At 44.1% G+C, this 576,716-nt stretch overlaps 8 protein-coding genes and 2 pseudogenes across 12 annotated transcripts; 3 read left to right on the top strand and 7 right to left on the bottom strand.

Annotated features, from left to right (window-relative positions):
* Window positions 1–16,396: 16,396 nt before the first annotated feature.
* LOC107530789 (polypeptide N-acetylgalactosaminyltransferase 11 pseudogene) lies at window positions 16,397–18,172 on the top strand (annotated as a pseudogene).
* A 132,210-nt stretch (window positions 18,173–150,382) lies between these two features.
* Window positions 150,383–172,952, bottom strand: BUD13 (BUD13 spliceosome associated protein). Its single transcript, XM_016204744.2, has 10 exons — window positions 172,775–172,952; window positions 171,009–171,102; window positions 166,827–166,911; window positions 161,792–162,457; window positions 159,944–160,344; window positions 157,761–157,866; window positions 157,267–157,405; window positions 156,306–156,490; window positions 156,014–156,095; window positions 150,383–150,785 (listed from the first exon to the last, which is right to left on the bottom strand). Exons 1-10 carry the CDS (start codon window positions 172,915–172,917, stop codon window positions 150,692–150,694), a joined length of 1,995 nt encoding a protein of 664 aa, XP_016060230.2. The 5' UTR covers window positions 172,918–172,952; the 3' UTR covers window positions 150,383–150,691.
* A 4,365-nt stretch (window positions 172,953–177,317) lies between these two features.
* Window positions 177,318–186,165, bottom strand: ZPR1 (ZPR1 zinc finger). 3 transcript variants are annotated; one of them, XM_087821523.1, is made up of 14 exons: window positions 185,997–186,165; window positions 185,697–185,858; window positions 185,193–185,283; window positions 184,810–184,880; window positions 184,095–184,184; window positions 183,825–183,947; window positions 183,448–183,495; window positions 183,196–183,262; window positions 182,730–182,800; window positions 181,785–181,874; window positions 181,201–181,311; window positions 180,480–180,566; window positions 178,832–178,897; window positions 177,318–177,925 (listed from the first exon to the last, which is right to left on the bottom strand). In XM_087821523.1, the coding sequence occupies exons 1-14, from the start codon at window positions 186,141–186,143 to the stop codon at window positions 177,791–177,793; spliced, it is 1,359 nt and encodes a 452-aa protein (XP_087677649.1). In that variant the 5' UTR covers window positions 186,144–186,165; the 3' UTR covers window positions 177,318–177,790. The 3 variants fall into 3 exon arrangements, with proteins under 3 accessions (XP_087677649.1, XP_087677651.1, XP_087677650.1); XM_087821525.1 differs by lacking the exon at window positions 181,785–181,874; XM_087821524.1 differs by lacking the exon at window positions 183,448–183,495.
* Window positions 186,166–188,301: 2,136 nt separating this feature from the next.
* APOA5 (apolipoprotein A5) lies at window positions 188,302–189,924 on the bottom strand. Its single transcript, XM_087822176.1, has 3 exons — window positions 189,885–189,924; window positions 189,664–189,775; window positions 188,302–189,253 (listed from the first exon to the last, which is right to left on the bottom strand). Exons 1-3 carry the CDS (start codon window positions 189,922–189,924, stop codon window positions 188,302–188,304), a joined length of 1,104 nt encoding a protein of 367 aa, XP_087678302.1.
* Window positions 189,925–221,796: 31,872 nt separating this feature from the next.
* On the bottom strand, window positions 221,797–224,064 carry APOA4 (apolipoprotein A4). Its single transcript, XM_087822140.1, has 3 exons — window positions 224,016–224,064; window positions 223,579–223,705; window positions 221,797–222,799 (listed from the first exon to the last, which is right to left on the bottom strand). The coding sequence occupies exons 1-3, from the start codon at window positions 224,062–224,064 to the stop codon at window positions 221,797–221,799; spliced, it is 1,179 nt and encodes a 392-aa protein (XP_087678266.1).
* Window positions 224,065–230,112: 6,048 nt separating this feature from the next.
* On the top strand, window positions 230,113–232,700 carry APOC3 (apolipoprotein C3). Its single transcript, XM_016204698.1, has 3 exons — window positions 230,113–230,170; window positions 230,333–230,429; window positions 232,598–232,700. Exons 1-3 carry the CDS (start codon window positions 230,116–230,118, stop codon window positions 232,698–232,700), a joined length of 255 nt encoding a protein of 84 aa, XP_016060184.1. The 5' UTR covers window positions 230,113–230,115.
* A 2,523-nt stretch (window positions 232,701–235,223) lies between these two features.
* On the bottom strand, window positions 235,224–237,175 carry APOA1 (apolipoprotein A1). The gene is made up of 4 exons (XM_087822139.1): window positions 237,006–237,175; window positions 236,762–236,814; window positions 236,417–236,570; window positions 235,224–235,821 (listed from the first exon to the last, which is right to left on the bottom strand). Exons 2-4 carry the CDS (start codon window positions 236,802–236,804, stop codon window positions 235,224–235,226), a joined length of 795 nt encoding a protein of 264 aa, XP_087678265.1. The 5' UTR covers window positions 236,805–236,814; window positions 237,006–237,175.
* Window positions 237,176–241,727: 4,552 nt separating this feature from the next.
* On the bottom strand, window positions 241,728–501,757 carry SIK3 (SIK family kinase 3). Of its 3 annotated transcripts, none has more exons than XM_087821520.1 (25): window positions 501,485–501,757; window positions 365,680–365,796; window positions 361,641–361,704; window positions 319,776–319,937; window positions 293,910–294,034; window positions 293,186–293,309; window positions 276,953–277,071; window positions 276,291–276,401; window positions 275,636–275,779; window positions 274,889–274,966; window positions 274,648–274,757; window positions 273,174–273,327; window positions 272,769–272,924; window positions 269,526–269,596; window positions 267,234–267,377; window positions 263,440–263,590; window positions 262,633–262,758; window positions 262,282–262,367; window positions 261,710–261,819; window positions 260,433–260,772; window positions 258,931–259,808; window positions 247,451–247,614; window positions 246,577–246,709; window positions 245,481–245,647; window positions 241,728–243,890 (listed from the first exon to the last, which is right to left on the bottom strand). In XM_087821520.1, the coding sequence occupies exons 1-24, from the start codon at window positions 501,755–501,757 to the stop codon at window positions 245,493–245,495; spliced, it is 4,095 nt and encodes a 1,364-aa protein (XP_087677646.1). In that variant the 3' UTR covers window positions 241,728–243,890; window positions 245,481–245,492. The 3 variants fall into 3 exon arrangements, with proteins under 3 accessions (XP_087677646.1, XP_087677647.1, XP_087677648.1); XM_087821521.1 differs by having other exon boundaries at window positions 258,931–259,628; XM_087821522.1 differs by lacking the exon at window positions 275,636–275,779 and having other exon boundaries at window positions 258,931–259,628.
* Window positions 483,997–484,094, bottom strand: LOC148091916 (U6 spliceosomal RNA; annotated as a pseudogene).
* A 48,068-nt stretch (window positions 501,758–549,825) lies between the features above and the next one.
* On the top strand, window positions 549,826–569,835 carry PAFAH1B2 (platelet activating factor acetylhydrolase 1b catalytic subunit 2). Its single transcript, XM_087821519.1, has 6 exons — window positions 549,826–549,910; window positions 555,308–555,395; window positions 561,582–561,671; window positions 562,500–562,616; window positions 563,961–564,083; window positions 567,941–569,835. Exons 2-6 carry the CDS (start codon window positions 555,315–555,317, stop codon window positions 568,217–568,219), a joined length of 690 nt encoding a protein of 229 aa, XP_087677645.1. The 5' UTR covers window positions 549,826–549,910; window positions 555,308–555,314; the 3' UTR covers window positions 568,220–569,835.
* The last annotated feature ends 6,881 nt before the right edge of the window (window positions 569,836–576,716 follow it).

The raw sequence follows: 576,716 nt of genomic DNA, 5'->3' as shown, positions 1-576,716 counted from the left end.
TTCACCCAGTCCTGGCCTCTCAGAAAGTATTCTCTCTTCCTGGAGTCTTTCCAGGACAATCCTTCTGGGACCTATGAGGGAGGAGCCGTGTAAATTCCTCAGTGGCCTGAGTCCTAAATCCCTCCTCCCAGTGGCCCAGGCTTGGGGAAATATCCCACCAGCCATTGGCTTGCCAGGGATCTGAATAGTCACCCACTTAATGTCTTCTCCTTGGGGCATTACAGGCTCTCAAGCTGAACCCAGGAGTCACCAGAAAGGACCAACCCCTGGTGTCCACAGAACCAGAGGGGCAGAGAGCAGAAGACCCTGTTGTTAGGCCTGCACCCTTACCTTCCTGCACCCACCATCATGAGCCTGCTGCAAATAGTTGCCCAGCATCTGTTGGCATCATGGCACCTCCATGCCAGGCCCTAGGGATGCCAGCTGTGAGTCTTATCTGAGGAGCTCTCTGTCTTGAAGGTGCACAAGCAAACACACCACAATGGTCAGAACTAAGCTGCCCACCAAAGCGGCCCCAAGAGAAGGGCCAGAGAGGAACTTGGCTCTGTCTGGGGGGGTGAAGGAGAATACAATCCTGTGTCCCACAGCATGGCACTGGGTGATCACCCATAAGTGCAGAGAGCTTACAGGTCACTTGGTCGCCATTTGAATGCTCTCCATGACAAGGAACTCTCTCCCTCGTGTGCCAATGTGTCCTGTGTCACGGTGTCTTTGCACTGAAGCAATACTTCCCCTCCTTTGTGACCTACATCAGCCCCCGCAGCAGCACAAGGAAATAAGTCACCACTCATTCCACAGAGCACTTACTGAGTGCCTGCTGTATACTAGTATGGTATACACATATGACAAGAAGCCAATCCCCAGAGGAGAGGAAGAACACTATCTATATAAACAAACACAGAGCAAGCTCATTTTTGAGAGAGGTGATGCTATAAGGGAAGGACATTTGGGCTGTCACAGAGAGTGCTTGTGGAAGAGTCATGGGAGCTATTTTGGCTGAAGCACTCACAAAAGGTCTATCTGAATTGGAGAAATTTGCACTTGAGATGACAGAAAGGCAGGAAAAGGGACTCCTGGGTTGGGTATCCACGGCTGAGTGTGTGGTGGTACCCCTCAGCAAGACAGGAAGACCATGGGCTGGTGGGGGATGAGCAGAGAGGTGGGCACTGCCACCCAGCCCTCAGATAAACCCCCTGAGGACCTGCTGAGAGCTGTGCAGCCTCACACACCCAGGCACGATGGTGCCGGCCTGCCTGCACACACACATGCACACACACTCACGCACAGCCACTCACTCCCGTCCCCAGTGCACACGCTCACACACAGACCCAGGTGTGGCTCTTGGTCTCCATCCACAGTAGTGAATGCACATGCAGGGCCACACAGGCAGGGCCCGCACCCCAGGCCTGCCATCCTCATGGACACAAATCATTTGCTTGCACAGGACATAGGCTGTTTTTCCAGGACCTCACACGCACCCCTTGGGCCTTGCTGTGCTCACTAGTTCATCTGCTTTTTTAACCTCAGCTAATGCAGATGTCCACCCCTGGTGACTAGTCTGGGTTTTTTTCCCAGCGGGAAAGGAATTCTGAAGCTTGAGTCATTTGAATCTGTGGCACTAAAAGGTCTCCTGACCAGAAGGAACAGGAAAATGTCACTGGCTGATGGAAATGCCACCTTCTAATGATTGCACCTCTTGCTGCGGCTGCCAGCAAAAAGACACTTAGCTCTTTCCGGGGGGCCAGGCTCTGATCAAACAGTTTTGTACTTCCTTCTGCCTCCCTGTCCCCAAGAATTGTGCATTTCAGGCCAATCTTGGGCCTCCTGGCAAAGGGCAGAAGTGGCCTGGGCGAGCACCCCCTGGATGGCCTTGACTGGGCCTCTCTCACTCCTCCACCTCCTGAGCCCTGGGTGGAGGCAAAGGCTCCTGCTCCATCCACTTTGAACCAGGGCTGGAGTGAGGGCCCCCCTCAGGGCTCCCATAGCACACCACCCATCCCCCCATAGGAGTCTCCTCTCTGTCTCCTTTCTCCTCTGCAGGCTCTAAGCTGCACTTAGGGGACACCGCTGTGTCCTCGGGTCTATCGGGAGCTAGCACAAGGTGGGCGGTGGGCGCTCTATAATGAGCAGAGGAAGAGTAATGGATGGAGGAAGGAGGAGACACAAGAGCTGTCTGAACACTCCTGCTTTTTCCCAGACTGCTCTGGTCTGAAGGGGCCCCCAGAGTGCACTCGTGTGTTGCACACGCACTCTCTCATCTTTAACCATCGCAGGTGGCTTTTCCTGTACTAAACCCCCAGGCTCACCTCTCCTCGCCTCTCCTCTCGCCTCTCCTCCCAGGGCCCCCCCTCCCCCGGAACTCTCAGTCCAGCCCCAGGCCTGTCACTTCCTACATCTTAGTCCAGGCCCTCCTCCTGGGTCCCTTCTTCACCCTGTGAAATCCTGCTTACCTCCAATCCTAGTTTAAGAGCACATCCCACGAAGACAGAATTCTAAAATGCCCCCCAAGACCCACCCCCCTGTCGTTCAATCAAACACTCATTTAGGTGTCACTGTCAGGAATTTTGAAGATGTGTTTAAAGTCTCAAATCAGTGACCTTAAGACAAGAGATGATTCAGGTGGACTGATGGAGCCTTTGAAAGCCGGGCTCTTTTACTGGCCACAGAGGGCAGCCTGGGAGACAGGAAGGATTTGACAGGCGCTGCTGGACCGAAGGTGGAGTGGCCCAGGGGAGAGGACCGGAGAGCAGCCTCTGAGAGCCAACAGTGACCACCAGCAAACCTTCAGCAAGGAAAGAGGGGCCTCAGTCCCACAGTCTGCATGAGCTTAGAGGTGGGCTTCTCTCCCAGAGCCTCCATGTGGGAACTCAGCCCGGCCAGCACCGTGAGCTCAGCCTCCTGGGTACTGCGAGCCAGGCCCGAATTCTCACCTCTGGAACAGGGAAACCACAAATAGTGTTGCATAGGATCTTGTGCATAATTTTATTTTTTAATTATAAATTATGGTAAGATACACATAAAAACTGCCATTGTAACTGTTTTTAAAACACAGTTCAGCAGTGGTAGTGCATTTATACTGTGGTGCTACCAGGCCCCAGACCACCTGCCATCTTGCCGACAGGAGCTCAGCACCCACTGGACAACAGCTCCAGTTTCCCCTCCCACAGTCTCTGGCAACCACTCTCTGCCTTCCTTCCCTGTAGTTCATCAGTATTGTTTTAAACTGCTCAGTTTGTGCAATTTGTGCAGAAGAGAAGAGCAATCTGCCTCCTTTGCAAAGCCTTTGCTGACACCCTCTGCTGAGGCTCATGACTTCCTCCTCCAGGCTCCCCACTGTCCCCTCCTGAACCCCAGGCCCCAGTTGGGGACAGCATTAGTGCCCATGTCCAAGTGGGTGAGCAGAACTTGAGAGTTCCTTGAGAGTGGGGACAGGAATGTATTCACTATTGGTTCCCCATGGTGCCTGTTATCATAATAACAAATAAATGGCAGTTACCACTTATCCATTTATTAAGCATCTATTGTGTTCCCTAATAAGTCCTTATATGAACCTCACTGGAAAAACACCAAGGTAGTGGTTTTCGTAATGAAAATACTAATAATAATTCACAGCATGCTGCGTACCATGCTAAGTATTTTATATGTATTTTCTCTCTTAAACCTCACTGCCTTATGAGGTCTAAATTATTATTAGCCCATTTTAGAGATGATGAGAGAGACTCCGAGGGATTAAAAATAATAGTAATAACTTGCCAAGATCACACAGCTGGTAAGTGGAAAACGTGCGCTAACCTCGAGGTTGAGCTCCATGGAATTGCATATAGTGGGACCAGACAGCACAACCGCATGGACTGGTCATGCAGAGTTCGATGGGAGCCACTCGGCACTGGGAGAGACACCACACTCGAGTGAGCCGGACTACGAGAGGATGCCAGAGGCCACTTCAGGGTGAAGCCAGGGTCAGCTGCTGAAACTGGGCCCAGCAGTTTCAAGCCAGGTGGGGACAGAGAGGGGGAAACTGAGCAAAGGGCCATCCAATCCCCAGCCCTCTTCTTCCATCAGAGCAGCTCCTCGTTTACTATGCCACATATCGGGGTTCCAAATAGGTTCCAAAACAGAGTCCACTGCTGAACACAGTCCGCAAACTGCTAAGGTGTTGCAAGCCTTTTATGTAATGATGGTACACTTACTATAAAGACTCAGAAAGATAGTTGTTCATCTAAGTTCATGCAACCTTTATGTGGTCAGACCGAGACTAGACCACAGGTCTCTCATGTCTCCTTCTGGGTCCTGGGAAGATCCAGGGTAGACAAGCGAGGCTCCTAAATCCCATGTGGCTTCCCTGCTGGGCTTGAAGCTGCTCTGCAGCCAAGACCAACAGGTCACACTGGTCTGGGAGCCAGCACACGGGTGCCAGTCTCAGTTCTCTCCCCGGCCATTTGTGTGACCTAAGGCCTGGGGCCTCAGCTTCCTCTCTGAAGTGAGGGTGCAGGCTGGGCATCTCCATACTATGCACCTCCACACTGTGTGGCTCTGTGGTCTGTGCCCGAGGACGGCCCCACCGCTGGGGCCTCAGCCGCCCTCCCAGCTGCCTCCAGGGGCACCCACCCCACCAAGGAATGATGAGAGGAGTTAAAATACAAATCAGCTTCAGACAGGAGAGCTGAGCAAAGGTGCAGGCACCCGGGCTGGTGGCGTAGGCACCAGGGGCAGTAATTTAATAAGCGCCCACTTGGAAATTATATCGCCCCAAATAATATAATAAACCCTAATTTACTCACATTTATCTCCCAGAGTTTTGGGGGAAGTGTAATCTCACCTGCTCTACAGTGATGGATTAGGGCAACGGGAACTCCGCTGGGAAATGAAAAAATACATCTTGTAGCTTTTGACGTGTTATTACGCAGTGTTATCTCGCGGCCTCATTGCAGGCCCATTACTCACGCTCACCCTCCTGCCTTTCTCCTCCCTCGGAGCCGGGCCAGAGGGGCGCCGCGCAGCCCTGCCCCAGGGTCTCTGGGCTGGGCGAGGGCGGGGGGGGGGGGGGGGGGGGGGGGGGGGGGGGGGGCGGTCCCTCGGGAGGGCCCGGGGACCAGAACGGGGCGGGGGCTCTGCGGGGCGGGGCCTCTGCGGGCGGGGCCTATGAGGGGCGGGGCCTCGCGGGGCGGGGCCTCTCCGGGCTGGGCGGGGCCTCCTCTCTGCCTCCTCGCCCAGCTGCAATCAGAGCTGCACCTGCGGCCCCAGGAGCCTGCCCGCCCCTGGTGTCTGCAAGGGCACTGGAGCCCTCTGGCCTCTCTCGCGCCACCAGGCTGGCCCCAACATGGTTACGTCTGAGCTTACTGAGGGATTTGGGATGGGAAACCTTCTCCAGCAGGAAAAGGGTACAGGATAACCTCTGGGAACCGGAGGGTAGCAAGTACACCAAGTTCTCCCAAGGAGGTGGAGCGCAAAGGACCAGGGCTGATTTCTGGGTCTTACTGTGGCTTCCTATATTCCCTCATTCTGTCCCTGTCCCTGTCCCTGTCCCTGTCCCTGTCCCTGTCCCTGTCCCTCTCCCTCTCCCTGTCCCTCTCCCTCTCCCTCTCCCTCTCCTTTTCTCCCTCTCCCTGTTTCTATCTCTCTAACTACCCTTCTCCCTCTCCCTCTCTTCCTCTCCCCCTCTCTTGCTCTCTCTCTCCCTCTCTCCCCCCTCTCCCTGAATCTATTTCCAGTGTGTCTCCATAGAGACTGGCTTTCTTTATATATGATTCAAATGGGCCACCCAGGTTCTGGTTCCCCATCACCTCCCAGGTGCAGCATTCAGCCCACCGTGTCCCAACTCTCCAATTCCAGAAGAGAGCCTCTGAGTGGCCAAGCCTGGGCCAGGAATCCACCCCTGGACCAGGCACCCATGGAGATGGAGTGAAGGGAGGGGTGGGCTGGAGGCCATGTGGCATTTTCATGGCAGGTAGGCCCAAGGCCTCAGTGGACAGTCCTCCAGGAAGGGGATGCACACCAAGTGGGGTCTCTGAGAGGTGGATGCTATTAAGTAACTTCTCTGTAAAGGGGAGATGGCAACAGAAGGAAATGAGGTCCTGAGAGCAAAGGTGTTCCATACACCGAGCTATGCAGTCAGCCCTCTCAGCCCCCAAGTTTGTGCTGGAAAGCCCTTCCATCCCCCACCCCTGAGAAGCAGATGGCCCTCTTGGTCCTCAGCAAGGCCAGGCAGCAAAGGGGACTGCCTGCATGGTTGTGCTGCTTTTCCAGCATCCAGAAGGCAGCAGTCGCAAACCTGCTCCCCTGGGAGAAGGGAGGAAAGGGAAGGCCCGCAGCACCCCGGGAGATGCCACGTATAATTGCTAATAGCAGGCGTGGCCAAGTCTTAGCAATAATTAAAGTTACCAACTGAGAACTTGTCCATTTGGGGGCCTGATGGTTTTTCAGCACATTAAACACTGAAGGTGTGATCACCGCGCATGCATGGGTGGCCACGCAGTGGCCCTGTGTCCTGCCTGCTATGGCAGGAGACTGCTGACAGAGCCCCAAGCGGAACCTGGGGGTCTCTTCCCCTACCCAGGGGTCTGGGCACAGCACCTCTTCAGGGTGTCTCTTGCAAGCCCTACACTGCCTGGGGTAGCTGGCATCAGCCGGGACGGGCTGTCTCCATGTCTTACTTGGCATCTCTAGGGGCTCAGGTCCCTTAGGTCTGACAGAAGTCAAGCTCCCAGGTCAGGAAAACCCCTTTGAAGTCCCCTTGCCACCTCTCCTCCACCAACACTACTCCAAGACACTACGCTGCTGCCCCTCACCACTGCCTGCTAGGTAGACCTCATCCCTCACGGAATGGGACAGGTTCTGGACATTCAGGGTAAACAGAGTCCTTTGTAGCTCTGCGCACTGAGTTAGGCCATCCATATTTCTCCTCCTATTCATACAATCTGTGGGATACATTTTGTTATTCCCATCTTGCTGCTGTGAAAATGTCACCTTAGATAAGGTGATGGATTTGCCCAAGATCACACAGCTATGAGAGGGGGTACCAATATCCAGACCAGAGTCTACCTTCTCCAGTGCCTGTGCTCTTTATAGAAACCCTCCCAATTGCATGGGCGAGATTCCCACCGGCCTGACTCTTCACGCACCCTGAGAAGCTGATCTGGGCCCTAGGAACAGGGCTGTCTGGGCCACCAGCTTCATCTGAGGTGCAGTAGAAGTGACTCTTGGCATGAAATTGAAAGACCTGGATTCCTCAAGTTGCAGTTATGCTCCTACTAACAGCATAACCTTGAGCAAATTGTTTAACCCTCCCAGGCCTCAGTTTTCTCATATGAGAAATGGAAAGAATATTTTTTACTTCACAGAATTTTTAGGAGGGATCAAAAGACCTAGAAAGCTGGAAGTCATCATCATCATCATCATCATCATCATCATCCTTGGCCTTCAAATACCATCCTGGGATGACAACCAACAATATGTGTGTGGATAAAAGTGCAAGCAGGTCCTTCATACATTTTTGTGCCTATTAGTGATATGTGAGTACATGTGCCTTCCTCTCTCCTGTTGTCTCCTTGCATGCATGTGTCTTTATATGACCACTCTCATTAACAGTTTTCTCAGTAATGGGGAAGTCACTGACCAATATTTCCATCCCACGCTGACTCCAGCACAAGTCCCAGCAGAAGCAAGATTATGATGTGAGCCCTCCCAACCTGCCCATGACCTCCTGTGCTGCCCCTAAGAAGCCACAAGGCCCCTTACTCTGGCACAGCCCCAGCCCATTCCAATTCCCCCTCCAACATGTACCTGACCTGGGCTGTACCTCCTCTCAGCTAATATATCTGCATTTTAGAGTCTTTAAAGCTTCTCTCACCCTCTCAAAGGTAATATGTTTTTTGGGAAGGTGGGGACAGAATGGCCTGGAGCCTCTCTGAAACACATTTATTAATCCCCTCTCCTTGACCTCCTATCTCCAAACACAATAGTCACAGGCCAGCTTGGTGGTCTGTGAGCTCAAGCTCATTGGTATCCCAAATTACATCATCTTAGAAATAATAGTGCTGCCCCATGGGTCCTTGGATTTGGGAAAGGCATTTTAGCGCCACAGCCCTGGATTCCATCACCTTATCTATTGGAGCTTGAGCAGCCCTTGGGCCCTGTCCAAGGTGCTGATGTCTTCTGTTGCCATAGTCCCCTTGTGTGTAACCAATGCTCCCTCCAGCAATGGGGCCATTAACACAGGAGCCTCAGAGTGGATCAAGATGGAAAAGGTACAGTCTACATTTCCTACATAAGCTTCAATATCTCCCTCTGTAAAATGGGGGTAAGAACAATGACTCACAATAGTCATTGTGAGAATCATATGTGTTAACAGGGCAGGCAATCCTTTCTTCTGGAATATAATTGACCTATCTCAATACTCTAGAAATCAATCTCTAAACTCTCTGCAGGAGCAATGCCACCTTCCCTGTGAAGTATTTCCTAGCACCTGTCCCACTATCAGGAAACTAATCAATAGCTTTCCCCCAGGATTCCCAGAGTGCAATGCACCTACCTGCCCTCCCTTCACTAACTCACCACTGCATTACATTATCCACTTGCTCATGTGCACATCCACCCTTCTCTAACGTCCTTGAGGGTGGGGGCTGAGCCTTAGCCCTTGGCATGTTCCTGCTGACAGGCGCACAGTGCGTGAACACATGGGTCCAGCCCCCAGAAAGCACTCTTTGTGTAGAATTGCCCACCCATTCCCACCCTCATCAGCCTGGTTCAGCAGGCCCTGACCCAGCCTATCCCAACCTGTCTGTGCTGGGCCCACTCACCCCCCACCCTCACCCTTGGAAGGCTTAGCCAAACCCTCGTGCTTGCTCTAAATTTCTCCAACACAGTTTCTTCTCTCATGAAGGGAAATCAGTAACCCCTTCGTGGAGCTCCTTTGGGATGGAATTTTTCAGTTTGTAAATAGCATACAGTAGGTGTGGCCCTACTCTTTCAGTCCCTGCATTTCCCTCCCTCCAGGTCTCTTAATGCCCACATTCTTCAGTCTCCTCCCAAACATTCTGTTTTCCCTGTGTCAGGTGAGGTTGGGTCCTCCTAGAAAAGCTTCTGGTCAGGCCTCTGCCACCATCCCCACCTCTCTCCACCCCCACCTGGACAGAGTCTTTAGAGAAGGGTACTGAGGGTTACACTGGCTTCCTTGCAGGGAGTGGCATGTCAAAAAACTGGCTTGGGGCAGTCTGAGCCTACTCATGCCTGGGAGAAAGAAGAGCTGCAATCGCCTGGCATCACTACCCCTTACCTTCTAAGCAAGCTCTCTTTTCAGCTGGGCAGTGCCCCTTCTGTCTTGCCTGCTCCCTGCTATTGCCATGGCTTCTCCCACCCAAGACAGCCCTGAACTGATCCAACCCCAGGCCCCGACAGCCTCAGCTCTTCCCCAGTGTCTGGCCTCATCCCTTGCTCTCCCCTTTCCTCCTTCTGTCCCTCCCTCTCATGCAAAATGCCAGCCTTGCTTCTAATGCAGAAATGGAATTATCTACAAGGATTTGAAAGGACAAATGTGCAGGGAGCCAAATGGCACCAGACTCTCCCGTTTCCCTTTGATAAAGTCCTTGCCAGATGCAGCGGTCTTTCAATTAGGTGGATTAAACTGTGACAGCTCTGGGAGAGGGAGGAGCTGCTTGGGGGACACAGTAAGCTCTGTCCCAATGAGCCCAGGGCTCCAAAGGGCCCCCGGAGGCAGAGAGCACCTTTTATTACACCCAGCACTTTACAGCTCAAAACACCCTTTTCATTCTCTACCTTTCATTTGCTCCTAGCAGGACATGCTGAAGTAGTTTCACTGTCCCCATTTGTCCACTGAGAAAACCGAGGCTGAGAGAGCAAGTGACCCGAAGTCATGACACAAAGCCTTGCCTTGGCCTTGGCATTCAGGGTGATCCCCATGCTCTCTGCCCTGTCCAGGCTCCCAGCTGCCTCATCACACAAGACACAGAAGTCCTTGGGCGCTGGGAGAACAGGGAGCTCAGCAGCTGACCCACCTCAGACATGGCTGACTGAGAGTTTGGGCAGGAAACTCCACGAGGCTGGAGAAATGAGATGCCTGTTCTGTAGAATTCGAAGCAGCAAGGCCCTCGGCTCCACGGAGCGGGTCTCCTTGGTTCTCTAAACTCCAGTGCCAGGGTGAGGTCATGGCTGGCTGAAGGACGCTGCATGAGCTACAAGGTGCAGCAGGTGATGCTGGCATGGAGGAGGGTTTTTCAACGGAATTTTTCCAGTGAGACTTCTGCAAGGAAAACGGTCCCTTGGAAGCAAATGGTTGGGACAAAAGAAATAGCGATGCTGGCTCTTGGTCCCTTCATCCCGTCCCACCCACTCCCCGCCTTCTGTGTTCTAGCCCTGGCTCCCTCTGAGAGCAAGGGCAGTCCGCCAGGTGTACCTGCATTTCCTGCAGGGCGCCCCAAGGATTAGGTCGGAGTGGTTCAGAAGTAGAACTCTTGCTATTACTCACCCTCACCCCCACTCCAACCACGAGGCCAGTGGCTGTGGCAGCGCCCCTCGACCTCTCCACTGTGCCCTCTCCTCCCGACTCAGCTCGAGGGGGGCTTAACCCTGTCTCCATAGCACCTCCTCCAACCTTTCATGTTGGCTTGTCCCTGAGGGACACGAAGTGAAAGTAAGCTCCTGGGCCCCTGATCCAGAGGAAGGAATTGCAGAATCAAACACTGGCCCAGGCCTAGGTCCTGGCAAAAACCTGACACCTAAAATCAGAATGCTCTGTGGCTCACGCTGGAAACGCACCTGACCAACCCCTCACACTACCAATGGGGAAACTGAGGCTCAGACAAGAGGGTAGCTTGCCCAGAGTCAAATGGTGAAACCATTAAAGATCTAGTAACAGCACCCAGGTCTCCTAGCATCCAGTCCTGGGCCTTTCCCAAGACTCCTTATGTTGGGTCAAGCTGTTGAGTCTGGGAGGGGTGACTTGGCCAGAGCCTAAGAGAGACTCTAGAAGTTAAGAAAGTTCCCCAAGGTGGGCACTGTTTGACTGAGATCTTTTAAGTGTTCTTTATTACATATAAAATACCTTCCAAAATTGCAAGGACACTGTGTGCTTAAATTTATCATTAATTATTAAGCATCTGTTGCATGCAGAGTGCTATAGTAGGTGTTGCGGGACACAGAATAGGAAAACTGCACTGTCCAGTCACCCCAAAGCTTGCTCTCCAGATGTACATTTATTCAGCCCACATTTATTCATTCACATCCCAGAGGGAGGCTGAGATGCTCAATATGAGGAAGGTCCCTGTTCTGGGGGTTTCCATTCTAGTGGGTAAGTGGAGCTCACTAAGCACGCAGACACGCTGGAAACCCTTCCAAGTGCTTTACCTGTAGTATCTTGTACAATCTGCACCAGAGGTCTAAGAATGCTCACTTTATGGATAAGCAAATTGGCCTTCAGGAAAGTTAAGAAACATAATCCAGTTCAGTTACCACATAGCCAAGCAGGGATGTGAACCCTGGCAGTTCAACGTCAAAGGCTGTGTACTTTTACTTGCCTTATTACTGCATTATGTTAATGGAAAGTTCCAAAGAACACATATTCTCCCAAACATGGCCATACAAACTGCCTGCCCTGAAGCCAGGGGTGCACACACGCCTCCATCCCTAGGGCCGTGATGACCAGAAAATCTGTAATTTATAAGCCTGTGGATTCAAATTTGGATTCAACTCTCTGTGGCCTGCTACACTCATCCTGGTAATGATTTCTTGTTTTAATTGAGACCTCACTTAGGTAGGACGCATTGCCTCAAGCACAAAAGGTTCCAAACACCCCAAATCCAAGGCCAACTTTGACCTAAGCCAACTCTTTGCCCCCTGGTTCCTCTGACTATAGCTGCAGAGGGACAGGGCACTGCAAGCAGTCCCTGGGGGAGAGGCCATCCCTCCTGAAAGACAAATGGCCCCCTGTTCTGTGGAGACGGCCCTGATGCTCAGAGGCCTTTGGGTTGGTGAGTGAGAGCAACGCCCTAATAGGTCAGTGCTGTCAGCAGAGAGGACAGGGTGGTGAGTAAGCAAGGGACCCAGGTGGGGAGAGGTGAACCCTGTCACTGAAAAGGAGGAGCCTGTCACAGCAGTTTAGCAGATCTAACGAGCAGCCCAGCTCCCCACATCAATGCTGACATCTCTGTTTGCCCAGGCAGCACTACCTGTCTGTCTGCCAGCCCAGGCCCTGCCTCTACCCATCACCTTCCTGCAGCCAGTGCCAAACAAGTGGCTGCGTGACAGTGACAGTGACAGGGAAAGGGGAGGAGAGCAAAAACCGGGATTGGGCCAGTCCCCACCTCACGAGGGGACTTCTGCACAGCAGTATGAGCCCTGGATTGGGCAGAGGTCAGAGACAGGGAGTGGGGGTCACCTTGATAAGCCAACATTTACCAAGGACCTACTATGTGTGGGTCTTGGGCCAGTCTCTTTTGGGAATTTGGGAATGAACAAGACTAATCCAGCCCTATAAGGGCCTTATTCAGTAAACAGGTAGCAATAATATCAGGTAGACCCTGACAGCTACAAGCAATTTACTGTGGGAGTGCAGGGGAGAGAACAGAGGCATTGGGAAGACTTCATAGAGGAAGCAACTTTTAGACAAACTTTGAACAATGGGTGGGGTTTTGACAGGCAGGAGAACCCCTGGAGCCACAGCAGAGAAGCAGAAAAGCGTGGGCTAGCTGGGGATTCAGGGAGTTTACCTGGCTAAACCTTAGGACACAGGAGGTTTAACTAACAAGGTGAGTTGAGACCCAGCGATGGGAGGTCTTGGATGCCAGAAGAAGCAATTCGTTCTGTTCTTAGGAGAATGGGGATAATGACATGCTCAGAACTGGGGGGATGGCCAGGAGACTACAGGAGGTGAGTTGGAGGAAGAGCCCATGGACTTCACTACTCCCTAGGAGGGTGCAGGAAGCAGGAAGAGGAGGCCAGGGCATCTTTTAGGGTTAGGTGTGGCCGATGCAACAGAAACCCAAGATAAAGTGTTTTGACCTAAAAGAAATCTGGAGGAAGCCAGTCCAGAGCGGGTGTGGCAGCTCCAGACATACCGTGGGCCCAGCTGCTTCTTTTTCTGTTCTAACATCCTAGCACATGGTTTCCATCCCCAAGGTCACTTCATTCATTGAAACAGCTGCTGAAGCTTCTTCCATCTGTGTATGTTTTAGGCAACAACAAGGAGTAAAGGGGAGAAGGCAAGAATCTCCCTCTGGGTCAGCTCCCTTAAGGACCCCTTGCACTTTCTCTTCTAACACTTTCTCCTACATCTCCTTGGCCAGAATTTAGGCACATGGCCAATTCTAGCTGCAAAAGAGGATGGGAAATGCAGTCTCTTGGATAGGCCCACTGTACCCTGAAAACATTTAAGAGCTGTCACTGGGAACAAAGGAGGGATGGGAGATAGCACTGGGCTGTGAGGGCAGGGGCCTGGGGGATTATGAACCCAGGAACAAAACTAGGGAAGTTCAAAGGAAGAGGAGATTTGTGGGCAAAGGAGCCTGGTTCTGATGCCAGGGAAAAGACATCTGCTGCTGGGGTCCCTGCTCCACTAGCAGCCAGAGGCTCCTCCTGGCCTCCCCACCTTCCTCTGGGGTCAAGCCTTAACATAACCCTCTGTTTCAGAGGGTGAGTGGAGATGAGAGGATGGGACCGAGGACTTGGGAGACCAGGAAACCATGTCCGGGCTGAGAGAGGAAGCGCACAGGCTCTGCCTCATCCCCTAAGAAGGGGCAGGGGGCGCAGGCTAATACCGTATGTCAGGAGCTGCCCGGCAGCAGGAAATGAAACTGTGGGGCCAGAGTCACAGATGGAGGCAAATACAGTGTACGGAATGGGAAGCTACTCCAGGAAGCTTTCCCTAGAGGGACCTGAGACACGGGGTGCTCCCCTGCCTGACAAGGAACTCACAGAGCAGGCTGAACAAGTTTTCTGTCCCTGGTAGGTCTTCCAGCTCAGCTTCTGATCTCCACCACACCCCACATGCCATCCCCATAGGGATAGCTAGAGACTCAAGGAGGGCAAGGCCTGGGGAGCTGTCTTTAGCCTCCTCTCCCCTCCTTCCTTCCAGGAAAGGATGCGGGGCCCACCGGTTGAAAAGCCCCTAGCGAGGGTGTGTTCCTCGTGTACCAGTGCGTGGAATGGACACCACCTATTCTTCAGTTCTCATTCCGATCAGCTGCTCCTTTTACCAAGTGTGCTCTGATCTTCACCTCACCTTTGTCTCACAGCATAAACCTTTCAGTTTCCCAAAATGTCTAACATAGGGATGGAAGAGAGATTCCACTCCAACAGCTAGTGCCGGTAAACTGTTAGTGGCCGTTGGAATGCTGTTCAGAATTCCCAGGATGCTTCTTGACTTGGTGGGAAAAAGTGCTCGAGTCGATTTTGATATCTGCATGGGGAAGGAAGCAGGGAAGGGCAGTGGAACAAATGCCAGCCTAGTGCCACCTGCCTTAGCACATAATAGGTATCTATCAGTGTTCATTAAATCAACGCCTGAGCTCCAGGGGTCATTGCAAGGAAGTGTCCCCTTTCTCTCTGTGACTACCTCGCCCATCTGGATCTGAAAGGACACAGTGTTCTGTCCCAAACCGCAGGCAGACGTCTAGTCAACGTGGTCTCTAGGAGGACTTTGTGGACAATGACCTGCGGGACTCTTGGAGGCAACTCACATTTGTCTCTGAGAGATTCTTTTCCTGCAGCCAACCCTCTGATCCTTTGGCCAGTTTGAGGAAGACGAGGCCAGAAAGAGTGGTTACAGGAAGGGGCTCTGCTCCCTAAAACTCTACGTGGAGTCAGGGCACTCTCAGGAGCCCAAATCTTGAGGGTTCCTGCGGAAGCCCCACCCAGGGCGGGCCAACTCCAACGCCGGGACCCAGCCTCCAAGCCTTTCCCCAAACCCGTCCCTAACAGACGCCCAGACAGGCGTCCAGTCTGAAGGGTGCTGCTCCCCAGCTTGATGGAGTTTCTGGGTGCCCCCAGTTAGCTCCCCAGCCCCAGCCCCAGCCCACAGCCCGCTAAGGAGGGCCCGTAGGACTGAGCAGGGCGCCACTCGCGGGGAGCCCAGGGCCTGGGTCGGCCCCGAGCCTGGCCCCATCCAGAGGCCTGTGTGTCCTTCATTTTCCAGGGTCCCAGCTGCCCCCATTTTTTAATGAAGTGCGGCCTGGGGGCGCTCTCACTGGAACCAAGGCTGGACCTGGGCTGCTGCACCAGGCAGGTGTCTCAGCCCCTGGCCCGGCCCCTGCCCCAACACCAGTCCTGCCCAGCCCCTGCCCAGCCCTAGCCCCTGCCCCAGCCCCCGCCCCAGCCCCAGCCCCTGCCCCTGCCCCTGCCCCTGCCCCTGCCCCTGCCCCAGCCCCAGCCCCAGCCCCTGCCCCTGCCCAGGCTCAGCCCCTGCCCCTGCCCCTGCCCCAGCCCCAGCCCCAGCCCCTGCCCCTGCCCCAGCCCCTGCCCCTGCCCCTGCCCCTGCCCCTGCCCCAGCCCCAGCCCCAGCCCCTGCCCAGGCCCAGCCCCTGCCCCTGCCCCTGCCCCAGCCCCAGCCCCAGCCCCAGCCGCTGCCCAGGCCCAGGCCCAGCCCCAGCCCCAGCCCCTGCCCAGGCCCAGCCCCTGCCCCTGCCCCTGCCCCTGCCCCTGCCCCAGCCCCAGCCCCAGCCCCAGCCCCTGCCCAGGCCCAGCCCCTGCCCCTGCCCCTGCCCCTGCCCCAGCCCCAGCCCCAGCCCCAGCCCCAGCCCCTGCCCAGCCCCTGCCCCTGCCCCTACCCAACCCCAGCCCCAGCCCCTGCCCCAGCCCCAGCCCCAGCCCCAGCCCCTGCCCCTGCCCCAGCCCCTGCCCCTGCCCCAGCCCCAGCCCCAGCCCCAGCCCCTGCCCCTGCCCCAGCCCCTGCCCCAGCCCCTGCCCCAGCCCCAGCCCCTGCCCCAGCCCCAGCCCCTGCCCCTGCCCCAGCCCCTGCCCCAGCCCCAGCCCCTGCCCCTGCCCCTGCCCCAGCCCCTGCCCCAGCCCCAGCCCCAGCCCCTGCCCCTGCCCCAGCCCCTGCCCCTGCCCCAGCCCCTGCCCCAGCCCCAGCCCCTGCCCCTGCCCCTGCCCCTGCCCCTGCCCCAGCCCCAGCCCCTGCCCAGCCCAGCCCAGCCCCAGCAGCAGGAGCCCTGCGCTGCAGGGTCAGGGTTCACCACAGGGTCTTCTGGGACCTTCACCATCGTGGAGAGGCCCCGTGGGGCCCCTGGAGGTCAAGGCCAGGCCAGCATGCCCCGGCAAGGCTGCGCCCCTGGAGTTTCTGACTCTCGCACCTGTTTGTGCCCAGCCTCCGGCCCCAGGTTAGGGCCCCAGCAGCTTCTGCTCCAGGACGTTGAAGCCGGCCTTCAGCTGAGCTGGGCCTGTGCTGGGAAGAGCCCCAGTTCCCTATTTCTTCTGTGGACGCCTTTTTACATCTGCCACCTGCCGGCTTTGCCTTTTGTCTTTTTCAACCTCAGTGAGTGGCCCAGCCACTTAAGAATATGCCCATCAAGGGCACTGGGCCCCACGCACATTCCCAAAACAATTCTACCCCCACCTCACCCGAGGTCTAAGTCCAGTATTAGAATTAAAGTTCAAAGCAAACACAGTTGATGATGTGGCAGATCACCGTGTTGAAGACGCAGAAGACAACGTGGACTTCGCTTCTGAACTGGGCCATGTGATGCCAGTGACCAGGAGTTGAAGACCGGGGTATCAGGAGCATGCCTTCAACATGCCATCAGCTGCGCCCGGGCCCCCACAGAGACGGGCCAGGTGCAAGGAACGCGGCATGTAGACAAGTCCTGCCCGCGGAGCGCCAGTCCCTGGTGTTGGTTTCTGCAGTGAGGCCTTGTCTGCTTCCCCGGGACTGTGCACAGCGCCTGGACCACACACCCGCCCAGCTTCTCCACCAGCCATCCTCGTGGATGCCGACAGTGACTCCCATGGTTTGAAAGGAGAGCTAGGTGAATTTGTACAAAAACCCTTCCCTGGAAAAATTAAAGTAATAAGAAATACAAAGCCTGAGGGGTTAATCAGAGGAAGAATGATTGGAGCAGCCCAGGCCACAGAGGTCCTGGCGCTCCTGGGCAGCCACTGAGAAGTGAGTTCATGATGTGGCTGCAGCCCTCGCTGGCCGTCACATGGGAGGACCCGCGAAGGGTCGTATGCCGGTGATCACAGCCCCTGTGGGGACATGCTGACCTACAGAGCCTCCCCTGTGGCGGGTGGGGGGTTCAACTGGGGGCTGCACTTCAAATGGGGTCTTGTTGCCCTTTCTGAGCTGGGAGGTCCGGAAGGAGCTACTGCACCATAAAAGTCACCCACAACGGCTGGAGGGCTGTTGCCACGAATAGAAACTGCTTTAAAGAACTAGGGCAGTGTGACAGTGCATGGACACCTGCGGAGGGGAAACAGACACTTCAGATTTGGATGTGCGGAGGTAAACTCCTCATTGTCCCTTGCTCTAGGGTGGGACACATTTTCTGAAAAAGGCGACCATATGGTTCCCTGAACGGGAGGACACCGTGACACCCAACTCCTTGAGGCTGGCACGTGTTTGGGTGGTGAACATAGGAGCAGTATTTTTCCTTAAGACCTGATCTGAGGAGGAGAAGCTATGGAAATATCAGTGAGCGGGATGAATCGAGGAAGAAGTTGGGTTGTAAATCATTTAAATGATATTTAGATAACATTTACCCAGAGATGCAGAGATATGGGCCCAATGCCAAACCCTGCAACCCAATTTTATCAACAGAGGGCCAAAACGCCACGAAGTCCTTCAACGTGGAAGGCTCTTTCACCTCCAGACCAGCAAGTACCTGATGGCCCAGAGCTGCCCAAGTCAGAAGGGAGGCCTAGTAGTGCTTAAGACAAGTGACTTCGGTGACCCAAGTCAGATCTGGATTCATAAAGAAGAGTATGAATGGGTGTTAAGTAGTCTCGTTTGCCTGGATGTCAGAAACTCAACCATCAGACGCACCACAGCTCATGAGGTGCTGCAGGTCAGGAGGACCCCAGCAGAGGACCTTTGGGAAGATGAATCGGCTGCACCAGGTGTCGGTGACAGTGCCTGAGAGCAGCTGATTCGCTGAGTCACACAGGCTTTGCTGCTATGGCGACCTGTGATAGCTCCTCCCCTGAGCAATGGCATTTGGAAGGTTAAGGTGGACGCCCTGGCTGGAATGCGTGTCCCTCTATGGGGATGCCTCAGAGGTTAGCAGGGCTGAGAGCAGATACACTGCCTATATCGAGCTCCGAGTGAGCATCGGGAGGTGAAGTATGTCACCAAGACATTAAGGTCATTTCTAGGCTGCTGTTAAGGAATTTCTTGCTTATGGTAGGAAACCAGAATGCCGTTTTTATATAAAGAGTCAGGTTTATACAAAAGCACAAAACCCAGGAAATCGATAGGTCTATTCAAATTGGTTAATGCTTCTTTTTAATCCCCCTAATAACGGAATGGTGTTTATCTGATCGGGAACGTGTCATGATTTCCTTTTTTAGAAGACTTCAGAGTAGACAGTTCATTTTAAACAAACTGATTGAGTCCACGGCTTTTAACTTCAGAAGGCATCATTTATAAGATCATATTTAAGAGGTAGTTAACTATTATAAATTATTTTGATGAATTATGGTACTATCTACATTTAAAATAAAGGATCCTTTTAATTATTTACCTAAAAAATGAACTGCCACTTGTCTAATTCAGTAAAATCAGCACTTTGGGAGAATTTTAGCAATGCTGGTCGAACAGGAGAAGGAAAGAGGCAACAGGAGCAGGTGACAGAGAAGACAAGGGGGAAAGCAGGGGTCCTGGGCAAGGAGGCTGCAATAGAGTTATTCCTGCAGGCTGGGGAACAGCGCCCGATCTGCATGGGCAAATGAATCACAGCACGCCCCTGGGCAGCTTAGCCCCCAAGCAAGGTACTAATAACCACATCAGACCAGGGTGCCTCAATCCCTACACTGCGCATGTCAGGCTGGGTTTGATCCGAGCCAGCCTGCTTTACACAATTATTTTTCTGGTCGTGAATGGCACAAGCAGCATGGGGATGGAGTTTTCCAGACTCGGCTGCCAGCCCTGGGGATTCATCTGATACCAGGCTATTACCTCCTGATTACTTGACTTGGCAGTCAGCCCACTCTGAGCTGCAAATCAACAGCAGGAAGGGTGAGTGGGGAAGCCAGGGCTTAAGATTGCACTTTTCAATCACATGTCAAGCCAAAGGTGTAATGAGGGCTCCATCTGGGGCTCTGGAGATGGGGAGGTGCTGTGGGAGGGGGAAGTTGGGAGTCTCTGCTCTACTCGGAAATCTCAGGGCTGGAGAGGTCCCCACAGGGGTCATGTAGTTTGAGACCCAAGAAGAAAACTGAGGGATAAAGACGTGAAGGGACTTGCCCAAGGTCTTAGTCCCTTCAGGATGTTATAACAAACTACTGTAGAGTGGGTGGCTTATAAACAACAGGAATTTGTTTATCTCAGCTCTAGAGCTGGGAAGTCCAAGATGCCACAGATTCAGGTCTGGTGAGGGCCCACTCCTGGTTCACAGATGGCTATACTTTTCTCTCTGTCCTCACACGGCAGAGGGGCAAGGGAGCTGTCTGGGGTCTCTTAAAAGGGCTCCACCCTCATGACCTAATCACCCCCAAAGGTCCCACCTCCAAATACTATCACATGGGGGATGATAATTTTACATATTGGGCACTTAGAATTTGGGGGTTGAGGAGACACAAACATTCAGCCTATAGCACTCACAGCGGCTGTCAGCAAATGGGCCATTGGGTAGGGCTGGGGCCTGGGACAGATGATTTATCCATGGAGGGTAAGGGCTTTACTATCCCTCAAGTTCAGAAGCCCTGCTACTCTCCACCTGTAGGCTCTGTCCCATCTAGTTTCTGGACTGATGCAGACCAGGGCGAGAAGGTATTGAGATCTAGAAGCAGTCTTAACCTCATAAGCCCACGTATCTAGGGAGCCAGAGTACTGGGCCAGCATGTGCCCACCAAGGCAATGGCTCCCCCCCTCTCAGTCTAGGCCAAGGAAATTCTGCTTCACTATTTGGTCAGTCAGTGTGTCTGTGTACAGTGAGAACACCTGTCATGTTGGAAGGTGCTGACAAACAGGCCAGATATACGCCCTGCCTGCGCTTCAAGAATCCTTAAGGCTATAGTTCAAGATGTTTCTCCTCTGAGTACTCAAATTCCCCAGGGGGACTCTGGCCACCTCCTACCTGAGAAATAGGATTCTCCTCCTGGGGCCCTGCAGCCCCCACCGCTAAGCTGGCAGCCCATCAGGCAGGGTCTTAAAGTACCCTATTCACGGCAGTTTCCTCTATATCCAAATAGTGCTTAGTAGGTGCTTAATAAATCTTTTTTTTCCCAACTAGAGTTAGCATTCGGTATTATTTTGTATTATTTCAGATGTACAGCATAGTGATTAGACAATCATATACTTTAAAAAGTGGTCTCTTGATATTTCCAGTGCCCACCTGATCCATACATAGTACGATATTATTGACGATCTTCCTTATGCTGTATTTTACATCCCTGTGAATATTTTGTGACTACCAATTTGTACTTTTTAATCTCTCACCTTTTTCACCGAGCTCTCAACCCTTCTCTCCTCTGGCAACCATCAGTGTGTTCTCTGTATCTATGAATCTGCTTTATTTATTCATTTATTTTGCTCTTTAGATTTTACATGTAAGTGAAATCATATGGCATTTGTCTTTCTCTATCTGACTTATTTCACTTAGCATAATACCCTCTAGGTCCACCCATGCTGTCGCAAATGGTAAGATTTCATTCTTTTTTATGACCAAGTAATATTCTATTGTGTCTATGTACCACTTATTCTTTATCCAGTTGTCTATCACTTGGGATGATTCCATCTCTTGGCTATTATAAATAATGCTGCAATGAACATAGGAATAAGTATATTCTTTCAAATTAGTGTTTTGGGTTTCTTTGGATACAGACTCAAAAGTGGAATTTCTAGGTCATAAAGCAGCTCCATTTTTAATTTTTTGATGAACTCCCATCCTGTTTTCCATAGTGGCTGCACCACTCTGCATTCCCACCAACAGTGAGGGTTCCTTTTTCCCCACTTCTTTGCCAGCACTTATTGTTTGTTGATTTATTGATGGCAGCCATTCTGACAGGTCTGAGGTGATATCTTATTGTGGTTTTAATTTCCATTTCTCCATGATTAGTGACATTGTATATGTCTGTTGACCATTTATATGTCCTTTTTATAGAAGCATCTATTCACATTCTTTTCCCATTTTTTAATTGGATTGTTTGATTTTTAGTGTTGAGTTTTGTGAGCTCTTTACAAATTTTTGATATTAACTCCTTATCAGATGTATCATTGGTGAATATCTTCTTCCATTCAGTAGGTTGTCTTTTTGTTTTATTGATGATTCCCTTCACTGTGCAAAAACTTTTTAGTTTGATGTAGGCCCGTTTGTTTATTTTTTCTTCTTTCCCTTGTCTGTGGAGATACATCAGAAAAAATATTGTCAGGAGAAATGTCAGAGATTTCACTGCCTATGTTTTATCCTATTAGTTTTATGGTATCAAGTCTTACATTTAAGTCTTTAATCTCTTTTCAGTTTATTCTTGTATATAGTGTAAGAAGGTGGTCTAGTTTTAATTTTGCATGTATCTGTCCAATTTTCCCAACACCATTTATTGAATAAACTGTCTTTACCCCATTGTATGTTCTTGCCTCCTTTGTCAAATATTAATTGACCACATAGGCATGGATTTATTTCTGGGTTCTCTATTCTGTTCCATTGATCTATGTGTCTGTTTTTATGCCAGTACCATGCTGTTTTAATTACTGCAGCTTGTAGCATAGTTTAATATCAGGGTGTGATACCTCCAACATTGTTCTTCTTTCCAAAGAGTACTGAGGCTATTCAGGGTCTTTTGTGGCTCCAAATAATTTTTTTTTTTTCTAGTTTTGTAAAAGACAACATTGTATTTTAATAGGAATTGTGTTTATTCTATAGATTACTTTTGGGGAGTATGGACATTTTAATGATGTTAATTCTTCCTACCCATGAGCATGGTATATGCTTCCATTTATTTTTATCTTCTTTAGTTTCTGTCTTCAATATCTTACAATTTTTTGAGTACAGGTCTTTTACCTCCTTGATTAACTTTATTCTTGGGTGTTTTATTGTTTTATGCAATTATAAGTGGGATTGTTTTCTTACTTATCCTTTCTGATAGTTTATTTTTGGTGTATAAAAATGCAACTGATTTCTGAATATTTATTTTATATCCTACTACTTTACTGAATCCATTTATCAGTTCTAGTAGATTTCTAGTGGAATGTTTAGGATTCTCTCTCTACAGTATCATGTCATCTGCAAATAATGGCAGTTTTACTTCTTCCTTTCCAATCTGGATGCCTCTTCTTTCTTCTCCTTGCCTGATGGCTGTGGCCAGGACTCCCAGTACTATGTTGAAGAAGAGTGGTCAAAGTGGGCATCCCTGTCTTGTTCCTGATCTTAAGGGAAAAGCTTTTACTTTTTCCACATTGAGGATGATGTTCCCTGTGGATTTGCCATATATGGCTTTTATTATGTTAAGGCCTGTTTCCTCTGTTCCAACTTTGCTGAGTTTTTATCATAAATGGATGTTGGATTTTGTCAAATGCTTTTTCTGCATCTATTGATATGATCAGATGATTTTTATCCTTCATTTTGTTTATGTGATGTGTCATGTTAATTGATTTGCAGATATTGAACCAAACTTGATTCTCAGGAATAAATCCCACTTAATCATGGTGTATGACCTTTTTAATGTATTGCTGAATTTGGTTTGCTAATATTTTGTTGAGGATTTTTGCATCTATGTTCATCAGGGATATTGGCCCGTAATTTTCTTTCTTGGTAGTATCTTTATCTGGTTCATGGAATCAGAATAATGGTCTTGCCAAATGAGCTTGGAATTTTCCTTCCTCTTGAAATTTTTTGAATAATTTGAGAAGGATGGGTGTTAGTTCTTCTTTGAATGTTTGGTAAAATTCACCTGTGAAGTCATCCCATCCAGGGCTTTTGTTTGTTGGGAGGGTTATTTTTTTTTTTATTACTGCTTCATTTTCACTTGTTGTAATTGGTCTGTTCAGATTTTCTGTTTCTTCTTGATTCAGTCTTGGAAGATTGTATGTTTCTAGTAAGTTATCTACTTCCAGATTGTCCAATCTGTTGGCATATAGTTGTTCATAATATTTTCTTATAATCCTTTGTATTTCTGTGGTGTCATTTGTTACTTCTCTTTCATTTCTGATTTTATTTATTTGGATCCTCTCTTCATTTTTCTTGATGAGTCTGGTTAAAGATTTATCAATCTTGTTTATTTTTTCAAAGTACCAGCTCTTGGTTTCATTGACCTATTGTATTGTTTTTTAGAATCTACTTTGTTTATTTCTGCTCTTTATTATTTCCTTCTTTCTACTCACTTTGGGCTTTGCTTGTTTCCTTTTTCTAGTTCCTTTAGGTGTAAGATTAGATTGTTTATTTGAGATTTTTCTTGCTTCTTGAGTAATGCTATGAATTTCCCTCTTAGGACTACTTTCTCTGTGCCCCATAGATTTTGGGTTGTTGTGCTTTCATTTTTATTTCTATCAAAGTGTCTTTTGATTTCTTCCTTGATCTCACTGTCAACTTATTCATTGTTTAGTGACATGTTAGTTAGCCTCCATGTGTTTCTGTGTTTTCCAGTTTTTTGTTGTAATTAATTTCTAGTTTCATACCATTGTGGTCAGAAAAGATGTTTGATATGATTTCAGGCATTTTAAATTTATTGAGGCTTATTTTGTGTCCTAACGTGGTCTAGCCTAGAAAATGTTCCCTGTGCATGTGGAAAAAGTGTGTGTCCTGATGCTTTGGGGTGAAATGCTTTGAAAATATCAATTAAATTCATTTTGTCTAGTGTGTCACTTAAGGCCACTGTTTTTTGTTGATTTTCTGTCTGGAAGATCTACCCATTGAAGTCAATGGGGTGATAAAATCCCCTATTCTGGCTGTATCCCTGTTTACCTTTCCCTTTATGTCTGTCAAGATTTGCTTTATAACTTTAGGTGCTCCTATGTTGGGTGCATAAGTGTTAATAAGGGTTATAACCTCGTGTTGGATTAATCCTTTTATTATTATGTAATGTCCTTCTTTGTCTCTTATTTTTGCTTTGCTTTAAAATCTACTTTGTCTGATTAGGTATTGCTACCCCAGCTTTTTGTTTGTTTCCATTTGTATGAAATACCTTTTCCATCCCTTTGCTTTCAGTCTGTGTGTTTCCTTCTTTCTGTGGTGGGTCTCTTGTAGTCAGCATATGCATGGGTTTTGTTTTCTTATCCATTCAGCTACCCTATGTCTTTTGATTGGAGCATTTAATCCATTTACATTTAAAGTGGTTATTGATACGTACATTTTGCCGTTTTATTCTTTGTAACTATGTTCCTCTTTTCTTTCTTTCTTCCTTTTTTTCTTTCATTCTTCTTCTTTAAAAAGACCCTTTAATATTTCTTATAATACTGGTTTGGTGGTAATGAACTCCTTTAGATCTTTTTGTCTGGGAAACTATTTTTTCTTCAACTTTAAGTGATAGCCTTGCTGGGTAGAGTAGCCTTGGTTGCAGTTCTTTGTTTTTTATCACTTTGAATACTTCATGCCAAACCCTTCTGGCCTGAAATGTTTCTGTTGAGAAATCAGCTGACAGTCTTATGGGAATGGAAAGGAAGGTCATGGTGTTGACTTTCCATTTGCAGAAAAGGAGTGAACTCTCAAGGACCAATGGCATCCTCTTCCCAACACAATCCTGGGGACATGACAGAGCTAAAAGGGAGAAATGTGGACAAGAATGTAAGGCAGAGGACATGAGAAACAGAAGGAGAGCCCCACACTGGCTTGGGAATGAGATCTCTGCTCACACTATCTTCACCATGGGGCAGTGTAAGCCAGGGTGGGCCATCAGCAGAGTTACATCCAGGTGGAGCTGAAGCCCAGGTAGGGTGAGGACCAGGGTGAGGACAGCAGATACAACAGATGAGAACTTGATGCCCCCCAACCATACACACACATGCACACACACATCATAAAGACTAGGATTAAAATCTAAGGGAGGTTCCCTAGCGGTCAGGGTCACCCCATAGGGAAGGGGATAGTGGTGGTTTATGGTCAATAGCTGAACACTGGCTGTACTACCAGGGTTAGGCACACTGAGGTGATTTATCCACCCTCAAACCCACACACTCTGAACTCACCTGCAGGGCCACAAGCTGGAGCCCGAGGTTTATCTGCTCCCCATCAGTATGTGTAACAGCCAAGGTGGCTGATGCCTTTGTGGAATATGGGTTCACAGAGGAAAATAATGAAATAGCTAAGGAGTACAACTCTACTTTTTAAAAGAGATAAGAAACTATAGTAGGCCCGACGAGGCGTGGCTCAGAGGTTGAGCATCAGCCTAGGATCCAAGGGATCGCAGTTCGATTCCCGGTCAGGGCACATACCTGAGTTTGGGGCTCAATCCCCAGTGGGGGACATGCAGGAGGCAGTCAATCAATGACGACTCTCCCATCATTGATGTTTCTATCTCTCCCTCTCTCTCCTTTCCTCTCTCTGAAATCAATAAAGATATATTTTTCAAAAAAGATAAAGAAACTATAGTAGGCAAAACAGAATTAAAAGGCTAGACAGAACAAGAATGTAAAGTAATTCTAATAATGATTCTCTAAGAAGGAAGGGAGGATATTGGTACGTGGAGTGGGACCACACATCTATAGGGAAAAGGCTATTGGGAATTTCAGTATGAAAAACATCATAGCTGAAATAAAGAACTCAATAGATGTGTTGAATAGCAGAATGGATTTAGCTTAAAAACAAATAGGCAAACTAAAATTAGATTGATGTTAAATGGTATCATATAGGGATAAAGAGTTCTAAAATATAAAAGAAAATTTAAGAGATATGATATACAGAAGTAAAAATATCAATACATGTTATCTAAAGAAAGCAAATGGACAGAGGGGAGGAAATGTTTCAAGGAATAATAATTGAGAGCTTGTCAAAACTAAAGAGGGTTGAAAGGCCTCGGATTGAAAAGGTTCATGTTATACCAAACAGAATGGATTAAGTTGGGGGGCAGGAAGCTCAACACATTATAGAGTAACAAGATCAAAAGCAAAGAGTAAAATGTTTAAGCCTTCCAAGGAGAGAAAGGCGGAAGAACTACATATGAACAGCAATGCAATTAGCATGAGACTTCTCAACAGTGATCCCGAGTACAAAAGCTCAACACCATAATACATTCAGTGTTTCAGGGAGAGAAAACCTTTAACACTAGTATTTTATGTTCAAGTAACCTATATCTAAATAAGTATTAGATCAAAATAAAGGGTAGTAACAAGCAGGTGAAACCTCAGTATATTCCTTGTGGAAAGCTCTTGAAGGAAGTACTCTGGCAAGGAGAAACATAAATTAAGGAGCATGCTGGGAAATGTATGGGTAAACAAGAAAAAAGAAAGAATAGAAAACAAGAGCGCATCCACACAATCTAGAACCAAGATTTTACACAAACCTAACATGGTGGCAGAAGGTGAGAATCATCATGAAAGTAAGAGGTACATGTTGAAGCCCATATTCAGGGAAAGGAAAAAAACAGTGATTTATTTCAAAACTGAAGTAAAAGTGGTCATTAGAGGTAAGGCAGTCACCAGAAAAAATTTTAATATACAACGAATTACCTTTTATCAGTCGCCTTTTGTGAGGTTAACCTACAGTAGTAAGCAACCTGAAGTGAGCGGCTTTCGACAACAAAGGTTTGCTTCTCAGCCGGGTGTTGGCTGCAGGTCAGCTACTGCAGCTGTTCTGTACATCTTCTCACCTCAGCCCGGGGAAGGAGTAGGTCTCTCAGCCTCAAGGGTGAGACAAAGGTGCAATAGAGGAACCACAAGATGGTACTTGAAGCTTCTGCTCCGAAATCATGGACAGGTCTTTTTTATTTATTTGTCAAGCAAATCTCAGGCCATGCCTTATATTAATGATGTCGGAAAGTATAATCAGCTCTCAGGGAAATGCTGTGAGTCACATCACAAAGGGCAGAATGTATAATCCTCGTGTGGGGAGTATTGTAACATCTCTGAAATCAGGAAAAGAAAACTTACTCTAATTAATGAAAGGCATAAAAGGGAGGGGGAGAAAATTATATATAAGACACCAATAATAAGCAGCCAGGGGAAAGTATTCTCCTTCCCTCATGACCTGAGGACCCACATCCTCCACTGAGCGACATCCTGGGTCCAGCCTGGGAAACTCCTGCCACCCCCTCTGGCAGCATGAGTCTGGCCCAAGTACACCCAGCAGACCAAAATAACCAGGAAAGGTTCTGAAAACCTTCCTGTCATTGGTATAACCATCCACAAATGTAGGCCAGGGTCTGTGTGCTGAATATACACAGGGCAACTACCTGCTAAATTTAAAGAGTTTAAAGAGAAGCCCGAGTCTCCTAACATAACATATAAAATGTCTAGGAAACAGTTTAAAAATCACCTGCCATAGAATCAAGAAAAATCACAATTCAAATAAGAAAAGGCAAGCAACTGTACCCACACTAAGATGGATCAAATGTTGAAACTATCTGACAGGATCATTTTTTAAAAAAAGAAGCTATTATAAAAAGGCTTCAATGATTAATTACAAATTTTGTTGAAACAAATGAAAAAATAGAAAATTTTAGTAAAGACTGAAGTGATTTAAAATAAAAACCAATTGGTGTAACAGAATAAAAAAATACAATAACAACTTTTGTTTTGCAAACCTCACTAGATGCACTCAATAGTATTGTGGAGATGATGGAGGGTAAAATCAGTCAGCTGTGGGCAGATAAACAGATTTCACTCAATCTGAGCAACAGAGAGGAATATGGTGTGAAAAAAATGAACAGAGCCTCGGGGATCTGCAAGGTAACAACAAAAGATTTAATATTCGCATCATCAGAGTCCCAAAATAAGAAGGGGAAGAGAGTGCAGCTGAAACAAAGCCAACACCCATTTATTATAAAAACTCTCAGCAAGTTAGAAACAGTAACAGTATTCAAAACAAATAATAGCGTAAAATTCTTCAAATATGCTCAAAGATACAACCCTATAGACTCAAGAAGCTGAGCATATCCCAAACAGAATAAACTCAAAGAAATTCATGCCAAGAAACTTCATAATTAAACTTCTGAAAATCAAAGACATATTTAAAATCTTGAAAGCAACTGGAGAGAAATGACACATTGCCCATAAGGGATCACCAATTCAAATAACGGCAGATTTTTCATGTGAAAGCATGGAGGCCAGAAGGATGTCACATTTTTCTAGTGCTGAAAGAAATGACCCATCAAATGCAAGGTCTGTATCCAGGGGAAAGTATCCTTCAGGAATGAGGGAAAATAAAGATATTCTCAGGCAAAGGAAAACAGAAAGAACTTGTTGCTGCCAGACTCCAGACCCACACTTAGAAACTGACTAAAGAAAAGTCTTCAAACAGAAAGAAAATTATAAAAGAAAGAATCTTGTAGCATCAGGAACGAAGATAGAACAATGGGTGTAAAAACAGAAATATTGGTACATACAAAAGATTGTTGTTTTCCTTATGAGTTCTATAAATCATATTTGATGATCAAAACAAAAATCATCACACCATCTGATATTTGAGCTCCTGAAATTTGGAGAATTCGTCCAAACATTTATCACCATTTTCACACAGTCTCTTCCAAACACAGAAGAGGCGGAGAAATTTCCAACTCATTTTGTGATGCCAGTATTACCCTGATAGCAAAACCAGACAAAGACAGGACAAGAAGGGAAAACTATGACCAGTATCTTTCATGAACTCAGGTGGAAAAATCCTCAACAAAATGGCAAACAGAATCCAACCATGTGTAGAAAGAATTTTACATCATGACAGCATGGAATTTATTCATGACAAGGCTGGTTCAACATCAAAAATTAATGTAGTCCATCATATCAATAACCTAAAGAAGAAAAAATCCTTTGCTCATATCAATTGATGCAGAAAAAGAACCTTCAGGCCCGGCTGGTTTGGCTCAGTGGTTAGAGAGTCAGCAAGTGGACCAAAGGGTCTCAGGTTCGATTTCAGTCAAGGGCATGTACCTCAGTTGCAGGCTCCATCCCAGGCCCCAACACCTCCTCCCTCCCCTCCACTCCAGGGTGAGAATTAACCAAAACAAAAAAGAAGAACCTTCAGCTAGCATCACACTTAATGGGTGACTGGATGCTTTTCTCCTAAGAGAAGGAATAAGGAATGATGTCCACTATCATTACTGTTATTCAACATAATACTCTATGCTCCAGCCACTGCAATTAGGAGAGATAAGAACCAAAAAGCACACAGATTTAAAAGAAATAAATAAAACTGCTGTCTTTATTTGCAGATGACAATTGTCTATGCAGAAAATCCCAAGGAATCTACAGAAAAAGACTCCTATAACTAATAAGTGAGTTCAGCAAGGTTGCAGAATAAAAAATAAAACACAGAAAAATCAACCTCATTTCTATACACTAACAATGAGCGTGCAGAAACAGAAACCACAAGCACAATATCATTTACAATCACTCCAAAGAAAATGAAATATGTAAGTATAAACTTAACAAAAGATGTACATTTTGCATATCCTGAAAATTACCAAATGCTGATGAAATAAATTAAATAAGACCTAATAACTGAAGAGACATACCTTGTTCATAGATTGGAAGACTCAGCATAATAAAGATGTTAATTCTCCCCAAACTGATCTATAGGTTTAATGCAATTCCTATCAAAATCCCAACATAGAACCAGTGTGTGTTTATGTGTGTTTGTGTGTGTGTGTTAGAGAGAGAGAGAGAAAGAGAGAGAGAGAGTAATTTGACTGTGGAGGCTGAGAAGTCCCAAGACCTTCAGTTAGAAAGCTGGAAATTCAATAGTATAGCTCCAGTCTGAGTCTGAGTCCAAAGACAGGAGAAGACTGGTGCCCCACCTCAAAGACACTTGGGCAAAGAGAGAGAGAAAATTCTCCCTTCCTCAGTCTTTCTGTTCTATTTAGGCCTTCAATGGATTGGATGTGACCAACCATCTGCTTTACTCAGTCTAGGGATTCAAATGTTAATCTCATCCAGAACACCCACAGACCCGTACAGACACACCCAGAACAATGTTTAATCAGATGGCAACACATAAAATAAATCATCACAGTAAGCAAGCTTAGTCTAAAATATATGCGGAAAAGCGTAGACCCTCGAATAGCTAAAACAATTCAAGTGGGAGAAATCAGTCTGCCTGATATTGGAGCTTACTACACAGCACTGCTATTGGCAGAAGGGTAAACACACAGATAAACGGAACATAATCGATAACCCAGAAACAGACCTACACAAAAATATCTTCAACTGATTTTTAGCAAAGGTACGAAAGCAATTCAGTGAGGGAAGAACAGCCTTCTCGCCAAATGGTGCTGGAGCAACTGGACATCCATCAGGGAAAATGAACCTTCAACTAACCCTCACACCTTATATAAAAATTAACTCAAAATGGGTCACAAATTTAAGTGTATACTGTAAAAACCATAAAACTTCTGGCAAAAATAAAAGTAGGAGAAAGTCTTCTGGTTCTAGAAAAGATATTCCATGGAAAAATAAACCACAGTTTTATTTTTAAGCCAGAGAGAATTCCAGGCCAAAAAGAAAACTACAAGGGACAAAGGAATGTTACAAACTGTAAAGAACAGTAGCTGAGGGAGACACAGGGATCACGGGATAATGAATGTAAGTGTGTTTAATTCCACAGCCTCAGAAACTGTACAGCAACAGCTGACAGTACAGCGGGGGAATGGAGATGCATCTGTGCTTCACTTACTAGACCCTCTCAGAAGCTTACATATCAGGAAGACAAAGTGAGCAAATAGATTTGAATAATACAATTGATAACCTTGAACTTTACACCCAAAGCATGAGGAGTGTATGTTATTTTTTAACTCACCTATAAGATTTAAAAAAACACACAAAAAACTACCATGAACTAGACTACAAAGGGTAATGTTCCAACCATTTCCAAATACTGTAAAAAAATAGGAACTGATAACAAAAAGGCAGGTTTTTATTAATCCCAAATGTATACAAACTGAAAAACCAAGCTACTTAATCACACTTGTATTAAAGAGGAAACCACAGGGAAAATTGCAAAATCCTTAGAACTAAATGACAATAAAAACACCACCTGTCAAAATTTGCAGCACATATCTAAAGTAAGACTTAAGGGAAATTAATGGCTTTAACTATATTTATCAGAAAACAACAAAGATAGAAAAAAAATGAGCTAAGTATTTGACTCAGGAATTTGAAAAAAAAGGTTACAGAGGAAACCCAAAGAAGAAATAATAAAAAAAATGGATAGGAATCAATAAAAATGCATTAAATTAAAATGTGACCCATTGCAACTCCTAATGGATTAATTGATTTAGCCATTGCTCACCAATGGCTACTATAACCAATAAAGGAGAGTCAACAAGACATTAGCATATGTTCCTCTTGAAGGGAGAGCATAACCCACTTATAAGGTAGTGATGTAAAGATGTATATTCATATCTATCAACATAGGTAGACAGGTAGATGTAAATAGATATGGATATAGATATATAGATTTAATCAACACTCTAGATCTAACTGCAAATTTGCAGAGAATTTTATGAAATTCCATCATCTCCAAATTCAATTAAAGGTCAATCAGAATTCTAGTAGACTTTTTTAGAAAGTTGACAGATTGATTCCAAAATTAATATACACAAAAATAAAGGTTCAAGGTCCACAGGTAGCTAAATCAATTTTTAAAAAAAACAAAGAATGGTGATTTGCTACATCAGATATTAGGACATACAACAGAGCTATATAACTCTATCAAGTTTGGTTCTGACTCAAGAACAGACATGTGAATCCAGTGGAACAGAAGGCAGAGAGCATAAACAGACGTGCGGATAGGAGCTGGATCCATTGTAAAGATGGAATCACAAGTTAGTGAGAGAAGGAAACTTATTCAGTTGACGGTTCGCCAAAAATAAATTACCACATACAAAGATGAATTCCAGGTAGAGGCTTAAAGACATAAAATTGAAAGGTAAAATAACAGACATAGTAGAATAAAAATGAATAAACTCCGCTTTTGATCCTGGGCAGAGATGAACTTTATAAACAAAACCCAAATAGCAAAAACCATAAGGCAAACAAAAATTTATTAATTTGACAATATCAAAGTTAAAAATTTCTATTAATTGAAAGGACGATGTATTAGTTTCCTAGGGTTTCTATAACAAAGTACCACAACCTGGGTGGCTTAAAACAACAGAAACTTATGGTCTCATAGTTCTAGAGACTGTAAGTCTGAAGTCAAGGCATCAGCAGGGCCTTGCTGCCTCTGAAACCCTTAGAGGAGGACCCTTCCTCGCCTCGTTAGCTTCTGGTGTTGGCCAACAGTCCTTGGTGTCCCTTGGCTTGCAGATGTATCGCTCCAATCTCTGCCTCTATCATTACAGGGCCACCTTCTCTCTGTGAGTCTGTCTTCACGTGATGTTTTCCTCTTATAAGGACACCAGTCATTGGATTAGGGTTTCACCCTAAAGATTTCATTTTAACTTGATTACATCTGCAAAGATCCTATTTCAAAATAAGGTCACATTCACAGGTACCAGGGGTTAGGACTTCATCATAGCTTCTTGGGGAACACTACTTAACCCACTACAGTTTTCCCTCTGGTCCCCCAAAATTCACATCCTTACCACGTGCAAAATACATTCACCTCATCCTAATATTCACAAAAATCTTAAATCATCCCAGCAACAATTCTGAGTCTAAAATCTTATCTAAATATCATCAATACAAAAAGCCCCAAATCTCATCAACTAAATCAGATAGGGTTAGACCCTGGCTATAATTCATTCTGGAGCAAAATTTCTCTCCATCTGTATATGTGTGAAACTAAAAAACAAGTTATCTGGGACAGGCCTAGAATAAACATTCCCATTCCAAAAGGGAAAAATTTTAAGGTATAAAAGAGTCACCATTCCCAGGCAAGTCCAAAATCCAGAAGGGCAAATCCTATGGACTTCGAGGCCTGAGGATGATCCTGTGCGGCTTGATGCTCTGTCCTGGGCCAACAGTGGTAGCCCCTGCTTCTCTGTGCTCTGCTTCTGCATCTGTGGGTCTGTCCTCCAAGTCATTCATTCTTTTCTTTAAGTCTAGCACCTGTTTACAGCTGAGTAGCTCTATCAACTAGTTTCGTGCCTGTAGATTCCTAAAAGCCTGACGGCCTTCCTTCATTATATCCAGGCCCTGTCCCTTTCAGTCCAAGCTGGCAGTGTTTCTGCTGGTAGAACATTCTCACAAACCTCGGGGGTCTCCAGAGTATGTCAAGGGGATCTACGCCATTAGACATGAAGGTTCTCCAGATACTTCCCGGATAACCCCATCTCCATGCCTGGCTTCTGCTGAGATGGTCCATCGTTTCCATTACATACCTAATCTCTCAGCAAAATGTTGTCTAGACGCACCCTTGGTGTTCTCTCTCAAGTGTATTTTCTCAACAGTGAATTTCCTAACTTAAGCAATCTGGAGAAGGCTAGAATCTCTCAAATGATCAAGTACTGGTTCCCTTGTGTTTAACAATTCCCTCCTCAGTTTCTCTCTTTCCTCTTGGGCCTTACTATAAACAGTAAAGAGAATCTGGCCACGCCTTCCACATGTCACTTGGGAATCTCAACTAAATATACAAGTCAAGTTCCACTTCCCTGTTCTCCAACAGGAGAACATTAATCAGCCCAGTTCTCTGTCGTTTTATAACAAGAATTACCTTTGCTCCAATTTCAACAGCCTGCTCCTCATTTCCCTCTAAGGCCTCACCAGAAATACATTAAGGTTCATATTTCCAGCAGTGTTCTGTTCATGGTGCTTACTGTATTCTCTAAAATGATTGTTTTCTCAACTCTGCTCCGTGATTCCATCTGAGCCTTCATTAGAATTGCCTTTAATGTTCGTATTTCTGTCAACAGTCTCTTCTGTACAATAGAGGGTTTTTTCTACAATAAACCTCAAAATTCTTCCAGCCTCTGCCCATACCCAATTCCAAGGCCACGTCCACACTTTTGGTATTTTTTACAGCAGCGCCCCACTAGCCAGTCAATTCTGTATTAGTTTCCTAGGGCTGTCATAACATAGTCCCACAACTGGGTGGCTTAAGACAACAGAAGTCTATCCTCTCACAGTCTGAAGTCTAAAGTCAAAGTGTCAGCAGGGCCATGCTACCTCTGAAGGCTCCAGGAAAGAACAGTTCCTGGCCTCCTCCAGCTTCTGAGGACCCCAGGCATCCCTTGGTTTATAGCAGCATAACTCTAATCTCTGCTTCTGTCTTCACATGGCTTTCTTTATGTGTCTCTCTCTGTCCTTGCTTTTTCTTTCTTTTTTTTCTTTAATTAATCTTTATTGTTGAAAGTATTACAGGTGTCTCATTTTTCCCCCCAATTGACCCCCTCCACCTCGCTCCCACCCCCTCCCCAAGCCTTCACCCTGTTACTGACTGTGTCCATGGGTTATGCTTAAATGCATATAACTTCTTTGGTTAATCTCTTCCCACCCTCCACCTTCCTTCCCTCTTTCTTCTGAAATATGATCGTCTGTTGCCTGTGTCAGTATCTCTGGATCTATTTAGTTCGTCAGATTCTTTTGTTCATTAGCTTCTTTTTTGTTTGTTTGTTTAAAATATTACAGATGTCCCTTTTTCTCCCCAATGACCTGTTCCACCCTGTCCCTTCCCTCTCCCCAGTCCCTCTCCCCACCATTGTCTGTGTCCTTGGGTTGTGCATATAAATTCTTTGGTTACTCTCTCCCCCTCCACCCACCCACCCTCTCCATCCCTCTGACATTCGTCAGTCTCATCTACGCTTCCATGTCATTGAATCTATTCTGTTCATCAGTTTATTAAATTCTTTAGATTCCACATATAAGCAAAATCATGTGATGTTTGTCTTTCGCTGCCTGGCTTATTTCGCTTAGCATAATATTCTCCAGGTCCATCCATACTGTCCCAAAGGGTACGAGATTCTTCTTCTTTATAGCTGCATAGTATTCCATGGTGTGAATGTCCCACAGCTTTTATCCACTCATCTACTGATGGGCACTTGGGCTGTTTCCAGATCTTAGCTATTGTAAACTGTGCTGTTATGAACATCGGGGTACATATATTCCTTCTGATTAGTGTTTCAGGATTCTTAGGATACATTCCTAGGAGTGGAATCACTGGGTCAAATGGCAGCTCCATTTCTAATTTTTTGAGGAACCTCCATACTGTTTTCCATAGTGGCTGCCCCAGTCTGCATTCCCACCAGCAGTGCACTAGGTTCCCCTTTCTCCACACCCTCGCCAGCACATGTCGTTTGTTGATTTGTTGATGGAGCCATTCTGACAGGTGTGATGTGATACCTCATTGTGGTTTTAATTTGCATCTCTCTGATGAATAGCGATGTCGAGCATTTTCTCATGTGTCTCTTGGCCATCCGTATGTCCTCTTTGGAGAAGTGTCTATTCAAGTCCTTTGCCCATTTCTTAATTGGGTTGTTTGTCTTCCTCTTGCTGAGTGCTATGAGTTCTTTGTACACTTTGGAAATTAGCCCCTTATCAGATTCATCCTTGGCAAATATGTTTTCCCAGACCGTGGGGTTCCTTTGTATTTTGAGGCTGTTTTCTTTTGCTGTGCAGAAGCTTTTTAGCTTGATGTAGTCCCATATGTTTATTTTTTCTTTTGTTTCTCTTGCCCTAGGAGATGTATCAGTGAAAAGTCCACTACGTGGGATGTCTGTGACTTTACTGCCTATGTTTTCTTCCAGGATTTTTATGGTTTTGTGACTTACATTTAAGTCTTTTACCCATTTTGAGTTTATTTTTGTGTATTGTGACATTAGCTTCTTCTTAAAGAAGACCCTTCAACATTTCTTGTAGTGCTGGTCTGGTGGTGATGAACTCCTTTAGCTTTTTCTTGTCTGAGAAGCTCTTTATCTGACCTTCAGTTCTAAATGATAGCTTTGCTGGGTAGAGTAATCTTGGTTGCAGTTCCATGTTTTTCATCACTTTGAATATTTCTTGCCACTCTCTTCTGCCCTGCAAGGTTTCTGTTGAGAAATCAGCTGACAGTCATATGGGTGCTCCCTTGGAGGTAACTAACTGCTTTTGTCTTGCTGCTTTTAAGATTCCCTCTTTGTCTTTAACCTTTGGCATTTTAAGTATGATGTGTCTTGCTGTGGGCCTCTTTGGGTTCCTCTTGTTTGGGACCCTCTGTGCTTCCTGGACTTGTAAGTCTATTTCTTTCCCCAAGTAGGGGAACTTTTCTATCGTTTTTTCAAATAGGTTTTCAATTTCTTGCTCTCTTTCTTCTCCTTCTGTCACCCCAATAATACAAATGTTGGGCCTCTTGAAGTTGTGCCAGAGGCTCCTTATACTATCTTCATATTTCTGGCTTCTTTTTTCTTTTTGCTCTTCTGATTGGGTGTTTTTTGTTTCCTCATGTTCCAAATTGTTGATTTGATTCTCAGTGTCCTCTACTCTACTGTTGATTCCCGTTAAATTATTCTTCATTTCAGTTCATGTAGCCTTCATTTCAAATTGGTACTTTATTATGTCATCAATTTTCTCAGTTATTTTCGTAAAACTCTTATTAATATGGTTGAGCATCCTTATAAACAAAATTCTGAACTTTGTATCTGTTAGCTTGCTTGGATCTATTTCATTTAGTTCCTCTTCGAGAGATTTCTTCCGTTCTTTCCTTTATGACATGTTTCTTTGCCTTCCCATTTTGGCTGCTCCAGGTGTTTGTTTCTATGTATTAGGTAGAGCTGCTGTGTCTCCTGGAATTTGTACAGTGGCTTTGTGTAGTAGGTGTCCTGTAGGGTCCAGTGGCTCAGCCTCCCCAGTCACCTGAGCTGGGCCTTCTAGGTGCTCCCCTGTGTGGGCTGTGTGCACTGTCCTGTTGTAGTTGAGCCTTGGTTGCTGTTGGCATCACTGGGAGGAATTGACCCCCAGAACAATCAGCTGTGAGGACCAGCTGCAATTACAGCCAAAGAGCTGCTGTGCTGGAGACACCCCTATGGAGCAGGATTTACTTCAGTGGAGCTTTGGTGTTCACCAAGTGTGCCCCTTAAGTGTGTCACTGGTGGATGTGGTAGGGTTGTAATCCACTGTGTTCAAAGCTGACCACCAGGTGCACTGTCTCTGGGGCCTCCCAGGAGGTGCAAAGTCAGCCTCTGCCAGTGCCTTGCCTAGGGCCACCCAGCATGAGCTACACAGCAAAATGTCATTGGCTGCTACTTGTTCTGGGCGTGGAGGAGCCCAGGAGAGGCCAAGCTACAAGCCAATGCAGGCTGCCGCTAGTGCCAGGCCTGGGGCTGCTTATCAAGCTGTATGGGGCCTGCTGCTGCTTGTTTGAGAGATTTTAGGAAAGTCCTAAGCATGAGGCTCGAGAGGCCACTTGCACAGAAAAGCCACTGGGAATGGCCTGGATGAGCTGCAGGTGGGGAGGGGCGGGGCCTCCAGGAATCACGGGGCGAGGCCAAAGGCGTGAGTCACGTGCTGGCGATTCAAACATGGCGCCTGCCTGCCGGCTGTGTGCGGGGAGGACTCGCCAAAGGAGCAATGGCCTCCGCCAGCCCTACTGCCTGGGAGGAAGCTGCCCCCCAGCTCTCGCCCCAACTTCACGCAGGTTAGTTCCTCCCCAAGTGTCCCAGGTCCTTTCAGGCTGCTGCCCGGCGCTGGGCTCAGAGGGAGCGTCTGAGTGAGTCCATGTGCAGGGGCCCTTTAGAGGAGCTGCTGGGGCTCCCGCAGCCTCCAGGACCCTCAGCCACAGTCCCCACTGGTTTCACAGCCCGAAGTTATGGGGACGTCTCTTCCCGGCCCTGGAGCCCTGGGCTGGGGGCCTGATGTGGGGCTAGTACCCCTCGCTCCTCTGGGAAACCTCCACCGCCGAGATTCCCTCCTGGGTTTACCCCGCAGCACCGGGGTTGGGCCGGGGGCCGAGTCTCTAGGATTCAACCCCGATCCGCCCGCATTTCCGCCCCTCCTACCACTCTCGATTCTTCTTCAGTCCCCTGGTTGTGGGGCTTCTGTTCAGCCAGATCTCAGGAAGCTCTGCATGATGGTGGTTCTGCATTTTAGTTGTAATTTTGATGTGGTTGCGGGAGGCGGCAGTGCAGCTGTTACCTACGCCGCCAGCTTGTTTCCTCGACTCTCCTTGCCTTTTCTCAGTAGGACACCAGTCGTTGCATTTATAGCCCATCTGAGATCTAGTAAGAGTTCATCCTGAGAGCCTTAACTAATTACATCAGCAAAGACTTTCCAAATAAGGTCACATTCTAAGTTCCAGGCAGACAAGAACTCTTGGAGGACACTACCCACCCTACTACAGATGCTATGGACAAAATTAACAAGTGATAACGAATAGAAAGTATTTCAAAGTCTAAAATCGTTAAAGAATATTATCTATGACATACAAAAAGCTGTGAATCAAAAAGACAAAAAATCAGATAGAAAACTAGGCAACGGATATGAATAGGCAATCCAGAGAGGCAGAAACCCAAATGAACAAAACCTTTACACAGAGCTATTCAGCCTCTTTAATAATATGAAAATCCAAATTAAAACGAGGAAATTCTACTTTATGCCTATCATATTGGCCTGAAAAATTGTTGGGTGAAAGTGTTGGCACGAACATGGAGATTTGGGAATCCTTCTACACGGATTTCCCATCTAATTCAGATAAAGAGCAAAGTAATTACTCCAACTCTGCATCTCCTGCTCCAACTGCTTCTCCAACCTCACCCCCACCCACCCCCTGCCTCCCACTCCGCTGTAGCCCGCCTGCTCCCTGCTGCTCCGCGCAGGCCACCGCACTTTCACCGCTGGGCTTTGGCACTTGTTTCTTTTGCTGAAGTACATTCACCAGATTCACCAGAATGTCTTCGCCCTCATTTCCTAGTGGTCTCTGCTCAAATGGCACATTTTGGGGGGCTTCCCTGACCACTGTGGTAACATACGACATAGCCCTCCCTCTCCCTTGCTTTATTTTCCTCTGTCACAGTTTCAACTCTGACGCACTTTATATTCTGCTCTGTTGTCTGTTTATTGTCTAACTCCTTCTGCTAAAATGCACCTTCTGTTTTGCTCGCTGCTGCACTGCCTGAGCCTAGAACAGTGTCTGGCGTATTATGGGTGTCCCTGAATGTGCTGAATGAACAATGCGCAGCTAGTGTTTATTGAGTGATTACTGTGCATTGAGTGCTTTCATTGCATTATCCCATCTGATTCTTACAACATCCACATGAGTTAGTTGTTATTACTTCCATTTTACTGACTTGGAGACTGAGGCTCACAGGGTTAGGCAGCCTATGGGAGATCACACAGCTATCAAATGATGGAGCTGGGCTTGAGCCCCACCTGTTTGATTCCAAAACCTAGGCTTTCAAGCACTGGGTGTACTTCTGTCAATCACCACAGGGTTCATAATTCTCACATGGCAGCCACAAATGTGCATGGCTCAGATCTCCTGCTGCAGGGAACACAGCTGCCATTCCTCTAGATCCCAAGTCATATTACTGCTGAGACCATGCTTCTCCCAGCCCCTCTCAGCAAATGGCCGAGCCAGCTGTACTAGTGCAGGCCTCTTCTGATGGCAACTAGGGTTGGAGGCTCTATCGGCCTGGCCGTCACCTTCTTAGACCTGCACCGGGTCTCAGATTCTTCCTGCCCTGTCCTCCTTCCTTCTGCCTCTCCTTTCACAGGGTCAATCTATACTGAGGTCTGAAGCCTGTCCCTGCCTGCTCCTGCTTCCTCCCTGTGTCTTTTGCAGGGTTTTCCCTGAAAAATCTCTTCCACCTATAGTCCCTGCTTGGCTTCTGCCTCTTGGGTGTCCTGATCTAACACACTCCTGATGACAGTCAAAAGTCAGCCAGCACACTGCCTACTACAGCTGGGCATGCACATACCCACCACCCAGTTTCACTCCTACATACATGCTCAACAGAAATGCATGCATACCGTCACCAGAATATGTGACACGCACAACAGTGTCCGTAGAAGCACTACTCATAACAGCTCAAATCTGGGAAACACCCAAATGCTTACCAACAGTCAAAGGGGTGAAGATAGCGCAATCTAGTCACATAATAGAATATTATACAGCAAAGAAAAAAAAAGAATCTACTATTACTCACAACATGAATCTCACAAACATAATATTAAGTGGAAGAAACTGTTGGGATGGTGAATGCACGATACAATATGCAGATGATGTATTATAGAACTGTACACCTGAAACCTACTAATTTTATTAACTAATGTCACCCTAATAAATTCAATAAAATAAAATAAAAATTTTAAGTGAAGGAAACCAGATGCAAAAGAGTATAGACTGTGAGATTCCATTTACCTAAAGTATAAAACCAAGCACAACTAATTAACGGTGTTAGAAGTCAGGACAGTGGTCACCCTCGGGAGTAAGGGTAGAGACAAGAAGGGATTTCTGGGTGCTGGTGATGTTTTGTTTCTTGATCTGGATAGCAGTTATAATGTGGCTTGGTCCAGTTTTTGAAAATTCACTACTTACATTTCTCTATGTATGTTATCCCGCAATAAAAAATATATACAATGGAAAATATTAAACAATGCCAACCATAAACCCAAAATCACAGCCAGCGGCTAAGCTGTAACTGTTCCCTGTTCCTGTCAGGGCTCCACCATCCCCATGGTCACTTTATGGCACAAAGATGGCCTTTTCTTTTCCCCTTGATGACCAGTCTGCCACCAAGCCCTGCTGGTTTTTCCTTTACAATGTCTTGCAGCTTTGATCAGTGTCTTGCATGCCTGCTGTCACTGCTCCATTTGACACCTGGACTCCGCAAAGGTTCACTTCTCACCAGTCTCCCAACCAGGGCAGGGACCAGGGTGAGGCCAGCGAGCACCTAGGAGCAAAATTTTAGAAGACATCATTCTCGGGATCCTGCAAGCACAGAGTGGACTGAGAGTGATGTTTCTTTAAATTCTGCACCCAGCCACCTATCTCGCCTCATGCTAGTCCTGCTCCATGATGCCGGATTAACCTTCTTGCTTTCGTCGAATCCCTCCCCTACCATTGACCCATCTGCCTGCTAAATTAAGAATGGGCCTGAGTAGGTCAAACCATCTTCCTTAGCCTCAGTTTCTTTATATGTACAGTGAGGAGCCTGGTCCCAGAGATGACTAAGAGATTTCCTCTCGGCCTCAGCACTGTCAGGTGTGACAGCTATCTTGACCATTGGGTTGAGAAAGATTCTGAGCGCAGTAGAGGTTCACTGGAGAAAGATGCTATGGTCAGTTACTGATACTTGCCATGGGTGAGGGAGAAGAGAACCTTGATACACATACCAGGCATTTGCCTGAAGTAACTAAAGCCAAACTCTTTATCTGGGCACTCCAGAGCCCCCGCGATCTGGTCTTACCTGACAATGACCCTATTTCTCAGGGTATCAAGTCTAAAATGCTCAGCCTGGTTTCGAAATCAAGGAAGCTGGAGTGAGTTGGGAGAGCCACATGTGATGAGTTGCAGCATGGTCACCTGCACAGTCAGTCACTTCACTCTCAGGTCCACTGGCAGAGCCCTCAGTGAGGTGGTCAGTCCTTGGGCTCTCCCTGGGCCCATCACTTGCAGAACCCAGTTCCAAAATATTGTCCTGAACTCCCTCCAGAGAGCTGCTTCATGTGCTGGCTAAGGGAGAAAGAACCCGAGCTATGATGCCCATTCGTTTGAGCTGTAGATGGCTGAACAGGATCGCATCTCACCTGCTGACTGACCTAGTCCTCTCAGCTCCTCTGGGTACCAGCTGGAGGCAGCTGGATTTTGCATCTCGGCCCAGAGGACAAAGCCCAGGTGGTGAGTCCAGAGAAATGCCAACTCAAGGCCTCTTGGAAGCTCCCAGGGCTTGCCCATAGGGCTTTCTGAATCCAAGGCTCACACACACACACACACACACACACACACACACACACACACAACACACATGCCCAGTAGGGCATGATTCATTGATTGGGGAAATTTCCCTAGTTCTAATACTTTTTCTTCTTTCCCAGCGTCTTTCCACCAAAATAGGAATGGCTAAGCTCCGCTGAGCTGGCACATCCAGGACTCTCTGGTCAGAGAGAGTCTCACCCAATTCCAGCCTTCCTCTCTTCCAGGCGGGCACCTACAGCTGCCAGAAAGCCGGTGTGTGAAACTGTAATACGACAAGATTTGTGCTCTGCCAGGCAAAGCACCGGGAAACAGAGCAGAAGTAGGTAATTCTCCTCAGTAGTTCACTTCTCAGGGAGGTGCTGAGGTCCTAAAGGAGAGGTCATAATGTCCTAGCAGAGCGGGGAAGAAGGAGAAGCCGTGCTGAGGGAGTAAGCAGGATGAGCTGACATATGGCTGAGCACCTACTGGAGCTCAAGACCCCAGGACTGGGCCTGTGTGCCCTCCGGCCATGACCTTATTGCTCACACTTGGAGGCAGTGTGGGGGCAGCGATCTTTGCTCTGCCTTCACCAACCAGGTGGCATTTCCAATTTGCTCCAGGAGCCCCTAAGGACATTCCTAACATCCCCTGTGCGGGGTGGACTCATTCAGGAAAATCATGGTGGTGAAACAGCAGGAAGTAGGATGTCCAGGACTGGAGGCCCTAGAAGAGAATGAGCCTGGCACTGCCCCATTCCTCTCCCGTGGAGATGCCGAGTCAGTGGTCTGTCCTGTCTATCTCCTACTGAGCTTGTCACTCCCCATCCACTCATGGGCCACGCCTGTCCTCTGCTCATTGGTTAGGCCCAGGGGAGGCATGCGTGATGAAGGAAACCCTGGGGAGCAAGGGCAGTCCCTTCCTGCAGCCATGGGACTGGCTCGCACCCTCACAGTGGAGGTGGGCCCCAGCCCCTCCCAATGAGCTAATCCATAACCTGACTCTCAGGAAGAAATTTCAATGAAGTCATTTGGAAGAAGAGTCTCGGTACTCTGCGGAGGCAATGAGTGAGCACAGAGGGCCAGAGGGCCAGACAGGGTGGGTGATGGTGGGTTAGAGGCAGGAGTGCCTTCCCTCTCACCACCCAACAATTCTGTCCACCCCACCCCCACTACACACCTACAGGCACCCTTCAAAGCCCTCTCCCCCATGGAGGCTTCCCTGAGTGCTCCAGACAGACATGCCTGAGGCACAACCAAAACCACGGACCACTCTGTCTAGATGGCTGTTCCAGGAAGCAGGACTGTCCAGGGCAATTAGCAAGGGCTCTGGAGGTGAAATCTGAGCTTTCTTTCTAATTCTGCCTCAACTAAACAGGTGCCCTTGGGCAAGGTACTCACCCTTAACAAGCAGTTTTCTCACCTGCCAACTGAGAGCCTATCTCCCAACATTGAGAGGATTGGATAGGATGTTTGTAAGGCCCCAGAACTTAGTAGATGCTTGATACATACATTTCTTTTGTAACATGCTTCATGTGCAAGCGCTCACCTCACCTGCTCCTGTTGACTGCAAGCTGCAGGAGAACACACACACACACATACACAGTGCTAGCACAATGCCTGGCACACGCACGGCTCAATAAATAACTTTTGGAAATAGCACCTTATAGAGCAAGAAAGAAAAGGCGCAAGGAAGCAGGTCCCTAAGAAGAGTGCTTTGTCCCTCACAAGCTGGGCAGGAGGTTGGGTCACATCCTTCTATCTAGTTGTAAAGCGCCTGTGTTCATTATTTTAACAGTGATTCGTGATCAAACGATTTGGTGTTAATGCGGATCTAATGTATAAATCCATATGGGTCTCAAACTCGTTTAGCATTAATTAAATGAGGCCATTAAAAGGCTGTGATTCCGATGGGTTTATTGCACTCAGCAATTAAAGGCAGGAACCACTTGGCCACTTTGCTTCCTCTCTCCTCTTGCCGTGTCCCTTTTACCTCTGGAGGGCAGGGCTAGAGCAGGCCTGCAGCTGCCCTGAAGCAGAGAACAGTGCACAGGGGGGCCCTGCTGGGGTGCAGAGAAATGATTGACAGGTGGGGAGTTCAGTGGAGGTTCAGCCTTGCCTTTGAGGAGCTGACATTTCATAAAGAAGAAATAAGGGCTTCATGGAATGAGGACTGGCCTGGGAGCCCAGAGAACAGGATTTTAGTCCTGCTCTTCTGCTGTTGATTGTGCAACCTCCTGCAAGACACCCACCCTCTGTGCTATTCACCTGTTACCTAAGGACTGGACAAGCCACTCCCTCTGCCTGGAGGGCAGCTCCTTCTGTTTTCCCTCGACTGCTTCATTGCTTCTTTCAGGTCTCAACTCATGTCAGCTCCTGCAAGAGGTCTCCTGACCACCGCTTGCCCCCACACTAATCACTCTGGAGAGTATTTTCTTTGCTTTGTTTTCTTCTTGGGACTTATCAGTATCTAAATTATCTCTGCATTTGTACTCATTTGTTTGTTTGTATATTGTCTCTGTCTCCTCCCACACAAGCTCCTTAAGACCAAAGACTTCATCTGTTGTATTCATCATTTTAACACCACTGCCAGGGCAGTACCTGTTCTGCATATGGCACACGGTAAGGACTCAAAAAATAATTTCTCTATTGAATAAATCATTAGGCGATAGCTAAAAATGCTCCAACATAGGCACTTGGCAGCCCTTGACATCTGTGCCCAGAAAGCAGACAAAACATGGGGTGCCGATAGAACTTGGCAAGCCAGGAAGACTGGTGGGAGGAAGAAGACTGAGATGAGTCCTAAGAGACAGAGCAAAGCCAGCCTAAAGGAGAGGAAAAGATACTTCCGGTCAAGATGGCAGCCGTAGGTAAACGCAGTACCCGCCTCCTCCCACAACCACATCAAAAATACAACTAAACTACAGAACAATCGTCGTTCAGAACCACCTGAAATCTAGCTGAATGGAAGTCCTACAACTAGGGAATTAAAGCAATCACATCAAGACTGGTAGGAGGGGCAGAGACTCAGAATGGGCTGGTCCCACACCCACGCGTGCAGAATAAAAATTGGGAGGGATATCTCAGCTACAGAGGCTCCCTCCTGAGGAGTGAAGGGTCCCAGCCCCACACCAGGACCCCCAGCCTAGGGTTCCAGTGACAAGAAGAGAAGTCCCCATAACTTCTGGCTGTAAAAAAGCAGTGGGGAGGCCCTGGCTGGGTGACGGTTGGAGCATCTTCCGTTCCACCAAAAGCTTGTGGGTTCAATTCCTGGAAAAGGCACGTTCCTAGGTTATGGTTTTGATCCTCTGTTGGGGTACATATAGGAGGCAACTGATCAACGTTTCTCTCTCACATTGATATTTCTCTCTCTCCTCCCCCCTCTAAAAAATCAATAAACAAATCCTAGGGTAAGGATAAAAATAATAATAAATAAATGTTTTTTTAAAAACCAGCAGGGATTGTGGCTGAGGCTTCTGGAGTCCCAAGCAGTTCCTCTTAAAGGGCCTGTGTGCAGACGGACTTGGACTCGCTCCCTCTGAGTTCCAGTGCTGAGGAAGCAGCCCGAAAGGCACCAGGGACATACAGGGAAGAACTGAATTGTTCGGCATCAGGGTGAGAGCTAGAGGGTCAGCTTTATGCCTGACAGAGGTGCTGACAGAGGCCATTGTTCCCTTTCTGAGGCACCCCCCCAACAGAGCCAGCAGGTGGCACCATATCTGAGTCTCCATTAATCTGGCTCACACTGTTCACCTGCCTTGGTGATTCCCTGAGACACTGCCCCACCCAAGCCTGCAGGCCCACCCGAGCCTTTTCCAGTGACTTTTCCATATCAACTGCCCATCTTGGCTCCTGCTGATGACTTTTCTAAAATCTCTCAAAGGTTCACAAATTGCAAACAAGCAGCATTTGGCCTTGATGTACCCCGTACCTCTCGCTAAGTGGTCCCAGGCCAGGCACTAGTGGTAACCTGCCTTGGTTCACAGCTTGACCTCTCCAGGGCACCTCCAAGCTCATCAGAAGCAGCAGCCATCTGCAGATTGTTCTCTAGCTGATGCCGGGTGGCCCCAGGCAGGGCACAGGGGGTGGCTGACCTTGCATGTCACAGAGGCCCCAGAGCCAGTGCACCTGGTACACAGCTTCAGACTACCACCTCCAGATTGCTACCTCCACAAGCAACACACTCCAGGAGTGGACTTGGTGAGCACCAAAGCCTCACTGCAGGAAGTCCTGCTCTGTAGGGTCAGCTCCTGCACTGCAGCTCCTCTGCTGTAATCCCAGCAGATCAACCCTGGTGGGGCAGGTCAATACCCCCCAGTGGCACCAACAGCAATCAAGGCTCAACTACAACAGAGGGGTGGACACAGCCCACACCACACCTGGAACACCCAGTTTAGGTGAATGAGGAGGCTGCACCACTGGGCCCTACAGGACACCTACTAAACAAGGCCATTCTACCAAGCCCAAGGGACATAGCAGCTCCATCTAATACATAGAAACAAGCTTAGGAAAGCAACCAAAATGTGGAGACAAAGAAACAGCTCCCAAATGAAAAAATGGAAGAAATCTCCAGAAAAACAAATGAAATGGACGCAAGCAAACCACCAGATACAGAGTCCAAAATAAAGGTTATAAGGATGCTCAAGGAACTTAGCAAGAACTTCAACAGCATAAAAAAGGACATAGAAACCATAAAAAGGAACCAGTTGTAAATGAAGTGAAATGAAGAATACATTACAGGGAATCAATAGTAGAGTAAATGAAGCCACAAATCAAATCAGTGATTTGAAATATAAGGAAGCATAAAGCACCAATCAGAACTGCAAAAAGAAAAAGGAATTTTAAAAAATGAAGATAGCTTAAGGGTCCTCTGGGACAACTTCAAGTGTATCAACATTCCCATCATGGGGGTGATGGAAGGAGAACAGAGAGAGCAAGGCATTGAAAACCTATTTGAAAAAATAACAACAGAAAGCTTCTCTAATCTTGTGAAGAAAATAGACAAGTCCCAGAAGCACAGAGTCCCAAACAAGATGAACCCAACGAGACCCACACCAAGGCACATTATAATTAAATGCAAAAGGTTAAAGACAAAGAGAATCTTAAAAGCAGCAGGAGAAAAGCAGTTAGTTACCTACAAGGGAGCTCCCATAAGACTGTCAGGTGATTTCTCAATGGGAACTGTGCAGGTCAGAAGGGATGGGCAAGAAATGTTCAAAGTGATGAAAAGCAACAACATACAACCAAGTTTACTCTACCCAGCAAGGCTATCATTTAGAATAAAAGGTCAGATAAAGAGCTTCCCAGACAAGAAAAAGCTAAAGGAGTTCATCACACCCAACCAGTACTACAGGAAATGTTGAAGGGTCTTGTTTAAGAAGAAGAAGAAAAAAGATTAAAAATATGAAAAATAAAATGGCAACAAATACATATCTATCAACAATTGAATCTAAAAAAACAAATAAATGAACAATAGGAACAGAAACAGACTCATAGATACAGAGAACATTTAGATGATTTCCAGATGGGGGGATTTAGGGGGCTGGGTGAGAAAGGTGAAGGGATTAAGTATAGATTGGTGGTTACAGAATAGTCACGGGGATGTAGAGTACAGCACAGGGAACAGAGTCAGTAATATTCTACTAACTGTCTGTGGTGTCAGATGGGTGCAAGATTTACCGGGATGATCACTTAGTGAGTTATGTAATGTCCAATCACTGGGGTGTACATCTGAAACCAATATAATATTGTATGTCAACTGTAATTGAAAAATAAAAAATGGCTAAATCCAAAAAAGAGGAAAGCAGAGGAAAAGGTGGGTGTTGCGTTGAGTGGAAGCCAGACAGGAGCCACCTTGGTGGAGAGCTCCAAGTCTCAGCAGCTGCTACCCCTTCGGGCTTCTGGCCAAGACCATTTGATAAAACTATATAAATAATTGCAATACATGAATCCCCTGTAGAGAGGAATAGTTTCCCTTCCAAGGTACGGACAGCACATTGCTTCACTTTACTGTCCTGCCATCCCCTTGACACAGACAGGGGAGAGGGAAATATCTTCTGCTGTTTAGACTTATAAAATTAATAACAATAATTCCTCTTTTGTAGAGTACTTTTTGGTTTCCATAGCACACTTTCCTATATTAGTGTTTATGCCCATTTTGCAGAGCAGGAGACTCAGAGAGGTGAAGTGACTTGCCCAACTGATGGAATAGGTAGCCTGAAAAATGCAAACCCAAAACTCAAAATATTTTCACCACCCAACGGTCTGTTTTCCAGATGAAGAAGCTGAGGCAGAGAGTACATGGCTAGATTTTGACAGCCACACACACACACACACATACTTGGGGGTCAAAGCCATTTGCAGGGCCAGGGTGAGGCATGGAAAGACAGGGGGAAGGGAATCTCCCTTCCGGACCTGCGCATGGAGATAGAGAGTACCCCAAGTGAAACAGCTCATTATTCTAGCTCATGGAGACAGGGTCAACGATTCATAGTACTGCAGAATCCTAGAGTTTCAAGCTGGAAAGAATATTGGAGATGTCTACTAACTCTTTATATTATATACTGTGGTTATTTTTATAGAAAATTTTTAAGAGTATATTCAGGTCTCAGTTCAGTGTTCTTTGATTTAGCATCATAATTTCTGGAGTAAAAACATGAAGCCATGTCCAAAGCAGACTCAACCAGTATCTGATCTAGGGTGTGGCACTGACTGCAGATGAGTGGAGTGGAGCAGGTGTATGTAGCAAGTCAAATAGCCATTGGCACTCTCAGCCTCAGCGCTGAGGACCCAACAGTGAGTGGTGGGGACTGTGGCAAGTTGGAGAATATAAACTCTGTCTGAGGGAGGGAATATTGCAGTCAGTTGTTGCTATGTGGGCGTGCAACCCAGTGTCAGAGAAGCCAGGAATGTGGATCCTATTGGGAAGTCTAAAACGTTTAATGGTGGCATTTAAATTTAAAGCATTGCATGGGGAAAAAATACTGATATATATACATATATATATATATATATACACACACACATACATATATGGATATATATATCAGCAAGTTTCTAGTCATTGTCTATCGGTGTGACACTTGCAGCTGAGTTAATGAATGTACCCTGTTCAAACCCTTCCTTGTGTAGACAAGCAACTCAAAGAGTTAAGCTATGTTCCTGAGATGGGAAGCGTTGAGGGGCAAAGCTCAGACCCAAGCCTTCAGATTTCCAATCCAATCTTTATACTATTGATGCCGGGATCAGGTCAGGGAGGGGAGTCTTGTACATGAGGACACATCACCACACGGTTTGCTGCCCTGAACGCACAATGCCATCCAGCCCATAGCAGAGAAGTCAGGGCCCACCCCCCGCCGGAGCTGGAAGACCTCACCCCCAGAAGAGGCTCAGGCAGCACCTCCTGACCTTGGAAGGGCCCCCCACCTCCCCAGTGCCCCATCCTCAGGCATTTAGAATGCAGCACCATGGCACAAGCCAGCTGTCACTTAGGCACTTACAGGCAGAACCACAGAAAAACCAAACCACTGTTATTACACTTAATAACCAGTTTCCACATCATCAACTCATTGGAGTCTGACAGGAGCTGTTAGGGTGTCAGCTCCCTCGGCCTAACAAGTCAGCACTGGGGGACACTAAGCAGGGCTGGGAGCTCGCCTCAGGAGTTATTTTGTCTGCCTCCTGCCCTGTTTGAAGGACACACTCCCAAGGACAGCCTAAGGCTCAGTCCTGCCCTGCACTCCCTCAGTGGGCCCTCACATACCCAGGAGCCCAGCGGCTGCACCAAGAGCACCAGGGTTTGGAACAGGGCCAGAGGACCAGGGAAGGGGGCTGTGGGCTGTGACGGGTGTCTGAACAGGAGCAAACAGCCCAGCTTGGCAGAGTGGGGCCAAGGGGTCTGAAGGGAAGCATCCAGGGCTGGACCACCTCAGTGGAAACCCTGGCTCTGCTCTGACCCGGAGTAGTCACTTCACCTTTCTGAGCCCGTTTCCCATTTGTGTAAGGTGGTACCTCAAAGGTCCCTTAGAAGGGTTAACCGAAATGTATGTGTGGTGCCCAGCCAGGTGTCCACACCCAATAAATGGCAAGTGTAGCTGGGCATTATTGTGGGGAAAGATACAGAGGCTGGGGTCTTGAGGGGGTGACAGGAACAAGCACAAGGACTGTGAGGAAATAAGACAACTGAGAAAGGCTTCTGACTTGGCCTAATATGCTGGGGAGGGGAGGTCCAATAGAGCTGTTATTAAAACAGCCAGCAATAATGAAACCTAACATTATGTTTATTGTCCCCCCTCTCGGATATGAGAAAACTCGGAGAGGTTAAGCCACTTACCCAAGGTAATACAGCATGCAAGTATTGTGCTAAAACTGGGCTTGGAAGCCAGGCAGTGAGACAGGAATTGAGATCTCAGCCCTCCTGGCCACTCCTCCCTCTCCCCTTCCCTCCCTGTCTTGGTACCTAGGAGGGGAGATTTGCTGTGATGGGGGAAGGGGATTCATGGGATGGGAAATGAGGGAGGTGGGGCTAGGCTGCAGCTATCCAGGGTCTTAAGGTCCCGGGTCCAGACTGTTCTGCACTGGAACAGCAAATGGCCCTGGCCTGAGGCCTCCAGAATGCAATGATCCTCCTGCTGTGCGGTCGAGGCCATGTGAGTCACACCTTCCTTGAGGCCCAGCCAAAGCTGTGGTCCCCACCCAGAGCCTTGAAGGACAAAGGACAAGCCCCCTCCCCAGGCCCCTTCCGCCTGCTGCCACAGTGCCAGCCTGAGGCAGTGCAGTGCTGCCATCTTTTGGCCACATGCAGCACCGCATCCCCACCGCCCAGCGGGGTGAACCCGCCAGAGCATTAGCCCTGGGGTGCCAGCAGCCCGCTCTCCTTCAGAGCCCCCATCTGGAGGAAGAGCCCTGGCACAGGTGCCTCAGCATGGGACACAGCCGAGACTCCAGCTCAGCCCTGGCATCCACAGAGAGGCCCTGTCCCCTTGGAGAGGGATGAGGGGCCGAGGACCCACGAGGCACAGGGCCCCTGAGCTTGCTGTTCTCCCTGCCGCAGTTGCCCAGGGAATGTCCGGGGCTACAGAGCAGAGACAAGGGAGGGGGTGAGTGAGAGAGTTCACCGCCTGCTTCTCAAAGTGCCAGGACCTGTCATCCCTGAAAGCGGGGATTGTGCTAATTAGTGTGTATGTTTTCATCAGCTTGTTTGCCTATTTATTTGTCCTTTCTTTCTTTCTTTCTTTCTTTCTTTCTTTCTTTCTTTCTTTCTTTCTTTCTTTCTTTCTTTCTTTCTTTCTTTCTTTCTTTCTTTCTTTCTTTCTTTCTTTCTTTCTTTCTTTCTTTCTTTCTTTCTTTCTTTCTTTCTTATGTTTAATTGGAATATTACATTTTTCTACAATGACCAAGCAAGCCTCGAGAAATAATGAAATGTATTTATAGATTTATCTGAAAGTAAATTTGCTTTTAAGTAAAAACACAGTAATTCTAGAACAAAAATGGACTTTTTCCTAACCCCTTCACACCTTAGTTAGTGGAGAGATGGAGGATTTTCCCCTCTGACAGTGGCCTGGGCCTTCCCTGAGCCCTTAACCAGGGTAGGATACCCTGTTAGTCACCCACGGCACCTGTTTTTCTGTTTGTTATCTGTGTCTCCCACGTAAGCTTCGTAGTGGCAGGAAACTCACTTATGTTGTTCCCTAAGTTGTTCATTCCCCAGTGTCCATTATAGTGCCTGGCATGTGGTAGATACTCCATAAATATGTGTTGAATAATGAATTAATGGAGCTAATCAGGAAAGGCTTCCAGGAGGAGGTAAGTTATACATCCATCTTTTAAAAGAGAGTGGAAATGGATCGACAGAGAAAATGGGAAGCACTCCAAGAGCTGGAGTTTGGCCTCGAGCTGGACACATTACGTGTGTCTTCCCAAATGCCTGGGGGAGCGGTAGATGCCATGGCTTGTCCTCCAGTAGGTGGAGGTGCCTGAGTTAGGGTCCAATCCTTTGCCCTGAAAGAGCCGCTCTCTGGGACCAGGAAGGACCACTAAGAACTGAAGCCTCAGGGCAGCCGAGCTGGGTCTGATGGGCTCCGGCTGGGCCTGGTTGGACCTGGCCATACCTGGCAGGGTCTGACTGGGCTGGACTGGGTGCGACCAGGGCTCGGTGGGTGGGCGTGGCCAAGCCTGGCTGAGCTGGCAGCCTCCTCCGTGCTCCCATATTTAGCACCTGGCACCTCTCATCTCAGCCTGACCTCCGGGGGTTCCAGTATACAGATGTATGGGGGGAAAGTCCAGAAATCATGAGGCCAAGGGGGCCCTAAGGCAGGTCCACATTTATGCACTGTCCCTTTATAACATCACTATTAGTTTAGGGACATAAAGGCGCATTTAGATTACAATGTTTTGGAAATTTTTCAGCAAGGGGAAGTGGACATTTCCCAAAGGAAAGTATTCTCTTGATTTTTCTGGAAAAGTCCCCCAAAAGGTTCTTGGGAAAGCTTAGTTTCTCCCAGGAGCCTAGAGGCCCTGTGCACATGCCCCCGACCACTGTTAGAAAGGAGACAGCTTACTGGGCACCTGCTGTGTGGCAGGCTCCTCACTGCTGCGGGGCCCAGCGTGATGCAGGTGGGCAGCCTGCGGTCCCGGCACAGCAGCCTGCAGCAAACCTCAGCCACCCAAGCCCACCCGCCCCAGTACCTCGAGGGGGGTCTCTCAGCCTTAGCCTCTGCTTGTGCCGGGCACATCCCAGCCACGAGAGGGGCGGGAGGGACCCTGGTCTGCTCCTGGGCCTGGCGTGTATTTGGCATGTGGGGTGTACCTGCTACTGTGGGTCCTGCGCTCCCCGCTCTTAAGCACCTCGTGACCTGCCCTGAAGAGCAGCCCTGCTTTTGGGCGCCTGACTTTAATTTCCTCCTGCAAAGCTTCTTGGCACCGAAAGCTAGAGACAGGCCCGGTGAGGGCCCCCCAGGGAACTGGGGCCGGGGCAGTTCTTCATTGTTTCAAAACAACAACTCAGGGAAGGAGAGAGTGAAGAAAAACCGATAGAGTGACCGGAGAGAGAGGGGCAGTGACAGAGAGGGGGGGGGGACAGTGACAAAGGTGGAGAAACAAAGAGGAAGGAAGGAGGAGGCCGGTGAGAAGCGGGGAAGGGACGCTGGAAGGCGGAGGGAAGGGGCGGGCGCAGGGGAAGCCCAGGCGGCGGGAAGGCCCCTTTCTCCCGCGGCCCCCAGCCCCGCTCCCACCCTCCCCGCAGCCGCAGCTGAGAAATGGGAGGCCCCAAGGGGAAGCGGAGACAGAGCCAGGCGAAGTCGCCGGTAACCTTGGAGACGAGAGCCAGGGAGATGGGGGCCCGGAGGGGGGCTTGGATGGAAGGGAGGGAGGCCCTGGGGCTGGAGACCAGCAACAGGTCTGCACGCCCTCCCCCGGGAACAAGGGAAGGGGCGGGGACAGAGGCCAAGGAGTGTGACTCCGATGAGTGGGGAAGGTGTTGGGGGGGGGGGGGGCGCAACAAAATATTCCAGGAACAGACCTAAGGTGGCCTGAGGAGTCTAGTAAAGAGAGAGATTTGACTGAGAATCAATTTAGAGAAGAAAGCTCGGGGAGTGTGGGAGCTGCGATAACAGGAAGGGGGTGAAACCAGAGGGGATTAGCCGGGAGGGGGCCGCCCAGATGGTCACATGGAGGGGCCTGAGCAGGGCACTGGTGCTATGCCGAGGGGCACACACAGAAAACAGTCACAGCAGACTGGCCCTTTCCCTGAGGCCCACTGAGGACCATCACTACAGCACCCCCAGCTGGGGCAGAGTCTCTGACTCAGTCCCTCGGGTCCCACACGCTTGCTGAGCTCCCACTATGTGCCAGGTGGGTGCTGGGCACTTTGGGGACCCAGAGATCATTAGACAAACATAAGCCCTCAAGCCACTCACAGGCCAACAGAGAAAAAGAGGTGTGTACACAAATAACGTGACAATGACAAGGGAGGGAACTCTGGGGTCAGTTACTGGCAGCTGGGGGCACATAGGAGGTGGCTGCCACCTTGAGGTTGTGCTTGAGCCCGGCCCTGAAGGCTGGGAAAGGGATGGGGTTGGCAGGTGGGGAGCCCCAGCAGGCCCAGCAGGAGGCTGGAAAGGGAAGTCCAACCTGAATTCTGGGGCTGCTGCTGACTGCTGTGTGTTTTGGGGCAAGTTGCCAAACTCCTCTGAACTTCTCTTTCCCCATCTTACAGAATTGTTTAATATGGATAATATCTGTGTAAGGCCTGACACATAGTAGGTGCTTAATAAATGGTAGCTATTATTATAAAGAATGAATAGAAAACATTGAGTTAGAATAAAAGGAAGTGCTGGAGATGGGCTGGAAAGGTGGGTGTAAGCCACAGCATCGAGAAATGAGACTGGGTTGATGAGAGGATGTGGCTGCAGGCCCACCCCGCACTCAGAGGAAGCTGTGAGCAGCGGGGGGTGGTATCTGGTAAAGCCTGGGTAGCTTATATTTACTGCAAAAAGGAGCAGTTGAGAGAGTGTCAACAATCTTGTTTAGACACTTCTACCTTTTAAAAATAAAGCCTAACTCCCTTCCACTTGTGTGTGGCCAGACTGTGACTCACTTCTAACAAAAAAAAAGTGTTGCCAAAGTGACAGTGTGGTTCCTGATACTAGGCCATAAAAGACACTCGAGCTTCCCCCTTTCTCCTTGGGTCACTGACTCTGAGGTAGACATGCTGTGAAGACACCCATGCGGTCCTGTGGAAAGGCCTCGTGGCAGAGCACTGAGGCCTCCTCCAGCACCAAGACTGGCTGGGGAGCTGCGTAAGTGGCCTCCTCCAGCCACGGTCAAGCTTTCAGATGATGCAGCCCCGGCTGACATCTTGACTCTAAGCTCATGAGAGATCTCAGACCAAAACCATACAGCTAAGCCACTTTTGAGTTCCTGACCCAAAGAAACAGATAATAGACCTTTATTATCATTTGAAGTCCTAAATTATGCAATAATTTGTTACACAGCAATTCGATAGCTAATACAGAGACTTGTGATTGGGTCTAGAGCCAGACACCCTCCCACAGTGGCCCCTGGAGACCTGTATTATGAACAGCCGAGCTCAGCCGGTGCCCACAGCAGGGAGGGTGAGGAGATGATGCAGAGGCATGAGGCAGGACACCAACAGGCCCAGCTGCACACAGAGTCCAGAATGGTACCCAGAGCCAGCTGGCTGTAGAGTGGATGGGCAGGGTCGAGGTTGTTAACATCCCCAGAAAAGAGAGCAGGATTGAGTAGCTCTCACCATCCCTGGCTCTGCCCACATTGACGGTGGGTGGCTTGCCCAGGCCAGAGGGCAGACCAGGCAGGGCAGAAGTGAGAAAACAGTGCCATTTACCCTGCCTGGCCTCAAACGTCGATCCACCACTAACTCCCTGGCTTATCCTGCACAAGTTTCCCATCTATAACGTGGTGATAACAAGTTCTGCTTCCAGGGTATTGTCCTCATGGTGTGACAAAGAGCCTCACTACATGAGAATCACGTGAGACCATGTCGAGTGCAAAGCTGAAGCTCCGCGGAGGTTGCCACACACACCCTTTGAAGCCAAGAGAGCAGGTCTGGCTAGGGATTTCCCATTTCTCTTTACCTTCTGACTCCCAACTTGCCTATCCTTTAGGGTCTGAATTAATTTGCAGGGAGAGCTTAAAAGGAAAGGTTAAAAAAAGAAAGAGAAAACACTGGTCATTCCTGTCCTATAACAATTTTCCTTAATTAGCTGAGGCCTTGTTTACAGAGCAAATCTTGGCCTTGACCTCATTTCGCTGTCATCACAACCCTGGCTACTCAGCTGCCTTTACTCTGCTAACCTCTTACGCCTCAGTCCCCGCATCTATGAAGTGGGGGTAATGAGAGCATTGAATCCACAGTTTTACTGTGACAGTGAAGTGAGATCACAGGGGACAGACAGGCAGGTGGACCCTCCTCAAATGTCCAGGATGACGGACTATGAGGACACTGTCACCAGGCAGGGCTTGCGAGGGCCATGCTCTTGTAGCACAGAATTGAAACGACTCAGGGATCCTGATTGATTTATAGCAGAAAATCCATTCTTCTGAAGCCTTCTCCTCAAATAACTAATTGTTGGGAGCCTCAGGAACGTCTGACCTGGGGTGAGGGTCTGTCCTCCCCTTTGCACACCTACCGCCTCACTCCATCCAGCATGTATTCCTCTCTGGACCCGCACGCGTATCTCCCGCCGCAGGGCCCACACACGGCAGGGTAAGCACGTGTCCGATGGGCGTGGGTGGGTGGCTGGGTGGATGGCTATCTGGATATGTAGGTGGGTGGCTATACGGATAGATGGATGTTTGGGGTGTCTTTCACTCCAAACTCCTTGCCAGACCTCCCTCTAGGCCAGGGGTGGGGAACGTTCGGCCCACGGGCTGTATACAGCCCTTGAAATCATTTGGTCTGGCCCCAGCGCAACAGCAGGTGGGACTCGAAATTCAATAAATCTAGGAGCCGTTTTCATAGCTCATTTTTAAGTTGATAATTTTGTAGGGCCTGTGAATGATGTTATAAATATCCAAATGGCCCTTGGTAAAAAAAAAAAAAAAGAAAAGAAAAAGGTTCTCCACCCCTGCTCTAGGCTTTCTTAGGGCTTAGTGAGGACAGAGAGAATTCCTCTCCTACAAAACAAAAGAGAAGAGAGAGAAGATCAACCATCCCACAGTTCATTCTTCATATTAATTACACACTTTTCTGATGAGCTCATCAACTTCAACTGAAGGCTGTCCTAGGGCCCTCTGTGCCCTAGGTTTGCTGAGGGAGGCTGTTGTCCCCAGTGGGGTGGGAGACAGGGTCCTAGCTGGGACTAAAAGCCTGTGCCCACCCTGGTCTGGGCCCCAGCAGCACGAGGAGGAGGCAGAGAGACAAGAATGAGACTCCCACCGTGTCCTCAAGCTCCCTGAAGTCTTAGGATTCTCTGAGGTGAGGACAGGGAGGGGGAGGGGAGCAGAGACTGCTCACTGGACACCCTGTCTGCCCCCCTCCCACCACTACCCCCCCCCCCCAGATTCCTAGAAGTCACCAGAAGAGGAACTGAGGCTGACTAGTGCCTGGGAGGCTGTTCTGGTGTCATGGATAGAGTCCTGGACTTCAGAGTCAGAGGCCTTGGACTGAAGACTCAACCCTGCACATACTGGCTGTGAGGCCCTGGGCGAGTCAGAGACCTTTGAGCCTCAGGTTGGACTGGATGATCTTATGAGATACCACCCATATTTCAAGATTCATGAATTCAGAAGATAGGCTTCAGGGTCATTCAGGAGCTCTTGATCTAGACCTCAGGATGGAACTGGAAGAGCTACACCCACCGGCTGGCCACCTAGAGGCCTGGGTCCCTCTCCAAGGTGGTGACTGGGGCCAGGAAGGATGTACTAGCAGAACCTGGAGTCTCACACCAGCAGGGAGGGAGATGGGGCGGGGGCAGCAAGGAGGCCGTGGCAGTGATAGGAGCCCCTAAGCATGCCACCCACCCAGTCTTTTCTGCAGAGGTGGCTGCCCTGTAGGGAACCCATACCCTCCTAGCCCCAAACCTTCTGGCGGAAGGAGAGCCGAACCACTATCTAGTGCCCGACAAGGAGCTCCTGGTCACTTCCTCCCCCTCTCAAGTTCTCAGCACCCAGGCAGGAGCTTCAGTCACATGGAGGACCAAGCTGCCAATCTGCCCCAGTCGCCACCTTTAATTCTGAGCCCCATTCTCCCTGCTGTGAGTGCCACCTGGCCAGCATGATAACCCTGGCAAGGACATGGAGCCAGGCCAGGTTCCCAGCGCGGACAGCAGTGCCTGGTGCTTCGGCTCCACCAGGCCAGGCTCCACTGATCAGGAATAAGTCTCTCTGAACCTCAGCCTTGACTACTCCAAACAAAGCCGGGGAGGAGGGCGGGGTGACACAAGGGCCAGCCCTCACCTCCACCAGCCCAGGAAGGAAGAGAGGAGCTGGCATCACCCAGGTACTGTCTGGGAAGAGTGGAGACAGTGTCTGTTAGAACACTTGGCCTTCCTCCGGGCTCCACCCTAGCCACATGGGAGAGTCTCTCGGTAGAAGAGAGACGGTGGTCCGAAGAGTGCCTGGCTCGGAGACTGGCCCCACCTGTCCCCAGCACACCCCTGCCTCTAACCTGCCACGCCATCTTCTGTGAAAGACCTGGCCCCTCTGTGTTTATGTTTCCTTTCCCGCAAAACAGGCATAATTTCTGCCTGGCATCCCCTGCTCAGGGCTTCTTGGGAAGTCCACATGTAAATGCCCTGTGTCCATCAGAAACTGTCAGAGCCGCAAAGACACTGAGGACCCCCGCCCCCACTCTTGCTGTTGTGGAAGAGACTCAGATCAGGTAAGCTAGTGGACTTCTCCAAAGTCAAACAGTGTGTTGCGGGGGAATGTGGATCCAAAACTCACCGCTGCACAAACAGAAACAGTATTTCTACAACAAATACTTGGCAGACTCCCTCTGAAAAATCCTCATACGCACTGACATGCAGGCCGCTTATGGGGCCTAAGGAGGTTCCATTCTGAAGCCCACTCATGGAATTGCTGCTGGGCAAGGATGCCAGCTCTGCCAGTCTGTGATGTTGGGCAATTCACACAACCTCTCTGTGCCTTGTTTCTTCAACAACCAAGGGACAATAATAGCACCTACCCCGCAGGCTGCTTTGAGAACCAATGAGCTCCCTGTGTGTGAGTGCTGGAGCAATGCCCGACACAGAATAACTGCTAAATGAGTGCTTGATGTTACTTGCCCCTGAAGATAGTCTCCGCTTCCTCATAGCCCCAGGTGCGAGGGCAGCTGTCCTCCTGAGAGTGCTTCAAATGCCAGGCAGCTTCTCAGCCGTCCCCCCGTCCCAGCCCTGCTTGGCTTGGGTCGGTCAACGGTGAGGTCAGGATCCCGCCACCACCGGGCAAAGCCCCTCTCAAGCTTTGACACCCCTGGCTGCCCTGCCCACCTGGGCAGCTGCTGCTGGCAGCTCCAGGAACCCCACCTCTTCCCTCCCCTGCCTGCCCTCCGCACTGCTCAGGAATCAATGCAATCCCCTAAAAGCTCATAACTTGGAGGTAATTATAAGAAGCATCAATTACCCAGCGCCGTGGATTTCATGAATTCAATTAATTTGCATGGCAATCGATACAGGGGCTTCACTCGGGTCCCCGGGGGAAGTAAGGACATTGTTCTGCAAGCTATTGATTTTACAACGTAAAACAAAACCTCTCTCCTCGAATTCATAGAGGCCCATTCAGCCATATTAACTTTCAGATCATTTATTTTTGTATGTCTTTCAACTCTGTTTGTTGCTATCACACAGATGCAGAGTATGACATCGTAGGGAAAATCGAATCAATACAGGCATGCCACACCAGGCTCTCCCGGCTGGCTCGAGGGACAGGTGCTGGGGCCGAGCTGCTGGTCTCCACATCCCTGTCCTCTCTGTCCCAGCCACCCCTCACCCCCCCTCCAAACACCCTCTCCCACCCAGCTGCTCCCCTGACCCTCGCTCCCACCCTGCATCACACTTACCTATTGGATTCGCAAGAGACTTGGAGTGGAGCTGGAGGGGTGTGGTTAGACAATAAGAAGGGCTTTTCTGGCAGAGGAGGGAGCTCCAGAAGAGCCAGAGAGAATAAAGGACTCGCCTTTTCCAAAGGATCTTCGGGACCAAAAAGATTCAAGCAGGGTGGTGGCCGAAGTAGGGGCCCTTCCCTCTGCCACTCGGAGGAGAGGCACCTATGCCCTGGGCTGAGTGAAGGGTGTTTCTTTTCCTCCCCCAGAAGCAATGAGGTTAAGGAGACAGCATTTCCCAAAACTCACCCCACCCTTCTCTCAGAGAGACCAGGTCGAATAGGAGGGGTGCTCAGCCTAACATAGGGCCCATCAGCCTTAGCCTCCCATTCTCCCCATTCGGCGCCCCCGCCCTGCTGTGCTGCAGACACACCCCGTCCAGATACAAGGCTAGGGGCCCCCAATCCAGCCATAGCCCCAGGAGAGCATGAGCTGGGGTGCGCCCACCCCACCGAGCCCCAGCTCAGCCCCCACCCTCAGCGCCAGTCTGAGAGGAGCAGCCCCGCTCCCGCCCCGGCAGGACATTAGACGCCTAAGCAGCCCAGCGCCTGCTTCCCTCAGATAACCAGTTCCTGACGAGCCCCCTAATTGTCCCCGGAATCTCAGCGCCAGTGTGTAGAGTAGGTCATTTAACCAACAGTACACACAACTAAATAAAAATCCATTTTCCAAAAGAAAATTCTATTCTTATCAGAGTTTTGCAAGAGGGTTGCAAGCGGCCTGTGTTAATTGAAGCTTTGATGTTGGTAGGAGGAGGCTGCTAATCAGCACCTCGAGGCCGCTCATTCACCCAGGGGCCCTCCAGGACCCGACTGGGGCAGTCGGGGGGCAGGGGACAGAAGGCTCAGGCCAGCCACCGGACACTGCAGAGTTCAGCCACCGCCCCAGGCACAAAGCCAGGCACCAAGACCTGAGAGAGGCAGGCGGCTGGGCCGGGAAGGCCACTGAGGCTGGTGGGAGCAAGGGCCCAGGGCCAGGCGAGCCTGGGCAGGAGCCGCCTGACGATCTCCCTGTGCGGCCTTGGGCAAGCCACCTGCGTCTCTGAGCTCAGTTCCTCCTCTGGATCACCAGAACCCTCTACCTTCTCTGAAAACCTATGTGACAGTGAGCAAATGAAAGTAAAATCCAGGAAAGGAAGTTTTAAAGACGTCTGTGAGCCAGGCTACCTGCCACGTTCCCATCTGCGTGGGACGCATACACTCTGCGCTCACTGCTGACTGCTTTGCGTTCATTCCTTCTCTCGTTTCATCTTCGAGGTGGGGAATCTTACACCATTGAAGTGTCTTGCTGAAAACCTCACAGTAGAAAGTGGCATAATTGGAGCTCAAACCTGCTATCTCTGACTCCAAAATCCAAGCAGATTTCTCTAATCTGAGCTGCTTCCCCTAAAATGAGGTGGGAGGCCCATCCAGTCCTTCTCTCGATCTCCCCCACCTCCCCTGCCCTAACCCTAGTAATGATTAACACACACACAGACACAGACACACACAGAGGCATCATTCCCTTTGCTCCTCCCAGCAACCTCCAAAGAAGGCACGAGGCACCTGGAGACAAGAAGACAGGTCTTGCAGAAGTGTGTGCTGGTTAATGAGGGAATATTCACAGAGTCAACTTCTGGACCACGACAAGCTCCCAGGGACTACGAGGTGCTGATGGTGGTGGTAACAATTTTCCTACTTAGAATCTGGCACACACAGTATCTTCCACACAAGAGCTGCTCAAAAGGAATAGTTATAGTAGTAGTAAAATCAGCGTCACTTTCTAGGTGCAGAAAGTGAGCTCAGAGGACATCCATTAGTTCCCCAGGCACACAGCCAGTGAGCAGCAGGGGTGGACCCCCAGGCTGCAGCCACAAACCCATGACCAGTCAATTGTATGCTGTCATCCAGTGCCCAATAAAGGCCCCTGCTGATTAGGGCTGGCATGGGAAGGAGGTAGGAGAAACCCAGACCCAGGGCTGCCTGGGTGCTATGGACTGAATGGTATCCCCCACTCCCAAATTTCATGTGTTGAAGCCCTACCCCCAATGTGATGGTATTTGGAAGTGGGGCCTTCAGGAGGTGACTAGATTCAGATGAGGTCAGTAGGGTGGGGCCTCCTTGATGAGATTAGTGCCCTTATGAGAAGAGACACAGAATCTGTGGGCACTTGATCTCCAACTTCCAGCCTCCAAAACTATGAGAAATAAATGTGTGTTGTCTAAGCCCCAGACTCAGCAATTGTTACGGCAACCTGAGCCCACTAAGATGTCAACAGCACAGCTGGAGCACTCGGGAGGACACCGGTCCTGGGCCCCGGTGAGGAGTCAGGGTAGGGATGGGACAGAAGTGACAACAGTCCTCACCTCAGGGCCTGGAGGAGCACAGGACACACACTCGAGACCTATAGCCATGCTCAGGCCCAGGCCAGGGAGGCAGTGGTCCGAGGGAGGAAAGGGGGTGGGAGAGAAGGGAGAGGCAGTCATGGGGCTACGAACTTGAAATGTCTTCACAAGAGGAGGGGGAGAGAGCGGTTGAACTCGCCAGGCCTGATTAGGCTGTAAGAGTTAACACTCATTTCAACTCCATTTACCTAGCACCTGCCAGCTCTGTGCTGGGGGCTGGGCTCAGCGATGAGAGGACATGTTGACAAGAGATGGCCACTCTAGCGGAGCGATGTGTCAGGGTGAGAGCTCTGACAGAAGTCTGCCTGAGCCCGGGGGAGGAGCGAGTTGCTTTGCAGCTGCCACTTCAAGGATGCTAGGGGTGTGCTGGTGGGGAATTGAGAGGAGAGGTTTTTCGGGAACTTCCACGCCCAGGACCTCATTTGATGACTACCTGTTGGGATAAACCAACAGTGAAAATACCAAGGCCCAAGAGCTCTGGCAGCAAATTCAGCACCACAGGACTTGCAGGAAGCTGGACTGGGACCCAAACCCAGGGCTCTGGACCCGGGGTGCAGTGCCCTCCCACCTCACTCAGGCAGTCCGGTGTGGGGTGAAGATGTAAAGTGGCTTCCTCAAAACCCGGGGCTACAACCAGGTGTCTTGGCTGAGCCTGTGCCGCTGGCCTTGCCCACAGGGCCCTGTGGCCCAACATCCCTGCAGGCAGTACCTGCGTCCAGCAGCGCCTGCAGTGTCAGGGATGCTTGCTTACCACACAACCCCAAAGGGATGGGAGGGGTGTGGGCTCACCACCGCAGGGTGAGCTGAGTGATTCCTACAAGGGAATGGCCTCTAGCGTCTGCCTTCTAGGAGCTGGCAGGGCCTGCAGAAGGACGCTGAGGTTCAGAGAACCAACTGCACTGAGTCAAGACCAACCTGAGTGGGATGCCTCAGAACCCACAATCCTCCTTACTTGCTTAACCAGTTCAGCTGATCCACTTTTCTCTGCAGCAGTGAGGCTTTTTGCTATGTCCTGGCATACCAACAGTTGAAAATTGGTGAGCATTTCAAAAAACCATTATAAAAGCAGGAGCAGGCTAATGACCTGAGTCTCCTGATTACAAGAACAGGGAAGTCTGGGTCACTCAGTGTCCTAAGTGGTCTCCTAACCTTCCTCTCTGACCCCTACATTCTGGACTCTGTTTTGAAGCCAGAGTGATCTCTCCAAGCATGTCACTCCCCAGCTTAAAACATGTCAGTGCTTCCTCACTGCCCCAGGGATAAAATCAGAAGGATTTGCAGACAGATAAGACCTTTCCGCATCACCTCCTGCAGGTCTTTCCAGGAGCCACCAGTCTTACATATTCAGTGCTCCTACAGACAGGTTCCCACGAGCCAAGCTCTATCCTGTGCATGCTGATCCTTAACCTGTAGCACCTCAGGACCTCGACGCACCATCTCATGTGGACTGCATCAATGGCCAACATCCTAAAGAGGTGGAGGATAGTACCACACTCAAGTAGAATATATTTCCATTTCCTTTGACCTTGGGTTTGGACACATGACTTGCTCTGGCCAATGGAATGTTAGTAGGAGTGACGTGACTAAAGGTTTAAAAAGTGCTTGTGTGATTGAGCCTGCCCGCTTGTGCTTTTTCCATCACCATTAGAAGATCACACCCAGACTAGCCCACAGGTCCCAGGAGTTGGATAAGAGACTCATGGAGCAGAGTTGCCCAAGGAGGCCCGGCCTAGATCAGCTGACCCTCAGCCAATTCACAGAAGTGAGAATTAAATAAATGGTAATTGTTATATGCCACTGGGATATTATACATGTCTGTTACACAGCATATTGCAGGAATAGCCGATTGATACATCATTTTAACCTGAATCATTTCTAGCTATTCATCACACTTCAGCTGAGATATGTGTCATTTCTTCTCAGAAGTCTGACCTGAACCCTCTCTGCTCCCACAGTTCAAGCTGATGTGCTCCCTTCCTGGGCTCCCACAGCACCCAGCACTTACCCTTCCTGCAACACTCAGTATGCATTGGGTTATAATTTCTATTTCACTTTTCTGTACCCCTCACAGGACTCTGAGCTCCTTGAGGTTAAGGATTGCATGGTATTCACAATTTTTGACAGATTCAGTGACTATTTGTTAGAAGAAAAAAACACAGCTGACCCTCTGCAACTAGTGAAAGCCAGAGGACGTCTCATTTTCCACCCCAGCCCACCACCACCGTAGAAAATGCCCGAAGTGGGAAGAAGGCCCCTGTGAGTTCTCTACCCCTCCCCCAGCCATCTGCGCACACACATGTGCACCCTTGAACTCCACACTTACCCAGGCTGGGCGCTCCCATCACCGCCTTGCTTGGTGACGAAGCACTTTTTGAACCAATTTGCTCCATCTTCCTGCAATATCCTCCAGCAAATCAAGCATCCCCTTCTTGGGATGTTTTCAATCTGTTTTATGTTGATTTTAATTAAAGAATCCGAAACTGAACAAACAGTTCCTAGCAGGTGGCCATACAAGTGTGAAATAAGCAAACTGTTTTATCTGCCACAAACTCTGCTAGTAAATTTCTTCAAATTAATCCCAACCTCTGAGAGTCTACTGATTTCAAGGAGAAAGCTAAGCAATCCAAGCCTCCAAATATTTGCTTTTGTTACAGCTCCTGGAGCCAACAACAGGTGGTGTCCACCTTTGTTTCACCCTCGCCCACCTGTTCCCCACACCCATCTCTGGCACTCCATTGGCCCAACCCATCAGCCCCGAAGTGCCCACACCATTGGGCTCCGCGGCCAGACCGCCAGTAGGCGATCAGATGCCCAGGGGAGCTCCCAGTCCTCTCTCTTCCAAGCACCACCTCCTCCCAGCCATCCACTCCCGCTGCCAATGCTCCCACCTGAGGTTGGCCCACCGCACCAAAGCTCACCCACTCACAGGGGAAAACAGACTTGGGACCCAGGACAAGGCTTGCTTTCCTCCCCGTGGTACAGCCAGGAAGGAAATGAACCCTGGGAAAGTGATACCAGTCCTGGCAAGGGCACAAATAAATGGGCATCCATTCACCACTGATGAAAGTGTGAATTAGCACAGGCTTGCTGGAGACCAGTTTATTTATGCATATCAGAAGTTTTAGAATTTTTCTTACTTTTGGATCCAAAAATTCCACATGTAGGACTTTACTTTTAAAAATCATCAAAGTGCAGTGATAAATGTTTACCTCAGAGCTGTTTATAACAGCAAAAATTGAAAACAATTTGCTGTTCAACAATAAAAGATTGGGTAAATAAATGGTGGTACAGCCATACAAAGTATGGCAAAATATTTAATACATAAAAAATAATCTTCTGATTTATTTACGAGGCAATATGTACAACATGAATTCATTTCCTTTTAGTTTTGTATGTATATAATATATTATATTCTGTACATAGCATAAATTTATCATATATATTATCTTAGGTATTTATGTGTGTGTGTGCACATAAAAAAAGCCTGGAAAGATACAAACTAAAATGTTAACAATAGTTGTCTAAGTATTGGGAATATAAGTAATATCTCTCATTTGTTTTTGTTTTTTTTTTAATCAGCATTTTGTTAATTTTCTAATTTTGAAAACCCTGGCTGGATGGCTGAAGAGTCAAGAGACCTGGCTTGTGACCAGCTGTGTCACTAATGCAAACTTAGTATTACGCAGTATCCTGGCCGAACTCCCGAGCTGGCTCTGGGGTCATTAGCGTCACGCTGTGTCGATTTCCCTGATCTACGTACAATGTGGAAGAGAAGCCAGGTCGCCTCTAAGATTTCTCCAGCTTCCACCTTTCCGTTCTGCAGCGTGCTGGGCTGTTTGGGAGAGGAAGGCGGAGGGGGGACAGAAGGCCCAGGCCCAGGAGAGGTGCGCTGCGGGTAGCCTGTGCTCCCTGCCACACCAGCCTCAGAGCCCCACATAGCTACACTGAGGACGCTTTCCCTACCCCCAGGCACCGTTCCATCACACACTTAATGCAGAGGAGCACCAGGGTAATTTCCGCCCCTGTAACGGCAGACTGTCCCTGGAGGATGGTGGCATTGCTGGCCATCCCCAGGAAATGTGTCGAGTGTGCTCAAGTACAGATACAGGCCCAGTCAGCAACCACTGGGCCTGCACCCAGCATCACCCCTCTTCCAGGCCCCAAAGGCCAGTCCTCAGGGCCTGCCTGGTCCTCTCCACCCGCTCCAGGCCAGCACTGCTCTCAAGGCACATCTTAATGGCTGAAGAAAATATCTGCAGCTGTTCAGGTGACACTAGCTGCTGTACAAATAAAACCCAAGGTCTCGCTGACTGGACACAGTAAAAGTTCGTCTCTTGCTCACAGCACAGCCCAGTAAGGAGTCAGCTCCACACGGTCATTCATAAACCCAGTCTCCTGCATGCAGCTCTCCCCTCCTCGAAGACCCCAGAGTCCTCTCGTTTTGTGGCAAATGTCAGAAGAGAGCGAGGGTTGCACAAGGGACCTTCTGAAGGGTCCTGGCCGGAAGTGCCCGCATCGCCTCTGCTCACACCCCACTGGCCAGGACTCAGTCACATGGCCACATGTAACTGCAAGGGAGCCTGGGTAATGTAGTCCAGCCGCCAGCAGCCCAGGGAGTCTTGGCTGTGGGCTCTGATGAGCAATAGTGGGCTCCCAGCATTGCAGCCTCACACCCCAGCCCTGTGTGGTATCTCTCGAGACCGCCTTCTTCTCACCACACCCTTTTCCCCCGGGACCCAGACATGCCCTGGAGGAGGAGTGGTAAGGTCGCAGCATAGCCCTGGGAATGCATAGGTCTCAAAACCACCTGTTCAGAATAATTGAATAAAATGTCCCCCTCAGTTCCTCACAACCCACATACTTGGAAATTCCAGAGGTCTCAAAATTGCCAAAAACAAGGACTTGGTTTTAGTCCGACTTAAGTCCGTTTCTGTAGTGTCTGGCCCCAGTGGCGCCGTCTAAACCCCTCTCTCGGCTGCATGACCTGTGCTCCCAGGGTCTCCTGCTTCTGCGACTTCACCCGCACCTCCCCGCCTCCTGCCAAGTCTCCCTTCCTTGCCCTTCAATGGCAGGGCTCCCAGGCACCAACTGCCACACCCTTCCCTCTGCTCCTCCTTCCCCTCCTCCCTGGTGAGCGCTGCACCCACCTCAGGCACCGCCTTCACCAAGCCCCTTTCTGGCCCAGCCTCTCCTAAAACCTGGACCTGCATTTCTAACCACCTGCTAGTCACATGTGCCTGTATGTCCAACTTGTCATGCCCAAAGGTGGGTGACTCTCATCTTTTTGAAACCTCCGGTCATCCCTCTCATGGTTAATGAGCCACCATCCACCCTGGCACCCAGGGAGCATCCTGGGAACCCCCTCGAGTCCAGTTTTGTCTGACCCCACAGACAGGTGGCAGCAAGCCCCATGTCTAGGTCCTGGTGCCACTGGGCACCATTTTCTTCAGTGCCTCGACCTCCCCTCTGGCCCAGACCACCCAACAGAGCCCAGTGTGACCTCCTTCCCTTCACCCTCCCCTCCAGCCCACCCCTTCTCAATGACGCCAAGCACCCTCTCTAAAAACACGGATTTCACCACACCACACCCTTTTGTTTGTTTGTTTGTTTGTTTGTTAATCCTTACCTGAGGATATTTTTTCAGTTTTTAGAAAGAGTGGAAGGGAAGGAGAGAGGGAGAGAGAGACAGACAGACAGAGAGAGACACACACACACACACATTGATTGGTTGCCTCCCGCACTCACCCCAACCAGGGCCGGGAATCAAACCTGCAACCCAGGTACATGCCCTTGACGAGTAATCAAACCCAAAACACTGAGACCCAGGGGCCAGGCCACACCTTTTAACCCTTTGCGGTCGTATTAAATTTGGACATGGGTGTCGTACTGGTCGGAATTAAGAGCTTTCAGAGAAATTATGAACTGATACATGAATGAAGTTAAGATTTGTACGGTTCCTTGCTGTGGTGGCTGAGAGCAGACATGCGACCACAAAGGGTTAAACATACAAGCTGTAGGACCTCAGGGAAAGGCCAGGCTCCTTAGTCTGGCAGAAAATGCACATCACTGTCTGGACACACGTCTCCTTTTCCACTCCAGCTCATCTCTATCCACTCTCCCCTCCTTTTACCTTACCCTCACTGCTCCCCAGGCCCCACTCCCAGCACCTCAGGGCGGAGCCCCACACCTGTATCCGCACCTCTGGGTCTCCATCTGTAAAAAATTCTCCCCCAAGCAAATGCCCCGACACCCTGATGAAACAAAGGTGAATGCCCCGACCCTGGCGTCCCCCAGTACTTTTCTTCCTTGCAGCCCCTCTCACCACACCTCGTTGTACTGAACCCTTTCTGGTCTCGTGCCCCATTGGATGGTGAGTTCCTGAGGCCCAGCCCGCTGGAACTTGTAAAGGCACATGAGGTTTTAGGAGGAAATTAGTCCCTCTCTGCTCCCCTCCTCAAGCCAGGGTGCTGCTGACAGGTGCACACGTGCTGGGAAGCACTGGGAGGCCCAGGTTTCCATCCAGGCCCTCTGACCCATGAGAGCCTGGTGGGGCCTGGTGGGGCCTGGCCAATGCCCCCCTCTGCTTCTCTGAGGAAGCCCCTTGGCTGTAACCTTGAAGGCACAAAGCCGGCCAGGCCCCTCTCCAAGGGGACAGGAGGGGCAGGTGGCTGATGCATTCCCCTCCTCCTCCTGGGAAAAGATGGCGAGAGGGGGCCACAAAAGAGAGAAGAAATCCTTCCCCTTCATCTCCAGATCCCTGTCCTCTCTCAGAGCTGCTATCGGCACCCTGCAGTGGTCACCGGGCACCAACTTCCAGGTCTACTGCCCCGGGTGCAGCAGCTCGAACCTAGAAGCCAGACCCACCACCCACCGTGGGCTTTCCAGGCTACATTCCCAGCCCAGGGGATCCAGACTCTGTACCCAAACAGGGGGTGGAAGAGGGCAGTGAAGGGGTGCCCCTTTCCCAACCTGGGGGCAGGGAGGCTTAGGAATCCACCAGGATGAACCCACAAGAGCCGCACGAGTGCGCTGCATCGTTCCCCCTCCACACACCCCCCTCTAGGCAAATGCACAGAGGCAGATACACACCCAGGGGGAAATGCCATCGGCCACTTTCCTGGGGCAAAAGCTGGGTCAGTTCGCTTCCCCCCTCTTGCCTACCATCTGATCAAGAAGGACAGGTTGGGCCTTGCTGTGTTCCTGGCACAGAGCTAGGTCCAGTGGGAACAGTGCAGCCCAGGGCAGGCCGGCCAGGGCCAAAGGGGGAAAGAAAGCGGGGAGAGGAGGCAAAGGCAAGCCTGGGTGCCCCGGTGCCATCTGCCTGGGAAGTGAGGAGGCTGCTAATGAGTGAGGTGAGGAAAGGCACTGACAACTAGAACAGAGAGAGGACTCCCGTCACCCTGAGTGCCCTGCTTCTCAAAGGCGAGCCATCTGGCCGGGGGTACCCCCCTCCCAGCCCAGGTGAGTCTCCCAAAGCTCTGGATGCTCCCTTTGCCACTGTGGCCTCCCCACAGTCAGCTCTGCCTCAGCAGCCAAAATGGTCTTTCAGAATCTGTGCTGATTGCTGCCTTCTCACGGCTCTTGTCTTGCTCGGGACAAGGTCAGGAGTTCTACGGCGACCCACGTGTTCCCGCGTGATCAGGCCTCTGCCATGGCTGAGCATCCCTGATGCTGCAATAGAAATGCAGCCTTGCTCATGCTGTTCCCGCACGACAGGCGAGCTCCCTGCAGGGCGGGACCTTGCAGCCCTCACCGCTGTGCCAGAGGTGCCCACAGCAGCACCTGCCACACGGCACCCACAGGAGCCGTGAGCACCTGCCGCTGGTCCCACCCCGGGAGGCACTGAGCATAGGGATACGTTCTCCGGGTCCAGGCTTATCTCACACTTGGCTCAGGGGTTCTTAACCAGAGACCCCTGGATCACTAGGGGGTCTGCGGAAGGGTTTCAGGAAGTCCTTGAGCTCCTGGAAATTAAACGCTTTTCTGGGGAGAAGACCCGGGCCCGCCATCAGATAAACAGAAGGATAAGAATCCAACAGTTTGAAGGCAGCCGAGCGGGACGCCCAGGAGCAATCCGTGCGGTCCCTGCCCTCAGTTGGGAGGGTCAAGTGCCAGCTTACAGAATGGCATCCACACCGGCGAGGCAGGTAACGTAAGTACCCGAGAGCACACACAGGGTTGAGCGTTGAGTTCTGCCAGGGCAGGCCATTGGAGAAGGCTCTTTCCCAGGGAGGGGACCACAGCAGGTCCCTGAGGGTGAGGGGAAAACAGTCCTGTGGAACAGATGCTCATCCTTTCTGGCCCAGAGGGAAAGGAAGTGGGAGAGGGCCGGATGGCTGGGGCAGTGGGGGAGCTCCCAGAAAATAGAAGGGGACAGGTTGCCTATTTTGTAGCCTGACCTGTGCGAACATTTTCCAAGGCTGGGTCCTCACCGGCCTCAGAGCGGTATTGCAGCAAAGTGAGGAGCAGGCGTGGGCCCTGCAGAACTGGGCCCACTTCCTGGCTCTGCAGCTCACTGGCCATGTCACCCCAGGCAAGTGACTCCATCTCTCTGAGTCAAGGTTTTCTCATCTACAAAATGTAGGTAATAATAGAAACGTCTTTACAAGGTTGTTTTGAGGATTAAATGCAGTAATATTTGTAAGTTATTTTGCCAGGGTGTGGAATAAGTAAGAGCCAAAATAAATATGGCTCCTTTCCTAGAAAAACTTCAGTCTGGAGGTACTGGGTGTGGAGGTCCCTGGGCCTTGTTCCCACTCTCTCCCACCCACTAGTACAGGCACATTTTCGTCTGTGCACCTCAGATCAGATGAAGCAACCGAGTGCTCCTAAGGAGCCTACACAGAGGGTCTGGCAGGAATGGGGATGCAAAAACTTGCTAACGAGGGACCCTCTAGGTGTGACAAGGTACAGAAAATATGGAAGATAAGTTTGAGGAAATATCTCAGAAAGTAGAGCAAGAAGAATAGGAAATAAGGAGAAAACTAAGAAAATTAGAACAGCAGTTGATTCAACATCAAATGGGGGACACATAATAGTGTCAACAATAATTTTTTTTTTATATATATATATATATATGGCTAGATATATGTATAATATGTATGTGTATATACACGTACATGCACATAGATATAAGTATACACATATAGAGAAAAAGACAATGATAAAGCAAATGTGTTCAAATGTTAATATGAGCATGTACCACTCTTAAAAGTTTTCTGTAACTGAGATTTCAAAATAAAAAGGTTTCTAAAAAGGGAAAAAATAAGAAGAAAACAAGAAAAAAAAAGAAACGATCAATAAAATGATTCATGAGATTCAGGTCAAGATGGCAGAGTAGGGACATGCTGTGCTCACCTTCACCCACAACCACATCAAAATTACAACTAAACTACAGAACAACCATCATTCGAAACCACCTGAAATCTAGCTGAATGGAAGTTATACAACTAAAGACTTAAAGAAGAAGCCACATGGAAACTGGGAGGAAGGCAGAGAAGCAAAACAGGGCTGGTCTCACACCCATGTGTGGCAGTTAAGAATTGGGAAGGATATCTTGGCTGCAGAGTTACCTCTGGGGAGTGAGGGATCCCAGCCCTACACAGGGCTCCTCATCCCAGGGCTCCAGTGCTGGAAAGAGGAGTGCCCACAGGAGCTGACTGTGAATATTGGTGGTGATTGTGCCCTGGTGAGGTGGAGGACTGCTGGAAATAAAGGTGTCTCTTAAAGAGCTTGTGCACAGACTCACTCACAAATACTCAGTGCTTCCTATGCCTCTTACTGAGTGGCCCCAAGCTCAGCACTGGTGGCAACCAGCCTTGAGTAGCAGCATGACCTGTCCCATGCACCTCTGGGCCCAGCACAGGCAGCTATAAACTGCAAATCACTTTGTACCTCCTCCCAAGTAGCACTGGGCCAGGCACAGACAGTGGCTGACCTCAGCCTGCACCAGAGCCCCTACCAAGAGGTCCAAGAACCAACACAACTGGTGGCTGGCTTCAGACCACAAAGAAGCACCACTCAATTAGCTCCACAAATGAGACAACCAAAGCTCTGCTGGGGCAAATTCTGATCTGTGGGGTCAGCCCCCACTGTGGTAATGGCAAGTCCTCAAAGCAAGTGAGCTTGAAGGTCAATCCCACCTACTTATGTGCCACAGCACTCAAGGCTCAACTACAATAAGAGGGCACACACAACCCTACAATAGGATGAACATTCCTGGAGCACCTGGCTCAGGTGACCAAGAAGACTGTGCCACTTGGCTACACAGGACACCTACTACGTAAGTCCAGCCTGCCGAGACTGGGAGATGTAGTAGATCTACTTAATACATAGAAACAAACACAGGGAGGCTGCCAAAGTGAGGAGACAAAGAAGCATGTCCCAAATGAAAGAACAGTAGAAAACTTCAGGAGAAGAGCTAAATGAAATGAGGGCAAGCAAACTACCAGATGCAGGCTTCAAAAAACTGGTTATTAGGATGCCCTACGAACTTAGGGGAAGAATAGGTCAACTCAGTGAAACCTTCCACAAAGAGACAGAAAACATAAAAAGAACAGAAACCATAAAAAAGAACCAGTCAGAGATGAAGAATACAGTAACTGAAATAAAGAATATACTAGAAGGAATCAACATAAGATTAAATGAAGAAGAGGAGCGTCTGAGTGGTTTGGAAGACAATGTAGTAAAAATCACCCAATCAGAACCCAATCAGCAAAAATAAAAAAGAATAAAAAATTAGTATAGTTTAAGGAACCTCTGGGACAGCATCAAGCTTACCAACATTTGCATCATAAGGGCACAAGAAAGACAAGCGAGAGAGAAACAAATTAAAAACCTTTGAAGAAATGACTGGAAACTTCCCTAACCTGGTGAAGGAAATAGACACAAAAATCCAGGAAGCACAGAGAGTCCCGAACCAAATGAACCCAAAGAGGCCCACACCAAGATGCATTATAATTAAAAAGCCAAAGGTTAAATAGAAAGAGAGAATCTTAAAAGCAGCAAGAGAAAAGCAATTAGTTACTTACAAGGGAGTTCCCATAAGACTGCCATCTGATTTCTCTACAGAAACTTTGCAGGACAGAGGGACTGACACAAAATATTCAAAGTGATGAAAAACAGGACTACAAACAAGACTATTCTACAAAGAAAAGCTATCATTTAGTACCTAAGAAAATATAAAGAGCTTCCCAGACAAGAAAAAGCTAAAGGAGTCCATCACCACTAAACCAATATTACAAGAAAATTACAATATTAAAAATATTAAAATTACAAATATTAAAAAGGCATATTTAAGAAGAAGGAAGAAAAAGAACATAAATATAAATTATAAAATGACATTAACTACATACCTATTAATAATAATTTTAAATGTAAATTGATCAAGCCCGCAACCCGGGCATGTGCCCTGACCGGGAATCGAACCCCGATCACCTGGATCCTAGGTCGACGCTCAACCGCTGAGCCACTCCCGGCGGGCTGTAAATGGATTTAATGTCCCAATCCAAAGACACAGGTGGCTGAATGGATAAGAAAACAAAACCCATACATAATCGGTACAAAAGAGACTCATTTCAGGTTCAAAGATACACACAGACTGAAAGTAAGGGAATGGAAATAGATATCCCATGCAAATGAAGACGAATAAGTTGGGGTAGCAATACTTACATCAGACAAAATACTCTTTAAACAAAGGTTATAACAAGAGACAAAGAGTTAAACTATATAATGATAAAGAGGCCAATCTAACAAGAGGACATACCCTTATAAACATTTATGGGTCCAACAGAGGAGTGCCCAAATTTATAAAGCAAATATTAACAGACATAAAAGGAGAGATCAACATTAATACATTAATTGTAGGAGACTTTAACATTCCACTGACATCAATGAATAGATGATCCAAACAGAAAATTAACAAGGAAATAGCAGCCTTAAATGACACACTAGACCAGATGGATTTAACTGATATTTTAGAGCATTTTACCCCAAATCAGTAGTATACACATCCTTTTCAAGCACACATAGAACATTTTCCAGGATAGATCACATGTTAGGACACAAAACAAGTCTCAATAAATTTTAAAAGACTGAAATTATATTAAGCATCTTTTCCAATCACAATGGTATGAAACTAGAAATCAATTACAACAACAAAAAATGACAACACATGTAGGGTAGGCTAAATAACATGCTACTAAACAATGATTGGGTTAACAATAAGATCAAAGAAAAAAATCAAAATATACTTTGAGACAAATGAAAACAGAAACACAACAATCCAAAATCTATGGGACACAGCAGAAGCAGTACTAAGAGGGAAATACATAGCATTACAGGCCTGCCTCAAAAAAACAAGAAAAATCTCAAATAAATAGTCTGATCTTACACCTAAAGGAGCTAGAAAAAGAAAATAAGCAAAGCCCAAAGTGAATAGAAGGAAGGAAATAATAAAGAACAAGCAGAAATAAACAAAATAGATTCTAAAAAACAACAACAACAACAAAACACACACACAATACACAATAGATCAATGAAATCAAGAGCTGGTTCTTTGAAAAAGATAAACAAAGTTGACAAACTTTTAACCAGACTCATCAAGAAACAGAGAGAGAGAGGCCCCAAATAAACAAAATAAAAAATGAACGAGGATGGGTGACATCGACACCACAGAAATACAAAGGATTGTAAAAAAAAAAAATACTACAAGCAATTATATGCCAACAGATTGGACAATCTGGAGGAAATGGATAAATTCCTAGAACCATATCTTGCAAGGCTAAGTCAAGAAGAAACAGAAAATCTGAACAGATTGATTACTACCAATGAAATCAAATCAGTAATCAGAAAACTTCCAACAAACAAAAGTCCTAGACCGAACAGCTTCACAGATGAATTGTACCAAACATTCAAAAAAGAATTAACACATATTAACAAATTATTCAAAAAAATTAAAGAAAGGCTCCCAATCTCATTTTATGAGGCAAGCATTACCCTGATCCCAAAACCAGACAAAGACATTACTAAAAAAATGTATAGGCCAATAAATATCCCTAATGAAAATAAATTCAAAATTCATCAACAAAATATTAGCAAACCAAATTCAGCAAGACATTGAAAAGATCATACACCACGGTCAAGAGGGACTTATCCCTGGGACGCAAGGTTGTTGGTTCAATATCCACAAATCAATGAATGTGATACACCACATAAACAAAACAAAGAGTAGAAATCAAATAATTATATCAACAGATGCATTAAAAAGCATTTGACAAAATCCAGCACCTATTATGATAAAAACTCTCAGCAAAATTAAAATAGACGGAACATACTTCAACATAATAAAGGTCATATATGACAAACCTACAGCTAACATCATACTCAATGGGGAAAAGCTAAAAGTGCTTCCCTTAAGATCAGGAACAAGACAAGGATGTTCACTTTTATCACTTTTATTCAACATAGCATTGGAAGCCTTTGCCATAGCAATCAGACAAAAAAAGAAATAAGAGGCATCCACACTGGAAATGAAGAAGTAAACTGTCATTATTTGCAGATAATATGATACTGTCTAAAGACAGAAACCTAAAGATTCTACCAAAAAACTATTGGCGCCAATAAATAAATTCAGTAAAATAGCAGGATATAAAATTCATATTCAGAAATCAGTTGCATTTTTATACACCAATAACAAATATCAGAAAAAGAAATTAAGAAAACAATCCCATTTACAATTGCATCAAGAAAATACCTAGGAATAAATTTAACCAATGAGGTAAAAGACATGTACTAGGAAAATTATAAGACATTGAAGAAAGAAATTGAAAAAGATATAAATAAATGGAAACATATACCATGCTCATGAACAGGAAGAATTAACATCATTAAAATGTCCACACTACCCAAAGCAATCTATAGATTCAATGCAATCCCTATCAAAATACAATGGCATTTTCACAGAACTAGAACAAATAATCTGAATATTTATATGGAACCACAAAAGACCCCAAATAGCCACAGAAACCTTGAGAAAGAAGTATGAAGAATGTCATGCTACCTAATATCAAACTATGCTACAAGACTATAGTGATCAAAATGGCATGGTACTGGCATAAAAACAGACACATAGATCAATGGAGCAGAATAGAGAGCCCAGAAATAAAACCATGCCTATGTCGTCAATTAATCTATGACGAAGGAGGCAAGAATATACAGTGAGGTAAAAAAAAATCTGTTCAATAAATTCCTAGAATTATAAGAATGGGGAAATTGGACAGATACAAGCAAAAAAATGAAACTAGACCACCTTCTTACACCATATACGAGAATAAACTCAAAATGGATTCAAGACTTAAATGTAAGACTTGAAACCATAAAACTCCTAGAAGAAAACATAGGCAGTAAAATCTCTGACATTGTTCTTAGTAATATTTTTTCTGACATATCTCCTCAGACATGGGAAACAAATAAAATAAATAAAATTTAAATAAAATAAAATAATAAAATATAAATGGAACTACATCAAACTAAAGTTTTTGCACAGAAAGGGAACCATCAACAAAATGAGAAAGACAGTCTACCTAATGAAAGAACATATTTGCCAATGATACATCTGATAAGGGTTAATATCTAAAATTAATAAAGATCTCAAACAACCCAACACAGCAAACAAACAGAGGTCCTCAATAGATAGTTCTCCAAAGAGAACATACATGTGGCCAATAAACATATGAAAAGATGCTCAATGTCACTAATCATCAGAGATGCAAATTAAAACCACAATGTAATATCACCTCACATCTGTCAGAATGGCCGTCATCAATAAATCAACAAACAACAATTTTGGCGAGGCTGTGGAGAAAAGGGAACCCTCATGCACTGTTGGTGGGAATGCAGATTGGTGCAGCCCCTGTGGAAAACAGAATAGAGGTTTCCAAAAAAATTAAAAATAGATCTACCTTATGACCCAGCAATTCTTCTGGTTATATAGCCAAATAAATACAAAACACTAATTCAAAATATATATGCTCCCCTTTGTTCATTGCAGCATTATTTACAATAGCCAAGATATAGAAGCTACCCAAGTGACCATCAACAGATGATCGGATAAAGAGGTGGTACCTATAGGGTGTCCCCCAAAAATGTATACACACACTCTGAATAATTATAAAAGCAGTGTTTATTAAAATACATTTTATTTTCAAAATTGAGCTATCAGCTGTTAGTGTATATATATTTGGGGAGGACATCCATTATGTACAGTGGAATATTACTCAGCCATATAAAGAATGAAATCTTACCATTTGTGACAACATAGATGAACCTTGAGGGTATTATGCAAAGACAAATACCATATGATTTCACTTATGGTGGAATCTAAAGAACAAAATTAACAAATAAACAAAACAGAAACAGACTCATAGACACAGAGATCAGACACAGAGAGAGAGAGGGGAGGACTGAGTGAAAAGATGAAAGAATTTAGAAGTACAAGTCAGTAGTCACAAAACACTCAGGGATGTAAAGTACAGCCTAGGGAATATAGTCAATAATATTGTAATTAATATGTGTCATGCCAGGTGGGTACTAGACTTATCGGGGGATTCACTTCAAAAATATATAACTTTCTAACCACTATGCTGCACACCTGAAACTACTATAAAATAATATTGAATGTCAACTATAATTGAAAAAATTAAATTAAAAAATTATTCATGAAAATTTCCCAAAACTAAAGAGCATGAATTTCAGGTTGAAAAGGTGCATCATGTGCTGAGCACAACTGATGAAAATAAATTCACACTAAGACACGAACTTATAAATACCAAGTTAAAGATGAAATCCAAAAAGGAAAAGAGAGCTGACTACCAATGTATTAGGAATTAGAATGGTTTTAGACTTCAACAGCAATTCTAAACTCAAGAAGGTAATGGAGCAATGTGTTTAACTTCTAATTTTTTTTAAATCACAAATTATAATTCTGTATCAATTAGGATGAGCTTGGTTGTGCTGTAATAACATACAACTCCCAGATTTCAGCTGCTGTGTGTCCATCTCAGTTCAGCGAGGGCCTAAGCTGTTGGAGTCTCCACCTATTTTCGTAGTAGAAAAAAAACATGACAAATGGGTCACCAGCTCTTTACTTATTTATTTATTTTTAAAATATATTTTATTGATTTCAGAGAGAGGAAAGAAGAGTGAGAGAGAGAGAAACATCAGTGATGAGAGAGTCTCTGATCGTCTGCCTCCTGCACGCCCCAACGGGGAATTGAGCCCACAACCCAGGCATGTGCCCTGACAGGGAATCGAACCCCAATCGCCTGGATCCTAGGTCGACGCTCAACCGCTGAGCCACGCCCAGCCGGGCTCACCAGCTCTTTAAAAAACTGTCAGGAGCCCTAGCTGGTTTGGCTCAGTGGTTAGAGCATCGGCCCACAGACCCAAGTGTCCCAAGTTCAATTCTAGCCAAGGGCATGTACCTGGGTTGCAGGCTCCATTCCCAGCCCCAGCTGAAACTCATGCAGGAAGCAACCAATCAATGAGTCTCTCACACTGATATTTCCCTCTCTCTCTCTCTCTCCTTCTCTCTCTCTCTTTTCCACTCTCTGAAAAGTGATGGAAAAATTCTCCTCAGGTGAGAATTAAAAAAAATAAAGAGCTGTCCGGAAGTGGTAAGCATCACACCTACTCACATTTCCTTGGCCATGGTTAGTTACATGGACTTGCCAAACTTCAGTCAGAGAATTGCAACCCTACCATGTCTCCAAAAAGAAAAGACCTAGATAAAAAATATATATATAATTACCAGCTCCTCCTCTGGTCACTAAATATTTGATTCACTCATCACCAAGCAACATATACTCACCCTCTCCCCAAAGGGCAAAAACCCAAAATCTCCACCTAATCATAGCAACAAACACAAAGTTTAAGAGCCCTGGGTGATGTGTTGTAGTGTATGCATTAGATCTTGATGTGGCTCTCCTCTTAATCCAGAGACCTGTAAGCTGAACATAGTTTTCTGCTCCACGCACTCAATATAGAGTGATGAAACAGGGTGGGATAACCACAGAAAAGGAAGAATGGAAATAGAAGACACTGGTCCCTCTCAATTCTGAATCCTGCTAGGTGGCATTTTGAGGGCTCCATTCCTGGGAGCATGGATATGGCTGGACTGGGCTCCCATTATGCTCCCTGGGAATAACTCCTTTGTCCATTATATTCCATTACTACTGGCTCTTTCCTCCAAGGAATTATTTCTTTTCCATTATTTTCCTTGGCCATATCTGAATATGCTCTCCTTGAGTGCTGAGCCTCTTTCTTACATCTTCCTGCCGATAGGGTTTTTTAGGTTCTTTAATAGTCTTTTTCAGTCCAGACTGGTGGTCTTTTGGCAATACATTCTCTCAATATCTTATCTTTTTACCCATTTGATTGTGTCAGCAATAAAATTCAGTAATCATGCCCACACTTCTTTGAGAGATATACAACCCAGAGTTATATGTCTTTGATTTCTCATCTCCACATATTCTCTCTTTATCTAAAGATCAGTGTACCTTGAGTTTATCAGGATTATGTGGGAGATCCACAGACTTACTCTCTTTTCCTTGAGACACTTGTCTTATTAATGGAATAAATGGGTGCCACATCTTTGAGGCTTTTTACCTAAAACATTTTAACCTATTCCATTTTTAACAGTGAGAGTGAGGACCATACCCTTATTTTGACCCTTGCCACAAAAATGAATTTTAAGTGGCCTTTTGTCATTCAAAACATTTTAATTTTATCTTCTATTATTTGGAGTATAAAATTAAGTGACTTTTCCAAATATTTCAAGACTCTGAATTTTTGGAAACTCTCTATACACTTTCATTTCTACTTGCATATTGCCGATTCTTTCTGAGCACACATTTTCTTAAAGTTTTCCAAGCACAGGCAATAATAACCAAACATATGCTAACATACTGTTTTCCTGTATCTTAATCTTGAGTTTAAATTTCCTTAATAATGTTACCTGACCCCCAATTTTATTAAATATTTCATACTTCCCAATGTAAATTGCCATCATTACAACCTCTAATCAAGTTTCTTACAGTTTACTACACAGCCCCTAAGCCAGGCCACCTACAACGGGGTTTTCATTTTATTATTACTCCATCTGCAGGAATCTATCTTGATCTCAGTCAGGATAAGGTAGATTATGATGTGAAAACAAACAACTCCTATACATCTCAGTGGCTTAAAACAATGAAATTTTTGCTTGGCTGACATAGCTTATGGTTGTTGATCCATGGTCATTGACCTATGGATCCAGGAGATTGAAGTTTGATTTCCAGTCAGGGCACATGCCTGGGGTTTCAGGCTCAATCCCCAGCCAGGGGCATGCAGGAGGCAGCCAATCAATGACTTTCTCATCATTGATGTTTCTACCTCTCTCTCCCTTTCCCTTCCTCTCTCTGAAAGCAATAAAAATGTATATATATTAAAAAATAAAACAATGAAAGTTTTATTTCTTGCTACATAGAAGGGAGAGATATGCCCCAAGTCATTCTCATCCAGGGACCTAGGCTGATGGAGTCTCCAACATCTCAAATACATCAGTCACAGTAGCAGAGGGGAAACATGGTAAATTACACACCACCTCTTAAAGTATTCTTCCCATAGGATACCTTCTATTTTGACTCAAATTTTGTTGTGTAAAGCAAATAACACTGCAATGGCTAACTTCAAGGAGATGAAGGTAGAGGTTAAAGATGGCAGTGGACTCAGTGGAAGCTAAACTGACACTCTCTGGGGACCAAACTGGAATTACAACTAAAATATAGAAAAACCATCCTGAATAATCAACTGCAACTGAAAACGAGTGGTAGAGCACCCTCATAACCAAGGACCTAAAGTGGAGACCACATAAAGATGGGTAGGAAGTACGGAGGTGCAAGAGGGCTGGCCTGGTTCCCACAGACAGCAGCTGAAGGTCCAGAGGGAGATCTCAGCTGTGGAGGGTTCCCACTGAGGACTCTGGGGACTAAAACCCAGGCTGGGCTTCCCCCCTAAGAGCACCAGAATTGAGAAAGGTGCCCACATAACAACTGGCTGCGAAAAGCAGCAGGGTTTCTGTCTGCCAGGGAGAGATGGCTGGAACTGCAGGCACCCTCTTATAGAGCCAAAGCACAAAGTTTCCTGTGCAGCCACTCACCTTGAGCTGCAGCAGTGGGAAGGCAGAGTGGACTGGAGCTGTGTGAGGAGAATCTAGGGTTGTGGGCTCTGGAGAGAGAGCTCAGAGGGCACCCCTCTGGATTCCTGTGCCGAGTCATTCCCTCATACTGCAGAGGACATCTTTCTCAGGCAATTTGCTGCTTTTGCCTGGCAGGGGAAGCAATTGACCCCCTGCTGGAAAACCTCTTGCCCTGCCCAGAGGAGATTCTACACAGCCTGAGGCTCATTAAGAGAATCAGATTAATCAGCCTGCAGGCAGAGGCAGATCTCAGAGTATTCTGAGTCTTTGCCCGATCTGCTTCTGGACCTGGGCCTTGGAAAAGCAGACTTTGACACCAATCTTGGTCCTATCTAAACACACACAGTCCCAGCAGAGGAGACCTTACTCTGAGGGTTGTTGATAGCTCCAAACAGGGTACTCAGGGCCAGTCACAAACTGTATCTCACATTGGCCTGCACCAGAGACCCTCCAAAAAGACTGAGTATCCTAGAAGATCTACCTAATACATAGAAACAAACCCAAACAGTCAGCCAAAATGGGGAGACAAAAAAACAAGCCCCAAATGAAAGAACAAGAGAATTCTCCAGAAAAAGAACTAAATGAAATGAAGATAAGCAATCTATCAGATATAAAGTTCAGAACACTGATTGTAAGAATGCTCAACAGCATGAAAAATATGGAAACTATGAGGGAAATTAAGAATGACATAGCAAAAATAAAGAATACAATGAAAGGGAAAAACAGCAGCTTAGAGGAAGCTGGGGATCGGATCAGAGAATTAGAAGACAGGGTAGAAAACAATTACTCAATCAGAGATCAGAAAAGAAAAAACAATTGAAAAACAGGAGGGCAGTCTAAGAGAGCTGTGGGTCAACATGAAAAGTAACAATATTAACATCATAGGAGTGCCAGATGACGTCGAAAGTAAGCGAGGGATAGAGAAACTGTTTGAATAAATAATGGCAGAAAACTTTCCTAACTTGTTCAAGGAAAAATGCACACAAGTTCAGGAAGCACAGAGAGTCCCAAGCAAGGAGAATCCAAAGAGGCCCATGCCCAGACACATCATAATTAAAATGCCAAGAATTTAAGACAAAGAGAGAATCTTAAAGGCAGCTAGAGAAAAGCAATTCATTACCTACAAAGGAGTGCCCATAAGGCTGTCCTCTGACTTCTCATGAGAAAATCTACAGGCTAGAAGGGAATGGCATGAAGTATTCAAGGTAATGCAAAACAAGAACCTGAAACCAAGACTACTATATCCAGCAAGACTATCATTCAAAATAGATGGTGAAATAAAGAGCTTCCCAGACAAATAAAGGCTAAAGGAGTTTATCACCACCAAACCAGCATTATGGGAAATGTTAAAGAAACTACTATAATTAGAAGTAGAAAGAGAGAGAAAGAAACACAGGCATAAAGAATTAAAATTGCAATAGATAAGTATCTATCAATAATAACCTTAAATGTAAATAGATTAAATGCTCCAATAAAAAGACATAGGGTGGCTGAATAGATAAGAAAACATGACCCAAATATACATTGTCTACAAAAGACACACTTCCAAACAAAAGACACACAGGATGAGAGTGAAGGGATGGAAAAAAGCTGGGGTAGTAATACTCATATCAGACAAAATAGATTTCAAAATGAAGACCATAACAAGAGACAAGAAAGGTCATTACATAATACTAAAGAGATTGATCTAACAAGAAGATGTAACCCTGATAAACATATATGCACCCAATATAGGAGCACCTAAATATATAAAAACTTCTAGAGGACTTAAAGGGAGAGATTGACAACAATACAGTCATACTAGAGAACTTTAACACCCCACTGACCACTGGATAGGTCTTCCAAACAAAAAAATCAACAAGGAAACAGTGATACTAAATGACACACTAGATCAGATGGATTTAATTGACATTTACAGAACATTCCACTCCAGTGTTGCAGAATATACATTTTTCTCAAGTGCACATGGGACATTCTCAAAGATAGACCATATGTTACAACACAAAACAAGATTCTACAAGTTCAAGAAGACTGAAATTATATCAAGCATCTTCTTGGACTACAATGGCATGAAATTAGAAATCAACCACAATAAAAACACTAAAAAACATTCAAACACATGGAGGCTAAAAAGTATGTTTTTAAACAATGAATGGCCAAAGAGATCAAGAAAGAAATCAAAAGCTTCCTGGAAACAAATGAAAATGAACACACAACAGCTCCAAATCTATGGGGCACAATGAAAGCAGTCCTGAGAGGGAAGGTCATAGCACTACAAGCTTAACTCAAAAAACAAGAAAAACTTCTAGTAGGCTCTCTAACCCTACAACTTAAAAATTTAGAAAGAGAACAATTAGAAAAGCACAGAGTAAGTAGAAGGAAGGAAACAATAAAGATCAGAGCAGAAATAAATGACATAGAGACTAAAAAAACCCAACAATACAAAAGTTCAATGAAACCAATAATAGCTGGTTCTTTGAAAAGATAAACAAGATTGATGAACCTTTAGCCAGGCTCATCAAGAAACAAAGAGAAAGGACCCGAATAAACAAAATCAGAAATGAAAGAGGTAAAGTAACAACTGGCCCAACAGAAACACAAAAGATTGTAAAAAAAAATACTATGAACAACTATATGCCAACCAGCTGGACATTCTGGATGAAATGGACAAAATCCTAGAAAACTACAACCTTTCAAAACTCAATCAGGAAGAGTCAGAAAACCTGAATAGGCCAATGAAGTAATCAAAGGGCTGATGAAGTAATCAAAGGGCTCCCAGCACACAAAAGCCCTGGACAAGATGGCTTCACAGAGGAGTTTTACCAAACATTCAAAGAAGAACTAACACCTATACTCCTCAAACTATTCCAAAAAATCCAGGAGAAAGGAACATTTCCAAGCTCTTTTTATAAGGCCAGCATTAGCCTATTTCCAAAACCAGATAAAGACACTACAAAGAAAGAGAATTACAGGCCAATATCCCTGATGAACATAGATGCCAAAATCCTGAACAAAATCTTAGCAAATTGGATCCAGCAATATATTAAAAAGATCATACACCATGACTAAGTGAGATTTATTCTAGGGATGCAAGGCTGGTATAATATTCTCAAATCAATAAATGTGACACATCATATAAACAAAATGAAGGACAAAAATCATATGATCATATCAATAGATGCAGAGAAAGTATTTGATAAAATCCAACACCCATTTTTGATTAAAAAAAAAAAAACTCTCAGCAAAGTGAGAATGGAGGGATCATACCTCAACATAATAAAAGCCATATATGACAGACCTACAGCCAATATCATACTCAATAGGCAAAAACTACAACCATTTCCCCTAAGAACAGGAAAAAGAAAGGGATGTCTACTTTCACCAGTGTTATTCAACATAGTACTGGAAGTCCTAGCCACAGTGGTCAGACAAGAAGAAAACATAAAAGGCATCCAAATCGGAATGGAGGAAATAAAACTGTCATTATTTGCAAAGGACATGATATTGTACATAGAAAACCCTAAAGACTCCACCAAAAAACCACTAGATTTAATAAATGAATTCAGCAAGGTAGCAGGATACAAAATTAACACTCAAATCGATGGCATTTTTATACATCAATAATGTACTCTCAGAAAAAAACCTTAAAAAAAACAATTCTATTCTATTTACAACTGCAACAAAAATTTTTAGATACTTAGGGATAAACTTAACCAAGAAATTAAAAGGCCCATACTCGGAAAACTAGAGGAAAAAGAGATAGAGGAAGATATAAACAAGTGGAAGAATATACCATGTTCATGCATTGGAAGAATTAGCATTGTTAAAATGTCCATACTACCCAAAGCAATCTATAAATTCAATGCAATCCCTATTAATACACCAATAACATGTTTTACAGATCTACAACAAACACTTCAAAAATTTATATGGAACCAAAAAGCACTCTGAATAGTCACATCAATCTTGAGAAAGAAGAACAAAGTTGGAGGGATCACAATACCAGATATCAAGTTATACTACAAAGCCACTGTAATCAAAACAGCCTGGTACTGGCACAAGAACAGATATATCTGTCAGTGGAACAGAACAGAGAACCCAGAAATTGACTCATGCCATTATGGTCAATTAATATTTGACAAAGGAGGAAAGAACATAAAATGGAGTAAAGACAGTTTCTTCAATAAATGGTGTCGGGAAAATTGGACAGGTACATGCAAAAAAATGAAACTAGACTACCAACTTACACCATACAGAAAAATAAACTCAAAATGGATAAAAGGCTTAAATGTAAGATGTGAAACCATAAAAATCCTAGAAGAAAATGTAGGCAGCAAAATCTCAGACATCTCTCATAGCAATATGTTTGCAGATACATCTCCTAGGGTAAGAGAAACAAAGGAGAAAATAAACAAATGGGACTACATCAAAATAAAAAGTTTCTGCAGAGCAAAAGAAACCACCAACAAAACAAAAAGGGAGCTCACTGTATGGGAGAACATATTTGCCAACAACACATCTGATAAAGGGTTAATATCCAAAATATATAAGGAACTCATACAACTTAACAAAGGAAGACAAACAAACCAGTTAAAAAATGGGCAAAGGACCTAAATAGACACTTCTCCAAAGAGGACATACAGATGGCCAAGAGACATATAAAAAAATGCTCAATGTCACTAATCATCAGAGAGATGCAAATTAAAACACAATGACGTGTCAGAATGGCTGCCATCAAAAAAATCAACGAATGACGAGTGCTGGTGAGGGTGTGGAGAAAAGGGGACCCTAGTACATTGCTGGTAGGAATGCAGACTGGTGCAGCTACTATGGAAAACAGTATGGAGTTTCCTCAAAAAATTAAAAATGGAGCTGCCATTTGACCCAGTGATCCCACTTCTAGGAATATATCCTAAGAAACCCGAAATACTAATCAGAAAGAACTTATGCACCTCTGTGCTCATAGCAGTGCAATTTACAATAGCTAAGATCTGGAACAGCCCAAGTGCCCATCAGTAGATGAGTGGATAAAAATGCTGCAGGACATTTACACCGTGGAATACTATGCAGCTGTAAAAAAGAATATATCTTATCCTTTGGGACAGCATGGATGGACCTGGAAAGTATTATGCTAAGTAAAATAAACCAGTCAGAGAAAAACAAGTACTACATGATCTCACTCAGATATGGAATGTAATAAACAAAGTAAACTGATGAACAAAATGGATCCAGAGACATAGAAGCATGGAACAGACTGATGAATCTCAGAGGGAAGGTGGGGGTGGGGGAGTGGATGGGGAGAGATTAATCAAAGAACTTATATGCTTATAAGCATAACCCATGGACACAGACATTGGTATGGGGAAGGCCTGGGAGTGGGGTGGATGGGGGGTAGAGGGGATCAGTGGGGAAGAAATGGGATATCTCTAATATTTTCAACAATAAAGATTTTTTTAAATGGCAAATAAGCACAAAAAAATAAGAACAAAATAAAATATATTTTAAAAAGAAGAAGGTGAGGGTATGCAATCCTGTCATGTGTCCAGAAAAGGAAGCACTAGAAATATTGATGAATGGCATTAATGGCTACCATAAATTCTATAACCAGCCAAACTATCATCTGGCATAAAGTATATTAATTAGAATTTTCAAATTTTTCAAAATCTCAAAACGGTTTTTTCTCTCTTCTATGGTTTTACATAAGGCTACTGAGCATGTCTTCTAGCAAAACGTGGAAATAAGCCAAAAAAGGGGAAGGCACAGACAGGAGCAAAGGAAATCTCCTGGATGAAGATGAAGAAATCCTAGATAATAACTGTTCACACACATAGAAGACAACAGTCCAGACTGGAGCACTGTAAGTCAAGAGAGAAATGTCCTCTCTCCGCTGCCTTGCAATTTACACCATCAATCTGACGAAACTACTGGAGGATGTATTTTACCAAAACAAGGAAGAAAAGCAAGACAGAAAGAAAGACATGCGGTTGGAAACAGAATCCAAGAGAGAGCAGCAAGGGAAATCGAGAATGGCAACAAAGAAATACACGGGAGGACTGAGGTGCAGCAAGCCTGGAGCGTGATCAGCCCAGGGAGAAGCACAACGGAGGACTTCAGAATGGATGCCTCTAATTTTTTTTAAATGGAACTAATAGATTGTCTGGTGGAACTGACCTTGTGGTAATCATTATGAGAGGCTGTTAGGAAGTATAGGAAGAACTAGCAATTAGTACGCATAAAACTAAGATAATTAAAAATTAAGACAGCTATTAACTTCAGGAGAAATGGAAAGAAGGAAATAAAGTATACTACAATATATATTCTGTTATAACTCACAGCATTCATAATATTCAGTTATGAATATTGCATAGCTATAACAATGCAAATATTTAATGTTGGTATATTTAAATTTTTATCATAAGCCTTTTGATATAATTTTATTTTATAAACTGTGCATATATTGCCTTCAAGAAAATTAAAATTAAAGAAAACTTGTTGGTGATTCTGATGTTCAGGCAAATTTAAGAACCACTAGAACAATCCACATATTCATGCATTATTAAAAACTCAACCGCATTCCTTACTAAGTAGTTGTCCAACTTCAGCTTGAGTATTTCCACAATTCACTATATGAAATTGTACCTCTACTTCTTTACAGCCCTACTTCTTGTGATTTATCAGTTGTGTACTTTTCCATGGTAAAAGTACAGAGATACTGTGGGACTGTCCACAGAGAGAAAAATAATTGGAGAAGTAGAAGTAGTGAATGTCTCAGAACTCTTTAGCAGTGATGAAGACTCAAGAGGGTGAGGCCTTTCATTGTGCTAGGGCCCACAATGCCCTGTCAACCACTACAGAAGAGATTTGTCCCTCAGTACGGAGAGGAGGGCCCAGGAGTTCTAGGAATTGTACGTTCAGGTCCCTTTTTCTGTCTTTGATTGATGGCACAGCTTATGCCATCCTGAAGACTTCCAGAAGTTGAGATGGTAAAATGCCTCAGAAGAGAGGAAACTAGGTGAAAGAGCCTTACAAATTGTGTCAGGCTTTTGTGTCTAAACAGTAGATCTTTATCTCAGGATGTGAAACCTATTTTTAAGGCATTAATTCCCTTATATGCCCAGGTAACCCACTCCATCTCCTGGAGCTCCTTTGGAGGGGCTTCATAAGAGAGAAAGTAATATAGTGACTAAAAGCAGTGGCTTTCAATATGTAAATAAAATGGATTATGTTTTTAAAAACTCAACCCAAAAGAAGATAAGAAAGTAGGAACCAATAATAGATATGACAAACAAAACAAATAGCAATAAGGTAGATCTAAATCCAACTGTGTTGATAATTACATTAAATTTAAATGGTCTAAACCCCAAATAAAAGACAGAGATCATTAAACTGGATGAAAAAGCATGACATAGCACTTGAAATATAGAGACACAGCTAGATTAAAAGTAAAAGGATGGAAGAAGATATACAGTACTGTGTAAATACTATTCAAAAAAAAGCTGAAGCGGCTCTATTAATATCAAAGTAGTTTGCACAACAAGGAATATTACCAGGAAAGAGAAACCTTTTATAATGATAAAGAGGTCAATTACCCAGGAAAACATAACAATCCTATAAAAGAACACCATAGGAGATCTAGCCAATGTAATTCACCATATTAACAAACTAAAAACAAAAACAATATATGATTATTTCAATAGATACAAAAAGTCATTTGACAAAATTTAACATGTATTTGAGATTTTTTTAAACTCTCAGCAAATTAGAAATAGATTATAATTTCCTTAACCCAATTAAGGGCATTTTAAATAACCCTGCATTTAACATCATACTTAGTGGTATGACTAAAGATTGCCTATTAAAAGACTAAATAATTTTCTATTAAAATCATTTAGACTGAATGATTTCTATTAAAATCAGGAACAAAGCAAGAATGTCTGCTCTCACCACTATATTCAACATCGTACAGACAGTCCTACTCAATACAATAAGACAAGAAAAAGGAATGAGACGCAAATTTGAAATGATGATAAAACTATATCACATGGCACGATGGTCTCTGTAACACAATTTGAAAGAATCTACATAAAGCTATTAGAACTAATAAAGAAATAAAATTAACAAAAACACAGGATACAAGGCCAATATTTTTTCATTGTATTTCCATATATTAAGAACAAACAATTGGAAAATAAAAATTTTAAGTGTAATAGTACTTAAGAGCCCGGCCGGGCGTGGCTCAGCAGTTGAGCGTCAACCTAGGATCCAGGCGACCGGGGTTTGATTCCTGGTCAGGGCACATGCCCAGGTTGTGGGCTAGGCAGCCGATCAATGACTCTCTCATCACTGATGTTTCTATCTCTCTCTCCCTCTCCTTTCCTCTCTCTGAAATCAATAAAGATATATATTTTTTTAAAAATAGTACTTAAGAAACCTTCAGGGATAAATTCAACAAAATATGTGTAAGATACGTACACTGGAAACTATAAAACATTGCTAAGAGAGATAAAGTGAGTCTAAATAAATAGAAAAATGCAATATGTTCATGCATCAGAATGCTCAGTATTGTTAAGATGTTAATTCTCCCCAAAATGAGATATAGATTCAATGCATACCTGATCAAAATAGCAGGCTACTTTTAAAGAAATTGACAGTCTAATACTAAAGGAAATGCAAAAGACTGGGGTGGGGGGTGGAATTGGAGGACTTAACTACATGATTTCATGACTTACTAAAAGCTATAGTAATCATGTCAGTGTGGTTTTGGGGTAAGGACAGACATACAGGCTAACGAAATAAAATAAAATAAAAACACACACCCCCCAAAAAACCCCCAAAAATATACCCAAAACAAATGGTCAGTTGATTTTTGAGGAAGGTACCAAGTTGATTCCATGGGGAAAAGAAAGTCCTTTCAACAAATTGTGCTGGACAATTGGATATCCATATGGAAGAGAGAGAGCATGTGCTAATAATGTAGAGCTAAATGTAGGGCTAAACCTGTAAAATTCTAGAAGAAATTCTTTATTAACTTGGGTTAGGCAAAGAGTTCTTAGAACACAAAATCTAAATGTTAGAGCTGAAGGCATGAAAATTTGACCAATTTATATGGAACACAAAAGACCTTGAATAGCTATAGCAATCTTGAGAAAGAAGAACAAAGTTGGAGGAATCATGCTACCTGATATCAAACTACACTCCAAGGCCATAGTAATCAAAACAGCATGGTACTGATATTAAAACCAGACATATAGATCAATGGAACAGACTAGAAATCCAGAAATAAACCCACACCTGTATGGTCAATGAATATTTGACAAAGGAAGGAAGTACATACAATGGGGTAAAGACAGTCTATTCACTAAATGTCATTCAGAAAATTAGACATACATGAAAAAAAAAAAATTAACCCACCTTCTTACACCATATACAAGAATAAACTCAAAGGGATTAAAGACTTAAATGTAAGACCTGAAACCATAAAACTCCTGGAAGAAAACATAATCTGTAAAATCTCTGATGTTTCTCATAGCAAAATTTTTTCTGACATATTTCCTCAGGCAAAGGGAACAAAAAAAACAAACAAACAAATGGAACTACATCAAACTAAAGAGATTTTGGACAGCAAATGGAACCATCAACAAAACAAGAAGACAGTCTACCTAGTGAAAGAACACATTTGGCAATGATACATCTGATAAGGGGTTAATATCCAAAATTTATAAAGATCTCATACAACTCAACACCAAAAAAATCAAACAATCCAATTGAAAAATGGGCAGAGGACCTGAGTAGACACCTCTCTAAGAAGGACACACAGATGGCCAATAGACATGAAAAGATGCTCTACATCACTAATCATCAGAGAGATGCAAATTAAAACTACAGTGAGATATCCCCTCACATCTGTCAGAATGGCTCCATCAATAAATCAGTAAACTACAAGTGTTGGCGAGGCTGTGGAGAAAAGGGCACCCTAAGGCACTGTTGGTGGCAGTGCAGATTGGTGCAGCCACTAGGGAAAACAGGACAGAGGTTCCTCAAAAAATTAAAAATAGAACTACTATATGACCCAGTGATTCTACTTCTGGGTATATATTTGAAGAAACCCAAAACACTAATATGAAAGAATATTTGCACCCCCATGTTCATTCCAGAGGTATTTAGAATAGCCAAGACATGGGAGCAACCCAATGTGCCCATCAACAGACCAGCGGAGCCCTGGCTCGTGTTGCTCAGTGGACATAGCATCAGCTGGTGCACCAAAGCATTGCGGGTTCGAGTCCCTGTCAAGAGCACATCCCTGGGTTGCAGGTTCCATTCCTGGCCCGGCTGGGGCACTTGCAGGAGGCAACCAATCAATGTGAGGCATATCTATGTGTCTTTCTTTCTCTCCCCTCCCCCTTCTCCATCCTTTCCACTTTTTCTTAAAAAAATCAATGGAAAAAATATCCTCGGGTGAGGCTTAACACCACCAACAAAAAATAGACCAGTGGATTAAAAAGTTTTGGTCCATACATACAATGGAATATTACTTGGCCAAAGAATGAAACCTTACCTTTTATGACAGCATAGATGGACCTAAAGGTATTATGCTAAGTGAAATAAGTCAGTCAGAGAAAGACAAATACTCTGTTATTTCACTTATAAGTGAAATCTAAAAACAAAATAAATGAATAAACAAAACAGAAATAAACTTATAGATAGAGATCAGACTGACGGTCACCAGATGGGAGGTGGGTTGAGGGACTGGGTGAAAAAGGTGAAGGGATTAAGAAGTACGAATTGGTAGTCACAACATAGTCACAGGGATGTAAAGTACCGCATGGGGGATACAGTCAATAATGTTGTATAGGTGTGGTGCCAGGTGGGTATTGAAAATATTGGGGAGAAAGCTTTGTGAAGTATATGTTTATCTAACCACTATGCTGGACACCTGAAACTAATACAAAATAATACTGACTGTAAACTGTAATTGAAAAATAAAACAAAAAACAAAAGGTATAGCCCTCAAGCTTAAAAAAATAAAATACAAGAGGCAACAAGTGTTGGGATGGTTGTGGAGAAAAGGAAACACTTGTGCACCGTTGGTGTGAATGTAAATTGGTACAGCCACCAAGAAAAACAGTCTGGAGGTCCCTAAACAACTTGAAAATAGAACTTCCATATGATCCATCTTCTGGGTAAATATCCAAAGGGATGAAATCCCAACCTCAAAGCAGTACCTGCACTCCCATGTTCATTGCATTGTATGGAAGATTCCATAGCCAAGGTCTGGAAACGACCTGGTGTGCGCCAGTGGGTGAGCGGATAAAGCAGATGTGTGTGCTTGCCCAATGGAACGATCCTCAGCCATGAGAAAGAAAACCCTGCCATTGGGACAACATGGATGGACCTTGAGGGCACTATGCTAAGTGAGGTAAGCCAGACAGAAAGACAAGTGCTGTAATATCTCATTTATACACACAGAAGAGGTGAAGGCAGGGTCTCGAAGAGATGTTTGTACACCCGTGTCCACAGCAGAGCATCCTTCGCGATAGCTACAACACGGCAGCATGTTAGGTCCAGCAACGGACGAACGTGTCAGCAAAATGTGGCATGTGCACATGATGGCATGTTATTCAGCTTTAAGAAAGAAGGAAAAATGTTAATATTCTGCAACATGGATAAACTTCAAGGACATTATGCTAAGTGATACAAGCCAGTCACGAAGAAGCAAGTACTGTATGAATTACACTTATAATAGGTACTTAGGATAGTCAAAGTCATAGAAACAGTAGGACGGTAGTTCCCAGGGCCTGGAGGCAGAGGGGATGGGCAGTTCTGTTTAATGGGTATAGGATTTCAGGTTTACAAGGTGAAAAAAGTTATGAAAATGGATGGTGGTGATGGTTACACAACATTATGAATTTATCTAATACCACTAAATTGTACACTTAGAAATGGTTTGCCCAGCCGGGCATGGCTCAGCGGTTGAGCGTCGACCTAGGATCCGGGCGATCGGGGTTTGATTCCTGGTCAAGGCACATGCCCGGGTTGCGGGCTCGATCAATGACTCTCTCATCATTGATGTTTCTCTCCCTCTCTCCCTCTCCCTTCCTCTTTCTGAAATCAATAAAGATATATTAAAAAAAAAAGATTCAAAGAAATGGTTAAGATAATAAATTTTATATTATGTGTATTTTACTACCATAAAAATTCTTTAAAAATTTGATTGTCAGCACCTGAGAGCCAGGATCTGTCTTTATGGATAGGATTACACAATTATTTATCCAGTAAAATATACTGAGCAGCCACCATCTGCTAGGCACTGGCTGGTGTGGCTCAGTGATTAGAACCCCCCCACTCCACCCCTGGCGCCGAAGGGTAATGGGTTTGATTCCTGGTCAAGGGAATATACCTGGGTTGTGGGCTTGCTTCCTGGTTGGGGCACATTCGGGAAGGCAACAGTCGATGTGTCTCTCTCACTTCTCTCCCCCCCCCTTCCCTTACATTCTTTCTGAAAAGCAATGGGGAAAAGTATCCTCTGATGAGAGTTAAAAAAAAACAAACCAAGTGAGCAAGTCAGTTACCATCCCAGTCCACCTGGGGTTTCCAATATAGATGGTTATACAGACCATTACAATAGAGAGGGGGCAAGTGTCATGTCTAGGTAATGACGGGAATCAAAGGAGGGGCACTGGACCCTTTAGGGTGTCTGGGAGGGTTCCTGGAAGTGGCATCAAAGCTGAAACAGGACAAAAAGTAAGAGTAGGTCCTACTAAGGGTTTGGATTGGGGAACGGGTGGAATTTCATTCTGCATGTGGTTATCCAGCTTTCCCAACACTACTGGAGACTATCCTTTCCTCATTGAGTATCCTTGGCTCCTTGGCAAATATTATTTGACTGTATGCATGGGAGTTTATTTTTGGATTCTCAATTCTGTTCCTTTGGTCTATGTATCTACTTTTATGTCAGTGCCATACTGTTTTGATGACTATAGAGCATTGTCATTAGTTTGAAATTTGGAAATATAATGCTCTTAACTATTCAGGTTCTTTTGTGGGTTCCATACAAATTTTAGGATTTTTTTTTCTATTTCTTAAGAAAATGTCACTGGAATTGTTATAGGAATTGCATTGAATTATATATGGCTTGGAGCACTTTGAGTACTATTAGTAGTACTACTAGTACTACTAACATTTTAACAATGTTAATTCTCCCAATCTATAAACATAGGATATCTTTCCATTTACTCGGGTCTTCTTCAGTTTCTTTCATCAAAGTCCTATAGTTTGCAGTGTATAGATCTTTCACCTCCTTGGTTAAATTTTTACCTCAGTATTTTATTGTTTTTGATACTGTGTGAGTGAAATTAAATTTTTATTTCTCTTTCAGATATTTCATTGTTAGTGCATAGAAATGCAACTGATTTCTGTATGTTGATTTTGTATCCTGCAAGTTAACTGAATTTGTTTTTTGGTATAGGATTTCCTGTATATAAAACCATATCATCTGCAAATAAAGTCAATTTTACTTGTTTCCTTCTAATTTGAATATATTTCATGTCATTTTCTGCTCTGGCTAGAACTTCCGGTATTGATTTGCAAATCTTTACTCCCACTTTGTGGGTTGCCCTTTTAGTCCCTTAGTGTCTTTTGATGTACAAAATCTTTTTGATTTTCATGAACCCCAACTGTCTTTTTGTCTTTTGTTACCTATGCCATTATAGTGGTACCTCAGTTTTCAAATGTAATCCATTCCGTAAGACCATCTGAGTTCTGAAACGTTCGAAAACTGAGGGATCCACAGCCGATAGCTAGGCCTCAGGATCTTGCACTCAGCGGAAGCCGTGTGGCATACTGGACTTCCGAGGAGTGTTTGAAAACCAAAGCATTTACTTCTGGGGTTACAGCATTTGTAAACCCAAATGTTTGAAAACCGAGGTACCACTGTAGTGTCATATCCAAAAAACATTGCCAAATCCAATGTCATGAAGCTTTTATTCTATATTTTGTTCTCAGATTTTTATTGTCTTAGTTATTACATTTAGGTCTTTGATTCATTTTGAGTTGATTTTTGTATATAGTGTTAGGTAAGGATCCAGCTTCATTCTTTTGCATGAGGATATCCAGTTTTCCCAGCACCATTTGTTGAGAAGATTGTCCTTTCCTCACTGCATGGTCTTAGCGCCTTGTCAAAAATTATTTGACATATATGTGATGATTTATTCCTGAGATCTATATTCTATTCCACTGGTCTATGTGTCTGTCTTTATACCATTACCACACTGTTTTAGTTACTGAAGCTTTGTAGTAAGTTTTAAGTAAGGAAGTGTGAGTCCTCTGGTTTTGCTCTTGTTTTTCAAGATTGTTTTAGCTATTCAAGGTTCCTTTAAATCTCGTATGAATTTTAGGCTGCGTTTTTCTATTCCACAAGAAATATCATTAGAATTTTGATAGGGTTTGTATTGAATCTGCAGGTCACTTTGGAGAGTATTGGCATTTTAACAATATTAGGTCTTGGAGATTCCAAGATGATGGCGGATTAAGTGGAAGTCACACTGACACTCTCCCAGGACCAAACTGAAATTACAGTTAAAATATAGAAAAACCTCTTGAATAATCAACTGAAGACGAGCTGGAGAGCACCCTCGTAACCAAGGACCTAATGTGGAGACCACATAGAGACTGGTAGGAAGTGCGAAGGCGCTAGAGGGCTGGCTGGGCTCCCACAGGCAGCAGCTGAATGTCCAGAGGGAGATCTCAGCTGTGGGGGTTCCCACTGAGGACTCTGGGGCCTGAACCCCAAGCTGGGTTTCCCAACCCAGAGCACCAGAACTGAAAAGGTGCCCACATAACATCTGGCTGTGAAAAGCAGGGGGTTTCTGCCTGCCAGGGAGACATGGCTAGAAATGCAGGCACCCTGTTAAAGGGCCAATGCACAAAGTTTTGTGTGCAGCCACTCACCTTGGGCTCCAGCAGAGGGAGGGCAGAGTGGACTAGAGTGGTGTGAGGAGAACCTAGGGTTGCTAGCTCTGGAGATAGAGCTCAGAGGGCACCTGTCTGGGTTCCTGTGCTGAGTCATTCCCCCATATGGCAGAGGACATTTTTCTCAGGCAGACCTTTACCATCCAGGCAGCTTTTGCCTGGGCAAGGGGTGGAGGGGAGCAATTGCCCCACCCACTGGAAAACCTCTCACCCCACCCAGCCTGTGGAGTTTATGTCTTGCTGTGGTCTACAGTCTGAGGCTCATTAAGAGACTGAGAATAATAAGTAGTCTGCAGGCAAAGCAGGTCTCTGTATACTTTTTCTCTTTCTGTTCCTCAAAATCAATAATTTCCATTGTCCTATCTTTAAGTTCACTGATTCTTTCATCTGCCTGCTCAAATCTGTCTTTGAATCCCTATAGTGAATTTTTTATTTCAATTATTACATTTGTTTTAAAATATATTTTATTGGTTTTAGAAAGAGGAAGGGAGAGGGAGAGAGAGATAGAAACATCAATGATGAGAGAGTGGTCATTGATCAGCTGCCTCCTGCAGGCCCCTGACTACGGATCGAGTCCACAACCTGGGCATGTGCCCTGACTGGGAATCGAACCGCAATCTCCTGGATCCTAGGTCAGTGCTCAACCACTGAGCTATGCCCAGCCCAGCTCAATTATTACATTTCAAGTATAGAACTTCTTTTCAGGTTTTTTTCTAGGTTTCTATCTCTTTATTGATATTTCCATCTTGTTCATAAATCATTTTCTTGACTTCCTCTACACTTTCCTTTAGCTCTTTGAACATCACTGAGACAGTTGTTTTATTTATTTATTTATTTTTTAAAACATATCTTTATTGATTTCAGAGAGAGGAAAGGAGGGGGGGAGAGAGAGATAGAAACATCAATGATGAGAGAGTCATTGACCGGCTGCCTAGCCCACAACCTGGGCATGTGCTCTGACCCGGAATCGAACCCTAATCTCCTGGATTGTAGGTCGATGCTCAACCACTGAGCCACGCCCGGCCGGGCAAGACAGTTGTTTTAAAGTTGTTGTCTAGTATATCCGCCATCAGGTCTTTTTCAGGGAAGTTTTATTTGACTTATTTTTTCCTTTGAATAGGCCATACTTTCTTGTTTCTTTGTATGCCTTGTGATTTTGTTGTTGTTGAACACTGGACATTTGACTCTAATGTGGTAACTCTGGAAATCAGATTCTTCCCCTCCCCCAGGGTTTACTGATTTTGTTATTATTCTATTTGTTGTTTGTTTTTTATTACTCTAGGTTGCCTCTGTGCTGAGGATCACCTGAGTTGTGAACTTAAGGTCTTCTCAGGTCTCTGAGCCTTTACCTGGGCACACACTGTCACTTTCTAATCTTCCCCCTGTGTGAAGTTGTTTTTGAATGTCCTAGTTCTGTTGTTTTGTTTTGTGGGGTTTTTTTGATGTTGTTAATCCTCAACCAAGGATATTTTTTCCATTGATTTTTAGAGAAAGTGGAAGGAAGGGAGGGAGGGAGGGAAGAGAGGAGGAGGAGAGAGGGAAAGATGGAGAGAGAGAGAGAGAGAAACATCGATGTGAGAGAGACACAGATTGGTTGCCTCCCACATGCATCCTGACTGGGTCCAGGGATTGAACCTGCAACCCAGGTAGGTGCCCTTGACCAGGAATCAAACCTGAGACCCTTTGGTGCACAGGCCAACACTCTAATCACTGAGCCACACTGGCCAGGGCTGAATGTCTTAGTTTACAATGTCTGGCTCCCAAAAGGGGAAAAGGAGAAAAAATGAAGGGGCAAAAAACTGTGCTGGCCCCTTAAGTCCCCTGGAAGTCACTTCAGCCAGAGGGGGAGGAACGTGCAAAGAACAGGGGAGATACAAAAACTGGCCACCTGTCCCACTGTCTGCACTTCTGTGATTAGAAGCAACAATCCAAGAGCAGAGCACAGATCCCCAATATTTGGGAAACAGAGTCCATTTTGCATCCCCCCTGATTCCTGGAAGCTGTGTGCAAGCTGCTCCAGGAACACCTGCACAGTGGCCTGCCAGGTGGCTGGGGTTGGAGGGGATGGGGAACTGCTACTGTGTTAAGAGCTGAAATTGACCAAAATTAACCACAATTTACCATCCAAGTCTCCTGGAAGTTGTAAGCCTTCAACAGACTCCAGAGTTCTAACTAGTCACATCTACATAAGAAAGCTTTTAACTGCTAGTGCAATGTTGTCTAGGTGGGAGACAGGTTTCCTGGTGCTTCCTACTCCACCATGGTCCCAGAATCCTCTCTACATTCATTATTTTTTATTACATTACTATCAAGCCAACCCGAGTGGCAGACAAAGCACAATTATCCTCTTGCAAATGGAGAACTAAAGACCAAGGAGCTAGGTGATTTCCCCAATGCCACACTCCTCACAAAGGCCATCCTGACTTCTTGGCAGGTACCCCTTCTCCTTGGTACATGGCACTGCCTCTCGACTATGGCACCCTAAGCTGCGCCCAGGTATATAGGGTGCTGGGATGAACACCCAGCCTCTGTCTCTCACTCTCACTCTCCTTGTCCTGCTCACTGTGGCCTCCCTCCCCTTACCCAGGACACCTGGTAGTACAAAGGCTGAGAGCAGACCCGATGGGTATGAACCACGCTCACTGGCTATGGGAGCTGGGGCAAGGTCCTGAACCTCTCTGAATCTCGGTTTCCTCAACTCTCAGATGACGATCAAATAGGATTTCCCTCCGAGGGTTATTGTAAGGATTTAGCACAGTGCCTGGCACGTATCAGCTCTGGTTATCTGCTTTTTGCTATTTCTCTAACACACGGTGTCTTCATATTTCACTGTCTCGGTGTCTTCCTTTCTTTTTCTCCCTCTGTTGCTCTGTCTGCCGATTTCCCAAACAAGTTGCAGTCCCTTCAATGTGGTGGCCCAGCCTGAGAGACACAGGTGGAGCTGGGGCTGAGGCTTCATCTATATTCTGCCCTGGATCAGAAAGAAGCTGTTCCAGGAACAGAATCACAGTAAAACCACACACTTGAGCACATTCCTCACCTCCAGGCAAGGTGTGAAGAAAGGTTGCGGGGGTGGAGAGTCTGAGGCTGGGTTGTGGGGACAGCTGTGGGAAGGCTTAGGTGAAGTGAGCTGGGGTCCCAGCCCCGGGTGAGAAGGAAGAAGGAGGGATGGGCGTGAACCGTGACCAAGGGCACCACCCTCAGGGAGCAGCAGAGGGTAAAGTTCGTCCCCTGGCTATTGCCCAAGGGTCAGCTCACCCCCCAGTGGACACTTACTGAGGCGTCTCCTGGTCCAGACTGATGACAAAGTGCAAGGACCAGGGTTCCCACTGGTGCCTGGCTATGGGCCTCCTGTGGGTGGGGGGTCATCGGGCACCTGGGGAGGCTGCACTGACGGGAAGGCATCATGGCCTCAGCATCCTGGGAGGTGGAAGGGGTGAGGATTACTCTCTGAAGAGGCAGGTATGGTGAATGCACGGCCACTAGCTAGTCACGTGACCTGGAAATCATACAATCCCTCTGAGCCTCTGTTTCCTCCTTCCCTTGTCTCTAAAGATGTAATAACAGTAGAGGCCCCACTGGGTTGATATTACTGGCACAGGCTGGGTGGCAGAGCTCCCCCAGTTACCCCTCTGCATGGCCCGTCCACCCTCCTCTCCCTGCCTGCACTGTCACAGGGGACCCATGATCCATGGTGACACAGGAAGACAGACACTCACACACCATCTGGCAACACAGTCCAGCTGCGCCACTAATGCCCCTTGGGCTATTCCATCCCTGAGCCTCAGGTTTTTCTTTATACCGAGGGGGTTGGGCCAAAGTTAAATTTTCAGTTCTGTGAGTCCAATGACTTTGTGTTGGTGGCTTGAAATCAGCCATGGTGGGAGTATTTACACCACAGAAATCAGCAAACACTCCAAATCAGGGTAGCACTGTTTGGGCCGACATTGCAGAATCTCCTTCCAGGGCTGGCCAGGAATGCAGCACCTGGCCCAACAGATTGCCCAGCACGCTCAGCATTTGTCTGCTTCCCTGACTTGCCCCTGATAAATATGGATGCACACCTGGCCAGCAGCAGGCCCACCCCTCCGAAAGCACTCACCCCCCGCCTGCCGGATCCCTGGCGCAGATAGGGGAGGGAGGCAGGGCGGGAGGCAGCCCGTGTGCTTGTCAGTTATAGGAACAAGGCTCTGGGCCACCTGGCCTGAATATTACATGAGGCTGTTGTCCTGGTGTCCCTGCTCTCCCACCTCTCCCCACTCCGCACCAAGGCAGGAGGGGAGCTCACCAAGCATCAGCATCTCGCCCGCTTTGTAACTGAAAGGTACCACCTTTCAAACCTGTCCCCTCTTTTATGTCCCCCCAACTGTGCTCAGGGAATATCACCCACATAATGTGCCTGGTGCCCCCAGAACTGGGCCACACACACTCTGTCCCCTTCACCCTCCACCATGCCCACACACCCCATAACCTGGGAGGCAAACCAGTCCCCAAGTGAGAGGCCCAAGCTGGGAGGTGCACGAGCACTGCTGGGGGTGGAGGCTGGGCCGCGCCTCGCCCCCATTCTGTCCCCTTCCTGTGCTCCCATCGTTCGGGCTGCTCTTTTCTGAATCAAGCACTCGGCACACTCTCACTCCCTGCTGTGGGCTGAATCCTGTCCCCTGGAAGTGCTGCGTGAAAGTCCAGTGCCTAGCACCGCAGAAGGTGACATGATTTGGAGATGTTTTACACAGGCCATCAAGTTAAAATGAGGTCACTGGAGGGGACCTAATCCAAGAGGACAGGTGTCCTCATAACAAGGGAAAATGTGGACACAGAGACAGACACACATTGAGGGAAGACCACGTGAAGACACAGGACAAGATGACCATGTCCACGAGGTCTGGAGCAGGCTCCCCATCACAGCCTCAGGAGGAAGCGGACCTGCCCCACCGGCTGTGGACGGTGGCCTCCAGACTGTGAGACAGCCCCTTTCTGTGGTCTAAGCCCCAGTGCGTGTCGCTGTGATACAGCAGCCTCGGGTGTCATACAGCATCCCTGGGTGCGCCACAGCAGCCTCGGGTGTGACCGGGAGGCCCTGGGTTCGCCACAGCAGCCTCGGGTGTGACCGGGCGGCCCTGGGTGCGCCACAGCAGCCTCGGGTGTGACCGGGCGGCCCTGGGTGAGCCACAGCAGCCTTGGGTGTGACCGGGGGGCCCTGGATGCGCCACAGCAGCCTCGGGTGAGCCACAGCAGCCCTGGGTGCGCCACAGCAGCCTCCGGTGTGACGGGGTGGCCCTGGGTGAGCCACAGCAGCCTCGGGTGTGACCGGGAGGCCCTGGGTGAGCCACAGCAGCCTCCGGTGTGACGGGGTGGCCCTGGGTGAGCCACAGCAGCCTCGGGTGTGACCGGGCGGCCCTGGGTGAGCCACAGCAGCCTCGGGTGTGACGGGGCGGCCCTGGGTGCGCCACAGCAGCCTCGGGTGTGACCGGGAGGCCCTGGGTGCGCCACAGCAGCCTCGGGTGTGACCGGGTGGCCCTGGGTGAGCCACAGCAGCCTCGGGTGTGACCGGGTGGCCCTGGGTGCGCCACAGCAGCCTCGGGTGTGACAGGGCGGCCCTGGGTGCGCCACAGCAGCCCTGAGAAGCTAACACATCCCCTTCTCTGGAAGAGAAGTGAAAGAAAACTCTTGTGGGTATTTTGGTTTCACTCTTTCCAAGCATGTTCACTGTCATTTCTGCATCTGATCATCACACCCGGGGCTACTATAGGTGCTACTCATCCCATTTGACAGAGCAGAAAACTGAGGCCCAGGGGCAGGCAGCTTACCAAGAGGCTCACACTGGGCTGACCACTGGGCTGACCACCCAGCCAGGACTAGAACCAAGGCCTCACCAAGAGCCGAAGGGCTTTCCTACATCAAGCCAAACCTCTCTTCCTAAATCTCTGCAGAACTCTGCGAGGCCTGGGTGTGGCCGGGGCCCTCCACCACCAGGCAGGCGGGGCCCAGGGGCCTGCACCGCCCCCGAATCCCGGGCCTCTGGGGCGGGGCTCGGGCTCTAGCACCGCGGCGCGGTGGCCGGTGCGGTTGAGCCGCAGCCGCGGGAGAGGGCAGCGCGCTGGGCCTGCGGCCCCGACGGGGCAAGGGGTGGGGCCCAAGCGCCCGCCTCCACCCCAGAGGCGCCCACGGGGTGCCCGGCCGACAACCACCCCCCGAACCGCGCGACGGAAACTGAGGAGCAAGTCGGTGTCGCTCATTCTGCACCGAGGCCTGGGAAGTGTCAGGGTTGGGTGAGGGAGGGGAGTTTTTCCAATTTTTTAACTTTATTGTGGGGAGGATGGTCTTTAAAATATTAATGGAAGAAAAAGACAAAACCGTGTCTTTGCTTTAATGTGGGCCTGTCCATCTAAACCAAAGGCAACTGCGCGTCATATGAACGGGAGAGCAGCTGGGGCGCAGGAGGCGCCGGCGCCCGTTCCCGCAGCGGCCGGGCGGGGGCGGTACAGCCCCGTCCCGCGGAGCGCAGCTGAGGCCGGCGCGCCGCCCGCCCAGGGCCACCCCGCGCGGGGCGCCGGGCAGGCCTCCCCCCCGCCGCGGGGGCTCTCACCTTCTGGAGCTCACAGGCTGTGTGCACAAGGCACCAAGCGCTGTAGACATTAAATGTTTAAACAAAACGCCTTTTCCGCACGGCTTCACAGTTTCCAGAGATTTTTTCCTCCTTAACTTGGGATTGAAGAGCCCGGGCACCGGCAGGCCCTAACTCAGAGAGGATGCAGAATAGGCACCCCCACGCCCAGCCCGGGAACCCCAGCCTGCGCCTCCCCTCCCTGCCTGCCTGGGGCCGCCGCTGGCGGGGTGGAAACGTGGGCTGGGACTGCCCTCTAGTGGCCGTGATGATAACCGCAACCAACACATCACAGCCCTAGATCAGGGCCGAGCCCTCAGCTGCGGGCCCAGCGGCAAACGGCCCCTGATGGGCGCACCTGCTGTGACCGCAGCAGAAGGCTGAACACCGAGACTTTCCCCAGGTACAGGATCTAGAAGGCCTGGACGCTGTGGCCCCAAAAGGCCGAACCATGCCAGACTCCCACTAGCCCGCTTCACCTCATCCGCCTCCCACCCCTCCCCAGCTGGTGGGGGCCTTAAAAGTCTGGAGGAGGCTCCCTAGGAGGCAGGATGCTGGCCCCTGGGCCATGCCTGGGCCCTGTGCTGCCCCTGGCTGGCTGGCTCTCAGGGGGCAGCAGCCTCAGTCTCCATGACTTTCTCTCTGCACTGAGATGATGGAAACCTGCCCCTCAGAGGGAAGGCGGGTCCCTCACAGTTCCCCTCAGGTCTGGGGCAGGGGGTGGAAATCCAGAGCCAGCCGGGCCTGGCCCAGCCCAAGTCTCAGGGCAGGGACCTCCCCACCTCAGTGCCAGGCTGACTCCCAGAACTGGGCCCTTCCTGGCTGACCAGAGGGCACCTGAGTCACACCCAGCCACCCCATCCCACCCCGCGCAGTGCAGCCTTCAGGCCATCGGGAGCAATGCCAAGTGCCCCATTTACATTCCCAAGACAGTGCTCCCCAGAGAAGAAGCCAATAGGACACAGATTATTTATTATAGGAATTGGCTCACACAGCTATGGAGGCCCAGGAGAGTCCCAGGATCTGCTGGACCCAGGAAAGCCAGTGGTGTAATTCATTCTAAGTCAGAGACGGAGAACGAGGGGAGCCGACGTCCCAGCTCAGGCGGAGAACACATCCGCCCTCCTCTGCTGTTTGTCCTGGTCACACCTCAGCAGTCGGATGGTGCCCACTCACGTGGTGAGAGCCCTCTTCCTTGCTCAGTCCGCTGACTCAATGCCAATTGCTTTGGGAGACACCCTCCCAGACATAGTATCTACCAGCTGGGCATCCCTTGGGCCAGCCAAGTGGACGCATGAAATGACCCTCACGCATGTTCAGGCCCACTTCCGGCCTGGCTGGCAGCTTAGTAGCTGGCACTCACTCTCTTCATTCTCACACTTGGGCCTTTGCAACAATGCCTCCCCTGTCCTCAGTCTGGCTGGGTCCCACCTCCAGAAACGCTGAGTTAGAAAGGACATAGGCTCTGGAGTCAAAGGGCCGAGTGCGACCTCAGCTCTGCGCTTTTCTCTATGAATGTGGTCGAGTCTTGTAAGCCCTAGGCCCTGGCTGCCTCCCAGGTAAGAGGAATGTCACAGGCTCATGTAAGGATCCCAGGTGATATGGGTCATGACTGTGGCACCTAGCAGAGTACTCAGCAGGTGGCTGGATTCAGTGGCTTTGTTTCTCTTTTGGAAAAAGTCAGGGTATGCAGACCTTATTTTAAATGTAGCTACTAAAAGTCTACGTCCTCCAAGAAGTCTCCCAGGCCATCAGAACCCTCCTCCTCCTCTGTCCTCTTGTGTCCTCTCCAGTCCTGTGTTGCTCCTTCGGCCCCTGGCCCTTCCTTGGTGAGGTCTGCCTGGGAGGCCCTATCCATGGAGAATGTTTGCTGAGTAGTGGGTTGGGCAGGGGCTGCCTAGGGGAGGAGGGCCTGAGGGCTGGTCTTGTGCCTTGGAAGTATCCAGGCTGGTTGCATTGCAGCCATCTTTCTGACTTGGCCCTCCCATCTTTGTTTGGGGCCCCCATCCCCTCCTCCTTGACCTTGTTTTTCGTTGGCTCAGCCCTGTCCTGCTAATGAGCTGAGCCAGCCGCTTGGCACCACCTCTCTGATGTGCTGACTCAGTGCTGTGCCTCCTGCTTCCTCTGCCCTTGTTTGAAAATGCCCGGTTAATTGCTTTCCAGCTTCAGGCTGCACTGGCGGGGACATGGCCCCCCTTCCCTCCCCTTCCACAGGCCCTGGGAAGGGTCAGGCCAGCACTCCCAGCCCTGCGCCTGCCCTCTGTGGACAGTGCAGTGCAGGTGGCAGGAGAGGGGCAGAGGAGCAAAGAGGCGAATGGGCTCTGGGTCCATTAGGGACAAATGGGGCTAGAGGGGCTAGCACCCTTGGAGCCTCATCGCGGCCGTATTTCTAGCCACTGTCAGGACGGCCCTGGGGTGGGGGAGCCTAGGGGGGCTGTGAGCACTGGTGGGAGGCCTTGTAGGTCTAGGCCCAGAGCTGAGGGCCAGAAGAGAGTAATGCTGCTGGGAGGGAGACTTGAGTTCTCAAACAGGTAGGAGGGAAGGAAGAGAAGGAGAGAAGAAAATAGGAAGGGAGGAGGGAAGGGAGGAGTGGAAGTGGGAGGGAGAGGGAGGGAGAGAGGGAGGAGGGAGGCAGGCAGTGGTGATTCTTGCACACAGAAGCTCTCATTGAATTGCACAGGAGGGCTGCAGACACTCCAGGGCGAGAGTCACAGTATTTAACAGCAGCAGTGTGGCACCATTCCTCCAGGGCAGATGCCCGACCAGGTGAGGCAGGGTCCTGGGGGCCCCTGAGCTGTGCCAGGAGGTAACCCTTTGGTTGCTGGGTCATGGGAGGCAGGGAGGAAAGAGCAAGTGGTGACAGATGTTCAGCAACTGGAGTGAAGTGTCTCAGTGTTTTAACCCTGTGAGCTCTGCAGTGCCAGGGCTCCACGTCTACTCTGCTCACTGATGTGGCCCCAGGTCCCAGAAGTGGTCTGGCGTGTAGTGGGGACTGTGGTCTTTGCTGAATAAATGCGCACAGAGGGAACTGAGTGTTACCTGGAGCCACCAGGAGAGGGAGTTCGTTTCAGTGGAAGTGGCAGAACAGAGATGGTGAGTCAGGTGCCACATGACAACTTGAAAGGGAGCTGGGGAACATACCCACAGGCCATGGCATGTGTGAAGGCAGGGTATGAAGGTCCCAGGAGGGCACACCAGGGACCCTCCTTCAAGACCTTGAACTTTGGGGTTCCCCTCCTGGAGATTGCCTGTGGCTGCACCAGGCTGGCTGGCTGGGGCTCAGGATGTGGGTGAGGCTCGGCAGACCTCCAGAGAGGCCCTGGGGGAGGCCTGGGATCATGCACACTAATTTATTTTTTTATTTTTTTATTACTATGACAAAGAGAGAGGAGGAAGGAAGACACAGGATTAGAAAGGAAGCTCTAATCCCCTGGTGATCATGAAAGCAGATGAGGGCATTTGCTCCTGTGAGCATCTGGGGCAGGTGGAGCTTCTCGGGGGAGCACCATGTGTCTCCAGGTGGGTTTCTGGCCTCAGAGTCCTTAAAATGACCCAGGTAGAAGTCCTCCTGACTTGTTTCTCCTTTCCCTCCTTGTCCCGGAGCTTAGGAAGGCTGGAGGGTATGTGGCCGAGGGTGGGCCAGGAGGGGTGGGAGGGGTGAAGGGGCACAGAGCAGGAGAACTCCAGGCCCAAGTGCACCCCGCCCTCGGTTTGCTCTATCAGTTTCTGTTATCTCCTCTCTCAAAAGGGCAATCTGTTCTGACCATCTTTCAACTTCTCAGACCAGAGGCTCTGCCCAGACTGCACAGCAGGCAGAGAGGAGGGGGGAGGGGGAGGAACGGTGACTGCCCAGGAAGTGGGGCATCTATGGGTTACAGACCCAAAGGGCGCCATTAGCTTTAGGGGCCTGGGGGAGCCCCGGGACCTGCCAGTTTCTGTGCTCCCGGGGCCCAGCCTGAGCAGCCCCTGCCCGTATGTAGGGCACTCCTTCCTGCTTCCCCCTTGGGGCTCCAGCCAGCCTGCCAGCTTGATGAACTGGCCCCATAGATATTCCTCAGTGAAAGCACACACATGTCATGTATCTCTCACAAGTTACTGTCTCCCTTATTAGGACTTGGGTGTATCCCACGCCCACCATGACACACTGCACAAGTGCCCTGCGCACCCGCCAGGCCCTGCCCCTGCTTTGATGTGCGCCTGTGAGCTGTGGCCGTGTGAGCGGTGTCAGAGTGTGAGCATGTGAGGGGGAGAACTGTGGAGGGTGTGTGAGGGTGTGAGCATGTGAGGGTGTGAGCATGTGAGGGTGTGAGCATGTGAGGGTGTGAGCTGAGTGAGGGTGTGAGCATGTGAGGGTGTGAGCATGTGAGGGTGTGAGCTGAGTGAGGGTGTGAGCATGTGAGGGTGTGAGCTGAGTGAGGGTGTGAGCTGAGTGAGGGTGTGAGCATGTGAGGGTGTGAGCATGTGAGGGTGTGAGCATGTGAGGGTGTGAGCTGAGTGAGGGTGTGAGCTGAGTGAGGGTGTGAGCATGTGAGGGTGTGAGCATGTGAGGGTGTGAGCTGAGTGAGGGTGTGAGCTGAGTGAGGGTGTGAGCATGTGAGGGTGTGAGCATGTGAGGGTGTGAGCTGAGTGAGGGTGTGAGCTGAGTGAGGGTGTGAGCTGAGTGAGGGTGTGAGCATGTGAGGGTGTGAGCTGAGTGAGGGTGTGAGCTGAGTGAGGGTGTGAGCATGTGAGGGTGTGAGCTGAGTGAGGGTGTGAGCTGAGTGAGGGTGTGAGCATGTGAGGGTGTGAGCATGTGAGGGTGTGAGCATGTGAGGGTGTGAGCTGAGTGAGGGTGTGAGCATGTGAGGGTGTGAGCTGAGTGAGGGTGTGAGCATGTGAGGGTGTGAGCTGAGTGAGGGTGTGAGCATGTGAGGGTGTGAGCATGTGAGGGTGTGAGCATGTGAGGGTGTGAGCTGAGTGAGGGTGTGAGCATGTGAGGGTGTGAGCTGAGTGAGGGTGTGAGCATGTGAGGGTGTGAGCTGAGTGAGGGTGTGAGCATGTGAGGGTGTGAGCATGTGAGGGTGTGAGCTGAGTGAGGGTGTGAGCATGTGAGGGTGTGAGCTGAGTGAGGGTGTGAGCTGAGTGAGGGTGTGAGCATGTGAGGGTGTGAGCATGTGAGGGTGTGAGCATGTGAGGGTGTGAGCTGAGTGAGGGTGTGAGCATGTGAGGGTGTGAGCTGAGTGAGGGTGTGAGCTGAGTGAGGGTGTGAGCTGAGTGAGGGTGTGAGCATGTGAGGGTGTGAGATGGCTGTGGAGCTGGAGTCTGAGTGCAGGAACACCCAGACTGTCACATGGGGCCACTTTCTTGAGTATCAGGGTCCTGGGCCCCCATGGTCACCTGCGCCCGGCAGGGGCACTGGCAGCAACCCCTGATGCCTTCCCTCTCCCGCTCCCTCACCCCGCCCCCAGCGGGCCTCCCCAGCCCAGGTCAGGGGAGGTTTTCCTTTTAACATTGACAGGGGCTGCCCAGTAATTAAGTTATGCCTGTCCCCCAGCCGCATGGCGTCATGCTCTTCCCTCACTGTCCCTCGCCCTCTGACAGCACGGAGCCTCCATCACTCCCTCCTTCCCTGTCACTCGAAGTCTGGCCCATCTTCCGAGACCCAGTTCAAACCTGGCTCCTCCACAGCCCCTGTGTAGGCCTCTGGCCAGCTCTGACCTCCCCAGAGCCTGCCCCTGCCCGTTCCACCTCCAGCATGCCCAGCACCTCCTGCCTCTTTTCTAGCGCAGTGCCTGGCGAGAAGAAAGCTCAGCACTGATTCTTAATTGAATTAATAAGTCCGATGTACTCCTGATGTTACAGACAAAGAAACTGCAGCCCCGAGAAGTTGATTTGCTTCCTGAAGGTCACAAGGCCAATCAGTACTGGAGGCGGTTCCAGAACCCCTGAAAATGTGACCCCTACCCTGTCCTCTCTCCCTGACCCCATACCTCCTCTTATTGCCCAAATCAAGCAAGGGACACAAGCTCAGAGTGAGTGACTTTGTTGTTGCCAGATTATCACACACACAGAAGAGTAGAGATACATACATGCAGTGAAAAGGGTCAGGTCACCTGAGTCTCCACCATGGGGTTAAGACGCACAATGTTAGTGCCTTAGAAGCCCCGGGCCCCACTGTGCCCCTCTAACCTGGAGGTAACCACATCCTGACTCCTGCAGTCACTGTCCCCTGCTCTGCTGGTGGTCGAGCCACCTCTGTGCGTCTCCCTAACAACATGTCGCCCTTTGCTTACACGGCTAGGTTTGCACTTGCTGCTCAGTTTTTCTAAATGAAACAGGATCTGTGATCTCTTCAATGCTTAACACTGTTATGTTCAAGTTTTCCAACGCAGTGAACTCAGAGCAGCTGCCTGTTATAAAGCCAGGCCACAAAGCACATGAGGAATTCTCCCACCAGATCGCACGCTCTCTCCTAAAAGCCACTTTATTTTAGGCACTGAATTAATGGTGTTCAGATGACATGCACAGTATGTGGAATTAGCATATGTCTTGAATTGTTTTTTTCAGGAAAGGATTTTCTATGTGTGAAAAAGTCAGGCCATTGTTTTGATCCCAGCTATCTGACAGCGGGACCTGCCCTCGCGTTTAGAGGCAGAACAGAGGCCCCAGGAGGGTGAGAGGAAAGGAGCCTTGGAGGGTCCCTCAGACTCCTCCTCTATCCCCCTGGCCAGCCCTCCCCACAGCGGCCCACAGCTGCCCTCGCCCAGGGACCCAGTGGGAGACAGAAACAGACCTAGTTCGGTTTCCATGGCAACTACAGGCATCGGAAGGCCAACTGAGTGAGCTGCGGCCAACGAGGCAGCTGGTGAAGGGTGTTGATCTCTCTGTGGACCAGCAAGGCAGAACCACCAGGGACCAGAGGCAGCAACCCAGGCAGGAGGAGCCGCAGGAGCCGGACACATGAATGTGCGGGGGCCTGTCTGCCAGGCTTGTACCTGTGCAGGTGCGCGCCCATGCATCCACACGCCCCCAAGGCCCACCCAGGCAGAGGCACACACTGGGAAGTGCACATCTGTGCTCACACTCAAACATTGTTCACACCAAATACACCCCAGGTTTACACCTTTCCCCATTTCCCACCCGGAAATACAGACTCCTACATATAGGTGCACATTCATACATAATATACAAGATGCACGCTAGAAGGATCTACATTCGCCCCGATGCACGCATTCTTTGTACACACCCACATGCACAGACACTGCACACACAGAGGATACACACACTGCCTTCGCCTTAGACACCACAGACCCGTGCGTACAGGGAGAAATGCATGTCCGTACTCACCTGTGCACTCATGGGGACACTCCCAGATACACACAGAACAAATCAGAACACCTGAAAGCTAAAGCTCAGAAGCCAAGGAGCCCCAGCTTTCTGAAAGAGCTCAGAGATTAGATATGGTTCCACTCAGTGCTCTGGCAGCCTCACCAAATCCCAGGGCACCCCTGCTGGCTGTGGTCTCATGCATGGTGCCCACCACACAGGGAGGCCTTTCATTTCCTCTGCTTATTCACTCAGCATAGTTTTCTTGTGCCCTCCAGAAATGCAGGACAGAAATCCAACAATCCTATGTCTTTCAGACTTGAAATACAACTTTTTTTTTTTTTAATATATATATCTTTATTGATTTCAGAGAGAGAAAAGGAGAGGGAGGGAGAGAGAGAGAAACATCAATAATGAGAGAGTCATTGATCAGCTGCAGCCCGCAACCCAGGCATGTTCCCTGACCCGGAATCGAACCCCGATCGCCTGGATCCTAGGTCAACACTCAACCGCTGAGCCATGCCCGGCTGGGCGTACAACTTTTGATGATAAGCTCACAAAGATGCACACTCCTCTTTAAGACACCTGTGTTTGTCCCACTCCATAATGAGGCTGGCCCAGCCTGGGCATGCTCAGGTAGGTTCACTGCCCACTACCCCCAAAAGGCAAGAGTCCTGCTGGCTCAGTGCCTAGGAAGGAAGGACAAATGCACAAAGCAGGAATCTCTTGCAAAGGCCAGGGTTTCTCTCCTGACCTGGCAGGACACCTGCCAACCACAGGCTCCATGCACTTGGCCCTGAGAGCCTGAGGTCACAAAGGCACCTGGGGTGAGAATCTTTTGGTGCACATTTGAAGATTTGTGACTTTATTTCAACATTGTTCTTGTGATCACTTAACGTGCAGAAATTGAATGATGCATGTACACATGTATACCCCTGTTGTTACAATAATAACAGCTGATGCTTAATGAGCACAAAAAGGTCAATAAATGCTAAGTGAAGTGCAACTGAAGACTAGCTAGAGAGCGCCCTTATAACCAAGGACTAAAAGTGGAGACCACATAGAAATTGGTAGGAAGTGTGGAAGCGAGGGAGGGCTGGCTGGACTCCCACAGGCAGCAACTGAACGTCCAGAGGGAGATCTCAGCTGTGTGGGGGGGCGGGGAGGGGGGTCCCACTGAGGACACTGGAGCCTAAATCCCAAGCTAGGTTTCCCAGCCCAGAGCACCAGAACTGAGAAAGGTGCCCACGTAACATCTGGCTGCGAAAAGCAGCAGGGTTTCTGTCTGCCAGAGAGAGATGGCTGGAAATGCAGGCACCTTCTCAAAGGGCCAATGCACAAAGTTTTGTGTCCAGCCACTCACCTTGAGCTCCAGCAGAGAGAAAGCAGAGTGGACAAGAGTGGTGTGAGAACAATCTGGGGATTTTAGCTCTGGAGACAGAGCTCAGAGGGCAGCCATCTGGACTCCTGTACTGAGTCATTTCCCCATACTACAGAGGACATCTTTCTCAGGCAGATCTTTGCCAGCCAGGCAGCTTTTGCCTGTGCGAGAAAGCAACTGCCCCACCCACTGGAAAACCTCTCACCCCACCTGTGGTGTTTACACCTTGCTGTGGTCTATAGCCTGAGGCTCATTAAGAGACTCAGATCAATCAGCCTGCAGGCAGAGGTGGACCTGTGGGAGCTTAGAGTCTTTGCCCGATCTGCTTTTGGACCCAGGCCTTGGAAAAGCAAACTTTGGTGTGCATCTTGGTCCTGTCCAAATGCACCCAGCCCCAGCATAGGGAGCAACAAGTCAGCCCAGCAGAGAGAACAACAAGTTGTTGATAGCTCCAAACAGGGTACTCAAGGCCAGTCACAAGGAGCATCTGACGTTGGTCTACGCCAGGGACCCTCCAAAAGACTGAGAGTCTTAGCAGATCTACCTAATATGTGGAAACAAACCCAAACAATCAGCCAAAATGGGGAGACAGAAAAACAAGCCCCAAATGAAAGAACAAGGGAAGTCTCCAGAAAAAGAGCTAAATGAAATGGAGATAGGCAATCTATCAGAGAGAGTTCAGAATACTTACTGTAAGGATGCTCAACAGCATGAGGAAAGATATAGAAACAATGAAAAATGACCAGTCAGAGATGAAGAATGACATAGCAGAAATAAAGAATAAATTGGAAGGAATAAACAGCAGATTAGAGGAAGGTGAGGATCAGATCAGCAAATTAGAAGACAGGGCAGGAAAAAAAAAAATCACTCGCCCGGTCGGGCGTGGCTCAGCAGTTGAGCATCAACCTGGGATCCAGGCGACCGGGGTTCGATTCCCAGTCAGGGCACATGCCTGGGTTGCGGGCTCGATCAATGACTCTCTCATCATTGATGTTTCTGTCTCTCTCCCTCCCTCTCCTTTCCTCTCTCTGAAATCAATAAAGATATATTGTAAAAAAGAAAAAAATCACTCAATCAGAGATCCAAAAAGAAAAAAACAATTAAAAAACAGGACAGTTTAAGGAAGCTGTGGGACAACATGAAATGTAACAATATTCACATATAGGAATGCCAGAAGGGGAAGAGAATAACTAAGGAATAGAGAACCTGTTTGAACAAATAATGGCAGAAAACTTCCCTAACCTGGTCAAGGAAAAAGTCACACAAGTTCAGGAGGCACAGAGAGTCCCAAGCAAGGAAAATTCAAAGAGGCCCACACCCAGACGCACCATAATTAAAATGTCAAAAATTCAAGACAAAGAGAGAATATTAAAGGCAGCGAGAGAATAGCAATCTGTTACCTACAAAGGAGGTCCCATTAGACTGTCAGCTGACTTCGCATCAGAAACTCTACAGGCCAGAAGGGAGTGGCATGAAGTAGTCAAGGTAATGCAAAACGAGGATCTGAAACCAAGACTACTCTATCCAGCAAGGCTATCATTCAAAATAGATGGTAAAATAAAGAGCTTCCCTGACCAAAAAAAAAAAAAAAAGGCTAACGGAGTTTATCACCACCAAACCAGCATTGCAGGGAATGTTAAAGGGACTGCTGTAATAAGAAGAAGAAATAGAGAGAAAAACATAGGCATAAAGAAATAAAATGGCAATAAATGAGGACCTATCAATAATAACCTTAAGGACTTTAAGGGAGAGAGCAACAGCAATACAGTCATAGTCTCGGACTTTAACACTCCACTGACTTTACAGGAGAGATATTCCAGACAAAGAGTCAACACAGAAACAGTGACTAAATGGCACACTAGATCAGATGGATTTAATTGACATTTACAAAACATTTCACCCCAAAGCTGCAGAATATACATTCCTCTCAAGTGCACATGGACATTCTCAAAGACAGACCACATGTTAGGACATAAAACAAGTCTCTAGAAGTTCAAGAAGACTGAAATCATATCAAGCATCTCAGATCACAAGGGCATGAAATTAGACATCAACTACAATAAAAACACTCAAAAATAGTCAAACACATGGAGGCTAAATAGCATGTTATTAAACAATGAATGGGTTACCAATAAGATCAAGAAAGAAATCAAAAACTTCCTGGAAACAAGTGAAAATGAACACACAACAACCCCAAACCTATGGGACAGAGCAAAAGCCGTCCTGAGAGGGAAGGTCATAGCACTGCAGGCCTCCCTCAAAAAGCAAGAACAACTATGTAACCCTACAACTTAAAGAATTAGAAGGCTCCCCTGTGAAGCTGTCCGACCAGGGCTTGTTTGCTGGGAGTTTTTTTAATTACTGCTTCGATTTCATCAGCTGTTATTGGCATTTTCAGGTTTTCTGATTCTTCCTGATTCAGTTTCACATGATCTCACTTATATGTGGAATCTAATAAACACACTGAGGAACACACTAGATCCGGAGACTCAGAAGCATGGAACAGACCGAGGGATCTCAGTGGGAAGGCGGGCGTGGGGGAGTGGGTGGGGAGATTAATCAGAGAACTTATATACATATATGCATAACCCACGGACACAGACCATAGTGTGGGGAAGGCCTGGGGGCTGTGGACGTGGGGTGGAGGGGACCAGTGGAGAAAAAAAGCGGGGAATATCTGTAATACTTTCAATAATAAAGATAATTTTTTTAAAAAAAGAACGCTGTGGGAGCCAGCTGGGTGGCTCAGTGCCCGGGAGCCGCGGCGGTGGAATGGAGAGCCCGCACCCAGGGCTGGTTTAGGGCCCCCCAGGGGCGCGGGGCGCGCGGGGCGAGGGTCCCACGCCGGGGGGGGGGGCCGGGGACAGGCCGGCGCCCAGGCTCGCCCCGCTGGGCCCAGGCGCAGGGAGGGGGCTCGGCGCCCAGCCGCACGGGCGCCGCATCTCCGCACCCGCAGCTGCCGTGGGCCCCGCGGGGCGCGCGCGTGGGCCCCGCCTCCGGCCGCAGCCACCGGGCTGAGGGGGAGGGGAGGGGACCTGCGGAGCGGCGCGGGCCCCGGGAGGTGACACCGGCCTGGCACATGGTGGCCAGAACCCTGCGGTGCCCAGGGCGCCCTCCCTTCCCGGAACAGCGCCCTTCTGCCAGTTCTCATACCGCCTCTGAAAGGGGAGCCGGAAGGTCTGGCTCCCTGCCTCCCGGTGGAGAAACTGAGGCTCAGAGACAGTAGGTGATTTTCTGCTGCTCACAGATTTTAAGAGGGGAGCCATCTGACAAAGGATTGGTATCCAGGCTATATAAAGAACCCAGACAACTCACAACAAGCAGATAAAAATGCAATAAAATGGGCAAAACATTTTGAACAGGAAAAAAACAAAGAGATGGAGCCAGATGGAAACCCAGGCTTCTCAACTCCTAGTCCACCTTTCTTCTTGAACCCCGGTGCCACCCCACTTACCCTAAGATTAGTGGGGATGTGAGCCAAGCATAAATCAGTAGAATTAAATCATGAAATACACAAAGAATGTCTTTTTTAAAAAAATAGATGATTTGTTCCCAGCAAACTACCCAACTGTTCTTTTCCTCTGGAAACGACTGGGAGCTGACCTGCTATCGTGGAATTTTCTCTCTGCTGCTTGGAAAGAACCTTTAGGGGAACCGAATCTCAGTGCCACCCCTGGGCAGGCAGGCCTGTGGGCACATCACCAAGTGCTCCTCCGGGTGCTGTAGCTTGCACGCCTCCTGAACCTGAGCTCCTCCTTCCCTCTTTGCCCAACTCTGGTGATTAGGAACTTCTGCTTCACGTCAGCAGAAATCTGCCAGTCTCCTTAAGGACCCGATTGTCCCTGTTGGGGCCACGCAGCAAATCAGACCTCCTTTCACAGCCCAGCAAACGCCAGCAGGCAGCCTTCTCTCTACCTGATGGGCGGCCCAGGTTCCTTCAACTGCTCCTCAGATGTCATGCTGTGAGTTCCTTCCTCGGCGTCCAGACACACTCCTGTCCGCCCCGGCCTTCAACGCCAGCACAAACATGCATCCCCACCCGGTGTTGGGCACTGTGCTGTGTCCTCTCACTCACTCAGGACAACACCCCAGCAGGTGAGCGCCATCAGCATCCCCACTTGGCAGATGAGGAACCTGGGAAGTGAGGGAGTTGCCAATAGTTACATAGCAAATGGCAGGGCAGCCTCTGCTCCTCAGCTGTCCCTGCAGCCCCCAAAGGGGACATTACTCTTAGTAGCAGGTCCAGCAGAAAGACCGGAGCACTGGACGGGGGCTCAGAATATCAGGTTTGCATCTCACTTTCCACTTGCTGTGTGGCCTAGGCAAGCCAGCTGCCTGGGTCTCCTGGTCTGTAAAATGGGGGTGGTTACAGTGTCCGCCTCCCAGGCTGTTATGTAGATTAGAACAGGCCTAGAGACATGACCCACGGCCCGGAACCCCCATCACCTCCCACTCCCCCCAGGAGTCCAGTGCAGCTGGACTCTCGGAAACCACAGCACATGGAGGGCAGGACACACCCCGGGCAGCTGGGGCCCTCTCCAGGAGTGAGCCAGGTTCAAGTCTCCGGGCCCCCACCCAGCCCAGAGTCACTCTCTAAAATGATTTGTCAAGTGACAGGCATAAATATATTACCAATTTAAGAGTGTGATTTGCCTGCAACTTTTTAATCCTCGGGCTGTTGTTGAATAGATTAAAGTGTCTGCTTTGATCCATGCATTTAGATGGAAACATAAATATAGCCGTCACTTACTCTCGCAGCTGCCAGGATGGGTGTCACGCCACATCATCCGCTTCCCACTAGCCACGGGAATGCATGAGGATGAACTTTTTGCCATTCAAGTCCCTCTTGACTTTGCTGCCCGAGCCTGCGCCCAGCGAGCTGCCGCCTAACCTGACCACACTGAGAAACAGTCACTTGGGAAAGGGGGAAAGGGTGGAGCAGCAGCTGCCCACCGCCCGTGTGGGCATCTCCCCCAGCTCCCGGAGCCCTGCAGAATACATCTCTGGAGAAACAGGTTTTGAAAAGAAACTTGGTACATAGATCTTCTGTCAGCTGAGCACACTCTGGCTCAGCCGTTTTTCAGGCTCACTGCTTATCCCGAAATACATCTATTTTTACATACATCTCCAGTGAGATTTCCTCTTCCCTCAAGGGGCAGGAGACCACAGAGGGAGCCAGGCGGGGTGGGGAGGGATTCATGGGCTCAGGGTAAGGGGGTCCCTGAGGAGCAGGGGCAGGGCAGGCCCTGGGCTTCCAGGCCTTCCTGTCCTGGAACCTCCTCTGAGAATGGGCGGGGCCTCCCCAGTCTCTGTCACTGTGCTGGGCCCTGTGCACCCCTCTGCCCATCCAAAGCCCCAGCAACCTCCGTGACCCCCCAACCCTGAAGCGCCTGAAGGCTGAGCTGAGGACACCTGCACGCCCACAAGTCTGCGCAGACGTGCGGGGACGTGCGCACATCGAGGGCCAACCTCAAGCGCCCACAAAGCTGGGCTGCAGTGTATTCTGGGCCTGCCTGTGAGCACCAGGTCACAGGAACAGTAAGTGAAAAGGCTGGCCCCGTAGCTGCTGCCACAGGCAATTAGGCCTCACACAACAGCCCAGGAAAGGTCAGAAGCAGCAGGGAAGCTACGATTCACTGGGGCCCTGGGCATGTGGAGGGCCCCAGGGTTGACCACCTGCCAGTGGAGCCAAGAGCCCTGGGGACAGCACTGTAGGGCCCATTGGAAGGTGAGAAGCCCCTGTGCCTCCTTTCCCCAAACCCCCTTGAGTAAATTAATTCCTTTCACCCTAGGAGTGTTTGTGCTGCAGAGACCTGGGCCCCAAAGATAATCAGGGGAGAGAAGACAGTCCGAGAATAGGAACAACCCTGCTGCAAGTACACGCGGCCCCCCTGGGCCTGTCCTCTGGCCCCTCCCCACAGGCCAGGCCTCCACCCCCAAAGGCATCAGGTCTAAGAGGCCCACTGGCCTGTGCCCAGCCAGTCCCTTCAAATACCCAGGTGCTGGCTGGGCATCTCCAGCCAGAAGCTCTGGGCCTAATGTAAGCCTCCACCACACGGCTGGGGGTGGGCCCTCTGTGAGCTCAGCCCTGCTCACAAACGGTTACGGTTCCGCCCGGGCCTCCCCTCACTGAAGCTTCCAACCCCACCCTCGACCTCACCAGCCCCTGCCACTTCCCGGACCCTGTCCTGAACCGTAGCCCTCTCCTTCCAGCAGTGCCCCTCCCGCCCCCACCTCACCCAGTCTCCCCTCAGTCTTCATCTCCCACAACAACCCATCGCTGACTTGCGGCCTTTGTCCCCCTCTCCTGACAGACCTCTGTCCTTCCTACCCCTGCCCATCAGCCCTGCCCGGCCTCATGCATGGGGCCTCGCCTAGCTCCCCTCCTTCCTGCCCAGCTTCCCAGCCAAGCCTGCTTTCTCTCTTTCTAGCTCTTCTTCCTCCTCTCATTTCTTCTCTGGTCATCCCCCAGGGCTCCAGCCCATGTCCTTTTTACCCTGTCTCCCTTGGACACAGTGATCTGATGCCCTCCCAAGCCTTCAACCATTGCTCCCACATGCACAGCTCACAGATCAGCATCACTGGGTCCGACAGTCCTGGTGAGTGTTCTCAACTGCTCATAGGACAGTTCCGGTTGGTAGGAACTCTGCCGTCACCCCTAAGTCATCCTGCCTAGAACAAATGCATCATCTGCCCTCCACAGCCAGAACCCCTCCTAGAGTGACCAGTGAGTTACCATCTTTCTCCCATTTCCTAGGCTGGATCCAAGGCGGTCCTCCCTTCTCCTTAACCTGCACCCCCTCACACACGTACACACATGCAACCAATTATTATGTGTCCTCTAGTCTCCTTTGAAATGACTTGATACGTGCCCAGCCTTCCCATTCTCATTACACCCCAGTTTCTATTGCAAGAACCGCCTAATCTGCCTTGCCCCATGTGTCAGGCAGAATAATGCCTTGCCCCAAAAATGTCCATGCCCTAATTCCTAGAACCTGGGAATATGTCACATTACATGGCAAAAGGGGCTTTGACGATGTTAAAAATTTAGGTTGCAAACCTTAAAATAGGTTTTCCTAGATTATCCAGGTGGTTCCAACCTAATCATGAGTCCTAAAAGCTGAGCACTTCCTCCAGCTGAAGTCAGAGCGGCAGCAGAAGGGAAGTCAGGCACGAGAATGACCCTGCACCCTGTTGCTGGCTCTGAGACACAGGGATCCACATGCAGGAACTGGGGAGGGGCTTGTGGAAGATAAAGGTGGCCCCGGGTTACAGCCACCACGGGAATGGGAGCCTCAGTCCTACATCCACAAGGAACAGGATTCTGCCAACAATCTGAACTAGGCTGGAGGTAAATCCTTCCCAGAGCCTCCCACCAGAGCCCAGCCAGCCAACATCCTGACCTCAGTCTTGTATAACCCAGAGCAGAGAAACTGGTTGAGTCACCTGGACTTCTGGCCTGCAGAATGGGAAGATAATACATTTGTGTTATGTTAAGCCACTAATTCTGTGGTAATGTGTTACAGCAGCCGTGGAAAACTGATACACCCCACTGTTGTCCATCTAGCGAAGCACTGCCGTGAGAGCAGCCTCGCACCCAGACCCCTTTCAGGACTCCCAGCTGCATGGCCTGACATTCCAGAGGCCCGGCCTCCAATGTTCCTCTGCAACTCTTCTCCCACAGAAATCCCTACCAAAAATATACAGGCTGCCTTCACACCTCCAAAACTGCCTTGCGTTCTACCACCTCTGGGCCTTTCTTCACAGTACTGCCTCATCTGGAATTCTCTCTCCTGTCCCCTCCTCTCTGTTGCTCTAAACTTGAGCCCCCTCCTCCATGAAGCCTCCTTGAACCTCTAGCCTGTGAGGCAGGGTCTCACAGCACACACTGCCTCGTGCTCGATTCTGTCCCCTGTTGACACCCCGACATCCTTCCCAACCTGATGGCAAGACCCACTCCTGTCACTTGTCTTCTAACCGCCACTGTGCCTAGCACAGTTCTGGGGTCCACAGAAACCTGCTGAGTTACAGATAAAGTGAAAATGTTTCCAGCTACTGACCTGCAAAGCGCTAGATCCCAGTTGTGAGGGTCTGAGGACCATCCAGCCGGGACCTAGCTGCGGGGGAACAGGAGAGAGGGCAGAAGCCCCCAGGCCAGGGGGCCCCTCTGCATGTGGTAAGGGGGTAAGGGCGTGAGAACAATTCCAAAGCACCTGGAGCTCCTGAGAAGGCCTGGAGTGGGGGCCTCTCAGCAGGGCCAGAAACAGCCTGTGTCTGCGTTAGGGGCCGTGGAGCCACGAAGAGCCGGGGAGGCTCAGGGCAGAATCTAGAGGGAAACTCTGCTCAGGGATCAGGGCAGAGCAGCCAGGACTTGCACCCTAGCCACTGCCCACCTACCCCGCAGTGTGAGGGGCCCAACTGCTGTCACCACGTGCCAGTCAGTCACCATGAGACTCCGGAGAGGCTGAAGAGGGAGGGAGAAGAGAAGAGAAGAAATTAAGAAGGCAGGGAGGGGGAGGCTGGAGAGGGGCAAGGGAGAGAAGACGGGAAGGACGTGAGGAGGAGCGGGAAGGGGAGTGGGAGGAGAGGCGGGCTCTCCCGCACTGGCCACTGTGGGAACCACGATCCTCAATATCTAGCCCACCAGGGTTAAGGCGAGGCAAGGAGATGGCAACACCCACCTCCTTGGCCACCACAACTAAGAAATTATGTAATTAATCAAAAGCTAATGAGAAATGTGTTTTCTCCCCCAGCCTAGCCCCACATCATATTCTTATTAGCTGAGGTTATTACAATAGTAATCATGCATGCTCCAGGCACAAATTGGGTTTTTTGCTCCACTGCCACCAATTTAGAAAACCATTAATGGCAAGATAAAGGCCCCATGGCTCACACCAGGCCAAGCCGGAGGCGCCTGCTGCTGTTCCTGCTCCCACTGCCACCCCCACTGTCCAGAGAGGGTGCTCTCCAGCGCACCCCAGGAATTTACAGGTCTGACCAGGGTAGCCTGGGAAGGGAGCTGGGCCTGGGTGGGAGGCCTTGGATTTCACACACACACGCCCTCCAGGGTAATGGCAAGGGCAGAGACAGCCCTCCCGAAATGAATCACAATGCTGAGTCTCTGGGGACCAAGTCACCTCAATTTTCTCCTGAGCCCTCACATTTCAGATCCCATTCTCTTGAAAGGGTTGGCTGTGGTTCTCAGACACAGGTACGAAATCAGGAGCCAACTCTCAAGGAAGTTTCCACTAGTAAACAAAGGGTAATATAGTGAGTGTTTCATAAATTTAAATATACTCAGTTTTAAAGATGTTTTAGATTCTGAAATTGTCCTTCCTATTTTGCTTGCAGTTTTACATATACACGTGTGTGTGTGTGTGTGTGTGTGTGTGTGTGTGTGTGTGTGTGTGTGTGTGAGATGTGTATAACCTTACCTGGTAATTCCTGGGGATTCTTTCAGCGGCAAGGGGTGGATTTGAATTGGTAATTCAACGTCGGAGGCAGAGCGGGTGGTGTAACTGGGAAGAACAGGGGTGAACCCAGGAAGTCCAATGACGCCCTGGCCAGTTTGGCTCAGTGGATAGAGTGTCGGCCCGTAGACTGAAGGGTCCCAGGTTTCATTCCAGCCAAGGGCATGTACCTTGGTTGCAGGTTCGATCCCTGGCCCAGGTTGGAGCTCAAGCAGGAGGCAACCAATTGATGTGTCTCTCTCACATTGATGTTTCTCTCTCCCCCTCCCCTTCCACTCTCTCTGAAAAGCAACAGAAAATATCCTCAGGTGAGGATTTAAAAAATAAAAGAAAGAAAGTCAGATGGCATTGTCGGTTCCTCTCTCTCCATCTCTCTTTGCATTGCCCTTGTCATCTTACTAAATTTGAGCTTGCCCCTCGGTTAGGGTCATGGGAGAAATGACCCCTATGCCGGCATCGCCCAAGGATGCTCAGGGCTCACCTTGCCCTTGCTTAGGATCTCAGAGGAAAGAGACCTCCATTCTTTCTCAGTTGCCCACACATGAAATCAGGGCAGGGCTCTGATTGTCCCACCTTGGGTCATATATTCTAAGGCCAGTCGCTGTGGCCAGGCCTAAGTCACAGGATTTCTCCTGAGGCGCAGGTGACAGCAGTGTCCTGAAGCCCCACTGCAACAGGGGACAGTCAATGCCCTAAAGGAAGTAGGGATGTGGTAACCGAACAAGAGGGCCAATGGTGCCGCAAAGACTAAGGAAGCAGACATCCACTACGCCCGGCAAAGTAAAAATTATGTAAAAAGATGCGGCCTCCACCCCCACCCAAATTTCCTCACCAAAAGGCTTGGAAACTACTGAGTCAGACACTAAGCCAGAAGCTGTCAAAAACCAATTTGCCATGTCAGTGACCCAAGGTTCACTGACCACAGCAGTGAGACGCCAGTGTGGGCGTCTCTGAGCCCCAGGAGCATCAGAGGGCTGCCTGTGGGCCCCTCTGGCCAGGCCAGACGTTCCCGCTGAAAACCAAGGTGCAGGCCCAGACAGCTCTCCCAGCCATGCCCGGGGCAGGGAGGCCAGCGGGCAGCAGTCTCCACGGAGGGAGCTCCCCGGGCCCAAACACGCCGTGGTGGCCCAGTGAGGCCCAGTGGAGGCCCAGTGAGCACGCTTCCAGAAGGCCAGGCCCCGGACAAGTGGCCTCCCCTCAGCCCCACGGGACCAGCACACCTGCGGCTTGTCCAATTAGTGGATCAGAAGGACGGTCACAGCATCGTTCCCTTAAGGGGTGCTGGTTTGGTTATTTTCATCACCTGTTATTTAGCTGTTTGAGCCCATCGCCTATAGAAGTCCCCCAAAATAATCAACTGCCCCAAACAGACCTGACTTTGAGTCTCTCTCTACCTCTTACTGGCTGTTCGGCTTTGAGCAAAACTCTGGCTCTGATCCCGTTTCTTCCTCTCTAAAGTGCACTTTCGGAAGTGTCTTTGGGCACCATCGCTCAGACACGTTCTTGCATCTTGGGGTAAACTTGCTAAGTGTCAGGCACTGTGGGAGGGGCTGTGGGTGAAGAGAGGACTTACAAGGTCTCCCTGATAATGGTGGGGAGAGAAGACACACGCCCAACACGTGTGAGTCAAAGAGGAATGTGTCCCATGAGAGAGGCATGAAGCAAACGCTGTGGCACTTAGAGGAAGAAGGCTGCTTCCGGCGGAGGGGAGGGCGGATGTCTGCTCTGGTCTGGAGAGATGAGGAAGACAGGGCACTCCCCGCAGCGGGCATGGCCAGGCAGAGAGAATGCTGAGAGTGGGCAGGCTCCCTCCCCTGAATCTGGACCACCCCCCCCCCTGCAGCTGGAAGGGTCCTCCCTCTTCTCCCATAGCTCCGCCCTCTCTGCTGTGCATTCTTGGTGAGGGCTGGGCACCACCCGGGTGGCATGGAAGAGGCACTACTCAGGCCCTGCCCCTGGAGGGGCCATGGCATCCTCAGCAGGACCATGGTGCCCCACCCCCTCTATCTTCCGCTCCAGCTCAGCCACGGTTCAGTGCTGCTAATTAGTAGCAATCAGCTCATTTCTCCCCCCACCCCTCCCAGGGCTGGGATGGGCTTCCCTCCCCTCCTGCAGGGAAGACCACTGCAAGCCTGGGGGGGGGGGGTTGGTGGAGGGGGCGGTGGCAGAGCTGGATAAGAGGAAAAGGATGGAGGGCTCGGGACAAACTGACTCAGGCTCAGTGAGCTGATGGCCTCTCAGGCACCCTCTTGGACTGAGCCTCTGTGACAAAAAGGCCTGGGAGCAAGAGCGTGCTTTACAGTGCAGAGCCCTTTCCCACAGCCTTAGTCTAGCCTCCAAACAGCCATGGGAGACAGGCATTATTATTTCTAATGTATTTCTTCCTTGGTCCAGTCTAAGGTCCACAAGGGAAGGGACCACGTAAGCCTCGCTGCTGCTGTGTAACCTCAGGGCTACATACAGAGCCCAGCATAGAGTGGGCATCCAGCAAATAGCTGCTGGCTGCTGGCTGGTGGAGGGAGGGAGGGAGGGAGGGAGGGAGGGAGGGAGGGAGGGAGGGAGGGAGGGAGGGAGGGAGGGAAGGTGGGTGGGTTTTGGATGAACAAGGCAGACTGATGGTTAGATGATGATTTTTCCCATTTTACAGATTAAGAAACTGAGGCCTAGAGAGTAAAGGAGGCCTACCCAGACCAGCCAGACAACTGGCAGCAGATCAGGATCGAGCCCCAGTTCACTGACTCCCCATCTGGCACGCTTCCCAACACCAAACTGTCTCCCTTCTTTGGTTTCTTGAACACGCTCAGCCAAGAAAGGCCATGCTCCTGAAGCTCTGATTCCAATCCTTCCCCTGGCAGTTAGAAACCAAGCTACTGCCCACTTGGCTTCCACAAAACAGCAGGCTCCCCAACGTCCAGTGACCATGGGCCGCAGACAGAGGCCTCTCTGCTTGCACTCTGGAAAGCCTGCCTGCCTGCTGACATGCCTTCCAGGGCAGGGACAGCAGGGGCCGTGGAACCACATACTTAGGCTGGAAGCCCGTCCCCTCCCCTCCCAGCACCCGCCGAAGCCTCCCGCCAGGCGGCGGCTCCCCGCTGCGCGCCGCCCTCGGCATCTCCGTGGAGCTGGCTCCTAACCTCTCCCATCCACCTCCCTATCAATACCTCTCCCGCGTTTCTCTGACGGTAAACAGGTAAGATGAAGTCCAGGCCTCATCTCAGGGCCCTGGCGTTACCTGGGCTCCACGCCCAGGACCTGGAACACCGGCATCAGCGCGGACGCCTCTCGGGCCCCATGTCCCAGCCTGGAGGTCTCCCCATTGCTGCCTCACCTACAGTGCCGGGCGCTCTTCCTCCACGCCCCATTGCATCCCTGCCTCTGCCCCAGCCGTCAGGGCCTCCCCTCCGCTCCTGTGCCTCAGCTCCAGAGCCTGCTGGTCCCGTGTCATCAGTGGGGTGCCCTCTGTGTCCCCACCTGTTACCAGTGGAAGCAGAGCTCTTGCGACGTCACAAGGAAAGGAATTTCCTGAGACTCGCACGGGACGATGGGTGATCTTTATTTCCATAGAATTAAAGCCCTGGGTTTCCAATGTCCCATTTCCCTTCACCCTGCCATGGAAAAAGTCCAACCTTGTTTTCAGCAGGGCCAGAATTAAGCCCACCGCCCGGACTCTCTGCTCCATATTAAAGTCCAGTCCCGCATCCTGCACGTGGGGTCCACATGGCTATGAAGCGAGAACAAGTGAGCAAGGGTCACGGAGCAAGAGAGTGCAAGAAAAAGAGAGGGGAATCTTTATTTGGAAATTTTAACTTCTAAGATTTCATGCCCTTGCAGTGGCTCCCCCCTTCTTGTCAATCCATTGTTCCCCAGGCTAGACTGACAGGCAAGCACCTTCCCTACGTCACCCAGCTTCACTGTGCATATGCCCATCTCCCCTTTGTTGGACCCCTTACCCCAGTGATCTGCAGGAAATGGACCAGTGGTTCCCTGCAGAGCTTGAAGCTGCAGCCTCCTGGTGAAATTGCCCAGATGACCTTGCTTATAATGTCTGGCCTTCCCTTTGCTCTCTTCCTATTATTAATATCAATAACTAGCTAATTAGTTTGATAACACCAGGGTCACTCCTTAGTCTTCAGATAAACCCTCTCCTCAGGGCGAGTTCCATCCCTTCCCGGAAGGACACCCTCAAACTCCCACACAGGCCCTGGGCCGGCCATATGGCCACCACTGTACCTGTTGTCCCCTCCTCCCCCTGGTTTTCTGAACCCCCCTCATTTACCAGGACCCCTAAGGAGGCCCTCAGTACACTTTTGGGTTTATGGAAACACCTGCACATTTTCTAGGAAAAGGGTTCACAGCTAGAGGGCGCCCTGACACCAGAAAGCTCGAGATCCACCCTCCCACCCCACCCCCATCGCAGACAGCTCAACCTCACTGCTTTGCGACTCTGTGACTTTTACCTCTTCAAAGCCCCCTTGACAAGATCCCTCCTGCTGGTCCCGACACCCACATGAATTTCAGGGACACAGGGCTTTGCCACTGAAAGCACCTCAGCACCACAGATTTTGGTCCCTTCCCCGGGGCCCGGGCCTCGTGGTCCCACCAGGCCTGAGAGAGCGAGCCCTGAGCAGCACCGCCCTCCCCGCCGCATTCCTTCCACGGAAGAGCGTCGGGTGTGTGGCCTGAACGGCTCGGGGGCTCCTTGGTGAGGACGGATTCTCACACAGCGGAGGCTACAGGATGCTGTGGCTGTCCGAGGTTAGAGGGGCCTCTGGTTACGGCAGCTGGAACTGGGAACCCTGATAAAGTGGGGACACCTCACAACCCTGGAGTTGGCATCTTAAAGAGACCCCAAGAGGTGATCTGATTTAGCTAATCATTCAAAAAACCACTTCAGTAGCACTTCTCTGTGTCCGACACTGGAGACAGACAGACAGACACAGCCCACTGGGATGGTACATGTGTGATCCCCACTTTCAGAAGAGGCAGCTGACACCGGCGTGCTTGGCGAGTAAGGACAGGAGCTAGGTGAGACCCAAGGGCCCCGTCTCCTTAGGTTGGTTCACAGGCGCATGGCGCACGCCCGCGCCAGGGGCCAGCCTCTGCCGCCTGCTCGAGGTGTGACGGGGAGCGGGCAGGTGGCCTGAGAGTGGGAGGACACCAGAGTCACCAGGTCTCTGTCTGCCTGAGGAGGGTGGGGGAGAAGCTGGGAAGCCACAGCCTTGCATGCAAATGAGGCAGCTGCATAATTAATCAACATCATACAGTTTCATTAAGAGATGGAGCTTTGCGGTTGTTTGTCTTGGAAAAAAAGCCCTGAAACAGCAGGAAGAGAAGGGAGGCTCAGACTGTTCAGGCCTAACTCAGAGTTAATGATTCTGCTGCTGGGGGCGGCCCAGGATCTGAAGATGGTGACAAGATCTGCTGGGACAGGAGGTGGGAGGCCCAGGATGGCTTTGGCCCCAGTGTTAGGCTGGGGCTCCCTGGAGACCACCTTCTCCCTCCTGGACACGAATGGTGCCCCTCAGCTGCCACCCCCACTTCCTTCCAGGAGCGAGGTTTGGGGAAGGAAGGGAGCACTTCCAGGCTGGGATCGCCAACCCCCGGAGCAGCAGGTGGGGTGCTTGCTGGGATCAGAAGGCATCTGAGCCCCCTGCTCCTTCATTTACTCTAAAATGGGGAATGGGGAGCTCCTTACCAAGCCATCTGGGAGCTAATACTCAGGGCTGGAGCCTCCCTAGGCACCCAGCCATGGAGCATGGCCCCTGGACACCCTGGCTAAGTTCCCATGGGCCAGAGAGGGCACCTCTCGGAAGAAATCCTACCAATTCTTCATAATCTGGCTCTGCTTCCACCTTCTTGTCTCCACATGCACCCAGTTCCATTTATGTCAAAGCCCTTTCCATTCTCAGCAGCGTGGATCTCCTCACACTTCAGCCATCCCTTCGGCTGGAATGGCCTGTGTACCTTGTTCCCTGCTCCGGGAACTTCTTGTCTGTCACCGTCCCGTTCAAACCTCCCCTCCTGAAAGCCTCCCCTGACTCCCAGACCTCGCATTGCAGTTATTTGGCCACGAAACAATGAGCTCCTTGAGGGACCACACATCTCTCTTCATCTTTGCATCACTAAGGCCTAGGCTACACTTTAAAAGTTTGTCAATTGAATACATCTCTTGGACTAAAAATGATCACAGATAACCCCTCATCCAGAAGCCTGACTCCTGAAAAATGTCTAAGCCATCAGAATGAGCAGCTTACTCTCTCCCTGAATATATCTCAGGCCCTGGGACTGGAAGGGGTGGGGGTGGGAGAGATGACTGCCACTCGGGAGGCTGGGCTTCAGCATCACGAGCCCACAGATGAGTGACAGTTCTTGACAGGACGGTGCCTTAGGCCGAGCTGACCACAGGCCGTGTGCCGGGCCAGAGTGACTGTGTGACGCGGGGTGTTGCCTAGGAATGTGGTGGGGCTGAGGGATTCCAGTGCCTCTGCGCTTGCAGGGTCAGGAGCCCTCCACTGGCAGGAGCTTCTCCTGCAGGCCTGGAGCTCCACTGGAAACCAAGTGGGACCAAACAGCTGCCATTCTGCTCCCACCAGGGTCCTCTAACCCTCTCTTCAGCCCATCCAGTCCCCTTCCCCCCAAACCTGTTGATTCCTTGTGATGTAAGTCTTCCCTGAGATGGCCAGAGGGAGAGGATCCATTTTAAATGAACAAGGTTATTAGCAGTTAATTAACTGCTATCATTGTAATTGAAAAGCAAAAGAGAGAAAAGAGGCTCATAAACATTCCCAGTGGTTTCCATCACTGGGAGGAGGTGGGGGGGAGGGCACAGGGTCCTTCCTCCCCCCAGGATATTTGTAGGGAACCAGCCCAGGGAGAGTAGACTGCTGGCTCCACAGACACTTCAAAGTTACTGAGAAATGCTCAGCAGAAGCAATAAAGATGCAGAGATGTTTTGGGGGGGGGGGGGGGGGATGCAAGAATAGGGCACAAATCTGAGGCCTCAGTCAGTGTTGTCAGTGATTTCTGTCTCGATTGTCCTCTGTTATTCTACAATCTAGCACGGCTGGTGTGTGTCAGCACTATTGATTTTTAGCTCCAGATTCACTGCCATCAGAGATACCACTGTGGCCAGGGATCTTCTCTGCTTGCCTCCCTGCCCCTGCAGGGCTAAAAGCCGCAGGGAGGGTGGGGGCACAGAGAGGACCCAGGAGAAGCCCCCCTCAGGCAGCCATGCTAACCTCAGCACCCCCTAACTACATCCTAAGGCAAAGATACCACACCACAAAGGTTTCTGGGAGAGGCTGTCTCCTGCAGAAAAGTCACCGCAGGCCATCCTGTCTTGATCCCTCACAGAGCAGCAGCAGACCATGGACCCCACAAAGTGGCCCACCCTAGGGGAGACCCAACCCTCACAAGGGTCTCCATTCTCATCAAATTGTTCCCTGTTTAGGGTCAACCCGTAGGAAGAGCATAACCTGAGAGAGCTACAAATCTCAAAAAAAATCTCTGGGGGTGGGGTGGGGGTGGGCGCGGCAAACAGCAGGTGCAAACGGCCAGCACCCCCTGGCCAGTGCCTTAGCAGAGGCCTGCTAGGTCTCCAGCATGGAGAGCAGGGTGTGCTCTGGCAGGAAGGGTGGGTGAGCCCGAGGAGGAAGGCGGCCTCTGCTGCCCTGAGACACCCTGGGACTCCTACCACACCGGGCCCCTCCCGTCCTCCTTCCTTTCCCCCAGCAAGGCTCTGGCTCCCTGCACCGGGCGAAGCCCCCTCGCCCCTGTACCCATCTCTCCAGAGCATCACTCAGTCCCTGAGCAGCCAGGGTGTCAGGAGCAGACCCCTCACCTCCCAGCCAACCTTCTGGAGGCAACAATGAAGAGCAAAGGGACAAGGGCAGAGCACATGGAAAGCACATACAGAACCACATGTGTGCAAGCATGGCTATGCAGTGTAACATACATATGGAACAGTGCACATATCATTAGGGTTTCTAATTGAGCATTACTATGTGACAGGTAAGCAGCATTATCAGGCGCATTTTATGAGTGGAGAAATTGGGGTTCAGGGCCCTAAGTAATATGTCCAAGGTCAGACAGCTAGCACATCATGGTGAGGAATATGAACCCAGAGAGTATGTCTCTCAACTGCCCAAACCCTAAAGCCTCCATTACATGCCTTTAGGCGATGTCTGCATGGTTGGGCGGGGTGGGAAGGACCAGAGTCCTCTCCTCTCCACCCTCAGACAGAAGCAGGGGGCAGATCCCTTAGTTCAGGACACAGACGCCCCCACCTAGTACCCTCAACCTCCCTGCCCTCTCTGCCCCCACCCACTCTCCCAAGGGCAAAGGGACCCCGCTGCCTCGGAGAGGGAAAGGCCCAGTATAGTCCCTGTTCCCCACCCCCCACGACCTGCAGGGCTGCGCCTGTCTCCCCTCCTGCGAGCTTGAGCTGCCAGTCACCTGCGGGCGTCAGTTCCTGGGAAGCAGCCCATGGGAGAGGCAGGGGCGGCTCACACCGGCAGCATGGAGAGCACATCTGCAGCTCGCGCAGGCTCAGACGGGGGCTGGCGCACAGCCCAGAACCTGGCCTCTGGGGCTGTGACCAGGTTGAGGGCCGGCCAAGGGGTGAGCTCAGAGCCCTAGGCTGAGCCTGGAACAGGGATTCATCTGGACCTGTCTGCAGGTCTGGGGGCTGCTGGATGTGAAATCAGGACCATGAGTGAATGTGTGAAACATGGGGTGGGGGGGATCTGACACCTGCTGCTACCTGAGTGTCCCAACACTCCCAGGAACCACAGCTTCATTCCAAGGAAAGCTTAACCAGCCTTAACACCTTTCCTTTCTCTCCTGGGACCTAGAAAAGCAAAGCAGGGAGGGAAGAAAGGCACCCAGTGCCCCGCCCCCAGGGTCTCTGGCAGCTGGGACCTGCCTTCCTGGCCCTCTGGCACTCTGCCAGGCAGGCGTAGTGGGAGCCACCAGAGACGCCTCCATATCGGGGGGCTCCCTGTGGGCACTCACGGGTTCCACTAAGTGCAGCACTCAAGGCTGCTCTCCTCTTGACAAGGAGCATGGGTAAGCCTGGCCCTGGAGCCCTAAGCAGGGCTGCCCTGGAGGAAGCAATAAGCAACTGGCCTGATTGGGCAGCAATACCCACTCGTGCCTCCCAGGCATGGTGGCAGCTTCAAGGGAGTGTGCAGCCTGGTTTGGAAAATCACCCCTGAAGAGGGGAGCAACTCTGCCTGACTGCTGGGAACCTGCCTGGTGTCAGTCCCCCCAAAGCCAGGCCCTAGACTCTACCTCCACCCCCAGGGCAAGGGGCCAGCCTGGAGCACTGGGCAGCCAGGACTGCTGGCAGGAAGGGCCCTCTGCGGCTCAGGCAGCAAGTCGGGTAGAACTGGGCGGGATCCTCAACAAAAAATGTGCCTCTGTCGTCCAGGTCCCTGAGCACAGGGACCTAGAGAGGACTTACAGCCGGGACGTGCATGCCGAGGAGGACGCACAGCCGGGACGTGCATGCCCAGGAGGACGCACAGCCGGGACGTGCATGCCCAGGAGGACGCACAGCCGGGACGTGCATGCCCAGGAGGACGCACAGCCGAGAAGCTCATGCCCAGGAGCAGATGGCCTATTCCCCATGGCTGTAGCACAGAAGGGAGGCAACAGCAACCCAAGTCCTTGCCATAGGGTCATGTGCGGGTACTCTGCACCCCATAGGATCCTGAGGGGAGGGGGTGGAGTAGCAGAAGCCCTCACCTCATAAGGTCCTGCTACAGGCAGGTGGGCCGTGCAGATATCCACCAACCAAAAGGTTGAAAGGTGGAAGGTCAAGGCCAAGCTCCAGGAAAGGGCCAGTGTCTTTTCCAAGATCAAGAATGGTCAGAGCAAGAAGGAGAAAAGGCAAGACGCACAAAGGCCCAAACTTGAGAATGTTCAGTGTCAGCTGGCAAGCAGTCAGGGCCTACTGCATGCCAAGTGGCTCCACCCAGGTAAGTCCTCATCCCCACGGCGTCCCTAGGCAACATCGTCCTCTGTCGTCTCTCCTTCCTTCCCACATGCCCTTCTCAGAAACCTGGGCATCTTCCTGGACCCCACCCTCTCCCTCACCCCTCAGGGGCACTCCAAAGCCAGCTCCTGCCTTTTCTTCCTCTTGACTGATTTCTCTCCTCCTGTTGTGGCTCTCGGGCCACACCCCACACACGCTCAGCATCGCTCAGGCAGACTATTGCCTCAGCCTCCGGTTGGGCCCTTCCTCCAGCCTTGCCCAGGCCCACACTGCCGCCGAAATGTCCTTCTACATAACTCTAATTACTGAAGCCTGTACCTGCTTAAAGCTCTTTCTTTTCTCCTCGGAGCCCTATGCTCCCCAACACTCCCAGTCTTCCAGGCATCTCAAACTCCTCGCCAGTCTCTAAACGTCCATCCCCCTCCCTCCTCTGGGCCTCCGCCAGGTTGTTCCCTTGTCCATCTCCCATGAGTCCTTGAGGTGGCCTGCAGCCCTTGGTGCGCAGAGTGCCGTCTAGTTGGCGTGAACCGATGGAGGACTATGGGAGAGGAGAAGTGGGAAACCTCACGCGGCTGTAGTATTTTCCCATATAACAAGGAAACAGCCCCCGAGACGTGAAGCCACCTGCCAAAGTGACACGGAATCAGTGCTTATCCTGCCACCCTGGCTGCCTCAGAAGGGCCCTAGAGACCCGAGACGAGAGAAGGACAGAGCACGAGCCCAGGATGAGTTCGGGAAGCACAGGGCAGGCGTCTGGTCGGCGAGGGGAGGTGGAGAAGGAGGACTGTGGAGGCCGGGGCCTCTGCTTCAACAGACGCGGCCTCATACCGGGGCTTTCCAGGCACATGTTGCTGGGATCCCAGCAGGAAAAGACCCTCCTCCTCTAGGAGTCAGGGTGGGACCAGAGGAAATCCTGGGGCTGGCTTGAAGACAGGACACCAGGACGGGGGCATTAGCAGTGCAGTTGTGAGGACAGGGCTGTGTGCAGGTTACTAAGCCAGGGCCAGGGGGCCAGTCCTCATTCCCAAACCCCCACAGGGGGCGGGGGGAAGAATAATTACATGCCCCCTTCTCAGGGAGAGAAACTGGGACACAGGCTGGAGCCTTGGCCTGTGAAACCTCAGCTCTTAGCCCTTGGTGGTAACGCTGTTAGGAAATCCGGGATCCTTAAGGGAAAGGTAATGGCTTGGACAACCTCTGTGCTTATTCCCCAGTCCTGTTCTCTTTGCTGGGTCTCCCTGCCCTGCCCTCCTGAGACACCTTCCCCATCTCCAGCACCACTGGCGCTTTGAATGGCAGGAGCTCTTCAGCAGGCTCTGGGTCTCCAGCTTCTTCTGCGGTCTTCTAGCTGTGGAAGCCGCCTCCCTGAGACCCGAGGCCAACACGTGTGCACCCGCACTGTGAGCTCCCAGCCCTGCAGCACGCTCCATGTGTCCCTTCCCTGGGCCTGAGCGGTGCGGCTAGACCAGGTATGCCCACCAGTCCCCCACGCGGAGACCTCAGCACCGCCCTTGCCCAGAGCTGAGGCAGCAGTGGGCACAGACCAGAGGAAAGCAACGGAGCTTTGCGCACCACCTGCCCCTCCATGGGGCTGGCCTGCCCGCCCCTCCCCCTCCTGCTCAGCCAGCCCCGGCCCTGGCCACCCCAGCCTCCACCCCTGGCAGCGCTGAGCCCCAGCATCAGGTGCTAATTGAATCCCCCAATGAGGAAATAGGGGTGCAGGAGCCGCTCCACTATGGCCTCCCCGGCCCACCACCCTCGTCTCTCCATTGGACTTATCGCGCGTCACAGGATGTTTACAATAATTTTTAATTTGTGCAATTATTAATCACTTTTCTATCTGCCTCATTTGCATAATAATTAGTCATCTCACTGTTTGGCATGCCTGTGACAGTGCTTTAAATTGAATTAAGATTTTAATATTCTATTTTCCTGCTTTTTTTCCCCCTCCACGCACTAATCAAAGTCAGATTTGGCAGCCAGAGGGCGGGTGTGGAGGAGGTTGGCAGGCACTGGACTTGGCCAGCGCTGAGCTCCTGAGAACTGGGCTGGGAGGAGGGCCTGTCTGCAGGAGGAAAAAGGAACCCAAACCTGGCACTTGAGGGATTAACCCAGCCTTGCATGATGAGTAGAGGTGATGAGTGAGGAGGGGGCAAAGGCCTGGGGAGGGAGGGGCCTCACTGGCTCCTTGGGCCAGAGATCAAGAAAAGCACTTTGACTGTCTTTTCCAAACAGACTGCTCTTTGCAAGAGGAAGCTGGCGAGCACATTACAGGCCAGTAACGGATCCCTGGTCACCAGTCTAGATTAATTCTGACGGCTCAGCATCCCCCAGGTGGAGATGCAGGCTGGCCTAGTCTAAAACCCAAGGCCATTCCTCAGGTGGACTGAGAAAACAAATCTGCCCCCCTCTAGAGACACCCCCTCTCCACACATCAGCAGACCCCCTGCCCAGGCTGGGCTCCTTGAGGACCCTGAGGAGTGTCAGGGGCTTGCTGCCTCCATCAGGACAGCAGCGGGCTTCTCTCTCCCTTCCCAGCCCCTCTCGGAGCAGAGCAGGAACCAGCTCTGGCCTAGAAGGGGGGCTGCTCCAGCCCCGCCTTTCCACCACTACTGCTTGCCTCTGTGTTGCCATGGTAACCCAGTGACTGCCCTGGATACCAATTGCTGCTCCAGAGCTCTCTGCCTAAGCAGGGAAGCTCTCCCTGCAGCCTGCTTTGAACACCTCCCCTCTGACCGTCACTGAGGACAAAAGGTAGGGTCATCAGCACGTGTTCTGCAAAGTCAGATACTGGCCTTCCCTTTAGGTGAGCAGGGGGAGAAGGGGTAGGGGGAAGACTGGCGTGAGCCACAGCCCCATCACAGCAGGAAGCAGGGAACCAAACGCCACTCTGCAACCAGGGTCTCCCCAGGAAAGGACCCGGCCTGCTACAGAAATCCCTTCCTCCCACCGAGAGCGAGGTCTCCAACTGGGCACTTAGGGGTCAAGAAGGGGTCTCCTGGACGGGAGAAGGAACTGGGGTCTTGCTGCCTGAGGTAGAGTTGAACAAGAGGAGGGCTGGAGATTTCCAGGAAGCCCTTCCCCTCCACAGGACTCCACAGCTGCTCTGCATTCCTCGCCTGCCAGTCAGCCAGCAGGGTCAGGCAAGGAAGGGTCCAGGAATTCCTGGTGTCCACAGGGCGTCCCTGGACTGACCCACAGGCCCTCCAGCCAAGTGCTAACCCAGCTAGGAGGGCCCGGCCTCAGGAGCTGGGAGGACCAGTCCTTGCCTGAAGGGGCAGGATGACACTCCCAGGACACTGCTTGGACAGAAGGCACAGTACAACCCAGGAACCACAGGGAGCATCTGAGAACCTGGGCCCCAGGGCTTCGGTTGTGTCCCCACCTCCAACAAGAGGGGGCACACAGCCTCCTTCTCACGTTGCAAACCAGGCCCCAATAAGCCTTCACCATCTCCTATCTCCTCACTTGGGTACCCCAGTCCTCACCACACCTAGCTTCACCCCCACATCCAGCTCTCTGCTCCCGGCCTCTGAATGGCAGTAAGACCCGCACACATAGCTGGTATCATAGCAGCCTCTGCTGGTCACCTGTGCCATCCACACCTCACCCAGGGATGAGAGGAAGGCTGACAGACCCTCAGAGCCATGGCCACCAGGAGGCCCAGGAGTTGAGTTGGGACAGTCCTGGTTCATACCTGCTGTCTCAGCATAATTATTAACAGCACACACACCTGCACACAGCCACCATTCACCCTCAGAAGTGTCCTGGTTTGGGGCAGTAAATTAAATGGCCTCTTCTGGGTCCCAGAAGGACTACGGAGAAGGTAGAGAACTCCCAGCATGGAGACAATAACCTTCTCTCTGCCCCTAGCCAGAGGTGACGCCTCTCCCCTCCGTCAGCAGGGGAGGAAACGCAGAGCCCCGCCTGGGGCCAGAACAGAGGCACCCGACAGTCCTGCCTGGGCAGAGGGGGAAGCAGGTCTTTCCAAAGGGAGCAAGCACTTGACAGAAGGACAGAGAGAAGACAGAACAGCAGACCCAGCAAAAGGGGAGGAAGCCTAAAGGCAGTGAAGTGCCATCTCTGCAGATGTCCAGCAGGTGGCATCGCAGAGCGCTCCTTTCTGCCCAGGCCCATTGCAGCAGGGCAGCCCCATCCCCTGGCTGCCTCCTATGGCTCCCGGGTGTGGCCTGGGCCCTTCTACAAAGCCCACCTAGGCTACAAACCTCTCTCTCTCCTTTACCCTACCCTCCATCTACTTTCTCCCAGCTGGCTTTCTACCTGAATCTCAAAATCAATAAAGACATTTCACAAGCCCCCCTCCCTCCCCACCTTCCGCTCCACCTCAAGGCAGGGAAAAGAGGTGAGAGCAATCAGACCCAGGGTAGCGGGACTCCTGTATCCCTTCCTCACGCTGTTGCCTGGTTGAGGCAAGGCTCTTAGGGAGCCCCTTTCCTCCACCCATCTGGGGTGGGATCCCTGGGGAACACAAAGGTATAGGGACCACTGTGTTTCTCTGTGCAGTGGGAATGGAGTCATGGGAATCAGGGAATAGCTATATATTTTGTCATCCAGAGGAGTTCATGCAAATTAGCTGCAAAGTAATATGCAAATGTGCACTGTCTACCTCAGATACCAACAACTGTGGCATTTTGGGGACTCAGGCAGCAGCAACAGCCCCACTCCACAAAGCCTTGCAGGATGAGTGGGAAGGGAAACTGAGCTGGGGCAGGTTTTCCTGCACTGCCTCCCACTCCCGAGGGCACCTCCCAGGGGAGCGTGGGGCCAGGGCCTGCTGGAGGCCTGGGAGTCCAGGTCTGCACTGACACGGCTTGGCGTCTAGCTGGTTGGCCCTTGGGCCTCAGTCCCACGCCTCCACCGTTCTCCATCCAGCCTAATGCCAAGACTTTCTAGACGTGAGGCTGGGGCCAAAATGGGATTTTTATGTCCCGTTTTGCTCATGCAGGAGAGGATTCTTGTGAAAGGAAAATAAAGATCACAAAATCCTTAGGAAAACTTCAGAAGTGCACTCCCTACCCTTGTACAACACTTGCTGAGTTCTAGACGTTCACACTTGCCCAGCTCTTACCCAGCCCAGAACTGAGGTGAGTTCCGCAAATGCTTATTGAGTGTCTCCTATAGCCCAGGTGTTGTGTTAGATGCTGGAGATGGTGGTCTCTGCCTTTCTGGAGCTCGAAGCTGGGCAGGGGGAGCATACACACCACAGTTGACTGTAACATGAAGAGATTTATACTAGAGTCAGGTATGTACAAGTATTATGGGAGCAAGCTTGAAGAGGAAGCATTTAATTCTGCATTCTATCAGTAGCGAGGGAGCCAGGGAAAACTCCACAAAGAAACATTTGAGCTGGGCCCTGAGGGATGAGTAAGGTTCAGCTAGGGGAGGAAAAACAGGGCAGAAGCAGCAGGCTGGAAAAGCACAGAGGCCTGAGCCGGTGGCATCTGACCAAGGGGAGTGAGAAGTCCTAAGAACGCAGGGAAGGGGCAGACTAGTCAGGTCGAAAGGGACCTTGATAGAAAGCTGAGAACACCTGACACACCCTGCAGACACGGGCTTCCTCCTCCAGCTGCTTCCCACATGACCCTGGAGGACAATCCTGTCCTGAGTCTCCTGTCAATACTGGGACGATCGCTCTTCCTCACCCTGATCCCATGAAGGCCACAGCCTCCCTGGGCCTGGGGGTGGCTGGCACCTGAGAGGTCATCCCTGTGCTGATTAAACGTCGCCTCACTGCGGCATGACAGCTGATTAGAGACCTCTAGCAAGGTGCTTGGGGGGCATCCTAAAGGCACTGAACCCGCTTGAGCATTCTCTCACCCATGGCAACCTCTCAAAAATCGTTCATTTGGACAAAAAGCATACGCTTTGGTAGCTGTGGTCTTTAGCCACAGTTTCCTAATCTGCAAAATGGAAATATTAGCATCAAATTTGTTGGGGTTTTCTAAGATAGATGTAGGGAGGGTGCCTGGCCCAGCAGCTCTCAGTTCTGCCGAGGAATGCCTTGGCTGGGAGCGGGGGACCTGACAATGAACACGAGGCCTGGATGAGAAAATAAGAGGGGTGGCCATAGGACCTCACAATCCACAAGGTAGCTTGATGAATGTCAGTACAGATTGCCACGAGAACTCAGAGAAAGGCGGAGTCGTAAGCAGATCAGCACTGGGAGCAGCAGTGCACGTCTCACTCTGAGTCCATAAGTAAAACTGGGCAGACAGTTCTGCCTCATAACCCGGGGGGCTCCCAGCACCTCAGCTGGCTGCTTGCTTGTCTTTGCCCACACTTCCTCCTTAGTCCAGGTCAAAAGGCTTCCCAAGCTGTACTCAGAAGTGAAATCCCTCCAGCATGAGACCACTAATGTAAACCTTGGGAGGAGAAGGGCCAGACAACCCCCATTCCAGCTCCTCCTCCTGCACCAAGAAAAACCAGGCCCACATCCCACCATCCTGGGATGAGCTTAGACAAAGGAAAGAGTGGAATGTCTAGAGGCCAAAGGTAATTCTATTGGGTCCAAAACACTCAACTGCACAAGCAGGCACTGGAGGCAGCGTGGTCCCTTCCCTCTCGCAATGTGTGTAGAAGAGCCGCGGAAACTTGACAATAGTCAGCTCAGTGGGAATCAATGGTGGGATGTGGTCACCGTGAAAGGTATCCAATCTTAAATCTGTTGGTTAGAATATAATGTCTAGGTGGTGGGAAGTGGCAGTTCTATGCTCTCATCAGAGCACCCTGAGTGTTTGGACCCAGGCCAGCTGTCATACTTAAAAACGGGCAGCCGCAAGCTGGAGTCAGTTCGGAGAAGACAGTGTGGAACTCAGAATCATGCATTAAAAAGATGGCTGAAGCACCCTGGCCAGTGTGGGTCACTGGTTAGAGCATCGCCCACACACCAGGTTCGATTCCTGGTCAAGGGCACATAACTGGGTTGCAGGCTCTTTCCCCAGAGCAGGAGGCAACTAATCAATGTGTCTCTCTCACATGGATGTTTCTCTCTCTCTTCTCCCTCCCTCCCTGCCACTCTCTCTAAAAATCAATGGAAATAATATCCTCGGGTCAGGATTAACAACAAAAAAGATGGTTGAAGGAACTGGAAAAATGTCAGACGGGCCCAACATCTTTCTTCTAATGTCAACACAACTGTGACACCACCTCCTGGCCATAAAGGAGGTGCCACAGTTAAGGAGAAATGTCTCAGCCACCCAAGCACAGTGGATCCCAGAGACCATTCCCTCAGTCCCCGCTTCAGGTTCATGGGCTGTAGGGGACCCACCCAGCGCCAGCAGGAGGGGAGGGCTCACAGGACTAATTCCTGTAGCCTGTTGGCTCTCCCTGAGCCTTGTTCGACTCTGGGACCGCCCTTGCCACCACTCTGCACGGCTCACTAGGAGCAGGCCCCCAGGCCCCCAGGCCCCCAGGCCCTCTGCCCTCTGCCGGGACCCACTGCAAGGCCCGCTTCCTTCTCCGGCCTCGAGCCCTCAGGCCAGCCTCCAGCGGCACATGCTTGCTGGAGGGCAGGAAAGGCACCCTGTGTGTCTACCAACACAGTTAAATCCTCTATGTCTGAAGGTTAATTTCCTACTACCTTATTGTGCAAAAACTGTCTACTTCATTTCCAGTATAAGTCTCTATACAAAACTCTCCTCCGATCAGCTTAACCTGCGGCTCCAGGAAGGGAAGCAAGTACGTCATGGGGAAAAATTTATCCCAACAGAGCCAAACCGTTGTCAGGTAGAAGAGGGGTACTAGTCTGCTTCGGTAAGCTCCAGGATGGGTAACTCAGACAAAGAGCGAGGCCATGGGAAAACAGCTGGAAACAGCTTCAAGCAGGGAAAACACAGGTTCCAGGAGGTAGCGACAGGTTGGAAAGTGTTCACGCAGAGGTGGGGGTGGCCCTTCCCGGAAATGTGACTTCCAGGGACTCCAGCACTGGTGTGGGGCCGAGGGCTAGACCTCCTTAAGGCCCAGTCCCCTGACTGCGCTCGAAGCCTTTTCTGCTCCTGGAGTCAGCGCATTCTCCTGCCCCTTAGGAAGCACACACAGCAGAGCCACCGCCCCGGGCCCTGAGGTCGGGTAGACCCTCTGTGGGGCCAGGCCCTCACGGAAGCCACTCTCCCAACCAGTACTACTTTTAAGGCCAAAAAAGGGAAAAAGAAAGAAAAAAAAGACCTGAATTACTCACTAAAAATACCTGCTTTTGAAATGCCCTGAAATTCAGAGAAAGCCTCCCGCCCCCGCCCAGTTCTTACTGATCCAGGTAAACTCAGCTTGGCTCTGCCTGACCCCAGCCGCTCCACAGCTCCGCGCAGGGAGGTGAGGGGCCAGGCGGGGAAGCAGGAGTCCCGGGACCAGGCCAACCACTCCTCCTGCCGGGCAGCCCTCAGTCCCTGCCAGCAGGAGACACCAGCTCTCCACAGGGTCAGAGAACAGCTGTCCTGTGTCCGGGTCGGGTCAGGTCAGGAGTGAGATGCGTGGACTCAACAGGGACGAGTCATTGATGCAGCAGACACGCTCTTGAAATATCTTATTAACCTTTTAAGAGAATATGCTATTTATTAAGCACCTACTGTATTCCTGACAATGGCTAGATACTTTATTTCAAATCCTCCCAATCACCAGGAAGGGATGTATTATCCTGAATCTGCAGACAAGGAAATGGGGCTCGGAGAAGCTAGGTACCCGCTGAAAGGCAGCCCCTGCCTAATTGTGCTGGCCTCTCCCTCTAGGAGACTGCCCTCCCCACTTTACCTGTGAAGGAGGAGGAGATGAGAAGGACCCCTCTGAACAAAGGGCCAGATGAACTTCCCGCTAAGGGGAAGCAGCAAGGGGCTCCGGACTACTTCAGCCAGCATCGCGGACCTCAGGTACAACATGGGGACAATGTCACCGTCCCGCAGGAGAGCTTGTGACAGCATCCAGGTGAGACGCCTGGGGGGCCTGGTAACTAATGGGACACAGCAGCAGCACTCTGCAGGAAGCAGGACCTGAACCTTCTGTTCCCACCCACCCACTCACTCCACCCAGGGGCACCACTGTCCCCCAGGGAGACCCCAGGGGTGGGAACCCCAACCTGGGAGAAAAAATACGCAGCCAGACCCTGCCCTCTCTCAAGAGCCCTCAGGCAACATTTGGCCACATGGTAATCCAGGACCCTCAGGGACTGGGCTGAACCAGCGTCAGCCTGTAGTCCAGGCTCGTAGAGCTCAGGTGATCCAAAGGGGCTGGGAGGCCACCTGGGGTTCCACACTAAGGACTCTAGTTCTACTGGTCTTGGGGAGACACCCTGAAGGGCAGAGTGGTGGGAGAGGCAATGCTGAAATGTTTTGAGTCTACTGTTCCCACTATAAAAGGCACAGTTGAGTAGAGCCACCAGAGAGGAGCCATGGCCAGGGTCCCATGCACACCTTTAACCTGACTTTCCCACAGAGGTGGCTTTCTGCACTGTCCTGCTCCCCTTAGGTGACCACTACATGGCCACTACACATCAGATATCCTCCCAGAACCTCCTTTTGGTCAACCAATGTTCCCAAGTCACAGGGCAGAAAAAGAGCACCAGTGGTGCATCTGGGCCACAGGGAGTGCATCTGCCATATCAGAGTGACCTCCAGGCACCAAGGTGGAGTCCAGGCCTCAATCTGAGTCAGACAGGAGTGCCAGGGTCGAATGAGTAACCAGCACTGCTGGCAAACTGTGAGGAAGCCATGGGGAAAGGGGCCAGGGGAGGCCCAAGGCAATAACTTTAGAACTTGTCTTCCACCCATTTCAGAGATGTGGCCACAGACGGTCACAGAGCAAGGGCCTCATTATGTAAGAATCCCAGAGCTCCATCTAGTTCAGACTGACTTAGTCCTCTCACCCCACCTAAGCTGTAATAAGGACAAGACACATACTGTTCATACCTGGGGTCGGCCTCCTCCCCCTGCCTCCCTGGGAGATAAGCCAGGAGGGAAAGGGAGTAGGTTTCTCTGGAATCCATGGAATGACAGGAACTCCATGGGTTCCATTCCACCTGCCTGTCCTTATCCTGGCTTCTCCCCACCCAACCCCCCCTTTTTTTATTAATCTTCACCCAAGGATATTTTTCCCATTGATTTTTAGAGAGAGTGGAAGGGAGACAGGGAAGGAGGGAGGGAGAGGGAGAGAGAGAGAAAAAGAAACATTGATGTGAGAGACGCATCCATTGGTTGCCTCCCACACATGCCCCAACCAGGCTGGGGATCGAACCTGCAACCCAGGTACCTAGGTACATGCCCTTGACCAGGAATTGAACCCATGACCCTTCGGTGCACGAGCGGATGCTCTAACCACTGAGCAACAAAGGCCAGGGCCTGGCCCCTCCCCTTTTAAAGCCTCTCCCTTGGGGTTCAGGATGGCCCTCTACAGCCCTGACTACTCATCCTTGAAGAGCCAGAAGGGCCGGCTCAAACCCCAAGCCAGTCATGTGTGCACAGCGTTACACAAATGTTACAGAAATCGCAGTCTTATCCCAAAGTGGTAGATAAAAAAGAATCTTTCGCCCTAAATGACCAGGGACACCAGCCTAGCAACAAGAACAGCTCTCCCAGCAAACATGCGTCCGAGCTCCTGTTTGCCGAGGCCACATTCTCTAGACCAAGGCCTCCAGCTGCCTAACAGGGAGCTTGAGAAATGCTCTGCATCGCCCTAGCCTCTGGCTGCAGGGGCCACAGACTTCTGCTGGGTCTTAGCGTGATAGCTGGGGAGTGTGAAAAGAAACAGATAAAATTAATTAAAATTTCATTTTCAGAGAAAAAATAAAAACATTTTCATTTGAAATTACCTGAAAATACACTATCTAGCCCAGGCAGACATACAAGTGAAAGGAACCCTTCTGGTCGGCAGGCCAGAGTGGGCTTGCAGGTAGATTCTGAGGTGTAGAAATGTTTTCACCTGGTGCAGGACACTGCCCCTGGCTGGCAGCCCTGCGCAGCAGCGTCGCAAGCCAAGCTAGCTGAGGCAGATGACCACCTGGTTGGGAGGAGCACTGCCCAGTGATGGAGCCACAGTGGGTAAGGTGCCCACGCTCTCTGCCAAGAGGTGATCAGTACGAGGGTCCTGACAGCTCCCACAATCCACATGGTGGGGCAGGGAACAAGAGAAAGAGTTTCCCTGCCTGGACACCCCTACCCAGTTTTCTTGGGAAATCTGGAAGTTTGGCTTTTCTGAATCTGCAGCCATTTACAGACTGATGCTTCCCTGACCAGAGGTCCTCGAGGTACCTAAGCACTTAATGTACATTTGACCCGTGGTAAGTACATAACAAAAAATAGCAATTAAAAATCATTATTATTTCCCCAGACATGCATTCCTCTCTTCCCAGATGGATCATCTACCTCCTCCCAAGTCCCTGGTAAGAGTCAACGTTAAGTGCCCCTCTAGCACACTCAGGGTCTTGAAAGCCAAGCTCCAAAGTGAACTCCCAGCAAGCAATTCTTCCAGGACTGCAGAGCCAGCCCAGGCAGAGCACGGAGCCCTCATTACAAAGGCTATGAGAAGCCCTGGTAAGAACTGCTGTAGCCTCTCCCTTCACTTCTCACCTTGCTACCAGGGGAGGATGGGTGAGGGAACTGCAGGAGAGGAGTCTGACATTTAAATCCTGGCTCTTTTCCAACTCAAAGGGATTCTGAGCAAGTTAGTCTCCTTGTACAAATGTTTGCCCTCCTTCCAAAAGAAAAGACAGGAAAGAAAACGGCCCTGGTTCCTAAGCTCGAGTTCACCGTGACTCCTTATAAGTCCTTGGCTGACAGAGGGTGCTGAAGGTAATGGGGGGATATGTACTCCTCTCCAGCTGACTGCTCTGTCCCCTCCCAAGGCTGTGGGTTCACAGGCACCAGCTGAGGATCAGACCCCCCACCGGGACCTGCTACATGCCTTCTTGTCTGAAAGGCTGCACCTGTGCAACCCCAAGGTGAACAGCATCGAATGTGCGGCAAACACAAGTTCCCTCTGAGCAAAGGCAAACACTCAGGTACAAAGGAGGGACCCAGTCATTCCCAGAGACAGTAACACACATAGCAAGTGCAGCCCCTCGCACGGGACAGCCACGACCCAGCTCCAGCCTGGCCCAGAATCTTTCCGCCTATCTTACAGGCCAGTCCAGCTGCCTGAAAGCCAGCTCCCGAAGCAGTCATGCCAAAAACAGGACCCAAAACACAAAAGAAATCAGGAGAAAGAAACGGATTGAGTAATCTGTGCAAAAATGTACCATTCAGGACACACACCTCCTAACCAACTCAAGCTCAAACCCCAGTTTCGAGACAGCTATCTCCCGGCCTAAGTTCCGCTTCCTCACTGGGATTTCCCAACCGCGCCCCACCCGCATCTGTCTCTGTGACACTAAGGAGCAAGGGCAGGGAACCTTCTTAGGAAGGGGCGATGCCTCTGTCCAGCGAACCCGAAGCTGAGAGGGGTCAGAGTGCTCCTCTCTGACCAGCGAATGAGGGCAGAGCATCCAGGCTTCTCAAGTCAGCACCGTTAATTACCTTCTGTTTGAGCTACAGCGGCTGCTCACTGCTGCTGCTTTTCTTTACATTTTTAAATTGAGATACAGTTCACACACCACAAAATTCATTCTTTTAAAGTGTACATACAATTCAGCAGGTTTTTGTATTGCTCACTGCTTTGTGAGTCTAAACTTCGGAGTGGAGAAGGCACAGGAAAGGAAGGAGAGCAAGAGGGGCTGAATATGATTAAAAGGGAAAAAAGGTCTTCCACGTAGAGAGTTTCCAAGGCCCAACTAAGGGAGATTATGATCAAAATCTAAATACCAGGTCTCTGTCTTGAAAATGTTACCACAGTGAAGACAGAACTACGTTTCTGGATATAAAGGAGGGATAAGGAGTGGAGGAATACGCAACTGACTTTAGCCACCTATGTCCTTGAGAAATTCTAAGTCTTACTATTTTGAAAAATGCGCATAGACCCAGGGCCCTGCTTTGCCCAGTCCAGAGGGGGCCTGTCACACTGCCCTCTAGCAGCCAGCCTTGGGAACAACAGCTGCCAGCTGAGCAGGCTAGGAGGCCTCTGCCCTACAGGCCCTGTACTCCCGCACATTAAGGCAGAGGAATCGGAGCGAGGAGGGATTTACATCCTCACTGCCACCTCTGGCCAACGAAAGGGGCTAGCTTAGAAAATAAGCTTACAGCCTGGCCGGGCATGGCTCAGCAATTGAGCATCGACCTAGGATCCAGGCGATCGGGGTTCAATTCCCGGTCAGGGCACATCCCGGGTTGCTGGCTCGATCCCCAGTCGGGGGCGTGCAGGAGGCAGCCGATCAATGACTCTCTCATCACTGATGTTTCCATCTCTCTCTCGCCCTCTCCTTTCCTCTCTCTGAAATCAATAAAGATATGCTTAAAAAAAAAAAGCATACACTCAAAAGTAATAACTTAGAGTGGGATCCCATGTCCAGAGTCTATATTCCCTGGAGATTTAAAAAAATTTTTTTTTATTTTTTAAAATATATCTTTATTGACTTCAGAGAGAGGAAAGGAGAGGAAGGGAGAGAGAGAGAAACATCAATGATGAGAGAGTCATTGATCGGCTGCCTCCTGCATGTCCCCAACTGGGGATCGAGCCCACAACTCGGGCATGTGCCCTGACTGGGAATCGAACCCCGATCGCCTGGATCATAGGTCGACGCTCAACCGCTGAGCCACGCCCGGCTGGGCTGGAGACTTTTTTAAAATACATTTTTTATTTTGAAAAAATTCTAGGTTTACAGGAAGTTGTGAAGATAATACAGAGAGTCTCAGTACTCATCACCCAAATTCCTGCCTGTTAACTTCTTACATAGCTAGGGTACATTTGTCAAAACTAAGAGGTTAACACTGGCATATTTCTATAAACTAAACTCCAGACTTTATTCGAATTTCATCAGTTTCACCACTAATGTTCTAACCTTGGGCCACTTAAAAGTTTATAGCAAGGAGCCAACGGAGGAAACAAGCAGTGTGGAAGCCAGCAGCACACTGGGTTTTAGTCCCAACTCTGCCGCGTGTGAATGTAGAACCTTAGAATTTATTTTCCAAGCTTATTTCCTCCCTAAAAGTACCTCCATCTCACAAATGCTGATTCTAGACACAAGTCCAGTCTATCCCTCATCTCTCTGCCTAATTTAGGCTCCTGACAGCCACTGGCCAAAGTTTGGGAAGAGACACCCCTGTCTTGGTAGTGACTCCGGCTGAGAATCTCCAGTTAGAGAATGGAGTACCTTTGGGATACTGAGATCTCAAAATTATTTCAAAATCCACGTATGTCTCAAATGGCTGGGGGATGGGCAGCCTCTCTTCAGGAATCTAGTGCCCTCTGCAGCAGAGATGATAGCTGTCGAACCACATCCACTTCTCCCTTCCTCCTGGGTGTGCACTACATTCCTCAGGCTCCCCTGAATTGAGGGGCAGCCATACAACTAAGTTCCAGCCAACAGAAAGTGAGTGAAGTGTGTGCCACTTCTAGAGCTGGCCTGTAACATCTGCCAAGCAATCTCCCAAGCTCTGCTCAACTCACTAAAATGGCAATGCCCAAAGCAACCTTGGAGGCCATGTTAACATTGGTATCAGCCTCATCCCTAAATGACTGCATGGAGTAGAGTATCTTCCCGCCCCCACTGGCTCAACATGAAACTACCCTGGGTATTACTGGAGCGAGGCGGGAGAAAAAAACACCTATCGTGCTGTTGTGGTAAGCCAGTCCATTTGGAGGCATCACAGCAGCTTAGCCCACCCGAACTAATACAGGTACTAAATGTCAATCCCATTGGTGCAAGGCCTTGCTTCTGGAGCTGTGCTTAGGGCCTCAGGTGCTGAGAGCTGAGCTGATCACATGCCTGAGTTCAGGACACAGTCATATTCATCCATTCAAGGCCACTCTGTTTCCCTTTCCCTCCTCTCCTCATTTCATTCTCTCCCACAGAACCTAGCGCGATCTACAGTGCAGAACATATCCTGGGAGATATATATATATATATCCTCCTTAAAAAATAATGCTGCTCTCATTATAATAGCCAAAATATGGAAGCAGCCCAAGTGTCCATCAATACACAAGTGGATAAAAAAGCTGTGGTATGCAAATACAATGGAATATTACTCAGCCACAAAAAAGAATGGGATTTTACCATTTGTGACAGCATGGATGGACCTAGAGGACACTATGCTAAGTGAAATAAGTCAGACAGTGAAAGACAAATACCATATGTTTCACTTCTATGTGAAACTTATATCTAAAGAACAAAATAAACGAACAAACAAAAAATAAGACTCATAGATAGAGAATATTTTAATGGTTGCCAGAGAGGAGGGGGTTGGAGGCTGGGTAAAAAAGGTAAAGGGATTTAGAAGTACCAATTGGTAGTCACAATATAGTCACAGGGATGTTAAGGAGAGCATGGGGGATATAGTCAATAATATTGTAATAACTATGTATGGTGCCAAGTGGGTACTGTAAGTATCAGGGAGAACACTGTAAAACATGATTTTCTAATCACTATGCTGTACACCTGGAACTAAGACAAAATAATACTGAATGTAAACGGTAACTGAAAAATAAAATTTAAATAAATAATATAAGTGCTGCTCTGTGTTTTACTTAGCCGATTTATTTATTTTGGTTAATCCTTACCTGAGGATATTTTTTCCATTGATTTTTAGAGAGAGTGGAAGGGGGAGAGGGAGGTGGGGTGGAGAGAGAGAGAAACATCGGTGTAAAAGAGACACAATGATTGGTTGCCTCCCACAGGCATGCTAACTAGAGATGGAGGTTGAATCTGCCGCCCAGGTACATGCCCTTGACTGGGAATCAAACCCAAGGGACCCTTCCATCTGTGGGCTGATGCTCTAACCACTTGAACCAAGATAGCCAGGGCTACTAAGCTGATTTTTTATGTAGATCTCATTGTTCCTTATTTTCCTCACCTGGAGTACATGTTACTAAATCCTTAACTGCTGGTATCTGACTGCTTTTTATAATATTCCATCATAGGCATCCACCACATTTTACTTATCACTTCCTGTAGGGACAGACATCTAAGTTGCTTCCAGTATATGCTACCCAAAATATACACAGACTCCCCATGGATCTGTACAAATTCTCTGAAGGCCTGGCCAGGATGGAACTGCTTTGAGATAAGGTATGTACATATTTAATGCATTAGTTACCTATTGTTGTATAACAAATTACTTCAAATCAGCAGTTTAAAACAGTAACACCCACAGAACAAGAGAAAATGTTTACAGATCGTATATCTGACAAGACTTATAACCTAGAACATATAAAGAACTCTACATAAGTGTGTATATATATATATATATATATATGTCAAATAATCCAATTAAAACATGGGCAGAGGATTTGAGTAAACATTTCTCTAAAGAAAATACATAAAGATAATGAACATCATTAGTCATTAGGGAAATGTTTATCAAAACCACAATGAGACACCATTTCGCACCCATTAGGATGGCTACAATCAACAGAGATAACAACAAGTTGTTAGCAAGGATGTGAAAAAATTGGAACTCTCATACACTGGTCTGGAAGTTTGGCAGTCCCTCGAAGTTAAATATGAAGTTACCATATGACCCAGCACCAATTCCACTCCAAGCAAAATGAAAACGTGCGTCCACACAAAAACTTGTCCATGAACGTTCAGAGCAGCACTATTAACAACAGCCAAGAAGTGGAACCAACTCAACTGTCCATCGGTTGATGCATGAATAACATGTGGTATATCCATATAAGAGAATATTATTCAGCCATAAAAAGGAATGAAGTACTGATACATACTACAACATGGATGAACCTTAAAAACATCATGCTACGTGAAAGAGCCAGACACAAAAGGCTACATATTATATGACAGTCCCAGGGACATATTACATGAAATGCCTAGAACAGGTAAATCTATATAGACAAAGAGTAAATTAGTGGTTACCTAGCAGAGATGGGGACAAGTGGAGAGTGACCACTAATGGATAGTTTCCTGTATCCGCCGGGTAATAAAATGTTTTAAAGTTGCAGTGATGGTTGCACAGCTCTGCGATAGCTCAAAACCACTGACCTGTATGCTTCAAATGGATAAACTGTATAGTGCACGAATTATATCTTAATAAAGCTGCTTTTAAACACCTATAACCTCACAGTTTCTTTGGGTTAATTTGGAGCTGGTTGATTCTGGCTCAGGATCTCTCATGAGGCTGTGGTCACACTGTTGATCAGGGCCGCATACACTTTTTTTTTTTTTTTTTAAATGTCTTTATTGATTTTTTGAGAGAGAGAAGGGAGAGGGGGAGAAAGACACACACACACACAATGAGAAATATCAATCGGTTGCTTCCCGCATGTACCCTGACCAGGACTGAGCCCGCAACCTGAGCATGTGGCCTGACTGGGAACTGAACCAGCGACCTTTCGGTGCACAGGACGACACGGAAGCCACTAAGCCATACCAGTCAGGGCTTTTTTTTAAAGGCCTGAATGAAGCTAGAAGATACACTTCCAAGATAGTTCACTTACATAGTTGGTAACTTGGTGCTCTCTATTGGTGAGAGGCCTCAGTTTTTCTCCACATGGGCCTCTCCGGAGTGCTGCTTGAGTGTGTCCTCAAGGCAGATGTTTTTATGTCTTTTATGACCTAAACTCAGAAGTCACACATTTCCCACACATCCTATCATCCCATACGTCCCCGCAGTGAACGGGGACTACCCGGGGCTTGAATACCAGGGGTCAGGACCATCATGGGAGCTGGCTATGAACACTTGGTAAGACAATGATAATAACAGCTAACAATTCTGTGACATATACTATATGCCAGTCACTGTACTCAGCTCACAATTAACCTATGAGTTAAGTATCTCCATTTCATAGATGAAGAAACTAAGGCACAGAGACATTCAGTGGCTTATCAAGATCACATACTTAGCAAAAGACATAGCTGGGATTCAAACTCAGGCAGTGTAGCGTGAAAGCACTCTTAAAAGCTATGCAATACTGCATCCAGATATTACTTAATTCAATTAAGTGTTGCCCATTTGTTCTCCAGAATGGATGAACCAGTTGAAATTCCCATGAGTTTTCATTCCCCCATGAGAGTTCAGTCTTTTGTTTATTTTGGCCAAACTAATAGAAACTCATTAATGTTTTCAGTTGCATTTCTCTTAGTTATTGACGAGGTAACATACTTACTAGCCATTCTGGTTCTCCCTTTAGATTTAACCTATTCAAATTCTTTGCACATTTTTGTTTTTCTTCCCAATTTGCAGTAGTTATTTCTGTATTCAATCACTATATAATGCAATCCCTTGTCAGTTTTAGACACTGCAAATATTTTCCTCTAAACTATACCCATCTGTAGCCTTACCTATAGGATGCTTTGTTGACTAGAAATCTTTCACTATGAAGTAGTCAAAGCTATCAAATCTCGTGGGCTGTGCTTTGGGAATCTTATCAAATCTATCCTCACCCCAAGATCACAAAGACATTCTTTGTTTTTTTCTTATTGGCTTTAGCATTTTACCTTTCATTTAAGTCTTTCATCACTGTGGTATTTGTCTTTGTTTTATATGGTTTGATATAGGGATCCAACTTTATTTTTTCCATATAAGCCAATTTTCTGAGCACCATTTCCATCTCTTCGCCACTAATTGGTGATAGTACCTTTATCAGGTCTCTAAATAGCCATGTCTATTCCTAGGTCCAGCTTAGCACTAACTCATATTTTCTAAGAGGAAAGCTCCATCACTGTGAAAGTTTTTACTGACACAGTAGTCCCCCCTTATCTGCAGGGAATGCATTCCAAAACCCCTCCCTAGTGGATTCCTGAAATCACGAATAGTATCGAAACCTATATATACCATGTTTCTTCCTAAATATACATACCTTTTCACTTAAAACAAGCACTTTATGACTTCTCTCTGGCATATCCAAACTGCCAGCATCACTACTCTTGTGCTTTGGGGCCATGAGTAAGTAAAATAAGAGTGACTTGAACACAAGCACTGTGAGACCACAAGAGTCGATCTAATAACCAAGACGGCTAAGTGACTGCTGGGTGGGTAACACATACAATGTGGATATACTGGACAAAGGGATGATTCAGATCCTGGGCAAGATGGGTGGGACAGAGGAAGACTTCATCATGCTACTCACAATGATGGGAACTTTAAAACTTATTATTTCTGGAATTTTCCATTTAATATTTTGAGACATGGTTGACCACACATAACTGAAACCACAGAAAGCAAAACTCCAGATAAGAGGGGTTTAAGACTACTATACTGCTTTCTATATTAATGAAAAATCCAACCGTTTTTCTCCATGGTCCCTGGAAGTTCAATATTATTGGCTTGTATTCTCCCTCCAAAAAAATACCCAGTTAAGAAAGTGATTTTAGAAAAATAAATGTATGTTTATTAAAAAACCTAACCAAGAACAAACCTTGGGACACTGAGAAATCAATGTTTCTTCTGAAAGCCAGGAACAACCGCCAGGGTTGGCACACCTGAGAAGTTACAGTGCCTCAGTCCAGACAGCAGGTCTCCAATATTCTTCTTCTCAAGTGGTCAAAACTAGCATTCAAAGAGTTGCTGGTATGTGTGGGCGCTGATTATTAGCATACACAGCTGTTACAGCTGGACACCTGGCTGCCCTATGTCCACTGCCACAACCCACAGCCGCCCCCACAGCCTCAGAAAAGTTACATATCTTCAACACTCCACTTGTAGGCAAGTTCCTCCACCGCCTTCTTGCTGGCAAGCCTGGCAAAGCGCTTCTGTTCAAATCCATTGGATCTGCAATCAAGAGATACTCATCAGCCAGAATCCTGAACTGGACATTTTTTTTTTTTTTTAAGAGAAGTGTTCACAACCTAATGAATAAGGAAGAAAATAAGGCGTGTGAGAATACTTAAGGCACATGCAACAGAAGCAAAGGGATAGAGCATGTAATTCATCCTTCCGTCAGTCCCTGTTCACTCTATTCCCAGGGTTTCAAACATCCACCTCCCTCTGAAGGCCCAGCTCACTCTCAGCTCATGTCCACATCTCACACTCAATCCGTTCATTACATAAACATTTGGTGAATTCTTTACATACGAGGCACTGTGCCATGAAAATGAGTATAACCCAGCGCCTGTCCTGATGAACTCACAGGAGGTTGACATTTAAACAAATAATTAAAATAAAAAGCATAACTATGGTAAAAGTGTATACTGGGTATCTGAGAAACAGAATGGAGATCTTACCCAGCTTGGGAGGGAGATGGATAGAGTAGTCAGCAAAGACTTATTGGAGGCAGTCCCTAAGACAAGACAGGATTAACCAGAGGGTTGGAGGTGGGGAGAGCCAGAAGTGTTGGGAGGGCATTTCCAGACAGAGCACAGCATGAGCGACGAAAGCAAAGGCACAAAAATAAGAAACAGCCTGCTACACACAGGGACCCAAAGGCAAACTGGTATGGCTGGAGCCTAACTTATGACAAAGGGAGTAACACAAGACAAAGCTAGAAAGGTAGACAGAGGCAAAATCATGAGCCAAAGTAAAAAGCGTAGGTTTCGTTCAGTAGGGACAGATTTAAAGCAGGAGCAAAAACTGCATTTCAAAGAGAACAATGGAGGGGATCAGAGGCAGGAAAGTTACGGCAGTGGCACAGACAGCAGGTAATGAAAGCAACGATAAAGAGAGGGACAGAGAAGACACAGTAGGACTTAGTGAATGATTAGGTATATAAAAGCAAAGGAAAAAGAGGTATGTTTAACCCCCAGGTTAATAACTGTAGTGACTAGATATATGAGGCTCCTACTAACCAGGATAGAATACAAGAGTCGGACCAGGTTTAGGGTAGGGGAAGTTGATGAGTTGTTTTGAATACATTGCATTTAAGGTGCCTTAAGCATGCATCAACAGAGAAATATAATATGCAGCTGGATAAACCAGAATGAGCTGCAAATACAGATTTGGGAATCATGTACGTAATGAAGGTGTGGCTAGACAAGATTCGGCAGAGAGAGCATGTGAAGTGAAGAGAGAACAGCTAAGGGTTATGGATGGAGCCCTGAGAAACATTTAAGGGATGCAGAAAGGAAAAGACGCTCTTAAAGAATGATAAGAGGCAAGAATGAGGGGTAAGGTGTCATAAAAGCCATACAGGAGAGAGTTTCAAGGAGTGAACGTCAACTCCCTTCTAACATCAGTCTTCTTATATAAACTTCTTAAAAGAGCCTGCATTCGCTGCTGCAGTTCCTCACTGACATTCACACCTTAGCACATTAGCACCTGGCTTGTTTCACTGCCCCACACAGTTAGCTCTCCTTCAGGCCACCAATGCCTTCCTTACTGCCAGATCCAGTGATCTCTCCCGCTCCACAACCAGTCACCAAATCTGCCATCTTATACCCTAAACGCTTCCCTACGCCCTCTTCTCCATTCTCAACATCACTGCCACGGTACAGACCTTCGCTCTGTAGCCTGATCTACTCCAACAGCCTTGTATCTTGTCTCTCTCCTTCCTCACTATGCCTGTCAAATGTTTCCAGTTACTGCCATGACAACTCATCTATCTAAGAAGGAGAAATGCTGTTAATCCTTCAGTGGCTCCCCTTTATCTCTAGTGACAGCTAAGCTCCTCACTAAGACACAGTTTGGAGTTTAAAAACAGCCAAGTTAACTGTTAGAATAAAAGTTAACACATTTCAGGGGAATATAACAGAACTGAACGTCTCTACAATGTATCATTCATAACATCCAGTATATGTTAAAGGAAATGGGAGATTTCAGACAGGATGGTGGTGTAGGTAATTGCAGTACTCAGATCCTCCAGGACCACATCAAAATTACAACTGAACTACAGAACCACCATCATTTAGAACCACCTGAAATCTGGCTGAATGGAAGCCCTACAACTAGGGAATTAAAGAAGAAGCCACACTGACACCATAAGAGGGACGGAGAAAATCGGAAGGGATATCTCCACTGCAGAGCTTCCACTGAGGAGTCAGGGGTCCCAGCCCCACACCAGGCCCCCCGCCCCCACCAGGCCCCCCCTGCCCAGGCTTCCACTGACAGGAAGAGAAGTCCCCCTAACTTCTGCCTGTAAAAATCGGAGGGGATTGAAGCCGAGGGAGACAGAGCACTGCAGGAGTCCCAGGCAGTTCCTCTCAAAGGGCCTGTGGACTTACTCAGATTCGCTTCCTCTGAGCTCCAGCACTGGGGAAGTAGCTCGAAAGGCACCAGGGACATACAGAGAGGAACTGAATTGTCCAGCATCGGGGTGAGAGTTGGAAGGTCAGCTTTATGCCTGACAGAGGTGCTGGCAGAGGCCATTGTTCCCTTTCTGAGCCACCCCTCCCCCCAAAGAGCCACCAGGCAGGTGCCGTATCTGAGACTCCATCAACCTGGCTCATACTGTTTGCTCCCGGTGATTACCTGAGGCCCCACCCCACCCAACTGTCAGGCCCACCCAAGCTGTTTCCAGTGGCTTTTCCATATAAATGGACTTCAGATTTTTCTAAAATCTCTCAAACAAGTAGCACCTGGCCTCAGTGAGCCCTGTGCCTCTAAGTGGCCCCAGGCCTGGCACTAGCAGCAGCTGACCTTGGTTAGCAGCTTGGCCTTTCTAGGGCACCTCCGAGTCCAACACAAGTAGCAGCCATCTGTAGATCACTTTGTAGCTCACGCCAGATGGCCCTGGGCAGAATACAGGCAGTGGCTGACCTTGGCCTGACTTCCCAGGCTGCCTCCCAGCCAGCCCACCCAGTGGACAGCTTCACACCACATCAAAGCATCACGACCCAACAACCTCCACAAGTGACACCCTCAAGGGGTTCACTCAGTGGGCTTCAGAACCCCACTGAATTAAGTCCTGCTCTGTGGGGAAGGCCCCTGTATAGCTGACCCTCCACAGTGGTTGGAGGTCAGTGACTGGTGGTTGCAGCCAGTCCTTGCAGCTGACTGGCCTGGGGGTAAATCCCTCCTATTGACGTGACAACACCAATCAAGGCTCAAGTACAAGAGGAGAGTGTACATAGTCCACACAGGTGGGGTGCACCTCCAGTGCCCAGCTTGGGTGATTGGAGAGGCTGTGCCACTGGACCCTACAGAGAAGCTACTACATTAGGCTCCTCTACCAAGCCTGGGAGATGTAGCAGCTCTAATACATAGAAACAAACACAGGGAGGCAGCCAAAATAAGGAGACAAACAAATATGTCCCAAATGAAAGAACAGAACAAAACACTAGGGGAAAAAAACAAACTACATGGAGACAAGCAATCTACTAGATGCAGCATTCAAATCACTGGTTATAAGGATGCTCAATGAACTTAGTGAGAACCTCAACAGCATAAAAAGGACCAGTCAGAAATGAAGGACACACTAATTGAAATGAAGACTAATTTACAGGGAATCAGCAGTAGAGTAGATGAAGCTGAGATTCAAATCAACATTTTGGATTACAAGGAAGCAAAAAACACCCAATCAGAACAGCAGAAAGAAAAAAGAATCCAAAAAAATGAAGACAGTGTAAGGATCCTCTGGTACAACTTCATGCCTACCAACATTCACATCATGGGGGTGCTGGAAGAAGAGAGAGAGAGAGCAAGAAACTGAAAATGTATTTGAAAAAATAATGACAGAAAACTTCTCTAACTTGGTGAAGGAAACAGACATACAAGTCCAGGAAGCGCAGAGTCCCAAACAAGATGAACCCAAAGAGGCCCACACCAAGACACATCATAATTAAAATGCCAAAGGTTAAAGACAGAGAGAGAGCCTGGCTGGGCGTGGCTCAGCAGCTGAGTGTAGACCTAGGATCCAGGCGATGGGGGTTTGGTTCCCGGTCAGGGCACATGCCTGGGTTGCGGGCTCGATCCCCAGTAGGGGGCGTGCAAGAGGCAGCTGATCAATGACTCTCTCTCATTGATGTTTCTATCTCTCTGCCTCTCTTTTCCTCTCTGAAATCAATAAAAACATTTTTTTAAAAGTTTTTTTGATATAGTTTTAAATTCCATATTACAAATAACCTTTAAGGAACTGGAGTTTTTGTGCATTATCAAAAAATACATCCTCCTCTTCTAATTGCCTATATATAAGGCTGAATGCTCTTCCTATTCTTCAACTAAATATACTGCAACAGACTAAATGCAGGATCCTGTATATTATTAAGCCAGGCATTAATTTTTTCAAAAATGTAAACTAATTCCATTCTTCTCACTATTATTTGTTTGAAAAATATAATTATTTTTCTATTAAAATATGGTAATTATGCTAATGTAATGGCTTTATTATTTTTTTAATGAATAAATAAATGCTTTTTAAACTGCTCAGTTTAATTTCTAATATGGTAAATGTCAGAAATATTAATAGACATAACCAACACAAACAAAAGTTTTTTGGGGGTCCTCAATAATTTTTAAGTGTAAAGGGGTCTTCAGATCAAAAAGTTCGAGAATCACTGTGTTAGATGCTAGAACAATGTTTTTTTGTAGGCAAAAGGAGATGGGATTCAACATGTAAGTAGAGGGACTGACTCTGGATAGGAACACAGAGTTCATCCATGTAACAGATGGGAAGTTAGAGCACAGGTGCAGGCAGGTGGAAAGATAAGGTGGTAGGGGTCAGTGAGGTATTACAAGTAACTCACTCCTAAGACAGTGAAGAGATGGTTCAAGGGCTACATTTTAGATACAACATAGAGAAGGCTCCAGACTACCACCCATCACTCATCCCCTAAACCTTAGAAAATATCATTAAAAGTGACCAATGTCAAAAACAAAGGGTGTCCTATCTGGACCACCTGAGTTGTTTGTCCAGAGCTTTTTAAGCTTTGAAAAGGAAAAAAGGAGGAAGTGTTCTAAGCATGGGAAATGGGATTTGAGGACCTCAGAAACAGGAGGAAGCCAACTTCACATTATTAACCTTGTCATTAGAGCAGAGAATGAGGAAGAGTGTAGAGTGATTTACAGTTAGGGAAGGTTAGGGTCAGATGGAAGGAAAAAGCAAAAACGTAAGCAATAGTCAGGCTTACCTGTCCACTCCATCCCAGCGATATCCAGGCCAGATATTGAATCTGTTGGGAGGAGGCGCTGGGCCACTGTAGCGAGGTCTCTCTAATGAGAGGAGAGAGAAAACAAGTCAGTTATCTATACAATTCAATTCAGAGCTAGATGGAGGGGGTGGGGTATTTATACAGAAACTTCTATTAAGCTGAACCTAAACTCCGAATGCACGGGAAGGCCTCCTTGCACAGAGATAGGTATCATCACCCCAATGATTCTCCCTTCGCGTGAGTCACTCCCCCCTGCGACCCCAGAAGCCACCTTTCTTATTCTTGCTCTCCTTGGCCTTGTTCCTCTTGATAAAGTTGGCCATGGGGTCCCCCTCTCGTTCTTGTTCTCTCAGCATCCGATCCAGATCTTCGTCATCAATATAGCGGGCCAGAGGCTTTTGCATTTCCTTTATTGCATCCTCCACGTTTTGTTGCTGCTGCCGACTCTGGACAAGCCTGGGCAAAAAGAACCGAGAGTGTTCGCTATACTGTTGAACATTTCCACTCTTACATGGCATGGGCCACGCTGCTATGCTTGGGGAACCTCCTCTTCCTAGCAGCCTAGGCCAAACACTGAAAAGGGTAAAATTCCTAGAATATCAACTGGAAATGCAGAATGTATCAGTATTTAGAAAGGAGACTGAACACAACAAATTTCCCATTCCTGGAAGCAGCTTTTATTTACTTACTTACTTACTTATTTATTTATTTAATCTTTACTGATTTCAGAGAAAGGAAGGGAGAGGGGGATAGGGGGAGAGGGGGAGAGGGAGAGAGGGAGAGAGAGAGAGAGAAACATCAATGATGAGAGAGCCATCGGTCTGCTGCCTCCTGCACACACCCCAGCTGGGGATCGAGCCCGCAACCTGGGCAAGAGCCCCGTCCAGGAATCAAACTGAGATCTCCTGGATAATAGGTCAATGCTCAACAGCTGAGCCATGCAGCTCCACACTTTTTTTTTTTTAAGATTTTTATTGATTTCTAGAGAGTGAGAAAGGGAGAAGGGAAGAGAGAAACATAGATCAGCTGGAGCCCACAACCCAAGCATGTGCTCTGACCGGGAATCGAACTGGCAACCTTTCAGTGTACAGAACGATGCTCAACTAACAGAGCCACCCACCAGGGCCTGAAAACAGCTTGAAGGCAGCACATACACTAGCTGGTCAGAAGAGTAGAGAAATAACTCCCTCCAGTCACTGTAGTCTTGCTTTACCTTTCAGTGGTTCCCTTACCCTTTTCCCCACTGGGCATACAGCTCATTTCTCTCCGAGTCCTCCTCTGCTTTTTTCCTTTGCTCTAAACGTTCCAGTTTCAAATTCCTCTTACGACCAGACTTATCTCGAAATACGGTTTCAGCATGTTGGAATTCAGCTACAAAGGAAAATTATGCTTTTAAAGATAAACATCAGGTATCAAAATCAGAAATAATCATTTTAATAGCTGAAATCAACCACTTGGGATTCTAATGCTAAATAAGAACTTCTGCAGGCAGACTACAAGTAGTTCCTACTAATACCTAAGTGCCTTTTGGTGATGATCCTGAAAACTATTATTTTTCAAGAAGGAAAAGAACCACTTGGACCCACTGAGAAGTTAAAATAATGCATAAAACCAGAGATGAAATTTGATAGCAATTCAAAGTTTAAAATATTAGGTACAATAAGCTACATTTAAAAAAGAAAAGCTGCATGAGCCTCAATTGGTCTCTGCACTTTCGCATTTTTACCTTCAAATGCCAAGGCTTCCTTGTCCTGTTTCTTGAGTTCCTGCTGTTCTCGCTGTATGTCCGTTACCACCAACCCAGTTTTAGCCCCAGAATACATGTGTGCCGCCTATGCAATGGAAAAGGGAGCATCCAACGTTAATGAGACAATGCAGCAGCAGGCTCTTGGGCAGACACAGTGCATTCTGTCTGAAGAACAGCAATAACCAAATCAAAAATTCTAACTTTATATTCTTATTATCAGCCACAGGATTCACAAAATAGAAAATAAGAAATAAAATTAAATTTCATGGAAAATTAATAGTACTACCAAGTTCAAGAGTAAACAAAAACACAAATCAAGACGATATTAAAGGGAAGGTTAAGCATCTGTATTTCTGATTTTTCAGCATATAAACTGCACACATGAGGACTCACTCGCAGGCACCTGAGCAGAAACCTGTATCAAGCTCTAAACCCTCCAGTAGAGACTCACACTGATAAAATATTCCACTTAAAATACAAACTCAAACCTGAGATCTTTAAATCATGGATATATTTCAGGATAATGAAAAGATAGGACCACCGGGCCGGGCATGGCTCAGTGGTTGAGCATCGACCTAGGATCCAGGAGATCGAAGTTCGATTCCCGGTCAGGGCACATGCCCAGGGTTGCAGGCTCGGTCCCCCCAGCAGGGGGGCATGTAGGAGGCAGCGGATCAATAACTCTCTCATCACTGAAGTTTCTCTCTCTCTCTCTCTCTCTCCCTTCCTCTCTGAAATCAATAACAGATATATTTTTTTAAAAAAGAGAGATGACCAAATTAACATTTTACTAAACTCTACCTTATATGAAAATAAAAAATCAACCCACAAATGGAACATACAGTATGTCCTGATATTCTTAAGCCACGTGCTAAATTTGATCAATATTAAATTGTCCACAGACTAAACAGATACATAAAATGTCAAGGGGTCCAGCTGAAACCCAGCCCTGACTCTGTGACCCAAAAGACAAGAACCCCACTCCCTGGGTTAGGGACAGGCTAGGCTACCCTGCCAGGAAGCTGTGGGCCAGAGGAGATTTACCTAAAAAGTCTGTGTCGGAGGACGGTGTGCATGCTACAGGCTCTATTGTTCTGTTTCTTAACCAACTCACTGGAATAAGACTCCTTGACTAGTTAGTACTGGTGTTCTTTACAAAGCAGTTACTCAGAGTTCATGTGGACTTTTGTTTTTTCTCACTCAGGCCTCATCATAGATTTCAAATAAATAAAACACTGACTTTACAGGTGATATGATTTCTAAAAGTAGGTTTATTTTTATATATATTTTTTAATCCTCACCAGAGGATATTTTTTTCATTGCTTTTCAGAGATAGTGGAAGGGGGAGAGGGAGGGAGGGAAGGAGAGAAATATCAATGTGTGAGAGACACATCGATTGGTTGCCTCCCGCAGGCGCCCCAACCAGGGCCAGGGATCGAGCCTGCAACCAAGGTATGTGCCCTTGGCCAGAATCAAACCTGGGATCCTTCAGTCAGTGGGCCAACGCTCTAACCACTGAGCAAAACCGGCCAGGGCAAAGTAGTTTTATATTTTAAGTGCCTCTCTTTAAGCTCTGGATACAGAGACCTGCACTCCAATTTATTATAATAAATTGCTTACTCCAAATGCTTACTTTGTCCCAGACACTGTGCTAAAAGTTTTACTTCACAGTAACTCATTTAATTTTCACAATAACCTTATGAAGTACATACTATTATCCACATTTTACCAATGAGGAAGCTGAGGCTTAGAGATATTATGTATCTTGTTCAAATTTCAGACAGAAAGTGTAAATGGTAGGATTCAAATCTGTGGTATGTTTGACTCAAGGTTTGTGCTCCTAACTCCACTCTGTAAACTATAGTTCTCAGCTTATTCCTAGGAAAACAGGAAGTTTTTCTAGACCAATAAAATAAGATTTGTGGAATTAAGATGATACAAAGGCAGAAGCTACCTAAGAGCTCTGGTATTTGCAAGTTCATCTGGGCTGGGTTACAGGCAGGCCTGCCTCCAGAGAGGAAAGAGCTCAAAAGGTCCTCTCAACTAGATCTGCTATACTAAGACCTACCTCCTCCTCCACTGGCTTGGATTTCAGGGACTTGTATAGAGCTCAAAGATAAGAGTCACTCTAAGGGAAAGACACAGCTCCTGAAAATTCCTACCTTCTTTCCCACAGGCTGAGTCCTTCGAGGTGGAGACAGGTCAGAATCAGAGGATTTGGCCCTCTGTCTCCTCCTTGGTGGAGAGAGGTCGGAATCAGAGGATTTGGCCCTCTGTCTCCTCCTTGGTGGAGAGAGGTCGGAATCAGGGGATTTGGCCCTCTGTCTCCTCCTAGGTGGAGACAGGTCGGAATCAGAGCCCCGGTGTCTAGGTCTATTCCGTGGAGGTGAGAGATCCAAATCAGAATCCTGGTGCCCTGAACTTTGTTTCTTCCGTGGAGGAGAAAGATCTGAATCAGAGACTTTCCGACTGACACCTGGGTAGGAAGAAGAGTCCAACGTGTGACTGTGATATCTTCTAGGTGAAGAACTTGTATGAAATTTCCTATGGTTGGGTGAAGAGCCTAGAAATTAAAGAATAAAGTCTTTAATCTCCTTGTCAGAATCTTAAAAAAGAACTTACTGGGTTAATGTTCAACATTCATTTAGTCCTGTATCACTAACCTAAACACAACTACAGATGACATCGGAGAAGAGCAGTCAGAGACAGTTTTAAAACCAACAGACAGGATGTGTGTGGGGCTCTGTTCCCAAGTTACTAGTGATGGTGACTACTGTGTGAGATCTCAGCATATGCACCTATGTCATATTTATCAACACACAGAATGGGCAAAGTAACCTGCATTAACATCTTAGTGGTGTGGTAAAAGTTAAAATCACCCACAATATATTCCTAAGTCCTTAGACTAACGGATAACAATGTATTTAAAAATTAAAACAGTAACTAGGGACAAAAGATGGAGTAAAATATTTCATCACACAGGCCTGATTTATGCACATAGGCATCACAAATTACCTCCCAAAAAAGCAGTATGTATCAGTGATCTTTAAAACACACAACCTCTAACCTGGTAAATCAATTTTTACTTAGTTTCCTAGGAAACATATCTAGAAGTACTTAGTTTCCAGGAAATCTAACTAGAAGCAGAAAAAGAAATAATCCAGAATGGGAACAGTTTATGTACACAGATGTTCATTATAGAATTATGAAAGCAAAATTTAGAAATAACCTAAAATATGCAGTATTAGGAAAATGGTTAAGTAAATGTATGTAATACACCAGCAATAAAAATTATATTAAGAAAGGTTTTCATAACACGGGAAAGTTAATAAAAAGTGAAAAAAGCAGGGAAGATAATGCACGCAATACTTATACAGTGTGTAGAGAGGGCTCAACTACACCAAAAATGAATAAGGAACATGGCCAGTGTGGCTCAGTGGCTGGGCATAGTCCCACGAAACAAAAGGCTGCTGGTTCGATTCCCGGTCAGGGCACCTGCCCGAGTTGTGGGCTTGATCCCTGGTAGGAGGAGTGCAGAAGGCAGATGACTGATGTTTTGCTCTCACATAGATGTTCGCCTCTCTCCCCCTCTCCCTTCCTCACTCTAAAAGTCAATAAAAATCTTAAAAAAATGAACAGAGAAAAGACTGAAAGAACACTGGCTACAACACTAACAGTGATTGCCTCTGAATGGCAAAATTTTGTATGACCTTTTCTATGCTTCTTTATATATTTCTAGACATTCTGAAGCTTCTACAACAAACATATAGCAGTTTTATGTAGGGTGGAGAGAATAAAAAACAAAAGGATGTATAAAAACTTCTTCCCTCCCACTATAAATATTTAACTCTCTTCAGCCCAACCTCTCACCATTTCTCTACAGTTTTTAAAACTTTTCCAAAGAAACTCCACTCTCATTTCTAAAGACATAAATACCTAACAAAGCAAGTAAAAAATCCAAAATAAAGCACCCAGGGAACAAGTCCCTCTCATGGACAATCAATGCTCACTTTTAGAATCATGCTCTTTATTTCCAAAATGGAATTTTGCTTGCTTTTTTCGTGGAGGAGAAAGGTCCGAGTCACATTCATACTTGCTGTTCTTCGGGACTGAGGGATGAGAGGGTCCTGGCCTCTTCCGATGTGGAGAAGTTTTGCTAGAGGCTCTTTCTGGGGCTTTACTGCTTTTGGTTCTGGGCAGTGAATCAGGAGAGTCATGGCGGGCCCTCCTGAGCTGTGATGTGTCCGAGGAGTTATGAGTCCTTCTGGGTTGAGATGTCTCAGGGGAGCTGTCATGGGCCCTTCTACTGGGAGAGATATCCGAGGAACTGTGATGGGCCCTCCTAGGAGGAGATGGATCTGGGGTATCATGCCGGGCCCTCCTAGGAGGAGATGGATCTGGGGTATCATGCCGGGCCCTCCTAGAAGGAGATGGATCTGGGGTGTCATGCCGGACCCTCCTAGGAGATACACCTGAAGGACGATAATGCTTCCTGAGAGGAGAGGCATCCGGTGAATCATGACGGGACCTCCTGGGCGGAGAAGAATCTGGGGTGTCATGACGGGCCCTCCTAGGCGGAGAAGGATCTGGGGTGTCATGACAGACCCTTCTAGAAGGAGATGAATCCGCGGAGTCATGATGGAAATGTCTGTGTGAAGTTAGATCCTCACTGTGGCCTAAAAACAAACAGCAAAGAGTCTGATTCCCACAAAGGCTGTGTTCACCACCAGAACCCAAAGTTTCAAAAGATGCCCCAGCAGCATACACTTCAGAACTACTCAGAAAGCCCCAAACTACTCTGCACAGCTCCTCTGCTTAGGGACAGCAAACCAGCACTTATGAACATCTTAAAAATAATGTCTTATTTGTCTAACAAGTCATAAATTTGCAAAGCATTTTAAATACATTTTTCACATAATACCTTGTAAGGCAAGTGGGGCAGGCATCTTGTTTTACAGTCAAGAAAACAGAGGCTCCAAGGAGCTGAATGGTTTCTTACCTAAGATCGCAGCTCCAAGATGAAGAGACAGACTAGAACCCAGTCTTCTAACACCCAACCTAATGCTCTTCCCAAAACATTATGTGTGCAGAGTTCCCAGTCAGAGGCTCCTACTGAAATTTAACCTAGATAATTTCTAGTTTGTACTCACTCTTCTTTCAAAAGGCATGTTGACTAAACCTGTGCCACATCAAAATGAGTGCTGCCAACTACTTAATCCATGCCACGTGTCCTTATCGGGGGGAGATCACCAGAGGAAAGGGATCGGCCTTACGGACGACCTACTACAAGCCGGTGTTTTATACAGGTACCTCATTTAATTCTCAAAGCCTAGGAAACAAATATCATGCTCATTTTATAGATAAGAAAGTTGACACTCAAAAAGATTAAGTAATTTGTCAAAGTCTTACTGCTAATAGTGGTGGAGTGAACATCCAAATCCAGATCTGTCTGACTCCAAAGCCCATGTGCAATCTTTAAAAATATGTGGTTGAACATTCTAAAAACAGAGGTCAGGGTGGCAGAAGCAGAGTATGGGAGAGGAAAAGCAGGAAATGCAGTCATGGGTAACAGGATGCAAACTGTAAGTAGGGACTTAGGCCATTGTGAGAATTTAGTGAGAAGGAAAGCCAATGGAAGGTTTTGAGCAGAGAAGATGATCTGATTTCTATTTTTAAAGAATCACTTTAGCTTCTGTTTTGAGAACTGATTGTAGGGGAGCAAGAGGGGGGTGACTCAGGACGCTGCTGGAGTCCTCTGAGTGAGAAACAGCGGTGAGTGGCTTGATCAAAGCACAAGCAGGGGATGTGGTACCTACATATATTCAGATAAGATGGTACCCAGGATCTGATGAATTAACTGATATAGGGTGTGAGAAAAAGAGGAGAGTTAGGGGACCCCAAAATTTTGGCCTGAGTCATTGAAAGAATAGAGTTGCCATTTACTGAATGGTAAAGACTGGGAAGAGATAAATTTATTTTTGGAGATGTTAAGTTTGAAATGCCTATTAAATTAACACATGGAAATATCAAGAAGGCAGATACGTGAGTCGAATTCAGAATAAAGGCCCAGGCTGAATATGTAAATCTGAGAGACACCAGAATGTAGAGAGTGTTTAGATAGATAGTCAGTGTAGACAGAAATTTGAGAAAATTATCTAAGGGTCTCTGGAGCACTCAAGCATTTAGGGAGTGAGATGATAATGAAACAGGAGACAGAAAGAGCAGCCACTGAAATAAGAGGAAACTGGGAAAGGAAATCAGGAAGAGCAACCAAGTCAATTGCCAAGGGGCTACAAATGACCACTGGCTATCACACTGTAGTAGTGAGGATGAAAGCCTGATGGGAATGGGTTCAAAAAAGAACGGTAACAAGAGAACTGGAGAGAGGGAGGATGGGTAATTTGGAGGAGGAATTTGGTTTTAAGAGTGGGGGGGCATTAAAGTGGGGTGATACTTCAGGTCAAAAGAGTGATTTTTAAATTATTTCATCCATATAGTATTTCTAAAAGTTAAAATTCTTTTTTATAAATATAACCTCAATACCATTATCTTACCTAAAAATTAACAATTCTTAAAAAATAACAATAAATCATCATGTATCTTAACTTATCCGTCAATCTTCTTATTTCCTTAATTGTCTCATTTATTTTTGCTACATTTATTGAGATATAATTCAAATATCATGCAATGCACCCATTTAAAGTATACAATTTAATGAATTTCTAGTACTACCCAGCGTGGCTCAGTGGTTGAGCATTGACCTATGAACCAGGGAGTCAGGGTTTGATTCCTGGTCAGGGGACATGCCCAGGTTTTGGGCTTGATCCCTAGTAAGGGGCAGGAGGCAGCTGATCAATGACTCTCAGCATTGATGTTTCTCTCTCTCCCTCTCCCTTCCTCTCTCTGAAATCAAAAAAAACATGTTTTTTTTTAAATTTCTAGTACATCAAAAAAATGTAGTTCAGGAAATTCCGAGTTTAAAACTTTCAGTTTTCAAAGCATAACAGAAAGAAATGTTGATAGCAACTCAGGACATTCCAAAACCTAGTTTCTCCTCTCCCTGTTTTTTAACATTGAGCTCCATGGCCCAAATAAAAATAAAAGCTGGGTAGGACCCAATGAGTACTTTTAAATGGATGAATTATACCAATTTAATTCCATTACTTTGGGGAATAGGCCTATCTGATTAGAATCCACCCCTCAGAGAAAAGTACTGATATCTGTGGGAGACCTGACAGTAAATCTAATCCATGAGGCTGAAAAATTCCATGATTTTTATTAAAAAGAAAGGGTCAGAGATCAGTGAGGATATTTCCAGCAACAAATGAGGATGGAGCAGTGAGAATGAGGCAAAACAAAAAGAACTATTCATTCGTGTGTGTGTGTGTGTGTGTGTGTGTGTGTGTGTGTGAGAGAGAGAGAGAGAGAGAGAGAGAGAGAGAGAGAGAGAGAGAGAGACTTCCTAGGCCTACATATATGGAAACCCAAAGACTGTGTCTGAAAAAAGGATTATGGAAAAGTCTGAAGCACTACGATAGGATAAGACAGAAAATAATAATTAAAACCGTCTAACCACTATGCTGTATACCTGAAACTGCTATTCTACTGAATGTCAGCTGTAATTGAAAAATTAAAAAATATTTAAAGAGTTAAACAGGATCCTGATAAAAGAATGCGAATAATGAAGTTTTCACTCATAAAACATAAAAATAACATACTGAAAATTAACTGAGAATATAGTGATCACTAACCTATAACTAACTGCCACTTGTGCTATGCACTTTTTCTAATCAGAATTGCAAGGATAATTAACCTAAAGGCACAGAGTATAACACAGAAAGAACAAGTCCTGTTTAGAGTTAACCCTTTCCAGTGGTTAAGCATCGACCTAGGACCCAGCAGATCGCGGTTCAATTCCCGGTCAGGGCACATGCCCGGGTTGCGGGCTCGACCCCCAGCTGGGTGTGTGCAGAAGGCAGCCGATCAATGATTCTATCATTGATGTTTCTCTCCCTCTCCCTTCCTCTCTCTGAAATCAATAAAGATATATTAAAAAAAAAAAAAAAAGTATAGAGTGAACCCTTTCAATCCTCCATATGTGAAAAAGGAATGAGCAGCGGGTAAACTGGAATTAAAGCACCATCGAGCAGCAGCAAGGTCCTTGTTTATGAAGGAATGAACACAGGAAATTAAAAACCAGCACACTTCCAGTGGCCACAAAGAGCCTGCATGACTGCTGGGACCAGGGCTGGGACTCACTGGGACTAAATATTTCTTAGTCTGTGTCCCTTAGTAGGTTGCTGGAAAAGGGGAAATGACTTCTAAGACTCAAGTGATGATTTACCAAGGAGCAGTAGCTACAAGAATCAAATACCTCTTAGCAATTCAACAAGTACTGATTAGTGGCACCTCCTTGAGCTGGGCTGGGGGAATACCAGGGAAAATAGACTTGGTCCCATCTATGCCCAGACGTGACAAGTGCCCTTCGTCCAACTCAAGAATGCAAAGATTTTTTTAAATAGGGAATTAAATTATTGGCCTAGGGAAAGAGTGTAGAATAGGCATGTGAAGGATAATGCACCGCAATCTACTAATACTTAAGGGAAGAACAAATAAAGATTTACTAATACAAATACAAAGGACAGAGAACAATGGTCCTTGACCCATACATGAGTTGCTTCATTCTGAGAAAGGACAGAAGTACAAGTCTCCAAACTCTGTTTCTCAAATGCTTGTAAACCTCCCCAGTTCTGCCTGTAGTCACCTATTCTGGGCCAGAAAAGAATGGGTGCTGAAAGGCCCCCAAATGAGTCACTTCCTGACCCCAGTAACTCTAGTATCAAAATATGAGAAAAAGTGGGATACCTGGTCTCTCAGTTCCCATGTCAGAACCTCTGAAGAAGTTCTGAATTCTATTTCAAACTATATTTTTCAGGATCAGTGACAAACTAAAACAAACTATACGTTCCTCTAAAAAAAAAAAAGAAAGAAAGAAAGGCTTCCCCTGTAAATGGGAAATTTAGATTATCTATTGTTGGAACTCACCTCCCAGAAGCTTCCATTTGGCACTGGAACGAAAGGTTTCCATCTGCTTTACCTCTTCTGGTCGTTCATCCACAAATTCAGCCACCTGCGGCAATGAGGATACCATGTTGAGGAAATCCACAGGATCTAGCTACGGAGCACTGCTGTCCTGAGAACCTGAAGTTATAACCATTCCCATTCCTAATACACATGGCACACACAAACCCAAAACAGCCACGAAGAAACATGCAGTGGTCCTAAGTTGTATGTGCTTCACAAAAATCTGATTGTCACTAGATGGTTTAATTCTAAGTCTTTTTCTGACTAATCAATTTCCCTCCTAAGGTCGATTTCATTCATTACAAACCTTTTTATCAACTTGCCAGGGACACAACCGTCACCTGTAAGATAAAAGTTAAATTCCTTTGACCATTTTACTTTTGCCTCTTTATTTTTATTATATTGCATTCAGAGTGGACACACAAGCAGACTTCTTATCATGCCTCTGGGCTTCAGGTGCCTCTGAAACCTTTCTTGTTATAGGCAGTCTTGTTATAGGTTTTGAATCCAACCAAAAGAAGTCATTAAGATGTACACAAAGCCCTAAGTGGTTTTGCCCAGTGGTTAGAGCATCAGCCCACAGACTAAAGGGTCCCAGGTTCAATTCCGGCCAAGGGCACGTACCTCAGTTGCAGGCTGGATCCCTGGCCCTGATCAGGACACATGCAGGAGGCAACCAATCGATATGTCTCTTTCACATCGATGTCTCTCTCTCTCCCTCCCTCTCCCTCCCTCCCTCCTTTTCCCTCTCTCTCTCTCTCCTCCCGCCCCTTTCACTCTCTCTGAAAAGCAATGGAAAAAATACCCTTGGGTGAGGATTTAAAAAAAAAAAAAAAAGATGTACACAGAATCATAGAATCTTGAAGAGAGAAAAACACATTTCATTTCATCCAAACTCCCAAACAAATGTGGAGATTCTTTATGGTATCCTCGATCAATGATTACTCACCCAGTCCCTCCCTGTCAGGGAATCAATTCACTAACAGAGAACTCACCATGTTACAAGGCAGCCTACTGCATTTGGGGGCTGTGCTATTCTTAGTTTTACCTAACTTCTTTCCATTGACCCTAGTTCTGACCTCTGACAACTGATCCTCTTTCCATACGACAGACTTTCAAAGATGGCTAGCATAATAAATTCCCTTACAGAGTAGCAACTATGTGATGTGTAAAGCACTGTGTTTTGTGCTTTACTATCTCTCTCAATCCTCACAATAGTCCTGCAAAGAAAGGGCCCACGCTACTGAACAGTAAACTATGACTCAGAGAAGTTAAGTACCTTTCTCAATGTCACAAGCTAGCAAGTGGCAGAACTGGAATTCAAACCCAGGTCATAATTCCTCTCTACTTCTCTTCTCCCAAGATCCTACCACCATTCCTCATGTAACCTAGTTTTGAGACCTCTCACTGGGCATTAAAAGCACAGGCTTCAAGCAAGATGAACTGAGCCCTAAATCCCCAGCCCTGCTAGTTGGTGCTTTGTGTAACCTTTGGCAAGTTATTTTCTCTAAGCCTCAATTTCCCCATCTGTAAAAGCAGGTTTCAAAGGATTGCTCTGCGGACTCAATGAGATAGTTCATATAAATTTTGCAGTGCTTGTACATGGTAAGCGCTTAAGAAATTAAACCTCCTGTTCTTGTGCTGCACTGCTACTGTGTTGTCCTAGCTATTTTGCATTATTACTGGGGGTGGTGATGGTCTTGCAGTAACAAAAATGAAGTCAATAACCAAGATCTGTTTTAACCAGTGGAGAGAGCAGTGGGGCTAAAGCCTTCCTTGTTTTGGTTTTGGGGCAATCATAGGAGCAAAAGACAGTATTATAAGGGAAAATTAATAGAAGACCACATAAAAGTTATAGTTTTTAAATGTCAAAACTATTATAAACGAAAAGGCAAATGATAAAATATACCTATGACATGCAAAACAAATAATATATTTTTATTATATATCGAATAAATCAATGAAAAAAATTTAAATCCCAGTTTTCTAAAAAATACCAACAAATTCATAAAACAGAAATGCCCAACAAACATCTGAAAAATTATTCATTTCACTATTCAAAGAAACTAGATACCACTGTTCACCTGCCAAATTGGAATAGATTTGCCATGGGTTTTGTTGTTGTAAATAATCTTCAAGTATTGATGGAGAAATGCAAAAGCTGGCATCTTCATACCCTGCTCGTGGGAGTGTGAACTGGTACCACCTTTTGGAAAGCAACATGGGACTATAGCTCAAAAGGACCGTAATTTCACTTCATGGGAATAAAGAAATAATGGATTCCTACAACGATTTATGTACAAGATGTTTATCAAAGCATTATGATATTTTAAGACAGGAAATTACTCATATGTCCAATAATAGAACATTTTAAAATAATATGTATACTAAACTACTATGCAACCATTAAAAATCATAGTCTCAAAGAATATTTTAAAGTCTTACAAAATATTCCCAATATATTAAGTGAAAGGGCAGACTCAAAAACCATGTGTACAGTATGATCCCAATTATATTTGAAAAAAATAAATAAAATTAAAGTATGTACAATCTATGAATTAAAGAGATAGCTATCCAAATGTTAGAAGTTGTTACCTCTGGATGGTCACAGTATAAGTAATTTTTTTTTTTAATAAATTTTCTTTTTTTTTTTAAATGTATCTTTATTGATTTCAGAGAGAGGCAGAGAGAGAGAGAGAGAAACATCAATGATGAGAGAGTCATTGATCAGCTGCAGCCCGCAACCCGGGCATGTGCCCTGACCACGAATCGAACCCCAATCTCCTGGATCCTAGGTCGACGCTCAACCGCTGAGCCACGCCCGGCTGGGCAGTATAAGTAATTTTTATACTCTTTTTAAAACTTTAAAGTGTCTTGCCCTGGCCAGTGTGGCTCGGCTGGCTGGGCATCATCCCGTGTACTGTGAGGTGACTGGTTCCATTCCCCGTCAGGGCACATGTCCGGGTTTCGGGCTTGATCCCCAGTAGGGGACGTGCAGGAGGCAGCTGATCAATGTTTCTCTCTCTTATCAATGTTTCTCTCTCTCTCCCTCTCCCTTCCCCTCTCTCTAAAATCAATAAAAACATTAAAAAAAAAAACCTTTAAAGTTTCTTAAAATTACCAAGTATTCTATAAGTATATATTGCTTTTATAAAATAAAAAATAGAAATAAATGTTGTAAACATTAATTAGATTTAAGATTAAAGTTAATTAGTTTCAATTAGAATCAACTGAAACTCATTAGTTTCAATTAGAATAAAAACTAACTGGTTTCTAATCAGGTTTAAGTGATTAATTCTAATTGAAACTAACTGGTTCCTCACTATTTCCCTTCTAATTACTAACAAATCATCTTTTAAGTTATCTATTATAGAATATGCTGGGAACTAGCATTAAATACACTCATCTTCACAACTTTACCATAACACAGCCTATCAGCAGCTCTCCTTTCACCCTCTTCTCAGTTGTTCTCAGCACAGGTGCCCTGACTACACCAATGCTAGGTTATTTGCCTACGCTTCTGCCCACCTGGCCCTTACTCATCCTTCAAAACTCATGTCAGACACTTACATCCTTCATGGAATTTCCCAATGGAATAAAAAGTGTGCTACTTCCCCTATGCTCTAATAGCACTTGGTACATATGTGAAATATAGCTCCAACATTTAACATATTACTGAAATTATTTGAAAGTCAGTCTCCCATTTTAGAGTATGACCTCCAGAGTACAGACACCATGTTCTATAAATCTACAAATCTCTAGAACTTAGACAAGAGTATACAAATTTTAAAGTTTACCTGAATCAATGAATAAAAAACAAAGATAAAGTCCTCTACAACTGAGCCTTAACATTGTTTTAAAGGCAGATTCCCACAAATTGAACCTCACTAATTCTAATCATAGTTCTATCGATGATGCTGAGGAGTTCTGCCTCTCTCTGTGATTAGTTCCCATTTCTAGTTTGATGGGCCCCTCTATAAACAAAGGAGATAGTGTATAGACATCATCAAAGAAGCCTATTTTAAAAGAGCTCTTTGGAAGCATTCTCTGCCCAACTTTCCCTCTCACAAATCTGCCCTTCCTTGGGAGTCGAGAGTGAAAGGCTTGAGTTTCAAAGTCCTTACAGCCTCAAAAGAGACGTACCACAGGCAAATCTCCATCTTCTTCCTCTTCCTCCTGTCCTGGGTTAGCAGTGGAGACAGATGTCCAGCTCACGTCATCATCCACAATCCGCATTCTAAATGTGGGAAAGAGAAACATTCTTGGATAGCAGCCTACGAACACTTATCCATGGGTTTTAGGATAAAGCTCAAAATCCTACAAGATCCCGCATGGTCTACATCAGTTTTCACATACTCAGTTCCTTCCCTCTGCCTAACCTCTTCCCATTCTTTACTGGGAAACTCTTCCCCATTCTTAAGATCCTAGCATACAGGAATATATAACTTCCTTGAGCATACCCTCCTAACTACTCTCCATTAACTCCCCATCTAAGAGCCTGTTACACATTCTTGGAATACTTTCATTTAATCTGTCACAAAGGAAATAAGTCAGTTAGTTGCATAATTAATTGTTTAAAGCCTGAGGCCCCACTAAACTATAAGCTCCATCAGAATAAGGGCTTTGACTTTCTCATTCAGAGTGGTATCCTCAACACCCTGCAGTAACTGGCATAAGAAGAATTCAATAAACGTTTGTTAAACAGATCAACTATGAACGACTACAAATAATAACAATGACTGCCATAATGTGAAGATTATTATCTGAACAGCCAAGATCACTTTATACATCTCTAATCACAACAAACTGAACCTGGCTAATTCTAATTATAGCTCTGTCACTGATGTTGAGGAGTCCTGCCTCTCCGTGTGATTAGTTCCCATTTGGTATAAGTAATACCATCAGTATTACTCTCATTTCAAAGATAAGGAAAGTAAGGCTTGAGAGATGGAAGATCTTGCCCAAAGCCACACAGCCTATAAAGCGGCACAGCGAGGACTCAGACTCTGATCAGTGTTGCTCCAAAGCTCAAGCTCTTTTCAGGACAAGGCACTGTTTCCAAAGAATCCACACAAGCCTGAGAGCAGGAAGACAGAAGGCAAGAATAAGGCAAGAACCAAACCGGGAAAGAAAATGGATCAGTTCTTTGGGATTATTTGACTTTACTGGGTATTAGTTTCCTAGGGCAAACTGGGCGGCTTAAAACAACAGAAATATATTCCCTCACAGTTCTGGAGGCATGAATCTGAGATGGGAAGGTATCTGCAAGGCAATGCCCACCGGGCTCCAGGGGAGAATCTGTCCCTGACTCCTCCAACTTCTGGGAGCCCCAGGAAACCTCAGCTACGGGAAGCTTTCTAATCTCCACAGGGTCGTTCTCCCTCTATGCCTGTTGGTGTCCAGATTTCTCTTCCTAAGGGGACACCAGTCATGTTAGACTTCGCGCCCATCCTAGCCCACCTGCCTCCCGGGCGCAGCGTGACTCGCTCGCGCCCCAACACCGCGCACGGCGCCTGCCGGGACGCGAGCCGTGCCAACGCGGCGGCTGCAGCTGCAGAGGCATTCGGGGGGACAGGAAGTGAGCGCGGGGCCGCCCAGGGCGCGAGTCCTCGGCCTGGGGGACCCCTGCAGGTTCGGAGCCCAGGTGCCCAGGCACAGAGCTTGGTCTAGCTCCGCCATGGTCCCGGGGCCCAGTACGCGCTGTCCACGGGGGCGACCAAAGGCTACAAAGGCGGAGAAAGAGTAACGCAGGTCACAGCCCGGCTTGGACACGAGACGGCGGCCCAGGGGCGCGGGGCTCTGCCAGGCGCCGAGGAGCCCTCCGCACGGCGAGCCGAGCCCGCGGAAGGAGGAAGCGCGGGGCCGAGGGGCACTGGAGGGTGGGCGGCGAGCCCGCCAGGCCAACTCACCCCTTGCCGCCCGCAGCGCCAGGCTTAGGCCGCTTTTTGCGACGCTTGGCAGTGGACTCGGAAGCCCCGGGGACGCCGGCATCTGTGCGGGACAGGTAACGCTTCAGATACTCGGCCTTGGAGAGCGGCGGGGCTGCCGCCATGGCAGCGCGGGGCGGGGCGGGGCGACGGCGCGGCGCAGGGGACAAAACTCTCGAACGCAAACCCGGCGGAGGTGGTGGGGCTCGGACGGGACCGGAACCGGAACCGGAAGTGGCGGAGCGCGTGGGGGCTGCGGGCGCTGACACTGAGCGTCCGTAGGCCTCGGACGGCCTGGGCCTGCTCGGCAGCGTTAGGGCCGCGCAGCCACGTTTCCTCCGCGTGCCCCCGTCTGCTCATGCAACAGACAAGCCCCTGGCGCCGCTGTAGCCCTGAGGCCGAGGCCACGGCCGCGGCCCAAGCGAGGTCTCTGCCAGCCGCACCCTCAGGACGGCCTTAGTGTAGCGGTTAAAACAGGCGCCGGGGTCTCGGTGTGTCTCAGGTTGAGTTCCGGTTCCGTAACTTCCTAGCCCTGTGACCCTGGGCAAGTTATTTAACAAATTGGGGATAATAATGGCGCCTAACTCAATGGTTGTGAGGACCCAGGTAACATTACTGTGCAAAGTGCTTACACAGTGTCTGGCACACAGTATTATTTTTATCAGTGTAAGTATGTTTAGGAGGGGAGGAATCTGCTCTCATAGGCTTCCAAGTACCATTCAAGAGAGGAAATCAGGAATTCCAAACCAAATGGAATTACTATGAAGAATGTGGAGGCTTCTAAGCTGTGTAACTTCCCACGTTTGATAGTGATAGTCCTAGCTTTCTCTTACAGTAGGACCTGCATCTGTTTCCAGGACAGAAAAAGAGGGGAAGCCAGAGAGACTGAATTCTAATACTCAACTTTGGGGGTAAAGAAAAGATTTTTCTTCTTGTGGGCATTAAAAGCTTACTTGAATTATCTTATTTAACCCTCACACCCCTCAGACAGTTTTATTAGCCTTATTTTACAGATGAGAAAACAAGCCTGGAGAAGTTAAGGAAGTTGCCCAACTTCACAGACAGAACATGACTGGCCCTTGGGAGCAGAAATTAGTAAAGTGGGCTGCAAGAGGTAATCCAACATTTCTGAAACAAAATATTAGGTATTTTCTTTTTATCTCATGTATGTGTTATATTTTTGTCACTGTTTTACAGTATATTAGCCAAGAAGGTATTGTTACATTTTACAAATACACTTATCTTGTGATACATGTTCAAAAATAGGTTTGGAGATCACTGCACTGGAACATGTGCTGCTAACCACTGGGCTATACTAAGGGTCATAGCACAGGCCCAGAAAGGAAAGCAGGCTTGTAGGAAGGGGACACTGGACCAACACAGGGCTTCACTAGCCGGAGGGCCCCATACGCAACCCTGCCTTGGCTGCTAATTCACTTTGGTGTACCTCAAGCTGAACTCCACAACCACCACCCTGGTGCCAGCAGACATTTGGAAAGTCTCCCATTTCTGCGCCAGTGAACATTCGGAGTACAGTCCTCTCAGCCCCATCAGCCCATTTCTGTCTTCAGTGCCACCACTATGCAACCTTTGCTAGACAAGACCCAGGCTCATGGCCCGACCCTGTCTACCTCACAGGGTGGTTAAGCAGGATCAAATGAATGTGCAGTGGCATGACATGGGCTTTGCCCTCTCTCTGCAGTTGCTTTAAAAAAGCAAATGCAGTAATTATGAACTTGACCTCAAGATGCTGAGAGCTCAGGTTTCTGGCTTGCCTGGATTTGAAGCCTGCCTCTCAGAAGCTTTACTTCTTTCTACAAGTTACCTAACCACTCTGAGGCCACTTCCTCATCTTTAAAATGGATTATTTATAGCTACTTTTTCCCAGAAAGGGTTTAAAGCAGAGACACTAAAATTTTTGTAATATGAGAGAAAGTACATGTAAAATCACTAGCTCACTACTCCTCACAAAGACCCTGCGAAGCAGCCACTTTTATTATCCCCATCTTACAGACCATGCCACTGAGGCATTAGAGGTGCCAGCACTGAAGGGCTTCCTCAATCCTGAGCGAGCACGACCAGCACTGGCTCTTTTCTCCTCACAGCTGAAAACACTTTCACTCTCCCGTAGAGATATGGGCAAACATTGTTAAAAATAAGAATCAAGCCAAGTGTTTTAAACACCACAGCCCTAAATTTAAAGAGGAACCATTCCCCACAGTGTGCTACAGACAGCTGAGGTGCCACAGACGTACATCAAGGAAACATACTGACAATGTTGTAACAAGTCTGAACCCATTAAAACTCTCAGCTAGCAAAGTCAGTTGCCCTTCATACTTATTCCAGGTTCACCTCATCACGACAGATGTACTCAATACCTGTGTGTTCACAGCTCTATGGCTAAACATGGCTGTATTTAATATGCTTGAAATATGAAGTGCCCTCACAAATGAACTTCTTTCCCCTTTGAATATAATCGCAAAACTTAAAAAATTTTCATGTTTTTGATTTTAGAGGTAGGGGAAAGATAGAAACATAGATGAGAGAACCATTGATTGGCTGCCTCCTGCACACCCCCTACTGGGGATCAAGCCCAAAACCCGGGCATGTGCCCTGACCCCGAATCAAACCATGACCTGGAGCATGGGGGCAACATTCAATCCACTGAGCCACTTATCTTCATGGTTGTGAAACTGAATCTGAGTGTTCTTGAACTGGCAGTTTGTTCACCTCCCCTGGCCTTGGAGCAGGACCCTTCCTGTATCTGTTACCTCCACACTACCTCCAGTGCCCTACCCAGGCTCAATCCAGGATGGAAGATTTGCAAGCATCTGCTGAGGATTATCATGTAACAGATTTTATTAATTGTATGCCATATGCTAGAGGCGTGGGTAGGACACTTCATTGTAAGCTCCCATCTCCATCAGGCTGTATAGTGAGACCAGTTGTGTGTGACACTGAAGGCTGCCAGGCCTTGGCCCTGTCAGAGCAGAAGTACTTTAGCTGGGTTATCCCAGTCTGGCCCCTCCTCCTCAGTCAGTCTTTACCGGTTCAGAAACTCAGGTTATCATTTCCCAATAACTGGTTGGAATCTGGGAGACTGCCTCACTCCAAACTCACAAGACAGTAGTAAACCGGAATGGCATTTTTTCCCTTTGTAATGGGAAATGAACCTGACACCAGGGCCCATCTTCCAACACAACCATCCCACAGGGAAAGTCATTCCAGAGACCAAATGATCAGGTGGCTTGGAAAACTCAGATCCCCAAGTCAGTTGGAAACATCTTTGGGCAATCTATTAGAATAGAGCACTTGCTTAGAAGCCTTTTCAAAGTGTTATAGCTGTTACACTTTGTGAGTCATTGCTATCTGCAGTCTCCAAATTCTTAAAACACTTTACTCTTGTTCTCAAAGGAATCTGAGATACAGGTACAGGAGTCAGTCCCACATGGACGTAGTTAAGATGCCTAAGAATTCAATATGAAGAGATGTCTGAAAACTGGACCTTTGGAAACAAATACATTTAAGAGGGAGGAGGCAGAGATATTCCACATAATGTTCAAAGTACAGGGGAAAGCGGGGGTGCAGTATCATGAGCAAAGAGAAGAATTGAGAAGAGATGGCCCACTGTCCAATGTGATAGAAATAAATAAAATATGAGAACATTTTCTAAGTGGAAAATCCCACTTGTGATCTTTAAGAATAGCTATACGTGAGAGTAAATGAGTGTGGTTACTAAGTCCTCTCTAACTAGGCAATTCTTCCAAGTTAAGTCTGCAGCACGAAACACTAAGGTTTGCCATAGTATCTCAAGCAACAGGTCTTTCTTGAACAAATACCCTGCAGCCAGCACTACAGGAGTCACCAGTGGTTAAAGCAGTGCAAAGAGCACTAGCTGGGGAGTCCAGAGCCCTGGGCTGCAGAGTGCTGACTCATACAACTGGAAGTAGCTCCCTTCCTCTCTGGTTGAACCTGTTTCTCCATCTGTAATTGAGAGAGCAGGATTACAGGATCTCAAATACCCCCAACTGGCTTTAACATTTTCCAGTCTCAGAGCTTTTGCATTTGCATTTTCCTCTGTCTGGAAATCTCTTCTCCCAGCTATTCACATGGTTCAGTCCCTTACCTCCTCCTCAGCTTTTGCCTAAATGTCTTAAGACTTTCCCTGACTACTTATTTAAAACACCTGCCCCCACCTTCCCTAGCACTGTCCATACTCCTTCCCTGCTTTTATATCCCTCCATAACACTAATCACCAATTGACATACTGTTTTACTTATCAATTTATTATCAATCCCATCCCATCCCCAAGTCAATTTCCCCACTAGACTTCAAGCTTCATGAAAGCAGTGCTTTGTCTTGGTCACTGTTCAGTGGTGTGCCTGGCACAAAGAAAGCACTCACACACCTATGAAGGAATGAAATGCCAGCTCCAACCTACAAATTACAGTGGCCACACCGGAGAAACTTTCTTCAGGAGGTTGAATTCTACAGTGTATCCAAGAACAGTGAATCCAGAGGCCAGTGCTGTTTGAAAGCCATGGTTTTAATGAGAACCTCTTCACCTGAGCTGGACCCCCTCCTTCAGAAGACTTCCTTAGTGCTGAAAGTCAGTATTTTATACACCCAAAACACCTAAACTCTGGCTGCAGCTGTCCTCCACCTTCAACTTCCGACTTCCAACTCTAGAGGAGAGAGTACTGTGTGGAAGGAGGGTAAAGACTTGGGAAAAGTGATAGTGACATCCCTCATGGTTTGCTTCCAAAAGGTCTCTTCCCAAGCTGATTAACAACCTCCAAAATAAGGTCAAATAACCCAACAGGCTTGCACTTGCATCACAAACTGTTTAAAAAGTGGGCCAGGATCTCTGATTCAGACCAGGTGCCCTCCCCACACGGGCAGGCCATGGTGGGGAGGACACTCGCAGCCGTTTCCAAGAGTAATAAATAAACCTGCGGTGTGAGCAGTGCAGGAGGGTGGCCGGGAAACCGCCCACTGCTACCGCTGTGGGGCCAGGCCTGTCTCATAGCCCTCTGTCCTCATGTCATTGAGCCCTAGCTCCTCATTTTGGTCAAATGTGCGCTTATAATGTTCCACCTTCATCTCAGGATCATCTTCAGGTGCATACACATTCTGTAAGGCCAAGGACAGATAATCAGTGCCTGTACCATCCTGCTATCCTCCCTCCCCTGGGAGGCTTCCAACTCCCACTTTCTCAAGAACTCAGTGAGTTTTTACTCTCTAAGCACCGCCAATTTCCCATGACTAGACTTAACTAGTGGGAAGCAACAGAGCCCACATGGGCCAGGAGAGGGACTAACCAGCCCCAGGCAAAATTAGGGAACAGTTGCTTAAAAAACTTTCTCTCTGCACTTTCTTATGAAGAGTATAGCAATAGCCCTGGCCAGGTAGCTCAGTTGGTTCAAGTGTCATCCTGATACTACCCCAATGTTGAGGGTTTAATCCCCAGTCAGGGCACATACAAGAAACGGACAATGAATGCAAAAATAAGTGAAGCAGCAAATGGATCTCTCTCTCTCCCAAACCAATAAATTAAAAACTTTTACTAAAAAAAAAAAAAAAAAAAAAAAAGAGTATGCCAATAGTCTTAATCATAAAAAGATCTTAGAACAGTTTTGCCTGATTCATAATAACTGCTCAGTAAATATTAATATTATTATCAATCACCAGAAGATCTCCCTGGTCGGTTTAATGCCTTTGGGTTTTCATAATCTTGGCCTTTGGCCAAGGCACCATTTCTCCTCACTCCAGTCAGATTTGCAGCATGAAAGCTCCACTGCTGGGCTCAGAGTGGGGACAAGAACAAGACTACAGGAAGAAGGAGCCTAGGTATATCTTTTTCCCTCCAGACACACACAATCCGCCCCCCCCCCCCCCCCTTATGTTCTAAGTTCTGCTAAGAGGTTCCTTGATAAAGAGCCGTTTATTTAGAACCAATCTGTTTCTGGAGAAATGATATGTATTCAAGAAAGGTCAGGAAACATATCTCCATGAAATACCAGGAAAGGTCTACTATACCTGCAAGTAGCTGTTTCCTGCTGGATCATTCATAATAAAGTGGGCCTTCATTTTCCCCTCGATGATCTAAAGAGGAGAGAATACAGTATGTAAAGTTTACACAGTAGGGAGAAGCTATGTCTGCCACACGAGAATCAAGCCAATTTACACTGCAGTATGCCCAAGTTTCATGAACTGGTGAAATAAGGGACCTCTAGAAGTAGGGTGGAGAGGATCTAAAATAAGAACTGTTTGAAATTATTGAAGAAACAATTTTACATCCCCAATTTCATCTCCCACTCCAAAGAGGCCAACAACTGCCCTTCCTCTATCCCGGCAGAAGGCTGAAGGATTCTGTGAAGCTACCACAACACATATGGACTGGGGCCACCAGCCCAGTTGAGTGTAGAGGGAAAGGAACCAAGACAAGAGCTTCAATGAATGTACCCTTATTAGAAACAGACATACACACACCCCAACCCTCTTTCCACACTCAGCTCTCAGAACACTTCAGACCAGGAAACGGAACACCCACTGATAGGAAACTGACCAGCCTAAGAAGAAGGACCTAATGACTCTGGCTTTGGAGCTACTGCAACAAAATGGCCAAGCTAACTCCCCCTACAATGAGCCCAATGTCAGCCAGACACACCCCCACTCAGGATTTTTAGTCCTTTGCTTTTAAATAGACAGTCAATGATTACCAGACATCTGAGCAAAGCCCCTAATACTGAAAGACAGAAAATTACATGGGAAAAAACAAACAACAACTTAGAGGAAATGGAAACAATGCAAGGCAAATAAAGTGCCCCAAAAACCCAACAATAATATGCTCAAGAAGAAAAACACTATATCCTTATAACAGGATACTATTTTCTAAGAAAGGCAGAGGGAGAACTCTTGGAAAATAAAAATATGTTAGTGGAAATGAAAACCTCAACTGAAGGGTTGGAAAATAAGGTTGAGGTAATCTCCCAAAGTAGAGCAAACACAAAGAAACTGAGAACTGGAAAAAGGATAAGTAAATTACAGAAGACCAGAAAGTCGGTCTAATATTCCAAAACACAGGCGTTTCAGAAAGAGAACAGACAGGAAGCAACGCCCAATAGAATCATTTTTAAAAGCTTCCTATAACTGAGCCATGCAAGTTTCCAGATTCAAAGGACCTATCAAGTGCTTCGCACGGTGCCTGCAGATGACCCCACACCAAAGCACACCCTGAAATTTCACATCATAGGGACAAAGATGCATTACAGAATAGGTCATATACAAAGATCAGGAATCAAAATGCCTAAAGACATTACAAAAGCCAAACTGGAACGTGGAAAACATTAGTGCAATATCTTTGAAATCCTGATGAAAAATTATTTCCACCCTGTAATTCTATTCCCAGCCATTAATCAATCTAGTGTAAGGGTAGAATAAAGAAAACTTCAGACATGTAAGGTCCCAGAAATCTTACTTCCCATGCATTTTCTCAGGAGGCTACTGGAGAAGACGCTCCAACAATAATAAGGGAGGAAACCGAGAAAGAAGGTGGGGATTTTGGAAACCAGGAGAATCCCCAATATGTTGGTTAAATGTTTAAAAGGTAGCAAGAAAGGGTAGGCAGCCTCTTCTTCACTGGAGCCCCAGGACCACAAGTACTGACCAGCCAGATTCCTCTCACCTGGTCCAACTTCTGGCTAAACTCCTGCAGTTTGCCCATCTGGCCAGGATTGGAACTGTCACCCAGCGTGAAAGGGTTCTTGGTCACCTGCAAAAAATGTCATCGAAACTGCTAGCATGCTGGCTCTGTTACAGGTTTGACCATAAACTTGGCAGGGGTGGAAGTTAAACCAACTTCTGGCTAAGCTCATGTAATTTGTCCAGTCAGGGAAGCTTGGTCTCCATTTATCCCATAACCACCTTCCTGACCTAGGCAGCCACTCCTAAGAGCATATGGATTAACCTGCAAATGACAACTGGCCCTGTGAAACAAACTATAAAAGTGTTCTTACAATGTGAGCTCTAGTCCTAACTTGAAGAAGAAATACAAAGTATAATATACAAAGAAAAAAATGCCTAATGACTGAGAACTAAGTGAAATGATTCATCAGAAGGATAAATATATGGGCTAAGTCAACACACATATAGGTACGTTGGGAGTTTCAGGTGCTAAAAGGACCATGACCCCTCATTGTACAGTGAAATGAAAACCACACAATATGTCTCCGAGTTATGGCCTGGGAATTTCCACTCAGAATTTTCCATAAACTTATCTTCACAATCCAAAATATTATTTAAGTCTCTTAAATCAGCCCTAAGGCAAAGAAATCCGAAAACTAGGACATGTGAGGTCTTCTAGCCCCTCCCCACAGCTGCACTGCTGGCAGCCATGCACTACTCACCAGGTCCCGGATATCTTTCAGCAGCCCCTCCAGTGTGGTGAACTTGCCCCCGAGGACAGCCATTCCCAGCTCAAATTCCAGTTCCGGGATTTCCACACCACATGTTTCAGACTGTGAAATGAGAGTTCAACTTAGGCTTTTAATCAGGAGCGGCTAGAGAAAGCTAACCAGAGTCCTCCTGCCAAATTAATACCACCAGTGACAGTTTGGGGACAAAGTCAACTACCCATTTTCTGACTTTCCAGTTAAAGCTGGACTCACTCCTATCCTATGAACCACAGGAATAGAACCACACTAATAAAGGGACACTGAGTCACGGTTCCAAGCTATCAGGTCTCAGGTCATCAGAGGCCAGAGACAAGAGCCCTTACAGACACTGCAGGCAGAAAGCTGCCAACTCATCAGAAAGAGCTGATGGGTCGCCTTCTGAATCTGCACTCCCTACCATGGATTAAGTCTGCTCAGGAAGCCTCCACCATGGAAGTAAAGAGGTACCACATAGTCCCAGGTCACAATTTAAAGACAATTTCCCCTAGAGACTAGTCACATGAGGAGGACAGTCAGTTTCCCAAGCAAGCTGTTACCTTGAGCAGGTCTCTGGTCATATCTGAGGGATGTGTGATATGGAGACTGATCCTGGTGCCCAAGGGCTCTACTGCTCCTCCAGACTTCACCTGCAGACAACAGAAGTCAGGAGCAGCAGAGAAGATCCCAAGCCTCACCTGGTGCCCAGCAGACCTCACAGGGTTGGCTTGGACCTCCAACCAGGCCCGCTAATGGCAACCAACCACAGAGCCTTCTAAATCAACAGTAGCAGCAGTCATCCAAACAAAAAACAAAAACACCGAGAGCTAGCCAGGAACAAAGTGTCCAGCACCAGTAGCCTGCCAAAACGTATCCTAAGTTGCCAAGAAACTGAATTTATCTTTTAAGAAAATGATCATTGGGATTGTGGCCAGAGACAAGAGTCATTACAGACACTCATAAAGGGATGTTCAACTGCATCCAGCATGTGGATCCCCTTTATAATATTCTGGTTTAAGAATATAACAGCTTATGCTTGAACACACTCAAGGAAAGGGAATTTACAGCCCTCCAAGGCAGCCCATTCTATTCTGACCAACCTAGAAAACAGAGTCAAAATCTGCCTCCCTGTTCCTTAAAACCAAACTTTAAAATGTCGTAAGCATTACCCGTATACCGGCCAAAGGTTCAATCCCGGTCATGGTGCATAAGGAAGGCAACCAATCATAGTTTTTCTCTCACATCAATGTTTCTCTCTCCCTCTCCCTTTCTCTCTCTCTAAAATCAATGGAAACATGTCCTCAGGTGAAAATTAAAATAAATACATAAATTTAAAAACTGTCTTAAATGACATTTTCTTTTCTAAGCCAATTCCCAGTTTCTTCAGTGGCCCCTCACCCTACACTAACCCAAAGAAAAAGATCCACCCCTACCCCCCTCATCCCAAAGCAGATTTAGGAAGGGTGAGAGTTAGAGGTTACCCTCAAGCTAGAGAGCCCACTCACTTCATTGGTCCGATGGCCGCAGTACTCGCAGTTGGTAGCCATGATGATAACCTCCTTAAAGTGGGGGATTTCTGGAGATGGAGTTAAGGGAATCTGCTTCCACGAGAGCAAGACCACCCTCTGCAGAAGTACAAATCCAAACCCCAAATGCAACTGCTGGTCCCAGGACTGCAGGAAGTAGCTCAAAAGCAGTAGCCTAACTCAGTCCTCCAGAAGAGGGCAAGGTTGCCACCCACAGTGATCCCTGTTCACAAATGTTGGCAGACATGGCCCAGGCCACACACAGGAGCCCAGAGATTATAGCCCAATTCTCTCTGTAAACCCAAAAGCCAAGGTGCAGTCTCATCACAGGCAGCATCCTCAACACTCAGAATAAAACGTGTTTCATGAAGGCAGTACTCTCCAGCCTGAAAATAATCTCCACACCTAAGCCAGAGGAGCAACCCAACTGCCTGACGAAAGATACGAACTAGCTTCATGTTGGTCTGAGCTGGAGCATTGCATTCAGGGCAGTTTGTGTTGAACTGCAGCACCTGGAACACAACATGGGGATGCAGGGGTGAGCCCTCCCTGGCAGGTGAGCCCTGTCAGGCTAAAGACATTCAGTTGGTATGCTGGTGGTCGCCTGTGTAGATGGACAGGAAGAGAGCCACTGAACAGCACCAGTTTCAGCCCAGAACTCTCTGCTCCTTCTTCCACAGTAGCCAATGTGACTCACTTCATTTCTGAGATCTTCCTCTTCCGGCTTCTCTTCTGGTGCCTCTGCCTAAGGTAGCAGAGATGCAAATCACATGTTGCACATATATCTTAGCCTCCAACGCCCTGCCCTGGAGTGAAGGGAAATGCTACGGCTTGCTTTTGTCAGCTGCCATTGTATGAGTTTAACAGAGAAGCTAGAAAGCAAAGCCCCAATCAAAGGAAGACCAGAGCTTAAGAAAAGATCAAAGCCACTGCCATCCTTTCTTATAAAGTTTACCCTAAGTCCTGGACACGAGCTGGATGAAAAGCACAAACAAGCTGATACAGGGTACACAGGGCAGCAGCAGCAAAATAAGTTTCCACTAACTCCTCTTCTGGCTTCTTCAGTCCACGTACCTGGAGCCCCAGCATCTCCTCCTGCTGTAGAGTCCGGTTATAATGTGTGATCACCAGGCCATCATCTTTCTGGGGAGCGTGTGGGTTTTCCACAAAGCTGTTCCCTGAGGGATCATCTATGATCTAACAAATGGGTGAAGAGTAATTACAAGTCATGTACGATCCCCCCACCTACCCTCAGACCACTCAGGCACCACAGTGGAAAAATCCCAGACAGTATTAATGGTTTCTCCATTAAATCTAGGGCACCTAGACTCCCTCAATACTCACCAGGGTGAAAGGCGAGGACACGTGCTTTAGCTCTTTCAGTCTGACAATGAACTCATCAATTCTTTTAGCTATGGCTTCTTCATTATTTGCCTGCCATGAACAAGAGTAAAAGCATCAGCCTGGTGACAGACCTTATGCTCCCACTCCCCATCGTGCCTGAGTCACTTCCATCAGGAAATCATCACCTCAGCGTGAGTGGGAACAGGGAAATTCAGACTTCATAATAAGATGTAGTGTCTAGTTTGAAGTTTATGGGTGGTGCCAGAAGAGCCTTATTTTCTCACTGTTCAGCCATTTAAGTCACGTACTCATGCCAGGTTAAATATCAGAGTCCCCTCATGGGGCTCCCCGGCTAATTAGGAAGACATGACTATATATGCAATTATGTTATTTCTGTGTCCTTATAAATGTAACAGACAATGGAACACTCAGAAAGCATAGCTAAACCCAAGGGGATTAGGAAAAACTCTTCAGGGGTAATGACACACTGTCTGTCAGGGATGAGGCCTGAGTATACACTGGTGCAAGGGAAGTGGGAAGGACAGTGGGTGTTCCATATGCAACATCCTAGGAGCTATAGCATCACCCACATGCTTCCCCTAAAAGTCCTCCAACAGTAAGAGACAGTTCAGCTACATGCAAAGGTGAACACTCTTTTCAGGCACATATAAGCAATTATTCCTTGAGCTGCTGCAATCAGAAAATCCCAGCTCACCCTTCGTGTGGGCTGATCCTGCTCCAGGCCAGAGATGGCACGGCTGATCAATCCTTCAACAGTGGTCAAAGCTGGTGAATAAGAACAAAACGGGTGAGTCTTGGCTCTGCTATCAAGTGCCTGCATGACCCTGGGCAATTCACTTGAACTCTAGGCCTTGAATTCACCTGTGAAGTGAGGCCCAGGAACAAGGTACCACTCAGCTCTAATAACAGTGATGACAAAACTATAAATAAGCACTATCTCAAGCTGTCTAATCTAAGTTTTCTGCTTATGTTAAAGCAATAAAAACCCACAGCCCCTAGTCCTGGCCCCAGGGTTTTACAAGAAAGTAAGACTCCAGCTTAGCACAAACAGCCCAAATACCCTGATCTTAAACTTACTTCCCTTCTGAGTGAAGGCAGGAATTTCAAAATCTAACTCTGGAATCCTTGTGGTGGCCGAGTCAGTCTTCACTACTTCTCTGTTCATGTCCTGGGCAGAAAGAAAACCTTGCAGTCCAGAGAGGTCAGCGGGACAGCTCCCCCACCGGAAATACCGGATGTCCCCCTCCATCAGATCCCTGCCCCCGGTTTCTCCCGCTCCCCTCTTAGGGGGTCCAAGCCGCCCCTGCAGAGCAGGACAGGGGTGTGCGCCCCGCTGCCCAAACGGCCAGAGTTCTCTCCCTAACAGCTCCAGCCCGGTTCATACCCTCTCGCAACATGTACGACGCACTTTCGCAAGTCTCACCTGATCAGCTGACAGCACCAACACCATTTTATAAAGGAGAGAGTGAGGTTTGGACGGTCGGGAGTACTTATTCCCAGCCCAGCCGCCTGGACCAGAGCCCGGCTCCAATCCCCAGCCCCGCTCCAGGGCACAAGGCGCCTGCTCTGGGCTCCTCTCACCTCGGGGGCCCTGACCGTCAGGGTGTAGCGCACTCCCTGGTCCTGGATCCTGCCAGCCGACTGGATCTCCGTGTTGCTCCAGCCGCAGTGCTCGCAGGAAAAGGAGCTGACGATGATTTCTCTGAAGAAGGGGATCTTGGTGAGCAGGAGGCGCGTCATGCCCTGGGGAAGCAGAAAGCTAAGGAAAGGTCCTCGTCTAATGACCCGCGGGGGCGCCTCAACCCCGGGTCCCAGCCGAGCCCGGAGCGGTCGGGCCCCAGCCGCCGCGCCCGCCCCCCGCCCGCCCGCGCCCCGCCTCACGTCGCGGTAACAGTTCATGCACAGCGACTCGATCTCGGTGGGCTGCTGCTCCTCGTCCTCGGCGCTGAGCGGCCGGAACACGCGTCCCGGGGCCGGAGCGCGGGCCGCGACGCCCGGGGGCCCCGGCTCCACACTCCAGGCGGCCATCGCAGCCACGCGCAGGCCAGTCCACTTCCGGCGTCCTGCGGCTCGTGGCCCCGCCCCTTCCTCCGGCACTTCCTCCGGCACTTCCGCCCGCTGCCGCCCAGCCCTTCCTTAAAGAGGTGGGCGGCTCTGAGCCTATTTATTTACTTATTTATTTAAGATATTTTAAAATTGATTTTTAGAGAGCGATGAAGGAGGGGAGACGGAGAGAAACACGGGTGTGAGAGCGAACCGGGTGGGCCGCCTCCCGCAGGCCCTGCCGGGGATGTAGCTGGAACCCGGACGCGCCCCGACCGAGTCCCGGGGCAAAGGCAGCCGTCGGCCGGGCCCTTAGCAGGACAGGGCTTCCCTGTTGCCCGGATTATATCATCCAGACTTCCACAGGCGGATTCAGGCTTTGCCTCCACCTCAGTTCCGGCGTCGGTTCCCCGCAGGACGTGCTCCCAGGCCCAGCGCAGTGCTTGGGTCCTTCGCAGCATCTCCGTCGCACGGGCTTCTACATATTGACGGCGGAAGCCTGGCTACGAGAGCCCGGCCGGCAGGAGGCCTGGCTGGTCCACCGGGACCCCTTGGGGGCGGGGGTCTCCCACCTGGGCTGCCTTTGATCCACTGCTGGGGCTCTAGTCCTCGGTCCCTCCCTCTCTCCCTTTCTGGTTCTCGCACCCCCTGTTCCTGTCCCCATAAACACTTGCCCAAATTCCAGCCTCCGATACACGCCCTCAGTTTTACTGCCACACCTTCAGCCTACCGCATCCGACCTCCCTGACCTCCCCTCCCAGTTTCCTAAAAACAAAAACACCTTTTTGGGGGGGTGACCTTTCCTTTCCAGCCCCTCCTCCCCCTCCCAGTTCTGTTGCTAAATCTGGGCTGTCAGGGTGGAGATCCAGCCTGCCCAGGTGATGGAGCCAGCTTCGTGTGGGGTCTGTTGGGAGGGAGTGTGGGTGGCCGAGGACCCTGGGCAGGGCAGGCGGGGCTGGAGGAAAGGGGGCTGGAAAGGGCGTGCTTACCCTTCCCACCACCCCCCACTTCACCCACCCCTGGTTTCAGAGTCCTCAGAGGAGCTTCATTGCCCCCAAGTGAATCTGTATGTGGGGACTGGGGGGTTTAACAGATTGGGGGGCCCAAAAAGAGGGTCAGTGTGATAAAAAAGGGCCCATTCAAACTCTGGAAGAGCAGAAACAAAGGGGAAAGGCCCCCTCGGGAGCCTGTGCTTCATGCACACCGTCCTGGGCTGAGCAGGCCCGGGAACGATGCGCTGCAGAGACAGGACCTAACCCGCGCCCGCCCTCGGGCAAACAGCTCCCATCTAAAGCAGAACACAGCCAGAGCCTGGCCCCTGGCACACTTGGACCGAAGGGGGTCGTTGAGGAAGTATGGCGAGGGACGGAGTGGCTGGTGGGTGTGGTTTGGGGATAGTGGTGAGGGCACCGCTTTCAGACGTGGTCCAAATGAGAGTCACACCAGGCAGATAAGCTTCCATTATAAGCATCTATTTCGTTTGAGTCGGAAGTCTAGACTTCAGCCTGAGTGTTGGGGAGGGCACATAGTGTACCCCCCAGAGGGTTTAAGAAGCCCCCTCGGTTTGGAAGGCTTGGCTGGCTGTTTAAGGGCAGAGCTGTGTCAGCTCTGCTCCCTCCCGTTGCAACCCCCGCCGTTGGTCCCGCCGGCATCCGAGCCAGCGGGGCACCGCGCGGTCGCACGCTCTCCGCCCCGCGTTCCGCACGCGTCTCCCTCCCGGCCTCCGGCAGCGCCGGGACAGGGGCGGCTCTCTGAGGACCGGCTGCAGGAGTGGCCACCAGGGGGCCGGGGCGATCGGTCAGGCCCCGCCTGCAGAGACGCAGGCTCCCGGCGCCGCGGCCGCAGGCCTGCGAGGAGGGGCCCGCGCGCAGAGCGCCGCGCTCCCCGCCCGCTCCCGCCCTCGCGGGAGGGGCCGCTCCCAAGGAGCACGGGAACGCAGGTTCGCAAATCCTGGAGAGTGTTATGCACCCGGATGGGGGAGTCGCAGGAGGCTGGATATGCAGGGGACAACAGCCCCTTCCGGGGCCTCGCCTCTCCTGTGCAGGGCCCTCCACCCGCTGTCCAACAGGCCACTGTCAGGACTGAACCATGCCTGGGGCTCCCCAAACAAGGAGCTGGGAAGTGGGCCCGGGCAAACAGCCCCTCAGGGCTCCCCTAGGTGGCCGGGGTCGTGGTCGCGAAGGCTGTAGTGTATGTCTTCCCACAGGTCGTCGAGCCGGGCCTGCAGCGCGCTCCGGGCCTTGCCGCGGTCCGCGTGGAGGACCTCGGGGGCGAAGGCGCCGTGGCTCGGCGGGGGCGGCGCCAGCTGCTGCTGGACCTCTTGCGTCTCCTGGTCGATGGCGCGGGTGAAGGCGGCGATCTGCAGGAAGGTGTCCTGGCGGAAAGCCTGGAGTCGCTGGTGCACCTCCTGGGACAGCAGCTGGGGGTCCGGGGCGCCCCCCTCGGCCGCGCCCCCCGCGCCGGCGCGGGCGAAGGCGCTGAGCTCTTCACGCAGGTGGTCCAAGTTCTGTTGGATGCCCGTGTGCAGGGCCTGGGCCTTGAGCGTGAGCTTGTGCGAAAGCACCTGCACGCAGCGGCTGAGGCGCGCGGGGCTGGCCACGGCGTGCGGCGCCACGTTGCGGTGCAGCTCCTGCACGTGGCGCCCGATGCCCGCGACCAGGCGCGCGGCGTGGGGCTGGAACAGCGCCTGGACGCGGCCCGTGTGGTGCGCCACGCGGCTCTGCAGCTCCTGCAGCAGGCTCCAGGCCTCGCCCGCGCCCCCCAGCAGCTGGGCCTTGGTGTCCTCCCCGGCCACGCGCAGCTGCTCCTGCAGCTCCTGGACGCTCAGGGCCACCTGCTCCATCAGGTCAGTGGCGTAGGGCTTCAGCTGCTGCCGCAGCCCCTCCAGGCTCCAGCCCACACGCTGGTGCACCTCGGCCATGTAGGGCTCCAGGCGCACCCTCAGCTCCTCCAGCTCCTGCTGCAGCTGCTGCCGCAGGCCCTCCGGGTCGGGCGGGAGCCTGGGGGTCTCCCTCCCCGGCCCACGCAGAGGGCCCAGCTTCTCCAGGAACTTGTCCATATTGTTGAGGTCTTGCTCAAGGCTGCCTTTCAGGCTCCTGGGGGAGGGGTCAGACATCGGCCGTCAGACCGCCAGCCCCATCATCTGCTTTGCCCCAGACATCGCTCACTGATCTGAGCAAACCAAGGATGTAGGGTGGTGATCCCAGGGCTGGGGGCTAGTCCTAGACTAGGGTCCACCGCACCTGCTCACACAGAAAGTACAAAACCTGGCGCAGGCCAACCCAGACCAACATCCCCAAGGAAGCGCAGGCGCACCGGGACTCTCGCCCAGTCCTTCCGCTCTGGGGGCGCAGAGGGGTTCTCTCCGCCCCAGGTCCCGCCCTCAGCCCACAAGGGGCAACAGCCCTAGCGAGGTGAGAGCGGGGTGGGGGGCTGCTGCAGAGGGCTCGGAGCAGGCCCGCTCAGCACCCCAGGGCCTGCCGCGCCCCTTGCGCTGGCCACTCACGCGGACTCCCGTGCCAGCTTCTGCTGCTGGGTCTGCTCCGCCCTGCCTTTATCCCCACTGCTCTGACTGAAGTCGTCCCAGGTGCCTTTCCATGCCTGGGCGGTTGAAAATGCTGTGGAAGGGATGGGCGGTCAGGGGCTGGGTTCCCCCCAGGGTTGCGGCCCCCCCCCCGGTCCAGCTGCGCCCTCGCCCCCACAGTGGAGTCGGGCTTGGAAACCCACCTGAGAAGAGCGCCAGAGCCCAGGTCAGCGCCGCAGCCATGCTGGCCGTCACCTGCCCTGAGAACGAAGGCGAATGGCAGCCTGGTTACAGTGAGGAAGCAAAGAAGCGGCATCTCTCGGGCCCTGCCCCAAATCTGTGAACACTTCCCTGGCGTGTAGGGGGCACAGAGCTGCTGGGGCTGGACAGGACTGGCCTAAGTGACTGTGGCTGGGAAGAAAGGGGTGTCTTCTGGGGGGGGCTATTCTTTCACCTCGGTCACATAACACCACCCTCCCCAGGTCCCAGGAGAGCTCTCTAGGCCACGCCCACCCCCACTCCCTCATCCCCCTGTCCTGCCTCCCATGTGATGACTGGGGAAACTGAGGTTTCCAAGGGGGAAGGAGACACTCTTTGCCAAAGTGCTCCATGAGGATGTTCCTAGTTCCCACCCAGCTTTCTGCTGAGACCTCTGCAGTCCTCTCAGAGGGGCTCTGCCCCAGTGGCTCACCTGCTCGGTTCTGGGCACAGAGAGCAGACATTCCGCTTTATACTCCAGGGGCCCCGGCCTCTGGCAGCAATTCCTTTGAGTAAATACCACGTGGAGGTTCAGAGAAGGATGACCTCTGCTGCCTCCCGGTGCTTGCCGCCTGCCCTTTCTTGGCACCCACAGAATTAATGAGTGCCCTCATATCAGGGGCTGGCCCAGTAGAAAAGGGCTTCCTGGAAAGTTTTACAAGGAGTGGGGCTGAATTCTTCACCCAGTTCACCCAAAACCTCATGACCTTCAACCTCCCCACTCACCTGCTGGCTGGCCCAGCAACAGAGCCAAGACTGTTTGGCTGCTGAGGCCTACTCTTACTCAACTGCCCAGAGGCACTGTGCCCAACAGACAGGGTCAGTGGCCCGCTGCCAGCCTGACCCCAAGCAGCCCTTGAGAGCTCCACTGCAGGCTACTCAGGCAGATAGGAGAGTCAGCATTTACAGGTAAAGACCCTCCCACTCCCCTCCATGAAATAATCCTGGAACAAGCAGAAAGTCAGGTGGAGGTGAAGAGATGGTAAGAGGCAGAATCTGAACCAGGGTCTTGGGGCCCAAAGAACTGAGGCAAGAGCAAGATTCTCCTCCTGGGGAGAGGCTGAGCTTCACCCACAGGGCCTCTGAGGAGGGGAAGCCAAAAAGCCCAGACCATTCTCTGATGACATGCCCACTCCATATACCTAAACACACACATTTGTAAGTTTCTGATTTTTGCTCCTAAATATATCTTGAGTCGATCCCCTCTCCCTATTTCCACCACCAGTCTTATAACAGCTCACCTGTCTCTCACCTTGATCACATTTGGAGCCTCAAGTGGGTCTCTCTGCCTCAGTCCTGCCTATTCCATCTGTCCTCTGCTCATCCCAACCCACCTCCAGTCTCATCTCCTGTCACACAAAACCCTTGACATTCCCTGAACATATCACCTCTTTCACACTGACAGCTGACTTATCAGCAATATGTCTTCAAAAGGCTGAAAGTAAATTAATGGCAAACCAAGAATTATATTCAGATAAACTATTATTCAATAGTAACAAGTTAATTTTAAAGAAAGACTGAGAGGCTGTATCATTCACAGATCCTCACTGAAAGATCTAGTAAGGGTATGAAAAGGAAACAGAGCCCAGAGAGAAGTGGGATACAAGTAGACTTGGAAGCAACAAACAATAGAATTGGTAAATGTTTAGGTAAATTGAAAATGCATTAGTTATTTTATATGTATTTATAAATATGTGTGTATATGTATTTAAATACACATATATTTAAACCACATGAGATTAGCTTTTTTATAACTAAAACTTGGCAATTTCATATCGTTCAACCTAACTTTTTTTTTTATCTTAAATCCTCTCCCAAGGATATTTTTTCCATTGCTTTTTCAGAGAGAGTGAAAGAGAGAGAAACATCGATGTGAGGGAGACACATCTATTGGTTGCCTCTTGCACCCCACCAGGGCCAGGGATCAAGCCTGCAACCAGGGTACATGCCCTTGGCTGGAATCAAACCCGGGACCCTTCAGTCCGAGGGCCAGCGCTCTAACCACTGAGCCAAACTGGCCAGGACCATAAAGGATTTTTATATGTAGTTTTGTCTGTCTTATACACTGCCATATTTCCGTTGCTTAAAACATTGCTTGTCACATGGTGGAGACCTCAATAAATAGCTGTGGATGAAGAGACTACTTAGGAGGAAGTGTTATCAACAATGAGAAACTAAGATATTAGACCAAAGTAGCATGGAAAATGGGGAAGGAGACATTACAGCTAAAGCATTCTGCAGAGTTTGCATTATTCAGCAAGAAAATAGACATGTAGATTATCTTTAGGCTTTGTCAAGCTAAGCAAGAATATTAAAATTTTTAAGGATGTCCCATTAAAAGAGTACAAAGAATGGTTAACTTTCAAACTGGTGTATAGGGAAAAAAGACTGAAGACCATCAGATTGCCTTCTGGTAAAGGGTGGTGAATTGATTGAAAGCATTAGCCTCTGCTCTTCTCTGAAATCCTGACGATGACATGAAAGTGCAGTTTATTAAAAAAACAAACAAGGCATAAACCCACAAAGAGAGTAGAAGAGGAGACAGAACACATTTTGGAAGCTGGAAAGTTTTCATATGGTAGTAACTGGACATACCCTAGAAGATGAATTTTGAAGCAGCAATGGAGAAAGTCAACAGCCCCCCCCTGATTTGTACTACTGAGCTCCCCAAAAGCCCAGGCATTAGCAGCAGCACTCTCCTGGAAGTGTGGGCGACACTGGGGCTAACCACGTGCCCACGGTCCGAGGCCGCTTAAGAAGCAGATGGCTCTCCCACGCCGCGCAGCTGCAGGAAACCCGAAGCTTATTCTCAGGAAAGGACTGCAAATGGGTCCCTGGCCTGTTGTAAACAAGGCAATGCTGAGAGCCATGGTTCTTGTACTCAAAAAAGGGTGATTTAAGTAAAACTTTCTGTATTAAATTATAAGACACCTCCTTCCACACACCATCTTTCCCTTTGGCCAAAATGTTGGCCAGTTAGACTTTACCCTCCAGTGACTGGAGCACTATCCTGAGAGAAATGTGACTAACCCAGGAAAGTAGACCTAAAGAAACACTTTGGGGGGTTCTTTGGGGTCAAGTTGGTCCATTCTCAAGACACCCATGGACTCAAGTCTTCACATCAGCTCCTAATTTACTACGAAAATTTTCAAACATATAGAGAAGTTGAAGGACCAGCACAAGGATCACCCTTGCACTCACCATCTAGGTTCAGTAATTGTTAATATCTTGCCATGTTTTTTTAAATCCTCACCTGAGGATATGTTTTTATTTATTTTAGTGAGAGGAAGGGAGAGAGAAATAAAAACATTGATGTGAAAGAGAAACATCAATCGGTTGCCTCCTGTATGTGCCCAACTGGGAATTGAACCCAAACCTTTTGGTGTATGGGACGACACGCCAACCCACTGAGCCATCGGCCAGGGCTATTTTGCCATGTTTGCATCCTCTGTATATGTGTTTTATGCATTTGGAAGTTGCAGATAGTGGGCACTTTTCCTCTAATAACTTCAGTGTCATATCCTAAAAAATAAGGGCACTCTTCTACAAAGCCACAATACTCTCATCATACCTAGGGAAATCAACAATAATTCCATAGCATCATTGACTATGCATTCCATGCTCAGGTTTCTCCATTTATCCTTTAAATAGCTTTCAGTATAGTTTCACTATTTTTTTATATGAAGACCCAGTAAGGGTTTGTGCTCTGCCCTGGTTGCCGCGTCCTCTCCCAACCATGGCGTCTGATAAAATCCGGACATGGAGAGGAAGCTTCAAGGAAGCCGTCTTCTGGGGAGAGGACGTGGCATGTGGGTGGGAGGAATTGGCTTAATGGGAATATATCTTCTCCTCCTTGGAGGGGGATTTTGGGCCATAAATCAATAACTAACCTGGGAATGGTAAACAGTATTCTCACTTCTGAAGAAATCCTGATTTCCCCAAGTCCAGTCACTATCACATGTCCGGATGCTTTAACAAATTGTTATTAGAAGAAGCTAGGAAAACTCCCCATGGTGCCCCCAGTAAGGAATTTATGGAGGAACTAGGGAAAGCTGAGCTCACACAGCCGCCTATATTCAAGTGCCCCGCCTATGAATGCAAGGTTGGTCAAGGACAGGAAAAAGGCCATCGCCCCTCGCCTACTGCACAAGGACCAGCCTGGGTAGCACGTAGAATAAGTGGCAGATTGTGGCATCCCCTGAAGGGGCTAAGAGTATGGAAAGGCCACCAGACCCTCCTCAGCCTTACACAGGTGCTTCCAATGGGAACGGTATCAGAGCAGTTACTGTAAGTGGAAGGCATGTTCAGTGTGAGAACTTGCCCCTCATGAAACGCTCCGCAAGGCGGCGGCCACGCCGGTGCTCGCTCCCAAAGAAACAAAAGAAAAGCATTCTTAGCAGTTAATCAATAGCTATGGCAAAAGGCACTCTTTTCTTAGAAGAAAATGGCAAGAAGAATATAATAGCTTAAGAATAGGTCCATAGTTAAAATACAACCATAAGAAGTAGTAACCACAGGCAAATAGTATATAAAATTTCTGTCTCACAAACTAGTATATTACTGCTGCAAACAAAGCCACATCTATCACTCTATAGGTCACTGGTTTTTCCTTTCTCCTCTATTCTAAAAAATAAGTCAAAATTGTTCCATTCTGATGAAATCGAACTTGTATTGTTTAACCTGTGAATAATATTTCTTGCTTGCTAACCGAAAAAATGTAATCGTAGCCAAAAAAGAAAGTATAAAAGACTATGTTGATTCTCAATAAAGTGGAAAGACTACACCACCTCCGAGTCGTGTAGTCTGCTGTCTCCCAGCGCCGACGCCTTGCCCACCTTCGGGACCCCTGACTCCTGCTGCGGCTGGACCGCGGCACCTGGTTAAGTACTCTTTTAACTCTACTAAAATATTTCTACTTTTTTTTTTAGTGACGTTAACTTTTTTAAAAGACCAAACCAGTTGTCTTGTACAATGTCCCATAATTTGTCGCATTGTTTCTTTGTAATGTCATTTACCTTGTTTCTCTTTATTTTATTTTATTTTATTCTATTTTTTAATTTTTATTTTTGTTTAAAATATTACAGATGTCCCTTTTTCTCCCCAATGACCCGTCCCACCCTGTCCCTTCCCCCTCCCCAGTTCCTCTCCTCGCCATTGTCCATGTCCTTGGGTTGTGTATATATGCATAGAAATTCTTTGGTTACTCTCTCCCCCTCCACCCACCCACGCTCCTCCTTCCCTCTGACATTTGTCAGTCTCATCTATGTTTCCATGTCACTGAATCTATTCTGTTCATCAGTTTATTAAGTTCTTTAGATTCCACGTATAAGCGAGATCATGTGATGTTTGTCTTTCACTGCCTGGCTTATTTCACTTAGCATAATACTCTCCAGGTCCATCCATACTGTCCCAAAGGGTACGAGATTCTTCTTCTTTACAGCTGCGTAGTATTCCATGGTGTGAATGTCCCACAGCTTTTTATCCACTCATCTCCTGATGGGCACTTGGGCTGTTTCCAGATCTTAGCTATTGTAAACTGTGCTGCTATGAACATCGGGGTACATAAGTTCTTTCCATTTAGTGTTTCAGGATTCTTAGGATACATTCCTAGGAGTGGAATCACTGGGTCAAAAGATAGCTCCATTTCTAATTTTTTGAGGAACCTCCACACTGTTTTCCATGGTGGCTGCCCCAGTCTGCATTCCCACCAGCAGTGCACCAGGTTCCCCTTTCTCCACACCCTCGCCAGCACATGTCGTTTGTTGACTTGTTGATGGAGCCATTCTGACAGATGTGAGGTGACACCTCATTGTGGTTTTAATTTGCATCTCTGATGATTAGCGATGTCGCGCATTTTCTCATGTGTCTCTTGGCCATCTTTATGTCCTCTTTGGAGAAGTGTCTATTCAGGTCCTTTGCCCATTTCTTAATCGGGTTGTTTGTCTTCCTCTTGCTGAGTGCTATGAGTTCTTTGTACACTTTGGAAATTAGCCCCTTATCAGATGCATCCTTGGCAAATATGTTTTCCCAGACCATGGGGTTCCTTTGTATTTTGAGGCTGTTTTCTTTTGCTGTGCAGAAGCTTTTGAGTTTGATGTAGTCCCATATGTTTATTTTTTCCTTTGTTTCTCTTGCCCTAGGAGATGTATCAGTGAAAAGTCCACTACGTGGGATGCCTGTGACTTTACTGCCTCTGTTTTCTTCCAGGATTTTTATGGTTTTGTGACTTACATTTAAGTCTTTTATCCATTTTGAGTTTATTTTTGTGTATGGTGAAAGTTGGTGGTCTAGTTTCATTGTTTTGCATGTATCTGTCCCAATTTCCCCAGCACCACTTATTGAAGAGACTGTCTTTACTCCATTGGATACTCTTGCCTCCTTTGTCAAATATTAACTGACCATAATGGCGTGGGTCTATTTCTGGGGTCTCTGTTCTGTTCCATTGATCTATATGCCTGTTGTTGTACAAATACCAGGCCGTTTTGATTACAGTGGCTTTGTAATACAGTTTGAAGTCTGGTAATGTGATCCCTCCCACTCTGTTCTTTTTTCTCAAGATGGCTGCAGCTATTTGGGGTCTTTTTTGGTTCCATATAAATTTTTGAAATGTTTGTTCTAGGTCTGTGAAATATGCTGTTGGTATTTTAATAGGAATTGCATTAAATTTATAAATTGCTTTGGGTAGTATGGACATTTTAATGATATTAATTCTTCCAATCCATGAGCATGGTATATTCTTCCACTTGTTTAAATCTTCCTCTATTTCTTTTTTCAGTGTCACGTAGTTTTCTGAGTACAGGTCTTTTACATCCTTGGTTAAGTTTATTCCCAGGTATCTTATTTTTTTAGTTGCAATGGTAAATGGTATTGCTTTTTTAGTTTCTCTCTGAAAGTTCATTGTTGGTGTATAAGAATGCCATTGATTTCCAGATGTTGATTTTGTATCCAGCTACCTTGGCAAATTCGTTTGTCAAATCTAGTAGTACTTTGATGGAGTCTTTAGGGTTTTCTATGTACAATATCATGTCATCTGCAAATAATGACAGTTTTACTTCCTCCTTTCCAATTTGGATGCCTTTTATGCTTTCTTCCTGTCTGATGGCTTTGGCGAGGACTTCCAGCACTATGTTGAATAAGAGGGGTGAAAGTGGACATCCCTGTCTTGTTCCGGTTTTTAATGGAAATGGTTTTAGTTTTTGCCCATTGAGTATGATGTTGGCTGTAGGTCTGTCATATATGGCCTTTATTATGTTGAGGTATGATCCCTCTATTCCCACTTTGCTGAGAGTTTTTATCAGAAATGGGTGCTGGATTTTGTCGAATGCTTTTTCTGCGTCTATTGATATGATCATATGATTTTTGTCCTTCATTTTGTTTATGTGATGTGTCACATTTATTGATTTGCGGATGTTGTACCAGCCTTGCATTCCCAGAATAAATCCCACTTGGTCACGATGTATGATCTTTTTAATGTATTGCTGGATCCGGTTTGCTAGTATTTTAGTGAGGATTTTAGTATCTATGTTCATCAGGGATATTGGCCTGTAATTTTCTTTCTTTGTAGCATATTTATCTGGTTTTGGGATTAGGATGATGCTGGCCTCATAAAAAGAGTTTGGGAGTTTTCCCTCCTCTTGAATTTTCTGGAATAGTTTGAATAGAATAGGTGTTCATTCTTCTTTGAATGTTTGGTAAAACTCACCTGTAAATCCATCTGGTCCAGGACTCTTGTTTGCTGGGAGTTTTTTGATTACTGCTTCAATTTCATTAGTTGTTATCGGCCTGTTCAGGTTTTCTGCCTCTTCTTGATTCAGCTTTGGAAGGTTGTATGCTTGTAGGAATTTGTCCATTTCACCCATGTTGTCCAATTTGTTAGCATACAGTTGCTCATAATATTTTCTTACAATCCTTTGTATTTCTGTTGGGTCAGTTGTTATATCGCCTCTTTCATTTCTGATTTTATTTATTTAGGTCCTTTCTCTTTGTTTCTTAGTGAGTCTGGCTAAAGGTGCATCAATCTTGTTTACCTTTTCAAAGAACCAGCTCTTGGTTTCATTGATTTTTTGTATTGTTTTTTTAGTCTCTATGTCATTAATCTCTGCTCTGATTTTTATTATTTCCTTCCTTCTACTTCCTCGGGGCTTTTCTTGCTGTTCTTGTTCTTTTAGTTGTGTTAGATGGTTCATTAGATCTTATTCTTGTTTCTTGAGATATGCCTGTAATGCTATGAATTTTCCTCTCAGGACTGCTTTCGCTGTGTCCCATAGGTTTTGGGTTGTTGTCTGTTCATTTTCGTTACTTTCCATGAAGTGTTTGATTTCTTCCTTGATCTCTTTGGTAACCCATTCATTGTTTAATAACATGCTATTTAGCCTCCATGTGTTTGAATATTTTTGAGTTTTTTTATAGTGGTTGATTTCTAGTTTCATGGTATTGTGATCTGAGAAGATGCTTGATATGATTTCAGTCTTCTTATATTTGTAGAGATTTGCCTTGTGCCCTAACATGTGGTCTATTTTTGAGAATGTTCCATGCGCACTTGAGGAGAATGTGTATTCTGCTGCTTTGGGGTGAAATGTTCTATAAATGTCAATTAAATCCATTAGGTCTAGTGAGTCATTTAAGGTCTGCGTTTCCCTGTTGATTTTTTGTCTTGATGATCTGTCCAATGCTGTCAGTGGGGTGTTAAAGTCCCCCACTATGATTGTGTTGCTGTCAATCTCCCCTTTAAAGTCCCCCAAGAAATTTTTTATGTATTTAGGTGCTCCTGTATTGGGTGCATAAATGTTTATAAGGGTTATTTCCGCCTGTTGGATTGATCCCTTTAGTAATATGTAGTGACCATCTTTGTCTCTTGTTATGGTCTTTATTTTGAAGTCTGTTTTGTCAGAAATAAGAATTGCTACTCCAGCTTTCTTTTCCTTTCCATTTGCATGGAATATTTTACTCCATCCCTTCACTTTTAGCTTGTGTGAGTCTTTTGTTCTCAGGTGGGTCTCTTGTAGACAGCATATATTTGAGTCCTGTTTTCTTATCCATTCAGCTACCCTATGTCTTTTGATTGGGCCATTTATTCCATTTACATTTAAGGTTACTATTGATATCAACTTATTTAATGCCATTTTCCCCTTTATGTTGATGTACCTTTCTCTCACTATTCCTTCTTTTTCTTAAAGCAGTCCTTTTAGCATTTCTTGCAATGCTGGTTTAGTGGTACTGAACTCCTTTAGCCTTTTTTTTTTTGTCTGGGAAGCTTTTTATTTCACCTTCAAATTTAAATGATAGTGTTGCTGGATAAAGCAATCTTGGTTGCATGTTCTTGCTTTTCATTACTTGCAGAACTTCATGCCACTCCCTTCTGGCCTGAAGAGTCTCTGTTGAGAAATTAGCTGTCAGCCTTATGGGGGTTCCCTTGTAAGTCACTGCTTGTCTCTCTCTTGCAGCCCTTAATATTTTCTCTTTGTCCTTGACATTTGCCATTTTAATTATGATGTGTCTTGGAGTGGGTCTCTTTGGGTCCCTCTTGTTTGGAACCCTCTGTGCTTCCTGAACTTGTGTGGCTTTCTCGTTCACCAGCCTAGGGAAGTTTTCTATAATTATTTCTTCCACCAAGTTCTCGATGCCTTGCTCTCTTTCTTCCCCCTCTGGCACTCCTATAATGCGAATGTTGTTTCGCTTCCTGTTGTCCCAAAACTCCCTTAGACTGTCCTCATGCTTTTGAAGTGTTTTTTCTTTTTGCTGCTCTGATTGTGTGATTTTTTTTCTGCCTTGTCTTCTAAGTCACTTATTCTATCCTCTGCTTCATTGAGCCTGCTTTTAATTCCTTCCAATGCACTCTTGATATCAGATACAGCATTCTTTATCTCTGTCTGAGTTTTATTTATGGTATGTATCTCTTTTTTCATGTTTTCACTAAGGTTCTCGATCTTATCATCTGGAGTCTTCTTAAGTTCCTTGAACATCTTCATCATCCATACTCTAAACTCCATTTCTGATAACTTGCTTAACACCATCTCCTCAACGTCTTTTTCTGGCGATCTTTCCTTTTCTTTAATTTGGGGGTTGTTTCTTTGTCTCCCCATTTTGGTAGGTCTTAGTGCTTGTATCTATATATTAGATATATTTGCTGTCTCCCAGTCTTGTGGGATGGGATTTTGTCTTGTGGGTCCAGTGGAGCCCTGAGGTGTGTTTTCCTTACACTTCTGAGCTCTTTGCTCTAGGCATGTCCCTCTCATGGGTGCCCCTTTTGTGGTTTCTTTATGTTCTCCTGTTGTGGTTGGGTCTAGATTGTTGTTGATCAGTCCTTGGGAGGACCCTCCTCTCAGGTTGACTGTGTCTCAGCCCCAAACTTGACGTGTAAGCTGTTGTATGGGTGCTGGCAAGGCAGGACAATACACAACTAAACTTCCAGGAAACAAGAGATATCTTACAAAATATCTTGACAGTCACAATGAAAACAAACCACGTGAAAATAGAACTGGGATAGTGAAGGGAGAACACACACACACACACACACACACAAAATGCTTAAAAAAAGAGAGAGAAAGAAAAGTAACACTTAGAGAGAGAGAGAGATGTATATTGTTAATACTGGCGAAACTTAGAAAATAATAATAATAAAGTAAAATGTAAAAAATAGAGAAGCTACTGGGAGATAACAGAAGCAGAGAAAAGATTCTGAAAGAAGGGCCAGCAAAAAATTAAGGGAGAGAATAGGAATAGGATAATAGTTGAAAATGAGAAAACAAAAATACAATAAAGAGAATAAGAGAAGCTAACAATAGGACAGGAAGACAGAAGGGAGCATAATGAAAGAATTAAAGAAAAGTAGAAAAAGAAAAAAGAAAAAGAAGAAAAAAGTTATGCCAATGGATTGAGAGGAGGAAGAGAGATAAAGCCCAGGCAGGGAGGGAGTCTGGTAAGAGATTTGGGGGAAATTATAGAGGAAAGCTGTAAACTTGGTTATAATGTTAAAGTCCCAGTCGTTGAGCAGGGATATCAAGAAAGTCTTGATAGTAGAAGCAAGGATAAAACAAAACAAAGCAAATAACCAAAACAAAACCAAAAACAAGCTGAGCAAGACAAAATTCTTTTATAAAAAAGAGAAAAAAAATTTAGTTAAAGAAATGTTTTAAAAAAAATTATTATAAAATTTAAAAAAGAAGAAAAAACCAATTTTCTCCCCTTTCTCTTCTTCCTAAGGAAAAAAGAGAAAAAATAAACAAACCCACAAACAGAAAACAAATTTTAAAAACCTCAAAACCAAAAAAAAACAAACCAAACAAAACCAAAAAAAAGCAGAAAAAAAGGTAGTCATTCAGGTGAGTTTTTTCTGGGCAACTTATGTCATCTGAGGCTCACTGTTTTGTGGGATGACTTTAGTTCTCCTGGGAGGTGCTTGTGTATCAGCCAATGTGAGGAGCTGTCCAGGTTTCGCTCTGGTGTCCTTAGGTAGATGGTTGGTCTGAGGCTCTCTGTGGGCCTCCTCCTCTTGTCAGCTATTTTCCGGCCTTGAAATTGCCTGGTCTTACTCCAGAGTCTTCTGTAGAGTCTTTAGGGTGCAGGGTGGCTAGTGTAGCCCAGGGTGTCACTCCCCCTAGAGGTGTCGCTGTCGGGCGCTCACTTGGGGAAGTTTGTCTCTGCTCCAGCGCCAGCTCCTCAGTCCCTACCCTGTCCTCTGATCCTAGTTCCCCAGGCTCTGGCCTGCTGCAGCTTCAGATTGATTTCCGCCTGTTGCCTTTTCTGTAGGGGCCGTTTCGGCAGCCTGGGCTCAGTGGCTTCGATTAAAAAAACATTCCAGTGAGCCCTTTGCCTGCCCAGCCCCCAGCAGGGTTTTCAGCGTTTCCTCCAGCTCCCCAGCAACAGTCCCTGAGAGTCTTATTCTTGTACAGGCCTCCTGTGAGCTGCTCTCCTTCCCCCTCAGGACTGTGCCCTGCGGGTGATGTGGGGCCTCAGTGAGCGGGACCCGCCCCTTTCCTGTTGGGGGCGGGGCTCCCGGGTGCAGGGGAGGCCGGCGGGCTCCGCCCCTCCCTGCTCAGCTCTGGTTGGCTGGTCCCTCCAGGCCCGCCCCTCAGACGGTCCACTGTGCAGCCCCCAACCCCAGCATCCGCTGGTCTGTGCGCAGTGCATCCTGGGAAGGTGGGAGTCAGTTCCGGGATCAGACTCACAAATGCGCAAAGGAACACACAGGCAGAGAGTCCGCCCTGCAAGGTCCCCAACCCCGCGCAAAGGCCCCCAGCGGAGGGGACCCAAAGTAAGCTCCATGCAGCTCCCTGCCCCGCTGGTCTCAGCAAAGCTGGGGCAGCTTCACACACCATCATGGTGCCCTCAGGGCTGGTCGCAGATCCCAGCCTCCCAGCAACCGGAGCTCAGGGCAGGAGGGCTCCTCCCCTCCCCTCCCCCACGCTGTGCAGATTCAGCGCTTTCTGGGGCTCAACACAGTGGCCCACAGGGAGGCCGAGGGTCCCCGTGTGCGGCTGCTCAGCGCAGTCCTCTGGTCTCTTACCATTCGAGTGGCACAGACCTTGGCACAGCCTTTCCTATGGTCGGCACCCCGAGCACCAGACGTCGGTCGCAGCCGCCACTGGAGGCTTTGTTTTGCTAGGAAGATGCCAGCTGCCATTAGAGGCTTTCTTTCCTAGGAAGGCGCCGGCCGCCACTGGAGGCTGTTTCCCAGGAAGGCGCCGCCACTAGCGGCTCTGTTTCCCAGGAAGGCGCCACCGCTGGACGCTCTGTTTCCCAGGAAGGCGCCGCCACTGGAGGCTTTGTTTCCCAGGAAGGCGCCGTCCCCTCCGGGACTCACCGCTCCCCTGGGTCCCTCTGCCCTCCGCGGGGCGCTCCTTCCCCTCTCTGCTCCGTGTGTGGGATCCCCGCTTTTGGAGGCCGTCTTCACTCCCGAGGGGAGGGAGCCCCGCAGCCTCCAAGGTTCCGGGCTCGGCGCCCAGCACAGGCGTCAGGGGGCATCCCCCTTCCTATGCCCCCTCTCTTACCGGACTCCGCGATGTTTCTTCAGTGCTCCCCACTCGCACTCGGCCCACTCAGGTATGTTTCTCTGGTGTTTCCAAGCTGGCTCCGTAGGATTCTAGGAGGAAGTCACGTCTGTGGCTGGGAGCGGGGCCTCTGCTGCTTCTCACAGGGCCGCCAGCTTCCCTCGCGCAGTCCAAATCCATTTCTCTCATCTTCCCCATCCTCCTTCTTATCAGAGTCCCTTTTGATTCAAGTGTTCATCCTCTGTGTGACCATATGCTCAAGGGACACCTTGTTTCTCCTGTCTTCTATGTTTCCCATAAACTGGAATGTAGGTCTAAAGGCTCAGTTATGTTTAGGTTATGTTTAAAGTATTTCTGGCAAAAATAAAGGTGAAGCAGGAACTTCATGTTACATCACCTCAGGAGACGTGCATTGCCCAGTTGTGTCCTATTAGTGACCCTCAATTTCATCACCACAAGGTGGTGACTGCCAGATCTCTTCATTGTAAAGATATGTTATTTCCCTTTGTAAATAAATAAACTCCAAAAGTCTAACCAAAGATCTGGAGCACTGATGCTTTTTGAGAAACTGCCATCTCTTTTAGTAAAGTTACGGTCATCTCCAGCATTGAGACTCTCCATAGAGGGAGGGTGCACCGGGCCCTGTAGCGTCTCCCAGACTTCCCTTCCAGCCTCACCTCCTGCAGTTACACTAGGCTGGCTGTCACCTTCCTAAGCGGTGTTGACTGGTGGAAACAGTGGGAGGAGGCTTGCAAGGGTGGCGAGCTAGCTGGATTTAGTAGACTGTTTTTCTGAAATAATCAGCTACCATGAAGGAGGGCTGCAGGAGAAACGAGGCCAGGCATCCCAGCGAAGCCAGGCTCCAGTGAAGGCCGGCAAGTGGGGGGAGTGCCCTTGGCAAGGCTGAAGGCACAGAGGAGCTTATTCCAGAGGCAGTGGGAAAAGTGGGAGCAATAGAAAGCTGAGTTGTCGGATAGGGAGAATCATCAGCAGTGAGGCAGCGAGGGTGGGAGAGTTCACTTCGCCAGGGCATCTGCTTTGGGCTAGGACCAGGAATGACAGCCATGGGAGGCATGGTGGGCTTAGAGGAGAGTTAGCATTGCTCAAAAAGATCCAAAGCCTTGATGAAGGCAGCAGTTGACACGGAAACCAACACGATTGGGACCTGGAAGGGCGGGGCCACTTACTGTGTAACAGACACCCCATCCCTTCCTGGAGAAAAACTCAGCAACACTTAACACCCAGTTAGTGAGGCCGGGGATGTTCCAGGTGCTACAGAGCGAAAGAAGGGTTCTCCGGTGACCAAGGGAAGAAGCAGTGCCCAGCATGAGCAAAGGCATGAAGAAGGGACGCTCTGCAGTCCATGGCGTTGGGAAAACGAAGAGAGGCCCAGCATGGCTGGAGTGTGGTGGTAGGAAGCAGCCTGGGAAGGGACCTGGACATATTGCAAGTCTCTGCACCTCAGAGCCTGGCCCAGTAGGATTTGAAAAGACTTGATAACAATAACGGCTCTATTGGGCACCTACCATGTTCCCGGTATTTATCTTTATTATCTGTGATGCTCAAGTCAATACCCCAAGTAGGTGTTGTTATCCCCACTTTACTTACAGAGAAACTGAGGGTCGGAGAGATTTGGTAACTTGCTCAGGGTCTTGCCCTGGGCCAGTCCTGAGTCTGTCTGACAGGAGAACCCTGCTCCTGGGACCCAAACCAAAACTGAGTCCCTATACTCCTTCCTGGGAAAAGCCAGGGACCCCTCATGCTCAGCAGGCAGCCAGGGCTTATTCCCCTCACCCCAAAGGGTTTATGATTTGGAAGAAAGGGCTATTATTTCAACAGGGAAGCCAGGGTCCATCTGGGCACAGGAACCATAGCTCAGGGCCAGCTAGGGAAAGGACAGCCAAACCCAGGGACAGCTGCCAAGTCATCATGGGGTATGGAGTCCACCTCTCCCTCCTTGCCCCAGCCCACACTTAAATGTGACCCCCTCAGTTCTCCTCCTCTCCTGTTCCCTACAGAAGTAGAACCAACTCAAGCTGTGACCAGAACACCAGGTCCTTAGGTCTTTAGCCTTGTTTTCACTAAGGCTTGTTTACCCTGCACAGATCATGACCTATCATGTCTGAGAAATGCCCCATGGCTAGATGTTTGTGTCACAAACACCTGCTGGTGGTGCAACAGCTTAGCGGGACAGTGACGTGGGCTCGATACCACGAAATGGACTGAGCACATTCTAAGTCAACATAGTGATGCTGTGCCAACAAAGATAAGGCTTTTAATTGTTTGTTTGTTTGAGTTTTGTTTACACATACTGTTTCTTCATCACCAAAGATGTGAGGCGCTGTCAGTGGAAACTGAAATGATGATGATGAGAGAGGGAGGGAGAGGGAGAGAGGGGACCCTCAGGACCAGCGAAAATAAAAAGAATAGCAGAAAACCTGGACCTGACAAAGCTCAAGACCTGAAGGACATGAACCCAGAGGCAGTAAGGAAAGACAAAGTTGCGATGATTGACTTACACTCGGGCTTTAGGCTTCCTGGAAGCCCACGAAGAGGGAAACTCGGTCAATTACATAATCGTCATGACCAGAAACAGAAAGCACACCAGACTCACAGGGAAATAAAGCTGTTCCGGACAGTGGCTTTCAAAATAAATATCTCTATGAGGCTTTATATGTGGGGGCCTTTGAATTGTATTAAAAGTCACTGAGGGCCGACAATCTTGCTTAATATCCAGGTGAGGGAGCCCACATACCTAAGCTTCTGGTAACCAGACAAGATCTATGGATAGAATTAAGAGTGCCTGACATTTTTGAGGAAGAAGTTCTGTCTATTAAAATATTAACATTAATAAATAGCTTTTTGTTTTGTTAATATTTTAAAGAGTACAATGCACAAAAAGTATAAAATACAGATAAGCAAATAAATATATGATTATATATTTCCTCACCATTAGCATTTGTATGTTCTTTCATATTTTTTTTATCTAGGCATATATTTACATATTTTACATAATTTTTTTACAAATTTATTTTATGTGATAAGCTGTTTCTTTAGTAATCCATTTATCATTTGAAGAGTACATCATATGTATACATCTATATCAATAAATGTTCATTCACAATATGATTTTTTAAAAAAAATATGTCTATTGATTTCAGAGAGAGGAAAGGAGAGGGAGAGAGAGAGTTGAAATATCAATGAGGAGAGAGTCATTGATCAGCTGCCTCCTGCATGCCCCTGACTGGGGATCGAGCCCACAACCCGGGCACGTGCCCCAACCCAGAATTGAACCTCAGTCTCCTGGATCCTAGGTCGATGCTCAACCGCTGAGTCATGCTGGCCAGGCACATAATATGATTTTTAATGGAGATTAGTATGAACATGCCATAATTTAACAATCTCCTCTTGTTGTACATTTTATTTTGTTTATTTGTTTTTAGTTTTTATTTATTATCTTGAGAGAGAGAGAGAGGAAGGGGAAGGGGGAGGAAGAGAGAGAGAGAGAGAGAGGGAGAGAGAGAGGGAAACATTGACTTGCTGTCCCACTTATTGATGCATCATTGGTTGATTCTTGTATGTGCCCTGACGGAGGGATTGAACCCACAACCTTGGCGTATCGGAACAACAAGGTGTGTAACCAACTAACCAACTGAGAGATACTCAGCCAGGGCACATTGGTTTGTTTTTAATTTTTAAAATTATAAGCAGTACTGCAATGAACATCTTTATAGCTAAATGCATACATTCCATGGTTATTTACTTAACATGAATTTTAAAATGAGAGAATTTTTTATGGACAGGTTCATTACTATCCACAGACTTCTTACAATAACACTGAAGGCCTCCTAGGCAGGTTGCGGAGCCAGTGGCTTAGATTCTCGAAGACTGAATGCACCACGAGGGCCTCAGTAGGTGCCACTTTGTGGATTTCCAGGTACACATGACAAATTGAGTGTATATATCTGATTCCACTTTTTTCTGAAACCTCTCTCAAACTATAGTGACGGGTCCTTTTAGAACAGATGTAGACATATAGGGACAAGAAGAATGGAAGAGAGACCACAGAAAATTTTTGAAAGCTAGAAAGCAGACAGACCAGCTGCAGTTAATTTAGCAGGCCTGAAAAAGCTCACTGTAAGCTGGCCGTGGGCAGGCATGGGCTCCAAGCTGATTTATTTCACTGAACTTGCAAAAGGCTAAGGAACTATAGTAAGTCTGGTGCTGGCCCATGTCACACCTGTGTGTGAATTAGAAATAGCCTTCTCTTTCTCAAAACACTCTGCAGAATTTTGTTGTAAATAATACACAATTCCGGCCTCTGGAGCATGAGAAAGGTGCCCCCAGGTAAAGCTTTAGCTCCTCCTTCTTCCCTTGGCAAAAGACTGGAGGTTTATTCTCTGAAAAGGGAAAGACCAAAGCTCTGTGGAAGGAGAATGCTAGGCAAGTTGGGGACAGTGGCCCTGTTCTAGAAACAGAGGCGTTAAATCAGAGCATGCCCTCTGAACGCAAGTCCCACCTGCTTCCCCCCCGTTGGCTCCAAGAACACTGGTATCCAGGCCTTCCCCTCTGGGCAGGAGGGCAGGAGAAACTTTCTTGGGAAGCATGACCAGCTGAAAAGGAAAGACCTACATGTTTTTACATTGGATGTTCTTCAGCTGAGCATTGCGGTGGATCACCCAACAGTGAAGCTCATAGTCAACAAGCACTACTCGTGTCCTTGGAGCTTCGAATAGGCTTTAAAATCCACACTTCAATTTAAGCAAAGATTACCAGTTATTTGAGAAAAAATCCTAACATGAAAGATAGAGACCAAAACAAGCAAACACATTTTATTTTATTTTTAAATATATCTTTATTGATTTCAGAGAGAGGAAAGGAGAGGGAGAGAGAGAGATAAAAACATCAATGATGAAAGAGTCACCAATCAGCTGCCTCCTGTGTGCCCCCTACTGGGATCGAGCCCCCAACCCAGGCATGTGCCCTGACCAGGAATGGAACCTCAATTGCCTGGATTCTAGGTCGACGCTCAACCTCTGAGCCAGGCCTGGCCGGGCGCAAACACATTTTAAAAGAACCTTGAAGAAGACTGAGACTATACAGGAAGAACACTTACACATACCACTAATAGCATCAGAGTTAAAAGAACACTGATGAAATAAGAGTAGGATACTGTAGAAGAACATTCACAGAATTTTTTAAGCTCTTGAAAATTAAAAACATGTTTTCAAAAGTAAAAAAAAAAAAAAAAACTGACTAGAAGGTGAAGAAATCTTACAGAAAGGAGAGTATGAAGAGATGGGAGAAATGAGAGAAAAAATAGGAATATTAGAAAACCTGTCCAGGAAGGTCCTACTACTGAAAAAGATAAAGAAGAAGTGTGTTAACCACTGGTGAAAACAATTCAGCATTGCCTGGCAAAGATGCACATGCATATACTCTACAACTAAGCAGGAAAAAATATGTCAAATTTATTCCTTTTTAAACAAATATTTATTGAGCACCTACTAAGTTCTCATCATTGTGCTAGGCACTGACTATACAGGAATAAATATACACAACACCCCTGCCCTCTCAGAAACCACCAAGATTCTACATCCCAAGGCAGCTGTGAAGTATGGCACCTCCCGGGCTCAATTTTGTCCATAAGGTTTGGGGTTCTATGCAAGGAGTCTCTTGGGTAGGTTTCCTTTAGGCAGAATGTATATAAAAGGAATTATAATTATTCTGTGGTTCAAAAGAGGAGTAAAAATAAGACCAAAGCTGTACTGAGAACCAGTTTAATTTTAATAATCTTTCACAAAATTGTGAAAGATAGAATCATTATTTGGAGAGATGGTGAGTTGTCTGTCAGCGGAAGTGTTCAACACTAAGGAGGATTCATTTACTCATCAACTGAGTGGTGACCATTTGGTATGCTAGAGGCCGTGCATTAGTTAGCTATTGCTGCATAACAAACCACCCCCAAACTCAGTGTTGTGTGATATCTCACAGTTTCTATGTGTCAGTGACTTGGCTATGTGGTTCTGGTTCTGGGTCTGTCGTGAGGTTGCAGGCAGGACGTTGACTGGGGCTACAGTCATCTGAAAGCTTGACCAAAGCTGGAGAATCTGTTTCCAAGGTGACTCATTCATTTGGCTGGCAAGTCAGTACTGGCTGTTGAGGGGGGACTACAGTTCCTCCACAGGGCTGCTTAAGTGTCCTCGAGGCATGGTGCTTGCCTTTCCTCAGCATCAATGACCCAAGAGAAAGCAAGGTGGAAGCCATAATGCCCTTTATTATTATTATTTTCTTAATCCTCACATGAGGATATTTTTCCCATTGCTTTTCAGAGAGAGTGGAAGGGGGAGAGAGGGAGTGTGAGAAAGAAACATTGATGTGAGAGAGATATATATCGGTTGCCTCCCACAGTGCCTGGAACTGGGGCTGGGGATCAAGCCTGCAACTGGCGTTCGTGACCTTGGCCAGAATCGAACCCGGAACTCTTCAATCCGTGGGATGACACTCTAACTGCTGAGTTGAACAGGCCAGGGCAGCCACAGTCCCCTTTATGACTCATCCTATTGATCACAGAGGTCAGCCCTCTTCAGTATGAGAGGGGCCGCTCAAGGGTGTGATGCCTGAAGATGAGGATGAGCCTTGCAGCCCTCTCGCAGCCTTGTTACCACACTCTGCAAATACAATGAGGAATGGACATATGGGGTGCCTGACCTCAAGAGGCTGTTAATACAGAGTTATGATCATTTACTGGAGGCGACGGCAAAAGAGTAGGACTGAGAGACAAGATGGTTCCCTCCAATCCCAATGTCCTGTGATTTTGTGTTTCTAGCTCCTTAGTCCCGGCATCACCAATCTACCATCTCAGAACCAGTAGCTCAAATCCTTACTCCTCTGACATGGGCAATTCTTGGGTCTCTAGTTGTGCTCCTCCGTCATTAGCTGTTTGTATCACACAGTGAGAGAGCCATGGTCGCACTCTTCTGCTCTCAGACGCAGAAGAACTAGATAACTCCACCCTTGTTTTTCTCTCCAGAGCATTCCACTGCTTGTGCTCCCCCTCCTGGGAGCACAGGTTGTCCTATGATAACACCAGGAGGACACAGTGTCCCAGTGCAGGAGCTGCTTTTCACCCAGTTGGGACCAACCCTCAACAGCAGCAAGGCCCTGTGGGTACAAGAGAAGGGTGGGCCAGACCCCTCCTTTTGCCCTGTTGTGCCCTCTCCTCTCCCTGATCACGGCCACTCCATACACCACAGACGTCAATGGTAATGACCCGTCTGACGTCCTCAGATGACTCTGACCTTGAGCCTTGGGGATGGGTGCAGGGGTGTGGTTAGCAGTTCAGTCTGGCCCACAGGGACACTGGCTGGGACTCTCTCTGGGGCACTAACCCATGCCCAGGGCAGAGTTCATTATCTCCAGGTCACCTGAGGAGCCAGAGGGAGCCGGCAGAGCTTCGGCCTGAAATTGTGCTGAGCTCTGGGGAACTGTTGGGAGATACTGGTGCAGGCCGTCCAGCGGTCCAGAAACTGCCCCTCCCTGGTTTGTTGAAGACTCTGTGTGGTTCTCCCATGTGCAAATGCTTCAGTCTTGCCAGGTGGCAATGACTGGATCTTGGAGAAACTCTGGTGAATATTTATTTTTAGGGTTTTTTTTTATTATTCATTCACTTCTAGTTTTAGAGAAGCACCATGTGATTTCACTCCTATGTGGAATTTAATGAACAAACCAAACTACCAAGCAAAATAGAGACAGACTCACAGATAAACAGTAGGCAGACCACTCTGGTGGGGGTGAAGGTGGGGGTAGGGGTGTTGGGGGGGTGGGAGGATTGAGGGAAGAGGAAAACAAAAGAGAGAGCTCATGGGCATGGACGACAGCTGGTGATTGTGGGGGAAGGGCTTGGGGGTAAATGGTGGAAAATAAATAATAAATACATACATACATAGGGAAAATAAAATTAAACTTAAAAAATAAAGCAATACTAATTACTTTATTTAGTAAATAACAGAATGGCTATTATTTAAAAAGGAAGTAACAAGTGTTGGAGAGCATGGGGAGAAGTGCCCTTGGTGGGAATGTAAAATGGTGCAGCTACTGTAAAGAACAATATGGGGGTTCCTTAAAGAATTAAACACAGAATTGCCATGCAATCCAGCACTCTCACTTCGGGGCATATACACAGAAGAACTGAAAGCAGGGCCCTGAGGAGCTGCTTCTGCACCGGCATGCACAGCAGCATTGCTCACAGTAGCCAAAAGGCGGAAGCAGCCCAAGTGCCCGTGGATAGATGTTAGATAAACAGAATGTGGCACGTATGTATGTGGAATATTACTCAGCCTTAAAAAGGAAGGAAATTCCTTGCAACATGGATAAACCTTAAAAACATGCTAAGTGAAAGAAGCCAGACACAAAAAGACAAATATTGTGTGATCCCACTTACCTAAACTGTCTAGAAGAGGCAAACTCATAGAGACAGAAAGTAGATTAGAGATTTACAGGGGCTGGAGTCCAGGAGTCACAGTGGAGAATCACTTAATGGATACGTAGTTGGAACTGATGAAGAAATTTTGAAGATAGTAGTAATGGTTGTACAACATTGTGACTATAATTAATGTCACTGAATTATACACTTAAAGTTGTTTAAATGGCAAATTTTATGTCATACATATTTTCCCACAATAAAAAGTAATACTAAAACATTATCTTGCCCTGGCTGGTGGGCTCAGTTGGTTGGGTGTTGCCCCGCGCCCCCGAAAGATTGCAGGTTTGATTCCCTGTCAAGGTCACCTGCCTGGGTTGTGGGCTCAGTCCCTGGTAGGGGGCACGCAGGAGGCAGCTGATCCATGTCAAGATCCCACATCAATGTTTCTCTCTCTCCCCCTCTCCTTTCCCCTCTCTCTAAAAATCAATAATTTTTTTTTTTTAAACAAACATTATCTTAAAGCCTGTATCTTCACAAGCAAGATACTGGGATTCAAGTGCGATTGGGCCGAACCCACCGGCGCTCCTGTGGCGGGCAGTCTTCCTTGTCTCGGGTGTTGTCAGGGCTGACGCCTGTCCTCACTGAGCCGGGCTCTCCCTGGCCGCAGGGCAGCCGACAGCGGAGGCTCTGTAGCTGAGGCTGGGCCCGTCTCATGCCCACCGCTTGTTACATAACGCGCCTCGCCATTCTGGACCCCCTCTGCCCACCTACTGCATCGTTGATGTAGCGTGAGGAGTCACAGTGTGTTGTGAGGAGTACATGAGAGGATGTGGGACATGTACCATAGTTTGTGTTTTTTTGTTTTTGTTTTTTTTTAGCAGAGAAATGGCCAAACTTGACATTGTTTATTATTATTATTTTTTATTTTTTTAAATTTATCTTTATTGTTGAAAGTATTACAAATGTCCTCCTTTTTCCCCCATTGACCCCCTCCATCCTGTACCCCTCCCCCCAGGCCTTCACCACACTATTGTCTGTGTCCCTGGGTCATGCAAATATGCATATAAGTTCTTAGTTAATCTCTCCCCCCCCCCACCTACCCCCTGTCTTCCCCCTGAGATCCCTCAGTCTGTTCCATGCTTCTGTGTCTCTGGTTCTATTTTGCTCATTGGTTTATTTTGTTCATTGGATTCCACATATGAGTGAGATCATGAGATACTTGTCTTTTTCTGACTGGCTGATTTCACTCAGCATAATACTCTCCAGGTCCCACCATGCTGTCTCAGAGGGTAAGGGATCCTTCTTTTTCACAGCTGCATAGTATTCCCTGGTGTAAATGTCTCAGAAGATGTTTGACATGATTTCAATCTTCTTGAACTTGTAGAGACTTGTTTCATGTCCTAACATGTGGTCTATCTGTGAGAATGTCCCGTGTGCACTTGAGGAGAAAGCCTATTCTGCTGCTTTGGGGTGAAATATTCTGTAAATGTCAATTAAGTCCATCTGACCTAGCGTGTCATTTAGTGTCACTCTTTCCTTGTTGATTTTTTGTCTGGAAGATCTATCCAGTGAAGTCAGTGGGATGTCAAAGTCCCCTACTGTGACTGTATTGCTATCAATCTCTCCTTTAAATTTCCCCAGAAGTTTTTTTTGGTTTGTGTTTTCTTCATCCTGCATATCTTTTGTTCTGAGGTGGGATCTTGTAGACAGACAGCATAGATTTGGGTCTTGTTTTCTTTTTCTTTTCTTTTTTTTTCCCACTGTGCTGAAAATATCAGATATCTATTTTATTATTTTTTAAACATTAAAAAAAATTAATAAAAAATTATTAACCTGACTAATAATCAAAGATATACAAAATAAAATATCAATTTCATATTATTTTGGGTCCATTGAACATACAGAAAAAATTAACACCTATAATTGAACAAAGTGTGTATAAACTAGGACTTTCACATACTGGAGTATAGATGAAAGCAAAAAATTGGAACAATCAAAGGGATGATTCTTTTTATTTTATTTTATTTATTTTATTTTTTTTATTATCTTTTTATCCCCTCCACCCCGCATCCACCCCACCCCCAGGCCTTCCCCGGACTAATGTCTGTGTCCATGGGTTATGTTTATAAACATATAAGGACTTTGATTCATCTCTCCCCGCCCACTCTCCATCCCCACCTTCCCTCTGAGATTCCTCAATCTGTTCCATGCTTCTATGTCTCTGGATCCATTTTTTTTTTTTTTAATATATCTTTATTGATTTCAGAGAAAGAAGGGAGAGGATGACAGAGTCATTGATCGGCTGCCTCCTGCATGCCTCCGACTAGGGATCAAGCCCACAACCCAGGCATGTGCCCTGACTGGGAATCAAGCCATGATCTCCTGGATCCTAGGTCGATGCTCAACTGCTGAGCCATGGCCAGCCAGGATCCATTTTGTTCATCACTTTATTTTGTTTATTATACTCCACATATAAGTGAGATCATGCGATACTTGTCTTTCTCTGACTGGCTTCTTTCTTTTTTTTCTTTCTTCTTTTTTTAAATCTTTATTGATTTCAGAGAGAGGAAAGGAGAGGGAGAGAGAGATAGAAACATCGATGATGAGAGAGTCATTGATCAAGCCCACGACCGGGCATGTGCCCTGACCGGGAATCGAACCCCTATCGCCTGAATCCTAGGCCAAGCTCAACCGCTGAGCCACACCCGGCCAGGCTGACTGGCTTATTTCACTTAGCATAACACTCTCTAGTTCCCTCCATGCTGTCCCAAAGGGTAAGAGATCCTTCTTTTTTATAGCTGCATAGTATTCCATGGTGTAAATGTCCCACAGCTTTTTTATCCACTCACCTACTGATGGGCACTTGGGCTGTTTCCAGATCTTAGCTATTGTAAATTGCGCTGCTGTGAACATAGGAGTGCATAAGTTCTTTGTGACTGGTGTTGCAGGTTTCTTAGGATATATTCCTAGAAGTGGGGTCACTGGGTCAAAAGGCAGCCCCATTTTTAATTGTTTGAGGAACCTCCATACTGCTTTCCGTAGTGGCTGCACCAGTCTGCATTCCCACCAGCAGTGCACTAGGGTACCCTCTTCTCCACACCGTCGCCAGCACTTGGTGTTTGTTGATCTGATAGTAGCCATTCTGACAGGTGTGAGGTGAAACCTCATTGTGGTTTTAATTTGCATCTGATGATTAGTGACATTGAGCATTTTTCCATATGTCTCTTGGCCATCTGTATGTCCTCTTTGGAGAAGTGTTTATTTAGGTCCTTTGCCCATTTTTTAATTGGATTGTTTGCCTTCCTTTTGTTAAGTTGTGTGAGTTCCTTATATATTTTGGATATTAACCCTTTATCAGATGTGTTGTTGGCCAATATGTTCTCTCATACAGTGGGCTCCCTTTTCATTTTGTTGGTTTCTTTTGCTGTGTAGAAGCTTTTTAGTTTAATGCATTCTCATTTGTTTATTTTCTCCTTTCTTTCTCTTGCCCTAGGAGATGTATCAGCAAACATATTACTATGAGAGATGTCTGAGATTTTGCTGCATATAAATTTTCTTCTAGGATTTTTATGGTTTCATGTCTTACATTTAAGTCTTTTATCCATTTTGAGTTTACTTTTGTGCATGGTGTAAGTTGGTGGTCTAGTTTCATTTTTTTGCATGTACCTGTCCAATTTTCCCAGCACCACTTATTGAAAAGACTGTCTTTCCTCCATTGTATGCTCTTGCCTCCTTTGTCAAATATTAATTGACCATAATGGTGTGGGTCAATTTCTGGGTTCTCTGTTCTGTTCCACTGATCGATATGTCTGTTCTTGTGCCAGTACCAGGCTGTTTTGATGACAGTGACTTTGTAGTATAACTTGATATCTGGTATTGTGATCCCTCCAACTTTGTTCTTCTTTCTCAAGATAGCTGTGGCTATTTGGGGTGTTTTTTGGTTCCATATAAATTTTCGAAGTGTTTTTTCTAGATCTGTGAAATGCTGTTGGTATTTTAATAGGGATTACATTGAATTTATAGATTGCTTTGAGTAGTATGGACATTTTAATGATGTTAACTCTTCCAACCCATGAACATGGTATATTTTTCCATTTGTTTATATCTTCCTCTATTACTTTTTTCAGTGTCCTGTAGTTTTCTGAGTAAAGATCTTTTACATCTTTGGTTAAGTTTATTCCTAGGCATCTTTTTTTTAATTTTTTAATTTTTTTTTATTAGTAGTAGTAATGGTAAGTGGGATTTTTTTTTTTAGTTTCTCTTTCTGAGAGTTCATTATTGGTGCATAAAAATGCCAGTGATTTCTCAGTGTTAATTTTGTATCCTGCTACCTTGCTGAATTCACTTATTGATTTTAGTAGTTTTTTGGTGGAGTCTTTAGGATTTTCTATCTACAATATCATGTCATCAGCAAATAATGACAATTTTGTTTCCTCCTTTCTAATTTCAATGGCTTTTATGTTTTCTTCTTGTCTGATCTACTGTGGCTAGGACTTCCAGTATTATGTTGAATAAGAGTGGCGAAAGTGGACACCCCTGTCTTGTTCCTGTTCTTACGGGAAATGGTTTTAGTTTTTGCCCATTGAGTATAATGTTGGCTGTAGGTTTGTCATATATGGCCTTTATTATGTTGAGGTATGATCCCTCTATTCCCATTTTGCTGAGAGTTTCTATCAAAAATGAGTGTTGGATTTTATCAAATGCTTTTTCTGCATCTATTGATATGATCACATGGTTTTTGTTTTTCAATTTGTTTATGTGATGTATCACGTTTATTGATTTGTGAATATTACACCAGCCTTGCATCCCTGGAATAAATCCCACTTGGTCATGGTGTATGATCTTTTTAATATATTGCTGGATCGGATTTGCTAATATTTTGTTGAGGATTTGAGAATCTGTGTTCATCAGGGATATTGGCCTGTAATTCTCTTTCTTTGTAGTATCTTTATCTGTTTTTGGAATTAGGCTAATACTGGCCTCATAAAAAGAGTTTGAAAGTGTTACTTCCTCTTGGATTTTTTGGAGTAGTTGAGGAGTATAGGTGTTAGTTCTTTGAATGTTTGGCAAAACTCCCCTGTGAAGCTGTCAGGGCCAGGGCTTTTGTGTGTTGGGAGCCCTATGATTACTGCTTCAACTTCATCAGTTGTTATTGGCCTCTTCAGGTTTTCTGACTCTTCCTGATTGAGTTTTGGAAGGTTATATTTTTCTAGGAATTTGTCCATTACATCCAGGTTGTCCAGCTTGTTGGCATATAGTTGTGCATAGTATTTTCTTACAATCGTTTGCATTCTGTTGGGTCAGTTGTTATTTCACCTCTTTCCTTTCTGATTTTGTTTATTTGGGTCCTCTTTTTTTCTTGATGAGTGTGGCTAAGGTTCATCAATCTTGTTTATCTTTTCAAATAACCAGCTCTTGGTTTTATTGCTCTTTTGTATTGTTTTTTTAGTCTCTATGTCATTTATTTCTGCTCTGATCTTTATTATTTTCTTCCTTCTACTTACTCTGGGTTTTTCTTGTTGTTCCCTTTCTAAGTTTTTAAGTTGTAGGGTTAGAGAGTCTATTAGAAGTTTTTCTTGTTTTTTGAAGTAGGTTTGTAGTGCTATAAACTTCCCTCTCAGGACTGCTTTCATCATATTCCATAGATTTGGAATTGTTGTATGTTCGTTTTCATTTGTTTCCAGGAAGTTTTTGATTTCTTTCTTGATGTCTTTGGTAACCCATTTATTGTATAAAAACATGCTTTTTAGCCTCCATGTGTTTGAATGTTTTTTAGTGTTTTTATTGTGGTTGATTTCTAATTTCATGTCATCGTGGTCCAAGAAGATTCTTAATATGATTTCAATCTTCTTGAACTTATAGAGGCTTTTTTTGTGTCTTAACATGTGATCTATCTTTGAGAATGTCCTGTATGCACTTGAGAAGAATGTATATTCTACAGCTTCAGGGTGGAATGTTTTGTAAATGTCAATTAAATCCATCTGATCTAGTGTGTCATTTAGGTTCACTGTTTCTTTGTTGATTTTTTGTTTGGAAGACCTATCCAGGAAGTCAGTGGGGTGTTAAAGTCCCCTAGTATGACCGTATTGCTGTCGATCTCTCCCTTAAAGTCCTCTAGGAGTTTACTTTTTTATAAATATAGGTGCTCCTACATTGGGTGCATATATTTTTTTCAAGGTTATATTCTCTTGTTGGATTGATCCTTTTGGTATTATGTAATGACCTTTCTTGTCTCTTGTTACAGTCTTCATTTTGAAGACTATTTTGTCAGATATGAGTACTGCTACCTCAGCTTTTTTTTCATTTCCATTTGCATGGAAAAATTTTTTTTCATCCCTTCACTTTCATCCTGTGTGAGTCTTTTGTTCTAGATGGTTCTGTTGTAGACAGCATATATTTGGGTCATGTTTTCTTATCCATTCAGCCACCTTATATCTTTTTACTGAGGCATTTAACCCATTTACACTTAAGGTTATTATTGATAGGTACTTATCTATTGCCATTTTATTTCTTTATGCCTATGTTTCTCATTCTCTCTATTTCTACTTCTAATTACAGCAGTTCCTTTAACATTTCCTGTAATGCTGGCTTGGTGGTGATAAACTCCTTTAGCTTTTTTTGTATGGGAAGCTCTTTATTTCACCATCTATCTTGCTGGATAGAGTAGTCTTGGTTTCAGATCCTTGTTTTGCATTACCCTGAATACTTCACGCCATTCCCTTCTGACCTATAGAGTTTCTGATGAGAAGTCAGATGACAGCCTTATGGAGGCTCCTTAGTAGGTAACAGATTGCTTTTTTCTAGCTTCCTTTAAGATTCTCTCTCTGTCTTGAATTTTTGGCATTTCAATTATGATGTGTCTGGGTGTGGGTCTCTCTGGATTCTTCTTGCTTGGGACTCTCTGTGCCACCTGAAGTTGTGTGACTTTTTCCTTGACCAGGTTAGGGAAGTTTTCTGTCATTATTTCATCAAATAGGTTCTCTAAACTTTGCTTACTTTCGACCTCCTCTGGCACTCCTATGATGTGAATATTGTTACTTTTCATGTTGTCCCACAGCTCCCTTAGACTGTTCTCCTTTTTTTAATTGTTTTTTTTTTTGGGGGGGGGTCTCTGATTGAGTGATTTTTTTCTACCCTGTCTTCCAATTCGCTGATTCAATCCTCTGTTTCCCCTAATCTGCTGTTTATTCCTTATTTCTTCTATGTCATTCTTAATTTCCTTCATAGTTTCCATATTTTTCATGCTGTTGAGCATCCTTACAATCAGTATTCTGAACTCTATATCTGATAGATTGCTTATCTCTGTTTCATTTAGCTCTTTTTCTGGAGACTTCTCTTGTTCTTTCATTTGGGGCTTGTTTTTTGGTCTCCCCATTTTGGGTACTTTTTTGGGTTTGTTTTTAAGTGTTAAGTAGATCTGCTAGGACTCTCAGTCTTTTTGGAGGGTCTCTGGTACAGGCCAATGTGAGATACAGTTTGTGACTGGCCCTGAGTACCCTGTTTGGAGCTATCAAGAACCCTAGGCCTGAGGTCTCCTCTGCTGGAACTGAGTGCATTTGGACAGGACCAAGATGCACACCAAAGTTTGCTTTTCCAAGGCCCAGGTCCAGAAGCAGATCAGGAAAGACTCAATGCACTCTGAGGTCTGCCTCTGCCTGCAGGCTGATTAATCTGATTTTCTTAATAAGCCTCAAGCTGTAGAAACTCCACAGGGTGGGGCGGCTGGTTGTTATCAGTCTCTTAACAAGCCTTAGGCTGTAGAAAGTCCTCTTGGCAGGGGGAGAGGCTTTCCAGCAGGGTGGGGCAATTGCTTCCCCCCTCAGGCAAAAGCTGAAAACTGTCTGCCTGAGAAAGATGTCCTCCACAGTCTGGGGAAATGACTAGGCGCAGGAATCCAGGCGGGCGTCCCCCGATCTCACTCTCCAAAGCCCACAGCCCAGGCCCTGGAATGAGCCTCGAGCCTTTGTAGACTGGCTGCTGCTGTCTACTGCCATGCCCTTCCAGGCAGAACCCCCACTCTCTTTGTGTCTTCACACCAGCTCCTTACTCGAGCCTGGGCATCAGTCTGGTAGGCTGACACTGGGCCCCAGGCCACATCCTGGAGGAAGGGGCTGAAGGCAAGAGACTGGCAGTTTCAGCGTCTCTCAGGGGAGGCAGACTCTGACACCCATCAAGACCCCTAAGTGGAAATTCCCTAGATAAACCAAGGGAGGTTCAGAGGCTGGGCAGCCAAAAGTGATGCCACTCCCGGCAGATATCTGCCAGGTCAGAACCCAGGACACTGGAGACCAGGCAAGAAATCTTGGTGTAGCAAAGAGAAGGCAGTCCTCGCCCAGTGCAAGGGGGAAGCTGTGGGGGAAACTATCAAAGGCTCAGATGAAGGAACAGGCTCTGGGAGACACTGAGGTGCCAGGGATCCTGGAAGCAGCGCTCAACCCAGTGGCCCTCAGGTGAGATCTGAGAACATCTCTGGAGCTTCCAGACCCGCTCAGAAACCTGCTCCCCTCCTGTGTCACTTCCTTCTTTATTTTTTTTAATCCTCACCTGAGGATATGTTTTTATTAATTTTTAAAAGAAAGGCAGGGGAAGAGAGAGAGAGAGAGACAGAAACATCAATCACTTGCCTCCCGTATGTGCCCTACTGGGGATCCCACCCACAACCTAGGCATGTGCCCTAACCGGGAATCGAACCTGCAACCTTTTGGCACTCCAACCAACTGAGCTACCCAGCCAGAGCTGTCCCACTTCCTTTTAGTGCCTGTTCTGTTTAGCGCTTTCCAGCCAGCAAACCTCCAGGTGCCTAGGGGGTTGTCAAGGTGTTTTCAGAGGTCGAGTCCTGCCTTCCTAGTGTGCCAGGTTACAGGTGGCAGCAGCAGCCTTACTGACCCGAAGTGTGGGAGTGACAACAGCTGGAGCTAGGAAGGCCCAGCGGTCTTCCCTTGGCCAGTTCTGGTGGCCTCATGCTATGGAGCATGTAGTCTGGTGTCAGGGGGTAAGTTAGCAGGAAGAGAAAAACACATTTATTGGGCATCTATTGTGCTACAGTCGGGGCAGCATCAACATGGACACAGTTATTCACGTTTACTCTGCCCAATATTGTGCTACGTGCTTAACATGCACTAGTCCATCAAAACCTCAGAGCAACTCTGTGAGCTGAGCATTACCATTCCACCTTCCAAGAGAGTCATATCACCCAGTGCTCAGTGGAAAAGACAGGATTCAAAGCCAGGTTTGCCTGATCCCCACACGGAATGCTTCCCAATAGGCAGATGCTCAGGCTGGCACCAGGGCCAGAGCAGGAGAGGCCTGGGCTAGACTATGCAGGCAGGGCCACCATCCTGAGAGCACCTTGGGAGGGAGGGAGGAAGGGAGACAGGAGACCCCAGGGCAAAATCTGGTCTTTGAGGAAAACTCCTACAGACCCGTACCGCATGCCTGGAAGGAAGAGGGTGTCAGGCTGGACTTGTAGACCTGGGGTCAGAGGTAACAGCCAGGATATAAGTCATTTGGGACAGAGGCTTGGACTGGCTCTTCTCTGAGGCTCTGAGGGTGGAGGGAAAGCCCACTCGAGAGGTGGCCTGGGGCCCAACTCCTCTTCCCCCGTCTATCCCAGCGGCTGGCAACCCCCACCCTGACAGGCATGCTGAGGCACCTGGGCAGAGCACAGAAGGGCCCACAGGCCCTAGGCACCTGCTTCATCTCACCTTCTAGCATCCATTCATGTCTCAACCTTGGAGACCATGGGTTTATGAGTTAAGAACTTTCTGAAGCATATCTGTTTTTTAATGGGAGTGGGGCTATAAACCAAAATTCGCACAAATAAGTCATGTTAAAGACACAGAAGAACTAAGGCAAGGAGGGACAGTCTCCCCCACTGTTTCCATGAGCTCTCCAAAGTCAGGTACCATGTCCTGCTCACCTCAGTGGCCCCTCAGAGTGAAGCACAGTGTCAGACTCATACCCCACAAAAGGTGTTTTTCTCATTGTCAAATGCCTGTTCTGGTCTTTGAGGAAAGACTGGCGCATCGCGGGCACTGTATAAATCTGTGTGGCTAAGAGAAATAAGTGGATCGCCTACATGACGCGACCTCTTTTCCCACTTTCCTCTTAGCGCGGTCCCCACGCCGGTCTCAGGGCACCCTGCCCTCGCCCTTCCACCACCTCACCTCCCCAGCCCTGGTGAACCCCAAAGCATCCCCTACTGGCCCTGCTAAGCTTTGCCAAGTGGTCCCATCCTCACCTCAGGTCCAGCACCACCAAGAAGTCACACTGCAACCACTCTGGGTTAGTTTCTTAGCAATTTTATTGAGTAGCGACAGGTAGTGTCACTTTCCACAGGACACGTGTCCTCCAGCTCATACCATAATTTCTTTGGGGCAGGTGGGCAGACAGGGGGCAGGGCAGGGCAGGTGTGTGCGGTGGGGCGCGAGCACCAGGGGCAGCTCAGCTCCCCAGGGAGGCCTGCGCCTGCTGCCCCTCCTGGTCCCCCGCCTGCTGCCCCGCCTGCTCCGGGAGGGCCGGGGACCTGCCCTGGCTCTCTTGCTCCTTGAGGGCGCTGAAGAAGGAGTTCACCTTGTCCCTCAGATCCTTCTCCAGAAAGACCAGGTGGCCTTCCGCGTCCCCCGAGTGGGGGCCCAGCTTCTGCTTGAGGTCCGCCACCTGCTGCACCAGGGCTTTGTTGAAGGCCTCGCCGAAGGGCTCGGCGCTGCTGCGGAACTCCTCCACCTGCCGGTCCAGCTGGCTGCCCAGCTGGGCCAGCGACTCGCGCAGCCCGGCCGCGCCGCCGCCCACCTGGCCGCGCACGGCCTCGGCGGCGGGCACCAGCTTGCGGCGCAGCTCCTCGGCGTTGGCCGAGAGCTCGCTTTTCAGCTTCTCCGCGTTCTTCTTCATCTGGAAGGCCAGGCTCTCCAGCTGGCGGCCGAGCTCGCCCTCGGCGCCCGGCGCGTAGGGCGCGAGGCTGCGGCGCAGCTCCTCCACGTTCTGGTCGATCTTGGCCTTGAGCCCGTCGGCGAAGGGCGTCAGGTGCCCCTTGAGCTCCTCCACGTTCTGGTTGATCGTGGCCTTGAGCTCCTCGGCGAAGGGCTCCAGCGAGCCCTGCAGGTTGTCCGCGTTCTCGCGCAGCGCGCTCTGCATGCGCTGCGCGAGGGGGCTCAGCCGGCTCCGCAGCTGCTCCGCCCGGGTGTTGACCTGGGTGCGCAGCTGGTCGGCGTAGGGCTGGAGGCTCTGCTGCAGCTCGCGGACGTTGTCCCCAATCTTCTGGCTCACCTGTTCGGCGTGGGGCTGCAGCTTGGCCCGCAGGCCCTCTAGCTCCTTCTGAACCTGCTCCTTCACCTTCTCCGAGTCCTCGATCAGGCGCTGGTGCACACTGGTGGCGAAGGGCACCAGCTTCTTCTGCAGGTCATCCGCGTAGGCACTCCCTTCGCTGACTTTGTCCTGGAAGAGGGAGCTGCGGGAAGAGCGAGCGAGGGGTCAGGTTACAGTTGGCATTCCTCCAGGACCTTGCTGCCTGACCTAGCCCACCCACCTCAGAGGCCCCGGCCCCTGCCACAGACGGGCCTGTGCAGGGTGCCGGCTCACCCGCCTCTCCTCTGCGCCTTGGCCTGTGCGGATTATGGTTTGAGAGAAGGGGTGTAATAGACCAGGCTGAGCTGAATATGTGTCTCTGAATCTCCGCCTGGGTCTGAGTCACAGCGTGTGACCTTGGGCAGATTGCTTTCCTCTCCCTGTTGTATGAGAGGACTCCGAGGTCCCTCCCTCTGAGTTGCACTGTGGCACAGATCACCTTCTCTCAGAATACTATGTTCTGGATTCTTCCAGTGTCTTCTAGGGACACGGATGCTGGTGTCCTTGCATGTGCCCACCCTCAGAGCTTCCCAGAAATCCCCACCTCCTTTCCTCTGACTCCACAGGGACCTGTCCTTTCAGAATGTATTAGAACCCAGCTCCCAGGGCATTTCCCTCCCTCCCTTTCTGTCCTGAGCCTCATGGCTAAGGTGCGGCCATTTGTCACAGTCTGAAAGTTCAAGCAGGAAGACACCTTAGGGATTCCTCAGTCCAACCTTCCGGTTTACACATGTGGATTCCAGCTCCGGAGACCTCAGGGTCACCCAGGAGCCGACATCAGGCCAGAGGGCAGCAGGCAGCAGGTCTGCCTCTGAGCTGAGCCCTTAGCGATGCAGTGTGGGCCTTTGCATAGCCCTGCCCTGCAGGCTGTGCCCCTCTTACTTGAGCTGCTGAGTGAGCTCAGACTTCTGGAGGTGTTCCACAGCTTCTTTGGCATTGCTGCTCAGCTGGTTGAAGTAGTCCCACACCACGGTGGCCACTTGGTCGGCGCTGACCTCAGCCCGAGTACCTGGGCAGGAAACAGAGCAGTTCCTGAGGACCAGCCTCCTCCTTGTTCCTCCCCAGCAGCCTGCGCTGCAGACTGGGTGATGCTGGGCGTATGAAATTGGCGTAGCACCAATGCCAGTGGGGCTGCAGCTGTGGAGAGGCCAGCTCTCCCGTGAGCCAGGCGGCAACTGGGCGGCCCTTATGTCCAGCAAGGGGCCGACAGGCACTCACAGCTGCCCTCTCACCTGGGCCGCAGACCGTTCACCCTGCCCCGCTCCATACAGCAAATGGGTCTTGCCTGCAAGCCCCATCCAAAGGCAGCTTCTACTCACCAGTGACAGCCACCAGGGCCAGGATCACGACCGCAGCCTTCAGGAACATCCTGGGCCGCTCACTGGGCTGGAGGAGCCTCTCACTGCACTGGACACTCTCTGGAACCGGAGCTGGAAGAGAGGGTCTCGGATGGCTCACTGTGCTGCTGTCCGAACTGACTGGAGCTCGGGGCCAGCCAGCCATTTAAACCACCGCGAGGCTGCCCCCCCCACGTCCCCTCCCAGTGTGACTCCACGCTGGAAGGTGACACATTCCCAGGAGGCCTCTTGGACTTTTGTGACCCTAAGACGACGTGGAAGCTGACAGTAGACTGGGGCTTGGGCAACAGTCAGAAGCTGTTCTTTGCTTGTGCCACACCCAGTACAAAGGGGAGCCATTGGCTGTAGGAGAAATGAGACCCAGGGAATGCCTGAGCCCAGGAATGATGCCCCTGAGGCCCTACTGGCAGCTCTGGGTCCGTGCCAGGTTTGGGGGGACAAAGTTCACACCTCTTCTGTCTACCCCAGGAGAGAGAGAGCGCCCCCACCCCAAGCTCCCCAATTCTGACTCCATCTCAGAGCACCAGACACTGGACTGGGACACCCAGGGCCACAGATTGAGGCAGTGAGCTAAGATCCAGGGTTCCAATCAAGTGCACCCAGGAAGACAGGCCCTGGAGAGCCTTTGGGCAAAACCCTGTATTGAAGGATTAATTGTAAGTTTGCTTCATGTCCAACCACTGCCAAGCCTGGTGTCACCTTGGTGTAGTGATTCAACTAGGCCTACCTCTGAGCCTGTTTCACTTTTGAAAAATGGGGTGTTGGGTACATTAAATGAGATGTGAGTAGTACAGTGCCTGGCAGAGTAAGCACTAAAAAGTTGTTGTTGTTAAAAACATTGTTTTCTTGCCTGGCTGGCGTGCCTCAGCAGTTGAGCATTGACCTATGATCCAGGAGATCCCAGTTTGATCCCCAGTGGGGGGCGTGCAGGAGGCAGCCAATCAATGACTCTCATCATTGATGTTTCTATCTATCTATCTCTCTCTCTCTTCCTCTCTGCCTTCCTCTCTCTGAAGTCAATAAAGACATATAAAAACAACAAAAAAAGTATTTTTTTCCTGATTTGGACCACAGAATGCTCACCCCTCCAGAGAGTGTGGCAGAGATAGATGCAGCCCTCTGCAGGTTGCCAGGGGTTAGGATGCAGGGTGCCAGGTGGGGCAGCCTGAGACCTGATTCCTGTCCACCTCCCCCTGCCACACTCCCTGAGCAGGAATGGGAAGCTTGTGGTGAATCAGAACCTGAGGCTCTCAGGGGGCCTCTCACCATGGGCTGGTTGGGGGTGCCCAAGAGGTCTTCTACTTGGACTTCTAATGTTCCTCCAAATGAAGTGACACACAAAAGCATACTGTCTGTGTGACCTTGGGCAAGTCTTTTAGCTTCTCTGAGCCACAATCACAAAAAGACATCCACCCTCTGCTGGACCATGAAACGAAATCTGTTGTATGGCACTGTTGGCTCCCCGTCATGAGCTCAGCGCCGGCATGTAGGTGGCTCCAGGCTAACTGCCATTAGAACAGACCACGTTGTGCTAACCCTGATTTTCCATATCTCCATTTTTCATATACCAGAAGTGGCTTGATGTCTCATGGGATGAAGACAGCTAAAAGGCCTTCTGTTGCTTACACCCCCTCTCCAGGATCCCCATATGGTCACCTCCAGTGTCAGGGAGCGCCTCCTCCCGGGAGCAGCTGTGCTGTCTTGCAGTAGTTGCTAAGGATTCAGATTCTGGAGTCAGACTCCCCGGTTATACATTTAGGCTCCCCAAGTACTGTCTATGTGACCTTGGGCAAGTCTTTTAGCCTCTCTGAGCCTCAGCTGCCTCTTGGGCTGTGAGGAGCCCATGAGATGATCTGTGTGATGCTGGGAACAGTGCCTGGCACATAGTCAGTGCCCATCAAGCAGTAGCCACATGTTGCCCCTGAAAGGCTGACTCCCTGCCACACTGACCCATAGGCCCTGGTCCTGCACCCGAGACAGGCACAGTCCAGCTTGGGTGGGCGCAAAGGTTGGTGCTCAGGGTCCCATCCCATCCCCCTGCCTCCTCCTGGGGCCAGAGACAGGAGGGCAGTGAGTCATGAAGGACACCTCAGCTGCAGTTTGACCTCAGCAGCAGGTGCCGACAGCATGTGACAGGTTCAGAGTTCATCCGTCTCCCTTGCCCCGAGTGCACACTGAGTGTGTGCACCTTGTGAGCATGTCTGAGAGTGGCTGCCGGGACGTGTGCAGATTCCTGTAGCAGGTAGATGAGCTGCCTGTGGGCACAAAGCAAAGGGCTGGTGCAGACTGGTGTGTGTGCCCACAGACACGGGGTGGCTGTGCCGCCTCCTGGAGTGCGGTGGGTGGCACGCCATGAATGATGTGTGCATTTCCCAGTCTGCGAGCCTGTTTCATCCTTCTGTGAATGGGTTAGCGCTGGGGGCAAACAGAATGAGAGCTGCGTGCCCAGTGTTGGAGGGTGCCAGTGCTGGTGGACGGGGCAGGCTGCCTCTGCTGGGCCTCTGGTTCTCTTTGGGTCTGGCCCTATGACTCAGGGGACAGCCGCCTTGCTGGGTACAAATGACCTGTGTGATGCTGGATGAGTCTCATTCCTGAGTTTCAGTCTCTTTGATGTACAACAGACAGACCTAAAGGTTGGTGAGGTGACCAGGCTGATGGTCTAGCATTACCTATAGCCACCCTCCTCCTGTCCACCCACTGGAGCCAAACTAGGGGTGAGCCCAGAGATAGGAGTCAGGAGGGGATGGCCCAGGCCCAGTCAGAGATGGGCCCAGTGAGGGACAGGCCTAACCAGGCAAGTCACACAGATGTATGTCCCCACATATGCTCCACACTGGCCCTTGTCTCAGGGCAGAACTGGAGGGGGTTATCTCCTGTTGTAATAGGAATGACCTGGGCGAGATACTAGGAGGGACTTCCAGTGTGGAGGGGCCCGGTGAGCCAGGGCATCGGCTGGCGGACAGAATCGAGGCTGCCCAGGCCAGTCCAGTGGCAGGGCAAGGATCACAGAGCTCACGGACATGAGTGGAAGCAGAGAGTCAGCTCAACCTTCCTCCCGGCCCCCACCCCAACACACTGCTTACACGCACAGCTGATCTGTAGGCCAAAGCAGTCTCCTCATTCCAGGGGAGCCAGGTAGGAGGCAGGGAGAAGAAAAAGAACAGAGGCAGCTGAGGCTGGCCTCTGAGAGGCCCCACCCCGCCTAGAGAGCCCTTCCCCTGCAGAGAACGCGCCTGAGCTGCTAGGAGGGGCACAGCACTCACAGGCACCAAGCCCTTTGAAAGAGAGAGATCCCAGGTTTCAGGGCATGCCATGACCAACTGCATGGGCGCACACCTGGCTTCCCCATGCAGCTCTGTGCCCCCTGCTGGGTTGCTCTGCCTGCGGCTTCTTGGGCCCATTGCCACGCAGGAGAGGGAACAGACTCCTCCAGACTCCCCCCCACACGGAAGGGGAGCTGGAGGAACAAGGCTCAGGGATTCAGCCCCCCCATTCTAGCACACCCAGGGGTGAGGATTTTGTGCCTCAGCCCTGCCGTGGCCCTCACCTCTTGGGGTGAGGAATAGGCCAGAACAGAAGAGGGAAGTGGTCAGAGTTGCCCTCTGCCTTCCCCAATGCCCAAATCCTTCAGTGTCCTCCTAATCACCTTTCTCCCCCCCACCCCCCACCCACTCCATCACCAAAATCTGTGCTTAGAAAGAGACCTGCAATGGATTTGCTCTGAGGTATGAGTGGCCGATAAATCTCAAGGGTCTCATCTCTCCACCCTGTTTGGTACCAGCGAGCTCTTTGCAGGCCTGGGTGCTGTTTCCCAGCTCTACTACTGAGGGGCTGTGTGCACTGGGTACATCTCCACATCTTTGAGCCTTAGGTTTCTTACCTATAAAATGGGGTCAATGATGTCTATTTCGTGGGAATCTGAATAATTAAATTTTAACAGAAAACAATGTCTAAGCCAAAGGAATGAGTCTCTAAAAGAGGAATTTCAAGCCTCAGCCATGGATAAAGAATTCTGAGGGTAGGGCCAGGCCATTTTCTCAGGCCTATTGTGGGGCTTATTACTTCTTCCTGAGAGGGTGGCTGCTTGCCAAAAGTCCAGTTTCTACATCGAGAGCATGTAGAAACTGTGCTGCCTCTAAACTGTGCTGTCAGGGAAGGGCAAGGTGTTTGGGAGGAAGGGAGAGAGATTTATTGAGCCCCCTTCATGGATCAGCCACTTTGTACGTATCTCCTGTACTTTTCACTATAGCTCTGGCATATCAGTATTCTGTTCCCATTTTACAGAAGAGAAAATTGAGGCTCTGAGATGTTAGATCTCTGTCCCTGGGTCATATGAGTAAATGCCAAAGGCATCATTTAAACCTAGGATTTCTTGGCTCTGAAGCCTTAGTATCCAGAACTCAAAGTTCCCTGATCTTGCCATCCAGGCCATGGCCCCCGGTGTGGGCCCAGGGGACACTCCCCCCAACCAGGGCCTGAGGTCTCCCAGGACAGCCAGCCACCCCTGCAGAGCTTCTCAGTGCCCTCTCCCCACCAGACTGGCCTCTGCCCAGCCTTGCTTTCTTCCAGTTGCCCAGCCAGCCAGCACTGCTATGTCTAAGCTGAAGAGCCATGGGGAGAGGTACTTAGCACTGGGAATTGATTCCAGCTGCCAGTTTGGGGAGGGCCCCAGCCATGAACCCAGATCCTGTCCCAGGGAATGTTATCAGTGGGTCTAGAGGGCAAGGTGAGGGGCGGGGAGGAGGGGCGGGGAGGAGGGGCGGGGCAAAGGCCTTGGACTCAGAGTGTCCCTGACCCTTCTCCCACCCCCCCCTGCCCTGGGCTGGCTCTGGAAGGCTTCTGGGTAAGCAGCACTGGGATTGAAGCCAGAGTTGGAGATGCTGGGGAGGGGTCTGTGTGAACTCAACTGGGTCACCCTCCCCACACAAGCCTCAGCCCATAGGCCTCTGTGGCTTCCTCCAGACACCCCATCCCAATGCCCTGAGTTGTTCCCCAGTCTAAAGACATTATCCTCTCACCCCCACCCCACACCCCAGTCCTGGCTGTTTTCAGGGCTTGAGGGGAGGGAAGGGAGGGACCAAGTGTGAAGGGCAGAGGTGGGCCCAGAGTCCCCTGGGTTACCCGTAAGCCCCCCTCCTGTCTCACCAGCCTCTCCCAGGGGAGCTGGCTGCTAGGGAGGACTGGGGTCTTCCAGGTTCCATATACCCCCAGTTCCTGAACCCATCTGGGCTACACGGGTAACAGGAGAGTTGCATGGGCGCCCACAGCCTTCTAGAGATTTCCCAACTCTCCCAGCAGGCCTGGCTGCATCTGGCCACCCTGCCTCAGACCTTGGTCTAGACTGATCAGCTGGTGACCTTTGCTCAGCTCACCAGATCCTCAGTGCCCACTTCCCTGGGGACAATATAAAACCGGTCAGAACCCTCTTGTCTGCCTACTCATCTCCTCCCAAGAAGCAGCTACTCCAGGTAATGTCCCTGGGGGCGAGGGGGGGACAGGAGAGCAGGATGGAGAAGGGCAGAGGAGGGTCCCTGACAGCCCAGCCGGCAGAGCCTGGAAAGGAGCTTGCTGAAGCCCAGGAAGTCTTAGGGCTTGATAAGTGGCCCACCTCCAATTGCACACTGGGGAAACTGAGGCCCATGGAGGGGAGGTCACTTGCTGGAAGCTACGTAGAGTGTAGTGGTAGAGCTGGGACTGGAACTGCTCCAGGACTGCACACTTTCCTCATCTGCATGTTTGGGACTGAGAGCTTTAGACACCCCAGTCCTCTCCCAGACTGAAGACTGAGGTCTGGAGAGTGCAGAATCCAGCCCAAGTCACACAGCATGTTAGTGGCAGAGACTGGACCAGAACCCAGGTGTCCTCATTCCTGATCTGGTGGGTTTTCTGCTCCACCTCACACCTCCCTCCCTTTGGGCTGTGTCTCCGGAGGCCCCGTTAGCGGTTAGCAGAGCAGGCCCCGCTCCCCCTGGCCTGAGCCAGCTCAGGTTTCGCCTCAGCCACAGCCCTGGGGGCCTGGAACGCGCCTCACCAGACACTTCCCTGCAGGAGCGAAGGTGCCATGCAGCCCCGGGCTCTCCTTGTTGCTGTCCTCCTGGTGCTCCTCGCCTCTGCCCGTAAGCAGTGTGGGGACTGGGGCTGGGGACAGGTGGGGGCAGGTTTCTGCCCAGAGGACCCTCGGGAGGTGTCTGGGTAGCCCCGGGGCTGCTGGGTGGCAGAGCAGGAGCAGAGGACTCCCCAGAGGCGGATTTGCCCCACTCAGCCTCGTGTCCTCGCAGGAGCTGTGGAGGAGGAGGGCTCCTTGCTGGACGTCCTGAATTCCTACATAAAGGACGCGCTGACCAGTGTGGAGTCCCACGTGGCCCTGCCGCCCAGGTACGCCCTCGCGCCCATGCCCACCGGCCTTCAGCTCCACCCCCCTGACTGGCGACAGCCCGGGCAAAGGGCTGGGGCTCCCCACCTGCCAGGACCTGCACTCTGAGCCTCCACGCCCTGGTCTGCACAGCAGGGTCCCTCAGGACTGTGCGAGGGTGCCCTGGAGAGAGGACAGAATCCTCCATCTCCTCCTGCCTCTCCTCCCTTTGCTGTCCCTTGTTTCTCTCTCGGGTACCATGTGTGGCTCTGAGGAGGCCATTAGCGTCCTCCCTTCCCTTTTCTTTTCTGACAGCCTGGCTGGTAGTGTGGCTGGGACTCCCCACCGGGCCTGATTTCAGGCCTGAGTATGTGTGCCTCTATCTTGCTCCGAGACCAGGGCCCAACCTGACCAGAAGTCTGTCCTTCCTGCAACACCTGCCTGCCCCCAGTCCTCTCCCCTTCACCACCTTGCCCTGCCCCAGTCCTCTCCCCTTCACCACCTTGCCCTGCCCCAGTCCTCTCCCCTCCTCTCCCCTGCCCTGCCCCAGTCCTCTCCCCTCCTCTCCCCTGCCCTGCCCCAGCCCTCTCCCCTTCACCACCTTGCCCTGCCCCAGTCCTCTCCCCTCCTCTCCCCTGCCCTGCCCCAGCCCTCTCCCCTTCACCACCTTGCCCTGCCCCAGCCCTCTCCCCTCCTCTCCCCTGCCCTGCCCCAGCCCTCTCCCCTCCTCTCCCCTGCCCTCCCCCGCCCTCTCCCCTCCTCTCCCCTGCCCTGCCCCAGCCCTCTCCCCTCCTCTCCCCTGCCCTGCCCCAGCCCTCTCCCCTCCTCTCCCCTGCCCTCCCCCGTCCTCTCCCCTCCTCTCCCCTGCCCTGCCCCAGTCCTCTCCCCTCCTCTCCCCTGCCCTGCCCCAGTCCTCTCCCCTCCTCTCCCCTGCCCTGCCCCAGTCCTCTCCCCTCCTCTCCCCTGCCCTCCCCCGTCCTCTCCCCTCCTCTCCCCTGCCCTGCCCCAGCCCTCTCCCCTCCTCTCCCCTGCCCTGCCCCAGCCCTCTCCCCTCCTCTCCCCTGCCCTCCCCCGTCCTCTCCCCTCCTCTCCCCTGCCCTGCCCCAGTCCTCTCCCCTCCTCTCCCCTGCCCTGCCCCAGTCCTCTCCCCTCCTCTCCCCTGCCCTGCCCCAGTCCTCTCCCCTCCTCTCCCCTGCCCTGCCCCAGCCCTCTCCCCTCCTCTCCCCTGCCCTGCCCCAGCCCTCTCCCCTCCTCTCCCCTGCCCTGCCCCAGCCCTCTCCCCTCCTCTCCCCTGCCCTGCCCCAGCCCTCTCCCCTCCTCTCCCCTGCCCTGCCCCAGCCCTCTCCCCTCCTCTCCCCTGCCCTGCCCCAGCCCTCTCCCCTCCTCTCCCCTGCCCTGCCCCAGCCCTCTCCCCTCCTCTCCCCTGCCCTGCCCCCAGTCCTCTCCCCTCCTCTCCCCTGCCCTCCCCCGTCCTCTCCCCTCCTCTCCCCTGCCCTGCCCCAGCCCTCTCCCCTCCTCTCCCCTGCCCTCCCCCGTCCTCTCCCCTCCACCTCTCCTGCCCTCCCCCGCCCTCTCCCCTCCTCTCCCCTGCCCTGCCCCAGCCCTCTCCCCTCCTCTCCCCTGCCCTCCCCCGCCCTCTCCCCTCCACCTCTCCTGCCCTGGAGGCATTGCAGACATTCTCAGTCCCCAGAACTGCCTGTGCAGCAGGGATTCTTCTCTTCATTTTGCGATGAGAAAATTAAGGCTCAAACAGGTTGTGACCTGCCCCAGATCACAGCTAATAAATCCTATGATGACTTTCCAAATGAGAGACAGTTTTCCTCTGCCTCTCCCTCTCCAAGCCACCAGACTCTGTCATGCTAGTGGCAGCATTTGCCTCAGATAGAACGGCAGACCCACTGCCACGTCTGCCCCCCGGTCCCTCCTCCCCGCTCGCCTCAGAACGTGGGGCCCAGACACCTGGGCAGCTTGGAGAAGCCAGCACTGGACTCGAGTGAGGGGCCCATCACCACCTCCGGCAGCTCCTCTGCCTGGGTGGAGCCCTAGGGGACTCTGCCTGAGGTCTCGGGGTGTTGATGGGTGAGGTTGAGATGGGGAGAGGCAGTGGGGATATGTGGGCCCCAGGGCAGCTGCTGCCTGCAGATGAGCTCTCACCCTCTCCTCTATTGCCCTCCCTGGCTCATCTCCTCAGCAGCTGGATGACAGATGGCTTCAGCTCCCTGAAAGAGTCTTGGAGCAAGTTGTCCAGGTTCTGGAATCCGGACCCTGAGACCACACCAACTGTGGCCCCTTAGGCCACCTGAGGCCTCAGCACCCCAAGTCTGCCTGCCCACCCATCCTGCCTGCTCCTTGGGTCCCGCAGCCTGCAGGGCTGCCCCCGAAGTTCGCTTGAAAGGGACAGCATTCTCAGTGTCTTCCCACCCCACCCTCGGACCTGGCCCACCCCCAGGCATGCCATCCTCCCAATAAAGCTGGACAAGAAGCTGCTGTGAGTGGGACGTCCCACACGTGCCATGTGTGTTTGGGCTGGGCATGGGGGGCTGCTCCGCAGGCGGGCGCGGGACGAGCAGGCCTAGGGCCGAGCGTGCTCGGGAAGGTGGGAATGACCCTGCTCACCCCGCCCGCCTCGCCGGGTTTGTGTAGAGGAGCAAACAGGATGCTCGGTCTGACAACACTGATAAACTGTCAAATGCTGTACAACAGGCCTCGAACATGTGACCTGTGCCAGGCTGTGTCTTGCACTTCTATGTCATCGTCAGAGTTGAGACTATGTGTGTTCACCAAAGTTCTGGAGCTGACTTGCGGCCCCCTTCCCCGCCCCGGGCGGCCTGGCCCTCACCACCACACTTGAGGGCGAGTCCGCTGGAGTCATGGTTGGAGTAAGATACGACTAGGCTCTAATCTCGGCTTCATCAAGTTATATCAGCTTCAGTTGGGCACAATAATCCCCCATCCATTGTAGGTTTGTTGAATGAATGAGTGAAATGAGACAGTGCATAGCACCTGGCACATCAAAGGTACCTGGTAAATGGTTGTCATCAGTTGCTACAGTTTGAACTGATTGTCCCCTTGGGAACAGGATTGGAGTAGGGGGTGGCAGTGTCCTGGGAACTAAGAAGGAACCCCAGGTCACCCACAGAGAGTGCTTTGCTTGTGTCCCCACCGCCCAACAGGTGTTTTCATCAGAGTTCCAGAACCACTTTCTACCTGAGCAGCCTCCCCACTCTCCCAGTAAAATCACTGTGGCTGAGGAAAGTGAAAGCGCTGGCCCAGGGTCACAGTCAGCGAATGGCAGAGCCGGACCTCAAGCCCAGGTCAGCTGCCCACCTTCTGCTCAGCTGACACAGAACAAAACCTTACTTACCCTCTGCCAGGTGTCGGAGGGCTCCCTGACAAACCTCGGTGGGGTCTGTATATCCAGCCCCACTTGGAGACCTCTGCTGTCTCTTTGAAAATCTACCTGGGCCAGGGACCCTAGCACCCACACCTGGGAAATGTTCTCACCCAAATTGGGCTTCACACCTACTGCTGTAGGTGATTAGGAACCAGGATGGTTGGGAACTAAAAAGCCTGTTCCTTTTTCCAAGAGTTGTTAAGATACACTGGAGACGGAGGAGGGGCAGTTATTACCCAGTGGCCTGTATGAAGGGGCAAAACAAGCCCTGAGGGGAGAAAGGGGAAAGGCCCCGCCCAGGTCTTTGAAGCTTGGTGGCTCCGCGGGCATGCGGAGGGTATGGCCCTGACTGTGAAGAGGGCTGGCTGCCAGCTGGGCTGTGCGCCTGGGGACACCGGTGCGCGTGCAGACGGACGCCAGCGCCTTGGCCACATGCTGGTTCTGTTGAATAACCATGGATGCCCGGGGGCAAGTGGGTCTGAAAAGGGCAATCTCTCCCATCCTGCTCTTCAACCTTCGCAAATGACTTCCCGTCTGCGAGCTCCAGTTTCCTCCTCTACCACGGGTTTAATGGCGGTTTACCCAGAATCTTGGGAAGGATGCAGTGAGACTGTGGATATGAAACATCTTGAAAATAAAAATGTGCTGACTCTCTGCAAGAGGTGGTGATTACTTTTCTGACTTAGGCCAGAGCTAGCAGGAAGGGGGTGGCAAGGCTTGGAGGCCCTTTGCTGGTCTGGCTGGCACAGCTGTGCCCGAGGACACAGTGGCCGGTCCCAGATAGGCTGCCCTTGTGAGAAAAGAGAAGGGAGGCGTTTGCTTAAATGCTGCTCATTAATAAAGGCGGCATGAGCAGGGGCCAGCCCTGCTCCAAGCTGCCCAAGTCCTCCGAGTGCTCCTTGAGGTCCACCGCAGCCCTCCCAGAGCCAGAGGGCTGGGAGAAGCTCCCGTCCCCGGGCGATCCCTCTGGGGACCCGAACCTCCTGCTCCCAGCAAAACCAGCCCTGCCTCCCTGCCCTCCTCAGACTCGGCTTGTCTGAGGCTCTTTCTGGCCACTCGGCATGGATTATCTGTCGCCTTGCCTGGTCCCTTTCTGCTTGATCCCCTTGAGAAAGGGATTCGCACCACCTTGCTCCTAAGCAGCAGGCGCCGGGCACCTTCTCCGGCCTTCAGGAGCTCCGACTGCCCCCTGGTCACGGGCCCCTGCCAGGGCTCCCGGACATCCCCTCCAGAGGCCTGCACCCCGTCCCCATTCTCCCAAGAGAGAATTTTTTGGAGAACGTTTTATGGTTTAAAAATGGTAACTGAAGCTTCCAAAAGCATAAAACCCAACACACGCACCCCGCTTTGTAAACGTTTATTGTAAGAAACGGAGCGATGGGAAGGGGACCCGAGGAGGGGGCGAGGGGCAGCAGAGACGGCGTCACTGGGTGGTCAGCGTCTTGGTGGCCTCCTCCAAGACGCCCCACACGATGGCCACCACTTCCTCCCACGTGAGCGCCTGGTCGGGGCCGAGGCCCTGCAGCTGCTGCAGCTGCTGCGAGGCGTGGAGGCGGAGCTCGCTCAGCCAGCTCAGCCACTGGTTCGCCTTGGCTGCCAGGCCCCCCGGGCCGGAGTTGCCGGTGTTGAGCTCCTTCAGCGCCAGGGCCAGTTCGCGGCTCAAGCTGTCTCCCAGCTTGCCCACCTCCTGGTGCAGCGACTGCGCGTGGAGGCGCAGGCGCTGCCTCGTGAAGTTGGCCAGCTTCTGCAGCCCCTCGCTCGAGCCGTTGCTGAGCTCCGGGCCCAGCCCCTCCACCTTCATGCGGAAATCTCGCACCGTCGACTGCCAGTCTTCCTGGAATTTTTCCAGCTGGGGCTTCATCTCCGTCTTCACCCTGTCCAGCTTCTCCCTCAGCTTCTTCCTCAGCTCCCTTGTGTTCTTCTCCAGGGTCTTCCAGAAGTCCTGGGTAACCGGGCCGAGTTGTTCGCGCACCTTGGTGACCGTGGTGTTCAAGGTGTCCCAGTTGTCCAGGAGTTTCAGGCTGGAAGGGGGTGGGGTGGGGACAAGTTCTCAGGGCCGGGGGAGGCCGACCGCCAGGCACCCTGGACACCCGCAGAGCTGCAGGCCAGCACCCCAGCTTACCTATGGTGAGGCCTGGGCAGCACCTGCCGGAAAGTGTGGCGGCTGTGGCTTTCCCATGCGGTCTCACCCAGCGCTCCCCCCACCCGCATTCGGTAGACTGGAAGGCTAACGGGAGACCGTGGTGTTCAGTTTTGTCTGTCCTCAAGGCTGGGCCACTTAAGGACCTCACCTCTGTACTTCCAGACCATTCTCTTCTCTAACACAGCCATCCCTGCTGCTAGGCAAGAGCAGAAGAGGGACGGAGGAATGGCAAGGGGCCTGTCGCACTTGCAGGCAGAATGTGAACTGTGGCAAATGACCAGGCAGCATGGTCTGTGTCTTGCTAGGAGGCTGTGACCCTGCTTGGAGATCCCATGCCTGTTTCTCCATCCAGGTATGGGGCCCATCAAACAGCAGGTGGGGATTCAGCCAGTCTGGCCACATCTCACAGGCCTAGCACCTGTCCCTCAGCAGCCAGCCCCTACCTCACCCTAGACCCCACACTGGCTCCTTACTTCAGCATTTTTGCAAAGGCGGTGCTTTCAAACTTGGCCACATAGTCTCTGGTAGTCTTTCCCATTGGCTTCACATACAAGTTTGCAAGATTCTTCACTTGATCCCATGGATCCTGAGTGCCATCGCGGGACCAGAAATGCCCAGCCTGGCTCCCTGGGATGGGAGAGAAAACTCACTCAGTTAGGCCAGCTATGGGCCAGGGTCTGAGCTGAAAGGCCAGGCTTGGGGGCAGGAGAGAGGGGTCTTATGAGAAATTCTGCTCCCTGTGACCAGAAGGGTAGACCGCAGGGGTTTGGGGAGAAGGCCTCTCCTGATGGTTGGCGTTCTAGGTTGGGACCACTTACCCGTGAGGAAGAGTATGGCCAAGGTCAGTACCACCGCCTTCATCCTGGGTGACCTGGAGGAGGAGAGGGGCCTGTGGCTAGAGCAGCTCTGTGTTTCCCACTCGTTCCAGGCAGGGAGGAGGAGGGTCATGAGAGACAGACGGCCTCAGTATCCAGAGCCCCAGCATGGGGCAGAGCTTGGAGCCAAGATGCCAGGGCCTGAGCTCAGAGCTGGGACGCCAGAGGAACCTGGAGCAGCACTTACCTGGGCGAGCACTTCAGCGGTCTCTGAGCCGCAGCTTCCCCTGGGCCTATTTATGTCTCCACCAGGGGCCGGGCCTGGCGGCTGATAAGTCCAGCCCAGGCCTTGCCAATGCTCACAGGTCCCAGTGGGCGATGTGGAACTTAGAGTTCAAGGATCAGCTCTGTCTCTGGAGCTGGGCAAATAGAGTGGGCAAACAGGAAGCTGTGGGGGCTGCAGGGCCAGGGATCAAGGGTTCAGGAGGGGGTGGGAAGGGGTGGCTGCAGGCTTGCAGGTCCCCAGGGTCCGGTCAACTGTTTCCCACCATTGTGCATTGTGCCAACACAGCCGGTGAGGGAAGCAAGGAAAAAAATCCAGGAGCTGGTCTAGAACAGCAGGCAGTCCCCTCGAATTCCTGGGAGATGACTTCGTGCCCATCCCTGCCCTCCCCCCACGTGGGCGGACAGCCCTCCACCAGCACTCTCATCCCAGCAGGTTCTGCACACTCACTCCAGGCCCCTGTAGACCTCTCCAATTGAATCCTTTACAAAGGGAACTTGTGGTGCAAGGGAGCCTCCTGGGGAGAGGGTGGAAAGTGTTCAGTGGCTCCCAGACTTTGAGATTTCAGAGACCTCTAGTATTTCCAAGCAAATTCTAGAGACCAACAATAGATTTGCCAACTTTTAATTTTGTCATGTAAAAATCCTACTTACTGCGCCCCAAACCCTACCATCTACCATGACCAGCACTTTCAAAATGAATTTTTACACCAAAATAGGGCATAATCTCAGAATGAAGGACAGTCACTTAAATTGAAAACCTGTAAACCTGTATCTTTGCAGGACTCACACATATTTGATCGCACACAGGTGAGAATGGATGCCAGCCTCCTTGGTGGCCACTGGCGTGGGAGGAAAGGCCTCTGTCCAGGCAGCGGCAGGGCACAGCTGCTTTCTCATTCCTTTTGCCTCCAACTTGCCAGGTCCTGGAGGAGAGTGGTGGGGTGGTTATGCAATCTCCCTGAGCCTCAGTCTCCTCTCAGCAAACTGGAGACAAGAATGGTTGTGCTCCGTTGGAGGCCTCCATGAATCCTGAAAATGAAGTGCTGTGTTTGTTGGTGTTTGCAGCGCCCGTTTGTAAAGTTTCTCTCAGAAGGCCCAGGACTTCCACCACCAGGTCCCTGACAGGACCTGCGTCATAGCACCTCGGAATGTCCAAACTAAAAACAGCTTTGAGATCAACTGCTCGGCGCCCCCCCCCCCCCCCCATCTTATAGGCGAGGAAACTGAAGACAGTGAAAGGAATCTGCCCAATGTCTCTGGTTAGAGGAAGGACTGGACTTAGAACCCAGGTCTCCGGACTTGGAACCCCAGGCAGAAATGTGTTCTGCACCATCTGCCCAAGAAACTCCTTGCTACTCTAAATACCAGCCTGGTGCTATCTGCCAGATCCCGGAGTGGTGGGGCTCTGGGCCTTTCCCACTGTAGCCAACCTCATGCCTTTCACCTCAGAGAAGGTAGTTTTGGAGCCGGCAACCTTGGTTTTGAATCCCAGCTCTACCATATATTATCTGTGTGACTCTGGGCAAGTTACAGAACCTTCCCACAGATCAGTTTCTTATATAGTTAGGATAATATGTCTGACAGAATAGTGGTCCCCTGAAGAGCTCCATGTTCTGCTCCTTGGAACCTGTGACTTTCCCTTACATGACAAAAGGGACTCTGCAGATGTGATTAGAAGGGCCTTGAAATGGTGTGTTATCCCAGATTATCCAGGTGGGCCCAGTACCATCACAAGCACCCTTAGATATACTTGAGGGAGGCAGGAGAGGTGGAGTCAGAGAAGGAGATGAGAAGATGGAAGCAGAGGTCAGAGTGATGTGACTGCTGGAAGGGGGCCATGAGCCAAGGAATGCAGGCGGCCTCTAGAAGCTGGAAGAGGCAAATAAGTGACGTCCCCCTAGAGCCTGATTTTAGCCTTGTGTGACCCATTGGACTTTTGACTTGCAGAACTGTACTGTAAGATAATACTTTTTGTTGTTTTAAGCACTAAATTTGAACATGTATGGCAAAACTGAAAGGCACCTGGCAACTTGGTAAACAGTAACTGTTCTGTGTCCCAGAATCCCAATTTTTATCCCATTTGCCCCCACTGATCACACTTGCATGTTCAGACCAGAGCTAAGACCTTGGCTTCAGGCAGCAGAAATGGGGGAAGGCAGGGAACCTCATTTTCTCTGTGTGGTCCTGACTTGCAGGTGCTTAGCTGTAGGATCTCTGTTCCAGGACGGGCCCAGCCCCGAGGCCTGTGGAGCTTAGCCTCAGTGAAGGTGTCCCTGGGCCGCAGCTGGCCAGCCCAGCTCTCTGCCTGCTTGGAGTGGGAGGGCCGCTCACAGACAAGTGTCTCAGGCCAAGAGAGGTTACTTTCTTTCTGGGGGTAGAGCTCATCCCTGTCAGTATATGGGGGCTCTCAGAAGCTTACAGGTTGGACTTCAAGCTACTTGTCACTATTTTACCCTCCTCTGGTTTGTTACTGAGACGATTATTGTGGCTAAACCCAGTATCTGACATTTGCCTAGTTCTTTAGTGGCCAAAGCACTTTCATGATTAACTTAGTGTGTCCCTGTAAGGCTGGAGGCAGAGTCTCCTTGTCTATAAGAAAACTGCAGCTCAGAGCTGCCAGGAGCTTCCCTGCATCCTTCAGCCATTAGTATTTGGCGCTGGCAGGACTGGGAATCAGGCCTGGCTTCCAGTTCTGTGATGGTTGCCTGGTAGCCACCAGCAGCAGCAGGGCCCCTGACTACCACAGTCTCTGTGCTCTGCTCAGGAATTCTCATCTTCCTGGCTCGAGGATTTAAGACACTGGGCTGGAGAGCGCTGTTTGACAAACTTAATTCACTGTAAAATATTTGGCTTAAACTAGGCCAAGCCCCTCGTTATAATATTTTGGAGAGAAAGGAATCTTTCTGGATAGAGGCCAATGGGAAACACTGCCAACAAACTGGGTGCATCTCAGATTCAGACTTGGGGGCCAGACTAGTCACTGTTAGAGCAGCAAGTGGATGAGACTAGCTGTTCAGTGGGTGTGGGGCCTACCAGTGGAGGCCCTTTGTACTATCAGGCTCGTCCCCCAACCTTGGGAGTCTCCAGAGTGAATGTTTCTTAAGTGCGTTCCAAGTGGCTGGCCCCAGACCCCCTGACATGTGGCAGTGCTGCTAGCTGACCACAGGAGTGGATTTTGCTCATTTCACAATTTATGTCCCAATGTCATACTGGTCAGTCTACACTGGGAGGACTCTGTCCCCTGCTATGCCTGGCACGTAACAGACACTTGGCAAATATTTGTTCATTGAATGGCATTGGCACACAACAGGAAGGGTCACCAGGATGATGGAGGGTCATCTGAAGAAATAGGCCTTGGAAGGAGACTCCAGAAACTTGAGCATTCAGCCCTGTATCATGGACGCTGCTCAGAACATTTAATCTGAGAGCATGCGGTGGATCAGGATGGGGGTGGGAAGGTTTGGACTGAGCAGGGCAGAGAGGCGCACCCCTGCCAATATTTCCTACTAGGCAATTTTGTTGCAACTTTTGGTGACAGAGCCCCAATTTAGACCCTAGGGCCAGGCATTGTAACCAACCAAATGGTTGGCGCATCACCCTGTGCGCCGAGAGGTTGCAGGTTTGATTCCCAGTCAGAGCACACGCCCAGGTTGTTGGTTTGATCCCTGGCCGGGCATGTACGGGAGGCAACTGGTGTCTCTCTCTCTCCCTCTCCTTTCCTCTCCCTTTAAAATCAATTAAACATGTCCTTGGGTGAGAATTTTTAAGAAGGTTGTGAGAAGTGGCTGGAAGGCATATGGGTAAGTCACTGGTTTCAGACACTCGCCCAGCTCTCCATGGGAGTGTGGACAGATTCAGGCGATTTCTGGAAGACCTGCCTTGAGAAGGCTCTTTTCTCTTCCAAATGGTCCCACCCACTGTGCCTTTCTAGTCCACCAGGGACTGGAGAGCTTTTGTTTTTTAAAAAATCCTCACCCAAGGATATTTTTTCCATTGCTTTTCAGAGTGGAAGAGGGAGAGAGAAAAACATCGATGTGAGAGACACATTGATTAGTTGCCTCCAGGATCGAGCCTGCAACCGAGGTACATGCCCTTGGCTGGAATCAAACCCGGGACCCTTCAGTCCACAGGCCGACGCTCTAACCACTGAGCAAAACTGTCCAGGGACTGGAGAGCTTTCTTAAGTTCCCTCCTCTTACTCTTCTTTCTACAAACTCAGTCAGTACTCCCAGCCTCAGTAATCTTTCTTCATAGACCTTCAGTTAGCCTGGGAACTTGCTGGAAATGCTATTTTGCTCTTGGGAGTCCAAGTGTGGAAAAGGGGGCAATGGTAGGAAAAGTCCCTGTGCTACCCTAACACTGGGCTGATGGGGGCACCTCATAAAGGCCCAGCCTGGAGGCCCCAGGTTTTTGAAGCCCTTCTGCTATTCCTTCAAAAGTACTTCTCAAGGAATCTGTTTTCCACCCAACTCAGCAAATTCAAATGCTCCTGTGAGGGGCAGAGTCCAAGCTGGGCGCAGGGGCCAGGATGGAGCTGGGGTCAGGCTTCTAGAGAGCACTAGTCTGACAAGGTGGGGTGAGATAATGCATTGCTCAAAGCTCCACCCTACGCCTGGAGAGGTCTTCTGCCCCCACGGCCTGGTGCTTCTCCCAAAAGACCCTGAACCATAAGGCAAGTAATATATCGACGTTAAGATGGTGCCCAGTTTTTATTTTCAGTCCCCTACTATCCAATTAAGTTACTAAGTTGTAAGTGCCCACAGAAAAGGGGCTAAAGGTCTTACCGCAACTTGGGTCTGGATATTTTTTAAACCTTCTTTTAGCTCAACATAAATGAGAAACCAAAAAAAAAAATACTTCTGATATTTTCAAAGAACAGAATTAAGAAAGTATATTAATATACATTCAACACATATTGTGCATATTGGCTACTACAATACAAAGCAATGATTTTTTTAAAGTGTAGTTTGCAAGATAGAAAAATTAACAGGCTCACTAGCTTCCATCTGAGTGCCCCTGGAGGTGGCAGCCTGCTCTCCCCTCAGCTCAGTTCCATATAAACAGAACGGGGGGCAGCGGGGGCACTGGAGTTGAACAAGCCCAGAGAAGTCAAACAGTAGCTGTTCGGGCCCTCGTGGCAGCCTCCTTCTGGTGAGTAGTTGGTGGCCCCAAGTGGAGGGGTGATGGGGACCATGGAAACATGGAACCTATCCCAAAAAAGGTTCTTGCACTGCAGAAGCCCACTGAGGGATCAGTGAGAAGGACCAGTTGCATGGGGATCCTGTCAGAATACAGGGATGGCCATGCCGGGCGCCCACCTTCTGTGCAAATTCACGATGAAAGACTAGTAGGGGACTGGGGACCATTTACTCTCCTTTCCCAGAAAAAAGGGATCCGGAGTCAGAACATTTAACATCTTTCTTGTTTTGAAAATCAAAGGAGACAGCCCAGATCCTCTGTCAGCCCCCAGCCAGCATACAATACTTTGGTTTGTAACAGTGAAGAAAAATAAACATAATTTTGCAGACAACAGCTGTTGCACATGCACTGATGCAAATGGGGCCTCTGTCAGGGGCACAAGTAAGAGCTGTTCACAATTACGATGCCTAAATAAAATACTCTGAACAAAAGGTGCAAGTCACAATTCAAATAGAACAGAATCTGGTTAAACATTTCTCTTTTAAATAAGAGTTCCTTTTGTTTTTATTTATTAATAATAACAATATCAACATTTACCAAAACAATTCCTACATGATCGAGAATTAAAATAGGGAATGAGAACAGCCAGGGAGGTTAGGAGAGAGGCAGGGCCCACGACAGCCTCGTGTCTTCTTGCCTGTAACAAAGAGGCTGAAAGGTCAAGTGTGTGTGTGTGTGTGTGTGTGTGTGTGTAAGAGGCTGAAAGGTCAAGTGTGTGTGTGTGTGTGTGTGTGTGTAAGAGGCTGAAAGGTTAAGTGTGTGTGTGTGTCTGTAATATGGAGAAACAATCCTTTTTATAGCGCAGTATCAAACGAGAACGTAAGCTATACAAAAGCACAGGTGCCATGGTTGGGCGTTAGGCCATGGGTAGATCCAGCAGGATGGTAAGGCAGCCAACTTTCCAGGTTACAAGAGGGGAACTGAATGACACGCCAAGGAGGCTCATACCAGGCACTCTAACCCGCACCCCACACCGGGGCATCGTCAGCCTCGCGCTGACACTCCGATACGCTCTTGGCTGGACCAGACATGGTTTTTTGCGGATCCCAGCAGTAAGGATCTCCCCGGGTTCTGGGCTTGGGGTTTCTCCTTTTTTTCTCCAAGGGCCAAAGGCCATCACCCCTCCTCTCTCCCTCTTTCCAGCCACTAAGATTCCAGAAGATGGCATCCTTTTGTGTTACTCCCTTGGAAGAGCTACGCAGAGCACCGGAGGGTGCTCTTAGGGTGGAGGCTGGGGGGAGGGGAGTGGCTCCAGGTCCCCTGGCCTCTGTACCCTAACTGCTTTGCTCTTCTGTCTTGAAAGAAATAAAGAAAGGGAAGCAAAGTAAAAATAAAAAGGAAGGAAATCATCTCCAAAGGAAAACATACGAAAACCCCAAACCCAAACCACACCAAACCACCAACGGGAATACACCAAATACACTTTCACGAAAGGTGGCGAACGTGATTTCCTGTTTATTTCCTTGGTGACTTGGTCATACAAGCAAACATGGCAAAAGCCCTGAGCCCAAAGGAACGGCACACTGACAAAGCAGACGTGAGGAAAGAACCAGGACGCCCTGGGTGGACAGAAACAGTGGCAACTGGGTGCGACGCTGCCAGATGCTGTTGGTTTAGTCAAACTCTTCATCCGGAGCTGTACACAAACCTGCAACAGAGCAGACACACAGGAGAGTCAGTGCGGACAGAGAGACTCAAATACTCAACTGAGGACTTCTCACAAACCGCATCTGTGTAGGGTAAGCATGATTTTTCCTTCTGTAATGCAAGTACCTCACTTAGGGTTTGACTGCCCAGGCATCCACCTCAAAGGCCATTTTGAAGAAACCCTCAGCAGCCAGCCCCTCCCTCCCCAGCCTCTTGTGTTTGAGATCTTGGGTGATTTCGGTAATGACCACTTGGGCTCCTTGCTTATCTTCTCTTCCCTTGCTTTAAATTCCTGCTCTAGGATGTTTTAGGTTCACCAATGAAGAGTGAAACCGCAAAACTCCAGGACCCACCCTGGACCCCAGTAAAAGCAAATCGCCAGGCTTGTTTTCTTTCTCTCCCCACTCCCAGGATCTTGGGGTGTGGCCTCAGGTGTGCTGTGTAATTTCCAGGACTTTTAAGTAATAAACCTGCATCTTTTCAAAGTTTCCTGATGGTTGCTGCTGAAGGGCATCTTGCAGTCACAGTAAGAACCACAGGGACAGTCCAGCCACAACACTGGTTATTAATAGACTGAGACAGTGAAACACAGACCCGTTCGAGTTAGCTCAGGCTTCTAAGAGCTCTGACCAATCGGGGCTTTAATGTGGACCTGCCAGACAGCTAAACATTCATCAAGTCTTTTCTTTTAAAAAAAAAATATTTTTTTAAATCCTCACCTGAGGATATTTTTTCCACTGCTTTTCAGAGAGAGAGGAGGGGGAGAGAGAAACATCAATGTGAGAGAGACACATCGATTGGTTGACTCTTTTTTTTTTTAAATATATCTTTATTTATTTCAGAGAGAGGAAAGGAGAGGGAGAGAGAGAGGCAGAAGCATCAATGATGAGAGAGTCATTGATCGAGCCCACAGCCTGGGAATGTGCCCTGACCAGGAATCGAACCCTGATTGCCTGGATCTAGGTAGACGCTCAACTGCTGAGCCACGCCCGGCCGGGCTCCATTGGTTGACTCTTACACACACCCCGACCAGGGCCAGGGATCGAGCTTGTAACTGAGGTACATGCCCCTGGACAGGCTGATGCTCTAACCACTGAGCAGGGCCATCAAGCCTTTTCTATCAGAGTTTCCCAAGAACCAGCACTGCCTACTGTTCGGTTAGGCATTATTCCAGCCAGGCCCGTCTGTCCCTTCCACACTGGTCTCTGATCACTTGTTTCCCCCATCTAGAATATTCTGCCGCTTGTAGCACAGCCTTTAAAATGATGGCTGGAAGTACTTTCTTGCTGGGTTCACCTTTCAGAACTGAGTTCAGGGACTGCATCCTTATTACTCTGCCTGAGGTGCCGGTTCCTGCGAGGCCAGCGCGCTCCCCGTCTCTGTGAAGGCTGTTACAGCCCCTACAATCACAACGCGTGTCTTATCCCCCAGCTGCACCTACCCACACCCCAAAACGACTAGCATAGTCTTATGGCTGAGCAGAGAGATGCCAAGACCATGAGGGAGTGCACGTGGAAGGACTCTCCCAACAGGGTCAGGAGCTGGCCCCGGGCCAAAGGGTGGGCTCAGCCCTGGCCTGGGCGATACGCACCGTTGGTTCCTGTCACACGCCTGCCTGCTCCATGCTGAAGGAGACCTCGGGGTGCTTATAGCTGAGCAGGATGTCTGTTATACACGTGGATGGGTAGCAAGAGGAGCTCAGATGCTGGCCATCAGTCAGGTCTAGGTGCTCGTGACCTCCTAGACTCTCCCCACATTCTGAAGACCAGAAAGAACACGTGAGATTTGCAGGGGGCTGGGGGCAGGGGGGGAGGTGGACGAGAGAGAGAGGAAGAAGAGGAGTCTGAGAACCCGCAGCCTGAGTCCCAGCCCTGAGTTCCAGCTCCCAGCAGGCCCCAGAGTGTTCAGTGACTGGGCTGGCAGTGGCCTCCCTTTCTTTCCTGCCCCCCCACCGTCCCCGTCAACAGCTGCAGTACGGAAGATGACAGAACACTGCTCCTTCAGAAACGCCTTCCTCTTTAAGGGAGAAGTCAATTTACTGCCAGCAGACACTGGCTCCTGGGCACTCTATGCTGCAGGGCTCGTTCAAGCCCGTTAAACTCCCTAGGGCAGCTGACGCTCACAGCACAGTTGAGGACACAGGCTCCAGGGTTTCTGCCACTGGACAGAAGGCAGGGGCTCAAAAAGGCCATGTGCCCTGTCCACACAGCCTGTGCAGGTCAGATTAGGATTTGCGGGCCTGTTCATTCCAGGCCTGTGCTTTACATTGGTCTTGATACCGTCCCTTTCCTGGGTCTAAGGAGAGGCAGATATATTCCATTCAGACACAGTTTCTCTAATCAGAACCATAAAAACAGCTCTGAAAGGAGTATTTTAACACAGCATTATAAACAGAAATGGGACATCTGCCATCAACCAGAGACATGAGACACCCACCCTCCACCAGAGATATGGAACACCCTGCCATCCACCAGAGACATGGGACACTCTGCCTTCCACCAGAGACATGCTCCTTCACACTCACGCTTGGGAACGAGAAGTGGGAAAGGGTTTTGTGTCCAGAACCCCTTTGGGACACTGTGGCATCCCATGTCCTCTTTGTGCAGAAGAGGGCAACAGTCACTGGTGGAGATAGAAGGAGGAGCTGTCGGAATTCCTCTGGGCACCCTCTGTGCCAGGCTCCTTACCCTCATCTTCCCCATCCTGAAACTGCTGGCTCCCCATGAGCGAGGCCTGACTGAGGACGGCATCTGACATGCGGGCAGAACTAAGTGCTTTCCCCGCCACAAGACTCATTCCAGGCAAGTCATCCAGCTGCACCTGCAGAAGCGAGTAGCAAAAGGAGTAAGGACACGACACCTGGTGACCCTCAGAGACAGCCGCTACCTCTGCTACCTCCGAGGGCTCAGGCCAGTCCCAAGCAGCACTCCCAGGCCCTCCCCTGCAGGCACCATCCAGGGGAGGCTGCCGCAGGGATATTGCAGGAGTGCGGGAGATGGGCAGGGCATGGTGACTCTTAGCTGGTGGACAGGTGCCCCTGACCCCCAAACGTGGCTTCTGCGTATCCCCCCCGAGGAGCCAGACTTGGACAGCACTGCCCAGCAGCACTGTGAAGAGTGTCCTGCGCTATCCAGCACAGAGCCACCAGCCACAGTGGCTGCTGAGCACCTGAATGTGACTAGAGTGACTGAGGAACTAAGTTTTTAATTTTATTTTAATTACATTTAAATGTGACTGGTTACTTGTGGCCAGTTGCTACTGTACTAAACAGTCTGCCCAAAGAAAACAGAGCCGAAGGGCTCATCTGCTGGGCTTGAGTTTAGACTGACTGGGGAGAAGTTCGATAACTAAGACTAGAGGGAATGGAGATTCTGCTGAGATTCCGCTGGAGTTCAGGGCTGGTCTGTGAGGGTGACTCAAAGACATGCTTCCCTATCCACAGAGGCGCTGGGCTCTGGTGCAGAAGCCTGGAGGAGGAGACGCTACCCCATGAAACTAAGTTCTGCTTCACGGTTGGGAGTGGTAGGACCCACTTCTGAGAAGCAGGAGGGACCAACATACATAGGCATCATCGCTGCTCTGGATTGTGTGGTGTCTCTGGAGCGTGCGGGGCCTGTGGTGCTCACTGACTGAGGGGCGTGCTGGGTACCCAAGTCCATTATGATCTGGCAGCTCCATGGCCTGTCCTGGAGGGCTTCTATCCAAGCAGTTCCCTGGGACAGATTCTGAGGAGACAGAGCAAAGTAGGGTCAGCAGACCTAGAGTTTCTCCTACCAAAAAATGTCCTGCAAGGGACCCTGGACAATGGTGGGGACCACATGGACACCACCTACTAATCCTCCGCCGGCTGGTGACAGTGCTTAGAGGAGCCCGGACCAGCCTTCCAACCCTGAGTCCTACAGCAAACATGAGCCTCTTTATGGAGGGATCATACTCTTAGGAGAAAAATCCCACACACTGATGGTCGATTACACTGAACCTTTTCTTTTGCCTTCATTTCTGTTGATGTGCCAGTGCTACGTTCTCAAACTTAGATGCACAGAAGAGTCATTCTTGGAGCTTTCAGGAACCTCTAGCCCGGGAGGGTAGCCTCCCTTCTGTGAGTGCCTTCTCTCTTCTTTCTTGACATCCACCTCAGTGCACCACCCAGTCTCTGCTTCTCAAACTGCTGTTCCCAAATCCTTCTACGGCTCCCCAACTCTCCACACTTCTATCCTTGACCGCCCTCCTCCCCACACTTACTTTGCAGTCTCATCTACTTTCATAGCTCCATAGCTCCAACTAGTTACTAGATACCTTTTTCTGGATAGCTAATAAACATGTAACACTTAACATGTCTAATTCAAAACTCAACTTCCCCCACAACCAGCTCCTTTCAGAGATCCTTGCTTTAGTGCCTATTTCCTAATCTGGGTGTGAGCTCGTAGGGTGCCCTACTCCTTACTTCCTTACTCCTGGGTCCACAGCAACTTCAGTGTAAAGAATCTGCCTCTGCAATGCTGGCCGCTCCAGTCCCTTTCCTTCCAATCTCCCTGCTTCCATGGAAGCCCTACTGCCTCTTGCCTGGATTTCTACAATAGCCTTTTAACCATCCCTCTGCCACTACCTTACAAGATTAATCTTTCTGTGCGGCAGCCCCAACACCACCTTTTCACATTTCCCAGCCTACCTTCCAACGAGTACCTCACCCTACTCTCCCTTATGTGCTAAGCTCTAGTCAAATGGGACCACTTAACTCTTCCCCACCCATTCACAACTCTACGTATTATATGGCTATGGCTGTTCCCTCTCCCTGGAAATGCTCGGTTCCTCTGCTTCCTTTCCTGCCAATCCAAATCAACTCGTCCTTCTAGCTAGGTCTGTCTCAAATGTTAGTATCTGTATGAAACTTTCCCTTTCAAACAGAAACAAGTAATTTCTTCCTTCAAGTGCCCGAAGACTTTACTGAACTCTGATTACTCTAACATCATTCCTGGCACCACGTTCAATTGTGTACCTGTCTTAATTAATCATTACGACTATACGTTCTTTGATGGCAAGAGTTGTATTTTATGTATGTCTGTGAGCCTCCTGTGTTCCAGAACACTGCCCTGTACCAGTAAGTATTTAATAATCATCTCCATAGCTGGTATTAATAAATGCTCTCCTTTTTTTTTTTAATCCTCACTGGAGGATATTTTTTCCATTGCTTTTCAGCGAGTGGAAGGGAGAGAGAGAAGCATCCATGTGAGAGACACACATCTATTGGTTGCCTCCCGCATGCGCCCCGACCGGAGTCGGGGATCAATCCTGCAACCAAGGCAGGTGCCCTTGGCTGGAATCGAACCCAGGGCCCTTCAGTCCGCGGGCCAACGCTTTAACCACTGAGCCAAACTGGCGAGGGCGACGTTCTCTTCATGTGCGTTAGTGTCCGCCAGAGTCCCGCACCCACACCATGTGAACTGGGCTTGGGAAAGAAAGAGGACCAAGGGCAGTGCGCATTGGCCGAGCGGGGTGGTCAGGCCCTGGGCGGCAGTGAAAGCGGCAGATCCTGCCGCCCGCACTTTCCTCTCCAGCCCTTCAGAGCCTGGCACTTGACCATGGTTTCCTCGCTTGGTTGTTTTCTCCGGGTTCAAGCTCCTCGGCAAATACTGGGCCTGTCTCCTGACGGAAGTGTACCTTGGTGAGACCAGGTTTTAAAAGGAAACAGCCCTAATGCTATGTGCCGTCCCAACAGCTCCTCAGACAATGAAAGGAACACCTACGGCCTGAGCGCTGGCGAAGGGTTTCGGGTCTCTCCCCTGAAATGTCACCTACAGGACCCGGCGGCGAGGGGCGGGGGCGGCGGGCAGGAAGGACGGGGCAGGAGGGAGCGGGGCGGCGAGGGGCCGAGGCGGCGGGCAGGAGGGACGGGGCAGGAGGGACCCGGGCAGGAGGGACCAGGGCGGCGAAGGGTGGAGGCGGCGGGCAGGAGGGACCGGGGCGGCGAGGGGCGGAGGTGAGCGGGCAGGAGGGACCGGGGCAGGAGGGACCCGGGCAGGAGGGACCGGGGCGGCGAGGGGCGGAGGTGGGCGGGCAGGAGGGACCCGGGCAGGAGGGACGGGGCAGGAGGGACCAGGGAGGCGAGGGGCGGAGGTGGGCGGGCAGGAGGGACCCGGGCAGGAGGGACCCGTCGGGCAGGAGGGACCAGGGAGGCGAGGGGCGGAGGTGGGCGGGCAGGAGGGACCCGGGCAGGAGGGACCGGGGCAGGAGGGACCGGGGCAGGAGGGACCGGGGCGGCGAGAGGCGGAGGCGGCGGGCAGGAGGGACCCGGGCAGGAGGGACCGGGGCAGGAGGGACCAGGGCAGCGAAGGGCGGAGGCGGCGGGCAGGAGGGACCGGGGCAGGAGGGACCGGGGCGGCGAGGGACCGGGGCGGCGAGGGGCGGAGGCGGCGGGCAGGAGGGACCCGGGCAGGAGGGACCCGGGCAGGAGGGACCAGGGCAGTGAAGGGCGGAGGCGGCGGGCAGGAGGGACCCGGGCAGGAGGGACCGGGGCAGGAGGGACTGGGGCAGGAGGGACCAGGGCGGCGAGGGGCGGAGGTGGGCGGGCAGGAGGGACCCGGGCAGGAGGGACTGGGGCAGGAGGGACCAGGGCGGCGAGGGGCGGAGGTGGGCGGGCAGGAGGGACTGGGGCAGGAGGGACCAGGGCGGCGAAGGGCGGAGGCGGCGGGCAGGAGGGACCGGGGCAGGAGGGACCGGGGCAGGAGGGACCAGGGCGGCGAGGGGCGGAGGTGGGCGGGCAGGAGGGACCGGGGCAGGAGGGACCCGGGCAGGAGGGACCGGGGCAGGAGGGACCAGGGCAGCGAAGGGCGGAGGCGGCGGGCAGGAGGGACCGGGGCAGGAGGGACCGGGGCGGCGAGGGGCGGAGGCGGCGGGCAGGAGGGACCCGGGCAGGAGGGACCCGGGCAGGAGGGACCAGGGCAGTGAAGGGCGGAGGCGGCGGGCAGGAGGGACCCGGGCAGGAGGGACCGGGGCAGGAGGGACCGGGGCAGGAGGGACCAGGGCGGCGAGGGGCGGAGGTGGGCGGGCAGGAGGGACCGGGGCAGGAGGGACCGGGGCGGCGAGGGGCGGAGGTGGGCGGGCAGGAGGGACCAGGGCGGCGAAGGGCGGAGGCGGCGGGCAGGAGGGACCCGGGCAGGAGGGACCGGGGCAGGAGGAACCAGGGCAGCGAAGGGCGGAGGCGGCGGGCAGGAGGGACCGGGGCAGGAGGGACCGGGGCAGGAGGGACCAGGGCGGCGAGGGGCGGAGGTGGGCGGGCAGGAGGGACCGGGGCAGGAGGGACCAGGGCAGGAGAGACCGGGGCGGCGAGGGGCGGAGGTGGGCGGCCAGGAGGGACCCGGGCAGGAGGGACCGGGGCGGCGAGGGGCCGAGGCGGCGGGCAGGAGGGACGGGGCAGGAGGGACCGGGGCGGCGAGGGACCGGGGCGGCGAGGGGCGGAGGCGGCGGGCAGGAGGGACCCGGGCAGGAGGGACCGGGGCAGGAGGGACCAGGGCAGCGAAGGGCGGAGGCGGCGGGCAGGAGGGACCGGGGCAGGAGGGACCGGGGCAGGAGGGACCGGGGCGGCGAGGGGCGCAGGTGGGCGGGCAGGAGGGACCAGGGCGGCGAAGGGCGGAGGCGGCGGGCAGGAGGGACCCGGGCAGGAGGGACCGGGGCAGGAGGGACCAGGGCGGCGAGGGGCGGAGGCGGCGGGCAGGAGGGACCCGGGCAGGAGGGACCGGGGCAGGAGGGACCAGGGCGGCGAGGGGCGGAGGCGGCGGGCAGGAGGGACCCGGGCAGGAGGGACCGGGGCAGGAGGGACCAGGGCGGCGAGGGGCGGAGGTGGGCGGGCAGGAGGGACCCGGGCAGGAGGGACCGGGGCAGGAGGGACCGGGGCGGCGAGGGGCGGAGGTGGGCGGGCAGGAGGGACCGGGGCAGGAGGGACCGGGGCAGGAGGGACCGGGGCGGCGAGGGGCGCAGGTGGGCGGGCAGGAGGGACCAGGGCGGCGAAGGGCGGAGGTGGCGGGCAGGAGGGACCGGGGCAGGAGGGACCAGGGCGGCGAGGGGCGGAGGTGGGCGGGCAGGAGGGACCCGGGCAGGAGGGACTGGGGCAGGAGGGACCAGGGCGGCGAGGGGCGGAGGTGGGCGGGCTGGAGGGACCCGGGCAGGAGGGACGGGGGGGGGGGGGGGGGGGGGGGCCGAGGGGCGGAGGCGGGCGGGCAGGAGGGGGCTGACTGACTCGATCCTACCAACGCAGGACGTTCAGAGGAGGATGGGAGGGCGGCATCTTCCCAACTACCGGGCGAAAGCCAGAGAGAAACTGGAAAGCTTTGTGAGCAACGAAGTCAAAGGAACGGCCAGAAGTCAACTGGGGCTACTGAAAGCTAAAAGCCAGCGCAGAGAGGAAGGTGGAGGAAAGGCCCCCGCAGGCTCCGGGCGGGCCAGCCCCCCGCGCCCCCGCTCGGCGAGCCCGCTCCGCCGCCCGGGCCACACGCAGCCGCCCGCAGGAAGCGGCGCAGGCTCCGCGCGGCGGGCAGCGGGCTCTCTGGTCGGTACCGCCAAGGAGCAGCACACACACAGCTGCTTCTCTTTTCAAAATGTTTTCTTCCTTGTTTTTGCTCATCCTCACCCCAGGATAGAGAGAGAGAGAAAAAAACATTGATGTGAGAGAGACACTGATTGGTCGCTTCCTCATGCGCCCCTCCTGGGGCCGGGGGTGGCACCTGCAACACGGGTACTGTCCTGAACCAGGAGTTGAACCCTGGACCCGAGGCCCAACTCTCTAACGACTGAGCCACACAGGCCAGGGCTCAAAATATTTTCTAGCCCAGCCGGCGTGGCTCAGTGGCTGAGTGTCGACCTGTGAACCAGGAGGTCACGGTTCGATTCCTGGTCAGGGCACATGCCCAGGTTTCAGGCTCGATCCCCAGCGGGTCGTGCAGGAGGCAGCCCATCAATGACTCTCTCATTGATGTTTCTCTCTCCCCCCCTCTCCCTTCCTCTCTCTGAAATCAACAAAAACATATTTTAAAAAATATTTTCTAATGCCTATATTCTCTTCTTTGATAGCATCATCCATTCAATTCCTTGGGTTTCTTTTTTCTAAATTATAGAATTGGATGCAAAGCTCATCAGTTTCACCTCCTTGCTCCCACAAAGACAAACACAAGTGCTGTCCTTTAAAGAAGTTTAAAGAATCATTACCAAAGATGAGGAAATGGCAAAGCTAACAAAATGTGTAAGCCCTGCTTCTTGATATTCAGTTCCCTGGCCCCCTTCTAGAGGCCTCACTATGCTTGTCTGGTTGATGTGCATTCTAAATCTCCTCTCTCCTCACTCCTTTTTTTAATTTATTTTTATTCCTGAAAATGAGGTTTTTCCAAACCCAAACATGCACCCTCCTTTTGGCTCTGCCTTTGGTAAAATCTCATGGACCTGTCCTCCTAGCCTTTAGGTCTGGTGCCCACACACCTGAGAGTGCCATCAAGACAGAGCAAGCTACTGCTTAACAAATCATGGGATGAGCCTTCTTGACTCCCCAGCCTCGAGCTCAGGAGCACAAGATCTGGGGTCAGGAAGACCTGGGTTCACTAGCATTCCTGAGGTGTGGGCAAGTTCCCTGACTTCACCGGGTCTCAGTGTCTTTGTCTGTAAAGCAGGACTCACTCTATAGGTATGTACAGTGCTTACTAGAGCTTGGTACACTGAAGAGCTCAGTAAAGACTGGTATTACTCATACTCATTTCAGAGATGTTACTTCTGAGGGGATAAGGGCTTACTGAGCCAGCTGACAAAAACAAAGGAACTGATTTTATCACAAAAACCCAATTCTACAATTATGGAGACAATTTCCCCATATATAAGTGAACAAATGAGTTAATAAAACTTTAATTTCCAGAGAAGAAGCTGCTGGTTCAGGAGAGACAAATAGAAGTTGGCAAATACTGCTTGGCAGATATGCTTGGAAGGTAAAGAATGGAAGGTGGGGAGGCATAAAGGAGAGAATATTAGGCTAGGGAATCAAAAACCTGAAGTCAGGATCTAGCTCCATCATCAACAGAATGTACAAAACTGGGTAGGCCATTTGATCTTTCTAGTCTCCGTTTCTCTATCTCAAAAATGACAGTTGTTTGGGGACTCAGAAGATAAACACATGTGAAGGGGTCTTTAACAAATTATAAAACACTACACAGCGAAGTATGATTTTTAGTAAGAACGTTGAGTCCTGAGTCTAGAAGTCCTTTGTGACATTCTAAGATGAGACCTACTGACCAATTGGGGGTGAGGCAAGGTGTACACAGTGACCTACTGACTAAGAGACGTGAAATTTAGGCTCAAACCTTTGGCATCCTTTATGCCAACTTAGCAACAAGAGGAACTGTGAAGCTCACCAAAGGATATATAAATAATGGAGGGAAGAAGACTTCTGAGAGCAGCCTTCTCAGGTATTTACCAAAGTAAGGCTGAGAGAGTACAGAGGAGACCAGGATCACCTGATTATGCAAGAGAGAAAACACACAAGCGACATGGTACACACGGCCCCCGCGCCGGAGCTCCAGGGTGGCTTACACAACTCTATTGAATCTGGCAATGCTGACCTGTCCTTACTCACTCACTGGGCTGTGAGAGGAAAAAGAGAAATGACGTATGTGCATGTTCTTCTTAAAGGTTCTGGGGGTAAACCCTCCAGGCCTCTCATTTTACCCTCTAAGGCCCACTGACAATGCTGAAGCTGAGAGAAGCTCCTTGTGAGTTCTGGTTGGCAATCTCACTGTGTGAACTGGTTATGCTGTTTATTTATTTGCAAAGTAGAGAAAAACTGAAGTATAAAAGATAAACCTTAATTCTATTTCTAGAGTGGCAGACAGGGAGGTTACAGCCTTGAAACATCCACATGTTGCAAACGAGCCTGTAGCACGCTGCCTGCTCGGCGCCGTGCCGCGGCAGCACCGGGCTTCACACGGCCAGAACGGAAAGAGGCAACCACAACACTGCTATGATGGCATTTAATTTTCCCTGACCAACACCAGAGATCCCTGTTCACCTACACTTAAGACATTTTAGATCACACTAGATCTGCTTTTTACAATCATAGTCATGCATCGCTTAACCGCGGGAATACATTCTGAGAACGTGTTGTTGAGCAATTTTGTCATGCAAACATCATAGAGTGCGCTTACACAAACCTAGATGGCAGGGCCTACCATACACCTGGGCTGTGTGGTCTAGCCGACTGCTCCAAGGCTACAACCCCACCCAGCACACTACTGTACTGAATCCTGCAGGCAACGGTAATGCACTGTTGCTAGGACATTGTGACTGCTATGATGTGACGAGGCGATAGGAATTTGCCAGCTCCAATATAATCTTATGGGAGCACCGTCAGATACGTGGTCCATCATTGACCGAAACGTCATTATGTGGCACATGACTGACTGTATACCTCCTATTGCACTCGTTAAGTGGCACTGCACGTTAAAACTGCTTATGAGCTTGTCTTCCTTTCCCCAGCAGGTATAAGCTCCCCGAGGGCAGGCTCTTTAGCTTTTCCTCCCTGCATTCCACACAGCACCCCCAACAGTGTGTGCAACATGGTCATTCCACATTTTCTTGACAAAAGTGACAGCAGAGTTATCTGATGATTCTTGGTAATGTAAAACTGTGAGCTCTAAAGTTTTGAAAAAAATAGAATCATGCCAGGCAGCAGCAGGAAGATTGTGGAGCCTCAGTTCCTACTGTAAAAGGGATCATAACATATATACCCCACGTGGTTGTGAAAAGAAATGAGTAACTGAGCTGAAAGCACCATGCCTGGAGCAGACTAACAACAAACATTAATTCCATTCTCCTTCTCTTAGGGACATTTAGCTTTGCATCCCTAACTACAGATGAAGAAAGGAAGGAGAGGTTCCCATCAGGCGAAGGTCACAGACGGAGCTCCTGTGCTTTAAGGTTAGAACGAGGGGGACTTCCAGGGTAAGAAACCCTTTTTAAACACAGAGCTGTACATCTCTGGAGGGTTTCACTCTTGAGCAGCATCCAGCTTCCTCAGACCATTTGTTTCTCTGTTGCGCTATTTTACAATGCTGGATTCTAAATACACTTAGGAATAATTTGTGGCTTTTACTCATTAAAGATAATTGTACACGTGGTTCCAAACTAGGAGCAGATGTTGGAAGAAGGTGAGTAGTATTCAAGCAAAGCAAAGGCACAATCTGCAGCTAAGCTACAGAGTGAGCCTAGAGTGACGTGGGAGGAAGGAAGGAGTGTCCTCTCTTAATACGTTGGCTGGAGCTAAGACTACGGCTTCTAGAAACCTCATACTGAAGATCAGAAAAAAAATACTGAGACAAAAGAGGGCTTTGAGGGGAAGATACCTGCAGAGCTGATCATGAGGCATCGAGGATGGGGGGTGCTGAGTTGAAACCCTTAGGAATATGCTTCCAGAAGCCAGAAGAGATGCCTGCAGGGGATAACGGTGGAGATGGTGTAGGTGGAAGTGGGTAGGGAGCAGGAAGAGGAGGAAGGGTACCTCAACTAGGGGAAGAAGTAGGGGAGATCTGTCAGAAGAATGACAACCCTGAAGTTCAGGCCTTAGATTTAAAAGGGGTGTGACTGACGGACAGAGCTGTGTGTTGATTCAGAACTGGCAGAACTGAGGAATGTGCACTGTCCTCCTGGCACACTGCAGCTGGACTTGATTTCAGAAAACCTCTGCCCTTAGCTCTGCTAATTCCTTTACGTACTACACTTCAAGCCAACCAAGCCCGCGGGTCCTCCCCTCAAGGCGTCCCCGAGACACTCCTACCCATTGGTCTTTCCTCGTGCTTCTCCCCGAAACCCAGATGGCAAAACCATATTCATCTGCACACACAATTCAAATGCCCCTTCCTGCTGGCTGAGAACCAACTCCTCCGGCGACAACTGGCCTCTCCCCCTCTGCTGCTCCACACTCCTACCAACACATTCGCTCTCACCACAGGGCCCGAAGAGATCAGCAAGCTTGCTGAAGGGGGTGCCTCTGACAGTTATGGGACACAGGTGACTTCAAGCCCCCCAGCCTTTCTGTACAGAGTCAGACCAGAGGGAAAAACGAAGAGAAATTAGAGAGAATAATTTTTGAACAAAAAAATCTCAAAAGTTGTTTTAATATATGGCAATCCTGGGTGAGAGAGTGGGGAGTGTACACTATTTGCTCCAACTCTGCTCTTTCCCTGGTGCCTTGCACACTGAGGACATGCTCAGGAAGCTCCTGCTACAGGAATGAATGACACTTGGGTTCAGATGTCACTTACTAGCTGCTGACCTTGGAGGCAAACTACTTAATTGGTGCCTCAGTTGTCTGGCTGATAAAATGGGGCTGTAAGAGTTATTACCATACAGGCTGCTGGGAGGATTAAATAAATTTACGTATGACTCGCAGTCAGTGCTGGCACAAGGAAAACCCATGGAAAAGTTTGCTTTCTACAACTACAGTATGCTCATCTCGCGAAAGCTTTCACTCACACAGGAAGCTCTCCCTCAGCGTCCCGGATGCCATCATCTGGCCTCTGCGAGGGCAGTGCCAAGGACGGGAAGTGCCCGGGCTGCGGAGGCAGCCTATGCCACAGCGTTCCTGTGAAGCCTTCCTGGGAGTTGGCATCTGCTGCAACTTCTCTTCCAATCTTGGTTCTGCCCCGTAATATGAACCCAGAAAAGTCAAACCCCTTCTTCCACCTGAGAGGTATGATAATTCTCCTTAGCTAATTTTCCCCAATACTAAATACCCCAGGTCTGTCAGCCACCCCACATATGACCTGGTTCTGAAACTTCCCACCATCCTAAAAACACAGCAGCCACAGGTGCACGCAACACATCTCACTGGTGCACACCTCTAAGTGGGATGGCATCCAACTGTTCAGAGGCCCAGGATTTACCTGGTGTTTCACACAACCACATGCCCCTCCCATCACTGCATAATGAGTAAACCTGAGGGCACCAAGACCTTTTCACATATATAGATTTGGAGCAAGATCTTCTACCCTGCTCTGTGCCATGGGACGCAATTCCCCTAGGAGTTGAGTTTTGTGTGCTGACTTTAAAAGACAGAGCAGGGGATGCAGGTAGCTCCAAGAAGGGAAGGATATAAGAAATGCTCAGTTTCAGAGTTGTGTATTTTATACACAAACTCATTTTTCATGATCTATGAAGACGGGGTGGCTATCAGTCCAGATTTTGTTTAGGATGAATATTATGATGCTAAAAGAATAACATTTTCTGAGCATAACCTACTGATGGTAGTATTAATCTCCCTCAGAATAAAAATGAATATACTAATTCATTATAAAGTGACAAAATGAAATGACATGGGGCCCCTTATGATGTTGTAAAAATCTGTATTTAGTTTATGAAAGAAATGATCAGAGTGATAATGTTTCATTTATATCATACCTTCAGATTACACTTTTCTCTCTCTCTCACACATACACACACACACACACACACACACACACACATATAAACACAAACACATGCATGTTTTAATTTTCCCAAATACTCTGCAAAGCACCACTATTCCTCCTGCCTCTTTTTCACAGGTGAGGGAAATAACCACCTGAGGGTGTAAGTGACAAGGTCACAGCATTCGTGACAAAGGCAAGTCCAGAACCGAGATGCTTTGACTTTTGGTGCAATGCTATTTATACTACATCATATTTCCTTACCACTGGTTGACTTTTTCTACTGCAGATGTTAAAGTTGACTAGTTTGAAGAAAGTCAAGAAATTCTGGAAGCTAAAAAACATGGTATGAATATGGGAAATAGATAATATATCTTATTGACTGTACTATCTGTTAATTTTCTATCACTATCTTTTATTTTGAAAATAGACCCCTTACCCACCAATACCCACTTCCTACATGCTTCTCCCTCAAAAGGTCCTGAAGGTCTTCTCAGGAATCCTTTTTCTCTTAGGAACACATAGTACTAGCTGAAAAAAGATAACATTACTAAGGTAATTGAACTGGGACAGACTGGCCCAGGACTTTTACTTTGCAGGGACTCTTACCTCGGCTGGACACCTTATTTCTAGTGAATGCAGCACTTGTCTGATGTCGGTATGGATGCATCCCTAATTCCTGTGCGTGGCTCACAGTTCCTAGTAAGGATTCAGGGTCCCCAGGTCCACCAGTACTCAAGAGTAGGGGGCTGTCGTGACAACCTTTGGTCGATGCATCTGAACTCTTCCTGTCTGGAAAGCCGTCCTTCGCTCCCTCGCAGGAGCACTCCTCTTCCATGCTCTCTGAGTGCATGAGTGCTGGCTGGTGAGCATAACCATGGGTCGGGCTGGGTGAGGAAACCTGTGAGATACATTCTTGTGCTCTGATTTGTAGAAGATGCTGGGGGCTGGTGTGGTGGTGGTGATATGAGTCAGCATTTTGATATGGTAAAGCCTGGTGCTCTGTCATACTCTGTCCCGCAAGACTGGGAGCCAGACTCCCAGCATCTCCCTGGTTCATATGCCTAAACAATTCTTGGTACTCTTGCTGCTGCTGTTGTCGCTGCTGCTGCTGCCTTTTAATGAGCTGTGCAAACTCTGCTGGGGGCAACCGAATGTCCGAGTGGCCGGTGAGCGAATGCCGGGGAGAGAGCAGTCCTTGAAGGATGTGGGGTACCTGCTGGTGTCTTGTATAGTCTGACGGCGTGGGGGACAGCAGGGCCTGCTGTAGTGCTGACGCGGTATAGTGAGGTGGCTGCTGATGTGCACTGGGAGGGAAGGTGGGGAATTGGTCAAGTGGAGGGACTTTCAGGGCTTGGGTTGGAGGGAACCCCACTCCTGTAGAAGGGCTGTAGCTGCTGGGGGAACCCCGGGACTGGTCCGAAAACAGATGGGGGTGTAAATGCGCCTGGTCGTAGTTAGCAGGGGAGAACCGATTCACGTTCAAGCTGCAGACACAAAAGGGAGTGAGTACCAGGCATCCATGTAACAAGTACACTGTGCTCCCCTGGACAATAGCGACTACTCTGTCAGGAGCGAGCTGCACTGATACACAGAACTGAGGTGTGACAGGGAGCATGGGGATGTATGTATCATCTCAACTCACCCCTGCACTCACTGATCGATCTAGTAGCATGCCGGGGATTTAAGGCAGTGTGTAACAGACCCAGCTCTAGGCTGAAGGTAGCAACTATCTTACAACATCATTGGAGCTACTAAAAGGCACCACTCTCTTAGAATATGAGTGACAGAGAGGGAGGGAATCCTCAAAGAATGGACAAGTGAAACTGGCATTTTTAACAACTTCTCTAATAGGCCATTTTCTTATTTGCAGACAAATAGTAAGATAGCTTTGTCATTTTCCTCCCGTCTTATTAGCATCTTGATCCCCTATTTGGTCACTAAATAAGTTTCAAGTTCACCCCAAAACCACCACCCTGGTTTAGAAAAGGTGAAACGAGCATAGCCCAGTCAGACTCCCTCTTCTTCCCTCCTCCTCTCTTGCCCTGTTAAGGGGCTTCCTCCCTCCTGGGTCGCCTGGCTGGCTAGCTGGTGACTTTAGGTAACCTTACCTGTGAACCTCTGCACTGTCAGCACTCAGCTGCTTGGACAAGGGCCGATGCCCATAGCTGAAGGCAGCCATCAGGTTGGCACGGTGCTGCATCTGAATTTGACTGGCACTGGGGCTGATGGAGATGCCCCGCCCAACGGAGCCTGCAGCTGTCCCTGGCATGTTGCTAAGCATGTCAACAGGTTCCTGGACTTGGATGGTCACCTGCTGTGACTGGGTGGGCTGCTGTATGCCCAAGCAGGGGAGCACCACGCTGGCAGGAGGAGAACGGTTCTCAGGCTGCTGCTGGAAGATTGCGCTGCGGGAGGGTAAACCCTGAAACTGGGAGGGAGATGCAGCACCTAGAGAGAAAGGAACCTCAGGGTGACCAAGCGCCCAGGTGATCTGCCAGCTGCGAGGACCTGAATACCACCCAGAGCAGTGCTCCTCAAACTTTGGTGTGCCTGAGGCTCACCTGGAGGATTTGTTCACACCCACAGCATTCTGATTCAGTAGGTTGGCAAGGGGGGCCCCATAGATCTGTATTTCTAATAAGCTGCCCTGAAAGTTGATCCACGGATTATTCTTTGAGTAGCTCTGATTTAAAGCAGTGTTTTTCAAACTCTAATGTGCATAACAATGGCCCAGTCTTGCTAAAATGCAGATTCTGAATTAGTAGGTCTGGGATGGGACCTGAGATTCTGGCTTTCCTGCTGATGTTGCTGGTCAGGGAGCCTGAGTAGGACGAGTATAGAGACCAATCCAGACTCTTCGGGGGATCCAGGTTGAGGGCATTACTTAAGAGATGGCCGGTTTCTGGAATACTAACTCCTCAGAGCGCTGGTCTCTGAAGACCCATCTCATTGGGGTGTACTCCGCTTTACTTCCATCTGAACACCCACTAGAGAGGGTCTGCAAGTACGACAAGGACCCAGCAGGCAGTTTTTTAGTTGGCAGAGTTGGAGGGTGTTTTATTAAAAATATTAATAGTTAACCTTTACTGAGAGCTATTTAGTGCCAGAGACCGTTTCAAGTGCATATATTTACTCATTAAATACTATCACTATCCTTATTTTACAGTTGAGAAAGCTGAGGTAAACTGAAATTATGTAACTTATCTGAGGTTTTGCAGCTAAGGAGTTGGTAGAAACAGGACTCAAACCAAGGAAGGCTGGCTCGAGAGCCCACACCCTTAAATACTATGCTATTCTTCCATTCAAATCAATAGCTTGTGGCATTCAAAACTACAACTCATTTGCTCCATGTGCACACATGGTTCAGGCTAACCAGTCCACTCACCGTGAGACTGGATCATGGCACTACTCATTGGGGGAGGACTGCTGCTGGGTTGTCTGAAGAGATGGTTGTTGGGGTGGTTGGGGGGTGGGCTTGAGGGCTGAATCCTTAACCTAGAGAAACAACAAAACCAGAAAAATAAATTCCCTGAGGTGACACTATAACCTTGAAGTTAGCTTCAGCCACATGATACACATAAGCAGAAACTATTTTTTTTGTTTTGATAAGCCTCCAGGCTAGAAAAACATACATAACCCACCCAGCACAGTCTACTTAAAACCTATTCATATATTATTTTACCAGACCTCCCAGACAAAGAGGCAGAGCTCACTGTGGGCCCGTGTCTGGCCTCCTGTCATAGATGTCAAATTACTTTGTTCATGTGGCTGAGAAAACCAAGTGGCACAGACAGGATTTCAGGGAAGCCGCAGGAATTTAAATTGGTTTCTCTGTTCTTCAAGTAGGTTCTTCCAAGATGGAAGTTAAAGCCAGTCAGAACCTCCCACATGAGCCAGGCCAAGGACACACCAAGTTCTAGAGACAATGGCTTAAGCATGAGGCGAAACGATGATTACCTCTGGAGCTGGTGGGTGAGGAGGGCTGGCTGATTCTCACATGCAGCCTGAAGAGGCGGAGAAGGCTGAGGAGGACAGATGGAATCCTAAAACACATGGGGGAGGCAGAGAAACAACTGTGAGCTTGAAGGCCAGCATGAGCCATTCTCAGGAAGGGAACAGAGAACTACCTGTCACTGAGATTTATGCTTTTGTTGTTCATTGAAAAGTTTGATTACCTTTACCCAAACATGTCAGCCATAAACATAATTCAAATCCATTCTTCCCTGCATGATCTCCTCCAAAATTCACAGGCAAATCATCCTGAGAGCAAACTCTGGACCAGTGGGGAAAAGCAGAGTGAAGGCCTACCTGAATGTGCTGCTGCAGGATTTGATGGTGCTGCTCCTGCTGGTACAACATGTGCTGCTGCTGGGTCTTCTCCAGGGTTCTCTCATCCACCTGCCCCCCGTACATCTTCTGCAGCTGCTCACACTCCTGCAGGGAAAGCAGTTCAGACCGGAGGGATGCAGCCAAGTCCACCACATGCAGTGATGTCAGCAGATGCACATCTGCCCCACGGTCACAGGGGCAGAAAGAGCCACAAGAGAACAGCACCCTTGAGCACTCACCCAGTTACACAGGTATTTATGTACTAAACATGTTCATACTTGGTTCTGCATGAACTAATGGAAAACACCAAGGATAGTCTGTATACAAGTGAAAGTGTCCAGTGTGAAATCTGTGTACAAAGTACATGCCACTTGAAATGTGGCGATCAGGAAGGCAGAAAGGAAACTCGCCCTTTCAGAAGCCTGGAGGTACACCTCCTTCCTCTGGGAGCACACTTCCACACCAGCCAGAGTGGTAATAACGCAGAGCAAGCTCCCACAAGACCCAGTACCCATTCAGAGAGGAATGCCAGGGCTGCTTACAAGTACCTTCCCTGGTGCTTCTCACTGAAACCCAAGCCCAGAAATTCCTCTCGTGAACTACAGAGACAGGAGGAACATACAGTCCCTTCATGGGCAAGCAAGTTTGAGCTGTGGAAAGCTGTGTGGAACAAGCAAGCAGTTATATGGTGTTGAACCTGTAAAACTGCAGCAATGCTGACACGAACGGGGCAGGAGTGCCTGGTACCTATGCTTCTCCAGAGATGTCCACTATCTTTTCCATTACCTGCTGCAACTGTTTGATGCTGCTGTTGTTGCCCATTTTTTCCAGGTGAGCTTTGAAGGCCTGGATGCTTGCAGCCCCATCTGAGAACCGGCGCACAGGGGAGAAACGCTCCGTAGGGAGGTGCAGGGTGTTGGAGTCCTTGTAGGTAGAGCTGAACACATGGGAAGAGAAGGTCAGGGCTAGGACTCAGGGTTCTGAGCAAATCACCTAGGGACTGCTGTTCCAGATGAGCACAAAGATGGCTGCTGCCCAGTTGCTCCCCCCAAACCTGCTTCCCTTTCCAAGGGCTCCAGTACACACCTTCCATTCCCACTTACCTTAAGCTGTCTTAATTTCCAAGCCTAGTGAGGTCCTGTCCTGGGATCAAATACATCCAGTTCTTACACATATATATACTAGGCAGGAGAGAAGAGCTGCTCGAGAGCCCTCAGGCCAAGCTGGAGAAGAACTCATTTCACCATCATGTCTCTATCGAGTGCCTTTAGAAACCTATTTCACTGCTGGACACAAAGCTTTCCCTGAGCAGTAAGCTCTGTATGACGGGAAGGAAACTACAGTCAGCTTTGTGGTCAGAGGTCTGGCCGGGAATTCATAGGTTCTATGCGAGAAAATGGAGGGCAGTGGGGACTTCTGATCCCCAGATGGAGAGAGCACATTCTTAAGAAACACAGGCCTCAAGATCCTGCGCATACCTGGCCAATGCAAATGAGGTTAGCCACTATGAAATTAACTTCTTAGAGCAGCAGCACCCTTCCAGCTTCCTAATGAAAGAGTACTCATGTGGATTACTTTCAAAACCCCCAATGGCCAATCAGAACACCGCCAGTATCTTACCGAGAGAAAGAACAAGCTATTGATAAGGAATGCCTGGGACAGTGCCAGGGTTAGAAGCTAACACCTACACTTGTTACCTAATCAGAGAGATGTTTATAGGGTAAGCTGGTAAAAGACTGCCAAAGCAGTGTTCCAGCAGCTGATGAAAGGATCAGGGTTTCATGTCCAGGGCAGAGGTGACATCACAGTGCACTATGGGTAAAATGATGCACCACCTTGCCAGGTACTCATTCTGGACTGAAGCAGAACCAAGGCTAAGGAAGCAGGTTAACACGCGAGCTCAAATACAGAGCAACAGGGAGGGAGGAATGTGTTGAATGCAGAGGTCAAGAGTCTTGGCAGCAGGGAAAGCCCTTTACCTCTCCTTTCTAATGATGACTTCTGTTCCAGATCTACCTGAAGCCTGGCACAGTAGTGAGCTAATGAAATGAGCATGAATATATATATTTGTTCCAGTAACACAAAAGACAAATGACTTTTGCAGACACACTCCAGAAATGGTCATTATGAAAGCTGCTTTCAGGGGCATTTCCTCAGTCCTTCTGACTTCTGTTTTTGCTTCAGATGCCTGGAGTTAAACAAGCAAACACTACTTCCTCCTAAAATTTGATTCCTATACTTTCAACCCTTTCTGATAAAGCACACATTTCTGATTCACTCAGAAAGCTGTATTCTTCAAGCAGTTAATACAGTCTATCTGCACAAAACCCACATTCTCTTGCATCCAAGCCATGGCCTAGGTCCAGGATGTTCATGACTTTTCCAGAGGCTCAGGCTGTGAACAGGCTGACACCCAGGTCAGCCCAGCACAGAAACTTTAGGGAAACATGTAGTTATCATTTTGAAGCACTTATAGTATCAACTGTGTTTTATTTTCATTAGCAATCACAGTCAATCACGGTCAAACTCAAGACAGCTTCATATTAGCTTGATATTCCCACTACACTTTCCAAACAGGGATTGGTTCTCCACCTAGATAAAATCCATCTTGTGTTAGGTTTTTTAAAAGGATTACACTTAAGAACTTAAAAAAATTTTTATATTACACACTTCCCAAATGAAGAAGGCTGATGAGACTCCTCCTCTGTCTCAGTGCTGGTTTTCATCTATTATACCCCAGAAGAAAATATACATTTGCTGTTCCTGAGTCATTTCCTCCAGAAAAATAAAAGAAATTCAATAATCTATCTAGGGTACCCATTTTAAGTGTTTTATGGCCTTGGAAAGTTTCTATTTTCCCCTGAAGACTAATTTCTCTTGTGTTGCCATACTGCACAGTAACCCCATCAACACATGCTGGGTTTGCATAAATGCCCCACCTCACACAATCTGCCACTCATAAAGCATTTATTTAATTCAAACTGACATCACCAAAGGCAAACAGACAGCAGACAGATTTCCAGCAGGCAAGGCCTTGACAATGACTGTAGGCAGGGTGGAAACCACATACACCGAGCTATGGGCCAATGTGGTGTTCCTTTAGTAACAAGTGTAAACAGGATAAAGGCTAACTGTGGGGATGTGCCAATCTTCGTGTTCCTCTGAAAACAATACGTCCTGAGGAACACTTCACATTACACAAGGGAACCCAAAGGACTTCAGCTAAACATCAGGCCCTGATGAAGGCTGAAAAAGTAAGTGGCAGGTTGTGGAGGAGGGAAAGACAGAAACAAGGAGAAACAAAGTTGTAAAGGCTATTAGGTACGTGTAGAGCTCAGAGTTATTACGAAATCATAGAAAATTTACAGGGTGGAAAGGTAGCTCTCCAATAATCACTCAAAGCACGCTTTGATGTAGTACCTTAACAGTGTAGGTCTTGAGGCACTCCCTTAGAAAACTATTGTCTTCCTGTGCTACGAGAATTTAACTGAGAATCATCATTCCTGCTACTCCTAATAGACCATTTTTACTAAGTGAGTCCCCATCATTTGTAAAGCTTATCTCCCTTCTTTTAGAGTTCCAACATGGCACGAATTGTGTCTCAGTCTGCTCAGAGCTCACCTGTCTCTGCCGATTACATCAATGCCCGATAGGTAGCTAGTCACAATAAAAACACCGTCAAGCTTGCCAGTGCGAGTTGGTTGCAAGATTTAGTAACAGCACAGTTATAAACTTAATTCCCTTGAAATGTGACTGCTTTTCAACCTTCGCAAGTAGGAATGTGTTTCATTGTCCTTTCAAAAAGATTAAAATAAAATAAGCTCTAGCAATGTAGGGTGGCTCTGAAAGTGTTACCCACGAGCTTGGGGATGTTTTCAGAATAGGCATAGCTAAAATTTTTAGTCCCCAAGGTATTCACAGGAGATAATCTCTTAATCTAACAAACTGTCGTGCCTCTTTGCTTCCAAGCTTACTTGGATTTAATTTTGTGAGGTTTTCTTGGCCAAGTATGGTTAAATTTCTTTTTATTTTTTTCAAGAGAATAAACTATAAATGTGACAGAGCCCCAGTAAAAGAATCTGCCATCAGAAATATTGCACAAATGACATCTCAAGCACAACATTAAGAGGATGCAGTGTCTCTGCTCTACCATTCGCAAGGGATGTGTCTTCCTCTATATCCTGGCTCACTGTCCAATGGTAACATGGTAAGAAACGCTCATTCTTTTGAGGACAATGGGTTGTTAAAGGTCAAGTCTATTAATATGACTACAAATCCTCTTATTTCCAGTTGGCCCTCTGAAAGCTTCACCTTCTTGCAGGTTTCAAGTTCAATTTCATCTATGAGTCAACATCTAGAATCACGAGAATCAACTGCAGACAATAATCATGTCCATGAGGGAATGGGAAAGAAGAATTCCATATTGCTCTGTGCACTGCTTAGTGCAAGGAGCAGAGAAGATGGAAGTTCAGGATGCTACTTAAAGCCTCAATGCCAGTCACCATAACTGTTAAGACTAGCCAAAAGGGTGCCTGTCTGATGGACCTCAAGGAGCTCACATAGCTCATGTGGCTACTCACCGATGCTGATCAGGTACCAGGTGAGGGGGCCAGACCCGGGAACGGAAAGGCTGCTGTCCTAGCTGCCGTTGTAGGTCCGTTGGGATCTCGGCTGTAGGGTTGGTCATGGCCAGTGTATGTCTTTTGGACCTATTTGCCAAGTACCTGCAACAAGCAGGAGCACATTTCATAGTAAAAAAGACACTCAGGAATACTCCTCAGCAAGAAGCATTAGAAGTCAACCTAAAGCACTCAGAATGAAATAGTGCTGGAGCTCAAAAAGGGCTCCAAGCGAACAGATCCCTGACTGGATGGAAGTGAGACATGTCCAACCGGCCAACAAAAGCCGGCTCACAACTGAAGTGGCTGAACCATGGCCCTACGAGCCGCCATTGAAGAGAAGAGAGAGAGCAGATGCAGTTCACAGAGAAGAATGATTTCCTTATTTCATTCCATTCAACAGAAGAATTTTTTTCCCTGCTTATTAATTTTATTCTTCTTTTCCCCTCCAAATTTCAAAAAATGTAAGAGAAAATGAGTCCTAAGGATTTTTCCTAGAGATGAGCCAAGGGAGATACTAAGAAGGGCTCCACATATGTCTGATCCCTCTGGTCCCCAGGTTTTGAGACTATCCTCACTACAAGTTCAGAAAACATATCCTTTCATTCAGGGATAGTAAATTCAAAACTTCCCTTTCCCTTATACCCCTGGTTGTAACTCAGTCATCAGAGAAGACAAACTGATATTGTTCCCTGGGAATCAACATTCTCCAGAGGATAAAGAAATGAAATCACATGAAATGTTTAGAATTATTTTTTTGAGGAAAAAGGCAAGGCAAGAACACAGAAGTTTCAAACACTGAAGAGTTGATGAGCTGATGCCGTCCATCTGAAGACCTTTCAGATCTACCACTTGGTCAACACCACTGATAAGACATTGGTCCCCCTCATCTGGTTTCTCCTTTTCATTGCCTCGAAACCAATGGGCATTTCACCCTTTGTATGCTGGTCTGGAGAAGAAAAAACGTGGGGCTCGAGGAAGTAAAGTCCAAGACAAAGGAGATGAAGTGAAATACTGCTGTCTAATTAAAGTAGGGAGGCAGCTACGTCCCCTAATTTTTCTTCCTGACACCAGCGGGATCCACTTGCAACTTTACATTCTGTTATCAGCAAACTATAGAAACAACAGCATCAAGAGAAGAGAAAAAACCCACAATTGTTCTACTGCCTGAGCTGCAGAAGGAGCTGACCTGCCTGACTGACACCCCTGCTCTCTACTCTTCCTCCTGCATGAGACTAGCTTCTTTCAGAACAGCAGCTCTCAGACAGAGCTCCCAGGGAAGGGAGAGGGCTAGCCAGCAACCATCAGGGTCTTAGAAAGTGCTCTTGTTTCATTCGTAACTACTTTGCACATTTAAGCTAAAATAGTTAATAGACTATAGAGTAATTAGTGGTATGTAAAGTTGCAAGAGTAAGCCATTAGTGGTTTAATATCCATTTGATGAAGACATCCGAAGTTTCCCTAAGGGCCCATGAAAACCATTTTATTTCAACATCCCTCAAGGGAAAACACAGAATCTTCAAGAACACCTTTTTTCTTAGAAAATGCATGCTGGATTCTGGTCAAACCCCCTCCCAGGAAAGTAAGAATGACAACTCCCACAAGGAGGCATGCACGGAGCTGAGGACCATGGCTAATGGAACTGAGGTAAAATGAACCATACAGCACGCCTGATGGTCACTGGTTTTCTGTGAGTTAGGCATCACTTAACAGGGTTCTGCAAACCACAGATATTTACATCTGTCCCTGGCCCGAATCGCATACTCTTTTACAATCTCTGTCGGTACAAGGGGATGGAGAAGCACACAGCAAACAGTACAAGGGGTAGTCATTCTCCTGGAAAGGCAGAGTCCATGCCAGGGGCCCATGGCTGGGCTAGCTGGGATCACTGTCACCCCAAATCTCCAATTCCTGATCAGTGAACAGTCCTTGGCAGGTAGGAGCAGGCTTTGTGCCTTGTGCATACTATTAGAGCCGCAATATGAAGGCAGGGGACAAGGAAGGTAGGAGGAAGGACAGAAACAGTTCTTATGATTATTGCTGTCACTTAGGGAACTTCCGATGGCGCTATGCAAATGAAATTTTCTGGGTAGTTGTACCATGTGGGGAGGAACATGCCATCTGGCTTGAGCAAAGAGTCCACACAAATGTTGGGGCTGCACTGTACACCTCCTTTGGCAGAGGTGACCTTTCGTTGGTTGCAGGAAAGGCTGCCCAAGGACATTCAGCAAGCACTGCCAGATGCCACATTACCTCTGCACAGCTTCCTGATCTGGCTCCCCATCCGAGCTCTCCTCGTCCACAGGGGTAACTGCTGGCACTGCCTGACAGAGACAGAAAGGAAAGGCTCAAGTTGCTGCGGCTTCTGCAATAGCTTTTATTTTGGAAACTGCATGTGGGGCAGGTCTTTCTGTTAATTTTCTTATTTACAAAACTTTTCTTAGGACCTCTGGGCTACAAAGAATTTTCATGTACCTTTCTATTTTTCCATTTTTACCCTGTTCAGGTGATTTTAATTTGGATTTCTTCCTCTGATTCATCTTCATTCATTCATTTATTTATCCAACAAATAGCTGACTACCTACTATACTCCAGGACAAAATGTGAATTGACAGATGTAGTTCTGGCACTCATTTTACAGCCTAATGCAGGACAGAGACAAGTACACAATTTTAAAACAGCATGCTCACGTCCTCTATGGGCACTTGGGAATCGAGAAAGGCATCTTGGAGGAGGTGACACCTAACCTGAGACCTGAAAGATGAATAGGAGCTAGCCAAGCAAAGAGGGAAAGGGGTCACAAGCCTTTGAGGTTTCTAGGCTGAGAGAAAAAAGAAGGCCTGCAGGTACTTGAGAACCTGAAAATACAGTAAAAGCTTGTTTACCTGGACTGTCTAAGAAGCAACCTGTTTTGCATATTAATGTTATTTCCATAGTTTAGGTGTCTTTAACTCCAGACAGGCATGATGGTTTTTAAAAAGTGCATTTTAGTACATAACATAATTGTGTAGTTAAAATTCAATGTTTTTGTGTGTGTGTTTTTAATATCCTGACCTGGGGTTATGTTCTTAATGATTTGAGAGAGAGAGGAAGGGAGGAAGAGAGAGAAAAGAACATCAATCAATCATTTGCCTCCCATATGTGCCCTGATTAGGGACCAAACCCACAACCTAGGTATGTGCCCCGACTGGGAATCAATCCCGCAGCCTTTTGGTGCACAGGACGATGCTCCGACCAACTGAGCACACACTGCTGTGACTTTCCCCACTGCTTGTGGACTGGGGTACTATGTATTCTTGATAGCTATGCATATGGTGCACATAGACACCATGCTTTAGGCACTAGAGCAAAAACCATACCTCAACTACACAAAAGAGCATTTTATTAAATGGATGATTATAAACAAAAACAAAAAAATTTTTGGAATAATTCCATTGTTGAAATGTTTCTAGGGTTTCCAGATTCCTTACTATAATTCTCTAAGGCCTGGAGTAAACTGGATTGGACAGAAAGTAGCTATGCATGATGCAGGAGAGGAGTACTGTGTGAGTTATTAATGGCCTTGCATACTACCTTAAAAACTTTATATTGAGGAAGGGGCAGTGGTAGACCACTCAAGGATTTCAATCAGGGACATGATGTTATAAGGTTTATATTTTAGAAGCTAGTGTACTTTAGCTGCAGAGTGCAAAGTGTTGGTGGTAGGCCAGTTAGAAGGTCACTGTATTAATTTAGGCAAAGGATGACAGTGGCTTATGGAAGGGCAGTGAGGACGGACAGAAGAAAGATACTTACTTTATAGGCATTGGATAAATAATCTGACATGGGAAATAGGGAGAGGGAATTAAAGGTGAACCCCACGTTTCTAGCTTGTCTAACCTGGAGAATGACAGTGATCTTTACTATCACTCAGGAAGAGAGTTAGGCTTCATAGTTAGGCTGAGTTCATGTGGGGACATGCTGAATTAAACCTGTGGGTGCTTGTGGGGTAACCAACCAAACATGTGCACGGGGCAGTCCTGCATGTATATACATTTATATATACCCAGAAGAGCATACTGGACTGCAGAATCACCTGGTAACTGAAATTATGGGAGCGGACAAGGTCACCTAGACTGTGTATATAAAAAGAGATGGAAATAGGGCCTAAGATAAAACTCTGGGTTTCACCAACTTCAAGGAACAAGCAGAAAGGGAACCTGAAAAGAACAAAAGAAAATATTTCAAAGAGAATGGTCAACAGTGAGTAATACAGTTGGGAGGTCCAAAAAGACAAAAGTTAAAAATGTCCATTGGGCCCAGCTGGACTGGCTCAGTGGTTGAGCATCAACCTATGAACCAGGAGGTCACAGTTTGATTCCCAGTCAGGGTCCACGCCCGGGCTGCGGGCTCGATCCCTTTCGCTCCCTTTCCCTTCCTCTCTCTGAAATCTCTCTCTCTCTCTCTCTCTCTATATATATATATATTTTTTTTTTTTAATGTCCACCGGATTTATCAGCAAAAGCTTGTTACTGATCTTGGCAAAAACAGCTACAGTGGGCAGCATAAGTCACTCTGCCTCCCATAAAGCTGTTCCTGATCCACATAACCTGCACTGATCTTTCTCTTTCCTGAATGCTTCTGCCACCTACTAGTGTATGGTATTCACTCTGGCACTTAATCACATCTGGTCTTTCACTATTATTCTAATACTTCACATATTATAAGTTTAGTGAGGCCAAGAACTATAACTTTTTCCCTTTCCTGACAGCATACCTTCAGTGTTACTGAAGGTATGGCCTGTGGACCTTGACAATCCACATGCTGTTGTGGTACTAATCCATGATAAGCTAAGTACAGAGTAAGATTTAAATATCTTAAAACATAGAAAGTAAGATTTTAAAGAGCTATGGATATAATTACTACCCAATCTTATTGTACTATGAGATTGAATGAACAAATGAGTAAATGAATTTACCTATGACAGGAAAATAACCGGAAATAAACAGAGCCCGGGGCGAGGGGTGGGGGTAACAATCTTTGAATGTAACCACCACATAAAAAAGATGGGATTAAGAGACATTAACTGACTAGGTTAGAACTTGTAAAAGCCGCCCAGCCGGGCGTGGCTCAGTGGTTAAGCGTGGACCTAGGATCCAGGCCATCAGGGTTCGATTCCCAGTCGGGGCACATGCCCGGGTTGCGGGCTGCAGCCGATCAATGACTCTCTCATCATTGATGTTTCTGTCTCTCCCTCTCCTTTCCTCTCTCTGAAATCAATAAAGATATATTTTTTTAAAAAAGAAAAAAGAAAAAAAAAAGAAAAGAAGTTAGCCAAAAACTAAGACTGGAAAATTCTACTAGTCTGAAGAAAATGGGATTACATGGAGCACCATAAGTTTAGAGAAAGAGGAAATTCAGACATTTAGTTTGGAGATCCTATTTTCCCAACCCTATGCCCACAACCTCTTTATCAAAAGCCTCTGAAAGTAAGCTGGGCTCTGCGCTGCTACTCACTGGTGTCATGGTGACAAGTGGGGAGGGTCCCCGTGGGCGCTTCAGCAGCTGCTGGGCATGTAGTTGGATGTTGGCTCCTCCATCTGATGCCCTCCGGCCAAGGGGACCCATTCCATTTAGCAGCTGTAGTGGGGGTGGCTGTAACAGGGACTGCTCCTGTTGGGAGTGGAGTGGAAAGGACAGATCGATGAGGCAGGGGGGAGAGGAGGAGAGAAAACAGTAGTATCTGATCGACTGACATTAAGGGATCTTTGGTTGTGACAGAGACTAGAGAAATCTTCCCTCGCACCCAGAAATCATCCTTCTCCACAAAGACACCCTTATATCCTGGGGAAAGTCTCTCAGTCTCTCAAAGGAAGCTGAAATGTGTTTCTTCTGGGCAAGTCCTCTCCCATATCCAGGTACCTTGTACTCAAGCTGCCCAGTTGGCTGCAAATTTTGCATGGGCAACGGGTTGTGCATGAAGTTCATGTTAGGGGCCACCTGTAGGAATGGAGCCTGTGGACTGACTCCAGCAAAGCCGGGTAGGAGCTTCTGCAGATCATCCATAACTTCCATGCTGAAAGAAACAGGGTGACAGAGAAGTCCAGTTCACAGTCTTACTCAGAAGTGCTATATCCTAAAACTGATGGAACTGGTAAGTACAACTTATGTTTTATGTTTACCTTCCTCCTAAATTTGTATTTCTAAGATCCCAAAGCCTAGTGTGTGGAACCTGGACCTCTGCACTATACTATTTGGAACTGGGGACTGCTATTCTTTACTGACCACTCACGTGAAACCGAAAGCTCTGAGCCAGGAGGAAACACTGGCACTAGTCCACCTCGGGGCTGCAAAGTTTAGAGGTGAACAGCAAGTCTCTGGAGGACACAGGCCACCCACTAAAACCATGGTCACTGGAAGTAGCAACTGAGTCACCAGGGAAAGAAGGCAATTCCTCCCGTCAGTGCCGACAGGACAGGTGAGCAGGGCATGTGCAGGGCTGTTAGGCCCTTGCAGCAGGATCTACAGCATACTTTAAAATCAAAGGTCTTCGCACTAGCAGAGCAACACTGGGGACACAGTCTTTGGAACCAGGATGTTCTCCTTTGGCCTGTTTGAACATAGGCCAAGAATGGGAGACATAAAGCAAGCAAATCAGCAGGCCTGGGGATGTTTTTCTGGAAATCACTCAGAGAAAAGAAGTATTTATAAAAAAAAGTAGCTTTGCCCCTAGCTGAACTCTCAAGAGAACTCTTGATACAACCTTCTCTTATCCAGTCAGGAAAGGAAATATCCAGAAAAGATGTAAGGGTTTTTTTAATGTTGAGAGTCTTCAAATGCAGAACAAAAGGAGAGAGGCGGCCTTTAGGACATCTCCCCGGTGTGAGAACATCAGGAACATACTGAAGGACTATTTTGGGAAAACACTTTGGGAAACTGGTACATATTCAGCGTGCTTTTCTATTCTTTTTTACGTAATTTAATTTGTGACACACATATATCACACCATGCCCTTTGTCCTCACTTCCCAGATGAGTCTTGCGTTAGAACTTGTAGCAAACATCTCTTGAAGCTGTAAAGTCAGATGAACTTCCAGGGGCACTTCCACATGGCTCGGGTCAGAAGACTCAATCTTCGTGAGCACAGAGCCTACCATACTCTTCAACCCAACTGTTGTGACTATTGGTGTGATGGTGGCTACTGGCCCACCATTTGCTAGGGACAGCTCTGTAATATTTTTAGCAAATTAAATCTGGTCTACTGGGGACCCTGAACTGGCTGGATTAGACTTGATCTGGGACATACAATGAAGTAGGAAAAAGGCACCATAGGAACTCACAGTCTGGTGGGAATTCTTTGCCCTGGTGTTAATTAGGGCCGTGGGCCAGATACTCACCGGGGGTCAGCCACACCCACTGTGTGCCTCCTCATTGACAAATAGCGAACCAGTGCTTCGGGGGAAGGCTCTTCACCCTCATCGCTGTCCAAGTTCACTGTCCCATCCGGCTGAGGTAAAGGAAGACACAATTGAATTAGAAACCAGAATTAGAAATAAAAGGAAGGAAAGGAAGCAAGACTATGGGAAAGAAAGTAAATAAAGTGGTTTCAGCTGACAACTATCAGACACTGCTACTTGCCTCCACAATTTGGTTCTCTGGGTTGATCAGCTGCACCTGTGGAACACTGATGTTCATAGCAGTACCAGCCTGTTCTGCCTGGAAAGTACATACAGATACACATATACCTTAAACACTAGAGGGAAATGATAGTCTTTCAAAGTATTTTTTTTTTTAATCCTCACCTGAGGATATGGTTTTATGGATTTTAGAGACAGAGGAATGGAGAAAGAGAGACAGACATATCGATGTGAGAGAGAAACATCGATTGGTTGCCTCCCATATGTGCCCAAGACTGGGGATCGAACCCACAACCTAGGTATGTGCCCCAACTGGGAATCGAACCCACAACCTTTTGGTGTATGGGACAATGCTCCAACCAACTGAGGCATCTGGCCAGGGCTCAAAGTATTCTTGATTGCCAAAGTCTATGTTTCTACCTCTGACTCTGATTCCTCTGCCCTTAGAAGCTACACTGAGAAAGCGTTTTTTTTTTAGAGACAATAGTCTCAATGATTTGCTGCTTCTTAAAAAAATCAACTGCAACTATTGTCCATCCTGAGTACTCGAATACCCTTCCATTCTCTCTAAGAAATGTTCAGATATTTGCTTCATCTCTGACAAAAGACGAGATGGCAGACAGATGGGGCAGAGGTAAGAACAAGAAAATCTGTTGGCCTGAGAACTTGCGAGCAGGGGCTCACCACCTGTACTCCCCCTCCCTCCATGTTACTTGTCCTGAATCAGGTCACGGGAGTCACTGCCCACCTGGATGTTGACTGGGGCCTGAAAGGCCACGGCTCGGGGCATGCTGGGAGGTACTCCGACACGCAGCGTTTTATGTCTCTTATGTCGATCACACAGCAGACTGTAGATTGCACTATAGTGATCATAGGCATCTGATTTTAATGACTACCAAGAGAGAAAGGAAAAAAGTAATGGTGCAATGGCATGTCAATGACCAAACTCTTTCAATAGTGACATACAAGACCACAGCACTTTCCTTCCAAGGCCTAGAGGGGGGCAGAGGAAGAGCAGGAGGAAAACAAAGACCCACGTTGCTGAGAGTTGCCAGAGTGGAGGGAGGTGGGGGCTGGGTGAAAAAGGAGACGGGATTGAGAAGTACATATTGCTGGCTATAAAACAGTCGCAGGGATGTAAAGTACAGTACAGGGAATATGGTCAATAATATTGTAATAACTATGTATAGTGCCAGGTGGGCACTAGACTTATTGGGTTAATCACTTCATAAGTTATACAAATGTCTAATCTCCATGTTGTACACCTGACACTAAAATAATATTGTATGTCAGCTATAATTGGAAAGTTATTTAAATAAAAAAGATCCAAGTTCCCAGCAAGGAGAAAAAAATGGAAAAAAAGCAGGACATTGTTCTCCATTCCTTTCAAAGTTTAGAGATACCTGTAGTATCTGCTCTTTGTCCAGTCCCATGTCCTCCATGGCCAAAAGGACATCCTCATTCAGAGGGTCTGTCTGTCTTTCTTTTTTTAGTTGTCGGCATTCAGCTATTAACTGTAACCAAAAAAAAAAGGTAAGCTATCAATTAGCCAGGCTAAGACAACATCACACACATATGCATGCCATCACACATCAAGCCGTTTCATGCCCCTAGCTTGGGATATTTTTGGCCTCAGACAAAGCCCAAGCAACAAAGCTCCAAGTACTTGGCTGTGAGCAGACAAGATTCCCATTTTCCTGAGCGACTTTGGGTTACCTGGGGTGGCCATAAGGGTTTAAATAAAGGTGTGCTATAGGAGCAGTTGAACTAAGCACACTATGAGAGGAAGGAGACATCCCCAAGGTGGGTAAGCTGCAGAATTGTGGGCTGTACTGTCTCAAAAGCCAAGAAGAGACTGTGGTTTGGGGACAAGTAGCAGGGAACTGGCATCACAATTCTCCAACAACTGCTGACATAAAATTCCTACTTTCACTCCTTGCTTGAGTTTACATAATAGTTTGTTCCCAGTGCCACCTTTTCATGTCCTGGCCTGATCACAATCTCATGTGAAAGAGATTCCAGTAGTTCTGAGAAGAGTTGCCTATGGCAAGTGGTGCTTGCTCACCCTGTCAAAGTTGGGATCGCTGTCCCCTAACTTCATCCACTTGTGCTTGCAGATCTGCTCCATTGAGAGGCGCTTATTCGGGTCCAATACCAGCATGTGGCGGATCAAGTGCTCACATTCTGCAACAGACAAACAGCCTGCCTTTACTCAGGGAGGGAGGCATGGTGAATCTAGTGAGGCATGGTGAGCAGGGAGATTTTGAAGCTCGTTGCTTTTAATTTGTCTCTTGCTCCTTGATCCTTACCTATGCCATTGCTTACGCCAGAAGGGACTGGGCAAAGGCAGAAAGAGGTGGAGAAAAGAGAAATTCATTCAAATCTGATAGTCTGGTTAATGCCTTCACTAAAAGTCTGATTAGAAAAAGTCTGGGGATAATACATAGATTTCATTTATTTATATTATTTATGGCTCCATTTAACACAATTGATGATAAGCTGAATGTCCTCAAAAGAGATTCAGTATCTTATAAGGTCCTCAAAATAATGAATTCTTTTCTCCTATATGTATTACTATGTGCACGCTAACGCTTTTAGCTTTCGGTGAGCAAAAGCTCTCATCAAAACTCAGGAAATTAAACTTTCTAATGGTTCAAGGTTGGGGAAAAGAGAAACAGGCACAAGATGTTTCCCTACTATACACTAGGACTCTCTGATCACCTTATTTAGAGTTTTCTCAATGTTTAAACATGCACAGGAACAGAGAGATGGACTCTGAGCTACAGGTGCGTATCAGTAAGCACTTCCCTCTGGGAGCTCACACTACGTAACATATTGCTGATAGGACAGTGGATTAAAAATCAAGAAGCTTCTGTTTGGATTTCAAAACCACCCTCTAAGTTTTCTCATTTGTAGGTTGGGGGTGTTGAAGATGATGGGGGTACAAGTAGTGCCTGAGATAAAAGTGGTGGAGATGAGGGTTAAAATGGCATTAACAGCCCTGGGCGGTGTGGGCCAGTGGTTAGCGCGCCCACCAAAGGGCCTCAGGGCCGCTCCCCGGCCCAGGCCGGGATCGTGCAGGAGGCAACCAGTTGACCTTTCTCTCTCACATTGACGTTTCTCTCTCTCCCCCTCCCTCCCTCCCTCCTACTCTCTCTGAAAAGCAATGGAAAAATATCCTCAGCTGAAGATAAACAACAACAAAAAAGTGTTAACGCTCTTCTGAGCACTTAACAATTATGATTATCTTATTTAATCCTGTTAGCAATCCTAGGAGGAAGGTACTAGGATTCCCATTTCAGAGATGGTAAGAATTAGGTACAGAAAAGTTAAGAAACTTGTCCAAGGTCACATGGTAAGTCAGACTTCAAACCATACTACCTCTGTACCGCACAGAGCTGAGGGCAGGATCCAAACTCCTGAGCCATTCTTTCAACATCTTCATCCAAGACACCATCATCTCTCACTGAGACTATTGCGAAAGTCTCCTATATGGTTTTCCTGCTTCCACTCATGATCCATAGAAGCAAAGGGGCTATTTCTAAAACATAAATCTGAGCCTATTACTGCCTTCCCTACGATTCTCTAAACTCTTCCCATAACCCTCAGAATAAACTCCAAAATCCCGGGCCTACAGTCTCGAGCCTCCGTCTCTGACCTCATCTCCTAGCCTGTGCACACACTCCCACCGAAGTCCTTTGCACTTGATGTTTCCTTTAGTTGCAGTGGCTGCTCCTCTGACCTTCACATGGTTGGCTCCTTGTCATTTCGATAAAAGCTTAAATGTCATTTCCTTAGAAAGCTCTTCCCTGGCCACCTAAACTAGGCCTCCAGTCACTCTCTATTACATCCACTAGTAGTCTTCACACTAATGACTTGTGAAATCATCTTATTTATTTGTTTACTTGCCTAACTCCCCCACCACAACATAATATGGTCCATGTCTTCCCTACTGCTGTTTCCAGAATCAAGTCTCTAATACCAAAGATGATTATTACACCTATATGAGCTGAAAACATAGCTACTGAATATATGGACAAATAAAAATTTATTAAATATTTACTCTAACCAAACAAGATTGTATTTGTGAAAATGCTTTTTGAAACTGTAAAATTCTATTAAGACATAGGCTTAAAATTTTTCTGTTTCTATTTCATTACAGCTGTCCTGAAAACAAAATTGGCCAGTGATACTAACAACAATCAATTATTGCTAAGTTTAAAAGACTTTTTATATACAAAGCACTGTGATTACCAACTTTATTTCATTCAATCTTCATAGCAACTTTAAATTACATACTATTATCAGCACCATTTAGAAAAGAAGAAGAAATAAGTTAACAAACTCAGCACTTCAAAGTAACGGCACAGCTGGGACTCAAAGCTACTCCTGACTACCCTGTTATACGTCTTCACATGGACATAAATTCTGCTTGTCTATTTTTCCAGAGTGAATTCAACTCTGCAATCCTACAATTTCTGTAACATTTGGCAAATACTATTCTATATCACTGTCCTGAAAGGAATACTATGGGTAGTTAAGGCAAATTACTCTTAATTAACTTATTCTAACTTAGAAAATACAACAAAGTCCCTATATTAAAATGATTTTAGCAGGCATTAATTTGTTCTAGTTTTGTGACTAAAAGTATATTCAAATGCAGTGTAGATTCTAAAGCCTGAAGTCCCTATATCCCTAAAAAATAGAGGAAATGATATCTACAGCATTAAACTTCTATTAAAATTATGTTTCCAGAGTAGCTAGAATAGAACCCACAATTGTAGCATCTGAATAAATTATAAATGTCATCAACACACACCTTTATCGTCTGTAATTACCTAAGGAAAAAAATGTTCTTAATTTAGAAAGTTACTAAAGCTAAAGACCCCTGTGTAGAAGGCCTGGGCCTGATTCCAAAGACGTGAAATTGTTGTTTGGACCTCTAGATGGCACTCTTCTGTTTTCTTTTGGTTTCCATGTAGCATTTAGGGCATAAAAGGTCACCACATTGGTCCTGATTCAATGACCAAGGCAGAATGACATTCAGATATAGGTTTGATTTAAAACAGAGATTTTAAATGACAATTTCCTTAAATACAAAATAAATCAACACCACCATAGTATGTCCTGATTAGAAGACATATCTAGATCAATTGCAGGATCTTGAAACCTCTATCTAGTCATCTGTACCCATTTTTTTTAATCTCAGATGCCTTGAAAAATCCCCAGAAAAATGCAAACAAGAATTTATACACAAAAATGTGCACATAACTTTAGGCTGTTCAGGGAGCCAAGGAAGCATGACACAGATTCACCAGGTGTTTACGAGTCCCAGGTTAAGAATTCCGGGTTACAGCGGCAATACCTAAAAACAACCACTTTTACCTCGTATGCTCTACATAATATCCAGCATGCAAAGGGACAGAAAACTAGCCCCTTTCTTATGTTGCACAGATGGTAAAAAACGACAACATGCAGAAAGCCAGAGCATTTATTAGCATCACTCTTACTTCCTAAATGTCATATATATAGCTCATGAGATTAAATTCAAACTAGACTTGAATGCACAATTCTACATAAGATATGGAAAGAGAGAGAAAACAAAGGGAATGAAATGCTCTCAAACCTAACAGAAGAAATCACACTCAAGTCAGTTAAAATGAATAGAGAGAAGATGGGGCTTCAGCCCAACTCTTCCAGATGCCAAGAAGTACACTATTTTAATTCAGAATGGCTCTACCACTTGTTCCCACCGGAAAGGCAGGGCCTTTGATATGAATAAAACTGAAGCACTCTGGGCAATGCAGGAACATGCTGCTCAGCTTATGGCTTCCAGAGGGGCAGCTTTCCTCCAGAGCTACTTTCACTTGTTTTGCCTGAGATGTCTTGGTTCTCCCGGTGAAAATCACCGTGGGCCCTGAAAGCTAATCCTCCTACAGTGCGTGAACTAGAGGATGCACAGCTCAGGCCCGGCCCTGTGGTGCTCACAGGCATCTGGATGACTGTGGAGAGCAAGCTGTGGTGTGGGCGGGGTCCTAAAGTGGGAGTGAAGAAGGCCAGGTCTTTAACATCTTGATAATAAACAACTCTCTCTAAGAGACTGAAAGTGTTTAGACTGAGAGGGTGAAAAATAAAGGATGGGGAAAGGGAATTAAAAACTAACTTCAAATTATCCGAAGACACAAGTTCTATCTCCAGTTTCCAGGCTAGAAAAAGAAGAATAACTTAAGAAAGAATCCCGACTAAAACTTAAAAACATGCCCCTTGAAGAAAGGTCAAAGGCATGAGGCTGGTTTAGCTTGGAGAAGAGGTGCAGGCAGGAAGGGGCATACTGATTATTCAAGTATCTGGAGGAGTTTCATAAAACAAAGTTAATTTATACTGTGCTGCTGCTCCAGGGGCCTGAACTTGGAGTCATTAGGAAGCATCAAATTCAACTTAGGAAAAATCTTCCCCAAATATTAGAGTTGATCCAAACTTCTAGGCCTAAGGATCTGATCAGGGCCTCTTGAGGAAGGACAGGGGGTGTCAAGTGGGCAGGGCCACACCTGAAGCACAGCCAATTCCATCCGTTTCATAGATTAGTGTTCTGAGTAAGGTTTCACGTGAAAAACTGAGTCCAGAAACAAGTGGATAGAATGAACTTCTTGGTCCCCCCTCCAACTCTATAATAAACCGTATTAAGAGGGAATGGTTTGTCCTGTGAAATAATACACTTATTATCACTAGAAATGTTTAATTAGAGGCTACCATTTGTCACTAGAAGGACTTACAGCATTAGGTGTGAGGAGAACTGGGAGTCCTTCAGGGATGGTGACTGTTTCACTGAGCTGTACATCCCCAGAGCCTGCTCTGACACCTGGTAGCTAACAGGCCCTCAATAATGCAGGTGAAGGAATACTGGACTGGATGACTGCTACAGTTCCTTCAAACAACTTCAATAGTCAGAGTCTAAGAACCCGCATTGAATAAGCATTCTCCATGCTTCAAGCTAGGAAAACAAGACGACTATCATTTTACAGAGGGCTGAGATGTGGCAATGTTTTAGGACAAAAGCCTGGATCGGATGATTTCCAAGGCTTTAGAACTCTTTGTCTCGCACAGGAGGTACTTCCTGACCAGTTCTGAGGCTGGAGAGCATAATGTGTAAATCAGATGACCACTTGAGACATTTGCATGTGCGCATTGCTATAGCATCAAGGTTATGACGTAACAAACCAAGGCTTTCGCAGGTACTCTCCATAAATCCTGTGGATTTAACTAAAAGTGTTAATAGATCTTTAGCATGCTAAGAGAGTAAGAGTGAAAGACACATAGGAGAGAGTAAAAAGCAACACAGGGAAGGAGGGAAGGAGATTAAAAGAATGGTTCTTCAAATATATTATTTAATAATAACTACTAGTATTTATTGAGCACGTATATGCTAGACAGAGTGCTAAACTTTTTAAAAAAAATTTTTAAATTGGTTTTTGAAGGGGGAGGGGAGGGGAAAGGGGAGGGGGGCGGAGACATGGACCCGCTGCCTCCTGCGCGCTCCCTACCAGGAAGAGCGCGAAACCTAGGCATGTGCCCTGACCTGGAACTGAACTGGTGGCCATTCAATGCGCGGGCCGATGGCCAATCAACTGACCCACACCGACCAGGGCAGAGTGATAAATGTTTTAAGTTCCGTTAATTTAAGCATTTATTTCAGACAACTCCTATAACTTATTACATCAATTTTATAGAAAAATAAATTAAAAATCAGAGAAGTGAAGAAACTTGACCAGGATATAAATTCTGGTCAGTCTTACTCCAAAGCCAGAATTCTTAAGCCATACAGTACCTAAAATAAATTAATTATTGATGTTTTAAGTAGTAGCCAGTATACCTTAATAAAAACAAATTAAATCAACTTCATTCCCTTTCTGACAGATCAAATGTCACGTAATCCCCACAGGTTTCATCATGATAGAGTCACCTACCTATAAGCCAAATTAATAAAAAGTGGGCTACATAAATTCATGGCCAGAAGACCATGAACCTGCTGGAAAGGCCATTAAGGGAGGGTGACAAGTTGGACTAAGATGAACTGAGCAGGCAGGCGCACAATGCTAAGGGCTAAATGCCCTCCAGAAGAGAGGACTCTGTTGAGTACTCAGCTTGTTGCATGGTACGGAAGACTGAGCTGGAAGGCTGGAAACAACAGGCTTCCCCAAGCAAGGAGTCACAGACAAGGAGAAGGGATGAGCGAAAACTTAAGGAACTGCATCTGAAGGCTGATCCTATAATGGAGGGAATGCCAACTGTCCCTTAAACCCTCATGTGACACCCAAGTATGGGACATAGCAAAGCAGTCATTTTCAGCTCTGTGGGCAGAGGAGTGGTCTGAAAGAAGCTGAGTCACAGATTCTTTCTGACCACATAGAACTGCTGGGGAAACAGAAGACATCTGTGGCCCGGAGACATGGGAAGAATGCAGGGAAGGAGCAATCATCCAGGAAATGCGTGCTCCTTACAGGTGCTTGGAGGAAGGGTGTGGTCTGGTTTCCTGTGTACTCATTGTAATACTAGGTGTTCAAAGGTAATTCCAAAGCACTTAGCCCAAGAGTTGTTTATTTTCAATATTTTTAACAAGCTTCTTAATAATGTTTAATTCTCCAGAGCAATTCAAACTTCAAAGGACTTTTCTCAAATCTCAAAATCCAAAAAGGAAACAAAACTAAATTGGTTATTAAATCTCTAAAACATGTTTCCCTGGAAAATGAATATTTTTTAAAAAAAGTTAAATGGCACTAAAGTCTTAAGCTTCACAAAACAAGGATATTGTGTGATAAACTGCCTGAATCTGTTATCCATTCATTTTGTCCAGCTCAGGCACCAGTCTGGAGAGAACTGATGCTAGTACAGCAGACTCACAGAACAAGACTGACACATGGTCTGCAACAGCCGTCTCCGGGCCGAGCAACACAGCTTTGGTAAGAGTCTACACCCTCACTTTGTATGTGGACTTACAGATGTCTGTGATCCAGAGTTCCTCTTTAATGCTATCTGCCTTTTCCAAAAAGAAAAACGATGCACAAAACATGCTGTTTTTCTTAATGAAAAGAACATAAAGTCTGTCATAACAGTCTGATCCTGTCATACCATGGTTAACACAGTGTGACTATCTTGCTATGTCATGATCCCTATATAAACAATTAAAAAGTAAATCATTAAAAAAGCATAGGTATTTCTGCCAAAATATCTTCTTTTGGTAGGAAGTTGGCCAGAGTTAGAATCCTCACTCTGCTGTGAACTAAGCCCTTGAAATGACATTTTTAATATGCCCAAGGAAACCCTGTCATTGTCAGCTGTCTGCTGAGGTCAAACCTATTTTACATAGTGAATATTTTAAAATCTAAACAATGAAGACAAATGGTATTGAAATAAGACATTTCAATGTATAAATAACATACACTGAATGTGCTATCCTATAGATGAATTCAGAGATTGCATAAATGTTAAATACAAAAATATACAAGATATCATTGTTGTTGCAATGAAATTTTGTTATATTGGATATTGTTAGAACAATGGTGCTATAGGGATTGGAAGATTTGTGCTCTATAAATTAAATTTTGATATATTACCGTCACAATAGAACTATATAAGCATTTCTAACTTGCAAGTTAAGGGACTTTATTTGCAGTAATAGTCAACACTACAGCTTTACCCAAACAAAAAAAATATATAATACTGGAATTAGCCGTAACGGAACTTAACCTATAATAGTGCTGGTTCTAGTGAGATTGGACTCATAAAATAAGCACTGAGATCAGTTCTTCTAATGCAATGGCACTGAGGAATAAAATGCCTCATTTTGAAACCATTTGCTTTTAGTTCTTCTGGTGAAAGAAAAATAAATGGGAGTTCTGGGACTGAAATACTCAGTAAAATTTCTAGAAGGATAACGGGACAGCAAGAGATCAGACAAGAACGTGGAAAATTCTTGATTTAAATTCAAATCCCAACACCAATGTTTCCTGCAAATTATTATCAGAATGTTCTGGTAGAAATAAAGTTCTTTATAACTATATCCTGTGAGGCACTTTCTGTGGCTGAACACAGAGGCCAAAGGGAGATGGCTTGGGACAATTTAGCAAATAGAGGGAGCTGGTAAGAAAAGCTTCTATTAGGAATCAGTAAACAGGCTAAGAGGCTTTCTCTTCAGTGTTAACAGTTTATCAACCTTTTGACTCATGTATGTCAATTTATTAGAAAATAACACCTATTTCTTGAACTTTCCTTATTTTCATTCTCGGTGGATGTGATGCTGTCAGAATTAAGACTCAGCATTAGTAGATGCTGGCTCCAATGCTGGTAATGTCAATATTTACCTCTAGCCCTGGGCTACTGTTACACTAGAGGCTGTCCAATTTGCAGTTTATATTTTTTAAGAAAAAGTTTGTTGCTTCTGCTATCATACCATTATTCAAATATAATTTTAAGTCTTAATATCAATCATTATAGGACAAAATTCTGGCTCAGTTTTACTTGATACTCTTTTTCTCAATAAATAATCCAGCTGTAGATGGGCAAAGTGTCTATTCCAGGATTCTCTTGATACTTGGGGTAACTTGGCAGATATGTATTTATTGAGAATTAAATTATAATCAAAGACAGACAGTTTCTGCAGCCAGACTGCCAGAATTCAAATCTCAGCTCTGCCACTTACTAGCTGTGTGATTCTGAGCACATTATTTAACCTTACCATGCCTCAATTTTCTTGTCTATCAAGGAACAAGAGCTGCCTACCTCATAGGGTTGTTTTGGATATTAAATAAGTTAATGCAACAGTGTCTGACATGTACAAAGTGCTCAATGAATGTGAGCTATTGTCCAACTCTCTGGAGTCCTTCCCCTCAGAACTTCTTCCTTTCCTTGATTTTCCTCTATAATCCAAGAGACAGTTTGCTTGAAAAAAGCAATACTGAATAGGGCCGTGCCAGTATTTACCCACTGGTTTTCTATTATATAACGTAAAGCCATGGAGATGGTCAGAGGAGGCCTGCTTAACTCTGAACCACACAGATCTAGCCTCTTTGCCAACATCATTTATGATTTCTGCATTCATTAACACGAAAGCACTACACAGATTTTCTCCCTTGTGGTACAGTAAGCCTCAAAAAGGTATGAGAGAAATGTTTTGAGGACTCTGAGCCCCTCAGTATATGGAGACTGATGGGTGAGCTACTTTAATCTCCTGCCCCATTCCCACTAAACAAAATGCTTTTAGCCGGTCAAGCTTCTGTGAGGTTCCTGATAAAGAAGCCAATCAGGGCAGAGCTATCTGAGTCCAAGCAGAAGCTTTTGGCAGGAGCTGCACAATACGGTCTCCATCAGATGCATTATGTAAGCCTGGGTCTTCCATTCCCAGTGATAAAATGCTTGTGCAGTATTACAATTCATTAAGTCACAATGAAGCCTAATCAATAAAGACTCAAAATACTGTCCCACGAGAGCTCTCTATGCACTCGCTATCACTGCAGTGTTTTTCACTGTAAATTAATTTTCCTTCAGTTAAATAAATGACTGATCTCACTACATTTGCTAGCAGTTAGTATGGTGAGTAAGACAAACTAGGCTTTAAGAAGTAGGCCTGTATGGGTTTTAAAAATATATTAGTAGTGAATAAGTCTGTTGCTCAAAAAATTTAAGTTGGCTTCCCTCAGTGGGAGTGGGAGTCAGAGAAAGCATCGCTAACACATGTGGCCAGGCCAGCTCTCATCTTCTGCAACAGCTCAAAAAAACCAGCAAGTTTCAACTTTTAAGCCTATAATTTAGGCTCAGCATTTTCCCTAACTACTTTCTGGAATGCTCTGAGAAATTTAATCCAAAAATACTGGTCAAGGAAAATAAGTTTATAGTAGATCAAAAAGAAAGTCTATAGTAGATCAAAACCTTTTTAAAACTAGAAGTGACCTACCTGACCTGGTCATTTACACAACCACATACACAACAAATGTACATAAAGGCAACTAATAATTCAGATCATCAGCAAGCTACCTAACTCTTCAATAATAATAAGGCACGAGAGTCTGGTGTAAAAGTCTATAGGTGACTGATGATGATGCTTCTGTCATTAAGAATGTTTACAGAATGTTTACACCATGCCCGGGGCCACTGGGTTTGAGGAAGACGGTGAACAGTGACACAGACCTGAGTAAAGGGGTGACTTTCTTGGGAGGGGGGAGATGTGCAGAATTATAAAACTAGGTGGCAGACAGTCAATTCGGCCTTGAGTAATCCTTCTTTTAAATTTATACCACTGTCATTCCAATGGGAAAGTATGTCTTTAGCATATGTCAGGGTGCCCAAGAAGGGAAGCTTATATCAAACAAACAAGAACCGGGCATAGAAATATCCACTAAGTGTGAGGATATTTCATTTCACACATTACTGACAATAAAGAGATGCTTAGAATTCTGGAACTAACTGTACCCATCTGTATGCACAGCCTCCTACACAGCTGTAGATACTCTGGAATTCAGCTCGGCCTTCCCCACTTTGCTTCCCAAGTGCTAATTTAGAAAATGATACCAGCTCTGCTGGAGTCTCTAGATCCTTTTGGCAGAAAAATGGATAAATTCAGCTCAAGTCTATGACAATGGACTGAAGGAGAAAAGGATCTTGTTCTTTAGGACTTTCTTCAACCACATGACCTTCTGTAGAGCAGTGACAGTGGCCTCACAGGCTGGAAGGTAGCTGGCCCCAACCTCTGCAGGAAGAATTACCTCTAGGTCTAGTGAGGTGCCACTGTGTCCAGAAAAGAGGTGTATGCAGAAAAAGGGTTCTAAGGACAGACTCTAGGTTTCCTTCATATGAACCTGAAGCTTTATGTATAGGAGGTCTAAGCTAAGCAAAGGCTAAACGACCGTATGAATCCATTTTCTCCTGTGCCTTACCCTCTGGACAACATTCTCTGATGGGCCTTGGGGATTCTGGCCTACAATGTCAGGGAAGGCTGAGCACATGGATATCCTCGAGGGCAGGAGAGATCATACCGGTAACAGCAATCATCTACTCACTTCCTAGACTGGGTTGCTTCTCATTTTCTGTACTTAATTTTACAAAAATTTTTATTCCTACTTAAGGAATTACATGTCTAGGATTAAAAAATGACCACATTTAGAATAATTATGTTGGTGTTCTCTGAGTTTTTAAACTTTGATGTTAACTTAGATCCTATTACAACAGTGAGTTCTTTCTAAGTAGTTAAATGCTAGAGTTTATTTCTAAGCACTAACAGCCAATGTGATTGACAACATGTTAGCTGCTGGACCATCACCCACGCATGAAGCCAGCTCTAGTAGGGCTTGAGTAAAAATCTTCTGCCATGATGCAAAGGGTGGGGATGGAGGGGAGAGGGGACCCTGGAGAGCAGAGGAAGTGGTCTGTCGGTCTTGTTCTTTCTACTGCAGAGTGGTATAGAACAAACATTGAAATGAGTACTGACTTAGTCATTTATTACCTGTATGCCTTTAGGCAAATAAACTAATTTCTTTAAACTTGAGCTTCTTAAACTTCATTGGCAAAATGATAAAATAATAGGTGTCAATACCAATTCCATAGTACAGTTATATAGTTCAAATTAGATCAAGTACAGGAAATACTGTGTAAACCCGAAAGCCATAAAGAAATGTTATTAATATTATTATCTGAATATGAGTGCACACTCTGGAGGGGTTTTGGTAGTTAGCATTTTAACAAACCTATGCATGCATGCATTCATTCATTCTACAAATATTTTGTCCTAAGTCCTGGGTATACAGCACTGAACAAAACCAAAACCGTATTACTATCAGGAGACAGCGGAGATGGAGCATGGGGACACAATAAACAAATAATGCCAGGCGGTGAAAAGCGCTGTGAGACAGGCAGTCGAGTTATGAGCAAAGGATGGCGGGCCAGTCGGGAAAGGCCTCTCTGGGGGCGCTTAACCAGAAGCCTCAAGCACGGGGAGGAGGGAGGCTACGCCAGCACCTGAGGGGCAGGACTGTGTGTGCTGGGCAGAACGCTGCCGGAGACGAGATTCGGGCGGGGGGTCACAGTGGTGCCTTGTAGGCCATAATGACAATGACTTTTTGAATTTTATTCTAAGTGTAAATGAAAGCCAGTGGAAGGTTTAAAGCAGGATTCCATTTACTATCTACTTACTATTTACTAAGTCCTACCACATGCCAGACACGGTGCTAGGCTATACATAACTGAAAAAAACATGTTTTGTCTTTACTTTCTCTAAGCTCATAGTCCACCAGTGCAGAAGATACATAATGAAAGAGGTAATCACAATAAAAAGTTTTCTAAGTTCCACAGTAAAAGTCCAGGGACCAAAAGGATGGTAGAAATGATCTAAATTCTTATTTCTATCACATCTAATTCTTATTCTAAAATACAGGAGTGGGTGGAGTGGGGGAGGAAGAAGTATTCTAGGCAGAGAGAATTAATCCAGAGAACACCCCTTATTCAGGGAACCAGAAGGAAATCAGGGTGACCAGATGCAGAATGGGAGTTGGGGCTGAAGAGATAGGAGCCAGATCATAAAGGTATTTCTCTGCCATTGCTTTTTTAGACAGCAGTCATGAGGTCAACTTAGTAAGTTATAATCAGCATTTTTAATGTAATAGAATAAAACAGTGTACATAGTAAAGGCAAGTTTTGCGTTTTAGAAAACTTTTGTTTAATTGTGCATGTGTGTGTATGTGGAGGAGGTCCTAGGTCACAGTATAAAATATATATTTTTATTATGGTCATGATAAAAAATGTTTGAAAGTTACAGCTCTAGTCACTTTAAGGAGTAAACTTTAGCCTAAAGGCAATGGTAAACTATTGACAAATTTAGTTGGAAAGTGATACGATCAGATCTGTGTGTGTGTATTGTTTTTATATTCATGTTTCACAAAGATTACTCACACAGCAGTGTGAAGAACAGATTAGGGAGGGACAAGACTGGAGCCATGAATCCATTTAACTGGCTGTAATTTAATCCAGGCAAGAGCCACTGCAGAAGGTGCTACAGGAACGGAGAGTTGGATCTATAGGATTTGGTAATAGGTTGGCTATTGCGGTGGTGAAAGTGGAGGAGACATCAAAGCTAGTTTCTGCCTTGGTCAGATAGTGATGTCATTCCTTAAAACAGGGAACAGAGAACAGAGAAATTGGGGGGTCAGGGGAGTTAAAGTCAGTTTTTAAAATGTTTCCATTGATGTGAATTTGAGGCATGAAAGTGAAGCTGATCAGTAGCAACTACTTAGATATATAGCCCTTCATTCTGGAGGAGAGGTCTGGGCCAGAAAGTTGACTGAGCACCAATTGGGGACTGAACACCCCAGGGATCTCTGCAGCCATGGCAGTAAGATAGATCAGAAAGATGGTCAAAGAAGGAACGAGTTAAAAGGTTAAACAGAGAAAGGGAAATCTGGCAGAGAAGAATGAGAAGGTGCACCCAGAGAGACAGAAGGAGAATTGGAGAATGTGGTGTCTGAGTAGCAAAGAGAAAAAAAAGTGTTTCAAAACTAAAGAGTGACTCAACAATAAGAAAACAATTCGATTTAAAAAATAGGCAGAACACTTGGACGGACATATCAACAAAGAAGATTTATAGATGGTAAATATGCACAGAAAAATGCTCATCACCATACATCATCACAGAAATGCAAATAAAATAAGACACCACACCACACAGCTATTAAAATGGCAAAACTTCGAAGCGCTGATAACATCAAATGCTGGTGAGGATGTGGAACAACAGGCACTCTCATTCACCGCTGGTGGGAATGCTGCTTTGTCGAATACTTTTTTTCAAATAACCTACAACCCACCATTCTTAAACCTCCTTCCTTATTTAGTTTTCCCACAGCACGTATCATTATCTGACATACTATGTATTAAGTCATTAACTCTAAGGAATAAAGTTAGTTATTCCAAAATGCAATGCCCATGTGCCTATGCTATGTCCAACCCTAGAGGACATACACTCTGTATGTTGGCCCTTAAAATGAAAACATGATTAAGCCAAAAAAATTGATTACTCACTGCGCTGTCTTTAAAATGTTCTTTTCTTATGTGCATATTAATGGTGACAAAGATTCTGGATATGCGGTATTTCTTCTCAGTGTTAAATTTTTCTAAGAGCTACTTATCCTGCTAACTACTTATTTGAAAAAATACTTATAGTCAATTAATACTTGACAAAGGAGATAAAACATACAATGGGGTAAAGATAGCCTATTCGAAAAACGGTGTTGGGAAAATTGGACAGGTACGTGCAAAAAATGAAACTAAACCACCAACTTACACCATACACCAGAATAAAATCAAAATGGATTAAAGACTTAAGTGTTAGACTCAAAACCATAAAAATCCTAGAAGAAAACAGGCAGTAAAATGTCAGACATCTCTCATAGCAACATTTTTTCTGAAGTATCTCCTCAGGCAAGGCAAACAAAAGAAAAAAATAAACAAATGGGACTACATCAAACTACAAAATTTTTGCACAGCAAAGGAAACCATCAACAGAATGAAAAGGCAACCCACTGAATGGGAGAACATATTCTCCAATAACACATCTGATAAGGGACTAATGTCAAAAATTTATAAGAAACTTATAAAACTCAATTCCAAAATAAACAAACAATCCAATTAAAAAATGGGCAAAGGACCTGAACAGACACTTCTCCAAAGAGGATACACAGATGGCCAAGAGACATATGAAAAGGTGCTCAATGTCGATAATCATCAGAGAAAATGCATATTAAAACCACAATTAGGTATCACCTCACTCCTGTCAGAATGGCTGTGATCAATAAATCAATAAACAACAAATGTTGGCGAGGATGTGGAGAAAAGGGAGCCCTTGTGCACTGCTGGTGGGAATGCCGACTGGTGCAGCCACTGGGGAAACAGTATGGAGCTACCTCAAAAAATTAAAAATGGAGCTGCCTTATGACCCAGCAATTCCACTTCTAGGAATATATCCAAAGAAACCCAAAACACTAATTCGAAAGAATATATGTGCCCTTATGTTCACTGCAGCACAATTTATAATATAGCTAAGATTTGGAAGTAGCTCAAGTGCCCATCAGCAGATGAGTGGATAAAAAAACTGTGGGATATTTACACCGTGGAATACTACATAGTGATGAAAAAGAAGGAAATCTTACCCTCTGCAACAGCATGGATGGGCCTGGAGAGCATTATGCTAAGTGAAATAAGCCAGTCAGAGAAAGACAAGGACCATATGATTTTGGTCATATGTGGAAGCTAATGAACAAAATAAACTAACAAAGTGAAGACAGACTCAGGGATACAGAGAACAGGCTGCCAGCTGCCAGAGGCGGGGGGCTCGAGGACTGGGTGAGCTTGGTGAGGGTTAAACAACAACAACAAAAGACTCATGGACACAGACAGCAGTACGGTCACTGCCACAGGGAAGGGGGATGAAGGGGGATGGACACAGACAGCAGTACGGTCACTGCCACAGGGAAGGGGGATGAAGGGGGATGGACACGGACAGCAGTACGGTCACTGCCACAGGGAAGGGGGATGAAGGGGGATGGACACGGACAGCAGTACGGTCACTGCCACAGGGAAGGGGGATGGAAGGGGACCTGACGGCGTGGTGAACACAGTACAATATACAGATGATGTATCGTAGAGCTGTACACCTGAAACCTATATAACTTTATTAACCAACGTCACCCCAATAAATTTAATAAAAAATCTGTGGAACCTGGGGGATTCAAGTCATAGAAGTAGGAAATGCAACAGCAGCAAGACCAAAGCGCAAAGCCTTGGCATTTATTACCACCTTTCAGTGGGTCCCAGGAAATGGAAATACTATCCTGAAAAGGGGTGGAGAGGGGGTGAAGGACAGGGTGAAATAGGAATACTGACTGCCTTACTACTCTGTGATGTGCCAACTGACTCTTTACATACATTATTTAATTTAGTCCTCACAGTAATAATCCTCACAAAACTGTCAGCCATTTACAGATGAAGAAACTAAAGCTCAGGAGACTTAGTAATCTGGCACACGCTAGTCACTATGTGCAGAGCCCAGATCCAAACTCAGACAAACTTGACAGGGCTATCTGCTGCCAAAGCCTGCACACGCTTCCTACGGAACCTTGCCTGCGGAGGTACCAATTCAGCAAACCGGAGCTAAGAAAGGTTATTAAATGGGCCATTTATACTCCATCACTCAATTCCTAGCATAACTTAACATGTCTAACTTTCCACGAACCCAGTCAAAGCTGTGTGCTGGCAACACCCTTACCTGTGGACATAAAAAATGGAATGCGGAACTTGCCACTCAATACCCGGGCCCGCAGGTTCTGCAGTGTGCTCCCATCAAACGGCAGGGCACCACACACAAGCACATAGAGGACGACTCCAAGGCTCTGCATCCCAAACACAGAGTACATACAATTAATTGCATCAGAGGAAACAAAAGAGGCCATTATAGTATTTGTCTGAAGACAATGTGAGTCATGCACAAGATAATGGAACAAACTTTCTCTTGCTGTTTTATTTATGAGAAATAATATGGGTCATTGTCAAATAACATTCTTTGCTTCTAGCCATTAATTTGGGGAATATATCTAGAATTTCTCTCAGTATTCATTGTCTACAAAGAAGGCAAGTGGCAACAACAGAAAGAATTTCTGTTTTTGACAAGGGCACCCATTCAACTGCCCTTGGTTTTTTCTTTTGGAACAGGCAAAGGGGGGGTTTGAAATCTGTGGCACAATCCATAAGACAATTGTTGGGGAAAAGATTGCATAAAGAACTGGAAATTCAAAGAACAAGTGAGCATGATCTCAATTCACATGCAGCATTTTGTGTGGTCTGGGGTGAGGATAGTTGTCATTGATTCAGGGTGTGTGGTCTGGGGTGAGGGATAGTTGTCATTGATTCAGGGTGTGTGGTCTAGGCTGAGGATAGTTGTCATTGATTCAGGGTAACTGATGTTATGGGCATAAGAGAAGGCAGTCACATACCCAGATGTCCACTTTGGGCCCATCATACTCCTTTCCTTCAAAGAGTTCAGGGGCAGCATAGGGAGGACTGCCACACCAGGTCTTCAGCAGCTGCCCAGGAGTGAAAAGGTTACTGAAGCCAAAATCTACAAAGGCAAATGGACATAACTCATGTTATCTTAACCTAGCAAATACTAGTTTCTAGTCACTAGAATAAGGGTTCTGAGTCATTAAGTTTGAATATCCAATGTGAAAAGAGAACATTCAGAAATTATATAATCAGTCACTTAATCTTAAAACGATAGTAAAACAGATATAGAAGAGCCGGAATGCAAAAGGTATCTGGTTAAACTAAAAGTAAACATGACTGCTTTATGTTGGCAAAATAAGCACCATTCCCTTTCAAAACCTAGGCTGAGTGAGGCAAGTGGTACTTGTTCCTCTAAGAACAAAAATAAAACTGGATAATGACTGATGTGAAGACCATGTCAGAATCATAAATACATGTAAGCCTATCAACTGGACCCAAAATTTCATATTACTTTTACTTCTCAAAGCAAACACATTTATGACACTGACTCTAAAAATGAGACAATGTGCCCGGCCGGGCGTGGCTCAGCGGTTGAGCATCGACCTAGGATCCAGGAGATTGCGATTTGATTCCCGGTCAGAGCACATGCCCGGGTTGCGGGCTCGATCCCCAGTCGGGGGCGTGCAAGAGGCAGCGGATTCAATGACCTTCTCATCATTGATGTTTCTCTCTCTCTCCCTCTCCCTTCCTCTCTCTGAAATCAATAAAGATATTTTTTAAATAATAAAATAAAAATCAGACAAAGTAACATTATTATTTTTAAGGTTGCTTATTCAAAGTAAAGAATATACAACTTATTTATAAATTGAACAAAGAATGGTTACATGTTAGCTTCAATTTCCCTCCTTTTCTCCACCTCCCACTTTTTAAAGAGAGACTAGGTAGGAGATAGAAGGGGTGAGGTTTGGGGAGGAATACTAAAATGAGCGAGGCTGACAGGCCAAAGCCTAGAGAGTCACTCACTGAGAAGTGCTTTTATGTGTATCAGTATTTATACAAACGAGTCATATGTATGACACACCAGAACTCCCCCAGACTGACCCATTCCCTGTGGTCAGTGTCTGAAAATGCCCAGCACCTCCCTACTCTCTGTGTCTTCCTCCCATTCCTAGTTTCACTCTCATTAACAACTCTGTCTCCTTTTGCTGTTTCTCTTCTTTCTATGGTCTACAGAAGGCATGTTCTAGTAAGTCATGTGCTGATTTTGACTGTGCCCCTGCTCTCCACTTTTTCTCAGGGCTAAATCTTCTCCTACCAGAGTTCCCACTATCATTTGCTTGGTAATAATTCTCCAAATTTATATCTCTGACTCTAGTTCCAACTCTTAAGTTCTTGACATGAACTTCTAATACTTGCCTGGAAAGAAACACCTCAAACTCACCGTTTTCCAAAATCAAGTCTGCTCTAACAGTCACGTCCCCACGGTCATTAATGGCATTACCATTCCAGTTATTAGGAGCAGGAGAGTCATCTTTCCTTCTTTGCTCAGTTCCCAGTTTGAGCTGGTAGAACTAGACTGCTGCTACCCTGTAAGTGTGCCCTCTTCTCCTTCCTATTTACATTCCTACCATCTCAGTTCATACTCTTATCGTCTCTGACATAGATTACTTATACCTATTATTTCCCTCTAAGCCATCCATTCATTGCACAGTGAATGTTACACAAATCACACTGTGTTACATCCTTGCTTAAAAACATTTGGGAGCTCCCTTCTGCTTACAGAATAGTCTAAACTTCTTAGTATTTAAGGTCCTCACCACCCAACTCCACCCTAATTTCCAACTTATCCCTGGTCATTCTAGCATTAATAGCCTACTCACATCCTGTGTTTATGTGCCTTACTTATTCGATTTCCTCTCTGGGCCATGCCTTTTCCCTTCCTTTCCACATTTGAAAGATCACTTTGTTTCAAGGCCCAGTAAAGTATTACTTCCCGTATGAAGCCTTAGCTGATGTCCACCACAAACACCACGTCAATGGTTTCCTCCTCGGTGCTTCCACAGTTCTTTGCTTATATCTCTACATACGAACCACATCTCTGTCTTATATTATACTCAGTTATACTATGTGTTTATTCCCTCTAATAGTCAGTAAATGGGAGGGATATCATTTTATTTGTCCTAATTTCCACAGCGTTTCCATACATAGTAGGGACTCAAGTAAGGTCACTAAATTAAACTGTAATAAAATCACTGGGCCAATCCTCTCACCTCCTGGCTCCCGGAGCCTGCTCGTACTGACAATGGCAGCTGGCCAGCTACTGGAGCCTCTACCTCCTAGCCATCCCTCCCAAGGCTCTAAAATTAACTTAATGATCTTGAGGGGCTTAGAGTTCAGGGCCATCATTAGAAGCTCATTCTAGTTACTTCTTTGAGAAACCGAATGCTCTCATTCCTCAATAAAAAAAGTCTCTTCTGTCAAGAAGGGGCCAAGCAATGAATTAAAACCAGATGACTTTAAATTTTCCTAATAAGCAACTTAAAATATATAGGAAATTTCTCATTTGAATTACAAATGCTCTGTCTGTAGATAATAGCCTTTCTACCGTCTCACTCTGCTGGGGAGGGGAAGGCACAAAGTTGACGGCATGAGCTTGTTTACTGAATCTACCAAACAGGAAACCTTTGCAAAGGGAACAGTATCAAAGGGAAGTATCTTCAGCTATGGCTACAGGCTTTGATTGTCATTAGGTGTTTATATGAGAAATGAGTGCAAGAATGAATGATATGAGTAGGACCTGGCAGTCAGAGAGGCCATATCTAGGGAAGCACGTGCTTCCATGGCATGTCACAACCAAACAGCTGGCTTCCACAGCTAGGCCCAATGACCAACAGCAAGATTTCAATTTTGATAAGATTCAACAACAAAACCCACCCCGTTGTTCTTATTTCCTATTTCATACCAAGCAAAACTCTTCTAGGCCTGTAAACCTGTGCAGGTCTCCTATAGTTATTTCAAGTATTGTTCTTATCCCTCGCACATGTAAGCAACAGTTGCCTCTCCCTGCCTGCTAGGTCACTTTCCCCCCCCCCATTAAAGCCAGCTTCCTCTGATGAATGATCCTGGGATATCCCAATTCATTCTTTAATGTACCAAACCCAACAGGATCTGACCCGCTCTCCTGCTTCAATACACGTGACTATAAATTGACAGTTTTATTGAAAGCTTACTGCTCTCACCTTCCCTACTAGCGCCCCTTCACAGGTACCTCACATTCATCTTCAATAGCGCTGTGCACCTTGTTAAGTTAAAATTCTGGCTAGATTGCTGTCAATTCGTTATATCGTAACTTACTTCCTAAATATTTAAATTACGGATGCGGGAGGAACCTCAAATTATTACAGGTACTAAATCTGGAACTCATTTTCAAAGTCCAGTGCCTTCTGATCAACACTTCAGGGACTGAGCAGCAGCTGGGATGAGTGCCATCTTTTCATTCCCTCTGCTGCTTGAATTTGGGAGCATTCCAAGTCTAGAAGGAAAACTAAAAGCAGATAAAAGTCAAACCAGTATAGTTCAGATTTTGTTGGTAGTTTAAGGAAGTGCTAGGGAATGCCGCTGGCATATGTGGTAGGAAGTGAAGGTGGGATGGGGTAGGTGGAAAATAGATAGACATGGAACAGAATTACTAAGATTTTTGTTGGTTTTTAGTTATCTAAACATATAGACAACTGAAAAACTGCAAGATGACCCAACTTGGAAGAGAAATTACCACAACAAAATTTAAAGCAATGAGTAAAATGAATGAGGAAGCATTCTTGCTGGCTTGGATCAGAAATGCCAAAGCAGCAGGGAAACAAAAGCTTTTACTTGTTTATTTATAAGTATGTCTTTATTGATTTCAGAGAGAGGAAGGGAGAGAGAGAGAGAGAGAGAGAAACATTAATGATGAGAGTCATTGATGAGCTGCCTCCTGCACACCCCCTGCTGGGGATCGAGCCCGAAAACCCGAGCATGTGCCCCGACCGGGAATCGAACCGCAATCTCCTGGATCCCAGGTGGATGCTCATCCGCTGAACCACGCCAACCAGGCAAAACAAAAGCTTTTAGAACTTAAGTCTGCTCAGTTACCTTGAACCTAGGAAAACCATACTTCCATTCATCTTATTTTTGCTCTCGAGCTGTTCTTATTTATAAAGTCTTTCATTATTTACTAAAGCTTCTTATTCTAAAATTCTCAATCTCTAAATAGGTTCCACCATTTCTTTCACTCATATATACAACATATGGAAGCCGCCTTCCAATGGACATAGCAACATGCTGGTTCCTATGAAAGAACCAAAGGCAGGAAAGATGTGTTCCTATGGAAGGACTTAGAGGAAGGAGAACTCGGCTGAATGGCTAGGATCTGAGGAGGCAGAGGGGGAATGCGAAAAGGGACTGCTGAACGGTGGCTGCGGGACAGCACAGCAAAGGCGATCACTTGGAGCTAGTGTGCTGAAGTTCAAACAAAAACAAAGAGACTGCCAGCCCTGGGTAGGATTTAGGGTTTGCAGAGGTGTGTATGTGGCAAGAAATAGGATTACACAGTAGCATCAGGCCAGAAAAAATATAGCTTTAAATGCTAGAATAAGGACCTTAGGCTTCATCCTGTAGACCAGTGCTTTGCTTGCTTCTTTCCTTCCTTCTTTTTCTTCTTTTTTTCAAAAAATTAAAAAATTTTATTAGACTAAAACTAATATGAACTAATCATCATCTTTGGTTCATGACACAGTCTCATCATTGCTGCTTTTATTTAGATTTTTTTCTACAGCCTTATTGAGATACACTTCACATCCCATAAAATTCACCTATTTAAATTACACTGTTCGGTGTCTTTTAGTATATTCAGAGTTCTTCAGCCATTAGCTCAATTAAAGAAACTCCAAACCAATTAGCAGTCGCTCTCCGCTTCCCCTTCTCAGCTCTTCTACAAATGCCCAGCCCTAGGCAATCACTAATCAACTCTGTCTCTATGGATTTCTCAATTCTGAACATTTGGTATAAAAGGAATCATATAATATGTGATCTTTTGTGACCGGCTTCTTTCACTTAGCATGTTTTTACCATGTTGTACCATATATCAGTAGTTCCTTTTTTATTGCTGAATAAAACTGGTATGTGGGTATACCACTTTATCTATCTATTCATCGGCTGGTGAACATTTAGACTGTTTCCACTTTTCGGTATTATTACTAATGCTATAAACATTCGCGTAAGTCTTCTGTGGATATACGTTTTACTTTCTCGAGTATGTGCCCAGGAGTGGAATCGCTGGGTCATATGTTACGCTAACTCCACATTTAATCTTTTGAAGAACTGCCCAAACTGTTTGCCAAAGTGCATGCGCCAGTTTATACTCCTACCAACAATGCACAGAGGTTCTAGTTTCCCCGCAGCCTTACTGGTTTTTAAAAGAAAATTACAGTCATCTTAACAGGGTAACGTGGTGTCTTACTGTGGATTTGATCTGCAGTCCCTGACTGCTGATGATGCCGATCACCACTTCATGTGCCTACTGGCCATTTGTACTTTTTTGGATAAATGTCTCTCCAAATATTTTGCCCATTTTTAAATCGGGTGTCTTACTATTGAGTTGTAAGAGTTCCTTGTATATTCTGGATACAAGTCTACCGATGATCTTTTTACTTTCCTGATGACGCACAGTTTTTTAATTGTGATGCAGTTCCATTTATCTGGATTTTCTTTCGTCACTTATGCTTTTGGTGTTAAGCCTGAGAAACCACTGCCTCAACCAGGTCACAAAGACGTTTCTCCTCGTAGTTATTTCAGTAATGCAATAAGCATTCCGGAGCCTCCCGCCTGAATAAACTTTATTTATTTATTTATTTATTTTAAACATATCTTTATTGATCTCAGAGAGAGGAAAGGAGAGGGGGAGAGAGAGAGAAACATCAATGATGAGAGAGTCATTGACCGGCTGCAGCCCGCAACCCGGGCCTGTGCCCTGACCGGGAACCGAACCCCAATCGCCTGGATCCTAGGTCGATGCTCAACCGCTGAGCCACGCCCGGCCGGGCATCTCCCACCTAAATAAAAGCCACTCTCCTTATAAGTACTTACATCTAATCTTAAGCACCACCCATCCCACCCCCTTGTCCTCTCTTTAACCCCTGATTTTCAACCCTGTCTGTACATCAGAATCACCATTGTTGTTTGAAAAATGAATTTAGAATGACCTACTTCAGCCCCTCGGACGCAGGAGCAGGGAGAATGCCGCGGAAAGAAGAAAGGCGCTCGCTCTCTCCCGGAGAAAGGAAATTGCGAACTGTCGCCACAGTAAGGGAGCGGAGAGAAGCACTTCAGAGCAGGACAAGGCAGCCTGCAGCAGCCACAGGATGTCACCCAAGTGGGAGGCAACTTTTACCTGGGGTGAGACTATAGTGACATAGTGACTCCAGGTGGGAAATGGGAAAACTTCCCTCAGAATTTCTGTTCTTTTTTATACAGATATGCTAAGACACATAATGCACTACGAACATAATTCAGATTCATCCGAATCACCTAGAGGGTCACAATGTGAATACAATAAGGCCTTCCTCCCACGCTTGATGACGACCAATAAGTTACTCTGAAGTCTCAGTGAGCTCTTTCAGGGTACTTAGCAATGACCGACATGGCCCTAGAGCTGAGTGGCAAGAACCCTGGAGGGAGCCGGTGTCCTGGGAGGACCTAGACCTGGATCATCTTCATTTATCTCTCTCAGTGCAGCAATTCTCCCATTTATGCAGCACCTTCAATTATATGGAAGAAAGAAAACCACTGTTTTTAAAAGGACACTCTGTCAAGTGCTGCTATTGTGCCGTGTATGTATTACCTCATTAAGCTGAGCATTATTTTTGTTTTATGTCTGGGAAAGTGAGGTTCATTAAGTAATATGCCTAAATTCAAAGTTTTAAAAAAATTACTAAGAACAAGGCCCAGTGTATAATGCCAGCCTGGATGCCCTGAAAGCCCCCACCCATACTGTGGTTTCAGCATCATATATATGTTTATAATGAGGTGAATGTACACCCCACAACTAATTTTATACAACTTCCCAATTCCCTAATTATTAGTCTACTGTTTTCATTTTGTTCTTGACTGTAAACCCTCTGTTTTACTTATGCGATTCCCAGAGGCATACAGTGTTTGAGGAATGCTATGTGTTCACAAGCTTCTCTAAAAACAATGCACTGAAAAGAATGGTAGGCACTGTATATCAGAGGGGAAAGAATAAATTTTTGCCCTGACTGGTGTGGCTCAGTTGGTTGCGCACTGTCCTGTACACAACACGGTCACAAGTCTGATTTCCGGTCAGGGCACATACCTAGGTTGCGGGTTTGATCCCCAGTTTGGGTGCATGAGGGAGGCAACTGATTGATGTTTCTCACATTGATGTTTTTCTCTCTCCCTCTCCATTCCTCTCTCTCTAAAATCAATAAAAACACATTTTTAAAAAAAGAATAAAATTTTAAGTAAATGGCATAGGAACAACTGGTTTTCCTCATAGAAAATAATTAAATCCTCACACTAAATCCTAAAATCAATTCCAGGTAGATCACAGACTTAATGTAAAAGGTAAAGCTATAAAATTTCCATAAAATAGTAAAGGAGAATATCTTTATGCCTCAGGGAATGGAAAGATTTCTTAAACAAGAAATGCAAAGCACTAATCATAAAGAAAAAGTGGTAAATTTGGTCATATTAAAATTATATTAAAATGTCTATTCACTTAAAGATATTTTTAAGAGACTGAAATAAGAAACCACAATTGAGAGAAAATATTTATACATATAAAACAAAAGATTCATATATCCTTACTACTGAAACAAAACTCCTATAAATCAGTAAGACATACAATCCAGTAGAAAAATGGGCAAAAGACTTATTTAAGCAGAAACTTCACAAAATAGGCCAACAGACATGAAAAGCAGCTCAGCCTCATTATTAAAGAAAAAATAGAAAAACTAAATCACAATGAGATAACCATTACAAACACACGAGACTGACAAAAATCACAAAGGGGAATAATATACAGCACTGGGGAAGTCGTGCGAAAATGGAAACCCACGCACAGGCCTGGCACCAGGCTGGCATTCTCAAATGAAAGCTGAAAACAGACACACTGTATGACCCACAAATTCACTCTTAGGTTTACATTCTTAAATGTTTAAGAATGAACATTAATGCTCAAGAGTGTAACAGGATAAATGTTTGAGAATGTTTTACAGCTGTCAGTAGAGCTCCAAACTGAAAGCAATTAAAGAGCCATCAATAGATACAATCGAAAAATAACTTATGATATATTCATACCATGGAATATAGAAATAAAAGTGAATGAATCACAGCTAAACAAACATGGATAAATCCCCCAAACATAGTGCTGTGTGGATAAGACTCAACACATTCTGTATGATTCCATTCATACATAGTTCAAAAAAAGGCAAACTCTATTAAATATGGGCCATTGCACATTATATTCAATATAAATGGCTACCCTGAAGCAAACCTCCTGAGGGATGCATTTGACAGGTGGTAAAACTACTTTTTAAAAAACCCCTCTTAAACAAAGCAAGTAACACAAAAATCAAGACAGTGATTCCCTCTTGGGGGAAGGATGAAGTTGAGACGGCGGGGTGCTGTCTGGGCTGATGAAATTACTATTTCCTGATACGAGTGGTAACTGCACAGTGTTAAAGTATACGTATATGGGTAAGGCATGTTTCTGTGCATATACATGGCATCGCACCATAAGCAATGGAAAGGGAAAAAGGAAGTTCCTTTTTCTCCCTCACCCCTTCTATTCCTTGCTGTTCAGAGTCATCTCACTGAGATCTAAGCTCCACTCCCAGAGGGCTCGGGAGGGCAGGGATCGGGCTGCTTCTCTCACCACTGATTTCCTAGTGCCTAGAAGAGAAGGCAGTCAATAAATATCTTGCAAGTGATTCACTGACTGACTAAAAACAGAGGGAGGGAGAAAAAGAGAGGTAAGTATAAAAAAGGGAATAAATGTATGAGAACTCAGAGCAGCTCTTAGGGAATAGTTATGAGGGCAGGAACTGGGAGCTTCTTGCTAAAACAGGGATCCTGCTGGAGTTTTTGTTGAAAACAACAATAATACTATATGAAGAACAGCAAATGACAGACTTTATATACAATGATAAAGTCTACAGTTGTAATTAAATACAATGTAAAAGGAGAAGTAAATATTTTAATGATATGTATAATCACTGTCGTAATACAATGGCAATTAGGTATAAATTATAAATAGCTCACATCACTAAAAATATTAGCATTAATCTTATGATAAAATAACCATTTCTCAATAACTCATGTTAAGGATAAAGACAGCATACATTATGTTATGGTCTGAATGTTTGTGTCCCACCAAATTCATATGTTGAAATCCTAATGCCCAATATGATGATACTAGAAGGTGGGAACCTTTGGGAAGTGCTTAGTTCATGAGGGTGGAGCCCTCACAAATGGGATTCATGCCCTTACAGAGGAGGCTCTAGAGAAACCTTAGCCTTTCCCACTGTATGAGGACTCAGCTATAAACAGGAGGATGGCCTTTACCATAAGGCAACTAGGCTGCAGTCATGATCTCGAAATTCTAGCCTCCAGAACTGTGAGCAATAAGTTTCTGTTGTTTTTAAGCCACCTAGACTGTGGTATTTTGTTATAGCAACCTGAATACTGAGACACATTATTTTAAATAATTTAAGTGATTTAAAAATTCATTTTTGTCTATAATGTCACTATCTCCCCTAACTGAACAAGAGCTGTAACAAAGAGATTCAAATGTCCCTTCTTTAATATGTCCAACTTAAGGTAAACAAGCTTGATAAACCAGCAAATTGAAAAACATGGATGACCAGAAGAAAGGGGAGAAAAATATCCAAATACTGGATAGTAAACAAACAAACAACAAACAAACTGGGTAACCAACAGTTGACACAATTTTGGCAAATCTTTCAGATAAATCTTAACTCTCCCCTATTTTATATAACATATTTTTTTATTATACCTTTAAAATATTCAAATCCGTTAGGTGACAAGCCAGTGAATGAACAAAGTCTAACCCTTTCTTTAAAACCTTACCCACTCTGTATTCAGTAACCACCATCTCCTAGCTTCCCAGAACTACCCTCACCTGAAGGAACACTGGACTGCTGTATTACGTCAGCTCGTGTCAGCCTGGGGTCATTCTAATTAGAGGACATAAGTAAAGTAAATTACACTCTCAAAGCTAGCTCAGTTCACAGGGCTCAGGATGAAGAGCACTGTTAGGCTAAGCACTGGTGCAATATAAAGAACAGAAGGGCGACGATGCTGTAAGTAAAAACAAGTACAAAGGGTTAAGTAAATAGGCTCTGTAGTCCTGAAGTGCACTAACAAATGCCAAAGAAAGGAGTGGAGAGTATTAACACTAAAGCCCTATACAGAATTGCTATGCTCTCATAACATTATGATACATCTGGTAAGAGGTTAATATCCATAAATTTATAAAGAACTCATACAACTAAACACCAACCCCCCCAAAAATCCAATTGAAAAATGGGCAAAGGACCTGAATAGACACTTCTCCAAAGAGGACATACAGATGGCCCAGAGACACAGGAGAAAATGCTCAGCGTCGCTAATCATCAGAGATGCAAATTAAACCCACAATGAGGTCTCACCTCACACCTGTCAGAATGGCTCCATCAACAAGTCAACGGGCAACACATGCTGAAGAGGCTGCAGAGAAAGGGGAGCCCTTCCACATTGCTGGTGGGAATGCAGACGGGTGCAGCCACTATGGAAAACAGTATGGAGGGTCCTCAAAAAATTACAGATGGAGCTGCCTTTTGACCCAGCGGCTCCACTTCTGGGTATGTATCTGAAGAAATCCAAAATATCAGTTTGAAAGAATATATGCACCCCTACGCTCATTGCAGTGTTATTTACAATAGCCAAGATAGGGAAGCAACCCAAGTGCCCATCAATAGACAGGTGGATAAAAGGTTGTGGTACATTTACACATTGAAATATTACCCAGCCATAAAAAAGAACGAAATCTTACCATTTACAACAGTATGAATGGACTTGAAGGATATTATACTAAGTGAATTAGGTTGGTCAGAGAAAAACAAATGCCATATGATTTCACTTATATGTGAAATCTAAAGAACAAGTAAATGAACAAACAAAACATAAATAGACTGATAGATACAGAGAAGAGACTGACAGCTGCCAGAGGGGAGGGGTTTAGGGGGCTGGGTGAGAAAGGTGAAGGGGTTGAGAAGTACAGATCGGTAGTTGAAAAATAGTCAGAGGGATGTAAAGTACAGCACAGGGAACACGGTCAAAAACACTGTAGTGACTGTGTGGTGCCAGGTGGGTACTGGAAATACTGAGAGGGTCACCTTGTGAAGCACACGGTTGTCTAACCATTATGCTGTACACCTGAAACTAACGCAAAATATTAAATATAAACTGTAATTCAAAAATAATATAAAATATCCGGGTAGCTCAGTTGGTTGGAATGTCATCCCGGTATGTCAAGGTTGCACACTCAATCCCCATTCAGGACACAGACAAGAATCAACCAATGAGTGCCTAACTGGGTGGAACAGCAGGTCGATGTTTCTCGCCCCCCCCTCACTTCCACCTTCTCTTCCTCACTCCCTTTCTCTCTCTAAAACCAATAAATAAAAATTTAAAAAGGAAACAGTCACAGGATGTAGGTATAGGATAGAGAATATAGTGAATAATATTGTAATAACTATATATAGTGTCAGAGGGGTACTAGACTTACGGGGGTAATCACTTCGAAAGGTATATAAATGTCTAATTACTATATTTTACATCTGAAACTAATATTGTACATCAGCTATAAATGAAAAATAAATAAAAATTTTTAAAAACCCAATACGGGATAGAATAAGTAAATTACAGCATATCTACTTGATATGCAATCATTAAAAATGATTATATGGAGCAGCATGGGAAAAATATTTGATATAATATAAAGGATAGAAACTGCACATAAGATTATACATACACTGACTATAATTATGGAAAAATACATAGTTAAAGAACAAAAGAAATGCACTCAAAATGATAAGTTTAGGATGTGGGATTCCAGTTTGAATATTTAGAAATCTTTTGTTGTTTAAATTTCCTATAGTGTGCTTATATTATTCTATAATTAAAATTTTAATTTAAAGACTTTAAAATGTCATCTTAAATAAAAAGAAATAAAATACTGAACAGTTAGTTTCAGAATAGGTAGGAAGATGCCTCAGAAAATACTTTATATCCCTTACTGTTTATTTATTGGCAACAGGAAAGATTTATAACCTACAGATTCAACATTAAAATGATGAATATTCTAAAGTTACAGAAGAAGAGGGAGAAACAACAGAAGAAACTGGTCAAGATGGGTACTCAACAGAGGCCATATGGGTGGAGTTGTTCTCTTCATGTGCCTATGGTCATTATTTCTCCACTTATAAATGGCGCCTAAGATCATTTAAGTCTCTTTTCCAACCCCCAACACCCTGGTTGGCTGGTTAGCTTCTGTCTGCAGGCTGAAATGGTATCTTATATCCCCTTCCCCTTAATACACAGCAGCAGACTCTAATTTGAACCACATGTCTTTCTTCTAAAGATGGTTTAACTATCAATTTTGAGACCTGAAATTCTTTGTTCTAGGCAGGATCAGGAGCTCCGGGCTTTAGAGAGTAGTGATGCTGATTCCCTGAAAGTAAGTATATCATCAACTGGGTATGTGATCAGGGGAAAGAGGGAAGAATGGGTGGCACTAATTTAAAAATCAGGACAACTGCAACAGGAAATTCTCTTACTTGGCCCACCACTTCAAAGTGATACCCTTGACTCCTTTTTTGGCTGACCAAGGAGCAATCCAAAACAGATGGAAACAGACCAGGCAGAGCCTACAGCCAGTTCCCATGTTCCCAGTCTCTGTTAGGGTAACGCAGAACTGATAACTGACGGCCAATCCCTCCAAGAGCAACCTGCGCTTCACTTCACTGTAGTTACAAGTATGGACCAAAAGAAGCCACCTGCTAGCCTGACTAGCTCAGAGAAGGCCTGCGCGCGTGGCGGCCTTGCAAACTCAGAGACCTGAAATAACCACAAAGGATGGTCTGTAAGACTTTTTTGAAGTAAAAAGCAGTTATGGTGGGTAGTCATGTCCTAGACTGGTATCTGCCCTGACAATGGTCAATCTTTACCTTATCTGAGCCAGTCTACTGTCTTTTTGCATCTACAATAACATACTGTTGGAATAACATACTGTCAGTCATTTTTCCTTTTTCCAGACCCCTCAAAGCACAGGCACCACCTGCTGAGACCACAGATCCCTCACTGTTATTTTTATCATGTTAACTGTTGACTATTAGCTAACCTGTACTCATCATTTGACTTTTTACCCAATCCCAGAGGTCCCCCTCCGAACTTGGCTTTTTCCCGCCTCCCTAATCTATCACGGGGGATTTCATGTGACCCGCTTGCGTCTCCTCTTTTGACTGTCATCTATAAAGCAAGGTGGAAACTGCCGTTCTCCAGAGCATTATCTCAGTCCGTTGAGATTCTGCTTCCCAGCATTTGTCAAATACACTCACAAAAATTCTTCACAGGTTTGAATGTTTCTTACATTAACACAAGTAAACAGCTTGTACGTAGGGGGCAGAAGAAAAAATGAAGTGGGAAATTTTTTATTTATTCTAAATAAACAACCTCACCAGGAAACACTGTGACAAGACCCTTCAAATTTAATTTTTTAATTTTTTAAATTTTTTTTGCACATTTAGTATATTTTATTGTGCCACATAGCTCAGAACCAACAGCCATACCAAGAAGTAATTGTAATTGAATTTTCAATTTTAATTTTGTTGTTGTTCAAAATATCACAGATGTCCCCCTTTTCTCCCCATTGACCCCTTCCACCCAGCACCCACCACCCTCCCATCCCTCACCACACCACTGTCTGTGTCCCTGGGTTATGCATATATGCATATAAATCCTTTGGTTAATCTGTCCCCACCCTCCCACCCCCACCTTCCTTCTGAGATTCATCAGTCTGATTCATGCTTCCAAGATCCTTCACATTTTAAAATCTGAAAACTTCTGAGGACTCATAACCCCAATACTGCACTTGCAATTAGAGACAAAGACCAAATACAGAAATAATTTTGGCCCTTGATTAATTTCTCAATAGACTAAGGCAGGAAGGGGGCAGGGAACAAGATTTCAGGTGTTCTTGCTAGAAATGACTCAAAGAACCAAAGATCAACACCCTTATAAGAACACTATATAAATAGGACTTAATCTGTTATTTACAGGGACTGTTAAAATGGAACATGACACATAAGGAACTAATCTTCCTTTTCCTAAACAATATTACTAGTCTAGAAATCATGTGACTCAAAAGCTTTATTTGCAATTGAACCAAACAAGCGTCTACTGTGTGGATCTCAGAATAACGCTTGTGATAAAGGATGAGTTTCAAAGTTCCCAGGAGTCACTGTATTAGTTCACTCTTAAAATGGGTCTTGGGAAATCCTCAGTGTTTAGCAATCATTCCAACCCCTGACTGAGCTTCCTGACTAGGAGCTAATAGAAAAGTAACGCCGAAAACTACTGACTCGCTGCCAGAGCACTTATACACAAGAGAAAATTCCTTCATGGGGGAAAAAAACACAAGCAACCAGCATTTGGGTGAGGGGCCGCAAGGTTACTTTAGTTTAAGAAACCAGAGGAGGTCAGATTAGAGGAGGGGAGACTCAAAGAATACATCTACCTTTTTGGAAAGGTATGTGGTAAAATAATACACTATTATTTTTGTTGCAGCTGCTGCTTTTACACCATATATGGGGCTGTACCACATCTGTCACTTAATTTTAGCAATCTCTTGACTCTCTCCAACCCCTGAGCACTATATATCTCTACAGTATGATCACTATCTCTGTAGGAATAAAAGTTTAAAAAACAAAAATGTAGGACCAGCATTATATTGACATTTTCTTTTTTTGTTAATCCGCACCCGAGGATATTTTTTCCATTGGTTATTAAAGAGTGGGAGGGAAGAAGGGAGGGAGGGGGAGAGAGAGAGACATTGATTGGCTGCCTCCTGCCCCCACCCCGACTGGGGCTGGGAACAAACCTGCAACCCAGGTATGTGCCCTTGACTGGAATCAAACTCTCCACCCTTCGGTCTGTTGGCCGACACTCTACCACTGAGCCACACCGGCGAGGGCTACAGTGGCATTTTCAATGAATGATGTCTTTTTTCCCAAAGCTGTAAAATACTTTAGCAGTTTGGATCACTGAACTCAGCTATTTTTAAATGAGGCAATAAACCAATCCCTTCCACTCTATTACAGATAGCACTATTCCAACCCTTCTCATAAAAAACAAAAAGTTTTCCCGATCTTTCCATCGGGCTCGCTACTGAGTAGAGGTATAGAGAAAGGGATGGAATGACACATTTTCTGTAACACTTGCAAGCAATATTCACTGGAATTCTTGAAAACATTAATGCATACAGTTAAAGTCATTGTTCTAAATCATATCAGATAGTACAATACAAATGCAATCATTCAATCATGAAAATTTCTAATAGTGACAGGTGACAATACTATAAAAAAATTTTAAGTGCTTTTTTAGACCATGATAAATCAAAGTCCCCTTAAATCCTCAACAGAAACTGAAGATAACAAGTGGAAATATAGTATATAGGTATAATAACAATAGTTTCCAAGTTAAAAATTAAAACTTATGGTCTTAAGAATGGTCTGCTTACCAAAAAGTAAGTAGAAGCCCGCTTTTGGATCAAAGAAGTTATGATTATCACGTATGAAGTTCTGAGGTATTGCCCAGGAATTAAAAGTAGGTAAGAAAACACCCTCTTAGGTTAAAATTGATAGAATAAACATAACTCCAATGAGAGCAAACATTGAAAAGTAATCCACCACCCTGGCCAGTTTGCTCAGTGGTTAGAGCGCCAGCCCTCAGACTGAAGGGTCCCAGGTTCGATTCCAGCGAAGGGCATGCACCTCGCTTGCAGGCTCGATCCCTGGCCCTGGGGGAGGCAACCAATTGATGTCTCTCTCACAGCGATGTCTCTCCCTCCCTCCCTTCCACTCTCTCTGAAAAGCAATGTGTGAGGAGAAAAAAAAAAGTAATCCACCTAAAAGGTAACATGTAAATATAATCATAGGAGCAGGCACTCTCTAAGTTTTTGAGGGATCATTGATGAGTTCTTAGCACAAGCTGAATCAGACACGCATGGTCCCTGTCCCCATGGAGAGCTTGGTCCCTTGGGGGAGGACATACGACATGATCTAACTATATAATTATAAGCATCAAATGAGTTTTAGGGAGGTTCAGGGGGGACTGGTATATAAGAGAGAAGGGTTTTCCTGAGGAAAAGTCCACCAAGAGTGCAGAGGATCTCTCAGGCCAGGTCCAATAAAGCAGGGCCGTAGCTGCACTAGAGTGAAGACACTGCGACACGGACTGCGAGCGCTCGGGATTCTTTCGTTTTTAATCCTCACAAGGACGTTTTTTTCCGTTGCTTTTCAGAGAGTGGAAGGGAGAGAGAGAGACATCCGTGTGAGAGACACATCCCTTGGCTGCCTGCCCAGGGCAGGGGCCGAGCCTGCAACCGAGGCACGTGCCCGGGCTGGAGGCGAGCCCGGGGCCCTCAGTGCACGGCCCGCGGGCCAGGCAAGCACCCAGTGTTTCCAACTGTTTTGACGCACAACCTTCTTTCAGATCTCCCAAAAAAGAAATTTTAAAAATAATTTCATTTTTGCATAATTTATGATAATGTTAAGATTTTATTTTACATTAGTATCTTATTAAAGATTAATTTAAAAATTTTTATAAATATTATTTAAGAAAAATTCATTTCCCCCCACTTTTCAGGTGACTCACTAATTTATTTAAATGATATAAGAAAAAGCAGCAATTTAAAATTGGTACGTCATGTTTAGTTTGGAAGCCACATATATATTAAGATTATAATATCCAAAATAGTCAAAAACTTTTCATGACCTGCTTTTGGAATGCCTGCTTTTTTAATCTAAAAAACAAACTTGTTTATCTGAATTTTTACGTTTTGTTTTTAAATGACGCATGGATAAGCAAGTTTAGCACTTTGCAAATGTTACACTATGAATGTAGTTTATTCCCAACAAAGCAAACTAGTATATGTATGTGTGTATAAAATTTTGTTTTTGAAGTTCTACAAACTCCTGATGTGATCAAATGAAGACAATTCATGAATGTGGTAAAGTCTGTTTTGAGGCATGGTAGAATTATCATTTTTACCTTCATTAACTGGGAATTTTAGCATCAGTTTTCCTTGTGCATTTTGTTGCCCAGTGGTGCGCTATGATGTAAATTTAATAAAATGTGATGAAAAACTGCATCCTGGTTGATACTATCATGGTAACCAACTACGGTATGATTGAGTCCAACGCATGCTCATTAGCTCCCTGCTGGCAGGGAGACTCTTTGATTTACATGCGGAGGCCCTCAGACTATTCCATCTAAGGAGAGTCGGGAGACCAAATTCTTACTTCATTGATTGCCTTCTAAAAAACAGGAAAGGCAAGCAAAGTCATTATTACTTTTTATGACATCAATCTCCTAGAACACAGAGAACCTCTAAGGATTCAGAAATCACTGACTGGGAAAAGATACCGTAAACTATTTGAGGTGTTAAGAGCGGTCTGTGTGTAGCCTGAACAAGGAGTCAGAGACCACACATACAGGTTGTTTTTTAAAGACCAGATGAAATACTCCTCAGGATCTTGAAACTCCTTTTGTCTTGAATCTTTGCCTACCACTAGGTAGCTGAGATTTTCTCTTACGACTTTAAGAGAGCTGATACAAGTCAGTGTCAGGACTTCTAAAAGGAGAACCAATTCTGCACTAGCGGGGCCTCTTATTCACACTGTCACCCAGAGAAGGCCTGCCTAAGACATCAGCCCACCGTGGCCATCCTTTTGGGGTATATACAAGTATCAATCATTATGCTGTATGTATGTCTGAAATGAAGATAATGTTATATGTCACCTATATCTTCAAACCCGAAAGTTTTGGACTTCTGACATCACCTTCATTTAAGTCTCCAGCCCACTCTACACACACAGTGGGCACTTCTTCAGAGTCTGACTGAAAAGTACTCTGGATGACTTGTTAGTCCCTCCCAACATCAACTTGCAATAGAGGAGCTTTAAGACCCTGGACAAAAACAGAGTTGGGGAAATATGGTCTTAGGTACACTTATAAAAGTTCTTATAGTTTTTATACATCCATTAATAAAATTAAAACACTGTAAATAAGTAGAACATCAATGTCCTTTAAAAACATCTTAAAATAGAAACCACAGGTAAATTTGCACCTAATTTCCTTCAACCCTTCCTTACTTGCTAGAGATCTTTCAAAATTGTCATTTTTTGCAGCTTCAGTAAGATGCTGGTAAATTAATTTTTCTTTGTTCCAGATATTATGTACATGAAGATGTGGCTTTGGCTTTTAATCAACACTTATCCACATTTTATCAAATGTTGTGTCCAACATGGTCCCAACATAAAGAGCCATTTGAAATTCTGAGATGTTCTGGTAGGTCCAAAACACATGCCATCCAGCCCTCTTTCACTCAGCTCAGTTCCCTTCTCCCCCACAGATGGAGGCCAGCTTTTGAGGCTCAGGTTTCCTTTCCCACAGCTTCTCTTCTTTTCCCAAGGCCTCAAAGCAAAAGCTTCCATTTCTTTTCTGCTTCCTGCTTCCCTCTTCTTTTCTATTGTACCTCCAGTTCCTCTCCCCCCTAATTATTCCCCAAATAAAGGATCTATAATTGCCAGAGACTGGCATGGAAATCCTTGAGGTTGAGAAAAAGTAATAGAGAAGTCAATGTGCACACACTAGAATTCTGTGTAAGAGGAACCTATGGTTGGGGGAAGAAATTCTTTATCTTCAGTCTCTCTAACTGATGTCTGTTTATATATCCTCAGGCATAATGCTGCAGTGTGCCAAGAGTTATGTGAAACTATAGGCTAAATAAAATACATCTTCCTGGAACATCAGTTTTTTTCTATGTTAAATAGCATGTTAGACAGCTGAATAATTTTAATATTAAAACAAATACAAACATGACATTGAGGAGAACACAAAATGTTCATGAATTTAAAAGATAAAGCATGTGATTAAAAATGTGTTTAAAGTGAGCCATTTCAGACTATGTGATCAGCGTGCCCACCTCGACCCTGTGTGGGTTCATCCCGTGTAAGGGAAACTGCAGTGGGAAAGTCTGAGAAGCAATGCTTCTGTACTGGTAGCACAGCTACTGCAAGCAAGAACCTAGAAATAGAAAATTGTTATTGATGCTAGCAAGGCATAATCGTTTTTCAGGATAAGACCTCACTTATAATCTATAACCATGAATGACAATAAACCTGCTCATCTGAATTTTAACTTTAGATTTTTTTTTATACAAAGTCAGTCAACTACGAAATGTCTTTTGAATGAAGGTGCGTTAATTCTTCATCTGTAAAAGTCCAGTCTTAGGAATAGAATTCAAGAAAGAAGTTTACAAATTTTATTTTCCCAAGGGTCAACCTCCATTAAATTTGCTTATTAGCAGCTTCCTGTTGAAGGTCATACACCATTTCAGGGTGAGAACATGTACTGAGTTGAGGCATTATGATTCCTAGGCTCTTCTATGATGACCTGGATTCAGGAAAGTCACATGGCCTCTGTGGGTCTCAATTTATTGACCTGTCAACCAGGAGGTGTACTGAGTGATTATCTAAATGAAAGATGTTAGCATTATAACATAAAATTTGTGACTGATATGATGAATATTGTATAACTAATTTTTTGTGACCAGTCAGGGACATTCTTAATTAACACACTGTAGAAGAGTTGTCAGAAAACCAAGGTTTCCAACCTTTACTTCCTATATGATTGTAAGGTCAATGGACTTACAAACTTTTTTACTTTCTCACTGTGAGTAAATGAAATAGTCTGGATCTCACTACATCAAGGTCAAAAATTTCCACAGTACTTTAAATACATGCACTCTGGAAATTCTTTCCAAAATACTGGCTTTGCTGTAGTTGTACTTCAGATCTTTGCTGTCTACTGATTGCCAACTAAAACAATAACACCGGAGTGGAAACTATCTCATGGAGACCATTCTGGGAGTCGACATTTAAAGAGAAAAGTTTCCAACTTCCTTAGGTTGGAAAAAAAGTTTTCACAATTTTCAAAACATTCTCAAAACATCTTAGTATTTCAAATAACTTTGTTTCATGGAGTAAGCCAGCTACATTTAAATTTTTTCTTGAGCAATCTTTTTTTAAATGTAGGAATTTCTCTACTTAATCTTTGGAAACAAGAATTAAAATTAGTTTCAAATAGCAGTGCATCAACAATTAAAAATAAGACAAAACCATTTTTCTTTGGTAGGTTTACATTCCATCAATAAGAAAATCTGATTTCTCTATTTCTAAACATATCTTTAAGTAGAAGTCCCTTCCTCCCGCCTTGCCCTTTTTCCCTCTTCATGTCTTCCACCCCACCCTTATGCAGGATCCACACCTTAGGCAGGATTTTCCCATTCCACAGCTTTTTAATTGACCTTCTTATTGCCTTCCTGTCCCTTCCCCCTATTCCCACCTATTTTTCTTATCCATCCTGTATCTGATTTATTAAGCCTGGTATTCAAATAATTTCACAATCTAGTATCAATACCTACCTCTCCTGCCTTCTCAGGCATGACTCCCCTGCGCAGGCTCCCCTCAGCCAGCTGCTTTACCCTGCCTGCAAATATGCCACGTGCCCTCCATTGCTGCTCATGCTCCTCCACTCAGCTTCCCGTTGTAATCAAAACAAAATCCCAGACCTGGCCAGTGTGGCTCAGTGGTTAGAGCATCAGCCTGCAGACCTAAGGGTTGTGGGTTTGATTCCTGGTCAGGGGCATGTACCTGGGCTGCTGGTTCGATCACCAGCCCCAGTTGGGGTGTGAGAGGCAACCAATCAATGAGTCTCTCTCACATCGATGTTTCTCTCTCTCTCTCTCCCCCTCCCCTCCACTCTCTCTAAGGATCAATGGAAAAAATATCCTCGGGTAAGGATTAAAAAACAAAACAAAACAAATCCCAAATCCTCACCATGTGCATAAGGACCCCCATGACCTGGCCCTGGCTGGCTCCCCACCCCCTCTCTTTCCTTCTCCCCCTATTTATCATCTCCAGCCGTGCTAACCTTTCTCCAACCACCTCGAATATGCTAAATCCATCTCCGTGGGGCCTTTACACTGCTCTCCCTTCTGCTTGGAAGGCTCTGACTATCCTGGTTAAAAGAAATCTCTCTCCCACAAGTCATCACTTTACTCACTGTATCATTTTCACAGCCCTTATGAGAGCTTATTTGTTTATGTGTTTACGGTCTGTCTCCGCCATCAGAACTTTAGTTCTGAGGGATTATTTTATCTGCTGCTGTATCCCAGTGCCTAGATCAGTGTTTCCACATAGGAGATGCTTTCTTAACCTTTGCTGACAGACCAATCGTAATCCTACTGGAATTCTCTCCTCTACACCTACACCTTAAAGCATCCTGCTCACTCTTTAAAACTCGTCTCCAATGTTCTGTCCTCCATAGGGTGTTTATGTGCTTCTCACCACCGGCCAAGGTTCAGATCAATTAAGTTACTGAGCACCTGCTATAGAACAGGTATGCGCTAGGCAGCGGTGGAGAAACAATCAACAGTCCTCGTGGCATTTACAGTGTAATGGAATTTTATAAACTGCAGTGGTTTCTTCATCCTCTGAAATCCTAATTAGGCTGTATAATTAATGTGATAGTGAGTCACATATGCCTTGTAGCGTTCCTTCTATTGTACCAAACATGCTGTTGGTAGCTGTTGAACATGCTGTCCCCCAGGAATGGAGACTATATGCCAAGAGAGCCATGCTGTGCCCCCCGATCCTTCATCTGCTCCCCTGTGGACCTCACATATTTGATGCATGGAAAGTAAAAGGTAAGAGGCTAAGAACCCCATTCTTTTCCCAGAGTTGGACTCTACATGAAAGAAACTTACATGAGTGTTCTTTATAAGAAAATTCAAAGTTTTGGAATGCTAAAGGTATGTGTTTTGACAACTCTCATGTTTTCTGAATAAGCTATATTTGCATGCCAAGTATGATGAAATTAAATGATATATGTGAAAATGCTTTGCAAAGTACTTTACATGTGTAAAACATAATTTCTGTGTTATTTCACTTTTCAAAGGTCTAAGCATTTGCTGCCCAAATAGACTGTACATTTTTGAGGTTAGGAGTCACTTCCTACACGTCTTTTTTCTCTTTCATGACACCTGAGCAAAGAGCCTTGGTTAACAACAGTTCAGAGTTCAGAGAGCCACTATACATTCTTAGTTCTAGGCCTGGTAACTCTGCCTTTCAGAAATAAAATGTTTTATTCTGAAAACGATTGATGTTCATTCTGGATTACTAATGCCAGAAACATGTTTTAAATAATTCTACAAAAGACAGGTTTGCTACTGTCATTAAGAGGTTTTTTTTAATTTTAAAACCAAAAAGAAAACCAAGTTATTTACCCAGGTTTTATTCTCTCTAGAAATAGCAACAGAACAAAGATTCACAGATAAGAATTTAAGTGCAAAAACTCTTAAACCATAGGATGATGTTGGATCTTTTAATACACGTAACTGCAGTTTACTTCTCATGTCCAGCAAACACATACTCTATTAAAGAGGGCTTTTATAATAGCCACACTGTTTTATATTATCAAGGATTAAATGTAAGTTGCCACATTAATTCATACAAAAAGTAAAAATAAATTAATGTAAACACAAGCATCCCCAGAACAACTTACCCATCTTCTACACTTGAACAGGATGCATAATCTTTTCATTAAAACAACTTAGGTAAACACTGGCATAAGGAAAACATGACTTCTTTAAATTCTCTCATCTAAATTTTTATTAATTCCACACTAATTTGCCACTATAACATATATTAATAATGATTTTTTTAAATGAGGTGCTTAAGATGTAATATTTTAAATAAAACAAAAAACTCTTTTCTCTCTCATGTGTTTCTTTCATAGGTAGTAGTATAGTAGTTCCTTCTAACTGAGATTTATAATTCATCAGTAAGCTCACTGAAAACATCAGGGATCTGGAAATTACTTTTAGGTTCTAGACTAAAAAAGTTGATTTCATTACTTATCTGACCTTATCCTGTCAGAACTATCCAACCTAGCTCTCCAAAATTAGTCAGCTGTAGTCAGCTTCAACTAGAAGTGTTTCTCCCACTGGTCCACTAAGTTCAAAGAAGACTTGGCAGATAGCAATGGGAATTCTATCTAATTTACGTGGAAGAGGAAGTTCAGGCAATGATTAATGAATGATGGTGGCATGCAGGAAAGAATGCATAAGCAAAGACAATCTCAGATATTACAGCAGGGCAAAAACCCAGAGGTGTTCATTTATTTTTTGCTTTTCTCAAAAAACAAATAATAAAAATACAGACTTTGGATTAATTAATTTCAAAATCTTGGCAAAGTATATGTGCTAACACAGAGAGCACCAACGGCCAGCTGCCAACACCCGAGGACTCTGTAGTTACACATCAGCAGGCAGAGACTTACTGTGACTGCATGGGTTTAACTATTAACAAAGAAAAACATTTAAAGATCTCCTTACCTAAATATTTGTCAGTAGAGTGCCTAAGTTCAATTATCACTTACCAGTGCTTTTACATTTGCTTTCTCAATGCAAAAACTAAATGCTATACAAATTTCCCTAATTAAATTAAAATGGTCCTAATTCAAAATCAAGAACCAAGGAAGCATTAAAAAAATTTTAACCTTTGGTCACTGGAGTGAGAATAAAACTGTAGAGGCAATAGAGGGCCTTCTTTTAACTCACTACCCCAATCAGGAATCCAAAGACCCCTATAATAACATTTGGGGTAAGCTAAATAATAGCCCCCTCACCACCCCGAAGATATCCATGTCCTAATCCACGTAACTTGTGAATGAATTTGGTACCTAAGCAGTAAAGGGGACTTCTGAAGACATGATTAGGATAAGGATCCTGAGATAGTGAGATAGCCTGTATTATTCAGGAGGCCCAATGTAATCCCGAGAGACCTTATAAGAGCAGGAGGATCAGGTTAGGAGAAGGAGGTATGACACTGGAAGCAAGAGACGGAGTGATGTGTGGAAGGGGCTAAAGCCAAGGAAGGCAGGGCCTCTAAGAGCTGAAAAAGCAGGAAAGTGCATTCTCCAGAGCCCCCAGAATGAACCAGTCTACCAGCACCTTGATTTTAGCCACGAAGGCTCATTTCAGATTTCTGACCTCCAGAACAGTAAGATAATAAATATGTGTTTTTCAAGCCATTAAATTTGTCGTAATTTGTTATAGCAACAATAGAAAATTACAAACGAATAATTACAAAAAAAGGTTTGAAATTGCCAGGCCTTTCCATGCTACCCACCTCTGTGGGAACTACCAGCATCTAGAGTTTTGGAGAATATAAAACAGACACAGGGCAAAAGAAAAACATGATTTTATGTAAGACAAAGACAGCCTCAATTCCCACCTACTATACACTGAGCATGTAGAGAGAGTGTGAAAGTTCTAAACAAGATTGCATCTGTCAGCCTGACTTAAGAGAAATAAAAAGCACACATGACATTTGAAGGATGTAAAAGTACAGCCTGGAAAGGGAACAGACTTATCTACACAAAGGAACTGTCAGAAGAATCACCAACCTGCAAGGGTATACGTAGGTACTTTGGCCTATAATAGAATATAAATCTGAACTCTCGCTTCCTGCCCTATTAAGGAGGGAAATCTTCAGCATTGCTTTCTACATTGGCTTTTCAAAGCAATTATATTCTAGCTATACTTCAGTATTCTATATGAGACTCCCACCCTTTTGATCTGGGAGAAGGGGGACACACAATGCAATACTAAAAACCGTCAGAAAACGAAAATGGTTTATTTTCATATTTATCCTTTCTATTTGTCATCTGTAGTCACTTCCTTCTATCAATAGGTGGTGGGCTAGTACTGGTGAGGCAAATGCTGAGAGCTCACTGAAAGGGAAGTATAAGTAGACTGAGGCAGTGAAAAGTGCTTCTGAGGCTCTGTCAGACAAGCAGATGAGTGAAATCTGAGGAAAGAGATGGACTACCTTTAACTATATAAGATCTAGTCTTCCTAAATTATCATAAACTGCAGTCTTTAGAATAAGCAAGCTCTGTATTAGGAGTGACATAAATCTACCTTCTCAAGTGAAGCTGAAAGGATATATAAATTTAGCAGTTTTTCTTCCTACTTTTTCTGTATTTCATTTCTTATTATTTAAAATGGACTAGTCAACCAAAATAATAAAACTTTCAATTAAATATCACCCCTTTTCTTTCTTTCCTCCCAGCAAATAGCATAAATGTACTTTGAAAATGTATCAGTTTTCAAGTCCCACACACAAAACCCCTGTATTTTCGCAATACTTCTGAATAGATGGGAAAAGGCAACCCCTTGCTTTAAGAACCTTGAAGGAAAAGCTCTTTTATTCTTTTTAAAAACTTCATCTTTATTGCTGAAAGTATTACAGATGTCCTCTTTTTTCCCCATTGACCCCTTCCACCTCACACTGTGACCCCCCACACTATTGTCTGTGTCCACGGGCTATGCATACATGAGTGTAAGCTTTCAGGTTACTCTTATTTCACATCCTCAACACGACTCTCACCTGCTATTTTGATATTCAGATTGGCATCCAGAAGCAAATTCTCAGCTTTTAGATCACGATGAACTATGTTCCGACAGTGACAAAAAAAGACAGCTGCGACAATCTGCTTGAACTTCCGGCGGGCTTCCTTCTCTGCCATTCTACCATGGGCCACCAGGTGGTCTGGGGGAGGAAGAGCACAGTCAGTTCTCATTGTGGACACTGGGGTAATTTCAAAAGGGAGATGTAAGGAGGGATGCGGTGTGTGCACCAAATGAATGAGCTAACGGAAGTGAAATAGAAAACAACATACAGTCCTGGTTTCATCTATAAGAATTCATTACTAATCGGTACCCAAACTATTTTAAGTAGAAACCCTGTTATACATACCTATGCCTAAGAACACACTTACCCTACCACAAGAAAAAAAGGAGTTCTGAGGGACATAATGGTATTTTTCACGGATCGTAACATTTAACACCTTTCTTTTCTTATCTCCACTGCAAAAATTTACATACACACAGCAAACATACACTTGAAGATAAGTATCAGCAATACTTCCTGTGCTAAAGGGCGAGTCAGAAAGCAAAGTCAAATTAAACTTAAGGCTAATATCCCTCTCCTGCTTTCTCAAAGTTTTACAATATGACATAAAAATATATATTTATTTGGTGATTATGTTCCGTAATGCATGATAATATGCCTGCATCTTTAAATCTGTATTTACTGTGCTTCCCAAATATTTTTAAAACTATACTACTAATTTTTATAGATAACATCAATAGAAAATCAGGTAAATTTTCCACCACTATATTTATTTATTTTTTAACAATAACTTTTCTTTAAAAAAAAGTTTTTATTTCAGGGAGAGGGAGAGAGCGGGAGAAACATCAGTGATGAAAAGAGTCATTGATCGGCTGTCTTCTGCACGCCCCCCACTGAGGATCGAGCCAGAAGCATGGGTATGTGCCCTGACTGGGAATAAAACTGTGAGCTGCTGGTTCATGGGTCGGCGCTCAGCCACTGAGCCACATCTGCTGGCTCTACCACTTTAAATGAAATAATTTCATTGGCTACGTTATTAACTAAGGTATATAGCAAAATAATTTATATGTGCCTGGCTGGCGTGGCTCAGCGGTTGAGCATCGACCTATGATCCAGGAGATTGAGGTTTGATTCCCAGTCAGAGCACATGCCGGGGTTGCGGGCTCCATCCCCAGTGGGGGGGGTGCAGGAGGCAGCTGATCAATGACTCTCTCATCACTGATGTTTTTATCTCTCTTTCCGCTCTCCCTTCTTCTCTCTGAAATCAACAAAGATATATTTTTTAAAAACCTACTAACACCTATGCAATAAATTTTAAAAAAAAGAATTTATGTTATAAAACTTTAGAGTACTATAAATCAGGCTATCTTCTATATTTAAAAATGAAATGGTTGAATCAATATCATAAATTTTTTTTTTAATATATGTTTATTGATTTCAGAGAGAGAGAGAGAGAGAGAGAAACATCAATGATGAGAGAGAGTCATTGACTGGCTGCCTCCTGCACGCCCTCTACTGGGGATCGAGCCCACAACCGGGGCATGTGCCCTGACCGGGAATCAAACCGCAATCTCCTGGATCCTAGGTCGATGCTCAACCCCTGAGCCATGCCTGGCCGGGCAATACCATAAATTCTTTAAGTTTGTTTTCTAGCAGTAGCATTAGGTTTATACTGAAGCAATGACATACATATCCTTAACCCAGTTCTTCATATACCTAGTTTCATGACAGCTGATGGGATTAGAAATGTTAGCAGATACAATTTGCTCTGTTTTAAATTTCTAATAGTTTCATCAGCACTATCCCTAAAACAGCTGATCTAGCTGGGAAAAGGACACATTTGCCATCATAAGCATCTTGAGATAGTGGAAAAGTAAAAAATTAAACACTATAAATAAATGTATTATTGTTTATAATAGTTTCAGTAATACTACCCAATTGTTTTGGTGCTATTGCAATCACCCTTCAAAGGAATGTTATAATTCTAGGGTTATGAATCACCCACACACAAGATCTTTGAAGCATTTCCCTCAAAAACAATCATTACAGCCAAGATTACCAATTGAGTAAAGAAAGGAGAATATAAGAAGTGTTCAGCTTAGAAGTTCAGAGGGCTAGAATATGGCTTTCTATGGGAGTTTAGAGGCGGTGATAAATAAGATTCCACTCTGGTGCATTTAGGCTTCTGGTGAGACCTGTCACATGAATTTTAAACAACACAAAGTCCCTAACTAGAGACAGTAACTTAATATAAGCTGTTAAAGACCTGGACATCCATCAGATGTACAACAGTATGTTTTATTTCAAAAAGCCATTCTCTGACAGTACCTGCTCCATTAACCCCCCCCATTTTCTCTTAACCCAAGGCCTAATTATTCTAATAATATGTTTTAGCTGCTAAACGTTGTCTAATTAAAGAGCTTTGAAGAGACAGCTATTCTTGAGAAACATAAAAATAAACCCTTATGAAGGTTTACCATCAGAAGCTCATTTGGCCAGGCCAACCATTAATTAAAATGCCCAAGAGACAGTCGTCTGGCAGTAAATACTAATTACCAGACACATCAAAGAGCTTCTTAAATACAACAGAATGATTAATTTAGTAATTTCCAAAATAAGTGATTTTCTTTTATTAAAAAACAACAACCAACCTCTTTATATTTTCTAAGTACTTTGTTTTCTTAAAGTGATCAGAAAGCTCTCAAAATTGTACACAGGCTGGGGCTGGTGGAATGCAGCCTAGTTCTGTTTTATCTCTACAATGACACACTGGTTGTCCTTGTGCAAATCATTTATACTGCCAATATCCTCACCTCTTGATTTGCCAAATAGAAATAAATTCTGTTACATGCTAGGGCCAAAGAAAGGATAGTGTATTTGGGTATAAACATGTATTGAGATTAAGAGTTACCATATATGACATAACTCTAACTTTGAAGACATTTAAAAAGCTATTTTTTTTAAAGGTCTGGGGCAAGAGTATACAGAGAATATTTAAGAATTTGGTTAAGAGATCACAAGGTTCTTCAGGATTCTGTATGCTTGAAGGTGATTATTAGATACATCATTTGTCACTGTTACATGGCTCTGGTAGAGGTATTTATGATAGTACTGTAGGTAAAACATATTAAACTATATAGTATTTTTCCTAAAGTTACCTATAGAATCCCTACAGTTATAAAGAAAATATACAAATCATTTTTAAAAGTGTTGGCTGCAAACATTAGATGTTTTCTCCTAGCCATTGTATTTGATGTTCAAGTTTTCTCCTATTTGGGAGCACTGTGCTCTTTTCCAAATACAGGACCATCTTAACGGCTCAATGTCATTCAGATTTTCCCTCTGCATTTAGTTTTGTCCATCTTATTAGCCCCCGCCCCCACCGCCTATCCCTGTGAGTGTGTTTCGGCATAAACGGCAGGGTCTGTGGGTGTGCCAGGAAGCCAGCAGCCTGCGTGGTTTTCAGTCCCTGCGGAAACCGCCTTTCAGCTGCCCGGGGACAAATGGCTGCTTTATGTTCATGTGTGCTCTACAGGCAGTAAGCAAAAATTCTTCAGGCTCACATGGGATAGTTTACTTTCAGCAAAGAAACCCAGAGCAGACTGCACTTAACACAGTCACAGCATTTGAATAAATACTGGGGTAATTTCAGAAAGCAAATGAAACAAAATGGCTCCTGAACCACGCAATATTTAAAGTATGTTCTGAATCGTGTCAGGATAAGCCCCAGCTGCAAGGAACTCCAAAGAGCTGTTCTGCTTCCTCCAGGCAGTTCAGTGACCCAGCTCTCCCAAATGCTGGGTGAGACGCCGCCCACATCTTCTGTGCCAAACACCCCACACGGCCCTGGCGTCCCTAGTCCCAGTTCCTCCTCCCTGGCCCAGGCGGTCTTCAGTCAGAACCTGCTACATCAACTCCCTCACAGTCAAGCTCTTTTTCACTACCAACTAACTACTTATCTATTTACTTGCCGCTAAATGTCTCAGGGAAATTTAAAGTTTTTCTCTATCACAGCTTCACTCCACCCATTTCATCCCAGACAAGGATGAGGCAACTCTCAGGTAAAAGGAGAAAAAGCTTCTGTTTCAAGCTCTTAGCAGAAGGAAGGAGTCCAAGCTCTTCCTCACTTTCCATCACCACGTATCACTTGGCGCTGCACTTCTTTCATCTTCATTATCGGCTCTTCTTCACGAAATAAAAAGCAGACAGTGAAACCAAGGGATTTCTAGCTCATGGGGAAACAAATTCTGAAGTTTCAAAAGCATTAGATAGAGCACCAGCATGTGTGTAAAGTTTGCTTTGGAATTCACTGCTTGTCATTTTGTCCCAATCTGACTCAGGAGGCTATATCTTGTGGTACATTTAGATTCTAACCTTTCAAAGAGCAAAAATACACATCAGGCAGTCCTGACTTCCGCAGCCAGCTCCACTGGTGTGTCAGAGGCATGCCACTAATGGGGCAGTGTTGGGAGGCAACGCTGCTTTAAGTCACTTTTCCACTGTAAACAGACAGGGTCGCCATTTGTCTGCTACGTCTACAACTCAAAACTGATCCAAAACACTAGCTTAAAATGAAAATACCCTGACAGGAGGTCAAGCAACAGGGCAGAAACTTTTCACTTTTCAGGATTAAGAAATAACCTAGTCTAGAATAGGCGACACGTGTGCTAAGCTTAGGGCAGCTACCTGAAAAAATGTCTGCCAATTCAAACTGACCACAGCTAGTACTTCTTTGCTTTGCTACTCTGTTCCATCATTTCTTCTTTCTACACCCACAGAGACGAATTCCTGTTCAGCAAACAAATGCTTCTTTCCAAAAGAGCCAGGGCAAGGCGAAGACGACTCAGCTGCCTGGGTGCAGGTTGGCGAGTACACCCACTTGAGGATCACACTGTCCCTAACTCTGGTAGGCCCCAAGCGGCCACTGCCTAGAGGAAGCCGGTTTTTATTTTGTCCTCCGTGCCAAGAACTCAGTGACCTCATACCATTCTTCTGCTGGCTGCTGCTGCTTGTTATTGTCTATCTTCCTCGTTCTTTCTCCCACACCACGTCTTCTCCCGCAGCACATTTTATTAACTCTACCTTCAAAACAGACTCAGATTTCAACTATTCGTTACCCCACTCCACTACAGTGCCCCCAAGTCTAGACCAAGAGCCATGACCTTCCTCCTGGACTACTGTATTAGCCTCCTAATATTAATAACTAGTATCCATGTTTCTGCCCTTGGCCCCCTGCAATCTACTCTCAAAACAACAGCAAGAACCCGGCCAGCGTGGTTCAGTTTGTTGAGTGTTGTTCCGTGCACAGAAAAGTTGCCAGTTCGATTGCCAGTCAGAGTACATACCTGGGTTTCAGGTTCAATCTCCGGTCGGGGTATGTATGGAGGGGAACTGAACGATATTTCTCACATTGATGTTTCTCTCCTCCTCTCTCTCTCTAAGCATGTCCTCAAGTGAGGATTTTAAAAAAGACACCCAAAAAACAACAAAAAAAAACCCCAACTTTAGAGATGGACCTAAGATGGTAACGAATTAGGTAGGAGCTATACTCATCTCCTCCCAGGGCCAAATGGGAATTACAACTAAATTATAGAACAATCATCCTGACTAACCAACTGAAGATTAGCTGGAGAGAAGCCACATAACCAAAAACGTATAGAAGGAGCCACATCAAGATTGGTAAGAAGTGCAGAGGTGTGAGAGGGCTGGCTGGGTTGCCATGGGCAGCAGCTGAAGTTCCAGGGGGTGGGGGCTCCCTGAGAAGTGTAGGGTCTAAACCCCAATCTGGGCTCCCCAGCCTAGAGCACCAGAAGCAGGAAAGGTGCCCACATAACATCCAGCTATGAAAAGCAGTGGGGTTTCTGTCACTAGGAAGAGACGGCTAGAAATGCAGGCACTCTCATAAATGGCCAGCACACTAAATTTCATTTGCAGCCACTCACCCTAGGCTCCAGCGGAGGGAGAAATTAGTGGACTATAGCCCCATGAGGAGACTCTGGGATTGGTGGCTCGGGGAGAGAGCTGTAGGGCCAGTCAGCAGCATCCCTGTGCTGAGTCATTCTCCCATATTGCGGAAGCCATCTTTCTTGGGCAGGGCACACCCCTCCCAGTGGCATCATCCTGGGAGGAAGTAATAGCCCACCTACTGGAATTCCTCTTGCTCCACCCTGCAGAGCTTACTCCCTGCTGAGGAGGGACAGCCAGAGGCTCTATCAGTGACTGTGCCTAACAGGCAGTCTACAGCCAGAGGCGGATCTCTGGGTGCTTTGAGACATTTGCTGACCTGCCCCCCAGACCCAGTGCTGGCAAAAGCCGGCCTTGGTGCACAGCTTGTTCCTCTTCTCACACATCTAGGCACAGCAGAGGGAGCCACAAGCTGTGGATCGCTGATAGCTCCAAACAGATTGCCCAGGGCCAGTCATAGGTAGCGTCTGACATTGGCCTACACAAGAATCCCTTCGAAGAGGCACACAATCAATACACACAGTGGCCAGATTCAGACAATAGAACAGGATCCAGTAAGCTTCACAAACAGTATATCCACAGGGAGATCTCAGCAGGCACAATAACCTGCTGAGGAAAATTATGCTTTATGTGATCAGCACCGGCAAAGCAGCTTGAAAGCTGTGTTGGGGGTTGAGCCATATAGTCAGCCAGCCTGAGGGTCGATCCCATGCACAAATGGGCAAGTAGCAGCCAAGATTCAACTGCAAGCCTTGGTTGGTGTGGCTCAGTGGTTAGACCAAGAGTTTGATTCTCGGTCCAGGGCACATACCTGGGTGGCAGGTTGATCCCAGGCCCTGGTCAGGGCACGTGAGGGAGGCAACCAATTGATGTTTCTCTCTCACATCGATGTCTCTCTCTCTCTCTCTCTCTCTCTCTCTCTCTTTCTCTCCCTCCCTACCTCCTACCCTTCTACTCTCTCTGAAAATCAATGGAAAAAATACTTTCAGGTGAGAATTAACAACCACAAAAAAGGGCACAATTACAATAGAAGAGGCTCACATAATACCCACAAGGGAAATTCCTAGAGCACCCAGCTCAGTTGATCAGGGATCAGGAAGACAGTGTCATTGGATCCCACAGGACACCTATTATATAAGGCCACTCTACCCAGATTGAGAGTTATAGCAGATCTACCTCATACACATAAACAAACATAAAGAAGCAGCCAAAATGGGGAGGCAAAGAACAGACTCCAAATGAAAGAATAAGGGAATTCTCCAAGGAAGAACTAAATGAAATGGAGGCAAGCAATTTATCAGATATAGGGTTCAAAGTCATGATTACAAGAATGTGCAACACCATGAAAAAGGACATAGAAACCATAAAAATGGACTAGTCAGAAATGAAGAATGCAATATCTGAAATAAAGAATACATTGGGAGGAATAAACAGTAGGTTAGATGAAAGAGAGGTTTGAATCAGCCAACTGTTAAGGTAGAAAAAAACACCCAATTAGAGCAGCAAAAGGAAAAAATAATTTTTAAAAAATGAGGACAGTTTAAGGGACCTTTGGGACAATATGAAGCAAAACACCATCCACATCACAAGAGTACCAAAAGGAGGAGAGAGAGCAAAGGATTGAGAACCTATTTGAAGAAATAATGACCCAAAACTTCCCTAACCTGGTGAAGAAAAAAGACACACAAGTCCAGGAAGCACAGAGTCTCAAACAAGATGGACCCAAAAAGCCCTCACCAGGAAAGATCATAATTAAAATGGTAAAGGCTAAAGACAAAGAAAGAATCTTTTTTTTTTTTTTTTTTAAATATATCTTTATTGATTTAAGAGAGAGGAAGGGAGAGGGAGAGAGAAAGAAACATCAACGATGAGAGAGTCATTGATCGGCTGCAGCCCGCAACACGGGCATGTGCCCTGACCGGGATTCAAGCCCCGATGGCCTGGATCCTAGGTCGACGCTCAACTACTGAGCCACGCCTGGCCGGGCAAAGAAAGAATCTTAAAAGCCACAGGAGAAAGGCAGTTAAGTTACCTACAAGGGAGCTCCCATAAGACTGTCAGCTGGTTTCTCAAGAGAAACATTTCAGGCCAGAAGGGATTGGCATGAAATATTCAAAGTGATGAAAAGCAAAAACCTACAACCAAGGCCAATTTACCCAGCAAGGCTATCATTTAAAATTGAAGAAGAAATAGAAAGCTTCTCAGACAAGAAAAAGCTAAAGGAGTATGTAACCACCAAAACAATATTGCAAGAAATGTTACAGGGCTTGCTTTAAGTATTAGAAGAAGAAGAGAAAAACAAACAGAGGGACATAGTTTTTCAAAATGGCAATAAATACATACCTATTAATAATCACTTTAAATGTAAATGACTTAAATGCTTCCATCAAAAGACATAGGGTAGCTGAATGGCTAAGAAAACAACCCATACATATGCTCTCTTCAAGAGACCCACCTCAGAACGAAAAATAAACACAGACTAAAACTAAAGGGATGGAAAAAGATATTTCATGCAAATAGAAAGGAAAAAAGAGCTGGGGTAGCAATACTTATATCTGACAAAATAGACTTTAAAACAAAGGCTTCTCGTAAGACAAAAAAAGGATACCACATAATGATAAAGGGAGCAATCCTAACAAGAGGATATAACCCTTGTAAACACTTATGCACCCAACACAGAAGCACCCAAATATATAAAGCAAATCTTGATGGACATATAGGGAGAGAGAGTTCACCAGTAATACAGTCATAGTAGGGGGTTTCAACACCACATTGACATCAGTGGATAGGACTTCCAGACAGAAAAATCAACAAGAGATGGTGGCCTTAAATGACATACTAGATCAAATGGATGTAATTGATATTTTCAGAGCATTTCATCCCAAAGCAGCAGACTATACATTCTTTTAAAGTAGACATAAAACATTTCTATGATAGACCACATGTTAGGACACAAAACAGGTCTCAATAGATTTAAGAAGACTGAAATCAGTCAATCAAGAATCTTCTCTGACCATAATGCTATGAAACGAGATATCGATTACAAGAAGACAACTGAAAAACAAAAAAACACAAAGACATGGAGGTTAAATAACATGTTACTAAACAGTGAATGGGTTAACAATGAGATCAAGGAAGAAATCAAAAGACATCTTGAAACATATGAAAATAAGAGCACAACAACCCAAAATCTGTGGGACACAGCAAAAGCAGTCTTATGAGGGGAATTCATAGCATTACAGGTTATCTCAAGAAACAAGAAAAAATATCAAGTAAACAATCTAACTTTTATACTTAAGAGAACTCAAAAAAGAACAGAAAACAACACCCAACATGAGTAGAAGGAAGGAAATAATAAAGATCGGAGCAGAAATAAATGAAATAGAGTGTAAAAATACAACACAAAGGGTCAATGAGAGCCCGGCCGGCTTGGTTCAGTGGTTGAGCATCAACCTATGATCCAGGAGATTATGGTTCGATTCTCAGTCAGGGTACATGCCCGAGTGTGGGCTTGATCCGCAGTAGGGAGTGTACAGGAGGCAGCCAATCAATGACTCTCTCATCATTGATGTTTCTATCTCTTCCTTTCTCTGAAGTCAATAAAGATATATATATATTTTAAAAATCAATGAAACCAAGAGCTAGTTCTTTGAAAAGGTAAACAAGATTGACAAATCTTTAACCGGGCTCATCAAGAAAAAAAGGGAGAGGACCCAAATGAATAAAATCAGAAATGAAAGAGGAGAAGCAACAACTCATGACAAAGAAATACAAAGGATTGTAAGAAAATATAACAACTATATGACAACAAATTGGAGAAACTGGAAAAAATGGATAAATTCCTAGAAACATACTATCCTCCAAAATGAATCAGGAAGAATCAGAGAATCTGAACAGACAGATTACAACTAGCAAAATTCAAAGAGTAAAAACAAAACAAAACTCCCAACAAACAAAAGCTATGGATGGCTTTGAATTAACACTCAAAGAACTAACACCTATCCTTCCTAAACTAGTCCAAAATATTCAAGAGGAGGGAAGACTCCCAAGCTCATTTTACAAGGCCAGCATTATCCTAATTCCAAAACCAGATACAGACACTATAAAGAAAGAAAATTATAGGCCTATATCCCTGATGAACACAGATGCTAAAATACTCAACAAAATATTAGCAAACCAGATCCAGCAATACATTAAAAAGATCATACACATGATCAAGTGGTATTTATTCCAGGGATGCAAAGTTGGTACAAATTCCACAAATCAATAGACTCGATACACCACATAAACAGAATGAAGGATTAAAAACCATGCTATCATGTCAATAGATGCAGAAAGAGCATTTATTAAAATCCAGCACCCATTTATGATAAAAACTCTCTCAAAGTAGGAATAGAGGGAACATACCTCAACATAATAAAGGCCATATATGACAAACCGACACCCAAAAACATACTTAATGGGCAAAAACTACAAGAAAAAAAAGGCATCCAAATTGGAAAGGAAGACATAAAACTGTCATTATTTGTAGATGACATGATACTGTATATAGAGAACCTAAAGATTCCCCAAAAAACTACTAGAACTGAAATATGCATTCAGGAAAGTAACAGGATACAAAATAAATATCTAGAAATCAATTGCATTTTTATACACCAATAATGAACTATCAGAAGGGGAAACTAAGAAAACAATCCCATTCATAATAGCTTCCAAAAGAATAAAATACCTAGGAATAGATTTAACCAAGGATGTAAAAGCCCTGTCCTCGGAAAATTATAAGACACTTAAGAAATAAACTGAAGAAGATAAGCTGAAGTGTTCAGGGATAGGAAGAATTAACATCATTAAAATGTCCACACTACCCAAAGCAATCTACAGATTCAATTCAATTCCTATCAAGATACCAATGTCATATTTCACAGAACTAGAACAAATAATCCAAAAATTTATATGGAGCAACAAAAACCCCCAAATAGCAACAGCAATCTTGAGAAAGAACAAAGTTGGAGGAATCACACCACCTAACATTGAAGTATACTACAAGGCCATAGTAATCAAAACAGCATGGTACCGGCATAAAAACAGAGATGTAGATCAATGGAACAAAATACAGTCCAGAAATAAACCCGCACCTTTATAGTCAATTAATATTTGACAAAGGAGGCAAAAACATACAATGGGCTAAAAGACAGTTTATTCAAAAAAGGTGTTAGGAAAATTGGACAAATACATGCCAAAAAATAAAACCAGACCACCTTCTCACATCACACACAAGAATAAACTCAAAATGGATTGAAGACTTAAATGTCAGACTCTAAACCATAAAAATTCTAGAAGAAAACAGGCAGTAAAATCTTGGACATTTCCCATAGCAATATTTTTTGTAATATATCTCCTCAGGCAAGGGAAACAAAAGAAAAAATAAACAAATGGGACTACACCAAACTACAAAGGTTTTGCACAGGAAAGGAAACATCAACAAAATGAAAAAACAACCCAATGAATGGTAGAACATATTTGCCAATGGTACATATGATATCTGATAAGGTTCAATATTCAAAGTTTATAGAGAACTCATACAATCCAACACCAAAAAAACAAACATCCAATTAAAAAATGGGACGAAAGGGAGACATCTGGTATACTTTCAACAATAAAGATAAATATTTTTTTAAAAATGGGAAAAGGTCCTGAATAAACACTTCTCCAAAGAGGACATACAGATAGCCAATAAATATATGAAAAGGTGGTCAATGTCTCTAGTCATTGGAAAAATGCAAATTAAAATCACAGTTGATCTATCACCTCACACCTGTAAGAATGGCTAGCATCAGTAAATCAACAAACAACAAGTACTGGCGAGGATGTGAAGAAAGGGAGCCCTTGTGCACTGCTGGTGGGAATGCAGATGGGTGCAGCCACTGGGAAAGCAGTGTGGAGCTACCGCAAAAAATTAAAATGGAACTGCCTTATGACCCAGTGATTCCACTTCTGGGAATATATCCGAAAAAACCTGAAACATTGATTGGAAAGAATATATGCACCCCTATGTTCATTGCAGTGTTATTTACAGTAGCCAAGGTTTGGAAGCAGCCAAAGTGTCCATCAACAGATGAGTGGATAAAACAGCCGTGGTACATTTACACAATGGAATACTACTTGGCTGTAAAAAAAGAAGAAAATTTTACTCTTTTAACAACATGGATGGACCCAGAGAGCATTATGCTAAGTGAAATAAGCTAGTGAGAGAAAGACAAGTACCATATGATTTCACTTATATAGGGAACCTAATTAACAAAATGAACTAACATGCAAATCAGAGACAGACTCATAGATAGCAGGCTGACAGCTCTTGGGGAGGTGGGGGGAGTGTAGGGGGGAAGGAGGGATTGAGCAACATGGACAAAACAGAGAAACAACTCATGGGCATGGACAAGTGTGGTGATTGTGGGTGGTAGGGTGGGAGTACGGGGGGATAAATGATGACGGAAAGAAAAAAACAAACGAAACAAACATGTTTGGTTTTAGACACCAGTGGGGTTTTTTCCTATTTAAAAAAGTATGTTTATATAGACAAAGCAAAAATTTTTTAAAAATGAAATGCTTAGGAATAAATCTGATATATCTAATGCAACCTCAATCAAAGTATCTGCAGGTTTTTTTGGGGGGGGGTATAAACTGACAAAACGATTCTAAAGTTCATATGGAAATGCAGAGGACACATAATAGCCAAAACAACTTTGAAAAGGCAGAACTAAGTTAGAGGACTAATGCTACCTGACTTGAAGATATTTTAAAACTACAGTAAACAAGAGTGTTGTGTTTGTGTGGCTCTATGTCTCTTGTCTTTTAGATTTGCCGGGTGTTCCTGTATTCTTGTACCGTCTATATTTATGTTTGTATCTATATTTGCCTAATGTAAAAATATTTTAATTGAGATCACATTAAATTACAAAACTACTTTATAGAGAATTTACATTTCTATAATATTCAATGCTTTTTCCATGAAAACTGGATGTTTTGTAACTTTTATTCATAGTAGATACTTTGTCTTTTTGGTGCCATTTTAAATGAGATTCTTTCTTATATTTGTCCACAATTCTTTGCATATAGAAAGAATATTGGCCTTTTATATTTGGATTAAATCATTCTAAAGAAGTGTCATATTGTTGCAACTGTTTTTCAATGGATTCCCTTGAGTTTTCCAGGTCAGGAACCAAATCACCTGTGATTATAATCATTTAAGGAACATCATGATCTCTTGGGGAAAACAGACAGACAGGCAATCTTTTTTCAAAACTTTTACTTTGAAATAATTATAGATTCATAATAATTTGGAAAGGTAGTAGAGAGAAATCCCATGTACCCTTCACCCAGTTTCTCCCAATGGTTAAATTTTACACAATTATCAAAGATTATCAAAACCCAGAATTTGACATGAGTACAATGTGTGAATACTTTCATGTGATTTTATCACATGTATATATCTGTGCAAATACCCCTGCAATCAAAATACAGAATTATTTGGAGACTCATTACTGAGTACTCCTGCAGGTATACTTAAAAAAGCACAATATATTTTCTTGTCTATTCCAAGAAAATTAAAGTTTTCTTAAGGGTTTGTGAAAACACCATTTCTTTGTAAAATACATACGGTCACAAAATATGCTTTAGTTCTGACTTTTCTGATGTAGTGCACATGTTTCTCATGCTACACCAATATACTAGTAGCAAAGGTGAGCTGGCTAATTTCGTAATACAGAGGATCTTTCCTGATTCCTAGCATAATCTGCATTCTCCAATCAAACTAGTTCTTTAAAATCTAGCTCTAATGTCATTTCTCTCAAACTTTCCCTAATCTACTCACCTACCTACCCTAGAAGAACTGTGCCATAATTTGTGTCTAATGGCATTTAGTCTATATACCCCTACATCATCAGTGAACAATTGTATTATAATGATTTCTTAACATGTGTGCCTTCCCTTGTCGTCCAGGGATTCGTGGCCCATGGATGGGTTTCTGTCCATGAACTCCTCCCTGCAAGGTGTAGGAAAATACGCTTAGTGTGCTTCCATTTGTGTAGGAAAGGAAATACAAATATGCATGCCTATGTATATTTGTTTTTTAAAAAATTATGTTTTTATTTACTTTAGTGAGAGAGGGAGAGGGAGATGGAAATAATGAGAGAGAAACACTGACGGGCTGCCTCTTGCACATGCCCTGCTGGGGATCGAGCCCACAACCCAGGAGGCTGAACCCATGACCTTCTGGTTCATGGGTGGGCACTTAATCACTGAGCAACACCAGCTGGGCTGTGTATCTGTTTTTATTTTCCAAAAGAAGTAATATTAAGTGAAAAACTTTAAAAAATGGTTTCTTATTGGGGGATGGGATAGGGGTAGAAGCTAGAATTTTCTGAATGTACTATGTTTTATAGCTTTAAACTTGAAAACATATAATGCCTTAAAATAAATGAAACAATTCAGAATTGAATCAAACAAGAAAAATTAATATCTAAAATGGAAAGCAGAAAAATAAACGTAACTGTAAGTTATGACATAACCACTCAGAGAATAATTTTTTGTTTGTTTTCTTTTTCTTAGTTGAATTTATTGGGGTGACATTGGTTAATAAAATTATATAGGTTGGAAATAATTTTTTAAGTAACAATAAAACACAGTATTTTTTCCTATGTGTCCTTAATGGGATATATCTTAAGGACAAAGAGAAGCAGTAGTCTCCTAAATATTTGTAATAATATTAGTATTGCTTTGAGCCAATCTTGCCCTAACTCATATCAAGTATGTAATTATGTTAACATCATTTGGAACCACAATTTTCAGCTAGAGGAAAAACATATAAATTCAGGGTGGGAAGAAAGTAGGTTTACAGTTGTGAGTATGTAAAACACAGTTTATTCTTGTATTATTACTTAGTAATTATATTATTTTCCATACAGACAACTGTAAACCTACTTTTGCCCCACTCTGTACATAATATTTGAGAAGGTAAGTAAAAGCACTGGAATCTTAAATTTCAATTGGAATGTTAGTACAAACTCATCGTTTACTTTTCTCTATGTAAAAAAATACTTATTTCCTACCTCTGTGCCCTGAAAAGGCCTCTTAGCAACAACAACGCAGGGCTTCTAAATGCTGCTTTAAACTTGAAGAAAACAGAGCTCCCAGGAGAAATGTTTGATTTTAGGTCTGGGACAGGAAATGTTCAAGATAAGCCTGGAACATCCTACCTAAAAGCAAGGAAGCTATCAAAGACTCGGGACCGTGCAGAAAGGACACAGGAGGCAACTTGGAAAGGCTCCCGCTAGCTAAGTGGAATAATTTGAGCATCAAAAGAATAAAGGCTCAGTGGAACGAAACACATCAAATGTATTAAAATTTGTAAGTTCAAAATGATATTAAAAAATAAACAAAATCAACTTCAGGGGTCACCACTGGAGATCGAGAGAGTGCCAATTTATTATTCTGAAATTTAATGAATGAAGGAAAATAGTCAAGCATTTATTTTGCCTTTACTATAGTTTCTAAATAGTTTATCGGCAAGTTAGTTCTTTACAGAAGAATTCTAGCTAATAAATATAGAAAAATGAGAAAATTAGTAAATTGCCATTTTGCAACTTCTAATGAAATAATGTATCTAGGCAACTAACTAGAGTAGCTAAAACATTAGATCAAAAGTTGATGGGAAACTTCGTAAGAACTTTACATATCACTAAAAGTGGAAAAATCAAACATTATATAACTCCTAAAATCATGTAATAGGAAGACTGAAGTATTTCTGCCCCCACCCTGCCCAGATTGACCTGTATTTAACCAAACCACTTTACAAAGAAATAGTGAGCTAGAGAAACATGCTAAATGACACAATAAGGATCTAAATCTAGAATGTGAGAAATTGTAAGATGATCCAGTTTCTTCAACAAATAAATGGTATAGAAAAAAGTGTGCAGAAGGGGTTGTTGCAAATTATAAAAAATTTAAGCCACTCATCAATTCAATGGACGTATGCACTTTGTTGCACCATGATTTAAACAAATTATAAAAAGATGTTTTTAGACAACTGGAGAAAGCTAAACATGCCCTGTCTTTTAGTAAAAAAATATTGTTAATTTTGTGGGCTATAAGAATGGTATTGTAGAATTTAATTTTAATTATGAAACAGTAACTGATACTGGATTTACTCTCCCACTTTAAGCCAACTATAAAAGTTGGACCGTTTGCAGATATTGGACAATAACTAAAAAAAGGCTATGCTTCTTCAGAGAAAGAAAGCATAAGAAGTGAGCCCTATATTCACCCCAACCACAACCTAGGGAAAAGGAGCCCTAGTAAAGAGAAGTAGGTCAGGGTGGAGGAAACAGATCAGAGTTAGGGGTTATAAAGGAAGCTAAACTTTGGGTAGCAAGATAGCAAAGAAAGGGCGAAGCAGAGAAGGAACATCAAAAATTAGCATAGAAATTTACTCAAGTCCTTGGTCAACTCCCGCACTGAACACGTACAAAAACAAGACTATGGAGGTTTAGCAGAAAAGATTTCTGGGAGGATGAAAGTGAAAAAGAAATTTTTGGAGGTTACACAGTGCTCATGAAATGCTGAAGTTCAGATTCAGCTTACAAGGAAAGACCTCGGTGAATGAATACTTGAGGCACTCAACTGAGACCCCAGAAGATAAGACACTAAGAGTGAGGGCCAGGCCACTGGAGTAAGGGCAGAACTAAAATAGAACCACGCTAACAAAGCCTAAAATCAAGTTTCAGTATGATCAGGTAGATCCAGAACAATCTCAACACTACAGAAGATAGCATACTGCGGAGCCTCTACATGTTACCCTCAATATCCAGCACACAATGAAAAATTACTAGACATGGGAAGAAGCAGGAAAAGTGATCAATAGTCTAGAGATTAAAGTCAACAGAAGCAGACCCAAAGATGACTCATATTAGAGTTAGCAAGTGTGGCTTTCTAAGTGACCGTGGTTAATATGTTAAAGAAACACAGTAAAAGATATACAAAAAGGGTAAAAAAATAGAATACGTCAAAGGAAAATCAGAATCTCTACAATATATAAGATCTATAAATATATATTCTAAAATGGCAAAACAATTGAAATTGAGAATTTATTGGACAGGACTAATGACTTTGAGATAGGTATTATGGTTAAGTTTTTAAAAATCCTTATATATGAGAGAAAAATTTAAGTATGTATAAGTGAAATGATATTTGCTTTATTATTTTTCATTGAATTTATTGGGGTGACTTTGGTTAATAAAATTACATAGTTGAATTTGCTTTAAAATACTTTTAAAAAAAAGGAAAGTTGGGGAAAGGATAAAACAAAAACAGCAAAATGCTGATAATTGCTAAAACTGGGTGATGAATATCATCAGAATTCATATGCTCTTCTCCTTCCTCTTATACATATTTGAAAAAGCCTGTAATAAAAGTGTTATCTATCATTTGTACACCTACATTCATAAGAGCATTATGTGTATTAGCCAAAATGTAGAAACAACCGATATGCTCATCTGAGGATGAATGGATAAACAAAATGTGGCACACACATAAAATGAAGTGTTACTCGGCCTTAAATGAGAATAAAGTGAAGTCATCAAGCTGTATGCTTTTAAGCACTAAGCACAGGTAGCTTCCTCATATATCTTGAGCAGGATGGAAATATAAATGCTAAAAGTCATGCCTGACATTAAGAAAATAAAACAAAAGAATGGAGAATAACAAATGGGAAATTAATTGGAGAAGGAGATGGAAGTTTACTGTTTTGATTCCGAGTCACTAAATGAAGTTCAGGGATATGGTTATTTGCCTTTGTTAGTAAACCCTTAGAAAACAGCTAGTTTTTATAGCCAAAGGGAATAAGTAATTTGGTGAGGAAATAGTATTTTAGTTGTAACGATATGTAAGATGTTGAAAGGATTAAATAAGAAAACCATGTTATTTTTAAAAAATACCAGCACATAGTAGTGTGTTCAAATAAACAAATGTGATAGTGTTCTCAAACATCTAGGAGGATGCAAGATAGCAGAGACGGAACACAACATAATATGTGGTACAGAATGATTATGCAATTCAGTCTTTCCCATTCTCTGCCTGATTAGTCAGTCACCAAGTACCCCACAACACAAATAAATGCCTTTGTGAGAAGTTCTGGGTTCTATGTACGTTGGCACCGTTAGGGAATAAAATTCTTAAGGTACTGAGAATGTCCATAATAAATCATACACACTTCAACAAACTAGTGTTAACTCAGTAACTTACTCTAAATGCCGATGAGTTCTGCCTGGTATTCAGGAAACTTTTCTTGACAAAGTGCTGGATTTATGACTTCATGGTCTCAATTAGGAAGTTTGGAGATATACAGTGAAATAAATCATAAACTTAAATTTTAAGTTTAATGGTTTACAAAACTAACCAGTTTCTCAATTCCATTTGAAAAATTAAAAGGCCCATATTGTCATGGCTGCGCCTTTATGATAACAGTGCTGAATAGTATGCAGTAATCACCTCAATAAACCAATTAACTGAAATGCTCGTTCATAATCTCCACTATGTCTTGCTCTGAAATTATCCAGAAAACAAATACGTGTCTCCCCCGCACATCAAAACCTCATTTGACTAAAATGTTATGGAATAAAAGGAAAATTCCATGCCTGACAGTTAATTTTACTGCGACACAATGAAATGAACTTTCTCAGTGCTCACCGTATGTTAGACAACTACATTAAGCAGTGAAGACACAGATGGTTAAAATGCAAACGCCGTGGTCTGCAATCTAGTGACAATCTTCCTTTCACTTAGTCTTTCCTTCAGCCAATCAATATTTATTGGGCATGAATTCACTAGGAGTACTATTTTAAGTACCAGATATTCAGCGAGGATCAAAAACAGCTAAGTCCTTACTTTTTTGATACTTACATTTTAGTGGAAAGAATAGCAAATGAATAAACAGTGATAGGAACCAAGAAAAGTGCTGGCCGGTATTCTCAGTGGTTAGTGTGTGGGCCAGCACACCAAAGGGTCATAAATTCAATTCCTGGTCAAGGGCACGTACCGAGTTGCAGGTTCGATCCCCAGCCCAGGTCCAGCTGTGTGCATGAGGCAACTAATCAATGTGTCCCTCTCACATCAATGTTTCTCTCTCTCTCACTCGCTCCATTCCACTCTCTCTAAAAAAAAAAATCAATGGAAAAATACCCTTGGTTGAGGATTAGCAAAAAAAAGAACCAAGAAGAGTCGTGGGAAAGTAAAAAGAATGAAATTTTAGAAAGCATAGCTAGCAAAGACCTCCCGAATAAGGTACTATTGATAAGAGACCTGAAAGAAATGGAAAAGAGCCACGTGGATATCTGGAAAAAGAGCATTTCAGGAAGAAGAAATGGAATATTTAAAGCCCTTAAAGTGGGGACACACTGGAGACTTAAAAAAACAAAGAGATGCCAATGTAAAAATGGGGAGAAAACTAGGAACTGAGGTCAGAGATGTAGCTGGAGACCAGGTTGTATAGAGTTTTATAGATCACAGAAAGGACCATACATTTATTTCGAATAGATGGGGAAGCCAATAGAAGTACTAAGTGTAAGATTCCACCTTAATTTGAAAAAAAGAAAATCACTCTAACTACAATGGAGGAATCAGGGCAAATTAAAAAAGACTGGTTAAAGGCTACTTCAGTAATCCTAGCAAAAGATGACTGTGCCTTAGACCAGGTTGGTATTGGTGGAGGGGCTGACAAGTGATTGAATTCAGCTTATATTCTGAATATTGAGTCACCAAGAGTGAAAGAAAAATTAAGTGTGACTCTACAGAAGTGTTTGGTGTGAGCAAATGTATCAATGGAGTTGCCATAATTGAGATAGGGAAGACTAGTGAAGAAAGTTGGTAAATGGAAATCAAGACTTCAGTTTGCATAAGTTAAGACTGAGATGCCTATTAGACATCCAATAGAGATGTCAAGTAAACAGCTAGAAATATAAATCTACAGTTCAGATGGCAGGTGAGACTTGACATTTAAAATTTGGGAGTAAGAGCTTAATACATCATATGTAATCAATGAGGGAGCAGATGTGCACAGAAAAGAGGTCCAAGGATTGAACTGAGGAGCAATTCAAAATTTAGATGTTAAGAAGATGCGGAGGATCTGGCAAAAGAACCATCAGAAGAAAAGTCAACAGACTATTGTCTAAATTATCTAGTCTAGTTTCAGTAAGTGACAAAAAAATACAAAAAATAAAAAATAAACAGAAGAGAAAATACTACAATAGTGCTATAGTAGAGGTAGGCTCAGCGAGAGGAAAAATGCATCAACTCTTTGGCAAAATGAGGGCACAGTTCACAGAAAGCGGAACATTTGAGAAGGGTCATGAAAGCCTGGTAGCAACCAATAAGGCAAAGGGGGATAACAGGGCTTTTGTACCTTGTGCCCTGATCCCTACTGACAATCGCCCTTCCAACCAATTCCTCTAGGCCTTTTCAAGACTAACAGGACAGTATTCCACGAGGGATTAGGATGGAATGTAAACTCTTCTAAGTCCCCACCAGCTTCACACCACAATGGTATATGAATGCTAGGGAACCTGGTAAAACCCTTTCTGCCTTTCTTGCCTTCTCATTATCAAAAACACTGAAATGCAGTTCACAGTCTACTCCTCCAGCCAGATTCTGCCAGTCACGTAGGCTGTATCAACATCCATAAAGGTAACCCATTTGACAATTTAACCTCATAATTCCTTGAATCTTCTGTATCTCCAGTCAGTGACCTACATTTCTATCAAAGTTCAGCACCTATTCATATGGCCACATCTTGGACTTATCTTTGCTTGGTATTTTTCTGCCTCTGAAATTCTAAACTCTAACAGTATACTCCTATCTTTCTTAACATAATCTTGTAGATCAGCAATGTTGAATAGAAATAAGATGTGAGCCATTTACATAATTTAATATTTTCTAGTAGTCACATTAAAAAGTAAAAAAACACCACCACCCTCATACATACAGAGAACATTTTGATGGTTGCCAGATGGGAGGAAGGTTGGGAGAGTGGGTAAAAAAGGGAAAGGAATTAAGAAGTACAAATGTGCAGTTATAAAAACAGTCATGAGGATGTAAAGTACAGCATAGGGAATACAGTCAATAATACTGTAATAACTATGTATGGTATCAGACAGGTACTAGACTTGTCAGGGGGGTGGGAAATTAAAAAAATATCACTCATTTTGAAATTAATTTTATTTTTTGCTGAGAAAAAAATGTTTTATTATTGGACTTGACCACAAATTATAATTATTGTCATTTACTAAAGTTCCATAAATGCAGGCTGATCATCTTTAAAGTCTCAAAAAGCCAAATATAAATAAAGCACAAAAAATAAATTCAACTGAAAAAAGTACTGACATAATTCTTCTACATGTTATATGAAACCCTGAAAGAAGCACTGTAATTATCTGAAGTAATATTATAAATGTAATACAAGAGATATTTGGTCTTTAATGTAAATTTAAATGTATATGTCTACAATAATAGATTAAAGCAAATGTATATTATAATTTCTAACAGGAAAAATAAGTTCATTTGCAAACATTCCGTACTCTCCAGTCAGGAGGAAGCAGATGAAGGATCGAATGCCGGACAGTGTGTGGAGCAGGCTGCCTTCTGAAGACGCCTTTCCAGGGCGGCCCAAACGAGCAACGCCAGAGCTCTCCACGCGGCTGCAAAGCTGTTACACTGGAGCCATACAGCCGACCCTCGAGCAACGCGGGGCTTAGGAGTGCTGACCCCTTCAGGAGTCAAAAATCCACATATAACTTTAGTCAGCCCTCCACATTCTCAGATTCCCAACCTCTGAAATTAATTGTATTAATATATTTTACTTAATCCAATACCTCAAAAATATAATCAATGAAACGTAATCAACATAAATATTAGCAATGAGTTACTTTCTTTTTTTTCATACTAAGTTTTCAAACTCCGAGTGTATTTTATACTTAAGCATATTACATTTCAGACACTAAATTGTCTGTAGTCAAGGTAAAATGTATTTTTACCAAAATAAGTATTGTGTTTAATGGAAAAATATTTTACACTGCATGTAGTAAAGAATTTCCCCAAAGTAAAGGTCTGGCGTTTTCCTCTGGCTTGTGGGAGGTAACCTCTGGCCCCCTGGAATATTATGCTTGATGCGAGCATAAATTTCCCTGGGAGCTTCGGTTCATGCCTAATAATCTAATAATATGATTTAGCATGGGACTGGCAACACCAGTATAGTCTTAGGGTAAAGTCTGGCCACACTAGAAAGGCCAACAATGTGACTTAGGGTGAGAGCTTTGGGTCATGCAGTATCGGTTAACCTAGAAACAGAGATCAAACACGTAGGCAATCAATCAATCAATCAGGCCTATGTAAAACTCTGAACATGGACTCTCTGCTGAGGTTCCCTAATGGCAATACTCTATGCATGCTGTCACACATCAATACCAGGAGAGTAACACATCCTGATTCCACGGGGAGAGGAAAGAAAAACTCTGTGCTGGGAATTTCTCATAGGCTCTAAACTTCTCTCGACTGATTTTAATCTGCACCCTTTCTCTGTAGTAAAGTGTAACTGCGAGCTTTACAGCTTTCAGTGAATTCTAAGAGTCCTTTTTAGCAAATTATCAAAGGTGGGGTGGTTTTGAGAACTTCTCTACCTTACAGTTGGTGTCAGAAGTGAGGGTCATCTTAGAAACTGTGCTCTAACCTTGAAGATGTCTAACTCTCTCAGTTGGCCTAAAACTCTTGTACACTGTCTCAGTTTTAAAATTTAAATATAAATTAAATTCAAACTTCAGTTCCTCAGTTGTACTACATACATTTCAAATGCACAATAGCAACATGTGACCAGTGAGTACTCAACTGGGCAATGCAGGCTTAGACATTTATCACGCTAATCCTCTTATGCCGAAACACTTGCTTTTCAACTTCATCTAGCCGTCTAGCTTTTCATATTCCTTCTACTTAACATCACTCATCCTGCTCTCACTTGCCCTCTCCCCCTTTCAGTCTAAGCCCAAGGACCCACACATTAATTACTTTATTGTTAGTGGCCTCAATTCCTTTGCCACCTGTCTTCTATTTGCTATAAACCCCAAACACTGGATCAGTACAACTGGCTTTCTTAACCCACCTACTTACAGATAGACGACTAATGCTGAGGAGAAAAAAATCAATCTGTATAACGAAATAATAACATCCCTTGGGCCTTTAATCAACTATCTTAGCTGTCCTTGACCACTCCTTCTCTCATTCCGCCAGCAGCTAACTTGACTTTCTCCGCTCTCGCCCATGTCCTTACCCTCTCACCAGCTAGCCTCCTACTACAAATAGAAAATTAGACAAACGGCATTAAGTACTTCACTTCTACCTAAAAAATTACCCACAGCCACTACGTCCTTTACCTTCTTCTATCCTTGTGCAAAGACCATTTCTAGCAACTATATGCTCATATTCAGTCACCTCTTCCTCATGGGTCTGGCTATGAGGCTATCTTTTCTGTAACAATTACAGTCAACTCATCTTGCTCACTACTATATTCTCAACCTCACCTTATAATCAAGCCTCATATTTAACAAAACAAAAACTCCCTCTTGCTCTTGGTTAAGTGTGAGAGGATCTGAGATTTTACCCTACTTACAAGCTAACAATCCAATCTAACACAGTTGCATAAATGCTGGCAGACGACACGAGACCCCAGGGCAGAGAAAAAGGACTTTGGTATTCAGGGCAGGAAAGCAGCATGAGCAGCAACACACAGGCTGCATCCCCACTCTGAACCCCCCCAGGGCCATGTGAGGAGGACCAGGTAACATCTGCACAGACACTTGGGTGCATTTAGGAGAGAAACCCTGAGCTTGAGGAATGAAAATCTTTTATGACAGGAAACAGTTTGATTTATCCGTTAACTCCAGAGGAGAAGCTGTCTCTGTGTTCCAAGGCTGCTCACCTACACAAATACCCTTGGAGGGGCAGTCAGCACCTGCTCTGCAAGACATGAAGAAAGGTGACGCAAAAAGAATGCTCTCCCAACCCCGTGTCCTGCTCTAGCTATGTCTTCCTCAATATGCCTCCACTTCCTTAACAGACTGTAATCTGGCTTCCACCTCATTCATTCCATTAGTATTTCCCTTGGCAAAGTCATCAACAATGTCCTAGTTGCCTTTTTGGAGCAACCACCCTCTTCATCATTTCATTCCAAACCTCTCTCCTTTGGCCTCCATGAAGTGTGTTCCACTTTTCTCCTGTTGTTCCGACTTCCTTCTAGTATCTTCTGCTGAGCCTCCTTTCTCTGGCTGCTCATTTAACACTGATTTTCCTCCTGCCCCTCTTTTTCTCTATACTTAATTTGAATGATACCTATCCTGCTGTTTTTAAAGGCCACCTATATGCTAGTTACTACCAAAGTTTTATGTTCAGCCAGAACTAGCCAAGCTCCAGTATTTCCTATATATCTCTAGCTGGATATCCCAGACTTAAAATGCCTTAGCCATTCTCGTTCCCCACTCACACTCCCCACTCGAACAATTCATATCCCCTCTTTAAACTGTTGTCACTCCTTTAATTTCCTATCTATATTGATAGCACTAGGATCAATCCAATAAAGCAAGACATAAAATTGAGCTACCCTAGATCAAGCACGGGCAAACCACGGCTCATGGGCACATCCAGCCTACTGCCTGATGAATTTTTTTTTAAATCCTCACCGGGAATATGTTTATTGATTTGGGGGGGAGGGCCACCGATGTAAGAGAGAAACATTGATCGGTTGCCTCCTGTATGCACCCTGACCAGGGACTAAACCTGCAACCTAGGTATGTGCCCTGACCGGGAATCGAAGCCACAGCCTTTTGGTGTATGGGACAAGGCTCCAACTAACTGAGCCACCCAGCCAGGGCCTGATTATTTTTTTTTAATAGCACCTTTACTTAGGTATAATTCACATGCCATAAAGTACACCATTTTAAAAGGTAGAATTCAGTGGTTTCAGTATATTACCAGTGTTGCCTGTTTTCATGAGGTTTTCCTGGGACACCACCATGACATTTGTTTATATGCTGTCTACGGCTACTTTCAGTGCAGTACAAAAGCAAAGCTGAGTAGCTCTGCACAGAGACCATATGGCCTATAAAGCCTAAAATACTATTTTGGCTTTTAGGGGGAAAAATGTCTGTCAGCCTCTCTCCTGGATTGCTTGATGTCTCTCAGCTCCCATATACAATCTGCTACTAAATCTTGTAATAATATACTTCCTAAGTAATAGTGAGAGCCACCAGTGAGAGCTTATTAAAACTATTCTAAACACTTTCATTTTTTAAAAGACTTTTAAAAAATCGACACATAATGAACATGGCATAAAATTAACTACTTGAAGTGTACACTTCAGTGGTTTCAAAATATTCACTATGCTTTGCAATTATCCCCGCTACCTAATTCTAGAATATTTCCGAAAGGCAACTGTACAATGAGCAGTTAGTCCTTGTTGTCCCGGCCCCCGCTGCCTGGTAAGCACAGGCCTACCTTCCGTCTCTACAGACCTATCTTTTCTGGACATTTCATGTAAATGGCATCATAATATGTGGCCTTCTCTGTCTGCCTTCTTTCACATAACGATGTTTTCCAGGTCTGTCCATGCTGCGGCATGTATCAAGACTTTATCCCTTTTTAGCACAGAATAATGTTCCATGACATGGAGATGCCCCATTTGTGTATCCATTCATCAGCTGATAGGCATTTGGCTTGTTGCATTTGGCTAATGAGCATGTTGCATGAACTAAGCACTTTACAAATACATAATCCTTACAACCACCCTTTGAGATAATTGATATCATCATCATTATTACTATTATTATCTTCATTTTAAAGATGAGAACACTAAGGCAGTGAAATTTAAAAACTCGTTCCAGGTCACAAAGGTAGTGAGCTGGGATTTGAATCATGGAATTCTGACTCTGTCCATACTCTTAGCTACTAACAAAGCTGCCTTGTTTAACTATACCTAAAATCCTTTTTCTCTGTCCCCATCACAACTACTTACCAGACCTCCTCAGCTCTCATCAGTTTTACTGCAGTAGTCTTTCAATTGCTCTCTCAGACTCTAATCTCATCTCCCTCAAATATATCCTCAAATCGCCACCAAACTGCCCTTTTAAAATTCTAAGTCGAACTGTGTCCTGGCCTTTGTAAAAGCCCTCTATGGCTCACTATCATTCAACAACAGATCAAACTTTTAGTGGCCACAAATTCATTTATTTAAATGAAATCTTATGTGGAACTCCAATAGGCATATTAGATGTAAAAGCAGAGATGCTCTTGTTGAACAGGAGGAAAACATGGGGTTGGTTGAATGCATTTGTAGGAAAATAATCTCTTAGCCTTGCCTCATATACCCACCTCCTTAGAGAAGGCATTTTAGACATTTTCAAAGAAGCCTGAGAACATCTGGAATAATCTAAGAAACCACCAGCCCATCACTTAGTCCTCTAAGAAACTAGTTATAGTTCCCTAAATACATCAAGTTATTTCGATACTTTATAGAGTCTTCGCATATGTTTCCCTCTGGAAAACTTACTTCCACTTGGCAAACATCATAATTGAAAACTTTGTTCAGACATTTCTTCCTTTATAAAGCCTTCTCTAACCCACTCCTTATTTCAACAATTGCAAATATTGCTCACCACCTTTATTACATTCTGACTGTTGACGTCCTTTATAAAATATAGTACTCAAAACTGAAGGCAATATTCCAGGCACGGTGTGACTGCCACAACTCTCTCAGCGAATCTGAGCTTGGAATCAAGCAGTCAGCTAGTTCCCAAAGCAGTTTTGTGTCTTAATCTGACAGCACTAGGATCAAGTTGCCATCTAGTAACTCTTATACCTGGAGTAGACACTTTCAAGCACTGTAATTCCTCACTTCAACCAACCTTGCAAAACTGGGTCAAACCTACCATCTGTGTTCTTCACTCCTACACCTAAACTGCCAAGTACTGCTCACAAACAACCCACAAAACAAGCCACAAGCAAAGTGCCAACAAAGTTAAGATCTCCAACAATTGCTAGCCTATCACTGCTGCCTATCAGACCAACTTCTCCCCCTATCATAACTTCTTTCATTTCCTTTAGCTGCTATTACAAGATCTCATCTCAGTATATAGTTTTCCTACTTCTCAAAAATCAGTATTAGGTAGTCAGATTCTCAATTTTAATCCCCCAAACATCAATCTCACACAAATACTTCTGCAAACTTATCAGCCTTCAACTACACCCTACTTTCTTCCTGTCTATCTCACCCAAGACTTACCCCCCACCTATGCACTATAATGGCTCCCATGTATCTCCTTAAGGAATGCTCCAGTAAATCTCACTCTCTCCCTTACGTCCACATTTCCTCAGTCCTACTGGCTCTTTCCCTCAACATAAACTATAGGTTTAAGTCAAATACAGAATAAAAAGACACACACTCAACCAGTGCCCCTTCCAATTATGCCTTCCGGTCACAGTCAGATTTCTTAAAAGAGTCATTTATGCTACTGGCCTTCGAAGTGGGGTGTGAATGTTTAATCTTAGTGGTTGCTCTGGGGATTTTAATATGCATTTTAAGTTATCACAATCTACTTCAAATCAATGCCCACTTGTTTCTGGTAAAATATAGCAACTTTATTCCAAAATAACTCCATTTCCTCAACCTTCCTTCACATACTTATATTACATCAATATATGCTAGAAATCCAGAAACAAAGCACTATACATACTTCTCTAAGCCATTTTATGTCTTTTAAAGAAATTAGGAGAAGGAAAATATATATATACTTATGGAGTCTTTATTTCCTATATATTCATCTTTTCTGATTTTCTTCATTTCCTCCTGTGGATATGTTATCATTCGGTGTCATTTCTGTTCAGCCTGAGCACGTCCTTTAGAATGTCTTGTGTAGCAGGTCTGGTTATAAGAAATTCTCTCAGTCTTGGGTTATTTTGGAATGTCTTTATTTTGCCTTCATTTTGAATGACAGTTTTGCTAGATACAGAATTTATGGCTCACAGTTTTTTATTTCAGTGTTGATCCACTGTCTTCTGGCCTCCATTTTTTCTAATAAAAACTCAGTTATAAATCATATTGTTACCTAATGAGTAATTTTTCTCTTGCTCCTTTCAAAATCCTCTCACTATTTGTCCTTCAGCAAATTGACAATGATGTGTCCAGATGTGACTCTCTCTGTATTTATCCTACTTGAGATTTGCTGAGCTTCTTGAAAATGTAATGTTCATGCTATATTTTGGAAGTTCTTGGCCATTATTTCTTCAAGATTTTGGTCCCTTTTCTTTCCTTTCCTTCTGGAATTCCCATTACAAATACGTTAGTATACCTGATATTGCCCTACAGGTCTCTGAGGCTCTGATTATTTTTTCAATTATTTTCTCTCTGTTCTTCAGAGTAGATCATTTTTATTAATATTTCTTCAAATTTGCTGGTTCTTTCTTCTGCCACCTCAGATTTGCTATTGAACTCATCTAGTGATTTTTTTTCTCATTTCAGTTATTCTATGTTCCAACTTTAGAATTTCCATTTTGTTCTTTTTTTCTATTTCCTTACTGAGATTCCCAATTTAAGTCATTGTCATCATATTTACTGTTAGTATTAAGACATGATTTCTTTTGTTTGAACAAATTTATAACTGCCATGAAGTTTTTGCTAAAAATAACATCTAGACTCACTCAGAGAAAGTTTCTATTGATTACTTTCCTTCCTCAGTATGGATCACATGTTCCCGGATTTTTTCTTTAACAACCTGTAGTGTTCTTTTTATAAAACTGGGTATTATAGATAATATATTAAACCAATTCTAGATTATGTTTACCCACTCTGAGGACTATTGTTGATTCTGTTCTTCTTTGTTTTGTTCTGTTTTTTAGTAACCCTCTTGGAAATAATTAGAGCGTCAGCCTGTGCACTGACGGGTCACAGGTTCGATTTCTGGTCAATGGCACGTACCTCGGTTGTAGGTTTGATCCCCAGCCCTGGTCAGGGCATGTGTGGGAGGCAACCAATTGATGTGTCTCTCTCACATACATGTTTCTCTCCCTCTCCCCTCCACCCCCTCCCTCCCTTCCACTCTCTCTAAAAATTAATGGAAAAAATATCCTTGGGTGAGAAGAAAGAAAAGGGGAGAAAGAAAGAAAGGATTTTCATGAAGTAAAGCTTCCCAACTTGATGTCTGCCATTGGTTCATTTTCAGAGTGCTAACCAGTCGTTTCTGACACAGTTTTGTCCAGTTCTAGATTTGCTCTTTAGGGAGATTTGCCAACTTCTTTACTCTATCATTGCCAGAAGCCCCATCACTTCTATTTATCTTATTTTCAATCTATATCTGAATATATTTTAGAACAGTTATTATATTATAGATAGGTAATATTTATGTCTATATAAATATATTTTGATAAATTGGGCTAAACAATTTAAAAGGTATTAATATGTTATAGGATCAGGTTTAGAAAACATTGGTAAAAACTCTGTTTCCCCTTCCTCACTATGTGCTCATACCTCAGCCCACTACATTCTGTTCTATTTTAGCTACACTAGTAAAATAGTTCTCTTTGAGAGCAGCGAGAACATCTTTGTCACAAAGCCAGAGGCTACCTTTCAGTCCTTATCATATTTGACTTTTCCAAAGCACTCAACCCTGACTTTTTTGAAATTCCTATTTTCCTTTATCACAATCTTATTTCATCAACAGCAGCTTTTTCATATACTTCATGGCCTCACTTTCAACTTAAACACTTAGGGCACTAGGATTTCATCTTTAAGCCTATTCTCTACATTGTCCCATTTGATTACCATGTATCCTCTACCTGCCGATGGAGCCAGTATCCTCAGGCTCCATCTTATCCTTGACTTCAGGGCCAATATAGCCACTCTCTTAATGGACAACTTTTCCCTGACTGGTGCCTCAAACTCAGAATGTCTAAAACACCACGGCTCATCCAAGCTATTCTTAGCCCTGGTATTCTCTGTCTCAGTAAGTGACGCTTCCACTCACACCGATAACGGTCAGAGATCTAAAAGGCATCTTAATACCCTCTTGCTCACTTTCTCCTTTACCTAGTACTGTAATTTTCAAAAAGTTTAGTAAACCACTGGTATGCTTAATTATCTAAAATTTTAGGAATACTGGCCAATTATTTTCCATAAACAATGATGAAATAAAAAGCCCCGAGGGGAGAAGCTGGAGTCGTCATTACACAAGGGGGGAAACTGTGGATTTACCGCCACGCCGCTGGCTGTGCCCCCTCAGTACCAGCACTCTTCCTGGAGAGCCTGCCGCGCCCTCTCGCTGGGGCTCAGTAAGAGGGGACAGAGATTCTTCACATTAAGATTATCCCGTTGCTATGCCCATGACCTAAATTCCCAAAACAGAAATTTGGCCCATATTTATTATCAAAAATCCTCCCAGAAACACTTAATTGAAGCTCTTTTATATGGAAGAACACAGTTTTCAAAGTAGTGAATGGGAAAGAACATGTGCTCCAGAGTTGGCTAGTCCTTGGGTTAAATCTGTTCCATCACTATTTAATTAAATGACCCTAGGCAGATTATTCAGCCTCTTTGAACCTCAGTTTCTTCGTCTGTAAAATGATGATAAAAATATCTACATTACAAAATTACTGTGAAGTTAAAATCAAATAGATGAAGATGCTGCCTTACTTCAATACCTTGGGGTGGTGAACACACAATACAATATACAGATGACTTATTACAGAATTGTACACCTGAAACTATACAATTTTATTAATCAATGTCACTCCAATAAATTCAGTAAAATTTTAAAAAGAGCCTCGGGGGGGAAAACAACCTCATCATTCTCAAATTTTACTAGACAGCTTCCTAACTGGTCTTGGTATGTTCCATATCAATTCCTTCTCATACGGCAGTACTTCAAGATAAAACTCAATTCTTTTACACAGTTGGTTCACTCAGTTATTCACTCATTCATTCAGTGAACAGCTGCCGATCATCTCCCTCAGTGAATATCTGAGCCCAACAGTATAAACTGGAGAGCAAGAAGACACAAAAACAGAGTCCCTACACTTGCTGAGATTGTTCTCTGGTGGGAGACAGAAACCATGAAATAATGACAAAAATAAATGTAAACCCACAACTAATATAAGTACTACTAAGAAAGGGTATTGTGACAGGGGATTTGGCAAAGTCAGAGAACTCACACCAAGTCCTTCACTCTTGAGCCTTTCCTATCTTAGCCTCATTTTCGGCCATTTCCTCACGCATGGCCTACATTGAAACCACACTAACAACTCCAGAAATAGGAAATGTACCATACTCTCTCTCATCCTGCAATTTTTTGAACATGCTACAACATATCAGAAATACGTTGTTGCCCTCTACTTAATTCCAGCAAATATCCCACGATTGCAGTTATTTGTATTTCTTCCTTAAAGCCTTCACCATCCATGATGTTAATGTTAAGCACCTGATCATTTCGGTGTCTGCCAATTCCTCCACCCGTTAATTGACTTTCCCCATTATAAATGACTAATATTTTATGGGAAGATATACTGTCATGATGCCAAAATCCTGTCCTCATCTGTATTAGTTTCTTAGGGCTGCCCAAACAAACAGCCACAAAGTAGGTAGCTAAAAACAACTATAATTTATTCACTCAGTTCTGAAAGCAGAAAGTCAAGAATCATGGCTTAGGCAGGGCCCCCACTTTCTCTGAAGGATCTAGAGGAGAATCTTTTCTATGCCTCTTCTAGCTTCTGGTGTCTGTCAGTTTTCCTCAACTTGTAGCTGCATCACTCCAATACTTTGTTCATTTTCAAGTTTGGGTTATTCCTGCGTCCCTTCCAATTCCATATGAATTTCAGAATCAGGTTATTAATTTCTACAAAAATGTCAGCTTAGATTCTGATAGGATTGCACTGAATTTGTACCTCACGTTGAGTAGTGATGCCATCTTAATGTTAATGCTTACAACCTATGAATGAGATGTTTTTCCAATCATTTAGATCTTCTTAAATTTCTCTCACCATTGTTTTGTACCCTTTTGTACTTTGCAGAGTATAAGATTTGCACTGCTTTTATTAAATTTATTCCTAAGTATTTTACTCTTATTGATGCTACTATAAACTGAATTGTTTTACTTCTCTCATTTTCAGATTGTTCACTGTAATGGTATACAAATACAAATCAATTGCACATATTGCTTTTCTATCCTGAAACCTTAATAAAATCTTATACACGGTGGTGCAGAAGTAGGTTTACAGTTATTTGTATGGAAAATACAATAATAAATAATAATACAAGAATAAACTCTGTGTTTCACATACACACAACTCTAAACTTACTTCTGTCCCACCCTCTCTAAGTTCTCAAAGTTTTTAATGGATTAATTAGGATTTTTTACATACAAAATCATGTCTTCTGTAAATGCAGCTTTACTTCTTCCATTCTTCTAAGCACTGCTTTAGCTGCATCCCATAGGTTTTGGTCTGTTGTGTCTTTATTTTCATTCATCTCAAAGTATTTTCTGAATTCATTTTTGATTTCTTTGATCCTTTGCTTATTTCAAAATATAGTTTTATTTTCACATATCTCTGAGTTCCCCCCAAATCTTCCTGCTATTCATTTCTAATTTCATTCCACTGTGATTGCAAAATACATTTCGTATTACTGCTAACTTTTTAAATTTATTCAAGTTTAGTTAGCATATGGTCTTACCCTCAAGAATGTCTGTGTTTAACTACAAAGCATGTATATGTTTTTGTTAGGTGGAGTGTCCCGCAGATGTCTGTTAGTCTAGTTGCTTTACATAGGGTGGTTCAAGTCTTATTTTTCCCTGCTGATCTTCTGTCTAGTTTTCAATCCATTATTTCAAGTGGCACATTGAAGCCTCTAACTATTACCATTATCTTTTTTCCCTTCATCTCCGTCAGTTTTTGTTTCGTGTATTTTGGTGCTTTGTTATTAGACACATAACTGTTATATTTTCCTACTGCATTAACACTTTTATCGTTATAAAATGTCCCTCTTTACCTCTAGTAAGTAAAGAAAAAGTCTTCTGTATTTTAAAGTCTATTTTGTCTCAGATCAGCAGTCACTCCAGCTTTCTTGTGGTTGCTATCTGCATGATATATCTTTTTCCAATTTCAGCCTACTTGTAACTTTGAATTTAAAGAATGTCTCCTGTAGACAACATACATTTGGATCACGTGTTATTTAGTCTAACAGTCATTGCCTCTTCATCATATTATTCCATCCATTTATACTTAAATACTGATATAGTTGAAATTTATGTCTCCTATTTTACTTTTTGTTTTCTATGTATTTCATGCCTTTTTTTCTTGTATTTCTCCATTACGGTTTCTTTTGCATCAAGTGAATATTTTCTCATTACACATTTCAATTTCTTTTTTTAATTTTAAATCATTTTTTAATTTTTCCATTGTGGCCTGGCCAGGCGTGGCTCAGCCTAGGATCCGGGCGATCGGGGCTCGATTCCTGGTCAGGGCACATGCCCGGGTTGCAGGCTTGATCAATGACTCTCTCCTCATTGATGTTTCTATCTCTCTCTCCCTCTCCTTTCCTCTCTCTGAAATCAATAAAGATATATTTAAAATAAAAAATTTTTTTTCCATTGCAGTTGACATACATTATATTAGCTTCAGCTGTGTACCCCAGCGATTAGACATTATAAAACTAAGTGATCAGCCCGATAAATCCTGCGCCCATCTCACACCATATATAGTTATTACAATATTACTGACTCTATTCCCTGTGCTGTACTTTACATCCCCATGACTATTCTGGAACAACCAATTTGTACTTCCTAATCCCTTTCTCATCCATTGCCTCAACCTCCATCCCATCTGGCAACTGTCAAAATGTTCTCTGTATCTATGAGTCTGTTTCTGTTCTACTTGTTTGTATATTTTGTTTTTCAGATTCAGTTGTTGATAGGTATGTATTTATTGCCATTTATTGTTCATATATCTTTAATCTTTTTCTTCTTCTTAAAGAAGACCCTTTAACATTTCATGTAATACTGGTTTGGTGGTGATGAACACCTTTAGCTTTTTCTTGTCTGGGAAGCTCCTTATCGGTCCTTTAATTCTAAATGATAGCTTTGCTGGGTAGAGTAATCTTGATTGTAGATCCTTGCTTTCCATCATTCTGAATATTTCTTGCCAATCCCTTCTGGCCTACAGAGTTTCTGTTGAGAAATCAGCTGACAATCTTTAAAAAAATTTTTTTTTTAATTTATTGATTTGAGAGAGAGAGAAAGAAAGGGAAACAACACTGATTTGTTGTTTCACTTATTTATGCATTTATTGGTTGATTCTTCTCTGTACCCTGATTGGGGACTGAAACCACAACCTTGGCATACCAGGATGATGCTCTAACCAACTGAGCAACCTGGCCATGCCTCAGATGACAGTCTTATGGGAGCTCCCTTGTAGGTAACTAACTGCTTTTCTCTTGCTGCTTTTAAGATTCTCTTTGTCTTTAACTTTTGGCATTTTAATTATAATGTGTCTTGGTGTGGGCCTCTTTGGGTTCATCTTGTTTGGGACTCTCTGTGCCTCCTGGACTTGTGTATTTCCTTCACCAAATTAAGAAAGCTTTCTGTCATTTTTTCAAATAGGTTTTCAATTTCTTGCTCTCTCTCTTATGCCTCTGACACCCCCATGATGCAAATGTTTATACACTTAAAGTTGTCCCAGAGGCTCCTTATAATATTCTCATTTTTTAAAATTTTTTTCCTTTTTGCTGTTCTGATTGGGTGTTTTTTGCTTCCTTATATTCCAAAGTGTTTGATTCTCAGCTTCATCTACTCTACTGTTGATTCCCTGTAAATTATTCTTCATTTCAGTTAATGTATCCTTTATTTCTGACTGGTCCTTTTTTACGCTGTTAAGGTTCTCACTAAGTTCCCTAAGCATCCTTATAACCAGTGTTTTGAACTCTGCATCTGGAAAAAGACTGCTTGTCTCCATTTGGGTTTTTTTTTTTTCTGGCATTTTGTTCTGTGTTTTCATTTAGGACATGTTTGTCTCCTCATTTTGGCAACTTCTTTGTGTTTGTTTCTATGTATTAGGTAGAGCTGCTTACGTCTCCCAGGCTTGGTAGAGTGGCCTAATGTAGTAGGTGTTCTGTAGGGTCCAGTGGCATAGTTTCTCCATTCCCTGAGCCAGGCATTTCATGTGTGCCCTCCTGTGTGAGCTGTGTACACCCTCCTGTTGTAGTTGAGCCTTAACTGCTATTGGCAGGTCAATGGGGGAGTGCTTTACCTCAAGGCACATCAGCTGCAAGGACTGGCTGAGACCACTGTGGACAATCAACTATGCAGGGGCCTACCTCATGTAACAGGATTTACTTCAGTGAGGCTCTGGTGCCAGCTGAGCCTGCCCCTTTAGTGTGTCACTTGTGGTGTTTGGGTGGTGCTTCAAAGTGGTCTGAAGCTATCCACTTGGTGCGTTGGCTCTGGGGCCTCCCCAGAGGTGCAGGCCAACGTCAGCCAACATCTGTGTTCTGTTCAGGAGCATGGGCTACAAAGCGATCTGCAGATGGCTGCTACTTGTGTTGGGCTTGGCGGTGCCCAAGAGAGGCCAAGCTGCAAACCAAGGCCAACTGCTGCTAGTACCTGGCCTAACAATTAATTATATATAAATAAAGCTTATAATTCATATAATACATATTTCATACAGGTGATTTTTAAATAATTTAAGAGAAGAAAGAAGTATGTATCTCTTCTGTCTTTTATAATTACGTAATTACCTTTGTTGGTGCTCCTGCGTTTTTGTTTGGTCCCAAATTAATATCTGGGGTCACCTGCTATCACCCTGAAAAACTTCCTTCATTATTTCCTGTAATATACGTCTGTCAGCACTGTAAATTCAGTTTTAATTATCCGGGAAAACATTTCAGCTTCATTTTTGAAAGGTTTACCAGATGCAGGATTTTGGTTAACAGGGTTTTTTTGAGCACTTTATAAATGTTATCCTATTGCCTTCTGGCCTTTGTTTCTGCTGAAAAATCTGTTGTTAACCTTTTTTTTTTTTTTTTTTTGTGAAAGGGGGGGAAGGAGGAAGGGGGAGAAAGAGACATCGATGTGAGAGAGACACATCGACTGGCTACCTCCTGCATGCGCCCCGACCAAGAGGCTGGGGATCAAACCTGCAATCCAAGTATATGCCCTTTACTGGGAATCAAACCTGGGACTCTTTGGTCCATGGGCGGACACTAACCACTGAGCCACAGCAGCCAGGGCTCTTTGAGAATCTTTAAGATAGGTGTTTTAAAGTATTTTTCTAGCATTATCTGTCATCAGGTCTTTCAGGATAAGTTTTTGTTGATTTCTTTTTTCTATGAACGAGCCATACTTTCCCGTTTATATATCTTGTGATTTTTTTTGATGATGACAACCAGACATTTGAATCTAATAAAGTGGTAACCATGGAAATCAGAGTTACTTAAATTTGCTGTATTTGGCTATTATTTTTGCTTTTTTATTGTTGCAGTCTATCTCTGCGTCAAGGATCAGCCTAGGTGTAAACTTAATGTCTTCGCATGTCTTTTCTAGGCCTCTACCTTTCTCTGGATATGTGTGGTCACTTCCTAGTTTTCCCTATATATGTAATTGTTTTAGGATGTGCTTGTCTTTATTGTCTGGTTTCCAAAAGGGGAAAAGAGAAAAATCAATGGGAGGATAAAAACAGGTTACCAGCTGGCGAGGGAGAAGCTGGCAACAATGGGGGGGGTGCTTAGATCTGCTGTTAATCTTAATGGGTTCCCTTTATGTGACACATCATTTTTCTCTTGATGCTTTCAATACTTTCTCCTTGTTTCTGACTTTCACTGTTCATACTATGATGAATCTGTTTGTGGATTTCTTGGCGTTTAATCCTACTTGGATTTTGTTGAGCTTCCTAGGCATGTAGGTTATTGTTTTTCAATAAATTTGTGAAGTTTTTCTGCACGCGCTCTCTCTCTTTCTTTCTTCGTTTGGTACTCCCATTATACACATATGTTGCACTGGATAGTGTCCCACATTTCTCCAAGGCTCTGTTAATTGTTCTTAATTTGTTTTTCTCTCTGATCTTCAATTTGCATAATGTCTATCAATCTATCTACAAATTCACTTCTTTTGCTTCTTTCAGTTCAAATCTATAGTTAAGCCTCTTCAGTGAATATTTTTATTACTTTACTTTTCAATTCTAATTTCTATTTGGTTCTTTTTTTTTTAATCCTCTCCTGAGGATATTTTTTCATTGCTTTTCAGATAGAGTAGAAGGGAGAGACAGAAAGAGAGAGAGAGAGAGAGAGAGAGAGAGGGAGGGAGGGAGAAGGAGAGGGAGAGAGGGAGAGAGAGAGAGAAATATCGATGTGAGAGAGGCACATCAACTGGTTGCCCCCCCAACCCCAACTAGAGAATGCCTGCAACCGGGCACTCTCCCCTGGCAGGAATTGAACCCAGGACCCTTTAGTCTGTAGACTGATGCTCTAACCACTGAGCAAAATCAGCTAGGGTTCCATTTGGTTCTTTTTAAAAATGATTTCTCTCTCTTCAATAATATTCTCTATTTGATATGACACTGTCGTCATATCTTCATTTACTACTTTAATTGCGAAATTCTTTGTTTCTATAAACATGTCATAATGGCTAATTTAAAGTCTTTCTCTGATAGATCTGACATCTGGTCTCTCTTACAGGCAGTTTCCGTGGTCTGCTTTTTCCAGCGCAAGGATCACTTTGCGCATTTCTTTGCATGCCTGGTAGTTTTCTTGTTATTTCAGATAATACATTGTAGCACCTCCAGGTACTGGTACACCTCTAACCTGGACGTGTTATTGTTATTGCTTGTTTATTTGTTTAGTGACTAGCTAGAGTGTTTTAGTGAAGTTTATTCCCCCATACATAGTGTTCATCTTACAATGCTGTCCCTCAGGAAGAAATAGCTTTGGTATATCCACAGTTAGCCTCAGATCACTGGATCACCGTCGTTTGGGTAGGGCACTCTTTCTATCTTTCCTTAACCACACTCAGCTGTTAAACCCCAATAACTGCTGGCTGGTTGCTTTATTGTTTTCAACAATGCCCTGGAATGTAAACTGTTCTACAAACAATCCAATCAAATTCTCATTCCTTTGAACAAAAGGATGACAAACAATCCAATTTAAAAATGGGCAAAGGACCAAATTAGACACTTCTCTAAAGAGGGTATACAGATGGCCAAAAGATATATGAAAAAATGCTCAAAGTCACTAATCATCAGAGATGCAAATTAAAACCACAACGAGGTATCACCTCACACCTGTCAGAACGGCTCTATCAACAAGTCAACAAACAACAAGTGCTGGCGAGGGTGTGGAGAAAGGGGAGCCCTCGTGCACTGCTGGTGGGAATGCAGACGGGTGCAGCCACTGTGGAAAGCAGTATGGAGTTACCTCAAAAGAGTGAATATGGAATTGCTTTTTTACCCAGTGATCCCATTTCTAGGAATATATCCTAAGAAATGCAAAACACCAATCAGAAAGAACTTATGCACCCCTATGTTCATAGCAGCGCAATTTGCAATAGCTAAGATCTGGATACAGCCCAAGTTCCCCCCAGTAGATGAGTGGATAAAAAGCTGTGGGACATTTACACCATGGAATACTACACAGCTGTAAAACAGAAGGATCTCTTACTTTTGGGGGCAGCATGGATGGAACTAGAGAGTATTATGCTAAGCAAAATAAGCCAGTCAGAGAAAGACAAGTATCACATGATCTCACTTGTATGTGGAATATAATGAAAAAAATAAACTGATGAACAAAATTGATCCAGAGACACAGAAGCATGGAACAGACCAAGGGATCTCAGAGGGAAGGCGGGGTTGGGAGAGTGGGTGGGGAGAGATTAATCAAAGAACTTATAGGCATATATGCATAACCCATGGAAAAAGACAACACAATGGGGAAGACCTGCCGGTGGGGCAGATGCAGGGTGGAGGGGATCAATGGGAGGGGGAAGGGGACATCCGTAATACTTTCAACAACAAAGATACATTTTTTTAAAATTCTGGTTCCTTTGAAGCAATAATTTCTGAGATCAGTGTATGATTTGTGTTCTGGCATCAGTAAAGCTCTTGTGTTTATTCTCTCGTTCTCTCCTGCAAACTATCTGGTCTACAGTTTAGCCTGTCTCTTGAATCTCCTCTGAAACGCCCTTTACCACAACCTCCACTGTTCTTGTGAGGATCTTCAGGATTGAGCTTCATTCTCTGTAATAAAATCAGTTTCTTTGGGAAGAAATTAGAAGCTGTTGTACAGTCTGTTTCTCCCTCTGGACAAATCTCTGAGCTAGGTGTGGGGACAATGGCAAAGTTCTCTCTGAGTGACACTCTCACTCCAGCTAAGAGCTCAATGGAGGGAGAGGAAATGTAGTCTGAGATCTTCTCAGCTTGCTTCTATTAGGATGGAAGCACCAACTTACAACTTGAGGCAAGAGTGATCTGGGCCCCAGTACTCTTAGCATGCCATACCCAAACTCTGTAAATAAGGGCTGGGTGGGAAAAAAGAGTCCCCACTCTTTAATTGCACTCACCCAGGACTTATTAGCAGCAGTAGGCAGCTAGCTGGGGGAAAGATGAGACATGCTGAGGTCCTGTTCCTCTGGGAAGAAAGCTGTTAGTCTAACTTGGAGGTGTGGGAGTTGGGGAACTCTATTCCAACTAGAGTAGTCTTCAGTAGCATCTCTATCTTGCTGAGCTGGCAAGAGGGAAAGAGAGAGTAGTACTGGTTGAAAAGCCCAGACTCTCACCTTGGCCATGTGGCTCAGCTGGTTGGAGCATTGTCCTGGACACCAAAAGGTTGTATGTTCGATTACCAGTCAGGGTGCATAAGAGAAGGCGGATGATGGATGCTCATTCTCTCTCTCTCCCCTCCACCTTCCCTCAAAATCAATTAAAAAAACCACACCATATTCTCGGGTGAGGATTAAAATACCCAGACTCTCTCATTGCTTGCCAAATTTTTATAGATGTTCCTGAGTAAATATTTCTTCATTTGCTGTTCACCCTTAGGACCATTTCCAGAGACTAAATGGCTGTGTTTACTTTTTTATTTTATTTTAATAAATAATTTTCACTGGGGAGTGGGTCAGCAGAGCTCCTCCTGTTATCACACCAGAAGTCAATCTCCCATTTGTTCAACATGGAGGTGAACGGAGCAGAGTGCTAGGGTTCTACATATGCCTCCTCATTTCACCTTCACAACTGTGAAGCATGTATTACAGGTCTTACTTTTGTAGAAAATAATGAATCCCAGAATCATTTAGTAATTTGCTCTAAAGCAGCAAAAGGTGGCAAGGATCTGATTCAAAAGTAGGTCTAACCGCCTCCAAAGCTCACATACTTGATTAAGCCTATCCTTTCATCTTTTTCACAGATACATTTAAAAATCAGAATTCATGAGATAGTTACATCCCTGTTGCAGTCACAATGATTTCTTTGGGTAACACATAATTTTATTCCTCATCTAAATCGTTTAAAATAATACCATGAGAAGTACTATTCTGTTTCCACATGCCTTGAGCTACATTCCCACAAAGAATGTATGTGACCAGGGAATTGTTATCTTTTACGTAGTCTTACAATCTGTTTTCCTAGAGAACAGAATAGACCTGATGTGTACTGTGTTTGGTTATTTTATTATTATGAACATTAAGATGACATGGTCTCTATTCTCTCAAGATTAACACTGTGCAAAAGCACATATACAAAGTCAATTAAACATATTATTAAGACATAATGATTATAAAAAAAATCTCCTTTAAAAAGGACTCACACTTACCCTGAGATTCTTAGCCACAAAATTATAAGATGTCTGAGGAAAGTTTAACACACCAAAAAATCCACAGTCATAACTGATTTGTCATTTATAAAAACATTCCACTTTAAACGTGATTTCGTGCTTTTAAATGTATTTTAAATTAGTACGTGTCAAAATTTTACCATCCATATTTAAACCAAAACAAAACCAGAAAAAAAAGAAACTAGATAAACCTAAATTATATAAGAAGAACTTTTCTCTGTAGTCACTTGCCAAAAGGGAAATAATCAGGAATAGAAAGTCATGTCAATCTAGATTTGAAAGTTTAGCCTTCAGCTCTACTTGGCTCCATCTATTACCGTTATAAAAAAAAAAATTGGGGGCAGTTTTTACCCCCTTGAAAAGTGAGATTTCCTGGTAACAAATTCTCCTGCTTAATTCTGATGTTGTGCTAAGTATCAGAGGAACAAAAATATCTACTGAAGACAGAACCTCCAAAATTACAAGACTTGTGAACTGTTGAACACATGGTAAGGAATATAGTTACATGTTATATTTAAACAAAGTTTGAAGAATGCATTAGGGAAGATTGCTTGTTCTAAGTGCCTCTTTTTCGCACAACAGAGGCTCACACACCACCAAAATTCTCTCACACTTGGTAACCCCAGTTAGAATGCGGCAACAGGAAAGACCCTTGGTCACATGCTCAGAAGGAATGTTTGTTTCTGGAGATCTTTAATCTCAACTGTCAACACCTGACTGAAATGAACAAAACACTTCTGCTAAGGAAACGAAGATGGTGAAGAAACTGAAATAGGTGAATCAAAAATAATTAAAATTACTTTGTTGATAGAAAATGAAAGCACTCAAGGACAGCATCAAGTGACAGCTGCTCAAGTGACAAAGGCACTGAACAGCTATTTTAGATTTGACATAAGTGTGCTCGATAGCTGTTTAAAGAATGCAATAAATGTACTTACCAAATATTTCCCCTCCACTAGCATATTCTGTCACCAGATAAATCATCCGTTCTGTCTCCATAACCTAGTGCAAAGGCAGGAAAGTGACAGACAGTGACACAAGTGATAGGCTGACATCATAGGAAGAGAAACTAATAACTCCTCCCTTGTCATTTGAAATATTAATAATCATTACTACTTAAAGGAAACTTAAAACATTGGTGGGAGTGGACATATAAATGTTATTAAGAAGAAAGGGAGAAAAGATCTTCCTCCAAGTTCTTAAAAGTAGGAAATATTTACTAGTTGAGAGAGTTCTTTTGTTGTTCCATGAAGCCTCTGTAATCTCTCTTAAACTCCACAAAACTGAGAAACAAAGAAGCTGACAAGAACCCAAAAGTTCAAATTTAACATTGATCACTTTAAGCTCAAAATGTTCCCCCCCAAAATCTAACCAAACAAAACAGCCTTAGGGAAAACAATGGGAACCACTCAAAAACTGCACAGAAATAACATACGGGTGTGTTTTTTAAAAAATAGAAATGACAACTTTCCTTTCTACTGCCCACTTATCAATAATGTAAATGTTCAACACTTCCAGTAACAAACTATTCATACGTGTTTTGTCTGGTCTCTATTTTGCTAATATGTATTTATATATAGTTTTTAAAAATATTTTTAATCCTCACCTGAGGATATGTTTTTATTGCTCTTAGTTAAAGGAAGGGGGGAGAGAGAGAGACATGGATGCAAGAGAGAAACATCGATTGACTGCCTCCTGCGTGCATCCCAACCTAGGATTGAACCCACAATCTTCTGGTGTACAGGACTACGCTCCAACTAACTGAGCCACCTGGCCAGGACTACATATAATTTTTTACATATATATATGTGATATATTATAATTATAATTACGTAAACATGCAATATAGTATATAAATATAATATAATAAATGATGATTATTACATATATTTTGCTAATATTTGTTCCTGTTTAAATTAGTTGTAGTGTATTGTCAGTTCCTTTTTCCTTTTTACCTTTTTCATTAATATATATATATATATATATATATATATATATATATATATTTTAAAAATATATCTTTATTGATTTCAGGGAGGAAGGGAGAGGGAGAGAGAAAGAAATATCAATGATGAGAGAGTCACTGACTGGCTGCCTCCTGCACGACCCCTACCGGGGATTGAGCCTGAAATCCGGGAATGTGCCCTGACTGGGAATCAAACCGTGGCCCCCTGGTTCATCGGTTGACGCTCAACCAGACTGGCCTGGTTCATTAAATATTTTTAAAATAAGATATGAGTATATACTCTCATTATAAACATTTTAAGTACCTATAATATAAACACAGACCAAAGGCTTTCCTCTTCCCAAACCCCTACATTTTATTCCCCAGAGGAAACACTGTGAATAACTTATTCTATATCATTCTAGAGAAGTGTTGTCCAATAGAAATATAATAGTATATTTTATTTACCCTAATATGTCCAAAATCAATTCAGAAAGTTTTTACACTAAAATTAATTTACACTAAAATTAATTTAAATAAAATTAAAAATTCATTTCCTCATTTGTTCTAGCCACATTTTAATATTCAATAGCCATGTGTGGCTAGCAGCTATCATATTCAGGCATTCTAGACTTTCACTACACTTCAGAGTTAATAATTTTGTTAAATTATTTCCCAGTTACATTTTATCTTTGACATCTTTACACATGAATACCATATAACAGTATTATGCATTATATTACAATAGATTACTTCTCTTTTTCAATGGTTTCATGGTACTCCAGTGTATACGTGCACAATTTAATTTCCCAATCTAATAACTGTATCATTCTTTTTTCTCTTCAATTTTTAAAAACTCTATATAGCCATGGCTCAATCAGTTGAAGTGTCTGTGCACCAAAAGCTTGCCAGTTTGATTCCCAGTCAGGGCGCATACTTAGGTTGCAGTTCAGTCCCTGGCTGGGGGGGTGTATGGGAGGTGGCCGATCAAGGTTTTTCTCATAAATCTCTCTCTTGCTCTCTCTTTCCATTCCCATCTTTCTAAAATTAGTGAAGCATATTCTCAGGTAAGGATTAAAAAAAAAGCTGAATACTAGTGATATTAGCCCACTGCTTGCAAGCTCTCTCTATATGTTGATTTATATAACAAAAAGTAAGTGCTCTAAATATATGCAAGTCTTTAGAAAAATAATAAAAGAAAAAACTAAATGTGATATTGAATATGTACCCTTTTTACCTCCAGGCCTTTTACTGTTCTATTATTATTAAACTCTTCAAGAGCTCACTTATATTTGGCTAACTCTATAAACCTGAGGAGACTGAAGCTTTGGCAAATGACCTGAAATCTACCTTCATACAATACGAAGACAATTTGACAGCCATTCACCCTGGCAGCTCAGAATCTCCCATTAACAATACAAGCTGCCAGAGAGCAAAATTAAAGCTTAAATGGGAGCATTGTTCAAAGCCAGGGCTGAAAGTATGGAAATTCTTATAGGCTAACGAAATTTTGGGTAAGAAAGGTAAACTTGCAGAATTCAGTTATAAGGTTAATACCTTTAAGTCAACTTCTTGAGAAAGGTCTGCGTTAGGAGCCCTATAATCATATAAGGATGATTTATTTTAAAAGTGAGATCAAGCCCGGCCGGGTGTGGCTCAGCGGTTGAGCAGCGACCTGGGATCCAGGCGATTGGGGTTCGATTCCCAGTCAGGGCACATGCCCGGGTTGCGGGCTGCAGCCGATCAATGACTCTCTCATCATTGATGTTTCTATCTCTCTCTCTCTCTGTCTCCCTCTCCTTTCCTCTCTCTGAAATCAATAAAGATATATTAAAAAAAAAAAAAAGTGAGATCAAGAAGTTCACTCAGTCTATCAGGATAGGAAGGAAGCAGAGGTTAGACACCCCCGAGTTTGCCAATGCAGGTCTTCAGGAACACCAGAAAGCTTTTACAGGTTTGCTTCTGGGGCACAATGTAAGTGGGGTTCAACATAATTTAGTCTGATAAATTTCAACAAGTCTGCTCTGCTGATCTAGTTCATTATGTGAGTAGCTGCTGTCTGAGGACAGCCCGAAAGCTGTAACCTTAACCACACATACTAACATCATGACATGATTTTTTCTGGGCCAGTAACCATTTAAGGCAGACCAACAGCAGCAAATGAACCACATGGGTGGTCACTTCCTGCAGAAGTAGGTGATGGCTGTTCTAGTAGAAAGCAGTGAGCAGAAATGACTCTAAGTAGAGGCAGAGCTTGTGGCTGCCAACACAGTGCAATTTGAAAAGCACCCCAAAGCCCCACCTCTTCCAAAATAACACTTCCACCAGCCTGCTAAGGCAAGATCCTCCCCTCCGATCTGGCTTAAAATTCCAGCAATTAGATTTACTGCTTTTGCAGTAAGGCAAGGGAATCATTTTTTATGATAGCATGGAATACTCATGTTTCTTAGACAGGTAAGAAAACTAAATTAAAAGTCTCTTCCATTATACAGACTCAATCTCTTGGTTACCAAAATAATCAAATGCTACACCTTGGAAAACTAAAAACTAAGTCAAGACACTACTAGAATAGAAAATAGGTAGATTCTGACTGATACAAAAAGCCATACTTAAAATATCCTTTGCCATCATAATTCATAACATTATCACAGAAATTAGTATTCAAATAATGTTATTTTAAAATGTTATATTCATCTCTGGCTTTTCATCTCTCTGAACACTGTTTCTTTTGAGTTTCCCATTCGGTTTTAGGATTCTGATCTAAATAAATAGGTTCTCATCATCTTCTGAATAATCTTTTTATGTAATTGTCATTAAGAATGGCACCCAAGTTTTAAAGAACAAATTTAAAATGCCTGTGTGGGCATTTTAAACAGCCAGAGGAAACATGAGTCCTGCAGGGGATACCATGGAGGGAAATACTAGGGTGGACATAAGAACACAGAAACAAAAGAAGCTGCAGATGTTCACCACCCACCGCTTTTCCAAAGGCCGGTTTTTTGTTGCCATACAATAAGCCATAGGGTTCCCACCTGGTAAAGCCTGATGATATGTGGGTGGCAAAGCATCTTCATAATTTGAACTTCCCGGAAAATCTTCTTCAGGTTTTCTTCATCTAGCTGGGTCTTGTCTATGATCTTGATAGCAACCTGACAACAGGGGAGAAAATTTACTCTGATGCATCATTAAAAGCAGTTGGCTAAGGAAAATTAAATTCACTTTAAAACATTATATTCCACAAAACACAAGCTGCCAATATTTTGTTTACAGAATGACAATGAAGAAAATGAATTTACTCTTTTTAAAAAGACAGGAAATGGATTTTTAGCAAATTTGTCTCAGAGAAACAGACTCAAAAGCTAATGAGTCTTCTGCCATTTCTTAAATTGCTCCTACAGTAAAACCCTGTGACAAAGTACTTCATTACTACATAGATGTGGTTACAGGCTGAGTAAATTATGCGTTGATGCAGAGAATGTATGTAGGGCCTCTTATTAAGACAATAAACTTATATTGTAAGTAGAGATGATTTAGTAAGCTTCAACGAGAAATTGCAAAGGTGTGTTCCACATCTCGCCAGGCGCTTGTATAGCTCAATAATGGTGGTGGTGGTGGTGGTGGTGGCGGTGGCAGTAACCATATACTGAAGATTTTCTGTGTGCCAGACATAATTCTTAGTGCTTTGCAAGTACTAACTCATTTAAACCTCACAACGCCCCATATTATTATTGTTAACCTTGTTTTACAAATATGGAGACTGAGACACAAAGAGATACCATTTATATGCATAGATCCAGGATTGAAGCCCAAGTAGCTTAGCTTTGGAGTCAAATTCTTTTTTTCTTTTTTTTTTAAATATATCTTTATTGATTTCGGAGAGAGGAAGGGAGAGGGAGAGAGAGCGAGAGAGAGAAACATCAATGATGAGAGTCACTGATCGGCTGTCTCCTGCACGCCCCCGACTGGGGATCGAGCCCACAACCCGGGCATGTGCCCCGACCGGGAACCGAACCCCGATCGCGGATCCCAGGTGGACGCTCAGCCGCCGAGCTGCGCCCGGCGGGGCTGGAGTGAAATTCTTACTAACAACAGGGTAAGAACCCGAAGGTCCTTCTGTCCTGTGGAGATGCACAGCATCAGCACGAACGCCTGTTCTTCTGCTCGTTATTCTGAAAATACCCAGCAGCACAAACGTTTTAAAACAATGAAAGGTGAACTTTTTAAAAAACCTACTCAATCTAAACTTCCCTTTTATTCTTAATGAAATATTCAAAATATTGTGGTGCCTCTAAATATCTCTGTATGTCAGTTCCAATAACTCAATCAGTATGTAATCAATGAGTATTAGTTGGATGAAGGACCAGGACTAGGCAAATTCTAGCCCCTTTCAATTCTTAAAATTTTGTGATTCTAAACACTGGGAGAGGTAGAGAGAAGTCATACTTATTTAAGCAAAAAAGAAAAACCAAGAAAGCAAACTATCAATACTAAAAATGTTTAGCCCAGAGAAACGAGCACCACGTGGATTCTGCCCGGCAGATGCCTCGGGTGTGTGCTGGCCAGCGTGAAGGAACGGCGCTGTGAGGGCTGCAGACGGTAGAATGCGGACCAGCGGGAGACAGGCACAAGGAGGCAACTGTTAGCTAAATTCAAAGAGTAGTTAAGCCCTGCCTAATGACAGAATGTAATAAAATGAGCTGCGTGCAGCTTGAACTACAAAGATTCACCAGACATAGCCTCAACTTCAAGGAACTTTCACAAGTCAGTAGGGAAAGAAACATGTGGAACAAACAGTACAGTGTTGAAAATACAATCAGGAAAGCTTTGGACAAGGTATAAGGTACTTTGTACAAGGAACAATAATAGCGTGTGACCTTCACCTGGGGGAAAAGAAGTAGACATAGGGAAAGACTTCACAAAGAAGGCATATCTTGGGAAAGAATTGGGATGGGTAGAAAGGAGGGTAAAGAATTTCATGAGGAGAAATAGCAAAATTAACAAATCTCACCAGCTGTTTGATCTCTATAAGAAGTCTTGAATCATATGACCCCTAACCACTAGCATTTCCACTCTTCCCATTACCGCGCCAAGTCACATACATACTCACTCTGGCAACTGGTCTGGCATCTGTACCTAGTTCTTTAAGAACAGTTCCCAAAACAAAAAAAATCAGAGTACATAAAGTCCTTTTATAGAATAAAGTCCTTTTATAAAATAAATACACACGAATAGCACATTACAGTTTACAGAGTACTTTCATATATAGGGTGTCCCAAAAAAAATGTATACACTCTTAGCTCAACTGATGTTTCTTTCTTTTCAGATTTAACCCATTGAAATTAATAATTATTCAAAGTATGTATACATTTTGGGGGGGGCACCCTGTATATAATAAGCTTAGAAACGCACAGAAGTGCTGGAAAATGGGTTACAGGTATACCTAAGGTTGTGGGTAGGTGACAATGGAAGTCCAGTCTCAAAGAACCTCGTTTGTGTACCTCAGAGAAAATATTTTCATGTTCTGTGTGTGCCACTATGCACAAAAGGTTGGGAAGCACAACTAGGATTTGTTGATTGTTAACTGTCCAAAAACTGGACATGAAATCTCTTATTCTGCCCATGTCTACAATGGATAACATAGAAAAAGTAACAGGGGATTGGAGAGTGGAGGTGTGGAATGAGAGTCTTCAATGCACATGACAATATTTTTGTGCTTTTTCACCCCTGAGAGAGTACTAGGTCACACTGTAATTGGGAGAGTCATACAGGGGACTCCTGGTTCACAGTGGATTCAATCTGAATTTCATTTACATTCTGAGGAAACAGGACATTCATAACGTAAAGAGAAAACCAAACCTAATCATCTATAAGAACAAAGTTGGCTATTAAGATCTTATAACATATACTAAGCAATTAGTAAGTATTTTTAATATAAGATAGTAGCATAGTATGGATGTACTTTTAGATTTCTTAACAAGAAATCTATCTGACCTCACATAAAGAGAACATGATAATACATACTAAAAGGTATTATCTCTTCAGGGAAAAGTGCATTAAGTATATAATCTGTCTTAGAAGACAGACACAAAGAGATTTTGAAAACATCTACTCTTTTTTTTTTTTTTGTTAATCCTCACCTGAGGATATTTTTTCCATTGTTATTTCTGAGAGAGAGTGGAGGGGAGGGAGAGTTAGAGAGAGAGAGAGAGAGAAACATCGATGTAAGAGAGACGTCGATTGGTTGCCTCCCACAGGCTTCCCCAATGGGGGCTTCAGTTCAAGTCTGCAACAGAGGTACATGCCCTGGATGAGGAATTGAACCCATGACCCTTCAGTCTGCGGGTAGACGCTCTAACCACTGAGCAACACAGGCCAGGGCAACCTGTCTACTCTTCAGTAAGACTCAAGATTCAACAAAACACAGAAAGGTGAAGCTTTGCCTAGCAGCTGAATATAGTGCAAAAAGGAAGGAGGACTCTGGTGTCTGGAATTGTCCCTTAGGGTATAATCTTGAGCAAGTTAATTTTTCTTTAGCTCCGTATCTATAAAATGTGGGCAACTATAGAATACATGTTATAGGTTGTAGGGAATTAACTGAGCTAATGCATGCAGTCTGCTTAGTATAATGCCTGGCATGAGGTAAACACACAATATACATTAATTACATGTACTGCTATTATTTATTCTACTTTTCTGGAATCAAGCCTTAAACTTTAGGCATTACTCTGCAAAAATTAAATTTGAGTCACTAAGTAACAAAATCCAGGATCTGAAACACATCAATTCCTTACTCAAGGAACTAGTTGGGGGACCCAGAAGCAAAATACCTAACAATTTGTGGGTAGCACACAGAATCCACTGGCTGCTTCCAGCTGATGTGCAAAGAACATAGAAGGAATAGAACTGGGGGGAAAAATGCATTCCATTCAGGAAAGTCACACGGAACCTCAGGATGGAACCCACAGCAAGACTTGACCCTGAGGGCTGTGCCAGAGAGAGTGGTCTGCTTCTTCACGGCAGGCTGGGCCCCGTCCATCCTCCATGCATACTGAGCAGCTACACCAGCAAGGAGGGCACTCAGTGCCACTTGGTACACGTGCCTGATAAAACCACTCAGCAGAAAAGGCAACTTCCTAAAGCTCCTACCTTCACTGTAAACTGGAAAGTGGAGGTTCTCTAAAGAGCAGAAAAATACCAATGAGACAGAGAAACTACGCCGTCAGAGAGCAGGTAGCTGGCAAGCAGGTATGATTATTTTGAGGATTATTACGTTTTACTGCAACAGATTATTAGAGGCTATCTTATAAAGGTTTTAGCACAAAGTACACACCAGCTGCTTGAAAAATTAAATGTGTCCAGAGGAAGAAATAAATTGGAGGTAAATAGAAAAACCCTCAAAGAATTTGGTGCTGAAAATCTCTGAATCACATACTTGCACTACACATAAAAAGTACAAGAAGAAAACTTCTAACACATTACCAAGTGACCATATATTTCTTAAGTTTGCCTGCTCTACACATAATTCTTTTATCTTGCAATGAGCATGATTTTGTGAACTGACACTAATATTAACTAAGCATGGCATTGTATCAAATATATTGCTAAACAGATAGACCGTGAGAGTCCTTAAGAATTTCACTACCCAATATATTTCCATTCAACAAATTCTTCTTTTTCCATTGGCATGTGGTACAAAAAAATTAAATTGAGATTATGCCAAATTTAAAGTCACAGTTCTTTATCATTCATTCTAGAAGGGGAAAAAATAGCCATTATCCCCCTTTAATTCTTACTTCTAAGCCACAGTTCTTTCGACTCTTACCTCATTTTTGTAAGCACAGTAATGCTCATAGGTAATAAAGTTGAAAAAAACAGTGGTTTCTTCACAACAGCAATAATTCACTTGTATATCCTGATATCCTAATCACAGGAAAGATAAGGTAATAAAATAAAAGCCAATAAGCCAAGGAAAAGTTCGATATTAAGATCAAACCAAACCATCCTTCCTCTTTACCCATCTGCAATAAGTAGGTCTCTTCACTCAGGGATGTGCTACAACAAATGGACTGTACTACTTGGAAGGACAATGCAAAGCCTACAAGTGCTAAAATTCCTCCAAAAAGAAAAAAAGTGCTGCCTTACACTAGTAAGCATATGCACCATTTATCACTTCACAGAACACTGTAAAAAGAATGAATGCTTTTAAGAAGGGAAGAGAAAACATTATGACAATGTGAAGAAAAGTTTATTTTGCCCAGCCAGGTGTGGCTCAGCGGTTGAGCACTGACCTAGGATCCAGGAGATCATGAGTCCGATTCCCAGTCAGGGCCCATGCCTGGGTTGGGGGCTTGATCCCCAGTAGGGGGCATGCAGGAGGGAGCCGATCAATGGCTCTCTCATCATTGATGTTTCTCTCTCCCTCTCTCCCCCTCCCTTCCTCTCTCTGAAATTAATAAAAACATATTTAAAAGAAAAGTTTATTTTTCTCAACATTCTTTTAGGAAAAGATCTACTACTCATTGAAAAGTCCTAAAACTTAGGCAGATAACAAACTTTTGTCATTGTGAATTACTTTCAGCTCAGATCTAAAATCATTTTATGGTCTAGATCTGTGTTGTCTAATACAACATACAATAGCCACATGTGACTGCTGAGCACATGAAATGTGGCTTGTCCAAACTGATGGACTACAAATGTAAAATATACACCAGATGTCAAAGCCTTAATATCAAAAGACAATGTATACTATCTCATTAATAAATTTTATATTGATTACATGAAGAAATACTATTTTAAGCCAATTAAAACATCTTATTAAAATGAATTTCAATAAAAAGGCAACCTATGGAATGGGAGAAAATATCTGCAAACCACTTATCTGATAAGGGGTTAATATCCAAAAATATACAAGGAATTTATACAACTCAATAGCAAAAAACTCCGAATAACCCAACTGAAAAATGGGCCAAAGATTCTAAACAGTTATTTTTTCAAAGAAGACATACAAATGGCCAACAGGTACATGAAAAGGTGCTCGACATCACTAATCATCACCGAAATACAAACCGAACTACAATGAGATTATCACCTCACACCTATTAGCATGTCCATATCAAAAAGACAAAAGATAACACATGCTGGCAAAGAAATGGAGCAAATATACACTGCTGGTGGGGCTATAAACTGGTGCAGCCACTATGGAAAATAGTATGGTGGTTCCCCAAGGATATTGGCCCCTTGTCATATGTATCACTGGCGAATATGTTCTCCCACTGAGTGGGTTATCTTTTCATTTTGTTGCTGGTTTCCCTTGCTGGGCAAAACCTTTTTAGTTTAATGTAGTATCATTTGTTTATTTTTTTGTTTCCTTTGCCAAGGAGATATATCAGAAAAAATTATTGAGAGAAATGTCTGAAAATTTACTGCCTATGTTTTCTTCTAGGATTTTTATGGTTTCAAGGCTAACTTTTAAGTCTTTAATCCATTTTGAGTTTACTCTTGTGTATAGTGTAAGGATGTGGTCTCTTTTTTTTTTTTGGACGTATCTGTCCAACTTTCCCAACATTATTTAATGAACAGACTATCTTTACCCCATTGTATGTTTTTGCTCCTTTGTCAAATATCAATTGACTATAAAGGCGTACATGGGTTTATTTCTGGGCTCTCTATTCTGTCCCACTGATCTATGTCTGTTTTTATGCCAGCATCATGCTGTTTTGTTTACTATGGCCCTATAGTATAGTTTGATATCCAGTGGCATGATTCCTCTAACTTTGTTCTTCTTTCTCAAGATTACTGTGGCTATTCAGGGTCTTTTGTGGTTCCATGTAAATTTTTGGAATGTTTGTTCTAGTTCTGTGAACTACGCCACTGTTATCTTGATAGGAATTGTGCTGACTCTGTAGACTGCTCTAGGTAGTATGGACATGTCAATAATGTTAATTCTTCCCATCCATGAACACAGTATATGCTTCCACTTATTTGTATCTTCTGTTTTTTTATTTTAATTTAGTTTTATTGATTTTAAAGAGAGAGAAAGGAAGAAGGGAAGAGAGAGAAACATCAATGTGAGAGATAAACATTGATCGGTTGCTTCCCACACACACCCCACCTGGGGAATCAAAACCCACAACCTGGGTATGTGCCCTGACCAGGAATCAAAGCAACTTTCCAGTGTATAGGACAACACTCCAAACAACTGACTCATACCAGCCAGGGCTATTTATATCTTCTTCAAATTCTTCCTTCAGTGTCTTATAACTTTCCTGGCACAGGTCTTTTACATCCTTAAATTTATTCCTAAGGCATTTTACTTTTTTTGAAAAAATTGTGAATGGGATTGTTTTCTTAGTTTCCCTTTCTGATAGTTCATTATTGGTGTATAAAAATACAACTGATTTCTGGATATTTATTTTGTATCCTGCTACTTTCCTGAATTCACTTATCAGTTCTGGTAGTTTTTTGGTGGAATCTTCAGGGTTCTCTATATACAGTATCATGTCATCTGAAAATAATGACAGCTTTACTTTTTCCTTTCCAAGTTGGATGCCTTTTATTTCTTCTTGTGTGATTGCTGTGGCCAGGAATTCCAGTACTATGTTGAAAAATAGTGGTAAAAGTAGACATCCCTGTCTTTTTCTCAATCTTAAGGAAAAGGCTTGTAGTTATTGCCCATTGAGTATGATGTTGACTATGGTCTGTCATATGTGGCCTTTATTACATTGAGAAATGTTCCCTCTAGTCCCACTTTGCTGAGTTTTTATCATAAAGGGGTGCTGGAATTTATTAAATGCTTTTCCTGCATCTATTGATATGATCATGTGGTTTTTAATCCTTCATTTCGTTTATGTGATGCATCGCGTTTATTGATTCGTGGATATTGAACCAACCTTGCATCCCCCGAATAAATCCCACTTGATCTTGGTGTATGATCTTTTTAATAAATTGCTGGATCCGGTTTGCTAATATTTTGAGGATGTTAGCATCTGTGTTCAATAGGCCTATAATTCTCTTTCTCTGTAGTATCTTTATCTGGTTGTAGAATTAGGATAATGCTAGCCTCATAAAATGAGCTTGGGAGTCTTCCCTCCTCTTGAATTTTTTGGACTAGTTTGAAGAAGGATAGGTGTTAGTTCTTCCTTGAATGTTTGGTAAAATTCACCTCTGAAGCCACCCAATTCAGGACTTTTGTTTGTTGGGAGTTTTATTATTGTTCTTATTATTACTGCTTGAACTTCATTAGTTATAATCTGTCTGTTTAGATTCTCTGATTGTTCCTAATTCATTTAGAAGGATTGTGTGTTCTAGGAATTTATCAATTTCTTCTAGATAGTCCAACTTGTTGACATATAGTTGTTCATGTTTTCTTACAAACCAGCTCTTGGTTTCATTGGTCCTTTGTATTTTTTTTTTTTTTAGGTTTTATTATTTCATTTATTTTTGCTCTCATCTTTATTATTTCCTTCCTTCTACTTACTTTGGGCTTTGTTTACTGTTCTTTTTCGAGTTCCTGTAAGTGTAAAAGTTAGATTATTTATTTGAGATTTTTCTTGTTTCTTGAGATAGGCCTGTAATGCTATGAATTTCCCTCTTAGAACTGCTTTCGCTGTGTTCCATAGATTTTGGGTTGTTGTGTTCTCACTTTCATTTCTTTCAAGGTATCTTTTGATTTCTTCCTTGATCTCATTGTTAACACATTCACTGTTTAGTAACATGTTATTTAGCCTCCATGTCTGTGTGTATTTTTCAGTTTTTTTCTAGTGTCATACCATCATAGTCAGAGAAGATGCTTGATATGATTTTAATCTTCTTAAATTTATTGATTTTTGTCTTGTGTCATCACATACGGTCTGAATATGTAAAGCAAATATTGATGGATATAAAGGAAGAGACTGACAGTAATATAGTCATAGTAGGGTATTTTAACACCCTATTGACATCAATGGATAGATCTTCCAGAGAGAAATCAACAAAAATACAGTGGCCTAAAGTGACACACTAGATCAAATGAATTTAATTGATATTTTCAGAGCATTTTACCCCAAAATAGCAGAATATATATTCTTTTCAAGTGCACATGGAACATTTTCTAGGAGAGACCATGTTAGGAGATGCTTTGAAAAGAGAGGAAGATTGGGCAGAAAAAGAATAATGGTTGTAAAGAAATGTTCTGAAATAAAATAAAAGCAGGCAGAAGTTATTTCAAGGAAAAATTTAAAGTTATGGTAGGAAATTAAGCTATGAAAGATGAAATGTTTGTCACAGAGAAGGTGAGACAATGTGAATAAAGAACTCTGCATTGGCCTGAATTGTGAGGTTAGAAGGAGGCAGAAAGCTGAATGCATTCAAAGATGAATTTTCTTAATGAAATATATGTGGAGTGCCAGCTCATAGGTAAAAATAACACAGACTCACAGAAGGGTTATGCTCTTCCAAAGAACAGCATTTATCAAGGAGGCTGTGTATTGTTAAGCATATTTAGACGTAGCACCTAGAACACTCCAAGTGTTTTAAAGCACCAGCTGGAAAGAGAACTACAGTCAACTGGCACAGCATAACTTCCTTAAGCTTCCCCAAAGGAGGTTTACTGCATTGTGGATCTTGCTAACCATACAATGGTAGTGTTGTTCCTGGTGAACACAGTCAGCCACAGTTCATATTTTAAATTGTCTTAAATTAAATTAATATGGCGTAAGGCCTAATAATATAGCCTGCAGGAGAAGGAAGCTGAGTGAACCAAGGAAACATAACCACAGTTGAAAAACTATCCTAAATTCCTCATCTCTTATATCTCCCAATTACTTGGTAATGAAGAGTTAAGGAAAACAGGAAGCAATCTCTATTAAAATCAGATAGCATCTTATCCTTCCTATTTCTAAACTCTCATATCCTTAGGTGCCAGTAGTGTGAGCTAATTGTTTGTCAAGACATACATCTTGTCAAACCATTCACTTCTAGTCTGAATGGTTATGACACCAGGCTGTCTTCTCTGTGGCAGCCCAGAGTTAAAAAGCCACCTTCCCTGTGTCTGTCAGGACCACTGCACCAAGTACCTTCTGAGGAGCTTTTCTAATCACAGCTGCACACCATCAGTGCTGGCAGAAAATACCCCCCTGGGATTCCATCAAAATGGGAATATATTGCATTATGGTGTTTTGCACTTGTTCTGGATTCAATGAGTTCTTTATATTTAGTAGTCATCACATTTTTTACTCAAACAGATTTTATTTCCATAATAAATATTTGCATTTCATGTACTGAACAGTAAAGTTTAACTTAAATCACTCCCCTAGAAAGTCTAATGGTAAATATAAATTAATTCTCAAACTTCTGATATTTATGTTAAGGGTGAGGGTGAAATAATTGATAAACAACAATAGCAAAGAAAAAAATGAAAAACTGTTCCATTCATATATAATATATGGGTTATAATATATATTATATTTACGTTAATATTATTGTTCACATTAAATGTTAAAATGCAACTAAATGATGTATGTGCTTAAATAACAGAGTTAACATTTAATAAGACTGTCCATCCTTTCCCTTAGCAAGATTACATACATCTTAAATTCTAACCTATGATAGTTCTAAACTGACATTACTATACAAGTGTAGAATTTTGAAAAGCTGCTAAAATAACACCAAGAATTTTACTTTAAATTTTTAACCATTAGAATCACTTTAATCATTTATTATTTAATTTACTAAGCAAAAATCAACCCATTACCACTGTCTAGTGAACCCTCTTTTGATCTAATGACAATATTACTTTTAAGCAAATTAGTATGACCCCTAATTAATTGCCAAAGAGACCCAAAAGACTCTCCAGACATCAGCTATAGTTTCATTTGAAATAGACATATTTGCATAAATCTTTTTAGAAAAATAACAGACCCTGAGAAACTCCATGTAGAAAATCACAAGGATGAGATTTATGACATGAGAAAATGGAGAATGTAGACTGTTGGAAGGAACTAAAATGTTAATTGATAATAACTTCATACTAAAAATAATTATTACTCCCTCATAGCAGCACAGTTTATAATAGCTATGATCTGGAAACAGCCCAAGTGCCCATCAGTAGGTGAGTGGATAAAAAAGCTGTGGGACATTTACACCATGGAATACTATGCAGCTATTAAGAAGAAGGGTTCCTTACCCTTTGGGACAATATGGATAAACCTGGACAGTATTATGCTGAGCGAAATAAGCCAGGTAGAAAAAGACAAGTGTCACATGATCTTACTCATATGTGGACTCTAAAGGAGATAATAAACTGATGAACACAATAGATTCAGTGACATAAAAGCATGGAACAGGCTGACGAATCTCAAGGGAAGGCGGGAGTGGGTGGGGAGACATTAACCAAAGAATTTATATGCACATATACATAACCCATAGACACAGACAATAGTGTGGTGAAGGCCTATAGAGGGGAGTGGATGGAAAGGGTCAATGGGGGAAAAAGGGGACATCTGTAATGTTTTCAACAATAAAGATAAATTAAAAAATAACTTTAAAAAATAAAATAAAAGCCCTCTGGATTTTTCCTGAGGTGTCTGGGTCACAGAGTTCTACAGGGATCACATAGCAGTCTTTGAAATAAAGTGAAAGAAAAGGCCTCCAATAAATCGAATGCACTTTTCTGAGTAGAATACGGCACAGAATAAAGGGCTCAGTGTAGGGAGGAGGAAAGCTAACATATACAGTAGCAGAATCTCTTCCCCTCTGAACAGAGCCTCGAAGGAACCTTAATACATAAGACAGGAAAAGAAAAAGAACCTATTCTTGTTAACCCTGAGGATAAGGTTCAGAGATAGACAAACCTTTTTAGAACACTAGGGCTCAGGAGAACAATTCAGAAATCAGAGACAGCAAAAAGATCACTGAATTGAGAGGTGAGATCTAGAGTTCAATTCTCAACTCCATTTCTAAGAACCGTTTGTGACCTGGGGCCAATCACCTTACCTCTAATAGTCCTCAGTGTCCTCACCTATTAAATAAAAGGTGTGCCTGTTTGCAGCTTGAAAGCAGAGCTATCAAAACAGGTTGTGCTGATTCCTAATTTGAGAGATTATTTGGGTTTGCTTTTAAATATACATGGGGAAATTTCTAATGTGTGGGACAGGAACAATGTGTTAAGAGTCTTCAAAGAAAAATAAATGTAAGAAGTACTGACCCTCGACTCCCCAAATCTGTTTTTTAACCAAAAAGGATGAAGAAAGCTAGGGTTCTTTGTCCTCTGGTTCCTCCAAAGTAGGTCAGGTCTGTGTGTAATTATTGGGTTTCATATTCCTTAAGAAAAGGAAGAGATGTCAATGCATGGAGGTTTTTAATAAACAACAGACTCAGGCAAAAGGGTGCCTCAGCTGCTGACCAAAAAAAATAAACGAAGGAACAGTCTTTTGTTTTTAACAATAGTAAGCCAATTTTAAGACAGGATAAGAGGCCTGATTTCTTATTCTAAAGCTACAACCACTAAACTTGAACTTGTAGATAATTACTCCAAGCTTCATCTTCTACTTAGGCATGCTCCCTACTTAACAAGACTGACACAAAGAAACTGTAAAAATTAAATTCAAAATATATCTACTGGAGGAGTTTACATGCAAGAACGCCTACCAAAATATTAATTAAGAATATATAATTACCAAAATTATTTCCTTAGAAAAGAATCACTGCAGGGTTCCTTTCAACAATATGCTCATCAAAATTTTTACACTGTTAAAGACGTCCCACCTCAAGATATCCACTATACTAAAATTTATGCTATAATTCCTTTGCTTTTCTTTACAATCTTACCATATACGTATCACCAGACACCATATTTCTTAGGTGTGCCTATTCTTAAATTTTATGAAAATAGGATGTTACTATTTTAACTGTCTTTTTCGATCCTTATTATATTTATACTATTCCTCCATGAAGATGAATGTAGTGGCGCCTAATCTGCTCTGTGCTAAGTAGTAACCCCTGTATGAATATGCCAGATTTATTTACTGCTGTACAGTTGCTAAGACATTTGGGTTGTTCCTATGTTTAGCTATTAAGAACAGTACTTATTCTTATGTTTCCTGGGCCATGAGTGCAAGAGTTTCACCAGGGTTACTTAGGAATCACTAGTAAAGCCAAAATGGTTGTATCCAACCATGAGACTGTTTCCACTGCTCCATGTCATCTCCAACAACTGTTGTTTTTTTAAAAAAATATATCTTTATTGATTTCAGAGAGAGGAAGGGAGAGGGAGAGAGAGAGAAAAAACATCAGTGATTAGAGAGTCATTGATCTGCCTCCTGCACGCCCCCAACTGGGGATCGACCCACAACCCGGGCATGTGCCCTGACCAGGAATCGAGCCGCAATCTCCTGGACCCTAGGCCAATGCTCAACCGCTGAGCCACGCCACACCAGGCAACAACTGTTATTTTTCATTTTTCCCAGTCTGGTGGCAGGTAAGGGACAAACAGTTACTCACTGTTTTAATTTGCATTTCCTCAATTATTAAAAAAGTTGAGGATCTTCCCATATGTTCATGGACCATTTGCTTCTGCTTCTGTGAAATAAACTTATTCATGAGTCTCCTATTTCCTTTTTTCTATCTTTTCTCTTTTTTAAAAAAAAGTAATCATTTTTTTAAATGTGTTTATTTTAGAGAGGGTGGAAGGGAGAGGGAGAGAGATAGAAACATCAATGAGAGAGAAACATCAGCATTGAGCAGCTACCTTCTGCACAGCCCCATTGATGACAGAGCCCACAGCCCAGGCATGTGTGCTGACCTGGAATAGAACCAGGGACCTCCTGGTGCATGGGTCAACACTCAACCACTGAGCCACACTGGCCAGGCTCTATCTTTTCTTAATTTGAGAAGTTCCTTTATATTCTGGATAACAAACTTGCCCAATACATCTTCTCATGTTTGGCTTATCTTTTCACTGTCCCTATGGAGTCATCTTTTTGTTTTAGTAAATTTTTTATTGAACGATAACATATATACAGAAATGTGACCAAATATTAAGTGTAACTCACACACACAAAAGCAATTTCAGGTTCTCAATAATTCTGAAGAATGTAACGGAAATATCAAGAAGTCTGAGAACCACTAAATCAGAAGTATGTGGTATCTTGTCATCCTCTATGTCACTAAACGTCATGTGTCCCAGCTCTTCTTTTTCTGTACTAAATTCTGGAAATTTTCTTCAGGTCTGACTGTCTTTCATTTCACTCTTCAGCTCTAACCAACCTGTATCAGCAGTCTACTGTTTTTCGCTTATGTTTTTTTCTTTCTAGAAGTTCTACTGACACTGAGATCTTCCTCATCAATTTTGAAGTTCTCTTTATCATGTATTTTAATCCCCTCCTTTATTTCTTTAAAATCTGGAGTCTTACAAGACTGACTGTTACTGCTGATGTTTGAGTTATCTATCACTGTGTGACACACCACCCCAAAAAGTGGATTAAAACAACCACCACTTATTTTGCCCACAAATGTGCAATTTGTCCATGGCTCAGAAAGGACAGCTTGTCTCTGCTCCATGTGGCATCACCTAGAGACCCACTTTCAAGATGGCTTACCTATGAAGGCTGACAAGTCCAGCACTGGCTGTCAGCTAGGAGCTGAGTTGGTACTATGGGCCTGACGCCTCAGATCCTCTCCTGTAGTATCTCCATGGACTTTACGGGATTATTCACAGCACAGTAATGGGTTCCAAGAATGAGCAGCCCAGGAAAATACGGAAGAAATGTGTGGCATTTGTTAAGGCTTAGCCTCAGAAATCACATAAAAGCACTTCTGTCATATTTTTTTGGTCAAAGCAGTCACAAAAGCTGCCTGGGTTTAATGGAGCGGGACAGAGACTATTCTAAGATGGCAGAATAGCAAGGTTCTAGAAGAGCACATGGGTCGGGAAATATTGTTGCAGCCATCTATGGAAAAGACAATATGCCACATCTAACTTAGTTGCTTATTTTCTTGTGCAAATTCATGTTTCTTGCAACTTTATGTATAGAAATTCTGTCAGGCCTATCTATAAAGTGTGTTTCAAATCAGACATTTGAATTTGATTTTCCCTAACACTGGGAATCACAACCAACTGGGAGTACTTTCAACTAAGTTATCAGCTTAGAGATTTTCGGGCCTCACAGGTAATATGAAATTTGGTTGCAAATCCACGTGAGTGCAGGCATCTGCTTAGGCAGTTTCATGGGAGAATTTTCCCCCACCTCTCCATCGAAATCCAAAACATTAACAAACGAGTGTCTGTATGCAGGGCATCTTTTATCCTACTCATCCACTGAGGGGTCACCATTCGGGGCCAGTCTCCAACAGGGCCTCCCATCCTGCTCTCCTCTTTCATTCGTGTCCCTCCCTTTTGCTCTAATTGTATAAGAAACCCTCAGAATAAATACCACCTTCAGTGCTTACTCTACCTTATGAAATCACGATTTCTAGTCCCTTCAAGGTCTTCAATTGCTTTTCTTGCATGAGCTCCAGAATGTTACATATATTTTATATGTATTCACATATTTTTTCCTTCATTTAAAAATGTTCTGACCAGAAAGAGCTTCTCTCTGCGCATCTAATCTACCATGTTGCTGAAAAACAACTACTCATCATTCATTTAAAGCTGTTTCTCTCATGAAAAATTGTAATTTCAGGAATACATCTATATTTTTACAAGGTAGCTATGTAAAATAGCATATATCCCTTAGAAGGAAATAATTTGGAAAATATCTATAATTAATGCACTTCCTATAAAGCAAATAATCTGAGGGGACTTAAACTTATCAGACACGCTAACTTCTGCCCTAGGCTCTTCATAACTTTTCAATGCTTTCAGGTCTGTGTACCCCTGTACATATTTTAAACATAGTTTGAAACTGTACTACAACTCACAAAAAGGGAAGTTTTATTCATTTAAAGGAAAAGCAAAGGGGGGAAAAATATATTTCTAGGGTCAATGACTTAAGGTTAAGAAAAAGAAGATGGGGCCAATGTCTTGTAAGAAGATATAAATCCAAGTTCTCTTCAGCAAAATGAAAATGAATTAAGTGAATTTAATATTCACATGCATTTTTTGAAACCGATACTCTTACTGTAAATTACATTCAAAGCTCAAAAGCAACAGCAGCTCATGAAAAAAAAAGCTGTAAGCCACCGGGGACAGAGCCTTTAAATGTTAGCTCTCCCCACCAAGCTGAGAGCAATGGCTACAAATTACCATATTCTCAAGAAGATGACAGCCAAACATATCCCAAAGTAGAAATGGCTATTACAACCATTAGTCAGCACGGACAGGATTAAATTGATTTGAGAGAGAGAGAAAGGGAGAGAAACAGAAAGAAACACCGATGTGAGAAATATCAATCAGTTGCCTCCCGTATATGCTCTGACAGGGGAATCGAACCCGCAACACAGGTATGTGCCCTCACCAGGAGTTGAACCCACAACCTTTTGGTGTATGGGACAACACACCAACCAACAGAGCCACTGGCCAGGGCTATCATTCTTCATCTTATGTAATATGACCTTTCCAGTTCAGCCACTAAACAACAGTGGTCCATGAGGAAGCAAATTCCGCAAGGTAATTTACCCTATAAATGGCATGTATTTCCATATTCTTCATCTTTGCTCTCTCTACTCCTCTCTGCTTCATAAGCAGAACTTGACAGAGGTTAGGATTTGCTATGTATAAAGTCTGGAGCCCAGATTAGAAAGCTCAGCAAAGTATGCACTTGGCACAGGCAAAACTAGTTGCTTTGTGCACTGGTTTGGGTTTGCAAACTTAGGACATCTACAGTTTCAAAAATGTGTCTAAGACTGCTGAGATTTAAAACTCGGAAAAAAGGCACATGTCACACACATCCCAACACAGGCTTCACACACAGGCTTCCAAAGTCTTCTGAGATCATCTTCTCCATACCAACAAAATACCAAGGCCATTATGCAATCTGTGGTTTCTTTTCATAATTGAAGGAATTAATAACTTTGGATACAAAACTTAGATAACTTTACTCTGAGGTATTCTCCTAGCCTGGATCTCTGTGTATAGAACCCAAAAGTACCTGTTACCACACTCCCAAATCAGGGTCTACAAAAAGTTCTTTTCATTCATTAGCAATCTTTCTTCATAGCAGAACTTCAAAAATATCTTTGTAAGCATTTTCTACTTATGAAAAGAGTATTCAACAAACCCGGCCCCTATTGTATAGCACCTAGCATATACCATGTTGTTAGAATTCATCTATACTGTATTTCATCTCATACCTTATTGTTAGTTCTTTTCTTAATATTGAAATCAAAGAATTAGGCATCATAACAAGGTAGAGAGTGAGTACACAGGATACAATTTAGCAAATGAAATATTATGAAGTTTAAAACAGTTAAACCTGGGAGAGGAAAATGCTCAGCCTGAATTTTAAGTAATCTAACATATGGAGATTTGAGGGGCAAAATTACATTCTACCGTTTTAGGTAATGTCAATCTAATCCATAACACAGTAACAAATTTGCCCACTGGAGTAATAAGGGTATTGATATAAATTAATTACAGCCTAGAAATTAAATATTTGATCTTACTAGATGAGTTTACCCTTATAAATTAATAAGGGTTTGTCTGTCCATCTGGACATTAAAATACTAGTTGGCACAAAGGTTCAGTTATAACTTAATCTGTTTTGGTCTCTTTTATATCAAACTCTTTCAGCCTCCCTCCATTTGCTCATCTATATATTTGAAAGGACCTTTATATATGTCAAACAGAAACAAAACAAGAAACTTAAGCTTACATTTATTATTCTAAGAAAGATGGGGTTTTCTTTTTATAAAATTTGCATTTATTTAGAGTAATAATGAACTTGCATAAAGAAATGCTATTGTTAATAACTTTTATACTTTGTAACACAGTCCCTTAATTCAAAAAAAGGAGTACAACTAGTACCAATTCAATAACAATAATTACAAATAAAAAGGTCCTCGTTTCCCCCTGTATAGAAATTGAAGAACTTGCTGGCATTAACCTCAATCCAGTATTTCCGAAATACAGCCTATAGGGAGAAAATGAGTTTATAATTTCAGATATCTAACTCAAGTCATATGATCAGGTCTGGGTTTCTACAGGGCTATGGTAGCTGACTTCAGTTAGGTAAGAACCCAGCAAGGGCATTACCCATTTTAGTGGAAAAAAATATCAACATATTTGTTATATTTTGGATGTAAACCTTTTCTTTTCAGTCTACTCTTCCTCCTTTCTCTGAAGAACAATTTTTAAGTTACACTCTTAAATATCTGGCTTTCATTCTCAAGTAGACACTCCCATTATCATTACGGTGCAGAAAGAGAAAAGAGCTTATACTTGGGGCAAGGGAATGAAGTTGGAATCCTAACTTTACCACTTAGTTTCTGTAGAAAACTACTTTAATAAAGTTTCTATAAAGGTTAAAACATAAATCGCCTATAACAGGAGATGGCACAGGACAGATATTAGCTGTTCTTATTGTTATTACCACTTTTATTATTATCATTATAATAATATGTATCCCGATCAAGTTCCTACCCTGTTTCCTAGTAATTCCAAACTTCTGTCACTTTCTTCAAGCCCTCTAACCAACCTGAGACCCCTAACTTTCACCAGATAACCTGGTCTTGTGCCTGATAGAGGAAACAAAGAATTTCTTCAATTTCTTTTGCATGTTTATTCATCTTATGCATCCAAACTTGCCTTTTCTTTCTCATCCCAGAAGAAGCAGGCCTTTCTTCCAACCTCAGGCCAGTAATGACTGCTCAATAAATGTTAGTCACTCACTACTATCATCACCATCATCACCATCACCACCATCTCTACCATCATCACCATCATCGTCATCGTCGTCGTCATCATCATCATCATCATCAACCTTTCCTCAAGTGAAAAGAACAGCAATTTCCAAATCCCACATTCCAGAAGCTGATGGTGATTTGGAGAATAACTACTGGTTCTACTGGATTACACTCCAATTCATCCTCAAAATCCATTCAGCTGGCACAAAGGTCAAATTCTCAAAAAATAACTACTGGTTCAAACGCACAGAAACAGAAAGTACAATGGTGGTTGCCAGGGGCTGGGGAGAGGGGGAAATGGGGAGTTTTTAAAAGGGATATAGAGTTTCAGCTTTGCAAGAGGAAGAGTTCTAGGGACTGGCTGCTCAACAATGTGAATGTACTAACACTACTTAACCGTATACTTAAAAATGGTTTAAGAGGTTAAGCTTTATGTTATGTGTTAAGTTAATTTTACCACAATCTAAATACAAACATACATACATACTAGTTAGTACTAGCTCAGTGCCACCCCAGTATGACCTCCACCAACCTTTTCCCTGAATTCATTTTCTGGAACCCTATTTAAATGAGGCTTAAAATTTGTTGGCCAAGACGATTAAAGAAAGAAGCAGAGTGGAAGCTACACTGACACTCTCCCAGGACCAAACTGGAAGAACAACTAAAATATAGAAAAACCATCCTGACTAATCAACTGCAACTGAAGACGAGCTGGAGAGCACCCTCATAACCTAGGAAGAAAAGTGGAGACCACATAGGGACGGGCAGGAAATCGGAGGTGAGAGGGCTGGCTGGACTCCCAAAGGTAGCAGCTAAAGGTCAAGGGGGAGATCTCAGCTGTGGGGGTTCCCAGTGAGAACTGTGGGGTCTAAAACCAGAATTGAGAAAGGTGCCCACATAAGACCTGGCTGTGAAAAGCATCCACGTTTCTGTCTGCCAGGGAGAGGCATCTGGAAATGCAAGCACCCTCTTTAAGAGCCAATGCACAAGTTTCATGTGCAGCCACTCACCTTGGGCTCCAGCAGAGGGAGGGCAGAGTGAACTGGAGTTATGTGAGGAGAATCTACGGTTGTGAGCTATCAAGAGAGAGCTCAGAGGGCACCCCTCTGGTTTCCTGTGCCAAGTCATTCCCCCAGGCTGCAGAGGCAGACATTTACCTTCCAAGCAGCTTTTGCCAGGTAGGGAAGCAATTGCCCCACCCTGCTGGAAAACCTCTCACCCTACCCCATGGAGTTTCTACAGCCTGAGGCTCATTAAGAGAATCAGATTAATCAGCCTACAGGTAGAGGCAGACTTCAGAGTCCTTTGAGTCTTTGCCTGATCAGCGTCTGGACCTGGATCTTGGAAAAGCAGACTTTGGTGTGCATCTTGGTCCTGTCAAAAGGCACCCAGCCCCAAAAAAGGGGACCTCAAGCCATGGGTTGTTGATAGCTCCAAACAGGGTACTCAAGGTCAGTCACAAACAGCGTCTGACATTGGCCTGCACCAGAGACCATCCAAAAAGACAGGGTGTCTTAGTAGATCTACCTAATACATAGAAACAAACCCAAATAGGCAGCCAAAATGGAGAGACAAAAAAACAAGTCCCAAATGAAAGAACAAGAGAAGTTTCCAGAAAAAGAGCTCAATGAAACAGAGACAAGCAATATATCAGATACAGAGTTCAGAATACTGACTGTAAGGATGCTCAACAGCATGAAAAAAAGATATGGAAACTTATCTTTGGATAAGTTATGGGAAAGATATGAAGGAAATTAAGAATAACATAGCAGAAATAAAGAATACATTTGGAAGTAATAAACAGCAGATTAGAGGAAGCTGAGGATCAGTGAATTAGAAGACAGGGTAGAAAAAATCAATCAGAGACCCAAAAACAAAAAACAATTAAAAAAACAGGACAGTCTAAGGCAGCTGTGGGACAATATAAAAAGTAACAATATTTGCATCATAGGAGTGCCAGAGGAGGTTGAAAGTAAGCAAGGATTAGAGAACCTGTTTGAAGAAATAATAGCAGAAAACTTCTCTAACTTGGTGAAGGAAAAAGTAACACAAGTTCAGGAGGCACAGAGAGTTCCAAGCAAGAAAAATCCAAAGAAGCCCATGCCCAGACACATAATTAAAATGCCAAAAATTCAAGTCAAAGTGAGAATATTAAAGGCAGCAAGAGAAAAACAATCTGTTACGTACAAAGGAGCTCCCTCAAGGCTGTCAGCTGATTTCTCATCAGAAACTCTACAGGCCAGAAGGGAATGGCATGAAGTATTCAAGGTAATGCAAAAGGAGGACCTGAAACCAAGACTACTCTATCCAGCAAGGCTATCATTCAAAATAGATGGTGAAATAAAGAGCTTCCTAGACAAAAAAAGGTTAAAGGAGTTTATCACCACCAAACCAGCATTGCAGGGAATGTTAAAGGGACTGCTGTAATAAGAAGAAGAAATAGAGAGAGAAACATAGGCATCAAGAATTAAAATGGCAATAAATGAGGACCTATGAATAATAACCTAAAGGACTTTAAGGGAGAGATCAACAGCCATACAGTCACAGTCGTGGACTTTAACACCCCACTGATTTCACTGGACATCATCCAGACAAAAAGTCAACACAGAAACAGTGGCTGGAAATGGCACACTAGATCAGATGGATTTAATTGACATTTACAAAACATTTCACCCCAAAGCTGCAGAATATACATTCCTCTCAAGTGCACATGGGTCATTATCAAAGACAGACCACATGTTAGGACATAAAACAAGTCTCTGGAAGTTCAAGAAGACTGAAATCATATCAAGCATCTCAGATCACAAGGGCATGAAATTAGAAATCAACTACAGTAAAAACACTCAAAAACTTTCAAATACACGGAGGTTAAATAGCATGTTATTAAACAATGAATGGGTTACCAATAAGATCAAGAAAGAAATCAAAAACTTCCTGGAAACAAGTGAAAATGAACACACAACAACCCAAAATCTATGGGACAGAGCAAAAGCAGTCATAAGAGGGAAGTTCACAGCACTGCAGGCCTCCCTCAAAAAGCAAAAATAATTTTTAGTAGACTATCTAACCCTACAACTTAAAGAATTAGAAAGCTTCCCTGTGAAGCTGTCCAGACCAGGGCTTTTGTTGGCTGGGAGTTTTTTTATTGCTGTTTCAATTTCATCAGTTTTTATTGGCCTATTCAGGTTTTCTGATTCTTCCTGATTCAGCTTCACATGATCTCACTCATATGTGGAATCTAATAAACAAAAGAGACTGAGGAACAAAATAGATCCAGAGACACAGAAGCATGGAACAGACCGATGAATCTCAGTGGGAAGGCGGGGGTGGGGGAGTGGGGGGGGAGATTAATCAGAGAACTTATAAGCATATATGTGTAAGTCATGGACACAGACATTAGTGTGGTGAAGACCTTGGGGGGAGGGGTGTGGATGTGGGGGGTACGGGATCAATGGGGGAAAAAGGGGGGGCTATCTGTAATACTTTCAACAATAAAGATAAATTTTTAAAAATTTTAAATAATAATTATATATTTAAGGGGGGGGATTTTCTTTGGCCATTTCGATTTGTTGAAAGAAATTCCTGGCCAGCATCTAGACAGAAACTTATATAACCTATGGTTTTATAAAAGATGGCCTGTTTTTCAGGTATATTTGGGAGTTAGGACTGAATATATTCTCAGGGATTACAAATATACATCTGCTTCCCTCCACCCAGCAGAAATAAATATTAAAATAATTCTTCAAGAATACTATGCATTCCCAATGGAACCTCCTGACAACTGCACATAGGATCCTTAGGACAGAGGTAGGGAAGAGAATGAACGTGTGGTGGAAAGCTCTTGTAGCATAACCTGCTCTAATAAAATCCATGTTATAGGAAAAATCTGACTTGAGATGCAAATGTTTATAAAAACTATGGTTTAAAGGACATTTATTTTTAGGAGAGAACATATGCAGTAAAACTAACACAGTAACAAACTAAACTGCAGGGTGAGGATAGTACATCATTTCAACCAGAATAAGAAACTGTACTTTTGAGGGTTATTTTTTAATGGTAAGTATTCACTCTACCTCAAGATGTTAAAGACTCATTATGCAGAGAATGAAGTGTGTTAAATACATGCTAACAGTTATTAACAAAGCTGCTGTTGGTTTATATTCACAGAACTTATCTGAAGTTTGGGTGGTACAACTCCCACTCACCTCACAAAGTATATAGAGGCACAGAACCACATGATGTTAACAGTTGAAAGATCCTTATAAATGTCTTATTCTAACCCAATCCCTTTGTTTCTTAGATGATGAAACTGAAGACTATATGGATAAGTAAAGCCTAAGTACAAAACTTTCTAATATACCAACATTAATACATAAGAAAATGTGATGATAATGATTTTTAAACACATTCACAATAGCCACAAACTATCAGAAACCTTGAGGGGAAAATTTACAAAAATGTGTGAAATTTTTATGGAGAAAACTACAAAACACTAATTAGTAAAAGACCTAAAAGAAGACATATGCCTTGTCTTAGACAGAAATATCTAATATTGAAAAGACCTCAATTCTCCTTCCTTGCCTCTAAATAATCCAGACTCTAGTCCCTCTTCCAAATAAAACTAAAATAAAAAAAGAGTATTCTATTTTGTGGGATAATGGCAAGGAGACACATTGCATTTTGGGGGGGAGAAGATATGAGGGAAAACATGTCATCTTACCCAAGCAGTTTAACATTTAAATGCAGGTTTCTAGTCTGTAATGCCCAGCCAGTAGCACCTTGCCTTCAGCACTCTTTATTTTTGCAAGTTCAAATGTCTCTCAGAATATCTGTGTTTCCAAGCAATTCTCTTTATTTACTTTAAGATCAGTAAGGACTTCTAAAATGCAAAGTGAACTTTGGAAGCAATGTGGACAGGCCAGAAGCTAATTTAACACTCTAACTTCATAGCTCACCATACACTTATTTAAAGGCTACACAAACTTGCAACTGGGTACTCTGCCCCTACCCTTCTTGAAGACAAGCTGGTTGGACACCAATTCAAATTATCCTTTTAAGTTCCTAAAGATCAAGAACAAGGTCAGTACCCTGAGATCTCCAGGACCAAAAAGATACAGTATCACCAAGTCGTAATAAAACTTATTAATTACAACTAAAGGCAACTCAAGTTATTTTCAATTAGTATCCTGGGGAAAAGACTGATTAAATTAAAATGAAAAATTAGACTTGACCCTGTGGAATTGTTAAATGTGTAAATGTGGGCTTCCAAATTAAAATTCCATGTGTTTTGACACATGAAGTAGAATACAGCAAGACAATTAACAACTGTAAATCTTTAACCTAAGCGAGATAGTTTCTGACAGTTAACTCAAACAGGTAGCTAAAATCATACATAGGGGTTAAGGTTTAAACCCTACTTTAGACTGAGAAGTAAGCAATCTAAACTTACAAGAGCAATTTCTGAGTCTCTTAATATTTTATTACATCAAATCCAAAGCTGCTGAAATTTAAATTTCAGTTTGAAGACAGTGGCAAAATAATTTTCTTCCTTTCACTCAGAAGAAAAACTTGAAAAAAGCAGACATTCTGTGAGAAGGCTGTATGATAATGTATATTTTAATGGTGAAACAACGTAAAGAAAAGGCTGTGACTGACTGATGGCATTAACTATGCAAGCTTCGTCGCGGCAATACAGCATGGTACTTCCCAACACCAATCATTGTAGTGATCCTGACTAGTCCATTGCCAGTAAATCTGCACAAGGTCTACAATTCAGAGGTGAGAACTTTCCTGAATAAAAAACCTACTATAGAGGCCAAGTGTCTAGACATGAGGAGGAAACCTACCAACACCAGAGAGTTTCCCAAGTTCAAAGAATGAACACCAACCCGCCCCCCTCACCCCCACCACAACCTTTGAGAGAAAAGTGGAGAAAATGCTATGAATGAGGTCCAATGGTCAGGGGCTAACCAAAATTGGATATATCCTATACACAATGAGTAAAACAACAAATCTAAGTTTCCACGCCTTCAGAATACACAGTCTAATTAACCATAGTGTAATAGTAAAGACTATTTTATTGGCAATACATAAAAAAGTACATTTTTTTAAAAAAGAAAACATTAATTTCCTTTAGTTTCTTTGAGACTACAGGAAAAATATATCTATATCCTTAGAGTCAAAAAGGGATAATCTCTTTGACAGGCTCGCAATTCTTTTTTTTTCTTCTTTAATGTGTTTTTATTGATTTCAGAGAGAAGAAGGGAAAGGGGAAAAGAGAGAAAAGCATCAACAATGAGAGTCATTGATCGGACTCCTCCTGCACACCCTGACTGGAGATCGAGCCCACAACTGGGGATCAAACCGTGATCTCCTGCTTCACGGGTTGAAGCTCAACCACTGAGCCACCGTGGCTGGACAGGCTCCCACTTCTCAAACATTTGTTTTTCCTTAAGGCTCTCTCTGCTTAGACCACTCTCCCCAAACCCAGGTATGTCCAATCAGATAGTAATAACATCCACATCTGTATCTCCAGGCTTTATATTTCCAACCATTACCTCCTGAATATCACACTCATGTGCTCCAAAACTTTAAAGTCAACCCAACGATTACATTCTCTTCCCTGCCAAAATTCCTTCTCTACCCTGAATGCCCCTGTCACCTGAAAGTATTTTTTGGATAAAGCAGTATTTAACCTATTTCCTAATTAATCGACTTACCTACTAAGGTCACCAACTCCACTTCCCAAAACCATTAATCCCTCACATTCCAAAATGTTTCTTCTATAATGAAAGCAGTATCACAAAATAATAATTGCTACTGTTTACTAGATAATTTTTCCATGTGAAGTGCTGGACTTTACATGTATTATCTCACTTAACCCAATCCTCAAAACAATTCTTTGAGATAGGCATTATTATGCCTCTTTTACAAATGACTTAAACCAAGCTTAAGGCTCATCCGAAGTCAGAGGACAGCTAACAAGTGGGAGACTAGGAGTTCAGTATCAGATACTAACTCTTAATGACTATGTAAAATTGCCTTATTACAGAATGCTTTTTAAAAATTTGGCAGAAGGAGGAAACCAGGTAAAATAACTAATAACTAAGTTATTAATTCATTATTTATCATACAGTTTCAGTATAAAGTACACATAATTTTATATTTTAGAGATACTCTCAAAACACTAATTTGATGTAAAAGATCAAATCAAAAAGATATTTTGGTGGCTTAAATGATAAAGTCAAATAGTATTTCACAATCTGCCTCCAACCTACCTTTCAACTCTATCTTCCAAAATTCCCCACACTTTACAGTACTAACCACTGCGCACAACTAGTCATTTTCATTTAAACCTCCTAAGGCCAAGTCTGTGGTCAATTTTTTTCTTCTTTTTTTTAATCTTTATTGTTGAGACCATTACAGATGTCCCCCTTTTAACCCCACTAATTCCCTCCACCCCACATCCATCCCCTCCCCACACCAATGTCCCCATCCATGGGCCATGCCCATAAACATACCAGTTCTCTAATTAATCTCTCCCTACCCACAACCCCCTCCCCGCCTTCCCTCTGAAATCCCTCAGTCTGTTCCAAGCTTCTGTGTTACTGGATCCACTTTGTTCATCAGTTTATTTTCTTTATTATATTCCACATATAAGTGCGATCACCTGGTACTTCTCCTTCTCTGAATGGCTCACTTCACTTTGCAATAATACTCTCTAGTTCCCTCCATGCTGTCCCAAAGGCCAAAAGGTCCTTCGTCTTCACAGCTGCATAGTACTCCATGGTGTAAATGTCCCACAGCTTTTTTATCCACTCATCTACTGATGGGCACTTGGGCTGTTTCCAGATCTTAACTATTGTGAATTGTGCTGCTATGAACATAGGGATGCATTGCAATTGGTGTTTGGGGTTCCTTAGGATATATTCCTAGAAATGGGATCGCTGGGTCAAATAGCAGGTCAATTTTTAATCTTTTGAGAAAACTCCATACTGCTTTCTGCAATGGCTGCCCCAGTCTGCATTCCCACCAGCAGTGTACTAGGATGCCCTTTTCTCCACACCCTCGCCAGCACTTGTAGTTCGTTGACTTGTTGATGGAGCCATTCTGACAGGTGTGAGGTGATACCTCATTGTGGTTTTAATTTGCATCTGATGATTAGCAACATTGAGCATTTTTTCATATGTCTCTTAGCCATTTGTATGTCCTCTTTGGAGAAGTGTTTATTTAGGTCCATTGCTCATTTTTTAATTGGATTGTCTTCCTTTTGTTAAGATGTATAAGTTCCTTATATATTTTGGATATTAACCCTTCATCCAATGTGTCACTGGCAAATATGTCCTCCCAAACAGTAGGCTCCTTTTCATTGTTGATTGTTTCCTTTGCTGTGCAGAAGCTTTTTATTTTGATGCAGTCCAATTTGTTTTATTTTCTCTTTAGTTTCGCTTGCCCTAGGAGATGTATCAGCAAACATATTGCTATGAGGGATGTCTGAGATTTTACTGCCTATGTTTTCCTCTAGGATTTTTATGGTTTTATGCCTTACATTTAAGTCTTATATCCATTTTGAATTTACTTTTCTGTATGGTGTAAGTTGGTGGTCTAGTTTCATTTTTTTGCATGTACCTGTCCAATTTTTCCAACACTATTTATTGAAAAGACTGTCTTTCCTCCATTGTATGTTCTTGCCTCCTTTGTCAAATATTAATTGACCATAACGGCTTGGGTCAATTTCTAGGTTCTCTGTTCTGTTCCACTGATCAATATGTCTGTTCTTGTGCCAGTACCAGGCTGTTTTGATGACAGTGACTTTGCAGTATAACTTGGTATCTGGTATTGTGATCCCTCCAACTTTGTTCTTCTTTCTCAAGATAGCCATGGCTATTTGGGGTGTTTTTTGGTTCCAGATAAATTTTCGAAGTGTTTTTTTCTAGATCTGTGAAATATGCTGTTGGTATTTTAATAGGGACTGCTTTGAATTTATAGATTGCTTTGGGTAATATGGGCATTTTAATGATGTTAATTCTTCCAATCCATGAACATGACATATTTTTCCATTTGTTTATATCTTCCTCTATTTATTTTTTCAGTGTCCTGTAGTTTTCTGAGTAAAGGTCTTTTACATCTTTGGTTAAGTATATTCCTACGTATCTTATTTTTTCAGTTGCAATGATAAATGGGATTTTTTTTTAGTTTCTGTTTCTGAGAATTCATTATTGGTGTATAAAAATGCCATCAATTTCTGGGTGTTAATTTTATATCCTGCTACCTTGCTGAATTTATTTATTAAATCTAGTAGTTTTCTGGTAGAGTCTTTAGGATACTCTATGTACAATATCATGTCATCTGCAAATAATGACAGTTTTGTTTCCTCCCTTCCAATTTGGATGCCTTTTATGTTTTCTTCTTGTCTGATCCACTATGGCAAGGACTTCCAGCACTATGTTGAATAAGAGTGGTGAAAATGGACACCCCTGTCTTGTTCCTGTTCTTATGGGAAATGGCTTTAGTTTTTGCCCATTGAGTATGATGTTGGCTGTAGGTCTGTCATATATGGCCTTATGTTGAGGTATGAGTTTTTATCAAAAATGAGTGTTGGATTTTATCAAATGCTTTTTCTGCATCTATTGATATGATCATGTGATTTTTATCTTTCCATTTGTTTGTGATGTAGCACGTTTATTGATTTGCAGATGTTATACCAGCCTTGCATCCCTGGAATAAATCCCACTTAGTCATGGTGTATGATCTTTTTAATATATTGCTGGATCCGATTTGCTAATATTTTGTTGAGGATTTTAGCATCTATGTTCATCAGGGATATTGGCCTGTAATTCTCTTTCTTTGTAGTGTCTTTATCTGGTTTTGGAATTAGGCTAATGCTGGCCTCATAAAAAGAGTCTGGAAGTGTTCCTTCCTCTTGGATTTTCCGAAATAGTTTGAGGAAGAGAGGTGTAAATCCTTCTTTGAATGTTTGGTAAAACTCCCCTGTGAAGTCATCCGGGCCAGGGCTTTTGTTTGCTGGGAGCCCTTTGATTACTGCTTCAACTTCATCAGCAGTTATCAACCTATTTAGACTTCCTGACTATTCCTGACTGAGTTTTGAAAGGTGGTATTTTTCTAGAAATTCATCCATTTCATCCAGGTTTTCCAGCTTGGTGACATATAGTTGTTCATAGTATCTTCTTACAGTCCTTTGTATTTCTGTTGGGTCAGTTGTTATTTCACCTCTTTTGTCTCTGATTTTGTTTATTTGGGTCCTCTCTCTGTTTCTTGATGAATCTGGCTAAAGGTTCATCAATCTTGTTCATCTTTTCAAATAACCAGCTCTTGGTTTCATTGATCTTTTGTATTGTTTTTTTAGTCTCTGTGTAATTTATTTCTGCTCTGACCTTTATTATTTTCTTCCTTCTACTTACTCTGGGCTTTTCTTGTTGTTCCCTTTCTAAGTTTTTAAGTTGTAGGGTTAGAGAGTCTATTAGAAGTTTTTCTTGTTTTTTGAGGTAGGCTTGTAGTGCTATAAACTTCCCTCTCAGGACTGCTTTCATTGTGTCCCATAGATTTGGAGTTGTTGTGTGTTCATTTTCATTTGTTTCCAGGAAGTTTTTGATTTCTTTCTTAATCTCTTTGGTAACCCATTCATTGTTTAAAAACATGCTTTTCAGTCTCTATGTGTTTAAATGTCTTTTAGTGTGTTTATTGTAGGTGATTTCTACTTTCATGCTGTCGTGATCCCAGAAGATGCTTGATATGATTTCAATCTTCTTGAACTTATAGAGACTTTTTTTGTGTCCTACGTGATCTATCTTTGAGAATGTCCCGTGTGCACGAGAGAAGAATGTATATTCTGCAGCTTTGGGGTAGAATGTTCTGTAAAAGTCAGTTAAATCCATCTGATCTAGTGTGTCACTTAGGGTCACTGTTTCCTTGTTGATTTTTTGTCTGAAGACCTATCCAGTGAAGTCAATGGGGTGTTAAAGTCTCCAAGTATGACTGTGTTGCTCTCGATCTCTCCCTTAAAGTCCTCTAGAAATTTTTTTATAAATTTAGGCGCTTCTATATTGGGTGCATATATGTTTATCAGGGTTATATCCTCTTGCTGAATTGATCCCTTTAGTATTATGTAATAACCTTTCTTGTCTCTCATTATGGTCTTCATTTTGAAGTCTATTTTGTCTGATATGAGTATTGCTACCCCAACTTTTTTTTTCATTTCCATTTGCATGGAAAATTTTTTTCCATCCATTAATTCTCATCCTGTATGAGTCTCTTGTTCTGAGGTGGGTCTCTTGTAGACAGCATATAGTTGGGTCATGTTTTCTTATCCATTCAGCCACCCTATATCTCTTTATTGGGGCATTTAATCCGTTTACATTTAAGGTTATTATTGAAACATATTTATCTCCTGACATTTTGTTTCTTTATAGGTGTTTCTCATTCTCTTTATTTCTATGTCTAATTATAGCAGTCCCTTTAACCTTTCCTGTAATGCTGGTTTTGTAGTGATAAAGTCTTTTAACCTTTTTTTTTATCCTTGGAAGCTCTTTATTTCACCATCTATTTTGAATGATAGCCTTGCTGGATAGAGTAGTCTTGGTTTCAGATTCTTCTTTTGCATTACCTTGAATACTTCATGCCATTCCCTTCTGGCCTGTAGTGTTTCCGATGAGAAGTCAGATGACAGCCTTATGGGGGATCCTTTGTAGGTTACAGTTTGCTTTTCTCTAGTTTCCTTTAAGATTCTCTCTTGGTCTTGGATTTTTGACATTTTAATTATGATGTGTCTGGCCATGGGCCTCTTTGGACTCTTCTTGCTTGGGACTCTTTGTGCCTCCAGAACCTGTGTGCCTTTTTCCTTGACCAGGTTAGGGAAGTTTTCTGCCATTATTTCATCAAACAGGTTCTCTAACCCCTGCTTACTTTCAACCTCCTCTGGCACTCCTATAATACGAATATTGTTACGATTTATGCTGTCCCACAGCTCCCTTAGACTGTCCTCCTGTTTTTTAATTGTTTTTTTGTTTTTGGGTCTCTGATTGAGTGATTTTTTTCTACTCTGTCTTCTAATTCACTGATGCAATCGTCACCTTCTTCTAATCTGCTGCTTATTCCTTCTAATGTATTCTTTATTTCTACTATGTCATTCTTCATTTCTGACTGGTCATTTTTCATAGTTTCCACATCTTTTTTCATGCTGTTAAGGATCCTTACAATCAGTATTCTAAACTCTTTATCTGAGAGGTTGCTTATCTCTGTTTCATTTGGCTCTTTTTCTGGAGACTTCTCTTGTTCTTTCATTTAGGGCTTGTTTTTTTGGTCTTCCATTTTGGCTAAATGTTAGGTAGATCTTCTAGGATCCTCAGTCTTTTTGAAGGGTTTCTGGTACAGGCCAATGTCAGACACACTTTGTGACTGGCCCTGAGTACCCTGTTTGGGGCTATCAACAACCCCAGGCATTGAGGTCTCCACTGCTGGGGCTGGATGCTTTTGGACAGGATTCAGATGAACACCAAAGTCTGCTTTTCTAAGGCCCAGGTCCCAAAACAGATCAGGCAAAAACTCAGAGCACCCTGAGATCTGCCTCAGTCTGCAGACTTGTTAATCTGATTCTCTTAATGAGCCTCAGGCTGTAGAAGCTCCACAGGGTGGGGTGGCTGGTTGTTATCAGTCTCTTAACAAGCCTCAGGCTGTAGAAACTCCTCTGGGCAGGGCAAGAGGCTCTCCAGCAGGGTGGGGCAATTGCTTCCCCCCTTAGGCAAAAGCCAAAAGCTCACCTCCCAAGAAAGATGTCCCCCACAGTCTGGGGGAAGGACTCTTCCCAGACTCTCCCCACACAGCTCCAGTCCACTCCATTCCCCCTCCGCCAGAGCCCAAGGTGAGTGGCTACACACGAAACGTTGTGCATTGGCTCTTTAAGAGGGTGCCTGCAGTTCCAGCTGCCTCTCCCTGGCAGACAGAAACCCGGCTGCTTTTCACAGCCAGATGTTATGTGGGCACCTTTCTCAGTTCTGGTGCTCTTGGCTGGGAAGCCCAGTCTGGGGTTCCTCAGTGGGAACCCCCCACAGCTGAGATATCCCTCTGGACCTTCAGCTGCTGCCTGTGGGAGCCCAGCCAGCCTTCTTGCATCCACACTTCCTACCAGTTTCTTTGCAGTCTCCAGTTTTCCTCTTTGTTTATGAGGGTGCTCTCCAGCTCGTCTTCAGTTGGTTTTCAGAATGGGTTTTCTATGTTTTAGTTGTAAATCCAGATTAGTCCCAGGAGAGTGTCAGTGTAGCTTCCACTCAATCCGCTGCCATCTTGGATGTGATCAATTTTTTGTGGTCAATTTTTTAATGTAGTCTTCCCTGACTTCTTCCAGCAAAATCAATTCCTCCATCTTCTTGCTTCTACAGTATGTTCATTCTTAACTTACAGCACACACATCTATGTGCATAATACATATACAATCATACACATATATCAGCAAATTTATTACAAAGCCCTAAAAAGGCAGTAATCTTATAGTTTCGTATACAGATGGGTCCCCATCTCACAATGGTTCAACTTTCAATTCTTTGACTTTACGATGGTGTTAAAGCAATGCTCATTCAGTAGAAATAATACTTCAAATTTTGAATTTTGGTCTTTTCCTGGGCTAGCCATGTGTGGTACTATGCTCTCTCATGATGCTGGGCAGAGGCAGTGAGTCAGCTCCCAGTCAGTCATCAATCCAGAAGGTAAATAAGCAATGCTCTAGGGTGGACTGTGTTGCCAGTGGTTTTTTGGGTATTGTGTTCTGAACATGTTCAAGGTAGGCTAGGCTAAGCTATGATGTTTGGTAGGTCAGGTGTATTAAATGCATTTTTGACTCACAACGTTCCCATTTTATCATGGGTTTATTAGGTCCTAACCCTATTTTAACTCAAAGAATATCTGTATTTAGACACGCATACAGAAACTTCATATATTTGTGTACCTATCAGGAAAGGTACACAACAAAAAAACAACAACAACAAAACACTGCAGACACCAGACCAAATTTAGCCTTTTATGCTGAAACCCAAAAATACATTTGTGTAACAATTCTTACTATTTCTGTTCCTACCTCTTCTTATCCACTCCTTACCTATACCCCATACACGCCACAGCATTGAGGCCAAAGTAAAATATCCAAATGTAAAATGGCATGGCAACTACACTGCAGTTAGAATCAACCACGTGGCACCCAATACACATTAATTGTTTCATTTCTAGATAAAGAAGTAGAGCCTTTCACTATCCTGTAGGTAGTAAAAATGCCCACCTCTGTCCAGGAAGTGAAGCTAACAAGGTCAAGGAATTGGGATTCAAAAAGCATCAGTAAGTGACCAAATGCCAACAATGGATGGATTTTTAGATCTTCCTTTCCCCTCCCTAGAGTAACAGAAATGCTTTTCATAGAAACAAATGATTTTTTAAGAAACAAATTACAGCATAACCCGTAACAACCAAACTATGCACAGCATTTGCAAAGTGTCCTCTCTGCAACACCATATATTCCTAAGGTATTTTAATTATAAAATGTCTGGTTTAACTGGAAAACATTTTCGTTATTACTGTTTAACACACAAAACAACAAAAAAACACTGCAGACATCAGTGTAAATTTAGCCTCTATGCTGAAAACCAAAAATACAGGTTACTTAGTTTCTAAAAGTAATCTCTTTTATCTATCCTTTTAATATATTCTGAGAAACATATGGGATCAGAGATTTAAGAAAACATGCTTCTTGTTCTAGTGCAGTCCTAAAGCAGCAAAGGGAAAAAACTCAAGTATCAGGCGGGGCCGTGGAGAGGAAGAGGGGCTACAAAGACATCAGCAGGGTACTAGAGGAAGCCAAGATATCAAAGGAACCAAACAGTAAAGAGTAAGAGGGAAAATCATTAGTGGGGAAAACCTCTGAAATGTGTTTATAGGAGCTCAATCCCTTGTCCCAAAAGACATGCAGCCAAGAGACCACCAATTGTCATGAACAACAAAGGGAACCTGGAGCACACCAGCTGCCAAGCAATTAACTGCCTTTTCTAAATTGCGCGGTATACATACATCAATTTGAATGACCTTGAATGAATTAGAAATCCGCTATGGATCTTTAGGCTGCTGAAACCTCAAATCTGTGAGTGTGTGTATATGCGAGTTTCTGCCAGCTTAGCATTTAGAGATAAATGGTATATTTAACTAGATATAAATAAATAAAATAACCACTACTGTTTATAATATGACCTCCATAAAGAAACTCAACAAACCAGAAACATCTTTATGAAATTAGCTAGCCTCCCTTCCTCCAGTCTTAAAGTCCAGTCTAAAGTTATTTTAATTTGTCATAGTCTAAAAGCAAAAATGTGAAATTACAAAGTATTACATATGAGCAATCAGTAGTCACTACTTTTGAAAAGAGTTTGAAATGAGCAAGCCTATTTGAAATCCTCAAGCCAAACCTTTGTTCTAAGGCCACTAAACCATGCTGTAGGTAAAGAGATAGGGAATTAATAAGGAAAAACAAATTACACAGAAGAAAAGAATGTTAATTTTATTTTCTCTGGAAAATAACATTTTAGAGCACAGTGCTTAAGACCCTGGTTTCTGAAGGCAGACTGACTGCTCTCTCTATACCTTATTAGCTTTGTGACGTAAAGAAAGTGGCTTGACCTTCCTGTGCTTCAGTTTCCTTACCTGTTAAGGTGAAGATAGTAATTATACCTAATTCACAAGGTAGCTGTGAGATTTAAATGAAATAATCACTAAAGAACTTAGAACAAACAGTGCTTGGTAAGGATTGAATAAATGTTCGCAAAATCCCTTTGAGATTATCTAACTAACGTCATCCTGACCACTGTAAACTATCCCCTATAAAATTACTCAGACTAAACTTCCTACAAGAATCCTTTTCCCGTGCATCAGGAGCCTGTGTTTACTCACATCAAACTCAAACTTATGGATGGCCTGGCTTTCAAGATCCTCTAAAAACTGTCCCCACACAATCTCTCCAATTACTGGCCCCAAACAACACTTTTAATCCTGCTACTTTTCACTCAACTTCACACAAAACTTACTTTTTTGTTTCTGCCTCTATAGCAACTGCAGACTTTTTAAGAGGCCCTCTTTCCAGGCACCTCTGACCCCTACTTTCTACCTATGCAAATATTATCTATCCTTCCAGAAAACAGCTAAGATTCTTCAGGAAGGCTCCAATATTTTGATCCCCCGGTGATCACTCCTAATCCTTTCAACAACCTAGCTGCTGAGCGCAAGCATGTACTGTTCTCTAACTGTGCTAGTTCTAACTATACCAGGCAATCATCTCCTCCAGGCAGAGACTGTATCTTCCCTAACATCATCCACAATATCTAGCAAAATGCTGTGCATTCTGATAGGACTTTCACTCACGTGTTTTCAAAGTTAAAAATAAGGAACAAAATCTTATACAACAAACACAATAAATTATAAATTGTTCAAATCTGCATTATAGCTTAAATCTAGAGGGAGGAAATAAAATATTTTCTTAAATACAGCTGTAATTTTATGACCAGAAAAATATCATTAACATACAAACATGCTCAAATTCAGAGACATGAGAAAGAGCAGATCCAACAGGATGAAAGCACCGCATTTCTCTACCTTTGATATAAAAAGAGCAAACAGGGAGCCTCTTCACTGTTCATTAGGTTGTTAATGGAAGCATGCACACTTAAAACTGGCAGCTTTCTGTTCTCTGATAGTATCATAGTCATCCTCAACAATATCACAACGATAATTCATTTATCAAAACACAATTCACAAATCTCTCAATGCAAGAAATTTTATATCTCTCTAAAGTTAACAACGTGAGGAAACAAGATTCAGAGGAACCACAACCATTACTATTAGATTACCTTTTTCAGATATAGTCACTGCCATTCTTCCTTCACTTTGCCACGCACGTGACTGCCTGGCAACTAGTCTGGGAGTTAGGCATAAATCCATGCACACAAGCAGCGCTGTGCTGAGCAAATCACTGGTTATATACTCAGTTTGTTGGGATCTAACAGGTCAGGGAGTCTGCAAGACAAGCAAATCATACCAGGCAAACAGAAGATCTAAACAGCAGACTATCTCGTATGTGCACCAGTCATTCATCCAGCAAACATGCAAGGCACTGACACACAACCGCAGCAGTGCACTGTACACTATGTGTGAGGACAAAAAGTACTTAAATAACAGACTCATTCTACAGTGGCTTATATTTTAATAAAAGGCATAAGATATGTACTATTAAAAAGGCAAATATATCCTTTATTAATTTGTATATATTTTGCTTTGATTTAAAAAATGTTTAAGGTAGCTTACATAAATGCACACTGTGATTAAATATAAAATAATAAAGAGGCGAAAAGAAAATGAGGTTAGAAAGATGAGATAAAAAAAAGGTTAGGTCTGGCTGGTTTCTCAGTGGTTAGAGTATTGGCGGGCTCAATGAAGGGTTACAAGTTCCATTCCCAGTCAAGGGCAGGTACCTTGGTTGCAGGTTCATCCCTGGCTGCAGTCAGAGATAGTTCTCTCTCACTTCGATGTTTCCGTTTCTCCCTCTCCCTCTCCACACCCTTTCCTTCCCTTCTTTACACTCTCTTAAAAAAAAAATCAATGGACAGGGAGGGAAGCTGGCGGCCCTGTGAGAAGCAGCAGAGGCCCCGCTCCCAGCCACGGACGTGACTTCCTCCTAGAATCCTACGGAGCCAGCTTGGAAACACCAGAGAAACATACCTGAGTGGGCCGAGTGCGAGTGGGGAGCACTGAAGAAACATCGCGGAGTCCGGTAAGAGAGGGGGCATAGGAAGGGGGATGCCCCCTGACGCCTGTGCTGGGCGCCGAGCCCGGAACCTTGGAGGCTGCGGGGCTCCCTCCCCTCGGGAGTGAAGACGGCCTCCAAAAGCGGGGATCCCACACACGGAGCAGAGAGGGGAAGGAGCGCCCCGCGGAGGGCAGAGGGACCCAGGGGAGCGGTGAGTCCCGGAGGGGACGGCGCCTTCCTGGGAAACAGAGCGTCCAGCGGTGGCGCCTTCCTGGGAAACAGAGCCTCCAGTGGCGGCCGGCGCCTTCCTGGGAAACAAAGCCTCCAGTGGCGGCCAGCATCTTCCTAGCGAAACAAAGCTTCTAGTGGTGGCTTCGACGGACCTCTGGTGCTCGGGGTGCCGACCATAGGAAAGGCTGTGCCAAGGTCGGTGGCACTTGAGTGATAAGAGACCAGAGGACTGCGCTGAGCAGCCACACACGGGGACCCTCTGCCTCACTGTGGGGCACTGTGTTGAGCCTCAGAAAGTACTGAATCTGCACGGCGTGGGGGAGGGGAGGAGCCCTCCCACCCTGAGCTCCTGGTGCCAGGAGGCTGGGACCTGCGACCAGCCCTGAGGGTGTCCTCCTGCCCTGAGCTCCCGGTGCCTAGAGGCTGGGATCTGTGACCAGCCCTGAGGGGCCCCGTGGTGGCACAGGAAGCCGCCCCAGCTTTGCTGAGACCAGCGGTGCGGGGAGCTGAGTGGAGCTGACTTTGGGTCCCCTCCGCTGGGGGCCTTGGCCCGAGGACGGTGGGACCCTGCAGGGCGGACTCTCTGCCTGTGTGTTGCTTTGTGCGTTTGTGAGTCTGATGGGGGAACTGGCTCCCACCTTCCCAGGATGCACAGCGCACAGACCAACAGAGGCTGGGGTTGGGGGCTGCACAATAGACAATCTGAGGGGCGGGCCTGGAGGGACCAGCCAACCAGAACTGAGCAGGGAGAGGCGGAGCCCACCAGCCTCCCCCGCATCTGGGAGCCCCGCCCCCAACAGGAAAGGGGCGGTCCCGCTCACTGAGGCCCCAGACACTCCCTCAGGGCACGGTCCTGAGGGGGAAGGGAGAGCAGCTCACAGGAGGCCTGTACAAGAGTAAGACTCTCAGGGACTGTTGTTGGGGAGCTAGAGGAAATGCTGAAAACCCCTGCTGGCGGCTGGGCAGGCAAAGGGCTCACCAGAATGTTCTTTAATCGAACCCACTGAGCCCAGACTGCCAAAACAGCCCCTACAGAAAAGGCAACAGGCTGAAATCAATCTGAAGCTGCAGCAGGCCAGAGCCTGGGAACCTAGAATCAGAGGACAGGGTAGGGACTGAGGAGCTGGCGCTGGAGCACAGTCTAATGCCCGCACAGTGAGCGCCTGACAGCGACACCTCTAAGGGGAGTAACACCCTGAGCTACACTAGCCACCCTGCACCCTAAAGACTCTACAGAAAACTCTGGAGCAAGACCAGGCAACTACAAGGTTGCAAAGCAGCTGACAAGAGGAGGAGGCCCACAGAGAGCCTTAAATCAACCATCTACCTAAGGACACCAAAGCCAAACCTGGACAGCTCCTCACATTGGCTGATACACAAGCACCTCCCAGGAGAACGGAAATCAGCCCACAAAACAGTGAGCCTCAGGAAACACAAGCAGCTCAGAAGAAACTCACCTGATTAACTACCTTTTTTTCTTCTGTTTTTTTTGTTTTGTTTGGTTTTGGTTTTTTTGGTTTTGTGGTTTTTTTGTTTTTTTCTCTTTTTTCCTTAGGAAGAAGAGAAAGGGGAGAAAATTTGTTTTTTCTTCTTTTTTAAATTTTATAATAATTTTAATTTTTTTTTTTAAACATTTTTTTAACTAAATTTTTTCCTCCTTTTTATAAAAGAATTTTGTCTTCCTCAGCTTTTTAGTTTTGGTTTGGTTATTTGCTTTGTTTCGTTTTATACTTGCTTCTACTATCAAGACTTTCTTGATATTCCTGCTTAACAACTGGGACTTTATCATCATAACCACGTTTACAGCTTTCCTCTATAGTTTCCACCAAATCTCTTACCAAACTCCCTCCCTGCCTGGGCTATCTCTCTCTCTCCTCTCGATCCACTGGCATAACTTTTTTTTTCTTTTCCTTTTTTCTTTTTCTACTTCTCTTTCATTCTTTTGTACTCCTCCCTTCTGTCTTCCTGTCTTTTTGTTCGATTGTTAGTTTCTCTTATTCTCTTTATTGTATTTCTGTTTTCTCATTTTCAACTATTATCCTATTCCTATTCTCTCCCTTAATTTTTTGCTGGCCCTTCTTTCAGAATCTTTTCTCTGCTTCTGTTATCTCCCAGTAGCTTCTCTACTTTTTACATTTCAGCTTATTATTATTTTCTAAGTTTCACCAGTATTAACAACAATATACATCTCTCTCTCTCTAAGCGTTACTTTTCTTTCTCTTTCGTTTTTTTAAGCATTTCTGTGTGTGTGTGTGTTCTCCCTTCACTCTCCCAGTTCTATTTTCACGTGGGTTGTTTTCATTGTGACTGTCAAGATATTTTGTAAAATACCTCTTGTTTCCTGGAAGTGCAGTTGTGTATTGTCCTGCCTTATCAGCACTGTTAAGGCTTACACGACGAGGTTGGGGCTGGGACACACTTAGCCAACCTGAGAGGAGGGTCCTCCCAAGGACTGATCAATGACAATCTAGACCCAACCACAACAGGAGAACATAAACCACAAAAGGAAACCCCACAAAAGGGACACGCTTACAGCAAAGAGCTCAGAAGTATAAGGAAAACACACCTCAGGGCTCCACTGGACCCACAAGACAAAATCCCATCCCACCCCACAAGACTGGGACACAGCAAATATATCTAATATATGGATACAAACACTATGACCTACCAAAATGAGGAGACAAAGAAACAACCCCCATATTAAAGAAAAGGAAAAATCGGCAGAAAAAGACTTTGATGAGATGGAGTTAAGCAAGTTATCAGAAATGGAGTTTAGAGTATGGATGATGAAGATGTTCAAGGAACTCAAGCAGACTCCAGATGATAAGATCAAGGACCTCAGTGAAAACATGAAAAAAGAGATACAAACCATAAACAAAACTCAGAGATAAAGAATGCTGTATCTGGTATCAAGAATGCACTGGAAGGAATTAAAAGCAGGCTCAATGAAGCAGAGGATAGAATAAGTGACTTAGAAGACAAGGTAGAAAAAAAATCACACAATCAGAGCAGCAAAAAGAAAAAACTCTTCAAAAGCATGAGGACAGTCTAAGGGAGCTTTGGGACAACAGGAAGCGAAACAACATTCGCATTATAGGAGTGCCAGAGGGGGAAGAAAGAGAGCAAGGCATAGAGAACTTGGTGGAGGAAATAATGATAGAAAATTTCCCTAGGCTGGCGAAGGAGAAAGCCACAGAAGTTCAGGAAGCACAAAGGGTTCCAAACAAGAGGGAACCAAAGAGACCCACTCCGAGACACATCATAATTAAGATGGCAAATGTCAAGGACAAAGAGAAAATATTAAGGGCTGCAAGAGAGAGACAAGCAGTGACCTACAAGGGAACCCCCATAAGGCTGACAGCTAATTTCTCAACAGAGACTCTTCAGGCCAGAAGGGAGTGGCATGAAGTTCTCCAAGTAATGAAAAGCAAGAACATGCAACCAAGATTGCTTTAACCAACAACACTATCATTTAAAACTTAAGGTGAAATAAAGAGCTTCCCAGACAAAAAAGGGCTAAAGGAGTTTAGTACCACCAACCCAGCATTGCAAGAAATGCTAAAAGGACTGCTTTAAGAAAAAGAAGGATAGCGTGAGAAAGGTACATCAGCATAAATGGGAAAAACGGCATGAAATAAATTGATATCAATAGTAACTTTAAATGTAAATGGAATAAATGGCCCAATCAAAAGACATAGGGTAGCTGAATGGATAAGAAAACAGGACACAAATATATGCTGTGTACAAGAGACCCACCTGAGAAAAAAAGACTCACACAGGCTAAAAGTGAAGGGATGGAGTAAAATATTCCATGCAAATGGAAAGGAAAAAAAAGCTGGAGTAACAATTCTTATTTCTGACAAAACAGACTTCAAACTAAAGACCATAACAAGAGACAAAGACAGTCACTATATATTACAAAAGGGATCAATCCAACAGGAGGAAATAATCCTTATAAACATTTATGCACCCAATATAGGAGCACCTAAATATATAAAAAATTTCTTGGGGGACTTTAAAGGACAGCAACACAGTCATAGTGGGGGACTTTAACACCCCACTGTGAGCATTGGACAGGTTATCAAGACAAAAAAATCAACAGGGAAACGCAGACCTTAAATGACTCACTAGACCTAATGGATTTAATTGACATTTACAGAACAGTTCACCCCAAAGCAGCAGAATACACATTCTTCTCAAGTACACATGGAACATTCTCAAAAATAGACCACATGTTAGGGCACAAGGCAAGTCTCTACAAATATAAGAAGATTGAAATCATATCAAGCATCTTCTCGGATCACAATGCCATGAAACCAGAAATCAACCACTATAAAACAACTCAAAAATATTCAAACACATGGAGGCTAAATAGCATGTTATTAAACAATGAATGGGTTACCAATGAGATCAAGGAAGAAATCAAACACTTCATGGAAAGTAACAAAAATGAAGAGTCAACAACACAAAATCTATGGGACACGGTGAAAGCAGTCCTAAGAGGAAAATTCATAGCATTACAGGCATATCTCAAGAAACAAGAAAAAGATCTAATGAACCACCTAACACAACAACTAAAAAACTAGAACGAGAACAGCAAGAAAAGCCCCGAGGAAGTAGAAGGAAGGAAATAATAAAAATCAGAGCAGAGATTAATGACATAGAGACTAAAAAACAATACAAAAAAATCAATGAAACCAAGAGCTGGTTCTTTGAAAAGGTAAATAAGATTGATGCACCTTTAGCCAGACTCACTAAGAAACAGAGAGGACCCAAATAAATAAAATCAGAAATGAAAGAGGCGATATAACAACTAACCCAACAGAAATACAAAGGATTGTAAGAAAATATTATGAGCAACTATATGCCAACAAATTGAACAACATGAGGGAAATGGAAAAATTCCTAGAAGCATACAACCTTCCAAAGCTGAATCAAGAAGAGGCAGAAAACCTGAATAGGCCGATAACAACTAATGAAATTGAAGCAGTAATCAAAAAACTCCCAGCAAACAAAAGTCCTGGACCAGATGGATTTATAGGCAAGTTTTACCAAACATTCAAAGAAGAATTAACACCTATTCTATTCAAATTATTCCAGAAAATTCAAGAGGAGGGCAAACTCCCAAACTCTTTCTATGAGGCCAGCATCATCCTAATCCCAAAACCAGATAAAGATGCTACAAAGAAAGAAAATTACAGGCCAATATCCCTGATGAACATAGATGGTAAAATCCTCACTAAAATACTAGCAAACCGGATCCAGCAATACATTAAAAAGATCATACATCATGACCAAGTGGGATTTATTCCTGGGATGCAAGGCTGGTACAATATCCACAAATCAATAAATGTGATACATCACATAAACAAAATGAAGGACAAAAATCATATGATCATATCAATAGACGCAGAAAAAGCATTCGACAAAATCCAGCACCCATTTCTGATAAAAACTCTCAGCAAAGTGGGAATAGAGGGATCATACCTCAACATAATAAAGGCCATATATGACAGACCTACAGCCAACATCATACTCAATGGGCAAAAACTAAAACCATTTCCATTAAAAACCGGAACAAGACAGGGATGTCCACTTTCACCCCTCTTATTCAACATAGTACTGGAAGTCCTCGCCAAAGCCATCAGACAGGAAGAAAGCATAAAAGGTATCCAAATTGGAAAGGAGGAAGTAAAACGTCATTATTTGCAGATGACATGATATTGTACATAGAAAACCCTAAGGACTCCATCAAAGTACTACTAGATCTGATAAACGAATTTGCCAAGGTAGCTGGATACAAAATCAGCATCTGGAAATCAATGGCAGTCTTATACACCAACAATGAACTTTCAGAGAGAGAAACTAAAAAACAATACCATTTACCATTGCAACTAAAAAAATAAGATACCTGGGAATAAACTTAACCAAGGATGTAAAAGGCCTGTACTCGGAAAACTACGTGACACTGAAAAAAGAAACAGAGGAAGATTTAAACAAGTGGAAGAATATACCATGCTCATGGACTGGAAGAATTAGTATCATTAAAATGTCCATACTACCCAAAGCAATTTATAAATTCAATGCAATTCCTATTAAAATACCAACAGCATATTTCACAGACCTAGAACAAACATTTCGAAAATTTATATGGAACCAAAAAAGACCCCAAATAGCTGCAGCCATCTTGAGAAAAAAGAACAGAGTGGAAGGGATCACATTACCAGACTTCAAACTGTATTACAAAGCCACTGTAATCAAAACAGCTTGGTATTTGTACAACAACAGGCATATAGATCAATGGAACAGAACAGAGACCCCAGAAATAGACCCACGCCATTATGGTCAGTTAATATTTGACAAAAGAGGCAAGAGTATCCAATGGAGTAAAGACAGTCTCTTCAATAAGTGGTGCTGGGAAAATTGGACAGATACATGCAAAACAATGAAACTAGACTACCAACTTTCACCATACACAAAAATAAACTCAAAATGGGTAAAAGACTTAAATGTAAGTCACAAAACCATAAAAATCCTGGAAGAAAACATAGGCAGTAAAGTCACAGGCATCCCACGTAGTGGACTTTTCACTGATACATCTCCTAGGGCAAGAGAAACAAAGGAAAAAATAAACATATGGGACTACATCAAGCTAAAAAGCTTCTGCACAGCAAAAGAAAACAGCCTCAAAATACAAAGGAACCCCACGGTCTGGGAAAACATATTTGCCAAGGATGTATCTGACAAGGGGCTAATTTCCAAAGTGTACAAAGAACTCATAGCACTCAGCAAGAGGAAGACAAATAACCCAAGTAAGAAATGGGCAAAAGACTTGAATAGACACTTCTCCAAAGAGGACATACAGATGGCCAAGAGACACATGAGAAAATGCTCAACATCACTAATCATCAGAGAGATGCAAATTAAAACCACAATGAGGTATCTCCTCACACCTTTAAGAATGACTGCCATCAACAAATGACATGTGCTGGTGAGGATGTTGAACAAGGGGAGCCCTAGTACACTGCTGGTGGGAATGCAGACTGGTGCAGCCACTATGGAAAACAGTATGGAGGTTCCTCAAAAAATTTAAAATGGAGCTATCTTTTGACCCAGTGATTCCACTCCTAAGAATGTATCCTAAGAATCCTGAAACATTCATCAGAAAGAATATATGTACCCCGATGTTCATAGCAGCACAGTTTACAATAGCCAAGATCTGGAAACAGCCCAAGTGCCCATCAGTAGATGAGTGGATAAAAAAGCTGTGGGACATTTACACCATGGAATACTACACGGCTGTAAAGAAGATGGACCTCATAGTCTTTGGGATAGTATGGATGACCTGGAGAATATTATGGGAAGTGAAATAAGCCAGGCAGAGAAAGATAAATATCACATGATCTCGCTTATACGTGGAATCTAAAGAACGTAATAAAATGATGAACAGAATAGATTCAATGACATGGAAGCATAGATGAGACTGATGAATGTCAGAAGGATGGAGGAGGGCGAGTGGGTAGAGGTGGAGAGAGTAACCAAAGAATTTATAAGCAGATATGTACAACCCAAGGACATGGACAGTGGTGGGGAGAGGGACTGGAGAGGGGGATGGGATGGGGTGGAATGGGTCATTGGGGAGAAAAAGGGACATCTGTAATATTTTAAACAAAAATAAAATTGAAACATTGAAGAAAAAAAAAATCAATGGAAAAAATACCCCCAGGTGAGGATTAACAAAAACAAAAAAGGTTAGTATTCTAAAATAAGAACATTAAAATCTTTAACATTTCTTCCAAGATATGAACAAATGTATAATGTAAAGAAAACAGAGATCTCCATCCTGGAGGAGCAAGAGATCTCCATCCAGGGCAGTCAGAGAAGGATGGGACCCAACAGTGCCATTTGTTGAGAAAGAATGTTAATTCCATTTTTAAATAACAAAGCAAAGTTGAATACAGTTGTTCCACTTAGAAATGTGTATGCAAGAGGTTTTTCCAGACAACTCCCAGACAACTGGTCACCTCATCTATATCCTCCAACATTTTACCCATTTTTATTCCTCCTTGTTCTTCCTAACACCAAAGCCTAGAGCAACGTACCAAGCACACAGTAAGTGTTTAATAAATGCCTGTTGAATCAACTAAACAACTCAATTATTTTCATGGTTCCTGTAACCTCTGGAGTCAATTAAAAGCTTTTTCCGTTTTACCATTTTTAGAAATGCCTAGGAGACGCAGAATAAACTGAGACATGGCACCTCATCAATGTACCAAAATAGTACCCATATTAGGATATTATAGACAATAATCCAAAAATAAGCTATTCAGGGGTTTAAGGGAAGGAAAGTAAATAACTGACAACTGCTGTTTGAAAATATCTGTAATTTGTCTTTCTCTTACTTAGGATGGATATTGAATGTAAAAGAAACAAATGTTTAAAATCTCAACTTCACCATAATGAGAGCCAGGTACTTTAACCATGACCTATCTCACAGATAAAGAAACAAAACGGCAGGAGAGAGGTATGGCTTTCATCATTTCCTCAAAAACTTTAGCATCATGTACCCCAGAAAGCCCCAGCCTGGCACGGAGTGGTCTTACCCAATCTATTTCTACAACACCTAGATCACTGAAAATTTTTTAGGAATAACCATAGAATTATAAATCTTTATGTGCGAGTTACATGAACTTTTGGCTTGATAAATACAATAAAAGTATAAAATACTGCCCATAGAAAAAAAGAAATTTATCCATAATCCCAAACTAATCCAAAACTTCCTTTTAATCAAACTAAAAGTGTACACTTAGAGAACAAAGTTTACTAAGCGATCTACTCTGAACAAATCAAAGAGAATAGTGACTGCAGGTACACTGCCCTCAAGAGCAAAGGTGTATGAAATCGAGGCACATTTCCAATCAGATTCCGGACTTACATTACTAATGACAATTCTTAGCTTTTACTTCAAAAGATTTATAAAAGAAAATACATCTTCACAAAAACAGGAGAATCAAACTTGCCTAGAGTTTGACCATATAGTTGAAAATGTTAGAACAGTTCTGGAATCAGATTCAAATCCAAAGTGCAAAGCATTCTTACGTATGTGTTTTTACCGGTAAGTACAGTTTACTTTTCTTTAAGGTCCATCACCTCTTTACACTAAGTTGTAACAGCAGAGCATGTATTTGATAATTAGGCCACAGACAGACGTTTGCACTCAATTACAGTTCCCAAACTTCAATGTCTGTGTGTTTTCTGAAACTGCAACTTCAATTTCTCTAAAATCTTTGATTCCTTTAACTCAGGATAGACTAGCAATGGCAAATAAATTACAAGCCTATCAATCCAGATGAACACTTATTTTTCATCAGTTTGAAGTTCAACACATTTGTATGTTTTATCAGATCAGCAACAGTATAATCTTGTGAGACACATGAGGCAGTTGGATCTCTAAGAAAGCCTTCAATTAAAAAATATTCTTGATCTGAAGAAGCAATTCAGTAAAATGCTTCAATTTTTCTATTATCTAGCAATCTGGCTTTAAATACAAATCATCTTTCCATACTTAGCTTTAATTTAACATCTTCCCAAAAGAATCCCATATACTGGTCATGGCTAAAAGGGTACAAAAATGAAGAAAAGTAATAATCATTTTCATCATCATCACATCATATACAATTAACTAACCTATTTGTCAATTAAATTCACAATATAAACTATTCTGACAATTTATTGAAAGCTGGGCACCTAATCACCATTTTTGTTTGTTCTTAAAATAAAGTATTTTTAATTACAAAGTGGTGTTTATTATAGAAAGTTTAGAAAATACAGATAAAAAAGAAAAAAATCACTATGTTACCACTCATGAAATGCAACCATTGACATTTTAGTGAACAGTAGTATATCTCTGTCACCTGACTTAGTGTTTTCCACCTAAACCTCAGCTCCACCATCATCCCAACCTCTCCCAGGTGCACCTGGATTACCTACTCAACCCTTCACCCTAAATTCCTTGAATATGTCTGTAGTTTTTGCCCATGTATATATCTATCACCACAAAAATGAAACTATACTGTGCACACATACCATATGGAATTTTTTTCCACTTAGGAATACATGCTGTTTATCTTTCAATGTCTTTAAATAGTTTTCTACAGCATTATGGAAGAGTGTCATAATTTAAAATTGACGTCCCAGGATTGGACTTTTCGTTTTCTTGGGGGTTTATTTTTTTGTTTTGTTTTGTTTTGTTTTGGGGGATAGGGGGTTGTTTCTATTCAAAACACTGCTACAGTAAATATTCTTATGCCTACATTCTTGTTTTGACCTATGATTATTTCTGTAAGACAAACTCCTAAAACTGAAACCGCTAGGTCAAAGAATATACACTTTAAGGCTACTGATACATAACACTAAAGTTGTGCCTACCTAGTCCCCCACTCCCACAGCAACACTGAGTACAGTCTTTTTTTAAGTAAAGCTTTGCCATTTTGGCAAGTAAAAAAGAATGTCATTGTAATTGACATTTCTTTGATTGTGGGTGATATGTATATAAGATATAGCTAATATTTTACATATGCATATTAGATAATTGTGTGTTTTTTTTCATTATTGATAAAAATTTCTATGAGCTTACTTGTGGCTCAAAAGCCTCTTGCCCAACCTCTGGATTTTAGCAGGCTTATTATATAAGGGGAAATAGCATAAAATAACAACATTAAAAAAACTATTCTTATCCCTGTCTTAAAAATTACTTCCTCAAACTTAACGTTGGGCAAGATAACATCTCCATTACTTACGCTCCAATATGGAAGGTATACACCAGAGCGCTGACTCAATACCTTGAATAATATAATCTACCTGCAATTAGCTAAACATTGTTAGAGTTTAAAAATCAGATCAACCCACTTGAGATTTGTTTTTTAACTACTTTCTTAGACATTCTTTTAAAATCTTAAGCGCATTTTAATACATAGCTCTGTCATGGAGCCAAGAAATAATAAAACGGGAATATCAATTCTCTTTAATGCTATCAGATTACTAAAACATTAATGACAAAGCATCATATTAAAGTGATATATCTTATAAAAGTAATATCAGATCGCATTAAATTACAACTGATTCATCTCTTGTTACCTTGGCTAAACCAACCTGAAAGTCAAAGTAGCTTTCAGGCTCAAGGTTTTCTCTAACTTGTCCAACTCATTCAGACATTGCCAAGGCCAGCTCCAAACTGACTGCCTAAGTTTTTAATTAATGCATTTCTTAAAGACTATTAATGTACTTACTGATGCCAGCATAGCTGGAGGGGAGACAACTAGCCCAATGAGATCACTAGTCATTGACACCAGATTAGAGTAACATAAGGAAATAACAACAGGTTGCTTCAGAGCAGTTTTGCAAATGCATACATATGAAAAAAAGGACAAGTAATCGTCTCCACAGAGAATCAAAGGCAGATTATTCATAAAACAGTACTCTCAGCAAGAGAGCACAATCTACCTTCTTGGCAAACTTCCCTCATATATAGAAACTAGAATATGTAATCATTACTCCCTCTCTCCACAGTTCTCCCACCTTCAGATGGGTGGAGAGATAACAGGGAAACCTTCCTCTCCTCAGAGGTTCGTGTTACTCAACTACACTACAACCCACGGCACCTCTTAGTACTCAAGAGAGTGCCTTGGTGTCTGGCTCCGTCTTCACCCCAATTACCATCATTCTAAGCACCTTCCACAGCCATGGCCTTCCTGCCAAGGACCTTGACCGCCACTCTACCTTGTCATCCCAATCCCTCTCTTGGATTAGTCACGATCCGTAAACCACTCCAGTCATGAAATCCTAATGTCCAATATCTGCATTAAGCTGGACACACTTTTCCAATTTCCAACAAAAACAATACCTGTCCTGGAAAATTATGAGAAACAACTAACAAGCATCCAAACAACATTCAAAATAATGTTAATTCTCCTCCCCTCACTCACTGTTCCCCTCACAACCACCACATCAGCAGGTAGCACTTTAGCCTCATTAGAACCTTCAACAGCTTGGCCCTTCACCTTGCCTTTCCTCACAAAGCTCTTTCTCTCCCTAGTCTCTCTCTCCAGGTGTCTCGAGTGGTCTTTCATCTCGAGTGCCACCTCCTTACCTAGCATTCTTCAATCCTCTGGAATTGGCCTCTCACCCTTACTACTCCACTTAGTAACTCTTCTGACTAAAATCACCAATTAAACCACTCATACCAAATTCATTCAGTAGTCCTCAGTCTTTTCTTTTTAATCTTTACTGTTGAAAATATTACAGATGTCCCTTCACCCCCCCCCCCCCCACTGCCCTTCCCCAGGCCTTCCCTGCACGACTGTCTGTCCGTGGGCTTTGCATGAGCACATGTAAGTTCACTGGTTAACCCCCCCCCCACCTTCCCTCTGAAATATGTCAGTCTGTTCCATGCTTCAGTGTGTCTGGTCTATTTTATTCATCAGTTTATTTTGTTCATTAGATTCCTTGTTTGTTTTGATTTTTAGATTCAATTGTTGATAGATATGGATTTACTGCCATTTTATTGTTCATATTTTTACCCTTCTTCTTCTCCTCCCTTCCCTCTCCCCACTCCCTCCTTCTTCTTCAAGAAGAACCTTCAACATTTCCTGTAATGTTCATTTCGTGTAATGAATTCCTGTAGCTTTTTCTTGTCTGGGAAGTTCTTTCTCCTTCAATTCTAAATGATAGCTTTTCTGGGTAGAGTAATCTTGGTTGTAGGTTGTTGCTTTTCATCACTTTGAATATTTCTTGCCTATCCCTTCTGGTCTGCAGAGTTTCTGTTGAGAAATCAGCTGACAGTCTTATGGGAGCTCCCTTGTAGTAACTAACTACTTTTCTCTTGCTGCTTTTAAGATTCTCTCTTTGGGCCTGGCCAGTCTGGCTCACTGCTTAGAGTGTCAACCCTCAGACTGAAGGATCCCAGGTTCAATTCCATCCAAGGGCACGTACCTCGGTTGCAGGCTGGGCCCCAGTCAGGGCACATGCAGGAGGCAACCAATCGATGTGTCTCTCTCACATTGATGTCTCTCTTTTTTCCCTGCCCCCCCTTCCACTCTCTCTGAAAAGCAATGGAAAAAATATTCTCGGGTGAGGATTTAGAAAAAAAAAAATTCTCTCTTTGTCTTTAACCTAATGACATGCTAGGAGAGTCTGACAGAACTGACCACTCCCTTCTTTAAACTCTTCCTTCTGCTTCCCCAAAAAGACCCTCCTCCACCTCTCTGGCACTTCCTTTATCATCTGTTCTATTCCTTCTCCTTTCCCAACCCTCCACAAAGCAGCCAAAGGGATCTTCCTAAAGGTCTAATTTGGTCATGACACTCTTCAGCTTAAAACAGTAAGCAAACTCCTTCACATTTTATAAGGTAACTGTTTAACACCCCTGGCCTCATTTCTCTCAACCCATTTCCTTGCTCTCCACAATCCTGCCACACTAAACAATTTGAAGTTCCCTCAGCAAACCAGTGTTTTTCTCTTACCTTCTCTAGCCATTTTCAGATACTATTTCCTCAACCAAAACACTTGTCTTTCCAACACCCCAAACCCCACCCCACCTACATCTTGCACAATTTTACTTACTTGACTTCTACTTATGCTCTCCTAAAAAACCTTCCTGCCTGAGCCTGGGTTAAAGTCTATATGCTATCAAAATAGAGGACATCCGTAATACTCTCATCCAGAGCTCCTTCATTGTCTGCTCTCTACTAACTTATCCTTCCTCACCTGTCACTTCCCCACACTGTCACTGTTTCAGCCTTATGACACCATTTAGTTTCCTGAACTTACCATGCTTTTTTAATCCTGTCTTTGTATCTACCCTAGATTCTCTTCCCCACTTTCTAAAGCCTACATTTAGAAAATTATAGTATTATCTACAAAATGTTCTGATTCTGGAGTAGACTAACCTTAAGTTGTAAATATTGGGCTAAAGTATTAGTCTCTGAAGGGGGAAAAAATAGCATCCATCATAGATCATTTTCCCAAATAGAAGCAGAATCTATTTACATACTTAAGTGACTTTCACTTGGGTCCCTCTAGGCAGTAACTTCTCCTTCTTCACAATGCACTTGCATCTTAGTCCACTGGTGAGAAATGAGATACCACATTCCAGAAGAAGAAAAGAACATTTCACAACACTGGCTTCACCATAAATACACTTTACCCTACAATAGTATCAAGCATATTCTCAATATAATAAAATGCTTGTCACTAGCAATTCATTTATGGGGGAACATGTAGGAGGAAGGCTTGTCATCTGACAATATCTACCAGGTTAGCATTATGAAAGTATCAAAAATCGCAACCAGAAAGTAACAGTTACTGTTACCAAAAAGTCTGTATCCCTAAGTGAACTCTACTTTGAAATGAGGTGGAAGTTGTGTTTTTCCTGTTCTAAAATTCAACATGATCACATTCCTTACAAGCAGCCAATACTGGTAAAGAACGGATTTGCCAGCATGAAAAGCAGTGTTCTGCCTTAAGTATACATGACTTGTCAAGTAAATCCTGCCTTTGTAGTAGTTTCTAGAGCAATAACCAACAATAACCACCAAAGGGGGGGGGGAGGACGTGAGTCTGCCTACCACATTAACATCTCCTTTCCTATGATACTGATTTTTGCTACACTGAGTCTCCTGCAATGATGAGAAATTCACATTGACTTTATGAGGTCTACACTATTCAGAATTTGACAGGATTCATACAGAATTAATCTGCTGCATGTGCCAATGCTCACTCATTTCTGTTCAATGAGTCTTTAATGAATAAGAATGTAAAAGAAAGGCTTGACTTGGACATATCATTTGGGAATTCAAGTTACAAGGCTTGCCAGTTTTGTACTTGGTAATCTTTTAATGTAAAATGGGAATAACGAAAGTCCTAGCTCATAGGTTTGTTCTCGGGATTAAATAAATAATATATTCAACTCAATGCCAGGTACACAGTAAATACTCCGTAAACAAAAGCTATCCTTATTGCCACTTTGATTTTGCTGCTGTAGCTTTTCTATTGGCTTACATATGGTCAATATCAGAGAGGATTATAAACTCACAAAAAATAAACAATTCAAAATGAGAATTTAAAGGAAGATCAACCTACTTACTCAGACTAATATATAAATGAGGAATACACATTGGTTCCCTTCTCAGATACAAGGCATTGCTGAAAACAAACTTTAGCAAGAAATGCCCAAAATAACAAACCCTGATAATCAGTGTGCTGTTGCCTTCATCTATGGAAATTATAAAGAAGGAAAGCAAAGGAAAGAAGAAATTGGACTAAGGTATTTATTAAATAGCAAACTGCCACCATAGGAATTGTTGGCTTTTTTTTTAACTGAATTAATTGGGATAACACTGGTTAACAAAATTATACTGGTTTCAGGTGCACAATTCCATAAAACATTATCTGTACATTGCATTGTGTGTTAACCACCCCAAGTAAGTATCCTTCCATAACCATTTACACTCCCTATACCCTCCTCCACCTCCTCCCAAGCCCTCCCCCAGCAATCACTACACTGTTGTACTGTCCTTAAGTTTTTTCTTTTTTCTTTTTCGTTCAATCCTTCCAACCCTCCAAACCAGTCCCCAAACCACCGTCCCCCCAACAGCTATCAGCCTGCTATCTATCTATGAGTCCATCTCTATTTTGCTTGTTAGTAAATTTTGTTCATTATATTCCACATATAAGTGAAATCATATGGTACTTGTCTTTCTCTGACTGGCGAATTTCACTTAGCATAAAGCTCTCCAGGTCCATCCATGTTGTCACAAAGGGTAAGATTTCCTTCTTTTTTACAGTTGAGTAGTATTCCATTGTGTAGTGTACCACAGCGTTGGGTTGCTTCCAAGTATTGGCTATTGTAAACACGCTGTAATGAAAATAGGAGTGCACACATTTTTTCAAATTAGTGTTTCAGGTTTCTTGGGATTAATTACCAGAACTGGAATCAGCAGGTGATTATGTAGTTCCATTTTTAATTTTTTGAGGTAGCTCCATACTGCTTTCCACAGTGGCGGCACCAGTCTGCATTCCCACCAACAGTGCACGAGAGCTCCCTTTCTCCACATCCCTGCCAGCACTTGTTGTTTGTTGATTTACTGATGGTAGCCATGATGATTAGTGATGTTGAGCATCTTTTCATGTGTGTATTGGCCATCTGTACATCCTCTTTGGAGAAATGCCTATTCAGGTGCCTTGCCCATTTTTTGTTTTTTTGGTGTTGATTTTTATAAATTCTTTATACATTTTGGATATTAACCCCTTACCAGATGTACCATTGGAGAATATGTTCTCCCACTCAGTGGGCTGTCTTTTCATTCTGTTGATGGTTTCCTTTGCTGTGCAAAAACTTTTGTTTGATGTAGTCCCTTTTATTTATTTTTTTTATTTCCCTTGCCTGACGAGATATATCACAAAAAGCATTGCTACAGGAAATGTTCAAGATTTTACTATCCATGTTTTAGTCTAAGATTTTTATGGTTTTGAGTCTAACATTTAAGTCTTTAATCCATTTTGAGTTTATTTCTTGAGCATTGTATAAGATGGTGGTCTAGTTCCATTTTTGCAAGTATCTGTCCAATTTTCCCAGCACCACTTACTGAATTAACTATCTATACCTCATTGTATGATTTTTGCCTCCTCTGTCAAATATTAATTGACTACAAGGCATGGGTTTATTTCTGGGCTCTCTATTCTGTTCCACTGATCTATACGTCTGTTCTTATGACAGCACCATGCTGTTTTGATTACTATGGCCTTCTAGTACAGTTTGATATCAGGTAGCATGATTTCTCCAACTTTGCTCTTCTATCTAAGATCACTGTGGCTATTTGGGGTCATCTGTGGTTCCATATAAATTTTTGGATTATTTGTTCTACTTTTATGAAATATGCCATTGGTATCTTGATAGGAATTGCACTGAATCTGTAGATTGCTTTGGGTCGTGTAGACATTTTAATGATGTTAATTCTTCCTGTCCATGAACATGGTATATGCTTTGACTGATTTGAATCTTCAATTTCTATATTCAGTACCTTATAATTTTCCCAGCACAGGTCCTATACATCCTTGATTAAATTTATTCCGAGGTTTTGGGTGTTCTTTGAAGCAACTGTGAATGGCATTGTTTTCTTAGTTTCCCATTCTGATAGTTCCTTATTGGTGTATAAAAAACATAACTGATTTCTGAATATTTATTCTATATCCTGCTACTCTACTGAGTTCACTTATCAGTTCTGGTAGTTATTGGGTGGAATCTTGAGTTATCTATATACAGTATCATGTAATCTGCAAATAATGAAGTTTTACTTCTTCCTTTCCAATTTGTTTGCCTTTTATTTGTTCTTGCCAGACTGCTGGGGGTGGGACTTCCAGTACTATCTGAATAAGAGTGGTGAAAGCAGACATCCCTGTCTGGTTCCCAAACTTAAGGTAAACACCTGTACATACTGCCTATTGAGTAGGATGTTGACGATAGGTTTGTCATATATGGCCTTTATGTTGGAAAATGTTCCCTCTAGTCTCACTTTGCTGACTTTTTATCATAAATGGGTGCTGGATTTTATTAAATGCTTTTCCTGCATCTATTCATATGATCACGTGGTTTTTATCCTTCATTTTATTTATGTGGTACATCGCATTTATTGATTTGTAGATATTGTTACCAAGCTTTCATCCCAGAAGAAATCCCATTTAATAATGGTGTATGGCTTTTTTAATGTATTACTGGGTCCAGTTTGCTAATATTTTGTTGAGGATTTTAGCATCTATGTTCATCAGAGATATAGGCCTATAATTTTCTTTCTTTGTAGTGTCTTTATTTGGTTTTGAAATTAGGATAATGCTAGCCTTGTAAAATGAGCTTGGGAGTCTTCCCTCATCTTGGATTTTTTGGCCTAGGTTGCGAAGGACAGGTATTAGTTGTTCTTTGAATGTCTGGTAAAATTCAAACGTGAAGCCATCCAGTCCAGGACTTTTGATTCTTAGGAGTTTTCTTATTACTGCTTCAATTTCACTAGTTGCAACCTGTCTATTCAGATTCTCTGATTTTTCCTGGTTCATTTTGGAAGATTGTATGTTTCTAGGAATTTATCTATTTCTTCAAGATAGGCAAATTTGTTGGCATAGAGTTGTTTGTATATTTTCTTACAATCCTTTGTATTTCTTTGGTGACAGTTGTTACTTCTCCTTTTTTATTTCTGATTTTATTCATTTGAATCCTCTCTCTTTTTTATCAATGAGTCTGATTAAAGGTTTGTCAATCTTATCTTTTCAAAGAATCAGCTCTTACTTTCACTGATCTTTTGTATTGTTGTTTTAGGCTATTTCATTTATTTTGGCTCTGATCTTTATTATTTCCTTACTTCTACTCACTTTGGGGTTTGTTTGTTTTTCCTTTTCAAGTTCCTTTAAGTGTAATGTTAGATTATTTGAGATTTTTCTTGTTTCTTGAGATAGGCCTGTAATGCTATGAATTTCGCTCTTAGGACTGCTTTTGCTGTGTCCCACAGATTTTGGGTTGTTGTGTTCTCATTTTCCTTTGTCTCATGATATCTTTTGATTTCTTCCTTGATCTCATTTTTGACCCATTCACTGTTTAGTAACACGTTATTTAGCTGCCATGTCTCTGTGTGTTTTTTAGCTTTTTCTTGTCATTATGGTCAAAGAAGATGCTTAATATGATTTCAATCTTCCTAATTTATTGAGACTTGTTTTCTGTCCTAACATGTAGTCTATCCTAGAAAACATTCCATGTGCACTAGAAAAGAATGTATATTCTGCTGCTCTGGGTGAAATGCTCTGAAGATATTAATTAAATCCATGTGATTTAGTGTGTCATTTAAGGCCACTATTTCTTTGTTAATTTTCTTTCTGGAAGATCTACCCACTGATGTTAATGGGGTGTTAAAATCCCCTACTATGACTGTATTATGTCCATCATAATATGTCCACCATATTTTACGTCCATCAAGACTTGTTTTACATATATAGATGCTCATCTGTTGAGTGAAAATAAGTTTATAGGGGTTATATCCTTTTGTTGGATTACTCCCTTTATCATCATGTAGCGTTCTTCTTTATCTCTTACTATAGGCTTTGTTTTAAAGTATATTTTGTCAGATATAAGTATTGCTACCCCAGCTCTTTTTTCTTTTCTATTTGCATGAAATATCTTTTTCCAAACCTTTACTTTTAGTCTGTTTGTATCTTTTCTTCTGAAGAGGGTCTCTTGTAGGTAGCATATGGAGCTTACTCATTTTGCTACCCTATGTCTTTTTGTTTGCTTGTTTGTTTAAAATATTACAGATGTCCCTTTTTCTCCCCAATGAGCCATTCCACCCCGTCCCACCCCCCTCCCCAGTTCCTCTCCACACCACTGTCCGTGTCCTTGGGTTGTGCATATATGTATATGAGTTCTTTGGTTAATCTCTCCCCCTCCACCCACCCACCCTCCTCCATACCTCTGAGATTTGTCAGTCTGATCCATGTTTCCATGTCATTGAATCTATTCTGTTCATCAGTTTATTAAGTTCTTTAGATTCCACATACCCTATGTCTTTTGATTAAAAAATTTAACACATTTACATTTAAAGTAATTATTCATCGATATGTATTTATTGCCATTTTATTCCTTTAACTATGTTTCTATTTGGTGGTGGTCCTTCCCCTTCCCCTTCTTCAAGCAGGCCCTTCAACATTTCTTGTAATACTGGTTTGGTGGTAACAAGCTCCTTTAGCTTTTCCTTGTCTGGGAAGCTCTTTATTTTTCCTTCAATTTTAAATGACAGCCTTGCTGGGTAAAGGTGTCTTGGTTGTAGGTCCTTGTTTTTCATCACTCTGAATATTTCATGCCAATCCCTTCTGGCCTGAAATATTTCTATTGAGAAATCAGCTGACAGTCTTGTGAGAGCTTCCTTGTAGGCAACCAACTGTCTTTCTCGTCTGGCTTTTAAGATTCTCTCTTTATCTTTAACCTCTGCTATTTTAATTATGATGTCTCTTGCTGTGGGCCTCTTTGGGTTCATTTTGTCTGGGATTCTCTGTGCTTCTTGGACTTATATGTCTTTCCTTCATCAGGTTCGGAATCTTTTTGGTCATTATTTCTTCAAATAGGTTCTTGATCCCTTGTGCTCTCTCTTCTTCTTCTGGTACCCCCACTATGTGTATGTTGTAATGCTTCATGTTGTCCCAACAGTCTCTTAAACTATCCTCATTCTTTAAAATTCTTTTTTCTTTTTGCTGCTCTGATTGGGTGTGTTTTCTCTACCTTGTATTCCAAATTGCTGATTCAGTCCTCTGCTTCATCCAACCTACTGTTTATTCCTTCCAGTGTATTCTTCATTTCAGATATTGTAATCTTTATTTCTAAATAAAAACCTTTTTTATGTATGGTCCATGTTCATTTTCATGCTGTTGTAGTCCTAAGTTCCTTAGCATCCTTTTAACCATGTTTTGTACTCTATAAGTTGCTTGCCTCCATTTCATTTAATTACTTTTCTTGAGATTTCTTCTGCTCTTTCATTTGGGCTGCCTCTTTGTATTTATTTCTACATACTAGGTAAATCTGCTATGACTCCCAGTTTTTGTGTGGTGCCTTATTGTAGAACATGTCCTGTGCGGTCCAGTGGTGCAGTCTCCTTGATCACCTTAGCTGGGTGCTCCAGGAATGTCCCTTGTGTGGGTTATGTGGGCCCTCCTGTTTTAACTGAATCCTGACTGCTACTGGCTCATTTGTGCATGAGATCGGCCCTCAAGCTGGCTGACTCTGAGGCTTAACCCCAACCACAGTGCAAACTGCTGTGTAGGTGCTAACCACATGAAGTGCAATTTACCTCAGCAGGTTTTGGTGCCTGCTAAGACCTCCATTTGGATATGTCACTTGTGAAGCTTATTGGATGCTGCTCTGATGTTGTCTGAAGCTGGCCACTGGGTATGTTGGTTCTGGGCCTCTTGGGAAGGACTCTGGTGCAGGCCAATGTAAGATGCTGCCTGTAACTAGCCCTTGACAACTTGTTTGGACCTACAAGCAATCCACAGTTTGTGGCTGCATCTGCTGGGCCTGGATGAATGCAAGGAGAACCAGGCTGTGCATCAAAGCCAGCTTTTACCAGCACTGGTCCTGGGGCCAGGTCAGCGAAAGTCTCAAGGCACCCCAAGATCATCCTCCTCCTGCCTGTTAGGCTCAGTCACTGAAAGAGCCTCTGACTGTACTCCTCAGTAGGGCATAAGCTTCACAGGGTGGGGTGAGAGGGAGGCCAGAGGGTGGAACTACTTCTTTCTCCCAGACTGATGCTCACCAAGGGGAGTGTTCCACCCAAGAAAGATGTCATTTTCAGTGTGGGAGAGTGAATCAGCACAGGGATCCTGGTGGCTGTCTCCAGCTCCCTCCCCAGAGCCACAAACTCTAGACTCTCCTCATGCAACTCCAATTTGTTCTGGCCTCCCTCTGCTGGACCCTAGGGTGAATGGCTAAAAGTGAAATTTTGTGTGTTGGCCCTTATTATGGTGCCTGTGTTTCTAGTGAACTCCCATCACTCCCTGGTGGATAGAAACCCCACTGCTTTTCACAGACAGATGTTATGTGGGTGTTTCTTCCTAGCTCTGGTGCTCTGGGATAGTGACCCCAGCTTGGAGTTTAGACCCCATATTTCTCAGGGGAAACTCCCATAGCTATGATATCCCTCCAGAAACTCAGCTGCTGCCAGTGGGAGCGGGGTCAGCCTGTTTCACGTCTCCTCTCTTCCAACTAGTCTTGCTGTGGCTCATCCATAAATCCTTGGTTTTAAGATTTCTCTTCAGCAAGTCTTCAGTTGGTTATTCAGAATAATTGTTCTATAATTTTTTTTTTTAATGTTTTTATTGATTTCAGAGAGAGGAAGGGAGAGGGAAAGATAGAAACATCAATGATGATAGTGAGTCACTGATCAGCTGCCTCCTGCACACCCCCTACTGAGGATCAAGCCAGCAACCCTGAGCATGTACCCTGACCGGGAATCAAACCGTGACTTCCTGGTTCATAGGTTGATGCTCAACCATTAAGCCACACTGGCCGGGCTGTTCTATAATTTAGTTGTAATTCCAGTTTGGTCCAGGGAGGAGGTGAGTGTAGCTTCCACCTACACTGCCTCCATCTTGGCTCTCCCACTCTAGGAGCTGCAAGTATTAAAAATCCTCTCCAAATAATATCCTATTTATAGCACCCAAATAACACCCAAAATTGATAGAATACATCCCTAAATTTAACTAGTCTGAATTAAGATTGGAGCTTGTCCTTAATTAACTTTGACAAGGAAGTTTACTGAATGTACCTTTATGAGCATATGCTGATAAAAGTTAAGTAGCAGTATTATTTGAACTACCCAAAGAAGAACCCTGAAAACACTTGGGTAAATTCACTGTGCTAATCAATTCTGACAAAAGATAATAACAAAAAGGGAGGAAGGAAATGACACTATTAATACCTGACTGAATTATTTCCTTCTAATCGTCTTTTATAATTGAATTTAGGGTGACATTGGTTAATAAAATTATACAGGTTTCTATAATACATCATCTGTATATTGCATTATGTGTTCACTACCCCAAGTCAAGTCTTCTCCCATCACCATTTATCCCCCCTTTACCCTTTTCTACTTCCCCTCACCCCCTTTCCCTATGTTTCCTTGTAATCTTAAAAAGGTTTAAACAACTAGAGTCACAAGAACAATTCTCCCTGCCTGCCAATAACTTTATTCCAACTGTGGAGAAGCTCCTACCTCTTCTCTTCATCCTACCTTCTACCAACACTTATCCAATTCCTATTGGGCAATGAGAAGAAAGGCAAGGTTTGTAGGCTATGCAAAAATAAGGAGGTACCAAAACCAAAGATTTCTAATTAATATTTCTGAAAGTCACAAGACTTGAGCACTGGAAGACATGTTAGAGACATCTAGTGTAGCTCCCTCAATTAACTGGAAAGAAAACTGTAAGAGTTGCCCAGTCTTCTGCAAACAGTTAATGTCAAAGCCAGGATTAGAACCCAAAACTCTTATCTCCCAATCCAATGTTTTTCCTACTAAATCTTTGATATTGGTTTTTATATATCAGTGACCTTCATTTTAACTGTATAATATTCATTGTGTGTGTGTGTATAGTGTGTGTGAACAAAGAATGAAACACTGGAAACAAATAAAAAATACTAACCTATAACATTTATTGAGAGCTTGTTATGTGCCAAGCACTCTGTTATCTCCTTTAATCCTCATAACAACCTTACAGGTAGGTGGTAATTAGCATGCTTTTACAGATAAGGAAATTGAGGCACATAGAGGCTAAATGACTTGCCCAAGGTAGCACATCTAGTAAATGGTGGATCTAGAATTTGACTTAGTCTGACCCTAGAGCCTATGCATAAGTAGTGAAAAAAAAAGAAAAAGACATCACCAGAAAAGCAATTCATCTAGTCATATCCAAAATTTCCTTCTTCTAAAGACATTATATTGGGGCCTCTATTTTGATCATTAGAAGTTTCTGTACATAATTCAGTGTTTCCTTTAAATCTACAAAATCTAGTAAAATCTAGATTTGGTCTATATCTGGCTTTCATAGAGCTGCAACGATCAAAAGTTAGCAAGAGCAGAGTACTGCTCTGCTGTCAGGCAGGCTATTGGCCCAGTTTTAAGTTCAAGAATGAAGCCCAAAAAGAGGATTTTCCTTATTTAAAAAAAAAAACACCCCTACACACTATTATATACATACACATTTTCTTTCTTACTTTCCTCTGTTCTATTTGCCTTTTTTTCATTGATGTGTTCCCTGGCCAACACGTACACTGGCTGGTAGAAAACTGCAATAAAAAAGATCATTTAGAAATCCCAAGGCTTCCAAAAATTTTGTCAAGTTCTCTGGTCCTCATCATACAGACTCTTCAACTCAACAGACATGCCTGTTCCACTCAGCCAAATCTCTTTTAAAAGCACAAATTTTCGGAATAACAGCCACGGCAACAGCCCAACTATAAGGAATTCAGCCCTCTACACACTAACCTTCATGAGCCAATACTGGAGTCCCAAAGAACTGCAACTCTGACCAACCTATATAATAAAGTGGGTTTCAAATTTATAATGCCCTTTAAAATTAAATGCAAGTATCCAATGAAAAAGCTGAAGCTTGCAAGGAAAAAGATATGATGAAAGTGACTTCCATCCTTGCCATTATGAAAATTTGTTGTTACTTAAACTACCTTCAAGGTTTATTTTCCAGTCCCATTAAATCAGTGACTTTGAAACCTCATGAAGATACTATTCCCTCAAGGAAATAGAATGCACACAAGGTGGAATATATGTTTCAAAGAAGCATAAGAACTATGCTCGCCCAGCTGGGCGTGGCTCAGCAGTTGAGCATCGACCTAGGATCCAGGCGATTGGGGTTCGAATCCCAGTCAGGGCATATGCCCGGGTTGTGGGCTCGATCAATGACTCTCTCATCATTGATGTTTCTATCTCTGCCTTTCCCTCTCCTTTCCTCTCTCTGCAATCAATAAAGACATATTTTAAAAAAAAAGAACTATGCTCAATGAAAGCAAGGTGAGATCTTCTCAAGACAACAAGAATGAGAAATATGTGGAAGAAGTTAGGGAAAGCTTCATTCAGAAAGAGCAAGCTTAAAATCAATCTGAGATAACAATGACAGTTCTAAAATGTTACCACTTCCCTATCTATAAAATTGGCCTTTCATATAAAAATTGAATCAGAATTCAAAGAATTCTGAGAGGTCATCTAGATCTAGTTTTAGGAAGAGTCACACCTACCTAGACCATGTCTAACAAATATGCCTCTAAAAATATTTCAAAGAATACCCTTAACAACCTCTCTATATACTTAGGATTATACATAAACTGGACAAGCTATGCTTTCTTTCACTAATATTTTCACAGAATGTCTTAGATATTTGCATCTATACGGAATTTAATGTTTCTACAATAACCTTATAATCTGTGGAGTGTGCTTTCTAGTTTTCAATTCCTTACCAATTCTCTACCACAGTAACCCTCAATAACGGAACAGGCTCATTTTCAAACTATGAACGTCAACCATACCAGTGGTCCTAGTGGTGTTACATTAATATTTAGAACAATTGCCAATATTTTAACTTCTAAATGGGAAAACGAGGCACCAAGTGGTTCAGAAATGAATCCTAAATTACACAGGACAATAAGGAATCCTGCATGGGCCAGAAGCTGAACATTTCTTAGAAATAGACAGTGGCTGGTTCCCTGGGTGAGAATCTTACAGGCTGGGTAGTGGTCAATGCATTATTGCTTTTGAAGTCCAGCCCACAAGGGTATGAATCCAGCCATATCCCACACTAACCCTGGAACTCCAGGTTTAACCACACTCTTAAATCCACCCCCATACACACACACTTTTTTTACTATCTCTAAAATGGGGAACATAACATATTCACTACTGACTGAGAGAATAAGCGAGAGAGTGTATTTTAAACGGCACATACCAAAAACCTTATTTATGTCACTACACTTGGCTGCTTTTGATAATATAAAGTATTACAACCCCAAGAACATGATACTTATATAAGCAGCAAGTCAAAATAAAACCAGGAAAGATGCTTAATTGAAAGAGGCAGGATATCTGGCATGTTATACACTCCATTCAGCAAAGGTAAATGCACCTACCAAAATTGATACCACTGTTGTCCTTAGTGAATAAATTAATCTCCGTTGTGGGGCAAAGATGCAGCACTGGGGGAATGAAAATAAATCCAGCAAGGAAGAGTCATGATGCCACAGGAAAGGAGAAATAGAAGAAGGAAGGAGAGCAGAAAGCAAAGACTGATTAATGAACACAGTATTCCTTGAACTTTGCTCAAGCTAAAGTAATTTAGCTCTATATGTTCACTTAGAGTTAACTAACAACAACAACAGGAGAGGATAAATGAGTCAGAACACAGAGCCCTCTCTTGGTCTTTGGCACAACCATGCTGGCATATGTAAAAATACAACCTAAAAAGTACAATCACCAGAACAAGAAACTAGCTGAATTTATTAAATGAAGGTAAAGAAGGCGCAATGACTGCTTCCTTACAGACTGTAGCTTTGCTCGTTGACAGGCAGAGATTCCACATCTAGTTAAAAGCAGAATCCTGGTAAGCTCTCAATGACAAATGTTGTGGTCAAGTACTCAATTAAAAGTGTACTCAAGACAAAGACTGCTGTTTTTTTAAATTGATTGGGGAGAGGGGGGAGGGGAGGGGGGGAGGGGGAGAGGGGAGAAGGATCCACTTATTTCTGCATTCACTGGTTGCTTCTTGTATGTGCCCTGACTGTGGACTGAACCTGCAACCTTAGAGTCTCAGGGCAACGCTCAAACCAACTGAGCTACCCAGTCAGGGCCAAGACAAAGGCTCTTTACACTAAACAATGATGGGAGAAAGGGAGTGAAAGTGCAAAGTTGTAAGGGAGACTAGATTTAAAAGAAAAGAACTTAAAATCTTCACAATGTGAAATGGTTAAATATACAGCAATGGGAGGAGGGTGTTTGTTGTTTCTACAAATACAGATATTTCTGGTCAGGCTATCTTAACCCTTCACTTTGCCTAGGGACTAGATAAGAGAAATATATAGTTGATATTCCATTCTATTTTTCGCAAACAACAAAATCTGACTTTTTTCTCCACCTAAACCACTCTCTCCCCAGTCTCCAAAGACTGTGCCTATTACAGCCCAGAGTTGTCTCAGCTTAGTGTGAGACTCTTCTCTTCTCTGCTGGCTTGTTAACCTAATCATGTACGCCAATCATGTGCCTACTCCCTGTATCCAAGGCCCCTGTCTTCCTTAACTTTTCCTTTAAGTGTTTAAATGTAATTCCTATGGGGGAAATCCTAGGTAGATAACCCCCCTTCATTAAATTACATTATGAGTCAACCAAAAACTGGTTACTATGCTTTTTATTTTTACATCCTCACTTGAGGACATGCTTAGAGAGAGGAAGGGAGAGAAAGAGAGAGAAACATCGATGTGAGAGAGAAACATTGATTGGTTGCCCCACCCCTCTGACTGGGGATCAAACGTGCAACCCAGGTATGTGCCTTGACTGGAAAGCAAACTGAAAATCGAACCAGCAACCTTTCAGTGCAGAGGTCGGTGCTCAGCCAACTGAGCCCCTCCAGCTGGGCAGTTACTATGCTTTTTAGAAAAACATATCTATATAGTTCAGATTAAGAAACACTGTCTGAGATGAAACCTGAAATCTCCACACACATATACATGCCCTTTTTTCTCCCAAAACTGAAGCTGCAGAAGTCCTGAACTAAGAATGCTGATGTGTTGCAAAGAGTTTAGCCAGGCTAAACCACAAGGGGTGAGGAACGATAAAAAGGAAGGCAGAACAGGACTAAGCATGGACATATGAGAATTTATAGGTGTATTATGATTACATTCTTAATTCCAAGACATAGTTTTGGATGAGTCATTGTTTTGTACCATCCAGAGAAGAATTTCTTTCCACTGTTACACATAAAAGACAGTAAACTACTCTTAATTGGTTATTTTCTACAGAAATTAAACAGAGAAAATTCTTATTTCCCAGAAGCAGAAATTCTGTTAAGATGAGTGAGAGTCACAAAGAATTCAACACCACTTACCACCCATTTTTAGCACTGAAAGAAGTTTCTGGGGTTTACCAAGGATTCATTCATTCATAAAATTCAGAAAACTATAGCTAAAAAACAACAGTAAAACAAGGTTTCCTGCTTCGTAGTTTGTCAATACAATCCCAATCTGGTTATCTCTCAAGTGCTTTAAAAAAAAATTTTTAATGTTGTCAACAGTGAGACAGCACCATTATAGTAGAGCACAGAGGACATGCTGAAGTCGAGGCCTCTACAGAGGTACACAGAAGGCCTAGCAAGAACGTTCCCTCCACAATCATGCAGTACTTGTAACCTCACCGTGTTTGGCCTGTGTCTGAAGGCCTTTTATACTCTAACCTCCAACCACTTTTTCATCATCTTCTAATACTAATCTGATTCATTTGCCATCCCTGAAACTCATTGCTTTTTCTGTAATTCCCTCTGCACGCCTCTCCCCACATATAAACAGCATCCTTCTCACAGCTCAACCCCAGCTCATCCCGGTTCTCCTCCTCCTCTGACTATCCCAGCCAACCAAAGGTTCTTTGTCTCTACTAACAAACTCGTCTGGGTACTTAGTAACAAAAAGCAGTATATATTATTTTTTCATTATATTTTGTAATTAGAAAAGCCCTTAAAAATCATTAGACTAGTAGTGACCCAACTTTTTCATCACCAAGGACACTTTTTGTTATTTAACGTCATCAACTACCCTTAAGTCACTCTTTGGTCTCTTCATTGAAGCCTGAACCCATGTTCTTTAAAACTGTCCACTAAACTAAAACTAGCAATAAACAAAGTTTACTTTAAAAAAATCTAAATTAAATACTTTTATTATAGATTAGAGACTCTATCTGTTCAATTCAGTTCTCACACAGAGAAAGGACATACAACTCTCCAGTTAAAAACAAGATACTTGATATGTTGGTTAACCTGTACATCATGGCTAAAAATGCATAATTTATTTTAGCTTTAGAAAGAAAAAATTAGCTTCCACTGCAATTTACCCATACTCTTGTCATTTTAAGGAACCAAAATCAGGGACTCCTGACTTAGGCCAACCCCTTTTTACAAGTAAGTTAAAACGTAGACTAGAACCTGAAGTGGAAATGAGTTTGCCTAAAATCACAAAGGTAATGTCACAGCCAGGCCTCTAGAATAGACTGTCTCTAAATTCTCAATCCACTGTTCTGTTTGTTATATGATGCCGACTGTTAAAGGCCAAATAGAATGCAGATTATTCTGGGGCAGGGACCATGTCTTACATCTCTTTGGATCCTCCACTGACTCTTCTACAACATAGCTAAAGTGATGATAAATACTTATTCACTAATTATATTTAATTATATTTAATACTTAGTGATCTAATAATTTCAGCTCTTAAGAAATCTAAGTATTGCCCGGCCGGCGTGGCCCAGCAATTGAGCATCAACCTATGATCCAGGAGATCGCAGTTTGATTCCCGGTCAGGGCACATGCCCGGGTTGCAGGCTCAGCCTCCAGCAGGCGGCATATGCAGGAGGCAGCCAATCAATGACGACTATATCATCATTAATGTTTCTATCTCTCTCTCCCTCTCCCTTCCTCTCTCTGAAATCAATAGATATATTTTAAATATATATATTTTTTTTAGAAAACAAAGACATAAAACAAGTATTTACCGATACTACTAAGACAAAAAGGGCTACACCATTTCTACTTGTAAGGGAAGGAAAGTTCAGAGCAGTACATACCCTCCCCAAAGAAAAGCCCCACCTCAACCACATCAATTACTACTAGCTAAAACAAAAACAAATACACAAAAAGAAACAACAGCCTCCCAAACCAGAGGTTTGACTACATGAGGCAGAAGAAACTATATATTAGTTTGTTTGGAAAAATTAACTTTAACAGCCAACTTGTCCAGTTCCCACAAAGTGCAAACCCTTGCAAAAAGGGCTGAGTCACCCACAATCACCCGGGCAGTTTCTAAACAAGAGAGTGAGCACACTGCATGTGCAGTGAAAAATAAACACTAAACCTCCAAAACTATTTCACACACAAATGAAGTGAGAAGCTGGGCTGGGAAGGAATGGTGCTCATCAAAGGTCAACCCCTTAGTACAAATTTGTTCAAACTCCTTGGTAAGAGCACATGGAGAGAACCCCACTCTTGACACAGAATTTATCAAATATTAACCAATGCCCATAGCAGCCTAGTGAGATAAATGATGTTTTACAAATAGGGGGATGTATCCTGGAGATACAAAAATTGAAGACTTGGCCCTGGGCACCCAATGTTCTCTCTCCTTTTACTTGGTATACAGACTACCCAAAAAGGACTGCCTGATGCCTATTTACCACTTTATTATATAGAAAGCTCCTCTCAATTCCACACATTAAGAGACTATGTTTTTTGGTGTGTTTTTTTTGTTTTGTTTTGTTTTAAACATATCTTTATTAATTTCAGAGAGAGGAAAGGAGGGGGAGAGAGAGAGAGATAGAAACATCAATGATGAGAGAGTCATTGATCGGCTGCCTAGCCAGCAAACCGGGCATGTGCCCTGACCGGAAATCAAACCCTGATCTCCTGGATCCTAGGTCGATGCTCAACCGCTGAGCCACGCCCGGCCGGGCGAGACTATGTTTTAATATGCAAAGTCTATACCAAAAGTAGGGCTATTTTGCGTACCATTATCTTTGTAAATTACGATAAAAAATTCCATTAATTAGTTAAGGAAGCAGCTTTTGAGCACTTTTTGCCTATACACACAGGCCTGTCTACAAAAAAATATTTACTAGTTTTATTTTACTTTGTATTATTTATGCAATCAGTTGCTACAGCAACAAAAGTCCAAGGGAAGTCCCACATCTTACCACAAGACAAAAATGCCAGCTGAAAAACCTTGGTCTATTTTCCTTCAGCCTGTATTTCCAACTTCCACGCACTAATTAATTCTTAAGGAATCAAATAGCCATAGGGCTTTCACAGTCTCCACTAAGGAGAAGGAGAGTCTCGGAGTAGTGTGGACACTTTGCATCCACCTGTGAGCATGAAAACCACATTCATCAACTAGAGTTGCCTCAGTTGAGGTGTTACAGGCGATATAACATAAACCATCCCTGTGTCAAAGGCATCATCAAATACATAGATATCTCCTCCAGCACAGATTAAGAGAAGAAGAAATAGCTCGACCGGGCGTGGCTCAGCGGTTGAGCATTGACCTAGGATCCAGGAGATCGGGGTTCGATTCCCGGTCAGGGCACATGCCTGGGTTGAGGGCTCAATCAGTGACTCTCATCACTGAGGTTTCCATCTCTCTCCCTCTCCTTTCCTCTCTCTGAAATCAATAAAGATATATTTTTAAAAAAAAAGAGAAGAAGAAATGAATTGAAATTTCATTGATAACCACATGATCCAAATTAGTCTCTCATAATTGTCAATGAGATGCTTATCAGATTGTGGGGGGCAAGTGAGGAATACAAAGTGGTATATATGTAAATAATGTATGTTACAAATGAAAACTGACGCTTTCAACTGCAAGTAGCTAGAACTTTTTTTTTTTTAATTAAGGTTAGAGTTTGGCTTAGGGTTAGGGGAAGGGCTAAGGTTAGCGTTAGGGTTAGGGATAGGGTTAGAGTTAGATTTAAGTTTATTGTTTGGGTTTAAAATAGGTTTAGGGTTAGAGTTAGGGCAAGAGCTGGGGTTAGGTTTAGATCAGGTTTTTCTTTTTTTATTATTGAATTTATTGAGGTAACATTGGTTAATAAAATTGTATATGGTTAAAGTGTACAATTCTGTAATACATCATCTGTGTATTGCATTGTGTATTTACCACCCAAAGTCAAATCTCTTTCTGTTAGAAAAGCTAAAAGAGCCCAGCCAGTGCGGCTCAGTCAGCTGAGCATCGGCCCCTGCACCAAGAGATTACCAGTTAGATTCCCAGTCAGGGCACATGCCCAAGTTGCAGACTCAATCCCCACAGGGGGCATGCAGGAGGCAGCAGATCAATGTTTCTACTCTCTCTCCCTCTCTCTATAAAAAAATCAATAAAACCATATTTTAAAAAGAAAAAGAAAAGCTAGAAGGTTATTTTAACCAAAAAACCAGGCCTATTTTGTTGAGAAATAAACACAAAAAAAGAATATATGAGAGGATCTCTGTTCAAAGGTAAATAAAAACACTAGAAGAAAAAAAAGGAGCTCCTTCTCGATAGCAATGCCAGATTGTAGAAAGCACAAATGTAGCTTGTAGAAAACACAAATGACACCCAAGATAACTAGTGTAGGCTAAAGTACACATTCATTTTTTAAAATAATTCCAGTGCAACTCCCAAGTCAGGCATTCTTACTAACAGTCTTAAAAAAAAGTGTTACCAACACTGGCCACATAAACATGCTCGTTTCTAACATTTTGCCTCTTTTCCCTAAAGACAGCTAAATAAGCCACTTTAGCACATAAGAATAGACTATCTTCAAAGATTAAACAGGGCTTCCACAGTGTCTTGTAACACTAAACTGATGCTAAGGCTGCAATGTCTATAAAGTCAGCATAGGCCCATCTGGTAACACTACCAAAGTTAAGGCTGCAGTACTTTTCAGACTCCTAGGCTGAAACACGGCCTTAGAAATCATCTAATGTGGTCCTTTTCAGACTTTTTAAAGAAGTTAAAAGAAGAAAAGTTTGTATTCAGATGCCTAGCCACCTTCTTTCAGCCCCATCACACTAAAAGGACACAAAATCATCCATGGGTAACAAACAAATGTGAAAAAAGATCCATAGACTGTCTGGAAATGTGCGGCATCACCTCAAGCCCATGTGTCCAACCCTGGTGCCCAGTCCAAACAGCTTCCCCATATTTCTATCCTTATTCACAGGCAGACTCGGGCTATTCTGCTAGATTCCAAGACTCTGGGTAAATGTAGCGTGAAATCACTGATATGGTCCACCCCTCATTTTACAATTAAAAGTAAAATAAGAGTCAGTCTGGTGTAGCTGAAAAGGAAACAGAGGAATAAAAGTCAACCATGGTTCTAGCCCTTGCCAGATACATGGCCTTGAGCAAATCTCTTAAAACTCTTGGAGGCTGTTTCCTCGTCACTAAGTGGGAATTTTACCCCATCTATGCCCTGTACACTTTCTATAAAAGTCCTCTGTAAACGGCAGAGCACTGCATAAATTAAGGTGTTATTATTCTTAGTTAGGTTATTAGCCAGATGGCAAGGTGAGTTAAGTGCACAGCTAGAGCTGGAACACAAGTCTCCTGACTGCCTCTCCAAGGCTTTTTCTACTACTTCACACAATACTTGTGTTCACTGCTAAGCAACTGTTATCAACTTCTCAAACTTGGGTTTTATAATACCCATTTTTATCAGGAAAACAAAAAGGTGTCATGCATAAAACAAAATCCTTAAAATTACACAAGTTAATATAAATGCAAGGAATTTACAATTTATGCAAGCTTAAAGGGGGTGCTATAGATAAACAATATGCTTGCATTCTATAAAATGATATATAGAATGCTCATTAAGGCACTAATGAAACAATTTTTTTAAATCCTCACTCAAGAATATGATTACTGATTTTAGAGAGTGAAGAAGGGAAAAAGAGAGGGAGGGAGGGAAGGAGGGGAATTAACATGAGAGAGAAACACAGATAGGTTACCTCCTGTACGTGCCCCAACTGGGGATCAAACCCACAACCTAGGTATGTGCCCTGATTGGGAATTAAACCTACAACTCCAACCAACTAAGTCACCCGGCGGGGGGGGGGGGGGGGGGGGGGGGGGGGGGGCAGTAATGAAATAATTTTGATCTTTCTGAGTTGCTGCGTGCTGTTGATGTGCTAAAAACAGAAACAATGTGGCTGAATAATAACTCGAGGGTATATGTACTAATCAGAACCCAAATGATTTTTAACAATTAAAAATGTCTCAAAGCCAAACATGGTTGAACCTCAATACAATTTGATGAAGTTACCTAACCCACAAATTATAAATTAATAAAAGACTGAACAGGCACACCTCTGCTTCAAGCCCTACATGGACCATAAAGAGTGGACTGGCTGCTGGCCATTTAGTGCTCCTGTGTCTACCAGCTCTACAGCCACTGAACTCCCCCACTCATAAAACTAAAATGAATCACTGTTTGACCTGTCTGAAGGGTGAGAAGGGAACAGTAACATTAAGAAAAAATAAAGCCAGCCCAGTCAGTCTGGCTCAGTGGTTGAGAGTCAACCCATGAACCAAGAGGTCACTGGTTCGATTCCAGATCAGGGCACATACCCGGGGTGGGGAGCTCAATTCCCAGTAGGGGCATGCAGGAGTCAGCCAATGGATGTTCCTCTCTCATGGTAGTTTCTATCTCTGTCTCCCTTCCTCTCTCTCTAAAATAATCAACCAACCAGTAAATAAAATTTAAATAAATGAAAAAAGAAAGCCAGAGATGTCATTTAAATGTAGCATGAGTGGAAATATATGTGCGTGTGTGTATTATTGTATGTATATACACACATAATACATACACACACTATTCAAAGAATTTCTAAGACTAGAAAGCTTCCTCCCACAAAAAAAAACTCGGAAAATACTACCAAGATAATTTATTTCAGAAAACAAGATTCTTTAAAAAAGTTGTGTTTATATCATGCATATTCATAAAGTGATTCATTTGGTAGAAACACAGTCATCTGAAAGCAGTGGAAAAAGCTACAGCTTTAAATGCTCAATCTAGTTATCTAGACTTACAGGTTACAGTAGCATTTCTTGAAAATATATTACTCACCACTGCTCTAATTATACATCTTTGTACAAAAAACATGAAAAACAGGGTCGACTAGTAGTATACAAGTTTGTCACTGACAACAGTTAGAAAAGTCAAACCACATAAGAACTATGCTAACATCTGCATACTTCAGCATCCTGGAAACTTCACATCACAGTCCACATTTTGGACCACTTTCAGGGAAGACTGTTTTATAAAACTGACTCACCCTGATCCATCTTCAGTGCCTAAGCATGTAGTGAGACAACGCAAGAATAAAGCAATGGGTTAATAATGCAACCAAACCATAGCCAAGCAAAGTAAAACTGATCTTGTACTTGATGGGTATGTCTACTCAAAGGTCCAAGTAATTCTCTTACTTCAATGGAGTAAGATGGGGCCTGAACATACAGGATGCTTTTTAGTACTGCAACATTATTAACTAGAATTTACAGAGTAATTATTGTTTAAAAAGCACTTATATTACTATTACTACTACTATTACTATCTCCATTTTGAAAAAGAACTGAAGTTCAAAGAAGGGAAATGACTTTCCTAAAATTAAACAGACACTAAGAAATGATGGTAGAACTCAGACTCAATTCTTGTAACTCCAAATTCTGTGATTTTCCTTAAAGTTAAACCTTTTTTAATTGAGCAGCATGCAATTCCTCACATGACACCTTTCACCCATTCATTTCTTTATTTAGTAAAGAAATGTTCAGTAAATATCTATTCATAGTATGTGGCACATTATTCTCTCGCTTGAGAAAAGAAAAAGGGTGCACAATTCCTGCTTTAGGTACTAAAGAGGATGTATTGCAATCTAGTGAATGGTCTGGGAAAGATCAACCAATTAAAAAAAGTACACCAACATAGGGAGTGGCCAACAGAAATGGGTAAGTGGCAAACACAGATAGAGAAGCCCTTAACGCTGACTATGGAGGCCAAGAAAGCTTCCCATAGGTTATGATGTTACCTGAATCTTGGAACATGGACGAAATCAGGCAAGTGGACAGGAGATGGGGGGCATGTCAGGAAGAAACAAACAAGATGGGCAAAGGCATAAAGGCCAGAAAAAAATATATAACATATTAAGGAAATTAGCTCAGCATGACTAGCCGTCATATCAGGCATGAATCATGCTGGAAAACAGGCAGGGGCCACGGCTCATAGACGCCTGCTACGGAAAATGGGCTTTGTTCAACAGGAGACAGAAGACAGTAAAGGTAGTAACATGAGGAAATGTATGCTTTAAAAAGATCAAACTGGCTCTGGCTGGGTAGCTCAGCTGGTTAGAGGGTCGTCCTGATACGCCAAAGTTGTGGGTTCATCCCCGGTCGGGGCCCGTACAGAAAGGAGTGAACCAGTGGGTGCGTGAATGGGTAGAACAGCAAATTGATGTTTGTCTTTCTTTCCTTTCCTCTTTCTCTAAAATCAATTTTCAAAAAAGATAAAGCTGGTGTTAGTGCAGAGGAGGAAACAAGGGATGCAGGGCAGGACAGGCCTGTCAGTTAAGGCCCTGCGCAGTAGTTCAAAAATACGAGCACCCAGTTAAGGCAGCAAAAAAGACAGTGAGGAGCAGGTTGGAGAGCTATTCTTGGAAGCATAATCTTAAAACTCAGTGACTGACCAGAAGAGGCAGGCAAGAGTCAAGTAATCTAGGCGAACTCTCAGACTTCTGGCTTATCCCACCAGGTAGAGTCGGAAAAGATGTTTGGGTTAGATAAATAATGAGTTCAGTTTTAGATAACTGAGTTATGTTCGTGAGATCTATGCAGCATAAGGTAAAAATGTCCAATACACAGTTACAGACTGGGCCCTTAAACTCAGAAGAGATGAGGGATTTAAGGTTATTAGAGTGTAAGCTATAGTTGAAGACATGGGCCCAGTTCTGGTTCTCCCAGGAAGAATATAAACAGAGAGGAGATTGAGAACAGAATATTAGGGAACCCAAATATTTAAGGGGTCAAGAAAAACAATGTAAGACTGAGAAGAGGACAGCATTGTAGAGGAGAGCCAAGATAAAGTGCCTGGAAACCTAGAGAGAGAGAAAATTCAAGCAAGAGCAAAAGTCACAATTTTTTTTAAAAATTTAAGATTGAGGGTATAATATTTCTGTAAAGTATTCTGTATTTGGAGTTTTCCAAACCCTCTAAGATGTCCACACCAAATGACACAGTAATTCCACATCTAAGAATCTATTCTAAAGAAGGAATCAGAAATCTTGACAATGGTTTATATACAAAAATGTTTGTCACAGGATTATTTATAATGGCAACAAAATGAAAATATTTTAAATGTATACGAGAGGAATGGTTGAATAGATTATAGTACATCCATACAATGAATACTACAAACCACATTAAAATGATATTCACAGATAACTTTAAGTGATACGGAAAAATACTGATGATGTTTGTTTTAAAAAGGACACAACCATGCATATTCAGTTAACTGTACAAAATAAAACTTCGCAGAGTAAAAACAGAAAAAGATATAAAATACAACAAAATGTTAGTGACAGTTTACATAGGTAGTGAAATTACTTGTGCTTTTTCCCCCTAGATTTTTCTGCATGTACCAAATTTAATCATGCTCATGTATGATTTTTTTTTTTCCTTTTTTAATACTAAACTTTTTATTTTGGGATATCACACTATGGTTTGAATTTGCAATTCCCAAATGGCTCTGATGTTGAACCTCTCTTCATATGCTTCTGTGCCATCTGTATATCCTCCTCAGTGAAACATCTCTTTATGTCTTTTGCCATTTTCTAATTGCATTATTTAGTTTTTTGTACTGAGTTTTAGAGTTCTATATTCTATATACCGGCCTTTTGCTGGGTATGTGACTCACAGATATTTTCTCTTGGTCGCTAGTTTGCCTTTTTATACTTTTAACATGGTCCTTAGCAGGGCAAAAGCTTTTAGTTTTTATGAACTCAATTTATTAATTTTTCCCTTTATGAATCACATTTTTGGGGTCAAGTCTGAGAACTTGTTGCCCACCCCTAGATCCCCAAAATTGTCTACTGTTTTTCCTAAAAGATTTATAGTTTTATGTTTTCCATTTAAGTCTGTGATCCATTTTGAGTTAATTCTTGTATAATGTATGAAGTTTAGGTCAAAGTTCATTTTTTGCCTATAGATGTCCAGTTGTCCCAGCACTGTTATTTAAAAGGCTATCTTTCCTCTATGCAATTGTTTTTTCATCTTTGTAAAAAATCAGTTTGTCAACTGAGTAATGGGTATGGAGTGTCTTTTTTAGGTGATGAAAATTCTGGAATTAGGTAGTAGTGAATGTTGTACAACTTTGTGAATATACTAAAAACCACTGAACTATACACTTTAAAAGAATAAATTTTACAGCGTTATACCCCAATAAAAAAAATCCACTGGGGATATTTGTATAGGTCTCTATTCTGTTACTCTGGGAGTTCTCTATTATGTTCCTTGATCTATGTGTCTATCCCTCTACAAATATCATACAATCTTGATTACTGTAGTTATATAATAAGTTTTGAATTTGGTAGAGTGACTCCTCCCACTTTTTCTTATATATAGCTATTCCAGTTCCTTTGTATTTGCACATACATTTTATAATAGGCTTGTCTATATCTGCAAAAAAAATCTTACTGGAATCTTTATAGGAATTGTACTAAACGTGTATGTCAATTTGGGAAGAATTGACATCTTTACTATATTGAGTCTTTCAATCCATGGATACAACATGTCTCTCAATTTATTTCAGATCACTGATTTCTTTAATTAGCATTTTGTTGTTTTCAGCATATCCATGTTTTGTTAGATACACACTTAAGTATTACTTTTTGAATGATTATAAATTATATTGTATTTATTTCCGTGTGTTCATTGTTAGTATACAGAAATGCAATTGATCTTTCTATGTGTAAGTCATATCCTGCAATCTTGCTAATAATATACATTATTTCTAGGAATTAACCTATAGATTCCCTTCTACAGAGACAATCATGTCACCTGTAAATAGGGTAATTTTATTTCTTCCTTTCTGACCTATACACCTTTTATTTACTTTTCTCTCCTAATTGCACTGGCTAGAACTTCCAGCATTATGTTGAATAAGAGTAGTGAGAAGAGATATCCTTGCCTTATTCCCAATCTTAGGAAAAAATTCAGTTTTTCAACATTAAATGTAAAGTTGTAGGTTTTTTTGTAGATGCTCTTTATCAAGTTGAGGGAATTGCGTTCAAAACGGTTAAGGCCTTCAGAGATTATGTATTTAAAAAAAGTCTGGCCCGGATGGTGTGGGTCAGCAGTTGAGCATCGACCTAGGATCCAGGAGACTGCAGTTCAATTCCCAGGTCAGGGCACATGCCCAGGTTTTGGGCTCGGTCCCCAGCAGGGAGCTTGCAGAAGGCAGCAGATCAATGACTCTCATCATTGATGTTTCTCTCTCTCTCTCCCTCTCCCTTCCTCTCTGAAATCAATAAAAATATATATATTTTTTAAATCTGCCACTCATAAATGTGAAAGCAATTACAGTGGTACCTCGGTTTTCAAATGTAATCCATTCCAGAAGACCAAATTCCGAAACATTTGAAAACCGAGGCACGGTTTCCCATAGAAAGTAATGCAAAATGGATTAATCCGCCCCGCACCTTTAAAATCAACCCCTAAAACAGCAATTTAACATGAATTTTACTATCTAATGATACCACAGATCCATAAAATGATACACAATGAAAGCAATAAACACAACATACTGTACTGTAAAAGCAATAATAAACACAATGTAAAAACAGTACTGTAGATGATAAAAATGAAAATGTAATTTTTTCTTACCTGCAATGATGATAGTCATGGTTTGGATGGGGGGGTCTCCTTCAATAATCACAACAGGTGACTGTTCTTCAGGTATTCTGTGGTCCCCTTCCAGAATCGCAATAGGTGACTGTCGTTCAAGTGTTCTGTGGCCCTCTTCCATAATCACTGTAGGTGACTCCTCTCCTGCCATTCCTTCCCTTGATATTTTTACACCACTAATACCAGGTTCAGACTCACTGGATCCTTTCCTCACTAAAAATTTTTCAATTGACACTTGTTTTTTCTGATGTTTTAAAATTTGTCTAAAGTGAGACAGCATTATCATTGAAAGTGTTAGTGGCGTGACTTACAGCAGCTTTATCAGGGTGATATTTTTCAACAAAAATTTCTACTTCAGCCCATTTTGCACACATTTCTTTGATCAGTGCAAGAGAAACACTTTCTCTTCCCTCCTCTTCCTCCGAGACAATTCCTCAGTTGCCACCTGTTGCTGCTCCGTCAGAAAGTCTGGAAGGTTCTGTGGCGAGTTCAGTCTCATGGTCCCCACTGACCCCTCCACATCATCGCTACTCACTTCCAAGCCCGTGGACTGTCCCAGAGACACAGTATCCTCAGCAACAGGAGCATCCTCTTCAACACCCTCAAATGCACATTCAGGGACACCTTCTGGCCACAGTTCCTTCCATGCTGGCTTCACTATTCTGTGAGACACATCCCTCCCTGCTTTGCCTATAAGATGTAAGCAATGTAGAATATTGAAATGATTCTTCCAGAACTCTGAGGGTTAGCTCTGTGTCCGAGATCACCTCAAAGCACCTTTGGAACAGTGCTTTGGTGTAAAGCTTCTTAAAATTAGATATGACGTGCTGGTCCATGGGCTGGATGAGTGGAGTCGTGCTGGGGGGCAAAAACTTTACATTGATAAAAATGAGCTCTTCCATCAACTCGTCCTCCAAGCCTGGAGGGTGAGCTGGAGCAGTGTCCATAACGAGCCGGCACTTCGTTGGAAGATTTTTATCCTGGAGGTACTTTTTTTACACTTGGCCTGAATACTTCATGAACCCACTCAATAAAAAATTTCCTGGTTACCCACGCTTTGCTGTTTGCCCTCCACATCATATATGCAATCTGCTTTTTAGGACATTGTTTTCCTTAAATATCTTGGGGTTCTCAGAATGGTAGACTAGCAAAGGCTTCAACTTAAAATGCCCACTTGCATTCCCACAAAATAAAAGGATTAGCGCCTGTCTTTCATGGGCTTATGTCCTGGCAATGATTTCTCCTCTATTACGTAGGTCCTCTTTGGCATTTTCTTCCAAAAAAGGCCTATCTCATCACAGTTAAAAACTTGTTGGGGAAGCCCGGCCGGGCGTGGCTCAGAGGTTGAGCGTCGACCTAGGATCCAGGCGATCAGGGTTCGATTCCTGGTCAGGGCATATGCCCTGGTTGTGGGCTTGATCAATGGCTCTCTCATCATTGATGTTTCTATTTCTCTCTCTCTCCTTCTCCTTTCCTCTCTCTGAAATCATAAAGACATTAAAAAAAAAAAATCTTTAAAAATAAAAACACAAAAACTTGTTGGGGAAGAAAACCCTCTGCCTCTACATAATCTTTAAATTCCAAAACAAATTGGCGGGTGTCTTCTTTGTTGGCACTGGCAGCTTCACCATGTCTCGTCATATTGTGTATGCCACTTCTCCTCTTAAACTCTTTAAACCACCCTCTACTTGCCTTGAAAATATCACTCTCAGCACTTGTTCCAGGGGTGTTTTTGATGAGGTCAGCATGCAAATGTAAAGCTTTTTCACAAATCATGCTCTCAGAAATGCTGTAACCGGCCAACTGTTTTTCATTCATCCATATGAAAAGCAATTTTTCCACTTCTTCAATTGTCTGTGTCCTTTGCCTTGTGTTTTAACATCTCTTGCAACATTGGCTCCTTTAATGGCTTCTTTATTTTTTAAATTGGTACAAATTGTAGATTTGGCCATACCAAACTGCGTTGCCAGATCACATACACAGACACCACTTTCATGTTTAGAAATAATGTCCTTCACCTCTATTGTTGTTCTGTTCATGACTCTCTTGGCTTTGCAGCTTTTATCCATTTCTCACAGCATGGGGTGATTGGCAAAGGGCTCCTGAGATGACATGAGCACAGACTGATTGCACACAGTCACCAAATAAGCCCAAATATCACCTCCGTGTTGTGCGGGTGCTCAGGACTCAACAGCCAACAGCTAGGCCTCAGGATCTTGCACTCAGCGGAACCATGCGGCATGTTGGACTCCGAGGCGTGTTCAAAAACTAAAGCATTTGCTTCCGGGTTTACGGCATTTGTAAACCGAAATGTTCGTCAACAAAGACGTTCGAAAACCGAGGTACCACTATACTCGTTTATCTCTCTCCCTCTCATGTAATATCCAAAGATCACCCTATTAACCTCACAAGGCAACACATGTACTGTCCTATTAAGCAATTCATTCTATTGTAGATTATCTATATATGACTCTTGAACAAAGTTAAATAAATTCAATCATGATTATTTCCTATCAGGAATTTCCTACCAGAATAGCTTGGTCATAAAGATAAGAAATAACTTTCTGTTTTAAACTGGTAACCTTCATAACTTGGACAATTAGATTATTAAATACAGTAAGGGCGAAGACTATGCCATACATTGCTTATACTCCTATTGTGCCTTGCAATAAAATAAAGTTATTGATTTAAGTTACTATTTTATGTCATTATTATACAGGTTTTTAAAAAGAAAAGGGCAAGGCTTCAATCCCTTCAATATGAATTAGAATAGACTACATCAACATTTAAGCATAATGAGTATTTACAGCCTATAGAAGAACACAGTTTTCCTACCTCTCAAATATCTCATCCAAATAATAAAATGGGCTTCTTGTTCCCATCTGGTAGGAGATGACTAGATGAAAGGGGGGAAATGCCCCTTTCAAATTGTAACATCTAAAGACTTAAAATGGAATAATAATGTCTAAATTTTTGTAGATTCCTTCTGAAACCTTTCCATTGACCGAGATTATATTAATAGTCTTGAAGCATTTAATATATTCTCTCTTCCATGGCTATCACAAAGTCAGGTGGGGAAGGCTCAAAATGAGCACTGGCCCCCATTCCATCAATGCAGATGGATGGATGGATGGATGGATGGATGGATGGATGGATGGATGGATGGACGACAGATAAATAGATAGGTATTAAAACTCTGTTTTGTACCGCCAAGTTACAAAATAAAGAAAATAAATACAAAGTCAGGTCTTCCTTGCAAAACTCCCTATAGCCACTGCTTATTCTGGAGGTCAGGCTAAGCCACCAATTATTTTTCAAATTTTTATTTTCAAGCTACCTACTTAGAAATGTTTCCTCATATAAAAAGCACTCACCCCATATATGTCAATTAATATGTCACCTCAAGTAGAATGGGAGTTATAAGTTCCCACCCCAGCTCCAATATTTAGTAAGTATTTACTTATAATTTGATTTCTTGTAGGCCTAGATCCTTACTAACTTGCTAAATCAACAATGGGCCTACCCATTTTTAGCTGTTAATCATCACACACACAAAAAAAAAGCTATTTTACTCCCCTAGTTCCATCTTCTAACTGGAACATAATCAAAAACCAGAAGATAAATTAAAAAGAGGAAGGGGGAAGCAGGAGGATGGGTCTCATGGCTCTGAGCAGCCAAAATGTATCAGAAGGTTCATGCAACAAAGCTTATGCATTATGTTAAAAATAAGGGCTTCTCGGATCCCTGCTAAAAATCTAATTTCATATAAAAATCATCAGTAAGTCTTATTTCCAGGCCACAACATTTTAAAAGGAAAAAAAGTAGAAAAGGGAACCAGGGGAGGAAAAAAAATCATTACGTAGCAGGAAGGAAAGAGGCAGAATTATTACAAAACAGAATTCAACAAAACATTTAGTTCATTCAATTTATGGGAAAGAACCCTATACACTTTAGTACAAAAATAATGTTCATAATAAAGACCTTAGGTCATGTTATAAATTTAATTTATACACATATATGTTCTAAGAAGATAAGAAAATATTTAATACATTAAATTATGCACACCCAGGAAAGTGTCACTATTAGGCTTTATAATCAAATAGATCTTTATATTGAAACCTATATTGGGCTCTGTGACCTTGGACAAGTTACTTATATTCTCTTAGACCCAGTTTCCTTATATGTAAAATGGAACTGATAAAACCTACCTAATTGGGTTGTTTTCTGGAACATAAAAGCTCAATAATTACTAGTCATTTTTATAATGACTACTACTGCTACCACTATTATTCACCTTAGAATTCTATTCCAAATAGCTTTTATTAAGGTATAATTACATGTAATAAAACACACACATTAGTGTACCATTTGATGAATTTTGACAAATGTATGCACCCATGTAACTATCCACTCTAGTTAAGATTAAAGGACATTTCCACCAGAAAGTTCCCTTCTACTGTTTTGCACTGAATTACATGCATCCACCCAGAGACAACTGCCGTCCTGATCTCCATCACCATCACTTACTTATACCTGTTCTACTATTCATATAAATGGAATCATGTAGCATATACCTTCTGTGTCTGGCTACATTTATTCAACATAATCCTTTTGAGCTTCAAGCTCTTTTTTTTTTTTTTAATCCTCACCTGACGGCATGTTTTTTGATTCTTAGAGAGGGGGAGGGAGAGACAGAGAGACAAACATTGATGTGAGAGAGGAACATTGATCAGCTGCCTCCCATACGCACAGCCACTGGGGGTTGAACCCACAACCCAGATATGTGCCCTGACTGGGAACTGAACCTACAACCTTTTGGTGTATGGATGATACTCCAACCAACTGAGCCGCCCAAAGGGGACTCAAGTTCATTTTTTAAAATTTGAGTAGTATTTAAGTGTATGAATATGCCACCATTTAATTATCTGTTGGTTATTTTCAATTTGGGGAGGGCTCTAATCCAAGTATCTTTTAAAAGAACTTAGGATACATCATTAAGATTCATTTATAAGTAGTATTAATAATATGAAATACCTTAACATTAATAGTATTAATAGTGGAGTCCAAGAAGGCAGCAGATTAAGTGGAAGCTACACTGATACTTTCCCAGGACCAAACTGGAATTACAACTAAAATATAGAAAAACCATCCTGAATAATCAACTTAACTAGCTGGAGAGAACCTGTATAACCAAGGATGTAAAGTGGAGACTGCACAGACTGGTAAGAAGTGCAAAGGTGCAAGAGGGCTCGCCTGGCTCCCACAGGCAGCAGTTGAAGGTCCAGAGGGAGAACTCTGCTGTGGGGAGTTTCCACAAAGAACTCTAGGGTCTAAACTGTAAACTGGGATCCCCAGCCCAGAGCACCAGAACTGAGAAAGGTGCCCACATAACATCAGGCTGTGAAAAGCAGCAGGGTTTCTGCCTGCTAGGGAGAGGTGGCTGGAAATGTGGGCACCCTCTTAAAGGGAGAAAGCACAAAGTTTCATGTGCTGCCACTCACCTTGGGTTATGGCAGAGGGAGGGCAAAATGAACTAGGGAAGTGTGAGGAGAATCCAGGATTGTAGGCTCTAGAAATAGAGCTCAAAGGGCAGCCATATGGATTCCTGTGCTGAATCATTTCCTCATACTGCAGAGGACATCTTTCTTGGGGAGAGCTTTACCATCCAGGCAGCTTTTCCCTGGGGGGGACGCAATTGCCCCATCCTGTTGGAAAACTTCTCGCCCCACCCTGTGGAGTTTATGTCTTGCTGATTGTTATTCTCAGTCTCTTATGGGCCTCAGTAGCCTGTGGACAAAAGCAGATCTCTGGATGCTATGAGTCTTTGCCTTATCTGCTTCTGTGCCCAGGCAAAGCAGACCTTGGTGCCCAGCTGGGTCCTTTCCAAACGTACGAAGCCCCAGCAGAGGCAGACACAAGCTGTGGATCACTGAAAACTTCAAACAGGGTACCCAAGGCCACTCACAATCAGGGTCTAACACTGGTGTGCACCAGAGACCATCCAAAAAGACTGGGCGTCTTAGCAGATCTACCTAATACATAGAAACAAACCCAAACAGTCAGTCAAAATGAGAGAAAAAAAAGCCCCAAATGAAAGAACGAGAGGTTTCTAGAAGAGCTAAATGAAATGGAGATAAGCAATCTATCAGATATAGAGTACAGAATACTGATCCTAAGGATGCTCAACAGCATGAGAAAAGATACGGGAACTATGAAGGAAATTAAGAAGGCCATAGTAGAAATAAAAAATACATTGGAAGGAATAAACAGCAGACTAGGGGTAAGAGGACAGTTTAAGGGAGCTGTGGGACAACATGAAATGTAACAATATTCACATAATAGGAGTAAAAGAAGGTGAAGAAAGTGACCAAGGGATAGAGAATCTGTTTGAAGAAATAATGGCAGAAAACTTCCCTAGCCTGGTGAAAGAAAAAGTCACACAAGTTCAGGAGGCACAAACAGTCCCAAGCAAGAAGAACCCAAAACGGCCCATGCCCAGACACATCAAAATTTAAATACCAAAAAATTCAAAACAAAGAGAGAATTTTTTTTTTTAAATATATCTTTATTGATTTCAGAGAGAGGAAGGGAGAGGCAGATACAGAGATAGAAACATCAATGATGAGAGAGTCATTGATCGAGCCCGCAACCAGGGCATATGCCCCGACCGGGAATCTAACCCCAATCTCCTGGATCCCAGGTAGATGCCCAACCGCTGAGCCACGCCCAGCCGTGCCAAAGAGAGAATTTTAAAGGCAGCAAGAGAAAAGCAATCTGTTACCTACAGAGGAGCTCCCACAGAGCTGTCAGCTGATTTCTTATCAAACTCTACAGGCCAGAAAGGAATGGCACAAAGTATTCAAGGTAATGCAAAACAAGGACCTGAAACCAAGACTACTCTATCCAGCAAGGCTATCATTCAAAATGGATGGTGAAATAAAGAGCTTCCCCAACAAAAAAAGGCTAAAGGAGTTTATCACCACCAAACCAGCACTGCAAGAAATGTTAAAGGCACTGCTGTAATAAGAAGAAGAACTAGAGAGAGAGAGAGAGAGAGAGGCATAAAGAATTAAAAGGGCAATAGATAAGTACCTATCAATAATAACCTTAAATATAAATAGATTAAATATCCCAATCAAAAGACCTAGGGTGGCTGAATGGATAAGAAAACATGACCCAAATATATGTTGTCTACAAGAGACCCACCTCAGAACAAAAGACTGACACAGGATAAGAGTGAAGGGATGGAAAAAAATTCCCCATGCAAAAAAAAATAAAAGCTGCGGTAGCAATACTCATATCTGACAAAACTGACTTCAAAATGAAGGCCAAAACAAGAGACAATAAAGGTCACTACATAATACTAAAGGGATTGATCTAGCAAGAGGATATAACCCTAGTAAACATAAATGCATCCAATATAGGAGCACCTAAATATATAAAAAACTTCTGGAGGACTTTAAGGGAGTGATCGACAGCAATACAGTCACAGCAAGGGACTTTAACACTCCATTGACTTCACTGGATAGATCTTCCAGACCAAAAAAATCAACAACAGGAACTCTAAATGACACAGTAGATCAAGTGGACTTAACTGACATTTACAGACCATTTCACCCGAAAGCTGCAGAATACACCATTCTTCTCAAGTGCACACAGGAAATTCTCAAAGACAGACCACATGTTAGGACACAAAACAAGTCTCTAGAAGTTCAAGAAGACTGAAATCATATCAAGCATCTTCTCAGACCACAATGGCATAAAATTAGAAATCAACTATGGTAAAAACACTAAAAAATATTCAAACAAATGGTTGCTAAATAGCATTTTATTAAACAATGAATGGGTTACCAATGAGATCAAGAAAGAAATCAAAAACCTCCTGGAAACAAATGAAAATGAACACACAACAACCCAAAATCTATGGGACATAGCAAAAGCAATCCTGAGAGGAAAGTTCATAGCACTACAGGCCTACTTCAAAAAGCAAGAAAAACTTTTAGTAAACTATCTAACGCTATAACTTAAAGACTTAGAAAGAGAACAAGAAAAGTCCAGAGGAAGTAGAAGGAAGGAAATAATAAAGATCAGAGCAGAATAAATTATAGTGTCTTAAAAAACAATATAAAAGATCAATGAAACCAAGAGCTGGTTCTTTGAACAGATAAACAAGATTGATGAAACTTTAGCCAGACTCATCAAGAAACAAAGAGAGAGAACCCAAGAATAAAAATAAAAATCGGAAATGAAAGAGGTAAAGTAACAACTGACCCAAAAAAAATACAAAGGATTGTAAGAAAGCTGGACAACCTGGACGAAATGGACAAACTCCTAGAAAACTACAACCTTCCAAAATGAATCAAGAAGAATCAGAAAACCTGAATAGGCCAATAACAACTGATGAAATTGAAGCAGTAATCAAAAAACTCCTAGCACACAAAAGCCCTATTCCAGATGGCTTCATCGGGGAGTTTTATCAAGCATTCAAAGAAGAACTAACACCTATTCTCCTCAAACTATTCCAAAAAATCCAAGAGAAAGGAACACTTCCAAGCTCTTTTTACAAGGCCAGCATTAGCCTAATTCCAAAACCAGATAAAGACACTACAAAGAAAGAGAATTACAGGCCAATATCCCTGATGAACACAGATGCTAATATCCTTAACAAAACATTAGCAAATCAGATCCAGCAATATATTAAAAAGATCATAAACCATGACCAAGTGGGATTTAGTCTAGGGATGCAGCAAGGCTGGTATAATATTCGCAAATCAATAAATGTGATACATCACATAAGCAAACTGAAAGACAAAAATCACATGATCACATCAATAGACTCAGAAAAAGCATCTGACAAAATCTAACACCCATTTTTGCTAAAAACTCAGCAAAGTGGGAATAGAGTGATTTTACCTCACAATAATAAAGGCCATATATGACAAACCTACAGCCAACATCATACTCAGTGGGCAAAAACTAAAACCATTTCCTCTAAGAACAGGAACAAGACAGGGATGTCCACTTTCACCACTCTTATTCAACATAGTACTGGAAATTTTAGCCTAGTGATCAGACAAAAAGAAAGCGTAAAAGGCATCCAAATTGGAAAGGAGGAAGCCAAATTGTCATTATTCACAGATGACATGATACTGTATACAGAAAACCCTAAAGACTCTACCAAAAAACTACTAGATTTAATAAATGAATTGGGCAAGGTAGCAGGGTAAAAAATTAACACCCAGAAATCAATGGCACTTTTATACACCAATAATGAATTCTCACAAAGAGAAACTAAAAAAACAATCCCATTTACCACTGCAACAAAAAAATTAAGATACTAAGGAACAAACTTAACCAAGGAGGTAGGTTAAAGGCCTGTACTCTGAAAACTACAGGACATTGCAAAAAGAGACAGAGGAAGATAGAAACAAGTGGAAGAATATACAGTGCTCATGGACTGGAAGAATTAACATCATTAAAATGTCCATAATTTGTTACGGTGGGAGGGAATGAAGATCTAAAAATACCCCTTCAAGAGCTCAGAATAGCCTTTAAAGTAGAATTTTAGATGTTTTCCCCCCCAAACAAAAACTGACGTATTTATTGTCATTATTCCATCACAGGCTACTTTTATCAACATATCATTAGTTCTACCAGAATCGTTACATGCCACCAAGCCATAGTCAGTGTGAAAAATATATTAAACGACTCTTTGGCAAAATAAGGCTTCCAACAGGGCAATGAAAAACAAAATAACTCTGATGAAAACTGGAATATAATATAAAAATATGCAGATTCCTTTTAAATTTGAAACTCCTAATTCATTAAGAAAACACTTAAAAGAAAATCAGACCATCATATAAACCAGGTCATTCATTTCTAATGTTACAGTGAGTGCAGCAAGATTAGAATGTGTTTTATACAATATTAACTAGTCATGCATGATCTTAATTTTAAATGTTTGCTTGCTTACCTGCCCCCCACCCCCACCCCCAGCTAAGTACCATAGATCATGTTTCCATCCTTAAAATATTTGATGGTGAAAACTAAGCCTAAGTAAAAGGACATTGCCATTTTCTCTCCCCCCCAAAAAAACTATTCAAGTATTAATCTAGAAGACTATGGTGCCTGGTCTTTACCCAGAATGTTGGTTGTGTCCTGTTGCGAGGAAAAAACTGCTTTTATCAAAGCCATAGGCAAACACAGCAAGGCCTGAAAAGTAAAAGATTCTGAGAGTTCTTATGAATTGTTCTAAAGGATCTTCCTGTCATTTGAAAGACAAAACTTCCCAAGGAAAAATCAAGAGTCACTATAAAATACATAGGGAATGATAAATTAACAACAGCCCTTGTCCTCAAGTAGCTTAACATTAACAATAACATCAACTACAAAAGATATCACACAGCAAAATGAGATTAATTGCCACCAGGCCCCGAGACAGTTAGGCTCTCTGAGTCTAAGGAGGGAATGCTCACTTGGGCCAGAATAAACTGAGAAAGCTCCCTAAGGCTGAGTGGCACTTCAGGAGGAAGTCAGGAACTGGTGGTAGTTCTCAGAATGAGGAAGAGCACTCAGGCCCTATCCTTGTACTCCAGTCCTCCTCAGTTCTTTGTCTGCTGAAGTAAACTACTTTGGAAGAAAGGCGTGGACCTGACACCTTTTATCAGCATTAATCAACTGATATGAATAAGGATGGAAAAGAAATGTAACCAAATTCCAGGTTCCTGACACTCCCAAATAATCAAGCAAGTAAGTGTCAAGACCTAAACTGGATGAAACAAATCTCAATGACTCAGCTTAGGATCAGCTGTAAATGGAAGTTCTGATAAAACAAAACAACTACTTGCTTTGAATTTGCCTCCTGTGCAAGTAGGGTAATAGCCCTAGATAAAGAGACATTTTCCAAGACAGAAACTGTAAAAGAGAGGACAATGAAGCAGAAGGAAAAAAAAAAAACATGCACAAAAAACAACAGAACCACCACAGAGCCAGTGGTTCAAATGCTGCCTCGTTTTCTTGCCAAAAAACAAGTTAATTTCTATGCTAAACAACCTTTCCTAAGTTTTCACATGTTGTTTTCAAATGCTGAATGCATCAAGAAATCATACCACTTAAGAAGTCCTAAAAAGTCTTACTTCTCTTTTCTGTTGTATGTTCTGGGGCAAAGGCCTGTTTTGTCTTACTTCTGAATCAAAAGAAAGTAGAAACCTTAGCCAAAATAATTTACACCAGATATGTGAATTTACATATCAAACAATATTTTTAAAAGCAGAAACATCCTGTCTGGGGACTCATCTTATAAAACATTTGACCTGTCTTGGCCTAAAGGCAACTTTCTCCCCTTCCGAGCACAATCTTCCTGTTTTCTCAGCCTCATGTGAAACTGCTCAACCAAACAAAGAACCACTCAACGAAAATTTCACAAAATACCAACTTTAATAATTTCTAGCCATACCAACACACCCCTGGCTCTAGTCTAGAATAAATTACTAGAAGAGTCTTTATTTGCAATGATTTTCCACTCCTCTTATCTTTGGTAATAATCTCCTATTTCTTCCTTATTGATGAATCAAAGCTAAGATTTTCCAAATATCCCACATTCACACAGGATCTCTTAGGTCAGAATCAGCTTGGCTCTATATTGAGACCACAGCAATTCTCAGCACAAAAAAGTAGGCATCTGACTCTTAAGGGTGGAGTCTAAAAGAAAAAGCATAATTAATAAAATAAACATTATTTGATTAAAAAAAAAGATACCCAATGTCTTCATATTACAAACACCAAGAATAAAGCTCAAAAATGAAAAAATATTCGGAACAAACTCAGTTTATGACAGGCTTGTTATTAATATATGATGGTTATCGTGCACTCAGAATGCAATGTACACTCGAATTCTTATACATATCATAAAGAGAAATGTTTTTTATTATCCTCAGAAAATAGTTTAATTTAGGGAAATTTTCATTTAAAGATAATATTTTTACTTGAAAAATAAAGCAACTTTGTAATTATTTCAAGATATTACAAAAGGCAGTAAGGAATAAGAATTTTATGTTTATCAAAAGAGGCAATAAAAGCACTCAAAATCCCTGATCAGCTGAGTAACAGCCAATATCACCCACAGAAAATGAACTGACTGAATAAGAAACATGTTGGGCTCTCCCAAGGAAGCTCAGTCAGTTAGTGTCGTCCCGATATGCCATGGTTGCTGGTTCGATCCCCAGTCAGGGCACATATAAGAATTAATCAGTGAATGCATAAGTAAATGAACAACAAATTGATGTCTCTCTCTCACTTGTTCACTCTCTCTAAAAATCAGTTTTTTTAAAACAAACACTGAGTAATTATTAGTATAAAAAAATGTTGGAACCTAGTATTTTGAGCTCCTAATCCAGTGCTCACTTATTTGCCATGAAATAGAGAACAAATAAAATGTTAATTACCATCTTCTCCAAATTAGAAGATAAAGTAATGTGAAGTGGTGGGGAAGGGAAAAAATAAAAAATAAAAAACAGATCCACATAATACTTTAACTGACTAAATTCTGAAGGTCCAAGTTCAAAGGGCACTATCTTTTTTGAAAAGAGATAAGCAGCTAATGTTACATTAAGTAAAATCTGCTGTACTATAAGTGACATTTGTTGAGCACTTAATATGTTCTAGGCATCACGCTAAATGCTTTCCATGATTATCTGATTCAAACCTTACAAAGACACAAGAAGCTATTGTTATTTTACAGAAGAGAAAACAGAGGTTTAGAACAGTTAAGAAACTTGCCCAACCTGCTAATAAATGAAGAAGTTGAAACTCCCATCCACCCAGGTTTTCGGACTCCAAAGCCTGAAATCACCACCATTCCCTCAACAAGGAAAGCAGCAGTTTAAGGCATGGCAATGGGCCTTCTGGACTATACACAGCATCCTGCATCTCCCCTCACGCTCATCTCTACCACTCCCACACCCACCTGAACTCTTGCTAAAGTGTTCGTTGTCATTTAGAACTTATTACATAGCTAGATAAATGTCCACTTCAAAAAGGTGAAAAGGAAAGTAACTTACAACCTTGAGCCACAGCTGACAGGCCTCTTTTTTGAAGCCTCCCTGTTCATTCATTCAAATGCTTACTGAGCACCTACTATAGGAAGCAGTACTGTGTAGTGATTGAGAGCATGAGATTGCTTAGATTCAAATTCTGGCTCCATCATTAACTTAATATGTGACCTTGACTAAGTTACTCTACCTCTTACTGCCTTCATTCCTCATCTATAAAACAGGGATATCCATAGTACTGTAGTAAAGATTAATCATGTAAAGAACGTAGACCAGTGCCTGGCACCTGGTAAATAATAAATGTTACTTGTGTTACTACTCTGCATGAGGGAATAGTTAAGCAGGGAGCTTTGGGTGGTATAGCACGGTATGCCCTCTCTTCTCAAACTTGCAATCTAAGACATGTGCATAAATAACCACAAACCAATCTGTAAAAAGCACTACAGGTGTTAGTAAATAAATGCTTTCGATTTGCTGAGGAGGAAGAAAGTACTCGTACCTAAAGAGATCAGGGAAGATCTCAAAAGAGGTGAAAAAAGCTAGACCTTAATATAAAGGTAGAGAATATTCCACGTACTGAATATAATCATGGGACAGTCAAAAAAATTGAGTTCAAGTGAAGAATTATGGGACAGTAGTAGTAAACAAACCTGAAAATGTAGGCAAGATTAGGGTTCAGGTGATCAAGAAACCTGAAGGTTCAAATAAGGAGTTCAGATAAATACTATAAATATTTTAAAATGTAAACTAGTATTGATATCCCCTCAAGTGGAGTACATATAGAAACGAAAGAACAGAGAACTCCCAATTGGAGCAGGGGGGACTGTAGGTTGAAAAAAAGAACAGCAAAGCAACTAACTGAGAAAAGCTTCAGACTTTTCCATTTCTCTCTCCAAGGATTTACAGGACGCACTGATATTTTAAGAGCACTCATATAGTAAAGAAACTGATTAGCTTGACTATTTTATTATTTTGTTTTGGAACTCTGACAGTTCCCAAACTCACTTAATGATCCTTTTCCTCCTAAACATATAAACACTGAGGGACACTACGGTTCTACAGAGCTCATTCTGGGGAACTTTGATACTAAAATATCTGAAAAAATGGGTTGTGATCTCACATGAGGAAGAAGAGATATCTTTTAGCCCTAGAATCATGTTTCAGAAAGACTTTTCCAAGATCACAGCTACTCTGGAAATCTCCCTTTTTTTTTTTTTTTTTTTCCACCCTAAGTGGCAAATAAACCAACTGAAGAAGTACAATGAGTACCATACTTTGTTTTCTACTTTGAGAACAACAAATTTTAAGACTATACTCCGACAATAACACAACTTGAATTAACCTCTAATTTCCTTTCCCAAAGTAGCCCAAGTATTTCCCAGACATATTTTCCTTTCCTAATTTAGCACAGGACTGGGAAAGCCTGTTTACCCTTATTCTTTTTTTATATCTTTTTAATCTTTTTCTTTCCAATTTACCCCTCTGTTCTTTTATCTATCTGTGATTTTTCTTTTATTGCCCCATTTTTGTCCTATGTGCCTCTGTCCCCTTTATTTCTCCCACCATGCTGCTCAAAGTATTACCTTGAGCCTGCGGAGTCCACTATGACCAGTGAACGTGTTCAGCGGCTAATGGGTGACAGCGGGCAGCACACGTCGCAGCTCCCCCGTCCTGGCCCGCCGCCAAAGCGCGCCTTCGCCTTCCCCTGGGACCACACCGCTCTCGAGCCAGCTCCGCCTCCTAAGAGTGAACCTCACCTACAGGCGTGTTCTCTAGGTTCCCATCTGCATTCTTTAGTTTCCTCTGGCTGAAATAAGAAATACACTAGCAAACACAACTTACAGGTTAGAAAAGAAACACAGATGCTCTTAAAGACTGGAGCGTGCCTGGTTTCACACCTAAAAATGTCTGGTTTTTAGAAGTCAGAAGTTCTTAAGACATAAGACAAGCCCTTGCCAAAACATCAGTACCACAGCCAGGACTTCTGTGCAGTCAGCCCACATAAGGACAAAGGGAAACAATGAGGATAAACTTTAAAAGAGCCTTGAGGGATGTACCTTCTGGGCCACTTTCCTCCATACTGACTACCTAAATGTTCAGTAAATATTTCTTTGTGCTTTCTTCCTGAGTTAGATTTCATCTAAATATGAGTAACCACCCTGAAAAAGGAAAGTCAAATTGGCTAAAAATGCTGTAAAAACAAGCCCTCTTTTAAAAATAATTACTCTCTTTCTGTTTAGCTAAAAATGTAGAATGCAGCAGCATGAAGAAAAAGGTAAGAATTCATTTAATGATGGCATATAACTAAGCTAATTAAGATAAGTAAAAATGCTGTTTACTTAGTAGCCCTCAAATTCTATATGAAAATAATTGTTGATGTAATTATGCAGTTTTGTAACTCATTAAGTAACTATACTGGAAGATTATGTGTTGTGCAACAATAGTACCTGTTGAACCAGAAATCTGAAGCTACTGTCGCAAAGTTGTTTATACATCCCCTTAGAACAGTAAGTCATTTTTTCCCTTTTAAAACCAAAATATGCTCACACAAGAGTCCCCCAAGCAGCCTCTATACTGAAATTACAAATTATATAATTGATCAGTTTCCCTAACCTGTGAAACTGAAGGGTAGTTTTTGACTGAGCAAAAATCATCACACTTGCCCTTACCCAGATGTCATGAAATCACTCTAGAAAGCAAGAGAAAGTTTAATAACTAAAAGGAAAATAGAGAGTAAATAGAGCAATTTCTAAACTCAATTTACTTCTCTTTTTCCATCTCAACATTAAATCCGTATCTACCCCGTAAATGATAAAACTATATAAAAATAAAAAATTAAGTGAAACTCAGTTCCTCAGCCTGAGTACTTAGACTGTCCCCCCGACACATGAGGTTTAAATAAGATCAAAAAATAATACTAAAATCCATCTGATATTCAACTCACATAACTAAGCAGCAAAAGCACTACAACTTACAAAACCAACTCCGGATGACATTTTTGTGGGAGTTCCCCTGAAATGCCTTCATAATCCTGCTAAATGTATTAACCATGCCTTATCATAGCTTGAACATAGCAAAGCATAGCTTCTGTATCATACCACTACTAAGATGAACACTGAACTAAGTTCCTCAGCCATAGGGCCCATGTCTTACTATTCAACCATATCTTAGCCTTCGAATCTAATTTCTATTTTCCCTACTTCAAATCCTTTGCAGAACAAAACTCACTATAAATACACTGTAATGCTTCATTCAACCTTTGTATCCTCAGCATCTACTGCAATGTCTGGCACGTAAGTTCTGAATTCGTGTTTACTGACTTGAAGGCTACTGCCCCAGTGAAGTTCTAGCTCAATAAAATACTTACGTCAAATGCCCAGAGCAAACCTCAGCAATATTAATTATTGACATGGACCAGAAGCCATAAGTCAGTGTTTCTGACAACATTTTTGTCAATGAACAAAGCAATGACAAAATTGTTTTTAAAACTGTTCTATTCTTTAAATCTTTTTAAAGAAAACAAAGTAATCATTTCACTTTAACATAATAAATATAAAAATCAAGCAGATGAGATTTCTTTTTACTTTTCTATTTATTTTCACTTTCTAGACCTTTTTTTTTTTTTTTTGGTAGATGTTAAAGCAACCTATTAAAATTCTTCCAAATTTAGTATTTATATAAACCTATCTCACCCTTGCCAAGTAGCTCAGTTGGTTAGAGCATCATCCCAATCAATACATCAAATTTGCAGGTTCAATCCCCGGTCAGGGCACGTACAAGAAGCAACCAATGATGCATAAATAAGTGGAACAACAAATCAATGTCTCTTTGTCTCTCTCTCCCCCTTTCTCTCACTCTCTAAATATATGTATATAAATAAATAAATAAAACCTATCTCTGATCACAGCAGACCTGTATCATTTTAATTCTATACATGGTCAGGCACAGTATCTCTATACTACTCTAATTCTTGTTTAGACAAGATTATGAGTTCCAGTGACTATATTTTAATTATGACTCATTCAAACAAGCCAAGACATACTACTAAACAAAAAGTGAACTGCTGACTTAGAGATCTAATGATAAAAACACAATAAAGTCTGCCAGGAAATAGTGTTTTCCTCTTGGCATCAAAGGCACCACGCCTGGTAAGTTTAAAAATAGACCTCTTAATAATTGTGATGGAAGGAGACTTGACTTGGGGTAGTGAACACACAATATAATATACAGATGGCGTATTACAGAATTGTACCCCTGAAACCTAAATAATTTTATTAGCAATGTCACCCCAATAAATTCAATATAGAAAATTAATTTTTTCATTTAAAAAAGAATATTTTCTTCCAATTATGTAAAAACTGAAGTCACTTATTGCCTAAGACAAAAATTAATTAATTAATTAATTAAAATATAAAAATAGACCTCTTCGACCTACATTTTGTTGTGCCAAGAAAAAGTTTAAAACTTTAGGGTTCAATCTAAGTATCTACCTAAATAAGACAAATCAGTCAAACTATCCAATATTGAGGATGATAAAGGACAATAACATCTGCAAATTAGCCATAAGAATTTATTCAATTAACTTCTTGGCTGCAAACTATGGAATCAATGCTCAAGGACAAACTTAAGAGCCAGGCCGGTGTGGCTCAGTGGTTGAGTGTTGACCCATGAACCAACAGGTCACCAAATCAATTCTAGGTCAGGGCACATGCCTGGGTCATGGGCTCGATCCCCAGTAGGGAGCGTGCAGGAGGCAGCAGATTGATGACATTTCACTCTCATTGATGTTTCTCTCTCTATCCCTCTCCCTTCCTCTCTCTGTAAAAATCAATAAAAACATTTCAAAAAAAAAAAAAGGACAAACATAAGAATGAAGAATGGTACCAGGAGCTGAGCAGGTCATATTTGTATGTGTTAAACTACCACAAGCTAATTCTGCACACTTCAGTATTCTCATCCTCCAAAGGCATGAAACAGCAGCAGTGTTCTATTCTAAAAGTTGTTATAGAGGATTTGTAAACATATATCCAAATATCTACTTACTGATAAATCGGATTACTGGTGAATCTCTGCTCACCAGCCAAGAGACTTGGGAGAATGAGACTGCATGTGGCATCTCTCCTCTGTGGCTTCCTAATTCCACATCAGTTTGTAGTTATTCTTGTACTACAAGAGTATCAGTTTCAGAATGTAAGCCTCATAAGCCCCCAGGAAAGCCATTCTAGTGGAATTGTTCCAGAGAGTTTCACTTTAGCTCCATAAGAGCCTAAATAAGAGGCCCAGCTCAGGAAAAGAGTGAACACAGCTCTAACGGTTGCCACTTCTGGACTAATCCATAATCCATTTTAATATTCTGATAGAACGTTACAAAATGTAGGTTTCACCAAAGGCACTAGCATGAAGCTAAAATTGGGATTCTCAGATACTAATCCTGTGTAGAATTTGTTCTAATTCTCAAAAGAGTAGGGGAAAATCCCCTTCCCCTTTTTTAAATAAAAAGAGCAGGGTAATGAGACCTACAACAATCCGACAGACTCTATGACAGACTGTTTCAGTCACACTTTGGATAAACAGTGAGAAGCTAGCTACTCTTCTCTTCATTACACTGAGTAATCTGTTCTGGTTTTTTGGCATCTATTTCCCAAACTTTGCAACAGCTATCACTTCCAAAACTAATGCACTGTAAAATGTATGAATTCAATTGATAGATTCTAAATTTCAAAACTAGAAGATGATCCAGTTTAAACTTTTTTTTATATGAGGAAAACAAGAGTTCAAATGTGCTCGGTGATTTGGCCACGGCCACTCAGCCTGTGCTAGTCAGGAAGAGAATTAGGGTCTCCTGACTCCCAGTCGTGTGTTCTTTACAACTGCAGCAACTAGACAAGAGAAAGCCCTGCTATTCATCAGTGGTAAGTGCAGTGGGCACTTTTCCTATCCATCTGTCTTTTAAAAAATACAATCCCTTTCTGTCCTACACAACTAGCCAATGTGGAAACAGAGCACATATGAGCTAAATCACTGTGCAATAGTCATTTCAACAAGCATGACGCAACACTGAGGCACAATGCCCGTGTTAAATAAGCAGAAAATATGACCCAATAAAGGCTTTATTTAACTATGAAGCTTCTTGCGGGCAGAAACTGATTCTTCTTGATCTCTATAGCCAGGTTCAGTTCCCAATCAGGGCACATGCCCGGGTTGCGGGTTCAATCCCCAGTCAGAGACAACTGATTGATGTTTCTCTCTCTCTTTCTCTCTCTCTCTCTCTGTGTCTCTCTCCCTCCTCCTCCCTCCCTTCCTGAAGTCAATTAAAAACAAAACACTATAAGAATAAAATCTTCATTTCCTATATGAAATGTTATATTCTTTCTTTTCTCCTTTGAAATTACATTTCTAGTTTTTCTTTCACAGTATTTTATTTTAATATAATTTCTTTTTTCATACTTTAACAAAATATGCATATTAATTATTTTTTATTTATTTAAATTATTTCTTTTGGATTGAGTTCCTATTACTATTATTTGTAGTATTCAATTGATTAAAACAATGCAAACAGAGCCCTGGCCAGTTTGGCTCAGTGGTTAGAGCATCGGCCTATGGACTAAAGGGTCTTGGGTTCAGTTCCAGCCAAGGGCATGTACCTAGGTTGCAGGCTTGATCCCAGTCCTGGTCGGGGCACGTGCGGGAGGTAACTAATCCATGTGTTTCTCTCACATCAATGCCTCTCTCTCTCTCACACTCTCCCTTCTACTCTCTCTGAAAAGCAATGGATAAAATATCCTCCGGCAAGGGTTAAAAAACAATCAATCAAAATGCAAATAGATTCCAAATTTTGATAACTAAACCTAAGTAATTTCTGGTTTTGGAGATAAGTCATAATAAGATGTAAGTAAACTTTAATTATAAAGTTTCACACTGGACACCTAAGTTTCGACAACCTCTTTGTTACAACTCAGAGAAACATGTACAATGGTGAGATTCAAGGTGAGTGAAAGGTATGGTTTCTTTTTTTCAACCATAAAAAGATCCAGAACTGAAGAGAAGGTAGGAAAGCAGACCCAGCATTATGGCAGCGTTGCCTTTGGAAAGATCAGTTTCAGGAAACAGTGTAAGTGAATGCTTAGAACCAGGAAATTGATTCTCTTAAAACTACCCAGCCTATACACCTTTAGACATGTACCTAATTTTTTTTTTGGTCAAATTTTTATATCTGTATGGGATTAGGTGAGATGATGAATGCACAACAGTGCCTGGCAAATAGTAAGACTCGGGTATGTTAATACCATTAAGCAAACCTTATTATTTTCCCCCACCTTTCATATATTTACTTAACAATATTAAAGTCTTATTCAGATATGACAGTATGATTTATTTTTTTAATTTTTAAACCTTTCTATACAGTATTTGGACCATTTTATTTATTTATTTTAAATAGGTTTTTACTTTATTTTTTTAGAGAGAAAGGAAGGGAGAGGGGGAGAGAGATAGAAATAGAAACACCGATGAGAGAGAAACATCTATTGGCTACCTCCAGCATGCTCCCGACTGGGGACTGAGCCAGCAACGCTGGCATGTGCGCTGAGGAGAATCGAACCAGTGACCTCTTGGTGCCTGGGACAAAGCTCAATTCACTGAGCCACACCAGGCTGATTTATTCTTAAAACATACATGTAGCTCAGTCTGCCAAAGAATAATGGTTCAGGACTGCTGCTGTCTTGGTACATTTCTATACTTACACTACAAGCATACAAGTTAATTTGAGAAAAACTGGAAGGTTTTTATTCAAATCTAGAAAAAAATAAGTATTTCATTTGTGAAAATCATATTTTTGACACTTAGATGAAAACCCAGATTGATTTACCTTTTAAAAGTTAATAAAAATACATTTAATTCTACAGATATAAGGCCTATTAAAACTTCATTAGCCTGCCGGCGTGGCTCAGCAGCTGAGCATCGGCCTAGGATCCAGGAGATCGAAGTTCGATTCCCAGTCAAGGCACATGCCCAGGCTGCAGGCTCGATCCGCAGCAGGGGGTGTGCAGGAGGCAGCCGATCAATAACTTTCATCACTGATGTTTCTATCTCTTTCTCCCTCTCCTTTCCTCTCTCTGAAATCAATAAAGATATAGGTTTTTTTTAAAAAAAGAAAGAAAACAGACTTTAGTTCCCAGCATCTATTAAAGACCTTTGAGCCCGGCCAGATCCATATATATTTTTCACTTTCCAAAATCTCTTCCTTTACAAACCTTCTGCCTTCCTTTACAAAATGAACATGAGGAAAATAAACTTTTCCCCCCACAACTCAATGTGTGTTACAATAGTTTATTTTATGCAGGCATATTGTCTAGGGAGAACATAAGCATTAAAAGGGAATATAAACAGTATGGCTATAAAATATTAAGACTAGGTTAACCAACACACTAGAATATTCACATTTAAATGAATATCATGCCTAACTTAATTACTTAAGGAAGTTACAAATTTGGAAACTCCTCTTTTAAAATTATTTTCAAGGCCATTTCGTAAAGGTAGATAAAATCTGTCTTACAATATCATATAGCCACCATACTACCCAACTTGATCACCCACCTAGTTTATTTTACAGACATGAGTCCAAATGATTCCTAGCTACTTCCACAGAAGGAAGGAGGGGACAGGAGAGTAGGGTAGGGTAGGGAAGGGAGGAAGGAAGAACAGTTTTTATTCTATAACTCAGAATTTTCTTCAAAATGGAGTTTTAAAATGAATCATGTCGGGAGAAGCTGGGGAAAGGTACACAGGACTATTCTGCAATTTCCTGTGAGTCTATAATTATTTCAAAAAAAAAAGTTATAAAAATACAGATCTTAAAAAAGAGGCAGAATTTCAAAAGGAAAATGGGGTAAAATGAAAACTGCTCTGAGTAGGTAACAAAGGAAAATGTAATTCACATGACAGGAATCACAACTAGCCCAGAGACGTCACAAAGTCTCCTTCAGGGTACAAAGGAAGATAAAAGTAGAAAAGGCAACAGGAGTCAGAGCCCTGAATGCAAACTAAAGAGTTTAGAACTTACAATAGTTTTGGAGGACTTTTTAATAATGCGTGAGAAAAATCAAAGCTGGGCTTTTGAAAGATTAATATGGCAGCAATGTAGAGGACAGACTGGAGGGAAGAGCCAGCCTAAAGGCAGAAAGACCAGTGACTACTGCAACAGCCCAGGCATGGAGGGATGTTAAGGGTTGGCAACAGAACTAGACCATACAGGTCTTAATGACTTAATATTATGGAATTGTCGATAAAAAGCCATATCTGGGATTCATTCTGAGCTCTATACCATGTTTACAATAAAGAAATCTTCTCTCTGAATCACTAAAAGGGAAAAGTTTTAACATTTCAATCTTCAGTAGGCTTATAAGAATAAAAGTGAAAAGGCAAACACAGCTGTATTTATATCCAATAAAACAAAACAAAAAGGGTCTGAGAGTAAGGACTTTCTAGCCTTGGACTGTGTCCCTTGAGGCAAAAAACATTAGAGGCTCTCTTGTACTCTGGGAGAAACGTCCTCCCAGAGACTGCTTGCTTTCAACTCCTTCTGCCTGCTACAGGAGGAAGCTTCATTGTAATAGCAAATTTCTGGTGGAAGAGCCCATTGAGGTCCTGAACAAACAGTGTTGTATCTCTAATGTCATGCTTTCAGAAAGCAATCATTTACAGGAGATACATGTACAATACTGACTGCTGAAATGCAGGAGGATCCGGTGCTTTGTTATGGACTAAGCAAACAGCACAACTGATTAAATGTCTATTGAGGGCCCACTGTGTACTAGGATACTGATGACATAAGTATGACTAAAACAGTCCTGCTTTCAAAGAAGCCACACACAAAATACACACAAAAAGTAACTGTAATACAAAGTGGTAAATGCTATTACAGAGGTATTTAAGAGATGCTCTGAGACTAATAACAGCAGGTAATATTTAAGAAGTACTTAGTATGTGCAGGCCCTAATCAAAGCATTTTTCCTATATTAATTCACTTAATCCTCACACTAAAAAACAATTATCAACTTTTGATAGATCAGAAATGGAGGCACAGATGGGTTAAACAGTTTTATCCCAGTTCTACAGCTACATTATTAACCAAGGCAGTCTAGCTCCTAACTCAGGGATTTTAACTACCCACTATACTGCCTCTTAATGAAGGACCAATTAATGTTGCCTGGAAGGACAGTTCTGGCTAAAGAGAAGAAGAAAGTAGATAACATATTTGGAAACCACAACTGAAAGATGACCAGGAATTCACCAGAGACAAGGCATTTGGGTGGAGAGTTTGGTGCGTATTTGCAGAGTGTGATTGAGGGGGCAGCAATAGCAGGAGAGGGACAAAGGCATGAGAGTTCAGAGTGCACAGTGCAATCAGAGAACAGTCAGTAGTCTAATCTACTTAAAAGTGTAGGACTCCTAAGTCCCAGAAACAAGAGATGAGGTATGAAGAGAAGGCTGCAGTGTTATGGTGTTACGGGCCTAAGATATTTTAGGGAAGAGGGACACATCTGAGGCCTTTACCCCTGAGTGATACGAGCAGACCTGCCTTCCATAAAGACAAATCTGCATGAAAGGTGAAAGGTGGCCCCAAGGCCAGGAAACCAATTAGGAAGTTACACAGTAATTCTGTCAAGAAATGATAAGGAGCGGAATGCAAACAGATGCTTGTGAAGTAAAACCAACAGCACTTAGTGACTAATTGCATGTGGAGGGTAAGGAAGAGAACACAGGCCAAAAAGCTTTGTGAGGCTCTTGTTCTGGGCAAAACAGGGCAAAAGAAGATCGACTTTAAGAGGAATAATAATATCCCTATATTTCTTAAGCTATTATTACATAACTGCACTATGCCAAAAACTTTTACAAAAACTATCTAAATGAATATTAATAAGGTAAGCTCTATTGTTATCACCCTTTCAAGAATGAAGAAATTGAGGCTTAAAGAAAATGAGTGATTTATTTGAAGCCAGTCACTATGCACTGAATCCACAGAAACACTCAGACAGAGGTCTGCAAATGTCATCTCTAGCAGGCAGCTGAGTATCTTGGGTTGGACTTCAGGAAAGCTGGGGGGCCTAGAGATACAGTTGTAATACCAACACAACTATACTTTTATTAGTATTCCTACTACTAGTACTTATTAAGTACCTGCTGTAAATGGGACACTTCTTTAAAATTTATCTTTATTGTTGAAAGTATTACCGATGTCCCACTTTTTCCCCCCATGGACCTCTCCATCCTGCTCCTTCTCCACCCCCAGGCCATCACCGCACTATTGTCTGTGTCCATGGGTTATGCATATATGCATATAAGTTCTTTGGTTAATCTCTCCCCACCCCCAATGGGACACTGTTTAAATATTTTACATGTATTATTTCATCTAATCCACACAATCCTGAGGTAGGTACCACTATTCTCACTCTTACAGAGAAAGAAACAGAGAGATGAAATATCTCATTCAAATCTCTCAGACAGAAAATAATGAAATCAGATTCAAACACAGATCCTTTTGATCTGGAGGAGGGAAGAAAAGAGAAAGTGGAGCTTGAAGATGGGTTGGGAGGAAGAGTTCCAAGGACTGAATTCAGAAGAACATAATCACTTACAAAGCAGGCAGAGAAACAGAGTAGCAAAGGGGTTTAAGAAGTAGTGGTAGTATGTCAGTGAAGTCAGAGGAAAAACAGAAGTCACTCCTGTTTTGAAAACTAAAGGAAAGGACATTTTAAAAAAGAACTGAGTAATTAGTGTCAAATGATACACAGAGCTCAGATGGAACCAGAGTTTAAATTAGGTAACCAGGACAGTTACAGGTACAACAAAAGTAAGTTTACAGTTGTTAGTACATGAGAGTTTATTCCTGAATTATTCTTCATTAATTACTGTATTATTTTCCATGCGAACAACTGTGAACCCACGTTGGCCACCTGTATAAGGTTGCCCTGGTGGAGGAAGGAACAGGAGGTGAAGAAGTAGGAAAGTTTGGTTGCACAAAAAGAGTTACTAGCAAGGGTCAGTGAACTTTTTCCTCTAGGTTTTATGAATCACACACTGTCCCATATTTTGCTTTTTTTAAAAAAATACTTTAAAGATGTAAAAAGCATTTTAGCTGGGTTATACAAAAATCAGGCCACAGGACAGATTTGAGCAGCTACCAGTAGCTCATCAACCCCTTCTTAGAGCATGGTGGCAAACAGCACGGACTCTGGAGCCAGACAGACTGGGTTAATATTCAGCTACTCGCTATCTAAGTAACCTTGGGCAAGTCACTTACCTCACTGTGTGTTGGTTTTCTTACTGTAAAAGAGGGATAACAACAGGAGCTACCGCCTAGGTTGCTGTAAGAAGTAAATACAAGTAAAACACCAGAGAAACGCCGTATCAATAAGGGGGATTTGTTAGAGGATGGACAGACAGAAGAGAGCCATCAGAGTAGATATATTAAATGAAAAAGGAATCATTTCTTGTTTTAAGCCCCCAAGAAGAAATGAAGGAATGGGATCAGAACAGTGCAGGTGAAAGCAGAGAGAATAGGCTCTACCCCAACTGCAGATGAGAGTATAAACTGGTTTGGAGACCGGCCTGCCAACCTTCATCAAAATTCCGAATGATTCACCTTTGAGCCTTTAGCCTCCTCTGAAACTGGGCTGTGTGTATGTACCAAAGCAAGTATAAAACTATGAAAGCAGTGTTGGTAAAAAAGAAATACCTTGAAAGTCCATTAATAGGGCAAAGGTGAAATAAAGTAATGCACATCTATCTATATGCTGATATGGAAAGATTTCTATAATTTATGTTATTTTTTTATGGTTTTTTTATGGATTTCAGAGAGAGGAAGGGAGAAAGAGAGATAGAAACATCAATGATGGGTGAGTGAGAGTTATTGATCGGCTGCCTCCTGCACACCCCCTGCTGGGGATCAAGCCCGAAACCTGGGCACATGCCCTGACCGGGAATCGAACCCCGATCTCCTGGATCCTAGGTAAATGCTTAACCGCTGAGCCACGCCAGCCAGGCTCTATAATTTCCTTTTTAACTAAACATTTTTATTTTGAAATAACTGTATAGTCATATATAGTTGGAAGAAATAAAACAGAAAGATCCCATGTACCCCTTTACCTAGTTTCCCTCAATGGTGACATCTTACAAAACTAAAGCTCAATAACATGAATTTTTAATATAAAAAACAGAATAACATGCATGTTACACACTCCCTTTTGTGTATTTTGAGAGTCCATACAGTTTGTACACGTACACAAGGTATAATACATTTAATTGCTAGTAGCTGATACCTCTGGAAAGTAAGAAAGGTTACAGAAGGAAGAAAATGGAGGAGGACATTTACTTTATGTACAGTTACACTCCCTTTTCTTACAAAATGCATATACATATTAGTTTTAGGTTATAGAAGGTAAATAGGTAGAGGGGTTAAATTTTGAAATAAACAGAGGCACCTGTTTGGAAGCGGAGAGGAAGCAGACTGAGGAAGGTCACACTGAAAGCTTTTATTTACTCAATTAAGCAGAACGGCAGACTGTGATGTATTCTGTCACAGCCTACTGCCGGGCTCTGTTCTACGCGCTGGAGAATCAAAAATTAACCTGACAGGTGCGATCTCTGACCTCAAGGAACTTAGAGCATACAAGGAAGGTGAACATTAACCAAAAATAACACAATTAAAATAACCATTATAGTACAGCACAGCAGTTTAGAACCTGACAGCCTGGGTTCAAATCCCAACACTGCTACCAAATGGCTGTGTGACGCTCAGTTGGTTGAGCGTCAAGTGAAGTCAAGTGACTTCAGCTTCCTCCTCTATAAAATGAGAATCATGACAGGTCCCATTTATTTACCCATCTGTCTAACCCAAAGGGTTGCTGTAAAGACTGAAAAGCATCTGTATGCATAAATTACATAGAACAGTGCCTGGCACACAATAAACACTCAGATGTTTGCTGTTGCTGTTACTCTCATGACTATTAATTATTTCAGTGGGAATCTAATCTATCTTTAGGCAAATGGTAAGTCAGGAAAAGCTTCTTTGAGAAAGTGACATATAGGTTAAGCCACAAAGACAAATACAAATTAAACACCAAAAGAGAAAACCTGTCTGGCAGGACTAACATAACCAAAGGCCCTGTGCTAAGAATAAGCTTGGCATACTAAGGATCTGCAAAAAGACCAGTGAGGCTCTGAAAGGTGAGAGGAGGCTGGAAAACTAAACAGGGCATGTTAAACTTTAAGAATGCTATCTTTATCTGAATAACAAACATTATTATAGCAGAAATAACAAAAGGGATTTGTTAGTGGGGTTTGTTTTTTAAGATCACTTTCCTGGGGTATAGGGTCTTCTGTGATCAAGGGAGATGAACCTGAGGATATCAAAAATAAGTAAAAATGTAGAAAGAACAGTCATTCTGGTGAAGGAAAAAAGAAATCAACTACAAACAAGAAGGCTACTAAAGAGAGTAACAAGCACAGATGAAGGTAGAACTCATGAATTAGTAATAGAATTAATATAATTCAACCATTTCTTCAGGCCCTAGAGCAGAACACAGAAGATGGAATAATTGTTAAGCTGGAGACCTGTATGGCATTGGGAGAGAAGAACAAAGGTGAGGAGGAACTGAGGACATGCCAACTCACTGACAGTGACCAACTGCAGTGTCCATAGGGCATAAAGTGATGCCAGGAAGAATGTCACAAATTTGAAGGCAGAGAAGATTTAAGGGGCTGAAGTCTCAGTGAGATCTGAGAATAAGCTCAGCAAATGGCACTGGAAAGACAGAAAACTGTGTTTAGAGAGCAAAATTTCCAAATTTATGATTTCAGAGGTAGAAGTCTGAATGGCTACAGGAATAGACTGCTACCGACAAGTGGAGGATAGACACCATAAGTAATGTGTTTTTAAGTATCTGGATTAAAACAAAGGTGCCTTGCTAAAAACAAATCTTAACCTATTCATTTAGCCAAATAATTTTCAAAGACTTTCCTGACAAAACCTCTTAGACAAACAGAGAAGAAAAATTTTCTTAACTTGATTAAGTCACAACTGGAGAGCAAGCATCATGGTAACAGAAAAAACTAAAGCACAGAGCAAGGCAAAAACTGAAAAGATGCCATAAGACAAAATATTCTATATAAAGGAGTTAACAAAATTGACGCGTGATAACTATAAATAGCTATTTCAGATAAATCTAGCATTTTTCTTCAATATCTTCAATTTTTTTTAAATCTTCATAAATTGATTTTAATTAAGCTTAGTCTCTGAACTAAGATTTACTTTTTTTTTTTTGAGGTGATATATATATATATATATTTGTTTATTTGTTTGTTTAAAATATTACAGATGTCCCTTTTTCTCCCCAATGATCTGTTCCACCCCGTCCCTTCCCCCTCCCCAGTCCCTCTCCCCATTGTCCGTGTCCTTGGGTTGTGCATACATGCACATAAATTCTTTGGTTACCCTCTCCCCCTCCACCCACCTGCCCTCCTCCATCCCTCTGACATTCGTCAGTCTCATCTATGCTTCCATGTCACTGAATCTATTCTGTTCATCAGTTTATTAAGTTCTTTAGATTCCACGTATAAGCGAGATCATGTGATGTTTGTCTTTCTCTGCCTGGCTTATTTCACTCAGCATAATATTCTCCAGGTCCCTCCATACTGTCCCAAAGGGTACGAGATTCTTCTTTACAGCTACGTAGTATTCCATGGTATAAATGTCCCACAGCTTTTTGATCCACTCATCTACTGATGGGCACTTGGGCTGTTTCCAGCTATTGTAAACTGTGCTGCTATGAACATCAGGGTACATATATTCTTTCTGATGAGTGTTTCAGGATTCTTAGGATACATTCCTAGGAGTGGAATCACTTTTTAATCCAATCAAAGATTCCTGACTTCTTACCAAGGAGTCCAGTCTTCGCAAAATACATGATTTCTCTATCAAACCCCCATGTTTAATATGGCTGGGTATTATCCCACATACATTATTTTTCTTTCAAATATTATTAAAATCTGATGATTACTAAACAACGCATTGCAGATACCCCAGGTACTTGAAAAGTAGCTGGAAGACAGTTTTTATTTGCTTGAATTATGGGTCAAAGGCAAATATTTCTTAGATATGATACCAAAAGCACACCTCTTAAGAGAACAAATGAATAAACTGGAATTCAAAATACAAACTCTTGCTCTCAAAGACACTTAAGAGAATGAGAAAATAAGCCACAGAATGGAAGAACATCTTTGCAAAACATTTATCTGATAAAGAACTTGCTTCCAAAACGTATAAAGAATTCTCAAACCTCAACATTAAGAAAACAACCCAATTTTGAAAAGTAGGCAAAAGAGTCCTGGCCAGGTAGCTCAGTTGGTTGGGGCATCCTCCTGATACACCAAGTTTGCAGCTTTGATCTACAGTCAGGGCACATACAAGAAGCAACCAATGGATGCATAAGTAAGTCGAACAACAAATCGATGTTTCTCTCTTTCTCTCTCCCTTCCCCTTCCTCTCTCCTTCTAAAATCAATAAATAAATTTTAAAAATAAAAGTAGGCAAAAGATTTAAATAAGTACTTCATCAAAGAATATATACAGCCCAGCCGGTGTGGCTCAGTTGGTTGAGAATCATCCCAGGCACCAAGAGGTCACTGGCTTGATTCCCAGTCAGGGCACATGTCCGGGTTGCAGCTCCATCCCCAGTAGGGGGCATGTAGGAGATGGCCAGATTGATGATTTTCATCGATGTTTTTCTGTCTCCCTCTCCTCTCTCTTTCTTAAAAAAAAAAAAAGAACATATACAGCTAGCTGACAAATAAGTACCTAAAAAGATGTCAGTATCTTTGGTCATTAAGAAAATGTAAATTAAAACTAGAAGATAGCCCTAGCTGGTTTTGCTCAGTGGTTAGAGCACTGGCCCTCAGACTGAAGGGTCTCAGGTTCGATTACAGTCAAGGGCATGTATGTACGTAGATTACAAGCTTGATCCCTGGCCCAGTTAGGGCTCATACTCGAGGCAATGTGTCTCTCTCACATTGATGTTTCTCTCTCTCTCCTCTTGCACTCTCTATAAAAAAATCAATAGAAAAAAATATCCTCAGGTGAGGATTAACAAAAACAAAATAAACAAACAAAATGAAAACTACAGGATAAACTACACAACTATTAAAACAGCCAAAATGGTATTACGCTAGTGTTGGTGAGTATATGGGGCACATGGAACTCTTAATACACTGCTAGACAGAATGGAAGACAACTGGCAGTTTCTTAAAAAGTTAAACTCACAACTACCACTCATAATATCAGCCATTCCACTCCAAGGTGTTTACACAAGACAAGTGAAAACATAAGCCTACCCACACTTCCACATCAAGTTCACAAGAGCAAACAACTAGAAAATTAAAATGTTCATCAATAAGTGAATGGATAAGCAAATCCTATTACATCCATACAATGTAACGGTACTCAGATATATCCATCTGCAATAAAAAGTAACAAACTACTGATTAAGACATCAACAGTGAATGAATGCTGGATGAAAGAATGCATCCTACATAAGGCCATTTACATGAAATTCCAGAAAAGACAAAGCTAACCTAGAGTGACAGCAAATCTGTTTTTCCAATGGTAGAGGAATGTAGAGGAATGCAAATGGAACTAAAGGAACTTTTGGGGATAATAGAAAAGTTCAATATCTTGATTATGCGGTCATTACATGGGTATATATATTTGTCAAAATGCAAATCATATAATTAAAATGGCTCAATTATACTGAATGCAAATTATACCTCAATCAAGTTGATTACAAATATTAAAATATTATTTTGAGGGGAAAATCTATAAAATTACCAAGTTTCCTAAAATGTCTGTAGTATCTTCCACTAAATACTTTTGAATTTTTGACATGCTTACAAAGAATCTCAGAAAAGGCTAAGATTATCATCCCATTTTATAAATTGCAGGGGGCGGGAGGGACAAGATACACAGTGGCAGCAATTAGAAGCATGAGTTGGGGGCATAACATTACATTTGGGCATATTTATCCAAAAATTATGAAACAATTGGCAGGAGGGGATAAGCAAAGTCCTGGGCCCTGACCTGCTGGAAAGAAACTGGCTAGAACCACATAAAAAATAAAGGACAATGAAAAATATATATTCCCAGGAAGAAGGTAAGGTGAGAAAAGGCAGGAAATGCCTACAGTCAACATTATCTATATGTACACACACCACAAATATAAAAAATTTAAAAAAACACCAGTCATATGCAAAACAATTACCTTTAATATAAGTAAAGTGAAAAGGAGCTCAGAACCAAAGATATCTAATCTAAATCCAGATCTGCCATTCATTCTCTCATGTTTTATTAAGGTCATTAACTCTGAGTTCCTCAGTATCCCTCCCCTTTTTAAAATAAAAATATTCCCTAAAGACTCCACCAAAGTAATACTAGATTTGATAAATGAATTCGGCAAGGTAGCTGGATACAAAATTAACATCTGAAAATCAAAGGCATTTTTATACACCAACAATGAACTCTCAGAAAGAGAAACAAAACAAAAAAAAAAACATTTACCATTGCAACTAAAAAAATAAGATACCTAGGAATAAACTTAACCAAGGATGTAAAAGACCTGTACTTGGAAAACTACAGGACACTAAAAAAAGAAACAGAGGAAGATATAAACAAGTGGAAGACTATACCGTGTTCATGGGTTGGAAGAATTAACATTAAAATATCTGTACTACCCAAAGCAATCTATAGATTCAATGGAATCATATTAAAATACCGACAGCATATTACAGAGCTAGAACAAATATTCCAAAAATTTATATGTAACCAAAAAGACCCCAAATAGCTGCAGCCATCTTGAGAAAGGAGAACAGAGTTGGAGGGATCACTTTACCAAATATCAAACTATACTACAACGCCATTGTAATCAAAACAGCCTGGTATTGGTACAGCAACAGACATATAGATCAGTGGAACAGACAGAGACCCCAGAAACAGACCCATGCAATTATGGTCAGTTAATACCTGACAAAAGAGGCAAGAGCATACAATAAAGATAGTCTTTTCAGCAAATGGTGTTGGGAAAACTGGACAGGTTTACATGCAAAAAAATGAAACTAGATCACCAACTTACATCATACACAAGAATAAATTCAAAACGGATAAAAGACTTAAAAGTAAGTCACGAAACCATAAAAATCCTGAAACAAAACATAGGCAGTAAAGTCCCAGACATCTCACATAGTGGAATTTTCACCAATACATCTCCTAGGGCAAGAGAAAAAAAAGAAAAAATAAACAAATGGAACTATATCAAACTAAAAAGCTTCTGCACGACAAAATAAATCAGCCTCAAAATACAAAGGAACCTCACAATATGGGAGAACATATTTGCCAATACTACATCTGAAAAAGTGTTAACTTTTTTAATTTATAAAAAAAGTTTTACAACTAAACACCAACCCCCCCAAAAAACAATCCAATTAAAAAATGGGCAAAGGACCTGAATAGACACTTCTCCCAAGAGGACACACAGATGGTCAAGAGACATATGTAAATGGTCAAGGTCACTAAGCATCAGAGAGATGCAAATTAAAACCACAATGAGGTATCACTTCACCCTGTCAGAATGGCTACTATCAGATCAACAAACACCAAGTGCTGGCGAGGATGTGGAGAAGGGGAACCCTAGTACACTGCTGGTGGGAACGCAGACTGGTGCAGCCACTATGGAAAACAGTATGGAGGTTCCTCAAAAAACTAAAAATGGAACTGTCTTTTGACCCAGTGTCCCACTTCTAGGAATATACCCTAAGAATCCTGAAACACTCAACAGAAAGAATATATGTACCCCGATGTTCATAGCAGCACAGTTTACAATATCTAAGATCTGGAAACAGCCCAAGTGCCCATCAGTAGGTGAGTGGATAAAAAAGCTGTGGGACATTTACACCATGGAATACTATGCAGCTGTAAAGAAGAAGGATCTCTTACCCTTTGGGACAGCACGGAGGGACCTGGAGAGTATTATGCTAAGCGAAATAAGCCAGGCAAAGAAAGACAAATGTTACATGATCTTACTCATATGTGGAATCTAAAGAAGATAATAAACTGATGAACAAAACAGATTCAGTGACATAGAAACATGGATCAGACTGAAGAATCTCAGAGGGAAGGTGGGGATGGGTGGGTGAGGAGGGATTAACCAAAGAACTGATATGCATATATGCACAGACAATAGTGTGGTGAAGGCCTGGAGAGGGGAGTGGGTGCAGACTGGAAGGGGTCAATGGGGTAAAAAGGGAACATCTGTAATATTTTGAACAATAAAAATAAATAAATAAATAAAAATATTAATTCTGGTCCCTGAATAACCCCTTTAGACCACCACAAAAACTTAAAAAAAAATGTATATGTGAAAAACAATCTAAAAGTTATACCATCAAGTTATACTCTCCATGGAAAAGCATGTAAAGAATACACTACTGCCTGTGGCTCAGTGGTTGAGCATCAACCTAGGATCCAGGAGATTGCAGTTCGATTCCCGGTCAGGGCACCTGCCCGGGTTGCAGGCTCGATCCCCAGTCGAGGGCGTGCAGGACACAGCCAATCAATGACCCTCTCATCATTGATGTTTCCATCTCTCTCTCTCCCTCTTCCTTCCTCTCTCTGAAATCAATAAAGACATATTTTTTAAAAAAAAGAATACACTACTACATTATTATAAAATCAGCTTAATAATAATTAGGTACATTAAGAGTAAAAAATGACTCACCACCCAAAAATGGCTCCCTATCATCTGTAAGGTCAAGCCCAAATGCCTTAGCTAAAAATTCATGCCTTGTATTAACAGACCCCACCCCATCTATCTAAAATATATCAATCAAATTCATCCAGTCTCCCCCAACCATGCATAGTGTTTTCCCTCCCTGGACATGCTGTACTCAAACTACTGTCAGCAACCCAACTCCTATACTTCATTTAAAAGGTGATCTCAAAGACCACTGGCCTAATAAAAACTCTGCTTATTCCTAACCCAAAAGGTTCTTCCCTTTCTCTGAATTTCTAGTGCTCAATCAGCACTATAAAATAGTACATTTAATTTTAAACTGTATTTTTCTATTCTCTAATTATGTTTTGCTTTTTAAATCTTATTTCTTGACCTACAAAAAGGAAGAGCCTTAAAGATGGACAGTATGACTTCTGTCCTGTTGTAACTTACCACACTGTTGGGAAGACATAAGTAGGGTTTGTTGCTCTCTCAGTGATGCTGTAGGACAAACCTGAAGGGCTGGAAATCTGAACTGCATGACATTTTGGCAACATCAGCAAGAATCTATGGTTTTACTTGTCCCATCTGGAGGTAAATTGGAAGAAGGAAGTTTTGACAGTTCTATATCCAAGTTGTTGGGCTTTTTTTGTGTGTGGGTTTGTTTTTTCGTGGGGTTTTTTTGTTGTTGTTTTGTTTTCTTAGTTTTTACTGTGTAAACTTTCAAACATATGCATGAGTAGAAAGAAACAGTATAATGTACCTCCTGTACCCATCAGCCAGCTACAACAATTTCAAACACATGGCCATTTGTATCTATACTCCTGCTCACTTCTTCCTCTCCCCAGCAGATCCCAGACATCATATTACAAACTGATACTATATTAAGTACTAAAATGAACATGTCCAGCAAGTACATTCTCTTGTGTTTGTACTTATTTCCTAAGATGGTCATTCATCTTTATGATGTTATTGGACATAACCTGGAAAGTCCACTAATACCACTGGCCTTTTTTCCCTGAATATTTTTACTATCTAGAAATGTGACTGGGTTATCTGTAAGGTCAGTTTCTTTGGTAGCTGTGTAATCAAATGCCTCAGACTCACCACAATTAAGGCAAGAGATAGGTGAGTGTAACCTAGCAGAAAAGCCAGTGACTAATGCTGACTCACAGCTTCTAAGTCATTATTTCAACAAAGCGTCAACCTCCCATATTAATACTCCCCCCTAAAATGGTCACTGGAAGTACATCAAAAATATTACCCAATTAAGTATTCTCCAATATTTTGCAGGATAATTTTAAAGGATTAGACGCAATAAAATCTAGTTGGGTATAAAGTTTATAAACCAAAATTTATTAAGTCAAGATGATTCTTACCTCCTCAAACTTCGCAATGGGAGGAGAATTCATGATAATGGTGGTTTCATTCCCCCCTAAAAGGTTCCAGATCCCGGCTACCATCAGCTATGATCTTCAGTGGCAGCTCTATAATCTTTATATAGAAGCACTTTAGGAACTGCAATCTAATGGGGAAGGGAACACTGGAGAATTTATCTTAAAGCTACATATGCATGGCAAGTGCATAAACTACTTTAATTTAAATTATATGTAAATTCAGAGTTTGGCCAGCTCTTAGCTTTTCCAATGGCCATTTTCCTTAGCATTCCTTCTACTCTTTAAGCCCAAATCATCCTAACAGACAAGTAGTCTGGTTACATATGAGCACTGTCACAATGACAGTGATGAATTCTGGTTATTTGGAATTCCACTGTTCAATTGTGGGGCCTAACTCCTGGTTCGTGGAAAGAACAAGAGCATTGCAGTCATACTGGTCTTATAAATGTCAGCTCTACCACTTAAAGGTTTGTGAGCTTGGACAAGTTACCTAACCGAACTTCAGTTTCCTCAAAGGAAACCAGGTATTAACAGATACTTGGCAAAACTGTTGAGAGGTTAGCACTGAGGCAGGGAGTTAGGAGAAGCTCCCAACAAGAGGAATGAGGAAAGTAGGAGCAGACATCACAGACCAATACGCTCCTAGGTCCTCTCATCAGAGTTCCCCCCGCACACAGGGTCAAAGGGAAACAGTTTATGGCAGGAAATTACTGAGGTCGTGGCAGAAGTCAGCAACAAAAACTGGCTAAAACCAGATCAATCCAAGATGGAGGAAAAATTCGCCAGAAACCAACCCCAAAGCTCATTATGCCATTGTTATAATGAAAATGGACACCCAAGGGAAGGGGCAATGCCTTAACACTTCCAAACAGACCATATTAGGAACAAGTCCCCTTTCCAACCAGAAGGCAGAGACAATGGTGCCACAAAGTCCAGGAACAGCCCACACCTGGAAACACATAAAATCCCAAGAACTGAGTGACCACGTGAGCACCTCACTTCCGAGTTCCCGTGTCCACGCATGTACTTTCACTTCTTTCACAGGGGCGCCTGGGAGACTTGAAACCAGGGGAGCAGCAGGTGACGGCAGTTCTTCCCAGACTCACCCCTTGACCCTGTCTCCAGGAACTCGCATCCTGGCCTCTTTCTCTCAAACTAAATAAAGCTTACTTTCACTCAAGCTTATCTTGAATTCTTTCCTGCAGGAAGTCAAGAACCTGCAGGTCACGGAGTGCTTAGGGACCCCATCGGGTCCTCCTCCAGTGATAGCATGAATTACCTCGAGTATCCAAAACATAGCAGGTCCTTAGCATATGGTAATTATGATGGAAGGCTGATAACCAGGCCTATACTCAGGTTTCCAAATAGTGCTAACTATATAATGAAAGCATGAACTGGCCTCTCTTTAGTCCAGTTGTAAGATGACTTACCTATCCTTTTATAGGTTTACCTGATCTCTAGAGGAGGAAGGCCCTCTCCCAATATTCAGTCTTCAGGCCAAAATTAACAATGCAGCCACATCTTTTCATTAGCACGCTATCATCTCTCCCTGACTGTGGGGCCCCTAGAAAATCCAATGCTTACACTATTAGCTGTTTCTGTTTTATGGCCTAGTCCAAATGCATCCCCTTGACAGAGCCTGACCACTGTTTTGCCTCCAGTCTATTCTAGGGAAGTCTGAAAGTCTCCAGTTCTAAGGACCATGTTTTGGCTTACCACATGTACTACTGTACTCCACGACGGCAGTCAACCCATGATGCTCTGCCAATGGCTATTTGCCTTTATGTCTCTGTCACAGGCTGACTGCCAGCTCTTCTCTACCCTGGCAAACTGGATCCCGATATCTAGAATGAAAGGTATATCCGTCTCTCTCAAGCTTGCCTCACCCAAGTTCTTCTCACCCTACTCTCCCACCACCGCTTCCGTATATCCCTACAACAGTATCTGCATTTCGGGTAAAGTGCAAAGACACTCAAACAGGAGTTAGAAAATCTTGGTGCTTCTACCTCTGCCACTCAAACGAGTTCTGAAGAGATAGCTACTTCCTTCTGTGTAAAATGCTATGCCATCTCACGGGGCGGCAGTAAGACACAAATCAGACAGCCGTGACATGTTCTGCAGATCTAAGATATTCTTATAACTACGAGTTTCTATTATGACTTGACACTTACTTCTGAATATGAAACCCTAACATATTTTTTAAGTCCTCTAGCATTATTTATATTAACAAAAGATTAGAAATAGCCATCCAGAAGAGGACTAATTTTTTTATAATATGATAAATTCTTTTATGGGAATACTGTACAACATTTTTTTATTAGAAAGCTCCTTCTATAGTTATGTGTAATAATCCTCAAGACATAATAGTGAAAAAGATGCAGACTAGTGTGTAGAATTTACAATTTTTTTTTTAAAAAAGAGGGGTTTACAGTAAATAGATCTACACATTTACTTGCATACACATAAAATATCTCAGGATATGTAAGACGCTGGTAATACCAACTGCCTATGGAAGAGGCTCTGGGTGGCTATGTAGTACGTGTGAGCAGGAAACTTTTTTTCTGTATTTCACTCTTTTGTAGCTTTTAAAATTCTGAAACCCTACTCCCCTCCCCTACATGGGGTAGGAAAGTCATCTCTTCATACACCTATAACATGAAAAATAATATGAACCATTAATGAGGATGATAGCATATCTGATGACTCATTTCCTCAGCCACCCTCAACATCACAATCACACCACCTAAAACAAACTATGTTTCCTTCCATGATCTCATGCGATCAAGTGACCAGAGCTAATGTTTCCTTCTAGTCAAACTTCCTGATTTGCAATTTGTGTGTCTATGTGCTATGCATTTCACACTCAATGTTATTTGTAAACTCATGAAACTTATTGTCTTTAGGGTTCTACTGCAAGCCTTTAGAAGGGCCCTCTCAATCATAACATTTCCTGCCTTCAGGGCTGGCCAGGGATCCATTCCAATGCTAACTTTTCTGAACTAAAGACTGAATTCTGCCTCTTAATCATGCAAGATTCACCATAGGACCCAAGGAAATCACTAATTTGAGTCTCAATGCTTAGATAGCTATAATGCAGACCACCCCCATTTTTAGAGAGTAAATTATGTTAATTTCCCCAAATCCGGCAGAAAAGTACCCCTTCCAAACCTTGAAAAATAACTCTTTCACAGGGGTAAGTAAAATTTACCAAAGCAACATACTCCCAAACCCACATTTTAAATATGGCCTTAAACATACATGACTTTATCATGCTGGAATGACATAACAGGACCTAAAACACTGCTCAAATCAGGTAGCACTGAAAAGTGCTACTTCCATTCTTGCTCTCCAGTGGCAGCAGGTTATTTTTGGACCAAGTTTATGAAGTAGTACTTTGTTGACTATGAGCTTCACCCTCTGAATATTCCTTTCACATTCAACCTTGGTTCTTGCTTTCTGGCACAAAGCTCCAAAACCTCAATGGAATTCATAATGAAATGCTGGGTTACTTTAGTGCAAAAAGGTCAAGCCTACAAAAGCTTTCTAATTGGGAAAGCTCTTCAATAAAAGCATATAGAAACTTGCTGACTCATTTTACCTTTTCTCTTTTCCCAACAGCTATTTGCTTACTTTGGAGCAAATCCTCAGACACAAAAGCCAACCACCAAGCAAAGCTCAAATACAGACGTGTTTTGCAAGCACATTAAATCTCAAGAGTAACTAATCAACATGAGATAACATCTACTAACAAGCTACTTATTAGTGTGCTGGGGCGGTTAACTGCCTAAAAATCTCTCAGTTAAGACTAGCTTTGAGAAAGAGAAAGAATACAACTAAAGAAAAATAAACTCCTTTTCAACCAACAGAAAGCCTGCAAAATGAAGAATCATATAAGTAAAGTAGTCCTGCCACACAAAAACCCTTTATTCCAGGGTTATTTTCAGTGGTACTTAATTCCAGGGTGGAGACGAAGGGTCCAAACAAACCTATTTGAGTATGTTTCTACTTTAATCCTTCTAAAATTCATTGTTAGGTTTATTAAGGAAAAGGAAAATTCTGAAAGAGCTTGACTAAACCGTTGCTTTTTGTTTTTTTTAAATAAAATGAGTAATCATCTGAAAATACACTTGTAAATTAGCGGTTATTTAGAAGCACTCTAATGTTCCAATTGAAAAGAAAGCAAGCATTTTATCACAATAGGTCTGCCTTGCTTCATTAGTTCTGTTCCCCGATATTAAATTTCTCTAGTTTAAACTCTTATACTCACAAGACCCTAAAGTTGTTTCCTGCATAAGAGAGACATGACAGAAAACCCCAAGAAAATGCTCTGTTTCAGATATAAGAATTTCTAATGTTTTACAAAGAAAAGGGGGGCACACTAAAGAAAAAGAAAATGATCATTTAGCAATATTTCCTGAACTTCACCCAAGTCCTATCCATTGAATTGATCAGATACTGCATGCCACAGGAAGGAAAGGTGTCGTGCACAAGGTGAGAAATCAAGGCCACTAAGCTGAATTCTGCATACCACTTTTAAGAAAGATCTTTTCCATTATCTGCTTTGATATCAGTGGGGTGCCAACACAGTTTCTTTTTATTTTCTTCTTTAGAAACACAAGTGCATAATGTTTATTTGAAATTCCAATTTACTACAAGTTTACCCCTCAGTGGGGCCCTTCCTCCTTAAAGACAATTTAAAAACAACAAACAATTCAGGTGTCACTTAAGTGGGAACACAGGATTCTTACTGTTAACAAGAACCGACTGGCTTTAGGGTAAGAGGCAGGAGGTGTTGGTGGTTGGGATTTAAAAATTGTAATGCCAGTGCTAACTCCAAGCCTGTGGGAGATGGGACAGTAAACCAACCCTTCAGCCACTGGTGCAAATCTCCAAACTCCTTGAACAAGAGGACAAGGGAGAGACAGGGACCACACCTTGATGTTTAATACGAAGAGGCTTTATTCTCAAATTCTATAGTTGCAATTCCCTTGGTTGAACTCTTTTCCCTTAAATAGGTACAGAAGAACCTAGGTGCTCAAAATTTCCAAATCTGAAGTTGATAGAAAAAAAAGTAAGCCCTGTTTTGCATTTTTATCAAAATCTTCCATAAAAGGGAAAGAAGACTACAAATTTTTGCCTAAATATAACTATTAGTGCTAGTGTCTAACTTCTCCTCCCAACCCTCCCACTGACAATGACCACTGAAAGATTCAGGTTCTCAGGGAGTAGAGTCTGAGGCCAGAAACGGCATGAGAAGAAGGGGACAGAGATGGAAACGGAGGCGGAAACAGCCACAGGGGGAGGCAGAGGGATGTCCCCTCCCCCTCTGCTGTTATTACTGCACTGACTGCTGTGCTAAGCCTCCAACCCGCTTCTCGGACAGAGAGGATGGGCGGAGGGAGGCAATGGGGCAGAGGACAGCACACTCATTACCATATACATTGTACGTACATGTGCCAAAGCAAGGCGGCAAACATTTTACAAGATGTGCTTTATACACTATCACTGCTCAAACAAGCAACTTTTAATAACTAGAAAAGCCAATTTTTTAAAAAATTATATTTTTATTAATTTCAGAGAGAGGAAGGGAGAGGGAAAGAGAGACAGAAACATCAATGATGAGAGTCATCAAGCGGCTGCCTCCTGCACGCCCCCTGCTGGGGATCAAGTGGGAAACCCAGGCATGTGCCCTGACCGGGAATCAAACTGTGATCCTCTGATCCCCTAGCTGGGCTAGAAAAGTCAATTTTTAAAAAATTAAACATTTCAATTCTTCCTGCTTTTCTTCTGATCCCCTAAAAGCTTGTCTGGTATGGGGTTGGGCTGGGCTTCAACACGCCTCTGGCCAGATCCATCAAAGAAAAGATTATATGCATGATTATAAGCAGGACTCAGGTCTCTTAAGTGCCTTTGTTTTGTTTGTTTGTTTGTTTGTTTGTTTGAGGGGGTGAGGTGGGGTGGAAGTGGGGAGAGAGCTGTCACAAAGAAGGGGAAGGGTATTCAGAAATGGCCCCAGACACGTCCCTTTACTCTGCCAAGATCAATTCAAAAGAGCACAACTTTTTCATGGTGCTGATGAATACAGAATTCGGAATGGCACTCACTGATACCAGCACCTGAGAGGGAAAGGGAGGAAGAGACAGGGTACAGGCTTAAAGAAACAAGGCTGAACATAAAATACTGTATAGACTTCTAAAAATTACCACCACCTCCATAACTGGACTAATTACATCTGATCCTTCTATGTAATACAGTAACCCCACCCCTGGAGAGCAGAGGGCTTGGCACTATTGTGGTAGCCAAAGTGGAAGGGACCTTAGGAAAGAAGAAAAGAAATTGGGGTTCATATCCTTGGGCTCTTCCTGGAAACTCTCAGAAAGGGGAGATTAAGGCCATCTATCACCCATATTTCTAGGCAGAGACCACCAACCCAATATTATACTCTCCAAAGAGCTCTGCCTGATTAAAGCCCTATGGAGAGTTTTAGAAAAACAGCACAAGCTTGGGAGGACAGGCATTTCTAGACGCCCTACGATGATGTCCTTCCTTCCATGCTCTTCTCCATCTTCCTTTCGCCTCCCTCCCCTTTCCCTTGCTCTCCCCTCAATTCCCCTGACCTCAGCTCCCTCTCTCTTACCAGGGCCCCACCTCTCTATTTCTTCGGTCTTTGTCCCCTAGACTGTCCAACGGTCTCTGGCTCACTGTCTCCTTTATCTTCAGTGAGCTGATCCGAAAACTTCTTGCGTTTCCTACAGACATATGCAACAGAGCCGCCAGACACTGTTCTGTCTTCACCATGCAGTTCAGCGCATGGCTGCCTCGGCAGTTGTAAAGCTCAGTGTTGGTAAACACTTGCTTCACGTCAGCAAGAAACTTCTGCGCAGAGTGGTAGCTCCCACAGGAACACTGTTCCTCACTGTCTGGAAGTCCATGGGGTGAGTGAACACATCATAGTGGTCCTCAGCCTCATCTCTGATCACAGGTTCCCTGAAGGGCCAGCTGAAAGCATGGACACCTCATGAACTTCCATGCCATCCTTGCACAGGGACCACGCTAATCTTCTCTGTATCACTCCAATTTTATCCTTTATTTTTAAATATGTTTTTATTGATTTTAGAGAGAGGGGAAGGGAGAAGGAGAGGGAGAAACATGGATTGGCTGCCAGAAAATCCAGCACGTGCCCTGACCGAGAATCGAACAGGCGACCTCTTGGTGGTGGGACAACGCTCAACCAACTGAGCCACACTGGCCAGGGCAGTATCATTCCAATTTTAGTACCTGTGCTGCCGAAGCAAGCACCCAACACAATGTCTTAATGCCTTTTCTGCCGCCTACCCTCTTTGTGTATTCTGTATGAAAGACTGTGAGAAAACTGTTGTTTTTCTAGAGACACCAAGACGATCAAATGAAAGTTTTTAAACAGACACTTAGGATGTCAAGCCAGAACTAAGTTATGTGATATCCTAGGAAAGCTTTCCAGCAAGTCACACCTCAAAATCATTTCTACTTTGCAGGCTGACTCTCAGAATGAATTAAATGTTCAATCAGTAAGTTAAATGAGTGTTTTCTAAAGAAGATTACAATGCTTCCCAAACTGGTATAATATTCTTAAGAATGTTTGAGGCTAGCCTTCCAAAATGATATAAAGCTATAATAATTAAAGCTGGCAGAAGCAAACAAAGATACTACAATCAATGAATTAAAAGTTAAAAAATGTATCCAACTATCTAGAGAACTTGCAGGTAAAGTAGCTTTCTAAATCAAGAGGAAAAATACTGATTATTGAATAAGTTGTATTGGGACAGTAAGTGAGAGTGCTGGAGGAAAAACAGTAAGATTCATCCATTCAAGAAATGAAGGGCCTCGCCTGAGGTAAGCACTGCGGAAGACAAGGAAAATAGGACAAGGGAACATTCCACACTCCAGTGTCCTCAAAGGGCGAAAGCCACCAACAACCATAGAAACAAATGTAAAAAACTACAGCTTCAATAAATTCCACTACTGATCCCTTTCTCATGTTTAAACCAAAATGCATTCTACAGGAAGCAAAGATCTAAATTTAAAAACAAAACCATAAATGTACTTGGAGAAAACATGAGTAAATATTTTTATAAAATTAGAATGAAGGAAAACGAGAAGCCATAAAGTAAAAAAAAAATAAAAAATAAAAAATCTGACTACATAAAGGTGTTTACATTTTATACATTTTAAAAACGCACATGTACACAAAGTCGAAAGACAAACACAGAAACATATCTGTAGTATTTTAAGGGGTTAATTAATTTCCCTAATATTCAAAAAGCTGTTAATTATAATAAAAAACAAAAAGGCCCAATAGAAAAGTGGACAAAGAACACAATTTCAAGACAAAACACAAATAGACAACAGACAAATTAAATTATACTCAAATTCACTAGTAAATAACTACAAACTAAAATGACATTTTCTTTTACCTGTCAGATTGACTTAAAAGATGGCTGACTGCCATTGTTGAAGAGAACAGAAAAAGCAGTCTTATACACTCTTGCGTGAACTAGCCTGACCTTTCCTGGTGGGCAATTTGCCAACATTTATAAAATTTTAAGCACTTATACTTTGACTCAGACATTCTACTTCTAGTGAACTATTATATTAACTTACTGAGAAAAGGAAGAATCTAGTTCCAAAAGAAGATCCTAACACTGTATTTATCGTAAAAGAATATAACTTTCAGGAAATCTACTCTAGGTTGGACCTAATAGAACTCTAGTATCTTAAAAAATTAAATTAAGTCTGAGATTTAAGAGTCTTTTGAATAGTAACTAGTGCAACAGCAAATGGAATAGAAAAGAAACATTAGCACGAGTGTGCACATATAAATATGAGGAAACATTAACTGACATACAATTTGTAATTTAAAAAAGGTGGAAACATTAAAACTTATCAATAGGATACTACTTATATATAGTATATCCATAAACTGGAATACTCTACAGCCATTAGAAAGATTGAGATTAGGGCAAAATGTGCTGACATGGAAGAACATTGGAGACATATTATTAAGTTAAAAAAGAAGTACTGGCCCAGCCGGTGTGACTCAGTGGCTGAGCATCAACCTATGGCCAGGAGGTCACGGTTTGATTCCCGGTCAGGGCACATGCCCGGGTTTCGGGCTCGATCTCCAGTCGGGGGCGTGCAGGAGGCAGCCAATCAATGTCTCTCATCACCGATGTTTCTCTCCCTCTACCTCTCCCTTCCTCTCTCTGAAATCAATAAAAATATTTTTTTTAAAAAAGTATTGTAACAAAATAGATGTGTGGTATGATCACTTTTTAATAAAAAAACATAAACGCTTTATATGGCACATATTTTGAAAAGTTTGATTATAAGACACATGTATCAGACAAATAGATACAAAGATAGATACTTTTAAAGATACTCTGATGCTGCCTGGCCACCTAGGATCCAGGTGATCGGGGTTCGATTCCCCATCAGGCAGGGTACATGCCCGGGTTTCGGGCTCAATCCCCAGTTGGGGGTGTGCAGGAGGCAATCAATCATTGACTCACTCACTCATCATTGATGTTTCTATCTCTCTCTCTCCCTCTCCTTTCCTCTCTCTGAAATCCATAAAGATTTTTTTTTTTAATTTTTAAAAAAAAGATACTTTGATGCTATAAAATGTCCTGAAAAGGGAGAACTATCTGAAAATGGGAGAAAGGTACAGAATGAGTAGAGGAAAATATACAGAACAGAACATAATTTCAAAGTTAAAATAACTTTAAAATAAAGAAAATAAGCTATTTATATATTTTTTATTTTTTATTTGATCCATAAAAATAGTGCTTCCTTGTTTTGTTTGTATTTTTTTTCATTGTTAAAATGAATATTGCATCAGAGATTTGTGACTTGATTATATTTCTTTTATGAACTGGCTGTGCACATATAGTTCTTGGAATATATTTCTTCTTGCTACTGACTCACAAATCATCACATATAATAAAGATTTTTTTGCTTAAGTTGTTAAAAAAAACACAACTCAAAATTTAAAATGTTTGTGCTACAAACAAAACCATCACAAAAGTGAAAACTACCCACAAAACAGAAAATGTCTTTAAGTCACATACTTGATAAAGGAACTATATTCAGGATATATAAAGAATTCTTATAACTCAACAATAAAGACAACTCAACTAAAAAATGGGCAAAAATAATCTAAACAGACACTTGAAAGATTTACAAATGGTCAGTTAGCAATCAGAAGATACTCAACACCATTAATCATTAGAGAAATGAAAATCAAAACCACAATGAGATGCCACTTCATATCCACTTGTATGGCTAGATCAAAAAGAAAGAAAATAAAAATTTGGTGAGGATGTGGAAAAATTAGAACCCTAATACAGTGTGATTTTTCAACCTTTTTCATCTTGTGGCACACAAACTAATTACTAAAATTCTGAGGCACACACAAAAATATATTTTTTGCTGATCTGAAGAAAAAAAAAAGGTATAATCTTTATTCATTCACACCAGATGGCTACTGTTGTTGGCTGTTGTCACTATTTTTATTTGACAATCTAAGGGAAAAGAGATCAGGGCCCCTGACTAAATAGTCAGGTACTGCATGTTTGGAAAATTATTGTGGCTCACAGCTGAAAGCTGCGGCCCTAACACAATGCTGGTGGGAATGTAAGCTGGGCAGCCATTCTGGAAAAGTTTGGCAACTCCTCAGTTAAACATGGAGTTACTACATGACCCAGCAATTCCACTCCTAGGTAATCGTCCAAGATAAATGAAAACATACATCTACACAAAAACTTATACATGAGCCCTGGCCAGTGGTTAGAGTGTCAGCCTGCACACCACAGGGTCTCGGGTTCAATTCCTGGTCAAAGGCGTGTACCTGGGTTGCAGGTTTATCCCTGCCCAGGTCAGGGCGCATGCAGGAGGCAGCCAATCAACGTGTCCATCTCACATCGATGTTTCTCTCTTTCTCTCTCTCTCCCTTCCCCCTTCCACTATCTCTAAAAAAAAATCAGTGGAAAAAATATCCTCAGGTGAGGATTAACAAAAACAAAGAAACAAAAAAATACTTATAGACGAATGTTCCTACTAGCATTGTTCATACTAGCCAAAAAGTGGAAATAATGCAAAAGTCCACCGATTCATGAGTGGATAAAAAAATGCAGTATATCTACACAATGAAAGGTTATTCAGCCATAAAAAAGAATAAAATTCTAACAAATGCTACAACATGGAGGAACCTTGAACACATACTAAGTGAAAAAAGCCAGACACAAAAGGCCATATATTTTATATTTTATGATTTCATTTAAATGAAAAATTGTCCAGAACAGGAAAATCCATAAAGGCTTATTAGCTGCTTAGGGCTGCGAGAGGGAGGTTGGCGAAACGGACAGTAACTGTGAATGGGTACACCACTGCTTGTGAGAGGTATGAAGCTGTTCTAAAACTGACTGTGGCGACGGCTGCACAACTCCATGAACATACTAAAAACACTGAACTGGGTAAACTGTATGGCATATGGATTATCTCTCAATAAAGCTGGTGTAAAAATATATAATAAGTAAAAGAGAAAGCTCCATGAGGTTAAGTAAATATATAAGTAAAAAAGGAAGCTCCATGAGGTTAAGTGATTTATTTGCCCAAAGAAAACTGCCAGACTAGTAAAACTGAAACTGGAAACACGTGGCCTGACTCCCACACCAGTGGTCAGTTCATTACTACTGGCTGCCTCCTGCAATTGTGATAGCCACAAAGGTTCCCCAAAGAGTGGGAAAAGCAGAAAACAGTGATACTAGCACAAGAAAAGGAAGAGAAATTTAGGTAACACAAACTGAAATGTGGTTTTCCAAAATTTAATGTGACTCCAACTTGGATTCTTGGCCTAAAAAATCTAACCACCATTGATCTTAGCCATCGTGACTCACTGTGAACAGCGCCCCGCTCGCTGCGCGCTCAGTTGGAGCAGGGCACTGACGCGCTGCGGGCTGCGGAGGAGCCGAAGGGGCAGCAGGCGGAAACCACCGGCCGCCCTTCCGCGTACGTCGGGGCCAGTGCGTAACGTGCCGCAAGCATTATTCTCGAAGACTGTAAACTCCTTTAAAGAGATCCAAAAGCATTATCTCAAGATTTAACTACCTCCCAGAATTACTACACACATATAAGATATTCAGATATAATAGATGAAAGCGCTGTCTCTGCAGCTGACTTGGACACAAAGATCATTTGCTGGAATACAGCTGCCCCATTTGACTAGAGTAACAATATCACTGTTGATGTAGAAATAGAAAGAGCATACAGTCACTAAAAACATTATTTTGAGAGTTTAAAAAAATGAACTACTGAAAAAACTTATCTACTGTCAGAACACTGCTTATGCAACATTAGAACATTCTGACAGAAACAAAGGGCAACAAGAGGCAAGGAGAAAGAAAAAATCCTGCAGGTGCCCAACTTATCCTACTAAAAACACACAGCTCTCTCTGCTCCAGCCTTCCACAATAAAAACAATTCTGTTTCTTGTGACATATGAACAAAGATTTCTTTTGCCAGGAACAGAAAACAACTTACTACATGAAAATGTCAACGCGTTCTACGGCACATTACACTAGCAGTGAGCAGATAAAAACCTTTTAAATAAGAGAGTTTGGGCTGTTTCCTCATCAAATTTTTAACATCACTGGCCCTTTATGCAGGAGGCAGCGGATCAATATTTCTCTCTCATTGATGTTTCTCTCTCTCCCTCTCCCTTCCTCTTTCTGAAATCATTTAGAAAAGAAAGAAAACTAGGTTGAATGCTTAAAAAGACGTGATAAAGTCAAATTAGATGTGGACAAGACAAGTGTAAAAGGTTGGAGGGAATCATAAAACTCAAGAGGGATTCTGTACTCATATTGCTTCACAAATGCCTTTAAATTCCTACTCTTCTTTAAAAAAGCAAATCAAAACTAGAAATCTTAGATGATGAACTGTGTGTACATTTAATGCAAACAAGATGAAGGAACTCCACTCAGTATACTAAGAAACACCTCGGCCCCACATCAAAAGATTAGCAAATTTGTTTCTTAAACAAATTGCAAAGAAAAAGAGGAGGAAGGGAAACCTAGAGAGTAAAACAATTTTTTTTAAAAATGTAAGAGACATCAATTAATTATAATGTATAAACTTTATTTAGACCCTGATTCAAACAAATAAGTGGTTTAAAAGAATATATACATATACATTCAATCAGGGAAATTTTAATTTTTTATTTATTTATTGGTTTTAGAGAGAGGAAGGGAGGAAAGGAAAGAAGGAGGGAGGGGGAGAGAGAGGGGAGAGAGAGAGAAAGAAACATCGATCTGTCCTTCCACTTATTTATGCATTCAATGGTTGCTTCTTGTACGTGCCCTGACCCGAGATCAAACCCGAAACCTTGGCAAATGGGGACGACGCTCTAACCAACTGAGCCACCCAGCCAGGGTCAATCAGAGAAATTTTGACACTGACTTGATATTTAATGACATTAAGGAATTACTGTTAATTGTTTTAGGGAGGATAATGGTACTGTAGTTTTGTTTCTCTGAAAAAGAATCCTCGTCTATTTAGAGATATATGCCAAAATATTTACGAATGAAATGATAAAATTCTGGGATTTGCTTTAAAATAAACTAGGGAGAAAAGAGAAACAGGATGGAATATAGATGAAAGTTTGGCCATGAGGTGATAACTGCTTAAAGTGGGTGACAGATTGGGGGGGGGGTAATTATACTATTCCCTTTACTTTTGTTTATGTCTGAAATTCTCCATAATAAACACTTTCAGAAAAATTAGTGAATGAGTGCATATATATATTTTAAATTAAAATAAAATATTAAGAGTATTATATCAAGATTTCTGATTTCCCTGCTTCGTTTTCCCCCCCGATTTATAAGCAAATCATTAGCCAAACTTACTGTATAAGAGGCCTTGTACTGGAGGTTAAAGAAAAGAGCATATCATCAGATGCCCAACAGCAGTAATCACAAAACATTCTAAGGACAATATCCCCATATGGCCCAATTGCCCTTGAAAATCTCTTAGTAATGTGTACAGTGGATAAGGCAAATTCAAACACACTATGGCTGCTGCATCACCATATTTATTACATAATTATGTCTCTTACAGTCGCCTTTGCCATCTTTCCACCATTAAAACAAGGGAAGAGTAATTTACAACCTTCATTAATCTTTGAAATTCTCATTGTTTACCAAAGAATAGTTATTTAAAAATCAAAGGTTCAGAATCCGAGTCTATTTCTCATTAAATTTTCCTCTTTCCTTCATCAATTTCTCCAACATGGGTTTATGCCTCTTTGTGAAAGATCAGTAGAAAATGATGAGTCATAAAGAACACCTGAAAGGTTAGATTCACATTTATTTTCTTTCCTCTTTCAGGTTTGGGAAAGAAGGATTAGGCAGCTGGCTCTGACCCTCTTTTGACCTGTCCTTTATCTATTATCACCCTACATGTGAAGGTGCAGCAGAGACTTACAAGCTCCACGTTCCCAAGCCAAGAAAGGCAGAGGGGGAGACAAATAAAGGAAGAGGCTATCTCATAAACTGCTTCGGAGGCATAACCTTTCTGGAAAGCAATGTGGCAATACATGTATCAGGTGTCTTAAAAACACGCGTGTCCTTGGCCCAGTGATTTCACTTCTAAAGATCTTTTCTGAGTAAAAAATCAGAATGCCTCAAAGATTTGTGCACAAAATGGTCACAGCAAATCTGTAACAGTGAAAAACTGGAAAGAATCTTAAAGTAAGAGAAAGCTTCAAGAAGTAACAGTAGTCATATAATAGAAAAGTAGACATCCATTAAAATTGATGTTTACAAACAGCTTCTAATGACGGGAAAATACTTTTAATGAATGTTTAGGGGGGAAAAGGAATAAAAGTGTATATCAATATGATCCCAATTATGTATTTTACAATATTAACAACTGCTGCCTTTGGGTAGCAGGATTATAGATAAAATTCTTTCCTTCTGATTCTTAATAATTTTCTGAATTTTCTAAAATTTCTTCCATGAGCACAAATTACTTCTATTAAAAAAAAAAAAACAAAAACGGTAGGGCAGGGTGGTAGAAGAGGGTCAGTAATAATGAGCGATTGGCTTGGGGTAAGAGAATTCATGCTTAATATTCCCCTCCTCTTCTGCCAGGTTTGAGATGGAAGCATTCAACTGCTCCTTTAACTTAATCCTTTTTCTACCCTGACAAGAATAAATTTATTTTCTTGTCTTCTAGGACCAGTAGTTGCTATTTTTGCACACGGATGATACAACAAAAACTAGCTGAATTAAGCCATTAAAAGGTAGGAACCATTAAAAGCAACCACTAAAATTAAGGGTCAGTGACAAGAAAGTTGTTTTGTTTTTTGTTTTTATTTTAAATCAGTTCACCTAGTATAAATAACAGAACAAGAGGTAACTCAACAAATAGTCTGAAGTTATCTCAGGAAGTGCCAGCAGCCCAAGACCCCTTCATAGACCTGCAAAGGGAGGCTCCAAGGCGGAAGAGGGAAAAGGCAGCTTTGGCTGACTACCTGCGGGGCCTGGATATGAAAGGACCCTCTATTTTTAAAGTAAGGTGGCTTGAATTTAAATTGCAGGGTTTACTTCTGTTACACTGAACTTCTTAATAATAAAGGTTTAAGATATGCCAAAAATAAATGACTTGCCCAGAAAGGTTGTGAAATCTCCTTAGCTAGAGATGTGTGAGAAAAAGGTAGAAAATTACTTTGCTTTAACATATTAACTAGAGAGGGGAAATTTCAATAGTAAAATTCTTAGATGTACTAAGAATATAAAAACAAACCCACCTCCCATTTTTTAAATCCTTATATTCACTCACTAAATTAATGTTCACAGGCACTGCAGTGGGCACGAGGAAAGCATCAAAAACATTAAAATCCTGACCTCATGGAGCTTACGTTCATTTATCATACTGGGCCTCCTAACAAGCATTAGAAGTTAGATATTTTCTACCTTTTTTATTTATTTATTTATTTATTTATTTATTTATTTATTTATTTATTTATTTATTTTTTAGAGAGAGAGGAAGGAAGAGAGAAACATCGAGGTGAGACAGAAACATCGGTCAGCATCAATTGGCTGCCCCCTGCACGCCCCCCACACGCCTCAATCGAACTGGAAGCCTTTCGATGCCTGAGACAACGCCCAACCAACTGAGCCACACCAGCCAGGGCTTCTTCTTTTAGGTAAAATGACATTTATAAATTTCAAGCATATCAAAGCACTGCCATAAAATAAACAGCATCTAGCATTTGGAATGGCCCAGAGAAGCCCTAAATAAATATCTGTGAAACAAAACTAAGAAAACTCTGTGGCTGAGGTCTTGGGATGGCAGGCAGACTTAATTTCACTATACAAATCTTTTTACTTTTTGAATTTTGTGCCATACATCAATTCCCAGTTATCGATAAATATTTTTTCAAAAGTTTACTGGATGGATAGATGGTTAGTTGGTTGCTTGCTTGGTTGATTGACTGGAATAAATGAAAAATTTCTTCTTCAAAATTTTCAGTCTCAAAAAGTGTGGTTAGCTAACCTAAATTTTCAGATTCAATTCTTCTGGAGGAAGCAATGAGAAGTAAAACATACTGCTGGTAAGCATGTACTGGAGCTGAAACTTGGCAGAAATTTGATTATTTCTCAGAACTTCCTAATCAAAACCTAAATATAATTTAAGACAACTGGCCAAAAGTATCCCACTGAATGGGTCCAGCCTACACAGACAAGCTTCAACAGGTAACGGGTTTGCTTCTCCTTCCTTTCGGCTTCTGGGAAATGAGGCTGAGCATTCGCAATCTGGCTCCTACCTCTCTGACAACCTAAATTCTGAGATGAAATACTATTCAGAGGTCAGAGACTCCTTGTCTACAATGAACTGCACACCTCCTAAACAGAAATACCAGATGGGGCAAAAGTAGATTTACAGTCGTTTATATGGAAAATAATACAATAATTAATAAATAATAATACAAGAATAAACTGTATCACGTACTCACAACTGTAAACCTACTTTTGCCCCACCCTGTATGTACCAAACATAACTTAGGGATGGCTCATCCAACAGTATTGTACTAACTGATGGAACTTTATTATGAACAAATCTAAAAGAAGCTCTTTGAAGCTAATTCAACCAAGACTGTTGAGGTTTCTCAAAGACATCACCTTGACCACTTATTTAACAATTATGTATTACATTAGGACAAAAATCCACAAGAATGTATATAATTTTCATCCTCTGGATGTTATCAGTCATCCACAGGACAGTATGACTGGCCTGTATTATGTATAATGCCAGAAGGGACCAAACTACTATTAGAAGGGGTCAGGAACTCACCTGATGGGTGAGGTCATGCACCAGGGAAACAGGTGTAGCTCATACACCAAAAACTAGAACCACATAAGAGAAGCCCTAGGTAAGTGTTTCTCTTGGCCCTTACCTGTGTCATCAAGGCACATATCTTGGTGACCATTCTCTTAATGAGTTAAAAGATGGCACAACCCCCTGGAAACTGGTAGTGATCTGGTAAGTGAGAAGTTGATCTAAAACAGGTACCTTCAAAGACAGACCAGCCCAAGAGCAAAAGAATAATTACTCCTGTTCCCTGGGAGTAAGCTAGATTTAGTGACAAAGGAAAACTATATAAGGCAGACTGTGTTTATGGTCATTGCCTTTTCTGTTTCTTTCCATTTTTACTTCCTTAGTATTTTGAAAAGCTTTTTTGACACCTTAGTCATGTCAAGGGAGCACCAAGAGGTATTTGTGAGTAGGAGGTTTAAAGGAAAAGCAATGGCAAAGCAATGGATCCATGGAGGACTGCTGGGAAGTGGCAGGATTGACAGTGAAATACAGTGTTGGTATGTACTCTTCCTCCTATTTGGGGAAATTTTTCCTCTAATCATGACATCTCACTTTTGGAGTTTGGTTTAATAGAAAGAATAAATATCTTAGATTTTAATTAGTAGGTGTATTTTGTTTCTCTAACAAAAGATCACGTGCTCAGAAGGCAAGGGCAATGTTTTCTATCACTGGAGGAGTCAGAGTAAAGTTAACTAGAAACTGGGATGCCTGGATTCTAATTCCAACTCCCGCACTAACTAGCTATAGGATTCTGGGCAAATGGAGGGAGGGGGGAAGATACCAAAGGGAGTCATGAATCTAATGGGTAATTGGTCTAAACTACTTTAATAGCCCCTAAAGGCCTGAGATTCTAAACTCCATTAAGTCCATCTTTCTAGATTCTGAAAAAGAAAGCAATGGAATAGAAGATCTCTAAGATCTCTTTTGTGTCCAAAAATCAACAAATATTTGCTGGCTAATCGTGTTTAATTTATGTGCAAACGTATGATCTTCTCTTATTGTGTAAAAGAATGTAAGTTGTTAAAATACAACATCGCCCCCATCTGAAGAAATGCATCAGAAAAAGTTTTACCCTTAACCATAAAATAACCAGCATGAATTTTTAAAAACACAAATCAAATGATATCAGTGCTCTGCTTTGATATCTTCTGATGTCAATGCTGTTCCATGTCCAATTCCATAAAATGGACTATAAACCTATATGATATGGCCCCTGTCTACCTTTCTGAATCCATCCCTTACCATCCTCCCTGCCCCCTTGTTCACTAAGCTGCAGGCACCATGACCTTGGATCTAATTTTTTGAAAAACCAAGCTCTTTTCTACCCCAAGACCTTTGCACTTGCCATTCCTTCTTCACTGACTATTCTGCCTTCTAAATCTTCCCAGGCCGACACTCTCTCATCATTCAGGTGTCAATTCAAATATCATCACATTGGAAAAGCTTTCCTCAACCACTGTAGCTGAAGCAGCATGCTTCCCCAGACACTCTCTAGCCCAGTTATTGTCTTCATAGTATTCATCACTAGGTGAAGTGAATTTTTACATGTTTCTTATCTGTCTCCTACCATAAGAAAGTAAGCTCCAAAAAGGCAAGAGCTTTTTATTTCTCGTTTATCAGTGTACAAAGAGAGCCCAGGATAGAACCTGAACAAACTTTGGATTCAATAAATGTACGATGAATGAATGATAGATAAGAGAAAGATTCCATTTCTTTGCAGAGATGTTTTAAGTGCTTTTTAGAATTACAGAGGCTCTGGTGAAGAGAATTTTTTTCTTTTCAAAGCATCCATTTTGTTCTCTTTTATGCTGTGAACTTGAAAACATTAGCCAGATTGATGCCTGGAAAATGAAAACAGCACTTCTGGCACAGAAATAACTAGTCTGGGCACCTCTGGCTTGAGCCAGATCTATGACTTTCTAGGGAGCTGGCACCAAAGTCAGAATGTTAAAATAAACAGCTCTGATGTTGAAAGTGGAATACCAGTATTTTGAATCCAAATCAATCTTAGCTCTTCAACAAAGTCAGTAACCCCATCACAAATGAAGTATCATCTGTACCAAAATAAAGTTAGTCATCTTTCAGCAGGCATTTCTGTATTATCTAGGGATGGGACTATCCCTTCAAATGTAATATAAATCTTGCTTCCAATTTCTTTTTCACATATTCTCTTTTCTATTTACCGATGAGTCTTGTTTTCAGCCTTCTGATGAGCACAGCATCATCTCATACTTCTTTAAACTCTTCCTTAAACGTGCACATAAAACTATTAGCCCACTCTGAGTTTTTCTCCTCATGGAAATGAGTTCCCACTAAACCACACAGTCCACAGATGTGTGCTGCCTGGTCGATATTTGGAATGGGGTCATGGGGCAAAGTTTCCTCTGTGTAATATCTAAAGTAAAGAATCCTGACCTTGGACTTCTAAGTAGCACCCAAATGCAAATGTGTTCTTAAGCCTTGTAAGAATAATTCTTCACATTCTCCGCCAAATTTAAGGGAATCTCTGGAGAAAAGACTACACTAAAACAAACTCTGTTCCAAACTCTGTGACAAAGAGTAGTAACACAAACACGCAGAATATTCGAAGCAGCCCAAATAAAAGCTGGCATCAGTCACAGTTTTCATCAGACAAGTCTCATAACTATTTAAAAAGTTTAACTAATGAAAAATTGTTTTAAAATCCCAATTTCATGAAATTAGCCCAGAGTCCACAGGAGTTTAATCCAACTCTCTCAAAGTGGCCCCTGACGTAATCACAAACTACTTTTTTGCCCTTAAAGCATATCATCAGGATGGCATCTACCTACACAAAACAAATGGCATGTGCATTCATAAACTGTTCCCAAGGGGTGAAAGGTCAAAAAGGGGAACTATGTCTTACTCATCTTTGTTATTACAGCATCTGATGGTGATGATGATGATGATGATTACAGTGACTACATGCCTACTATGCCTACTACTGTTCTAAGTGCTTCACATATATTATGCTGTTTAATTTTCATAATACTCAGAGTTAAGTACTTTTGTCATCTCACTTTACAGATGAGGGAATCCAAACACAGAGAAGTTAAACCATTTACCCAAGATCACCCAGCTGTTAAGCAGCAGAGGATCCAAACCCAGGCAGCCTTATCCAAAGCTCAAGTTCTTACCACAAATCAGTAATGGGCAAGTGATAAGTATCTGTTAAAACACACATTAAAAGTATTTGAGCCCTAGCCGGTGGCTCAATTGGTGGAGCATCACCCTGTACGCAAAAAGGTGTCAGGCTCTATTCCTGGTCAGGGCACATACCTAGGTTGCAGGTTTGATTCCCCAGTTGGGGCGAATAGAAGACACAACCAATCGATGTTTCTCTCCCCGCCTCCCCAAAAATCAATTAAAAACCTGTATCTTCGGGAAAGGATTAAAAAAGGAAAAGTACTTGACCAATGGCTTTTATACATTTACTTAAATGTATACAAAATATCTACTCCATTCTTATTCATCCAACCAGTGAAGGCATAGACACGGGCAACAGACTATAAGCAATTGAGCACAAAATCTTTATTTTTAAATCTCTTTAATACTTCATAGTGTCCTACCAAACGAATAGAGCCGAAGAATCTCAGGCTGAGGCTCCTCCAAAATAAAAAAAAGAAATCAAAGATGGTAGGACAAAGACAGCGAGGGTGAGCTGCTGACCAAAGTATGTCAGAGATGAATATCCTCTGCTGCTAACTATTCTGCAGTGACACTCTAAGCACTGCAGTGCTGCCAACATTAACTCTGAGCTCATGAATGCAGTGCTACAAAATTCACCAACAACCAAATAGGAAAATATTTCCTTTTCTCTGCTGACTTTATTCATCCCAGAGTCCTTCTCTAGGAGGTTTGAGAGTTAACAGAATCTGGGAAAGGGCCAGCTTCACCACTTATTGTTGGACGGAGTGCAGTAGCTTAGTCAATAAATGAAGTTTACTTTAGCCTCTTAGTCTTTGGAATGGGTAGTACATATAAGAAAAGGTGACCATAAATATTTCTTTGATGTTCAGAAATCCTACTACCTAACCTTCAGCCAACACAAATATCATCTGTATTACCTGAGTCTGATTGTTACATATGGTTATAAGAAAAATCCAGACCATTCAGTGGCCTGTGGGGATAAAAGGAGAAGAAATCACATACCTCTAAAAGACAAAACATAAAAATAATACAGTCTGCGAAGAGATGGAAAAAAAAAACAGCTCTTTGCTTCCAAGTGACCTGACTGCAGAAGTAAGATAAATGCTGCAGTGCATGGGAAGAAAAATCTATCTACCTGAATAACTGAAAAAGCAGCTTCTGCTACTGCTAGTAAACCAGGCACCTTCCTCTCCATTATATAACCAAGCCATGGCCTCAATAGGCCTTCATACTGTATGTCAACAGCTGTTAAGCACATCTAAACTGTCAGCATTTGAGAAACCCTTCCAAAGTGGATTCAGATTAAGCAAGGAGCAGGCCAAAATACGCTCATCGTTTACCCACAGCACATGACAACTCCTATGAATTAAGCTTCACTCATGCCCTCAGAGTAATTTAAGCAACAAAAGATGGGGTGCTTGTAACTGTACTGTAACAAGGAAATTGCACAGTGCTACAGAAACACAAATGAGTGTTGGTGTGGTCCCATAACACATGCAACTCATTGAAATCATTGTCCAAGCCATCCATTTCAATCTCATTCAAGATTTTGAATATTTTCATACAAAGGAATTGCATAACTCCACACCACAAACGATCAAAGTTAAAACTAACATAAACAGTGACACCCGTTTATAAACAAGCCAATGTTTAAAATGCTGCAGTCCTGCCTAGGCAGGGTGGCTCAGCGGTTGAGCATCAACCTATGATCCAGGAGATCGTGGTTTGATTCCCAGTCAGGGCACATGCCCAGGCTGCAGGCTCCATCCCCAGTGAGGGGCGTGCAGAAGGCAGCCGATCAATGACTCATCACTGATGTTTCTCTCTCTCCCTTCCTCTTCCTCTCTCTGAAATCAATAAAGATATATTAAAAAATAAAATGCTGCAGTCCTAAAGGATACCACGGCCTCAGAGAAACACTAAGAAACACACACACAGGAAAATTAGAAAGTGGGCAGACCAGCCATAATTAGCCACTGGTTTTGCTGACTACTGAAGACAGAAATGTCTCTTTTATATATAACTCCAAGAATCAACTGTTTGCAATTACATTTCCAAAAACATTCAACCCTGTCAGAAATTATTTTTATCAATATTTTGGTGTATCCAAGGGCTGACAGATATAAAATTCTTTAAGTCACAGACACCATAAACCAGACGACCAATTAAGTTCAGAGTCCATCCCCCAAAGGTCTGAGCAAAATAATCACAGGAGTGCAATGTGATTACTTGGGTGGGGGAAGGGAGGCCAACAAGGAACCAAGCTCCAACTACTAGTTGTTTGTAAACATAAGTTTGGCTTGGCTAACAGTAAACAGAGCTGGAAGCACTGAGGGATGGGGGCGGGGTGGAGATGGACCAGAGTCTTGGCCTAGTCTACTCTCCCTCAGGGTTGGAGAGTCACAGTGTTACCTGGGGAACCGTGGACTTTGTTATCTCCTGCAGCTCAGACCTGCAGACTTGAGGCCCTCTGATAAAAACTGAGAAAGGCTGAAGGGCACCCCCTCCCCAGAGGAAGTGAAACCGACCAATCAATTGTCCACACGCACCCACCCTGCCACACAACAAGGGCCCCTTGTAGTCTATGACAGAAAGGAGGGGAAAAGGAACTTCTGGCGGTAAGTGAGCAGGAGAGAAGGCCTAGATAAGTCGCTGGCTTCTGAAAACCAGCGATTGCCATAAAAGCAAAAACACGGTAGGTGATGACAACCAGAGGCTCGGCTGAGGAGGTGAGGCGAACTGATGTGGCTTTTGTAGGAAGCAGCAGCAGCAGCTATAAGGGTTCATTAGTCAGGCTGAGGGAAACAAACTGCAGTTTTAAACATGGTGCATGACTACACTGAAAGTGTTCATTCAAGTGAGAGAATGAACAAAGAAAAAATTTGGAGTACAAATGGGCTTTGTGGGTCCAACTGAAACCAAAAGATTCCGCCTGATGCCTTAGATTCCAATACTCCCAAAGAAGAGGGCGACAGGAAAGTGCCACCGTATTTCCTCAAAAAAGGAACTTTACAGGTAAAAATGTGTAGGTTTACACATATGGCCTCCTAACTGACCTTGCCAATTTCACCTCTACAGCTCCACAGAGCCCTTGAGAACCAAAGGGCCCAATGCGCGGGCCCTGGTGCGGGGCCCCCCACGGAGAGCCCGAAACTCCAGACCCTCCAACCCCTCTGGCCTGCAATCCAGCTCTCCCAAAGCGTTTAACCCCATTACTGCGCCGCCATGAAAACCTGCCGCCCTCTGCGCCCCGAGCCCGCTCCTGCGGAAAAGCAGGACAAGTCCCCCCAGTATTCCCCAGGCTCTTTGCCCCTCCTGCAGGGATCTCGTCTGGCCTCCGGCTTCCATTCCCACCGTCCACCTCTGCCGGACGATCCCCTGCTGACTGACATCTGTCATAAGGTGCCAGGTGCCTCCCGTCTCCCGGTGCCCTGTCTCCACCACACCCTCCCCAAATCCCGCCCGGGCCGCCCCGGGTCCCCTGGTGAACCCCCACCTGCCGCTTCACCCCCGTCCCGCGTCCTCAGAGTCCACGTCCCCTGCGCCCCCGCCTCGCGCCCTCGGGGCTTCCTAACTGCTGGTTCCAGAGTCTCCTCCGCGCGTCGCGCGGCTCCTGCGAGTTCCAAGCGCCTCCGACCTCCCGCCCCACACGCCGTCCGCGCCGGGACCCTCCCTCCCGCCGCCCCGTGCGGGCCCCGGCGCGCCGAGCCCCGCGCCTCCGCCGCGGAGGTCCCCCCTCCGGCCCCGGGTCCCGCACCCTCCCGCCTCGCCCCGGCCGCCCCTCCAGGTCCCCTTCCCCAACGCTGCCCGCACCCGGAGTGCGCTCGCTCGCCCACCCCGCAGTCTCGGGTGGCGGGTCCTGCCCGCCCCGCTGCACTCGGACGGCGGTCCCGCCGCGCCACTACCTTGGCCTTGGTGACGAGGTGCGTGGCCCGCTTCACCACAGCGAAGTTGCCCTTGCCGATGGTGCGGTCGATCTCGTAGTAGCCGATGCGGGCAGGCACCGGCCCGCGGGAGGCCGGGGCCGGGGGGCGCGGCGAGCCAGGCGCCGAGGGCGCCGCCGCGGGCGCGGTCGCGGGTCCCGGCGCGGGCGGAGGCAGCAGGCGGCCCGCCGGTCCGGCGGCCCCCGTCCCGGCCCCGGCAGCCCCGCCGGCTCCGCTCGCCGCCGCTGCCGCCATCTTGTCGCGCAGTGAAACCTCCGGGGCCGCGGGGAGCCGGCGGGGGAGGGGGCGGGGGGCGGGCAAAGGAGGGGGGCCGCGCTGACGTCACTCCGGGGCGGAGCGCCCGCGCCGCCGGGGCCGGGCGCCATGGCAACCGCTCGTCACGTGCCGACGCGCGTCACTGCCCAGAGCCATGGCAACTGTGACCTCACCCGCGAGCTCGACCTTCCTGCGTGGGCCGGGTCCTGCGGCCTGGCTCCCGCCTGCCCGCTCTGGGGAGCAGACGGGGCTCCGCCGGTCTCAGGCCGCTCGGCGGGCCCGAGTCGGGCGCTTCCAGCCCCACCCCACGTCGGCGTCCCCGGCCTCGCTCAAGTGACCCCTCCTGTGGCCGCGCTAGCGGTTCAGCAACCCCCGGCTTCCCTAAAACAAAATACTGCCTCGTCACCAAAAATACCAGCCTTGCCCCACTTTAGCCCTCGAGGCCCGAGGCAGGAATAGCTACGGTTCTGAAGCAACTGTCGCCGAGTTGGCGGCGAGGCAGGGCTGGACTCTTCAGTAAAAGGCTTCCTCTTGCAAAAGCACCTCCCCCAGACGACCCACCTAATCGCCACCGAGCTCCGGGGAGCGCGGAGGCGAGAACTGCGTGCGCGCGGCGGGCGCCGGGACCGGCGCGGTCCCGCGCGGGCGGCGAGGGCGGGCGGGCGCGTGGCCTTCCCGCCCCGCGGCGCCTGAGCCGCTCCGCGAGCCACATCAGCGCCCGGTAGGCAGAATAAAGAACAAAACAAAAGTGCCAGCCTTACTAAGCAGTGACCCTTCAAGGGCATCGGAGACGGCCGACCGTCTCCTTCCCTTCGCCCGTTACCCTCACCCTTCAGAGCCCCGCGCCCCTGTAGGAAGTCAAGTCACGCCTTCAGGTGGGGAGGGAGCGGTAGGCGGTTGGGCCGGGGTGACGAGACGGGCGAGGGGCTGGGGCCCGCCGCGGCGAACGCGGGTCCCCTCGGGGCAGCCGGTCGGTGCGCGTCTCCGCCGGGGGCTGGGCTGTGCCGTCGGGTGCCTGCGGAACAGTGTGTAAGGCCCACCCCGGGCCCCGCGCCCTGCGAGAGGAGCGCGCTCGCTCCGGGACCCGGAGAGTCCACGAGCGCCCGACTCGCCACCTGACCGGGGCAGCGGCCGGGCCCCGGCGGCGGCCCGGGCCCAGGTCCCGGGCGGCGTCTCCAAGTCGCCCACACAAGTAACACGCATGGCTCCGTCCCTAGCGGACGGCGGCGAGGACGCAGCCGGCCCCGGCTCCCGCGCCCGTTAGACCCTTCCGCGGGCTGAGGTCGAGCGACGCGGGGCGCAGGACGCGGCCCCCTCCCTACCGACCCCGCCCGCAGCCGGCGCCGCGCGGGAACTGCGGCTCTGGGCCCGAGGTCCAGGCGCGGGCGGGCGGGAGTGGGCCTGGGCCCGACTCGGCTGGCGGGAAAGGCAAGGAAACGGGGACCTCACTCCAGGGGCGGGAGCCGCGCGGGCCCTGGCAGTGTCCCCCCTGTCTGCCCTCGGCGCCCCGGGATGGCTGGGGCGAGCGCGGCGGCTTCTGCGGCTCTCGGGGGTGCCAGAGGCTACGGCGCCTCCCGAGAGAAGCCGGTCTGTCCTCCAGGGAAGCGGCCCGGACTCCCGTGCCCAACCACGGCCAGAATGCGCAGGCTGTGCGCCCCCTCGGTGCCCCCCGTGCCCCCCTGTGCGCCCCCCTCGGTGCCCCCCTGTGCGTCCCCCTCGGTGCCCCCCCTGTGCCCCCCTGTGCGCCCCCCTCGGTGCCCCCCTGTGCGTCCCCCTCGGTGCCCCCCTGTGCGTCCCCCTCGGTGCCCCCCCGTGCCCCCCTGTGCGTCCCCCTCGGTGCCCCCCCTGTTCCCCCCTGTGCGTCCCCCTCGGTGCCCCCCCTGTGCCCCCCTGTGCGTCCCCCTCGGTGCCCCCCCTGTGCCCCCCTGTGCGTCCCCCTCGGTGCCTCCCCTGTGCCCCCCTGTGCGTCCCCCTCGGTGCCTCCCCTGTGCCCCCCTGTGCGCCCCCCTCGGCGCCCTTGCCGGTGCGTCCCCCTCGGCGCCCCCGCCGGTGAGGCCCGTGAGGTGGAGGCCAGCAGGCGGTGTGCTCTGTGGAGACTTGGACAAAGATTTCCTGGCGATCTCCCTGAAGAGTTCTCTCTGGTGAGAAGCATACAGAAAATTGGGGAGGGCACTGTGAACAAAGACCATGGGACAAAAAGGAGAACGGCTTCAATGTATGTGCTGAATGAGGATTTTTATCGAGTACCACGGCCTCCGTTTGGGGGAGGAACTCAGAGTCAGTAACAGTTTACCAGGCTTTACCGCTAAGCCATTTACAGACGTGAACTCAACCCTCGACAACCCTCTGAGATGGGTTATAGTATTACCCCCATTTTGCAGATAAAGAAAAGGAGGCATAGAGGCATTAAGATGACTGGCAACGGGCATAGAGCTGGAAGGTGGGAGTGCCCGGATGCCAACACCCCCGGGCAGCTTGCTTGCCTCTGGAGCCTGAGAGCTCCCCACATTGCATGATAAACCCTGTCAAAGGTGAAGCCAGTAGGAAAGGTCGTTTTTCCAAAAGCCCAGGGTGACAGAGCTCAGTTTAGATCCAGGGAAGAAGAGGACTCTGAGATTTTTGAGAGGCCAGAGCAGGCACCTAAGCATAGAAATCAAGAACAACAGACTACAAAACTGAAGTCCCTGTGATGGCTTCACACACAAATATACCACCAAGAGACTGGCTCGCTGCTTATTGTGTAGGAGTTTTGCTGCCCTTAGAAAACAGGCAGGCAGGTGTGTTCCTGCCCCACCCCAGGCTCAGAAGAGAGGTTTAAGGGCTGAATTCTCTGAGCCCCTGAAGGCCAGGGTGCAGGCAGAGAGCCAGCCACCACCCAGGTTTCAGCCAGTGTCCATAACCAACTCACGCTTTTCAAGAAAAGCAAAAGAGAGATTCAAAGATGAAAATGAGACTTTTCCAACATAATGTCAATGTGTCTTGTTTCTAGAATTTGAAAAGGGCAAAGCAAGGCATTCTTTATGGATATGATAGGCCCTGAGAAACTTCTGGAAGTGCTACAAAACCTGAGGACCTGAGGTCTGGCCTGAGAGTGATAGAAGCAGTGGGAGGTAATGCATGAACTCTCATATAACTTTACAGGCCCAAATAGCCCGTCTGCAGGGCAGTTTCCCAGCAACCTGAAAGGAAACTGCAGCCTCATGATCTAGCCCCACAGATTCCCAGAGCCATCAGGACCTGGAAAAAAGTCCAACCCCTCACTTTACATTGGCCCAACACATTACTGCTCTGAAAAAATTCTAACTTCATAGGAACATGCGGTAGATACAGAAGCATATTCAGAAATTCTATGTCAAAAGGCAACATCATAGAGAGTCTACATGCCATTTACTCCCACACCAGGAAGTTATTCGCCAGCTGTAAATTCTGCAATCACACAGAAATCAGGGAACTGGTGGATACACATCCCGGGAACACTCGGTGTGCCCTAGTGCTCCAGGTGAGCGGAATGTGCCTTCCCCTTGTCAGGGCTGCATTCTGCATTGCCACCTCAGTGCATGGCATGCCTTCCTCCTCCTATCCCAGGTCAACCTAGTCCTACCCACTGCTTCCCCTGGGTATGCAAAAACAGGTCTGAGCAGGCAAAGTAAGTACCTAGTCTCCTGCTGTAAAATATCTTCAGGAGGGTCCCAGGCCGGCATGGCTCGTATGATCCAGGTTCGATTCCTGGTCAGGCACATGCCAGGGTTGCGGGCTCGATCCCCAGTAGCGGGCATGCAGGAGGCAGCCGATCAATCACTCTCTCATCATTGATGTTTCTATCTCTCTCCCTCCCCTCCCTTCCTCTCTCTGAAATAATAATAATAAAAAAACTTGAGGAGGGGGCTAAAAGGAAGCTAAATAAGCTTTCCATCAAAGCTTTTCTGTTCAGCTTGCTCACATCTTTCTTTTTAATGGAGCCATTCAAGCTATTACACAAAACAAAAATTACCCTTACTGCTTTGCATATGTTCTAGAATATCATTACCCTTTAAATCATCCAGAGCATCTTTAAGTATGTTTTTCTTAAAGGTTTTCTGCATTCTTAGGTGTGACTATATATTATCATGTAGGATCAACGTTTTCTTCAGGCAAATACACCTTTGGTTTTATAAAGAAAATCAATGGGAAACACATTTAGTAGAGAGAAAAAGTTCATCCAGGAAAACTTTTTTTACAAAAGTATATGCTCCTGAGGGGAGGTATACTTAGTTACCCTGTAATCAACTCCCTAATATTTACACTAATAAATTTTTTTTCTTATAATCTGCCTCTTTCTCCTTAATGAAACATCTGATACTCAACAAATATTAATTGACATTTTTGCATATTTGGATTCTTTTCTTTTGCTTGAATATACAAATGTATATAAAATTCTAGAATTCATAACACTCGATTAAAAATAAAGGCACACTTTAAAAGTCTCCCTCAAGTTAGAGTTCTTCAGTTCCCTGGTTCAAAATCTGCAGAACTCATCTCCCCTTTTCCCCCTTCATTCTCACACTTCTGCTGACTAAAGAGCCTTCTCCTGCCACACCTGCCATGGGCACTGCCTCTCAGTTTGAAGTGCTCACCTTGAAGCATCTGTGCATGTTTTGGAAGACAGTGCAGAGGCGGCTTTATAGGAGCTTCCTTGCAGTAAGGTTGGGGTTTGCTGAGGTTTGCTGCCAGCTTTTCCAGCTGTTGGCTAAAAGAAATTTATACTACTGGGAATGATTTCTGTTCATAGCTGACATACCTTTGTTTCATCTCCCCCACAATTTCCCTCAGTTAAACTAGAAAATCCATCTTCCGCCTTGAAGGCCCAAAGGAACTTTCTCCCTTGTCTACAGAGACACCTGCTGGTCAAAGTTTTTAACTACATGATGCCTAGCGGTACTTTTTCCATTCCTCTAAGACCTTCCAGTCCTTTCTATTTAAAGTGCAGGCAGTTGAAAACCACAAACCCACATGAGGAGCCAGAAAGCTAGAATCCAAATGGAACCCGGCTCCAGGAAGCTGGATTTCTTTGTGGCCAAATAAAAAGTACAGTGGGCTAAAATTACGGTGGTGCTTTAGGCTTAGGTAATAGTCTGCACTGTGGTTTTGTGCCACCCAAGGGTATCTTCACTTATCCCCATAGTTCTCGTGGCACTTTAAAAGGAATTCTTAAGGATGACATTCATTTCCACTTATTTTTATTTTTTAAATAATTTCATTCTTTTGGCATGTTTAAAGAACAGCCTGGCATTATGAGTAAAAGGAGCAAGGGTATTACTGTTGGACCTAGGCTTTTAGTGGACTTTTCCACTTACACATTCATCTCTGAGCCTCAGTTCTTTTCTGGAATAATCACTCATACCTCATGTGGTTGTGAGGAGAATGAACTGTCATAAATATGTAGAGGGACCTAGATTACAGTCTAGTACATAGTATGTACTGAAGTATTAATTCCCTCCCTCTAAATGCCAAAAGCATATAAACAATAACATGCTGCTTTCCAAATCACTTCCAAAAAGGTTAGGAATGGGTGAAAATGGATTAACTTGAGTTAAAGCTAGAAAATTATAGCCTTGAATGTTTTGGTTTGATTTACTAAATATGTATAGTTCATTCTTTGGAAGCTGGACATTTTTCTGATGCAACTCTGCATGTCCAATGAAAACATTCTTACTCTCACTTAAAAAGGACTTATTAGTCCCACATTATAGATGGTCGAGTTACTGGACCTATCCGAGGCCAGTTCAGTGGTGAATTTGAGAAACAGATCCAGGCCTTTCAATCCCCAAAATCAGTTGTCGTCCCAAACTTCAGTGTATACCAATGCTTGTGGACTGCTAAAAAAATAGATACCAGTGGTATTTTTCTTCCAAAATTTATCTAAAGTATATATGTAAGAAAAATGCTAAAATATTTATATCATTTCTATGCAACAATCTGCTTAAGGAACATCGCATTCCTGGACTTTGGGCAGCGTGCAGGTGCCCTGTGAGAACATATAGGAGCTCAATGAGAAGGAAAAAGTCAATCCCAGTGGCATTTTTTTTTTTCTAAAATTCATTCAAAATCATATATGTAAAAAATTACTAGTTATATTTACACTAATGTCTTTATCTTATGCAATAATCTGCTTTTAAAGAATTATATACCGATATATGATCTTTAACTCTATTTTTTCAAAATAAAATTAAAATGCCCTAATTTCTTTTTATTCTTAATTAAGATTATAAAGCTGAGTTAAATTTTAAGTTAAAAATAGGGGCAAGATACAAAGAGGTAGTGTAATAGGATTTTAGCTCTGCCAGGCACACCCAACTGTAAACCCCAAGACCACATTCCTATAAAAGCTGGGTGTGGAAACCAGAGCATGTACCAGATAGTCCCTCTTCCTCTTCAGATCAACTTTAATCACAGTTTTGATTTCTCTAGAGGTTTTCTTTTGATAACTTCCAAGCACCAGGCATTTATGGATTCATTGTTTGGTAAGTCTAAATTCTCAGAGCCGAGTATTCAAACTCCTTTGCAACCTGGCCCCCACCTCCTCCTTCAGCTTCTCAAGTTTCATCTATTTCCCACTCCCCCATTCCCCACTCAGAACAGCTGCAGGCTCCTTTACTATCAAAACATCTCTACTTTCTCCTTAACCTTTGCTATTGCTTTTTCTTGTGTTTGGGATACCATTAAAGCTCATTTGTCTGTTATCTGAAATTCTCCTACTCCTTTAGGTACGGCTCAGCTCAGGATTTTTACAATCCCTGTAAAAATTAGTCACAGTTTTTTCTGGGTCTCCCAAATACTTTGTCTATTCAGGGCACAGGCTTTGGAGCCAGATTAACTGGGCTCAAATCCTGGCTCCAAAATTTATTAGCTGTGTGACCTTGAGAAAATTAGTTAACCTCTCTGGATCTCAATTCTTCAACAATAACATAGGTATTATTATAGCATCTATTTCACAATAGTTTGGAGAGGGTTGAAAAAATTTATTATAGACTTCCAGTCAAGAGTGCAGAGTAGGAAAATACTATGCTCACCTTCACCCACCACCACACCAAAACCACAACTAAATTTTAAAACAACCACCCTTGAAAACCACCTGAAGACTAGCTGAACAGAACTCCTCTAACAAAGGATTTAATAAAGGAGAAGCCACCTCAAGGTGGGCAGGCGGGGCAGAGGCATGAAACAGGCTAGCCCTCACCCACATGCGGTGGTCGGAATAGGAAGGGACACCTAGGCTGCAGAGGCGGCCCCTTAGAAATGAGGGGTCGCAGCACCACACCGGGTTCCCCAGCCCAGAGCACCAGTGCTGGGAAGAGGAGTTCACACAACAGCTGGCTGTGAAAATCAGTGGGGATTTTTTCCCGCTGTTGTCCACCCAGGCCTTCTCTTAAAGGGCCAGAGCATAGACTCACTCATCACGAACACTGCCCCTAAGCTCTAGCTGAGGGACAGCAGCTCAGAAAGCACCAGGAACACATGGGGAGGAACTAAATTATCTGACTTTAGGGCGAGGGCTGGAGGGGCAGCTCTCTCCTGAACTGCCAGGAGCCATTGTTCATCTGTTGAGCCGTCCACTCCAAACAGCCAGCAGGTGCAGGCAGGGATCAAACTGTAATCGCCATGAACCTGGATAACACCACTCACCCTGCCCTGTGATTCCCTGAGACCCAGCCCCAACCAACTCACACACGGGGACCAAACCTCTGTCAGCAGCTGTGCCACACAAGTGGCTAGCCTTGGCCCACACTGAAGATCTTAAAATCTCTCAAAGGTCCATGAACAGCAAACAAGTAGTGGCTGGCCTTGGCATGCCCTGTACCTCTTGCTAAGTGGCCCAAGCCTGGAACTAGTGGCAGCTGGCCTTGGTTCATAGCATAGCCTCTCCCAGGCACCTTCAAGGCAGCACAAGCAGCTACCAATCATAGATCACTTCATAGCTCCCATCAGGTGCCTCCAGGCTGGGCACAGGCAGCTCCTGAACTGGGCCTGCACTGAAGCCCCTCCCAAGGGGCCCTAGAAGGAGCATACGCAGTAGCCAGCTTCAGACCACGCCACAGCATCACCCAATTAGCTGCTCAAACAACACACTAAGGGTGGACTCGGCAAGCACCAGAGCCCTGCTAAATGAAACCCCACTCCATGGGATCAGGCAGTGCACAGCAGCTCATCAGCTGTAGTCATAGCCAGTCCTCACGCCCAATCAGCTTGAAAGTCAATCCACCAACAGATATTCCAGCAGCCATCAAAGATGAATTACAACCCATACAAAAGACACCCTTGGAGCATCTGGCTCAGGTGACGAGAGAGACTGCACCAGAGGACACCTACTACATAAGACCACTCTGCCAAGACTGGGAAACATAACCTATCTACTTAATATGTACAAACAATCACAGGGAGGCAGCCAAAATGAGGACACAAAGAAATATATCCAAAATTAAAGAACAAAACTCCAGAAAAAGAGCCAAATGAAATGGAGGCAAGCAACCTACTAGATACAGAGTTAAAAACACTGATTATACAGGTGCTCAATGAACTTAAGGGAAGAATAGATGAACTCAGTAAGAACTTACATAAAGAGATAGAAACCATAAAAAAGAACCAGACAGAAAAGAAGAATACAATAACTGAAATGAAGAATACATTAGATGGAATCAACAGCAGATCAGGTAAAGCAGAGGATTAAATAAACAATTTGGAAGACAAAATAGTGGAAAATACCCAATCTGAATAGCAAAAAGACAAAATAGAATTTTTATTTATTGATTTTATTGATTGATTTTTAGAAAGAGAAAGGGAGAGAGAGAGAGAGAGAGAGAGAGAGATGCTGTTCCACTTATTCATGCATTCATTGGTTGATTATTGTATGTGCCTTGACTAGGTATCAAATCCACAACCTTGGTGTTTTGGGATGATCATCTAACCAACTGAGCTACCCAGCCAGAGCCAGAAAAAAATAATTTTAAAAAATGAGGATAGTTTAAGGGACCTCTGAGACAATATCAAGTGTAACAACATTTCCATCATAGAGGTACCAGAAGGAGAAGGGAGAGAGCAAGGAATTGAAAACCTATTTGAAGAAAAAATAATGGAAAATTTATCTAATCTGGCAAAGAAATAGACATGAAAACCCAGGAAGTGAAGAGTTCAAAACAAGATGAATCCAAAGACGGTCACACCAAGACACATCATAATTAAAATGCCAAAGGTTAAACCCAAATAGAGAATCTATTTTTTTCAATGTCTTTTAAAATTGGTTTGAGAGAGAAAAAAACACTGATTTGTGGTTCCACTTATTTATACATTCATTGGTTGATTTTTTTTTTACTGCAGAAAAATAGAAAAAGTAATGGATTAGTATATTTTAATTAGGTTAATGCATTTTTTAAAGAGGGGAAATACATATTTTTTCATATTGGTATGGCACAGTAATGAATAACATTACAGGTTTTGTTTTCAAGCCTTAATGTCAAAACAGATTGTCACATATCCATGTTTTGCCAAATTTGTCAACCTATCCTCCCTCATAGTTGGTTGAAAACTACTTTTTTATTAAAGGGTTAATACCCAAAATATATAAGGAACTCACACAACTTAACAAAAGAAAGGCAAACAGTCCAATTAAAAAATGGGCAAAGGACCTAAATAAACACTTCTCCAAAGAGAACATACAGATGGCTAAGAAACACATGAAAAAAATGCTCGATGTTGCTAATCATCAGATGCAAATTAAAACCACAATGAGGTGTCACCTCACACCTGTCAGAATGGCTACCATCAAAAAATCAACGAACAACAAGTGCTGGCGAGGGTGTGGAGAAAAGGGCATCCTAGTACACTGCTGGTGGGAATGCAGACTGGTGCAGCCACTATGGAAAGCCGTATGGAGTTTCGTCAAATGATTAAAAATGGAGCTGCCATTTGACCCAGTGATCCCACTTCTAGGAATATATCCTAAGAAACTTTAAACGCCAATCACAAGGAACTTATGCACCCCTGTGTTCATAGCAGCACAATTTACAATAGCTAAGATCTGGAAACAGCCCAAGTGCCCATCAGTAGGTGAGTGGATAAAAAAGCTGTGGCCATCTATACCATGGAGTACTATGCAGCCATAAAAAAGAAGGATCCTTTGGCACAGTGTGGAGGGAACTAGAAAGTATTATGCTAAGTGAAATAAGCCAGGCAAAGAAAGACAAGTGTTACATGATTTCACTTTTATGTGGAGCATAATGAACAAGATGAACTGATGAACAAGATGGATCCAGAGACACAGAAGCATGGAACAGACTGAGGGATCTCAGAGGGAAGGCAGGGAGGGGGGAGTGGGCGGGGAGAGATTGATCAAAGAACTTATGTGTTTATGGGCATGACCCATGGACACAGACACTGGTCTGGGGAGGGTCTGGGGGAGGTAGATGTGGGGTGGAGGGGATCAATGGGGGTAAAAAGGGGATATTTGTAAAAAATAAAATTACAAAATTACAAAAAAAGAAGGAAAGAAAGGAGGGAGGGAGGGAGGGAGGGAGGGAGGGAGGGAGGGAGGGAGGGAGGGAGGGAGGGAAAGAAAGAAAGAAAGAAAGAAAGAAAGAAAGAAAGAAAGAAAGAAAGAAAGAAAGAAAGAAAGAAAGAAAGAAAGAAAGAAAGAAAGAGAAGAAAGAAAGAAGAAAGAAAAAGAAGAAAGAAAAGAAGAAAGTATAGTAGATTAAATTAAAAAAAAAAAAAAGAATGGAGGGAAGCCTTTACATGAGGGAGAATTGCTATCTTCAGAAGGCAGTGTATGTGGCATAAAAAAAAAAAAAATGGAAAAACTAATGGATTAGTATATTTTAATTAGGTTAATGCATTTTTTTGCATTTCTTCATATTGTATTTCTTTGTGGCACAGTAATGAATAACATTACAGTTTCTGTCTTCAAACCTTAATGTCAAAACAGATCTTCACATATTCATGTTTTGCCAAATTTGTCAATCTATCCTCCCTCATTGTTGGTTGAAAATCACTTTTTTATTAATTTTAATTTCAAAAGCTTTTATCACATGAAGCAATACTTATACATTTAGTAGTAAGAAGTATTTTTTTATTTATCTTTATTGAAAGTATTACAGATGTCCACTCCCCCCCCCCCCCATTGAACTCCTCTCTCCTGCAACCATCCCACCCCCAGGACTTCACCATACTCACTGTGTCAGTGAGTAATGCATATATGCATATAAGTTTTTTAATTAAACTCTCCCCTCTCACTCCCCCACCCCCGCCCTCCCTCTGGGTTTTGTCAGTTTCTTCAATGCTTCTATGACTTTGGATCTATTTTTTCATCCGTTAATTTTGTTCATTATATTCCACGTATGAGTGAGATCATGAGATACTTGTGTTTCTCTGACTGGTTTATTTCACTTAGCATAATACTCTCCAGGTCCCGCCATGCTGTCTCAGAGGGTAAGGGATCCTTCTTTTTCACAGCTGCATAGTATTCCATGGTGTAAATGTCTGAAAAGATGCTTGATAGGATTTCAATCTTCTTGAACTTGTAGAGACTTGTTTTGTGTCCTAACATGTGGTCTGTTTTTGAGAATGTCCCATGTGCACTTGAGGAGAATGCATACTCTGCAGCTTTGGAGTGAAATGTTCTGTAAATGTCAGTTAAATCCATCTGATCCAGTGTGTCACTTAGAGTCACTGTTTCCTTGTTGATTTTTGTCTGGAAGATCTATCCAGTAAAGTCAGTGGGGTCTTAAAGTTCCCAGCTCTGACTGTATTGCTGTCAATCTCTCCTTTAAACTCCTACAGGTTTCTTTTCTTTTCTTTTCTTTTCTTTTCTTTTCTTTTCTTTTCTTTTCTTTTCTTTTCTTTTCTTTTCTTTTCTTTTCTTTTCTTTTCTTTTCTTTTCTTTTCGTGTGTGTCCAGTCTGTGTGAATCTTTTCTTCTGAGGTGGGTCTCTTGTAGACAGCATATATTTGGGTAATGTTTTCTTATCCATTCAGCCACCCTAGGTCTTTTGATTGGGATATTTATTTATATTTAAGGTTATTATTGATAGGTACTTAGCTATTGCCATTTTATCTCTTTATGCCTATGTTTCTCATTCTCTCTCTTTCAACTTCCAATTACAGCAGTCCCTTTAACATTTCCTGCAATGCTGGTTTGGTGGTGATAAACTCCTTTAGCCTTTTTTTATCTGGGAAGCTCTTTATTTCACCATCTATTTTGAATGATAGCCTTGCTGGATAGAGTAGTCTTGGTTTCAGATCCTTCTTTTGAATTATCTTGAATACTTCATGCCATTCCCTTCTGGTCTGTAGAGTTTCTGATAAGAAATCAGCTGACAGCCTTATGGAAGCTCCTTTGTACGTAACAGATTGTTTTTCTCTTGCTGCCTTTAAGATTCTCTCTTTGTCTTGAATTTTTGGCATTTTAGTTATGATGTGTCTGGGTGTGGACCTCTCTGGATTCTTCTTGCTTGGCACTCTTTGTGCCTCCTGAATACGTATCTTTTTCCTTGACCAGGTTAGGGAAATTTTCTTCCATTATTTCTTCAAACAGAAGAAATTATTTCTCTAACCCTTGCTTACTTTCTATCTCTTCTGGTACTCTTATGATGCAAATATTGTTAATTTCATGTTGTCCCACAGCTCCCTTAAACTGCCCTCCTGTTTTTTAATTGGTTTTTTTCTCTTTGGTTCTCTGATTGAGTGATTTTTTTCTTTTTCTTTTTCTTTTTTTAAAATATATCTTTATTGATTCCAGAGAGAGGAAAGGAGAGGGAAAGAAACATCAATGATGAGAGAGTCATTGATGGGCTACCTCCTGCAAGCCCCCAACTGGGGATCGAGCCCACAACCTGAGCATGTGCCCTGACAGGGAATAGAACCTTGATCGCCTGAATCCTAGGTCAACGCTCAACCACTGAGCCAAGACCAGCTGGGCAGAGTGATTTTTTTCTACCCTGTCTTCTAATTTGGTTACCCGATCCTCAGCTTCCCCTAATCTGCTGTGTATTCCTTCCAATGTTTTTGTTTTGTTTTTTTAATTTCTACTATGTCATTCTTAATTTCCTTCATAGTTTCTATTTATTTTCTCATGCTGTTGAGCATCCTTAGGATCAGTATTCTTAACTCTATATTTGATAGTTTGCTTATCTCCATTTCATTTAGCTTTTCTTCTGGAGAATTCTTTTGTTCTTTCATTTGGGACTTTTTTTTTCCTCTCCCCATTTTGTCTTCCTGTTTGGGTTTGTTTCTATGTATTACGTAGACCTGCTAGGACTCTCAGTCTTTTGGATGATCTCTGGTGAAGGCCAATGTCAGACGCTGTCTGTGACTGGCCTCAAGTACCCTGTTTGAAGTTTTCCCCACTCCACAGCTTCTGGTTCCTTCTGTTGGAGCTGGGTGTGTTTGGACAGGACCAAGATGCATACTAAAGTCTGCTTTTCCAAGCCCTGGTTTCAGAAGGAAATCAGGCAGAGACTCAGAGCACCCAGAGGCTGATCGTTATGCAGTCTCTTAATGAACTTCAGGCTGTAGAAACTCCACGGGGTAGGGTGAGAGGTTTTCCAGGAGGGTGGGGCAATTGCTTCCCACCCAGGCAAAAGCTGCCTGGCTGGCTGGCAAAGGTCAGCCTGAGAAAGATGTGCTTTGCAGTCTGGGGGAATGACTGAGCACAGGAATCCAGATGGCTGCCCTCTGAGCTCTATCTCCAGAGCCCACAGCTCTTGATTCTCCTCACGCAGCTCCAGCCCACTCTGTCCTCTCTGCCAGAGCCCAAGGTCAGTGACTGCACATGAAACTTTGTTCCATTTAAGAGGGTGCCTGTATTTCCAGCTATCTCTCCCTGGCTCACAGATACCCAGCTGCTTTTCTCAGCCAGATGTTATGTGGGCACCTGTCTCAGTTCTGGTGCTCTGGGCTGGGGAGCCCAGCTTGGGGTTGAGGCCCCAGAGTTCTCAGTGGGAAACCCCCACAGCTGAGGTCTCCCTCTGGACATTCAGCTGCTGCCTGTGGGAGCCCAGCCAGCCCTTTTGTGCCTCCACACTTCCTACCAGTCTCTATGTGATCTCCACTTTAGGTCCTTGGTTATGAGGGTGCTCTCCAGCTAGTCTTCAGTTGATTACTCAGGATTGTTTTTCTGTATTTCAGTTGTAATTCCAGTTTGGTCTTGGAAGAGTATCATTGTAGCTTCCACTTAATTCACCCCTATCTGGAAATCCAGCTGCCATTTCTTTTTAACATTGTGCTGGAGGCTCTAGAAATGGTAATTAGGGAAGTAAAAGAAATAAAGGCATCCAAATTGGAAATGAAGAAGTAAAACCACCTCTATTTCCAGATTACATGATTTGTATATTGAAAATTTTAGGGAATCCACTAAAAACCAAAACAGAACATTTGAACTAATAACAAGTGTGTTCAGCAAGGTAGAAAATACAAGGCCAATATACAAAAATCAATTCTATTTCTATACACTAGCAATAAAAATTCTGAAAATAAAATTTAAAAAAGTTCTATTTATAATAACATCCAAAAGAATCAAATACTTAGTTTAACATTTAATAAAAGAAATGGAAGACTTGTACACTGAAAACAACAAAACATTACTGAAAGAAGACCTAAATAAATGGAAAGATATCCCATGGACATCTTATTTTAAAAGACATAATATTGTTAAGAAGACAATACTCCTTAAATTAATCTACAGATTCAATGCAATCCTTATCAAAATCCTAGTTGACTTCTTTTGCAGAAATTGATGTTGATCCTAAAATTTATGTGAAAATGTAAGAGACCTAAAATAGCTAAAACGATCTTTAAAAAGAAAAAAGTTGAATGACTTACACTTCCCTATTTCAAAACTTACTGCAAAGCTACAGTAAACGAGACAATATGGTACTGGCATAAAATCATATAAATGAATGGAATAAAAGCGAGAATATGGAAATAAACCCTTATGTTTATGATCAAATGATTTTTGACAAAAATATCAAGACAATTCAATGGGGAAAGAATAGTCTTTTCAACAAATGGTGCTGAGACAACTGACTTTGAGTTGGGCAATGGTTTCTTAACTATGACACCAAAAGTGCAAAAGACAAAATAAATAATAGATAAATTGGACATCAAGATGAAAATATAAGTAATAATAAATAATCTATAATTTTTTAGGGTGAGTAAAATTTATTTTAAAATGTATTTTCTATTGTAAAACATCAAACTAGAACCAGATTCAAGGTGGGGAACAGTACTCTCAGGACCGTCTTTTGGTTCCATCCCCACTTCAAAAAGAACTAAAGCCCAAAGTGGTGTTGTGATTTGCCAAGTGGAAGAACTAGCATTAGAATTTGAATCCCCCAGCTGGTGCTATTAACTCTGCCTCCAAGAATATGGCCAATTATATGGCCAAGGAATTACACTTGTTTCTTAGGGTAGGGGGGATCTAATGGTTATAAAACAAAAGTTGAGAGAGAGCCTCTGTATATCCTACAGAGCTTCCAAGCCTCAGTGAATCCTCGAGATGCATAATTGTATCCCTGAACAAAAATTCCTTCTTCTTCTTCTTTTTTTTTTTAAATATATCTTTATTGATTTCAGAGAGAGGAAAGGAGAGGGAGAGAGATAGAAATATCAATGATGAGAGAGTCATTGACTGGCTGCCTCCTGCACACCCCCAACTGGGGATCGAGCCAGCAACTTGGGCATGTGCCCTGACCAGGAACTGGAACCCCGATCGCCTGGATCCCAGGTTGATGCTCAACTGCTGAGCCATGCTCGGCCGGGCAAAAAGTCCTTCTCATAGTTGGAATCGTGACTATGATTGCTTCCATTATTGCCCATGAATGATACCATCAAGAAAATGAAAAGACAACTTATCAACTGAGAGAAAATATTTGTAAATTATATATCTGATAAAGACTTGTATCCAAAACATATATAGAACTCTTATAATTTAATAATAAAAAGACAAAAACTCCTATCCAAAAGTAAGCAAAAGATTTGAATAGACACTTTTCTCTTTTTTTAATATTTAGAGAAAGAGAGAAAGGGAAAGAGAGAGAAACGCCTATTTTTGTTGTTCTATTTATTTATGCATTCATTGATTGATTCTTGTTTGTGCCCTGACTGGGGATTGAACCTGCAAACTTTGGCATATTGAGATGATGCTCTAACCAACTGAGCTACTTGGCCAGGACTAGACATTCCTTTAAAGAAGATCTACACATAACCATTTACCACTCGAAAAGACACTTAACACCATTAGTCATTAAGGAAATGCAAATTAAAACCACAATGAGAATTCACTTCACACCCGCTAGGATGGTTAAATAAAAAAACATAGACAGTAATAAGAGTTAGTGAGGCCTGGCTGGGCATGGCTCAGTGGTTGAGCATCGACCTAGGATCCAGGAGATCACAGTTCAGTTCCTGGTCGGGACACATGCCCAGGTTGTGGGCTTGATCCCCAGTCAGAGGCATGCAGGAGGCAGCCGATCAATAACAAATCTCTCATCACTGATGTTTCTATTTCTCTCCCTCTCCCTTCCTCTCTTTGAAATAAATAAAAATATTAAAAAAACAAAAAAAGAGTGAGGATTTGGAGAAATTAGAACTTTCATAGATTGCTGATGGGAATGAAAAATGATACAGTCACTTTGGAAAAGTAATTTGGCAGTTCCTCAAAGAGTTAAACATGAAGTTACCATATGACTCAGCAATTCCACTCCTAAGTATATCTAAATGAAATGAAAACATATATTCATACAAAAATTTGTACATGAATATTCATAGCAGCTAAATGTATATCGACCTATGAATTTTGGCATAGCAGCCAAAAATAACCCAAATGTGTATCAACTTATGAATGGGTAAATGAAATGTAGTATGGCCATGCAGCGGATTTATTATACAGCTATTTAAAAAATGAAGTACTGATACATGCTACAATAGGGATGAACCTTGAAAACATGCTAAAGGAAAGAAGCCATACACAATTCACATATTGTATGATTCCATTTATAGGAAATGTCCAGAATAGACAAACCCATAGAAACAGAAAGTAGAGGGGTGCCCTGCCTGCGTGGCTCAGCAGCTGAGCATGGACCTAGGATCCGGGAGGTCTTGGTTCAATTCCCGGTCAGGGCACGTGCCCAGGTTGTGGGCTCAGTCCCCAGTAGGGGGTGTGCAGGAGGCAGACGATCAATGACTCTCTCATCATTGACGTTTCTCTCTCTCTCTCTCCTTCTCCCTTCCTCTCTCTGAAATCAATAAAGACATATTTTTAAAAAAGAAAAAGAAAGAAAATAGAGGGGTGATGTCAGAGCAATGGCAACATGAGTAATACCCTTGACCTCTCCCCCGGGAATTTCAACAAGTTAACCAACTATAATTCAACAAAGAATGTCCCACTCAATACAGAGGCACACCTGAGAGACCTGTGAATTGAAACATCTAAAAGTGGACCACTGGGAACGTGCAGGCAGATGGAGAAGGAAGGAAAGCTCAGAGAGCCCTCAGACGAAGCCAGGAGCCCAGGTGCAGCCATGGAGAGGGAGGAAGCCGGTGGCAGCAGGCCCTTCCTTCAGCCTGCCAGGAGGAACAGAGCTGCAGGGGGCCAGTCCAGCCAGGCAAGCAGAGTGAACAGTGACTGAGCCAGCGGACACCCGACAGAGTGCAAGGTTCTGCCACATGGCTGCCCACTGTCAGCCAGGGGTATTTCTGACAAAGAAACAGAATCACAGAGCCCTGCCACCCCTGAGACTCCCAAAACTCACCCCCCTTGCCCTCGGTGTTGGGTTGAGGAACATTTTATCTGTAAACCAAGAGCTATTGCAATGGAATCACTGTTTCCCTCTGTGACTGATGCCTGGGTTTGGTGCTTGGGGCTGAACCCCACAGAGATCCAGGGTCCAGGATTGTCATCACAGTGAGGGCAAAACAAACCCCACCCCCAAATAGTGCAGCTGCACTGTCTTAAGGAAGCCGTTGGAAGTCAAGTCGGGGAGATCACAGAGGTAAAAAAAAAATCTTGCAATTCAGCACCATCTACTGGAAAATAGTAGAAACACCTCTGCAGGGAAAGCTGCTATAGAAGGAACATTTATGCCTAAACAAAGGAGAGTAGCAAGTACCATGAATAACCACGGTAATGAGGATGATCAGAAAGAAAATGAAAAATCTCCAGAAAGCAAGCTGGGACACATGGAAATATGTGATATAAATGACAGAGATTTCAAGACTGCAGTTCTGAAAATACTCAAGAAGATGCGAGAAAATACAGACAGGCAATTAAGTGCACTCAGAAAACAAAACAATGAACAAAACGAGTATACTTTACCAAAGAGACTGAAATTTTAAAAAAGAACCAATCAGCCTGGCAGGGCATGGCTCCACGGTTGAGTGTCGACCTAGGATCCAGGAGATCGGGGTTCGATTCCCCAGCAGGGAACATGCCTGGGTTGCGGGGTCAATCAATGACTCTCTCATCATTGATGTTTCTATCTCTCTCTCCCTCTCCTTTCCTCTCTCTGAAATCAATAAAGATATATTTTTTAAAAAACACACATAACCAATCAGAAATCCTGGAAATGAAACATGCAATTAAGGAGATTAAGAATGAGCTACTGAGCATAGAAAACAGAGCCAACAAGATGGAGGAAAGAGTTAGTGATATGGAAAATAGGAATCTAGAAATGCTACAGAGGACATGAAAGATCTATATACAGAAAATTACAAAGCATTATTAAAAGAGATTGAAAAAGACACAATAAAATGGAAAAATATCCCATGTTCATGGATCGGAAGAATCAACACAGTTAAAACGGCCATACAACCCAAAGCAAAAAAATACAGATTCAGTGCATCCCCATCAAAATACCAATGCCATTTTAAAGAAATAGAATGAGAAGTCATCAGATTTGTATGGAACCACAAAAGAACCCAACTAGCCAAAGCAAGCCTGAGAAAAAGAACGAAGCTGGAGCTATCATGCTACCTGACTTCAGATGATACTACAGAGCTACAGTAATCAAAACAGCATGGTATTGGCACAGAGACAGGCACACTGATCAATTATGAGAGCCCAGATATAAAACCACATGTACATGGGCAGATAATTTTCAACAAAGGAGCCAGAAACACACAATGGAGTAAAGACAGTCTCTTCAATAAATGGCACTGGGAAAACTGGAAAGCCACATGCAAAAGAATGAAACTGGATTACAGTCTGTCCCCATGTACAAAAATTAACTCAAAATGGGTCAAAGACCTAAATATAAGATCTGAAACAACAAGTTACATAGAAGAAAACATAGGTACTAAACTTATGGACCTTGGTAGAGAACATTTTATGACCTTGACCCCAAAGGCAAGGGAAGTAAAGGCAAAAATAAATGAGTGGGACTACGTAGAACTAAAAAGCTTCTGCACAGCAAAAGAAACTGACAACAAAGCAAAGAGGCAGCCGACAGACAGGAGATGATATTTGCAAACAGTAGCTCCAACAGAGGTTTAGTTTCCAAAATATATCAAGAACTCATAAAACACACCACCAAACAAACAAACAACCCAATCAAAAAGTGGCAGAGGACCTGAGCCTCTCCCAAGAAGACAAATGAACAGCCAGTAGATATATGAGAAGACGTTGAACCTCACCAGCAGTTAGGGAAATGCACATCAAAACTACGCAGAGACGGCACCTCACGCCTGTCAGGGTGGCTGCTGTCCACAAGACAGGTAACAAGTGCCGGCGAGGCCGTGGGGAGAAGGGAGCCCTCCCTCGCCGCTGCGGGAACGGAGGCTGGGGCAGCCGCTGCAGAGAGCAGTCTGGCGACTCCTCAAAACATTACGAATAGAGCTACCACGACCCAGCCATCCCTCTCCTGGGTACGAGCCAGGAAAACTCGGAAACAGGTATTTGCAAGACATATGTACCTCTGTGTTCATGCAGCATTATTCACGGTGGCTGAGACATGGAGACAACCCAAGTGTCCTGCGGTAGAGACTGGACAAAGAAGATGTGGGACATGGACACAGTGGAATATACTCAGCCATGAGAAAGCATGAGATATTGCCATTTGTGACAACATGGATGGACCTTGAGAATATTATGCTGTCTGTCAGAGAAAGCTAAGAACTATATGATTTCACTCATGTGGGATATAAAACTGAAACCCATGGACACAAACAGCAGAGTGCTGGTTGCCAGAGGGAAGGGGGTGGGTGGGTGGAGGGTGAGGGGGGGCCTAATACATGGTGACAGGAAAAGGTCTGACTTTGGGTGGTAGGCACAGTGCAATATACAGCTCTTGTAACAGAAGCTAACACTTGAAACCTGTATGTTCATATTAACCATCGTCACCCCAATAAATATAACAAAAAAAAGAAAAAGAGAGAAAACGGGCTGGAAGAGATGAAGCTGCAGGAGAGCTGGAGATATTGAGGGGCTTGTCTGAGCTCACAGAGTTGGACCTGGACCTATGTCTTATTCTCTGCTTATGAAGCCAGCACTCCTGACTTCATAATGTTTCCTCCCAGGAGCAAGTGAAGAAAAGCGTAGAAACTAAAAGAGCAAAGCAGCAACAAGAAATCTCTCTTTTCCACGAATATGACAAGCCAGAGGCCTGGAGTCCAAAGCAAAAGAAAACCTGGGCAGTGAGGTCTGCACTGGGGACTTAAACAACAGGAGCTCATTTCTCACAGATCTGGAGGCTGAAAAGTCCGAGCTCAAGGTGCCGCCCGTTTGGCTCCAGGAAGAAGGGTTTCTTCCTGGCTTGCAGACAGCTACCATCTGGCTGTGTCCTCACTTAAAGAAAGAGCTCCGATCTCCTCTTATAAGAACACTAATTCCATTGCGAGGGCCCCATTCTCAGGACGTGATCTAAACCTAGTTACCTCCCAAAGGCCCACCTCCAAATACCATCGTGTTGAGGGGCTGGGGCTCCAACATATGACCTTGAGGGGGACAGAAACATTCAGTCCATAACAAGGTCTCAGAGATCCAAGCAAGAAAAGATCCCAAAGGTAACAGGTGTTAAGTAGATTTATTGAGGCGATCGCTCTGCAGTACATACAAATCCTTACGTTGTACACCTGAAACTAACGTTACATGTCAATTACACCTCAATTTTAAAAAACCTCACTGTAGCTAAAAAACAAAATCCAAAAGTAAGCTTTCTAAGTATATAAATAAATACCAAAGCGGCATTATGTTGCAAACTATAAAATGTTGTTGCATGTATAGCTGAAATAAATTAATGGGGGGGGGGAGTTAGGGGGAAAAAAAGAGCCCGAAATACAAGAGGGCTCATTGGAAAAGGGGAAAAAGGGCGAAGTAAAAGTGCTTTGGGCTCAGTGCCCCCTTGCTTCCCGCCGACCCGCAGGGCGAGGGGGCCGAGGGAGAGGCTCGAGCGGGTGCGGCCAGGGAGGGATGCACCAGGGGGTGGGCCGCGGCTGGCGCTGCAGCTCCTCCGCTGAGTCCCTGGCTGACCCTGCGCATCTGGCGGTGTCTCATCTGCAGTAAGACAGTAACAACCTGCGGCGGTGTGAAAGCGGAGTGAGGGGACATTTACGAAAGCTCTTTGTAAATTATAAAGGGTCGTAGAGGTTTGTTTTGCTTGCTGCTAGGATAGTTCTGGGACTGCCAGTGTCACAGGCACAAGAAAGGGAGCCGTGTCTGTGATCTCAGTGGCTCATGAGCGAAGGTCACCTACGTGAAAAACCTCCAGGAAAGCGCAGGCTGCCGGTTCAGTGGATCAGGGACCTCACCCTGTCCCCTGAAGACAACGCAGTTAGGGCTCCATGTGTCTGACTAGCTGGTAGGGCATCTTTTTTTTTTTTTTTTTAATTACCATTTTCAAAAAACGTATCTTTATTGATTTCAGAGAGAGGAAGGGAGAGGGAGAGAGAGATAGAAACATCAATGATGAGAGTCATTGATTGGCCGCCTCCTGCACACCCCTCACTGGGGATCGAGCCCGCAGCCCGGGCATGTGCCCTGACCAGGAATCGAACCATGATCTCCTGGATCCTAGACCGATGCTCAGCAGCTGAGCTGTGCCCGGCCAGGCTGGTAGGGTGTCTTTAAAAATGTTTATCTGCGAGGAGGCCGCGGCGCCTCACTTGAGAGAGATTCTGCTAGGGGAACGTGGAGCCAAGCTTCAGAGGCTCAGCAAAGACCAGCACGCTGTCACCAGGAGGGAGCCTGGTCACTTTCGCCGGCCTGCAGCACTCTCCCAACCGCGTAGCCGGGTATCCACGGCCCCCCAGAGCTGTTTCACTATCTCCGTGACACCCTGGGCCTCAAACAACATGTTTTGCGCCCAACATGCGTGTGTAACACGAGGGGTGAGGGAAATTATTCCCCCTCTACTCCAGACCATGTGCTGCTTTATTGCCAGTAGGCTCTGGGTAGAGCAGTGGGGAAGGCCGGGAGCGCCAGGAGGAAGAGGGGAGCCACGGCAGCGCCAGGCTGCGAGCGGGGATCCCAGCAAGGCCCGCAGCGCAGTGTCTGAGCGCAGCAGCGAGCACTGTGCGGGTCGGAGCAGTGACCAGCCCTGCTGGGAGCCGCATGCAGGAAGCATCACCGAGGCAGCTCACTGGGGAAGCTCAGAGCAGCAGCAGATCTGGATAGAACACCGTGGGTATTTTGTGAGTAAAGGATACTAGCCTATGAAGCTGCCAGGAAAATTGAGGGAAGTGGATTTTCAGAGGGCTGAGGCCCCTGTTTGCGTTTGTGCTGGCATGGGGATGTGGTAGATCTAGGCTCTCCACAGCCCTGCCCACGGAAGAGCCTTGCAAAGATGGTTGCCAAGGTTGCTTGGTGAGCTCACAGCGATACATCTCAAGTGGTCTCTTGCCACAGGCACCACTCTATCTTCCCACAAAACAAGAGACAGGTGTTCTCTCTGCGTCTTTAATACTTTGGGGAGGAAGCTATGGGGGTAGGGAGAAAAATCGATTGTCCCGAATCCTGAATTCACTTTAAAGATGACTACTCAATGATTTGGAAGTTGAGCCCTTGAGGATTGATTTCCCAAGGTGGAAAAGATTTTTCAGTCTCCTGTTTTGGGGGACAGAAAATAACCAGCCATCTAGCTGAGTGGCAAGTAAATCAAATGAAACTTAATGAAGATAAGTCCCAAGGTTTATAAGCTTGCCGTCTGAATGTAACCAAAGACAGGGTGTAAATCCATGGTTCTTAATCTTTAATGTCTACAATAATCACCTAGGGAATTTGCCCCAGTAATTCTGATTTCTTAATTCCGAGTTGAGGCAGAGGCAACGGCAGCCTTCCTTACTCTTCTTTCCACCGTTGTCAAGAACCTGCAAGCAACTTAATCAGCTGCAGCTATGGGGCCTTCATCAGGCCTGCTGAGACTTGTTGCGAGAAAGTGAAGAAATTTATAAAACGAAGGAGCCTGAAGACTTGATTTCCTTCTTCCCTACCCCGAGATGCCCCCACACCCACCACTTCTGAGGTTGGGGGGAGTTTTGAATACATCTGGAGCAAGGGTGACGAAGCAGCTATCGGCAGGACTTTCCCAGTGCCCTCTTCCCATTGCTGCGGGAGAGCCACACTCTGGGCTACAGATCCTAGGAACAGTGAAGAAGAGGAAATGAGAGTCTCATCTGGGCTTCAGGCACCAGTGCTCCTTTCAGTCTGTAAAAGTGAATTTCAGGTTTCGGGTGGCTGCAGATACTGTCTCCATGGCCTTCAAGTTGTGAATTCTGACAGCGTCCTCTTACTTCTGGTCACTGTTTGTCAATGAAACTGCCATAACTAGATAGAATAGGTTTGGTGGCTTAAACAACAGAAATTTATTTCTCACAACTCCCGAGGCTGGAAGTTCAAGATCAGGGTGCCAGAATGGCCAGGGTCTGGTGAGAGCTCTCTTCCTAGGTCGCAGAAGGCCACCTTCTGGCTGTGTCCTCAGATAGCAGAGAGAGCGTGAACTGCCACGGGCCCCACTCTCATGACTTCATTTCAACCTAATCACCCCCAAAGGCTCCATCTCCAAATAACATCACATTGACGGTTAGGGCTTCAACATATGACTTTGGGGGAGACACAAACATTTAGTCCATAACAGATCAATTGCTTTCTCAGTTTGTAAAAAATGTCTTGAGAGTCCAATTCTGCACAGGACACTTTCCCCATTTTCTATCTTTCTAAGCTTTTTATTATAAAAACATTCAAACACAGAAATGTAAAGAGACTAGTACAATGATCCCCTATTTGCCTAACACCCAACTCAGTCATCAACTCTCTGCCACTCTTCTTTCATTGATCCCAACCTCCAGCAAAAGGCAAGTAGTCTCTATGAAGACAGAAGCTGTATTTGTCTGGTATCCCTGGCATCAGGTAAAGTCTGGTTCATGGATACTTAATAAATTGTGGCTGAGTTAATCCACTGTGAGGATAACACTGCTTCCATGCTAGATGTTGCAGGGGACGCCAAGATAAATTGAAGCCAGCTCGTGCCCCAGCGAATTGAGAGCCCAGAGGAGAGCTGATGCAGCACGCCTCACGGAGGGCAAGAGACACCGGCCACCTCCAGTGTGTGCTGACTGCTCTTACGCAGAAAGTGCGGAGATGTCTATTTACTGGGACACAGCCAGGCTCTAATCAAGGTGTTACTTTTTCTTTTTTTTTTGTTTTAATATATCAGAGAGAGGAAAGGAGAGGGAGAGAGAGATAGAAACATCAATGATTTGAGTCATTGATCAGCTGCAGCCCACAACCCTGGCATGTGCCCTGACCGGGAATCGAACCCCGATCGCCTGGATCCTAGGTCGATGCTCAACCGCTGAGCCACGCCCGGCCAGGCCAAGGTGTTACTCTTTCTATGAAAGAAAAAGACCCTAAATCTCCTCATCCCTACAGGTAGCTCTTCGGGACACAAAAGGCTAAGATAAGAGATAAGAACGGAAAGCTGCAGGTCAGACAACTGGAAAGAGAGCCCATACCTGAGAAAATTGGCGTTTCACAAGAAGTGTCAGTGTGGGCGAGCCTCTTCTGATAGGTGACTAGCAACTGGGCACTGAAGAAGAATGTTGAGCGATTGCAGGCAGCGAGCGGGAGGGCGGCCCACTAGTCCCGAGGCCCTGACCCAGGCCGTCACCGCCTGGCCTAGGCCTCGGGGCAGGGACATGAGGTCGCTGAGGAAGTGAAGCCGGAGAACCCGAAAGAAGAGGTGGGCGGAGGGGCCAGCGATCTTTGAGCTAGGTGTGCTTCAAAGACCCCAGTAAGAAATTACAAATTGCTACAAGAACCCTTCTTTAGTATGCTGAAAACAGTTTTGTTTCAGTGAACTCTGCGGTAAATTGTATGCTTCTCATGCCAGGGCTTGAGTTCATTCTCTTTAAATCCTTGTCAAAGCTGCTTTCACGAGGTTTATTTTGGTCAAGGAGGGTCCCACATAGCACTTAGACATATATACATACAGGTACAATATAAGATGCTCACGTACGAAGTGTTAGCAAAGCTCAGAGCAAGGAGAAAGTTTTCTTTCATCTGGTAGAATCGGAAGCTTTATGGAAATGAACATTTCAGCTGGGTCTTGAAAGACGGGCAAGCTGTGGACACATGCGGGAGATTGGAACAGGATGTTTCTTAATAAGGGCCATCTTTTTGTACGTTTGGTTGCTTGTTGCTTTGGTTTTCATACAAACTCTGTACCATTTACAAATTTAGAAACTGGTAATCACCTTTGACCACTGTGGCTGAGGAACTGGTTTGCACGCGGCTCCAGATCTGTGTGCCCGCTCTGGGCTTGTTTCCACCCTGTTGAGCTGGAATGTTTTCCTGGCTCAGGGCTCTGAATTTCACATTTATGCATTTTCTCAAATTCCAGTCTGTGCTGAACTGCATCCATGCCCACCATCACCACATCACCCAAACCTGGGTGTGTTCTCTTCCTTAACTTTCTCAGTGTCCATGGGATTTTACATAAATACAGAAAAACACACATGAGGGGTTTTGTTTGTTTTTAGTCAATAAACTTTACTTTTTGAGCAGATTTACAGAAAAATCGAGCAGAAAGTACAGGGTTCTCACATTTCCTTTAGCACCCACCCCCAGCCCCACATCTTCTCTAATATTAACATCTTATATTAGTGAGGTAAATTTTTTACAATTTGAATCAATATTGATACGTTGTTCTTAACTAAAGTCCATGTATGTATGGCCCATAGTTTATTATTAGGCGTCACTCTTGATGTTGCACATTCTGTGGGTTGGGACAATGTATAATGACATGTGCCCACCATTACAGAATGTCCCACTGTCCTAAAATGTTTCAGTGCTCCGCCTATATATTCCTAGGCCCTCTCCTGATCTTTTCACTGTCTTCATAATTTTGCCCTTTGCACTGTCATAAAATTGGAAATGGCTTCTTCCACTCAGCAATACGCATGAAAGGTTCTTTGGTGTCTTTTGCGGCTCAATGCCTCGTTTCCTTTAGTGCTGAGTAATGTTCCGTTATCTGAATGTGCTACCGTGTATTTATCGTCACCTACCAAAGGACATTTTGCTTGCTTCCAAGTTTTGGCAATTATGAATAAAGCTGCTATAAACATTCACGTGGAGATTTTCATGTGGACCTAAGTTCTCAATTCATTGGGTAAATATCAAGGAAGATGAGTGCTGATTCCTGGATCATATGATAAGAGTATATTTCATTTTGTAAAAAACTGTCAAACTGTCTTCCGAAGTGGCTGAACCGCTTTGCGCTCCCCCAGCAACGAATCTGAGTTTCTGTTGTTACAAATCCTTGCCAAAATTAGCTCATGTCAGTGCTGTGGATTTTGACAACTCTAATAGGTGTGTAATCGTATCTCATTGTTTTTATTTGAGATTTCCTAGTTACATATGATGTGAAGCATCTTTTCATGTGCTTTTTTGCCACCTGCATATTTTCTTTGGCAAGGTAGCTGTTCAAATCCTTGCCCATTTTTTAAAAATATGTTTTGATTGACTTTTTTTTTTTTTTTTTTTAGCGAGTGAGAGAGGAAAGGAGAGGGAGAGAAACATCGATGTGAGAGAGGACATCAACCAGTTGCCTCCTGTTCGAAACCCCAGCTGGGGGCCAAACCTGCAACCTAGGCTGTGCCCTGACTGGGAATGAAACCTGCAGCCTCTTGGTACACAGGAGGATGCCCAGCGAACTGAGCCACACTGGCCAGGGCTGCCCATTTTTTTACTGGGCCGTTGATGGGGTTTGTTTTTGTTTCACACACAAAATGAGACTACGTTATGTGTGTTTCTCTCTATCTTGCTTTTCTCACTTAGTATATTGTGGAAATCCCTCCAATCAACTGGTATAGATCTAATACATTCTTTCTCATAGTTGCATATTTCATGATAAAAATGGTCAAGTTTTATTTTGTTTTGTTTTTTAAAAATGTTCTTATTGATTTTTAGAGAAAGAGGAAGGGAGAGGGAGCAAGAGATAGAACATCGATGAGAGAGAAACATCATCAATCGGCTGCCTCCTGCACACCCCCCACTGGGCATTGAGCCCACAACCTGGGCACGTGCCCTGACCTGGAATCAAACCATGACCTCTTGGTTCCGGGGTCGATGCTCAACCAGTGAGCCACACCAGCCGGACATGGTCCGCAGTTTATTTAAAGATTTCCTGTTGGTTTTGTGGGGTTTTCTGGTGGGGAGGGTATTGTTAAATCTGTTCTTTTTAGGACAACCACATCAAAATTAGAACTAAACTACAGAACAATCGTCATTCAGAAACCTGGCTGAATGGAAGTCCTACAACTGGGGAAATAAAGAAGAAGCCACATGGAAACTAGTATGTGGGTTGGAGATGCTGAATGGGCTGGTCCCACATGCACGAGTGGTGGGTAAAAATCGGGAGGGATATCTCAGCTGCAAAGGTCCCCACTGAGGAGTGAGGAGTCCCAGGCCCACACCAGCTGCCCAGCCCAGGGTTCCAGTGCGGGGAAGAGAAGTCCCCATAACTTCTGACTGTAAAAACCAGTGAGGACTGTGGCTGAGGGACATGGAAGCTCCTAGAGCCCAGGCAGTTCCTCTTAGAAGGCCTGTGCACAGGTTTACTCGGACTCCCTCCCTCTGAGCTCCAGGGCTGAGGCAGCAGCTTGAATGGACCCAGGGGCATGCGGGGAGGAACGAAGTGTCTAGCATCGGGCTGAGAGGTGGAAGGGCAGCTTTTTCACAGACGGAAGTGCTGGCAGAGGCCCTTGTTTCTTTTCTGAGCCTGCCTCCCACAGAGCCAGCAGGTGGCATCTTATCTGAGTCTCCATTAACCTGGCTCACACTGTTCATCTGCCCTGGTGATTTCCTGAGACCCTGCCCCATGCAACATGCAGACCCACCCACCCAAGCCATTTGCATTGGCGTTTCCATACAAATGGTCTCTTGCCTCATGCTTTGGACTTTCCTAAAATCTCTCAAACGAGCAGCATCTGACCTCTGCATACCCTGTGCCACTGGCTAAATGACACTAGGCCTGGCAGCAGCCCCCTTTAGTTCACAGCTTGGCTTCTCCTGGGCACCTCAAAGCCCAGACAAGTAGCAGCCATACAGATTGCTCTGTAGCTTGTTCCGGGTGGCCCCAGGCATGGCACAGACAATGGCTGACCTTGCACCTCCCATGAGGCTTCAGAGCCAGTGCACCTATTGGACAGCTTCAGATCATGCTGAATTACAACCCTAAGACCTCCATGAGCAACACACTCCAGGAGTGGGCTCAGTGAGCACCAAAGCTCCAACAGAAGCGAGTCCTGCTCCATAGGGTTGACTCCTGCACAGCAGCTCCTCCGCTGTAGTCCCAGGGGGTCCCTGACAGCTGATTGGCTTGGGGGTCAATCCTTCCCAGTGATGTCAACAGCAATCAAGGCTCAACTATAACAGGACAGTGCACACACCCCACACAAAGAGGTGCACCTGGAGCACCCAGCTAGGACGACTGGGGAACCTGCACCACTGGGCCCTACAGGGCACCTACTACACAACACCATCCCACCAAGTCCAAGAGACATAGCAGCTCTGCCTAATACATAGAAACAAACACATGTACGCAGCCTAAATGAAAAGACAAAGAAACAGGTCTCAAATGAAAGAACAGAACTTGCCAGAAAAAAATCTAAATAAAATGGAGACAAGCAAACTGCTAGATACAGAGTCCAAAACAATGGTTATAAGGATGGTCAAGGAATTTAGTGAGAACTTCAACAGCATGAAAAAAGACATAGAAACCATAAAAAAGAACAAGTCCAAAGTGAAGGATATCCTGAAAAGTATGTAATTTTATTAACTAATTTCACCCTAAATAAATTCAATTTTAAAAAAAGAAAGGAAGGCTACACTAACTGAAATGAAGAATAATTTACAGGGAATCAACAGTAGAGTAGATGAAGCCAAGAATCAAATAAACATTCTGGAATATAAGAAAGCAAAACACACACAGTCAGAACAGCAAAATTAAAAAAGAATCCAAAAAATTGAAGAAAGTGTAAGGAGTCTCTGGGAAAACGTCAAGCATACCAACATTCGCATCATGGGGATGATGGAAGGAGAAGGGTAGGAGCAAGAAATTGAAAACCTATTTGAAAAAATAATGACAGAAAACTTCTCTAACTTTGTGAAGGAAATAGACATACCAGTCCAGGAAACACAGAGAGTCCCAAATAAGAAGAACACAGAGAGGCCCACACCAAGATACATCATAATTAAAATGCCAAAGGTTAAAGGCAAAGAGAAAACCTTAAGAGCAGCAAGAGAAAAGCAATTAGTTACCTACAAAGGAGCTCCCATAAGACTGTCCATTGAGCTCTGGCCAGATACCTCACTTGGTTAGAGCATTGTCCCAACACGCCAAGGTTGTGGTTCCATCCCTGATCATGATACATACAAGAATCAACCAATGAATGATTACTAAGTGGAACAACAAATCAATATTTCTCTCTCCCTTTCTCTCTGTCTCTAAAATCAATAGGTAAAAAAAATTTTTTTAAAGACTGTCAGTTATTTCTCAACAGAAACTTTGCAAGCCACAAAGGATTGGCAAGAAATATTTGAAGTGATGAAAAGCAATGATCTACAATCAAGATTACTCTACCCAGCAAAGCTATCATTTAGAATCAAAGGGCAGATAAGGAGCTTCCCAGACAAGAATAAGCTAAAGGAGTTCATCACCACCAAACCAATATTATATGAAATGTTAAAATGTCTTCTTTAAGAAGAAAAAAGAGAGAGACTAAAGAACAACCCCCTTCCAAAAAAACAATCATTTTTACAATTGCAACAACAACAACAAATAAGATACCTAGGAATAAACTTAATCAAGAAGGTAAAATACCTGTATTTGGAAAACTAAAGGATATTGAAAAAAGAGATAGAGGAAGATACAAACAAGTGGAAGTATATTCCGTGTTCATGGATTGGAAGAATTAACATCATTAAAATGTCCATACTACCCAAAGTCACCTATAAATTCAACGCAATCCTTATTAAAATACCAATGGCATATTTTACAGATCTAGAACAAATAATCCAAAAATTTATATGGAACCAAAAAAGACCCTGAATAGCTGCAGCAATCTTGAGAAAGAAGAACAAAGTTGGAGGGATCACAATATCGGATATCAAATTATACTACGAAGCTATTGTAATCAAACCAACCTGAGACTTGCACAAGAACAGGCATATAGACCAATGGAACAGAATAGAGACCCCAGAAATTGATCCAAGCCATTACACTCAATTAATGTTTGACAAAGAAGGCAAGAACATACAATGGAGTAAAGACACTCTGTTCAATAAATGGTGCTGGGAAAATAGAACAGATAAGTGCAAAAAAAATGAAACCAGACCACCTTCTTACACTGCACACAAGGATAAACTCAAAATGGATTAAAGACTTAAATGTTAGACTCAAAACCATCAGATTCTTAGAAGAAAACATAGGAGGTAAAATCTCAGGCATTTGTCATAACAATATTTCTTCTGATATATCTTCTCAAGCAAGGGAAACGGAAGAAAAAAATAAACAAATGGGACTACATCAAACTAAAGAGCTTTTGCACAGCAAAGGAAACCATCCACAAAATGAAAAGAAAGCCTATTGAATGGGATAACATATTTGCCAGTGATACATCTGATAAAGGTTAATATCCAAAATTTATAAAGAATTTATAAAACTCAACACCGAAAAACAAACAACCCAATTAAAAAATGGGCAAAAGACTTGAATAGACACTTCTCCAAAGAGGACACACAGGTGGCTAAGAGACATATAAAAAGATGCTCAATGTCACTAATCATCAGAGAAATGCAAATTAAAACCACAATGAGATATCACTTCACACCTGTCAAAATGGCTGTCATCAATAAATTGATAAACAACAAGTGTTGGCAAGGCTGTGGAGAAAAGGGAGCTCTCGTGCACTGTTGGTGGGAATGCAGATTGGTGCAGCCACTGTGGAAAGCAGTATGGAGTTACCTCAAAAAACTAAAAATGGGATTGCCTTATGACTCAGCAATTCCACTTTTTAGAATTTATCTGAAGAAACCCAAAACATTAATTCAAAAAAATATATGTTACCCCTTTGATCACTGCAGCATTACTTACAATAGCCAAGATTTGTAAGCAGCCCAAGTGTCCATCAGTAGATGAGTGGATAAAAAAGCTGTGGGGCATTTACACAATAGAATACTACTCTGCCATAAAAAGGAAGACAATTTTACCCTTTGCAAATGCATGGATGCACCTGGAGAACATTATGGGAAGTGAAATAAGCCAGAGAAAGACAAGTACCATATGATTTCACTCATGTGTGGAATTTAATGAACAAACTGCACTACCAAGCAAAATAGAGACAAACTCATAAATAGAGAGCAGGCAGACCGCTCCGGCAGGGGTGGGGAGGGGAGGGGAGGGATTGAGCAAAAAAGTAAAAAATGAGGGAGAACTCATGGACATGGACAGTGGTGTGGTGATTGCTTGGGCGGGGGGTGGGCAGAGGCGGAAGAGGGCATAGAAGGGATAAATGGTGAGGGGGAAAATAAAAGAAACAAAAAAAATATTACATGGCATGTAAATACCACATTGTGGTTACGCATTCATCCACCACTGGACACTTGGATACTCTTTGATCCTTTTGATTACAATTTCTGGGGGAGCTAGAGGCCCCTTTTCTACCCTGATAATAAATACAAGAAGTCCATCCAATTTCATCATAATCATAACTCAATCTTTGGTTCATATGTACTATTTTCTTTTAAACATATCTTTATTGATTTCAGAGAGAGGAAAGGAGAGGGAGAGAGAGAGAGAGAAACATCAGTGATGAGAGAGTCATTGATCGGCTGCCTAGCCCGCAAGCCGGGCCTGTGCCCTGACCAGGAATCGAACCCTGATCTCCTGGATCCTAGGTCGATGCTCAACCGCTGAGCCACGCCCGGCCGGGCCATATGTACTATTAGCATTGGTCTATGTATGGGCTGATTATTTTTTTAAATTTATTAATTTATTTATTTTATAAGATAATACGCTCTCTGCCAAAACTCATATCCACTTATGTACTCCTTCCTTACCCTGCTCCCTTGCCCACCCTCAAAGTATCTTTTTGTACATTTTATCACATTACTGCCTGAAAAATATGTTGTTTGTGACACTACTTGTCAAACCCAGTAATAGAACGTTACAGCACAAAGAGTGAGCCTTAACGTATGCAAATTTTTCAAAAATCAATGAGGAAGACAGGAGATCCCAAGGGAGAATACAACCTGTGACAAGACAATCTAACTCTATCATAAATGATACGCTTTCACCGAAGGGGGCCGGAAAGAGATGTAAGCCTCAGTGACTCTGGAAACTCCTTAAGACGAAGACAAAAGGAACCGTACATAAGCATTGCACTCTAGTTGGCTACGTGTTTTCCCTCGGAGGTATGTGTTCATTTAAAACCACTGCACAGGAGTAATGGGAATGAACAAATAAGCATATGGATGGCAGAAGGGGGGAGCCAGGTTTCTCACCGTTGGGGTGAGGATACAGACAGGAAAGAGGGAAAGCTAGAGTGAAGCATATGATAGACACGAGCGATGTAGAGAGATAACTGCAGTGTTGTGTATACGCATGTTAGCCTAGGTATGTTTATTTCCTACCTTTGTCCTTTGAGAAGTCTACAAGCAATGACACCCAGTGGCAATGAGGATACCCAGCACTTAGATCTTGGTTTCTAAGACCATTCTCCAATAATATATTTTAGGTTGTCTTTACCTTATATATTCTCTTTCCTCCACGATACTCTTTTAAAAGTATCATGAAAATCATCATTTTCTTGAAAAAAATCATGGGGGAAAGTTGTGTATTCTTTTCTTGTTTGTTCCCCATCTTTGATATTAGAGGCTTTCCTCAGATATCTGATAGCAAGGCTCTCTGCTCTGCTCTTGATTAAGAGTGGGGGAATAAACAGCTACTGCAAGCTCTGAGCATGGCCTTGGGGCCCGTTGACTTTGAGCTTCACCGTCGGAGGTGATCTGCATGGGTCATTTTTTGGGAAACAGTATTCCCCAGATAAATCTCTTCTGGTCTCCTGCTTTGATAGTAAAGGTGTGTGTTCTAAGAGCCAAGTGGGGAACAGGGGTTAAGGGGCCTGGGCATTCCGCATTCAGTATATGAACAGTCACTTAATGCTATTTCACTGTCCCTAATATCCTCCAGTCCTGAACTTCTCTGCTTTACCTTCTTCAGAGAATGTAGCTCCGATCTCCTAGGGTGAGGTACAGGCCATTAACCAATGAAACTGAGGGGAAATCTATCCTTCTCAATTCACTTTCACTCAACCCTCCTCATTTTAATCCCAATCCCACCTCTATCCCACACCCACATCCAGTTCCAGAGGAACTGGGTGCTGCCAGCTACTGCGCCTTCTGAAGATTTTGTGGTAGAATGCACTTGGCTCTCAGCTTTCCCCACTGCCATTTTGGGATCTAGCTTTCTCTGTTCTGCCGAATCAATAACCCTTTGATTATATATTTCTACTATTCTTTCTGTCCTAGTGGTTTTTTTCTTTTAAAAATACCTCCTCTCAATTAAAAAATTTAATTATAAATATCTTTACTATAGTTACAGTGGTGATTTGAGAGGAAGTGAAATTAGATGTGTGTTCAGCTTGCCATCTGAACCCAGAACCATCTTACCGTCAGTCTTGTCCCATCAAATCCTACCTACAAGCCCCTATCTTACCTCTTACCAGAAACAAAAGTGGGATCAGGGGCCTAGCAGGCTGGCTGCGGAGGGCACCTGTCACTGCAGTCAACGTTAACGCAGGCAACAGACCCTGTCTCTACCCGTGTCACGGAGATCCGAGAGGTTCTGTCGTGGGGTGAGGCTGTCAGAGCATGACAGTGTTAACAGTCAGACAGTGAGTGTGAAATAGGACCTCGTGGGGAGGACCAGAGATGGGGCCTAGCCTCCAGAAAGAGTAGCCTAGAAAGAACTGTACAGGGTGTCACCCGAGCCAATGGCAATGTTCTGAGCAGACCTCCAGCTTCCGTGAGGGCTCATAGAAATCACATCACAGGAGCTGGAGTGGTAAGTTCCACTTCAAAGGACGCGCAGTTGGAGCAAGACTGGCATCATAGAGACTGCCTGTATCCTCAGGGTTCCTTTAGATCCTTGCTGCCAAGAGTATGGTTCAAGGACCAACAGCCAGGATATCATCCGGTAGCTTGTCGGAAACGCATAATCTCAGACGCCACACTGAGCCCGTTATGTCAGACATACATTTTAACAAGATCCCCAGGTGATGGGAATACGCCCGCAGTTGGAAGGTCTTCCGTATCCACATTGGATCCAACTACAATTAGTTATAGTCTTACAGACTTGCAGAAAGTAAATCAAATTGAACCGATGCTACTTCACTCATGATGAATAAATGGATTTTTTAGTGCTTAATTCGCTCAGATAAAACTCAAGTATACCATTATGACAGGACCTAACAAGGTCAATAGAATTTGTAGAATTTGTAGAACGGTTGTATTTGCTTAATTAAAACAGCAGAACTCTTGGCATCATACTCTTGGCATGAAGTTCGTACTAAAAATAAAGAAACATATGTCTTATGTTGGAATAATTGATAAAAGTTTAGAAAACTAACCAAGAGAAATACCAGGACCTTTGGGAGCCTAGAAAGTGGATGTAAGATCAGCGTTTTTTCATATTCTTGGTATAGTAGGAACATAATGATATTTAGAGTCGAAAGACTTGATTTGAATCTCAGTTCCATCACTTACTGGCTAACAATAGGCCAAGTTATTCAACCTCTGGAAACTGAGTTTTCTCATCTGAAAATGAAGACTAAAAACACTAAATTGTAGGGGTATGCTGGCATTAAATAAGATGGTGAAGAGGCTCTAAAGTTGTGAGATACTGTGCAAATGCAATTTTTGTTATTAAGTCCTTGGTTCAATCACAACTCTGTAAAGTAGAGCTATGATCAAACTATACGACTGAAAAGTCTGGGGGATTAGGTAATTAAATACATGTTGGGAGAAAGGAAGGGAGGGAGGGAAGAAAGGGAGAGAGGGAGGGAGGGAGGGAAGGAGGGAAGGAAGGAGGAGGGAGGGGGGAGGGAGGGAAGAAACGAAGAGAGGGAGGGAGGAGGGAAGTAAGGAAGGAAGGGAAGGAGGGAAGGAGGGAAACAGAAAAGTAGAAGCCCTGGCAAGGATATGGAGAAATTGAGACTCTTGTGCATGGCTGGTGGGAATGTAAAATGCTCCAGTCACTGTGGAAAACAATATGTCAATTCCATTCAAAAAAATTAAACAAAGAATTAGCATAAGATCCAGCAATTCCATTTTTGGATATATACCCAAAAGTATTGAAAGCAGGGACTGGAACAGATATTTCTACACCCATGTTCATAACCACATTTATCACAATAACCAAAAGGTGGAAACAACCCAGGTGTCCATTGACAAATGAATGGATAAACAAAATGTGGTCTATGCGCACAATGGAATATTATTCAGCCATGAAGATTAAGACCGTTCTCGCCCTGGCCGCATGGCTCAGAGGGCTGGACACCACCCTGTGCAGCAGAAGGGTTGCAGGTTCTGTGCCTACTCAGGACGCATGAGGGGGGCGACCAACTGATGTTTCTCTCTCACATCAAAGTTTCTCTCTCTCTCTTTCACTCTCTTCCTCTCTCTCTAAAAAGTCAATAAGACATATCCTTGGGTGAGAATTAACAAAAAAATTTTTTTAATTAAGGAAATTGTCATACATACTACAATATGATAATCCTTAAAGATATTATGCTGAGTGAAATAAGCCAGACACCAAAGAACAAATACTCTATGACTCTAGTTATTCGAGGTACCTGAAGTAGTCAAGTTCATAGAGACAGAAAGTAGAATGGCGCTGTCAGGGCTGGGGATAGTTTCAGTCTGAGAAGATGAAAAAGCTCTGCAGCCGGGGAGCTTTGTAAATGTACAGCAATGCAAATGTACTTGATCCCGCTGAACTGTGTACCTATAAATGCTAAATGTTATGTATATTTTACAAAAAATATAAACACCAGAAATCAGGTCTTCTTACTCCCCTTCTTAAAATCCTGTAATGGCCTGAGCAGCACGAGCATGGGCCTAGGACCCAGGGATGGCTGTTGGATTCTGGGGCAGGGCCCTTGCCGGCGCTGTGGGCTCCATGCCCAGCAGGGGGCGATCAATGACTCTCATCATGGATGTTTCTCTCTCTCTCCCTCTCCCTTCCTCTCTCTGAAAGCAATAAAGACATTTTTTAAAAAAAAGAAGATAAGCCCAGATGGGCGTGGCTCAGCGGTTGAGTGTCGACCTGGGATCCAGGCGATCGGGGTTCAATTCCCGGTCAGGGCACATGCCCGGGTTGCGGGCTCGATCAATGACCCTCTCATCATTGATGTTTCTCTCTCTCTCTCTCCCTCACCTTTCCTCTCTCTGAAATCAATAAAGATATATTTTTTTAAAAAAAGAAAATAAGATTTTTTAAAAATCCTTTAATGACTTCCCTTTGCACCGGGCATGGGCTGGACGACCCCGCATTACCTGGCTGATGCTGTGCAGGAAGAGGAAGGAGGGAGGAGCAGGTGGGGTGTGGGCAGGTGGGTGAGGGACGAAGCTGAAGAGGCAGTTTGAGACCTGAAAGGGAGGAGAGAGCTAAAAGCCATCCTAAGGCAGCTGCGCTTTTAAGGGGGGAAGAGGGCAAGTCTCTGCAGCGTAAAAGTAGAACTAAGGAGCCCCCAGGGTTCCCGGTGGGAGGGGGAAGGGCAGCGAGCCAGGGAGCCAGGAGCTGAGCATCTGGGGTCTCAGGGACCGGAGGAGAAAGTGGGAAAGAGAGAGAAAGGTCTTCCAGGCCGGCGTTCAGGCAGGAAGCCTGAGGAGACCAGAGACGGGTGTTAAACGTCTATGAAATCGCTCGGCGTACTGTAAAGAGCGTATTGGAACCTGGAATCAAGATATCTTAATTTTTAAAAGTAAGGGAGGGGGCATCCTTGAGGCCTTTGGGAAAGCCAGAGGGAGGTGAGGGGGAGCACTGTTGGGGGGCTCGCTCTTTAGAGATAAAGGAAGACAGAAAGCTGTGAGGTTCCCAGGCCGCCGTGAACGTGGCCGGAGCTGCAGGCCAGGCCTTGCTGCCTACAGACTAGGAGCTGCTGTAACCTCCTACCCATGTGAGTTTCATTATTCTTGTCAGCTTTCTTATTGTGGTTTCTCAATAAATCCTGTGGAAAGGCCTCGTGGGCTTGCTGGGAAGCGACTGGGAAGGAAACTGGAGGCAGGGGAGCCGGAAAGCCCAGGGGGAGAGGGAGTGGTGCCGGCTAAAGTGGCCCTCGATGGAAACAGCTTTAAGGGAGTGCCGAACTTGATTTGACGCAGGGAGGTTGAGGTTGCAACGAAACAAAATCAACCTCAAATTGCTGCCAGCCTGGGCTGAGCCACCGTCACCTCTTGCCTGAGCCACTTCAATAACCCCTGGCTGGTCTCTCTTGCCCTACAGGCCATCTCAGCCCAGACACTTGAGGGATCTTTTGAAATTAAAGCGGAGCCCTGGCCGGTGTGGCTCAGTGGTTAGAGAGTCGAATGGTTAGAGCATCGGCCTGTGCACCAAAAGTTTCGAGGGTTTGATTCCTGATCAAGGGCATGTACCTGGCTTGTAGGTTCGATCCCCAGCCCTGGTTGGGGCGTGTGCAGGAGGCAGCCCATTGATGTGTCTCTCTCACATCGAGGTTTCTCTCTCTCTCTCCCTCCCTCCTTCCCTTCCTCTCTCTCTTAAAATCAATGGAAAAAATATCCTCAGGTAAGGATTAACAACAACAAAAGTTAAAGTGGGATCATGCGTGTCAAAATTCTGCAATGGGTCCCCATTGTCCTTGGGAAAGCAGAGCCCAGCCTCTGGCCTACAAGGCCCTTCGTATTCTGACCCTGCCACCTCTCCGTTCCCATTTTCTACCACACCTCCCATTTCACTCTACTCCGGCCACCCTGTCCCCCTTGCTGCTCCTCAAATATGTCAGGCTGTGCCCTCCTCGGGGCCTTTGCAGTTGCTATTCCCTCTGCCTGGAAGACTGCTACTAAGCTACGTGCACAAATAACTTTCTCACTTCTTTCAAGTCTTTTCTCAGCTCTGCCTTCTCAAGCGAGGCTTCCCCTGAGCACCCTATTTAAAATATAACTCATACCACCTCCACCACCCTGCTACTCCCAGCACCCCCTGTTACTTTTTGGCTGTCTTTTATTTATTTATTTTTTTAAATATATCTTTATTGATTTCAGAGAGAGGAAAGGAGAGAGAGAGAGAGAAACATCAATGATGAGAGAGTCATTGATCGGCTGCAGCCCGCAACCCAGGCATGTGCCCTGACCGGGAATCGAACCCCGATCGCCTGGATCCTAGGTTGATGCCTAACCGCTGAGCCACGCCTGGCAGGGCTGTCTTTTATTTCTGTAGCAGGTACTCATTTTTTAACATGCTATACACTTCTCATTTTTTATTATGATGATGTTTGGTGTTTATTATCTCTTCCCACTAGAATGTAAGCTCCAGGAGGGCAAAGATCTTTGTAGCCCAAGCCCCTAGAAAATGACTAGTAGGTGGACGCATCCAACAAGCATTTGAGAGAGAATGTGGGTGAAAACGTATGGGTTTTTGGCTCTGCGTCAACCTAGATCTCAAGGAGTGAGACAAAAGGCTCTGACCTTGGTCCTGAACTGTTTCGGGGTTTTTTTGGTTTTTGGTTTTTGGTTTTGTTTTTTTAATTGAAGAAATACAAAATATGCTTACCAAAGAACTGTTGGCCCTCCAGGGCTGGCCAACAATGGAATGTACTGCCTTACAAGAAGTAACTCCCCGTGGAGCGATTACTTAAATCAGAATTTGAGTGAATATCTAAGTAGTGCTATAAATAGATTTCTCCCTGACTTCTTTTAACCTGAGATTCCCTCAAACTTTAAAGATCCTTGGCAATGTTATGTTACTGCTTTCACTTAAGAACTTACAAAGGCTTCCTATCAGCTACCTAAGTAGCTCACTTTCCTTTTTTAAAAAGTCCTGTTTACTTTGATCCCACTCTGTTTTTCCCTAGTACTTTTGAAAAGCTTTTCTCATTCTACACAGAGGCCATGCTCACCCCACTTCAGTGCTGTGAAGTTTAAATAACATAAGTTTTGAAGTCAGAAAGGACTGTCTCTGAATTCCAGATCCATCACTTGCTCTGTGGCTTTTGTAAGTCACCTGGCTTCTTTCAGCTTTAGTTTATCATAAAATGAAGATGATGGCGATGGAGAAGGCGGGGGGAGGAAAAGGAGAGGATGGGGGGGTGAGGGTTAATAAGTATCATCTGAATGTCCGCAGGGTGGTGTCCGATACTGAGTCCTGTCACCTTTCTTCTACATGGATCTTCTTTTCTCTGTCAGGACCATACTATTCAGTGCACAGTTGCTTTTGAATTGTTTCATGTGTTTTCATTTCGTCTTTACTACTAGATTGTTACAGAATCGTGGAGCCTGCAGGCAGGGGCCAAGAGGTTTAGACCCTTACCTGTAGTGCTTGCCTATAAAATGAGAGAGTTGAACCAAATAACCCTTTTAGCTACAAACGCTATTCTTTCAATAAATGCCTTTTGCATCCCCGAGGAGTCCGGCACAGCCTGACACATGGATAGTTAGCATCTTTGTTAACCGAGACTAAAATCTCTTCATAATTTCTCCATTTGCAGTAGTCATACACGACATAATAGTATTTTATTAGGAGCAACTAGGATAATGTATATGAAGGTAATTTTAAAATTGTAAATTATGAAGTTGTAATTATGTGTGTGTATATATAACCACGATTATATGTGTACTATATATGTGTATGCATGAATATATATTCCAGAAGCCTTTGAGGAAGCCAGAGAGAGGTTGGGGGACACCGTTAGGGAGGCTCGCTCTTCTAGAATAAGCCAAACACAGGCTGTGAGGTTCCTGGGACCAGCGTACAGGTAGGGAGGTGGAAGCTGCAGACCGGCCGTGGCGAACACCCACCCACATGCGCACACACAGGGTGTCCCCAAAATGCACACGCACTTTGAATGATTATAAAGTGAGGGTCTATTAACATACAGTTCATTTTCAAAATTTAAAAGAATCTACAGAAATGAATAATTCTTTTTGTCAATGCCTGTTTTCAAACTGATGACTGTTCTGGTCCAGGCCCTGCTGATAACACGAAGCAGTAGAATCGCAAACACCAAGAATCATTTTGTTTGGTATTTGTGCGCCCTCAACCGCTCAATGTGTCAACTATTGCGGGTTTTGTACCATAAACTTTATCTTTTATGTGTCCCCATAAAAAAAGTCTCATGGCACTTTCGGATAAATTTTCTTTGTTCAAAGCTTAGTCTGGCTTCACCCATTATTTCAAATCAGTTAATCCTAAAAAGGAGTGAAAATTGAGTTATCAGCTGTGAAAGTGTATGTGTGTGTGTGTATATATATATATATATATATATATACACACACACACACACATATACACATATATGTAATATTATGTAGTAGTGATAGGAAGAGCAGTAATAGGACCATCCATGGTTTGAGGCCATTCTAATTTACTCACTAACGTAGGGGTGGGTTTATGTGACCCCAGGCCTAACTTATGCTTATCCAGGGTGATTCCCTGATAGCAGAGAGGTCGCATGTCTTGGGAAATTATTAGTTTTTGCCTGGGTTTGGGAAGAGAGAACGGGATGAATAGGCAGAGCACAGAGAATTTTTAGGGCAGTAAAAATACTGTGTGATACTATAATGATGGAAACATGCCATTATACATCTGTTGAAGCCCATAGAATATACGTCAAAAGTGAACCCTAATACATTTTACAGTTTGAGTGATTATAATGTGTCAATGTAGGTTCATCAGTTGTAACGAATGTACCACTCTGGTGGGTTGTTGATAATGGGGGAGGCTATGCATATGGGGGGGTGGGAGGCATATGGAAAATCTCTGTACCTTCCTCTTATTTTGCTGTGAACCTAAAACTGCTCTAAAAAAAAATTCTCTTTAAAAAAAAAAAAAAGATTCAGTTCAGGCATCATTTTCTCTTAGAAGCCTTTTCCGACCACCCACCTCTAGGTTGGGCTAAAAACTCCCCCTTTCTTTTCTCAGAGTGCTGTGTTCAATGCTCTCCTCTATCATTACACATTGCGTTGGAATTGTTTTGGTGTCTGTACCCATCACTAGGTTGTGGGTTCCTTGAGGAAAGGAATGTTACCTTACTCATCTCCCCTTCCCCCCAATGATTTAGCAGAGTGCTCAGCACAGAGTAATAACTCAGTAAATATCTTCTGAAATAAGAAGACATTTAAGGGGCCTAAGTTCACTCTGCCAATTACTTGGACATTGCCTTTAGAATAAAACACATGAGAAAATGCAACAAGCCGTCTGCCAGAATTAAGTTGGACTGTGCCAGGCTATCTCCTGAGTTCCAACGTCCCACTGCATTGCCAGTCTTTTAGGGTTCCTGTTGCTGGTTTCTGTTTTTGACTATGATTCCAACATCTGCTCCCTTTAGCTTTCCTGGTCTTCTTTCTTGAAACCTGAAAGTTGACCTTGACTTTATTCATTCATCAAACATTTACTCAAAAATATTTATTATGCCAGGCACTTCCTGGCACTGTGGTTATAAAGGAGACAAGTTCCCTGTTTTAGAAGGATTCATATTTAGACAGGGAAATGGACATGTAAACAAACGGTTACAAGAGACACTGCAATGGAAATATCTACGGACTCTTGGCATTTGGAATTCAGGGTTTTATCTTGAGAAAGACACTGAAAACCCATGATATTAGGATTTGTCATTTTAGTGGGATGGACATTAGAATGAGACTACCTTTAAGGTTGGTGGGAATGAGAGTAAAGCCCTTAGTCAGTGAGGCCTGATGCCTAGACAAAGTGTGTATTTTGGTCTGGCATTGGGGTTCTTTACTTTTCCTCAAACACACTGTTATACTCATTACAGATAGCAAGTGACTTCTTAAATTTTCAGGTATATTTCATCAGAAAATTATATGCTATTGTGGGGTTCTCAAAAATAGTGAATTCTCAAAGACTTCAAGAAAATGTTCTTATGAATGTGAAGGATATGTTACATACACTTAAGGATAAATTTCTCAAATATATAGCCTGTACAATGAAAGCTACAAAATATTGCTGAGAGAAATTAAAGAAGATCTAAAATAATGTTACAGTAAACAATATTCATAAGTCAGAAGACTCAATGTTGTTGAGATGTCAGTTCTTCCCAAACTGATTTATTGATTCAATGCATCCCAATCAAAATGTTAAAAGGCCTGTTGTAGAAATTGACAAGTTCATTCACATATTGTATGGAAATGCAAAGGACCTAGAATAGTCAAAATAATTTTGAAAAAGAAGAAAGCTAAAGAACTTATACTATCTGATTTCAAGAGTAATTATTTAGTTACAGTAATTAAGACAATTCAATATAGGTGTAAAGATAGAGGTCAATGGAACAGAATATGGAGACTGAAATTGACCCATACCTATATAGTCAATTGTATTTCAACAAATGGGCCAACGTAATTCAATGGAGAAAAGAAAAATCTTTTCAACAAATAGTGCTTGAACAACTGGACATTCATTCGCAAAAGCATTAACTTTGTCCTTTACTTCACACCGGACACAAAAGTTACCCTAAAAGGGATTACTAACTGAAACGTGAAAGTTAAAGTTATAAAACTTCTAAAAGAAAATATAGAAGAAATTCATTGTAACTAATAGTAGGCAAAGATTTCTTATATAGGACACAAAAATCACAAACCATAAATTTATAAAAAGATAAGTTGTAGTTTAGCAAAATTAAAAACTTCTGTTCTTCAAAAGATACTGTAAATGAAATAAAAATACAAACCACAGATTGGAAGGAAAATGTTTGAAATATATAAATTTGCAAGGAACTTTTATTCAGACTATAAAAGAACTTTACAATTCAACAATAGGAAGAAAACAACCTAGTATATTATTTATGGGCAAAATTGTTGAACAGGCACTTTGTAAAAGAAGATACATAAATGGCCAGAAAGAACATGAAAAGATGCTTAATAGTATTAATCGTCATGAAAATGCAAATTAAACCCACCAGGAGATATCACTATATACCTACCAGAAGAGCGACAATGAAAGAGACCCACAATTCTGTGTTATTGAGAATGCAGAGCAGCTGGAACTCTAACACACTGCTGGTGGGGGTGTAAAATGATAAATCATTTTGGAAAACAGCTGGACAGTTTATTATAATACTCAACATACCCTTGTCATATGATTCAGCAATTCCATTCCCAGATATTTACCCAAGAAAAATGAAAACACATGTCCACACAAAGGTTTCTGCATGAACTTTCACCTTAGTTTTATTCATAAGCAAAACTAGAAACAACCCAAAGGTCCATTAATAGTTGACTAGATAAACAAGTCCAGTCCACAGACATGTGGAATATCTTTATAATTGAATACCACTTGGCGATAAACAGGAATGAACTACTGATACAACAACACGGAGGAATGTCAAAAATATTATGTTAAACAGAAGAAGCCAGGAACAAGAGAGTACCTACCATCTGATTCCATTTATATGAAATTAGAAAAAGCAAACTAAAGTGGCAGAAAGCAGGTCAATGTTTAGTCATGTCAAAATGACTTAGGAGCCAACCTGAATGGGGGCTCACTAATCAAAGATGGGACAGTCTGGTTATCAATAAACTTAACAATCCCAATGGAATGAAACTCATGGAGTGTATTTCAATCCATGAGTTTGTAAAGATGCTAAAGCACACACACGTGCGGTTAACAAAATGGTAAGTAAACAATTGTCAGTTGTGGAAACAAAAATGTTATGTTTTTTACTATATTTCTAACACTATTTCGGCCTAACCCCCAAAATATTAAAATTGAGAAACTAAATATTTATTGAATATATAGCCATTGAATGAAAGGAATTGAGGCAAATGAAAATGTGTTAATTTGTAAGGATGCAAGTGAAAACTTTTTGTTTAAACATTTCTTAATGTTTTAGCAATAAACAAAACTTTGAAGCTCTTTTTCTGTAAACCATCTGACCTTGAGTTCTACTCACAGAAATTTCCTGAATTCACACTGTGTGTTATTTCTCAGTTCACATAGCGTTTCTTCCCTCTTTTCACGGCTGAAATGCCAGGTCCTCTGAAATCTCCATTTTATTAATGTAAGCAATGATGTACCACGTAGTCTCCTAATCCTAGGCTGCCTGGGTAGGGTTTTGACACTTATCATTCCCAAAGTGCAAGGATTACTCTGGCCCATTTGAGGAGCCCGTCAGTCCACAGGCATTCGGTCAGGGCTTGTATATTTTTCTTCCTTTAGGTTGTCATTTAGTCCCAAGGGAAACCAGACTAAAGATCTGGGTGGATTCACAAAACCTATCATCATTAATGGGAAAACAACTTGAAGGGCAGGCTCTCCCAGTAAGTTTCAGCCAACGTGCCTCAGTCAGAAAGCAGTGTCTTTTTACCTTTGGCCAACTCTGACTGCACGGAAATTAGACTCTGAGCGGGCGGGGGGCGGCAGTGAGGAGAGTTAGCGTGTGCCATCAGAATTAAGCTCCTGCCTGTAACGGAGGGGAGGGTGGAAATTTAGAACTAGAAAGGACCTTAGCAATGATCGAGTCCATCGTTTCGTTGTTGTTAATCCTCACTGGAGGATATTTTTTCCACCGATTTTTGGGAGGCAGGGAGGGAGGGAGAGAGGGAAGCATCCATGTGAGATGCATTGATGGGTTGCCTACTGCAGGAGCCCCGCCCAGGCCAGGGACCAAACCCGCAACCCAGGTAAACCATCTGACTTTTGAGATTCTGCCAAAACACTAAAAACTGCCTAAGCCATAAAGGTATTTAAATATTTGCAGAGGCTAGTTTAACTAGGCTTAGTGTTTCCTAGGGGCACGCCTCCCTTATTTATGCTACTCAATTAAAAAGTTGAAAAAGCCCAGCCGGCGTGGCTCAGTGGTTGAGCGTGGACCTATGAACCAGAGGTCACAGTTTGATTCCGGGCCAGGGCTGGGGGTGTGCAGGAGGCAGCTGGCCAATGACTCTCACCATTGATGTTTCTATCTCTTTCTCCCTCTCTCTGAAATCAATAAACATATTTTTTTAAAAGTTGAAAAAAACAAAAAGGTGTAGAGGCCATGGGTTCCACAGAGGCACACGTTCTAATCTCGATCATTTCACTCCTCACTCAGCATTTAATGAGTGTCTACTATGGATCAGGCACCATGCCGGCTACTAGGAATCCACGGGAGGGACAAGGTCCCTGCCAGCCCAGAACTTACAAGGGAGGAGAGTATGTTAAAGTAGTGATTACATTGACGTGTTGAGTATTAAAATTGGGGAAATGCCAGGTTCTATAGATGTACCCCTGGAGAGTAATCCAAGCTGTTTCTCTTCTGTTATAAATATATGACTGGGCTGCCCCTATATACCATGATTTGAGTTCCCCAAACAGGAACTCTTTTCAATAAAACACTTAAAAAACCAAACATTTCCTGAGCGCCTCCTGGTATGCCATACATGGTGCGAACTTCTGCAAGAGAACCCCAAGGGAAACCAGCAATGTAAAAATAATTTTACACGAGGACAAAATTATTTGGGATTATATATGACTGATAAATTGAGTACCACTTGACAGGGACAGGTGACCTGAAAAATAATTTGATATATCTTGAAACTTCAGACTCCCAGGTTTTTATAGTGTTCTGAACAGGTAAGCAAAATCTAACCCCGATCTTTTTTTTTTTAACGTTTCATTAGATTGATTGGGGTGACAACGGTTACCATGAACACACAGGTTTCAGGTGTGGGTTTCTGTGTGACAGGATCTGTATGTTCGCCCAAAGTGGAACCTTCTCCCGCCGCCAGGGTGAGGCCCGGTCCCGCGCCCGCCCGCCCCGCCCCCACAGCCCCCCCCGCGCCCGCCCCGCCCCCGCAGCCCCCCCCGCGCCCGCCCCGCCCCCGCAGCCACCGCGGCCGCCCGCGCCCCTGCGTTTCAGTTTACATCCCGCAGATGCGTGCCATCATGCGGTCCTTAGGGTCTTCTGACCTATTTCACTTAGTAATGTCCTCCAGGTCCCCCCACGTTGTGGGAATGGCAGGGCTCCCCCCTTCCCGCGGTGAGCGGCGTCCGCCTGTCCGCCCCACCTTCCTCAGCCTCAGGAGCAGGGCGCTGCTCTGTGAATGGCGACGAGCTTCCCTGGCGTGTCCCCGGGAGGGCGGCCGGGCGCACGGCGGCTCTGCTCCCGTTTCCCGGAGGACCCGCCGCCTGCCCCCGCAGCGGCTGCGCCCGCCCCGCTCCCGCCAGCGGCCAGGGCCCCTCCTCCCCGCGCCCCGTCACCGCCCGGCTGACACCCGCCACCCCCCGGCCCCGCGCCCCGTCACCGCCCGGCTGACACCCGCCACCCCCCGGCCCCGCGCCCCGTCACCGCCGCCCGGCTGACACCGGCCACCCCCCGGCCCCGCGCCCCGTCACCGCCCGGCTGACACCCGCCACCCCCCGGCCCCGCGCCCCGTCACCGCCCGGCTGACACCGGCCACCCCCCGGCCCCGCGCCCCGTCACCGCCCGGCTGACACCGGCCACCCCACGGCCCCGCGCCCCGTCACCGCCGCCCGGCTGACACCCGCCACCCCCACACGCCTTTTCCCGCAGCTGCTGGCTGTCGCCGTCCTCCCGCAGAGGGGACCGTCCAGGCCCCGCGCCGTACGACCGGCTGTCCCCCGTCACCTCAGGGCCTGGCCTCCGGCGCAGGCACGCGCCCCCCGCCCCCCCAGGGCAGCTCGGGGCGCTGCCCCGCCGACCGTCCTCACAGCCCCCTCTGCCCTCCGCAGATCCCGCGTCTACACAGCACGCGGCACATTAGTCCCAGTACCGACTCCGTGAATGTGTCCGCCCCTGAACTCGTTAAGGACGAGGCTGGGCCGCCACTCCCCTGGGCTACCGCCTTCAGAGGCAGTCCCCCCCAAATCCGTACATTCATCACGGAGACACCCCGCTCGTGGGTGTTCGGGACTGCCCCATTAGCCGGGGAGCTCACCTCCCTGCCCCGTGCAGCACCCCGGTTCACTCCCCGGGTGGCGCCGGGAGCCGGGGGCGGCGGGGAGGGAATGGCGTCCGCGCGAGGCCACGGCGGCGTCCCGCGCGCCCTCGCCACGCGGCGGGGACGTGAACGCAGGCCTGAGGGGTGCAGCTGAAGGAAAGACAGACCCCAAAGTCGCGCGGTCTACAAGCAAAGGGGGCAGGGCACAGAACAAAGCGGCGGCCGCGCGGGGCGTGGCGGGCACCGCGGGGAGCGCCCGCAGAGCGGAAGAGCGGGCACCCGGAGCCACCCCGAGGCCGGCGGGATGGGGCGGGACTTCCGGAGGCCTTCTGCCTGAGTGGCAGGGGAACCGGAAGTGGGGGCGCTGCCGCTGGTGCTCGGCCGACGAGGAACGCGCCGGAGTGGGGCCGCCGGGACTGAGCGAGCGACAGACGCGCCACCCGCCGCCGCCGCAGCCGCTTGGGCCTGCAGGGACCCTCTGCCTGAGTGAGTGCACCCAGGGTCGCCGGGGCCTGTGGCTTAGAGGCGGGGGTCCGAGGCTGCGGTTTGTTATTGTGAGAAGCCCGCGGCCTCCCCTCCCCCACCCGGCCCCTCCCCCCGCCGCCCTCGGGGGCCGTGCGCGCGCCCCGCTCTGCCCGGCGCCGGCCCCCCGCCGCCCTCGGGGTCCCCGGACCTCGGAGTCGCCCCCAGCGCCCCACCCCCAAGCTTGTCGGGGCCCCGCCGCCGGCCCTTCCCGGCCTTGCGGGTGGAGGCGCCCCGGGCCCGAGGCCGCCTCCCGCCTCCCTCGGGCGGCCGCCGCCTCGAGCACCATTAGTGGCGGTTCTCCTGCCTCCAGCCTTAGCGGTTGCCTCTTCCCTGCGCCTCCGAGCTGCACCTCTGACCCTCCTCTCCCCGCCCTCTGGTCAGAGAGGCCTTTAACGCGGGCCCAAACCAGTTAGTTACTCGGTGTTTTTTTGACTGGGCACCTTTTCCTCTCTCTTTTGTTGAAAATGGTCAGCTCTTTAGAAACTTCAGCATTTCCTCCTCTTATATATTTTTTAAATGCATGGACCGTTAGGACTCAAAAGGGATTATTTCTTAGAGGGCTCTCCAGTCCGGCACCTCATTTTAGAGATGGGGCCCAGCGAGGTAGATTTGCCCAAGGTCAGCCAGCTGCTTAAACCGACCAGTGGGCAGGTGTTTTTAGGTGCTTTCACCCGGTCCCTGCCCATGAAGCAGATTAGGACCTTCTGGTCTGCAGGTTTGTGATACCCCCGTTGAGTGGTAACTCACTGTTCTGCTCTCTCTAGCTCCCGCCATCCTATAGTTTACACATAAACCTAAAGAAAACCAAACACTTGACATTTGGCCTCTTTTTAGAACTTACCCATGGAGAAAGGGAAGACCACCTGGACCCCACCCGAGGGCCTCGTTTTGTACAACTTTAAACTGGGGGAGGAGACGGGAAGGTGTGGAGAAAGGGAGAAAATACAGAGGAGTATCTCCCCTGCACCTTTGAGTAGCCTTTGCCTTGGAAATGCCTGTCTTTAGATTCTTCTGGGCACGTTGTTCTGATACAAAGGTTGCCTCCTTGTGGGGGAGCAGGAGAGGACTAGGAAATCACTGTGCTTTAATTTGTTGGTGTGGACATTTGATGATAAATTATGGATGTGCTGCAACCCAGGGACCCACCCACCAGCCGCTGAGGCTGGGTATTGGAGATGAGGCCCGCCTACCCCTTCCGAATAACCCTGCCAACTCACTGCCTCTGAAACAAAATGAAGAGTCCGAGGTCAGAGTGGAAACATTCTGAATCTTTTCATTCTTGGTGCAACTTTCCCCCTCCATCTGTTTCCTGGTTTCCTGGTTAGGGAACATCAGCCCAGCTTGAGAATTTGTAATTCTTTGTTGGAACTGGTTTATGATTAGACCCACTACAGGGAGCTGGTATAAGCATCTGGAAATTCTGGTGTTCCGCTGTCATAGTCCAAGTTAAGCAGAGAGGATAGACAAATGAGAGAAAATTGGGAAATGCTCTCTGTGCAAGTCTTTTCCTCATCTCCCTATTAAACTCATTTTCATGAACAGTAAAGCTTCCCTGGAAGAGTCTTTCCTGGTGAGTTAACAAAACTTGTGTTCTTTGGGCCTTTATCTCTGTTAGGCTGGGTTTTTCTAACTGAACCTGGTGTTTGTGATCTCAGAAGTTAATGCTGCACAGGAGAGATTATTATGAATCCTTAAGGTGAGATGGGAGTCAGATCCTTCCCTCTTGGTACTTTTTTGATGTGTTGTTGATTATAGCTTGACCATTTGTGAATACCACTGTGTTACAGTATTGCACTCTACCTGAGTGAGAAGCCTAAAAGCACTCAGATTTTTGTGTCCTACCACAGACTGTTCCCTGGATAGTTCTTCATTCATTCTTCATTTTTATTGTAAAGAAGACAACAGTTTATTTTATCTAACTCCCATGTTATTTGAATCTTCTAAGTGCATAGTCCCTTAGGTTGTACATTTCCATCCTGGTTCTTAAAAAGGAGATTGCACAGGTTTGTGGCTGTTTTTCTTTACCTGCTATTTTAAAATGTTACCAAGCCATAGGCACCTGTAAAGATGAAAGCTACTTTGTATTATAAGAGTTTTGACTTGTCAAAATAATACAAAATTCAGGGGTTTGAAGGCACAGAAAAACAAGTTTTTGCTTAGATACTTTTCCCTTGTAGAGGAAGGGGGGACCTTGTACTCATAGTTTTTTTTAAAAAGACTAGCTAATTGGGTATATTATGTGATCTCCTAGTTCTACCTGCCTGGTAGCCTCAAATAAGTGACATTTTGTTCCTTAGTTTCTCTGTTCATAATAGCTTTTTATTTTGCCCATGAGAAAATGTAGGACCAAGATGAAACTATTTTGCTGAGGGTATTAGAATGCCATTAAACTGAGATAGTAGTAATAGAAGATATAAGTAAACTGGTTTAGTAAATTAGAACTTGTCATTGTTCCATATACTCTTTTATAATGTCCTTTGCTCAAGTGTAATAGGCCTTGGAAGTATATTACCCAGAGTTTAAATCCCAGCTCTGCCTATCATGGAGTTCCCTAAAACTGAGGTTTAGTTTTACTTAAGTAACAAAGCTCCTAGTACAGTATCTTGTAAATGGTAAGGTCTTAATAAATCTTAGTTGCAGTTATTATTTTAGATTAGCTGTTTACCTGTTGGGGGAACTCTGAAAATCCATGCCTGTAAAATGAATCATCTTACAGTTTATATAGATCATTGGTCTTGAAAGTAGAGTATATGCACCCCCTGGCATGCATAAGATGATACATTGTAATACAGGAGAAAATTTAGAACTTTTTTCATTTATTTGTTATGTATAAAAGGAAAAAAATAAGCCTTACTAACATATGTATTGTATGTTATAATATATAGATTAATAGTGTAATTAACAATACAGTATACAGATTAACAGTAATTCACATATTTAATTTATAACTAAATACATATATTGGGGTGCGTTTTTAAAAGCTTCTAAAACAAAAATATTTGTACCCCACTAATCTGGACTGATCTGGACTCGTATGCTTTAGTTCACTTTATGCTTTCCTATTAGTTGTTTGCCTAGCCTCTCTTTCAATCTCTGTCAAGGAATCTACCTTGAGAGACAGGCAATGTCGTTTTGTGGTCATATTTGCTGCAAATTTGACTCACTCTCTGTTCTATCCATGGCCCTATCTTCGTCTTTGGAGACATGCAGAATAAGCCTAATATCCCTTCCTAGTAATCTTTGAATACTTTGACAGCTGTCTATGTCCTTGTCTTCCTCTTCCCCAGCCAGTTTTTCTGTAGCTATCCAGTTTATACATACCCTTTTTTTTTTTTTTTTAACTATTCTAATATGACAGATTTTCAAATTCCTTACGCATTTTTCAACAAGATCTGAACATGGCATACCAAGAACTGAAGCCAGCTTAAGGGCTTGCCTGCATTTTGTCTTTAAGTGGTGAGGGATGTATTTGAATGCATCGTATTACGAAGGTTGCTCTTATTGACAGTTTGTCACCCTTGCTCTTTAGACAATCCCCAGTAAAAACAGTTTCAATTATATAATACAGGGACAGACCCTTTTTCTCCCTCAGTAGTGCTCTCTCAGTTACACTCTCAGTTAACTGTGGATGTTAACTTTTGCCTCAAAATACCTAACATGTTAAGTGTTCCCCCAGGTAGGAAATAAATAGAGCAAACTAATGAAAGGGTTGTGTTTCTTAAATCTATTTTAAAAATTAGGAAATAAATTTTTTCAATTAGTGAGTGGAAAATGGAGCTCTTTGTTGTTATATTTCTTTACATTATATGTCTAATTTTGAAATCCATGATGGGAAATGTTAGTTGTCCTTTGTCTTAAGTCCAATAGAGCTTTTGATCAGCAGGAAAGAAAGGTACTTTTAAAATTAAAACTATTATTAAACATTATGTCATATTTAACCTGAATACCCAGACTTAAATCTAGAATTGAACTTAGACCCAAAGAACATATAGGTGTTTTATGGGTTTAAAAACAAAAGCAAAAACCCAAGATTAAACTATTCTATACAGCTGTTTGTTTTAATCCCTTTAATCATTTTTCTTTTTCTTTCATGCATCTTTTAATTTTTCCATACCTTTTTTAGACAGTGAAACACCCCAGTCAGATATCATACGTAGTCTAATTGGAGCTATGCAAATTCATCTTGCAGTTCTTCCTAATTCTTGTATTTTTACATTGATGTTTTTAGCTCTGTGTAGTATTTACATAATGTCTTTTGAATGAAATGGTTAGATATAAGGTCCCCTTTAGGCACTCACTATGAATTCTTTTGTGATCAGTAAGCCAGATGTGACATTAATGGGGTCAGACATACCTAATTTCTATCACTCGCTGTGCAAATTACCTATATTGTCTGACCCTCGCTTTCCTCACTTTGCAGCACTTTTGTGAGGATTGTATACCTAACACATGTCATTCTTCATAGATAGCTGTTATTTTTTGGTAGTTTCAAATTTTAATGATCTAAAGAAATATATACACAGGGTGCGGATGGTATTTTACATCTTTGGTCAGATATGGGCTTAAACCTGAGCCTAATTTTTTTAGACCTAGTATCATTTAGAACTGAGTTAATTTGTTTATATAATTAGTGGTAAAACTCAGTCTTCTTTCCAAGAAAGTTTAGCTGTATTTGAGAATGGCAAAGGACGGAAAAAGATATGCGTATGGCCTCCTTTTTTTATAGCCACAAAACCCTAGATTTGGGATTTCTATTTTTTTCTGAATTTGACTTATTCTTCTCTACTATAAGATGCCATATTTGGTTTCATCGTTAATAAAATTTTCTTAGTGGAGTCCTGTCATAAGTAAAAATATCTAGTAAATGTTTGTCAAAACCAGGGCCAAAGCCTATGGTCAATTTTATTGTAACATAGTACAGTTATTTATGGGATGCTTGTAACCAGTGGATTAATTCTCAGTGTGTAACTAGCAGCCTAAAAGGCTCTAATGTAGATTTCATTGAATTATAAGTGTCCAATTCCTTGTGTCCTTTGGTAGTAACAATATTATGTAATCATGAAAAATTAATATAGGTGTAAAGTGTATACTTGGAACAGACTTTTTAAATGTAATGCACTGTTCCTAAATAGTATCCAAACCTGCCTGGAAGTTTAGTGATGCTTGATATTTATGGGACTTAATCAGTTGTGTCCTGGAATTCATCTCTACTGAAGATAAAGTCCAGTTGTTTCTACACAAAACCACAACAAAACGTAAGTAATTATTTTAAACCTGATGTTTAGTACTTAAGTAAGTGGTAACAAATAAACATTCCTGTTAATGAATGAAACATGACATAGACATTTTTTTCCTCAGGTGTAGAATGAGCCAAGGAGACTCAAACCCAGCAGCCATTCCACATGCAGCAGAAGATATTCAAGGAGATGACAGGTGGATGTCTCAGGTAAAAGGAAGTATACGTGTATTATTCACATGAGATGAGCCTCTTGCATTTTGGGGAGTCTTTTGACCAAAGCTGCAAAGGGTGTTTTTAATGGTCAACAAGAATTTATTACTATAAATAAAAGTCTAACATTAGAAATCTCAGGCCTAATCACTATCTGCTGTTGGAACTGAGGACTATTTTGAAAGCATGATAATTGCCCTCTGTTAATTTTAGGACATAACAGTGTTTCTACAGTATTCTTTTAGTAAGCTTTTAAAAATTTTGAAGTAATTTCAAAATTTTACAAATATTACAAAAATTTTACAAAGAACTCCCTATGTCTTTCATCTAGACTTGCCAGTTGACATTTTGCCACACCTACCTAATGTGTCTATATCTATTTGTATATATGTCCAAAATACTGTTTTTTCTAAACCAACTTGCAGTCACCATGCCCCTTCACCCCTAAGTATTTTAGTGTTTTCTAAGAACAATGACATCTTCTTACATAACTACAATATGTAGTTAAAATCAGGAAACTTAGCATTGCTGTTCTACTGTTACCAATCTCAAAACTGTATTCAGACTTCTCCAGTTGTCCCAATAATGTTCTTCATGTCAGTCTTCTTCCCAGTCTTGAATCACACGTTGCATTTCTTTGTCATATCTCTTTGTTCTTCTTTAATTTGAAATTTTTCTTAGGTTTGTTTTTCGTTGCATTTACAGTTTGGAGTAGTATAAGCCATTCACTTGGTGGAGTCCCTGTCTTGAGTTTATCTTTTTCCTCATGATAAAGATTTAGAAGGTGCATTTTTGTCAGGAGTGCCATTGGTGTCCTCATTGCATCACGTGGAAGGCACGGGATGTTGGTTTGTTTCATTGGTGACACAGTAAGTCCTCACTTCTTGTCAGTAGGTTCTGTGACTTTTAGCAGAAGGGTGTGTAATAAAAGCAATTTTACTGTAGGCTAATTGATACAAACAAGAGTTAAGTTTCTACACTATCATCAACATAACAAGACAATGTTGAGCGAAATGACATCATTCTAGGAGTGGTTAAGATGGTGTTGGCCTAAACCAATTCTTATATTTTAATGGGTTTATAGTATGAACCCATGAGTTCTTGTTTTATTTAGTGAGTTATAAGCCATTGTAATTTTGAAGCTCAGATTGTCCTAGGTTTAGCAAGTGGGAATCCTGTAAGCTGGCCCCTTTGTCTTCTCCATGTGTCTCACTCTTTTTTTTTAGCACTTTATTTTCTTTGATAGTTTTAGCTTCCTTTTAATAAACTTATCAACAGTAACTGTATTTAACTTTGATCTGTTTCTGACCATATTACCTCTTTGAAATAACAAGTCTCTATGATTTTAAGTTCCCAGAGTTTTATCTTCTAGTATTTAGTGATTCTGTTTATAGTCTTTATAGCTGTGTAATATCCTCTTCTGGTTTTGTCTTCCCAGGCTTAAAAGTCAGTCTGTCAGCCAGCTTATTCTGAGTGGTAGTTAGGTTTTTCCCAGCTGTTCTCGTATGATCAACTACTTGGCTATTCTTACTTAATCTTCTTCATTTGCTTGTATCTTTATAAAAATATTATGAAATATTTTGAGCATTAGTGTATTTGCCACACACTCTAAAAAAAAAAGTAAAACATTGCTAATAGAATTGCTGTTCCCTATATACCCCTCACCAGTCAAATTTCTTTCTCTTTCCTGCCTCTCTGCCCCCAAACCAGCATCCTAAATTTGGTTTTATTTTTTTCATGTATTTACATACTACTTACGTGTAATCTCTTTTTGTGATGAGCACATTATAGTGTATGCAGTTGTCAGATTATAATATTGTACACCTGGAATTTATATACTGTTACTAACCAATGTTACCTCAATAAAAATTTTTTTAAAAATAACATATAGCATTTCTTGCATGTTTTAAAACTTTATGTAAATAGTATCTTTCTGAATGTAGTTTCTATAGTATATCATGCATGTTAAAAGTTTAGCTATAGTTTATGTTCTCTCTTTAAATAGTATTCCATTGCTGTGTATGAAAATACCAGAGTGGATGTGTCCATTTTTTCGTTGATGGACATTTAGGTCATTTATAACTTAAATAAAAGTAGTAACTAAAAATAGATCCTTTTTTTCTGTCATAAATTAGGAGGCTTTAAATAATTAGCAGTGACTGGAAAAAATTAGGGATGAAAAAACAAGTGAATTTTTAAAAAAATTTATCTTTGTGGAAATAGATGTGAATATTAAAAAAAATTTTTAACATGTAATATGGAAGGACTAACTCTACTAAATATTAAAATATATACACAGAACTTGGTTTTTAAATATAGTTCTCCAGTGGAAGAAACCGGGCTCCTTGGAGAAATGATTGATTCTACAACTAGAACAAAGAAAATAAAAGATGACCCTGGAACATCTTGTAATGCAAGAAAGCAAGGAAGCGCTCAAAAACCGGAAGGGAAAAAACGGAAGGGATGTATCCTCAGTGCATCAGTAGAAGATGTGGTTCTAGTTTGTCTCCTTGATGATACTAACTTGGACTATTTGGAGCCAGTTTGATAAGAGCACCCAAATTGGAAAATTTGAGCAACATAATAAATGATGATACTGATTTATAACTCAAAAAATAAAATAAATATTCACGAATCCCATTCTGCTCTAAGTAAATGATTGGGTGAATAAGTAACTAGGGGGGGGTGGGACCACAGAATAAGGGAAAAGAAAATTATGATTAGAACACCAAAGTAGTAATTACTGTAGGTGAGCTCCATTGATGAATACTGGAATTAGTGGGCACTTCAAGGAGGAACAGTATATTTGCCTCAAAAGTATTTCCCTGTGAATTACTTTGGTGGTTTTAATGTACGGTCGCGTATCTCTCAATACTCTTCTCTCCAGCGGGTCGGAGCTTGATTCTCACCCACCTTTAATGTGGGCTGGACTTAGTGCCTCGTTTCCAACAAGTAAAGTATATAAAGAAAAATAACTTCATAGTGGAGAACCGTAGCAAACACCACCTTAACCAAGTGATTGATGTTAGCATCACCAGTAAAAGTCGTATCGGTATCGTGTGCCCCCTGATAAAACAGGCACATCACCTCTAGTCGTCTTCCAGAAGAATCCATAACCTCATTCTGTTCATGAGAAAACATCAGACAAACTCACATTGAGGGACATTCTCCAGAAGCGCCTGACTATAACATACCAAGGTCATGAAAGACAAGGGAAGACCAAGAAACTGTCCCATTTTGGAAGAGACTCAGGAGACATGTAGACTAAATGCAACATGATATCCTGGACTGGCTCTGGGAACAGAAAAAGGACATTAGTGGAAAAATTGGTGAGATTCGAATAAACTATTTTAGTTTATGGTATTTACCAATGTTAATTTTTTTAGTTTCTTTTAAATATATCTCTATTGATTTCAGAGAGAGGAAGGAGGAGAGAGAAACATCAGTGATGAGAGTCATTGATCGGCTGCCTCCTGGATGCCTCACACTGGAGATCGAGCCCACAATCCAGACATGTGCCCTGAGCGGGAATCGAACCGAAACCTCCTGGGATCCTAGGTCGATGCTGAACCACTGAGCCTCGCCCAGCAGGGCTAATTTTTTAGTTTTGACGAATGTGCAGTGCTTATTTATGTAAGATGTTCAAAGAAGCTGACTGAAGGATATATTATTTTGAAAAACATTAAAAAAAATAATCATGGTTAAACCAGATATTCAAGTTATAATCAATACTACCCTTGAAGTATTGCCAAAATGTCAAACCCTAGTGTAGACTTAACTACCACATAGCAGGAAGCACCTGGAACAGATGATCAAGTTTACCACCACCTCAAGAATGTAAACAATGCAATCCAAACTGTAGGTCAAACAATCACATTCCTTAAAAATAAGTTTGGGAGATGGTGACAAGGGAAGGAGAAGCTGTAGATTAAAAGGGATTTAAGAGACAGATTGTTTGGGTTCTTGTGTTTTGTTTTTATTCTCACCAGAGGATATTTTTCCCATTGCCTTTTGGGGGGGGGGAACGGGGGAGAGACATCAGTTAGTTGCCTCTTGCACTCGCCTGGACTGGGGCCGGGGTTCAAGCCTGCAATGTTGAGAACGGAGGGTTATACGTGTTTTGTTTGATCTCTGATATTTTTCCAAACTTACTGCAATTACTTTTAGAACCTTTACAACAGCAGAGCCCAAATTCCACGACATGCTGAAAACACTATTTTATTGGTATTGAAAGGTAGTTGGTACTATATAGAGTGCATGCAATGGAGAGTTGACGTGATGTGAAAATGCACCTACTCACTAGCTCAAGTTTTATTCCTGCTCATCTTATCCCTTCAGTTTAAAATACTTATTGAAACAATAGTAATTAAAAATATATATATTTACACAAGAAATGGATGTGAGAGAAAAGAAAAAGCTATCCCAAATCCTGTCACCCTAAGGACCTGTTTTAATAAATTGTCAAATTATTTCTAGAAGTATTTTTGTATTTTCACCTTTAGCAAATGAATGTTTCACCACAGTGTCATCTGCTGCTGGTATTAGCAGTAGGTATACTTAATACTTAACGCTACCTTAGTTCCTAGGGGAGCATAACTGAAGGTAGTTTGAGAAAAAGAAACAGCATTCAGACCTTTCCCTAGAACTGGGTTAGAGACCTGTTGCCTAAAGCATCATGTAAGTTTGTTTCAGGGACGAATATAAAAATCTGAAGCCTTGATGGGTAAAACCAATTTTATTTATATTTTAATCCTCACCTGAGGATATTTTTTTTTTCATTGCTTTTCAGAGAGAGTGGAAGGGGTGGGGTGGAGAGAGAGAGAGAAACATTGATGTGAGAGAGAGACATCGATTGGTTGCCTCCTGCTCCCACACTGACCGGGGCCACAGATTGAGCCTGTAACTGAGGTATGTGTCCTTAGCCAGGATCAAACCTGGGACCCTTCAGTCCATGAGCCAACGCTCTAACCACTGAGCCAAACTGGCTAGGGCTAAAATCCATTTTAAAAAGTGTCTTGTGCCCTTAGAGCAAAGGGAAGCATTCTAGGACTAAATTACCACTGCTTATCAACTTGGATTAGACTGAAAAAGGCTTGAGTCCTAGTTTGCCAGTGTCTCACATTTGGAGTTAACAGACATTTTCAAAGGCATATTAAAAACATCCAAATAGCCCAGCCAGCATGGCTCAGTGGTTGAGCATCAACCTAGGATCTAGAAGATCGCAGTTCAATTCCCTGTCAGGGCACATGCCTGGGTTGCAGGCTCAATCCCCAGTGGGGGGTATGCAGGAGGCAGCCGATTAATGACTCTTTCATTGATGCTTCTATCTCTCTCCCTCTCTCCCTTCCTCTCTCTCAAATCAATAAAGACACATTAAGAAAAAAAATTCCAAGTAAATCACATGCTTCTTGATTGGATAGATAGAAATCCAACTCTTGGGAAAATTGGAAAGATTGAATATGAGCTGAATGTTAGATATGGGATTATTGTTCATTTTCTTAGATGTGATGATAGTTTTGTTGTTTTCTAGGAGATTATCCTTACACTTAGGAGATGCATGCTGAAATATTTCAGGCTGAAGAATCAGTGTTTGTAGCTTACCTTCAAATGGTTCAGCAAGCACATACAGATAAAACAAATACGGGGAAATGTCATTGATTATAGGTGGAAGATGTACACGTGTCCATTGTGTTACTTTAACTTTTCTTCATGTGTATGTGAAATTTTAAGATCTTGAGGAAGAGATAAGTTTTTAAAACGTTGAAAATATACTTTTTAACTTTTTAAATTTCCTTTAAAAATTAAATTTATTGGGGTGACAGTGGTTAATGTGCACATAAAGGTTTCAGGTGTGGGTTTCTATGTTGCAAGATCTGTATATTGTTCTGTGTGCCCACCACCCAAAATCATATCTTCTCCCATCACCATACCCCTAAAAGTATTTTTGTAATTTTGGTGTCAGTAAAATTGTAGTTTTCTTGAGCATACTAGAATGACCAATATAGTAAGTGTGGGAAGAAAGTTCCAGCAGTTTATTGCCGGTCAAGAGGAATCAGCTTTAGGGACAGACCAAATAACATGTTTAACGACAGAGTAACTAGTTGGACAACTGTTCTATCTAGGCCAAGAAGTCTCACGGGGAAAGAAATACCAGTTTCTAATTTTCCTCCTCCTCCAAACCAGCACAACAGATTTGTCCTGGACTGTAAAGACAAAGAGCCTGATGTGCTGTTCGTGGGGGACTCCATGGTGCAGTTAATGCAGCAATATGAGGTAAAGTGGAGGTGGCAGGGGTGACTCTGGGCTACAGTGTAAATGCATTCATCACTGGCCAACTTGCATTCTGAGTGGAGCCTGTGCCTGTCGAAGTATGTGTGACCCTTTAGAAAAGCTCTGGCTCAGAGTGTAAGGGTACCTGATGGAACTTTGTGTGCTAAACATAATGAATCAAAAAGGTGGCATTGTTTATAACTAAACTTCTTTTTCTGCCTTGGCTTCCAAGAAGCTTCACATTACATTTATTGTATTTGTCCTAGCCGTGATTTTCAGTTCTTGTGTTTTACTATTTTCTTATTTGTATTTGCTCATTTAGGTTTGTCTTAGTTATGATTCTCAATTCTTACTGTTTGTTTTTACCATTTCCTTATTTTATGTACTTTTGTAGTGAGTTGCTCCAAGTTGTTGTTTTTTAAGGTTAGGCATTCTACCAAGGGAAATTTAAAAGAAGAGATAGCTTTATTTCTTTTTGGCTCCAGCACTCTAAATATCTTCATCTTGAGTTTCTATTTTACCCTGTTCCTTTAAATAGTTGAATAAAGGGAAGGGAGAGTTTATTCAGTTGGCAACTTAATTATAAATGTTGCTACCTCTTAGGGGCAGCAGGTGGAGTTGTGAGTGGAGACATGATACTGCAGGAAGAGCCGAAGTTACACAAGGGCTGCTTCCAAGTCCTCAGACTGTGAGGAGCACACCACGTGCAGTGCTGTGTTTGAATACAGAAAATGGAAATTGTTACTTCAGATGCCTCACAATACGTTGCAATTGAGGGATTTTATTTCCCACTAAGTTTAGCTTAAATAAATCAAGTTTTTCTCCTTTCAGATATGGCGAGAGCTTTTTTCCCCACTCCATGCACTGAATTTTGGAATTGGAGGAGATACAACAAGACATGTTTTGTGGAGGCTAAAGAATGGAGAACTGGAGAATATTAAACCTAAGGTGAAGTGAAACTTATTTTTTAAAGATTTTCATTAATCTTGCATCTTTTTCAGATAAGTTGTCTGAAACTGGTAGCAAAAAACTTGTTTCTCTTTTTTTTTAACCCTCACCTGAAGATATTTTTTCCATTGCTTTTCAGAGAATAGAAGGGGGTGGGGGAGAGACACATTGATTGGTTGCCTCCCGACCAGGACTGGGGATCGAACCTGGGACCCTTCAGTCCGAAGACGGACACTAACCACTAAGCCAAACTGGCCAGAGCAAAAGTTGCTACTTTAAAGCATTATTTCACTGTTGTTCTTTGGTTCATGCCCCATTAAGAGAAATTGTCATTGCTTAAGAACCTTCCAAATACACATTTAATGAAGAAGTCAGTGTATTGTGCTGATTTGAGTGGTATTTGTAGTTGTTATAACCTTCAGCTGTAGGGAGAGTTTTGTTGCTAATGAGGTCTGCAGTTCTGTGAACCTGTGGCAGTGTGAGGGGTAAGCTGCAGAGGTGGGCCCTGGGAGCAGGGCCAAGATTTTCTTCAGGAAGTAATTTTTATCTGTTTAACTATAGAAACTAATTGGTAATCAAAGTCTCCAAGGTCTTCTGACGAAAATTTGAACCAGATATGAACAAAGGTTCACCATAAACATGAACCCAGTACCTTATCACATTATAAACATCCTGCGTGTATTTTTTTTCCAACCCCAAAGAAAAAGACTAAAAACTGAACCACTGACGACAACTGCTTTAGTTTTATTTTACTCTCTGTCTTTCTAATAGTAAAGCTCATCCATGTTCCTCTCTTTGTGATAGAGGAAAATTACTTTGTTGAATTATGTAGTAAGATGTCTGTCTCTAGGTCACAGCCATGTTGTAAAGTTATTTTTTTAAAGAGGAAAACCTGTTAAAACTTCTTCCAGCTTCCACCCCAGCAACTCTTCCTTGAGTACAACTCTGTGTTTATACCTTTACACTCCCTTGGGTACTGTGGCACTTCTAGTCAGGGAGACTTTGTGATATAGGTAGCAAATATTTTCCCCTAGGTTTTTTAGATTTCACTAATTTTTTTTGACAGGCACAGGTTTTATTTTTAGATATTGAATTATTTTTTTCGTAGAGTTTCTGGATTTTAACAGATTAGCTTCAAACTACACGATGATGAAAAAATTCTCTTATTTTCTTTTAGTAAAATTTTACCACTAAGTATTAATCTTCTGGGAATTTATCCTGATATATATGAGGTGTGAATCAGTGTTTTAAGGTGGCTGCTCAGTTGAAGCTATCCCGTACCATTTGAGACGTTCCTTTATTCCTGAGTATTTACCCCCTTTTTTCTTCTTCCCGAAATTATAGGTCATTGTTGTCTGGGTGGGAACAAACAACCATGAAAATACAGCAGAAGAGGTAGCAGGTGGAATTGAAGCCATCGTACAGCTTATCAACACAAGGCAGCCACAGGCCAAAATCATTGTGCTGGTATGTGGTCTCTGGGAGGGTGGAGACCTTAATGTCATTAGGTCAGCTGAGGAATCTTAGAAATCTGATGTTCATGAATATAAAGAATCTTTGGGTGGAAGCAGTTTATGATACTCCTGAGAAACTCTTTTCTGATATATTCCATTGTCTTACCGGTCTCATCATTTCCCAGACCAGCTGTGGGGCATCTTTTATCTGCTCATCCTTGTTTAGAAGTGGAAATCCTCTTTGTTGTCTCAGGTAGCCTTATTTTTATTTATTTTTATTTTTTTACTGTCTTTTGATAATTTTTAAAACTGCATATGAGACTTGTCCTAGTCTCAAGTCTCTTTTTATTGGACCTGACTTTGGCTTACCTTAGACGTGGTGTGTTCTGTTCCACTGTTAATATGTTGTTAAAGGTGGTGGATTCACTTTGGAATCTCTGAATTCTCCGACCTACCAGAGATTCCATCACCAAGAAAATGGATACTTTATAGTCTCAACCTTCACCAAAAGTGCTACCCTTTTAGAGTTAAAGCAGTAAGGCTTCATGGACTCAGATAAACAGCTGTCTATTTCAGTGTAGAAGGTTACCTGTAGATAGCCTTGTCCCAACTAAAAATGTATGTTTTGGCAAAGTCTGATGTGTTCAGTTCTTGAATAAAGTAGTCCTGGGAAGATAGTCATTTACTCAAACATGCAAGGATTACTATGTACAAAGTACTCTCCTAGGTCCTATGCATGCGAAAATGAAAAGACATAAACCCTCTCGAGGAGCTCACAGTCTGGTGAATGGACACAGCAGTTAAAGAGAGAACTATTATACTGCATGCTAATGGGAGTAAGGAGAGAACAGGGTGTATTTTAGACTTAAAAGTTGTGTCTGAGTTTAGTTTTAAAGAATTAATTGGTCTCCAGACAAACAGGGATAGGAAAGAAGAGAAGGCATTACAGAGGGGGAAAAAGAAAATGATCATGTATGTATACATGCGTGTATGTGTTTGCTGGTTGAGTGAACAAGGGTGCTAGAAGAATTTTAGGGTTGTCATGAAGTTTGAGACGGATTGTTAGGAGAAAGAGGTCACAGCCAGGGCATGTATGAATTTTTATACCATTAAGAGTTTGCATTTTATCTTACAGATGCTGGAGAGCCAGGTCTTTTTTTTTTTTTTTTTTTTTATGTGGTATTTTGTACAATTTAATTTACTTATTTATATCTCGCCTTATTCCAGAAAGTATTACATTGTGGTTATGAGTTCCCCTTTGAAGTACAGTGCCTGGTACATAGTAGTTGCTTAGGACATATTTATTGCATGAAAGTTGTTGAAGAAGTCCTCCATAAATATTCTTTTTTCAACCAGATTTTTAAATTTGATAAACAGTGGTTCTACCTACAACACTAAAACATTGGCAGTAACCTCACCAGTCAACCCAATGGGGGAGTGATTATACAAGACATTTATATAATAGCATTAACCATATGACAACTATGAGGATTGCAGGAAAACAGTTTATGATGTATTTAAGTGAAAAATTGGAATACTAAACAATATATTTTATTTAGAATTACTTAAAAGTACATATGCAATTAGAAAAGGCAACAATTAAAATAGTTGTTATATGGTAAAGGGATTAGGAGCGTAATATATTTTTTTGTTAACGTAATATTTTAGCAATTACTAATTATTTTAGGGGAAACGTTCCATGGCATGCCCTTGATACTCATATATTAAGGAAAATAGATATAAATACATAGCTACTTTTCTCATTCTGGCTCGAAAATTCCAATAGGCATGGTGCCCTGTCCTTGAGGCTTAATCATTCTTTATGGCTTTGACTGCTGTGGTATTACTTGAAAGTCAGAACAAAGTATGTATTTATTGTTCACTGGCCATCCTTCTGGTTGCTCATTATATCTCAACCACTCAGACTTTGATGTGTCAGCATTGAAAGCTGTTCTTCTTTGTTAAGTATTAGATGCACAACTATACTTTTTTTAGAGTTGGAAGGCGGGGGACATCGATGTGAGAGAGAGACATCAATTGGTTGCCTCCTGCATGCATCCTGACTGGGGCCTGGGATTGAACCTGAAACTCAGGTACATGCCCTTGACCAGGAATTGAACCACAACTCTTCCGTGCATGGGCTGACACTAACCACTAAGCCACACCAGCCTATACTTTTTTTTTTTTAAGGGTGTTTTATTTTTAATACATCTATTGATTTCAGAAAGAGGAAGGGAGAGAGGAGAGGGAAATAGAAACATCAATGATGAGAGAGTCCTCATTGATTGGCTGCCTCCTGCACGCCCCCCACTGGGGATTGAGCCTGCAACCCAGCATGTGCCCTGACCAGGAATGGAACCTTGATCTCTCCTGGATCCTAGATCAATGCCTAACAGCTGAGCCACATCCGCTGGGCCATAGCCTATACTTTTAACAGTCATATATAAACTAGGGTTTAGGATGATCTCATCTGTGACGACATTTTTCTGACCTTTTTTTATTGATCGATATTGATATGAGAGTGAAACATCGATCTGCTGCCTCCTGCATGCGCCCTACTGGGGATTGAGCCTGCAACCCAGGCATGTGCCCTGACTGGGAATCAAACCAGCAACTTTTTGGTGCGTGGGACGACACCCAATCAACTGAACCACAATGGCCAGGGCTGATCTGTGACATTTTGAGGCGCTTATCAAGAAGTTGGACTAGGGTAGCAGAGTCATAATTCTGTTTTGGAATTAACTATTACAATCACACAATAAATTGGTAATCAAGGCCCTAACATTTTGCTGAGAAATTTTAAAAGACATGAACATAAAAAATATTTACCTTTTTTTATTAGAATACCCACAGAAAATCTATTTTTGTGAAAGAAGACCTCTTACCATACTCTGTAGTGGAAATGGATGGCATCATTAGCTATAAACCAACTAAAAGGTTGGGGATGTCTAACTGATTTTATAATAGGTTTGATCATCTCTAAAGGCCATTTCTAGTTTAAGATGATAAAACCTTGCTCTTACCATATAAGACCAGGCTTTTATTTATCATAGAAGGACAGATATCTGCTTTATCTGAACATCACATTAGATCACTAACAGAGGTTAAAAACAAATTTAGGACACATCTCTGTTTTAACCTACCAGATGTTATGTGTGTCTGGTTCATCAAGACAGAATCTGATCCAGCTGTTTCTCTCGTGTGTCGTAGTATAGGTTCCATGTGGCATTAATAAGTAGATGTATGTTTGAGCTAGATTATTCTAGCAGCTGTGTAGAGAATGATGGGAAGGAAAGACAATACTGGACATGAAAAGACCTCAGGAGATTTTACATTAATGGAGGTGTGAGTAGTGTGGTAAGTTCCCTAGCCATAGCAGTGTGTATAGTCAGAATGGAGAAAAGGTGGATTAGAAAAATGTTTAGGATGCAAAGGCTGAGTAATTTAATGATCGATAGATAAATAAATAAGTTATGTGGGATGAGAGACTCAGGGATGTCGGGGTAACCGTTGCGATAGAGAATGTAGGAGCATAGTTTGGGGGAAGAGGGTGAATTGCTTGTGTTGGGGGCAGTGCCTCAGGAGCATTCACATCTGCTGACGTTCAGTATGTAGTTCTGAAGCTCTGGGAAGAGATCTGGGCCAGAGTGTTTAGAGTGGCAACAACAGTGAGCCAAGGAGAAGGCCCTAAGAATACCAACAATTCAGGGACAGGAGGAAGAGGAGCTCATGAAGAAACTGAGAAGGAATGGTCAGAACTTTTATTCAAACCAATCTAGTCCAGTGGTTAAGAAATTAAAGGTGTAGCAAGTGCCAAATAAGTAGAGATAGCAAGTGACTCATCTTATGTTCTTCTCTGCCCTGCCGCAGGGTTTGTTACCGCGAGGTGAGAAGCCCAACCCTTTGAGGCAAAAAAATGCCAAGGTGAACCAACTCCTCAAGGTTTCCCTGCCAAAGCTTGCCAATGTTCAGCTCTTGGATACAGATGGGGGCTTCGTGCACTCGGACGGTGCCATCTCCTGCCACGACATGTTTGATTTTCTGCATCTCACAGGAGGGGGCTACGCAAAGATCTGCAAACCCCTCCATGAACTGATCATGCAGTTGTTGGAGGAAACACCTGAGGAGAAACAAACCACCATTGCCTGATTGGCTCCCATCAGTGTTAATTGCATCCCAGCTTCCTCAGATCAGTTATGTCACTGGCACTACAGAATCCTTCTCTTTCTTACGACACTTTGCATTGTAGAATGTTCCTGGATGTTCATATCGAGTGTTTGAAAGGGAGGAGGGATTTAAACTGGTCCTGTACATAGGTTTGTTTGACACAGGAGAAAAATTAGTCAAGGAAGATTGTTGTTTAAATTCATTTGAAACCAGAAGGGGACTTTTTAGTTGTATGTGTGACACATTCATTGAATTATCACTGTTGTACCTAGAACGACATGAAGCCTAAGTACAGAACAAAATGAAGATTCTTTTCTTGGCCTTTCTTTCTGTGGATTATGTTATGTGTAATGATGATCAGAGTCACACCTACTTGGCTTTAAAACATGTTGTATTCCCCAGTCTTTAAGGATCATAATTTAGCCTTTTATTTCTATTTTTCTTTACTCATATGTATTCTGAATGTTTTAACATATAGCATCAGATTGGAGTACTTGTCATTCAAATATCGGAGACACTATAGTTAAAGTGAGTTCGTTCCAGTCTCTTAATCTTTCCCAGGCTTAGCAGTGAAAAGTAGGTTTTGCCCCAATTGGGGGACTCTGGAGGGTATTATTTTTATGCTGCTGAATATCATGTCTGTAATAGACCCGTGCATGCAGCCTTTGCTTCCCTTTTTTGGAGTCCTTATTGATAATACAAGCTTTTAGTACATGTTTGACCTAGGAGCTCTGTTGCTGGAAGTGTAAGTCCCCAGCCAGTTACTCTCATGATACTTCTGATGTGTGGCTCATTCTTGTCTGGTCTTCTGTGCTATAGAGTCTGTGCAGTGCTTTCCGTGTTCATAGTTCCAGTTTGTTTTTCCCCTAGAACCTGTTACAGTTTCCTTTGGGGGGGGCGGGATCAGAACTCTGATCTTCCATTCCATAAGCCCTGACATTATTTCAAGTTTTGTAGTATTTTAAGGTGTATATTTTAGTTTTTTATCATCTTAGTTTTTAAATTATATCAGTCCAGAAAAATTTGGCCTTTTCTCCTGGGGAAACAAGTGAAACTGTTCTTCAGAATAGACATTCTACTTCATCCCACCATTTTAGTAAAAAAAACTAGGTTTGTTTAACTTTCAGGATTTCTCCTTAATGTATCTTCATCTGGGAATTTCTTTCAAGAGAGCTCTTTATAATCTTAATGGTTTGTTTGAGCTACAAGAACTGCCATTTTTAAAATGATGGGACAGTAGATGGTTTATTGTTCAATATACCTATGAAATGTGTACAAACTGGATCTACAAACTTATTTTAAACTGGACCAGGTAGATATTGAAGTAGCCCATCCAGATGTGCTCTGCGGTGATTCTGCTTAACATTCAAGTTTAGTAACTAAGGCATATGTTTTATGTTCTGCTTGCCAGGCAAATAGGAGGGTGTTGCTGATTTGTGCTAAGAGCCAGTTCTGATTGAGAGGGAGAGAACTTGGGCTGATGTGTTCTGTTCTTGTCAAGCCTCTTTCTAGGAAATTTTTTTTTTTGGTCTTTTTTAAAAAAAACAACATACTTTTCTGAATGTATCATGTCTTCATTAACAAAAGAAAATACACATGATGTTTACTAAACTTGTTTACTATTTTAAAGTTTTCTTTTTAGTAAGCCCAGGTTCTTGAATTTTTCAAGGCAGATTTTTTTCTTAGCTGGGTCAAGTTCTAGGGAGAGTAACTAACTAAACTACAGTGTTGCGTGTGAAAAGACAGTTTCCTCTCCAGTTCCTCTGTCAGAGGGTGGGAGCATGGTCCAGACACCCATGAGGTTACTCCAGCTGCAGAGGATTAAATATCCCTTTGTGAGCTGGCCTTCAACTCCTGTGCTGTGTGTTCAAGCCTGACATATATTACTGCATTTCTCCCAACCAGAGCTATTTGAGCAATAGTATTTGAGCCACTAGCCTTTTAAATAAAAGTCTGCCCCATTGCTAATGTGCAGATATTGAGTCCGCCTTCATTTCTTGCCCGTACTACTTTTAGACGAAAAGTGTTCATCTATAGGGTGTCCCCCCAAAATTATAATGGCAGTGTTTATTAAAGTACATTTCATTTTCAGAATTGAGCTTTCAGCTGTTAAAGTGTGTATACATTTTTGGGAGACACCCTGTATTTTTCTTTCATCGACATCCCAGTTTGCTACAGTGACAGAACTTAACGCTTAATCTTTGGATCTCAATCTCTCAATTTATATGTGTATAAATTTAACGCACTGTCCAAGTGAAATGTCCCAGTCGTCATTGTGATTTAGGGGCCAACTTCCCAGGCAGCTAGCAGAGGTAGTATTCTATTCCTCTACCAGCAAATTTGAATTCCTTTGCCTACCCATTCCTGCTACATTAAATAGCAGCTGGTGATGACACTATAAAGATTTCTGTGGTCACATCTCAAATGTGGCAGGTGAGATGTACTGCCAGGGATGATCTAGGACCTGTTGTTCTGCTGCCCACAATATTCTAGGCTGCCATGGGCCTATTTGGACTATATCTTTTGTCAAAAACCTGTACCCACCCGAAACAAATCTGGAGTAGCTTATGCCCTGCTGTTAAGAATTCTGTCTCATTGTTATATTCCAAGTTTTTTGTTTTTTTAACCTAGTCACTGTTTACAGTTGTATGCTAAAGCCTGAAATACTGTCTGTGCTGTGGTGTGTGAGCATTGCCAGTTTTATATTTATTGCAGTGAAGAACCTGAAAATACATGAAAACGTGGAGCATGTTCACGCTCCGAAATCCGTGTGGGTGCGTGTGGGAGAAGTGAGGTGGGGTCTCCCAGACTTTTCCTTGGTGTTCCTGCTTGAGGATCACTGCTGCTAGCTGACTGGACCTCCCCAACAGAAGTTTGTGATTCTGCTTTGGCAAAATTTCATTGACTAGTAGAACTCATTCTGATTTAGTGCATATTTCAATATAAATGTAAACATTTCACTTAAACTTGCTGTTTTCTGCTTCCTTTATCGTCTGAGTTCCAGTAGAGAAAGGGGTGGTTTTTTCTCCCACCTTATCACAAGCAAATTGGATACTTAGGTCACCCTGCTGCTTTTCTGTGGAACTGAATGTACCAAGCTGACCCTCACTAATCTCCTTAGAGGTGTAGGATGGTAGGGTGGGATGAACAGATACAAGGACTTCTAAGTAGACGTGGGAAAATTGTCAAAACGTTTCATATTGGTTAAGAATATCTGGCAGTTGAAACCAGAATTAACTCTTAAACCATTAAATTGACCTTTTGACTCTAATTTCAATCTTTAGAATTTATTCACATTTAAATGTCCAAGTTTCCACTGCTTCTCCGTTTCTCACACTAATCACGGTTTCTTTTTTACACTTGGGAAAATCACTACTATTGCTCCCACCTTGAACTTAAGTACTTCAGTTAATTGGATTATTCAGAGTTCCTGTGCCATCTAGGCAGAAAAGCCTCAGGATAATATTTCCTGTCTATTGACCACCTAAGGACTTGATATACATGCGTTCCCCATTCTAGTGTTGGCTGAGAGGCCCGGGGAGTTTTTCTGTCTTATCCAAGGTGAATCATGTATTCAAAGTGGGTGTGCTGGTGTTTGCTCCCAGCTCTACCTGACTTCAGTCCTTGCCCTCACCACTCTTCATTCAACCTGGGGTATTTAGCTCTGGGTTCTGAGTCACTGAGGTGATGACAGATACATCCCTAGCTGCCTTTCATTGGAAAGCCCTAGGAATGAAATGACAGTCTTGTCGCCTGGACCAAGGCAACAGTTTCCTTCAGTTTTTTGCAGCCAATACATGCCGTCTCACTTCCATCCTCCATGCACCACAGAATTACTACCTAAGCCAACTTGTTTCCCACCTTAAAACCAGCAAGAACTGGATGGTGATGTTAGGGAGCAAGACTTCTTGGTGGTACACATGAAGAGGTTCAAAGACTGCCTCGCTACTGTATCAACGTCAATAAGTTCAGGTTGACACTAGTTGGGTAAATAAGATTTAAAATCTAAAAGGAAACAGGAAAGTATAAATACTGCCAAATGGCAGCAATAACTTTAAAATAGGAGTTGCTAGCTTCCATATGCTGAGGGGTGGGGGTAGGGACCACAATTGCAGATGACAACACTGAATGAGTTTATATCAGACCTTCAGAATACAGCTGTCTCCCCGAAGCCCGCCCTTTACGTGGGTCCAGGGCAGTGTTGCGATAGTTAATCTGATGCCGCTCTGTGGACCACCTCATCTGAACTGGGTGAGTGGCATCAGTCTCTGTAACGTAACACGACTGCGGAGTGCAGGACAGGAAACTTGAACGTGGACACGGTTCTCACTTATCTCCCTCACGTCCCCAAGCTAAAACAGGCTGTCCCGAGTGCAGCCTGTTGATAGAGCTTTATGACTAGAACAAGGTTCAGTTGCTCCACTGACCATCAGGGCCTATCCTGATGACTAACACTCAACCCCCCGGCAATAACTACAGCAAATAGCTAGGTCAGCACAATGTTCCTAGCAGCTAAAAGTTCCCGTGGTTTTCGTAGCGTTCACTCCTGTCGCTCTTCGCTGCAGTGATGCTGTGGGATTACACGGGCTTACTCCTAGAAGAATATAACTTGGAGATATGAAACTGAGGTGGTTTTATTTGCCCTTCCCACATATGTGATCACACCAAGTTCCTCCCTACCCCCAGAGGCCTTGCCTTTGGGAGCGACTTGCAGCTTCCCCTTAGGTTGCAGAGCAGTGGTGACAGCAGCCTGGGTCCTGAGGCTTGGTTGACTGTGTCCACACTATCCCCTGGGAGCCTCTTCTGTGGCCCGGGAGAAGGGAAAGCTCTCTCACCACATCTACTTTGGGAAAAAGTGAAAACCAGTAGGAGACTCCATCTACTTTTTTCCAGCCATGACGAGTGAAATTTTTGTTTAATGCTCACCCAAGGACATGCTTAGAGAGAGGAAGGGAGAGAGAAACATCAATCTGTTGCCTTGTGCACACGCCCCGACCAGCTAGCTAACCTGCAACCCAGGTGTGTGCCCTGACCTGGAATTGGACCTTTCAGTGCGTGGGCCGATCGATGCTCAACCAACTGAGCCACACCTGCTGGGCTGATGGGCGGGATCTTAACTCAGCTACACATTTTTCTATAGCCATGAAGCAAAGATCTTAAATGTGTTGCTAAACACATAGTCTTTTTTTTTTTTTAAGTTTTTATTGATTTTTTTCTTTTAGAGAGGAAGAGGGAGGGGGAGAGAGAGAGAAAGAGAAACATTGATGTGAAAAAGAGACATTAATCACTTGCTTCCTTTATATGCCCTTTAACCGGGGACCAAACCCGCAACCTGGGCATGTGCCCTGACTGGAAATGGAAGTGGTGACCTTGCAGTGCACTGGATGACGCCCAGCCAACTGAACCATACCCTCCAGGGCCATGGTCTTTTTTTGGGAGCCTGATTTTATACCTCTTGCATTTTGCTTACTTGCTGGCTTATTTTGGTTTAACTCATCACATCGAAATACAGGGTGGGGCAAAAGTAGATTTACAGTTCATATGGAAAATAATACAATAAGTAATAAAAGTACAAGAATAAACTTTCGCATACTCACTACTGTAAACCTACTTTTGTCCTACCCTGTAATGCATCAGAAAACACTATAAAATAAAAATGTATTTCACACACTGATCAAGCTTTGACAACACACCTGTGAAGAATTCCTGACTCTGTATAGTGCAGCATGCTCATTGGTCAACACTGATAGTCCAAGTATTGAGTATAACGTCCTCTCCATGGCCTGGCCCTCTTCAATTCATATCTTCACACCCCTTACTTTGAACTTTCATGCCAATAGTATTGAACTTTGAGTCGATGCCTTTGCCCCAGGTTGAGACCCCCCCCACCCCCATCTGGAATATGCTCCGGCTCCCTCTCATCTTTTAAGCACCCCTCAGAGACACCTCCTGGAGTGTTTTCTGATTTGTGTTTGCAGCTCTGGTCTGTACTAGGTCTCTCAACTCTGAGTTCCCATAATACCTTGTGAAAATCTTTTATTATTGAACTTATCGCTGTTTACACTGCTAGATAACAAATTCTGTAAGAACAGAGAATGTGTTTTAAGCATCTTTGTGTTCCCAGCACCTGGCTTAGTAATAGTACAAACTAGTCACCAAATAAGTGCAGGAATGAATGACTAGGAGATTGATTCGCTGGGGGTCTTCTAGCCAGTAGCTGTCGGATTGAAACTGGAATACAAATTTTGACCACAGTTCTGCTTGTTCAGTGGTACCATGCTTCTGCTTGTGAAAACAATAGACATTATCCTTGCTGGTGATTAATAAGGGCAGACAAAGTTCACTTGAGAGCAACTACGAAAAAGATGCAGGACATGCCTATTACAAAAATGTTTGAGACATTTTCTGGAATTTTTTTGAGTAACACTAGATAGAATTAATAGAGTTTTTATAGGAAAAGTGAAGCTGGAAGAAAAGTCTGGCCTGGTTCAGAGGAACAAAAGTATTGTGAACGAAAATAACCTTTGTGGAGGCTCTGAGGACCAATGAAATAACAAGAAGCTCTGGGATGTGGCCTGTGTCTGAGCCAGAGTGAAGAGAGGGACCCTTTCTGTTATGGAGAACAGCTTTGAATAAACTGGGTAGCTGCACATGATCTTTAGATACAATCAGAGAGGAGTTGTATCTAAAAGATTCTTTGCCCACATCTTCTGATTTCTTAGCTAGAGACCCAAGCTTGCTTGAAACAGGAGGATGGCTGGCTCATTTTTATCAGTGATCTCTGGAAACACAGATTGAGTTGATCAATTATTTATCTGCTTGTTTTCAGCAACCTGATGACCAGCCTCATTTTCTGGAAAGCCCTGATGCTGGTTCCATCACATGGCCACAGGGAAGCAGATGCAGGGCCTGCATCTGTTTCCTAGTCTGAATGGGGAAAGCCCAGGGTTAGGACATGGAAAGTGGCTGGTATCTATGGCAGAAAGTCCTGCCCATTTAGTCCAAGTTGCTCTCTCTTGACTCACCTCCTACTCTTTAGACAATAGTTCAGGATGATGAATGCAGCCAAGTCCAGCTCCACTATGTGTCATGTAGACAGTGGAGATGAGATATGGCTCCTGAAGTCTCAGTTTAATTTGCTAAAATGTGCAACGGAGAGCTTTAGACCTATGCCTTTCTGATCTCAAAGTCCTCACTTTTTCCATAATACCATGAAACTGTGACATGTTTGAGGACCCTTATCCCCAGAAGGACAGTTTACTCTGTATCTTTAGCTGATTCCCAACCTATATGCTCTTAAAGGAAAGATAACCAGATACAAGAGCAGCCCTGGGAAAAAACAGGACTTGCATGGTGGAAGGAGTGCTGGACTCTTGCTGCTGGGGCTGCCTATGTCCAGGATGTTTCTATTTGAGCTCCAAGTAGATACACTGAACACTTTTTATGATCACAATGAAAACAGGGAACTTCAAGTCTATTTGTTTCGGAGGGGTTGGTTTTGTAACCTTTTTTTCTGGGTTAAAGTTAAACCATTACTTAATTCTAAAGTCTGGTTTGATTCTGCCCCCCACCCACAGGCATGGCCACTCCCTAACCCCCAGGTTCCTAAATTACTTGATGGGACTCAGCTAACCCATGTACTGTGATTCTAACTGTATCCTGCTCTTAATGCAGTCTTAAGGTCATTTTAACAATACCCCCGGCCTGGGTGAAGCTTTCTTCCTGTCTTCTTGCTCCAAACCTTAGAATCCTGTGGCTTAAAATGGAGCCAGAGCCATGCAAAGCCAGGAATCTTGTCAGCTGCCTGCTGAATGGTCCCATTTCCTGGGTCCTTTCTCTACTCAGGCTGGAAGGGTGGACCACAAGGAATAGAATAAAGTCACCTGAGCCCTGTGACCCACCCTGCCCCCTTCACCAGGGCTGGGATTGGGCTTTTTACATAATATGGGAGAATACAGTAGCTTGGACCTGTGCAGAGTGCCAAGGGGCTTTCCCTGAGGCCTTGCCATCTTTTTGAGGGGGAGCACTGCCCTTCTTTTATGCTGACTGCTGGAGACAACAAAAGGGCTTTCTCTCCTCTCAAGGCTGCCAGACCTCAGACAGGACCTATTCACAATAGGGTTGCTGTTCCCTCCCTGGGAGGTGGGATAGCGAGACTCAGGAAAGGTCTACCGACTTGAGTAAGCCCTTGAGATCTTGCAAAAGGGACAGATCCCCTCTGGATTTGTTTGAATAGATTTCTCCCAAGATATTGCCAGGAGAAAGGGAGCAAACAGAAATATTGATAGTTCACAATTGTTTGGCCCCAAAGCAGTGGTTCTCAGAATTCATGGCGCATAGCAAACTTCTGGAGTGCTTGCTAAAAATGCAGATTCTGCCTGGCCGGTGTTGCTCAGTGGTTGAGCGTCGACCCATGAACCTGAAGGTTACAGTTCTATTCCCAGTCAGGGCACATGCCCAGGTTGGGGCTTGATCCCCA

This window comes from Miniopterus natalensis, chromosome 11 (genome assembly GCF_054644295.1).
Source record: "Miniopterus natalensis isolate mMinNat1 chromosome 11, mMinNat1.hap1, whole genome shotgun sequence".
NCBI classification, from domain to species: Eukaryota; Metazoa; Chordata; class Mammalia; order Chiroptera; family Miniopteridae; genus Miniopterus; species Miniopterus natalensis.
The sequence above is the reverse complement of the archived record's forward strand: the minus strand, read 5'-3'. Positions and strand labels throughout refer to the sequence as shown.

Coding starts and splice junctions, on each gene's coding strand:
- BUD13 (XM_016204744.2), bottom strand. CDS start 172,917: ATGGCGGCAGCCCCGCCGCTCTCCAAGGCCGAGTATCTGAAGCGTTAC. Junction 162,458..166,826: donor CAAATGGAAGCTTCTGGGAG/GTGAGTTCCAAC, acceptor GTTTGTTTTTAG/GCCACAGTGAGGATCTAACT. Junction 157,406..157,760: donor GGAAGCCTTGGCATTTGAAG/GTAAAAATGCGA, acceptor TTTCCTTTGTAG/CTGAATTCCAACATGCTGAA.
- ZPR1 (XM_087821523.1), bottom strand. CDS start 186,143: ATGGCCGCCTGGAGTGTGGAGCCGGGGCCCCCGGGCGTCGCGGCCCGC. Junction 180,567..181,200: donor TGAAAGATATCCGGGACCTG/GTGAGTAGTGCA, acceptor CATTTTTTGCAG/GTGACCAAGAACCCTTTCAC. Junction 177,926..178,831: donor CAGGAAACAGCTACTTGCAG/GTATAGTAGACC, acceptor TTGGCCTTACAG/AATGTGTATGCACCTGAAGA.
- APOA5 (XM_087822176.1), bottom strand. CDS start 189,924: ATGGCTGCGGCGCTGACCTGGGCTCTGGCGCTCTTCTCAG. Junction 189,776..189,884: donor GGCTCTGGCGCTCTTCTCAG/GTGGGTTTCCAA, acceptor TCCCTTCCACAG/CATTTTCAACCGCCCAGGCA. Junction 189,254..189,663: donor AAGCTGGCACGGGAGTCCGC/GTGAGTGGCCAG, acceptor CCCCTCCCCCAG/GAGCCTGAAAGGCAGCCTTG.
- APOA4 (XM_087822140.1), bottom strand. CDS start 224,064: ATGTTCCTGAAGGCTGCGGTCGTGATCCTGGCCCTGGTGGCTGTCACT. Junction 223,706..224,015: donor GGCCCTGGTGGCTGTCACTG/GTGAGTAGAAGC, acceptor TTTCCTGCCCAG/GTACTCGGGCTGAGGTCAGC. Junction 222,800..223,578: donor GAGCTCACTCAGCAGCTCAA/GTAAGAGGGGCA, acceptor CTCTTCCCGCAG/CTCCCTCTTCCAGGACAAAG.
- APOC3 (XM_016204698.1), top strand. CDS start 230,116: ATGCAGCCCCGGGCTCTCCTTGTTGCTGTCCTCCTGGTGCTCCTCGCC. Junction 230,171..230,332: donor GGTGCTCCTCGCCTCTGCCC/GTAAGCAGTGTG, acceptor GTGTCCTCGCAG/GAGCTGTGGAGGAGGAGGGC. Junction 230,430..232,597: donor CACGTGGCCCTGCCGCCCAG/GTACGCCCTCGC, acceptor TCATCTCCTCAG/CAGCTGGATGACAGATGGCT.
- APOA1 (XM_087822139.1), bottom strand. CDS start 236,804: ATGAAGGCGGTGGTACTGACCTTGGCCATACTCTTCCTCACGG. Junction 236,571..236,761: donor GGCCATACTCTTCCTCACGG/GTAAGTGGTCCC, acceptor CTCCCATCCCAG/GGAGCCAGGCTGGGCATTTC. Junction 235,822..236,416: donor GCCTTTGCAAAAATGCTGAA/GTAAGGAGCCAG, acceptor ACCCCCTTCCAG/CCTGAAACTCCTGGACAACT.
- SIK3 (XM_087821520.1), bottom strand. CDS start 501,757: ATGGCGGCAGCGGCGGCGAGCGGAGCCGGCGGGGCTGCCGGGGCCGGG. Junction 274,758..274,888: donor CAGAGAACCAAATTGTGGAG/GCAAGTAGCAGT, acceptor CCTTTACCTCAG/CCGGATGGGACAGTGAACTT. Junction 261,820..262,281: donor CTCACCCACCAGCTCCAGAG/GTAATCATCGTT, acceptor TTGTTTCTCTAG/GTTAAGGATTCAGCCCTCAA.
- PAFAH1B2 (XM_087821519.1), top strand. CDS start 555,315: ATGAGCCAAGGAGACTCAAACCCAGCAGCCATTCCACATGCAGCAGAA. Junction 561,672..562,499: donor AGTTAATGCAGCAATATGAG/GTAAAGTGGAGG, acceptor TTCTCCTTTCAG/ATATGGCGAGAGCTTTTTTC. Junction 564,084..567,940: donor AGGCCAAAATCATTGTGCTG/GTATGTGGTCTC, acceptor GCCCTGCCGCAG/GGTTTGTTACCGCGAGGTGA.